At 41.5% G+C, this 439,640-nt stretch overlaps 2 protein-coding genes, 1 non-coding gene and 2 pseudogenes across 8 annotated transcripts; 2 read left to right on the top strand and 3 right to left on the bottom strand.

Annotated features, from left to right (window-relative positions):
- Window positions 1–26,268: 26,268 nt before the first annotated feature.
- SPECC1 (sperm antigen with calponin homology and coiled-coil domains 1) lies at window positions 26,269–305,614 on the bottom strand. 6 transcript variants are annotated; one of them, XM_055305614.1, is made up of 16 exons: window positions 305,564–305,614; window positions 222,113–222,283; window positions 213,588–213,723; window positions 132,841–134,420; window positions 120,341–120,548; window positions 117,124–117,197; window positions 116,544–116,722; window positions 102,907–103,052; window positions 101,125–101,225; window positions 95,876–95,957; window positions 93,031–93,187; window positions 87,858–87,960; window positions 46,114–46,230; window positions 39,929–39,988; window positions 35,626–35,813; window positions 29,459–29,532 (listed from the first exon to the last, which is right to left on the bottom strand). In XM_055305614.1, exons 2-15 carry the CDS (start codon window positions 222,257–222,259, stop codon window positions 35,661–35,663), a joined length of 3,243 nt encoding a protein of 1,080 aa, XP_055161589.1. In that variant the 5' UTR covers window positions 222,260–222,283; window positions 305,564–305,614; the 3' UTR covers window positions 29,459–29,532; window positions 35,626–35,660. The 6 variants fall into 6 exon arrangements, with proteins under 6 accessions (XP_055161587.1, XP_055161589.1, XP_055161586.1 ...); XM_055305611.1 differs by having other exon boundaries at window positions 305,499–305,569; XM_055305610.1 differs by lacking the exon at window positions 305,564–305,614 and adding an exon at window positions 249,152–249,299.
- Window positions 59,333–59,435, top strand: LOC129497960 (U6 spliceosomal RNA). Its single transcript, XR_008662013.1, has one exon. It is a non-coding gene; the product is annotated as a U6 spliceosomal RNA (small nuclear RNA).
- A 9,821-nt stretch (window positions 305,615–315,435) lies between the features above and the next one.
- LOC129496896 (peptidyl-prolyl cis-trans isomerase FKBP1A-like) lies at window positions 315,436–336,971 on the bottom strand (annotated as a pseudogene).
- Window positions 336,972–337,256: 285 nt separating this feature from the next.
- Window positions 337,257–416,124, top strand: AKAP10 (A-kinase anchoring protein 10). Its single transcript, XM_055305757.1, has 15 exons — window positions 337,257–337,491; window positions 347,173–347,220; window positions 352,382–352,564; window positions 356,352–356,909; window positions 375,946–376,044; window positions 380,151–380,235; window positions 381,062–381,185; window positions 382,247–382,383; window positions 384,909–385,053; window positions 387,272–387,445; window positions 392,639–392,748; window positions 395,480–395,562; window positions 403,733–403,785; window positions 404,425–404,520; window positions 413,702–416,124. The coding sequence occupies exons 1-15, from the start codon at window positions 337,404–337,406 to the stop codon at window positions 413,705–413,707; spliced, it is 1,989 nt and encodes a 662-aa protein (XP_055161732.1). The 5' UTR covers window positions 337,257–337,403; the 3' UTR covers window positions 413,708–416,124.
- LOC129497150 (60S ribosomal protein L37-like) lies at window positions 373,825–374,117 on the bottom strand (annotated as a pseudogene).
- Window positions 416,125–439,640: the final 23,516 nt, after the last annotated feature.

Raw genomic sequence — 439,640 nt, 5'->3', positions numbered from 1 at the left:
GCAAGTCACGTCCATCACCTGTGACTGCCAAAGGGAGGAGGATTTCTTTGGGAAGTGATGTAAGTATTCTAAAAGTGGTGATGGTTGCACAGCTCTGTGAATATACTTTTAAAAAAAAACCATTGAACTGTACACTTCAAGTGGGTGGATTGTATGGTATACGAATTATATCTCAGTGTAGCTGTAGTAACAAAATCCCTCAGCCTCCAACAGTCATGACCAGTAATATCTGCCTCTGCATAACAAAGGCAACACATTTTCCAAAAGTATTCACAGCAGATGTCCTGGATGGGCCAGGTTTTTGTAGGGGATTTTTTCCCCTCTATTTTCCAGGTGGTTTTGTTATTTGTAGAATGAAAATAACTTGAAAATATTACATAATGCACAAATGCCGTGCCCTGGCTCTCTGAGATCCAATACCACCTTCTCTACCACCCACATTTCCATAGCACATGACACAAACTACTGTTACCACATAGATGGTAAACTGGAACCTTGGAGAGATCAAGGGATTTATCCAAGAATATTACCTTGGGATGGGGGAGGGTGAAGGAGTCAAGGGAGGCTTTTTGCCCTGGTGGCTTTTGCAGAGTGGGCAAGACTTGGCAGTGGGGAGGCATCCTGGTAGAGAGCTGTGTTGGGCAGAGGTGGGGGTGGGGGGCTTGCTCTGGGATAGCCATGCTCAGGAGAGTAGAGAAGGAAGACAGCCTGAGCAGGGAAGGTTTCAACTGCGAGGAAGGAGTGTTGGGTTGTTCTCTGGGAGGTGTGGGGCACCAGCCCAGGGAGGTCCCTGAGCTGAGTGATGATGGATCAGAGCATTATCTGGCAGCAGTAGCTAGAGAGTTGGCAAAGGAAGCGGAGGCAGCAGGACAGAAGCTGTGAGTGATTCCCGCACACTGTGCACCCTTCAGGCCCAGGGCTCAGATCCAGCATTTTCTGTGCCTGGAATCCCCATTTCCCTGTTTCAGAGCCCAACTTCCTTCAGGAAACATTCTCCAAATCGCTGTGCAGGAAGGGTGCCCCCAGTGCAAGGCTGTGTCCTGGCCCTGCCTGTGTTGCAGCCTGCTGAGTTCCACGTGACTGGTGTCCACATCCAGACACCCACCGGCAGAGCCTCCCTCCTCTCTATCCTCTCCCCACCTGGCCCCCACCCGGCACAGTACTCTTCACTCCACAGTCACCCTCTCTTCACCAAGTTTACATGAAATGTACCAAGTTTACGTGAAATGTATTGAGTTATCCTGACTCCATTAACCCCCAGTCTGGAACTCACACTGCGATTTGAACTGGGCTCATGGCATCCTTGAGAGTGGCAGTAATGGAAAAGTCAATTGTTGGTGAGAAAACAAAAGTGGAGGGATCACTGGGTGGCTCAGTGGTTTAGCACCTGCCTTTGGCCCAGGGCGCGATCCTGGAGTCCCGGGATGGAGTCCCACATCGGGCTCCCGGCATGGAGCCTGCTTCTCCCTCTGGTTGTGTCTCTGCCTCTCTCTCTCTCTCTCTATGTCTATCATGAATAAATAAATAAAATCTTAAAAAAAAAAAACAAAACAAAAGTGGAGTTTGAGGGAGTCACGAGGTTTAGTCTTCAAAAGTAACTGGGGTGCAGTGAACAGAGCCCAGGTCACAGCAGCAGAGAATCCAGGTTTCATTCCTAACTCTGAGGTTGAACTTGGGTAAGTTAATCTTTCTAAGCCACAGTTTCTCATGCATAAGATGAGGGGTTGGGCTAAAAAGGGGGCAGGAGGAGCCACCTGCCATGTGACCACCTGTAGCATCTACACTCCTTGAAAACTATTGCAGTGATGGGAGCATTTGGATAAAGTAGTAGTGTCCAGGTACCCAAGTGGGTCTTTAATTGGTGAAAGTGGAAGGGTACGTTTTGTGAAACAAATGACCTTCTGTTGACTTCCAGATGGCTGACGGCTGACACTATCTCCCACTGCTGCTCCATCTTGCCTGAGCTGTCAGAAGAGAATCCAGGTGGCTTCCAGATGGCTCCAGAGTAGGCACAGTACTTAGAGATGTTGTCAAAGACCCAGACTCTGTCTTTTGGCTTTGACATATTTCATTTTAGGTTTATTGGCTCATGGTCACAAAAAGGCTGCCACTAGTGCAAGTATCACTTGTTCACACTACCACACTGAAAAGCCATGAGGAAGTTAACTTCCTTGTCATTTATCATGGGGCAAAGTCTTGGCTCACACACTTTTCTAGAACTCTCATGAGCACAGGAAAATAGAATTAACATGCCTGGATTAGACCAAACATGATTTAATCTGTGAGACAGAGGAAGAGGCCCACCTGCCCAAAACATGTTGCTATCTATATAATCTTGGAGTTCTATAAACTAAACAGAAAGAGAGGACAATTGGATATTCACAAAATAGTGAATACTTAATACTTTTGTTATTATGATCTATTACTTCAGAAGTAAAGTGGGTCCCAGGTAGCACACCTCAATTTCCTCAAATGTGAAATGTGAGTGAAGGTTAAAATAAAAATCAAATTGTATGATAAATATAGAAGCACCTTAAAATGCACTCATTCTATTTATGTATGAGGCAACATCACATGTATGTTTGCTCTGCCCTCAGACAATCAGAGAAAATGCAACTTCTTTATTCTTTAAATTGTGCTGACCTTCTTCCTGATTCCCCACTTCTTCGGGCATTGGAGAGAATTTAGATTTGCCAATTTGCAAGATTTATGATAAGTGAAACTACCAGGATGAAGGGAAGCCCCGGAATGACTCCCTGCAGCATTCCTAGATAACCAGTTTGGGTTGGAGCAAGAAGATAGAAGGAATGATTCCTGAAAAGAGTAGGAAGAAGCTTTATTGCCTGCTTTCTTTGAGAGAAACTTCATATACACTTGTGTAAGTTAGCAAATGGTTAGTAATAGGTACTCGGGAGCTAAGCAAATGAAGGAAGCAATTAGTAACTCTAGGAAAAAAGAAAAAAGAAAAGGCAATAATTGTACATGTGTCTCAGTGTAAACATAATCATACAGTTATAATACTGTGAAGTGATACTTAACCAAAGTCACAGCACTGTGAAATGATACTTAATCAAAGTGATTAAGTGACCCCTAAGCTTAAGAGGGTGCTTAGAAATATGTGCATATGTTTTTGGTGCCCAATTTTGTGTGGCCACTACTGGAATTTTGTGGGCAGAGACCAGGGATGTTAAATATCCTTTATTTTTTAAAAAAGATTTTATTTATTCATGAGAGACACACAGAGAGAGGCAGAGACACAGGCAGAGGGAGAGGCAGGCTCCCTGTGAGGACCCCAATGGGGGACTCCATCCCAGGAGCCCAGGACCACGCCCTGAGCCAAAGGCAGACGCTCAACTGCTGAGTGACCCAGGCATCCCTTAAATGTCCTTTACAGTGTCCCACCAAATTGCCAATATTGCCCTTACTGAGATATTCTGATGTGAAAATGAATATAGATTTAATGAAAAATTGTCATAAAACCTTGAGGAAATGATAGTGGGGAGGTGAAGTGCGTGCGTGCGTGTGTGTGTGTGTGTGTGTGTGTGTGTGTGTGTAGATTGGAGATATGGAGGGAATTTAACAGCACAGTTCCCTGAGGTGGCAACACCAGTTAAGGGTAACAAGAGACTGGCCAAACACCTAAAAAGAAAAACCAGAAAATGACATGTTCATTCACTAGACTATAGAAGGCCATGTACATCTGTATATGCCCAGGAAAGACCTGGAAATACCATAGTCTTTCGCTTTTGGCTGACTTTAAGGCTCTTTATGGGCAGGAAATAAAGACCAAGACAGACTTTCAACCTTTCTGCCAGTGCTTTCAAAACATCCCCCAACACACACACTGAGCCCTTCTGCAAAAGCTAGGAGACTAATGGATTCGAGGCATTTAAAGAAATCTCTGTCCAATCATTAGCTGATATGACTAAACTAATTGAGGTAGAGACTTCAGTTGCCACACATGACAAAGAATATGGACATTTCAGAATTAGTCCAGAAAATTCATTAAACAAATAGCAGCAGCAACAAAGAGCACAACTACATACCCTGGGGAAGGGAGAGAATTTGACTTTCAGACTTGTCATGTTATAGAAACTAAAGTGTCTACTTTTGAACAAAAAATTATGAGACATACATTTAAACAGGGAAACACGGTCTATACACAGGAACCCCCATCAAGAGAAACTGTCTCTGAGGAAGCCCGGATGTTGGATTTACTAGACAATGATTTTAAATTAGCTATCATGAACGTGTTCAAAGAAGTAAAGAGAATCATGTCTAAAGAGTTCACCAGAAAAAATCTAAATAAAGAGATAGAAATTATGAAAAAGATGGGGTGCTGGGGTGGCTCAGTGGTTAAGCATCTGCCTTCAGCTTAGGTCATGATCCCAGGGTCCTGGGATCAAGCTCCACATTAGCAGAGAGGCTGCTTCTCTTTTTCATTCTGCCTATTGCTCCCCCAGCTTATACTTTCTCTCTGTCAAATAAATAAATAAATAATAAAATCTTAAAAAAAAAAGAAAGAAATTATGAAAAAGAACTAAAGACAACTTCTGGAGTTGAAAAGTACAATAGCTGAAATGAAAAATAGAGGGGCTCTACAGCAGATCTGAATGGATAGAAGAATCAGTGAACTGAAGAAAAGTCAATTGCAACCATCCAGTTGGAAGAACAGGAAAATAAAGGGCTGAAGAAAAATGAACCTGTGGACATGGTGACCTGTGGACACCATGAAGTGTACTGACAGATGCAAAATAAGAGTTCCAGAAAGAGAGGAGAGAAAGGAATAGAAAGGAAATTAAAAGTAATAATGGTAGAAAACTCCTCAAATTTGATGAAAAAAATAAAACCAGAAATGTACATTTAAATACATTATAGTCAAACTGTCAAATCCAAAGTCAAAGATAGAACTGTAGTGACTATACTAATATAGAGCAAATAGACTTTAAGATAAGTAAGAATGTTTTATAATATTCAATCTATTATAAATATATACGCATCTCATAGTGGAAATGTAGAATACATAAAGCAAAAATGGTTATAATTAATGGAGAAATAGACAAATTCAATAATCATAGTTGGAGACCTTAATATTCCATTTTCAATAACAGATAGAACAACCAGACAACCAGAAAGAAAATCATCATGGAAATAGGTTTGAACACAGGGCACCTGGGTGGCTCAGTGGTTGAGCACCTGCCTTTGGCTCAGGGCATGATCCCGGGGTCCTGGGATCGAGTCCCACATCAGGCTCCCTGCACGGAGCCTGCTTCTCCCTCTGTCTGTGTCTCTGCCTCTCTCTGTGTCTCTCATGAATAAATAAATAAAATCTTAAAAAAAAAAAAAAAAGGACACAGTTCCACTGGGGCACCTGGGTGGCTCATTCAGTTAGGGTCCAACCCTTGGTTTTGGCTCAGGTCATGATCTCATGGGTTGTGGGAATTGAGCCCCCATCAGGCTCTTTGTTCAACTGGGAGTCTGTTTGGAAGATTCTCTCTGGGATCCCTGGGTGGCGCAGTGGTTTAGCGCCTGCCTTTGGCCCAGGGCGTGATCCTGGAGACCCAGGATCGAATCCCACATCAGGCTCCCGGTGCATGGAGCCAGCTTCTCCCTCTGCCTATGTCTCTGCCTCTCTCCCTCTCTCTCTCTCTCTCTGTGACTATCATAAATAAATAAAAATTAAAAAAAAAATTTTGAAGTTTCTCTCCTTTTATCACCCCCTCCCTACACATGCTCTCTCTTCTCTCGCTCTCTCAAAATAAATAAATCTTAACAACAACTACAATTCCATTTATAATAGTAACAAAAAGAATAAAATAATTAGGAATACATTTAACTAATGAAGTGTAAGACTTGTACAAGGAAAACCATAAAACATCACTGAAAGAAATTAAAGAACACCTAAATAAATGGAAAGACATTCCATGTTCATCGATTGGAAAATTAAAATTAGTTGAGATGGCAATACTACTCAAATTGATCTGTATGTTCAATACAATTTCTTTCAAAATACTTGCTGATTTCCTAGCAAAAATTGACAGGATAATCCTAAAATTTATATGGAAATGAAAGGGACCTGAAACAATCTTGAAAAAAAAAAAAGCAAAGTTATAGAACTGACAGTTTCTGATTTTAAAACTTACTGCAAATCCACAGTAATTAAGACCATGCAGTACTGTCATGAAGGCAGACATATAGATTGCTGGAATACAATTGAGAGTCCAGAAATAAACCCTTACATTTATGGTCAGTTGATATTTGGCAAGGGTCCCATGGCAATTCAATGAGGGAAAAAAAGTCCTTTTCAACAAATGGTGCTGGGATAACCGGATAGCCACATGCAAAAGAATGAAGTTGGACCCTTCCTTCATACCATACACAAAAATTAACACCAAATGGGTCAAAAGGCTAAATAACGTAAGAGTAAAAACTACAAAATTCTTAGAAGAAAACATAGATGTACATCTTGTGCCCTTGGATTAGGCAACAATCTCTTAGATATGACACCAAAAGCCCAAGCAACCAAGTAAAAAATAAATAGGACTTTATCAAAATTTAAAACGTTTGGGGCACCTGGGTGGCTCAGTGGTTGAGTATCTGCCTTTGGTTTAGGTCATGATGCCAGGATCCTGGGATGGAGTCCCACATGTAGGCTCCCCGCAGGAAGCCTGCTTCTCCCTCTGCCTGTGTCTCTGCCTCTCTCTCTCATGAATAAATAAAATCTTAAAAAAATTTTTTTTAACTTTTGTTCATCAAAGGACATTACGAAGACAGTGAAAAGGTAGTCCACAAACTGGATGAACATATTTGCAAACCGTATATCTGATGAGTCTAGTATCTAGAATATATAAGGGATTTTTAGGACTCAATGATAGGACTCAAGAAAATAATCCAATTTTTTAAATGGGAAAAGAATTTGAGTGGACATATCTCCAAAGAAGATACATAAAAACAAGTCATATAGCTCATAACTTGATGCTACGCGGAAGTGGCCAAGGTTGAGTGACTGGGTGGCTTTCGCAGAGCCGGCACACACGGCTGGTAAATGGCAGAGCTGTCTCTTAGACCAGGTCTGTTTGCATTCCAGCTGCCCTCCTGACAATGCCCACATCTGCCCCACACAGAGACAGATCTCCCTGTAGATCCTTAGTAAGGAAAAGGGCACTGACATTTTTCTTAGACCTGTGGTTTCTTTCCAGTATCAGTAGTCTTGAAGGTGATCAGATCTCAGGTTACACAGCAAGGGTGCTGGGGAGGACTTCTGGGATACGATAAAGAGGTGCCTCAGGGTGACTTCCGGCTCAGGCTCAGGTGGGCGGTTGAACCGCTAGGCACCAGGGAGAAAATGCCTGGTGAGATAACATGGAAATTGAATCTACACACCCGACTTCCCTCCTCTTTTCTTTCCTGCCCGTGTGCCTCCAAGATTGTGCAGACTTTTTTCTTCCTTCAAGATTTTATTTATTTATTTACACAGAGAGAGGCAGAGACACAGGCAGAGGGAGGAGCAGGCTTCTCACAGGGAGCCCGATGCAGGACTCGACCCCAGGACCCTCCGATCACATCCTGAGCCAAAGGCACGTTGCTCAAGCACTGAGACACCCAGGTGCCCCGATTGCGCAGACTTCTGTTCATTCTGCTCTGGGTCCAGCCCAGTGCACACCTCCAAACTTGCCTTCAATCATCTTTCCTTTGATGGGTGAAGGACCAGGAATGAGGCAGACAGTCACCATCCTGGCTCCAGGCTGGCTGACCTCGGCTCTCTCCTGTCACCTGTGAGCCTCCTGCCTCCTCAATCTCTTTTCTGGGAAGCTTGCTCTATTTTCCACCAAATGCTCCAAATGTCCTGTCTCTGGAGACTTCTGCAAGTCCTTCATCTGAAATGAGGTATTTGTTTCTGCAGCTGACTTCAGAGACCTCAGGTGGGAAATGTTATTTTTCACCAGTGTGGTTTGCAAAACACGTCATGTGAGGAGGCTGAAGGAGTCCTCAGGAATCCATTAATGGGCTCTTCACGGCATATTTGAGCTATTCATTCTCCATTTATAAGCCTCAGTGGGGATGCCTGGGTGGCTCAGAGGTTGAGTGTCTGCCTTCCGCTCAGGGTGTGATCCCGGGATCTGGAATTGAATCCCACATTGGGTTCCTTGCAGAAAGCCTGCTTCTCCCTCTGCCTGTGTCTCTGCCTCTCTCTCTCTCTCTCTCTGTGTCTCTCATGAATAAATAAATAAAATCCTTAAAATATATATATTAGCCTTAGTGACTTCACTGCTCTCAGGACAAGGGTGGGACATTACATCAAACTAAGTGCTCAGGACAGTCACTACCAAGTATCAGGAGCTTGTCGCATTGTTGCTCTTTAGCTCCCCAGCAATATACCCCCCGTTCTGGGTTGCCAGCAGAACCCCATTGTGAAAGCATCAGCCACACCTCTGAGGATGAACCATGGCTGGTCTAAGCCAATCAGATGATCACTTTCCCCTCTGCCAGAGATTGGGCTAAGGAGTGGCCAGGACTAATTCTGGCCAATAGGATGCAAAGGGAATTACACGTTGGGGTTTGGACTCCCTCCTTCCTTTCCTGATTTGGACACTACTGTGTGTTCCAGGAGCTGTGGCAGCCATCTTGCAACCATGAGGTAACAAACCTGATGAGAAAACCAACGCATTGAAGGTGATGGGAGAAAGATGCAGGAAAGAGCTTGTGTCCCGGATCACATCCTTGAACATCCCAAAGGACCCCAAGAACAGCTCTCTCTGGACTTCTTGTTCTTATAACACTATAAATGTCCTGAAGGAATAAGCCACTGCTGGCCCATGTTTTTTTCGGGGACTTGCAGTAAAGCATTGGCTGGAATTCAGACCTATACAGATGTTTTGGGTCAAGGAAATCTTGGTTTTTGGCTTAGCCATTTATACAGGGCCTCTTGGAAAACAACAAAGGCTGGGACCCCAGAACCTAGTCTCCAGGGCACAGGCAGCTCTGCGGGTGGGACAGGGTCATTCCTGCATCTCTTTGCACCTCCGTTTCCTCCGTCATGAAATGACAGAGTTAAATCTAATGACCTTTAAGGTTTCTTGGCTCTCTGACCTCTTGTTAATCAGGGTCCAGCACAGAAAGCCGCAGGAAGCAGGACAGAACCCAGTGTGGGCTGGCTTCTGCTTCAGCCTCTGCTGGGCTCCCACTCTGTTCTTCCTGGCATCTGGGGTGACAGCTTGCATTTGGAGGGAGCTGAGAAAAGAATGAAAGGAGAAATGCTCCCCCCCCCTTAAGAATAAAGACTATACAGGGTGGGAAGGTAAAACTGGGTTTCTAGAGGCTCGGGATAAAATCTAGTGGTGCTAGATCCTGGCCACGTCGGCTGTGTCCATTGTTAATGTTTTGTTTTTACATATTGCAAAAATGATATGAGCTCACAGTACAGAGGTAAACTTACAGGAATGTTTAAGAAGGTAAAAGTGCCCCTCCCAACCTCCCTAATTCTACCCTCCCGCGGTTGGGTCTCTTGAGTATTGTTCCAGATATTTTTTGTGTGCTTATTATACAAACATAGTGTCATGTATTGTAGAACCAGAGACACCAGTGATGACATATCCGGTTACAATGTGAAAAGGCCATGCAATCTGGGATTAGTGAAATGGAGCATATGCACTTACACACACAGAGAGATTTTTGAGAAGCCTGTTTTCAACAACTATATTTTGTGGTGATCCTTCCGAGAATACAGGTGCCCCCGCCCCTCTGGTAGATGCCTATTATTCCATACTATCAGACACGCACAATTTATTTCTTTAACCACTCTTCTGTTTGTGGAAATTCCTACTTTATTCACATAATTTTTGTTGTTGCTCTTGTCTGTAGCTCCTCCTGAGCAGAGGTAGGGTTAATTTGCAGAATTGGGGACTCTGTATAGAAAGGGTCACATAGGGGCCCCTGGATGACTCCCTTGGTTAAGCATCAACTCTTGGTTTCTGTTCAGATCATGATCTGGTGGCTGGTGGTTGTGGGATCGAGCCCCACATTGAGCTCTGTGCTAGTAAGTGCAGAGTCTGCTTCAGATTCTTTCTCCCCTTCTCTCTGTCTCTCAATAAACTCTTCAAAAAAAAAAAAGGTCCATATAAATAACATCTTTATGTTAACACTTAACATATTAACACTGCCACAACACTCTCCAGAAAGATACTACTCATTTATCCTTTGCCAACAGTGTATGAGAGTATCCATTTCTGCACAATTTTGCCCAAGTCAAACATGATCAATATTTTTTATTTCTTCTAGTCTGATAAGTAAATGGATATATCATCACTGCTTTATTTTACATTTCTTTGCTTTCTAGTGAGGTCAAGTTTCCCTTCGTTTTTACGAATACTTTGCACTTTTTTCTAAGAACTGCCTGCAGATCCGTTTTTGCCACTGGATAGTACATCTTATCCATTCTTAGGGGTTCTTCGTATGTCAGTTATTATGTAGTGTATCTTAGGTATTGCCTGCTACGGATTGTGAATTTTTTTTGCCGTCTCTTTTTATTTTTAATTTTGGTAACGGTGTCTTTTGTCATGCAGAAGTTTTTCATTTTATGTCATTAAACAGGCCAGTCTGTTTCTCCACTTATGGCTTCTGGGTTTTGTGTCTTACTCACAGAGTAAGAATCTAATTTGCTTTTTTTTTCTCTCTCAACCAGCTACAAGGTGCTCACCCCCACTGTGGTGACGGATTATCTTTTGTCTTCTCCTCATGGGTGCAAATACCTTCTTGCTCAGATGCTATGCACCCCCATCCTAAATACTTAGGCATTTCTGGACTCTTCTGATTTCCAAATCTCTTTTCCCTCCCCTCTTCCCTTGCTGGTACTACACTCTTTAAAAGTACTGCATCAGGGGATCAGTGGTTTAGTGCCTGCCTTTGGCGTGGGGCATGATCCTGGAGCCCCGGGATCAAGTCCCACATCAAGCTCCTGGCATGGAGGCTGCTTCTCTCTCTGCCTCTTTCTCTCTCTGCCTCCTTCTCTCTCTCTCTCTCTCTCTCTCTCACACACACACACACACACACACTCTCTGTGTCTATCATGAATAAATAAATAAAATCTTTATAAAAAGTAAATAAATAAAAGTACTGCATCTTGGGCAGCTGGGTAGCTCAGTGGTTAAGCATCTGCTTTCAGCTCAGCTCATGATCCTGGGGTCTGAGGATTGACCCGAGTCAGGCTCTCTGCTCAGCAAAGGATCTGTTTCTCCCTCTCCCTCTGCCTGCCTCTCCCCCTGTTTGTTCTTCTCTCTCTCTCTCTTTCTGTCAAATACATTTTTTTAAAAAATCTAAAAATACTGCATCTTTTGATATCTGGCAGGGTGTGTCCTCTGTTATTCTTTTTTTTAAGGATTTTATTTATTTATTCATGAGAATGCACAGGGAGGAGAGAGAGGTAGAGACAGGCAGAGGGAGAAGCAGGCTTCATGCAGGGAGCCTGACATGGGACTCAATGCAGGGTCTCCAGGATAACACCCTGGGCCGCAGGCGGTGCTAAACCGCTGAGCCACCGGGGCTGCCCTCCATTATTCTTAATCAGAATGTTCTCGACCTTATTCTCTGTGAGCTCAGACTCCTTTGTCAGGTTCCCAACAGGTGCTGTCAGGCCGGCCCATGCTGAACACTCCAGGTGAATATTATGGAGTTCAGCAGACATTATTTTCTCTAAATGAAAAAATCCGGACATTTTAATGATAGTTTTGAGATTTGGCACTTGAGTTTGAGGTCAGGAACATAACCATAGTGCTGGGGCCTGCTGTTTGTGAGCATTTGGGCTTGTTGCTGAGCCCCAAGTGAAGCTGACTACCCCTGGTGCCCTGCTCCACCCGATGCAAATCACCACCCTGGGGAATTCAGATGTCTCTGTGTGAGATCTGAGCGTGGCAACCCAGTGAGCACAAGGCCCTCCTGAGAGGCACCCACGAGCAGCCCCCCACCTACGGTCACCCTAGGGGGACTCATAGCACCTGCCTGGTGCACCTGCCCTCATTCTTCCTCCAGGCCAGAGCCTCCCACAGAGCCCCGGGTGCAGGAGGCAGATTCTGATCTAGTGTATGGTCACAAGGCCACAGAGCAGCCTTGATTTCCCCACCTTTTTTTTTTTTTAAATAAACCATTTTAACCATTTCTTTCTTTTTTAAAAAGATGTTTTATTTATTCATGTGGGAAACAGAGAGAGAGAGAGCGAGCATAAGCAGGGGGAGCAGCAGGCAGAGGGAGAAGGAGAAGCAGACTCCTGCTGAGCAGGGAGCCTGACATGGGGCTCGATCCCAGCACCCACGGATCATGACCTGAGCAGAAGGCAGATGCTTCACTGACTGAGCCACCCAGGTGCCCCCCATTTTAACCATTTCTAAGCGTACAGGTCAGTGGCATTAAGTACCTTTGCGATGTTGTGCAACCATCACCATCATGCATGTCCAGAACTTCTTCATCTTCCCCAGCTGATAGATACTGTCTCCATCAAACACTAATTCTCCATCTGCCTCCCTACAAGCCCTTTGCAACCACCCTTCAACTTTCTGCCTCTTGGAATCTGATGACTCCAGGTGTCTCACATGATTGGAATCAAACCGTATTTTTCCTCTTGGGACTGGTTTATTTCACTTTGCAGAATGTTCTCAAGGCTCATCCCTGTTGGAACATGTGTCAGGATTTCCTTCCTTTTCAAGGCTGAGTAATATTCCACGGTGTGGCTGGACAGCCCTTGTACCCTCTGGCTGGGGTGAGTGATGCTGCTGGAAAGGGGCAGGCACCACAGGGGCTTTGTGACAGGGTGGAAGGAGGGGAGCCCATTGTTGCTTGGCCACCCCCACATTTCCCGTAGCAGCCTCTCCACCAGACCAGGCCCCCAGGAGTTGGGCAGCACGTTTAGTATTTTCTTTGATGATGTGTGTTACAGCCCGGGCTCATCTTGAGATCCACCCCAGAGCTCCTGGGCTTGCCTGGGGGTTCCACCCGACCGACTCTTCTAAAAGGGCTCCTGAGTCTCCGGATTTGGGGTAGATGTCCATCTCATGTCTCACACGTGGCTCAAAACATCCCAAATGTCTACCACATCCTGACTCTCAATTCTCACCAGGCCTCTGGGAACTCATGGTGTCTCCAGAAAATGCCTCAAATCCTCAGCCTCTTCTCTGAAAGTTCCTGCATCCTCTTGCTCGGGGGCACCTGCTCCTGCACCCGCATCCCTGCAGCACTCTCCCTTCTCCTGCATCCCCGGCCACCCGAGCTGACCCAGTTCACCCCGTCGCTCCCCAGGAATATTTCTCCCCCTTCCTCCCCCTAATGAAGTATTTCTGTCTAGAAAGGGGGCTTCGGACCACAGCACCCTCTACCCTTTCTTACTGCGGTCATCGGCTTACCTTCGGGCCACTTCGGCCACTTCCCAGAGAGGTGGGGGCCCCTCCTCATACCCCCCTTTCTCTGACCAGATGCTCCTGTCATGGTTCTTGGCAGATTCAACAGTGCCTTTCCAGCATCCTCTTGCTTCTGCTTCCCAGCTTGCTGGTCGGTCTGCTTTGTCTCCCACCCGCCTGAGCCACGCAGCCCCCCCACCCCGGCCACGCCCAGAGCCACTGCCAGGAGCTTGACCCTGACAGGGCTCCGGAATTTCTGCCTGCGTGCTTCCAGGCCTTTCCTCTGCCCTCCCTCCACCCCGCCCCTGCAGGGGAGGGAGGGGTCCCCACTGCCCCCGGCCTCCCCGGGCGTGGAGCAGGACCTCCCCACCTGCCCTCACCCAGGTAAGGTCTTGCCCACCCCGGGCCCCCCTGCCTGAGAAGCCGCCGCTCCCCTTCCTCCCCGTGCCCCCCGCAGCCCCACATTCTCCCTGGCCCCGGGCTTGTCCCCCACGAGCATCCAGATGTGCTGTCTCCTCTGCCTTTCTAGATAAAAAGGGAAGAAGGAAAACCCGTCCCTGACCCCACAGCCCCTGCAGCCACCTGTCCTCTGCTCCGTCCGCCTCGAAAGCGGGGTGTCGGCAGGCCTCCCCCTGCTGCCCCACAGCCTCGCGCGGCACTGCCGGCCGCCCGGGCCCAAGTGCGCCCGCCCGGCCCTCCCGGCACCGTCTGTCACGTGGTCACCTCCTTCCAGAAGCTCTGGCTTGGGAGAGGCCAGGCCCCCCCAACCCGCGCCGGCCGCCGCCCCCTGGGCCTCTGCCCGCTGCACCCCAGCAGCTCCCCGGGCGACCCCTGGTTGTTCCTATTCCAAACCCCCCGCCTGTGCTACTGCCCTGCCTTACGGACAAACGGACAAACGGGGCTCAGGCTCACGGCAACCCCCAAACCCGAGGGGTAGGGAAGCCGAGCTGAGCGGGAGCCGAGCTGAGCGGGAGCCGGACCGCGCGGCGCTGGGAGTGGGCGGGGCGGGCTCTTTCTCCCCAGTCCCCTTGACCTGCAGGCGACAGACACCTGTGACCTGCAGGCAGCCCCGGGCAGGGCGCCCGTAACCCCCCAGTCCCCGCTCAAAGCGCCCGCGGCCCAGCCAGGTTTGGCAGGAGAGCAGCCGCGAGGCCCTCGGGCGGGGCGGGGGGCGCCCTCCCCACTGGGAGCCTCTCCCCGCCCCGCCCGGGCCTCTGCCGCCGCCCTCCCGCCTCCGTCCCGCCGAAGCTCCCTCCCCTCCCACCCGAGCAGCCGCAGGGACCTCCTCGCCAGGTTTCTTTCTATATTTTATTTTATTTATTTTATTTTATTTTATTTTATTTTATTTTATTTTATTTTATTTTATTTTATTTATTTTATTTTATTTATTTTATTTTATTTTATTTATTTTATTTTATTTTATTTTATTATTTTATTTTATTTTTACACTTTTGTTTCTCTACCATCACTTCTCTGTATGACTTCCGAAGAGCATGTTTAAGAATGTAGTGTGGAAAAAAAAAAAAAAAGAATGTAGTGTGGGGGCAGTTCGGGTGGCTCAGCGGTTTAGTGCCTGCCTTCGGCCCAAGGAGTGATCCTGGGGTCCAGGGATCCAGCCCCACGTTGGGCTCCCTGCATGGAGCCTGCTTTTCCCTCTGCCTGTGTCTCTGTGTCTCTCATGAATAAGTAAGTAAAATCTAAAAAAAAAGATAGTGAGATAGTGAGACCACGTTCAGAGCCCTTCGGTGACTTCTGATAAGGCCCGAGAGGTTCGGGCCTACTTCTTCCAGCCAGCATGTTGCACATTTTGCTGCTCACACTGGCCTTCCTGCTGGGTTCCTAACACACACACGCACACACACAGCTTGGCCCTGCCCCCACATCAACACAGCACGTTGGTGTCACAGGACCTTTGCACATGCTGTTGCCCCAGCCCATTGAGCTCTTCCCACCATTTTCATATGGTTCCCTCTCCTATCTTACAGGTATCTGCTCAGATTTTGTCACCTACTCAAGGAGGCTTTCTCCAACCATCCTTCCTAGAAAAGCACCTACTTCAGCAGCCCGGCTGGGTTTTCTTCCTCTACTCTGCTTTCCTTCCCTGTGCTTATCAATACCTGTCATCTTGTGTATTCCTCTGTTTCTCATCTGCCTCCCCTACCAAAATGACCCGGGCTGTCTGCCTTATTCATTATTGTATCCCCAGCACCTGGCAGCCCGCCCGGCACAGAAGAGCCCTGGGGAACATTTGCAGATGAATCCAGGGTTGCTCAGAAATGTGAGGCCCAAAAGCACTGAAGTAAAGAAAACAAACACCGGGCTATTGCTTTTTCAGAAACAAATGCAACCAGCTATCTCAAGCGATAAGATAGTGAGTTGTCCCCTCCCATGCTTTACGTGCAAATCTATCCTGTTTTCATACTTTTGAAAAGGAAGTTACAAATTGATGTAGCTTGAGCTGTTGGTGGGGTCCGGAGCTGACGGCCAATCAAGAATTCTTGAGACATCTTTGGTGAAAAAAAAAAAAAAGTGTTGTTTTTTTTAAAAAGATTTTATTTTTTCAGGAGAGACAGAGAAAGAGGCAGAAACATAGGCGGAGGGAGAAGCAGGCTCACTGTGGGGAGCCCGATGTGGGACTCGATCCCAGGACCCCGGGATCACACCCTGAGCCGAAATCAGACACTCAACCACTGAGCCACCCAGGTGCCCCTAAAAAGATGGTTTTATTAAAGCATGGGGACAGGGGATCCCTGGGTGGCGCAGCGGTTTAGCGCCTGCCTTTGGCCCAGGGCGCGATCCTGGCGACCCGGGATCGAATCCCACATCGGGCTCCCGATGCATGGAGCCTGCTTCTCCCTCTGCCTATGTCTCTGCCTCTCCCTCTCTCTCTGTGTGACTATCATAAATTAATAAATAATAATAAAAAATTAAAAAAAAAAGCATGGGGACAGGTCCTGTGGGCACAGAGAGCTGCCCTGGGGGTGTGAGGGGTGGCTGATTATATACTTTGGAGCTGGGGGATGATGTAAGGGCAAAGGGAGGTTTCCAAAAGGACTTTCACATGCTAGAGAAGGATCCTGGAGGCCTGGCTGTTATCAAGCTAAGGTTGTTTTTCCCTCTAGCAAGGCATTAATATTAAGACATTTAGGAGGGGCGGGGAGAGCGCCTGGGTGGCTAAGTCAGTTAAGTGTCCAACACTTGATTTCTGCTCAGGTCATGATTTTAGGGCGGTGAGATCAAGCCCAGCAACCGGCTCAAGACTCAGCCAGAAGTCTGCTTGAGATTCTCTCCTTCTCCCTCTGCTCGTGCATGTATGTGTGCACACACGCTCTCTCTCAATAAGAAATAAAATCTTTTTTAAAAAATACATTGTGGCACCGGGGTGGCTCAGTTGGCCAAGCAGCTGCCTTTGCTTGGGTCATGATCTTAGGGTCTTGGGATTGAGTCCTAGGTTGGTCTCCATGCTCAGGGGGGAGCCTGCTTCTCCCTGCCCCTCCCCCTGCTCATTCTCTCTCTCTCTCTCTCACCCAGTCACATGCTCTCTCCCTCTCTCTCAAAAACAAAACAAAAACAAAAACAGAAAAAACCAGCAGCGAAAATCCTGGAGGAAAACCTGGGAGCACTCCTTGATAACCTTGGACCAGCGAAGAACTTCCAAGCTTTGACTTAAAACCCAAAAGCACAAAAGAAAAGATAAAAAAATTTTAAAACTCTGCCTGGCAAAAACAAACCACTGAGAGCAAGGACAAATAAGCAGCCTGGGAAACTATTTGCATCTCAAATCACAAACATCATCTCTGTTAACGTAAAAAAGCTGCAAGTTGCGATTTCTAAACACTCTTGGAAGAAATAGGGGCAAAGGAGAAGAGGGGATGATTTACAGAAAAAAGAAACACAGGATTTTAAAGCACAGCCAACCTCCTTCATAATAAAATGCAAATTAAAACTAAATTCTGATATCACTTCTCATCTATCAGATGGGCAAAACTCCCAAGATCTCCTAACACGCTCTGTGGGCCAAGCTGTGGTAAAGAGACACCACCTCCGTTGCTGATGGGGGGAAGCCAATCCAGGTCCCACAAAGGCAATTTGGCAGTTTCCATCCAAAAGCCAAATGCATGTACCCTTTGACCCAGCAATTACAAGTTTGAAATTTAGGCAGGTGAACCTATCTGTACACGTGTATGTTAATAATTACAGCAGTGTTGTGATTCATTGCAAAAGTCTGGAGACAACCCCTATATTCATCACCCGTAGCTGGGGGGGGGAGGGGGGCCGGGACTACGTCCAGTTTGCTTGGGAGAGTTTACACCTTTGCTTCTATATATTTAATAATAGAGACCCCCCACTTTCACTCTCAAAGCTGTCTCAGTTTGGAGGATGGATCAGATGGCCACTCCTTTGGGGACTACGTGGATAATTTATGCTGCCCCATAATATTGGACAGCAGAAACAGAGTGAGAATGCTCTGGAGAATGGACCCGGAAAGGTCTCCAGACTCACTGCTAAGGGAAAAGAAAAAGCAAGATAAGGAACCATGTACGCAGCATGCGCTTTTGGGGTTAAAAGCAGGGGTGGGGTATGGGGCAGGGAGATCTAATAATATTCGCATTTGCTTGTACATGCATGACACACATGCTGGAAAGGAACACAAAATAACTGATAGCATGGTTATCGGAGCGCACTCGTACGGAGAGGGGAGGAGAGACTGAGGGGTGGGGGGATCTGTCACTGCTCGTCTTTTCATCACGTTTTATTTTTCAAGCCAAGTAACACTAAGTTTTTGAACCCATTCACAGAATTAAGCTTTAAGATGCAAAAGAATAGACGTGGTCACAGGCTTCCAGGTGCCTACACAATGTTGATCCTTCCCTTCCTTTCAGTAACAGAGCCCCAATTTTTGCCAGCCTTACTGCTGTTCACCTAGCCTCCTTTGCAACGAGGTGGCCGGGGTGGGGTGGGGGGACACCACATTCTGTGCAGTGGAAATAACGTGTTTTATAGGTCTTCTAGAAAGACTTAAAAGGGATGGGGCAGTCTTCCTCAATCCTGTCACCTGGAACACAGTCGTGATGACTGGAACTCTGACCGCCACATTAGATCATGAGGACAAATATGCCATCCACTCAGAGATGCCAGAGTGGAAAGGAGCCTAGCTCCCTATAATCTTATGATTCTAACATATCATCTGTGGACTTTCTACCTCTGGACTTCTTTTTTTTTGGGAAGAACTAAGTAAGCTTTTTAACTGTCTAACGTAGTATTTTTCAGGCCTCTCTATCCCTGCAGTTTAACTTAATCCTAACTGATACCTTGGTGTACCAGGGCACAGAAAAAAAAAAACACTGAAAGGATGTCAATTTTGGTGAAACATTTTTACTATGATGCCAAGAGATTTTTATTTCCTTTGTGCTTTTTGGTATTTTCGGTACTGAACACCTATTTTAATAACAATTGTCACTGTAAGATAGTAACATCTGCACAATTCTAGGAAATGGATCTTCCAGCTTCTGGTTTTGGGGCAGGAGAATTTCCCTTTCAAAGGAGAGGGTGATGATGAGGGGTCCCATGTGTCAAAGCCACTCACAAGTGGCCCTGTTCTAGCAGCCGAGATTCCACTGCTTCCCTGCTGTTGCAGGCCGTGCTTAGGGCCTGCAAGGTGGGGAAGAGCCGCCTGTTGCTTAATTGTGAACAAGACCTAGCAGATACTTGATGCCAGATCTGATCAGATTTGCCAAATACCCCTGGATGTACCCGCCTGCTCTCTGCTAGGAAACAAGTTTCCATTGTCTGCAGACTGTACGCAGTGGAGAATCCTCCATGGCCTGTGGACATGGACATGATGAAACTCCCGTGGATTCCTGACTGACTTAATCTGGGAGGAGAAAGCCAGCACATGTTCTTGGAGTCCAGCGCTGGCTTCCCCCATGGCGGTGCACAAACAGTTCCAGAGAGGGAACCTTTCCAGAAACATGTCGAGAGGGGGTCTGAGGCCAGTTACGACCGACCGCCTACCTGGTTTTCTGTTCCCAGCTGCCTGCTGTTACGCAATGTGTGACTCACCCTTTGGGCCTGGTGCTTCTCCAGCGGGGCTCCCATCCTCGGAGGGGTCGGGCAGGTCTGTGGGTTCTCAGCACCACAGGACATATGTCTCTGATGAGATGATGGACCTTCCTGGCGTGTTAAATTCACTCAGAGATCTTTATGAGGGCAAGTCACCATTTTTATATTAAGCTATCATGGATGGGTGACGAAGAGAATGTAGAATCCTAAATACTTTTAAGAAGTCAAATAAAACACTTAAGCCTTCAGAATAAAAGACCTCCAACAAGTCTGGCAGTGCCCAGCTTTCAAGGAGGCTCTGAGACCCCTTCGGTGCTGTTTGGGTGCTCTTAGGTCTATGGGAAGAGGCCTAGGTCCCGGTGTAAAGGATTTCAAGCTCAGACTAATTGGAAATGCGCCAACACTGTAAAACATCCAATTTTGCCTAAACAAATCATCCAATCCCTTCACGGAGAAAGGGGTTTACACAAGGTGGCTGGAGAGAGTAGGTCTTTCCTTTCCAGCTAGCTGCCAGCAGCTTCCTCCTGGCTCCCACCCCCACCCCAGGAAGACCTGCTTTCCCTTCTACCCCCACCTTCCATGCCATACCCGGTGGCTGCCTGCCCACCTCCTGACCCTGAGTCCTTCCAGCGCCCCCACCATTGGGCTCCTAGGACCCATTTCACGCACAAGAGGTGATGCCCGGACACAGCAGCAGACAGAAGAGACAGGTCCCTTCCTTAGGGCAGCTTACAGTCTATGAGGGGATGGGGACAGACATGAACCCCAGGATGACACCCATGGCTGGGTTAGCTGCATGTCTGACAATGAGCAGTCTTGGAGGAAATGCAAAGGCTGCATCGAAAGGTTATCTCAGGGGGGCATGATTTAATCAGGGTTGGGGGGGGAACCAAGGGAATGCTTCTCCTTCTCCTGTATTTTTTTTTTAAGATTTTATTTATTTATTCATAGAGACACACACACACACAGAGGCAGAGACACAGGCAGAGGGAGAAGCAGGCTCCATGCAGGGAGCCTGATGTGGGACTCGATCCCTGGTCTCTGGGACCACAACCTGGGCCAAAGGTGGTAATAAACCGCTGAGCCACCTGGGCTGCCCAATTTTTTTTTTTTTTAAGATTTTTATTTATTTATTCATGAGAGACAAAGAGAGAGGCAGAGACACAGGCAGAGGGAGAAGCAGGCTCCCTGCGGGGAGCCCAATGCGGGACTCCAGGATCACGCCCTGGGCCAAAGGCAGACCAACCGCTGAGGCACCCAGGTGTCCGGAATGTCACACTTTCCTTCCCGATGGAGAGGAGGTGGGAAAGCCATGGTGCACTGGAGTGCATTGGGTTCAGAGCTGCCCATGAGCTCCAGGCCTGCATTAGCAGCTCAGAGAACAGAGCAGAAAAGAATCTTCCCGTAGAAGACCAGGAAGGGACACACAGACCAGGTGCCAGTGGCCGACCAGGGCCCGTTGGTTTAGTTCACTCGGGGCTGGGGGATTGGGGGGAGTGTTTAAAATCCATTTGGTGGAGCTCCTCCAGGCAGCTCAGGGCACCCCTTCCCCTAGGCCTCAGCACTGCCTGGCCTCAGGCTGCCCACAGTGCAAATACAAATGCAAGACCCCAGGGGCACCTGGCTGGCTCTCTCGGGAGAGCATGCGACTCTTGGTCTCAGGGTTGTGAGCTCAAGCCCCATGTTTGGAGGAGAGATCACTTAAGAAAAAAAAAAAAAGAAAGAAAGACACCAAGTGGAGTTCTTTTTTTTTTTTTTTTTTTTTTTTTTTTTAAATTTTTTTGTTTTATTTATTTATGATAGGCACACAGTGAGAGATAGAGAGAGGCAGAGACACAGGCAGAGGGAGAAGCAGGCTCCATACACCGGGAGCCCGACGTGGGATTCGATCCGGGGTCTCCAGGATCGCGCCCTGGGCCAAAGGCAGGCGCCAAACCGCTGCGCCACCCAGGGATCCCACCAAGTGGAGTTCTAATTTCAGATGAACAACAAATATTTTAGGGCACTTGGGTGGTTCGGTGGTTGAGCGTCTGCCTTTAGCTCAGGGGTGACCCTGGAGTCCTGGAATGGAGTCCCACATCGGGCTCCCCGCCGGGAGCCTGCTTCTTCCCTCTGCCTGTATCTCCCTCATTCCTTCCTGGACTCCGGGATAAGCAGTCACCCAGACTCGGACAGAAAGAGTTCAGTGCAGGGGCTCCGGGAGACACGGAGGCTGGACAGCCGCCAGAGCCCACCCCCACCCCCAAGTGCTGCCTTCTTTCCAATTTCTGTGGAAAAGAGCAAAGCAATCCCCAAATATGGGCATGCCCCTGTCAGCACTGGCCTCTGGGGAAAGTCCTTCTAGAAATGGAGATCCTGAGCTATGCAGCGGGCTGCCCCAGGCAGGCCCTCAGCTGTCACCCAGTGCGGGGTGCTTTGTCAAGAGGTGCGATTTCACGTCTGGCACCCGAGGGCCACTTGTAAGGCATCTCAGCACCACTGTCTGCGGTGGTTGGTTTGGCCCGGCCAGTCGGCCCCGCTGGAGGGGTGCAGAGGCTGAGAGCACTGAACAGGGGTGGACTCAGGCTGACCTGGTGTCAACATTTCTGCCCTGCCAGGCACGGTTGTGGGAAGCAGGTGGCCTGGCCACTCTGAGCACCTCCGAAAGTGACCCCCACCTCCTGGGTGGTTGTGAGGCCAGAGCGGACTTTCCTGTGCAGGTTCAAACCTTGCCTGGTGGACTTGGCTGTTACTCACACTTACCTGCTTCCAGGTAGGCTGCTCTGAGGGAACCCTGAGGACATGTCCCTTGAGGATCCAAAGATGCCAAAGGGAGCACTGTCCCCACCAGGAATGCCTCCTTGAGGACGATTCATGCACTGGTCACCCACCCAGTGACCCTCGATATTCCAGGCTAACAGAACTCCAATTTTGTTCGCGTGGGGTGCCCTGCGTCAGAGAGAGTGACCTCCTCCACTCCTAGGACCAGTCACAGGAGATCACTCTGTTTCCTTTTCCAGTTTCAGATTGGGCAGAGGCAGGAGATGCCATTTTGGTCAATGGGATAGAACCCGAGGGGGTTGGAGGTGGGTTCTGGGAAAGCTTTTTACCTGTCTTTGAATGCGGATGTCCTGAACATAAATGTGATCCTTGCTTCGTCCACCATCAAAAAAATATATGCATCAACTCCCTTAGGCTAAGATGCATGTATGGTCTCGATGCAGGAGCTGATCTCTAAACTTCACGGGACAGGAAATATTTAGTTGCTTGTCAAATAATGCATCATGGGGACCCCTGGGTGGCTCAGCGGTTGAGCCCTGCCTTCGGCCCAGGGCGTGATCCTGGAGTCCCGGGAGTCACAATGCCTCAGCGTCCTGCATAATCGTTGCAGGATAAATCATTTTTGATTCATTGGTAGAAACATTCAGCTACTATGAACTCTTGTTTCTTCTTTTTTTAGACTTTTTTCATTCACAAGTCACAGAGAGGCAGAGACACGGGCAGAGGGAGAAAGGCTCCTCACTGGGAACCCGATGTGGGACTCAATCCCAGAACCCTGGGAGCATGATCTGAGCTGAAGGGAGGTACTCAACCACTGAGCCACCCGGGTGCCCCATGAGCTCTTGTTTCAATTTGGAATCCCTCCTTGAACTCTGGGAATTAGACACACCTCAGCACCCAGCTGGATTTCAGTGTTGTGGCGGGTCTCACGAAAAGTCCTTTCCAGCATTTTCCAACTTGATGGTAATAATCCCAGAACTACAACGGAAAGCCCCTGGGGAGACACTTAAAATCCGATCAAAGACCTTCATCCTTTTTCCTTTGCTAGCACTGTGTCCATTTGCGTGAATATGACACATTTCCAAGTAGAATCTAACCTCCCTGAGTCTTTAAATGAATGCAATCTAACTTAACCCATCTGCCTGAGCAAAACCTCAGTGTGAGTGGCTCAGTGGTTGAGCATCTGCCTTCAGCTCAGGGTGTGATCCTGGAGTCCCTTACATGGAGCCTGCTTCTCCCTCTGCCTGTGTCTCTGCCTCTCTCTGTCTCTCATGAATAAATAAATAAAATCTTAAAAAAAAAAGCCATAAAAAGATCTGGAGCCTGGAGATCTTGTGGGTTGGCCAAAGAACCCTGCTGCCCCCCCACTTGTCCATCTGGATTACTATTTATACCACTCTTTAAACGTGTCATTACCCTTGTATCAGAAAAACGAAGCAAAACAAAATGGAACATGGGAAAAGGGAGCCACAGCTTTCCTGTATTACTGCTCGAGACCTCACAAGGCATGGCCACCCTTTGGAAAGTCTTGTTTTAGAGGACACATCCAGCCAGAGAAGGAACTTCGCCTGACAGGACAAGTCAAGGGCAGGACCAGGGCAGAGTCTCAGACCTCCTTGGGCTGGGGAGTCCTAGGCCGGCCATCCCAGACTCGAGGATGCTCATGGCTGAAGAAGATGAGCCATATTCAGTCCTGGAGAGGCATTTCAAACTCACATTTAACTCCCACAAAGTTGGGCAGCCCCGGTGGTGCAGCGGTTTGGTGCTGCCTGGAGCCTGGGGTGTGACCCTGGAGATCCGGGATCGAATCCCATGTCGGGTTCCCTGCATGGAGCCTGCTTCTCCCTCTGTGTCCCAGCCATTTTCTCTTTCAATAAATAAATAAATAAAATCTAAAAAAAAAATTAACTCCCACAAAGTCTACCACATATGTTTACGTTTGGGGGAAACATAAGGTTTAAAAAAAAAAAAGTGTGACAATTGCCACCTGCTTCCAATCAGTGATCATGTGCCCCGGAGCAAGCATGAAGAGGCATGGGACAAGTGTCATTCTCTTCCACTGTCTTGGGTCCTGTGAGCCACTCATTAGTGAGAGTCTTAGGACAGAATACAACTTCAGTGTTTTACGCTGTATTTGTTTGTTTGGGATACAATATGGCCCTAACTGCAAGCCATCGTCTTGAGCTGGTGCTCATTCCATCCCTGGAGGAAAACTTGGCAGCGTCAAGAGAGGGGAATTTGTAGATGTTCAGCACGAGATCTTCCTAAGGAGCTTTCAGGGGTAACTTTGACAAAAAGAGATCTCCAACTTCTTTATTATTAAAAGTTGTTTTTTTAGTAATCCCTACATCCAACGTGGGGCTCAAACTCATGACCCTGAGATCAAGAGAGTTGCATGCTCTTCCAGCTGAGCCAGCCAGGTTCCCTGAGATTTCCACCTTTATTCTGACTTCAGATCCTAACTCCTTAAAGAGAGGCCCCCTGTCAGATTCAGGTCTGTGGGGCCCCAAGGAGCCACTTTTTTTTGTCCTCCTCTTAGGGCTGGGGTCAAAGCCCTTTCTCTGAAGCTGCAATCCTAACGGGCCTCTGCTACACATTTGTATTAGTCTCCTGTTGCTGCTGTAATAAAGCACCACAGACTTCATGGCCATTATTCTACCCACCACACTCTTGTGTGTTCTCCCATAAACAACCAACGAGATCTTTCTGTATTTCCTAGTTAACAATTACCAAGCTGAAAAATCAGAGTGGCCTACCATTGGGCCTCCTTGTCCTGTGTTTGAGGCCTGGTTTTCACACCAGATCCTTTCACGGGTCACTAACCAGCCAGTGGTTAGCTGCCGTGGTGTCAGGTGCCTGTCTCTGACTAATCAGTGGGGGTCAGGTGTCAAGTAGGACCTGCTTAAGAATAAGCCAGTCCTCTTGCTGATGAGAGTGGTATCCCTCCAAGTGTAGTGATGAGTGGGACGGCTGGGTGCTGGCCGGCTCCACAGGATGTGGATCTGGCTGCTCTGAAATCCCAGATTCCTAGGTGATAGTCGAGGCCCCACAGCCTGCGGCTCCCCATCCGCCACAGCCCCGGAGAACCACTGACCACCGACTGGGTGACAACAGTGCCATTCAGCGTCAGGCACTGTGGAGCCTCTTGCCTGATGCCCGACTCCACATACGTGGGCTGTGTCAGCACACAGGACACAAGTGTTGGGGGGATGTGCTTCATTTACAGAGGGGTCTAGGCTCGCAGAATGGGAACCCTCCTGCTGGGCCCCAAACTCTGGGAGGGACCAGTCTGCAGGTGCAGAGATGCTGGCCATCCCTCTAATGCCTGTGCGTGCGTGTGCACACGCGTGTGGTGTGTGCAGATCGAGGAGCTGCAGGTTGACTGTGGGTAATCAGGTGTTGGGTCTGGTACCTTCTCCCATGGCCTGAGAGCCTACAGAGGAAAACGAGCCGCAGCTGCTGTCCTGGCTCTGTGCACATTAAGCCCCAGAGACTGCTATTCTCCAAGATGGGACAGTCCCTCTGGAGGGCGAGCTCAGTGATGGTGAGACGATCCCAGGCGGAGGGAGAAGTGAAGATCCTGGGGCCCAGGGCGGGCAGCCCCCCTTCTCTCCTGTGGGCAGGGCTGGTCACCCAAGACGCCAGTGAGGGTGGCCCCCCACGGGGCCTGAAGAGCACACACGGCGGCGGACCAGGGTCTGGACACACCGGCGTCCCGCTCCTGCTGGAGGTCACATGTGCCTCCTCAATCCCCACCTGCGGATTCCGGGCCCGATCCCCGCTCATCGTCCCAGCTCTGCAGCACCTGTGCACACCCTCCCCCCCCCCAACGGTCACTGGCACAAGGAACAGCAGTTCCGGCAGGAGGGTTGCGAATGCGAGGAGGCGGAAAAGCCATTGGGACCCCGGGCCTTTCCCATAACTTCCCGTGACATGGGTGAGAGCTCAGCGGGGACCATGGGCCCGATGAGCAATAAAGATCAGGAGGCACCTGTCGGCATGAGGCTTGCCATTCTGACGGAAGGCTGACAATGACAAGGAGTGTCACTGGGAAAAATTCACAATCAGACCGAAACAAAATAGATTTATTAGAAATATTCCACAGCCACACATCCCAGCTTCCGCATTAGTAGCTGGATACACCACGTGGGCGTGTCCCGTCCTCTCTGCGCTGGGGGTGCCCTTTGTAGAAACGAGGCCACAGATGTATCAAGTGCATTCAACTAATGTAGTTAAAATCAGGGAGCTACTGAGGATGTTAGAGACTTAGCCAAGGTCTAACCTGGGTCAGAAAAGTGAAATACCCAGGGAGCCGGGGCAGATGCAATATTAAAAATACTTTTTGCAAACGTGGCTAGGCTATGTTCTTGACCGCACGTCGCCGGTGGCTCGTGCCGAATGGCGCTCCAGCTTGGGGATGGAGGAGCTGCCGCTGATTTGGCAAATGGGTTTGCAGACACGAGTCCTCTCCTTCCACAGGCTCTGAAATGCCTGCCCTCCCCCGACAAGGAAGTGGGACTGGGGGGCTTCAGAGGAACGGCCAGTGTTGTTTTTTTGGGGGGGGTTGGAAACACCGCAGATACTGGTCACCGCCAGATGGCTCTTTGCTTTGGGACACTTCGGTCTCAACCGAAGCTAGGAAACAACAGCTGAATGAAGAACGAAAACCAAAGACTAACCTCATTTCTGAAGTGAGAAGGGAATAGGACACCAGAAGTGGGCATTTGCCTGGTTCCTCAGAATGGCTAATGTGGGGTGGGGGGGACGGGGGGCTGGCACAGAGCTCACGCCCAGGATCTCACAGCGAGGAAAGCCACGGACAGCTCTTCACGGCTTTAAAAACCACCTCTGCTCTTCAGGGTCTTGCCTTTTGCATCTGTCTTTTACATAAGAACAGTACATTTTACAGAAAGAGGATCCACAGAATCACCAAATGACTTTAAATGAAGGCAGGAGAGAACCAAAGTGGCTACTGCAGCATCGGAAAGCCTCAGGACAGGAAACCGGAGACTGTAGTTTGCTGACCCTACCTTGTTTTCTCAATTAAATTCCCATGTTCACCTTGTGCTCTGAGCTCTTCAGCTAAAAATGGATCTAAAAACCCCATCCTGCAGCCCAGCCCCAGGTGGCCCGGGACAGCCCCCCTACCCAGGTCCTGAAGGTGCTGTAAGGCCTGGTTCCTCTCCCAGGGCCTGCAGGGCTAGACCTGCCCCTGATGCCACCCACGAGCAGGACACACGCTTCCCCTTCTAGAAGCATGCCCACTGGTAAAGAAAATGGTAGCCAAGGAGCTTCTTTGAGTTATAAAAATAAATCGCCCACGGCCTTTCTTTCCTTCTCTATCGCCTGAAGGGAGCAAGCTCCAGTGTAGGGCAAGGGGAAGGAGAAGCATCACCACTGCATAGATGCTGCTGTTTCACCCAGAGCTGGATCTTCAGACTCATTTACAATAATCACTAAAAACAGGGCCCTGGTAATGCTGAACACCTGCTCCAGGTATCCCAAGAACCTCAACTGCTTCTCCCACAGAAACCCTGCGGTAATCCCAGATTAAACACACAGGCAACAGCTCACCCCAACTGCCTGGGATGTTACCTTTCCCCACTGCAACGGAGACCAAGGCAGTCGCTCAGAGTTAATGAAAATGCATCAGTTATGTCAACAAAAGGCAGGTGCCTGGAGCAACATGGGATATCTTCCATTTGGATACGTTCATCAGGAAGGGGTAAATTTAATTTGTTCAGACTTTGCCTCTCCACCTCCACGCAAAAACGAAGGAGCCACTTAGGGGGTCGTCTTTAGCAACTGTGCTCAGGGCCCGGCCCTGGGGAGTGAGAGGAAGGGGTTCTCTCCTCTCAGGGGTTGTCAGGGAACTGTGAAAACACACATAGTAGTTCCCTGGTCCCCTTCCAGATACTCTAAGTCAACGGATGGGGCAGACTGGGGGTAGGGGTGTTTTTAACTAGCTCCCTGGGAGATTCTGATCTCAGGCCCCAAAGGAGAACCGTAAGCAGGCCGCTGTGGCCACTCGAGGAGGAGGGATGGCCCCTTTGCAAGGCAAAGCTGACAGCAGGTGGGAGTCACATGCACTGGGTAATTAATGTGCATCAATGTGCCCAACAGGAGCACATTGCAGGCAGTTAGCAGGTGCCCACCTGCACTTCCCAGGTGACCCTGGGCTGCTCTGGGAAGGGCTCTGCTGCCACTAGGGGTGACAGCAGGATAGTAGACTCAGGGCTTGCTTTTGCCAAGCAAATGTGAGGGGCCTGATGAGGTTCTAAACACCAAGTCCAGAGTTGAAATAGCATTCACATTTGCTGTCTGCCCAGTATCCCAAGAAATACCCCTCTGCAGCCTATGTGTGCAAACTCATGAAGACCTGGGTGGGCACAGGCCACTTCGCATGTGAGGAACATTCTGTACCCAGGGGAGACGCGTGTGGGCAAGAATGGTACCAGGAATGAACGGGAGGACAAGGCGGGGGTAAGGGTGGGGACAGTGGCTGACGTCTCTCTCTCGGCCCGTGAGCGACTGGAGCTCTGAGTGTGAGTGCGTCCAAGCACACAGACACACACTTCTATCTGCAGGCCACCCCACGGGGACACAGCAGCAAACCACCCAGGGGCTACTCTATATTCTCATGCCTCTTCCTTTCCATCCAAAGATTCCAATAAGTGACAGCAAGTTCGAAAAAGTGCAATCAGGTTCCAGGGTCAAACTGGAATCTGGAAAATAAGGATATTTCCCAAAAAAGGCAGGGCTCATGTGTTTCCAGGCTGCTCGAGAGCAAAATGTCTTTTTGTGTTTGGTTGGCTGTTTCTGTTTTGGACAGGGTGGGCGGTGGGAAGGGGAAAGTTTCTATCAAGGCAAAAGGCTGGATTTTTCATGAAAAGATGACTGATTTGGAAGTGTTTGTTGTGAATCTCAGCAGCTCACGGGTGAAATGGCACCGTGTCACCGGAGATGTCCTACTGGGTTCTTGTGGGGTGGGCCTGGGCAAGGACCCTTAGGTCTGGAAGGAACGAGGCCTGTGGGAGAGCACGCTTCCTCATGACACTCCAAATGCATCTGGATTTAAAGCGGGTGTGAGGTGGAACCCAGCTCCGTTTCTCATTTGTGTGTTGGTCCCCCTGGATTGAGCATCGTGGGTGGTGGATGGAGCAGGGCCTGTGGAAAGTGACCAGGTGCTTCCAGGACAAGCTGCAGGCAGCGGGGCGTGCTCTCGGGACCTCCAGACTTATGTCTCAAAGTACTTGTAGATCTGGGCCACATACTGCATCACGCTCTGCCAGTCAGGCCGGTCTGTGTACAGCATCTCACTGAGTTCCTGCAGGAGAAAAGACGAGGTCACAGTGGGAACACCACAGACCCCCACCCCTGACAAAAGGGCTGGGATTCAGGTTGGGGCTGGTACTGCCTAGAAACCCTCCACTTGCTTGGATGGAAGGTGTAGGCAACACTGAAGTGATGTTAAATGTTAAAAGAAAAGCAGTTTATTCCTATTTAATGGGGAGATACCGTCCCTTTTATTTTTATTTATTTTTTCATTTCATTTCATTTCATTTCATTATTTCATTTCATTTATTTATTTATTTTGATACTGTCCCTTTTAAAAAGACTAAATCTGACTTCCTGGCCCATTTCATCTTAATAACAGGACAGCATTAAAAAAATGTTTTGGAAAGAGGAAGTCACCCATAATTCCACTATCATAGCATGATTTCCACTTTTCTAAGTTATACTGGAATGTACATTTATGTTCTCTCATACTTCCATCAAGTGGACACACTTTTGTGCACTCCGTGTGTGTGTGTGTGTGTGTGTGTGTGTTTTAGAGGTAGAGAGCTAAGGGGTGGTGGGAGGGGCAGAGGGAGAGAGGGAAAGAGAGAATCTTAAGCAGGCTTCATACCCAGCGCAGAGCCCATGTGGGGCTCACTCGCACAACCCTGAGATCATGACCTGAGCCAAAGTCAGGTCAGATGCTTAACTGACTGAGCCACTCAGGAGCCCTCTGTGCTTTTCTACTTAACGTTTTCCACATGCAGTTTTACAAGCTGCCATGCTGGCTGTCATGGCAGTTGATGCACACAGTCCAAGGAACTACTGCCTCACAATCGACATGACATCTAATGTGACATCTCCACACAACCGACTTTGTGATAAGCGCCTTTGTGGGATACCGCTGAATTCGTGCCTTGAGGTGAATTCCCATGAACGGGGTTAGCACGAAAGCCTTGAACCAACTGAACCTGCAACCACTGTCTTATCAGAATTGAGTATTAGACCGCTTAGTGTTTGTTGTGGTTGCTTCTCCCTTGCTTTAGTGGGGAATCAGCAAGCAAGCAGTGGAGGCCAGAGAGTGACAGTCAGGAGGGCTGGCTGCTCCGTCAAGCAGCCGCCACATGTTCCTGAAATTTGTGCTGCTGTATGTATTAAATAATTCACTGCAGGACTGAGTTTGGATTCTTTTGTGGTCACGAGAGAACAGTAGGAAAGGACTCTGATGTAAAGCCAAGAGCAGGGATGTGGTGGAAAAATCAAGGCTGAACCTATTTGGCACATATGTTCTTGGATGGTGACAGAGACCTGTAACCAGCCATTTATTTTGTTTCCACGACATCTAAATATATTTTTTGAGTTTTGCTTCCTGGTTGCGCTAAAAAATTATCAGCATATCACTGGCAAGGAAGGATGTGTCTTCCGTCTCAGAGAGGACATGGGAGTCTGATCAATATTCACAGCTTTGGGACACCTGGGTGGTGCAGGATCACACTTTGAGCATCTGCCTTCAGCCCAGGGCATGATCCCAGGGTCCTGGGATTCAGTCCTGCATCCGGCTCCCCACAGGGAGCCTACTTCTCCCTCTGCCTCTGTCTCTGCCTCTCTCTGTCTCTCATGAATAAATAAATACAATCTTAAAAAAGAATTCATGGCTTTACTCAGACTATCTTATCACATGCTTGAACCTAACAGTAATAACAATTAAAAATTGTTTTTTATAAATATAAAATTATAATAATAACAATAAAAATACTCTGTACATTGTCAAAACTTCTTCAAACATTTTGAAGGAACAATGGAGCACATTTCAGAAGAAGGGAGAGTATGCTGCCTAAACAAAAATATGGGACATTTATTTGAATTAGTAGCTGAAAACCTTTCAAAATAGAAAACACTGGGCCCAGATGGTTTCACTGGCAAATTCTGCTAAATACTTAAGGAAGAAGTAATACCAATTCTACACATTCTCTTCCAGGAAATAGAAGAGGAGGGCACACTTCCTCACTCCTTCTGCAGAGCCAGTGTGGCCCTAACGCCAAACCAGGCAGAAACATTATAAGCTACCAATGTCCCACATGAACACAGACACAAAAGTCCTTAACAAATATTAGCAAACCGAATCATGATCAAGTGGGGTTCACATTAGGAATTCAAGATAGGTTCAACATCCATCAAAGTTTAACAGGCTTAATGAGAAAAATTATATGATATCAACAGATGCAGAAAAAAACATTTATACGTTCTTGAAGATATTTGTGAGTTTGGTCCCAGACCACCACAATAAAGCAGCATAAACAAGTCAAATGAATTTTTTCAGTTTCCAGTGCACATAAGTTACATTACATGTGGTCTATTATGTGTGCAACAGCATGTGTCTAAAAAAACCCAAAAATGTATATTTGACTTTTGCATAACACAAGTTTGAATTGTGTGGATCCACTTATTTGTGAACTTTTTGGGATAAATACAGTATGGTACTATAAATATATTTTCTCTTCTTTTTTTTTTTTTTAAAGATTTTATTTATTTTTTCATGAGAGACACAGAGAGAGAAAGAGAGGGGGAAAGAGAGACAGGCAGAGACACAGGCAGAGGGAGAAGCAGGCTCCATGCAGGGAACCCAACACAGGACTTGATCCTGGGACTCCAGGATCACACCCTGGGCCGAAGGTGGTGCTAAGCCGCTGAGCCACTCAGGCTGCCCATATTTTCTCTTCTTTATGATTTTCTTAACAACATACTTCACTTTAAGAATATAGTATATAATATCTAAAACATACAAAATATTTGTAATGGATATTATTGGTAAAGTTTCTGGTCAACAGTAGGATATTAGCAAAGTTTCTGGGGAGTTAAAAATTATACAGAGATATTTGACTGCATGGGGGGGACTGGTGCCCCCCAACTTCTATGCTATTCAAGGGTCAACTGTACATACCTTAATTAAAAAATATTTTATTGCTAAAAAAATCCTAACCATCATCTAAGCTTTCAGTAAGGTGTAATCACTGATGACAGATCACCATCACAAATATAATAATAATAAAAATATAATTATAAATAATAATTTCAAGAATTACTAAAATGTGACATAGAGACACAAAGTTAGCACCTGCTGTTGGCACAACAGAGGTGAGACTGGCTTGATGCAGGACTGCCACAAATCTTCCAGTTTGTAAAAGAAAATGTGGGGATCCCTGGGTGGCTCAGCAGTTTAGTGCCTGCCTTGGGACCAGGGTGTGATCCTGGGGTCCCGGGATCGAGTCCCACATCAGGCTCCCTGCATGGAGCCTGCTTCTCCCCTCTGCCTGTGTCTCTGCCTCTCTCTCTCTCTCTCTCTCATGAATAAATAAATAAAATCTTTTAAAAAATGCAGTATCCGTGAAGCTCAATACAGTGAAACACAAATGAGATATGCCTGCTTACAGAATTCAACAACTATTCGTGACAAAAACTCCTGAAAAGCTAGAAAAATAGAAGGGTATTTCTTTTACCTAATAGAAGATACACACAAAAACCGAAAGTTGACTTAATGGAGAGAGACTGGATACTTTCTCACTAAGATGAGGAGAAAAGAACAAGGCAAGGATGTCTTCTCTCACCTTTCCCATTCAACACTATGCCAGAAGTTCTAGCTAATGTAATAAGGCAAGAAAAAGAAACAAAAGGCATAGACTGGAAAGGCAGGACCAAACCTGTTTTTATTTTTTATTTTTTTCAAACCTGTTTTTATTTGCAGATGACATGATCATCTATGTAGAAAACTCCAGAGTCTACAAAAAAAAAAAACCATTGGAACTAATACGCAAATTTAGCAAGATCTCAGTCGATAGCTTTCCTATTTTATATACCACCAATGAACAACTGAAATGTGAAACCAAACCAAACCAAATCATTTAAATGGCACTAAATTTTAAAAAAGGATGTATATGCAGAAAACTTGCTTATAAAACATTATATGCAAAAAACTACAAAACAGTGACGAAAAAATCAAGAAGCAGGCACCTGGGTGGTTCAGTGGTTGAGCACCTGCCTTTAGCTTAGGTTGTGACCCCAGGGTCCTGGGATTGAGTGCCTGTGGGGAGCCTGCTTCCCCCTCTGCCTATGTCTCTGCCTCTCTGTGTCTCTCATGAATAAATAATTAAAATATTGAAAAAAAAATCAAGGGATGCCTGGGTGGCTCAGCGGTTGAGCATCTGCCTTCGGCTCAGGGCGTGATCCTGGGGTTCTGGTTTCAAGTCCCCATCGGGCTCCCTGCATAGAGCCTGCTTTTCCCTCTGCCTGTGTGTCTCTGGCATTCTCTCTGTCTCTCATGAATAAATAAAATCTGTAAAAAAAATCAAGAATCTCTAAATAAATGGAGAGTATTCGATGTTTATGGATGAGATAACTAAGTATTGATAAAATGTCAATTCTTCCCAATCTGATCTATAGATAGAACACAATCCCAATCAAAACCCTGGCAAGCTTTTTTGGGGGATTGACATTGACAATCTGATTCTTTTTTTTTTTATTTTTTATTTATGATAGTCACAGAGAGAGAGAGAGAGGCAGAGACACAGGCAGAGGGAGAAGCAGGCTCCATGCACCGGGAGCCCGATGTGGGATTCGATCCCGGGTCTCCAGGATCGCGCCCTGGGCCAAAGGCAGGCACCAAACCGCTACGCCACCCAGGGATCCCGACAATCTGATTCTAAAATGTATACAGCAAAGGCACTAGGACAACCAAAGAAATTCTAAAAAAAATAAAATTGGAAGACTTGACTTCATGATCTATCAAGTTGTATGAATCAGGACAGTGTGGTGCTAAGTGACAGATGCGTAGATCATGTTACATGTATTTTACCATAATAAAAAAAATTGAAAAAAAAAAAGAGATAAAGCTTCCTGTCCTTGGGATCTCATGGTCTCGGGGGGACGGAGATAAGCCCTATAATCAGATATATTACAATGTAACACTGCATGAGCTATATAGTACTGAGTACATCGTGCATTAAGAGCCCAGAAGGTGGACATGGCTGTCCTGGATGAAGGGTCATACAGTAGGTGAGACGTGGGCTCTGGAGAAGACCTGCCTGGTTGACTCTTGCCTTTGCCAGCCACTAGTGTATGACCTTTTATGGATCTGCGCCTGCCTCAGTGGTACACCTGTAAGGAGCATCTGTCTTCACAGGACTTCGGAGAGGACTCAATGAGTCAACACACAGAAAATGGCTGGGGGCGCCTGTATAACTCAGTTGGTTGAGCATCCAATTCTTAATTTCAGCTCAGGTCATGATCTCAGGGTTGTGAGATCGAGCCCTGGGTTGGGCTCTGCATTCAGCAGGGAGTCTGTTTCTCTTTCCCCTCTTCTCCCTCTGTCCCTCCCCCTGCTTGCACACACACACACTCTCTCTAAATAAATAAACAAAATCTTAAAAAGAAAATGGCACAGAATCAACACAAAAAATATTTTTCATACATTTTCATACTTCATAATGCTAAACTCACATTAATTCTTTAAGTATACCTCATAAAGTTTATACTACAGAGCAGGCTCAGTTAAGGAATCATTTTGATAGCCTTATAAAATCCTGAATTGTAAAGACTTCCCTGTCCTGATCTCTGTGTGTAGTGACTGTTTGGGTGGCTTACTCAGTAGGCAACACCCCAACAGACTGTATGACTCAGCATGAGGGTCTTCTGTTCACCAGGATACAAACACATCAACCCTCGGAGGACATACATTCTGACTGTCTTTTCAGTAACAGCAATGATACCACATGTCCTCTCTCACCTATTCTTTCTCTGAAGAGTTGCTCACACTTGGTGGGCTAAACCTCTGTGTTACACTGTGGCTGAGAAGGAACGCATTCTAAAATTGGGAAAACATGATCGAGCTTTCATTTAAGAAATAATCTCATCCTTGCTAATATGCTACACCAGAAACCTATATTTACTTGGATATACACATATAAGTGAACTTTTTTCCTCACTAATCTTACAATAGATCTTGATCAAAGGCTTGGGGTTATTACTGCTGCCAATTCTGCATATACATACATATATATATATATATATATATATATATTTAGAAGTTATCATGTGTAATTAAAGATTATTTTTCAATCCACATCAAGATACTGCAAAGCAAACTTACCTCTTTTTTTAAAATTTTTTATTTATTTATGATAGTCACACAGAATGAGAGAGGGAGGCAGAGACATAGGCAGAGGGAGAAGCAGGCTTCATGCACTGGGAGCCCGACGTGGGATTCGATCCCGCGTCTCCAGGATCGTGCCCTAGGCCAAAGGCAGGCGCCAAACCGCTGCGCCATCCAGGGATCCCCTGCAAAGCAAACTTAATAATGTGGGAAGTTTCTGTTTTGTGGACGGCACCAACTAGTTACATTGCTCACAAACATGCTCCCTAAATGTTTTTGAGATTAATTATTATGCTTGCCAGTATCTTGTCTCAGACATCCGTAAAAATGAAACTGCTGCCTCTGACAATTAGTTCAACAAGATGATCTCATTCCTAGCTTTCACTAACTCCTGCAGTGTGTCAGATAAAAAAAAAAAAGGGAGAAAATGTTAAAAAAGCAATTGTTAGCTGTAATGCTACAGAGGAAAACATATCTGCATAGACAATCATCTAACAAGTTCTCATTTCTTCTTTGATTCCTTACGTTGATTATATGTTGTTACTTGGTAGCTGTTCAGTGTTTTAGAAGGGAAGATAAATCAGGTTTCTGTTACTCCATCTTGGCCAGACATGTATGTCATCTCTTTTCCAAATTCTCTAGCCTTTTATTTATGTGATAGGGACATCTGTTTCTTAAAAGTTTCATAGAATTTGGACTTACTGGGATTTTTGGTGCGCATGATTACATTTTTAAACAATGAATTCAATTTCTTTAATAGTTAAGGTTCTTTCTCTTCTCTTTTTTTTTTAATTTTTATTTATTTATGATAGTTACACACACACAGAGAGAGAGAGAGAGGCAGAGACATAGGCAGAGGGAGAAGCAGGCTCCATGCACCAGGAGCCCGATGTGGGATTCGATCCTGGGTCTCCAGGATCGCGCCCTGGGCCAAAGGCAGGCGCCAAACCGCTGCGCCACCCAGGGATCCCCTCTCTTCTCTTTTTAAAAAAATATTTTGTTTATTTATTCATGAGAGAGAGAGAGAGAGAGAGAGAGGCAGAGACATAGGCAGAGGGAGAAGCAGGCTCCATACAGGAAGCCAGATGCAGGAGTCATTGTATCATTTGATTCATCTTATTTGAGGTTAAGAATCTATGGTCTTTCAACATTCTGGAAAAACTACAGGTACCATTTCTTTAAATATTCTTTCTTCCACTCTTTCTTTCCTCTTCTGGAATTTCCACTGATCATGGGACTTAGAAATTGTCTGATTTTATCTTCCACTCTCTTAAACTCTGCAATGGACACTACCAGTTGGTTAATCTAATAGTCATTCTGAATCTCTCTATCCCTTGTAGGCTTCCTGCTAAAGAGAATGGAGAATATAAATTGCTTACTTTCTCAAGTTCCCTTGCAGCTGGGCTGGTCAAGTAACAGGGTACTGCCAATGGGCTGGAGGGACTCTGGGAAACTTTTTGATTTCTTTATCAAAGGGGTAAGATATGAGGCACTTGTTCTATCTGTTCTCTGTCCTTCCTGTCCTGCAGATGGGAGTAATGTCTGGTGCTTGGCAACCATGTTCAACTGCAGAGGACGTGGGGACAAAGAGCCAATAGGTTAAAGATGGTGGGCTGCAGATAAGACACACTCTGGGATCCTTGTTTATAATATTGAGCAGTTGGGGCACCTGGGTGGCTTAATGGTTGAGCATCTGCCTTTGGCTTGAGTCATGGTCCCGGGGTCCTGGGATCGAGTCTTATGTCAGCCTCCCTGCAGGGAGCCTGCTTTTCCCTCTACCTAGGTCTCTATGTCTCTCATGAATAAACAGAATCTTAAAAAAAAAAATACTAAGCAGTGAACCAATCCTGCTTCTGGACTTCTCATTAAAAAATAAAATTAACAGCTTTATGGTTTAAGCAACTGTTAGTTGGATTTTCCATTTCTTGAATTTATCTTTTTTTTTAAAAAGATTTTATTTATTTATGTTAGAGAAAGCGAGAGCGAGCATGCTCACATGTGCATGAGTGTGTGTGTGTGTGGGTAAGGGCGGGGGGGGGGGGTCTCATGACCCTGAGATCATGACCTGAGCCAAAATCAAGAGCTGGACACTCAACAAACTGAGCTAACCAGGCACATACTCCATCCCCATTTCTTGAATTTGAATACATACTAATAAAATCCCGCTATTTTCCACTTTTTAAATGTCTGTGTTATTTTCTGCATAATTTCCTCAGTTCTATTTTGCAGCTCAGGAGTTCTCTCTCCTGCTATTTCTTTCTTTTTTTTTTTTTCTCCTGCTATTTCTAATCAGGTTTTCAACTCAGCTGGGTTTCTTAATTCCCAATTTTATTTCTACAAGTGTCATTTGATCCTTTCTCCATATTTTTTTTATAGTACCATGCTCCTTCTTTATGATTTTTATTCCCTCTTTTATCTCTTTAATATGTTTTTTTCCAAGATTTTATTTATTTATTCATGAGAGACACACAGAGAGAGAGGCAGAGACATAGGCAGAGGGAGAAGCAGGCTCCATGCAGGGAGTCTGATGTGGGACTCAATCCTGGGACTCCAGGATCATGCCCTGAGCCGAAGGCAGGCACTAAACCGCTGAGTCACCCAGGGATCCCCTCTTTAATATGTTTAAACATAGTCTTTTGTACTCTCTTTCTTACTATTATCCCACACTCTGGTAGATGATCCTCTTGTTTGCTCTGATGACTAGCTCAACTGGATCATTTTCTTGAGTGTTTTGTAATTTTGGATTGTGAGTGTAACTGTGGCCATTGTACTACTAGCTCAGAAGATTCTGCCTCAGTATAAACGAGGGGCTTCTTGTGGCACAGATGATATTGATATTATTATTATTATTTAAAGATTTTACTTATTTATTCATGAGAGACAGAGAGAGAGAGAGAGGCAGAGACACAGGCAGAGGAAGAAGCAGGCTCCAAGTGGGGAGCCCAATGTGGGACTCAATTCCGGGTCTCCAGGATCACACCCTTAGCCAAAGGATGCTCAACCACTGAGCCCCCCAAGTGTCCCTAGCACAGATATTATAAATTTGGACTCTAAATTTTGTCTGGGTCGGTTTTCTTTTCTTACAGATTTTCTTTTTTTTCCAGCCACGAAAAAATCTAAGGTGGAGATCAAGCTTCCTTATAACCTCCCTAGACTGGCAGGTAGAGGTTTTTTTTTTATTTTCCCTTTCACTAAGAACATCATTTTGTGAGCCTGGGTTTTGTGCAAGAGTCTCAGGACTAATGTTCTGTTGATGGAAGCTCAGAGCCTTGTCTCTTGTTCCTGTGTGGACATTAAATAAAACATACCCATTAGGTACCCTTTTACTACGTGCCCTCTACCAGCACTCCAGTTTATGCCTCATGGCTCTGTTTTTCACTTTTCTTTGAATTTCTGACATCTGGCCATTTCCCAGTCTTTCTTCAGACCCCAACTATGTGTTGATATTTTTATAATTACATTTTATCAGATTTCTAGGTGACTTAAACAGTAGAGTTTTATTTTATTTTATTTTTTTTAAAAAAGATTTATTTATTTATTCATTCAGAGAGAGCGAAGAGAGAGGCAGAGACACAGGCAGAGGGAGAAGCAGGCTCCATGCAGGAAACCCGATGTGGGACTCGATCCTAGGTCTCCGGGATCACACCCCGGGCTGCAGGCGGCGCTAAACTGCTGTGCCACCGGGGCTGCCCAACAGTAGAGTTTAAAAAAATTTTTTTAAAAAAGATTTTATTTATTCATTCATGAGAGACATAGAGAGAGAGAGAGAGGCAGAGGCACAGGCAGAGAGAGAAGCAGGCTCCATGCAGGGAGCCTGATGGTGGGACTTGATCCCAGGACTCCAGGATCATGCCCTGAGCCAAAGACAGACGTTCAGACCTGAGCCACCCAGGTGTCCCGAACAGTAGAGCTTTAATGATAATTCAGTCCACTGTGCTTCCAGAAATGAAATTTATCCACAGTGAAATCTTTGGAAAAAACTCTAGATCATATGTGGTTAGATCAGCTGGATTAATTTTTTTTTTTTTTTAAGTAGGCTCCATACCCAGTACTCAGCCAAGTTGCGGGGCTTGAATTCATAACCCTGAGATTGAGACGCAAGCTGAGATCAAGAGTCAGATGTCTAACCAACTGAGCCACCCAGGAACCCCACAAATATTTTTACATTAGGGATCATGAGTAACAGATCTTTAGCAAATAGATTTTAATGTTCTGTAAGAAATTGTTTAGTAGATGGCATAAAGTTCTTTCTCCTCTAAGTAGAATAAAGTATCACAAAGATATAAAACAGGATACTTACCAGGCTGGGTTTGATGCCTACACTTTCGGCTGCTTCAAATGCCAACAAGAGATTCCTTTTCTAGGTTAAAAGGACAGAGATTGGAATTATCAAATAAGAATACACAGCTTTTAAAAAATATATGGCTTTTGTTAGGAAAGAAAACTAAATGACACTTCTACATAGATTATCTACTATTAAAAAACACTTAACATTTTTAAGTCAAATATGCAAACAAGGGTTTCAGTCTAAGGAAAAAAACAACTGACAGGTTGTAATTAAAATGACATTACTGATTGATTCCTGACACCCAAAGGTAAATATTTGTTAGTTCAGTTATTTTTCACTTTGTCAGATTTTGGACATACACATGCTGTCGTGTACCAAGAGCTGTTTAATCACAGCACTATCTTGCATTTCCCCCTAGAATTCTAAAGGCACTGTTCCACATTTAGCACTAATTTGTAGCTTCTTTTTGAGACTCTTTCTGGCTATTTTCTGATGTTTCCTCACCTGGATGAACTTAAGAATCACTTAATCATGCCTCCTCCCCTCCATAATTCATTTGAGAGTCATTAGGGTTACATTAAGATTTAATTTGATTGGTAAATTAAGTATAATCCAGAGAGTCATGTTTCTGGAAGTAAGCATTCATGTTTTATGTTTCCCAGTAGAATTTTGTGATTTTATGCATTTGGATTTTGTACACAATTTTATCTTTTTCCATTTCCCCACGGTCCCACCCTCTGTCCCTGGGCACACATCTTTTTCCTGAAAGTTGAGGTCTGCCCTGACACTGAGGCAAACTTTCTGTTCTAGGTACCAGGTCACAGAAAAATACTAAGACAAGGCTATGCACGTTTTTCTCTCAGGCTGTGGTCGAGGCCTGGGAAAGTTGTTGATCTGTGGTCATCTTGCCCAAGCCGCCAGCCCTCTTCCTCCAAATTAAGGGAAATTTATGGGCATGGACTGGAAACCTTAGACTTGTTTCCATAACACTGCTCTCTGTTCTGCTGAGAAGGGAACTGTAAAGTTGGCTCCTGGCTTCCTTTAATTGAGCCCAACTTGTGGCAGCCATCTCCTATTCTGTGCTAATTTTCAAGTTCTTTTGGTTAGTTTTGAGGAAGAAGGGCCTAAGCCAGTTTTTCAGCTGCTGTTATTCCAGAAGTCATGGCTTTTGATATGTAATGCCAACTCGTTTTCTAAAATGCTACACTGGGGGTGACTGGCTGGCTTAGTTGGTGGAGCACTCAGACTCTTAATCTCAGGGTTGTGAGTTCAAACCCCACATTGGGCATGTAGTTCGCTTTAAAAAATAATTAGAATACTGCACCAATTTTCTTTTTAAAAAGATTTTATTTATTTATTCATGAGAGACACACAGAGAGAGGCAGAGACACAGGCAGAGGGAGAAGCAGGCTCCGTGTGGGGAGCCCGATGGGGGACTCAATCCCAGGACCCCAGGATCATGCCCTGGGCCGAAGGCAGGCGCTAAACTGCTGAGCCACCCAGGGATCCCCTTCTTACACTATTACAAAACTGCCCAAATCTTCCACTGGCTCTAACATACCTCTTTAATGTCTTAGAAGACATCCTTATTCGTTTATCAGAAATTTCCTATTTAACACTGATGTCAAACTTAGCTTGGTTTCATCACTTCCAACTAGGAAGGAGGAACAGCTTATGATTTCTGAACTTCCTGGGGTACCATTAATCTCACAGACCCAAGTCTTCCACCTGGGTATTCCCTGAGAACAGCATCCTAGATTAGGGGGAAAAAATTCAACCCTACCTGTGGAGAATAGGAGCCCATGTACCACAAAGACAATAGGAAGTGAGTACACTGTGGTGTCTGGCTTGTTCTACTGCATATTTCCAGATCCGCAACAGGTCACTAGGTAGCTGGCTGTGTGGTGTGTGGGCATCACAGGCACTTTCACAGGGAAGCAATGCTTGTGATTCAAAGTGTGAAACCAAATACTTTATGTTCATTATTTTCCAACAGATCCGGAGTGATCTGAGGACAAAAAGCCTTGGTATGCCTTGTAGGACAGAAGACAAATATTTCACATTTTCAGGAAGATTCCTGCTTTAGATAGTGTGTGCCTAAGTCCTTAGACGTCTCTTTCCTATAGTTTTACTAGGTCCTCCGGTTATTCTGAATTGTTTTATGCCCACTCTTTACTCAATTATTTTCATAATATCACAGGGAAAAGGCAGAGGCTGAAAAGCAAAGAGAATGACACAGGTCACTGCTGGAGGTGGGCTCTGCCTGCAAGGGGCATGATGCACAGGACCCCACACTGCCCCAGCTTGTCTCCTCCTTGCTGGCTGCTCTGCCCTGGTTCCCACTGCTGGGTCACTCTCTACCTAGATAACAAGCACTGGAATCCTCAAGATGCCTTAGCCTTCTCTCTGTGCCTCTTTGACAGTGTGATTTATAGTAAGAAATATATATTTGGTTTTTATGCATGGCTCCTGGGGCAGAGCTCCTAAAATCCTTATAATTTCCCAATGTAAGAGCCACAGGAGCATCTGTTGTTATAATTTTCAGTTTCTGTCCTCGGTTCCAAAAATGGCTTTAGAACAATAAGGTTGAAATTGATGTCTTCTGTTATTCATAACAAACTCCTTTCAACCACACCTGAGTTTACGTTAAAGAGGTGATTTTTTGGGGATCCCTGGATGGCTCAGCAGTTTAGCGCCTGCCTTGAGCTCAGGGCAGGATCCTGGAGTCCCGGGATCGGGTCCTGCATTGGGCTTCCTGCATGGAGCCTGCTTCTCCCTCTGCCTGTGTCTTTGCCCCCCCCCCGCCCCCGTCTCTCATGAATAAATAAAATCTTAAAAAAAAAAAAAGAGGTGATTTTTTGGGATGCCTGGGTAGCTCAGTGGTTGAGCATCTGCCTTTGGCTCAGGTTGTGATCCCAGGGTTCTGGGATCGAGTCCCGCATGGGGCTCCCTGCAGGGCACCTCCTTCTCCCTCTGCCTGTGTCTCTGCCTCTTTCTAAATAAAATCTTAAAAAAAAAAGAGGTGATTTTTCAACCCCCCCCAGATACCCTAAGAATGGGGGCTGCTTGCTAGGGGAACCAGTCATGTGATTAGAGAGTTGGAATGTTCACTCCCACGTTCCCTGACCCCACTCTTGGGACAGGAGACAGACCGGAGATTGAGTTCAATCACTAATAGTCAATGATTTAATAAACCATGCCTGTGTAATGAAACCACCATTAAGCTCCAAGGGATGGGATTCAGAAAGCACCTGGGTAGTGAATGCATCTGTGTGTTGGGAGGGTGGCACACCCCAAGGTCCAAGATGACAAAAGCTCCTGCTCTCCTTTTGGATCTTACCATAAGGGTCTCCTCAACTGGCTGGTCATTAGTGTCATTCAAATATCCTTTGTAATAAACTGGTAACCTAGTAAGTGAACTGTTTCCCTGAGTTCTGTGAACCACTCTAGCAAATTTATTGAAGGAAGGAAGGGGTCATGGGAACCTCTGGTTTATAGTTGGTCAGTCAGAAGCACAGGTGACAGCTACAGGTCACTGGGGCTGAGGTGGAGGGGGAAGTCTTGTGGGACCCAGCCCTTAACCTGTGGGACCCGATGCTCTCTCCAGGTGGAGAGTGTCAGAACTGAGTCACACATTAGGACACCCAGCTAGTGTTGCAGAATTGCTTGGTGTGTGTGTGTGTGGGAAAACCCCAAATGTATTTACATAAGTGTCAGAAGTAAAACATTGGCAGTAGAGTGGATACAGAGGAGTTTTTCTTGAGAACTTCCCTGAGGACCTAGGACCTACATGATCTCCACTCTCATGGCTTTAAAATATCAACTACACCCGCCCTGTTTGATACAGTAGCTACACTTGACACATAGCTATTTAAATGAAAAGCCATTAAAATTAAAAATTCAATTTTCCAGTCACTTAAAGCCACATTCAATAGCCCATAGGACTAGGGGCTACCATATTGGATAGTACAAATATAGAACTTTTCCATCATTTCAACTCAATTAGGCAGCACTTAACCTACTCACTGATGACTCCTGAATCTGTATTCCAGCTCTCATCTCCTCTCCAAACTCCACATTTGCTATCCAACTGCCTGCATGACATTGCAAACTACATACTTCATGAACATCTTCCACTTAACATGATTGAAAACAGAACAGGTTTTCTTGTTTTGTTTCCAAATGTTTAATACTCCTGTCCAGCCCTGCTTCACAGACTACAAACAAAGCACCATGCGTAAATTTTATGTCTTGAAATTTTTGTTCACTCTATAATGGTTAATTCTATGTATCAACGTGGCTAGGTCATCGTACCAGAATGTTATTCTAGATGTTTCCATAAAGGTATTTTTAAGATGAGATAAACATTTAAATTGGTAGACTTTGGGTAAAGCACATTACCTACCATAGAGTGGGTGGGCCTCACACATCCACACACATCCCATCACACCCCATCACACATCCTAATAGTTCTGTTTCTCTGGAGTACTTTAACACTAAAAAATTAAATCACTCTGTTCAGTTATTATCACCATCAATGTCATGACCATGCTTTGGGGTTTATTTAAGAATAAAGTGTGTGGGATAATCAAAACAGAACTTTTCAGCATTTCTACTCCTTCCCCATCTCAGAAAATGACCTGTGAGGCTAGATATGTCTCTCCACCATTTAGAATCCTTTAGCGACTTCCCATCAAGGATACAGCAAGATGCAGATCCTTCCCAGAGCCATCCATTGGAGCCCTGCAGGGTCTGGCCCCTAGAACCATCACAGGTCACTCTTCCCCACTCACTGCACTCTGGCCAGCAGGCCTCCTCTTCCACATCTCTGACCGTACCCAGGTATTTTCTTCATCTGGCTGCTCTCCCTTACCCTGGAAAGCTCCCCCCAGCTCTTTGTATTATTGGCTCCTTGTTCGTTCTGAAGAGTATTGCCTCTCAGAGAGGCCTTCTCAGCCTTCCTGATCTAACTTAGGAAACCTGTTCCCTCCCACAGCATGAGGTTTCTCTCATAGCTCTTGTGCAATTTATTTATTTATTTATAACATCACCTCTAATAGGTTTACTCACTTGTGGACTGTCTACTTTATTTTTTATTTTTTTAAAAGATTTATTTATTTATGATAGACATAGAGAGAGAGAGAGAGGCAGAGACATAGGAGGAGGGAGAAGCAGGCTCCATGCTGGGAGCCCAATGTGGGACTCAATCCCGGGACTCCAGGGTCGTGCCCTGGGCCAAAGGCAGGTGCTAAACCGCCGAGCCACCCAGGGATCCCATGGACTATCTACTTTAGAGGGCAAAGAACAGGTCAGGTCTGCATTGTTCACTATTGTCTTTATTACTGTGTATGATGCCTGGCAAGAAATATTTGTTGAGAGAATGAGTGCAGGGCCCAGCATTTTCCTAAGTACACTCTATGAAATATGATTTTATATGATGTTCTAGGTCAGGGTTTGGCAAACTACAGCCTGTGGACCAAATCTGGCCAGCAGCCTGGTTTTGTAAATAAAGTTTTATTGGAACACAGCATGCCCATTTGTTTCATCTGTGGCCACTTGGGTGCTACCATGGTAGATGAGTAGTTGTGACAGAGACACACATAGTCTACCAGTTGGCCTCCAACAGGAAAATTTGCCAACTCTTGTGGGTAATTTAAAAAAATTCTTTGAATCTGACCTATGTAGGGTTAAACGGAGCCACATAGGTTTCTTTAATGTAGGACTTCTTGAAGTCTTTACTGTGCTAATGAGCACAGTGAACCTCTAAGAATGTGACATAATATGCAGTTTCTCAAGATTATCTAAGCAGGGAAATTTTTTTGATGGTGCTTCCAGTTCTTTGGAAATACTCTGAAAATGCTGGCCCAGGTTTTAAAACCATGAAGGCGAAATTTCACCAGGGTTTTCTCTCTCTCAAAAAAAAAAAAAAAAAAAAAAGGGTGATAGGAACTTCTCAGCAGCCACAGGAAATTGGTCTTCACTCCATTTTTCTAGGCAATGAGGGAAACTGCGAAGTATTTACTGAGGGTGGGATCCTACAACCTCGTCATACACTCAATAATTATCTCTGCCTGGTATCAATAACCTAATTTCCACTTGGAGTCTGTAAACACCACCCCATTGGGATGTACAGTATTACAGGAATTCCCCTTGCATGTTCTAGAGGATGACCAGGGGTGACTGGGCAGGTGACTTACTTTCTCTTGACTGTTCAGCTCCTGATATGGGATATGGGCAGGCAGGTACGTATGGAGGAGAGCACAGAAGGCCAAGCCATCACTCCAGCTGCTGCTGAAATTGGTGATATCAATGTTCTGTAGGGGGAAAAAAGCAGTATTACTCTCCAAACTGTGCAAAGTCATAGAATACAAAGGAGACTATGGTAAGACGGGCATCCACCTCTGGGTCTGCAGGAAGTCTGGATAAGAAACCACCCAAGACTTCCAGGAATCCATTTAATTTTGGTACCAGCAATGGCCCAGTGTCACCATATCCATTCACAGGATAGCATGAACATTTAGTCATCAGAGCTCAAAAACCTGGGGATTTTCTGCTTACCCTGTGGTACATCATAAGCTTTGAGACATCTTATTCTCAAATTAACCCACTCGATCAGCTTTCTAAGTCCCAGAATTTCCCAGGTTTATCTGGTCAAGGAGGAGTCATCATCATGATCATCATGATGTATGACTCCAATTAACAATAGGCAGACCAAAACAAAACAAAATCTTAAAAACCTACATGGCTGGTCTCGTGGCTTATTCCCTGCTAATACTCTCTTCTCCTCACACATTGAAGGGCTTCTCAGGGAGAGAAAACTCTTCATACTCAACAGTATCCTTGCCACCACATCAAATACCCAAGGATTAGGAGGCTTCCCAAGGGAAAAGGAACTCCTCCTCTGGAATAGGTGGGAACCCTAGTAGCTGCTTATGAACCTCAGGGATAAGGAAAGCAGAATCTTTAAAGGCAGGCAGCCTGTGGAGACAATGGCTTCTGATGGCTCCCCCAGGCAGGTCCCCCAGGCCCCAGATAGCCCTGGAGCCCATCCACCTCTTACATCCTCACACCTGTCACCTGTCCCCCAACTGCCTTTTTCTCCCAGACCATGCTCCATATTAACGGGGTTTTCTTCCCTGGATTCACAAAGCTCATCCCAAATGGAATGAAATGTCAGGTTCCAAAATCTGTGAATTCCTTAACACATAGGTTATTGTGTGTGTGTGTGTGTGTGTTTAAATATTTTATTTATTTACTTGACAGAGAGAGAGAGAGCACATGTGTGCACACAAGCACAGGGAGTGGTAGTCAGAGGGAGAGGGAGAAGCAGACTCTGCACTGAGCAGGGAGCCTCGATGCAGGTCTCAACCCCAGGACCCTGGGATCATGACCTAGGCCGAAGGCAGATGCTTAACCAACGAGGCCACCCAGGTGCCCCTAACTTTTAGATTATCTTATGTAGTGGCTGCTTAAATGTACTGAAACAGGCTGGTCCAGGGGTCCTGCCAGGCACTGCAGAAATGTCCGCTTCCAGGGCTTTGCTAAACTTGAGGCCTGGGTCTTGGGTACTTCTGGTGCAACAAGAGGACTTGGGCAAGGGTGGGTTCCTTCCTGTAATCCACCCACAGCCTCTTGGGCTTGGGGGAGGCACTGAAATCCTTTTCCTCCTCAAGACACCCCAACCTGGGAAGCAGGGCCGGCAAAGTGGGCAAAGGAGAACAGATGATGAAGAGGTGGCTCTTTCTGAAGGTGTGGATGTGGACTCTTTCTCCCTCCCTCTGCCCAAATTAAATGCCAATCAGCAGCAGCAGCTCCACTCTGCTCTGGGAAGTGATTAAGGGTGTCTCCACAGAGGCAAATGCACTTTAGTAGGAGAGGAGGGATGAAGAGGAACATAGCACAAAGGTAAATCAGAATAGGGGAGGGAGACTTTATGGAATTCTTCCTAACACATGTGTAAAGACGTTTTGAAGGACATAAGTAGGTGGAAATGTGTGGTAAAAATATAGTATCCCAGTTTCCCATGTGGAGTCCTGAGGGGTTTGCAAGCAAATGGCCCATGACCTCACTTGAGCATTTTATCTAGATTTTCCCTGTGTTAGTCTGAGCTAACTGGGCCTCTAGCGATGAGGTAGGTCAAATGGCTTATTTCACAGTAAAGACACCGAGACTAGAGGAGGTGGTGTCACATGTCATACACATGGTACGTGGATGCTGAATGACAGACACTCCAGCAGGCTGAGTCCCCAACCCTCTGGCCCTTTCTATCAAACCCCTTCTGCCTTCCAGCCAGAGTCCAGGATGACCCAGGTGGACCCCAGAACGTCCCCCCAAAGCGCCGGCTTTCAGGAATGTCAGATTCTCCAGTCTACTTTTCAATTACATTTACCTGGGGAAGGATATCTGGCTGAGAGCAACATACAACCATAATAATGCCTCTCTGGTCTGGTTTTCATGACTCAAGCACAACCAATTTTTAAGAGCTGCTAAGCATCAATGTTACATAAAAGTCTGAGAATGTCCTGTCTCTGTGTTCAGGCTGAATGTGCAAGAGCCAGGCTTCCTGGTAAGCTGATCATTTGCATTTCTGGCTTCAAAAAGTCTCTTTGGAGACTCTGGAGCTACCTGATGGAGCCTGGATGCTGCTTCAGAAATGGGAAACACTGTAATTTTGTATTTTCTCAAGAGGTTTGCATGTTAAAAAAGAAGAGGAAAGACCTACGCGGGGGCCATGCCGTGTCCGGTTCACTCAAAATCTCAGGCGCTAAAATGAGATGCAGTGCCTATTACATATAAAGCTCTAAGAATGGGCGTAGGGAGGGCAGTGACATTAGTAGAGTGTCCTCGATGTGCCTGCTGCTGGGCATTTCCTCATTTAATTCTCAGAATGACTGTATATCATAAGTAGCATTGTACCCATCTCATAGATGAGGAAGCCACAGCAGAGAGAAATCTCGCTGGGGCCAGAGTCAGGGGCAAACTGCATTTCTGTGCAACAGCAAAGCACGTGTCTTGTTTGCTGTGCTTCCTTCCTTCTTTTTTCTGTCTTTTCTTTCTCCCTCCTTCTCTGCCTTCCTTCTTTCACAAATTTACGTTTATACCTAAAGTTTTTAAGATTTGGTAAATGTTTCATTTCCAAAAATGTTGAAACATTTTATACACTTATTTCTTGTAACTTTTTTTTAATGATACCAAATGTCATTTTTCTTCATCTGCACAATCTTCAGGAACATTCTGAGAGGCAGAACAGACCAGACCCAAAGGGGTGACAATGCCATCTGTCTCACATAACAAAGTGCCCTGCCTTTCAGTTAACAGAGTGCCACAGAGGAGCAGTTTTTGATCTACAAGTATAAATGAGTGACAGATTGAGACTAAAATCTGGTGAGATCAAAGTTAGGGTTGAAAAAAATCAATCTAAACACTCACAACGTCAGGAGAGCTCAGAGAGCCCAGATGCTTCTGGATAGACAGCAGCTCGCGGGCCTCTCCGGAAATGGGAGGCACATTGTAAAGCAGGCCCTGGCACTTCAGCATCCACACCAACACTATACTAGAAATAGGAGTAGTAGCCTATCTTTAAAAACATATACATATAGAATTATGGAGATTCCAATTCTAGGCAGGTGATCAAATCCAACATCCAGGTCAGGAAATGCTTCTCTTTCATGTAATGCACATCCGTCATGTTTAAGACTCTTGAGTTGTTCTCACACTGGCAGAGATGAAGGACGATTAGCTACAATCTGTAGCCATATACTCCTTCCAAGAACATGATGCCATCAAGTAAAAACTTTACCCGTCTTAGGGTGAAGTGGAACCACCTCAATTCTTGTTCCCTGAATGTCACTTGAAATTGTAATTTCATTTGAACAACAAAAGTACCAACAGTTCCCAACTCAACACAGCTCATAGCTGGCTGAACATCTAGAAACATGCATATGTTTACAATACCTCATGTAAAATGATGCAAAGAACTATACAAATCTCAATGGTTGCTTTGTTGCTATCATTATTACAAAAGTGGTTCATTGCTCACTGAGATATATTTTTGTGAGCTGTATGATATATCTTGGTGAATGAGGAGTTAGCTGATGTGGGGTGCCACACTTTGACAATGCTCTTTTTTCACATGGTGGGCAGTAAGGCAGATGTGTGGGTCTCAGGGAGATGGGCTAAGACACAGTATTGCTGTAGCAACCAGTGGAGGATGAGGTAGCCATGGTAGGAAGTAATTATGTGGACTGTACCAACACACTGGGTAATGGGCAGAAAGAAAACAATTTCTTAGGCATGGCTAGTTGGCCATTCTCAGGAATATCAGGAACCAGGTAAAGACTAATTCTAGGTCCAACCCCTAAACAGGGGTGAAAAGCTTTATTTTTGATTAGGGATTATCTGGATTGGCTGGGCCTTGGATGGGGGGTAGGTGACCCTTGCTGAGCTTGTGGGTAACTGACTAGGATAATTGCTACCCTTATCTGGAAGCTAGTAACAGGCAGGGAACAGACAGAGGATTTGGGAGTGCTGGCAATGCTGTGTTTCTAAACCTGGATGCTAACTGCATGGGTACCTTTGCATTGTGAAATTTCACAGAACTGTGCGTGTGTATGTTCTATCTCAGGAAGAAAGGGAGGGGTGAGGGGAGGGAAGATGAGAGGAAGGGAAGGAGGAAAGCAGAAAAGACAGACTGGTCATCTTAAGGGACTGAATTGTGGCTGCTAAAAATAGAGTGAACTTTTTCAATTTTATGTACTATAAGATTTACTGAGGGGGAAAAGCAGAGCAACAACAAAAAGGAACTTCTTGCTGATTATTTCCCTAAGGGAAATGGTAATTACACATTGCAAATTATCTTTAACTTTCTCTGGGATATAAATACCTTGGAGATATTTCTGAGTGAAAAATAATTCTGGGGAAAGGAAGTCTCAGAGATACGTGTGTGTGTGTGTGTGTGTGTGTGTGTGTGTGTGTGTGTGTATGGTATATGGTATCAGATATACATATGTATATATATGGTAACATTCCAAGCACCTCCAAAACAGGTTAAGTTACTATGAATGCTTAGAAGAAAACTGTGTAAGATATAAAATTTTGTCCTCAGTGCAGCAAAAGTCATTTGAGAAAAGTGAATACACTGAAGGGTTTTTACATGAGAAGCTCAACTAACTAGTGAATATCCAGGAATATTCCCTTAAGTGGCTGAGACTGTAGACAAAGTTCTACGGGGTGAATGTGGAGGTAGCACTCGTAAATAACACGGTGGCGGGGGGGGGAACAAAAGCAAAGCAAAAGCCAGCAATCCACAGCACTTGCTTCTAGAAGGCTCATTTCATTTGCCTTTTGTTGCCTGGAAACAGCAGGGTTTGGTGAAAACATCAGCGCTGGAGAGAAGCTGCAGAGCACATGCTGGAATGGGTCCCACGCTCAATACTACGGAGACCACAACTGGATTCTATAGCTGTCTGGCCCCATTCCCACCACTGCATCTTTTCCAAGGATCTCTAGGTTCTGACATTAGCTTTCTGTGAATGGGTTGATTGACTCTGTGGGCACTAAACTCAAAAGTCTAGAAAAAGTTAAAAAGAATAAATCCCAAATCTTCTGGGAGGAAGATAGGAGACTGATGAGAAAATGCAGTTTGTTGGGGTCTAGGGAAGATGGGAGAGAAGAAGAACCCTGAGTCCACCTCCTCCCACCAAGGCTACAACTACACCCAGAGCAGCTCACTATAAAAACCACCTGAAAACCAACAGAGCAGCTCTTCCACAGCTAAAGATGAAAGGAAAAGCCACATGGAGTAGGGTAGCAGGGGCAGAGACATGGTAGGGAACCAAACCCCCTAGTGTGGTGACCTACAGGTAGGAGCAATGTCACAGGTATAGAAGTCCTCTTTGAGGATTAAGGCCCGCTTCAGGTACCCCTCCTCCAAACACCCTGGTAAGATGAACCCCATATAACGTCCGGTTTTGAAAATCAGTTGGGACTTAAATCTGGGAGAGTCCAAGGGCAATAGGAAATGGAGATTCTGCTCCTAAAGGGTCAGTGTGCAGTATCATTGGATTTCAGACCCAGAACAGAGGAAGCAGTTTGGAAAGCACCTGGGTTATACTGGAATGAGATTTACTGACTAATTTTAGAATGTGTGCTGGAGGAGCAGGGACCTGTAGAAGATTTCTCAGATAATGGAAGTGCTGGTAGGTGCTATTTTTCTTGCCCTCCTTCAGCCTAGCTGGCCCTAGACGGGGAGCAGCCATCTGCTGTATCAGCAGCAGTTCTGACACTGTCCATCTACTTTGCCAGCGCTGCTTGCCCAGCCCAGCGTTCCCCCTGCAGACCTACACAGCCAATCCACTCACTCTGGCAGGTATCCCTCTCCAAAGTGGCTCATACCCTGCCAACACCTGGTGGGCAGTCCCAGCTGTGACTCGTGCACCTTCCAAGTGACTCCTGCTCCAGGGCAGGGGGCAGCTCTCCCACTAGCATGTCTGCAGCTTTTGTGGGGGGGTGGAGGGGGGCTGGGTCGGGGGGGTGGGAGCTCTTGGCCAGCTGTGTTTGGGCAGTGCGTCCAGAACAGTTGAGGCCTAGTCACAACAGGAGGGTGCTCATGATCTGGATACAGAATAGTAAAAATCATCCAAATTGAGCAGAAAAAAAGAAAAGAAAAGGAATGAAACAAACAAACAAAAAAGAAAAGAAAAGAAATGAAACAGATGAGGAAAAGTTAAGAAACCACCAACAGGGCAATGAAGAAATCAAAGAGAAAATTTAAAAATACCTGAAAACAAATGCAAATGGAACAAATTTGCATTTGTTCAAAATCTTTGGGATACAGCAAAAGCAGTTCCAACAGGCAAGTTTATAGCAATATGAGACTATTTCAAGAAATAAGAAAAATTTCAAACAATATAATCTTATGTCTATTAGAAACTAGATAAAGAAGAACAAAGAAAGCCCAAAGTTAGTGGAAGGAAAGAAATAAAGATCAGAGAGGAAATAAAGACTTGGAAAAATAGAAAAGATCAATGAACTAAGAGCTAGTTCTTTGAAAAGATAAACAAAATCGATAAACCTTTAGCCAGATGCATCAAGAAGAGAGGAATAAAATCAGAAATGAAAGAGAAATTACAACCAATCCCACAGAAACACAAAGAATCATAAGAAACTACTATGAAAAATTATGTACCCACAAGATGGGCAATCTAAAAGAAAAATTCCTTGAAACATAAAATTTTCCAAAACGGAGTCAGGAAGAAATAGATCTGAACAGATCTGAACAGACTGACTACTAGTAATGAAACTGGATTGGTTAAAAAACAAACAAACAAACAAACAAACAAAACTACCATCAAACAAAAGGTCAGGACAGGATGGCTTCACAAGTAAATTCTATGAAACATTTAAGTAAGAGTTAATACCTATACCTATCCTTCCCAAACTATGACAAAAATTTGAAGAGGAAGGAATGCTTCCAAATTCATTTCATGAGATCTGTATTACCTTGATACCCAAACCACAGGAAGATACTATAAAAAAAGAAAATTATAAGCCAATATCCCTGCTAAACATAGATGTGAAAATCCTTAATAAAATATTAGTAAACCCAGAAAAAGACAAATATCATATGATTTCACACGTATGTGGAATCTAAAAAGCACAACAAATGACAATGAAATAGAAAGAGACTCCTAAACACAGAGAATGAACTGGTGGTTGCCAGAGGAGAGAGTGTGAGGGGATGGGCAGAATTGGTAAAGGGCATTAGGAGGTTTAAACTTCCAATTATAAAATAAGGAAGTGCCAGAAATGTAAAGTACAGTATAAGGAATATAGTCAGTAATACTGCAATAACATTGTATGGTGACAGATGGTAACTACAGTTATTGTGGTGAGCACTGTATAATGTGCAGAATTGATGAATCACTATGTGGTACACCTGAAACTAATATAACATTACATGTCAACTATACTTCAAAAATAAATGCTAAAAAAATATATTACCAAACCAAATTTAGCACTCTTTAAAAGATCATTCACCACAATCAAGTGGGATTTATTCCAGGGATGCAAAGAAGTGTCAATATTTGCAAAACAATCAATATGATGCATCACCTTAACAAAATTGCAGGGTAAAAATGATATCATCTCAATAAATGCAGAAAAATATTTGACAAAATTCAATATTCATTCACAATAAAAAACTCTCAGCAAAGTGGGCTCAGAGGAAATATACCTCAACATAACAAAAGCCGTATATGACAAATCCACAGCTAAAATTATACTAAATGGTAAAAAGCTGAACTCTTTTCCTCTAAGATCAGGAACAGGATGTCCACTCTCACCACTTTTATTCAAAAGAGTACTAGAAGTCCTAGCCACAGCAATCAGACAAGAGAAAGAAATAAAAGGCATCCAAATTGGTAAGGAAGAAGTAAAACTCACTATTTGCAGATGACATGATGCTATTTATAGAAAACCTGAAAAACTCCACCAAAAAACTATTAGAACTGATAAATGAATTCTTTAAAGTCACAGAATACAGAATCAATATACAGAAATCTGTTGCATTTCTATATACTAATAATGAACTAGCAGAAAGAGAAATTAAGAAAACAATCCTATTTATAATTGCATCAAATGAATAAAATATCTAGGAATAAATTTAACCAAAGAACTGAGAAACCTATATCCTAAAAACTGTAAGACATTGATAAAAGTGACTGAAGATGAAAATAAAAGGAAATGAAAATCATGCTCATAGATTGGAAGAATTGATATTGTTAAAATGCTCATACCTGCCAAAACAATCTACAGATACAATGCAGTCCCTATGAACATACCAATAGTATTTTTCACGGAGCTAGGACACATAATCCTAAAATTTGTATGGAACCACACGAGACCCTGAAGAACCAAAGTAATCTTAAGAAGGAAGAACAATTCTGGAGATATGACAATCCCAAGTTTCAAGATATACTACAAAGCTGTAGCAATCAAAACAGTATGGTACTGCCACAAAAATAGACATAGATCAATGGAACTGAATAAAGAGCCCAGAAATAAACCCACATATTATGCTTAATTATTTTACAACAAAGGAGGTGAGACTATACAATGATGAAAAAAATTCAATAAATCGTGTTGAGAAAACTGGACAGCCTTATGCAAAAGAATGAAACTGGGGGCACCTGGGTGGCTCAGTGGTTGAGTGTCTGCCTTTGGCTCAGGTCGTGATCCCAGGGTCCTGGGATCGAGTCCCACATTGGGCTCCCCACAGCCTGCTTCTCCCTCTGCCTATGTCTCTCCCTCCCTCTCTGTGTCTCTCATGAATAAATAAATAAAATCTTAAGAAAAAAAAAGAATGAAACTGGATCGCTTGCTTACACCACACATAACAATAAACTCAAAGTGGATTAAAGATCTAAATAAAAGACTCAAAACCATAAAACTCCTAAAAGAAAATAGGCAGTAAATTCTTCAACATCAGACTCAGCAATATTTTTTTTGGATCTGTCTCCTTTGGCAAGGGCAACAAAAGCAAAAATAAACTACTGGGACTACATCAAACTAAAAAGTTTTTGCACAGTGAAGGAAACCATCAACAAAATGAAAAGGTAACCTGCTGAATGGGAGAAGGTATTTGCAAATAATGTATATGATAAGGGGATAACATCCAAAGTATATAAAGAACTCATACAACTCGACAACAAAAAAAACAAAGTAAAAACAAGCAATCCAATTAAAAAATGGGCAGGGGGGTACCTGGGTAGCTTAGTGGGTTAAGGGTTTGCCTCTGGTTTGAGTCATGATCTCAGGGTCCTGAGATGGAGACTGCTTTTCCCTTTCTCTCTGCCCCTCTCCCTGATTTGTATTTTCTTACTCACTTTCTCTCTCTCAAATAATAAAATAAAATAAAATAAAAAATGGACAGAGGATGTGAATAGGCATTTTTCTCAAAAAGATATGAAAACATACAGACAGCTGACAGATACATGAAAAGATGCTCAACATCACTCATCATCAGGGAAATGCATATCAAAACCCAATGAGATGATCCCCTCATACCAGTCAGAATGGCTAGTATCAAAGGAACAAGAAGTAAGCATTGGTAAGGATGCGGAGAAAAGGGAATGCTCATGCACTGTTGGTGGGAATGTAAATTGGTGCTGCCACTATAAAAAACAGTGGGGGATGCCTGGGTGGCTTGGTGGTTGAGCGTCTGCCTTTGGCTTAGGGTGTGATCCTGGTCTGGGGATCGAGTCTCACATTGGATTCCCTGTGAGGAGCCTGCTTCTCCCTCTGCCTGTGTCTCTGCCTCTCTCTCTGTGTCTCATGAATAAATAAAATCTTTAAAAAAAAATCAAAACAGCGGGGAGGTCCCTCAAAGAATTAAGAATAGAAATACCATATGATCCAATAATTCCACTTCTGGGTATTTACCCAAAGAAAATAAAAACACCAATCTGCAAATACGTATGCACTCCTATGCTTATTGCAGTATTATTTACAATAACCATGATATGGAAGCAACCTACATGTCCAATGGGTAAAGAAGATGTCACACACACACACACACACACACACACAAATATTACTCAGCCATAAAAAGAATGAAATCTTGCTGTTTGTGACATATAAGAACCTAGTATGCTAAGTGAAATAAGTCAGACAGACAAAGACATGTACCATATAATTTCACTTACACGTGGAATAAAAAAACAAATGTATGAACAAACAAACAAGAAACCAGAAACAGACTCATAAATATAGAGAATAAGCTGGTGGTTGCCACTGGGGAAGGGGTGGGGTGATGGGCAAAATAGGTAAAGAGGGTCAAGAGGTGCAACTTTCTGGGGCACCGGGGTGGCTCAGTCAGTTAAGCATCCGTCTTCAGTTCAGGTCATGATCTCAGGGTCCTCAGGGATTGAGCCCTGAGTCGGGCTCCATGCTCAGTGGGGAGTTTGCTTCTTCCTCTCCCTCTGCCCCTCCCCTCACTTGTGCTTGCGCTCTCTCTCAAATAAATAAAATCTTAAAAAAAAAAAAGAGGTTAAAATCTTTAAAAAGAAAGGGGGGGGGGATCCCTGGGTGGCACAGTGGTTTAGCGCCTGTCTTTGGCCCAGGGCACAATCCTGGAGACCAGGGATCAAGTCCCACATCGGGCTCCCTGCATGGAGCCTGCTTCTCCCTCTGCCTGTGTCTCTGCTTCTCTCTCTCTCTATCATGAATAAATAAATAAAATCTTTTAAAAAAAAAAGAGGTAAAAACTTCCAGTTATAAAATAAATACATCACAGGGATGAAAAGTACAGCATAGGGAATATAGTCAGTAATATTATAATGACTTTGTATGGTGACAGATGGTAATACACTTAAATGGTGAGCATTTAGTAATACATATAAAATAAATGTTGAATCATGCATCTGAAACTAACATAATATTATATGACAACTATAATATTTAAAAGATATTTAAATTAAATATTAAAATTAAATATTTAACTTAAATATTTAAAAGAAAATGCAGTCTGTTCACAGCTACAGGAACTAGATGTCTTGGGCACACCATGACCTAAATATCCTCATTCCTGGGACTTCTCTGAGACTCTTTTTTGATATGTCTTTATAGTCACAGCTGTAAAATTAGACTCAGTTTTGGGAGGGGGAGGGGTGTAACAGTGTACAGATCATAGAGGATGAAAGAAAAATTAATTTCTCTCTGGAGTTCAGCATGTACAGGAAAAGTGCCCTAGGAGAACTAAGGTTATTTTGAAGATTTGGTGAAACACAGTATAGAGCATATGTACACGCAAGTGGGTTCTTGTGAAATCTCAACAAATGCAGCCTACACTTCCTTGCTCGCACATGGGTTTAGGGTTCATTCCTTGGATTGGGTAGATGTCTACACTCATTCAATTCTAATATCTCTGTTCCCCTTCCCCCCCAAAATAATAATATCTCTGTTCCCATCTCAGACTATCTGGTAAACCTCCAGTAGTCCAGCCCTACACACGGACAGCATAGCCTGAGGTTGCATACACAGGGTGATTTGCACAAAAACTATCTGGGCCCCTTCTCTGCATAGCTTTTTCCTTTCTGATGCCCCATATTCTAGAATGCTGCTGTCTCAGCTGCCACTGATGGCTGCCTCCCTCATGAGGCTCCATGGGATTCCATGCTCAGTTGCCACTCCAGCTCTCTACACTCTGACATAGGAACTGTGCCCAATGCTGACCATGGGGGTCTCCTCATGAGTTTCCCTCCTCTTGGATATTAGTTGTCTAGAGATAAGCTCCAGACAGCTAAATTTAAAAGCCAAAATTAGACATTATTAGAATCTAAATAAATAGGTTTATACTCTTGAGGGAAAGAAAGCCATGTAAGGCACAAAACAGAAAAAGCATTTAAAAAAAGATTGAGAAAACTGATTACATAAAATTGTTTCTGTATAACAAAATTAAAGGATATATATATATATATATATATATATATATATATATATATATATATATAAAACTACTAATATCTGGAATATATTCTTATAATACATATGAGATAACAAGTCAAGGAAAAATTGGCCGAGGAATGAATCAGTAATGCAGTGAAGTGGAAACAGGGTCAGAAACATTTGAAACATTTGAGTCTCATCAAAAAATAAAATAGTAGACTATTTTCACTCATCAAATTGGTAAAAGTTAAAAAGATTTTTAATTCACAGTTAATGAAGATTTGGGAAATGGGCATTTCTGGGTTTTTTAGAGGAGGGAGAGAATGAGAGAGGGGTGGGGGAGAGGGAGAGACAGAATATTAAGCAGCTTCCACATCTAGCAGGGAGCCCAATGCTGGGCTCGATCTCACAACTCTGAGGTCATGACCTGAGCTGAAATCAAGAATCAGATGCTTAACCGGCTGAGCCACCCAGGCACCCCAAAATGGGTATTCTTACTTTGGCTAATGGGAATATAAATTGGCTTTGGCTTTTAGGAAGGCAACAAGAAACATATTTTTAAAAAATAAAAATATGATTTGACTAAGTAATTTCACATGTGGGTATCTATTCTAAACATTTTTTTTTAAAATTTATTTATGATAGTCACACAGAGAGAGAGAGAGAGGCAGAGACACAGGCAGAGGGAGAAGCAGGCTCCATGCACTGGGAGCCTGACGTGGGACTCGATCCTGGGCCTCCAGGATCACGCCCTGGGCCAAAGGCAGGCGCCAAACCGCTGCGCCACCCAGGGATCCCCTGTAGGTATCTATTCTAGAGAAAATAGTCATGCGTTTCCCCAAAGACACCCACAGGAATGTTTGCCACACCATTATTGTTCAGAATGGGGAACTGGAAATATCCTAGTTTCTATCAATTAAGCTAAGCAAACTTGTTCTGGTTTTGAAAAATGTTTATGAAAAATAATCTATAGTGCTTGCTTTGGCTGCACATATACCAAAATTGGAACGAGAGAGGATTAGCATGGTACCTGTGCAAGGATAACACGCAAATTCATGAAGCAGTCCATAATTAAAATCAAACAAAAAACCCTAATCTAAACTCAGTTTTCTAATCTGTAGGCATTCCTGTGAAGCTCATGGGAAGACGCTGATGTTTTAGGTTTCTATGGGTTTGCTTTACGCAATTTGTTCTAAATACTTGATGTTTCTTAGTAATTACATAAATGTCAATCTAGGGGACTGGTCCTATACTTGTCTCCATTTTCACTGACTTTGAGATAGTCTAGAAGGGACAGAGAACAACAAATGGATACAGTCAAAATCCAAAAAAGACCTCAACAGGCCACAAACAGGAAACCAAATTTAAGTGAGATGACATTTTAACTTAATTCTTCATTTTGTTTTTCTTTTTTCTTTTACTTATTCATGAGAGAGAGAGAGAGAGAGAGAGAGAGAGAGAGAGAGAGAGGCAGAGACATAGGCAGAGGGAGAAGCAGGCTCCATGCACCGGGAGCCCAATGTGAGACTCGATCCCGGGTCTCCAGGATCGTGCCCTGGGCCAAAGGCAGGCGCTAAACCGCTGCGCCACCCAGGGATCCCTCTCTCTCTCTCTTTTTAAAGATCTTATTTATTCATGAGAGACACACAGAGAGGCAGAGACACAGGCAGAGGGAGAAGCAGGCTCCTTGCAGGGAGCCCGATGTGGGACTCGATTCCAGGTGTCTAGGATCAGGCCCTGAGCCGAAGGCGGATGTTCAACCACTGAGCCGCCCGGGCACCCTGATACCACAGTCTCTTTAAGTCACCTCCAGTCTTTTGTTGTCATACTGTACACATAAGGAATAAATTATGACAGATTCTGCCAAGCTGCCCTCAGAGAGATTCTTCTCCCTTTTACTCCTCCCATGTCGTGACATGTGATAACCTCCCTCCACATTCATAAAAGTGTCCACAAAGTTTCAGAAAGTAACGTGATCTTGTCCACCCCGATGCTCTCTCTACCACTCCAAATAAGAGTATTTTTAGTAAGGAAAACTTTTTTTTTTTTAAGGGGAAACAGCATTTCTGTATTTTTGGATGTGCCTACTAAGAAAATAATACGTAAGAACTAAGCAATTTGTTCTAAGGAATTTTGTTCCATGACCAAGTTTAACTTATACGAGACAATCTTCAACCCTAGCTAAACCTCTCACTCCCAGAAAGACTGAATTCAGTCTCTAAAATCATAAGCTTCTGGAGCTAGACTATTTCTTTTTCCCAGATGAACATTTCATGAATAAGAGAATGGAAAAAAATACTCAGTGCAGATTCACTTGGGACTGTTATTATCTAAATAGACTTATATGCTGTCCTGGGGGATCGAGAGGGAACAGCAGCAGACATTAAGCCTCGTCTCTCTTAATGATGGCAAGATAATGGCTTTTGGTATTGGATGGTGTTGGCTACAATACCAGTTGCTGGCATATTTGATCTATGGAGGTCCTCCGGCAGGACAAAGGATCCACAGGGAGGAAAGGACAAAGGCACTTTAAATCAACCTCAGTCCACAGCAGGAGGAAACGTTCTTACAACATTTTATTTGGAAAACCATGCTTTTACTTCCTGAAGCTGGCAGGACATCTAACATTCTATACATATAAAAAATGTGTGCACTGGCAATGTTTGAACGCAGATGTTTCCCTCAAATGATCCTGTAAAACCAGAAGACTCAGCTAACTCAAATCAAGAGCCCTTAACTGGAATCTGATGCTGTTTCTAAGAGCCCACCTCATCTTCTGCATTTTGTAGGCATTCAGCAGGTTGGGGTGCCTGGGTGGCTCAGTTGGTTAAGTGTCTGACTTTGGCTCAGGTCATGATCTCAAGGTCCTAGGATGGAGCTCCAAGGCAGGTTCCCTGCTCAGCAGGGAGTCTGCTTGTCCCTCTGCCCATCCCCCGACTTGTGTGTGCGCCACGCCCTCTCTCTCTCTCTCAAGTAAAATCTTTAAAAAACAGAAAGGAATTCAGCAGGTTGGAACAGGCAGGATGTGGGTCTCTCAGCCTGCAGAGTTGCTGAGCTGAGCCTTACACTTGGGTTTTGGGGCTGTGCTGTGCACTTGCAGCCAGGCCTCTGAGCAGCGGCCACTCCCTTAGGGGCCTGTGGATCTCTGCTCTCCTTCCAAGCCTCTACTCCATGCCCAGCCTCTAGCTGAACCCTCCCCCAGGCTGTTACCGTCCACCTCTAGTTCTTCAACAGACTTTTCTGACTTAACAGAGCTCTAGAGCCCAAATTCTTGGTGACCAAAATACTTTCCTTTTCCTTAGTGACAAGGAAGACTGACTTTCTCTGTTTCCAGTAGGTGCTGGTGATATGGGGGATTGGGGTGTGGACTACATTCCATACTTCTGAGAAAAGGGAGAAGAAACAAAACAGGTATACAGAAAAGGTTGACCTCCCACACAGGCTACAGATACGAGTCTAATTCTGTCAGCTATGGAGACCTGAAAGGCTTTCAAGACATGGTGGCAAGGGTCCCCCCAGAAGAAGCGTAGCAGAAGCTTGTCGGAAGCATGGCAGCAGCGTCCCTCCTGTGAATTCATCCAGGAGGAAGATGGATGGATGTCACATGCTACAACATGGATGAAGCTTGAGGACATTATGTAAGGAGAAATAAACCTGACCTGAAAGAACGAATGCTGGATAATTCCAGCTCTGTGAGGCACCTCTAGGAGCCAAATGCATGGAGGTAGGAAGTAGAACGGAGCTTACGAGGGGCTGGGGGATTGGTTCTTAGACAGGGATTCCACTGGGAAGATGAAAAAGTTCTGTGGGTGTATGATGTTAATAGCACAACGACACGAGTGTGCTAACGCCATGGAGCTATATGCTTAAAAATGGTTAAAATGGTGAATTTCACATTCTGTCTATTTTACCACAATAAAAAGAAAAAAAGAGATCAAGGATGACAGGAATGACAACAGAGCAGAAGGGATAGATCCCTGCTCATCTGCCCACAAACACCGATAAAAGCAGCTAAGTGGATTTCATTCAACAACGATGAATCCTCCCATGTAATTAAGAGTACTTTCAAGAATATCCTGTTCCACTTAGCAAGCTGTTAGGTAACTTCCCCAATTTGAGTGAAAAGTTTCCTGTGGTTCCTTTAAAATCACTGTTTGGTAGTTCTGCTGGGCTGTGATGCTGCCACTGTTTTGTGCCTGGTGGAACTTTGGTGCCTTGGGGGCTCTGCACCCTGTCTTGCAGAAGGACTCAGCCCCAGCTGGTGCTTGTGTGACCAGAAGTCTGACACTGTCAGGCAGGGACATGTCTGACCCTTCTGTCTTCACCTCCGCTTTATCACCAGAACCCTTCCAGGTTGCTGTCTGGCCTATCCTCCCCGCTAGTCTACCTGGGTCTTTAAATCTGGGCACAACACTGGCTCTGGATGGTTCACAGGGCTAGTGACCTGTCTGCCTGGCCCCTCCTTGGGGTTACTCAGAAAGTGTGCGGGGCAAAGGCAGCAGGGCCCTTTTTCTGATGTCCAACCCCACTGGGGCTCACTGGCCCATTCCTCATTAATTCAACTGGCTTTTCTAGCCCTGCATTGGAAAGCTTTGATTTTGAGGGGAGAAAGTCTGTTTATTCTACTCAAATTTGAATAGAACTGATTTTAGCTTTAGTTTTCACATAATTATCAGAATATGCTACTAAGATTCTTAGGCCTTTCTCATCTTTTCAATCCACAGGCCTTACAGTGTTCATGGTTAGGTGACTGGAAATCAGGAAAAAGAAATCTAGTAAGAAAAGCATCCTGAAAAGAAGATAACAAGAATAAGAGTAAATACACACTAATAAGCCACAAGAAAATGTGAATGGGCTAAATTTCTCTATTAGAGGAATTTTTGGATTATAGATAAAGCTAAATTGTAAGAAATATACTTAAAGTGTGTGAATAAGAAATATGAAGAACAAAGGAATTATAAAAATATACCATGCAAATAGAAGTTAAGCAGAAAGGGGAAGAGGATATTAGCATAAAAAAGGAAAACTTCCAGGTCAGAAGGTTTAACTGAAGTAAAAGGTAAACATATTAAGAAGATATAAGAGTTATGAACCCTTAAGTCTGGTATCAAAATATCTTATGTAAAAACTTAGAAACCAAAGATTTTGACAAAACTACAATCAGAGTAAGAGATTTTAATACACCTCACTCAGAATTCCACAAATCAACTGGCCACATAGTGAAGGACACCCTCCACAGCCCACAGATGGCAGCTCTGGGCCATTCACAAGGTTCCCTTGAGAACAAGTGGAGGGGCCTGCTTTACATGCAACTAAAAGGTCTGTGCAGAGGAGTTTGATCAAAGGAAAAGAACATTCAGTTCTAAGAAAAATTTAAGCCTCCACTTCTGGGGAACATGAGAATTGCAACTTCTAAATGAGGGGTTTCCTAACTTCAACCCAACAAAATTTCAGAACACTTTGGGTTCTCATTTGTTAGAAGGAGCGTCAGTCTTGTGGATCTGTCCTATATCCCAGAGTATAATATGTTCCTTCTGGCTAAAAATTGTCACCAACCCTACTGGAGAAGGCAGAAAAATACCTAATTGCATTTGGATTGTGTACAAATGATACAGGGTTTCAGTGCTTGCTGACATCTTAACAAAAAACCAGGTCATATTAATACAAGAATTCATTTATACCTAAGTCATGTAACAATAATAAGCCAAATGTCCCTTTATAACTAACAGAGTATAAAAATATGCTTCATATTAAAGAATGACCATAATTAAGTAGCAATTTTCCCCCAAGAGTAATATACCGGATTATATATACATCATGTCCTGTGACTAAATTGGGATTTCTAACCCAGGAATATAAGAATGTATCCCTATGAAAAAATCTGTTACACAATATATTTATGTTAATTACATAAGTGGGTTGAAAGAGAAAACCCCTTATGCATTGTTCAACAAATGTCAAAAAGGAATTTGATACAATTCTTACCTATTTCCAGATCAAAAAAAAAAAATCTCAGTAAATAAGCTTCCTTTAGCTGAGAGAGTATTTACTAGGAAACAACACAAAAATATATTTAAAAGTGTGGGGGATCCCTGGGTGGCGCAGCGGTTTGGCGTTTGCCTTTGGCCCAGGGCGCGATCCTGGAGACCCGGGATCGAATCCCACGTCGGGCTCCCGGTGCGTGGAACCTGCTTCTCCCTCTGCCTATGTCTCTGCCTCTCTCTCTCTCTCACTGTGTGACTATCATAAATAAATAAAAATTAAAAAAAAATTTAAAAAAAAGTGTGATGCTACTGTGAATGGAAAACAAGACAAGAATATCCAACATCAACAGTAGTGTTCAACATTTTCTGGACTTTCATGAATGCAAGTAAAAAAAGTACAAGAGGTATAAACATCGGAAAGAAGGGGAAAAAATAATTATTTGCAACAGTTTGCCTCAACAACTCTAGAAAATCAGCAAATAAAAGCAATTAATGAAAAACATTGAGATGGAAAACTTGTAATTTGTCACGATGACAGCTAACAGAAGCTCCTCCTGTGGTACAGCATATTGGACGGAACTTTCTCATTTTTCTGCACAGGAGTAGTGTGTGGCAGAGAACCAGACCATGAGTCAGTGGAAGACCAGAACATCAGACACCTACTAAATTCCTGTTTATGCCTGTGCCTACCAGGGTACTCAAACAGAGACTTCTAAATAAATGATGGTAAAACAAATGGCCATTCACCTAAAGAAAAAAGTTATAGTTCTACATAGTAAAATAAACATAAATGCAAAAGAAGATTTAAATATTTTAAAAAGATGATCTAGAGCCCCTGTGATAGATAAAGGCTAATAATTTAATGTATAAAGAGCTCTGAGACTTGTAGGTAAGTAAAGCAGATTGAACACATGGACTTACTTTCATTCCCTCTTGAAGCCTCACTAAGACCATAGAGAAAAAGAGATTGCTCCCCACCCCCCCACCCCGCCCCCAGGTGTTAACTGATAAGCAAAAAAGGAAAGAGGAAAGGAAACAAAATTCTGGCATCTGGAATGCAGATAGACCAGAAGTAACTAACATAACAGACCTAACAAAACTAAATCCCAAGCCAGCAGTGGGGATGAGCAAAGATCCAACCTGATTTTAGTGCAAATTTCCCAGAGGCTTAGGAAATAGGTGGTGTGAGGCACTTTGGGAAGTAAGAATGAAGGTGGTTAAAAACAGGAGTAGTTTGGAAATCTGTCTGCAAGGTCATTTGAGTCAACTGTAGCCTGGGGAGGAATATGGGGTCTCTAGACAGGGTGGGTATTGAGCACAATTCTTATTTATTTCTGGATTTAAAAACAAATTTTCAAATTCTCAGTAAAGTCAAAACAGAAGCAAGCTTCCTTTAGTTAAGAGAGCATTTATCAGCAAACAGTTGTGAAAATTAATAAATAATAAAATTTATATATTAAAATTAATATACCACTCAGTATCAGTTGTAGGAAAAGTTGTCGATTACAGACAACAGAAGAATCCTCAACCGCCAAGAATCACCCATTACAGGCCCCAGCAGGGAAAGATGGAAACAGCATCTCCTACAAAACACTGACTATCCCTGCAACGCAGCCAATGAGAAGGAAACTATGGTCACCCTGAACTCTTGCTTTTTCTCCAATAGACTTTTATTCAAAATAACTCCTCCCAACTTCTCTCTTTTTCTCCATAAAATAATGTTCTTCTCTTGTTTTTTTCTTTCTTTCTTTCTTTTTTTTTACTTGTCTGTGGTTTTGCCATAGCTTGCTTGTCCAAATTGCAATTCTATATTATTTCTGAATAAACCCATTTTTGCTGGTAAAATGACAATTTTATTTTTAAGGTTAATAGAAAAATACAAAAATGACATTTCATAGGCAACAGTGATGCCCTGAAAAGAGGGGAATCAAGAGGACTTTGCAGGGTACCCAGATAGTTAATAGACCCTCCTACCCCCTGTGTTCTTCTCTGGTCTGCTCCCTTAAAACCTGACTGCCAGGCTGGTGTCCTCAGCCAGGAGACTGGAAGGTCCTTCTCTGGGGAATTTGACCAGCTCAAGAGGGCAGACCTGAAGACACAAGGCACCAAGAATCCATCAAGGACATGGCACAGGTATAGTACTCTACAGTGAGGACCACACTTATAAGACTCACACAGAAGCCAGGAGCAGCCAATCAGCTTTGTAGAGTCCCAGGCTTATATGAGAGCAATAGTCAAGGGCCACTATTTTTCTGATAAAGTCTCTAGCACACAGAGATTAAGCAATAGAACAAAACAAAGGAAATCTGGAAGAAAGAATTTAGGCAGAGAGAAGCTCTGGGGATAAAAGCAAGCTAATGTTCTAGGCAAGATTAGTAGAAGATATCCCATCTGCAAAACAAAACCAGAAATGCTATAAATAAATTCAGGGTCTGAAAAAGAATTCCTCGGATGTACATATATGATAGTGGATAGATACAATGGAATATTATTCAGCCTTAGAAACGAAGGAGATTGGGACACCTGTGTGGCTTAGCAGCTGAGTGCCTGCCTTCAGCCCAGGGCATGATCCCAGATTCCTAGGATCGAATCCTGCATCGGGCTCCTTGTGTGGAGCCTGCTTCTCCTCCCTCTGCCTGTGTCTCTGCCTCTCTTTCTGTGTCTCTCATGAATAGATAAAAAAAAAATCTTAAAAAAAAAAAAACAAAAAGAAACGAAGGAGATTCCTGACACATGCTACCTACCACATGGATGAACCTTGAGGACATTCTTCCGAATGAAAAGTCATTTTTCCACTTATATGAGGCACAAGAGCCATCAAAACCATAGAGATAGAAAGAAGGGTGGCTGCCAGTGCTGGGGGCAAGGGGATGGGGAGTTACTGTTTAACGTATACAGTTTCAGTTTAGGAAGATTTGAGATTGTGTAACACTGTGAATATACGTAATACTGAACTGGACACTTAAAAATGGTTAAGATGGTAAATTTTTAAAAAAGATTTATTTATTCATGAGAAAGACAGAGAGGCAGAGACATAGGCAGAGGGAGAAACAGGATCCCCACAGGGAGCCCTATAGACTCAATCCCAGATCCTGGGACCACACCCCGAGTTGGAGGCAGACACTCAACTGCTGAGCCACCCAAGCATCCCAAGATGGTAAATTTTATTTTATTTTATTTAAAAAATTTTTTGATTATTTATTTATGATAGTCACACAGAGAGAGAGAGAGGCAGAGACAAGGCATAGACATAGGCAGAGGGAGAAGCAGGCTCCATGCACCGGGAGCCCGACGTGGGATTCGATCCCGGGTCTCCAGGATCGCGCCCTGGGCCAAAGGCAGGCACCAAACCACTGCGCCACCCAGGGATCCCTAAATTTTATTTTATATATATTTTACCACAGTTAGAGATTTTCTGTATTATTTATTTATTTATTTATTTATTTATTTATTTTTACAGAGATTTTATTTTATTTATTTTTTATTTTTTATTATTATTTATTTTTTTTACAGTTAGAGTTTTTTTTTTTTTTTTTTTTATGATAGTCACAGAGAGAGAGAGAGAGAGAGAGGCAGAGACACAGGCAGAGGGAGAAGCAGGCTCCATGCACCGGGAGCCCGACGTGGGATTTGATCCCGGGTCGCCAGGATGGCGCCCTGGGCCAAAGGCAGGCGCTAAACCGCTGCGCCACCCAGGGATCCCCAGTTAGAGATTTTAAAGGCTGAATGATGTGAAAAAATATGATAGCAGAAACGAAACATTTAAGAGATTTTAGAGTATCAAGGAAGTCTCTCAGTAAACTGTGAAACAACGAAATGGAAGAAAAGTGAAAAGAGATAATTAGGAGACCAGACCAGGAGGAATACCAGAAAAAGAAAACAGAAAGGAAGAAATTAGCAAAAAAATAATTCAAGAAAATAAGTACATGAATTATGTTACTGAAAGAGTATAAGGAGTACCCAACGTGATAGGAAAAAAAAAAAAAGAAGGATCCACATTAAGGTATATCACCCTAAAATGTTAGAAAGTTGAGGACAACCAGAAGCTCCTACAAGTTTCTGGAGAGGAGAAAAAAAAATCACACACGAAGAATTAGAATTATTTGTTCTCACTGCAACACTGGAAACTAGAAGATAATGGAACAATGCCCACAAAATTATGAACAAAATTTTATGACCTAAAATTTTTAAAAAAGATTTTATTTATTTATTCATGAGAGACAAAGAGAGAGAGGCAGAGACACAGGCAGAGGGAGAAGCAGGCTCTATGCAAGGAGCCCAATGTGGGACTTGATCCTGGGACTCCGGGATCACACCCTGAGCTGAAGGCAGATGCTCAACTGCAGAGCCACCCAGGTGTCCCTATGACCTAAATTTTTATGCCCAATTAAACTACCATGTGTCAGAGTAAAATAAAGATACAAGGTCATACATTTTCTTTTGCAAGGTCATAAAATTTTATCATCCATAAACCCTTGCTCAGAAAGATACTGGAGGAACCAAAACAAGAAAGGGGAAAAAAAAGGAAAAAAGGAATAGGGCCCAGGACACAGAAGATCAAAAAAGGTGAGGGGCACCTGGGTGGCTCAGTCAGTTAAACGTCTGACTCTTGATTTCAGCTCAGGTTGTGATGTCAGGGTCACGAGATCAAGCCCTCCACTGGGGCTTCACACTGGGCGTGGATCCTGCTTAAGAGGAGATTAGTGTCCTTTTAGTAAGAGCTCAGGGAGCACCCTCTCCCTCACCACTTCTAGAGCCATGCAAAATCAATGTTTGTTGTTTAGGTCCTTCAAGTTTGTGGTATTACAGCAGCCCAAGCAGGCTGAGACTTAGATCTTCCATTATGGGCACATATAAACTCTGATTGAAATAAAACAAAAAGAGCTCTTATATATTTTGAGGAAAAACAATAAACACGTGAATAGAAAAGCAAGCAAAGCAAGTGTACTAGTATTTCACAGAAGAAATACATAAATGGCTAACAAACTAATGAAAGGTGATCAACTTGCACCTGTAATGAACGATTTATAAGGGATGCCATTTCTCCTCTTGGATAGGGAAAGATCAGTATCCATATCCAATAGAGGAGAAGGCAAGAGGAAACAGGCACTCGTGGACATTGTTAAAGGATTATAAGCTTGAATTACCATGCAGGAGAGCAATTTGATAACGTATATCAAAATCCAAAGTGTAATGTACCCTTTCATTAAAGAATTTTACTTCCCAGGAATTTATTTTACAAAAATCTAATGCAAGTCTAGAAAAGGTGTGCTAAATGATATTCATCACCATGACACTACTTTTATTTTATTGAGGTAAAATTCATGTAACACAACGGTCACCCCTGAAACTACTATGAAGTGTACAACTTAGTGGCTTCTAGTACATTCACCATGTTTTACAACTGTTGCTACTCCAGTTCCAGACATTTTCATCACACTAACAGGAAACCCTGTACCTGCTAAGGAGCCACTCCCTATACCCCCTGACCCTCAGCCCCTGACGAACACAAATCTTTTCAGTTTCTGTGTTTTGTATAAATGGAATCACATAAGATGTGACTTTTTTTTAAATTTTTATTTATTTATGATAGTCACACACACACACACAGAGAGAGAGAGAGGCAGAGACACAGGCAGAGGGAGAAGCAGGCTCCATGCACCGGGAGCCCGACGTGGGACTCGATCCTGGGTCTCCAGGACCGCGCCCTGGGCCAAAGGCAGGCGCCAAACCGCTGCGCCACCCAGGGATCCCAAGATGTGACATTTTCCATTTGCCTTCTTTCACTTTAATATAATGTTTTTAAGATACATGTGTGTTGTACTTCATTCAACTTTTCAGCTGGATAATAGTCCACTGTATGGATAGACACATTTTCTTTATCCATTCATCCATCCATCCAGTAGTTACACATTCCAGCTCTTCCCACCTTTTGGCTATTGGATGGTGCTGCTGTAAACATTCATGTTTCAACACTTATTTTTAATTCTTGTGTGTATATATGCAGGAGTGGAATTGCTACTTCATATGGTGAATCTATGTTTGACTTACTAGGGATGCCAAACTATTCCACAGAGGCTACAACCACCCGACATTCCCACCAGCAGTGTAGGAGGGCTGCGATTTCTTCACATCTGTGACATGACTTGTCATATTCTTCATTTCTATTATAATACTTCTGGGCTCCAGAATTTCTCATTGGTTCCTTTTTCACACTTTGCATCTCTGTGTTGATATTCTCACTTTGAACATTCTGGGCGCATTTATGGCAGTAGGCTTCAAGTAGGTCCAGTGTCTGGGCTGCCTCAGGGACAGTTCCTATTTTTTTTTCTTATGAATGGGCCAAACTTTCTTGTTTCTCTGCCTACCTGCAATTTTCTGTTTAAAGTTGGCATTTTGAGTATTATTATTTTTAAAAAGACTTTATCTATTTGAGAGAGAGAGAGAGAGAGAGAGAGAGAGCAAGCATGGGGGGCGGGCAGAGGAAGAGACGACAAGCAGATTCTCCACTTAGCAGGGAGCTCAATGTGAGACTCGATCCCAGGACCCTGGGATCATGACCTAAGCCTAAGGCAGACACCCAGTCAATACCTATGCTTTTAAGTGTTCTTGAAAAACGCTGCCTGAGAAGCCCAGGGGAAACTCCTATGCCAGCAAAACAAAGGCAAGCCCTTGAGCCATATAAATATATGTATACTATATATATATATATCCTTTAGGGAACCATCAGACAGGTCAAAATACATCACCACAGGTCCCTGAGAACAAGGTCTGTGGTACTAGCAAGCTGCACAAGGAATGCTGGTCACCATCTGTAAGGCTATCGCTGAGCTGGGAAACAGAGGATGGTATGGGGTGGGGGGTCAGCATGGCAGAGCTCTTGTATGGAAACTATAGCTTCTTCCTCCCTTCGTTGTGTGTTTCCCTGCTTGTTCCAAGTTTTTGACTAGATTCCAGTGTTATGAAAAGGCTGGTTCTGACAGTTTTTGCCACCTTATCTGTTGCTTTTGTGGAGGGAAGGAGTCTTAGATTTACTTATTCCCCCACTTTGCTGATGCCCTTCAAGGTACTATTTATAAGAGTGGGTGATATGATAGGTGTTATGGATTGCTTTAATCAACAATTTTCTAACCCACTCTAAGAGCTAGAAAGTGGAAAGGTGCATTTGCAAGACACCCCTGCAGCTAGCATTCAGAACCAGGATGTGATTTAGGTTCTGTCAATCACAGGCACTTGCACAAAATGGACTCAGAACTGAGTCACCTGGAGAAAGAGGCAAAGTTGGGACATCCACTTGGCTAGTCCAGACTACTACAGGAGAGGTGTTTTTTTTTTTTTTTTAAACAAGAGTGGAGCCAACAACTCTGGTAGCAGGTTCCCGATTTTGCATCCTCCTGACCACCAAGGCCACCTCCTTAGTGGGCCAGTTCTGATATGAAGACTCTGGCCATTATCCCTAGAATTCCAGCCTAGCATAGGTTTCTCTCTCTCTCTTTAAAGATTTTTTTATTTATTTTAAATTTTATTAATTTACTCATGAGAGACACACACAGAGAGAGAGGGAGGCAGAGACACAGGCAGAGGGAGAAGCAGGCCCTATGCAGGGAGCCCAACGTCGGACCCAGTCCCGGGTCTCCAGGATCACGCCCTAGGCCGAAGGCAGCACCAAACCGCTGAGCCACCCAGGCTGCCCAAGATTTATTTACTTATTATTTTAGAGAGAGAGTGAGCAGAGGAGGGGATAGAGGGGAAGACAGAAAGAGAGAGAGAGAGAGAATCTCTAGCAGACTCCCCACTGAGCATGGAGCCTGCTGCAGGGCCAATCTCACAACCCATGAGATCAGAGTTGGACACTTAACTGATGGAGCCATCCAGGCACCCCATCTAGCGTATATTTCTTCATTTTTTTAAAAGAGATTTATTTATTCATGAGAGACATAGAGAGAGAGAGGCAGAGACACAGGCAGAGGGAGAAGCAGGCTCCTCGCAGGGAGCCTGATGCAGGACTTGATCCCAAATCCTGGGATCAGGCCCTGAGCCGAAGGCAGATGCTCAACCGCTGAGCCACCTAGGCATCCCAAGTATATTTTTTTAATACTCCTAACAATTCAGGGGCATCTGGGTGGCTCAGCGGTTGAGCGTCTGCCTTCGGCTCAGGTCGTGATCCCAGGGTCCTGGAATCAAGTCCCACATCAGGTTCCCTGTGGGGAGCCTGCTTCTCCCTCTGCCTGTGTCTCTGCCTCTCTGTGTCTCTCTTGAATAAATAAATAAAATCTTGAAAAAAAAAAAAAACAAACCTCCTAACAATTCTTTGAGAGGTCTACCCTTACCGAATAAATCCTTTCTGTCTAAAACAACTGGAATAGATTCAGTGGTCTATAACAAAGAGCCCTGAGAAACTCAGAAAGTTGCAAGTACCTGTAAGGTCCATCAATAGACCACTAGTGGGGCATCTGTATGGCTGAATCGGTTGGGAGTCTGCCTTAGACTCAGGGTCATGATTCCAGGGTTCTGGAATAGAGCCCTGCGTTAGGCTTTCTACTCAGCGAGGAGTCTGCTTCTCCCTGCCTCTGCCGCTCCCTTGCTTGTGCTCTCTCTCAAATAAAATCTTAAAAAAAATTAGGCCACTAGATAAAGTATTGCTTATGCCTACAGTGAAAATCCATGCAGGAGCTACAAACAATAAAATAGCTGTACATGTATTCACAGATGGATGAACACAATATTATCAACTGGAAACACTCATTGCATATCAATGCATGATTCTATTCTTGTAAAGTTTCGAGACATGTATTTGTATATTCAAGGAAGTGGTTCTCAACCAGGAGCAATCCTTCCCCTCTCTTCCCTGGTGGAGGACATCTGTCAATGTCTGGAGACATTTTTGATTGTCTCAACCAGGAGAGTGCAATGGCATTTAGTGGGTGAAGGCCAACGATACAGCTAAAATCCTACAATGTACAGGACAGCCCCCATGCCAAAGGATTGTCTGGCCTAAAATATCAACAGTGCCAAGACTGAGAAACCTTGATTTAAAGAAAAATATCAAACTGTTATTAAAAATGATACTTTTAGGGGATCCCTGGGTGGCTCAGCGGTTTGGCGCCTGCCTTTGGCCCAGGGCAAGATCCTGAAGTCCCGGGATCAAGTCCTGCATCAGGCTCCTGGCATGGAAACTGCTTTTGCCTCTGCCTGTGTCTCTGCCTCTCTCTCTCTGTGTCTCTCGTGAATAAATAAATAAATAAATAAATAAATAAATAAATATTTAAAAAAATGATACTTTTAGAGAGGAGAACTGAGCAGTAGGGTAGGAATTAGGTCATTTTTTAAAAAAGATTTCATTTGATTTATTTGACAGAAAGAGTGAGAAAGAGAGAGAGAGCACAAGCAGGGGGAGAAGAAGAGGGAGCAGGGAGAGGGAGTTGCTGAGCAGGGAGCCTGATGTGGGGGCTCGATCCCAGGGCTCTGGGATCATGATCTGAGCTGAAGGTAGATGCTTAACCCACTGAGCCACCCAGGCACCCCTACATCACTGTTTATACACAATATAACAATATATTATTTCATTCCCCCCCAAAGAACTAGGATTAATTTTTTTAATTGAAAAACTATAAATAAGGAATAAACCAAACAACACAATTTATTTCTAATAATAAATGGAACTAATGCTTAGTGTAAAGATTCAGAAAACACCCAAAGACAAGATTAGTTATGACCCTTTTGTCTTGATCCTTTGTATGATCAATTATGATCCCTTTGATCCTTAAGCAACAAAACCCAACAGGAACTAACTGAAGCAAGGTGGAAATCTGTTCTAAGGATTTTGTTTCAAAGAAACTAAGGATATCTGAAAGGATGCTGCTACAGAGTCTTGACAAGTACCCGGAATCAGGGGATTGGAAGGTGTCCCAGCTATTTTATGGCCTGGACTTCTCCCCATGCATTTGTTGAGTTTTCTGTCCCTATAGAGGCTTCTTCTACTGCTTTCCTGGTCAGCGTGGCTCTGCAAGGCATCTCCTCGGCTACCTCCACCTCAAGTTCAGACTGGCAGGAGGACTCAGAGACTCAGTATGTGGCTACCTGCACAGACATACACAGATTTACTGCTATTCACGGGTTTATGGCCATGAAAGGCTACAAAACTGCAAAGGGAAAAGCCACATGAGGTCAAGTCTGAAGGAAACAAGATGCAAGCTTCCAAGAGTCCTCTTCTGGTGGACTTAATTCCCTCACCAATGACTTGTGACCACATGCATGTGGTGTTGTCAATCAAGGAAGCTCACTAGGGACTTGGCCCTGGGTTTATAAGAGGGGCTGGTCACGTAGGCGTCCTCTGTCTAGCACATTCCAAAACTCCAGACTCTCAGCGGGAAGGCAGGTGTTCAGCAGAAACCACAGTGGTTTCTGGGCCTCTTTTATCAGTTCTGGGAATGCTGAGAAGGCTCCTCAAATCCAATTACCAGACACCAGTTAAGGGCCACCTTGCGAGTAGCCCTTGTAGGCACAGCCATGGTAGGCCTGTTGCATTCGTGATTCTCTGCACAGTGGCAAAAACAGAGAGGCTGATTGGCCCAGCTTAAGCTGGGTGCCCACACTGGTGCCAGTCGGTAGTGCTTCTTTGTTAGATTTGTTGACAAAGGTGGGATGAGTCCCTCCCCATCTGCTATGCAAACAATCTCACAGGGATCTCTACAACACCCTTTGATGCTTTTGTTCCGGAAATAATTTTTATTACTCAAGATCTCCTCTATCTGGGCATGCACACACAAATGAGACAAGGAAGCAGATCCGGATTGCTGGAAGTTGAATGTATGTTCGCCACAACCTGGGAAATAATGCCTTTTGTCTTTATTTTCCAAACAGATTCTACTGTTGCCTCAGGTTGTAGACAATGCCTAGTGCCATTGAAAAACATCTTCACAAACCATCATGTCTCTCAAACAGCTGCAGAAGCAGAGATAGTGGGTGAGAAAAGCCTCAAAAGAATAGAGGCCAAAAAAAAAAAAAAAAAAGAAAAGAAAAGAATAGAGGCCAATGGTGACACTCATCTTCCATTGAGAATCTGTCTTTATAATGAAATCAGGAAAAGAACCACTCTGATGACAATAAATAGATCAAAGCACTATACGTTCTTTGGACTGTGCATATGGTCCTCAGGAGACCTGTCTCCAAAAAGAAAACAACAAATCGAGCTCCACATGGCCTGAGATTCCACAGGCTGCTTGCTATTGGACGAGCATATGCTAGTACTTGTCTGTGGGAACTGAGAGACAGAAAAACAGAAGTCGCCCGCCCGCAACTTGGGTGTTCTTTCCAGATGCAAAATAAGATTTGTTTTGGACAACACAAAGATTGCTTTTTCTCTAACAGAGAAGAATATACAGCTCCTGGCTCATGGGCTAAAAACAGGTTCAATGATGTCTGTTTGTGCCTTCCTGGTGCCATAACTATCCCTTACTAGCCCAACTCTTGCAACACAAATTTGGAAACCGCATAGACTCAGGTTTTTAAGTAAGTCTCTTGCTAACACTTGCCTCTTGCTATCTGAAATGCAAGAACCACGTATGATTTGAGTAACAGAAGATACTCGTGTAAATCTGTATTTCAGGAAAGGGTCAGCCAACTTTTTCTGGAAAGGGCCAGATGGTAAATAATTTTGGCTTGTAGGTCATATAGCCAAAACGGCTCTACTATAACTCAACTCTGCAGTTGTAGCACAAAAGAGCTATAGGCAGTGTGTACCGGGATGACTGTAACTGTGTTCTAATAAAAACAAGTAGTGGGAGATCCCTGGGTGGCTCAGAGGTTTGGCACCTGCCTTCAGCCCAGGGCATGATCCTGGAGTCCCAGGGTCGAGTTTGGTTCTCCTTCTGCTTATGTCTCTGCCTCTCTCTGTGTCTCTCATGAATGAATAAATAAAATCTTTAAAAACAAAATACAAGTAGTGGGCTAGATTTGGCCCCTGGGGAGAATACTGATCTTAAATCTACTGTTACAGGATCAGACCTACATTATTACTATAGGATCAGACCTACATTATCACTATTTCAAAAGCTTTGAGAAGATCAAGACTTTGCGTTACTGTCTTTAAAAAATAAGATGGGGGGATCCCTGGGTGGCGCAGCAGTTTAGCGTCTGCCTTTGGCCCAGGACGCGATCCTGGAGACCCAGGATCGAATCCCACGTCGGGCTCCCGGTGCATGGAGCCTGCTTCTCCCTCTCCCTGTGCCTCTGCCTCTCTCTCTCTCTCTCTCTCTCTGTGTGACTATCATAAAATAAATAAAAATTAAAAAAAATATTTAAAAAAATAAAAATAAAAAAATAAAAAATAAGATGGGGCCAGGCCAAAAGAAACTTCTGAGTTATAGCCTGTAAATTCAGGGTAAGGGGATTTGAAGTACATCACCTGGAAAAGTGCCATTTTTCTGAAAAAAATGTTTTTATCAATCTTTTATGTTTATATTTTAATGTAAAAAGATGCAGTGTTTTGCTTCCATTGACTTGCTGACTGTCACATGGTTTTGAAATAGCACAGAAGAGATGTGAATGGAACCAATCCTACAGGCTCCTCAAGGCCAGTCTTTCAGCTGAGCAGGAAGCCCAACAGGGGACTCAATCCCAGGACCCCAAGATCATGACCTGAGCTGCAGGCAGGCACTTAATTGACTATACCACACAGGTGCCCCCTGTCATAATATATGCATAATATACGTTTGATGCAAAGAATATATTTGGTTTATGATTCATAATAAAGTGAATACCTATGAATCTCAGATCCCAAATAAAAATCAGAGAGTACCAATACCCTGTGCATTTCTATGTTTTATTGTTTTATTTCAATTAGTTTTTTTAACATTTTATTTATTTATTTGACACAGAGAGAGAGCACAAGCAGCGGGTGGGGGAGAGGGAGGAGAAGATGCCTGCTGAGCAGGGAGCCCAACTCAGGACTCGATCTCAGGACTTCAGGATCATGACCTGAGTCAAAGGCAGATGCTCAACCACTGCAGATGCCCCTCAATTAGTTTTTAATATACAAAGTAGTACATGGGTATGCTTTTTAAGATTATATTTGGTAAAATTTCAAATTTGAATTTTAGTTTCCTACCCATCCCTATCTACCCTTTATCTGTAACCTCCCTGATGCCCAACTTAAGTTCTTCTTAATGCTGTTTTTAAAAAACAATAGTTTCACTGAGATATAATTCACATACCAGGAGGTTAACTTGTTGAAATGTACAATCCAGTAGCTTTTAGTATATTTATAAGGTTGTGCAACTACTACCACTGTCTAATCTCAGAACATTTTCATCAGCCCCAAAAGGAAGCCTGTGCCCAGTTACTCTTGATTCCCATCCCCACAACCCCTGGCAACCACTGATCTGCTTTCCAACTCCCTGAATTCGCCTACTCTGGACATCTCATATATGCAGAATCACGGAATATGAATTTTTGCAGCTGGCTTCTTTCTTTAAAAACATGCAATTAAATTTTTTTTTGTTAAGAATCAACATGCTCAGTGTAGAAAATGAAATACTATAGGAAAGCATGAATAAATTTTAGTATTTAGCCAGAAATAATCACTGCTAACATTTGTTTAACATTTGTATAAATTCCTTTTTATAGAATTGGAATTATACTATACAGACTGCTTTAAAATCTGATTTTTGACTTAATGTAGTGTGTACATTTTTTCCAGTGCCTTTATATATATTTGCCCAAAGCATGATTTTTAAAGGCTTTATAATATTCCGTTATACACATACATCATAATTTATTTGATTTGTCTCTTTTTTAAAAATTTTTATTTATTTATGATAGTCAGAGAGAGAGAGAGAGAGAGAGAGAGAGAGAGAGAGAGGCAGAGACATAGGCAGAGGGAGAAGCAGGCTCCATGCACCGGGAGCCCAATGTGGGATTCGATCCCGGGTCTCCAGGATCGCACCCTGGGCCAAAGGCAGGTGCTAAACTGCTGCGCCACCCAGGGATCCCTGATTTGTCTCTTGTTGGAAATTTGTATCACTTCCAGGTTTCGCAAAATGATGTTAAATAATAAAACTATAATAAACTTGGCTGAAATTATATTTTCATTAGCATCCATAATTATCTCTTTGAAATAAATGCCTACTAACATAATTTGTATTAAAGGGCACACTGATTTTGAGATTCCTGATACAACTGCTACATTTCCCTCCCCAAAGAAGGGATTCATCTACATTCCTACCAATGGTAGAAGTAGGATTCTGATTTTGCCCAGCTCATCACTTAAAAAAAAAAAAAAAAAAAAAAAAAAAAACAAGAAATTCCATTATGGTAAGCAAAGAAATGACATCTCCTTCTTTTATTTGTATTTCTTTTATTATAAATGAGAGTGAACAATGCTTAAAGTTTGTAAATAATTTTTGGTTATTTGAAGTGCCTGGGTGGCTCAGTCAGTCTGACTTGGTTTTGGCTCAGGTCATGATCTCACGGACGTGAGATGGAGCCCTGTGTTGGGCTCTGTGCTGAGTATGGAATCTGCTCAAGATTCTCTCCCCCCCCCCAAAAAAAAAAAAGAAAAGGAAAGATTCTCTTTCCCCCTTTCCTTCTGCCCCTCCCCTTCGGCTCCCACCATTGCAAAAAAAAAAAAAAAAAGAATTTAAAAAATGTTTTTTGGCTATTTATAACTATGCCTGTTAGTGATTAAATTTTTTAAAAATTTATATGTAGTTCACAATATTGAGCTCAAGGACCCGCAGCCATGAAGACTGTCAGAGCCTGTCCTACAGAGAAGGTATTCAAATCTCTGGGAAGACAAGACTATTAGTCCAATTCCCTTGGAGACCAGGGAGGAATGCAAGGGAACACCCAGGGCAGAGGTGTGCATGCCTTCAGGTGTAACCATTCTCCATGGGGGCACGGCAAAAGCCAAGCTACCAGCCCTCTTTTTGTGCTTAAACTCCCACTCAGAACCCTGGAGCCCAATTTCCACCTGAAATGAACCCATGAACCACTCTCCAGCCTGGTTCTGATCTACCCTGTACCTTGCCCACCGTCAGCCCAGACACGCTGGCCTGCATTCTGTCCCTGTAACACATCAGGCTGTTTTCTGCCCAAAACCCCTTACACTAACTATTCCCTCCGCCTGGGACTCCTTCTATCTCATCTCTGCAGGGTTGGCTCTTCCTGTCATTCTGGTCTGAGGGTACACATCACCTACTGAGACAGGCCTACCCAATCTAGGGTGCCCCCAGTCACCCCACATTGTCCTGCTCCATGCAGTTCTTGGGGCTATTTCCCTGGCCCATCTCTTTTCTTTGTTTGTCTCATTTTGCTGTCTGTCTAGACCTGGTTTGCTGAGTACAGGATCCAGCAGGTGTTCAGTATATATTTGCTGAGTATGTGCATGTTTTTATAAAATCTGTTTGGTGACCCCTGCCAACACCCCAACCTTGGACTAAAACTAGTCTGATTATCCCATGCTCGATATTCACCTGTCTGAGGTGTTGGAAGTGTCCCCACAATGTTCTCCCAGAAACTACGCTGAATTAGAACTGTTGGGAGCCCCCTCCTGAGCTGCTGGCCTGAGCCCGATGCCACATGACTCCTAAGGCGATAGCAGCATCCAGTTCTTAACCACCGCTGCCCCTGCAGCCACAACCAGGTCCCATTAGTGCTTGGCATCTCACTCCTCTGGTCTCAGCACTCATGAAGGAGAATGAGAAGCCCCTCAAACTTTGATCCAGTCTTGGTTAAAATTAAAAGGTAAAATGTGACTCACAATGCTACGTGATGGGTTGATTTGGGGAAAAAAGTCTGGTTGACAACTAAATTATCTTACTCAAATTATCTTAGTATACATAAGGAAGAGATGGTTAGAGGATATTTATACACTAAGGATGACAGAAGCATTGTGAAGAAAAACACTGGAAAGGGCAAAGGTCTTCTTTGAGTTTAAACACACGGAGCTTTTATTACTGTCCAAAATGTTATTTTGTTCAGTTTCCTGAGAAGGAGTAAGGAACCCTGGGCTATTCAACTATTCACCAAAAATTTATTGTTTAATCTCTCAGGAATTAAGCCTTTAACTATGAAGCGTACTCTGGCAACAGAGCTTATGGAAGAGGTTACAAGAAATAGAATTCACTTATCAACATACAGAATATGTCACCAGAAAATGGAGGTTTACTTAAGCAGCAAATGAACTCTAGAGACTTGAAATATATAACCCACAGCTCTCTCTGTCTTTAAACGCATGTGGTGTAGATTTTTCTCGTTTGCCGGAGATCTTCAGAATCGTTAGGTCTAACCTTTGTAGTGGTGTTTGAAATAGCCATGCCTCTACTAAATCTAAATCCAACTATGAAAGCTTGTCCTCCGTGGTGTCTGTGGGCCAACAGGAACTTTTTAGCCCTAAGTTGTCCCAGTGCTGAGGTCCTATCAATACCCAGAAAACACCATGGGGGGCGCTCTGCAGGGTGAAGTCAGCCAGTTTGGTGCTGCCGTGTCCTCTGCATTTCTCTCCCCATCCTGATGTCCTCAGACCTCAGCTAGGCTAAGAATGGTGAGTGTGCTTGGCCTTCTGCCCTCCCTTAGCTGAGGGACCTGACCTGTGATGCACTGTGATGAGTGGGTGGAATTCAGCTGTAAATCTCTGCAAAGTCCTCGTCCCCCCCAAGAAGCATGACTAGATGCAGCTACCCCATGTGTCTGCAGGTGGCACCTTGGCTGTGTTCCTAGGGCCCTGCTGTGCTCCGCTAGGTGTGGCCAACACTGGTGACTCAGTCAAGGTCAAAGGGCAAATTTAAAAGGATGAGTTCTGCCAACATCCTGAATGACCTTAGTAAGCTTAGGGAAGCTGGTTCTGGCCCAGGGCCTCCAGGGAAGAGCCCAGCTGACCCCCTGACATCCGCCCTAACATCCAGAGGCGTGAGCCCCACTGAGATCACCAGGACTTCTAATCCACAAAGTGGTGAGCTAGTAATAAATGGGTGTCGCCTCAGCTACTAAATTTGTAGTAAATCACAGCAACAGAAAACTAAAAGAGCGGAGTGGCTGGGATCACGGAGTGACAGAGAGAATCACATAGTTTCTTCCTCATGGTCAGATTATTCACTTTTCCTAGATTGTAAACCGATGACGTCTTCTTCAGGACATTAGTGTGTTTGAAGTTCGTGTCTGCTGGTGCTTCTTATTTTTTACAACACACAGGCTTTTGGCAAGTTGAGATCCAGAACTGAAAGGGTTTTTGTAGGCAGATGAGAGGCTTTTAACCTGAAGTTTTCAAGGCTGCCTACACATCAGAGTGAACTGAGGCCCAGAATCCCTGCTGGTGAGACCCTAATTCCTGAGATCTGGGGTTAGGCCCAGGCATACTATTTCATAAAAACTCCTCGGTGATTTGAAGCGTAGTCAGCACTGAAAACAGAGCTGGGCAGCAGAATTCTTTTTTTTTTTTTTTTAATATTTTATTTAGGGCACCTGGGTGGCTCAGTGGTTGACCATCTGTCTTTGGCTCAGGTCATGATCCCGGGATCCTGGGATCGAGTCCTGCATCGAGTTCCCCACAGGGAGCCTGCTTCTCCCTCTGCCTGTGTCTCTGCCTCTCTCTGTGTGTCTCTCATGAATAAATAAATAATATCTTTAAAAATTTTTAAACATTAATTGAGAACATGAGTAGGGGGAGGGGCAGAGGGAGAAGGAGAGAGAATCTCAAGCAGACTCCTCGCTGAGGGTGGAACTGACATGGGGTTCAATCTCATAACCCTGAAATCATGACCTGAGCTGAAAACAAGTTCGATGCTTAACCCCTGAGCCACCCAGGTGCTCCTGGGTGTAAGAATTCTAAGACACCCCCATGATCTCTACCCTGCCCCCAGTGTTTCTCCTGTGATCATGTTATATGACGTGGTAAAAGGATCTGACAGATTGAATTAAGCCTGCTAATGAACTGGCCCTAAAACAGGAAGATTCTCTGGGTGGGCCTAACCTCATCACATGAGGCTTTATTAAAGCAGAGTTTTCTCGGGCTGGAGGCAGAAGTCAGAGATATGAAGTATCAAAGTGTGCAGGATGTGATGGCTGCTAGAGACCTACTGAGAATGGAGGGGATCACGTGGAAAGAACCTGAGCAGCCTCCAGTTGCTTGGTGTGACCTTGGCTGACACCTGGCAAGAAAAATGGGGGTCTTGGTCTTAAAACTGCAGGGAACCTGCCACCAACCTAAAAGACACGGGATGGATTCTTCCCCAGAGCCTCCAGGTAAGAATATCGTGCAACTGACACCTGATTTTAAGCTACATGGTGCTGGGCTTCTGACCTCTAAGAACCGTGAGCTCATAAACAGGTGTTTTAAGTCACTGAGTCTGGTACTTTGTTACACATCCAAAGAAAACGACACCAGTGACTTTGACAGCAATGAAAATAATTGGCCATTTCTAGCCAAACTCTTTTCAAATTATATTTCCCAATGGAGAGAACTTGAATATCACTTTACACATTTCTTGGTACTATAACACAACTCCAATGTTTTCATTTGACTCTTGAAATCTGAGGCCATTAAAACCTTAAAACTCAACCTGCACCAACATGCTAAAAGTTACAGATTCTAGCTTTTGAGAGGTAAGTGAGATGTAGGTAATCTGTACCTATGCCCTAAACCAAGTCAATCACCAGTGTTGGCCACACCGAGCAGAGCATGGCAGGGCCCTAGGAACATAGCCAAGGTGCCACCTGCAGACACATGGGGTAGCTGCATCTAGTCATCATGATTCTTGGGAGGGACGAGGACTTTGCAGAGATTTACAGCTGAATTCCACCCACTCATCACAGTGCATCACAGGTCAGGTCCCTCAGCTAAGGGAGGGCAGAAGGCCAAGCACATTCACCATTCTTAGCCTAGCTGAGGTCTGAGGACATCAGGATGGGGAGAGAAATGCAGAGGACACGGCAGCACCAAACTGGCTGACTTCACCCTGCAAAGCACCCCCCCATGGTGTTTTCTGGGTATTGATAGGATCTCAGCACTTGGACCCTTAGCGCTAGAAAATCCTGGGTTCCCTGCTGGCTATCAGTCAGGGGCCTCTCTGGGCTATTGATGTACCACCCCCTTTACTTTCAAGCCCACTATTAGTGCATTGAGTCTTTATGATGCTTCAGAGCAAACTCCTGGCTTTTAAAGGTTCATGTGTTAGGTCTCCCTTTAGCCATATGTAAGGAGGAGATTATTTAAGGGTGAGGGTCACCCTGCCTACACATCTACCACCTTGTCTTCTAGCCCCTTGAGAACCCTTTCTGGTAATTACATGAAAGACGTAAATTTCTGTCATAACCCCAAAGAAAAAATTAAAAGCAGATTTAAAAAGGGAGATGTAGGGTTCCATGGGTCAGATCTAAGCATAGCTTGGGATGTAGTTAACATGGACTGGGAATAATTTGCAAGGCCTTCCTGGAAACCTGACTTAAAAAAAAAAAAAAAGCCAGGGAAATCTGAGTTGAGGGGTGCCTGGTGGCTCAGTCGATTAAGCATCTGCCCTTGGCTCAGGTCACAATCCCAGGTCCTGGGATTGAGCCTCGGGTCTGGCTCTTTGCTCAGCACGGAGCCTGCTTCTCTCTATCCTCCTTGCTCACTATCTCTGTCTCTCTCTCTCAAATAAATAAAAATCTTAAAAAAGAAAAAGAAAAAGAAATCTGAGTTGAGTAGAATGTCTAGAAAGGTCTCCACTTTGCTGAGAGCCACGTCAAGCTTAGTGTGGGCCTCGCTCTGGGCTGAGTGTGTGTTCATGTTCCTCCACAGGATCTCAGTCCTTGGGCTACCTCAAGACACCGAAACTCAGCAGCGGGTCTGACCTACTGTTCTAACTTTTCAGTCCTGCTACCCTGTGTTACCTAAATCCCAACTCATGCAGTTGCTAAAGTGATGATGTCCTCATTCTGACCTTCCAAACTTAGTACCTGGAGTGGGATAAACCTTGATGAAAACACACAAGTCTTCACCTTCCTCAGGTGAGGAAAGCCTCTGCTCAAATGTCACCTCTCCGACCTCTGTATGACAATGGTGTCCAGCCAGCATTCCTAATCCTCCTCCTTGGACTTCTCTCCACAGGACACTCTAATATAGTACATATTTTACTTTTAAATTTGAATTTGTCACTCCCTGTGAAGATGAAAGCCTCACAAGAACAGAAATTCTGCATGATACATTCACTGTTGATTTTTCAGGATCTAAAAGATAATGTGGCACCAAACAGACCCCTCAATAAACACTCACTGAATTAATATATGGAGAGTTCTTATTTTTTTTTTTTTTTTGTAATATATGGAGAGTTTTAACAGAACCTATCATGCTATACTTTGGCTAAAAAGAAAGTTCTTTCAAATGAAAATGCACATGGCTACCAGTTGTTCTTTCTTTCTTTTTTTTTTTTTAAACTGAGCTGAGTTTTCTACAATTTATTTTTGGCTTCCTGAGTCGGAAAGAATAAAGCTTTAGAAGGCTTAAGAGGCGTCTCAGACAAACAGGTCTAGACAGAGGATATTTTGTGAGGAGTAAATAAATCAGACACATATGATTTATGTTTCCCTCTAAATTTACAGAGATTTAATGGTGAATGAAAAATACTCTTTGGGCAGAATTGAGTTTTGGGTTTCATCAAGTGTAAAATGCTTTGAAAACTAGTTCAAGATGTTCAAAAGCAAAACAAAAAAAAAATCACTATAGCAGGAAATAAAACTCTCACTCTCATGACAGGAAATATATGATTGTATAATCAATCCCTCCCTGCAATCTAATTACAACAATACTACGTGCTGAAGGGCCAATTCCTTCTGGAGATTTTAATTGTCTTTTTGTGTGTATCTAGCATTTCCCTTGCTCCGCTTCAATAAGGTGGGAATAGATGGCTCTGTCAAGCATCAGTGAGCATATGTGGCTCAGCCAAGGCCAACACCTTGTTTCTGGCCTTTCTTGGCTTCAGTTTTGTTACCAATCCTACTCCTCCTCCACTAAAGCCTCCCCAAATCAGCATTCTCTCCCCTCCACTCCTTAAGCTTTTCCATTTCCTCGGCAGCGTGGCTGACATGCCGAGGGATGCTGTCATTGGGGTGGCCTTCCTTTATGGGCTGGTTTTGACCCTAAGAATGGGCTGAAGCAGAGAGGGCACAGAGCAGGTAAAAGAGAAAACAATATGTTGGAAACAAGCTTATAATCTGGGAGTCTCTATTACTGGCCATTAAGTGAACTAATTTTTTTCTTTTTCTTTTTTATCAGAAAAAAGGGGGGGGGGAAGTAATGTCAAAGACACAAAATATGGGACGCCTGGGTGGCTCAGTGGTTGAGCATCTGCCTTCAGCTCAGGTTGTGATCCTGGGGTCCTGGGATTGAGTCCCTCACTGGGCTCCCTGCAGGGAGCCTGCTTCTCCCTCTGCCTGTGTCTCTGCCTCTCTCTCTCTGTGTCTCTCATGAATAAATCAATAAAATCTTAAGAAACAAAAGACACAAAACACTTATATTCTTGGGTAGAATATGATCTTAAGACACTTGACTCCTGCTATTACAAAGGCAATCCCACCCAGCCCTGCTGCTGCAGATGTATCTGGGCCAGCTCTTGGCCAAGGCCTTGTTTCCTTGCTAGTTTCTTTCTTTCTCTGTCCCTACCACTGTTGTGGTGCCAGAATCTTCAGGATTTTTAGGAAAGTGGGGTAAAGGTATGAGAAAGTGGGGCCTGAGTGGGGAAGAAGGAAGAGATGGCAATTTTATTTTATTACTTAAAATTTATGTATGTATGTATGTATGTATGTAAGTAATCTCTGTACCCAAAGTGGGAATTGAACTCATGACCCCATGATCAAGAATCACATGCTCTACTGACTGAGCCAGCCAGGCATCTTGGAGACAGCAATTTTAAAGAGGGTGACTATTTAATGGGAAAGGGAACACAATCCAACTTATAGAAGAAAACACTGGAGAATATCTTCGTGTCTTTGGAACAAAGATTTCTGAGACAGGATGCAAAAAGCAGTAACCACGGGAAAAAGACTAATAAATGAGACTTGATTAAAATTAAAGACTTGGTTCAACAAAAAAGTGAAAGTTCAAGCCACCCCAGGGAAATCTGCAACACATCTATTTGACAAAGGAGGGTTATCCAGAATATATAAAGAGATCCTGAAAGCAACAAGGAAAAGAAAGACAATCTGATTTTAAAATGGGCAAGAGACCTGGAGAGCACATCCCAACAGAGACTACCCAGATGTCCAGTTAGCATGTGGAAAAGTTCTCAGCCTCACCAGCCAGTAGGGAAGTGCAAATCCCAACCGCAAGGAGATACCCACTACACACTTATCCAAAGATGAGGAGTAACAAGACTGGTGTTGTCAGTGAGAATGAAAAGAAACGGATCTCTCATCACTTGCTGGTGGGAGGTAAACTACAACTGCTTAAGAAACCTGTTTGGCACTATCTACTGTGCTTGAATATATGCATACCTGATGGCCCAGTAATTCCATTTTTAGGTGTAGATCTAGAAAGAATGAGCACACGTTCCAAGAGACATGCACAAGAACGTACCAGCTCTTATGTATGATAGCCCTGAACTGGAAATAACTCATCTGTCCAGCAAGAACAGAATGGGCAAATAAATAATGGGTATGATCACACAATAGGTTTCAAAGAGTGAAGAAAATGAACAAACTGCGTAAGCGCTAATACTACTGTATGAGAAAAGCCAGATGCAGACATTACAGTTTCGGATTGCATTTATGTAAAGTTATGCAGGCAAAACAAATATACCACTTAGGGATGCCTGCTTTTTGTGGAAAACTATGAGGAAAAGAGTTGAGGACAATAGTTATCTTTGGGAGTGGAAAGGGGCTAGGATCAGAAAGTCACATAAAAGGTTTGGGGGGAACTGGCAATGCTCTATTCCTGGACGTAAGGATGGCATGGGTTTTCACTGCATAATAACCCATGAAACTACAGCTTATATTTGATGAATTTTTATCTTTGTATATGATATTTCATAATAACAAAGCTTACACTTATATGGAATATTACTTTCTCATATAACTTCTCCAGAAAACAAACACTGTCCTAATAAGCTGAAACTTTAAACTAAATGCAAACAGCTCTTAAAGTGTACACAGAAAAATTCTGAAGGCCCATCTAAATGAGACCTTTGTGTAAATTAGGGGAAGGCACCCTCTTTGGGACAGTGGTTCAGCAAAAGCCATCTCCCTGGACTGAAGCAGCCTGGTAGGCGCACTGTTTGTGGAGCTCGTATCTCCTCTGAGCGCAGAAAAAGGTGCCCCTTCCCACAGGAGCAGGAGACCTGCAGTGAGGTACACAGTTTGCTAGGCAGAGCACAGACTGGCATTCAGTCCCCTTTGCCTCTGTCTGGGCACCATAGCAAACCCTACTACTACTGGCAGCCTTCCCTAGGGAGAATAGAAGGACAGCAATTATACACCAAGCATATGCATGCACAGGACTGCTGCTGCCCAGAGCTAGCTGGAAGCTGGCTGACACTGTCACTTACCGCATAGCCTTCTGTCTTCTTCTGGCACCATTTCAGGAGAGCATTGCGCTTGGAGCCGCCATATTCCCGGGCCAAGGCAGCCAGAGGGTCTCTCCTTTCCACACTAGTTAGAAAGAAGAGCACACAGTAAAGATAAGATGCTAATTTTTAAGGCTCTCAAGTATACAAGAAAGAAATAGCTAGATTAGAAAAGCAAAAGTCTAGGTCTATCCAGTGAGACTTGAGAGAAACAACCAAATCAGCCATATTAATAATGAATCTTATTACATCTCACAAATCGAAAGAAAAATTAAATTGTACTTCTTGGCTACTGGAAGTCTGGAAAGAGATTGGTCTTGGTTTTTGTTTGTTTATTTATTTATTTATTTATTTATTTATTTATTTTTATTTTATTTATTTATTTTTTTTATTTTATTTTTTTTTTTGGTTTTTGTTTTTTTAAATCCACCTGTTGGCTCCATCATTTACTTACATACAGTATCATTTTAAATAATTTAATTAATTAAAGACACCATAGAAAAAATCCCCACATGTTTCAAGGCAACACCTATATCTATATAACCCATAAAAGGTAGACCAAAAGGGCATTTAGAGACACCAGACTGGCTGCTTATGAGAAGTGATGGGAAGGGAGATTACAGGATGAAAGTCAGTAAAAATGACTCAAAAGAGGGTCTTTGTACACTCCAACGGTGGTACTCCTCAGGCTGTACTACATTGACTCAATTCTAAGCACCAGCTTACCCGAAGGAAGTGATTTTACTAATCAATACAGGAGAGCATTCTAAGAGCAAGAGCTTAGGGGCCCCCTTCTCGATTCGCTATAGATATCTATGTTAATTTTTACGCTACCTAGGATTATCCACATATTAACAAGGGATTTAAGATCACACAATTTCTTCTGTGATGAATACCATGAAATGAGAATTCTAGTCCTCATGGTTAGAAAAGCATGTAGGTGCAGGAAGTAAACAAGAACAGAAGGGTGGTGTATCTCTGGAACATCAACTGTTAACAGGTACAATTTAAGAGAACAGTTCACCCCTGAGCAACATGGGAATGAGAGGAGATGACCTTGTACACAGTTGAAAATCCATGTACAACTTTTGACTCTCCCAAAACTTAACTACTAATAGCCCACTGTTGACAAGAAGCTTTATGGATAACATACAGTTGATTAACACATATTTTGTATATTATATACTGTATTCTTACAATAAAGCAAGCTAGAGAAAAGAAAATGTTATTAAGAATATCATAAGGGCAGCCCGGGTGGCTCAGTGGTTTAGCGCCGCCTTCAGCCCAGGGTGTGATCCTGGAGACCCGGGATCGAGTCCCACGTTAGGCTCCCTGCATGGAGCCTGTTTCTCCCTCTGCCTGTGTCTCTGTGTCTCTGCCTCTCTCTCTCTCTCTCTCTCTGTCTCTCATGAATAAATAAATAAAATATTAAAAAAAGAGAAAATCATAAAAAAGAGAAAATAAGTTTCTTTTTTTTTCTTATTTTATTTATTTGTGAGAGACACAAAAAGAGAGGCAGAGACATAGGTAGGGGGAAAAGCAGGCTCCCCACAGGGAGCCCAATGTGGGACTTGATCCCAGGACCCTGTGATCACGACCTGAGCCAAAGGCAGAAGCTCAACCACGGAGCCACCCAGGCGTCCCGAGGTACAGAGATTTTTTTTTAAAGATATTATTTATTTATTCATGAGAAACACAAAGAGAGAGAGGCAGAGACACAGGCAGAGGGAGAAGCAGGCTCCATGCAGGGAGCCTGACGTGGGGCTTGATCCCGGTACTCCAGGATCACGCCCTGGGCTGAAGGCAGCGCTAAACTGCTGCGCCACCCGGGCTGCCCAGTAGAGAGATTTTTAAGAAAACTTCCTACTTGCATTAAAATTTTTCTTGTGAAGATGTGGTATATGTATACAATGGAATATTACTCAGCCATTAGAAACGACAAATACCCACCATTTGCTTCAACGTAGATGGAACTGGAGGGTATTATGCTGAGTGAAACAAGTCAGTTGGAGAAGGACAAACATCATATGGTCTCATTCATTTGGGGAATATAAAAAATAGTGAAAGGGAATAAAGGGGAAAGGAGAAAAAATGAGTGAGAAATATCAGAAAGGGAGACAGAACATGAGAGATTCCTAACTGGGAAATGAACAAGGGGTGGTGGAAAGGGAGGTGGGCGGGGGGTGGGGGTGACTGGGTGACAGGCACTGAGGGGGGCACTTGATGGGATGAGCACTGGGTGTTATGCTATATGTTGGCAAACTGAACTCCAATTAAAAAAATACGTAAAAATAAATAAATAAATAAATAAATAAATAAATAAATAAATAAATAAAATCTTAAAAAAATTTTTTTTTCTTGTGTAATTTGATGGCTGCTGTTCCTTGTACCTGGCATATGTGTCAACTTAAGTCCATGAGTTTCTGTGGTCAGAGTGGCTGTTAACTACAAAGTTTGGGTGACTTTGCCTGTGTTTGTTACTTCATCGCTTAGAACTGAATTTCTAGGGGATCCCTGAGTGGCTCAGTGTTTAACGCCTGCCTTTGGCCCAGGGCGTGATCCTGGAGTCCCAGGATCAGGTCCCACGTTGGGCTCCCTGCATGGAGCCTGCTTCTCCCTCTGCCTGTGTGTCTGCCTCTCTCTCTCTCTCTCTCTCTCTCTCTCTCTCTCTCCCTCTGTGCCTCTCGTGAATAAATAAATGGAATCTTTAAAAAAATAAAAAATAAAATCTTAAAAAAAAACTGAATTTCTAGGTCTGACAAGCAAGGGCAGACTGAAATGAAGGTTCAGAAAAATTTCTGTACCAGTGGATGATTAAAACACTTACTGAACAGGTTTCTTTAAAAAAAATAAAATTAATTAGATATGATGCCCCCTCCAAATTAATAAGAATAGGATGAGAACTTCCAAAACAAGTGATTTCTATCTTGTCATTTGTCTCAATGATGTGAACACAAAAATAAAATAACACATTAATTTCCATTAATTTAATCTTTCTTGATGAAGGGTATAATATAAATCACCTATTAATATACGCATAGCCTTTTTGCACACATGTGTGGCATAAAGAAAAGAGCACTTTCAGAACAGCACTAATTCTGGTCCTTAAAACTAGTTTTGATCGTTTAAATCTCTTAGCATAAACAAGACTGATACGTAGCATCTGGGGCTTTAAGTTAAATCTCTGAAAGATATGACTTCATCTATTTGGGTCCAAATATAGGCTACACCCAAAGACATGACACGAGCTAAACTTATTCAGGCTTTCATAAAATCCTTTTATAATACAATGGTAGTTAAAATGTTTGTTAAACAGCTCTTACTACTAAAGCGGCCAGTTTTGTATATTCATCCATCTACCTATTTAAAAGCACCGACTGAATGCAGTTCTGTGTGTATAGCATGGCACAGGGGGCTGGGAAAGAGATCAAAGAGTGAGATGGAGTAGATACTGTCTAGTAAAGTACAGCCTAAATAAATGCGGACAAAGGCACACACACACACACACACACACACACACACACACACACACACAGCAATGGTTAATTAAATACCCAAATGAGGGCAGCCCAGATGGGTCAGCGGTTTAGAGCTGCCTTCAGCCCAGGGTCTGATCCTGGGGTCCCAGGATAGAGTCCCACATCAGGCTTCCTGCATGGAGCCTGCTTCTCCCTCTGCCTGTGTCTCTGCCTCTCTCTCTCTCTCTCTCTCTGCATCTCTCATGAATAAATAAATTAAAAAAAAAAATAATAAAAATAAATAAATACCCAAATGAGTGTAAGACATTAAAGGCAGGAAAAGGGAGTGTCGATATCACCAGGGTGGCTTGCTATAGCCATGTGGAAGGTTCGACTTTGGAGGGGATGCACTTAGAAGTGTGAAATAGCAGAAGGGAGACGATTCAGGCCAGAGCCCTGTGAGCCATCAGAAACGCTCAAGTTAGCTGCAAAGACTGAGAATAAAACTGGCAGGTGAGTTAGGTGGGGCTGAGCTGCGCAGAACTGGAACTGAAGGCACAGCACAAGGAATGCGGGTGGAAGTGTGCATGATGAGTCATGGGAGGTTTCTGAGAAGGTTTGCATGGGATGCACTCCATGTTTTCAAAGACTGACTCCCCGTGGCGAAGCAGCGAGTGATGGGAGGGTGGGGGAAGTAGCCGGAGGAGGCTTACTTGGGCCCGGGGGGGCAGGAGCACCCAACAAGGAGGAAGTGGCAGAGGTGTGAGCCAAGCCCGGCCTCTGGTGACCGCCGCGGTAGGCTCTGTCCCCTATCTCCCCCACTCTACCCCTCACATCACTGCTCACATGCTCTTTCTGTGCTGACTTCAAAATGTCCCTCCAATCCTTCCTATGTGCCACTGCTTACTGTACCACTACTCAAAATAAAAAACAAAATCCCATAAATGCAGTGGTTCCCCACTGCTTTCCCAAAGTGAATACAAATCTCTGTCCTTGAGAAGAAGACCATTCACAGGGTGACTCCAAACCTGTCTTTCCAGCAGTGATATCCTGACCACCTATCTGCCTCTCTAGCCAATGCTGACAGCTGATGATGTGTATGCCAGGACTCCTGCCCTCATGAAGCCCTCAACTAGTCTAACCAAACAGAAACACCCCTAGTTCCCTTGCAGAGCTCCTTATGGGAACATTTGCAGGGCCCCTGGCAGAAATGTGCTTCCTCCCTCCAGACTTCTTGATCCAACTAACAATTCCCCAAGAGTCTGCATAAACAACTGCTTTTACAGCCCTTATTTCACTTTGCACAGTCTTGCTGTCCCCCCCCCCCCATTGAAGGTATACTGTGTTATGGTCGTTTTCATTCAGGAAATAAGACGTGGAAGTAAACTGACCATAGGGGATAAAACAGAAGGAAGAATACAAGGTCACCAGCCCAGAGATGTCTCACTGTTTAAAATGTAAGGGGTGTCTGGGTGGCTCAGTCAGTTGAGCATCCAACTCTTGGTTTTGGCTCAGGTCATTATCTCAGGGTCATGACATCAAGCCCTGCATTGGGCTCCTCACTCAGCAGGGAGTCTGCTTAAGGATTCTCTCTCTCTCTCTCTCCCTCCCCCTCTGCCCCGTCCCTGCTTACGCATGTACTCTCTCTCTCTCACATAAATAAATAAATCTTTAAAACATAAAAGAAAATGTGATACCTGAGTTTGCTCTGTGGTTTCAAGCCCCCAGTGGAAGCGCTCAGCAGCCTAGTGTTCCCGAAGCCCAGAGAAGGGGGTCTGCTCAGAGATTCCAGGGAGGGACTCTTCCGAAGATAAGGGTCTGGTTTCAGGTCCTCACTCCTTCCCTTTAGAAGATCTGTGTGAACAACAACATAATTACTTATTCCTGAAGAAGAGAAATCTGACAGATTATCACAGTTTCTTTTTAAGTACAATATAATTCTCATTTTATTCCCAAGTACAAATATATAATAGATACAGATTTATAGATGGAGTTTAAGTAGCAAAAATACAAATAGGGACATGGTTTTTAGAAATGATTCTCCAAGGAGGACTGACTACATGATTCAGAGACTAATGCCAAATTGGCCCCTTATACAAAAATTATGATGAATTTCAAGATGGCGCCCACAGAGCATTGAACCAAAGCCCTTCTAAGTGCCCTGCACAGGTCATACCCCCTCAAGAGCCAGCCCTATTCCCAAGTAAAACACTCTGTTTTAATCAATGGGCATCTAATGGAGAGAGCTGGCAGGAAGATGCCCAATGGGATTTTCAAGTCACAGCTGGCTGCCAATGAAAAGCTGGTGACCAAAAATGTTAACTATTTTATAAGAAAAAAAAAAAAAGCCATTATCATCATAGGGTCTGGCTTGCTAAAAATCAGCGAACATAATTCTTTGAAGGCTCCTCTCTGCTGTTATTATTAGGAGTCTAAACAGGTTAATGAAACAGGCTGACTCCTCCAGATGACATTTCTTCAAGGGCCACGAGAGTACAGAATGGGAGAAGATTTCGTGACTGTCTGGTTTGTGCTGACAGAGGCAATGAGAGCTCAGGGACCCAAGCGACTTGCTCAATGCTACACGACAGGCTTCTGTAACCAGGCTGAGCCTGTGGTCGCCTCCTATGACACCATAAGTAGTCATGGAAGAAAACAATACTTGTATGGCTAAGAGCCACCAATTATGGGTAGTGAAGTGGGGAGTGAGGCTAATTAGCTTGGGAGAGCAGAAAGAAAACAGTGCTTACATCGCTGAAGAGAACAACAAAAACAGAGCATTAATCCCATTTTGGCAGCTTCTGATGACCTCAATGCTGGCAAGGCTAGCCTGAAAGCAAGCAGTTTTTACCATGTAATCCTTTTTTAGCATAGTAAATAGAATCACCTGGGGTAGACAGGTGCCTGGTGGGGCAAAGAGGGGGTGCTGACAATAAACTGTTTACTTCAGGGCAACAGATACTGTGTGGTTGGAGCGCCAGCATTTAGCTTGTGGATTAAAACAACGGCTTCTTCACACAAAAGGTAAGGTGGGAGGAAGAGAGAAGACACAAATATCATGACCAAAAACTCACCAAGTACACTTAAAGATGGTTAAGATGTACGTTTTATGTTATGGGTATTTTAACCATAATTACTGAAAAAAAACCCAAACCTTGCCTGGGTATACATCACCACACATATAACCAAGTCACCCCCAATTTTCCACTACACAGCACGTGTGCAGAACTCAAATCAGGAGGGTTTCCGACACCCTGTTTTGACCTCCCTTCCATTTCTAGGAAGGGGGTGTCCGTTTTACACAGAAATAACAATCTGTTCTACTTGAATTTCTCACCTGTAAAATGTAGGGGATGGACCGAGGTAGTCTTCAAATTCTCAAAATCAGTGTTTATCTAAGTCTAAAGTCCTCTTATTCCATGAAAAAGAAAATGAAATTCAGAAGTGAAAAAAAAGGCAGGGATGGGGTAAAAAACTTTTCCAGCCAAAGGGTGGAACTTCTCTCACAGAAACAACTATTTTAAGAATAAACCTGATTGTGTTTGACCATGACCTAAAACAAGTACAGTGGGAATGCTTTTTGATTCAGTTAACTGTGTTACAGAAGTTTTATCTGATGCTTAGAAACAAAGGATTTCTATCTCTGCAATCTAGATTTCTGGCTTTCTTGCCTTCTTATAGGCACCAGTAAATAATTCACTAAGTGTTCTTTTTATCTTTTTTGTTTCCTTATAGTGACCACAGGGTCATATACATAAATTTCTAAGATATGTATTTGGGACAAGCTTAACGTGCGGCTAATGTTGCTTTGTTCCGACAGGTGAATTCTTGGGAAAGGGAACAGAAGCTAAGGTAAAGGCCAGCCCATCCACAGAGCTCACCCCATACCCACCCAGCTGTGTTCCCTCAGCCCCTGGAATGACCCTATGAGGTAGACAGCACTCTTTCTATTTCAGAGATAAAGAAACCGCAGCCCAGGGTGGTGGAATAATGGGCTAAGCCGCACTGTGGGTGGAAGTGGCAAGATGCAAACCCATCCCTGCCGTCCCCCTTCCTCCACTGGCCCCCAGCACAGGAGCCACAGTGGGGTTGACAAAGTGACACAATGGACCGTGGATTTCAACCACAACTTCATCATCAGGACCTAGATTTTAAAAATACCTGGAGTAACTCAGGAAGAGGACTACACTCAAATACAAAGATATCACTACAGAGGCATATTTTAGGAATTGTAGAAGCCACAGACCTTCAGAATCAGAGATGATTTTTTTTCTAAAAATAGCTACTTTTAAGGATGGTAAGATAGTTTCTTGAGAGTCAGTAAAAAGCAAACAAAAAAGTTAGACATTCCTCCCAAATGCATACACACTGGGAAGGACAGCTGGTAGGAAATCAGATCTGTCCATAACGTGAACACTTAGGGTCTTAAAATTATTTGAAATCAATGCCTCCGACCATTTTTCTAAGCTCGGTTTCAGGCAAAGTAGAAAAGTTAATCTCACAAAACAGTAAGTTGGAAGTATATGCTGTCTGAAGTATTACCTGAAAGGGGAAGGTCTGGAAGATCCAAACGCTGAGTCACACCTTTGCTGGCTGGCCGAACACTGTTGTATGTTGAATGCCTCTGAAAAACCAAAGCGCATGCCGCCATAGGTGAGCTTGGGACACCAGGAACAGCATAAACAAGGTGTGTGCCTGCATCCACAAAACGGTTCTCAAGCTCATCAGAATCACCAGGGGGAGCTTTTTTTTAAAGATTTTATTTATTTATTCATGAGAGACACACAGAGAGAGAGGCAGAGACACAGGCAGAGGGAGAAGAGAAGCAGGCTCCTCGCAGGGAGCCTAATGCGAGACTGGATCCTGGAACTCCAGGATCACGCCCTGGGCTGAAGGCAGGCGCCAAACCGCTGAACCACCCAGGGATCCCTGCTTTTAAAACAACTTATTTATTTGAACAGGTAACAGATGCAATCGACAGAACCCTCAAAAGGCACAGAAAGGACAAAAATGAAAAGAGTCTCCCTTAGTCTCCCATCACCTAGTTCTACTCCTTGGGGGTAATCATTGTTAATCAGCTTTGTGAGTAACTTTCTGAATACACCTTCTACGTGTATTCAAGGAGGTGTGTAAAAATACTGATTTTTTTTTTAACGGCCAACAGGTATACAGAAAGATGTTCAATTTCACTCATCACTGGGGAAGTGCAAATCAAAACCACAATGAGCTATCACTTGACACCTGTTAGGAGGGTCATTATCTAAAAAAGAGAGAGAGAGAGAAGGACAAGTGTTGGCAAACATGTGGAAAAATTAGAATTTCTGTGCACCCTTGGTGGGAATGGAAAATGATGCATGGATGGAATGATGGTAAACAGTAGGGAATTTCCTCAAAAAAAAAATAAAAATAGAGCTCCTCTATAATCTAGCAGTCCCACTTCTGGGTATATATTCAAAATAATTGAAAACAGACTCTAGAAGAGATTTTCTGGATTCTCATGTTCATCACAACACTACTCATAAATAGCCAAGGGGTGGAAACAACCTAATTGTCCCTGGACAGATGAATGGATAAACAAAATGCGGTCTATATATACAATGGAAAATTATTCCGCTTTAAGAAGAAGGAAAACCTGTCACATGCACTATAATGTGAATGAGCCTGGGAGGATGGTTATCTGTTACTCTGGGAGGGACTGCATTTGTGGAGGTGGGGTCCTAAAGGAGATGCTACATTTTGACAGGAGTAGTAGTTCTAGGCAACCACTCAGAGGAAGATTCCCTGATTCTGACAGAAATACAAGTTCCTTTCATGGGCCAACTTTGAGATGTTCCAGGAACCTTTCCTGGAAGTATAGTGGAGACTAGAGCTCTCCCAGTATTGGATTCCTTTCTGCATGACAAGCCAGTGACTGCCGATATTTGCAAGTTAATGGTGATACAATCTCATGCAGAAACAGCTCCTTAAATGGGCAAAAATTGACAGAAGGAATTTCATCATATTGTTTTTGTAATAAGGTGAATTCAAAACCACCTAAATGCCCATCAAACGAGGAGTGATTAAATAAATTACCACACATTACACAGTCTTTAAGAATACATTTCTCCAAATACTGACATTTAAAGATGTCTCTGATACATTCCTTCATTCATTCGACAAATATTTATTGAGCTTCTAATATGATATAATGATGTGCCAGCCACTGTTCCAGACAAGAGATATAACAGCAAGCAAAGTATAAAAATCCCTGCCTCCTTTGGGTGTGGAGTCTGCTTAAGATTCTCTCTCTCTCTCCCTCTGCCCCTCTAACCCCTGCCCACATGGGCACACATGCACTCTCTCTTAAAAAAAATACCCCCCCCAAAAAACCTGCCCTCAGGGATTACATTCCAATGACAAAGTGAAATGAGTCAGTATCTGAACAATGTGTAGTGTAAGATTTACACAATACAGAAGATTTAGCAGATTTTCTCTCCCCCTATACACACACACACACACACACACACTTTATACTAAAAAAACATCTAGAAGAATACACAATTATTATTATTATTATTATTATTATTTCTGGGGCTAGGGAGCAAGGGAGACTTTTAACTCACCCTCTCTTACACTGATCAGGTAAATGTAACATTAACCTAATGCTAACAGAGGTCAGGATGATGGCTACCTTTATTTTTTTTTAAAGATTTTATTTATTTATTCGTGAGACACACAGAGAAAGAGGCAGAGACATAGGCAGAGGGAGGAGAAACAGGCTCCATGCTGGGAGCCCAATGTAGGTCTCGATCCCAGGACCGCAGGATCACAACCTGTGCTAAAGGCAGGCACTCAACAACCACTGAGCCACAGGCAGACGCTCAACCACTGAGCCACTCAGGCATCCCAAAAATGAGAACTACTTTAAGAAATTACCCACTGGGTGGTGGCATCTTCTAAGTTGATGAAAATGCTTTATCTCGCCGTTGGCTACATGAATGTGTATGTACAGAAACATTCAAACTGTGTATAGTTAAAAGGTACGTGTTCTACTTTATACAAGAATTATACCTGGTGGTGTGTACCTGTTCATAAGGGCCAATTGTTAAATCTTCAGGAATCTTGCCAGCTGGTTTTCAATATAGTCACTATTAAAATTGAACTTTATTAAAAGCAAAAGAAATAAATACTCAAAACTCACTGCTTCCTAATTATTATACTTCATGTTATGATTGGGGTTTTTTACACGTACTCTGTCTGTATCCTAGAAATATCCTATGATACCATCTCTTCTCAACTCCACGTTCACTGATGTCAGGGGGCTAGCTTGATGCTGGCAAGGATGGGGAATATTTACACTGCAGAAACTGGCAAACATCACAAATCCCGGTTTTTCCCCTGCAAAGGGGCAGCTGTTAAACATTTTATCAGCAAACTAATGTATATTACTCAATGAAAATAAGTCAAATGAAGCAGGATTTGTTTCAGTTTCATTAAATAAACTTGGTAATTATAAAAAAAATTACTGCTTTATGTATGTAGTAGTACAAGATATCTTCTATTGAGCTGGCGGGATCAAGGGGATCAGGAGGCACCAACAAAATGGTGGCGGACCCCCCACCTTGTTGCCCCCACCTCAGAACTTTCCCATCACCAGCAGACCGCTGGAGGACATGTCATCAGGGGGAGACTGGACCTATGCAGGAAACCTGAACTGTACTTTACCCAGACTCCATATAAGGGCATGGGCAGGGATCCCTGGGTGGCGCAGCGGTTTAGTGCCTGCCTTTGGCCCAGGGCGCGATCCTGGAGACTCGGGATCGAATCCTACGTCGGGCTCCCAGTGCATGGAGCCTGCTTCTCCCTCTGCCTATGTCTCTGCCTCTCTCTCTCTCTCTCTCTCTCTGTGGCTATCATAAATAAATAAAAATAAAAAAAAATAAGGGCATGGGCAGTTATTGCCCCAGTAATACCGATTTCACCAGTAATATGCCTAATACCTATCACACCCGTACAGACACACAACCCCCTCCCCTCCCCCCTTAAAAAGCCCGTTTGCATTCCCTGGCCCCTGACTTCCCCGCTTTCTTCCTCCCCTCCAGGCCCATAGCTCGCCTGAGAGTGTGTCCCATTAAAAGCCTGTTTTGCAAACTTTTGCCTGGCCTCTCTATTTTATTTCACTACCAATCAGATTATACCTGGCATTTGGTGCTGAAACCCCTGAGGAGATCGAGGCCCCACGCTGGTGGGGAGCCTTTCTCTTCTCACCACCAGGCTCAATGCCCGCTGGGGGTACTTTTGACTAAACGTGACATCTTCAAGGGCCAAAAAAAGTAAAAAGAAGAAAAATTTAAAAGCTCCCACAAAATACACGTTTTACTAAGGACTAAAAATGCTTACTTGTGAATGATATTACCCTTGGCTTGGCAGGAGCTGTGTGCTGAATGTTACTGATAACATTGACAGTTTTGGTCTTAGAGAATGAATGCCAAGAGGGGCCTCTAGCTAGTTCAGTTGGTGGAATGTGTGACTTTTGATCACGGGGTTGTGAGTTCAAGCTCCATGTTGGGTACAGACATTCATTCATTCATTCATTCTTTATTTTTTATTTATTTAATTTAGTTCTATTTTTTTACAGACATTTAAAAGGAAAATCTTTAAAAGAAAGAAAGAAAGAAAGAAAGAAAGAAAGAAAGAAAGAAAGAAAAGAAAAAAAAAGAGAAAATGCCAAGAAAGGTCTGATCTAAAACCTTCAGAAGAAGGGGATCCCTGAGTGGCTCAGCAGTTTAGCGCCTGCCTTTGGCCCAGGGTGCGATCCTGGGGTCCCAGGATCGCGTTGCACATTGGGACTCCTGCATGGGGCCTGCTTCTTCCTCTGTCTGTGTCTCTGCCTCTCTCTCTCTCTCTGTGTCTCTCATGAATAAATAAATAAAATCTTTATAAATAAATAAATAGATAAATAAATAAATAAATAAATAAATAACCTTCAGAAGATGGTCAAGGTAATACAGATTACATACAACTCATGAACTCTACAAATTTATAAATTGTAAACATTTTCTTTCCCAGAGGTACTTTAAAAAATAAAACAATTCTTTGAGAAAAAGATCTAGTTCAAGATCCACTTCTGGTAAAAATTATTATCTTCAATGAACTGAACACTTTAAATGTATCTTTTGGGGAACAAAGTGTCATTAATAAATTGAGGTTTATGGTGTTTCTCTCAGACCTTTATCAGGCCTCAGAATCATAATTTTAACACAAATTTTGTTATTATTATTCTACACTTATTAAAGATGATGTTCGGAGGGCAGCCTGGGTGGCTCAGCTGTTTAGTACTGCCTTCAGGGGGGGGGGGCGTGATCCTGGAGACCCGGGATCAAGTCCAATGTCAGGCTCCCTGCATGGAGCCTGCTTCTCCCTCTGCCTGTGCTTCTGCTCCCCTCTCTCTCTGTCTCTCATAAATAAATAAATAAAATCTTAAAAAAAAAAAAGTTCAGGCACTTGGGTGGCTCAGTCAGTTAAGTGTCTGCCTTGGGTTCAGGTCATGATCTCAGTGTCCTGGGATGGAGCCCCATGTTCTACTCCCTGCTCAGTGGGAATCTGCTTCTCCCTCTGCCCCTCCCCCTACTCGCGCTCTCTTTCTCTCTCAAATAATTAGTCTTTAAAAAAAAAAATAAAAATGATGTTCAATGTGCCTCAAAAAATAAACCAAGTGGTTTTCACTTCCCCTTTGTTGCCTGGGCATTAGTCACCATTGTGGTACTGCATGGCCCAGACCACCACCCACATATCCAAGGGCTTCAAAATACCTGCATCGGGGAGACAGCAGCAGCGGGAGCAGTCCTCACTGGAATCCCACTCAGGGGGCTTCTGGGGCCTTTATGGACAGAAATATTCTGTCCGGTTCCACCTGCCAAGAAAAGAGAAGGGAACATTTATATGTTGTTCTAGTTCCAAACAGCAGAGTAGTTCCTGATTTGTTACTGTTTTGGTGACTATAAAAGTATCCTGTGCTGCTTATAAGGTATTACATTTCCTCTCATCTCTTCTCTAGACTGTTGAACTGGGGGGAGGAGTTGCTTAAATGAGGGTTGGTCTGAAATGTGGGACAGACAGGGCACAAGAAAGAACGTGACGAGGCATCTATGGCAAGAAGGAACAGGAGTGGGGGGGTGCCTGGGTGACTCAGGCATGATCTCAGGGTCCTGGGATGGAGTCTTGCATCAGGCTCCCTGCTCAGTGGGGAGTCTTTCTTCCTCTCCCTGCAGCTCCCCCTGCTTATGCTCTCTCTCTCTCTAATGAATAAATTAAAAAAAAACAACTGTTTTTTTAAAAAAAAGAAGGAACAGGAAAGCTCTTACACAAACCATTACTGTTAATTTGTTTCCCATCTTCAGGACCAAATGTAGTCACTAGGCTTTCGTATCTTTTACTATTTGTAGTCTCTTCTTTTTTTTTTTTTTAAGATTTTATTTATTCATGAGAGATACAGAGAGAGGCAGAGACATAGGCAGAGAGAGAAGTAGGCTCCCTGCAGGGAGCCCAATGTGGGACTCAAGCCCAGGACCCTGGGATCACCCCCTGAGCCAAAGGTAGATCCCTCATGATCTCATCTTAATCTGAGTTGCAAACTGTTTTAGCCAAGACAACCAGGTACATCCTATCATTAGCTATTACTCCAGTCTCTCTAGACCACAGGAATAACTGTTGTGATTGACAAAAGAGATATATTGTTATTTTGGACAAGTGCATATTTGGTTTCTTCTATTTACTGTATTTATTGTGTATATAAGCTGCATTTTTCTCATATATGTAGTTTACAGTGAAGAGGAGGTGAACAGTGAGCCAGAGAAATGTTTATAGAAAAATCTGGGGGGCATGTGGGTGGCTCAGTCAGTTAAGTCTACCTTTTGGCTCAGGTCAAGATCTCTCGGTCCTGGGATTGAGCCCTGTGTTGGGCTCCCTGCTCAGCAGAGGCTGCTTCTCTCTCTCTCACTCTGCCCCTCCTCCCTGATTGTTCTATCTCTCTCAAATAAATAAATAAAATCTTAAAAAAAAAAACAGAAGAGAAAAGGTTGGGAATGTATCTAGATTGGGAATGACAGGTAAACACAGGTGGTCTACACCTAGACCAGGCAGAGAAAAGTCTAACAGCTTGTTGCAAAGGGAGGAAGTCCAAGGGTCCAGCAAGAGAGCCAAATGCACAGACCCAACACCTTGTTTCCTAGGAAATGAAGCCTCTGGTTAGTCCTGCTCTGTCTCATGAGACGCTAAGAAGGAAGTGGAAGTAACCTGAGTTTAATGGAAACAAAGGCAGAAAAGGAATGTGGCAAGTCTGGAATTAAAGCTATGTAAGAGGTGGAAAGAGAGGAGATGTGTTAATACGTGAGCCAGACTCCTGACTGTCATCCTCCTAGAGCTTCAGCCAGGTTGTGGTCAAGTCTCTTGGATACAGTGGCTCCATGTGGAATGATCTAGACAAAGCTCTTGTGGTTCCATCAACTCGGGCCAGTGTGGAGTAGAAACAGGCTTGATATGTGGGGCCACGGTCTGAATTTGAGTTTTGCTCATGAGACAAAATATTGAAATACCTGGACGTCCCAAGTCAAATGACTTGATAAGGGACTTAACGGTGGTTGCAGATTCTGAAGGTGTTGGAGATGTTCTGTTCATGTAGACGCCATGCCACCGGCTGGGAGCATCAACCTCGGGAGGTTCTGAATCTTCGTTCACAGGTCTGAGTGGTAAAGAACACATAAAATTTAAAAGGTGGGGGAAGAGACAAGGATGAGAATAGAACCAATGTGGAGGAAACAAACAACTCTGGAAGGAGAATCCCAGATATAAAAGCTTTGCCTCTTACAGGAAATAAGAGGTATTACTCTCAATTTTTATCAGAGACGTTTTGGCCAGAAATAGTATTTTTAGAAGCAGAGGGACTTGACATTAAGCTCTAAATAAAAAGGATGTTATTCTACTTTGCATATTGTAAACAAATATTGTTTATCATAAATATTTAGCTTATGGTGGATACAATGGATTGGCTTCTTGGAGTGTATATTCCAACCCTCGTTTGGCACACAGGGGTTGTAAAGTTGTCATCTCAGGACTCTCCTGCAGTAAGGAGCTCACACGTGACTTATGTTCTACCCATCAGGAAGGTGAGGGCAAGACCTGGACCGGGACCTGAGTCAGGTAAGGGAAGCAGGGCACAGGGCATTTCCTGTTGAGATAAGACTGTAGCAGAGGCCGAATGCTTCTGCTGCTGGTAACCGAGGAGGGAGCTTTTCAACAGGGCAGCTGACATCCTGATTTTAAGGCTCCCCTGATAGCCAGTTCTGTGTTGTGGCTCTGGGAGATATTCCTGGAAACTCAGCTTAGAGTCCATTTCTTCAGAACCTCCCAACAACCCTGCAAGCTGCTTAATGCCTTTCTGTTTAAGCCAACTAGATAGTGATCCACTATGTGCAAGAGGATCCCAACTCAGACATGATCTACCCTTTGAGAGGGAAGCAACCCTGCGATGCTGTAGGTGGCGAAGCTTCTGCTCTCAAACATTCCTGGTAAACTCTTCCTATGGATTCTAACTTCAAGCACAGACTCATGAAAGAGTCTTTTAAAGACTGATCATTTAAAAAAAAAAAAAAAGACTGATCATTTGATTCAATGCTCTTATGCAAGGTATCCTCATCAAGGACATGTTAACATGTCATTTAATCTACCTGTGAACAAGCCAAGGCAAGATCTCTCAGCCTCCTGATTTCTACAGCATTGCTCTTTTTATGATAGCCAACTGCCACCAGCTGTTTTGCAAGAAGATGACTAATTTATGAGAATGGCTCAGGGCAGCCCTGGTGGCTCAGCGGTTTAGCACCGCCTTCAGCCCGGGGCCTGATCTTGAAGACCCAGGATCGAGTACCACCCAGGATTGAGTACCATGTCGGGCTCCCTGCATGGAGCCTGCTTCTCCCTCTCGCCTGTGTCTCTGTCTCTTCTCTCTCTTTCTCTCTCATGAATAAATAAATAAAATCTTAAAAAAAAAAAGAACTTTAAAAAAAAATCTTAAAAAAAAAGAATGGCTCAGAGTATTTCTGGAAGTGTATTTTAATAAGGTCAATGGAAGTTTAAAATATCTATTTACTGATCTTTTTGGAATCAAACTAGCTACTTACAAGCTTCTGTGGTTGAATTTACTTGCTTTTAATTCTCAAAACCTCCTTCTACTGTTCTGCGATCAATGTGAACAGAAGAGTGAAGCAGAATTTCAAATACACTTTTGTCTCCATAGCCCCTTCTTTTGAGGAAAAAAAAAATTCAATAAGCTGATGACTTCTCTGAAAGAAAGTATCAGGAATTTCAGAAACTGGTAGGGAGCTGGGTTTGAAAAAAATTTTTTTTAATTGAGTAAGTTTGGGTTTTGTATTTTCCCCATTATGTTATGCAGTATAAAATCAGGTGTAGAATATGCAGAAAGACATGAAATCAGGTTGGGTATAAGCAGGGAAAAAAAAAATCTCCAATTTCTGAACCAGCCATTCCAAAGAAGGTTAGAAACAAAGTGGGCCACCTCCTCACCTGGCCATTTAAAGGACCAGCTACCAAGGGTTTTGCAGAAACTCAGGGTACCCTTCAAAGGAAGATCTTTTCTAAAAATTCACTTTCATCTCATTCCTTGATAATTTAATGAAAACAATTCTACATCTGCTAAAGTGTTTCCTTCAATCACCTAAGTTTCTCTGTGATTCAATATATCAAATGATAAATAGGAATCCTTTGGACTCTGTAAGAAAATAGCAAGGTGACAAGAGCCAATTCCCAGTCCTCCTGCCCTCAGATATCTAAAGACCATATTTCAAATGATCAGTCTGCTTGGCCAGAACAGTAGGAGTCAGTATGAGAAAACTGCAAGTTGTTTAAGCAGATTAGAGAACCTGCTAAACTACCCCCCTCCCCATGTTATATAATAGGGATGCATGTGTATGTGTGTAAGCGTGTATGGGGCAGGTGGTGAAGGGATTCACAAAACAAAGCCTGAATTGAAAAACCATAGAAAACAGTTGTTACGAATGCTATTTGTTTTATTATTACAGTACTTTAATCATAAATAGATTTGAAATTCCTTTACCCCAGCCTGTCAAGATTGTCTGGGGTCAACCAGTAACAACCCTGCCAATAAATGAAGTACTACATTTTCTCTGTTTCAAGGAAGAATAAGACTCTGTATTCTATAAAGGATTTTAAGAAATATTAAGCATATAGCCAGCTGTATCGTAGCAAGCTCAATAAATACAGGAAAAGCTTCAAGGTACCACTACTAGTTAAGGATGTGTTCTGTGCTAGCTGTTGCCTCCTAAACACAGATGTCAGATTCAAAGGTCAATCTGTAAGACAAAAATCACACACACACACACACACACACACACACACACACACACACAGTCCAAGTAAGTCTTGAAGATCCCCTGAATCACCCAGAAGTACAGCTTACATGGTTTTGAAGGTACAACTGTATACCAACATACCATCTTTCAGTAAGTCCAGTGCTTGTGGTTTCCCTGTAACATTGAACAAGGCCCTCTTTCTCTGTGGCATCTTAGATGACACAGCTGCCATGTGCTTAGGTGCCATGTTGAAAACAACAAAAGTAAGGCATGTTTCCATCTGCTCCCAGAATGTCGAACTATGATAATAATGAATAATTTTCACACAAAAAAATGTACGTGTAACTCCACAGTAAGTACCATGTGTCTTTAAAACTTTAACTAATTTGATTTTCAAAAAAAATTATTTATTATCCCTTATTTTATTTTATTTTTTTTTAAATTTTTTTTTAAATTTTTATTTATTTATGATAGTCACATAGAATGAGAGAGAGAAAGGCAGAGACACAGGCAGAGGGAGAAGCAGGCTCCATGCACTGGGAGCCCGACATGGGATTCGATCCCGGGTCTCCAGGATCGCGCCCTGGGCCAAAGGCAGGCGCCAAACCGCTGCGCCACCCAGGGATCCCTATTATCCCTTATTTTAGATAAAAAATTTAACAAGGTCACATGGATTGTAAATGGTGAATCTGGGATGCAACTCCAGTTCTGACCACGCTTTTCTCAAATTTTCTGTAAGGCATAGGTGTCCTGTGAGGCATACCAGGGTTTTAGGAAAATAATATTGATGGTATTTCTTCTTAAAAAATTATTTAACATGTATTTTTAAAAAACACTATCAGCATTTATTTCATTGCTCTTATTTTTATGCAATAAACTGCCTTAGGAAGTAGCAACCCATAGTGAGAATGATAGTTGAAGGCAAGGATCATTTCACATGCTCACTGTTGGTCTACTTTACATATCTTTTGTTATAACTTAAACATATATATATGCACATGTATCTGTAATTGTCTTTTATTTTTAAAATGTTACCTAATCTCTATAATTCACAGATCTCCTTGTTTGGTTACAGAATAGTCTTCAAATAGTGTTGGTTTTCCACAGCAACTACTGCACCATACAGGACACTTTGCAGTGGTGTCTATTTTGATCCAAGAATAGGTGAACTCTTGTATGTACTCAAAGTATTCAAAAGTTAACTACCTTTGGGAAATATGTCACATTACACTAGCTACTGTTGCAACTGGCAGATTAGTCCCCATAAAGACCAGTCAAGCTGATCACATACTTGCAAGGGCTCTTTCTGGAAAACTGAAGCCCAGCTCCCAGGCCTTCTTGGTGCCAGACAGAGCTCTAACCTATGTGTCCCCTTCACCCACCTTACTTTTGGACTAAAAGCCTAGCTACCTGAAGTTTTGTTCCTTTTAGGTTCCATCTCTGTACCCTTGCTCATTATATGTCCTTATCTGTAATGCAATTTTCTCAAAATATTTCTTATTGTTATGCATGAAACAAATCTAAAAGAAGTCTGTAGCTCTGGAGTGAGATAGAAATTAAGTATTCTGTCTCTCAGGTATCAGTGTTTTTCTGAACTTCATTTTTGAATTTCAACATAAGCATGTAAGTGACATAAAAACAAACAGGGTAAGACAGCAGTTTGAAGACAGTCATCTTCATCTCCAAATCCCAGCTGTAAGAATCCTGCATCAACCCTGGAAGCTACAGAAAGAGATCGCCTACGTGGCTCAGACTTTGAAGAATTTCTGCTACACAGAGAATAAATTTTGGGTGGGTGGAGGCACGGGATGGAAAGTAAATACTAAGGCTTTATCCCCAATTCCCTTTCAAAGAAAATAAAGATGTGGGGAAAGCCCAGTGAGGTCCCCTCTTTAGAGGGCCAGAGTTGGGAGAAGGGATGGAAGCCCTGGGTAATGCACAACATTCTCCCCACAACGGTTCAGTGACATTAAGATAGTATTGTCTGAGGAGGCCAGAGATGGTTTGTCCCAGGTAAAAGGACAGGGGCAAAAAGGGGTAGATTAGGAAGAGCCACAGTACATCCCTGAAATGGACAATGACGAAGTAAAACTAGACCCAGAATGCTGGCTCCCATGATCCAGTTTCACCAGAGAAGGAACTGGACACAGATGAATTTCACCCACTAGGAACCTATTCCTCTGTTTTCTATTTAAGCCTCTGTGTCTCTGATACGTAACATCAATTTACCTTAGAGAACCTCCCTTCTGGTTTAAGTTTTCAATAGTAGTCAGCCAAAGTGGGTACGGATCTAAGCAGAACCTACTGATACTGACTGGTAAATGTCAGGGCAAATGTCAGGTCCTGACACACTCACCCTTTTAAGCAAGAATAAATGATGAACATTTATCTGCTCTGCCCCAAGACGTGCCCTGACCTAGAAATATATTTCATAATATAAAATGAAGAGAAAAACTGCACTCAAGGGAGCGCATTTATAAATTTATGACAGGAAACAGAATTTTATGCTTATTAGGATCTACCTTGAGAATACAATAAAATTCAAGAAAAGAGAAAAATAAATGAAAGATGACACCTTATGACGAAAGGCTGAGTCTAAAAAATTATATCAGCAATCTAATAATACCATTAAAATATTTTAAAGCAGAACCAACTCAAGAGAAAAAGAGATGAGGGTATACTGGGAAAGTCTCTCTGAATATAAACGAAATAAATAAGATAAAGATGAGATTTTGATTCAGTGGGCAGAGGATGGTTTTGATCATAAATGGTGCTGGCATTACTGGCTGTCCATCTGGAAGAAGACCCATACCTCACATCACACTAAACAAAGAAAGGCAAATTAAATATCTGAGAGAGAGAGAGAGAGAGAGAGAAAATGTGATTGCCTATTTCTGTAAGATGAGGGTAGGGGAAATCTCAAAACAAAAAACCCAGAAGCAGCAAAGGAAAACACTAACATTATACTGTGTAACAATATACCATTTTCTATAATGATGGTAAAGTCAAAAGACCCATAATATACTGGGATAAATACACATCCTTAATAAGATACTGATTTATAAATGGAAAAGAGAAAAACAATCAGCTCATTGAAAAAGTAAGCAAAAATGCTAAAAGAACAATTCTCAAAAGAGAAAAAACAAATAATTAATATATAAAAATTTCCCCAGGAAAATGCAAATTTAAAGTACTAATGAGATAGCATTTTTTACTTAACCTAACAGCAAAAATTAAGATTAATATTATCTGTATCTGCTAAGGTGTGTACAAACAGGCACTCTAATCAAGAATAAAATGTTGGGGGAGCCCTGGGTGGCTCAGCGGTTTAGCCCCTGCCTTTGGCCCAGGGCGTGACCCAGGGGTCCTGGGATCGAGTCCTGCATCAGGCTCCCTGAATGGAGCCTGCTTCTTCCTCTGCCTATGTCTCTGCCTCTCTCTCTGTCTCTCCATGTCTCTCATGAAGAAATAAATAGAATCTTTTTTTTTTTTTTTTTAAAGAATAAAATGTCATGGGATGCCTGGGTGGCTCAGCGGTGGAGCATCTACCTTCAACTCAGGTCGTGATCCCAGGATCTTGGGATCGAGTCCCTCATCAGGCTCACGGCGGGACGCCTGCTTCTCCCTCTGCCTGTCTTTGCCTCTCTGTTTCTCTCATGAATAAATAAAATATTTAAAAAAATAAAAATTAAATGTCATAAGTCTTAGGTAAGTAATCTTGCAAATCTATATCCCCCAATGTAGCAATCATGCTTTTAGGAACCCATCCTATGAAAATAAAAACAGATCTGCATGGCTATGTAAATAAGGATTACTATTATGCCATTATTAGGAAAGAAAAAAAAAACTAGAACATATAGCCTTCATATTCACCAATATGACAATATTGAAGTATTCTAGGGCACATCCATCCTCTTGGACACCAGGCAGCCATTAAAATGAGTTAAATTCGGAGTGCCTGAGTGGCTTAGTCAATTAAGCGGCCAACTCTTGATCTCAGGATGGTGAGTTCAGGCCTTGCATTTGCCCAGTGTGGAGCCTACTTAAAATAATAAAGAAATAAAAAATAAAATGAGTTAAACTCATATCCTTCAACCTGGAAGGATGCCCATGATACACTGTTAAATGAAATATGAAAGTGCTGAATATTGTATAGAATATAATCTCATTTTATAAAAAATATTAAAATGAACCCTGGGCAGCCCTGGTGGCGCAGTGGTTTAGCACTGCCTGCAGCCCAGGGCGTGATCCTGGAGACCCTGGATCGAGTGCCACGTCAGGCTGTCTGTATGATGCCTGCTTCTCCCTCCACCTGTGTCTCTGCCTCTCTCTCTCTGTCTGTCTCTATGAATAAAAAAAAAAAAATGAACCCTATATATTTATATGAGTAGAAGGAAAGGTAAAGAAAAATAGATACGCTATTTATGGAACACTGATTACCTTACAGGGTGGTACTGGAGAGGGAAAAGAGGACTATTTTTAATTCTATATCTCTATTTTGTTACCAGGATACCTAAATATTCATAATTAAGAAGAAATCCAATATAGCAGATCGCCAAGTGATCTATTTATTTTTACAGTTCAACAAGACAAATCTAGACTTCAAATTCCATGTACTAGACTATTTTTTCTAAAGATTCTATTTATTTATTCATGAGTGACACAGAGAGAGGGGCAGAGACATAGGCAGAGGGAAAAGCAGGCTCCATGCAGGGAGCCTGATGTGGGACTCGATCCCAGGACTCCAGGATCACACTCTGGGCCAAAGGCAGGTGCTCAACTTCTGAGCCACCCACGTGTCCAATGTACTAGATTTTTTTTGTGTGTGTGGACATGCTAGGATTCTGCTTTCACAATTTATGCAATTTTGCTCCTTGCCTTTTTGTTCCAGTAATGAAATCATTTTAAAAATTAAATTTTAAACATTCATATTTAAAATCAGCCTCCTACCTACAACTTATATTGAAAATCGGACTTGCTTCTAGATCAAATTCTAGTCATTGGACATGGCTTTAGAGTCTGACACCACATGTGCTAGAAACCTGAGGATAAACTGACACGAAGGCTCTGCAAACACGTGGCCAACGAATACAAATCAGGCAACAGACTCTCCAGAATAATAACATATTTATTTAGCACTTCATGAATGCTTTATGTATAAAAATATTCAACAGTACCCAGAATAAAGACAGATCAAAATATGGGGGCACAAATACAGCTGGGCATCTGAAGTTGAGGTGATTTTCCTTTTGTTTAGATTTGAAAACACCTGGCAAGTGAATTTGCTATCATTTCAAGAAATTCTCAATCTGAGGTAAAGATCTCCCAGTATACAAATTGGACATTTCCAGTGAATAGCTAAACTATTTTCATGGATGAGGCATTGATCTCTCTTCTATCACCAAGCGACATTTCTCTGGGGATTCTGGGCTCTCCGGTTGGACACGCCAAACTGTCCTTCTCAGTAAAAGCGTGTTCCTGGTCCTCATGTCCTTGTACCAGACAGGAATTCCTGTCTTTTCCTGTGGACACGGAACGAAGACCCGCCACTGCCTGGACTGCAATCTGGCTCCTGGAGTGTGGGCCACACAAGGCCATGCCTGATGGTGGCTGCTGAATTAGGTGCAGATCTTCACAAACTGTACTTCCAACATTTAGCATCCCACTCTGAATTCTGGATCACTCTGAATCATACACTTTGGGATTGAAAGTCTTTCAGTTTCCGAGTTAAGTTTTATTCATGAGGCATTTGTTGTGGCTGTTTGTTAATTTTTAGTCAGATTCCAATGGGCACTGCCACCACGTAAACTTACTGGTTCAAGTACATCCTTTTTGATCAGCCAAACATCAATTTGTGTTAGCCCAAGAGAGATTCTGGAAATCAAACCCCAACTCAGTGGTGGCTTGTTTCAGATGAGGTAATGAGGTCGGACCCCAGCTTGAAAGGGCTCATTCGAGACTTGATATAAGGGAAGCAGAACTTGCTAGCTTCTTCAGAAGGAGACATGACACAGACGGCTTCCTACTTTGCCTTAAGTAGTGTTAATTCCAAGATTATTAGATACCATGTTCAAGAGGAAGCACAGAAATAAACTCCAAAAAGTAAAACACAAGCACGGGTAGTGTTCACCAGTGCTCTGCATTTGCTCTGCCCTCTGCTCCCTCTGAACACCCCAGTTGCATATAAAAAAATTAGTTTCACAACATGCTTGTGCTTTGTTTTTTTCAGAACTTCATCTTTATGCTCCAAATAAAAGATGGTTGAATCTTCTGAGAATAAGAAAGAAGAAGGAAAAAAAAAAAGAGGGAAGGATCATCTTTGATCATGCCATGAGTTGATTCCAAAATGTAGAAAAAGGTAAAGAGACTTGATCACAATGACTGTGTGTGAAACAGTGGATGTTATAAGGAGACAATTTGGCTCTTGGTAAAGAGGCAATTTGTACCCTACATTATTCCCCCTTTCATTTAGAAATGGCTGTCGTTTCCCATCATGGTAAGGGCTGGGCTGTGTTTCTTCCAGCAAATGCTCTGCTAGCTGACAGAGACCATGGAGCTGTGAAAACAGAAATGGAGGGGGAAATGCTGGTAAAGGAGTTACTTGAGGCAACATGATCTCAGGCTACAAACAGAAGAATTAACTGCTGACACTGACCCACAGGGAAGAGCTAATATCTAGAACAGGATCAATATGTTTTAGTTCCTCTTCCTCTAATTTTTTTGGAAGTCAAAGATCTTTGGACAGAGAACGTGACAAAGACTTCAAAACACTACTATTGAGTTCCTCACTCTAGATCTTCAGTAACAGACAACTGTACTGGGGGCATAGAGGTGGCCAGAATGCACAAAATCAGGCTCCTCTGTAATTTACAGAGTGGCTCGTGCTTCCCTCTGCTGTCCTGCAGTCAAGGCCAAAAAGAAAAAAGAAAAAAAAAAAAGGATTTCTTTCAGTATGAAGGCATAAAAGTCCTAAAGGCCTAGGGGAAGCTCATGTCCACACTTTTGAAAATGACTCTGTGAAAATGGGGGCTGGGGAGCAGGATGGCAGACAAGCAAGCTCTTCGGGCTATGTGTCCAATGCCACTGAGATGCAAATTTCACTACGAAAAGAGGAGTGGAAGGAGCTGAGAGCTCAGAGGGCCAGATGAAGTGCCAGAGGCCCCTGACAATCTCGGCTGCTCAGATTAGGATCCCCCACTAGAACTGGTCCCCTTCTGGCAGGGCCAGGGAGGCTGTATCTGCAACAAGAGAGCTGGAAAAGATATGTTGGTGACCCAGGAATCTGTACTGCCAGCTTCTGCACTCGCCTTTCAATGACAGTTCCGAACCCTGGGCCAGTGGCTGGGACACATGACAGCTGTTAAGGACACAAAGAATGACACAGGCACGCAACTGACATCAGGGTAAAGATACATTGTGCACACAGAGTTAGAGCCAATTCCAAAGCATCTGGCGGTGGTGTGCCACCATGCTGTTCACTGCAGAGGTGACAACGCAAGAACCAGTGGACAAGCGAGACACGTTCTGAATCTTAGATGTTCTAGTTAGAAGTTACTACAGTTAATTAGGCACAGATGTTTAGTGTTTTTAATGATCTCTGTTTTAAGATGTTTTCCGTGGATGTTTATTGGTGTCATATGATAAACAGTAAAAATCGAGTAAGTCACCCTAAAGATAACAGTCTTTACTGGTTCAGAGTAAGAGAAAAATCGTATTCTCCTGTTACTGTTCGAGAAGCATGTGTCATGCACTGGTGGTCAACAACGTCCTTTGTTAGGCCTGCTGCATGTGTGTGGTCTCTGTAGCTGGAGATCAGGTCCCCGGTCTCAACTTTTCAGGAAAAAAGGCTTGATGTTTTAGTTTCGATGAAAAGTTTGAATTTTAATGTCTTGCTCTTAATGGCTCAAAACTGGAAGAAGCCAGAGTGGAAAAAGTTATTCATGATCCTTTCATCCATTAATTTATAAGTGTCCAGCAAAACAATCACTTCCAGGTCCATAAAAACTACACTGGCTTGATAAAATTTCTGGAAGAGGAAGAGGAGGTCCATAGCCCAGATATAATGTGGAGATTCCACTGTGTCCAGGAGGTTCCAAAGACTGCATTGGACTGATGGTACGGTTGGCATGTGAGTTCCTGACTCCTGTGTCAGACAAAGGCCAACTGACCAACTAGTCTCAGAGAACAGCAGAGCTTACAGGGGCCTTAAATCATGACCCATTCTTATCTCGTTTGAGGGAGGGAGCAGCTAGGTCTGGGTAGGACCTTGCCAGTTGGTGGCAAAGACAACACTAGAGCCTCATTTCCCCATCTATTCTTCACGTTGGTTATTCTGACTCCAAAACAAAAATACTTCTGAAAACGTGAAGATTGCTAACTATCTAGTTTTTAGAATGATCTAAAATCCCAGGTTAAATTATGTTCCACTTTGTTTTAGCTACTGAGTCCTTGGGAATAAAGGCTAACTTGTATTCATACTCAGGAACTTCATTTGCCTACCTACTGGCCTCACTATATCTCTTCAAATGCCCATATGTGCAAAATGAGAATGCTGATAAATCAGTTAATCCCATGTTAGGACTGAGGTGCTTTCCAAATGCTGTCACTTTCTCTTGGTTGTACCTGAAGGACCTCATCAGAGAATTTTCTGCAAGTTCTTTGACTGTGGCTGAACCAAGAATACCTTTGAGTTCTCTTGAGATGACTGTCAAAGTCAAATTGAGTTTTGGTCAAGAATGCATTCAGCCAGGATGGAAACACTATGTCGCTGTAGGACCTTTGAGGGTATGAATTGGTTTCAAGTCTTGTTCATGGGGTAGGTTCAGAAAGTGGCTGAGCTAGCAGAGAGTAATTTGCAAAGAATTGACTCTTTAGGGAGCCATCTGCAGAATCAGGTAAGAAACTGGCACCAGCTGCTGTCTGAAACCCTTCCCAGTGCAGTGACAGGCAAAAAACACATTGACGCCCTCAGGGTTTCAATAATAGGCCCTGTTGTGGGCTGGTATCAGCTCTACAACTGTGAAATGTTTTGTGATAAGGGATTAGACTGCTGGATTTGGGTGGTAGGTTTGCAAATCACTAGAATATCAGAAGAGAAACATACTGTGTTTATATATGTAAAAAAAGTAACCCTAGTTATATGGATCCTAAGTTGTCAAGATTCATGCAGGGATTTCCTACAGTATCATAGTTCAAGTTGTAGAATCTGGCCTGTCTCTTAGAGTCTATGTAAGAAATGCAGCAGCTCCTACAAGAACTTCTTTGGGGCTACTACACGAACTCAGGACTCATCTTTTACCATTTATTTTCACAGTAACATATGTATGAAGCAATGCAAGTTATGATCTGGTGCCTCTTCCAAAGAAACACATTATAAAAGCAAGACAAGTAGACAAATTAAACAGAAACACAAAAGCAAACGAGGGGACCTCGTGATCATTTCAATAAGGCACACTGTCATGTCTAGTTTTCCTATTCTCCTTCCTCCATACCCTAAAATTCACATGCTTTGGTGGCCAGAGAGTAGAGGTGTGACTATAAAATAATAATCTTGATTTTCAAGATTATTAGAATCATGGAACTAGCTACACACATCTTATCTGAATCCTTCTCTATAGCTTATTTTTAAGTAAGTTCCATGCCCAATGTGGAGCCTGATGTGGGGCCTGAACTCATGACCCTGAGATCAAGACTTGAGCTGAGATGGAGGGTCAGATGCCTAACCAACTGAGCCACCCAGGTGCCCCACAGCCTCTTTTATATAAAACTCATAAGCAAAGGAAAGAGGGACTGGCTGAAGCAAGTTTTGTAAGAGAATCAAGACAGAATTCCAAGAAGAAATCTACATTTTCTGATGTCATGACATTCACCATAATACATCAGACCCAAAGGCTCAGAATCTAGCCAATGAACAACCCTCTTGATCCTGGAGAAGATATAATATGGGCCAACTGCACAAATCAGCATTCAAAACCCACTAGATCTGATTTTAAAATACTGTATTTTATATTTGAAAGACATGTGAAAATTCAAAATAATTTCCTAATATCCAAGAATCGCAAAGCTGGGGACAGTCATTCCTGATTGGGGAAAGGGAACACTGCCTTCAGTAAAGCCAAAAGTAATGTTTGTAATCTCACTGGTAAACCATTTAGATTTCAAATAACAATGAACTCTGAGCTCACCTGAGGCATACCTTCCTCTGAAACTTTGCTGTTAAGAAGAGCTTTCTAGGACAACACACTGTGTGATTTCCCTCACTTGGGAAAAGGAAAGTCACATATTAGCCAGATGTATGTTTTCTATGTTCATCCTTTTTAATAAAATGGATTATTTCAAGGGCTTTTGGAGGCAGCCCACAGGCATTGTCAAGGGAGAAGCATGTCCCTGGGCCATGAGGAAGGAGTCCTTTTGCTGGTGGCCAATCCCCCAGGAGTGAGTCCAGCCTTTCCCAGGGCTTAAGAGGGATCCACGCAAGGTGGCCTGCTGAAGTGTGTGCTTCCTGGCACTAATAAACACTAACACTGAAGGAGCATCCTAGACATGCTTCTATTGTTCAACTGTGGGAGGACACTTGGTTAGAACTTTTGTACATATGTGAGTGAAGAGTTTTCTCACTGCCTGAGGCCAGAGAATGGCAGTGACCAGCCCTGGATAGACCATTCCTAGTTGTATAGCGGTGGCAGCAGTGGTCGAGTGAGCTTAGAGAAAGAAAGATTTTGCACAGAGAGACAAAGAAGCGCCACGTCTCTGGACGGCAAAGGCTCATGCGTGGTGATTAAGTGAGAAGCCAAGCACTGTGCGGGTGCCCACCAGACTCACAGATGTGCAGCTCTGTCGTGACCAACCTGCTGTGACCCTGCATGTCCCCTAGCTCCTTCTGCAGCCGGGCATTCTTCTCCTCTTCCTCTAGCAGCCTCCTCTTCACAGTGCGCAGCTCCTGCTGAGCCTCACACTTGATGTCATTGGCCACCACCACCGCAGTCTGCAGGTCTGCCTGGAACCGTCTCCATTCCTCGGTCTCCTCCTGAAAAACGCCAGAAGCCATGCCTATGTCAGATGCTGGCCAGGGACTGGCATGTAGGAAGGGACTCCAGGGTCCCCCACTGCCCCATGTCAGTCAGTGGGGAAGACTGGCCAAGCAGTACTTAGGGAGCACTGATTCAATGCTGTCCCAACCAGGGAAAGACCCAGCACAGATGGAAGGACACTTTTACGCTATCAGAGTTCACCCTGACACTAAAGCTCCTTTGTTTCTTGCAAACACTCCTCTGTGATTCCAGGGCCCATACGAGGGGAACATACTTAGAAACCAGCCTAGAAGAATCATCAGGATATTTTGCAAAGGTTTCCCAACCTAAGGTGGAGGGGCACTCTTAGCAAAATGATGGAGAAGGTTCCCTGTCCCCTGCCGGAGACACACCTCACCTTTATCTGCTTAGTCAGAGTCTTTAGCTGCCTTTCCAGGTCTGACTTCTGTTCCTCCAGCTTCATCACATTGCCTGGAAATAAACAAGTCAGACAGGAGTCGGAAAAGTTGCAAGACTCTTGGGAGAAAGTAAGCTAGGCAGCAAGAGAGCAGCTCCAGATTTAAAATCTGTCTTCTACTATAAATTCCATCCTTAGCACCCTGAAAACTCGCAACTAGAAACCAGAGGTTCTTCCACACAGAAAATGGGATGGTCTGGAAGAAAAGTGGTGTTAAGTTAGGCCATACCCTCAGATGGCAGGTGCCACAGCCATGCAGCACCAAGGGAAGAGATCTAAATAGCCACTCATGTTTATTACACTAACTCCTGGCCTCCCTGCTGGTTGCACATTATCATCCTGAATGTCATTTATCACTGCGAGGTAGAGAGCTTTTGTGTAACAGAGAACTGACTGGTTATTACTACGGTGACTTTTAGACCAGTAGCTGGAGTCACAGTTCTTAACCATAGTTAAGTCTCAAATCACCTGGGAAGCCTCTTGAAAGCACATGTGTTCAAAGCCACTGCCCACAGAGACGGAACACCCATGGGGAGCCAGTATCTAGGGTGGGTGTATGTTACAGCTCCCAAGGTGACCTGACCCCTTTCCCTGATGAAGAACATCCTCAGTCCCCTTCTCTCTGCTTTTGATTCTTCCATGTTGCTACCAGAGTCATTTCAATTTAAATCTGATTGTGTCCTTTAACTAGTTAAAATTCTTCACTGGTTCTTCATGGACAGTAGTTGTCTATTAAGGATACGAATCAGAATTATCAGAGAAGCTTCAAGAAGAATTAACAACACACGGTCAGGCAGGTCCCTGCCTGGCTATTCTAATTTAGCACCTGGGCCTGAGAATCTGTGTTTGGGACCAATGCTGCAGAATAAGAAAATACTCCTCAACTTCTTTTTATTTTCTGTCCATTTCTCTCAAAGGTCTCATAGGGAGGAGCAACTAGTCTCAGGCTGGATTTGTCCCTGGGTCTCCTAGTGAAAAGATATCTTAGTAATACCTTAATATCCCGAGCCAAAGTTAAAAAGCTTCTCAAAAGACACACGGTCTATGTTATTTTCAATCTTGGATATGTTATGATACAACTGATATGTTATGATACAACCGTAAGGAAAGGTCTGACGTCTGCTCTGGACATGAATTATAAGCTGGCTTTCTGGGCGGGTTTGTTTTAAGGATTTGGGGACAACACAACCAAATTGTGAAGAGCAATGTATCACAGAAACAAAGCGAAGCCAGACTTCTCTGACTTTATACACTCTTGAGTCTGGTGCTGGGTTTGGAAATACACACTGACAACGGATGGCAGTCATTGTTGGTTATCTCCTCGAGTGTAATTACTGAGAACAGTCTGAATGATGTTGACACTGAATGCTAAAGTTCTGTAATTTTGCTGTGTATCATGTCCAGTGAAGGATGGAACTCTGGTGCTAAGCAATTAATCAAGGTGTAGAATATACAGTCACTTCTCATTATTTATGACAGTTACATAAAGTAGCCATGCACACCAAATTTACAAATATTGAACTTTGCTCCTACAGGAAATACAGGGTTAGGTTCCTGCAAGCCTCTGATCACTTTTTCATTAAAGGAGACACTACTTGTGTTACATAGGTTCATTTGCCAGTGTCCTTGTAGCTGCAAGCCTGCTTACCCACATAACCCTTTTCCTGTGTAACACTCACTAGGTAATTTAAAAATTCTTCTGTAGCTTTCTGATTGACAAAACCTGCCTTGCCTGCAAGTTTTTGCCTTTTCTCGTGTTGTGTGGCCTTTTGAGCCCGAGAGCCAGCCAGCACCAGCTGAGAAGGGTTTAACACTTTCTGGACCCGATAAGCATGACTGTAAATTTCTTTGGCTTTCAGTTTCACAATGTGGTCCGCTACATTTTTTTTTTTTTAACCAGACATCATCTTCTGAATCTGCAAATATAGCTGCTTTTCTATCTTTTCCAGTTTCATTACGCACCACAGGTTTTCCTTCAGCATTTTCCAGAGCAGTCTCACATACAGGTTGGTGGATTTCATCTTTCTTTCTCTAGTTTTCATTACTATTGAGCTCACGGACAACAACACTAAAACTTATGCTTGAACAAAGCTTATCTAACACACATTATTTTCCCCAAAAGGTACATCACAGCATTCCAGCCATAGGGACCCCAGACAGCATTTCAGGACTACATTTGGGGGCCACTCTAAACAGTGAAATCACCAACAAAAAAGTACAAAAATGCAAAAAAACATGGCACTAAAGAACCGCGAAAAAGATATTTGTTTGCAGCATAAGAGCTAAAACAAGAAGGCAGAGGGTCACCTTGTTCACACTGAGCTGGAAATCCATTTCAGGAGACTAAAATTTTTCACTGCTCACTCTGTGTACGTCTGCAATCAACATGAAAAGTGCCATGCATATTAATTTTGGGGCTACAAATAAATTCTGGTAAGCAGGTGTTCCCAGATATGGATCCCACAAATAACAAGGATGGACTGTACTTTTAGCAATGGTTAGTGTCACTAAAAGCTCTGTGCACTAATTCTTTTGTGACAAAAGCAAAACACATTAGATGTGATAATTTGATAAAGCTTATTTGAACAAAGCAGGCAATGTTTAGCTAATCCCTTTTAATGTCTTTCCCTATTCACAGCAAACAATGAGTTCATAAAGAAGCCATATATTGGAGCCTCTTCAGTAATAAAGTGGCTGACATCTATAAGTTACTTGATATCCTGGCTTCAATAGGGCACATGCTAGAACTGTTTTCTCCCTGCACCCAAGGGCACACGTTGTTCAAATCCATCCGACCATCTGTCACCCACCTTCCTATCCATCAGATGCAAGAGACAATGCTCTGCCAACACCCTCTGAGCAGGAGCAGCGGTGTGGCTCACACACAGTATACCGAACACTCCAAGACGTGTTCACTCTTTTTTACAATCAGCCGGTACTGCTGACTCACATTCAGCATCCTTTCCTTCACTACTGCCCTGTTTTCCAGTTACAGAGCTTAATTATCCTGCCTTTCTTGACTGCCCCTTTGTCCTATGAGACTGCAGACCACATGGAAGGAAGATTTTCCACAACATTCCCACAGACCCTCCCAGGCATTCAGTCCACATCCTGCTCACTCCTGATCCACGTCTGACCAGGGCTCTAGTTCACTTACTTTCCAGCTCACTGATGAGCTGGTTATTATGTAACTTGACAGCTCGGTGCTGTTCCACTTGATCTTCTAATTCGAATATGGTTTCCTTCATGTCTTTAATCTCCGCGTCACTCTCGGATGCTTTCTCTTGCAGTTTCAGGCTGGTTCTGCTCAGCTGTTCTGCTTGATGATCACATAGGTCCTTCAGGTAAGAATAATCCTTTTCTACCTGGAATGAAAGGAAGATTCCTGGTCAGCTTCACAGGGAAAAGTTCCTCACACATCAGTGTCAGGCTCATCCATGCAACACCAGAGGAAGCTCTCGGCATGTGCTGTACCTGGTATCATTTCTGTATTCTTAGCAAGGCTATACATATATAGAGAAACGTGATGTCTGCAAATGGCCAAATGGGCGGCTTCGGTGTCCCTTCCCACATCCGTGGGTAGCTAAGTGCCCTTCTGTCCTGCAGCTGAGTAGGACAGTGCTTCCCTAGGGGGCTCTGGTACTACACCAAAAGAGCTGGCCCTGTGGCTGGCGGGAGGCTGCCCTCCTCACATGTGCTATGGAGCAGCGTCCTCTGCTGGTGATCCAGGAACAATGCCTCCAAGACCCAAGCGATCCCCTGCAAACTCCCAATCTCTTCAGCCCATAAAATACTCGCAGTTACAGTGTTTCTTTAAAGAAATACGACATTAACTTAACTTGATGGAGAACACCAGCTGAAGGCACAGGCAGACACACTGGCACCAGGGCAGGGCAGGCAGGCACTCGTTTCACCTTTTCAATTCTTAATCAGTGAATATTTTAAATACTACAGAAAAGCACCCAGAGGGACAAAGTAACCAGGTGCCTAAACAGACTTAACAATTAATTATATTTTGCCACATTTGCTAAATATTTTTCCTTTAACAAGATTTAGTAAAATCCTAACCTTCTCTCCCACCCTAGAGAGTAATCTGCATTATCCTAAAAGTGGTGCATGGTTGTTGCTTGGTTTTTCACTTTTACTACATATAAATGTGCCTATGTTAATATTGTTCTGTTTTTAAAAGAATTTTTTTAAGATTTTATTTTTATGTAATCTCTGTACCCAACATGGGGACAGAACTCACCAACCCAAGATCAAGTGCCACATGTTCCGTGGACAGAGCCAGCCAGGCACCCCGTTTTAAGATTTTTATACAAACCACATTACACTATAACATGCTTTTGCAGTGTACTGTGTTACAGCTCATTGTATTATATGGTAATATGCTTTTGTCCTGTCCTGTACTAATTATGCTTTTGTAAAACTTATTTTTAACCACATTTTTGAGATGTATCCACATTGATAGCCACAATGCTCTGCCATTACTTTACGTTTTTCATGGTATTCTGCTGTCAGAACATACTATTTTAGAATGAACTATGCCCCTTTTTTATAGTCCTTTAATTAATGTTGCCAAGTAGCTACATATTTACCAATTAATGTAAGCCTGGTATATAGGAGGTTACTTTCTAGACTTGGGGGGCATCTTCGTAAACAATATTTTTTTTTTTTTTTACCATTGCATCTCACGTGTAAAGTCTGTGGCTGTAAGCTCTAGGCGGGCGGAGACCCTGTTGGCTCTCTTCACCAGTGTATACCCTGGTGTGTACACAGCATCAGACACATGTGGAACACCTAGTGAACATCTGGTGAATGCATGAACAGACACTGGACAGCAGGACTGCACTGTTTTTCAATTGGGACCCTGTAACAAGGAATAAATAAACAAGGAAGGAAAGGAGAAAGGAGGTGAATGAGAGAACCAGCATGGGAAAGAACCAGAGCACGCTAACTACCTTAACGTGAGCACTGTTCTGTGAAACCTGCATTTCAATTATAAAGCTGTGTGGCTCCGAACTGCATTGGAAAATGTGTCATTGTAGCTGCTGTGGCACCTCTGGGTGGCTAACCTGGAGCCAGACTGCCAGAGTTTAAATCCCAATTCTGCCCACCTAAGCCCTGTGGTGCTTTAATCTGTCTCGGTTTCCTCATCTGAACAATTACATGAAATGATGCACATACAGCATGTATCACAGTGCCTGGCATGTGGTAAGCGCCCAACAGAAGTTGCCATTTCTCTCATAACTGCCTTTATGTCTTGGGGTAACTGCCTTATATCTTGGGGTATGCAACATTAGAGGATACTGTAACACAGGTCCAAGAAGACTACAACACATGAACCAGACCAAAAGTCTTTTACCTGACAATAGCGATATAATAAACACTAGGTGACTTTTAGGGGAGAAAAGAGGCCCTGTGTTTTAAGTATAAGAGGGCTGACGTCCAACCACCGCTTCAGCAGAGCAGTAGAGGAGTAGGACCATGGCTTTCTGCAGAGCTGGCCCCAGGCTCCATGTCAGGGAACCCTCAAGCTCAGGGCCACTCACCTGGCATCGAGAAACACGCATGTTACTTGGGTGGGACTCCTGTGGGTCAGGAGTGAAACTGGGATGGTGTAGCCAGGGAAGCAAAGGGTTGAGCATCCTCAGCCTAAGTGGGAGGGTGAGGTGGGGGTCCTCCACGTGCAGCTGAGGCTTCTGGCCTCTCACGGGCCTGGACCCACCTTTATGTCCTACAAGTGGGCTGGTCATCATCACAAGCACCCAGCAGTAAGCAAAGTGGTGGGAGGAGCTGCTGTAAGATGTGCTGTGGTCTGTTGGGGCCCGCGAAGCTGTAAGTCAGTCTACAGTTTCAAATCACACATCTCATTCTTCTTGCCTGATTTGGGAATAATTCTCTCAAGTTGAGCAATATATTCCAGAAGGCTCTTTGGTTAAAATCGCCACCACCACCACCACCACCAAAAACCCTTAAGTAACTTCACAACTTCTTTCTACAGGAGCTGGCTGGGTTGTAACAGGCAGGTCTCTTTATATTCATTTTATAGCTTAACCAGTGGAGAGAGGGAGAAGGTAAGCCACTGGAAAAGAACAATCCCATTTATCAGGTAGCAAGGGCCAGCAGCATGTATTTCCATGACCCTATAGGATGCCGTCCCCGTGTCTGGCCTTCCCGCTGGCCAGTTCTTCTGAGTCTGGCTCCTCTGGTTCAAGGACTGAGCTATCATACAACCAGCACTGTGCTTTCCAATGTCTCCTGTTCGAAAAAGAAATCACTTTCATACATTCCAAGGACGATCTCTCGTCTTCTATAATCAACGTTCTTTAGAACCAGGGCGTGCAGAATTTTATTACCAACAGAGTTGGATGAATTTCCCTAGGGAGCCATGGGGAGCCCTAGTCCTTCCCGGAGAGGGATGGATAGTTGGTGGTTGGAGACAGTCCTTGAGCTGTGACAATGGCCAGAGGCAGATGGCAGCAGAGACCACTCGCAACTCCCCAGAGGGTTCGGTCTGCTCTCCTGCCCTCCAAGACACGGGATGCACAGACAGGCAGGGCTGCCCTGAGAGAGACATGGCTTGTCAGATGCTGAAATTGAGCAAAACCTATCGTCGAGGGTCTGCACCCCCAGCGACTAGAAACTACTCCTGTCTCTTCCAGGGTCAGGCCAACCTTTCTGGCCTGAGAATTTGCCCTTCTCTTCCTGCCACATTCCTGCCATTTCCACCCCACTGCAACACCCCCCCCCCTTACCTCCTGCTCCCTTCAAGACTAAGGTTGTAAATCAAACAAAAGGACGTGTCTTGATGACTCAGGTTTTCACTGTGAATTTCTCTACTGTGTTCAAATTAAGCAAAATTCTCCTAATTCCCTGAGACTTGAAAGGTTGTTTTCTTCCAACCAAAAGCCTTTGGCCTGAAGACCCTATATATCCATGTTAGAGTCCTTAGGTCTGCTCCAAATGTTTCTCTATCTCTTCTTCATTGCCATGGAACCAGAAAGCAGCACAATTCAGTGATGAGGAGTTAAGAGTTCTGGGGTCAAGGACCCCTGGGTGGCTCAGCGGTTTAGCGCCTGCCTTTAGCCCAGGGCGTGATCCTGGAGATCCAGGATCGAGTCCTACATCAGGCTCCCTGCGTGGAGCCTGCTTCTCCCTCTGCCTGTGTCTCTGCCTCTCTCTCTCTATGTCTCTCATGAATAAATAAAATCTTTAAAAAAAAAAAAAGAAAGAAAATAAAATCATAAGGAAGAGGGGCATCTGGGTGGCTCAGTGGTTGGGCATCTGCCTTTGGCTCAGGGCATGATCCCAGGGTCTGGGGATCCAGTCCCGCATCAGGCTCCCCGCAGGAAGCCTGCTTCTCCCTCTGTGTCTCTACCTTCTCTCCCTGTGTCTCTCATGAATAAATAAACAAAATCTTTTAAAAAATCGTAAGTAAGAGAAAATATGTTTACAGTACTATACTTTCTGGAAAAAAACCCACATATATGAGGGTTCAAGAGTCGGCTGCATGTAATACTAAAGTAAATAAACTTGGAATGATTGCTTGAGTAACTTTACCATGAGTAAGAATGTGTTATTTTTGTTGTGTTTGTTTTTACACCTGAGTTGGTTCCTCCAAAACTCCTTTTGCTTAATTCCTGGCCCTGTTCTGAATACGTACTGCTGGTGGAGAGCCATGTTTCATTCATGCTGGCCAAAGCTTTTTTTTTTTTTTTTTTTTGGGCAATGTTGCTCTGCCAAGGGAGAGGAGAACATGCTAATTTAGTTTACACTTTTGTTATGGAAAAAGAAGAATAGCTATAAAACACTGAAAGCAGAGGGTACAAGTCTGTATTTCACTTTGGGAATTTTCTAGATTTTTCAGATGAGTGTTCATGGAGGGGCTTCCCGGTGTTCACCCAGGACAGGCAAACGCTGGGGCTTCCGAGACAAGTCCTAAGTCCAAGTTAAGGGAAGAGCTGTGGTCAGGCCTAACCTTGGGGAAAGAAAGATATTAACAAGTCTAAAAGGAGAAATGGGCCGCTCACAAGGGAAGGGGGTGGGGGGACCAGCCCAGGAAATACAGCAAGGGAGAGACCATGCTGGGTCCATGGAAGAAGGAGCACCCCCTCCTCCAAGTTACATGGAGGCACAGGGAGCAGGGCAACAGATACTGGGGGTCTGGTTCCACTGCAAGAGCAACCTTACCCAAACATAGGCTGTTTCTGCCAGACTCTCAGGTTCAGCTCCCATCCTGACCCCCCATCTCCCACTCCATGCATAAGGTTGCAAGAGCAGAGCCCTAAGGGGGTAAGGGCTGGGAAGTGGAGGGAGCTGCCAGTCACAGCCACATGTGACTGCTGTGTGTCCTGGGCCACATGACTGCTATGTCTGACCTAATAAAGGACAAAAGGGCATTCTGGCTTTACAGAGGACACTTCCTGAGCTTCAGCTCCTGGTGCAGACAGCAGGCTTCATGCTCTGCACTACAAGGCTGAGGCCCAAGGCACAGTTCCTGGGCAATGCCCCCTCCCCCACCTCGAAGGCTTCTAGCTGCAGAGCCTGCAGCCTTTCCCCAAGCTGCCTGGGCAAGTGTCTCCTTTAGACTTCCTCAGGAAAGCTGGAAAACAGGCTCTGTCACACAACTTCTTTTCTTTTTTTTTTTTTTTTTAGAGAGAGAGAGCATGTGCAAGGGTAGGGCGGGGTGGGGGAGGGGCAGAGGGCGAGGGAAGGAATCTTAAGCAGGTTCCACCCCCAGCTCAGAGCTTTAGATCAGGACCTGATCCGAAACCAAGAGTTGGACGCTTAACTGATGGAGCCACCCAGGCGTCCCCACGCAAGTTTCTTACTCCTTCTTTCCAGCTGCTCCACCCAGAGAACTGATCAACTGCTGTCAGCCAAAGGCACTGGAGAAAATGAGGAAACTGTGTGAGCTGAAGACACTGAAATGTCCATGTCTGCAGCCTAGACAATTCAACCTTAACTAACTCTCCTGAGTACTCCGTGCATGAGGCACAAAGGGGAAGTGATCTCTAAGTTCTCCTGGACTCTACACCAAACAGATTCACCAATACTTCTGACCTCCTCTGAGATGCCAGGGGTGGATGGGGAGGGGGCTTTCATACAAGTGATCCTAGCTGATCTGACGTGGGGACAATGACCCCATGGGCTGAGGGCCCCTCTGAAGAAGCAACACTGTGGTTGAGACCTAAAGCTTAAAAGGCAGGGCCAGGAGAGTCAAGGAAGGGGAGTGGACAGGGGGTGGGAGGGGCGCAAGAGCACGTTCGGTGGAGGGAGCCCCCCACAACAAACGCCTGACACAGGCAAGGATCAACCAGGCAGGGCCTGCGCAGAGAAGGGAAGGGCTGAGACAGGTGGCGGTGAAAGCAGAAGGCCACCGCTGGGTATGCATCAGGTGAGGTGTTTGGGGCAAACTGCTGAAGGCTTTACAATACATTTAGGAGATCACCATGAACATTTGGTAGAGAACAGCCAGGACTAGGAAAAGTGGACCATACTCAGCCCCCTTTCAGGGGCTGTGGCAAACAGCGCTCTTACCTACCCAGCAGCATTCTTCCTTTCTTTCTAAGAATCCCCGTTTTATTAAAAAAATTAGGCTGTGATCTTGTCATTTCAAGGAAAGTGGGCGGAGCGGGGGGAGGGTGTGTATGACCCAGGTCTGATCAAATACAAAGGGAAAGCTGCTAAGGGGGCTCCTGGGGAAAAATGTTCTCCAGATAGGACTGAGATATCTATCTGGCAAGATGCTGAGCCTCCTGCCTATCAGGACTGTGGGGATCAAATGCTGAAGATGCTGTGTACCCTCGGCAGGAAGGCCGACAGAATCATCGAGCTGCCAGCACATGGCCCTGATACGTCACATAGCCCCTGGACTATAGCTACCAAGTGCCTCCTGACTTCTGATTACAGGAGCACTAGGTAGTTGGCTTTGGTCACTGACACAAAGGGTTTCTGTTTCTTAAAGTCCAAAGCATCACCTGGGCATCCTCACGGACCACCTGCTATGTAAGCCAGGGTTCAAGGTCTCTTCAGTTCTTCAGGGTCCTATTCTGCTGTCATGGTTACAGAATCATCTAGTTGCCACATCTTTCTCTCAAGTTCTGCTTTTTTTTTAAGATTTTATTTATTCATTCATGAAAGAGACAGACAGAGAGAGAGAGAGTGAGAGAGAGAGAGAGAGGCAGAGACACAGGCAGAGGGAGAAGCAGGCTCCATGCAGGAAGCCCGACACGGGACTTGATCCTGGGTCTCCAGGATCACACCCTGAGCCAGAGGCAGACACTCAACCACTGAGCCACCCACGTATCTCTCTCAAGTTCTGGTTTTGCCACTTGTGGCTAGTGCTTCCCCTAATTAGTTTGGCCTGCTGACCAATACTGGTCACACAGGGATTACTGTACCTCTAGTTTTCCCCAATTACCCAGAGCAAGTGTTTCTTCATAATCTCCCTTCTCCTCTGGAAGAGACACCTGAGTTTCTGTAGAAAGAACTAAATCCCAGGGCGCCTGGGTGGCTCAGTTGGTTAAGCATCTGCCTTTGGCTCAGGTCATGATCCCAGGGTCCTGGGATTGAGCCCCACATTAGGCAGGCTACCTGTCTGCTTCTTTTCCCTCTGCCATTCCCTCTGCTTGTGCTCTCTGCCTCTCCCCAACTCTCTGTCAAATAAATAAATAAAATTTAAAAAACAACAACAACTAAATCTCTAAGGATACCACCTGTAAGCTCTGACTTTGGGGGAAAAATCAGTATTTTCTTTTAAAACTTCTAGGTTTCAAGCCTTATAGTATTCTAACTTGAAACTAAGATCTCAAACAACGGAAAATCTGAACATCAGGAAAACATAAACCTGGACTGCATTATAGTCCAGAAAAACAATAATCCTATGCAATGACATTCTGCTTGCCAGTTAGGGCAGGCATGTATGTGGCTTACAGGAGGCTGAGCCTTCAAGACTCATAGTAATGAGACCCCTCTTCAAAGTTGTATGGAGGCATGCTTCATAATCATACAGTAAGTTGCCAGGAAAATGTTTATGTTGGATATCAGAGAAGCTGACAAAAATAGAGATACTAGCTGAAGACAAAGAAATTAGAGAAATAAAAAGCAGCCTCCAAAATAATCACAATGACTGCAAATGTCCTACCAATTTTCCATTTACTGTATGAGGAACAGATCCATTCCGGGCCCCTCCCCCCAAAGTACATTTCAAGTCTTTTCAGAGGCTCTTGTAAAGATATCTGAGTCACTTATGTAACTTAGCCAAACTGGGAACTTATATAGACTTACTAAATCTATCAGATCATAGGATGGTTTGGTATTGCTTTTCCTCTCTGTAAATAGGTGATTTTGTTCTTTTCTCATACTATTCACCTTCCACAAAGAATTAAGAGTGGATGAATACAGAACGGTATACTCAACGGTAAATGTTGTTCAACACCAAGAAAACTGCTTGGTGATTAACAGGACACTCACCTTGACATCTGCTTAAGGCAGTTAAATGTGAAAATTCTATGCAAAAATGTCTAGTGAGGCAACTGAGAACTGAAGAATTAGAATTTACTCCAAGAATGTAGGGACAATTTAACACTAGACCACTTTAGAAAAATTTGCTGTTTAACTTACCTCATTAACAAGTTAAAGCAGAGAAACCATCCCAATCACATAAAAACTACTCTAAGATCATAGCAGATAAATAAGATCTCCAGGAGATGTAGAAAAATTCTATCTCTAAACTTAAAAAAAAATAACAAGCAAAATATGTGTATAACTCAATAAAACGTATGCAACAAGTGCCTACAAGGCACCCTTGATAAAATGTCATACGCACTCCTTTTAAATCAGGAACAAGGCCAAGCTCCCTCCACCACCATGCTTCTATTCAGTGCTATACAGGAGATGGCCTGCCCAAGGTCACAGATTTAAGCATTAGCTAAGTCAGGAGGCCCCAAACTTTCCACCCACCAATCTGCACTTCACACCCTTTTCATTATAGTTTTGGGCTGAAAGTACTCCTATTCCTTTTGCGCATGACTCCCTTACATCTCATCACTTGAATTCATTGTTTCTGGTGGATTAGTTGATACTCTGCCCTGGGACTACTACAATTAGCTTCCAGTCAGCCTAGAAAGTCTGGGTTTTACCTTTTTGAAGATAACACAGAAGATAGGAAGGTTAGTACAGGTTATGACTCCACTGTAATTACAAATCAGTACCCCTATACACCTAAGACAGCACAAAATTAGGGGTACCTGGGTGGCTCTGTTGGTTAGGCATCTGCCTTTGGCTTGGGTCATGATCCTGGGGTCACAGAATCAAGCCTACGTCGGGGTCCCCACTCAGCGGGGAATCTGCTTCTCCTTCTCCCTGTGTGCCTCCCCCACAGCTCATGTTCTGTCTCTCAGATAAATAAATAATATCTTTAGAAAAAAAACACAAAATCATACACCTAGGACTTTGATACATATAAAAGAAACTTTATGTGACATGGTGCTTCACATAGTCTTACCTCAGAATACCAGCTAGAGCCTCTTTCATCCTACTGACAAATTTCTGATCATTCTAATCAGAAAGACATATAAAAATATGGAATATATGAATAATATAAGTAACAGCTTGATTTAAAACATATATGCTGTATCTTCCACTCCACAGAGAATGCAAACTTTCTTTTCCTTTTTCTCCAAATTAGATTTAGTTTGTTCCAGAAAACTCTAAAATTTATTGTCTTCGTATAGCTAAAGCTATAACAAAAGGCAAATTCATACCTTTAAATGCTTTCATTATCAACCAAGAAATGACAAATACAGAATTTTACTCAAAAAACTAAGAAACCAAGGAAATGTGTAAAAGCAGAATGAGAGGATTAATAAAGACAAAAGTAGAAAGAAACTAATCAAATAGATTAACTATCTATAGATTAATAGAATTGATTATTCCAGCTGGGTCTCTGTATTCAAGGAATGTGGAGTGACATGCTCTATCATTCTGAATAAGAAGACTGAATATTTTAATTATGTTGATACAAGTTTGTACACATGTGCAAACATGCATAAACTGGGAAAACATCTGAAAAGACACACAGCAAAATGCTAGCAGTGTTTTTTCTCCAAGTGGTGGGATTAAAGGTAATATTATTTTCTTCTTTATATATTTCTGTATTCATTCTTTCGTAATGAATATATTTTTTCCTGATCAGAAAAAGTTAAGCTACTATCTTGAGATAACTAAATTATTTCTTGGTGATACATACACTTAATGGGATGTCAACCAAAATACAAAGAGATGAAGGACTGAGGGAGGATTTCAAGGTGGTCACCTGAGAGATCAAGCTTTTTGCAACAGAGTGATGGAGGGCAACCAATTCCATAGACATTAAACTTAATGTAGGGCAAACTGGGTGGCTCAGTGGTTTAGCGCTGCCTTCAGCCCAGGGCTTCATCCTGGAGACCCGGGATCAAGTCCCACGTTGGGTTCCCTGCATGGAGCCTGCTTCTCCCTCTGCCTGTGTCTCTGCCTCTCTCTATCTCTCATGAATAAATAAGTAAAATCTATAAAAAAAAAATGTATGGCATGTTTAAAAAAAACTTAATGTAAAGCTACAATTATCAACTTAAATTTCAAATGGGCACCTGGCTAGTACCTTCTATGGGACTGCTTCCACACTTTCAATAAAATGCTGTAAATTTAGAACTCCAACAATGATAAAAAACAAAAACAAACAAAAAACCCTCCTAACACTGCCTACCACTCAGATCGTCAGACAGCCCGATGCCAGAATCAAGTTGCAACAGACTAATCTTAAGGCAGATGAAGTGGAGAGAAAAATCCCCCTATGAGCTCATGGCACAACTTGTTTCTTAAAACAGTGACAAGCCCGGGGCGCCTGGGTAGCTCAGTTGGTTGAGTATCTGACTCTTAATTTTGGCTCAGGTCATGATCTCAGGGTTGTAGGACTGAGCCCTGCATCAGGCTCTGTACTCAGCAAGGAATCTGTTTGAGATTATCTCCCTCTCCCTCTGCCCCTCCTCTTGCACTTGCACTTGCTCTCACTCTCTCTCCCAAAAAATATAGAAATAAATAAATCTTTAAAAAAAACAAACCAACAGTGACAACCCTGCACTAAGGTGGGAAGGGGCTTCAACCTCTCTCACCAGGAGAGCCCAACATCACAGATCCAGAACTTGGAGGAAACAGGAAGTAGGAAGCCACCTGTCTATACCTCTCCAGCACTGCTCTGTGAGCTAGCAGAATATAATTACCAGCAATCTTCAACATGTAACAAAATTCCAGACTGATTAAAGGATTATTTTTAAAAAATGAAATAGTGATCATCTATGTGATTGTGGGTTGGAGATCTTTCCCAGTGAAGAGGGGAGGAAAAAAAAGCAATGAAGACCAGATTTGAATGACCTAGCAACTCAATACCATGCACTGGCAAGGGTTCAGGGAAACAGAGAAGCTCCTGAATCTGTTGGTGGGAACAAACCAGTAAATTTCTGGGGGGCAAATTGGATGAATGTATTGAGTGTCTTTAAAATGGTCATACTCTGACACGGTAAGCCAATGTTTAGGAATTTTTCCTAAGGAAATAATCAGAGAGATATAAAAAAAAAAGTATTTACAATATCGAATGACTGGAAAAGAACATAAATGTTCAACAAACAAGTGACCAGTAGAGTACATATGAAATATTTATATAATAGAATAACGGCTGGCCTTAAAATCATGTTTCAAAGAATAACGATGAGAATATGCTCGAAAATATTAAATTCAAAAACAAAAAATACAAAACAAAACAAAACAAAAAAAGAAAAAGAAAATATTAAATTAAAAGAGTATGTACAAGATGAATCTAAAAAGTTTTTTTAAAGATTCATTTATTTATTTGAAGGAGAGAGAGAGAGAGGGAGGGAGGGAGAGCACACAAGGCACAAGGTGGGGAGGAGGGGCAGAAGAAAAGGTAGAGAGAATCCCCAACAGACTCCCCACTGAGTGGGGAGCTGGATACAGGGCTCTGTCCCACGACCCTGAGACCATGACCTGAGCTGAAATCAAGAGTCAGACTCCCAACCAGGCATCCCTAAAAAAATTTCTTTAACTTGTGGAACACACACACACACACACACACACACATACACACACACACAAATCTGAAAGAAAACACCAAAATAGTGACTATATTATTAGTTGGTAGGGAAATTAGGGATGATTTTAATTCTCTGTTACTAGCAGCCCAAAGCATGCTAACTGATAGACCTGGATAACTCATTATGAGCCAGTAAGACTCAGCTTATTTGTCACCTCTTTCAAGAAGCCCTCCTATATTATCTTCCTTTCTCCTGTATTTTTCTAGGTGTTCCTCCCTGGCACTGGACCCTGAGCTGTCCTCTGTGATATTCTTTATCGCTGCATCGTACTTACGCATTTGATTCACCACATCCCCACTACACTGTGTACTGCCTGTAGTCAGAGATTGGGGTGTTTTGTTTTTGTGTCCCCAGTCTGCCTGGAATGGAGCAGATCTTCAAGCTGGAATGCTGGATTCATGCATGAAATTGAGCAAAGAGAATCTCTGTGCTCTGTGAATCTCAAGGTCAAGGAGGGCAATACTACGAAGGATGAGCAAACACTGGTACAGAGGTATCTCCTTACCTTGGCCAGGAGGCTCGAAACATGTTTAATTTCAGCATGTGCCTTTACTAATTCTTGCTTGAGCTCAGCACAAGAGAGTTCCAGCTGATCTTTCTCAGCTCGAGCGACTCTTAACATTTCTTGAACTTCACGACCTTCTGCCGTTTGCGCCATGGGACTGGTCTCCATAGCTTTCTGCTTCTCATTCTCCAAATGAGCCTTTAACGACCCGTTTTCAATCCGCAGCCCCTCCAACGTAGCTTTACACTCTTCCAGAGTTTTGACCATTGCGCCGTTATTTCGCCGTTCCAGTTCCAGAAACCCATTCAGTTTTTCGTTTTCTTCCTTCAGGTGTTTGATCATTTCTAAAGCTCCTTGGTTTTCTTCCTCCACTTTCCGTAAGCTACAGGTCAGCTGCTGCTGGATGTTGAGCAGCTTCTCTCTTTCGAAGCGGCCCTGGTCGAGAATTTCTGCACATTTCTGCTCCAGTTCAAGGATTTTCCCTTCTTGGACATCGGGTTCTTCATTCTTGACTCGCTCTTGCAAAAGATTCAGGAGCTTCTCATTCTCCTGACTGAGCTGCTCGGCCCTCTCTCGATGCTGATGAAAGGAAGTTTCTAAAAGAGTCTTCTCATCTACCAGTTTCTCATTTTCGGCTGTCAGTTCCTGCACCATTTGTTGCTGGTCTGATAGTTCTTGCAAAGTGGCCTGCAGCTCCTCTGCTGTGCTGTGGTGGTTCTCCTCCATCTTTTGTATCTTCTCTGTGAGGGAAGCCAGGGACAGTTCGCTCACGTTGTTGGGGGAGCTGCCAGTGGTGGAACACTTGGAGCTCTTAAAGGGGTTGCTGGTGGAAGACAGGGGTCGGGAGGGGGTGTCAGCTGTGATGTGCTCAAAATCAGAGGCATCTGGGGACAAAGAAGCTTTGGTAACATCGCTGCTTGAAGAACCCGACGGTCTTAACGCGTGTTCATGTATGTTGCTCCTGTACTCATCGATTTCGCCTGACAACTGATTTCCAGGTGGACTTCCAAAGCTGGATTCCTGAGTCATGGACGTTGGGCAGCTGCTCTCACCAGTGGGGCTTGTGCCTCCATCTGAATTTGGGGAATGCTCCAGATAAGTCAGTTTCTCCCTCAAGGCCCGGTTTTCCTCCTCTAGATCTGCAAGCTCTTTCTGAAAATTCTTGTTTTTCTCCTCAAGAGCTCTTACCAAAGGTTCTGAATCACTTGGCAAGATAGACGTTCCATCTAGATTTGAGTCTGACATGTCAGCTCCTTCGGTGCTTGGAGTCCTCCTCTCCTTGCATTTCTTCAGTTCACTTCGAAGCTTGTTAATTTCACTATCTTTCGCTTTGGCTTCTGCCAAAAGTTCCCGAACTTGGGACTCCAGCACGGCCTTTTCCCCAACTTCATTCTCTTGCTTGGGTCTTGTGGAAACGGTCCTCAGGTGCTTAGTAGGGGTGGGTGTGCTAGAAGAAGTTGGACTGGACACCGACTTCCTGGGGTTGGAGGGACCACGTGGCACAGTTCTCTCCCTTGAGACAGTTACTGACAGTTCTCGAGGAGCAGGAATGCCTGTCCGTTTGGTGGTTGTCACAGCCCCTAAGGACGGAAGGAGTGAAACCGATGAAACAATACAAGTACTTTTATAAATGAAACCCAGGTGACTTCCCTGGGTTCCCCTCACCTGGGATAGTGAAGAAGGTGGTTCTTGCCCTTTATTCATGCCCCCCCACCAACCAGGCCCTGCTCTAGACAACTACTTGGGTCTGATCAGTTTCTGTGCCTCCTCCCACAGCCCTTTACTTTGGGGGAAGCTGACACCAAGCCCGAGCTCCTCCACATAATCGCATCCCAGCCATAGTTGCTGATTCAAGGCATGGGCACACCCCTCAAGTGAATTCAACAGAACAGCAGAAGAGGTTTTCTGAGTAAGACTCTAGAAGATTATCACATATTGTTAGTTTCTTTTCCAAAATGAACGACGGAGAAATTAAAAAAAAACAAAAACAAAAACAAAAACAGCAGAGCCAGGCAGTAGGTTCAAAAATGCTTTAATGGGGAGCGCTCCTGGGCGAGGTTCCATGACTCGGAGAGGTGGCCTGAGTCAGGGAAGTCGGACCGGGGTTGGGGAGTGTGGGGGTTTTTAAGCCTTATTGGTTCCGGGTCTGGATCTGGGTGGGTCCCTTGCCAAATTAGGCAAGGGAACACTGTGTCCCTAGGTGATTGGCTGGGGGTGGGGATAGTACAGATGATGGGGAGGTGGTCTCTGGCTGGAAAGTCCTGGATGGAAAGTTTCAGTTTCCTGCCTAAGCTTCGATTTACTAGAGATGACGTGGTGGTCATGACTGCTTTGGCGGGAAGATCAGCCATTCTGACCCAATTTGAGATGTCCACCATTTTGGGTGCCCCTGTCTCTCAGCCAGCCCAACACACATAAGTAAGGGATCATAGAAATCTGGAAATGGCTGCAACCTCTTGTCCTCACAACCTCTTGTCCTCACAACCTCTTGTTCTCCCTCTGCCTGTGTCTCTGCCTCTCTCTGTGTGTCTCTCATGAATAAATAAATAAAATTTAAAAAAATAAAAATAAAAAAGGGTTAAGCTAGCATACTAATATACAGAAAAACTATGGTTTTTGAAGTGACTTTTCAAACTAAGTTATTGAAAAGCTTAAAGTACTATGATACACACTTAGTACTTTTAGGTACCTGGCTTGCATCCTGCTTAATGAAGAAAACCCTCAGTGAAGAAAAGATTTTTTAAATTATTCTTGTAAAATGAAGATTGCAGTCGCTAAGCAATAAAATGTTTTAGTAACACTGGTTCTCTAGAGTGAAGTAATCCTGGCGAGGGCCCTCATGAAAACGGAAGAGCAACTCAAGTTTTGCTGTAACCACTGTCAGAGCAGGCGGGCGGGAGAGTCCAACACTGATTATCACTGAGCTGCTGGCCATTTTACAGCCACTGAAACTCAGGTACCTTTTCAACTATTTGCTGGTTCCGAGGATGGGCAAAGCTCAAACAGACGAGCAGATCAACTCTGTCATCATTTCCAGCCGAAGGTGAACTCCTCCCTTCTGCTGCCAAATCTTACTTCTATTCTCCACGTAGACGTTAGGACTTGCACCTTACCTAAACTACTAGGAATTTTTTTTCATGTCAAAATACATTTGTGAAATTCATCCAGCTGCGTATTATGAAATACACAATCCAGCTGTATTTGTTACTACATCCGTTCTAAAGTCACTACTATTATTGTTTTCATAAGTTCTTTTTATTTAAAAGGTTCTTTCCATCTCTTGTATGCATCATTTCCAAAACCGTAATTACCAGAGGCTTTGTTTACAGGGTAGCTAACATTCGCTGTCAGACCAAACTAAGGTTGGTGTGTGGCTGCTCACCCCTCAACCGTGTGGGTCTGTAGCCCAAGTACCCCTTGTCACGGGCAGGGTGGGCAGGAGTGCAGTGCTGGCAGTCCTATAGCTTATAGTGTGACAGTTAGAAGGTTCCACTCCTCAGAATCCACCTCAAGTACTGTAAATTAAGAATCCTCACTGCTGAACCACACATCCTGGAACTCTAAAACAGGGCACACCCCCTGACACATACACCATGGCAAGGGTGACGCAGAGATAGCAAGAAGCCTGGGCCGATGATACGGGAACAGCTCGGCTGGCACTCTTACTTCTTCGGTCTTTTCCCCATCTTCACAACAGACCATCACTTATTCCTACCAAGGCTGGCTGTCTAACTGCATGAAGTTAAAATAAAAGCACCTGGGTGGCTCAGTGGTTAAGTGTCTACTTTTGGCTCAGGTTGTCATCCCAGGGTCATGGGATCGAGTCCTGAATCAGGCTCCCCACAGGAAGCCTGCTTCTCCTCTATGTCTCTGTCTCTCTCTCTGTCTCTCATGAATGGATAGATGAAATCTTAAAAAAAAAAGGGGGGTGCAGATCCCTGGGTGGCTCAGCAGTTTAGCGCCTGCCTTTGGCCCAGGGCATGATCCTGGAGTCCCGGGATCTAGTCCTGCATCAGGCTCCCTGCATGGAGCCTGCTTCTTCCTCTCCCTGTGTCTCTGCCTCTCTCTCTCTCTCTCTCTGTGTGTCTCTCATGAATAAATAAATAAAATATTTTTTTAAAAAAGCAAGCTCCAAATCACAATTGGTAAGACTAATATGATTTCAAAAAAAAAAAAAACATGTTTGATATGTTACATTTTAAAATGCCAAATGAGATATTCTATTGTGCTCGATCCCAGGCCCATCAAACTCTGTATTCATAGAGACACATGCTAGAAAGGTATAAGGAATACTGACAACAGCTGAGTATTAAGCTGGTTGAACTGTAATTTTCCTGTTTCTTTCACAGTGTTACCTTTATGTAATAAATTAAAAAAAAAAAACAGAAGGCAAAAGGAGAAATCCATCATAACAATATACAAAGAAGTAAGGGGGTAGGAAAAATAAATCTTTTTGGAAAATAAAAAGCATGTTTAAAATGATAGCACGACCATTTAAACCATAGATCAGATGACTGTCTTAAGCAGCAATTCTCATGAGCTGAAAATAAAGTATTCTCAGTCCCTTTTTATTTTATTTTAAGATTTATTTATTTATTCATGAGAGACACAGAGAAAGAAGCAGAGACATAGGCAGGAGGAGAAATAGGCTCCCTGTGGGGAGTCTAATGTGGGACTCCATCCCAGGACCCCGGGATCACAGCCTGGGCCAAAGGCAGACACACTCAACCACCGAGGCACCCAGGCACCCCTCTCAATCCCTTTTGAATTTCCTTGTCTCACTCTGAGAACATGATACACATAGGATGTTCTTTGCTAGGTCTTCTCCCTACCATGCGCTGACGAAGGAAATGATGACATTCTGAAATGAATGATCTTTCATTTTCTCCTATAGTTCACTGAGGACCCGTTTGGTGGAAGAGATGGAAATGAAAGTCCACCATGTCTGCTGTCTCACCTCCGAAACATATGAGAACTTACTCCTTCGGTCTCTATGAATCTAAACCACTAGGATATTTTTTTACTATCATTTTTCACAAATTTTTTCTTGAAAAGTTCCAATACCATATTTATTGCCAAATTTAATTTTTCCCCTCAATCTCCATCCCTCTCAACCTCACATGGTCCTTCTTCCCTTTATTCTCCTTATCCATGTTTGGAGGAAGCATTAATCATGTTTCAGATTCCCCCAGGTGAGGAACCTCAAAAACATATTTAAAACATCCTCCCCCCTTTTCTCTTTTGGTAACCAACCAGTCAGTCACTAAAACCTGCTGTTTTGGGGAATGTTTCTATATTTTTCCTTTGTTTTCCTTTGGTATGGATCCAGTCCAAGGTCTTAAGACTGTGCTGTCTAAATTTCTGAACTGTGCTCACAGGTCTTCCTGATTCTAGTCTCTCCCAGCTTGGAGACATAATGGACCAATATCCCTTAAATATCTTGCTCACTGTTCTGTTAGAGAACCTGTAAGCATTCCCGTCTGCTGCATCAATGTCAAACTTCTTCCCTGGGCTTTCAGGGTCAGGCATAATAGCATCTGAATCAACATATCCAGTCTTCTCATTTTTGGGGTTTTCTCCTTCCAACATGCCAATTTAATCCACTCAATGTCCCCAGTAATACCGATGACTTGTTGGACAGTATTTCCTTTCCACTGGATCCTTCTGATGGGCATTTAAACATGCTTAACTCTCTTCAACTAAAAAAAAATAAAAAATAAAAATAAAAAAAAATGGCACCTAACTGTCCCAGTCCATAGAGCATGTGATGCTTGATCTTGGGGTTGTGAGTTTGAGCCCCACATCGGGTGTAGATTTATTTATTTATTTTTAATTATTTACTTTTTTATTTATTTATGATAGTCACACACAGAGAGAGAGAAAGAGAGAGGCAGAGACACAGGCAGAGGGAGAAGCAGGCTCCATGCACCGGGAGCCCGATGTGGGACTCGATCCCGGGTCTCCAGGATTGCGCCCTGGGCCAAAGGCAGGTGCCAAACCGCTGCGCCACCCAGGGATCCCTCGGGTGTAGATTTAAAAAGAAATCTGGAGCCTACATCATCCTCCAGCTAATACCTAATTTACCTCTTGTTTATTGGTTGTCTTCTCTTCTCCCTCTGTCATTCACTTCTCTACCCACTGCCATTACTCAACCAAAACCATGCCTGCTGAGGTCATTGATGACCTCTATGTGGGCAACACAATGGACATCTTTGATCCTCTTAGCAGAGCTGACATAATTCCTTCCTTTCTGAAGCATGCTTTCTCTTCCCTCAGCAACTGTCCTCTCTCACCTTTGCTGGCTCCTCCTTCTCTCTCTGATTCTCCTTGTCAGAAGCCTCACACCTAGATCTTGGGCCTTTTTTCTTCTAACAAATTATTTTCCTGGTGATTCTACTCCATCTCATGATCTTAAAATACCACCTACATACTGATCATTTTCTAATTAACTCTTCCATTTGGACCTTTCATCTGAGCAACAGATCTGAATATCAGACTACTTACTCGATAAGCATAACTGAATTATAATAAAAGTATCCCAAACTAGATTAAAGGCATAAAGGCAAGGCTAAGAAAGAATGACCAGAATATGCAAAGGCCTGGAGTGCAGAGAGTCCTGGCAAGGAGGTGGCTAATGAGGAAGAAGGTGAAAATGAAATGAAATAGAAAATGAATAATAAATGAAATAGAGGGCTCAAGGAAGGACTCACTGATAACTTGAGAGTTAAGGTGATATACACCCATTAAACAAGGCCAGGATGCTTGGAAGAAAGAAAAAAGCACAAGAAAAAGCTCTCAAAATTTTAAATATATATATATATATATATATATATATATATATATATATATATATATATATTAAAAGATTCAGTAGGAGGGATGGAATGCAAAATCAAGGAACTCTTCCAATATGTAGGAAAAAAAAAAAAGAAAACAAGATGGAAAGAGAAAAGATAAATACTTAGGACCAATCCAGAAGATCAAACAATCAATTTACAGAAGATTCAGAAATCGGGGCGCCTGGGTGGCTCAGTTGGTTAACTATCTGACTCTTGATTTTGGCTTGGGTCATGATCTCAGGGTTGTGAGATCAAGCCCTGAGTCCTGTTCCGTGCTCAGCGCAGAGTCTGCTTTAGATTCTCCCTCTGCTCCTCCCCATCACCAGCTTGCATACACACATACACTCCCTCTAAAAAAAAAAAAAAAAAAAAAAAAGATAATTTTTTTTAATTTAAAGATTTTATTCATTTATTTGGCAGATAGCACAAACAGGGGGAAGTGGGAAAGGGAGCAGCAGGCTCCCCACTGAGTAGGGAGTCCAATGACTCAATCCCGAGACCCTGAGATCATGCTTAAGCTGAAGGCAGACACTCAAATGACTAAGCCACCCAGGCACCCTTAAATAAAATACTAAAACAACAACAACAACAAAAAAGAAGATCCAGAAATATAGACCAGTGGAAACAGAGTGAAGGAAATTCCCAAAGAACTGATGTGAGAGAATACCCCAAAGCTGAAAAACATGAGTCTCCAGAACCCATGTCAGGCAAAATGAATGAAAAAAGACCCACATAAAGATACAATACACCTTTTATAAATTTTCAGAACACTAAAAATGCCTTCAAGTTTGGGGAAGGGGTGTGAGCATGAGACTGGCCATCAACATTCATAATAGCAATACTGAATTCTTGGAGGCAATGAAGCAAATGTCTCCAAATTCTGAGGGAAAGTGAATTTCAACCTAAAATTCCATACCCAACCTAACTATAAACCAATCAGAGAGGTAGAAAATACATTTTAAAACATATGAAGACTCAGGAAAAAAAATTAAACTGTAACACCCTTTCTAAGTAAGTTATTTGAGAATGTGCTCCAGGAAAACAAAGGAGTAAACCAAAGAGAAAGAGGATGAATGATCCTGGGAGAGCAGTGGTTCTAACAAAGGAAACCAGTCAAGGGAAATCTCAAGAGGATACCCATGGAGCAAGTCTGAAGAACAAATCCAAACTGGGCCAAGAGAATAAAGTGCCTCTGAGGGGACATTTCTTTGAAAGAACATCTGATTGGATGCAGAGTATGAAAAAAATGAGGATATAACAAAAACTGAAAAAACCAAAAGCTTCATAAAAAAGAAGAAGTTGCATAAGAAAGGACACAAAATCACAACACGACTTTGCAGGGAAAAACGATATATACATATATAGTCAAAATTACAATGCAACTCTTTCAATTGACTTGTAGGCAAAGTGTGCAAGACTATTTTATAGAACATTGGAATATTATCCTAGCTAGCAAAAAAAGGTTAAAGAAGAGGGGTGTCTGGTGGGCTCAGTTGATAGAGCATGTGACTCTTGCCCCCAGGATCGTGAGTATGAGACCCATGTTGGGTATACAGATTACTTAAAAAAAAATTAAAAAGCTTAAAAAAAGGTAAATGTACAAATGAAAGGAACTGGGAGGTTAGAAGATGTGGAAAGATCTGGCAGAAACAGTAGTGACAATAATATTCAACCCATCTTAAAATGGAGAGTCAAAGATACTATATAAAATTGGCAAAAGAAGAAATAAAGAAGGAAAATGTTACTGAAATAAAAGATATAACCAAGAAATGAACTTTAAAAAGTGATATCTTAAGACTCTAGAAGGAGGGATCCCTGAGTGGCACAGCAGTTTAGTGCCTGCCTTTGGCCCAGAGCATGATCCTGGAGTCCCGGGATCGAGTACCGCATCAGCTCCCTGCATGGAGCTTGCTTTTCCCTCTGCCTGTATCTCTGCCTCTCTCTCTGTCTCTCATGAATAAATAAATAAAAATCTTAAAAAAAAAAAAAGACTCTAGAAGGAGGTGAAATTATGACTTAAATCCTCATCTATCAGAACAGGAGTCAACAAAATGTCTAAATTTGAAAAACTAAAAAAAAAGCTATGTCAGGAAAAAGCGAAGACAAGTCACAGACTGGGAGAAAATACTTGCAAAATACATATCAGAAAAAGGGGTGTTATCCAAAATATACAAAGAACTTAAGAATAAGAAAATGAATGACTTGATTAAAAATGGGCAAAATACCTGAACGGACACCTCACAAAAGAAAATACACAGATGAAAAAGCAGCATATGAAAAGATGTTCCACACCACAGGTCATTAGAGAACTGTAAATTAAAACAACAATGTAAAAACCAGTACACACCGATGAGAATGGCTAAAATCCAAAATGCTGACAACACCTCATGCTGACAAGGCTGTGAAGCAATATGAACTCTCATTCATTGCTGGTGGGAATACAAAATGGTACAGCCACTTGGGAAGACAGTTTGGCAGATCCTTACAAAACTAAACATACTCTTGCCATGATTCAGCAATCACACGCCTTGGTGTTTACCCAAATGAATTGAAAAATTATGTCTACATACAAACCAGCACAAAGCTGTTTAGAGCAGCTTTATTCATAATTGCCAGAACATGGAAGCCACCAAGATGTCCTTTAGGAGGTGAAAGGATAAACTGAGATACATCCAGGCAATGGAATATTCTTCAGTGCTAAAAAGAATTGTGCTACAAAGCTATGCAGAGACAAGGAGGAAACTTAAAAGCAAATTGCTAAGTGAAAGAAGCCAATATGAAAAGTCTATATACTGTATGATTTCAACTATATGACATTCTGGAAAAGGCAAAATTATGTAGATAATAGAAAGATCAGTAGTTGCCAGGGGTTGGGGGGAAGGAAGAATTAGTAGGGGCAGCACAGATGATTCTTAGGGCAGTGAAGGTATTCTGTAAGATACTATAATGGTGGATACATTTGTCCAAACCCATAGAACATGAACCCTTATGTAGATCATGGACTCTGGGTGACTGTGATGTGTCACTGTAAGTGCATCAATTGTAACAAATGTACCACTGTGGTGAAGGATGTTGATGGTGAGGGAGGCTGTGCACATTTGTGTCAGGGACAGGGGTTATATGACGGTCTGCTTTCCCAATTTGCTGTGCCCAAAACTGCTCTAGAAGTCCATAAAAAAAAAAAAATAGGCACTTTGCGCAAGTATAAGTGGTTAACTTTGATATGTGGGACAACAAACGGGAAGGTGTAGGGCAGTAACAGTTTTGCTTTTTCATGACAAGCGCCCCATCCTATTTCATTTCTAACCTGTGCATATACTACTTTGATAATGAGAATTAGGAAAAAGAAGTGTGAATGTTTGTGAATACAGTGCGGAAGTAGGTAATCAGTAGTCAGTTGGTTTTACAGGCAGCACTGTTCCTTTGGACTTAGAACAAGTGAGATAAAAGAAAAAAGTTTCAGGCAATGCAGCAAGCAGAGGCACTGCCATAAGGAACTAAGTCTGTTATCAAATTTCCAGCCCCACCTCACCTGTGGCAGAGAGTAATTTTTTCCTAGCTAGACTGTCCTTTGGGGAGTTTCAACAGAGTGTTTTCTAGAGATTCATATATATCATATTAAAGTTAATGGAAACTCCTTTACAAAGCAAACAGAGGAAGAAGAAGCACAAAAAAATTCTACACAGACTAATGAACCAATTACTTGCTAATTTTGTTTCCTTCCCTAAAAGCACCATAGGGTCCACATTTAGAGATGGTTTGGGTAACAGCTTAAAAGTTTTCTGTCTTGTCTTCATTTTGCCCCCACCCCCACCCCATGCCAAATTAATTTTGCTCACACTCCACTTACTCAGCATCTTGGGTTAGTTTAAAACACTTGTAAATCTGCAATCTTTTTTCCCCAAAGAGTCACACTGTTCCACGGCCACCATGAACGGAGCTCCATACGGAGAGGGCCTGTGAACAAAAGACCTCTAACACTCAGAAGGGGCTCTGGCCTAGGGAGGGTACAGTGACCACTCTGTGCTGGGGTAAAGGCTAGATAAGGCAGGAGACAAAGCGGCAGTGTTACGAGAAGAGGTAATAATAGCACGGTCTGGATGGCTTCTTGCAGGTGGCCCACACAGCCGGGAGCTGGCATTGCCAGGAGAAGCCAAAATGCAAAATGGCTCAGGAAGGGCATCTCCCAACATGCCATTTGAAAAGTGCAAAACAGGTGGGGTCATCTCATTTCCACTGATACTCAGGTGGCTGGAGGAATGGTTGGTCCCAGAATTCACTCTGTATGCTGATTTGGTCTCCTCACCCACTGTGTGGGCCAAATGAAATCCTCATTACCTAACTCAAGGGACCTGTACCTCTGGCGCAGGAAGTGTACCCCCAGGGTCTCTAGGCAGCAGACACTAGGAGGAGGAGTTAAGGACGGTGGGGCTTTAGTGAATTAGAAGATCTGACTCTCCATATGCAGCCCTTCTTTCAGTAGAGATGAGAAAAGATCGACTTCCCAATTTGTGAGTCTTTTTTTGGGGGGGTGGAGGTGGAGCCCAGCCCGGGGCTGGAACTCACAACCCTGAAATCAAGACCTGAGCTGAGATCGAGAGTTGGATACTTAACTGATAGAGCCACCCAGCGTGCCCCCACCAATTTGAGTCTTGATGCAACTCAGAATGACCCATTCTAGATCACAATTTAGCTCTGACTCCATAAAATACACACTTGGCTCAGTGATAGCTCCACTCCATGGCAATGGAGTGAGAAACTTCCAAGTTCGACCGTTAAAAGACACAAAATTCACCTGAATTTGCAGTTACAGGAATCAGGGAATTAGGTGGACTGGGCATGCTGAAATGGATTTAACTGGATTACCATCACTTTTTTTTTTTTTTTTTTTTTCTTAAACCACACATAGGTCAAAACGCTAAACTTAAGGATTGACCACAGTCTTTGCACTGGGAGTTCACAATGCAGGAAATGGTAATACCAGTTTATTTGTGTAGTGCTTTGGCTTTCTAAGCATTTTCATACGCATTAATTTGAGGCTTACAAAAATCCTTTGGCAAAGTATTGTGGGGTTTTTGTTTTTGTTTTTTAAGATTTTATTTATTTACTCATTAGAGAAACAGAGAGAGAGAGAGGCAGAGACACAGGCAGAGGGAGAAGCAGGCTCCCTGCCGGGAGCCCGATGTGGGACTCGATCCCAGAACCCCGGGATCACAACCTGAACCCAAGGCAGATGCTCAACTGCTAAGCCACCCAGGCATCCCCCGGCAAAGTATTATTATCTTCATTTCATGGGTAAGGAAACTGAGAGTCTGAGAGGCTTCACAATTTGCCCAAGGGCCTCACAGTAAGCATGTCTTCTGATACCTAAGGAAGCTCAAAATCATATTCTTTCAGAACTGGAAAAAAACAGAGAAATCATGTAGCCCAATCTTTCATACAAAGTAGTAGTGACAGCATCCCATCTCTTGCTAGTCACCAAACTGTCACGTGCCAGTTACCAAAGGAGATTCCAGTCTCAGCCCCTTTCACTGTTGGAAGCTCAAACAGCTGGACAAGCCTTCTCTATATGTGGCTGCATTTGAGCTTCGTGAACATGGCACATGTTGGTTCCAGTTCTGAAACTATCTGGAACTACAAAGAATAGAACTACTGCTTCTTCCACGTGACGTCTGAATACGTGAAGGCAGCTTTGTTTCTCCTTGGTTTTCTCTTCTGTAAGCAAAGCATTCCTAATCCTTCCCACCAGGCCTCACGGGACCCGGGGTCATTCATCGGGTGGACTGCCCAGAGACGCTCTGATTTAGAAACATCCCTCTGAAATGTTACCCAGAATCTCAAGAATGCTGCAGATGTGGTGACTACGAGCAAGGAATCTTCTAGTCACAAGAGAGCACCCAACTGAAGCTTACAACAATCAAATGAGAAGTTCTTGGCTCACGTTAACTGGAACTCTGGGGGCAAGTCTGACTGCAGGTCCTTGCACAAGTGAAATATGTTCTCAGGCTCCATGGGCTCCCTCCCCTGCTCCTGTGTTGCTCAATAGGTTGCTTTCATCAGTGAGCTGCCTTGCCTCATGGCAGCAGGATGCCTGGTCGGTTCCAGGCCTCACATCTGCACACCATCACATCCAGGGAAGAGGGGGCTAAGGCTCCCCCAGAGGCTCCAACAAATGTCTCCTCGCATCTCTTTCTGCCTGGGTCCCTACCCGTCTTGCCTCATGAAGCTCAAGGTGATACACTGAATCACTGAAAGCAGGGAAAGTGGTAAATTCTCTGAGGAGAATTTCTGACAGGAATTCCGGTAGCAGAGGCTGGGAACAAACCTCAAATGAATCGTGCCCCTGCCGTGGTCTGACTAATGTGGAGGGAGTTCCCTGGCAGTCACAGCACACTGGGGTCATAATGCAACATATAGAAAGTGGTAGAGAACACCAGTTTAAGACCAATAAAAATGGCTTCAGACCCCAGCAGGGGATAGGAGGTGACAACTGAAAATTGTGTATACTGTTTAGCAAGCTACCATCGTTTCAAGGACAAAGTTTCCTCACAACTTCATAACTAGAAAGAACCATTTTATCTTGCAGGTCAGGAATCTGGGAAAGGCTTGGCCAGGCGGATCTCACTTAGATGGTAGCTGGCTGGGCCAGACGTGCCAGCCAGCTCGCAGAGGGCGCACAGGACAACCACTGTTGTTACCTGGGAGCTGAGCGAGACGGTTGGTTGGAGCACTGTGGGGTGGCCTCTCCAGCAGGGTGGTCTCAGGGTGGCTGGACTTGTTATAGAATGGCTTGGGGCTCTGGGTGTGAGCATTTCTGCAGGGTGGGTCACTACATGGCCTCTTATAAGCCAGCCTCTGCAGTCACATAGGGTCACTTCTGTCATATACTGCACCGGCTGAAAGCAGTCCTAGGCCTGCCCAGATTCAAGGTTCACTTTCCTGACAGAGTAAGTGGCAAAGCCACACTGTGGAAGAGCATATGGGGTGGGAGGGAGAGGCAGAGCCATCTGGGGAAAATACACTTTGTCACGCCTCACTGGGCTGATGACACAGTTCTATCACATAAAGCCTCTGTTTCCTCTGTGTGCCTGTTTCTTAAACTGGTGTTCTCATCACTGAAATGTCTAGATGTCGGGGTGGGGGTGGGGATGCTTGGGCAGCTCAGTTGGTTAAGCGTCTGCCTTCCACTCAGATCATGATCCCGGGGTCCTGGGATCAAGATTCTCTCTCCCTCTCCTGTGCTCTCTCCCTCTCTCCCTGTCTCGCAAATAAAAAATGAAATCTAAAAAAAACAAATGTCTAGACATGGAGGCCAATGCTTTGTTGTTGTTGTTTTAAAGATTTTATTTATTTATTCATGAGAGACACACAGAGAGAGGCAGAGACAGAGACAGAGGGAGAAGCAGGCTCCCTGCGGGGAGCCCGATGTGGGATGCAAGGACCACGCCCTGAGCTGAAGGCAGATGCTCAACCACTGAGCCGCCCAGTCATCCCGGACACAATGTTAATACCACTGACAATTTGCCACTTCCAAATATACACTGAAGACAGTGGTTAAGTCCACTCTCTGGTAAATACAAGACTTTCCATATTTGGCACTTTTCTGGGCAAGCTAGTCCCATTTCTTCAGTACAGTGAAAAAAGAAGGCACGATTAGCTGGGGTCCCGAGGTGGCTCAGTCAGTTAAGTGTCCAACTCTTGACTGATTTCAGCTTAGGTCATGATCTCAGGATGGTGAGATCAAGCCCCGCACTGAGTGTGGAGCCTGCTTAAAATTCTCCTTCTTCCTCTGCCCCTCTCTCTACCTGTCTCTAAAAAAGAATAATACACACACATATATGTTGTTTCTTCAGCATGTTCAAAATTAAGCTCTGAGAGCAATGAGATTATGTTTGGTGTTTTACCACAAAAAGAACAAAGTGAATCTTCCCCTACCTTTGGCTTAATCATTAATGTTTTTAATTTAAAGAAAGAAAAACAGGGGTGCCTGGGTGGCTCAGCAGTTGAGCTTCTGCCTTTGGCACAGCTTGTGATCCCGGGGTCCTGGGATCGAGTCCCACATTAGGTTCTCCTCAGAGAGCCTGCTTCTCCCTCTGCCTATGTCTCTGCCTCGCTCTCTGTATCTTTCGTGAATAAATCAATAAAAAAATTTAAAAATTAATAAATAAAGAAAAACAGCCCTCTCCTATGTACAACTTATTCTGCCCTGGATACTTCACATATATTTGATCATTTAAACCCTTTGTAGCAGGTACCACTTTATATGTATTTTACGTCACAGGAAACGGAGGCATAGGTGAACTTACCCGAGGTTACAAAACTTGATCTGAGATTTGAACCCAAGAAACATGGTCTTTAAAGTTTATACTCTTAGTCACCAAACTCTCCTCTCTGCAAGTAGAAATAATAATGCTCTTTCTAAAACTGAAATAATAAAAATCCCCTACTTTCCTGAGATAGCAATATGAAATACGAGATACAGAAAGAATGTGTTCTTCTGTGTTGACATAGAGGGGCTTATTTTATTAGCCTTTTGTTTGGGATCTTAACATATGCATATATGACATAAAGTTATAAACATTCCTTTGTGAATTCTACTTTATCACCAGAATACACGGCATTTACAGCCTTCCAAGACAGTGGAAACAGAGCTAACTTCTTCTCTTTAATAATATAGTACTTCATAGGAATGATGAACTACAATATAATCAATCAGTTCCCGCTGAGGAGCATTCAGATTGTTCCCAGATTTGGGCCACTGCAAAAAAATATTGCAATTAACAAACTTTGTCTATATTCACTACATACTTAAGTACTGGTGCTTTTATGTCTAGAGGAAAGAATCCCCCAGAATGGGATTGCTTTGTCAAAAGGAACATGTACTTTCAATCTCAACAGCTACTACTGGATTGCTTTCCAAAAAGATTACAACCATTCATGCTGCCACCAACAACACACAAAAATAATTGTGTCTTTATACCCTGATCAGCAGTGGAAGTTATTACTCTTTTTGATGGGTGAAAAATGATTTCGTTTGACTTCCATTTCTCTGATTATACCTGACGTTCAATATCTTTGTTTCTTCTTCCTCTTTTTTTTTTTTTGCATTGAATTGCTGATGATAATATTGTCAACTGACCTGTAATACCACCTATTTTAATAGTTTATCCTTATCTGTTTACTGGTGTATCTCATAAAGTCAGAATATTTTGCAATATTTTCCCCGGTATTTCTTCTCTTTTGCTTTCTCAGTAACATGACATTTTTGGGGGACAGATGGTTTCAGAATAAGGACACTCTCCAGCCATTTTGCAGCTGGGTGTGGCTGGGTAACTAAGTTCTGGCTCACTGGATACAGTTATCTTCTGGAAGCTCTCCTTATCAGGCAGTGCTTGCCCTTTTCCTCCATTCTGCTGCCTGAAATGCATATGCCACACACCTGGGACCCTGAAGTCAGGATCTCACCAAGTGGAGCCAGATGTCGGCAAGACCCAAGGACCAACACCATTGAGCTCCAGACCAGCCTGAACCATCCACCCAGACTTTTACCTGAGTAATGAACTCAGGTCTTGTTTAACAAAATACAAACTTCTTGACCAACTTGTAAGCTTTAATTGCTACAAATAGTCAAATCCCTACTTTAATTTATATGTTACTTACATATATTTAATATATAATATGTACTCCATATTACACATAAAATATGCACTTTAATAAATTGCATATTATATATCAATATAATTACATATAATGCCCTATTGCATTACGTGATGTATATTAATATAGTAAACTTATATGTACATATTTAAAATCACATTATATGGGCACCTGGGTGGCTCAGTCAGTTAAGGATCCAACTCTTGATTTCAGCTCAGGTCATGATCTCAGGGTCTTGAGATCGAGCCCTGAGTCTGTCCGTGCTCAGTGCACAGAGTCTGCTTGAGATTCTCTCTCTGCTCCTCCTTCCCTCCCCGTGGGCTCACATGTGTGCACTCTATCCAAAAAAATAAATAAAATCTCTTTTTTCTTTTTTTTTTAATCTCTTTTTTCAATTAAATATTTTATTTATGGGGTGCCTGGATAGCTCAGTTGGTTAAGCATCTGCCTTTGCCTCAGGTCATGATCTCAGGGTCCTGGGATCAAGTCCCTGCTGAGTAGGGAGTCTGATTTTTTTCTCTCCCTCTTCTTCTCCCCCTGCTTGTACTCTCTCTCTTTCTCTCTCTCAAATAAATAAAATCTTTTAAAAAATAAAATCACATTATATAAAATATATTCATTTAGAAACATTGATCCCATACTCAATATCTCAAGAAACTTTTTATCCAAATTCATCACATGCATCTTCTACATCACTGTCTTCATCATTACAAAGGCTACTTTTAAGCCATCTATTCCAGGTCACCAGAGAGCTATCTAAGTAAGCTGTTTGAGATTTGGCACTTTTTGAATCCACTGACTACATTATGCTGCCACCAAAAATTTTCCTATCAAGTCTCAAATATGTATTTACATATTATGTCAATTTTTTTTAAGATTTTATTTATTTATTCATGAGAGACACAGAGAGAGAGAGAGGCAGAGACACAGGCAGAGGGAGAAGCAGGATCCATGCAGGGAGCCTTACATGGGACTCAATCCTGGGTCTCCAGGGATCATGCCCCGGACTGAAGGCAGTGCTAAACCGCTGTGCCACCCGGGCTGCCCTATGTCAATTTCTTTTAAAAAATTCTTCCGGTGAGTATGTATTTATAACATAACTGTTATTGTACTGTCATATAATCTTTCAAAACCTTGATTTAACAACATGCAACACTTATAACTATGAAATTATACTCCACAGAATAAATGCCAAATTTGTTTTAAATTTGCCTCTCTTTTTCTAAACCAACTCTGTCAGGTGGCCTCTATAAAACTCTAAAATTAAAACTGAGGTTATTTTAGTCTGATTCCCCTGAATCTTAGTTATTCAGAATCAAGTAATTAAGAACATGTCGCCTGGTTAAAAATGACACTGAGTCCGGAAATGTGAGGAGCTTCCTTTTTTCCCCCTAAGAAATAATTCTGGGGAGAAATTAGTCTCATACCCAGGCATATTAATTTGAGATGGATTAATAATTTTATATATTAAGTCTTCCCACTCTGGAATGCAGTATTTCTCCATTATGTCAAGTCTTAAGACTACAATGAGATTTAATACCTTTCACCTTATGTCCTTTAATATTCTAGGTAAAATTACTTCTAGATAGTTTATGCCACCTGTGAATTGGATTTTTTTCAGTTTCTATTGTTAACTAGTTATTGCTAGTATAGAAAAAAGCTTTTATTTTTTCTATATTTATCTTATACACAGTCACTTACAAATTCCCTTATTCTTGGGTCCAATATTTCTTTGCAATATTTAAGCCAAAGATTTTTTGCCTTATTGCATTAATACCAAAACAATGTAAAATAATAATGATAATACTTCAAGTTTTATACTTTTTCCTGGAATAATTTTGTGAATTTATATTTTGATGGAAATTCACCCATTTCCTCCAGTTTTTTAATGTACACAGAAGTCTTCATTTCTTTCATACCTAGAATAGATCCTTACTCTTTTTTAATATTTTTTCTTTTCTTTAAGCAGAGATCATTTACATTATTTGTCTTTTTAAAGAATAGTGTTCATCTTCCTTATGGTTTTACGTCTTCCACTTCACTCCTTTCAGCTTTTATCATTATTAATTTATTTCTCTTTCTTTTCTTTTGTTTTTCTCCTAGTTTCATAGGTTGGCTATTTCACTCATAAATTTTCAGTCTTTTTTCTCTTATGGTAATAAAAGCATCTGTGATCATACACTTTCCTCTGAGTACAGCTTCAGTTCCATTCCATACGTTTTGTTGCATAAAACCCTCCTCCCTTTGTGTATTCCTAGATGATGTATAATTTCTGTTTTGACTTTCTCTTGGTACAGAGATTATTTAAACATGGCATCTCTGAATTCCAAAGTAGTTTTTAAAAAAATAATCATCTTTCTTATCATTAATTTCAATGGATTAAGATGACAGATTACTGCATTTAAAATCAGAATTTTTATACTTCGCTTTGTTTTCTGTGACAGAATAAGTGATCAAATTCTGTAAATAATTCCTAGATCTAAAGAATGTATATTCCCTGTTCCATAAATGTGTTGAATCTTTTATTTATAACCTCTATATTTTTACTTCTTTTATTTGTTTGTTTCGGAGGTTGAAAACTGGCAGCCTGCAAGCTACAGATATGTTTTATTTGGCTGGCAAAGTGCTTTAAAATGTATGATTCTCAATGCCTTTAGGCAAGGCATGCATCCTCTAGTTCACTGTGCAATTCCCATCATCTCTGCTGTCTTACACCCAATAATTCACATATTCATGCTGCCCACATGGTCCCTGTGGGCATCCAACTTAGCAATCTAGTTTCCCTGGCCTGTCCAATCAGAAAAGCCACATAATTAACATCTTTTAGTACAGAAGGGTTTTTAAAAAATTAAATGCTTCTTTTATTTCCAGTTTTTGTTCTATGCATTTTGCTGCTTAAATATTAAAGATGGTTACATAGTTTGGGTTTTTATCAGTATATCGTATCCCTCTTTGTCCTGTTCAAAGCTTCTGTTCTTATGTTATGCATTGTGGGACACTAATATTACTCATGTTTGTTCTTTAATAGGTGAATTTAGCTTAAGAATATTTATTGTGGGGCTTTTCTTTGGCTTTATTGTTTCTGCTTCATTTTGTTTCCTGTTTATTAACTCTTGTTTCACCTCTTTTCCTCTCTTCACTTTTGAGGCTTTGATATTATTTCTTTTGATTCCTTTCTGACCTGCTTACCTGGCATTATCATCCTCTATCCCTCTTATTTTGGGAATACTATGCATTTCTATTCTGTTTGTGGCTACTGGCCATTCTTAACAGTCTTAACCAAATCTTCATCAAAAGTAAATCACCATGCCCCCCAATTCCTTACCAATAAAAACGAGATTAATTTTAGAGTAATTTTGACAAAAGAATGCCTTGAATGCCCCCGCCTGCAAACATGGGTTTTGTTGAGCTACTCTAGAATTTTTAGTTCTGTGCTGTTGTCTAGATTTTCCCTGAAAGTATGATCTTTCTTTTCAAGAATCCCACTTTAAAAAAAGAAAATAAAAAATAAAAAAAATAAAAAAAGAATCCCACTTTACAGTTAGATTATGAATTTTCAACTACATTGGCATCCTCCATTTATTTACACAATACACAATGTTTCAGGCTGCAAGATTTACTGCTTGCCACCGTTTCCTTTATTCTTGGTCTTCCTCTAGCTTGATGTTTCTGCTGATCCAATTACCAATATCTAATTGGTCATTTGAATATTTACTCGAGCAGGGGATGTAAATCCTTCATGTCTAAAAATATCCTTTTTTACTCTGATTCATTAAGTGATATCTTGGCAGGAGAATTTGTATCTGGCATTCTTTCTGATGACCTAGCTTTTCAACCTTTCTTTCCTATGCTTGGGGATTCCCTATTTTATTAGTTTTGATTTAAGGCAGGGTCCAACTCCCATTAAATAAGCTGAAAATACCAGCTGTTTGCTTTCTCATACCCCCTTTACAGCTGAGGTGGCCCCGTGACCCTGCCAATATTTACACTTGCCCCAGACTTTGACTTAGAAACCAATGCTGCAAAGCAAGGACTATGGTATGAAATGCATGCTGGCAGCTATGGTGGCTGCGGCAAGATCAAGATCCTGGCAAGCGGTGGCCCAGGTGCTCAGGACAGCCTCCAGAGCCGGCAGGTGTGGTATAAGCTGCACTGTCTATGCCAATGCACAGAGCAGCAGCCTCCAGCCTGAGCCAATTCTCTGTGAGATTTTAGGCACTGTTCCTGGATGCACTATCTCCACGTCTCTCTCTCCACCCCTCTGACAATTCCACAGCAACTCAAGAGCCATTAAAAATGGATTTCCCTTCCTACATCAACCCAAATCAGCTTCTGTGGCCTGTAGGTAAGAACCGAGGCTGATACGGCTAGGTATAGAAGACTTACAGTTCCTTAGGGTTAACAGTCACAATTGACACTATTCTAGCTTCTGGTGCATGAGCACTGCAACGCCAACCTAATTTTCCTCAAAACTGACCTATCTTCCTGTCTGGAACTTGGTAGGATTTTTAACTTTACTGCTGCCGTTTAGCAATTAAATTATACCTTTTGCCAGACTTCTGTGAGTCCTTTTATCAGAAGCCTAAAATATTCTTCAACTTAGTTTTTCTCCTTTTGTTATGTCTTCTCCATGCGCTCCTTTTGCCCCTTCCTACACTGGCCTCCCAAACATCTTACCTACTTCATGGTATCAGTATCTTTGTGTCTGATGAGATACTCCTTCCAAAAAACGAATCCAGTTCTCAATAGGAGCTGTTATCCTTTGTGTTTCATCTAGTAAAAGCCTCGAATCAGGAACAGTAACTCTTTGAGTTACATTTTTTTTTTCTGAATGCTTTCTTCTTTCTCTTTGATTTAGCTTTGCTTGTTCTGAATGCTCAGCTTGAGCTCTCTATCTCTAGTTATTAAAACCCCCTTAGAGGGGATCCCTGGGTGGCTCAGCGATTTAGTGCCTGCCTTTGGCCCAGGGCGTGATCCTGGAGTCCCGGGATCGAGTCCCACGTCGGGCTCCCGGCATGGAGCCTGCTTCTCCCTCCTCCTGTGTCTCTGCCTCTCTCCCCCCCCCCCATAAATAAATAAATAAATAAATAAATAAATAAATAAATAAATAAATAAATAAATCTTAAAAATAAAATAAAACCCCCTTAGAGTGGATCACACCTTTTCTTTGCTAAATCTGCATTGGCCTTCGGTACCTAGACATATCAGTGCTTCTCGGGCAGGCAAATCATCATGTGGAGGACATGGATATTTTCATTCTAGAACCCAACAGTGCATGGACTGGCACACTGGGACATCCTCCACCTGGCCATGGGGAACATTTCTGTCTGATCTCACTTTTCTGAGAATGAACACAAGAGAAGCATTTCTTGCCAGCTGCAGGCTCAGATGTGCAGGACCCGCGACTCCTTGAAGGATAGAGTACAGGGAGGGGAAAGCAAACTGTTAACATCTGCACATCATGGCTTTCACTGTACTAAAAATCAATCAGGGATCCCTGGGTGGCTCAGTGGTTTGGCACCTGCCTTCGGCCCAGGGCATGATCCTAAAGACCCGGGATCAAGTCTCACATCGGGCTCCCTGCATGGAGCCTGCTTCTCTCTCTGCCTGTGTCTCTGCCTCTCTCTGTGTGTGTCTCTCATGAATAAACAAATAAGTAAATAAATAAATAAATAAAAATCTTTAAAAATCAATCCTGTTGTAAGCAGTGGACAAAAGATGGGACCAGGCCTGTACTATACTATCCATGTACCCAGACTCCTGACCTAAGGTATGCCAGAGATGGGCAGGATGGGGGATATGGACTCTGCTCTTCTCTTTGAGCACCCTTTCCGTAATCCGCTTCTCAAGCTTCAAATAGCCATTCCATGTGAGCAATTCCTAAATATTAATCTCTAGCTATAAGATTTCCAACCATCTGTTTAATTTCTCCATCACGATGCCTGGTATGAATGTAGTTCAGATTTCTTGCATTTGACAAAGCTTTCCTAAATATCTTTAAGTGCCAAGCATAGTGGTAGAGGTATTGATGCAAGAATGTATGTAACAGCTATGTAAGGAGATGGTTACAACACAGTACAGCAAACAGAGTAAAAACAGAAAACATGGAACCTGGGGAGCACAGATGGACACTGGGCCCAGCCTAGAGGGTCAGGGAAGACAGTCAAGGAAGGTATCACAACTAAGTTGCATCTTGAGGGTGGATCAGTAAGAGCAGTGAGGACAGGCAATTTCAACAGAGCTAATAGACTTGTGGACAAAGACAGTGGAGCAGAGAGATGAAGCCACAAACCAATAAACAACATATAATCAAACAACAGAGTACAGCAGCATTGCTAAAATTAGAGAGGAGCCAATCTCACCCCATAATCTTTATTTTTTTAAAAAAAGATTTATTTATTTATTTGATAGAGAGAGAGAGAGAGAGAGAGAGCAAGTGAACACAAGTAGGGGGAGAAGAAGGGGGGGAGGAATTAGAAGACTCCCTGTTGAACAGGGAGCCAGAGGTGGAGCTCGATCCCAGGATCCTGAGATCATGACCTGAGCCAAAGGCACTTAACCAACTGAGCCACCCAGGCGATCCCAACCCATAATCTTTAAAAGTGTCACCCTGAGAGAGAACAGTTAACAGTTAAGAGGATAAAACTCAGAAAAGAATCCAGAAAGATCGAGGGCAGGGCCATCAAAGTAAAAGGAAATGAGAATTGTAAAAAACATATCTTATTGCTCTTTACTCCTCCTATAGGATGGAAGCATCCTCGGGGTAGGAGGATGGATATTTAATCAAAGCGGAAAATACAGCCCATCTCCCTTGACCAGCAACCACTTTCCCCCACTACAAATCAAGAGCAGCTTGAATAAGGACGTTGATCACATTCCTAGAAGGAAAGGCTCAGTACTGAAAAATGTGCTGATTCTCAACTAAAGTAATGCAATTTCACCAAATTTCACACTAGATGCTTTCTGAAACCAGATAAAATGACTCACTTGAAAAGATAAACAAGAAAAAATAGTTAAAAAAAATTACAATGAAGAGAATTTGATTTACTACACACTAAAATATTACATGGCCACAAACATTAAAATGTAACCAATGAAACAACACAGAGAACAGCAAAAATATCCAAGGATATATAAGTTTCTAACATAAGCTAAAAAATAGCAAATTCAAATCAATGAGGAAAAAAAACGCTACTGGAATAATTGCCAAATGTAAATATACTTTAAGTCATAGACCAAAGAACATTCCAAATAGATTAAGTATGTAAATATATATATCTTTTTTAAAAGATTTTATTTATTTATTCATGAGAGACATGGAGAGAGATGGAGAGAGAGAGAGAGAGAGAGAGACAGAGAGAGAGAGAGAGGCAGAGACACAGGCAGAGGGAGAAGCAGGCTCCATGCAGGAAGCTCGATGTGGGATTCAATTCCAGGACCCCAGGATCACACCCTGGGCCAAAGGCAGGCACTAAACCGCTGAGCCACCCAGGGATCTCCTAAATATGTAAATATTTTAAAAAGAAATATGAAACCCAAAAAGTCTGACCTTTGGGTGGGAAAAATCTAAGCCTAGAAATAATGTAAGAAATCACAATGGAAAAAATAAATCTGCATCATTAGTTTTAGGGTTCTATATTTCAAAAAAATAATCAATATACTATCAAAAAACCCTGCTGAAATGATCTGCAACAATATAACAAATGGATTGATAGTGTTAACATATCACAGGATAAATAAGAGTAACCTTAAAACTCCACTAGAACACTGAGAAAAGTTAGAAATAGACAAATTCCAGGAAAAAAATGACCAATATATACATGAAACTCAGTAGACATGTAAATTAAAACAGTAAAGTTCTTTTTTTGCCTAATAAGTTAAGGATAATTATTAAGGGTCATAATAGTGCTGGTAAGGCTGCTATGAGACCAAACACTTTGCCAAACAGTTATATATATTTTATAACACTTGTGGAAAGAACAAAGATACATATCACAAGGTTTATAAATGATTTTTTTATTTTTTTATTTTTATTTTTTTTAATTTATTTATGATAGGCACACAGTGAGAGAGAGAGAGAGGCAGAGACACAGGTAGAGGGAGAAGCAGGCTCCATGCACCGGGAGCCCGACGTGGGATTTGATCCCGGGTCTCCAGGATCGCGCCCTGGGCCAAAGGCAGGCGCCAAACTGCTGCGCCACCCAGGGATCCCTATAAATGATTTTATATTCTGGCCAAGTAAATACTTAAGAATTTAAGGATAGCGTGAGAAACTTAAGCGCATACTTATTCATTAGAATTATTTAAAATAGAGAAAAATACTGGATCCAACAATAGGAGGAATAAATTATTGTAGTAGATCCATTTTAAAATAAAAAAACAAAAAACAAAAACCAAGTTTGATAAAAATGGCTTTCCCTTTTAAAATAAAATAAAATAAAAAGTATGGTACCAGAATACAATACTATCATAGTATAACAAAATATTAAGGAGATGTTAAAAAACATTTGGGAATATTTAATGACATGAAGAAATCTTATGTTACACTGTTAAATAAAGAAGTCAAGATATGAATTGGAATATTTGATGTGGTTTAACTCTGTGAATGTGTGTGTGTGTATAAAAAAGGCATGATAACCATACCACTCAGAAACATCAAGAGTCATTATCTCTAAGGGGCAGGATTATGAATGATTTTTATTTTCTGGATACATTTTTTTAGTTTCTTCATTTTCTATAAAATTAGATGTATTACTTACATAATCAGGTAAAATATTCATATTTTAAAAAATAACAAATACCAAAACAGTTCCTGGTTGCCTTCTTCAGGGGATACATTCCAGATCCATAATCATAGCACATTCTAGTTTTACCCTACATATTTCTTTGCCTATCATCTCTCCTTAATGTTCTGACAACATCAAAGATCTAACTAGTCCTCAGAACCCTGGATTCTTTAACAACTCCATTTCTTGGTGATAGCTATTTCCTCTGCCTAAAAACCCCCACCCCCACCCCAGGCATAAGGCTTCTTCAATCTTTTAAGACTCAGCTCAAATGCCTCTCTTCTGTGAAATCTTTCCCAATGTTCCCAGGAAGAAATACTGCTTCCTACTCTGAGTTCCACACCTCTTTGCTTAGGGCACCACTATGACCTAAGTGTGCTTGAATAAGATTTATTACATAGCTTCCTCCCTGTGGTAGACTGACTAGTATCACCAAAGATGTCCACATCCTAATCCCTGGAATTTGTGAATACCTTACATGGCAAGGGGACTTTGCATGTATGATTATGTTAAGGCTCTTGACTTGAGGAGATTATCTTGGATTATCTGGTGGGCTCACTGTAATCACAAGGGTTTTATGAAAGGGAGGGAGGCTGGTCAAAGGTAGGACAAGGTGATGTGGGGATGGAACTAGAGGTTGAAGCAATGAACTGTGAAGATGGTGGAAGGTAGCAGGTGGCAGGTTGAAGTTGGAAAAGGCAAGGAAATAAATTTGCTCTGAAGTCTCCAGAAGGAACACGGCCTTGCCAACACCTTCTTTCTAGACTTCTAACCTCAAAAACTCTAAGAAGATAAATTTGTGTTGGTGTGAGCCAGTAAATTTGTGGTAATTTGTTACAGCAGCAAGAGGAAACTAATACAATCCCAAAAGCACCTTGGGGCAGGTGCAGGGGAGGAGGGTAGTGGGATAGGGAGGTGGGGAAGGAAGCACTCTTGTCAACATCTGGTGATAAATGAAACACTGTCTACCTCAAGGAAAAGGACTGAAAAGGAGTAAAATGAGAGGCAAGAGGAGGAAGAAAAAGAGGAGGGGTTTGCATTTATTAAGACATTAATGTTTACTGTTAATTTATTTGTTCATATTTATTAACATTTTTGGGAAAACTTGTTACCTTAGGCATTGTTCTAAGAACATCAGACCTCAGACTGTTCTGAGAACTCCTTTAAGGAAGTGCTGTTATTCCCATTTTACAGAGGAGGGAAACAAAGCAAGGGATTAAGAGACTAGCGCTCTATCCCCAACCAACACCCCCCCACATGTACACACACATACACACAGTAAATCGCAAATGGGGATCCGGTAGGGAAGCCCGGATAAGAATGCAGGAATTCTGGCTCCAGGGCCCATGCTGTTAAATATTAAGAAGAAAAAACTTACACATTGAGGGATTTGCAGGAATCTGCACATTTACATAAGCCAAGGGGACTAAATTTAGTTTAAATCAGGCTGAATTTATATAAAGGGATATTCTCTATTTGAGGTGCCACGTTCTGTGTGGTTCTGTTTTCTGCACTAATTTACATCTGGATTTCAATCCAGACAGGAAGCAGAAGGGATAGTTTAATGCCTCTGGAGCATATCCTTCATACCACCCACCCTCCCACCCCTGTTAAGCAGAGGCCCAGAGAAGGCCCCCTGCATGAGGCCCTGGGCTGGCCATGGTGAGAGAAGCTCTGGGACCTGTGGAAAGCACCAGTGGTGTTCTTCTGGGCCAGGAATGCTGGCAGGAGAGAGGTGGGTGACCAAGGGCTGGCAGCAGCACTGAACACCTGGAGCAGCTCAGTCTTGGTTTCCAGATGACAGAGCAAGGCCGGGGTGGTGAATACACCTTTAGAAAGTCTTCTATCCATACTCAGTAAGATTTGAAAGGAAAATAACTTAGAAGGGAAAACTTGGCATCAGGACAGTTGGCTTTCACGTGCAACATACTGACAATCAGTGATACCAAACCACAGAAAAATCCAGCCAATGAATTAGACGACCAACTAAGGACATCCTCTCAGAACTTTGAGAAAAAGGATAAAGAAATGGATATGATTCGTTTGAAAATTAAGAGACATGACTGAAGGAAAGCTGGATGGCACAAAGAAAGCAGTGGGAGAAAACTGGGCTGATGTAAAGCAAAGGGTTGAGAAATCTGAAGGGGCTCGCCAAGCACCAGGTGAGATGAGCAAAGAGAGGCTGGCCAGTCATCTGAATCCAAAGCACCCAGGCCAGCTCAGAGCCAGTGTTCTCAGCAAGCAGTTCTGCCAGCCTGCTGATGGGGTCAGAGGCAGGAGCCCAGCCACCACGGATCCCATTTGAGGGTTTGATCCTGCTCTCCCGAGGCTCCAGGCTGGAGGGGCTGCACCCCCAGTGAAGAGGTCCCATCATAAACATCAGCCTGAAAGGAGCACTTTGCTGACAGTTGGCCAGGGCTCCCCTGGCAAAGGGAGCAGAAGTGCGCAGGGAGGCTCAAGGACTTCAAGAGGCCCAGAACAAACCGCTTCCCTGCTGTACTCACCCCGACTCTGACACCAAATGTGCGGGGTTCCCCGCACCCATGGCTTCTCCAAGCTCTCTGGACATCGAGTGGTATCCTATAACTTAATTCTGACAGGAACCATCTACAGTCGGTACCGACCTGAGACTTGAAGGACTTGGTCCCACAAGCCTGTCCCAACTTCGGGTGCCAGTCTCAAGTCCCAGACTGTCTGTCACCTGTACTTCTGTACCACCAGCTACAGTTTGGTTTATGCAAGCCCCACCTCAGGTCTGATAACTTGGTATAGCAGCTCATAGAACTCAGGAAACAGTTTACTGACTAGATTACCAGTTTATTACAAAGGATACAACTCAGTATCAGCTACCCTCCCAGAGCCTTGATGTATTTGGTAGCCTGGAAGCTCTCCAAATCCCACTGTTCAGAATTTTTATTGTGGTGCCATTATGTAGGCACGATAGATTAGATCACTGGCCATTGGTTAGATTCAATCTCCAACATCCCCCCATCTCACCCCCTCCAGTGGTCAGGGGTAGGGGTGAAGTTTCCAGCCCTCTAACCACGTGGTTGGTTCCTCTGGCAACCAGCCCCATCTTCCAAGAGTCACCTCTATTAGCATAAACTCAAGTAAGGTTGAAAGGGGCTTATTATGAATAACAAAAGATGCTCCTCTCACCCCTATCACTCCAAAATTCCAAGGGTTTTTTAGGCGCTAGGTGCCTGATGTATATTTTTTTCATTCTATCATCGTAAGGCTTCTCTCTCGCCCTCCAACCTACAGGGCGAGCAGTGACCTGGCCTCTCACCCAGCCACTAGCACAAAGCAAGTGCTTGCAAGGTGATGGCTAGATGTCACAAGGGAAACAGGCCCTGGCAAGGGTGGCAGCAGGGAGTGGACAAGAGTGAGTCAGGCCTGACTGCGTACAGTCAGAACCTGTGGTCAGCCATGGAGCCAATTCCGTGAGAGTGAACTTTATAAGGAATAAAATAGTGGGTGAATTTTTTTTTTCTCTTTCAGGATATCAGAATGTCCCTGTCAGGTCAGAATTCATAAAGGAAATGAAAGAGTGTGCTAGAAAAACAGATTTTCCCCTCAAAACCTTCCCACAGCTGATGGGAAGGTACAAAGGTTGGACCACCTGGTCTCAATCTGAGATGACTGTGGAGGACCATCAAGCTTCTTAGGGGACTGATACAGCAATTATGACTATCACTATTTCAACTTCTCTCTCTGCTTGGTCCCCTCCTACAGACTGTTTTGGTGGGCACCCCCTACAAACTTTCTACACACAAATCTCCATCTCAAGGGAGATTCCTGAGAAGCAACCAGGACTATCCTTTACAACCCCACAATATATGAATAGTATATGAATTTAATTATTTTAACTTATTGTAAAATAATCTTCATTTTAATTTAGTCTTATTTAGTATTAAATAGACTTTAAAAAAAAAATCAAAGGTCAAAAATTCTACTGCCTGTAGAGCTGGACACGTAAGTACATGTCCATGAAAGGCAAAACAAAGATCCAAAGAAATGTGACACAGAGGGAGCTTAAACCCCATGAAAATATTCTTACTCAAATAACGTTGAGACATTCCATAAGACAAATGACGTTGACCAATGTGTGTCCTCTGGGCTATACTTTTTCCAAAGGCATACTCGACATACACTTGGCACTCAGCTTTGCTCATTCATCTTTCAGACATTTCTCATCCGTCGGTACTATCCTGACAATTACAGTTTGAATGGCAGTTTGCTTACTATCTAATGAATCAAATCACTATAATTACTCAAACATTTATCTTTGTTAGATGGCTAAACCATTCGAGGGTAACTTAGCAATGTTTGTGATAGTATTAGGAGGGGTGTTTATTGAATGCCTACCATCATCATTTGGGAGCCTAGATTAATTTTGTTAAATTTAGCTCTCAAGTACTGTTCTTGGTACATATACAATTAAGCATGCCATTTTTATAGGTAAAAGCAACCACAGTGCTCTCAAGGATAATACAGTCATCTCAGTATTACGCAAATATCTTAAAATTCTAAACAGAAACTTTTTTGGGAATAATGGTCAGAGCTGACCATTTCACCTAACATGAAATAAAACAGAAACCTTTAGGTCAGTTAGCAGCCTGCATTCTTTTCATGCCAGGCAAAGGCTAGACTTGTATTTTAGCTATTGTTTCCTTTTGTTTAGCTGAGTATCACGCATCCTTATTTGGAAGTTTTCCTTTCTGGCCTGTGACTGGAAAAAAAAAATAGTATTCCGTAGAATTTCGGAATGCCTTCTAGTCTGGCCGAAGTGTATAATGAAATCGCACATTTCTAAAAGGTGGAAGGACATAGTAGATGTAGCTCACGCCCTTCTACAGACATGAAAACCCATCAAGGTCAAAAAAAGGAGAAATGAGCTTGAACCTGTCTGTCAATGAATCCACGGTTCTAATACTCCAAACCCATCACCTAAAGAAAATGGAGTTTGTTTATTTCACGTAATCCATTTATAATCAAGCCTCACCAGAAGTCTCTTGCAGTATTGGTCCCTTCAAGGCTATTCGCATGCTGTTTCATTTCTGAAACCCTCAAATCTGACTCTTATAGCCTTGAGGGGTAGAGGAGATTAAAATTTCTCGAGGGCACACAATCACATTAGTAAATCTTCCCATAAATCCCCATCCAGAGCACGTTCCTACTTCCTACGTTCCTACTTCCTACGTTCCGTCCTTCTTTTCTCCTCTTTATCACACCTTCCCCAGCACATCCCTCCCCTGCACCTCACCTTCCCCAGCAAGCAAGTCCTTCTCAATACATGGTGCCTCCCTGTCTCACTTCTTCCCAGTCTGGCCCTGCATGGGTCCTAAAGCTGAAAGAAGCCTGAATTTATCAATCACTTATCACAAACCCTGGCTCAGCCCAACCAAGTCTCCAGCCCAACAAACCCCTGGGGACCATTTAGCAGCCACAGCAAACAAAGGATCTTCTCCAGGGATTGGGAGCCAGGTCTATCCAAGGAGGGGACATCTGGGCTGAGGAGGTCTGAGAAGTTGAGAAGTAGGATGAAAGTATAATTTCTCTTGCAAATGACATTTTGAGAATAAAAATAACAGGCGTACACTGACCCGCAACAGGTATGAACTGGGACCCTCCTGGACAAATGGGACTTACTGCCCACCTACAGAGGAGTCAGCTGACAAACTCTGTGAGTGGAGCATCCCTGGCAAAGGGCAAGGAGAAGGAGCACAGCGTGGTTCACGGGAGCCCTGTGTATCCAAGGGGAAGGGAGGGCTAAGGCTAGGGAATGGTGCGTGACCTTGTAAGTGCCCAATAATGCTTGATCTAATGAAGACTCCACTGTACAGCTGGAGATGCTCAGCTACCTGAGCTGCAGTCATTACCCAGGAACAGGAAGAGGTCTCCAGAGAAGCTAAACAATGTGCCCCAAACTTCACACCTTTTTATTATTAGGAGAAGCACTTCTCTGGTCTAGACACAGTTCTGGCTACTTTAGTTACTGGTTTCCAGGTGCACAGGAACAGACGAGAGGCAGTAGGTGATGAGTGAGGGAAGCGCAGAATGCTGACAGGAATATGACCTTGGTGCAGACAGGCCACAGCCATCATGAAGCCCCCAGGGCACTCCCAGAGTCAAGGCTGGTAACAAAATTGACATTGATCGTGATGACCTGAGTAACAGGAATATAGTAGACGAAAAGAAGAGGTCTGTATTACTTTAGGGCCATCTTGTATCTAAAATGGTTAGCACAGGCTCTGGATTCCAGAATTTATTATATAGAAGAGGACATTTTAATGTACAGTTTCCACTAAAATGTCATCATTGCTCCAATTACTGTTGTCTCTTGATTTTCATTCTCCTTTCTTAATCAGCTATAATTACTGATTGAAATTCCTTACCAAGGCATAGAGCACAAAAGCAGAACACCACCACAGGTTAGTATGCCAGGGAAGCTGTGAGGGGCACATGGACACACACACACACACACACACACAGACACACACACACAAAACCTGATCCCTACATGCGCACTTTGTTAACCAGCAAAAAGAAATTGGTTTACCACATCTTTAGTCCAGCATGTAACTACAGGTAATGCTGGCAGGCTACAATGTCCTCAGGTTGAAGAAAGGGCAGAGAGACCAAAATGTACCTATAAACAGATCATTTTCATTATAGTTCTGTGACCACTATGAATAGACTCTTTGTTTATCTGTTAATAAATCAGAAGGTTAGACTGCTGATAATTTAACCTTCCAAGATTTTTTTTTTTTTAATTGGGCTGCTGGTAGAGAGAAAAGCAGGATCAATTAGAGGAAGAAAATGAATTCCTTGGCAGATAAAACCGAGGGGATTTTCAAGGGATCGGGAGGTCGTTGGCACTGGTTCTTCATAGTATATAGTTCCAGGTCAAAATGTATGACCTTACCTTGCCAGGTTTTATCATAATCTTAACACTTCCCCATAATTAGTTCTATTTGGGACACGTAGCTGGAAATAAGAGAAGGATAAAGAAGCGAAGGGGGGGGGGGGCGGGGAGACTAATTTTTCCAGAGCAGGGGTTAAAAACAAGGAATGAGGCAGAAGGATTATGGTGAGAGAGTATTTGTGAATAGGTGGGAATTGTAAAAACGCAGAGGTAAATGGAGCTGGTGGCCTGTTGGGCATTGGGGATTGGGGCTGGCCCAAGGATATCTGGGTTATCTTTGTAGTGGTGTGGAATGTGGAAAATCTCTTTCTGTGAAACAAGCTTTTCTGAAGTTCATAGCATTAAGTGATATTTTTTTAATCTCAGTTTTAAATATTTGGCCAACCACATCAATTTTAAAACATAAACACTACTTTCTCCTGAGAATGAAAAAATTTCCAGGAAATACAAGGGATGGCTGCCATCAGTTCATTAAAACCATGCTTTTTGCTAGGGCTCTGGGTAGTGCTGGCGGCCTTGGAGAGAGTTAGACAAGGAAGTGTCTCAGGTAGTTCTCACTCAGTTGAAGAAGAACTGTCACGAGATGTCCACATGAAGGGGGACACCAGAGGGCCTAGAGGCAGCATGGGAAGTGGGCGGGCAAACCAGGGAGATGGATTCTCATGAAGCACAGCAGCAAGGGTGACACTGTGCCAACAGGACAGGTCTGCCTGGAGGATGGTCCCCAAGCACAGGGGCGTGCTTTGTCATGGGATGGCAAGACCTTCCTAAGGATACCCTGAAACCTTCAAAATGTTCAGTGTTTTCATGCTGCTTCTATGATCCTATTGCATAGGCTGATCTCATCTGATTGGAGCCATGTAAAAATTTCAAGAAACTAAAGGTGCCTGGGTGGCTCAGTAGATTACGTGCAAGGGTCTTGATTTTGGCTCAGGTCATGATCTGATGGGTCAACAGCCTGAGCCCCCTGCCAGGATCCACAATCAATGGGGAGTCCTCTTGAGGATTCTCTCTCTCTGCCCCTCCCCTGGCTTGCATGCACATACATGCTCTTTCTCTCTCTCTCAAAAATTTTAAGAAAGTAAAACAATTTAACAGGCTAGAAATCTCCTACCTAAGGCACATTTGGGCGACTTAGTCAACAAAGAAAAAAACCCAGTCTCCTCCACTCACAAATACCCCTCTGCCTTAGAAAGTTTAAAAGTCTAAAATCATAGGGATGCCTGGCTGGCTCAGTCAGTGGAACATGGGACTCTTTATCTCAGGGTCCTGAGTTCACAAGCTCCATGTTGGGTGTTGAGCTTACTTTAAAAAAAAAAAAAGTCTAAAATCATAAAATCGGGGGATCCCTGGGTGGCTTGGTGGTTTAGTGCCTGCCTTCGGCTCAGGGCATGATCCTTGAGTCCTGGGATCGAGTCCCATATCAGGCTCCTTGCATGGAGCCTGCTTCTCCCTCTGCCTGTATTTCTGCCTCTCTCTCTGTGTGTGTGTCTCTCATGAATAAATAAATAAAATCTTAAAAAAAAATCTTAAAAAAATAAAAATCAATAAAATCATAAAATCATAGCATTTTTAAAAAGATTTCTTTATTAATTTGAGAGAGCAAGTGAGCAAAGCACACAAGCTGGGGGAGAGGCAGTGGGAGAGGGAGAAGCAGCGTCCCTGCTCAGCAGGGAGCCCAATGTCCAGAATTCTGGGATCATGACCTGAGCCAAAGGCAGACACTTAACCAACTGAGCTGCCCAGAAGCCCCAAATCATAGCATTTTGAAGTTATTAGAAACTTTAGAGCTAACCTTGCACACATACCCTTTTTTCACATATAAGACAATAGGAACCAATAAAAACGTAGGCCAATTCATCCTCCATGTTTAAAAAACAATCCAAAAGGGGTATTAAGAAAAACCATATTTAGGGATCCCTGGGTGGCGCAGCGGTTTGGCGCCTGCCTTTGGCTCAGGGCGGGATCCTGGAGACCCGGGATCGAATCCCGTATCAGGCTCCCGGTGCATGGAGCCTGCTTCTCCCTCTGCCTATGTCTCTGCCTCTCTCTCTCTCTCTCTCTGTGACTATCATAAATAAATAAATTTTAAAAAAATTAAAAAAAAAGAAAAACCAGATTTAAAATGTCATATAAGGTGAAAATTTTCAAATCTAAGACACCATTATGTCTAACAAGAAAAATCATAACATCAAGATGAATACCAAAAAGGTGGTTTGCAAAATTCAGCAATGATTTCTGATTTTATAACCCATAATATATGAAGGATAATACCCTATTTAACAGAGGACTTCTGTGTCATGATCACTGGGATCTAAGAGTTTACAGTTTACCATGGAAGCCTTGTACATTCCTTACTTCTCCTCCAGATTTTATACACTTTGTACATACTGTGAAAGTGACCTTCTAATAAACCACTGTTTCCGGTTATTACCGCATAAAGAAAGCTACTGTTATACATACACACACACACACACACACACACACATATACACACACAGCATGTACATGCATATTCACATATATTTGATATAACACACATGCGCATTTCCAAGCTGCTTACTGAATTCTCATTAAGTCTAGTAGTTTTTCAGTTGACCTCCCTGCCTGTTCTTGCAAGAAAATTATTGTTCCAGAAATAATGCTAATTTTGCCTCATTTTCAATAAATACTATTTTTTTAAAATTGTACTGCTTTGGCTAGTCTATCTAGAAACAATGCCCCGTACGGGCACCATGGTTATTTTCCTGACCTTTACAGGAATGTTTTCAGTTTCCTGTTAAGCACGATATGTGCAGCTTTCAGACCATTTTATTTATTATCTTAAGAAAGGATCCATTCATTCCTATTAAATGTTTCTGAGGTGGATGTTAAATTGTATTAAATGCATTACTGACATAAAGTAAGATGAAAATTATCTTCTCTCTCAATTTACTGTTGGTGTAAATTTTTTTTAAAGATTTTTTATTTATTTATTCATGAGAGACACAGAGATAGAGAGGCAGAGACACAGGCAGAGGGAGAAGCCAGCTCCAAGCAGGGGAGCCAGACATGGGACTCCACCCGGGGTCCCCAGGATCACACCCTGGACTGAAGGTGGCGCTAAACCGCTGAGCCACCCGGGCTGCCCTGTTGGTGTAAATTTATTGCATTCTTGGAATGAATCAGTTTTTTATAGTAGTATAATATTTTTAAAATATATGGTTGGATTAAATTTGGTTTATAGTTCAGTTACGCCTTGTACATCAACATTTGAAAGAATGTACTCTGGCTTTCTTTGTTAGCTCTATCTCTGAAAGGCTTTGGTATCAGGAATAGCATTAATAGTATTAGCACTGCTTTTGTGAAAATAAATTGGAATGCTTTCCATCTTCTATGTACTTCAGAACATTTTCCATGTTTCTATTATTTGAGTATCACATTCACAATTCTGCTATATTTGCATTTACTTGTCCTATTATAACAGATTTAATATTTTCTGCAAAAGCTTAATATTGGCTCATTTTTTAGCCTAATCTCATCCTAAGCAACATAGATTTAATATACTAGATACAGTTTTCTAACACATTTTAAGTTATTAAAATAAGAAATAATCATGTGTATATACCTTAAACCATGACCTGTACCCTCCATAATAATCTTTGGGGAAACAAAGCACTAGATAACTTAAAAATAGCATGGAAATTATATTTCTTGTATTTGAAAAAGTTTACCTATTAAACCATCTAGGCTCAGGATTATTTTTGGAGCTTGGAAGTTACTTTGTGATGTCTTCCAGGATTGCTTTTCTGTCTATTTCATTTCTTCATGAACTGATTTCAGTAGTTTCATTTTCAATTTCATCAAAATGTTAACTTTATTCTATTTTTTTTAATCTCCATATCTTTGGGGACACCTGGGTGGCTCAGTGGTTGAGCATCTGCCTTGGGCTCAGGGTGTGATCCTGGGGTCCTGGGATGGAGTCCAGCATCGGGCTCCCCATAGGGAGCCTGCTTCTCCCTCTGCCTATGTTTCTGCCTCTCTGTGTCTCTCATGAATAAGTAAATTAAATTTAATTTAAAAATCTCCACTTCCTTGATTATATACATTCTTACACTGCAAATTTTTTTTTAAAGATTTTATTTATTCATTCATGAGAGACAGAGAGAGAGGCAGAGACAGACACAGGCAGAGGGAGAAGCAGGCTCCATGCAGGGAGCCCGACATGAGACCCAATGCCCGGACCCAAGGATCACACCCTGGCCCGAAGGCAGGCGCTAAACTGCTGAGCCACCCGGGGATCCCCTACACTGCAAATTTTGGGTATTTCTGCTCTGTTTCTTTATTAGTCTAACAACAGTTCTATTTAATTCATTGTTTCAACAAAGAATACACTCTCAGATTTTTCAATTCTAGTGCATTTTTTGTTCATTCATTCAACAAATACTACATGCCAAGCCTGTATCAGGCAACATACAAGGTGCTGAGGGTAAGAGAAAGGTGAAACACATGTAGTTATAATCTGCTTCATTAATTTCTGTCCTTTCAAAAAACACCCTCCTGTTTTCCCAGATTTTTATTTACTTTCTAATTTCTGAGTATAGTAATTGATTTATTTTCATTGTTTCTTTTCAGACATTAAAAAAATTTTTAGAGGAATGAATTTGTTTATTTGTAATTTTATGGAGCACTTCATAATCATTTTTCAATAAATTATAGTTCTCAGTTCTTATTTAGGTGGAACTTTTCCAAATGGATTAAGTTTTTAAAATTTCAACATTTATTATCTACAGTTTTATTACATTATGATCACAGAGTGGCCAGTAAAATTTTCCTTAAGGGCCTGTAATGAGGTTTTCTTTCGGGTATAGAACAGATCAATGTTTTAATCAAACCATGAACACCAGAAAAACCGTGTAAGGTGTATTATTGAATTCTCTCATTTTTAACTTGTGAGTTTTTTAATGCATTTCTAATAGGTTTTGCTATATAGTAACTTTCAAGGTTTGCTAGTTGTGTGATGAATTTTGGAACTGCTACTTTTTCTTCTTGAATTGCACTTTTATAAACGTAGATGGTCCCATCTGATTTAAGGTACTTTGTGGGGTGTGTATGGAGGGAGGGAAGGAGGGCCTTTAACTGATAGTATTGTTTCAGTAGAATGACTCTGTAAGTCAGACAGAGCCATGAGGGAGATCCACAATTAAATCACATTTTGTATTGCTATGAAAAAAGATACCACCTTAAGACACAGAAAGTGGGGCAGCCCCGAAGGCGCAGTGGTGTGGTGCAGCGGTTTGGCGCCGCCTGCAGCCCAGGGCGTGATCCTGGGGACCCTGGATCGAGTCCCGTGTGGAGCTCCCTGCGTGGAGCCCGCTTCTCCCTCTGCCTGTGTCTCTGCCTTCTCTCTCTCTCTGTCTCTCTCTCTGAATGACTAAATAAATAAATCTTAAAAAAAAAAAAAGGCACAGAAAGTGTTAGAAAAGTGGGTAGTGTTCTATCAAGTAAAAAATCTTTGTAGTTGGGAAATATTTATATCTGTTAAGTGCCACAGAAGTATAAATTCTAATCGAGTGATGTGGTCATTGGAATGGAGATCTCAGGCTCCCAACTAGGAGCTGAAAGAATTAAGGAAAACAGCTTAAATCTAAGTTACATGGGCATTATGACCACCTCCCTCAAGTTTTGAAGTCATTGTTGCAGAGATATTACAAAGACCTTGAATCTAGAATACTATACCAAGACAACCTATCAATAAGGATGAAGGCAAAATAATAGATACCCCACATAAAGGTTGAGAAAATTTAACATGCATAGACTCAAAAGCAAATATGTGCTCAAAGCAAATGTGCTCCAACCACAGCAAAACAGGCTCTAGCGGATATCTGGTGTCCAGGGTAAGAATTCTATCCTTGTCCCTGCCTGAGGTCTCTGCTGCTTAACGACCTCAGCAATCTGAGAAGGCAACCCCCAGAATCACATGGGATTAAATTCTTGTATTATTTATGACAAAATGCTTATGTAAACTATCTTTTAATCCTAGAATGATTTAGAATCGAGAAGTATTTAAAAGAATTAAACAAGTAGTAATTATGTATGTGTGTAAGTAATATTATGTACAAATACCTACATTTTGGGATTTTATGTCTAACATTCAGGAGAATTGGACCTATTAAGAGTTGAGATCACCCTCATGATTCCAATCTAAAAGGTGAAATTAATTTGTGACTTTAATTTGAAAGTGTGCATCTACATATACACAAATATACAGAGAGAAAGTATGCTCTGAAATATACAAGAGGATTTAAGAATCACTGTTTATAAATGTAATTACTAAATTTATAAGAGTTTAAAAAACTGGACTGGTTTGTCAGTCAGACCTAATAGGAACCTAAATATATTAAACTAATAAATACAAGATATTTTAAATTTATTATCAAGTTTGTAAATAGAACCGAATATTAATCAAAGATCCTCTTAAATAGTGACTATTAAATTTTTCTGGACTTATACATAGAATAACAAGATAATGACCTCGAAAGCTTAATTATTCACAAGTCTAACTGGCTTAATTTTAAAAATCACAGTATTGCTGGAATATGCTTTTCTGCACCATGTATATTTTGTTTTCTGTTTTAATCTACAGGAGGGAGCTCTTTTTTTTATGCAGATTTTAACCCATTCACATTTATTGCAGTAACAGATATATTTAATATGTTTTTTTCTGTGTGTTATCACTGATCTTTGACGTATTTATACATCGATTTTAATCCTAAAGAACACATTTTCCAAAGTATGTCTCTCAGAACATTAGTTCCACTCTGAAATGCTTCTATGGTACAAAATACATCTGAGAAAACTACATACTATATTCTCTTCTTAGTGAATATTATAAAAATTCTGATGAATCCTTGAAATCTAAAACTAATGCCAACAGAAGCCATTAAATCACTTGCTCAAGCCTTCCAACCAACTCCACTCCTCTCCCCCAAACCTCAAACTGCTATGAATAAGATCAAACAGATGACAAAAAATATTTTGAAAATAGAAAATATAGTTGATGGAATTTTAAAAGTCAATAGGAAAACTGGAAGAAAAAGGTGAATACAGAGATTGATAGAATAATATAACAGTTTAGCAACACAGGGGATCACAGGAACCAAAGCAAAAGGAATGCAAAAACAGAGAAGGGGGATCTGAGAAGTAATGGGCTAACACAAAAGAGACACAGGACCAGAAGGTAACAAAGTCCAAACTAAAACATGCTTATTGGACACTTTCTGTATGTGAGGCTGTTCTTTTTTTTTTTTTTTTAAATTTCCTTTGAATTTTTATTTATTTATGATAGCCACACAGAGAGAGAGAGGCAGAGGCACAGGCAGAGGGAGAAGCAGGCTCCGTGCACCAGGAGCCCGACGTGGGATTCGATCCCGGGTCTCCAGGATCGCGCCCTGGGCCAAAGGCAGGCTCCAAACCGCTGCGCCACCCAGGGATCCCTATGTGAGGCTGTTCTAACCCTTCGCCTATTTTAACAATAACCTCATGAGGGAGGTTACATTCTAATCCCTTTTCTAGATAAAATAAATGAGGTTCAAAAAGCTGAAATCACTCACCCAAAGTCTCAGAGCTGGAAGTGACAAAACTTTGCACAGTCCAGAATCCAAATTTTTAACCCCATGCTTTTTATCTTCAAGAAGAAAATAAACTCTCTATCATAATGGAATTAAAATCAAGAAACGCCGTAACAGAATAAAAGCATGTTAAGAACATTTTAAAAGTAAATAATTATAATACTTATACTAACTCCTCTCCAATCTACTTACTCCTTCTATTTTTCTTTCCTTTCTTTCTTTTTTAAAAAGATGTTATTTATTTATTCATGAGAGACAACAGAGGGGCAGAGATATAGGCAGAGGGAGAGAGAGAGGCAGGCTTCCTGCAGGGAACGCAATGTGGGACTGGATCCCCAAACTCTGGGATCACACCCTGAGCCGAAGGCAGATGCTCAACCACTGAGCCACCCAGGTGTCCCCTATTTTTCTTTTAAAGTAATATCGTCTGCCACAGATCATAAGTTAAGCAATGTAAGATGACATTTCCTACTCTATAAACCTAAATGTACTACCTGGCTCTCCAGTAAAAAATGCATATAGGATCCTAATATGTTATATACTGATTAGTTTTCAACTTTTAGAATCAATCTGTGGACAATGGAACAAGACTTAATATATTTTTTAAAGATTTTATTTATTTACTCATGAGAGACACACAAAGAGAGGCAGAGACATAGGCAGAAGGAGGAGAAGCATCCCTCAATGTGGGACTCGATCCCAGGACTCCAGAATCATGCCCTGAGCCCAAGGCAGACACTCAACCACTGAGCCACCCAGGTGTCCCAAGACTTAATAATATTAATTATGGAACAGAACATTCTAGCCACGTGAAAGGTTGAGAGGCAGACCAGGATAAGGTACAGAGGATAATGTGGAAAAGAAAGAAGAAATTTAAGGATGTCATATCCAAATTCAATGAGCTAGGAACACTGTTTAAAGTTGGTTAGTCAAGAAATGTGGACTCACAGGATCACGCCCTGGACTGAAGGTGGCACTAAACCGCTGAGCCACCCGGGCTGTCCTGTTTCTTAATATTGACACAAATGTGGTGGAGAGTGGACATCTTATCTGGAAAGAGACTGCCAGTATGCACCACTATCTGTGCTGTCCTCTGCCTGGCACTCCATATAGACATTTTCTGGTCCCTGAGCATCCAGGTGAGGCTATGTGACAGGCCAGTGGAATCTGGGTGGAAATGGTGCGCACCACTTCCAGGCCTGGCCCATAAAAATCTCCTGTGGTATCCTTCTCCATGTGCTCTTTCTTCTCCTGACTGCTGGCAGATCCACCACAATTTGGCAGCCAGGCGCAGGAGATGAACATTGACCAGCTTCATCTCTAACAACTGTATAATGCCCAGACTGCTCCCCACTCACCCTAGACTGTGATGTGGGAGAGAAATCAACTTTTATTGTCTTAAGTGGCTATTTTGGGATTGTCTTTAACCACTTAGCGTTAATTATAACTAATATAAAATGGACCTGAGTGAGTATGAGTAGAGGCTTTTACTTTTGGTTCATATCATTTATTTCCATTGTTCAAACACATACATGCAGGGGCACCTGGCTGGCTCAGTTAGAAGAGCATGTGGTTCTTGAGCTCAGGGTAGCGAGTTCAAGTTCCACAGTGGGTATAGAAATTATAAATAAATAAATAAATAAATAAATAAATAAATAAATAAATAACAATAGAAAATAAACATACATGCAAATTTAAAGTAAACAGTAAGCAAATAACAGCTAGTAGTGAAAGTGGGTAAAGCCTACTAAGCTCACCTTTGACTAAGGCTTCCTTTAGCATATTGGGCATCTTTGTGTGAATATAAAAGGGCAAAACTAAGAGATCTTTGGGTGGCTCAGCAGTTTAGCACCTGCCTTCAGCCCAGGGTGTGATCCTGGAGTCCGGGATCGAGTCCTACATCGGGCTCCCTGCATGGAGCCTGCTTCTCCCTCTGCCTGTGTCTCTGCCTCTCTCTCTCTCTCTCTGTGTCTCTAATGAATAAAAAAAATCTTTAAAAAAAAAGGTAAAACTGTAAAAATGGCACTGATACCACCATACCTAGGTCCCCTCAACCCTTTATACCCAGATGCCTCTGAACAGTGCACAACCTGTACAACTATACCTAGCAACACTCTCTACAATGCAGGTACTGACAACCTGGTTAGAAACTGAAAGACTGTTAGGGAATTTCTGGGAAGTTCTCATTCTAGCTGCCCTCAATCATGCAAATTTTCATGTCTTTTATTTGATCCATTTCTCTAGCCCATCATGCAATACCACAATAAGTCACAATGACCCAACTCAGAGGATCACAGCCACCACAAAGGAGGAAACTTGCTGCCACCACAGCCAAATCCAGGGCTAGAAAAGAAGCAGCAGATGAGAGCCTATCTTCTGCTTCGGCTGTGCTCCAGAGAGGACAAGGTGCTTCCACCTGGAAGAGATGAGGGTAATTCTAGCCCCTTTAAGCCTGGAGAGGGGAGGTCTAAACTGGAGACTGCACCTCATTTGCCCTTGAAATAGACCCTCCCTGCCCAAACAACTGAGGTCCTGTGGAAGACAGCCATGAGATGTGCCACCTGGATCTCTATTCCAGAAAGAACTTGGTATTCAGCTGTAAGGACTCCAGGTGACTGACACCTCCAGCTCTTAGTGCCACCAGGATGCCAGGACTCAATGTGGCTTTTGAGCTGAAGGTCTATTCTTCCCTGGCCGCCTCCAGCAGTGAGTAACCACAGCAAGAGCACCAGGGACTGGCCATTCCTGCCCAATAGGGGGGACTCTAATGGGCAGTCTGTTCTGGAGCTCCCCCAATTAGTTGGCCAAGACTTCTCCAGATCTGCACAGCTATCTGAGGCTCCCCCTGACCAAACCTGCTGCCTCCCTCCTTCCTCTCATACACGCTGGATCTGCGTCATGGTCTAAAACTCTCCTCAGTCCCATTCTGGCTTCCCACGCCTTTTGTGTTTGTGAAGCCTCTAATAAATTTCGTTCATCCCTAATTCTGTTTAATAATAATCTTTTTAAAGTAATCCTAAACCCAACGTGGGGCTCAAACTCACAACCTCAAGATCAACAGCTACATATTCCACGACTGAGCCAGCCAGGTGCTCCCCCAATTCTGTTTAAAGATCTGCATCTTAAAGGACAAAAGTGACACAATACAAGAACTGCGTAGAAATCACTCCTGGGTGCAGCTCTTCCCTTGTCCAATCCTCCTGCTTCCGCCTTACCTCTACCACTCATCTCTGAGCCCCTTGCCCTGACAACCCACTGAAGCACTTGTTCCGATTCTAGTCCAATGCACCACAACTGCCAGTGGGAGGGCCCCCTATCCTAGACCTCATGGTAAAGCAGATTGAACATACATTAATCTTTAATAAAACTCTAATTTCCAGAGTTTTTTTTTTTTTAAATGTATTCTACAGCACTTCATCACAGCAGTAAGAGACCAGTTAAAATTATACTCACCCTTTCAGGCCACACCAGTACCTAAGATTTTCTAATTGGATATCTTTACTTATAGCAAATCAGATCCAGTTCCCATTCCAAAATTGTATTCATTCTTGAAAAATACAATAAAGTCACTGGCATAAAAGGGTCCTTTTCATCTCCTGTCCGTTAGAATGCTTTAAAAAGTAACGTTAGGGGGCGCCAGGGTTAGTCAGTTAGGCGTCTGCCTTCAGCTCAGGTCACGATCCCAGGGTCCTGGGATGGAGGCTGCTGTCGCGGCAACCCTCTCCGTGGGGGGTCTGTTTCTCCCTTTCCCTCTGCCCCTCCGCCTCCCTGTGAGCACGCTCTCTCGCGCTCTCTCTCAGATAAATAAAATCTTTCAACAAAATAGTGTTACATGTGCTTTGCCTAATAGTTTCTCATAGGGCTGTTTACAACAAAGGCACTATTTGGTAAATATTGGTTGTTCTGCCCAAAGAAGTTTGGATACCTGCTGCGTAATTTAGAGTTACCCCTACATAATCTACACAGTAACACCGCCTCTATGCTTTTTCTGCAGAGTGTTCGCCTGTGGCAGTTTTCCATCCTGGTTGTTATATCAGACCAAGGCACCCCACCTCAGCCCAGCCCCAAGGATACAGCCTAAGTCGGCTTGGCCTCCCTGCCAAGATCTGAAGCAGAGGTACTGGGAGAGGAGTGAAGACCAGGGGTTTACTTACAGCGCTGCTCCCAATTCCGGGGATGTCACTTGTATAAGTCACTTCACCTCTCCAAGCCTCAACGTCCTCATTCAAACCCCAATTAAAAAAATTACGCCCTTGAGAAATTTCTTAAAGAGTTCTGACTGTCACAGGAACACATACTCGCCACCTGCCACTCCAGGATCCCAGCATTAAGTCGACCATCTCTACCCAATCAGCCAAGATGCAATTTTTGAGGCTAAATTAAATTCCACTTCCTTCATGTGACAGAACTGAAATGTTCTGGGTTTGTTTTTAAACACAACCCCGTGGTTACCAGCATCTAAATCTGTGCCGGAGGCCAGGATGATGAACCAAAAGATGAAAACTAGAGCCCAGCTGACTGACTCTCCACTAGGCTCGCTTAATTTCTGAGGAAATAAAAATTTGATAAGCCGGCATAAGTTTTCGGTATCCCAGAATAAGCACGGGCTATTTTGGGTAAGAAACAGTCACAATCAAGCCCTTGGTCTGAGTATGAGTAACAGATCTGCTGACGGGTTGCCACCTTCCACGGGACGCCAGAAAGTGTGTGATATGCAAATGATGCGCCGCAAAATGGACAATGAACCAGAAATCGACTGCCAAGTCACACTTTTCGTTGCAAATGCCCGGAAAGTCTGCAAGAACTGCCCCCACACGCGGCGCTGGAGACCCCGTCTGGGCGGCGGACAGCAGGGGCAGGTCAGATCCCGCCGCGAAACCCGCACGGAGCCCCGGCCCCGCGGCCCCGCTGTGCACCGGCCTGGCCTGCGTGCTCCGGGCCGCGGGGACCCGCTCCCGCCCGCCCCACTCGCTGCGTCCGGGCGGACCCGGGGCTTCCAGGTACGTGTTTAGAGTGAGTGGCATTTCCTTGTCGCGGAACAGACGCAGGTAATTTCACAACCCCATTAGCGCATTCCAAAGGCAAGAATCACATCCCGGGAACTTCACCTTTCCACTCGCCCCCCGGGCGCCCGCGGGCAGCGCGGCGGCCGCCGGCCCAGGAGACGGGGTGGGGGAAGGGCGCCGGGCCGGGGAGGGGGCGCGGCGCGACCCCCGCCGACAGCACAGACCTGGTTCGGGATCCTCGGGCCGCCCCGAGTGGTTGCCCATGCTCGGCCGAGTCGGGCAGCGGCCGGCGGGCCGGCCTCGGACAGGGTGTCCGCCGGGCTGCGGCTCGCGCCGGCTCCGGCTGGCGAGGCAGCTGCGTCCGGCGGGTCCGCTCCAGTCAAAGAAAGGGCCGGGCGCCTTCCAGTTCCCGGCGGCCGCCGGCGGAGCCGCTCCTCGCCCGCGCGGGCGGGCTCCGCCCACCTCATCTGCATTCCGCCCGCCGCAGCCCCGCCCACCTGGGTTCCAGGCGGCCGGCCCCGCGAGGCCCCACCCACCTCATCTGCATTCCGCCCGCCGCAGGCCCGCCCACCTGGGGCTCGAGGCGGCCGGTCTGGTGGGGCCCCGCCCATCTCATCTGCATAGTACCCGCCCATCTCTTATCGCTCGAGAGCACCCGAAGGGTCCCTCCCACGCGTGGGAGGGCCGCACCGGCTGACCGACTTCGGGCCTCTAGGGGCCGGCACTGAGAACTGCGGCCGGATGAGCGAGGCTGGAAAAACCCCACTGCGGGGAGGCTGAAGCCAAGTGCCACGACAAAGGCAAGATGCTGCGCGTGAGAAATTAGAGCTCGCACGAGCAACTCTTGAGTAGGACGTGAAGAAGAGTAACACTTTAACAAAGACGTGCCCAGTTACCCAAGATGAATACTACCGCAAATAAGACAAATGCATACCAGTCCTTAGAGGTAACGGTTTTTGCTGCTATCAGAAATGACTAACTCCCGGAAATTACCCTGAACGACCCTCATAGTTAATCTGACACTGAAAACACTTAGAAATAAGTAAATCTCGCAGTGAAAAATATACTAATAAAATCATGAGTGGAGTGGCTAGTTCTCTCTCTGCATTACTTAACGCTATGGCCCATTCTCAGTTCTCATCTATCAACATCTTAGGTCACCACCAATCGCTCAACTCCTCAAAACACGGAGGAGGAGTTCAGACACCAGGACCTCACCTCTCTGGTCTCCTCTTCTCAATCCCCTTTGTTGGTTTCTCCTCATCCCCTTGATCTCTAGCACCTGGTGTGGCTTGATACCCAGTCACCTCTATCCACTTTGGTCATCTCTCACTTGGCCATCCCCACCAACTTAAAAAACCACCTATATATCTTCAGCCTGGTACCCTCTTCTGTATTCCAGACTCATTTAACTAATTACCTTCTGGACACCCCCACTTAGGTGTCTTAATAAGCATCTCCAATTTTTTTTAAAGATCTTATTTATTTATTCATGAGAGACACAGAGAGAGAGAGGCAGAGAGACAGGCAGAGGGAGAAGCAGGCTCCCTGGTAGGGGAGGGCAGGGAGCCCGACATGGGACTTGATCCCGGGACTCCAGGATCACGCCCTGGGCCAAAGGCAGATGCTTAACCGCTGAGCCACCCAGGGATCCCCAGCATCTCCAATTTAACCATAAAAAAATTCTTGATTTTCTTCCATAGATGAATAATATAATCTTCTTTATCTCCATAAATGGAACATGTCAAAATATTTGTCATAAATGCCACCATGTCTAAGCACTTCTCACCACTTCCACTGCTACCACCTGGTCCAAGCCATGGACCATCCTACCAGGATGACTGCAACTGCCTCCTTTTTTTTTTTTTAAGATTTTATTTATTCATGAGAGACAGAGAGAGAAAGAGAGAGAGAGAGAGGCAGAGACAAAGACAGAGGGAGAAGCAGGCTCCATGCAGGAAGCCTGATGTGGGACTCAATCCCGGGTCTCTAGGATCACGCCTGGGCTGAAGGCGGTGCTAAACCGCTGAGCCACCCAGGCTGCCCCTGTAACTGCCTCCTAACCAGTATCCCATCTTCTGCCCCTGCCTCTTTATACTGTAATTTTCACCTAACAGAGTGATGTTTCTAAAACCTAGGTCAAATCATATCACACCTCCATTTACAATGCTCCAATAGCTTTCTGTCTCAGGAGAAGAAAAGCTAACGCCCTTACACAAGCCTCTACAGCCCTATATAATCTCCTTCCATCAGTGGACTTACCTTCCTACTCTCATACTGCTTTTGCTACACTGACGTCCTCACTGTTCCTCAAATAAGCCAATCATGCTCCCACCCAAGGGCCTTTGCCCCTGCTTCTCTGTTTGCCTGGAATGCTCTTCCCCCACATTCCAGCATTACACAGACCATATGTTTCATTCTCTTTCACTTCTCAGGTCTCCAGTCAAATGTCATTCCATTAACAGGGGCTTCTCTTGTCACACCACATTAAATAGTAAGCCAGACATTCAACGTACACTTCCCTGCCTTGTTGGCCTCCACGATACATATCACCATTTAATATACTACATATTTATTTGTTTACTGGCTTATTATCTCCCCACTATATTGCAAACTTCCTAAGAACAGGAAATGAATGAATGGGTTTATAGCCTGTGCCATAAGCCAATCAGCTTGTCACATTATTTCCTTAAACAGTGCCATGAGCTGGTTTCTCCAACAAAACTCATTTGTCAAAGAGAGGAGCCATAGTTCTATTTCTGTAACCTATGCAACTGAGCACAACACTGAGTACACAGAAACAAATATACTAAGGAAAATGAATTGCATAGGATGATTTTAGAGCAGAAATGTATATGAATTCAAGTTCAGCCTCCCCACCGTCTTTTTTAAAGGTGAAGGACAAAGCCAGAAAAGATGGTTGACTTCAAATATTTATGAGATGATAGACAAAGGCTGCAATTGTGAACCCGGTAACAGTAACATAACTTCAGTTTACAGAACAGTTTACATCCTTATCCAGAGTTCTGAAAACTGATGAGTCATTTTATTAATCCCATAAAATGTTAAGCAATTAACCTGTGTCTCTTTATGACCACTAAATTAGACATCAACCCAAGATACCTCCTGGACTCTTATGGCTCTCTGTCTCTCTTTCTTTGTTTTTGTTTTTGTTTTTAAGATTTATTTACTTATTTGAGAGAGCGAGAGCGAGAGAGCAAGCATGCGAGTAGGGGGAGGGGCAGAGGAAGAGGGAGAGAGAGAACCTTCAAGCAGACTCCGCACTGAGCATGGAGCCTGAAGAGGGGCTCAGTCTCACCACCCATGAGATTGTGACCTGAGCCTAAACTAAGAGTCAGACACTTAATGGACTGAGCCACTCAGGCACCCCAGGCCTCTATGCTTTTATATCTGCTATATTCCTTCTGATTTGATACTCTTCTGAATTCCTGGCAAGTACCTATTCATTTTTTAAGTCCTTGCTCAGAGTGGTGCCTGGGTGGCTCAGTAGGTTAAGCATCTGCCTTTAGCTCAGATCATGATCCTGGGGTCCTGGGAATCAAGCCCCACATTGGTCTCCCTGCTCAGCCGGAAGCCTGCTTCTCTCTCTCCCTCTGCCCCTCCCCACTGCTCATACACACTCTCTCTCTTTTTCCAATAAATAAAATCATATAAAAAAAAGATTTAAATTCTTGCTCAGGCAGGGGTGTCCAGGTGGCTCAGTCAGTTGAGCGTTGATCTCTTGATTTCAGCTCACATCATGATCTTGGGGTGGTGAGATTGAGCCCCATGTGGGGCCCAGAGCTGATCTTGGAGCCAACTTAAGATTCTCTTTCCCTGTGAGCCACCCAGGTGTCCCCAAAACCCTCAGATTTAAAATAATTTAGTATAAAGTAGCACTTCAAATGAAGTGAGACCCATATCTCACACCTTATGCCAAAAAATAAAGTCCAATTCAATATAAATTTAATTCTAAAATATGAAAATATAGAAGTCCTAGAAGTAAATGTGGATGAATATTTTTATAATATTGAGGGGGAAGGAAGCCTTTCCTTGTGTCTCACTTTTCATTGTGAACAATTTCAAATTCATAGAAAAGTGTGGGGAGAACACTAGAATGAACATCTTTATATATTTATCACCTACGATTACCAATTGTAGACATTCTACCATTTGCTTTTTATCTCTCTGTGCTTCCATTTCCTCCATTAAATCATTTGAAAGAACACTGCATTTGAAAGACATGACACTTCACCCTTAAACACTTCCATCATGAATGTAGGCATTCTCTTATAATGGCATTATCTCATCCAAGAAAAATAGTATTTTCAAAATATCATATAGTATGTAGTCCATATTAAAATTTCCCCAATGTCTCCAAAATCTATGAATTTTTTAAAATTTTTATTTATTTATTCACGAAAGACACAGAGAGAGGCAGAGACATGGGCAGAAGGAGAAGCAGGTTCCCTGTGGGGAACCTGATGCGAGACTCAATCCCAGACCCCAGGATCATGACTTGAGCCAAAAGCACTCAACTCAACTAAGCCACACAGGCTGCCCTAAAATCTATGTATTTTTAAATGCCAGGATCCAATCAATGTTAAATGTTGGGTAAACAAGGTACATTCTCAAACAACCTTGAAAAATGAGTTTGAGATGTTTTTTGTTTTGTTTTTTTTTTTTGTTTGTTTTGTTTTTTGAGTTTGAGATGTTAATAGAGGTTGCCTGATAAAAAATCATTTTAAAATCATTTTAAAAGGTGGGGGGCAACCCAGGTGGCTCAGGGGTTAGTGCCACCTTCAGCCCAGGGCCTGATCCCGGGCCGGGATCAAGTCCCAAGTCGGGCTCCCCGCATGCAGCCTGCTTTTCCCTCTACCTGTGTCTCTGCCTCTCTCTGTGTTTCTCATGAATAAATAAATAAAACCTTTTTAAAATTTTTAAAAAATAAAAGCAGTTCAGTGAGAAGGCAGGTTGTGACAATCACACACACAGGGCAAATAAAATGCCTGAATGTGATGTGACTAGGATAAAAATTTCCAGTGGACTCAAAGATTGCTTATCTCAAGCAACAGGTGGAAGTGGAGCTGATGTGCTCCAGAACCGGTGTTAAATAACTTCAAAAATGACTCCAGTGATGATGGTTGACACTGATGTCAAAGATGCTGTGATGCTTGCTTAAAAAAAAAAAAAAAGCAACATTTGGGGAACCTGGGTGGCTCAGTCAGCTAAGCTTCTGCCTTTGGCTCAGTTCATGATCCCAGGGTCCTGGGATCAAGCCCTGTGTCTGCAACTGCCCCTTCCCCATAGTTGTGTTCTCTCATTGCTCTCTCTCTCAAGTAAATAAATAAAATCTTTTTAAAATTAATTAATTACAAAGCAACAGTGCAACTCTAAATTTCTATATTTTATACAATATGTGATTTCAAATGTAAAGGTGTAACTAAGTTAATAAATTCTATATTTTCTTTTGTTTTTTTCTTCTTTTTTTTTTTTGTGGGCTCTGTGCCCAATGTAGGGCTTTAACTCATGACCCTGAGATTGAGAGTTGCATGTTCTCCCAACTGAGCCAGCCAGGTGCCCCAAATTCTGTATTCTCTATTTCATCTATATTTGAAATGTTTATTTAAGGAAGGAAAAAAAAAAGGTTTTTAGACATAGTCATTGAATATAAAGATCCCCTGATGTTCAGGCATATACAATAAAATAATAAGTACATGGGCCCATTTTTACTTAAAAATACTATGATAGGGATCCCTGGGTGGCGCAGTGGTTTGGTGCCTGCCTTTGGCCCAGGGCGCGATCCTGGAGACCGGGGATCGAATCCCACGTCGGGCTCCCAGTGCATGGAGCCTGCTTCTCCCTCTGCCTGTGTCTCTGCCTCTCTCTCTCTCACTGTGTGCCTATCATAAATAAATAAAAATTAAAAAAATATTTAAAAATACTATGATATTGTCCATATTCATGCATATAGAAATTATATTTGGATATGTATATAACAAGTTACTGTAAATATCTATATCTGATAGATAACTATATCTGAATAGAGTTACAGAAGACTTTCATTGTCTATAGCAAGTACCTCTACTGACTTAACAATAAACGTATTTTACTTCTATGATCAGAGCACACAAAAAGAAAAAAATCTGTATATCCTTAAACCAAGCAACTTGTCTTCTAGGAATTTATTCAAGACAAATAATTGCAAATCTACATAAACATCTAGCTTCCAAGATAATGATTCTTATTATCTACTGAGAAATAATCACATGCCAGGGACTACTAACGACTTTATGTATTTTAACCTATTCAATTTCTTACCCAAATACAACAATATAAAACTATTTTTTTTACCCAAATTAAAGATCAGAAAATGACCAAGAAGGTAAATAACGTGGCCAGAGTTATTTAGCTATGAAGTGGCAGGGCCAGGATTTGAACCTGTGTCAGGGGTCTCCTAGACCATCCCCAGGTTTGGAGATTCATGAGGAAGACTGGCAGCATGTAGTTGGGCTCATAGCTAGGACTTACTCCAGGGAAAGGAAACAAAGGAGAGAAAGGACCCACAGGAAACCAGCCAGATCCAAGCTTCCAAACAGTGGAGTCATAGAGAGTAGCCTTAATTCCTCCAGGAAGGGGCTATGGCAACACAAGTATGATGCTGTAGAAGAGGGGAACTTACTAGAGACTCAGCAGCCAGGTTTTTACTGGGATCTGGTCCCATAGGCACCTTCTGCCTAGCACCTAACAAAACTCAAGACTTTCAGAAGGAAAGCAGGTGTTCACCATAATAAGCCACAGTGTTTGCACAGACCATTTCAGCCCAGTGAGCCAGGCCTATTTCCAGGGTGCTGGAAAACATCCTGAAATTCAAGTTCCCAGAAGGCAGCCAAGTATCAACCTTGCAAGCAGCCTTTCTAAGGACAGCCATCCCAGACCTGTTACATTCACTTTTTTCTGCACAGTACCCCTTCCATTTAACTCCAGAGTCTGTGCTCTTAACAACTGTTCATCGTTTCTCTTCAGTTTGCAATAGCAAAAACCAGGGAAAAAACCTTCAATGTTGAGCACAAGTGGCTTAGTTAAATAAATTATCATACAGCCACACAATGGCATCCTATGTGGTCTCTAAAACAATATGCCAGACATAGTTATAAATAATATATATGTTAAGAATATAATTCTTAATTTTTTTGTACATAAACAACAAAAATATCTGGATACAAACACTCAGGTAAGCAGGAAAGGGTTTGGAAATTTGTCCCTCAAATCTCTGATTAAGGGTGGCTCTATTTGAGTGGGTATAATTTTTATGTCCTTTATGTCCTTTTTTTGGCTGTCCATATATTTTTAATTTTGTTCTAATGCACATGTACTGTTTTATGCTTTGGTAGTTTGAAAAATCCACTTTGAAAAGATACCACATGGATTCTTAAAATCATTTTAGGTAAAATTGCTTATATTACCAAAAGGTTTTTCAGTTTTTAGGAGGACTCTTTAAATAATTATTCACCCAGTACATATACTTATTGTACTCATTTCTCCCCAATAATACTGTTAATGGGGCTTAATCTGAAGGTGATATCAGAAAACAGTTCATATTTTAACTAAACCAAAATAAGCCAAAGTGTCCATCCACCACTTCTTAATAACTTAACATCAAACTTTAATTTTAAACACTTATTATTTAAAAAATCAAATAATCAAAATTAGAAAAAAAATAATGATCCTCTATATACCCAACAACCCAGTTTCAGCAATTAGCAATTCATGATCAATCTAGTTTCATTTATCATCATCTACTTCTTGTCTATTCTCAGTTATTTTGAAACAAATCCCAGATATCCTATTTCATTGATAAATATTTCGGTAGGTATTCCTAAAAATAAAGACTCAGGGATCCCTGGGTGGCGCAGCAGTTTAGCGCCTGCCTTTGGCCCGGGGCGCGATCCTGAAGACCCGGGATCGAATCCCACGTCGGGCTCCCGGTGCATGGAGCCTGCTTCTCCCTCTGCCTATGTCTCTGCCTCTCTCTCTCTGTGTGTGACTATCATAAATCAATAAAAATTAAAAAAAAATAAAAATAAAGACTCAAAAAACCACAAAAACACCACACCACAATTCCATTATCCCAACTGAAAAAATTATCAGCAATTTCTTATCAAATAGCTAATCAGAGTTCAAATTTCCTCTCCCGCCTGGATTTTTTAAAAATCATGATTCATACCACTGCATGCCTGTCAGAATGGTGAAAGTCCAAAACACTGACTATCAAATGCTGGTGAGGATGGAGAGCAACAGGAATGCTCTAGGGCATTGCTCTTGGGAATACAAAATGGTACAGGCCCCTGGGAAAACAGTTGAACAGTTTCTTACAAAACTAATCCTATCCTTACCACACAACCTATCAATCATGCTCCTTGGTATTCACCCACTTGAGTTGGAAAGTTACATCTGTGTACTGGAAAAAAAAATCTGTACACAAATGTTGCCAGCAGCTTTATTCATAATTGCCAAAACATGAAAGCAATCGAGATGTTGAATGGGTAAGTGGATGAACAAAGTACGGTGCATCCAGACAGTGGAATATTATTCAGTGGTAAGAAGGAAATGAGCTATTAAACCACAAAAAGACATGGAGGAAATTTAAATGTACACTGTGAGTAAAGGAAGCCGGCCTGGAAAGGCTATATACTATATGATTCCAACTCTATCATATTCTAGAGAAGGCAAGACTATGGAGAGAGTAAAAAGATCAATGGTTGCCAGATGTTTTGAAGGAAAGAGGGAAGGATGACTTGGGTGGAGCAGAGGGTGTTTTTGAGGCAGTGAAACTACTCTGGATGACAACTCCAGTAGTTGATACACATCATTATGCATTTGTCAAAACCAATGGAATCTACAACACAAAGAGTGAACCCCGATATAAACTTTGGACTCTAGCAAATAATAGGGAATCTACATTGGTTCATCAATTTTAACAAATGTACCACCCTAATGCAAGTTCTTAATGATGGGAGAAATGGAGGGTGGTGCTGAGGGATATATAGGAGCTTTCTGTACTTTCTACTTATTTTTCTGTAAACCTAAAACTGCCTTAAAAAATAAAGTCTATTCCTTTGGAAAAAAATCATGATCCAAATAATTACCTCAAACTCAAAGCAACATGACAATGCAGCTATAACAGTTACTGGGCTGTGGGGACTATCAGCCTTTTCCTACTTCTTTCTTGTTAAAGAACTCCCTGGACATGACAGTGATGGAGGGTCACACTATTCTTAGCCCAGGAGAGAATCTTAAATGACACAATCCAAGCCAATCATGGTACTTCCTATTTTCCTTGCTAGTGACTGAGTTAGAGACACTATGTGACCCGATTCTGGCCAACAACACAAAGGGAGGTCTGTTGGTGGGAGAGTTAGGGAAAATTCCCTTGCCCTTAAGGGGATATACTGGTTGAGATGCTCTTCTTCCCCTGGATACTACTCTCTCAGCTCAAGATCACGAGAACTTATCGGTGCCTGGGTGGCTCAGTTGGTTAAGCGTCTGCCTTTGGCCCAGGTCATGATCCCAGGGTCCTGAGATGGAGCCCTGCATGGGGATGCCTGCTCAGCTGGGAGCCTGCTTCTCCTTCTCCCTCTGCCTGCCACTCCTCCTGCTTGTGTGCTCATGCTCTCTCTCTCTGTGTCAAGTTAAAAAGAAAAAAAAAAAAAAAGATCACCAGAACTTCAACAGCCATCTTGAAGTGGTGAGGGGAGCTAGCCAGAGGGCTATGCCAACACACTCAGGGTGGCAGACCAGAAAGATGGAAATAATCTAGATCCCTGATGGCTTTACTGTGTCCTCACATTAAATGACCTCTGAGTCATCTACCTTTTCTTTTGTTATACAACACAGTCTAGACTTCCTTAGTGTGGAAATCTGGCTGAATCAGATATGATCTGACCTGGTTGCCATTCCTTTCTCTTCTTATGAGTAAAGGACTCAGGTTTAGGGAAATTAAGCTATCTTGCCCAAGGACGTATAGATTAAAAGTAAGGAGCTGGAATGTAATTCATGCCTGTTGTCTCCACGGTGCTTTTTTTTTTTTTTTTCCTGTTTATACATCTTTGCCTAAGAAGCTGGGCACTTAATCTTCAGAGAGAGGTCAACTATAAACTGTGAAAGAAAATCTTGGAAATCCTTTTGAATTATAGAAAATACATGTTTGTCCTCAACAGGGCTTAACTTAAATATAAGTAACAATGCTACAATCTAAATGAAGATTGAGATATGATAATTAGCACTATAAAACAGTATAGTGTAGGCGAAAATTCCCGTTGTCTGTACTTGTCTCAGCCACTGACTCATTAGTGACCATGTTCAGGCCACCCTCTGAGCCATATGAAAGCTCTACTATCTACCCACCACCTTCCCTTGGAACTTGGCTTAAATAATAAAAAAAAAAAAAATCATCGTTGGCCTCGCAAGATTTTGAAGTTCATGTTGTGTGTGAAAGACAGGCTTAGACTAAAGACCTACCTATATATTTGCACAACCTAATGTTTCCCTTGGCTGCACAAGTCTAGGAGTAGAAATGGGGTCATGTTAACAGCATCAAATGGAATTTTTCTGGCTCTAGTCATTCTCCACTATAACTTGACCTTCATCCCCACTGCAATGTTCCCTCCACTTATTCCTGGGAGTCCCAAGAATATGGCACTTTCAAGTTCTCAAGCAAGAACTTAGTGCACTTCAAGCATGTGCTCTGTATCCTGTCTTCTACAGAACTCCCTCAGGAAGTTCAACTGCCGCAGCCTACACCTCCACCCTCCACTCAACTGCACAAGGAGGCTCCCCATCGCCTCTGCTCCCCACTCCTGCTGTCATAGTTGTTAGAACTGCTCCACAGGCCAGGCTTCCCACCACCCAGTACTACAGGACCCATGGTTTCTGTGCCTCATGTAGTCACAGGATGTCCCTGCCGCAAGCCTCCTCTCAAGGACACCCATGTCTGACTTAGATTTCCACTGCACCCAAAGCTGCCTCCTTGGCTTTGTGACTATCTCAATAAGTGTCTTTATAGCTGTATTGATGCTGAGAGATGTTGGGAACATTAATCACCATAGCGTAACCCTGGTTGCTTCTGAGAGTTGCTTTAACTTTCTTTTTCTATGTTACATTTCCAAGCTATGAAGCCCACATAATTTCAATAAAAACAATGTCATTTTTCTTACCAAAAACTAGTTGTTACCCAAAATGATAATGGAAATGGCTTTGTGTGCATTACACTGACTATAAACAGGAGACAAGATTTTCCTTGCCTTAGAGGAACTTAGATTGCTTAAATAGTTTAGTAAATAACACCCAGTATCTGTTTCATACGTGACATCACTCAAGTTTTGCATATTCTAATGGAGGGGCGAAAAATCTCAACTTTTTTTTTAAGATTATTTATTTTTTTAAGTCATCTCTCCACCCAATGTGGGGCTCGAACTCATGATCTTGAGAAGATCAAGAGTCGTGTGCTCTTCCAACTGAGCCAGCCAGGTGCCCCCAAACCTTGACTTTCTTATTAAGCCAAGAGCCAAGTTACTAAACAGAGGCTAGATTCCCACAAAGAAACCCAGAGAAACTTGAATACAGAGAGAGAGTCAAAGGGGGAGTAAAAAATTTCTTAACAGTCAGAAGCAAGTTCCTTAGGCAGATAGCAGATGTGATGGTCTAAGTCATCATTCCAGTAATGAAAGGTGGCAAGAAAAATCCAAGGATGTATCTGTGAGGACAGACAATAGATTAGTGGTTGCCTGGAGCTAGAGATGAAACAGGGATTGACTGGGAACTGCGCAAGAGATCTTTCTGGGGTAACAGAAATGTTCCCAAACTTGGTTGTGGCACATAGTTGGAACACAGTAAATGTACTAAAAATCACTGGACCACATATTTTAAATGAGTGAATTTTATGATATGTAAATTATACTTCAGTAAGGCTTTTTTTTTCTTTTTTTTTAAGTCAAGGGAGATAAATGGATGACTCTTCAAGATTCTATGTATTATTTCTGAACTAAAAAGAGCCCGGTCCTCTCTCTGAATCAATTAGCATGACTGAAGCCTGAGGGGTGCTTGGCTGCCAGGAATAGAGACTAGAAAGACACAGGCTTTGAAGAAGAGATAAAGGGGAAAAAAGAGAGGCATCACCCACCCATACTCAGAATGGGCTTGCTTACTGAATGTGCTGCCAGCAGGCCCCACGAACAAGTTCCACTCAAAGCATCAGAGAATTATTAGACAGGAAAGACAAATAGTACAAGGCGGGATATGATGAGCATCTTGCAGAAATACAAATGCAGTGCTACAGATGATGCTTAAAAGAGAAAAGGCACATTCTGTTGTGAAATCAAAAAAGGCTTTATGAAGGAGGTGCTCTTCTGAGCTAGCTGCTCCTTTCATGATGAACAGCATTTCTGTCAATGTCCAGAGTGGCAGGAGGGGGCAGGGGGTAGGGGAGGGAGGCTCCTGGCATGGACATGCGCATCCTGGACAAGCAGGCCCCAGCAGCAGGGCAGGGCTGTGTCTTTGTTCATCAGAGTGAACAAAGGCTTGATTGTGAAAAAGTCCTGGGTGTGTTTGGAGAATAAGCCACCCCCTGTGGCCTAGGATTGGAGCTCAAGGCACAAGCACAGGACCAAGATAAGGCTGCAGTGGGATCATGCAGAGTCAGGGCGAGAGGTGTGCCCTGATTCGTTACCCAGTGGAGAATGCCCAAGCATGTCTGAGCAGAGGAGTGGTGTGACGAAAGCTGTGGTTTAGTTAGATTACTCTGGTAATACAAAACTTGCTCCCTAGAGCACCATCTACCCATCCTTTTACGGATAACCAAGTCATCAAAATAACCAATGTACCTTCTTTTGATAAGACATAACAAGGCCCTGGGCAAGATGAATTCTCTTAGTTTGTAGGCTTGTCTCTGGAACAGCAGGGAGCTTCTGCTCCCACTATTTGGGTTATCTGCATACTAAGAATCAGATGTATTTGTTCCAAATCTGTTTATGCCAGGTACACTTGTGCTGTTACTTACATAACTTAATTAGTACGCAAACCAATAAAGTATGAGCACACAGAGAGAGGCATTGTCTCTTCAAAAGCCATACTGAAGGCTTTGAAAGGACTCAATGAAGGTGAGTCATGAAAAAATTGCCTGAAGCGGCTGCAAAAAGATTAGGGGAATATTTGTAAACATGCGAAAGGGTTCTACACACCGTTTTCTTCTGAGGTATCTAAGCTCTTGCTCCTGTTTAAAGAAACTAAAACTGAATATCATGGAAGATGTATTACGAGCATGAAAGGAAGCTAACCAAGATAATGAAGAATTTATCTGTGTGACAGCAAAATGGCACTGCAGTCGGGGTAAGTCCAGATGCTCGGGGAGGCAGTTATGCAACTCTGCAATGAGGGTGATGAGTTTCATTGAGACAGATTCGATAGGAACACAACATTAAATCAAGGAGAGCAAAGACTCCTGTTGCTTTGTTAATTGTTGCATCCCCGGAACCTACAGAGATGCCTGGCACACAGTAGACATTCTAAATATTTGTCGAAAGAATGAATGGATGGACACACATGCAGAACATCCATGAAATGTTGTCAAAAAACATTTGGAGGAATATTTCTGGAATGCAGGATGCAAGTCGGGGCAGAGATGCTGGTTTGAATGTCATCAAGGACTTTTGTCTATCTCGTAATCCTAGGGCTTGGAATGGTGTCTCCCACGTGGTAGGAGACAAGAGGAAATATCTAAGTAAAGGTCTTTGACCCTAATAGCAACCCCATTCAGGGTTGGAAAGGCCTTTAGTAAAGATGCTAATCCTATCATATCCTACAATATCTCCACTGTAGAGTTGCTCATCTGTAGAATGAATACCTCTGTAGCAATAACAGGGAATTCTTGATTTCCTGAGGCAACACACTTCTTTGCTATTAGAACATTCTTCCATATATGAAGTCAAAACCTGGCTCTAATTTTACTGCTTGGAACCAAAAAGGAAAAGTTTAATTCTAACCAAAAAAGGAATTGGATGACAGCGTGCAAGGGACAGTAACTTTGGAAGAAAAAAAAACAAAAAACACCATCATCTCAGGAAAGCAAAGCTGAAGGAATCTGGGCAAGAAGTCCCAGAGTCTAAGGCAGGTGAAATTTTTTTTAATTGCCATAATTCCTAAGTAGGAAATTCTGTTAGGGAGATGGTTTGAGAGGAAAATCCATTTCATAAAAACATCTACATTTCAGGTTCTGCTTTCTGTTCCTCAGAGATACTTTTATTTCCCCATATGGGTGTTGTGATACAGACAAAAAGACAAACTCGGGGAGGCTGAGCAGCTTGTCCACAGTCACATGGGATGCTTCTCCAAGGTGGGGTTCTGAGTCCTAGTGACCCACAGATACAAACTGAATGAAGAGGGGTAGGGTCTGAAGCCACCAGTGTGAAAGTACCGTTATTAGGTGGCTCAGTGGGTTAAGTGTCTGCCTTTGGCTCAGGTCATGATCCCAGGGTCCTAGGATCGAGTCCCACATCAGGCTCCCTGCTCAGCGAGGAGTCTGCTTCTCCTTCCTCTGCTGCTCCCCTTGCTTGTGCTCTCTTCCTCCCCCCCTCAAATAAATAAAATAAAAAGTTATTCATGAAATGCCCCGGCGAACATGAGGGCATGTCCAACCTGAAAAATAGGACACATAGCCTTGGATGAATATGAAGTTGTCAGAAACCTGTATCTATTAAAAAAAAAAAAAAAAGGCCTGAAAAGCTGCTCCTGAAAAGGAGCTGAGGTTTGCTGCAAATGGTGAGCACAGAAGCCACCAGGCTGCTCTTGCCGCTTTGCCTGTATTTCTGTCTTCTCTCATGCATGTACATTCTCAGGCATGTGCACCCCCAAAATGGTCTTTGCCCTCAAAAGGGAGGTCAAACCTTAGAGGAAACTGAAGTCTAAGAAAACCCCCTAATGAGCTTAAATGTCCTGGCCCTGGGGAAATTACAATCCCAAACGTGAAGATAACTCGTAAATGAGGTCAGGCACTGCCATCAATAGCCACCGAGAAATGACAAGACAGTGGCCAAGAAATGTCAACCAGAGCAAGGCTGCTCCCTGGGATGGAATGATCTTCAAAATACACTGCTCCAAGTTCCACACAGGTGCGGAGTGCCGTGTCCGTGTGTGCCACCATTTGTGGACAGACAGGGGAGAGGACATGCATTTGCTTCCACACATAGCAGGCATCCCTAGAAGGTGTCAGATTCCTGGAGGCTGCCAGACCCTGGCGCGTGGGGTGGCCAGGCAAAGGGGTAAGAGGCAAAACCCTTCACTGTGCCCTTTCCATTTTGAACTGTGCGAACTGTATTAACTATTCGATAAATAAATAAATAAATAAATAAATAAATAAATAAATAAGTAAACATTTCATCTGATGAAAACCTAGAGTTTGGTACAACAGATTTTTAGAGGGATGGCTTCTAAGGGCCTAAGAAGGAGACCCAGAGACCACAAGGGGCCTGTGTGGGCAAACTAGGAAAACTCTCTGAGAATCAGTTTTCCCTCTGCCTATGTCTCTGCCTCTCTCTCTGTGTGTGTCTCTCATGATAAATAATAAATAAATAAAATCTTTTAAAAAAATCTCTTGGCTTAATGTTCCAAAACTAATTCCTTTTTTTTTAAAGATTTTATTTATTTATTCATGAGACACACACACAGAGAGAGAGAGGCGCAGAGACACAGACAGAGGGAGAAGCAGGCTCCATGCAGGGAGCCTGATGTGGACTCGATTCCGGGTCTCCAGGGTCACACCCTGGGCTGAATGCGGCGCTAAACTGCTGAGCCACCTGGGCTGCCCTCCAAAACTAATTCCTAAGCATAAAACCACCACAATTGGGCTGTCTTTTGGGATGATCAAAGAAGGATAAATATCCCATCCAAACAGTATTAAGAAAATCAGAGCAAAAATTCAGGTCAGGGGAGGTAGCAACAGTGCAGACTCTACTTTGACTATTTGTACTATAACTGTCTTAGAAAAAATACTTTCTACGGTATTAAACTAATTTTTGATACAGAAATCAATATGCAAACAAAGACAATTCACCAGCAAGTTCAGTCATCCAAACTTTTCAGGGAGAAAGAATACAACACTGAAAATCTGCTGTGCGTCGGCAGCCAGGAAAAGCAGCTTAAGAGAACAGAGTTGATCATGTTTTCCATGGAGCGACTTGAACATCTCAGAAGGTCACGGCCAAGTTCAAGGACTGGAACTTTAATATTCCATGAATTCAGTGGAAAGACCTCCAGTTTCCCTCCCATCCAACGTGATGATTACACAGACCCAGAAAAGCAGAACTTTCTTCTGGAACATAAAACCTGTCCTACAGTGGGACCCTCTATTCCCTTCCCTTTTCTGTTCTTCCATAATGAAGCCTGGAGAATTGGTACCAGGCCATGTCTTTGGGACCACGAACTAGCTCCATCTAAAGGAACAATGCCCGTGATCACTCCCTTAGAAGAATAAATGAGCACAGACACTTAGAACCAACAGCTGACCCTATAAAAGGACTTTAGTCTCAGTGTTCTAACAGAAAGGACAGGGATCCCTGGGTGGCGCAGCGGTTTAGCGCCTGCCTTTGGCCCAGGACGCGATCCTGGAGACCCGGGATTGAATCCCACGTAGGGTTCCCGGTGCATGGAGCCTGCTTCTCCCGCTGCCTATGTCTCTGCCTCTCTCTCTCTCTCTGTGACTATCATAAAAAAATAAAAAAATTAAAAATAAAAAGTAAAAAACTCATTTGAAAAAAAAAAAACAGAAAGGACAGCCATGGGGCACCTGGGTGGCTCAGTGGTTGAGTGTCTGCCTTTGGCTCAGGTCATGATCCTGGGGTCCTGGGGTCGAGTCCCCACCGGGCTTCCTGCAGGGAGCCTGCTTCTCCCTCTGCTTATGTCTCCGCCTTTCTTTCTGTGTCTCTCATAAATAAATAAATAAAATCTTTTTAAAAAGAGAAAGGAAGGACAGTCACAGGGGAGAACGTCCTCATCCTTTACCTTCACTGCTACAGCCACAATGCCCCCTGCCATATTCACTCAATGTGAGTACATCATCTTTTTAGTTAACAGACACTGATTGGTTATTAACGTAGGCATCCATCATTGATAACATGTCATTCCTGTTCCTGGAGCTTATGGACATATTATTACTCTTAACACGTAATCCAATCTTCTCTCCTAGCATGGGCATCACTTGACTGAAGTGCACTGAAACTTAACAGGAATGTGGTGTTTTTGATTAAATGTTGCAGAGAGAGTGTAAATATATAAATTGTTTTAAGAGTAATAAAGGATAAAATATTAACCTACTGAGTGGAAGTGGGGTATCCAGCCACATTTTATTTGCTTTACATAATGACTGTTGCTTTTATAATATTGAATCCCTTGTTCCCTTCAAATTCCTGAAGATTTCTTCTTCTTCTTCTTCTTCTTCTTCTTCTTCTTCTTCTTCTTCTTCTTCTTCTTCTTCTTCTTCTCTTCTTCTCCTTCTCCTCCTCCTCCTCCTTCTTCTTTTTAATGTTTCAGCCCCAGAAAGAGTTGTGTTTCATTAATAACTGGCTTCTTTTCATTTTGTCACCATGAATCAGGTTTCCCTCAGCCAGAAGAGGCTACAAGCTAGCAGCCTGCCCCAAGGCACTTGAGACAATCCTGTCATTTGCACACAGGAGTTGTGGGGTTTTTAACCAGTCAGTCCGTCTCTTCTAAGTTGTCAAATTCATGTGTGCAGTTACTCGTAATATTCCTTTTGATCCTTCTCAGTCTGCAGGGTTTGGAGTGATAACTTGTTTTGTTCCCTATATAATCTGCATTTTCTCTTTTCTTCTTTATCAGTCTTGCTAGAGGTTTGTCTATTTTATTTTATTTTTAAGATTTTGTTTATTTATTCATGAGAGATGCACAAAGAGAGGCAGAGACATAGGCAGAGAGAGAAGCAGGCTCCCTGTGGGGAGCCTGATGTAGGATTCGATTCCAAGGCCCCAGGATCACGACCTGAGCCTAAGGCAGATGCTCAACCACTGAACCACCTGGGTGCCCCAAGCAATGAGGTTTAAGCGAAATGACATGTATAAGAACCTAGAGCAGAACCTGAAATATGGATATTTTTATAAAATGTGATTTCCCCCCAATACACATATCTTTCTTAATAGAATCCCTTACTTAGGAATTATGGCAGTTAAAAAAAAAAAAAAAGAATCGACCTGTGCCAGTATCTGAAGCACCTTCCTCAGGGTTTCAGCCTTTGCTTTCTTGAGACATGTTTTTTTTCCCCCTCAGAATTATACTTGGCTCAATGTTATGTCTAGATTTACATATACAGCTGACCCTCAAATAACACAGTTACACATTCGATAAAGTGTTAGAAGCATCAACTCCCAGCACAGTTGAAAAATCTGTGTATAAGTTTTGACTCCCTGGGGATCCCTGGGTGGCTCAGCAGTTTGGCGCCTGCTTCGGGCCAGAGCATAATCCTGGATCCCGGGAGAGTCCCACATCGGGCTCCCTGCATGGAGCCTGCTTCTTCCTCTGCCTGTGTCTCTGCCTCTCTCTCTCTCTCTCTATCTGTGTCTCTCATGAATAAATAAATAAAATCTTTTAAAAAAATAACTTTTGATTCCCTGACAATTTACCTACTACTGTTGGCCAGAAGCCATACTGATAACATAAACAGTCAATTAACACATATTTTGTATGTGATTATGTACTACATACTGCATCTTACAATGAAGTAGGCTAGAGAAAAGAAAATTGTATTAAGAATATCATAAGAGGGGCACCTATATGGTGCAGTTGGTTAAACGTCCAACACTTGGTTTTGGATCAGGTCATGATCTCAGGGTTGTGAGATAGAGCCCTGTGTTGGGCCCTACACTCAGCACAGAGTCTGCTTGAGATTCTCCCTCCCTCTGTATGCCCCCTCCCACTGTTCATATGTGTTTAAATGTGCTTTCTAAAATAAATACATTAAAAAATGAAATCACAAGAGAAAATGCATTTATAATACTGTGCTATATTTATTTTAAAATCTGCACATAAGCAGATGGGCACAGTTCAAACCCATGTTGTTCGAGGGTCAACTGCATACAAATTTAGGATTCTCAAGAACTCTAAATAGAAAATCCAGAACTAGTGAGTTCAGCAAGTTCACAATATATAAGCTAAACACATAAAAATCAATTGCACTTCATTATTCCACCAATGAACACCAAAATTAAAAATACAGTCACATAACATTTATAATTGCAAAACAAAGAAAGAAAGACGTGTAAATATAACAAAATAGGTACAGGATTTGTTTGCTGAAAACACAAGACACTGCTGAAACAAAGATTTAAGTGGAGAGACATATCATGTTTGTGTTTGAAAGACAACATAGTAAAGATGTCAGTTTGAGAAGATTTCTTTATATATAAATGAGATTAGTTGAAAATTTAAATGAAATGTAAAAGGAACTAGACTAGATAAAAACAACTGTGGAAAAGAAGAATAATATCAAAGAATCAGTGTACTCGATTTCAAGACTTTTTTATAGCTACAATAATCAAGACTACGAAATATTGGCAGAGAGACAGACACGTAGATCAGTGGTACAAAACAGAAAACCCAGAAATAATCCACACAAATATGCCCAACTGTCTTTTGACAAAGCTGCAAAAGCAGTTCAATGGAGGAAAGATACCCTTACCCTTTTCAACAAATGGTGCTAGAGTGATTGGACATCCATAGCAAAAAAGTGAACCTTGACTTAAGTCTCATAATCATGGAAAAAATAACTAAAATGAATCCCCTGTTTAAATGCAAAATATAGGGGTTCCTGGGTGGCTCAGTCAGTTACACATCTGCTTTCAGGTCAGGACACAATACTAGGGTCCCTGCTCAGCAAGAAATCTGCTTCTCCCTCTCCCTCTCCCCCTGTTTGTGCTCTCTCTCTGCAAATAAATAAATAAAAGCTTTAAAAAAATAACATAAAATAAAAGGAAAATGTAAAACAATAACACTTTTAGGAAAAAACAGAAAATATCAAGATCTGGAGCTGAGCAAAGGGTTCTTAACCTTAACATCATAAGTCCAACTCATAAAAGAAAATAAATGGTCAATTGAACTTCAAAATTAAAGACTTCTGCTCTGTGAAAGACCCTATTATGAAGATAGAAAGAGGATTGGGAAATTGGGAGTAGATTGGGAGAAAATATTTACAAACCAAATATACAACAAAGAAATAGTATCTAGAATATATAAAGAGCTCACAGAACAACAGAAAAAAAAATCAAGCACTCCAGCTGGGAAATGAGTGAATGACATGAAAAAATATTTCACTATTTTTGTAATATGATAAACACATGAAAAAATGCTCAACATAAAAAAATGCTCAACATTATTAGCCATCAGAGAAATGCAAATTAAAACTACAATGAAATATCACTACACACCTATCCCAATGGATAAATGAAAAAGCGACCACACCTCATGCTGGTGGGGGTGTAGAATGCTGCAGCCACTCTGGGGACACATTTTGGCAGTTTCTTTAAAAGCTAAACATGCAACTACCACACAATCCAGAAACTGCACTCCTGGACATTTTATTTATTTATTTATTTATTTATTTATTTATTTATTTATTTATTTATTTATTTTTGTGGGCATTTTTTTCTAAGAGAAAGGCTCCCACAAAATGTCCACACAAAACCTGAACATGCGTGTTTATGACAGCTTTTTTTTAAAAATAAAGATTTTATTTATTCATTCATGAGAAACACACACAGAGAGAGGGAGGCAGAGACACAGGCAGAGGGAAAAGCAGGCCCCATGCAGGGAACCCGACGTAGGACTCGATCCGGGGTCTCCAGGATCACACCCTGGGCCGAAGGTGCTAAACCACTGAGCCACCTGGGCTGCCCATTTATGACAGCTTTATTCGTAATAGCAAAAAACTGGAAACAACTCGGATTCATGGGTATATCCATACCATGAAATACTATGAAATAATTAAAGAGGAACAAACTTTTGACTCCCACAACAACCTGGATTAAGGTCCAGAGAATTATTCTGAATAGAAAAAGCCAGTCTCCCAAGCTTACATGCTGTATGATTCCATTTATATAATATTCTTGAAATAACAAAGTCGTAGAAATGGAACAGATTAGTGATTGCCCCGGTTAAAAAGGGGGTCAGGGTGGGGGACAGGGAACTGAACATGGCTATGAGAGGACCACAGGAGGGATCCTTGTGGTGATGGAAATGTCTATAACTAGGCTCTCCTGATGTCAGTACCCTGGTTGTGATATTTTACTATTGTTTTGCAAGATGGTACCATTGGGGGAAGCTGGATAAAGGTACAGGGAATCTTTCTCTATTATTTCCTGCAATACAAATCTATAATTGTTGCAAAATTAAAAGTTTATTTTAAAAACATGAAATATATCTTCAAGTTTTATATTGACTTTAATTTACATTTTGGTGAAAATTTATATAAAAACTATACATTTTGAGATGCCTGGGTGGTTCAGTGGTTGAGCATCTACCTTCGGCTCAGGGCATGATCCTGGGGTCCTGGGATCGAGTCCCACATTTGGCTTCCCCACAGGGAGCCTGCTTCTCCCTTTGCCTGTGTCTCTCATGAATAAATTAAAAAATCTTTAAAAAAAAGATACACTTTGAATATCATTAGTTTTTTTTTTGAGGATGATTCTAAATCATGAAGTGATAAAAATTAGAACATACTAGGAAGGAACGCAGGAGGAAAAAAAGCTGAGAATTTTTTTTTAAAAAAAGAACAAACTTTGCCACATAAAATTCAATCATTCCTGATAAAAACAATGAAAATGAGCAAGAAAATTATTTTAATCAAATCCACAACCTAAAGTATCATCTGAAATCCCTGAAACTTCATATTCCTTCCTGGAATACTTAATTACTGAGCAGAACATGAGGAAGAAACAGTGGGAATGAATTTTTATTCTTGCCCCAGCCCTCACCAATGTCAGGGTGTGCCTGCCCAGCCCACTCTCCTTTCTTAGGAGAAAAAACTGTTTATAATTATCTGACCCCAGGAGCTAACTATTTTACTTAGGAACACAAAAACAGTCTTTACACAATGTTACTGGACACTGAATTTTCTAGAAATGCAACTCATCAGCAAATCAGGGAAGACAGCACTTTGTGTTGTTCAGAAGTTTACTCTGAGTTGCCAGCATTATTGTCATGGGTGTCAACCATGTGTGGATGCCTGAACCCTGGACACTGTACCCTGCCCTGACTCACACCTGTTTACATGCACTTAGCCTCCAGCATTTACAGATTGAGAAAACATTATATTTTGTTAGAACTTCTTTTCCTTTTATTTCTCCTCTACCTTATAGGTTATGGCGTGATACTGATTTTTTTTCCCCAGTAATGTATATAGATAGGTTATACTATCAGCGAATTTCATTTCAGGATATTAAAGGCTGCATTACATAATATCCGTTGATTTTTAAAAAAAAAGGTGGGGGGAAAAGCAGGACCACTAGGTGGAACCTCTGCAACGAGGACCTTCAGAATGCACTCTGGTGCTCCTTTCTCCTTGACTGAATTTTACTTGCAAAGCTGTGCAGGGCAAAATAACTGCAGCCAGCTGACCATCTCCGCAAAGCAAGAACAGTGGTGCAAGAAGGGGAATACTGCGCCACCTTCTGGCAGACACCAAAACAACAACACAACACCAAAACAACAGAAGGAAAAAAGTGGCAAAACTTACTCCAGGCTTACTGCCCTCCGCATGGCTCACCTGGCCAATGCAAAATGTGTTTCCTTGTTTCATTCTTCCTTCAACTGAGCACAAAAGATAGGACCTCACACCTCAATGGTATCCTCTACAATGGAATCGCTTTTCGATTCTAATTCTGGACACAGACTTCCCTCTGTAAAGGATGATCCTAGAAGAATCACTAGATGTATGTGGTAAGTTTTGCAAGTTCATAAAAGGGGAACCACCTGAGAAACCCAGGTAAACATGCATCTGTGAAATAAAGTTATTGGAAGAAATAGGAAATTTTTAGAAATCTTTAATGTGCATTCTCAGTGAAAGTCAAGGAGCTTTTTATAGCTTCGAAGCTAGAGCAAGAAGTCATGAAGAGGAAATAATTTGAGCAGAGAAATTAGTCTAAAGATTAAAAACACAATAGCTGAAGTAAAGAAATGCAAAGCAAAGCGTAGGAGGTGGTAAACTTTAAGAAATCAAAAGATGGGGGCTGCTGAGTGGTACAGTCAATTAAGCCTCTGACTCTTGGTTTCCCCTCAGGTCATGATATCAGGGTCCTAGAATCCAGCCCTACTTCAGGCTCCACTCTCAGCACAGACTCTACTTGAGATTCTCTCTCCCTCTGCTCTTTCTGCTTGTGCTCACTCTCTCTCTTGCAAATAAGTTTTGTTTTTTTTTTTTTTGCAAATAAATCTTAAGGAAGAAAAAGAAATCAGAAGATGAATGAAAGTCATCAAAAGAATCAAAGAAAATATATGATGTGGAAGATATACCCAGAAGACCAAACATACACATATATGAATCTCCTGAGGGAGAGTCCAGGTTAAAAAAAAAAAAATCAAAGTAATAACAGAGCATCTGGAGGACATTTACTCAATCCATCACCAACCCTATTACCAACCCCGAGCAAAACAGAAAGGAGAGAGCTAAACATGCAAACATTATCTCAAGCAAACGTTCTGCATCCTATTTAATAGCAAAGACATCGTAAAATGAAAACATGGACATCACTAACATTTAATACAACTTGGGTTGGGTTTCCCACACAATATAGCAGAAATCAGAAATAAAAGACATAACTACTGGATGTCACTCACCATCATAGAAATGCAAACAAAAACTATAATGAGATATCAACCTCACACTAGTCAGAATGGGTGAAATCAATAACACAAGAAACAACACGTGTTGGCGAGGATGTGGTGAAAAAGGAATCCTCTTGCACTGTTGTCAGGAATGCAAACTGGTGCAGCCACTATGGAAAACAGTACAGAGGCTCCTCAAAAAGTGAAACATAGAACTACCCTACAATCCAGGAATTGTACTAGGTATTTACTAAAAAAAAAAAACAAACACTAATTCAAAGGGATACATGCACCTCTATGTTCATAGCAGCATTATTTACAAGAGCCAAACTATGGAAGCAGTCCAAGTGTCCATCAACTAATGAATGGATAAAGATGTGGTGTATATATGTGAGGGAATATTACTCAGCCATAAGAAAGAAGGAAATCTTGCCATTTGCAATGACATGGATGGAGCTGGAGAGTATAATGCTAAGTGAAATAAGTCAGAGAAAGACAAATGCCATATGATTTCACTCATATGCAGAATTTAAGAAATGAAATAAACAAAGGGAGGAGAGAGAGAGAGAGAGAGAGAGAGAGAGAGAGAGAGAGAAAGAGAGAGAAGCAAACCAAGAAACAAACTCTTAATTTTAGAGAACAAACCACTGGTGGTCACCAGAGAGGAGGTGAGTCAGGAGGATGGGTGACATAGGTGATGGGGGTTAAGAATACACTTATCATGATAAGCGCTGGGTAATGTACAGAATTGCTGAATTACTATATTGTGCCCATGAAACTAATATAACACCTTATGTTAACTACACTGGGATTAAAATGAAAAACTTAACAACGATGACAACAAAGTTACAATTACTGGAATGGAGGAGACAAAAAGCATTGATATCTGCAGCTGATATAATTGTCCACTTAGTATTCTAACTCATGAGAACCAATGGGAAACCATTCATAAAAGGAAACCACTGGTACCAGTGAGGGAGGGAGTTACAAATTAAATATTAGGAAATTTCTACTTAAAAAAAATACAATGAGGGGCGCCTGAGTGGCTCAGTCAGTTAAGCATCTGACTCTTGATTTCAGCTCAGGTCATGATCTCAGGGTCTGGGATTGAGCTCCACATCGGGCTTCATGCTCAGTGGGGAGTCTGCTTGAGGATTCTCTCTCTCCCTCTCCCTCTGCCTCTCCTCTCCCTCCCATGTGCATTCTTTCTCTCTAATAAATAAATAAATCTTTAAAAAAAATACCATGAGTGCTTACATCAGCACAGCACATTCTAAAATTAGAATGACACAGAAGTTAGTATGGAAGGTGACACACAAATTTATGAAGCATTCTATATTAATAAAATGACTAAAGAGGGGCACCTGGCTGGCTCAGTCAGTTAGAGCATGTGACTTTTGATCTTGGGGTGGTGGGTTCAATTCCCATGTTGGGCCTAGAGCTTACTTAACAAAATGACTAAGGAGTCCCATGCACATAGTATTAAAAGTATAAAACTTAGACATAAATTCAACAGTGAGAGGAGGAAGTGGAGGGGGAGAAAAAGAAAACCAAGCTTTATTGAAAGACAAAAAGGAAATCTCAGAGAAATGGAGAGACACCCACATTTCTGAATAGAAAGATTATAAAAATGTCAATATTTTGGGGGGAAATTCAGGGAGAGCTCCCACCTCTGTGAACCACAAGCTCCCAAAAAAGAACCCAGGGGCACCAACAAGCCCAAACCAGCTCTCCACCTTTTATCTCGGTGCTAGGGAAGAAGGAAACCCTTGGCCCCACTCCAAAGCCCTGACTGACCACACACTCCTGGGACATGCAGGGAACCACTGTAGGTACCATCAGGCAAAGAATCCAGGGCTTTATTGACATTAGTACCAAGTTCAAAGCCTCCTCACACCAGGGTTACTCCAGGCACTGCCGGAAGTTAAAATTCATTCCTGGTCCCTCGTTGATGAAGGGATAAAGAGAATGTGGTACTTACACACAAGAGAATATTATTCAGCCTTTAAAAGGAAGGTAGTTTTAGATGAACCATGAAGACATGCTAAGTGAAATGAGCTGGTCACAGAAGGACAAATACTGTATGATTCTCTTTACATGAGTTATAGAAAGGAGCCAGACTCTTCTCTGCATAGAGGCAAAGTAGAACAGTGGCTGCCCGCGGCTGGGAAGAAGGGGAAATGAGAGTTGCTGTTTAGTGGGTGGGGTTTCAATCATGCAAGATACAACAGCTCCAGGGGAGACTGGGTGGCTCAGGGATTGAGCTTCTGCCTTTGGCTCAGGGAGTGATCCCGGGGTCCTAGGATCGAGTTCCGCATTGGGCTCCCCATAGGGAGCCTGGTTCTCCCTCTGCCCATGTCTCTGCCTCTCTGTGTGTCTCTCATGAATAAATAAATAAAATCTTAAAACAAACAAACACACCCCAGGTCCAGAGATCTGCCATACAACATGGTGCCCGTAGTTAACAATACCGGATTTGTTAAAGTGGTAGGGGTCATGTTAAGTGTTCTTACCAGAAGAAAAAAGTGAACTTAAATGTAGAAAAAGATAGAAGAAAAATGAAAATTCTGAATGTACAGTATTAATTTTTTTAACCACAAAACATACTCATCAATCAATGATCCATATAGTATTATGGAAAAAAAACAACAACGAACCAAAACAAAACGCAAAACCTTGTTCCTGGCATTCTGTGATTGTGCAGGCTGTCATCCCCAAACAGACGCGGTGCCCCCTCCTCCGCCCTCAACAACCGCAGGACCCCTGAGAACTCCCGGTGGAAATCGGCGCACCCCTAATTCTGAGCCTCATTTCTGAATGTCCTATCACTTCCGAGGCTCAATGATGCCCCCAGCTTCCTTTTCCAGCCGGTCTGTTCTTTTCTCACATTTCCAGATTCTACGGGCCAGGAGCTGGTGTGGGTATCCTCCCCACCCCGAACTGTCACTTTCCAACTGTCTCTCCTCCATCCTGCCAAAGGCCCCCATCCATCTCTGAAGTCCATGCTGTGGAACCCAACATCCTCTTCCCCTTCGTAGGCATCCACTGGCCACCCTTCACCCCAATTTCTCAAGACCCTCACATCCCGGCTCATGAAGCAATCTCCCTGTGTGCGGGCCTAACCCACCCACTCTCTGGCCTCTTGTTCCTGAGACCGCCATCATTCTTCTACCTCCACTCTCATGCCAGCAAGCCAACCCATACCATAGTTTCTCGGGCTGTTTTCTCATTGGCAAGTTCCAGTCCCAATATGTACTAAGCTTGACCTTGCATAGTCTGCTTAATTTCCCTGATCTAGAAAATGGCAAGGAGAGTGATGATCCTGTGTCCTAGGGTTATTGTGGAGACTCAAGGAGATAATACTTATCAAGTCCTTAGAACAGTGGTGAGCACACTGCGTGCAAGAATGTGAGCTATGGATGGTAATTCCGTTAATAGACAAAGATGATGGGGGAAGAAAACAGGTTCCCCAACCCTGGCAAAGAATGTGACAGAGGGAAGAATTCAGACTGGGTGTGATTTTAGGAACACTGCCAGACCCACTTGAGCCTGTTCCTTCGTATGTAACATGGCAATAAGAACATCCACCTTCTGCGTTAGAGGAATTAGTGCCTTCCCATGTCAAAGAGGACAAGCATCTTAGATCATGGAGCCTAAGCTACTCTGGGTCTGACGCATGTAACTGAGGACACGAACACCTTTCTGGAAGCGAGCCTACTTTGATGCTGGAATCACGGCTGCTTCGTACTCTGGGATGTCTGAGATTCCATGAGCATTAACACAGAGTTTGGCCAAGGTGCAACTGGCACTGAATATTCCATTTACTTAACTCTGAGAAAACACTGACACCAATTTAAAATAATGCATTCTTTTAATTTTCACACGTGCTATGTATAGAACCATCTAAATGAACACTTTTGTGTAGGGCCAGTTTTTATCATGTTCATCTGTAGGGCCAGTTTTTATTATGTTCATCCATGGGTACCTCCTCCTGGACAAGCGCTGTGTCCAGAAGGGACAGGTGTACCTGTCAGATCTCAGCTCACTTGCCCCACAGACATTTTGAGCAGAAATCTGACCCTACATCTACCTCAAACCTACTGGGAGAATCAGCAATCCCACTCTGAGCTATAAAACCCAAAGGATCAGGAGCAGGGACTCAGACAGCTATTTACATACCAATGGTTGTAGTAACATTATTCACAGCATCCAAGAGGTGAAAATGACACAGATATCCATTGATGGATGAATGGATAAACAAAGTGTGGTGCATGCATACAACGTAATAGTATTCAGCATTAATAATATTAATGGTATCCAACATGGAAGGACCTTGAGGAGGTTATGCTGAGTGAAATAAGTCAGACACTAAAGACTGCCTGATTCCACATATGTGAAGTTCCCAGGACAGGCAAATTCATCAAGGTTGAAAGTAGAATGGTGGTTGCCAGGGGCTAGGGAAGGAAGGAGCAAGGGTTAGTGCTGAACAGGGTAGAGTTTCAGCTGTGCAAAAAAGAAGTGCTCTGTGGGTGGATGGTAGAGATGGCCATGCAACAGTGTGAATGTGTTTGATGATACTGAGCTGTGCACTTAGAAAGAAATGCTTAAGATGAGGGGCACCTAGGTGGTTCAGTCCTTCAAGTGTCCAACTCTTGATTTCAGCTCAGGTCATGATCTCAGGGTTGTGAGATCGAGTCCTGTGTTGGGCTATAGGCTGAAAGTGGTGCCCGCTTAAGACTCTCTCTGCCTCTCCCTCTCCCTCTCCCCATTCTTGTGATCTCTCTCTCTCTCAAAAAAAAAAAAAAGTTTAAAATGATAATTTTTATGTCATTTGTGTTTTATCACAATTAAAAATAACCCATCAGAAGAGCTGAGGGATGTTGACTCCACCTTCAAAATACACCCAGAGCCTGACACCTGCTCCCAGCTCCACAGCTACCACCCAGCCCAGGCCACCTCCTTCCCAGCCTGGGCTCCCACTTCATTCATCCTCAGCAAGCTCATTCAAGCTCAGCAAGCAGCCAAGGACTCCCTTCAGAATTAAGTCAGATCATCACTCTTCTGTTCCTTGGCCTTTCTGTCCTGGTCTTCCCACTGCTGTCCTCCTCGGGTCACCCCTTTTTACCCCGCTGACTTCATCACCTCTTCCAAGCAGGTCTATGTGGTTCTGTGAACACAGGCATCTCTGTCCTGCTCACTGACGATTCCTTTTTCCTAGAACAGTGCTGGGCACATAGTAGGCACTCAAAAATATTTGTTGAATTTAACAAATGATTAAAAGGAGGATTGCTTCTCATGTCTGGTAGTTACACCTTTGGGCAGAATGCGGGCTCCTAGCGGCAGAGTTTTGATAAGGCTGCCATCTAGTGGCTGGATTCCTCGGTAGCTTTGTGGGCGCTCTCCCAACATTCCCAGGGACCCTGAGATGAGCACTGGATGTGGTAAGGAGTGAGGCCATGTAATGTTTGTCCTTCTCCAATTGACTTATTTCACTCAGCATAATACCCTCCAGTTCCATCCACATCGAAGCAAATGGTGGGTATTTGTCGTTTCTAATGGCTGAGTAATATTAGTGAAAATATCAGTGAGGGTGACAAAACATGAGAGACACCTAACTCTGGGAAATGAACAAGTGGTAGTGGAAAGAGAGGTGGGCGGGGGGTTGAGGTGACTGGGTGATGGGCACTGAGGAGGGCACTTGGCGGGATGAGCACTGGGTGTTATGCTATATGTTGGCAAATTGAACTCCCCCCAAAAAAAAAATTTTTAAAAAAAAAGAAAGGAGGCCAACTGCCTACACGCAAGGGACCACTCGGTTCTCTAAATCAACTCCTAAGGGTGAGATGAGATATGCACAATGGGAGGAAAGGAAGAAGGACACATCTGGGCTGTAATGCAGACAGGTTTAATAACACTGATCTTGAAGATCAGTAGGAGCACATATTGAGTGTGGAAGCGCTGGGTGGGCATAGGAGTTACAAAGCCAAACTCGTTTGGCCCTTTTTTTTTTTAAGATTTTAAAAAATTTATTTATTCATGAGAGACACACAGAGAGAGAGGCAGAGACACAGGCAGAGGGAGAAGCAGGCTCCTCGCAGGGAGACCAATGCAGGACTCGATTCTGGGACTCCAGGATCACGCCCCAGGGCCAAAGGCAGGGGCTAAACTGCTGAGCCACCCAGGGATCCCCTCAACTGGCCTTTCTGAAGCCAAATTTCCTGACCTGGATAAAGGACCACATTGTCACTTTTTCCCCCCAAGATTTAACTTATTTACTTGAGACAGAGAGAAGGGAATGCGCACCCGTGTACACAAGGGGGAGGAGGGTGGTGGAGACACAGAGGGAAAGGGAGAAGCAGACTTCTCGCTGAGCAGGGATGTGGGGCTTGATCCCAGGACCCTGGGATCATGACCTGAGCCAAAGGCAGATGCTTAAATGACTGAGCCACCCAGGCACTCCTAACCAAAGTATTTAAAACATAACACTATATTATAATTTATTTTTTAAAAAGATTTTTATTTATTTATTCATGAGAGACATAGAGAGAGAGGCAGAGACATAGGCAGAGGGAGGCTCCTCACAGGGGCCTGATGCACGACTCAGTCCCAGGACCCCAGGATCACGACCTGAGCCAAAGGCAGATGCTCAACCACTGAGCCACCTAGGCGTCCCTATATTATAATTTCATGACAAGATCCTTTTTAAGATTGGTATAGTTGAAAGAAAACACAGATAATACATACCATACATTATAGAAAACCTATCCCAAAGCCAAAATTTCGAAATCTAAGACTTGAGGGCCATAGAAATAACTCTGTCCCTTAAGAGTCTACATATGATTTATAATTATATCTTTCCTTAAAGAAGAAATCAACTATATCTCTTAACATATAGAGAACTGATGTAAGTCTGGTAAATCCAGCATCCAATGGAGATGCCATTTCTAACACAAATATTCACATCTTTGTCTTCATGGTATGGAGATTTAAAAACCTGCACTGATTACTTGTACCAGTACTTTCCTTCCCTGGTTTCACATGTGTGAAAAAAAAAAAAAAAGACAAAATGTGATGCAGTGTTCAAATGACTACCTGACACTCCTGGACATCTGCAGAGGTGGGACACCTCCAGCCCAGAGGCAACTGGCTGATGGGCAGCATCCCCCACCATGCAGCCCAACAGCTGGCTCATGATGCGTGGGTCTGGATTCACCATGAGTGAGGCAGTTTGGGGATACATGACAAATGCACAAAAGCGCCAGCTGTCCCAAAGCTGATTAAAACACTGTGGAGGACTGGCTACATTTAAAAATAGATTTCCAGAGACAAAATGTAATTTTCAGATTCAACTCTATTAATCTAAAGGATGTAATTTCATTGTAACAAAGTATGTGGCAAACTGAATTCGAATGGGAATGATAGGAATAATAATTGTATCTTGCATTCCAGTAGCCCATTATAGTTTAGAGAGTACTGTCTTGAGGACATCTCCACATAGCAGGGTAGGGATTTCCTTAATTTGATAAATAAGCACCTGAATGCCCTGGAGGGGGGAGGGGAGAGTGAACCCACCTTAGGAGCCAGTATTAAACCCAAGTCTTTCTCTGGAATTCTGAACATAGGAAGAACATGCTGTGATCAAACAACCAAACAGTTCATTAACAAAAATGGTTAATAAACACTACAAAAGGCAAGTAGACGGGGAAGATTGGTCAAGGCAAAAGAAAAAAGTTTAGGTCATAACCTGTATATTATTCTGTTTTTAATTTTTAAAGCACACATATGTATCTATATGTTTAAAAAATTTCAAACAGGGGGCATCTGGGCGGCTCAGTTAAGTGTCTGACTTTGGCTCAGGTCATGATCTCAGTATTCTGGGATTGAGCCCCACTCCCTGCTCAGCGGGGAGTCTGCTTCTCCCTCTCCATCTGCCCCTCCCCTCCACTCCTGTTCTCTCTCTCAAATAAATAAATAAAATCTTAATAAAATTAAAAAATAAAAAAATTTCAAACAATATAGAAATATCTAATATGCAGGCTCTTTCCCTCACAACTTCCAATTCTGGTAACTCCTCAAAGATAATCATTTTTAATCCCTCCAGAAAAATGTTATGATTTCAAATATTAAATTACTGTATATTTTTAAAAATCACAGCAAGCGAGATCATAAGCACCATGTTATTTTCCCCACTTACTAATATACTTTGATCTTTCTCTATGGGTACAATTATGCCACCAACTGTGTACTGATACACACTCAGGTGTTGCCAGTATTTTACTGTTAAAATAATGTTACAACTATCCACATAGATCATCATCCTCTTTCAAGTAAATCAGTAATATTAAATGCTAAGGAGCAGAAATCCTTGGTGAAAGATTATATGCATTTCAAATCTAGACAGATATTATCAAACTGTCCTTGTACATCAACTATATGTGGAGCGCCAGTTCCCTACACCCTTAATAACACCAGAAATAATCAACTGTTTTAGTATGTTCATCTATGAGAGGAAATAGTATATTAATTCTTGTTTTGATTTACAACTCTTTACCTCTATGTGAGACTTAGCATCTTTCCTAGTACCTGTCTTTATGGTTTAATGTGAACTGCCCTTTTTCTATTCTTTTTCTCTTTTTCTTGTTGATTGATATAAACTCTTTGTAAATAAGCCTTTCGTTACATGTATTGCAAATAACTTCCCTGTTTTTACAAAGTAGTTTTTTATATTCAAAATGAATTTTCATCTTTTTTTTAAAAAAAAGATTTTATTTATTCATGAGAGACAGAGAGAGACAGAGAGAGAGGCAGAGGGAGAAGGCTCCATGCAGGGAGTCCGATATGGGACTCGATCCCGGGTCTTCAGGATCAGGCCCTGGGCTAAAGTCGGCACTAAACCACTGAGCCACCAAGGCTGCCCAATTTTCATCTTTTCTTATATGGCTTCTGTGTTTGTTTCTACTTAGAAAGGCCCTTCCAAGACCAAGACTACAAATTGACTCTGAGGCTTTCTCTTCCCACATTCAGGGTTTCACTTCATAATACCAAAATCTTGAAATTTATTTTGATGAGAGGAATGAGATAAGGATTTAGCTTTATTTTTTTCCTGAAGACCCAATCAGTCATCATTTTCTAATGAATTATCTATCTTGATAAAAAAAAATGCTACTTTTATCCTATACTATCATATTACCCTTGGTGTAATCTGGATTTTCTCCCTTGTTCTGCTCAATTGCATACCTATTCTCCAGTTCCAAGATGCTTAAATTTAGCCCCTTGATTACTGTGTTTCAGAAATATTCTGGTTATTCTAGAATACTTAGTCTTTGAGATCAGAGCTTATCAACAGAGGCATTATTAAGACTTTGGGCTGGACAATTCTTTATTGTGGGGGGGCTGTCCTATGTGTTGTAGGATGTTCAGCAGCATCCCTGACCTCTACCCACTAGATGTCAGTAGCACCCCCCTAATTATGACAAAAATGTCCCTAGACAATGCCAGTTGTTCTTTGGATTAGGGTGGAAGGCAAAAAGGCCCCCAGTTGAGAACCACTGTTTTTGATAAATCCAGTATCACTTTACCAGGGTTTGCACTCCCAATCAATTCCCACTGATAATCTTAACTGAGATGAAGATAAAGTCATAGAATAATTTAGACAATGTTACTATATTTAAGATATTATACTTCTTATTATATTAATATATTTATATATAATTATACTTATATATTATTATTATATTTGATCTTCCTACTCAAGAACGATGTATGTCCTTCTACTTATTTACATCTTCTTCAATGTCCTTCAAGAGAGTTTTAAGATTTAAAAAAAAATACAGGCTTTTGTAATATTAAGTTTATTCCTTGGTATTTTACCTTTTATATTCCTTTATAAATGGGATCATTTCTTGTATTATTTATCTCTTCTAACCAGTTACTGATAAGAAAGCTATTTATATTTGATATTCTATAACCAACCACACACTTAAATCCTGTTGTATCTAACAGATCTGCAGGACATTCTAAGTTTCTTTCTAATGCCACAATTTTCAGGAAATTTTAAGCATTTTTCTAAGCATACAATGTTATCCTCTGCAGAAAATCTTTTGTTTCTTCATTTCCAATATTTCTGTAGCTAGAGCTCTCCTGTCTCACTACTTTGGCTAATGCTTGCAGAAAAATTTAGATGACAGTGGTAATGATGGGCAATCTTGAATCATTCTTGACTTTAGTGGCATACTTCCAAGATTTCAACCTTGAGAACAGCCCTGGCTTTGGCTTGAGATACATATATTGTATCCCACTAGAGAAGTATCTCTACATTTATAGTATATCCAAAGTTTGTTTTTAAATCAGAAAGTGCTAATTTTGCCAAGCGTGTCTTCCATCTCTATTGAGATGACCAATGGTTCTCCTTTGGTCTATTAATGTTGTGAAACAGATTATATTCCTAAATTTCCAAATACTAACACATTCTTGGAAAGCATAAATCCACTCGGCTGCTATCTACACTATTACTCTTTTAATTTTTTGTTGAATTCTATTTGCTTGTATTTCAATTCCACATTTTTACATCAATATTTGAGAGTGAGATGATTCTGTCATTTTTTTTTTTTTAGCGGTGCTGTTAACTTTTGGAATTAATGTTTAGGTTGGCATGATAAAAAAAAGTTATACTTTCATTTGTTGTATTTTTAAAACCAAAAGTCTGTATTTAGTATGAAATCAGTCTTTAAAATAGTACAACCATTGTACAGAAATATGAGGCCCTGGGCAGCCCGGTGGCTCAGAGGTTTAGCGCCTGCCTTTGGTCCAGGGCGTGATCCTGGAGACCCGGGATCGAGTCCCACATCAGGCTACCTGCATGGAGCCTGCTTCTCCCTCCGCCTGTGTCTCTGCCTCTCTCTCTCTCTCTCTCTCTCTCTCTCTCTCTCTCTCTCTCATGAATAAATAAATAAAATCTTTAAAGAAAAAAAAAGAAATATGAGGCCCTTACATCCAAAAAAAAAAGTCACATATATTCTTTGTAGATTCAACTGTTTGAAAATTGAATAAATTAAAATATACCTTTAAAAGCTAATCCGGATTGTGGTGTTTTGTGCAGAATGCAGAAATCATAAGAATACCACAGTGCAACATCCATTACAAATTAATAATGACATATTTCAGCTATTTTCCTGTCTTAGTTTATCAATACACAGATATCTGCATTGAAACAGTTGGACCATGGAAATCTTAGCTCTTATGTATGTCTACCTAAAGAAAATTAAATACATTCCTGATGTTTTATGCTTCCCAGGCTCTGAACTCAAATAGGATGATTAAAAAACCTTTTTCTGATTCTCAGAAAACAGCAAAACTGAGGAAGTTTGTGGGTTCCAGAGGCCACTGCCACCTAAGTGACTCAGAGGGTCTTCCCCGTCCCAGAGGATCCAGGAAGGATGTTGCACACCCACGTCTGCGAGAGACCTATGGGATCATTCACTCCTCTAATGTACCCCACACCAACACAACCCCAGAACATACACCACCTTGCCCGGACCGCCAAAGGATTTCACACACACGGTGACAGATGGACACCTGGATGGACAGAGGGAGCCTCAGTACTCTCATTACCTTTTGTCTCTCCTCCGGCTCCTCACTAGATGTAAACTCCCTGTGGGCAGGGACATTGTTGCCTAAACCCCATCCTGGCCCGGAATGAGAGCCAATAACACACATCTAATGAGGGGAGGGATGCAGGAGTCATTGAAGGTTTTTCATATCGCCAAGATGAATGGTCTGCTTAGGTCCTTCCTTCCTGAATCCCCCCTTTATGGGTCCCTCCTGCCTGGGTCCCTCTTTCCTGAGTTCCTCGTTCCTGGGTCTGTCCTGCCTGAGTCCCCCCTGCCTGGGTCCCTCCTTCCTGAGTTCCCCCTACCTGAGTCCCCCCTGCCTGGATCCCTCATTCCTGGGTCCCCCTGCCTGGGCCCCTTGTTCCTGGGTCCTCCCTGCCTGGGTCCCTCTTTCGTGAGTCCCTCCTGCCTGGGGCCCTCTGACCTCCTTCCTACCTGGGTTGCTCCTCAGGCGGTTCTCAGCAGGCTCGGATATGGCTCCAGCTGTGGAAGTCTTTTTCAGTCGAACTACCCCCGAAGTGGCGGTACTTCCTGGTTTGTTGAGCATGTCCTCGCTACTGGCCCTCTTGAGCTAAGAGACAGATAGAGGGAGGATGAAAGCATACACTGTCAGTAAGCCATGCTATACACCAAGAAAGCTCTGAGCGGTACCACCTGCCCGGTGGTTAAGATGCACTAAAGGCACCCTTAGGAGCACGATCATGTGCAGTGGAAAAATGCAAAGCTACGTAAACCTGTGCCTATCATTTACAGGTCAGAGTATGATCTTCCATTACCATTGCAAAATATATTATAAGATTATGGATGTCTATTACCCATCATGTCACACTTCAAATAATGTGTTGTTGTTGTTTTTTAAAAAACACTGTTTTTCTGTTTATTTGTTTGAAAGATGGGTGCCGATGAAGAAAGAACTGTGAGGCACATAAAAGGCAAGATAGGGTAATGCACGAAAAATTCAAGGACAACAAAAAATAGCTTAAAAATACATATCTCAGTCACAGAGATGTATGTATGTGTATATATGTACAAATATGTATATATACATGCACATATATATAGAGGAAGTAGAAGGATGAGATAGCAACGATCCAAATCTTCACCACCTGCTCCACACCAGGCACTCTGCATATGACCTCACACAGACAACATGTTCAAAGGGAAGAGAGGAAGTTTCTGGAGCACTGCTAACGGAAGACAGAAAGAAAGCAGAACCTCTCTGCTCCTTTTCTGCTTTCTTCCCTGTCATGGAACCAGCATAAAACATTTATTGAGAGGAATTGAAGTCTAAGGGGGAGGAGCCCCTAAAGGAGCTCACAGGTCGGCCCAGGTAAATTATAGTCAAGGTTAATGAGAAACACTGCAAATAAGTTTTCTCCACCATTCTAAGTCTTCTTGAAAGAATATCTTTGAAGAAGAATAGAATTAGAAGGCTGGAGCCAGGCAGATGCCCGGAGCCATCCCGAATCTACATGACATCTGGAAAAAGTAGTGTGAAAAAGCCCTCAAGTCAATGGAGATGTGGAGCAAGCAGCCCCCCCCCGCCACACACACACACTGGCTGAGACCCCAACGGCTCTACTCCCTCCTGCTCCACTGGCTTTGGGATCATTTACTGAAGGTTAGGTGTTTAAATATTTGTGCGTGCACACACAAACATTTCCACTTTTGCATTGTTTAGATTTCAGGGTATTACTACACACACTGCAAAATGGCTTGAAAGAGAAAAAAAAAACAAGCAAACCAAGTGTTGGTGAGGTTCTGAAGTAACTGGAACTCTCATGCTCTGCTGGTGGGAGAGTGTGGACTGCTAAACCGCTTTGTAAAACTGGCAGGATCTACTAAAGCAGAATATTTGCACCCTATGATTCAGTCATCCCACTCCTAAGTCTATATCCAAATGAGTACATAGGTTCATCAAAGGAACATTCACAGTGGCTTTATTTACAGTAGCCCAAAAGTAGAACCATACAAATGGTTGTCAACAGAAGGGGCAAATTATTTTTTTAAAAAGATTGTATTTATTCATGAGAGACACACAGAGAGGCAGAGACATAGGCAGAGGGAGAAGCAGGATCCCCACAGGGAGCCTGATGCAGGACTCAATCCCAGGACTCTGGGATCACACCCTGAGCCAAAGGCAGACACTCAACCATTGAGCCCCCCAGGCGTCCCATGAAGGGGCAAGTATACAACGGTAAGTACACAGTAGAAAAAAAAAAAGAAGAATTACTGCTACACTAATAAATGGATGGATCCCACACACATGTTACATGAAAGAAACCAGACACAAAAGAGTATATACTTCCTGACTTCATTTATACGAAGTTAAGAATTGGTAAAACCAAATAATGGTGACAGAAGTTAAAATAGTGGTTACTTCTGGGGGAGTTACTAACTGGGAAAGAAGTCTCTGAGGGTGTGGAACAAGATCCTGAGATCTTGACCAGATCTGAGATCCTGACCTGAGCTGAAAACAAGAGTCAGCCGCTCAACTGAATGAGCTATCCAGGTGCCCCCAGAATGTTCTATATCTTGACTTGGTGGTGGTTATACAAACATATGTAAAAATTCAATGAGCTGTATAGCTAAGACCAGATTAATAACATACTTTGTTATAAGTGTGTTTGGCTTCCACAAAAAAAAAAAAAAAAAGGAAAATGAGGGGCAGGTTATAATTTGGGCGAGGCCCTGGTTCCACCCGTGCAAATGCTAGTCTACTTTGTTCCTTTTCTCTCCACTGTTCTTTTAGAAAATTTTTTATTGTGGTAAAATATAACATAAAATTTGCCATTGGAAGTGTACAGTTCGATGGCATTAAATATGTTCAAACTGTTGTGCAGCCATCATCACCATCCACGCCCATCATCCTGAAGTGAGACTCTACTCATGAAACAGTAATTCTCCATAGCCTACTTTCTAAAAGAGGGAGGGTGGCAAAAGTCTTACTATTAGTCCAGAAATTCTGATCAATGTTTTTAAACAAATTGTTCATTTAAAAAACAAATAGCTAATACTGAAAGGATGATTTGCCTGCACTTCTAGTTACTAGAAGTAAGCAGAATCGTATTTTCTGACCAGTAGCACAGACCCCTAGTTTAACAACAGGACTAAACATGCCACTTGGGTTGTGGAAGAAGTCACTTGATTCCTCTTCCTATGGGGACTCCATCACTGTTTCTCTACTTTCTGTCTCAGAATAACAAGGGTCCCTGCACCCAATTTCTCCAGCCTCTCAAATTATCTGCCAGGTCACCAGTGAAATATGTGTTTAGTATTAAATGGCAATAGTTCATGATGTCAGCAACTTTTTCTCAATAGAAAAAAAAATTATTATTTGCTCTGCCTGGAAGCATGCCCAGATGCCTTCCTGGGTCCTCAAAGAAAATCAATTCTGATTTTAGATTTTGAAAATTCCCTGGACAACACCTCGAATGAAAAAGGGAAATTGTTGCAGTTAACGGAAATTTCTAGCATTTGCAGTGGGTTCTGCTGTCCTCTGTCTGATTTTTGGACAGTACTAAAATCAGTAAGTCTGATGCAAAGTGTAGAACAATCAAATTCCACAGCAGAAGGCTCTTCCCATCCTTTCAATCCCCCTACCCTCCCCTAACTGAAACTGCCTCCTTCGATCCCATCACAGCCTCCACCCATCTTCAGGCTCAGCCCCCCGGCTGTGGCACCCTGGGGTAGAATTTACCACCCATTCATTCCAGCTTTCCGTAAGAGCTCTGTCCTTGGGGCCCCTGGGTGGCTCAGTCAGTTAAGCATCTGCCTTCAACTCAGGTCAAGATCCCATGTCCCCAAATGGAACCCCACATTGGGCTCCCTGCACTGAGTGGTCTGCTTCTCTCTGCCCCTCACCCAGTTTGTGTGCTCGCTCTCTCGCTCTCTCTCTCAAATAAACAAGTAAAATCTTAAAAAAAAAAAAAAAAGAGCTCCGATCTTGGTGAGATGACAGGCGGAGTTCAGAAAGGACAGGAGTAAGCAAGCAGTGGGAGACTTACCCCTTGGTGGTCCCACTCTGTGTTATAAATAGATCCGATCCTGCCCTTTCCAGGCAAGAGGACAGCATCAGGCTATCTCCTTCCCACACAGCGTGGGGAATTTGGGTGGCAGCAAGGCTTTTACAGGGGAGCACCTTCCACAAGGCATCCTATCTTAGAAAGATTTATTGCTGGGAAAGCTCCCCCAGGAGGCAGCATACAAGAAGAAAAACTGGTCCTTCCTGTCCTCTGAAGCAGATCTCTTCCTCTGTCACTCTTTTTTGGCTGTAGCATCATCTATGGGAAGCCACTAGTCTTAGTAATTCTTGTTCTGTCTCTATTCATGGCTGCACTCTGGGCTTTGTTTCCTGGTCCCTGAATGCAGTTTGGCAACCGCTTGAGATCTTTGGTTTGTTACAGAGAGGATCACTAGGCAGGTATGCACTTCAGGTGCTACACTGATATGTGTAATAGGTATTTACAATAATGCTTTCACTGATATTTAAGCTGCTGAGCACCTGCACATGGAAGCATACAGAAGCAAAAAGTTTGAATGGCTTACAGATTAATGTAACTAAGAAATTCCTCTCGATTCCACAAAGATGGGGGCAGGGAGTAGAATCTAAAGCTCTAAAATCATTACATGTAATCTAATCCCATCTTCAAAGGTAGAAGTGTGTTATGGCTGGAGCAGTGACTCTCAAACTTGAGGTGTGCATGAGAATCCTTGGAGGGCTTGTTAAAATGCAGACTTCTGCCTATACCCCAGCTTCCAATCTGCCCAACACCAACCTCAAGTTGCCAATTCCCAAGGTCTGGAGTGAGGCCCCGAGAATCTGCATTTCTGACAAGTAGCCTGTTGGTGTTGATGCTGCTTATCTGGGAACCACACTCTATGAACCAATGGTTTAGCACAGCACCATTGATGGAAATATAACACCAGCCACGTAAGCATAGTGGCCACATTAAAAAAGCAAAATGAAAGGTAAAATAAATTAACCTTAAGAATATATTTTCTTAACCCAACACAAAATATTATCAGTTAATGTAAAATATATTAATAAGGCATTTTACATTTTTTTGTACTGACTCTTCACAATCTGGTATGTATTTCACCCTTACAGCACATTTAATTTTGACATTTCAAGGGACACCTGGGTGGCTCAGCGGTTGAGCATCTGCCTTTGGCTCAGGTCGTAATCCTGGAGTCCTGGGATCGAGTCCTGCATTGGGCTCCCTGCATGGAGCCTACTTCTCCTCTGCCTATGTCTCTGCCTCTCTCTCTGTGTCTCTCATGAATAAATAAATAAAATCTTTAAAAAAAATTTTTTTTGACATTTCGAGGGCTCAACTGCTGCACGTGGCTAGTGGCCATCGTAGCGGGCAGCACAGGGGCAGCACTCCTAGAGAATGATTATGTAAGGTTGCTGAAGGAGAACAAGCATCAGCAGGTGAGGAGCAGAGGGTCAGAGGCAAGCAGAGATGAGCAACAGAGGAACAGAGACTGGTATGTTCCAGTCTAGACTCAGAGAGGTTGTGGCCTTTCTGAGCTCCAAGCCTGCACCTTTTTCTCCAAATGACATAGAAACCTCAGATCTGCTCAATCCATTACTTTTCTGCTGAAGCTAGCTCCAGCCAATGCTTTGCCATATGCAGCGAAGGGGGTCCTGACTAATAGACTTGGGCATTATTATTAATACGGCTGGAATGAAGTGGCCTGTCTGCCTCGGAGCACCCCAGGGTTTGAGCAGCATAGGGAAGACCTACAGTAACACTCTTTGGGCCATCTGGGCTCCTGGTCCCTCATCCTGTTCTTACTCTGCTCCTGCGGCTGGGGCCAGTATTTGAAGTAGGGCATTTCATTCAACTTTGCGAGACTTGTTTCAGTTTTCCTATTTGTGACTAATTCAAATATATCTATCCATCCCATATGTATCCATTCACTATAACACAAATATAGTAAGATGGCAACTGTAGCATCCAGGTGGTTGGTATATGGGTGTCACTGTCATTTAACTTCTCTGGGTGCTTGCCATTTCCATAGTAAACTACTGAGGGAAATGAATCCTTTACCCAATACTGGATGTGGAAAGGGAAAAATGGAAAAAGCATAGAAATGTGACAAGAGCTAGGGAAGCACAGGCTTGGTATGGCTCATTCTGCTACCCTGACCCTCAAATGCTTCCCCTTTATAGAGTAAGACCTGGGGACCCTAAGAATCAGAAATGACAACATGGATTTTTGCTTTTCCCCTGACATTTTCCCCGTGGAAGAAGTTTCCAAAAAAATTGACCTATCCCTCCCTGGCATAACCAGCCAACACTTCATTGTCCTTAGGAAACCTTGCTGGACTTCAGACATTTTTTATTAAACATTGCTTTAAAAAACATTTTGAGAGCCCCCTGGTGGCTCAGTGGTTGAGCGTCTGCCTTCAGCTGAGGGCATGATCCCAGGGTCCTGGAATCGAGTCCTGCATCAGGCTCTCAGTAGGGAGCCTGCTTCTCCCTCTGCCTGTGTCTCTGCCTCTCTCTCTGTGACTCTCATGAATAAATAAATAAAGTCTTGAAGAAGAAGAAGAAGAAGAAGAAGAAGAAGAAGAAGAAGAAGAAAGAAGAAGAAGAAGAAGGAGGAGGAGGAGGAGGAGGAGGAGGAGGAGGAGGAGGAGGAGGAGAGGCCAAGGCATAGGGGTGGGAAGGAGGAACGCTCCAGGCAGAAGAGCAGCAAACAGGCTGCTTCAGGAGTGTACCTAGCTCACAGAGGGACAGTGCCCCTGGGCACCAGAAGACCGTGTGGCCAGAGCCCAGGGAGCAGGGCAGAGGAGGGGGCAATGACATCTGAGAGGGAATAGGATCTCCAGGGCATCACTGGCTATATCAAGGACTTTGCTTTTCACTCTGAGTCAAATGGGGAACCTTGAGGGACGTTTAAATGGAGAAATGATGACATATGTGTTGAAAGGACCACTCCGGCTTCTGCTGAGACCAGAATGTAGGGTGCAAAGACAAAAGGACAGAGATCATTGAGGAAGGCCATGTAAGGAAGGTGGTGGCATGAGCCAGGTGGTCCCAAGGGAGGCGGTGGGAGCCAGCTGAAGTTGGCATCGATTCTGAAGGTAGAAGTGATAGCATTTTGCTGATGGCCTGTGGCATATGAGAAAATCAGGGCCCAGGATGGTGGCTCTGGCCTGAGTCACTGAGAGCATGAAGTTGCTCAAAGGGGAAGACTCATGAGGAGCAGGAAGATTGATGGGGGCAGGTGAGGCGGTGGGGAAGGAATCTGATTTGGACAGGTTGCATTCTAGGCGCCTTTTATTTTTAGTTTTAAAAAAGATTTATTTATTTTAGAGAGAGAAAGAAAGAGTGCACGTGCAAGCAGGGAAAGAGGGAGAGGGAGAGGGAGAGAGAATCTCAAGCAGACTTTGTGCTGAGTGCGGAGCCTGATGCAGGGTTCAATCCCACCACCCTGAGATTACAACCTGACCTGAAACCAAGACGCTTAATCGACTGAGCCACCAGGCGCCCCTCTAGGCACCTGTTAGACAGCTAAGAGGCGATGTCACAATATCAGCTGGAGTGCTCCTGCATGGAGATGTCAATTTGTATGCCATCCACATATAGAGTTAACCCTAGAAAAGCACAAGGGTCAGGGGTGCCAACACCCATGCAGTCAAAAATCCATGTCTATCTTCTGACTCCCCCAAAACTTGATTCATAGCCTACTATTGATCAGAAGCCTTACCAATAAAATAGTTCAGCAACACATATTTTGTATGTGATATGTATTATATACTGTATTCTTACAGTGAAGTAAGCTAGAGAGAAGAAAATGTTAAAATCAAAAGCATCAACTGTAGTATCTAAATGCACGAGAACAGATGCTAACACCTAGAACAGCTGTTCTTGACAGGGACAGTGCAGACACTCACTCAGGAAGCATGCTGGAATTTATGGGGGCATTTTTACTCATCATACTGATTGGAGGCACTACTTATTTTTAATGGGTGGGAGGACAGGGAACCCAGTTGTCCTGCAACGCATGTGGCAATCCTGCACACAACAGTGTCCCATACCCCACAGAATTTTCACACATTCTGCAGACATTCTCAAGGGTGGAGTGCCTTTTTATCATTATCTGAGCCTCAAGCATCCTTTCATTTTATATATGAAAACAACATACTTCTTGCACAGCTGCCCCATCCAGGGTGCTCTAAGGAGTGCCTTTGGTCTCTCAGCAGTCACGCCCAAGCAGATACAGATGGAAATACATATATTTAATTATACACAAATTAAATATTTTTAATTTCCTTTTCTTTTCCTTTTATAGGATGTTATATTGGTTTCTCAAGAGTATGTGTGTAGGGAGGTTATACTATCTCTGAATCTCATCTCAGGATAGTAAGGGAAGCATTGGGGGTGACAGCAGCTAGAAAAGAGGAGACCCCCAAACTGCATGCTGGGCCCACTTGATATTAGAAGCCCAGAGGGTGAGGAGCAGCCATCAGTGGGGACTGGGAGGTGCCTCCTGGGAGGGAGGAAACAACTGAGAGGAGGTATTCCCAGACAGAGGGCATAATCAACCATGTTTACACTGCTGATGGGGAGTTAAGACAAGAAAGAACTGACAACTCCATGAGCAGGACTGAGAAGATCATTGGTGATCTCAACCCCCCCCCCCCCAATCTCCTAGGGTTCTGTGGGCAAAGTTCTAACTGGAGAGTCCACAGAATCCAGGGCAGGGGAATCTGAGTTTCTGTTAAACATTTTGCACATGTCCTTCCTCAATCCCAGAGCACCCCTGCTATACCCTCTTTGCTCTGTTCCTTTGGGTCAGGATGGGCTGGTTCTCCTGGGACCCTCCTTGGATCCTTCCTGGCCTTGAGAGGCCATGAGGCTTGCTTACTGCCCTCTTCAATCCTCGCACCCAGGGCTCCCCGGGGGCACTCAGCAGCCCTGGACTGGGCGTTTTCATCCGTACCTTGCTGAGCCGGGACTCAAACGCCAGTGAGGTGGAAGATTTAGAACTCTTCATGCCCGAAGAAGCTGCAGGGAGGGGCCGCGCCCGGTCTGGCCCATGGCTGCCTGCTTTGATGACTGGACTCCAGGGCTTGGCTGCACTCCTCATGTTTGTCGTAGTGCGTCTGTCTCTCTGCACAAGATTGAAAACAGAAGCATGAATGTCCACAGCTCGAACATGCTGAGCACCATCACAGAGCTTTCCTCCATCTCCTCATTCCCACCATTATTACAGAGAAGGAGGGCTTCTCTTTGGGTTGCACGGTGAGCATTCTCTCTAACTAACCCCTTTGCTTGAAGTCTACTTTGTACAGCTTCACATTGGCTTTTTTTTTCTAAGATTTTAAAAATTCATTTATTCATGAGAGATACAGGGACATAAGCAGAGGGAGAAGCAGACTCCCCATGGGGAGCCTGATGCAGGACTCAATCCTGCATCAGGATCATGTCCTGAGCCAAAGGCAAACGCTCAACCACTGAGCCACCCAGGTGCCCCCTTTACATTGGCTTTTTCCAAATCAGTGAAACCATATGTGAGGGATCCCTGGGTGGCGCAGCGGTTTGGCGCCTGCCTTTGGCCCAGGGTGCAATCCTGGAGACCCGGGATCGAATCCCACGTTGGGCTCCCGGTGCATGGAGCCTGCTTCTCCCTCTGCCTGTGTCTCTGCCTCTCTCTCTCTCTGTGACTATCATAAATAAATAAAAATTTTAAAAAAAGAAACCATGTGTGAGATAGTACGGATGTTCTACATTACTTTTCAGCAAAATGTCAGCTCCTTGGCGGTGAGGGTATCACTATACTAGCATATGGTATGGTACTACCATCATTAGGCTATACTATTATTCCATGTGCCCATATGCCATATGCATATCCCTTTAAAACAGGGCAGCCTGAGTCAAGACATTCTGTGTCCGTAAGTCTTGCAGCTTCCAGGTTGACAAAAGCACGACCTATCTAATTTTCAAATGGATCTAAATGAATTATTTGAAACTTGGATTTCCCAGAAGCACAGCATTTTCCTTCTTTCGGGCAAAAATGGGTATCACTTAAAAATTAATGGAGCATGTTTTAATTGGTCAGACCTGACATTGTGAGGCAGAGCTACCCCCTCACTGAACTGGTTTATGAAAGAAATCGGTGCTAAGTAGCAGGCTGCAGTTCAAGGGCCTGCAGGCAGAGGTGTGGAAGGCAGCCTGAGTCTTGCCATCAGTAGTCAGGGTTCTCGTGCCTGAGTGAGGTGGGGCCTGCCGCCTCCGGACCCTTCAACCCCCTCGGAGCCAGTTAATTCTCTCAATAACGCAACAGCAAAGGAGTAAGTGCTCTCTGGGGGCTCATTCAGCTCTAGCTCTGCCCCTGCCTTTGTGTATTCTCATGGCCAAGGGTGTGACGCAGAATACCAAAACCACAGGTAGTACCTCATCCTTTCTTTTTTTAATTTTTATTTATTTATTTTTGTGCCGCATCCTTTCAAAGGCACAAACCAGAAAAATGCATTTTAAAAAACATCTGTAGGTGACAGACAGCTATTTCCAGTGGTCACTGCTGGTAGAACCTGGAGGTCTAATTAACTGTCCCCAAGGGAGGGGTCATAGCTGGTGCCAAGCTCTAGGCAACGCCCACTTCTGAGCGCCCCGTATCCCAGTAAACCCCATTAGCCACCATTCAGAAAAACAATAGGCTCCCTCCCCAGCCTGCCTCAGGCAGTGATCTCTTCCAGTTCTTGTCTCCTTCTCCTGGCTGCAAGACACCATTTTGACTGACATGCCTCTTGGCCAGGGCCAGCCAGTTCCTATTCCTAAAGTGATTAGCTGGCGGTGGCACGTGTCCCAGAATCTACCTGGAACTGCTTCTGCACCACTATACCCGAGGCTGTGCGAACGTGGCTACAGGTGAAGAGATATGTATTTAAAGACTTTGTCATCTGTTTTCTATAGTGCTACTGAGAAAACTTATCCACGACTTCATTTATGTGATTAGTTCTGAACCTTATTAGCCTCAGCTTCGTTCCAAATATGATTCTTTTTTAAAATTCCATATTACTTCTTGTGTATTTTACTGATGTTTAGCACCAATTATTTTTCTTTCTTGACCCATGATTTTTAATGCTGGTTTCCATGGCAACAGTGAGAGCAATCCTAGGTTGACAACTACACAGCGACTAATTTTATTGGGAATCCCAACATAAATGAATTGACAGAGCCTGAGTAATTCTTTTTTTTTATTATTTTTATTTATTTGAGACACAGAGATAAAGAGAGAGAGAGCAAGAGTGGGGAGGAGAGGGAGAAGCAGGCTCTCACCTGAGCAGGGAGCTCGACATGGGGCTTCATCCCGGGACCCCAGGATCATGACCTGAGCCGAAGGCAGACACTTAACCAACTGAACCACCCAGGCGCCCCAAACTGAATAATTCTTGAAGAAAATGACTGATTACTTTTATCAGTTACTACAGAACCAACCTGCAACGTGTCAGGTTGTCTTATGAAGATGACTTAAATAAAATATCTATTTAATCAAGGCATCCTTTTACATATGATTACCACTACTTCAAAATGACTATTACAGGGCTTACTTTATGAAAACGTAAGATGATTCTGCCAAAGACCAAGGTGATTCTTGGTCAAAACTCAAGATCTAAACTCCTCTCTGAATCTCTGGTGACAAATCTGGCCATCTTCTGGGTGGTACACATGGAAAATGTTCAGCTATTTTTCTTTTCTTTCTTTCTTTTTAAAGATTTATTTAGTTATTCATGAGAGACACACAGAGAGGGGCAGAGACATAAGTAGAGGGAGAAACATGCTTTCTGCGGGGAGCCGGATGGGGGACTCCATCCCAGGACCCCAGGATCAAGCCCTGAGAGAAAGGAAGACACTCAACTGCTGAGCCATCCAGGCATCTCCAGCCATTTTTCAAAAACTGATGAGTTACTTGTTCTGAGGCAAAATTCTCAGGGTTACCTTACTTATATCATTCCTCCTTTCTCTATTTCTCCTAGAACCTTCTGAATCCAATCAAATTATTTCCAAATGGATGTAGCCATGCGCTTGTGTCATCTGGACCTCTCCTGTTCACCATGCTATCCTCCTTTCTTGGTTCCTTTCACTCTCTTTTCTCATTCTTTTTCCCAGACTAAGGCTTCTATTTTGGAACCACATACCAGCCAGATTCTTCCCTTCAAATTCTACCTTCTTTCCAGATTTAAAATATACAGAAATGAGATAATTAATGTCCCACTCCTATGAACCACGGAAAGAACCCTATATAGCATACAGGATGGGATACCTGGAGCTATATCAGGCTCTGCAGGGTCACTGCTACGTCCCAGGGATGGATAAGAGGATGAGAGCTAGTGTGTGAGGAAAACACTCTGGTCAGACCCAACACTAGCCTGGCGCCCTGCTCCCCCTTCTCATGGCTTAGGACATTACTAAACTTTGCCCTGCCCTCACCTCCAGCCTGCACCAGTGTCTTCCCAGAGCTCTCCACATCTTCCAGAGACTGCCTCTTTTTCCTTGCTCTGTGTATACCCAGCTCTAGGCTCTCCTGGGACAGGAGAGGTTTATGGTCAGAGCTGTCCACTGGCAGTGCCTGGCCGGCCTTGGCTCTGCTCTCTGCCCACTTCTAGGAAGGCCTCCTGTGGGAAGGGGAGCAGGTGCCCATAGGTCCCATTCCTGGATTTCTGCAGATTTTTTTGTGCACTCCACTTTTGACGCAGGGAACCAGTTAGTTATAGAAACAGTGCAGTGTGGGAGAGCAACTACTCTATGCCACTCTGAGCCTGGCAAGACACTGCAAAGTACTCTTCATGGATGTCTCTGTAAATCCTCACCCTAACCCTAGGAGGTAAGTATCACCCCCACTTTACAGATGGGGAAACTTCTTTGGCACAGGAGGATTAAGAGACTTGCCCAAATCACGCAGTTTATTATGGAGCCAGGATTCAAGCCCAGCTGTCATTGGCCGTTAAACACCGGGTATGGATATGGCCTCTGTGGCTGATCTTTGCTCCATGGGAAAGCAGGAATGCTTTTGGATCCAATGTTCCTGCTCTAAACCCAGCATCACCATTTGCTGTGTGAACTCGGGATGCTTTTCCAACACCACACGATTCTCAACATCTTCACCAAATAAAGTGGAGTTATTAGTGCAGATGGAAAGAAAACATGGATACCGAGGGCCAGGCACACAAAAGACACTCAGCAAATATTAGGTGCCTTCCCCACAAACACTATTAATCGTGTTCAGCGGAGGGCTGCTCTGCTCTATTATCTCAACGGTACACAGCAATGGATCCATTAAATCAATTTCAGCGGCAGAAGCCAAACATACTGGATTTAAGGAAAGTGCTCATCCTGTATACAGAACAGCCTATTTTCTTGTGGAAACATGAAAGAGGGAAAGTAGAGAAGAAAATAAATACTGAGAGCAGACACATTCCCATCCTGAGAATTGGCGCCAACCTTAATATAGCCTAGCTACTGAGAAAACAGGTGTGACTACTGGGTGAATAATAATTTCCTTATGGATGTAAGTTAGTAACAGAAAATAAATAGGTGGCTTCTGACCAAGTACAAGAATCTTTTTTTTTTAAGGTTTCTATTGTTAATTCCCTGATTTCTGCAAATCCTCCTAAACCATCTCAAAGGATCAAGCTGATGAAAAAATTACAGTTAAATCTAGGAACCCACTCCCACAAGGGTGGGAAGAGGGTCTTCCCAGGGCTGTTTCCTTTACATTTTTCAATTATTTTATTTTCTTATAGAGCTTCTTTCCTTTCCAGAAGAGACTAGACTTATATTTAAACTGCAACTCATGGGATCCCTGGGTGGCGCAGCGGTTTGGCGCCTGCCTTTGGCCCGGGGCGCGATCCTGGAGACCCAGGATCGAGTCCCACATCGGGCTCCCGGTGCATGGAGCCTGCTTCTCCCTCTGCCTGTGTCTCTGCGCCTCTCTCTCTCTCTCTCTGTGACTATCATAAATAAATAAAAATTAAAAAAAAAAAGTAGTTTAAAAAAAATAAAAATAAACTGCAACTCATAAATCATATGGCATAAAGTAGAAAAAAAAAAAAGAGAGGGAGAGGAGGAAGATATAACAGGTATTTTAGGAATACGATTAGGTGTCTGGTCCCAGGGGAAAGTCAGAGCGCATGCAAATATCTCCCACTCCCTCAACATGCGTTACTCTGCTACTTAATCGCTGCCCTCAGAACCTGTGTTGGAAGGGTTGTTTCGGGGCCTCAAGATTTATGACCTTTTTAAGGCAAGAGAACAGAAGGGCGACGGGGAAACCATTCTGGACGATCACGAAATAATGAGTGTCTGGGAGTGGGAGAGGCATTGAGGTCTTGACTACAAGTACAATAAGCACCAGGAAGCGGAAAGCTGAAACATTCAAGTCTGAGAACTAACAAAATATGAATGTTCACATAGCTCAATCACCAGGGGACTCAGCAGGAAATAGAACATAAGTGAACAACATGCTGAAAATATCTAACTCGAGCTTTTTAGAACATGTGCTGAGTTTGCTCTTGACCTCAAACAGTAGGTCGTAAACTGGAGTGGATGCTCTTGCCACCGGGGGTATCTGGCAGTGTACGGAGATATTTTTGGTTGTCACAACTTGGGACGTGCTATCAGCTAGACCTGGAGATGCTGCTGGACATCCTGCAATCCAAAGGGCGGCCCCGACAACGAAGAGGTGTCCGACCTAAAATGTCAGTAATTGAGGTTGAGAAACTCAGTTCTAGGGGAAGAACAAGACTCCTTGAACACTAGTTCTTTGATGGGCACCCAGTTCGTTTCCCATCTAATATCAAAATGTTAATGCTGAGAATGTTTTAGGAGCAGCAGTGGGAATCCCAGATTTCTGCTGGAGGCCACAGGAAATCCTTCAAAGTTTATTATTTCCTGTGGTCCTGAGAAGTTATCCCATTAGCCTGAGATTCCTTCCTAGTAAATAAGGAAAAGAATAGATCCCCATGTGGTATCAGAAGAAAAATGGCAAACTGAAATTTATGTCAGTAGCAGAAGACATTTAAAGAAAACGAGAGCCAAGAAGTGATAAAACAAAATCTAAATGGAAAAGAACATTTGTACATCATTAACCATACTGTCTCAAATGTGAAAAAAAGAAAAAAACAATCCACTTCAGAAATGGAGTAAGAACTTGCAGAAACTATGAAATGCTGCCACAAGGCAGAGATCCATAGCAAATAGGATATAATCTGGGATAAATCGGGTCACTGAATATGAAATGCAGACCCTAGAAAGAGGTTATAATCTGGAAGCTATTTTGAGACCAATGAAGGCTCAGAATCACTGCCCGGGGCCATCCTGCTGTCTCCAAAGCTGAACCAAGAAGCCAACATCCCAAGGAGTGGATAGCCACTAATCAGTAGTTATTTCCTTACCTATAATGTGGTTTCACATCAAAGAATTAAATGCGAGGGCATCCCGGGTGGCTCAGCGGTTTAGTGCCGCTTTCGGCCCAGGGCATGATCCTGGAGACCCAGGATCAAGTCCCAAGTTGGGTTCCCAGCATGGAGCCTGCTTCTCCCCTATGTCTGTGCTTCTCTGTCTCTGTGTCTCTCATGAATAAATAAAATCTTAAAAAAAAAAAAAGAATTAAAAGTGAATGAGCCAAGGCAGGAGAGAAGGAAATGGATATAAAATACTTCAAGAGCTCTTTCTATAGAAATAGTTTAAAAAGAGCTATCGAAGGGTGACTAAGAATAAAAACTATAATGCAGTGCCAGGACCATTCAGTAGGGAAGGGCAGCCTTTTCAACAAATGGTGGTGGAAAAACTGGATAGCCACATTCAAAAGAACGAATGTGGATCCTTATCTTGTACTATAAACAAAAGTTAACTCGGGATCCCTGGGTGGCGCAGCGGTTTGGCGCCTGCCTTTGGCCCAGGGCTCGATCCTGGAGACCCGGGATCGAATCCCACATCGGGCTCCTGGTTCATGGAGCCTGCTTCTCCCTCTGCCTGTGTCTCTGCCTCTCTCTCTCTCTCTCTCTCTCTCTCTCTCTCTCTCTCTCTGTGTGACTATCATAAAAAAAAAAAAGAAATGAAAAAAAAAAGTTAACTCAAAGTGGATCAAAGACCTAAATGCAAGCATTAAAATTGTAAAATGCTTAGAAGAAAACATAGAGGAAAAGCTTTGTGGCATTGGATTTGACATTGGATTCTTTGATATGACATCTGAAGCACAGTCAACAAGAGAAAAATAGATAAACTGGACTACATCAAAATTAAAAACTTTCATGCACCAAAGGGCACAATCAACAGAGCAAAAAGGCAATTCATGGAATGGGAGAAGGTACTTGCAAACCATTTTTCTGGTAAGAGGTCTGCTGTGGCCTGAACAGTGTCCCCTATGTCCCCCATATCCATATGTTGAACCCCTGGCCCCCAATGTTATCATATTTGGAGATGGGGTCTTTAAGAGATAAATTAAAATTAAATGAGGTCATAAGTATGGGAGCCGAATTTGATAGGATTGGGGGCCTTCTTTTAATAGGAACTGAACAGGGCAGCCTGGGTGGCTCAGCGGTTTAGCGCCGCCTTTGGCCCAGGGTGTGGTCCTGAGACCAGGGATCGAGTCCTGTGTTGGGCTCCCTGCATGGAGCCTGCTTCTCCCTCTGCCTATCTCTGCCTCTCTCTCTCTCTCTCTCTCTCTCTCTCTCTCTCTCTCAGTGTCTCTTATGAATAAATAAATAAAATCTAAAAAAAAAAAAAAAAAGGAACTGAAGGGAGGTCTTATGAGGACATAGTGAGGTGGTAGTCCATGAGCCAGGAAAAGAGTCCTCAGAAAGAACTAAATCAGCCAGCACCCTGATCTTCAACTTCCCAGACTCCAGAACTGTGAGAAATTAATGTCTGTTGTTTAAGCTACTTAGTCTGTAGTACTTTGGTAGGACAGCCTGAGCAGATGAAGAAAGGGTTAATATTCAGACTATATAAAGAACTCGTGCAACTCAACAAAAGCAAACATGATTTAAAATGGACGAAGAACTTGAATAGATGTTTCTTCAAAGATATACTATACACACGGCCAATAGGTACATGAAAAGCTGCTCAACATCACTAATCATTAGGGAAATGCAATTTGAAACCACCAGGAGATACCACATCCAACCCATCAGGATGGCTACTATAAACAACAACGACAAACACAAAACACCAAGTGTAGCTGAGGATGTGGAGAAACTGGAACCGTTGTGTATTACTGCTAGGAATGTAAAATGGTGCACCTACTATGGAAAATAGAATGGCAGTTCCTCGAAAAATGAAAAATAGAATTAGCATATGATCTGATAACCCCACTTCTGGGTATATTCCCGAATAGCTGAAAGCAGAGTCTCAAAAATATACCTGACATCCATGTTCATAGCAGCATTATTCACAATAGCCAAAAGATGGAAGTAACCCAAGTATCTATTGATGGATGAATGGATAAACAAAATGTGGTATACGCATCCCGTGGAATATGAGTCAGCCTTAAAAAGGAAGTTTGATACATGTCACAACACGGATGAACTTTGAGGACATTATGCCAAGTGAAATAAACCAATCAGAAGAAAACAAATACCATACACATGATTCCACTTATATAGTCAAGTTCATAGAGGCAGGAAGTGAAATGGTGGCTGCCAAAGGCTGAGGGGAGGGTGGCATGGGGGTTCCTGTTTAATAGGTATAGAATCCAGTTTTGTAAGGTGAATACAGTTCCGTGTTTGAATGGTGCACAACAACACGTATGAATGTACTTAATGCCACAGAACTGCACACTCAAAAATGATTATGATGTTAAATTTTATATTATGGGTATTTTAACACAATTCTTTAAAACGTGGTAAGTAAACCAAAACCAGCAGTATAGGAGGGAACTGGAGACTTTCAAATCTATTTAGGTGGAAGCGTCTTGAGCCACGTTATTTATTTGGTCCCAGTTCCGGGCCCTGCCTGCTAGGCAGAGCTCAGAAAGGAACCATATACAAGAGTGTGGGCAGGATACGGAGACCAAAAAGGGAACGTGGAGAACCCTCCAGCTAGGGCTGTTATCACCCCAAGGTTGCAGGGCTCAGGGTCGGAAGCAGTTGGAACCCAGAGAGACTAAAAGACAGAAGCTGTGGCCTTCGGTAAAGAAATGCAACCCACTCACGGAGACTCCTTTAGGAGGGAGGTCGGGGGAAAAATGCCTCAAATTCATCCTCCCACTTTCTTCAATCTGCTGCTCACTGCTCTCACTGGAAGAAAGAGAGGAGACGTGGGGGGCAAAGAGAGGAAGCGCAGGACACTGGCCCTGCTCCCTTGGCCGGGCCAACTTCAAAGCCACCTTCTTAAGCAAACTCATGTATTTCCCCTCTAGAAACTTCTCTCAGTGCAGGGGGCCTCACAAGGGCTCTCAGACTTGCCTGCCGACTTATCTGCTGGGGAGCTGCGAAGCCTTCCCAGGGGCCAGCCTCCGGGCATTTGCCTGAGTGTGGCCGACCCTAGCCTGGTGTACAACACAGACCCTGAATAGCCAGCTGTCCCCATTTCTATTATTTGTTCTCCCAGACTCGAACCCTCAGTGGCATCCTGGGCTCCTCCCTAGGGCTCCCATTTGTCTAGCCTGCAGCTGCCCAGGCTGGGGGATGGGACTCATGCAAGGTGTCCTAAGACAGCCCTGCCTTTCTCTGCAGCAGGGACCTGAGTAGCAGCTCTCACGCTTGCCCCGGTGGGTAGGAGGTGGGGAGTTCCTCCTGAAACTCGTCCTTCCCCCAGATTCCTGACAGATTTCTCAAAGTTCAGCTGGGATCATCACTTCCTGCTCAAAATCCTTCGTCTTAACTTATTTTTAAGCTAACATTTATCAACACGGACTATTGTGCCTGGCACGACGCTCAGCGATTGCCAGAGATTAGTCTCTCTAATGCTCCTGACTGCCCCATGAGTCAGCCATTGTCACCCACACTGTATAGTCGGTGACAAGAGAGGCTGAGAAGTATCCACAAACTTCCCCAATGCAGGCCTGGGCAATACCACTGCAGGCCAGGCACCCAGGCCTGGGCTCACTGCTCCTCCTTGCCCCAGATTCAGGGACCACCCAGCTGGGCTTGGCCACATCCCACTCACCACTTTCCCTTCTCCACTTGGCCAGCAGGCTCCCCCAGTTCTCATCTTGGGGCATTCATCTGGAGATCTCTCTCTATGAATGTTCTATTCCCTTTCTAACTCCTGCCTCTAAAACTCCAGAAAACTCTGCTGTTTTTTTTCTAGCACTTTCATACCCTGTCTGTGGCCTGCTCCCATCTGAGCTGTCCTGGTCTCTCACCTGGAGGCTGCAACAGCACCCTCTACCCAGTCCCCTGGTCACTGGGCCCGGTCCATCTCAATCATGAAGCTCTGCTCTGCTCTGTCCCACGGGTAGCTTCCAGCTCCTTGAACATGACCAGCTAGTTCCCACCAAAGAGCTTTGCATTCTATTTCCTCCATCTGGACTGTTTCCCCAGCCCTTCACATAGTGGGGTACCTTCCCCCCAGTTCATCTCAGCTCAAAAGCACTCCCTCTTAGTAGGTGTTTTTTTTCTATTCTCTTGAGCAGCTCTTCCACTCCATGCCACAATCCGGTTCATATCTTCAGAGCCTTCATCACCAAGTTAAGACTATCATAGTCATTGATTATCTGCCTCCCTCTACCACCATGGAAGCACCGTGACAGCAGGGCCTTAACCATCCTTGTTTCTCATTGTGTTCATGGCATTTACACTAGGGCGGGGGTGGGGGGCATATAGTAGGTGCTCAACAAATAGTTGCTAATGGATATTTAGCTTCTGCCTTTCATTGAAGAAACGAGTGCTAGTATCTCCCTGCCCCTCCCTCATTAGGCAGCATGTGGCCCTGCAAATGGGGTGTCATTCATTGAGTACATACTGAATTAATGGGCAAATACAATACAGAATTATAAAGCAATGACAATCTTTTTCCTTATACATGAGTCTTTTATTTGTCTTTAAACAAGTGGGAAACAAATCTAGTCCCAAAATTGCTTTCAGGCTGAGAACCCCATTGACACAGATACAGTGCCTCCTAGCATTATTACCTTGAAAATAATATTCACACTGATGCATAAGCATTAGCATTATAAAAATTCATCTCAATCACTTATAACATGCTTGAGAAATAGTTCCTAAAGTTATTCAATACTAAATCTTAAAATCACATACTGCTTCATCTTGTTTCCTGGACTTATTCCTGAAGGGTGGCGTTTTAAATTTTTGGTATGTGTCCTAGTTTCACAGTAGTAGTAAATAATACTTTCCATTTTTACGGTTTAGGATTTCAGAGATCTTAAATGAAACATAAAAATAAATTAAATTATGTTAGATGCTTAATGGTAGCTGACGGTAACCACAGATTTAGGGACCCAGTAATTTAAAGGATCAAGTCTAAGTATCTTGTCTTTTATCCAACTTTTTTTGTGTCTTTGTTCCCAAGTGGGGCCCCTAGATCAGGTGGGACAAGGGGCAGAATCCAGTGATGTCAGTGGCACAGCCTCCAAGGCAACAGGCAGGCCAGTTCTGACTCATTCTGTTCTACTTCCTCTAGGAACAATGCAAGGACGGCAGGGCACAGCACTCCACCCGCCCGCAGAACCCCTGTGCCCTCACCAACATGCCTCAGTCCTCCTAAACTACCAAGACCCAGGAGGGAGGGCACAAAGCCTCCCCCCAGCACTGCTGAGCATAAGTGCAAAATAGGGAACTTCTGTGACAACAGCCTCCGTCCACAGGTAGAAAGGTAGGTCCTCTCGCCACATCTGCTGCCCCCTCTTTGCTCACTATACTTTAGCCACACTGGCCTTCTGCCAAAGAGAAACATAAGCCAGGAAGAAGCCGGCACCAGCTCTACAAAGTCTGGAGAGGCTGCCTTCATGTGCCACTATGTATATTACAAATGAGAGTCAACAAGAGAAACGACAGAGGGTCATCTTACTGGTCCTCCTGCTAAGAAAGCGGTTTACCAACTCAGGAGTTGTGGTAGAAGAATCCCACCCACACTCCACTTCTGATTCAGAGGGGAGAGCACTGGCGGGAGCTCTTCCACAGTGTCACAGTCCACCATGGCGGTGGCAAGCTCTCCAGCCAGCGGGGTCCATGGGTTACAATGCAATGAGACTTCCTCAAAGGGCTCGTTTCCCCTTCAGTGCTTTTTTTTTTTTTTTAAGATTTTATTTATTTATTCATGACAGACAGAGAGAGAGAGAGAGAGGCAGAGACACAGGCAGAGGGAGAAGCAGGCTACATGCTGGGAGCTTGACGTGGGACTCAATCCCGGATCTCTAGGATCACACCCCGGGCCGAAGACGGTGCTAAACTGCTGGGCCACCCGGGCTGCCCCCCTTCAGTGCTTTAATCATGACTACTGAATTTCTCTTCCCCCCTGGAAGGTGTGTGTTCACCTCTGATCATTTCTCGTCACTCATTTTGCATCTCCCGTCAGAGACAGGGTGTCCTCAGGAGACCAAGGGAGGGATTCACCTGACAAGGGCCCAAGCTCTCAGCATGTATTTGTGCTTGGTGGGGAGGGGACAGACAACCAATTTAAAAACCAAAGTAAGTTCTGAGCTTGGCAAAATAAAGACTATCTATATAGGGGAAAAATTAAGACTGGATCTGATTTCTGTCTTGCTCCTTGCTCAACGATGGTGGTCTTCTCTGATATCGTACCTTCAGTCTCATGATTGCTGATAGTCTCACAAAGGGCACCCATCAGGGAGAAGTGGATCTTCTATGATGATGACATTGTCCTGGAAAGGTAGCCCTAAGTCATGAGAGCTTGCAGAGTTCAGAAGAGCAGGGCCTCAACTGGATCCCAACCACGCAGGGTGCTGTGGCCCAGCAGGTGTGGCATGTCAGGAGGCTGGTGAGGGAGGGCCCCTGGCAGTCTGTCTGAGGAGCCGAAGGGCCTCTGGGGATGAGGGAGACAGGCAGGAACTGGGCCATCAAAACAACACTGAAATTCTGAGGTCTCCCACTATAGAGTCTTTGGGGACATACTGAATACTTGGCTGTCTGGCACCTCTCAGTGACAAAAAAAACAAACAAACCAAAACTATGGTGGTGGCAGGGACCAATGGTAGCGGAGAGGTAGCAGTGTGGCCCTAGGAGCCGTGGAGAGGTGTCTGCAGGATGGCAGGCAGCAAGGCCTTGGGTGCAGCAGCCATCCCAGAAAGCACCCGGCCTGTGGCAGGGGTGCGGTGGGGTGGGGAGAAGGCAGAGGGTTGGCAGGAGCTGTGCCTGTTAGCAGTCTGTGTTCACTTAGGGGATCATCAAAAAGAAATGAGGGAAAGATAGAACTTTCTGGAGCTTATACAGGTTCCGTGGGGCCACGGAGCTAACTCTCACCTGCACCATCACCCTGGTTGCCCCCCGACTCATGTCCACCCTGGTGGACACCCCCTCTGAGTGATGGGCAAAGTCTGTCCCTTCACACAGACTGTGAGAGTCTGTCATTCCGCTGGATTTCCCTATTGTTACTGGATTAAGTTAAATCACCCAATGCAGCTGATTTCTTGTTTTCGCATTCCTGAAATATTCTTTTCTAACCCACAGGCTTCAGCTATGTTCCTGTAATGCCAGCTGGCTAATGAAAGCCACTGCTGTGCTTTGCAGGGTTAATTTATTCAGTGCCTGGAATATGCTCTCTCTTTCCTCGGCATGACACGCTTCTGGTATTGTGTTTTAAATATATACAATAGCTGCAAATATGAGGGATAATGTTGCAGGCTGCTCCTGGGACTACTTTGTCATTACTTGTCCCTTGCAGAGTTCTCAGGAGAAAATCTACAAGGAACAGCAGTGACAGCAACGGCTCTGTGCCCTGTCCCTAGGGTGAGAGCTGGAGACAATTGTGGAACGGCACTGAAGCTGCCCCCTAAGGATGGGCTTTGTGATACAGTTGAGTCTTCACTTTCAGTGAAGAAAGACAGTCCCCTGTCCCTCAAAAACCATAGCAGGAGCCATGCTGTAAAGCCGCCCCCAACCTTCTCTTTGTTTCAGGGTACGGCACATTTCATGCTCTGCCCACTCCTTCCAGGTGTCTTCCAGACCCAGAGCTACCAATAACTGGCAGCTTTGGGTCAACTAGTCTCCAGGTATCCCTAAGGCCATGCCACGCCCAGAACAGTGGGCTTCCCACCCCTGATTCCTACTCTCAGCCTAACTCCTACAGTCCTTATAAAACTCTGCTTCTGGTCCCTTGTTTCATTTCTGAGCATCCACAGCATCCCTTATGCGAGCCTAAAATACCTTCTCCCACCCTCCAGCTCCTCAGCCTGGATGATGCTTGAGCAAAGGACTCCTTCACATTCCTCTGTGATCCCACAGCACTGGGCCCAGTGTCTGGTCCATAATAAATGTTAGCTAAAGATGAATCATCAACCTAAATGTGAAGCCTAAATAGAACTAGAAAAGTACTAAACAGGAGAAAATCTTTGGGATCTTGAGTTCAGCAAAGATTTCTTAGATAACACTAAAAAGCATGACCCATAAGATAAAATTTTTAAAAAATCTGATAAGTTAGACTTCACTGCAATTTAAAACTTCTGGTCTTTCAAAAGACATTATCAAGAAAATGAAAAGACAAGCCACAGATTGGAAGAAAAGCAGCTGCAAAACACAAAACTGATAAACGGCTTAAGTCTTGAGTTTATAAAGAACTCACCCAACTCAACAGTAATAAAACATACAACTCAAAAAAAAAAAAACCAAAAACAAAAAAAAAAAAAAAAGGTTAAACATTTCAACAAACACTTTGCCAAAGAAGATATTCTCGGGACAGCAAAAGAACACATGAAAGATGCTCAACATCATTAGTTATTAAGTAAATGCAAACTGAAACCACAAGGAGATATCATTACACACCTATGAGGATGGCTAGAAACTAAAACTAAAACAAAACAATATCAAGTGCTAGGAAGGATTTAGAGCAACTACAACTCCCATTCATTGCTGGTAGAAATGCAAAATGGTACAGGTGCTTTGAAAAACAGTGCAGCCATTTATTTTCTCCTTCTTCTTCTTCTTCTTCTTCTTCTTCTTCTTCTTCTTCTTCTTCTTCTTCTTCTTCTTCTTCTTCTTCTTCTTCTAGATTTCACTTACTCATGAGAGACACACAGAGGGAGGCAGAGACATAGGCAGAAGGAGAAGCAGGCTCTCCACAAGGAGTTTGACACGGGACTTGATTCCGGGACCCCGGAATCACGACCTGAGCCAAAGGCAGACGCTCAACAACCAAGTCACCCAGGTGCCCCCAGTGTAGCCATTTCTTATAAAATTAAACCGGCATTTAGACAATTCTACTCTAGCATTTATCCAAGAGAAATGAAAACTTGTTACACAAACGTTTGTAATAGGAATGTTCATAACAGCTTGGTTCATAGAATTGGTTCATAATAGCAAAAACTTGAAACAACCTGCCTGTCCTTCAGTGGTAAGTGGATAAACTGTGCTATGTCCATGTACTGAATGACATGCAAAAAAATTGATGAATTTTGTGGTACCTGGTTAAGTGTCTGACTCTTGGTTTTGGCTCAGGTTGTGATCTGAGGGTCGTGGGATCAAGCTCTCCTCAGCATAGAGTCGGCTTGAGATTCTCTCTCCCTCTGCCCCTCTAGCTTGTGCTCTCTCTCTCAAAAAAAAAAAATGTTTAAAAAAATGGATGGATTTTAAATTCATTATGCTAAGTGAAAGAATCCAAACTCAAAACTACTACTCTATGATTCCATTTATATGACATTCTGAAAAAGGCAACACTATAGGAATAAAAAACAGAGCAGTGGTTACCAGGGCCTTAGATCTCACCCTATGTTCCTCTTCAACTGGTGGTTCATCTGTATTCCTTATAACCCCTTTTATAAGAAACTGGTAAAAGTACATAAATGTTTTTTTTCCAAGCTCTGTGAGCCACTCTAAGCAATTAATCAAACCTAAGGAGGGGGTTGTGGGAACCTCCGATTTATAGCAGGTTGGATTGTGATTGGCCTGAATTGGGAGTGAGGGAGGGGTGGGAACAGTCTTGTGAGCCTGAGGCCTTAGCCTGTGGGATGTGATGCTGTCTCCAGGTGCAGAGTGTCAGAATTAATTGCTCAATGTTCTAGAAAACACACATCAGAGGGGCTGACTATAAAGAGGTACGAGGAAGTAGTAGAGGTGAGAGAACAGGTATAAATCCTGATCGTGGTGGTGGTTATGCACGCATTTGTCAAAGCTCAAGTGGGTTGAATGACCGTAATCTAAGGCTCTCCCTGCATTGGCCCACGGCCACCTTGCCAACCTCATTCCCTCCTCCCCCCCCCCTTATGCTTTCCATGCTCCAGTCAGATTGGCCTTCCACGGCCCCCAGTTGCATGGGCCTTGCCCACCTCCCAGCCTTTTTTCTTGTTTTCTTGTGTTGTGTTCCCTCTCCCCAGTCTGCCTCTCCCACCCTCAACTCCCTTATGCACAAATCTTATCCATCCTTCAAACCCCAGAGCAAACCTTACCTTTTTTTGTAACCATATTTGACTACCACCTCCCCATGTGCACAAAAAGCTGGGAATTATTTGATGTGCCTCTAAATTCCAAGCATTTTATCTGTGTGTCATTTACATTTATCACCATTTCTTGTATGATTGTGTATGTCAATATCACATATCTCCTAATTGTAAGTGCCAAGCTGCAATTGCTTTTGCATTTATGCACAGTGTCTAGATCGATGCCTTCCATGTGGTGAGTGCTCAGAGATTTTCTGTTTGATAAATTAGTGAAAAAAATCAATGGCCAGGATGACCTGTAGCAGGTAAAGTTGGTGTGGTCAGCACCCAGAAAAAATAATAACACCCAAGAGTACAGACTAGATGGCCTCTTAGTGACAAACAAACAGGACTAGCAATGTTATAACTCCACAGATACTGTTCACATGGTACACAAGTCCCCCAACCTGGCTGATCAAAATTAACTTAAATCCGGTTAAAAATACACATGCCTGGGGTTCTGAGTCAGCCCATCAAGGTTGAGTCCTATTTCTGAATTTTGAATAAGCTGCCAGTGTGACTCTGATCAGTCAAGCTTGGGACTTACCTTCCTAAATGGTCAGAAGGCAAAAACTCACCTATAGGTGGCTGATAAAAAATGCAGCTCTTGAAAATCTGTATAGAGGTACCACCTACACATGTGTGTTCATGCACATGTGGACACACACACAAGTGTGAATGGATCATCAAACTGTAATATATCCATACCAATCAATAAAGAGGAATGAACAAATGATACACAGAATAACATGGATGAATCTCAAAAGCATTGTCTTGAATCAAAGAAACCAGATGCCAAATAACTACATAGTATATGGTTCTACTGACTTGAAATGCTAGAAGCAAAAATAATGTAGAGTGATAGAAAGCTGATCAGTGTTTGCTGGGGGCCATGGACGGGAGGGGGGCTGGGAACCGGACTTCCTATAAAGGGACACAAAAGGAATTTTTGGAGTGATGGGAATGCTCAGTATCTTGATTGCAGTGGCGTTTTCACGGGTGTACACATTCAGCAAAAGTCATCAAATTGCACATTCACAATGGGAGCATCTGCCAAGATTCAGAGTCTAGGAACCTAATGATGATCCTGTCACTGTCCTTCACCCCCTATATATTTGGTCAGTCACTAAGTCCTGCCACTCAAATTGCCAAAGCTTTCCCAGATCATCCTCTGCCCCTTAGTTCCACACTTCGAGTCACCATTGGGATCAGAAGAATTACTGCTGGTTTCCCTACCTACCCAGAGTCAGGGCCACAGGCACTGTCTACCGCCACACTGCTAGCACACTTTCCAAACCACAAGTCCCTCCCCTACTTAAACCCTTCCACCACCACATTTTTCAGGATAAAGCCCAAACTGGATATGCTAGGCTTCTTGCACCCTCATACCCTGCCCCCCACCTTTTACCATTCTCTCGCACGCCCACTGCAGACACCTGCTCCCACAATGGATTCCTTGCAGCTCCTTGAAAGCACCATAGCCCCTTGCAACTCCAAGCCTTTGCACACGCCATCCCCTCTTGGTGCAACACTCTCCCCACTCCCTTGGCACATTAACTTCCATTCACCATGCAGAACTCAGCTGAAGCATCCCCTGACCTAGTAAATGTTACACTGGCTTGGATCCAGCACTGGGTCGAAGGCCTCTTCTAAACATCAGCATTCATCACAGTGCTATAATTGGTCTGTCTGTCTCTCAACTAAGGATTCAGGTTATGCACCATGTTATTCAGCTCTGGATACCCAGTGTCAAACAGATTTCTGGTACACAGAAGGAGCTCAGTAAGTATTTCTGGGTATTTCTAATGAATGACTGCCTGCCTGCCTGAATGAATGAATACCAAAGGGCACAGTGTTAGAAGTCCGCTGAAGGGCTATGATGTGTGAGAACAGGAAGACACGTGAGGACAAAGTGATATTTCAGCTAGACTCTTGTTATGGACTGAACTGTGCCTCCTTGAATTCATATGTTGAAGTCCTAACTCCCAGGACCTCATACTGTGACTATATTTGGACAAAGAGTCTGTAAAGAGGGGATTAAGGTAAAAGGAGGTCACTGGGGTGAGCCCTCAGTCCAATGACTGGTGTCCTCATAAGAAGAGGAATAAAAAAAAAAAAAAAGAAAAGAAAGAAGAGGAATCTGGGACACAGAGATCTGCAGAGGGAAGGCCGTGTGAGGACACATGGCAAACATGGCCATCCACAAACCAAGGAGGGAGGTCTCAGAAGGAACCAAACCCAAGCAACACCTTGATCTCAGACTTCTACCTTCCAGGACTGTGAGGAAATTAACTTCTGTGTTTAAGCCCCAGAGTCTGTGAGACTTTACAGTGGAAAGGGCATTCCAGGTGAGAAGCACACCCAAAGGCAGAGGAGGGAAAGCACAATGACAGGGTATACACACTGGAGTGGTTTGGTTTGGCAGCAGTGGGTAAGCGCTGTGGCAAGTAGAGCAAAATAGCCCTGGAAATAGGGTTGGAGGCAGACTGTGGAGGTTCCAAAAGCCAGGTTCAGGAGTCTAGCCTCTCATCAGCATGCCACTGTGCCTCTTCACTGTGCGATGATGTGTCTGTGACTGAAAGAAGCAGCAGGCTGGCAGGCCCAGGCATTCCTCAGGCAGGCCCCGTAGGGCAGAGCTGGAAGCTGAGACTACTGCATGTCCTAAACCGGTGCGCATGAGCCAGGGGGCCTCTGTGGTGGCTTTTGGGGACAGCAAACATTTGTCAATTTATAAGTTTTATATGTATTCTGATGTGTGAAACTCAGGACTGAACTGTGGCTCTTTTGTGAAAAGGGCATTGATCTGGGCAACAAATAATGGGATCCTGCTAACCAGCATGGCCATAGGCCTTTGGCTGTAGTCAGGATATACCCCAAATCCACCTGGATCCTCTTCCGACTTTTGCTCGTCCCTATCCACAATGCTCCTTTTAAAACATAGGTCAGATTCTGTCACTCGTTTGCTCAAAATCCTCCAGTAGGGCCCATATCCCTTGGAGTCCAACCAAGCCTCTTATATACATGTCCCACTACCCAACCTCCTCTCCTGCCAGTCCCCATCATTCCCTGTCCTTCACTGCACTAGGAACAGTAAAGTCAGGCCTAAAAGGAATAGTGTGAATTTGCTTGTTTACACAATCAAATAGCTGGGTACTGTTTCATTCATTTGTTCCCTCCACAAACCCTTTTGAGCACCTGCTATGTCTCAGGGAGGCACCACACAAGAGATGAGCAAACAATCCCTGCTCACCAGAAGTTCCTGGTCTAGAGCAGGGGACTACAATACAGACCCCAAAATAAAAGATTTCCACTATGAAAACTACTGAAGAGAGTCACGCGGGCTATTAGAGCTTATGGGGGGGGGGGATGGCCAAGTCAGGGAAGACAGCCTGAGAAGGCTCCCTGCAGAGAAGACTATTCCAGGATAACAGGTAATAGCTAGGTGCAAAGGGGAAGAGAGCACCCACAGGCTGAGGGAACAGTCAGGCAAGTGAAAGAGATGCTCTGGCAGGAGGTGGGAAGCAAGTGTGAGGGACTCAAGAGCCTGCAGCTGCAGGGATGAGCAAGCAGGAGCCTCAAGACACCCAGCTAGAGAGCAAGGGCTGGAGGAGGGCAGTCTCCAGTGCCTTGACCTGACCGGTGCGCCCCGCCCCGGTGGTAACCAAGGAGACCGACCACCTTACTCTGGTGCTCAGCAGCCTAAGCATATTCACGAAAGCTGCTGAGCACTTCCCTGTGTGGGCTCCTTCTGTGCAGTGAGGGCTCCAGGTAGCTCTGGGGAAGCCAGCTTTCCAGAAACCCTTTACTTAAGCTCATCAGTGAGATCAAGGACAGGTTCCCACAGGCAGTGGGTGCTGGAGGGCTTCTCCAGTCTTCAGGCTCAATGCAGACTTTTATTTACATCTCAGACCATCCCCCTAGGATCTTGGCCTTCATTTCCTGCAAAAACTCTCCCAGCGTCTCTGCAGACTCTCCCCAGCGGGAGAATATTAAGATCTTCTCATTATGAGATGGCCCCTGGCTGCAGCAGCAGGGTGGTTCCGAGGGCTGTCTCAGAGGGACCCTCTGGCTCCCTGGCTGTCACCTGTCCCTGGCTTACCTCACTCTTGTAGCTATAAAATAAATAATTACTTTTCAATCTCCTCCTTCTCTCATCTCTTTCTTGCAGCGTCCTCATCCTGAATTATACTGGCTAACAAAGTCCTCATAGACAAGAGTCATTTTCTACTGGCTCAATATCTAAACCTAATACAGTCTCTTCCATAAATAGCACCCCTTTGTGATCAAAGCCATCTCACAGGTCTTCTGGACCAGGTGACAGTTCTGCATTCATTACTGGTAAATTTTAATTTTAACTTTCAGGTTTGGCATTATTTCATTTTCATCGGTTCTCATTTACCGCAGTCAACAAGTTTCCTTTTAAAATATATTAGTGATGGTGGTTTTAGGAAATTTAATAAGTAAGCCATGGTAGTTGGCTATGGCAAAAACTAGGAAAAGAGGAAATTTGAATGACTAAAATCTGGGAAACGGTGGTCCCAGTGAAAGGAATGAAAAGATGGCAGGAGGAATGGAGAGAAGGAGACAGAATGGGAGAGTTGAAGTGATGGAACCAGAATGAGGTTCCAAATGGTTGGATGCATAGGGAGACGTGGGGGGTGGTCCCCACCTGTGCTTTTCTTAGAATAGCCTAGCCTCCCTCTGCTTGCCCCTTCCAGAGCACCCATCTAAATGGGCTCTCATCTATTATTCTCCTTATTTGGTGGCTTCATACTAACACTCATGATTGGTGATGAGTAACGGGTTAGCGGGTTTGCTGCTCCCACAGGGCTGGCACGTTCCCTCTCCTGCTCACCCTTGTCTCTGCGCGGCCTAGGGTACTGCCTGGCTGGGACAAGGCGCTAGGTGTCTGCCGGATGAATGGCTGGATGTACGGCGATCGTGAAGGTTGGATGAACCTTTTTAAAATACAGATAAAGGAGGTGCCTAGGTGGCTCAGTGGGTTAAGTGTCTAATTCTTGATTTCCGCTCAGATCACGATCTTAGCGTCATGGGATGGAGCCCTGCATTGGGCTCCACACTCAGCAGGGAGTCTGCTGGAGATTTTCTCCCTCCCTTTGCCTGTGCACCTCCCCTACCACATGCTCACTCATGCATGTGCATGCTTTCTTTCAAATACATAAATAAATATTTAAAAATAAAATAAAGAAAAGGAATACAGATGAAAAGGAAGGGGACAGTGTGTCTGGGGTGGGGTCTATGAACTGCCCATGTAGGGACCACCTGCACACAGCAGGGAAATAGGGAGGGGAGCTACTTAGAGATCAGAGCTCAGCAACAAACCAACTTTTCCTCTTTGCCTCTCAGATTAAGTTTTCTCAACAAGTTCTTAAGTCATAACCTATAAAGAATGTGAAAACACTGCCACTCAAATGCTCACTCTTCCAATAATTTGTTGTGTACTTTCCCAATTGTAGGACTCTATACCTCCTGCTCCCTAAAATTTTCTTGCCTGTGGATGTGGGAAAATGCCAATCTGTCTATCTATCTTACATAAATAATAGACAAATACAGGCATAGAAAAATTCAAACATAAAAATATATGTAGCAAAAGGTGAACAAGACCTTGCCCTTAATTCTACATCCCATAGTAAACAACTTAATGTTATACATCCACTACTTTTTTTAAGATGAATTTTTATATACCTACAAATAAAAATAAGAAGTTTAAGTTTCTCTTTTTTTGAGAGAAAGAGAGAACAGGAATGCACACGACTGAGGGTGGGGAGGGAATCTTTTTTTTTTTTTTAAGATTTTATTTATTTATTCATGAGAGACACACAGAGAGAGAGAGAGAGGCACAGACACAGGGAGAAGCAGGCTCCATGCAGGGAGCACAATGTGGGATTTGATCCTGGGCCTCCAGGATCACACACTGGGCTGAAGGCAGCGCTAAACCACTGAGCCACCCGGGCTGCCCTGAGGGAGGGAATCTTAAGCAGACTCCATGCCCAGCAGAGCCCAATGAGGGACTCAATCTCACAACCCTGAGATCATGACTTGAGCCAAAATCAAGAGTTCGACTCAACCAACTGAGCCACCAGGATGCTCTGGGAGTTTATGTTTCTTAACATAAATAATGAAATTTTAAAATTTTTTTTAAATTTTTTTTTGAAAAAAAATTTTTTTTTTATGATAGTCACACAGAATGAGAGAGAGAGGCAGAGACATAGGCAGAGGGAGAAGCAGGCTCCATGTACCGGGAGCCTGACGTGGGATTCGATCCTGGGTCTCCAGGATCGCGCCCTGGGCCAAAGGCAGGCGCTAAACCACTGCGCCACCCAGGGATCCCAAATAATGAAATTTTAAATGTAAATATGATTACACTGCATATGTATACTTGAAAATGTACAGAATTTTTCTCAGATACATTTTACATTTGGTAGATTTTGTAAAACTGCCATACAAAAAGCTTTACTAATTTTTGTTCTTTGTATATGCGATTGTCAGTGCCCATCTCCATATGTTCTCTTTGACACTGGATGCTCTGTTTTCAGCTATATTTCTTCTCCTGTGATTGCTTATTTATAAAAATAAATATAATTTATAAAAATAAATATAAACTTACAAATTATCCTTGCCCAGTTTTTCTTTATGTATTTGCTTTTACTAATTGATTTGTGGCAATTCTTTATTTATAATAGATAGTGATCTTCTGTGGTATGTGTTTTGCATATATCTGTCACTTGCCCATCTTCCAACATACCAAGTTCCTTAACATATGTAGAGTCAAATGTTCTTTCTCTGTCTCCCACGATTATGTGAAAGTTTTTCTTAAGCCATATAGGGAAAGAATGATACATTTGACTCAAACATTCATCAAATATTCTCTATACATAAATATATACATCAAATACTGTTTCCAGGGTTTTGTTTTTTAATTTAGCTTTTGTTTCCTCACCCCAACAACCCATGGAGTGGACACTATCTATTACTATCCCCATTTTAAAATAATAAGACTGAGGGACACATAAGTTAGGACTTAGCAGCCTAACTCCTGAGCCCACACTCTTAGTCAATACTTTATTTTGACTCTATACTCTATATAGCACAAAAGCAACACGTTAACACAATGTGACAATGGCACAGAAACAGTTAACTGCTATAGATAAAATAGATAATACAGAAAAATCATTTAACATAGAAAAGCTGAAGAACTAGAGAACACAAAGATTTCTCATAAATGATATTGGGAAAACAGTTTGGCATTATTTGAAGTCTGTTTAAATCCAGTTTTCACATCATCCACCCAAATAAAAACTGGAAGGGAGAAAAATCCTTAAGAGGATACCAGGTTCTAAGGTAAGAAGAATAAGGGGGAAAAAATGAACAGTTTGGACTAGGTAAAAATGTTAAATGGCTGTGTGTGTATGTGTGTGTGTGTGTGTGTGTGTATGTGTGTGTTTAATTCAGTTTAAAATGGTAACCAATAGGGCGGCCTGGGTGGCTCAGCGGTTTAGTGCTGCCTTCAGCCCAGGACCTGATCCTGGAGAACTGGGATCAAGTCCTGCGTCAGGCTCCCTGCATGGAGCCTGCTTCTCCCTCTGCCTGTGTCTCTGCCTCTCTCTGTCTCTCTCTCTCTCTCTGTGTCTCTCATTAATAAAAAAATAAAATCTTTAAAAAAAAAAAGGTAACCAATAGTCTGGGTAAAATACCTGACAAAATATGGCAAATAAATTTTATCAAAAACCTATGTAAATTAGCAAAACAAAACAAAAAAAGCATTAAGAGACTGACAGATGGGGATACCTGGGTGGCGCAGCGGTTTGGCGCCTGCCTTTGGCCCAGGGCGCGATCTTGGAGACCCGGGATCGCCCCGGGATCGAATCCCACGTCGGGCTCCCGGTGCATGGAGCCTGTGTCTCTGCCTCTCTGCCTCTCTCTCTCTCTCTCTCTCTCTCTCACTGTGTGCCTATCATAAAAAAAAAAAAGAGCCTGACAGATGAGCAAAAGAGAAAGTACAACTTGTAAACAAACATGTGAAAAAACAATTCAGCCTAAATATATTAAAAGAAATGCAAAATTACAAAGAGGTTCTGTTTTGACTGTTTTTTAAAAAAATGATATTGTCCTTGGTGGAGTAGATGAAATGAAAGAGGGACTCCACAAGAGTGTTGGTAGAGAGTAATTTAGCACCATTAAAATAAATGTCCATGCCCCTTTTACCTAGTAATCCCATGCCTGAGAATCTATTCTACATATATGATCCAGAAACCTGGGGGAAATCATATATACAATGTAGTTACTGAAATATTCTTTTAAAAAAAAAAAGATTTTATTTGTTTGTAATCTCTACACTCAACTTGGGGCTTGAACTCACAACCCCAGGATCAAGAGTCACATGCTCTACTGACTGAGCCAGCCAGGTGCCTCTAAAAGATTATTCATAGTAGCAAGAAAACAAACAATAATAAAAAGAGGAAAGCAACCTGATTTATAAGAACAAGGAATATTAAGCAATTGATGGAACACTTACTAGAACATTATATACCATTAAAAATAATTGTTAAACTCATAACATTAAAAAACCCCTATGCTATGTAATACCTAGTTTGTACAAGTAGAAAGAAATAGAGAAATTTTAAGCTGCTTGAGGGTGTGGGATTGAGTTAATATTTTCTCTAATTTCTAAATTTACTGTGGATTTAGAAAGAGCTTAAGTCCCAACCCCAGCTGTACCATTCTACCCAGTTAAGAAATCTTTCTGTGCCTCAGTTTCCTTGCCTATCAAGTGAAGACCATAAATGCAGCCACTACATGGGGGTGTTTTGAGAATCAAATGAGATAACCTGACTGCCTTATCTATCAAACAGCAAGTACTCAAAAATGTTATTTTTGTCATATGACAAAGTGTTAACATGTTTTCCCTGACGATGGATGGGGGATTGAAATGAGGAAGCTACTTCATACATAGTGTCTATTCTCATTTGAAAGTTTAGTCTCATTAATTTTGGGCTCCCTCTACTTTTGTGGGTTTCTCCTGCTGAGACACTTACTTTACCACTTGGCAAAGGGAAGATTAAAGGAAGTGAAACATCTACTCTCAACTAGATACACAGTCTGTGGAGCTCAGTTGTAAAAGAACAAAAAACAGAGCCATGTTAGTGAGTCCTGCGGTAGAAGTGGTGAACATGTGTCTTTTTTTTTTTTAATTTTTGCATCCTAAGGAGAGGGAGGAAAATCACATTGTTCGAGTAAACTTAAAATATCAACTTCCTGCATTACTGAGCAAAATATTTTATTCTACCAAGAAATTAAAAGAAAAAAGGGGGAGAAGCCCCTTCATTTCTAGAAAAGAGAATGGTGAAGAGACATTCCAAAGTAGCCTGTGCCTTTTGCTGGGGTGAGGGTGGGTGTGAGGGCTGGGGGAGGGGTGGTTAGTGCAAAATACTGTCTAAACAGAAACCATATAGTAAGTAACTTCCTAGAAAAGCCTCTATCTTTGTCATATCTTTGAAGCTTTGCCATCTGGGTCTCATAAGCACAATGTTTGGCCCAGATATTAAGCTCTGGGACATTATCAGGCCCTCTGCAAGATGAGAGGGCACACTTCACAGTACTCATCTTCAAGGGGAGAGGGCTCTAGAATCTTCCAGGGGGGCAAAGAACCAGTCAAGTGGACCACTCTTTCCATGGGACTTCCAAGTCCCACACTTGGTGAAAAGAATGCACAGAAGCAGCCCTATTCACCATGGTTGTGAAAATAGACCTCCACACTACTAGTAATTAGTACCTACTGAGAGGATTTCTTTTCCAAAAAAGAACCCCAAAAGACCTCTATACATTAACTTAAAGTCAGCATCAATTATCCTTACTTTGGGGATCCCTGGGTGGCGCAGCGGTTTGGCGCCTGCCTTTGGCCCAGGGCGCGATCCTGGAGACCCGGGATCGAATCCCACATCGGGCTCCCGGTGCATGGAGCCTGCTTCTCCCTCTGCCTGTGTCTCTGCCTCTCTCTCTCTCTCTCTCTCTCTCTCTCTCTCTGTGACTATCATAAATAAATAAAAAAAAAAAAGTTTTAAAAAAAAATTATCCTTACTTTGCAAGATGAAAAAAGTAACAGGCAGGGGAAAAAAAGACTATTTTTTTTCAAGATGTCAGAAGATGAGTTTCAAATCCATTTTTAGCACCCCCCCCAAAAGCATGTCTATAGCATTAACTTATCTAGTCCATGAATCACACACACAAAAAATGTATTAATCATGCTTTAGTCATATCAAGATTCATTGGGTATGTTAGACATTATACCTAAAGCAGAAGAACCTCTTCCCCCCAGATAGAGAAAGCAGAAGAACCTCTTCCCCCCCAGATAGAGCTATTCTTCTAAGATTTTCTATCCCCATCTTAAATAAGAACCAACTATGTACTTACTGCAAAGGCTTTCGCTTCTCGTGCCTCCCGGGAGCTGCTGACCTCAATCAGCAAGTCAGCCGCACTATTCTGGGGTTTGGTGCTGGCCAGGGAGGAAAACCACACTCAAGGGGCCCGGGCAGTGAGCATTTGAGCAATGCTTCACTCAGGAAGCAGGCGGGCTCTGGGCTCCAGGGCTTCTGACAGCCTGCCCCCCAGCCCCTCCCTACTCCCTCTCCCTCCCTCCCTACGTCTCTCACAATCTCTCTCTCTCTCTCTCTCTCTCTCTCTCTCTCTCTCTCACACACACACACACACACACACACACACACACACACACAGTGCAAAATCACTTCTATCCTACTGGTTCCTGCATACTTAATTTGTACCTCTCTAAAACATAAGGATTTAAAGATATAGGGCTGACGAGTTTCTTGCTGTTTCCTGAGGTATCAAACAGAAAAAGAAAAAAAAAAAAAAAAAAGCCAGTCTGTCTTCAAAGGTGAGTTTGCCCTGAAGCCTCAAGGCCCCTCACTTGCCTTAACCTGCGGTTGTCTGTCGAATGTTCTAAGTGGGATGGGGAAGTCAGGTTATGATCAGGAAGCATTTTAAAGCAGGCAGCTCTAGTGAGCTGAGTAAAGCATGCTCAGAGATAAAGCATCTAAACCTCCAAGCCTCTGGTAATTTGTTGTAACTTCTTTTTTCATTCTAAATATTTTCATAACTAATTTTGAATTCATCAGAATTATAGGAGCGCCCTCACAAAACCTGAGGTCCATGTTCCCTGCTACTACGGATGGTCTACATGCCCCAGTGATGATGAGATTGCCTGTAAAAACATGGAAGAAATTTATGAAGGTAAACAAGCAGCATGTGTTATATCTATACTCACCAAGAACCGGAGTCATTAGGGCTAGGCTGAGCTTAGTCACTGCTATAAGTTGGAGTTTAACTGCAATTTTACTGGATAATAGGTGTGAAAAGCAGCCAAGTATCTCGTCCATGGCAGAGAGCTCTTAGGAGTCAGTATGAGTTTGCAGAGCCTCAGTGACACTGAATCCCCCCCCACCCCCCCCACCCCCACCCCCACCCCCCCCCCCCGGGGTTCGCTGTAATTCCACTCCTCATATGCAGACTTTGCCTTTCTAATGACAGATCACAGTAAGGAGCTATGGTCATGCAGCTTAAAGCTGGCCTTCTCCTGTGAGAGCTGTTATTACAACTGTGGCCTCTTGCCACCCTGGCAAACACTGCTGCCTTTGGTGGCTTTCCTTCTTTGCCTTAAAGAAAGCAAGTGACAATGCATGGGACCTGCTCTCACTGAAGATTATCCATTCTCCCAGGGGTCAGAGGAATAAAGGGACCTAACTCACCCGGGCATTCCCTGTTCCCCCACTCTGTGCATGGCATCATGGCACAGACACAGGAGATGATGTGGTTGGGACTCTGCAAGTGACAAAACTCCAACTCAGCCTTGCTTAAGCAAAATAGCAAATTTACTGGCTTGACTAACTGGAAAGTCTAGTGATGGAGACCTGAAGGTTCAAAAGTCATCAGGAATTTGTTTTCATCACCTTTTGGCTCTGCTTCCCCAAGGTCAGTTCATTTAAACATGGTGCTTTTGGGATGGGAGAGCCTTTCCCAGCAGCAGTCTATGTTACAAGTCTGTAGTATTCAAGACCTCAGAAGAGAGGCACTCCTCAGAAAAGAACTTCACACGATACATTGTCCAGCCCCATGGCAAGGGAGAAAGACCTGGGTAACTGACAGCCACACTACTTACAAGAGCAGTCCCCCCAAACAAGAAAATGCTGGACAGGGAAAAAGATAACAAGCTAGTGCCTTGCACCTTGAATTAAGCCTTTCACGTGATTGGGTCTTACTTTCTCAATTAGTAGAAGGATGTACACAAAGTGTTAAGAGTGGCTATATTTTATTCTGACATTATTATTCTGGGTATTGTGGATCATTTATTTTTTAAATTCACACTGTATCTTCTAAATTTTCTAAAAATAATAACATTTATTAAATTGTATAATACCAATACATTTAAATAAGTTATTGCAGGCTAAACAAATCCTGCTTACACGCAAAAATAACTATAAAATATCTCTGAATAAATCTGGTAATAAAATTACAATCACCCTCTAAAAATCTACAACATTTTACTGAACAACAAAAGAGAGGACTGGGGATGCCTGGGTGGCTCAGCAGTTGAGCGTCTGCCTTCGACTAGGGCGTGATCCCAGGGTCGGGGATCAAGTCCCACATTGGGCTCCCCACAGGCAGCCTGCTTCTCCCTCTGCCTATGTCTCTGACTCTCTCTCTGTGTGTCTCTCATGAATAAATAAATAAAATCTTTAAAAAAAAATAAAGAGAAGACTGGGTGGATGAATGAATATCTAATTGGATGATACTCCAATTCTCCACAAAATAATTATATAAATGTACTATAATTTCAACAAAAATTCTAACAGGATTAAGAGGTGTGAAAAAATGCTTTATAAAACTATCCTAAAATGCACTTGGTAGAATAATTGATTCTTCTCTATAGAAGATATAGAATAATTCATTCTCCTCTGTAGAAGAACATTGTTGAAAAAAATATGAAAAGGAACTTGTACTGTCAGATATTAAAACAGACCAGAGAAGCAAAATAATTGCAATGGTGTGGTTCAGGAATAGAAACGTTGTCAATGGATCACAAAAAAGCCCAAATATAAGAATTAAGATAAAGATAGCATTACAAATCTGAGGATAAAGAATGGATTGTTTTTTAAAATGGCATTGGGAAAATTGGCTAATCATTTGAAAAAAAAAAAAAAGAGTACCCCACACTGTATATCCAAACGAATTCTGGCAGAATAAAAATTTAAGTGGAGAAAAAAAAAAAAGCGTTATCAAAACTAAAAGGAAAGAGGAGATTGTGTAGCCGAACAAGGTGAGAAAGCCCTCTCTGAGCCCACACATACAAAGGCAGAATACATAAAAAAGAAACAGATTTGACTTTGAAAATAAAAAACCTCTGCAAATAAGGAAAATCCTATAAATAAAACATAAATGCCAATGACAAAACAAGACAAACATCTCTGCACAACCTTTGGGTCAGTTATCCCATTTATAGAAATGTATCCTATGAAAATAATCATGAATGAATGCAAAACCATATGTGCAAGAATTATAAATTCATCCTTGATTGTAACAATGAAAGCAAAGGAAATAAGTCTAATTAATTATATTATGGTATATCCAAATAATTAAATATCACACAGCCATTAAAAGTGATACTATATCAATATTCCCTATGACATACATGTAAAAGTCCTTAACAGGGTACCTGTTAAATACCAACAAATCAAATCTAGCAACATATATAAGGGATTATACACCATGACCAAGTGGGATTTATGTCAGGAATTCAAGGTTGGTCCAACATATGACAACTGATCAATGTAATACACCATATTGATAGAATGAAGGACAAAACAAAAGGATTGTCCCAATAGATGAAGAAAAAGCATTTGACAAAATCCAATGCACTTTCATAATAAAAATACTCAACAAACCAGGAATAAAAGGGAAACTCCTCAATTTGATAAAGGGCAACTACAAACATCACACTTCATGAAAATCTGAAAGCTTTCCTCTAACATCAGAAACAAGATAAAGATGTGTCTGCTCTCAGCACTTTTTGTCAGCATTATCTTGGAATCTTTAACCAAGGAAATTGGACAATGAGAAGAAAGGCATCCAGACTGGTAAGAAAAGCATAACTATCTCTATTACCTTATGATCTTATATGTAGAAAATCTCAAAAAATCTACAACAAAGCAGAGCTGATAAACTTGTTCAGCAAAGTTGCAGGATACAAGATCATTATATAAAAACCATTTTCACTTCTACACACTTACAGTGAAAAATCCAAAATATTAAGAAAGCAACTATATTTATGGTAGCATCAAAAGGAAAAGAATATTTAGTAATATATTTAACAAAATAGGTGCAAGAGTTGTACACTAAAAACTATAAAATGTTGAAAAACATTGAAGAAGTCTTAAATGGACAGACATCTCATATTATGTATGGTTAAAACGTAAGATGGCAACACTCCTCAAATTGATCCACAGATTCAACACAATCCCTATCAAAATTCCAGTTCCTCTTTTTGCAGAAATTGACAAGCTAATTCTATAACATATGGAAATACAAGGGACTCAGAATAATCAAAACAATCTTGAAAAGAAGAACAAAGTTGAAAGACTCGCAGTTGCCAACTTTAAAACTTGAAACAAAGCTATAGCAATTAACACTGTGTGGTACTGACACAAGGACAGACATATGCAGATCTGTAAAATAGAACTGGGAATCCATACATTTGTGGAAGTTGACTTTTGACAAGAGTACCAAGACCATTCTATGGGGTAAGAACAGTCTTTTTAACAAATGGTGCTGGGGCAACTGGATCTCCATCTTATACAAAATAATGAAAGTAGCTTCTTATTTCATATCATAAAAAATTACCTCAAAAATGTAACAACTAAAAATATAAAAATCTTAGAAGGAAACATAAGTGTAAAACCTCATGTCCTTGGGTTTGGCAATGTTTTCTTAGAGATATTAAACACAAGCAACAAACAAAAAAATTATATAAATTGGACTTCACAAAAATTAAAAACTTTCGTGTTTCAAAGGGCAGTGAAAAGATAACCTACATAATGGAAGAAAATATTTGCAAATCATATATTTGATATATGGGTCTGTTCTCTAGAACACATAAAGGGACAAATAACTCAACTAAAAAATGGGCAAAAGAGTCAAACAGGCATCTCTCCAAAGAGAACATAAAATATACAAATGGCCAATAAGCACATAAAAAGTGTTCACCATCATTAGGCATTAGAGATGTGCAAATCAAAGCTACGACATAACCACTTCACACCTACTAGTGATGGGTACAGACAAACAGCAAAAACAAGTGCTTACAAGGATGTGGAGAAATCAGAATTCTCACACATTATTTGTGGGAATGGAAAATGATGTGTCCACTATGAAAAAACAGTGCGACAGTCTTTCAAAAAGTTAAGCACAGAGTTACCATTATGATCCACAATTTTACTCACTGACCCTGAAAAACTGAAAATTAGTAAAAAGAAATAAAGTAAAAAAAGTAAAGGAATGAAATGCTCATACATGCTACAACTCCTCAAAAACTTCCTACTGAGTGAAAAGAGCAGACACAAAAAGCCACATACTGTATGAGGACATTCATATGAAATTTCCAGAATATGCAAATCCATAAACATAGAAAGTAGATTAGTGGTTTCCATGAGATGAAGGGAGGGGCACGAGGGGGTACTGACTGCTAACAGCTCCAGAATTTTTGAGGGGATGATGAAAATGTTCTGGAATTTGATAGCTGTGACTATTGTGTAAGTTTGTGGATATACAAGAAAATCACTGTATTGCACACTTTTATAAAAGGTGAATTTTATGGTAGGTAAATTATATCTCAATTTCTAAAGTAATACTGTAAAATATACGATGATATGGAATAATTACAGTATATTTAGTGGAAAATAGACTACAAATGGTGTATACAGTAGGAGGCCATATTTACTTAGGTAAAAGAAAAATAGACGTAGGGATACCTGGGTGGCTCAGTGGTTGAGCATCTGCCTTTGGCTCAGGTCATGATCCCTGGGTCCTGGGATCAAGTCCCACATCGGACTCCCCACAGGGAGCCTGCTTCTCCTTCTGCCTATGTCTCTGCCTCTCTGTGTTTCTCATGAATAAATAAAGAACATCTTTAAAAAAAGACAAATAGATTTAGAGAAGCTTTATATACTAAAAATGGCTACTGTTGGCATCCTTGTTGAAGACTAACTGGCTATATATGCATGGATTTACATCTCTGGTCTCTATTCTAGTCCATTGGTTCCTATGTGTGTCTTTATCCCAGTACCATACTTTTTGATTACTATAGCTTTGTAGTATATTTTACATTATTTTTTTAAAGCTTTTATTGATCTATCTATCTATCTATCTATCTATTTATTTATAGAGAACTTGAGCGGGAAGTATGATACCCCAACTATGTTCTTCTTTCTCAGGATTGATTGGACTATTTGTATTTTCTTCATGGTTCCATATGAGTTTTAGAATTGCTTTTTCTGGATACCTGGGTGGCTAAGTGGTTTAGCCCCTGCCTTCGGCCCAGGGTGTGATCCTGGTGTCCCGATTGAGTCCCACATCAGGCTCCCTGCATGGAGCCTGCTTCTCCCTCTGCCTGTGTCTCTGCCTCTCTGCCTCTCTCTCTCTCTCTCTCTGTGTGTGTCTCTCATGAATGAATAAATAAAATCTTAAAAAAAAGAATTGCTTTTTCTGTTTCTACAAAAAATACTATTGGATTTTGATAAGGTTTGCAATGCATCTGTAATGGGGAAGGATAGTTTCTTCAACAAATGGTGGTGGGAAAACTAGATATCTATACGCAAAAGAATAAGACTGGACCCTTATGCCACACATCAGATGAACTAAAAATGGATTAGAGACTTAAACAGAAGATCCAAAACTGTAACATCCCTAGAAAAAAACAGGGCAAAAGTTTCATGACATTAGTCTTCATAATGATTTCATCCATATGACACTAAAACCACAGGCAACAAAACAAAATAAACCAGCAGACTATATCCAACTAAAAAGGCTTCTGCACAGCAAAGGGAAACAATCGACAAAGTGAAAAGGCAATCTATGGAATGGGAAAAAATATTTGCAAACCATAAACCTGATAAGGGGTTAATCTCCAAAATATACAAAGAACTCCGACAACTCAAGAGCAATAAAACGAATGAAAAAGATAATACTTGATTAAAAAATGGGCTAAGGACTCAAATGGACATTTCTTCAAAGACATACAAATAGCCAACAGGTATGTGAAAAAATGGTCAACATCAATAATTGTCAGGGAAGTGCAGATCAAAATTACAATGAGATATCGCCTCACACCTGCTGGGATGCCTATTATTAGGAAACCGAAAGACAGTGTTCCTAGGAACGTGGAGCAGTTGGAATACAGAATGAGAATACAGAATGGTGCAGCCACTATGGAATAGTGTATAGTGTAGAGGTTCCTCTAAAAATTAAAAATAGAACTATTATATGATCCAGCAATCCCACTTTTGGGTATTTATCCAAAAGAACTGAAATCAGGATCTCTAGGAGATATTAACACTCCTATGTTTATTGTGGCACTATTCACAACAGTGAGGATGTGGAAACAATCTGAATGTCCACTGACAGATGAATGGATAAAGAAGATATGATATATATATATATATATATATATACATACAATGGAATATTTACTGAACCTTAAAAAAGAAAGAAATTCTATAATATTTAACAACCTGGATGAACCTTGAGGTTATTCTGCTAAGTGAAATAAAGGAGGCACAGAAAGATGAAAACTGCATGATTCCACTTATATGTGGTATCTAAAGTAGTCAAATTCATAGAATCAAAGAGTGGAATGGTGGTTGCCAGGGGCTGGGGGGAAGGGGAAATGGGGAGTTACTAATCAGTGAGCATAAAGTTTTAGCCAAGCAAAATGAGTAAACTCTAGAGATCTGTTATACAATATTGCACCTATAGTCCAATAATATATTGTACACTTAAAATTTGCTGAGAGAGTAGAGCTCTCTGTTAAGTGTTCTTATCACAACAAAATAAAATTTAAAAAATAAAATAAATTACTAAGAAGAGATAGCTATCTCTGGTTAACTTCCTTTATGCTTTAAAGATTTTTCTAAAAAAAAAAAGATTTTTCTACACTAACTGCAGTGAATATGTAACAGTTTTACATTAAAAAATACTGTTTAAGCATAAGAGTAATTATCTATCATGAGAGCATCAGACTCTGTGACCCATGGCTTATACTACGGAAAGTAAGTTCATTTGACCCAAGGAAGACTTTCATAATTGCAGAAATAATTAAACCCTGGATAAATGTCCTCTGCAGGAACCATGAAATCTCTACTCTTGGATTATCTAAGAACAGGGTAAGATGATGGGCTACAAAGACATGTTTAGGTGTTCATTTGCATGCAGGTTGGGCAAGTTGTCAAGAGCTGGATGGATAACTCCAGACCAATGCTGAAGGAAACCTCTGTGCAGGCTGAGCTCCTAAGTGCCTCAGTGGGAAACCCGCCAGCTCCCCACAGAACAGAATTTCCTAAACCTTAGCCAAAAATCAAAGCCTAAAAATGCTCTGTTTTGCTCTTGCAAAATAAATTTATCAACTCTAAAAATAACCAGGACAAAGCCAAGAGATGAAAGTGACTCTGAATGGGTTTCAAACACATGTGTGTCAAATTTTTGCAAAGACTGTCACAGTCAGATCCTTAGGGCTCTTGCATTAGCAGAGAGGTACCCTAGAGAATCTCTTACGATGCAGGGTGAAAAGACACACGCCCAGAGGCAAAATGGTGAACTTCATGGGTCCCCAAGCTTCATTCATCTAGCAACAGACCCAGTGTTTATTACCAGAAAATGAGTACAAATATCAATTGTTTATCTGATGAATTCAGTAGGTCATAATGAATATGTTAATCTATTAAATATAATCTGAAACTTGACGTTGCATGTAGAATGGAGATATATGGCCCTTCTTTGTAAATATCTATAAAGCCTGACCATAAACAGTCATTGTGACTAAGAGGAACTTGACTTCTATGTTAACCTAACCATCTCTTTAGAGGGCTTTTTAATTTAGTTCTAAAGCATAGTATTTCACTGTAGGAAATTACATAGAGAGAAGTAATTACAGAGGGATACACTGTACCACGAACGTGGTGGTTAGTGAAGTTGGCCTTCTTATGAGCCATGAGGCCAGGTTCATCGCATCCTCCCCAAGAAAACATAAAGGGAAGGCTCTTTTTGTAAATGCATGGCTAGGAACAAGAAGTCTGTTGACTTACAAGTTACCATACACTGATATGTTTTCTTTTTAAAATGCAATACTGTAGTGCCAGATTAACTCAAGGACGCCTGAAGCCTGAGAGGTCATGTAGCCAAGGGGTGTGTCTGGCTCTGGGGATGGATCCTCCCTGCTGTCCGCCCCCCCCCCACAATGACCACCTTCTGCATCTAGTGATACACCTGCCACCCACACTTCACTTCCCTCCTGAGCTGAGTGAGAATGCTGAGTGAGGATATGCATATGTTTGAATTTGTTTAATTAGCCAGGAATAGGAAAGCAGTGACTCTTTTGGTTTCCAAGCAGATGTTAAACTAATTTTGGGAAAGAACAAGAGCCCCAGAGAGTCTGAAGAATGACTCAGCTTCAGTCCCTCACAAGTTCCATCACACTTGGGGACGTGCCCATCTGAGACTCTCCTGCCATCAGGATTCTGAATCTTAAAGAGGCCTCTCAGACCTCTGCTCTTCCCGTTGTCCCACCAGCACACTCCCTCCCAGCCTGGTCTGCTCCCGGGTCTCAGGCTCCTTCCCTACCCTGTCAGATTCACGTGACCCGCACTGCCCATTCAAACCCCAAGATCCTTCCACCATGCTCCCACCAGTCCCTGGATGCCTCTACTTGGGCCCTGAACAGTCAGCCACCAGTGAGGGACTGCCAAATCACAAACTCTGTGTTCCTGACCTCGGTCTCCAAATGGAACTATTAAGATGGAACTTGCCTGAGGCTGTGGATACCTCTAAGCAACTGATTTATTTAACTCTCACTGGTTTCTTGTTGAACCTTCCAAAAATAAAGCATTTATGTTAAGAATATCTTGGTCAGGAGCACCTGGGTGGCTCAGTGGTTGAGCATCTGCCTTTGGCTCAGGTTGTGATCCCAGGGTCCCAATCAGGTTCCCCACAGGGAGCCTGCTATCCCTCTGCCTATGTCTCTGCCTCTCTCTGTGTGTCTCTCATGAATAAATAAATAAAATCTTAAAAAAATAAAGAGAGAGAATATCTTGGGTAAGTTTAATTCAGAAAGGGAGGGCCATTGGTTTGAATGGTCAAGCATTCTTCTCCAAGTTAGCTTTATCATTAACAAAGCTGATCTCTCATTTTCATTAGTCTGATTCCTCACTCAGGTTTCTTCGCTGATTTTGAACTGTATCTGTGATGGTGGGGGTGGGAAAGAATGACATTGATAGTTATTTTCCAAATGCTCAACCACTGGTGACCTTTGATCTCTGGTCCCACCTTCGTCTGTGTACAGAGAGGGCCTTCCCCTAATCCACAGAAACTGGAAAGAAGAAATGAATACAGATAAAAGGAGCAGTTAATGAAACAAAACATTTTTTAGAATGGTCTTGAAGATTAAAAAAAAAAACCAAAACCTGAAATTAAAAACAAGAAAGAGGACGTAATTGCATATACGGATTTGTAAACTCAGCAAAACAGATAATTTTCTAGGAAAACACAGTTACCAAAATTAACTCAAGTAGAAACAGTCACACAGAAAAAAAAAAAAAAGGCAAAGGATAAGAAAAAGTAATTCATAAAGAAAAAATACTAATAAAAATGTGAAAAGATGCTTAGCTTACCTAGTATCCAGCAAACATGAACTAAAGCATTATGATATCTAAGTCCTTCACAGGGACTAATATATTTGAAAGGGATAAAAGTGTTAGAAAAAATGTGGGAAATACACACTTTTACACACTTGTGCATATGGCTCCTGGGAGGCAGCTTGAGTGGAGATTTTTAAAGTGGACTTTTCATATTTTACTCTTTTTTTTTTAAGGATTTTATTCATAAGAGACAGAGAGAGGCAGAGACATAGGCAGAGGGAGAAGTAGGCTCCCTGCAGGGAGCCCAATGCAGGACTCCAGGACTCCCGGGATCACACCCTGAGCCCAAGGCACACGCTTAACCACTGAGCCACCCAGATGCCCCCTATTTTATTCTATTTCTGTATTTGAATTTTTGTAAGAATGTTTTTTGTATTATACTTGAAAAATTTAAGTACACACAAGGATTTCTAAGTCCGTATACACAAGGATTGATACTAAAATTATCATAGTATGCTTAAGATTGGAGCACAAAGTAATTTGAAATGAGGACCAAGATTGCAAAATAGTTTATGTATCTGAAACACAGGTCAAAAAAGGAGAAATAGAAAAATAAGCCGCAATGTACAGACTGGATATGATATAGAAAACCACGCATGCAAAAACATCAGCTCCCTGAGGACAAAAACCCTGTTCTATTTACTGCATCTCCTCACTGCACTGAGTGCCCAGTGCAGAACACTTTGTAAATGTTTGTTCAATAAATGAAAGAAAAAATGGGACTAAAGAATATCTAAAGGCACTCTGGGAATTTTGAGTTCAAAACAAACAAATGAAACAATTTGGTTCACATACATTTCGTAAATGAAATGTAAAATTATTTTCACTGGAATCTTGTTATATTCTTAATATAATCATTAGGATTGGAATTTATACTTGCACTGGTCATTTTTCTGCAGCTGACCTTCAATTAAAAGAATGTGGTTAATCTTAGTCGTATTACTATATTTTCACAATACTGACGCACTGGTTTTTATATTTGTTAAAATTCACAATTTTCACCTTTTTCTATTTTGCAGCATTAAATCCATTCAGGAAAATTAATATAGCAAAGTGGTTCAATGAAATGTAAAAGTCAGGTTGCGAGTGACATAAATATGACTCTTAACGATGATAAGATCATGCTATTGAACAGGACTAAAATGCAAGATGGAGAGATGCACACCCTGCCTGTCAGGTGATATGTCATATGGGCAGTTGAAAAAAGGGAAGTGAAGATAGGAGGTACACTGGCGAAGCCTGAGAAATTGAAATTTATGGGACCATTCATCCATTTGCTCCTAAGGCTGGAGCACCCCTTTGTTTTTACAGAGCTTCTGAAGTAGTGGTGGTAATAAAGCACAGTGGCCTCTTTGGTAAACCAACCAAGTTCTGTCTGGAGGGCAAAATAATGTTTCTCGGTGCAACACCAATGCATTCATCACTGGAGGAAATGAGCAAAACTATTGAGGCATCGTTTTAAAGTTGCACTCCTCAGAGATAAAACACATGCAGTCATGTGCTCATAAATGAATCATTTTTAAGAATGGCCACAACATTAATGACACGTGTTTTGGTCAGAAAGAAAACAGAACAAGATGTTAGCAAAATTCCTTTATCAAATACTGCACGGAGAATACCAGTAGCATGCCATGTGGAAGAGGAATTGTGAGCTTCTGTGTGGGCTGCCAAATCATTTCAATTTACCACTGATTGGAACCTCTGTGCAGGGTATGAATCAGTCCCTTTCATGTTTGGGATTCTGATTCGAGGGCCTAGGTGTGCAGTGGAGAAAGAGCCCCCGGGACCAACACTGATGGAAGAGCTGGTATGTGGGCAGCCAAGCAGAAAAGGAGCTGCTTCCTGCACAGAATAATTGCACTAAATGCCAAACTGCACGACTGTTGTTTTTCTCAGAGAATGGTTGGTGATCTAAATAATCTGATCCTCCTTTAGGACTGAAAAACGGATAAACATTTTGAATCAAACTACAGTCACAGACAATCTGTCTTTTCAATGTGCAATAGGACAGTGAGTACCAGAATTTGCTTTCCACTCTGGAATACACTGCCCGTTAAGGGGAAAGGCATGGATATTAGAAATGAGGAACAATATAAAAGTATTTCTTCAGGACACTGAGAATGACGATAAAGACCATTTCTATGATCTCAAATGACTGGCTAACATAGTGTATGTCAGAAATCAGTATTTGGAACAGCCTGAATCTTAGCCAAGATATTGTGATTTTTTTTTAATGCTAAAATGTTAGGATAACTTGGTATGACCAAACTGCAACATAACTAGCTAAGTCTCCCCCAGTCTGACTTCCCTGGTAGTTTATGGTTTTCATTGCAAATTAAATAAATTTGTTGTATATTATTGCATCTTTTAAAACTACATTGAAATGCTGCAAAGCACTATAAACAAGCATTTTTGTGAAGGCTGAACTGTCTCCTGCATGAGAGATAGGAGATAAAGCTGGAAAGCAAGACTGGGAGCAAACCTCAAACTGCTTTACCTGCATTGCTGAGGTGTTTGTGGACTTGGTAAGCCCTACTTGGGGAGGACAATTTAGGCAAATTGGCAAAAGGATCAGGTTCACATTTTAGAATGACTGCTCTGATGTCAGCATGGAGGATGACTATCAGGGAGTGTAGTGTCAACAGTTTAAAACACCTTTGATGAAAAATAACAATATAAGAGAATGACAGCAAAGTTCAAAGAAGGCAGAATTAGAAGATACCTAAATGGAAATAACAGGCCTTGATCACCAGTTGGATCTGGGGGTGGAAGGAGGAGTTTCCTGGTTTGGGCACAATTTGCTGATACTGGGAAAACAGAAGGTTTGCCATGTGTGCTGGTTATCACTATGCAACAAGTTACCCACAAAATTTAGCAGCATAAAACAACCAGAATTTATTACCTCCCAGTATCTGTGGGTCAGGGATCGAGGAGAGGTTCAGCTGGGTTGTTCTAGTTCAGGGTCTCTCATGGGGCCATAGTCAGGATGTCAGCTGGGACTGTGTCATCTGAAGGCTTGACCAGGGCTGGAGTTGCAAGGAGTTCACTCACATGCCTGGCAGTTAAGTGCTGGTTGTTGACAGGAGATGTCAGTTCCTTTCAAGTGAACCCCTCTATAGGGTTGCTTAAATATCCTTGTTATAACACTTGGCTTTCCCCAGATTAAGTGATCCAAGAAAGAGAGAGCGAGGAGGTGGCCACAATGTCCTAATGACCCTGAAGTCTCACACCATCACTTCTGCCTTATATCACTCATTAGAAGAAGGTCACTAGGCCTAACTCACATTCAAGGTTAGGGGGATTAAGCTCTGCCTCTTGAAAGGAAAAGCACAAAGGAGGGGTGGATATATTTTAAAATCATCACATCACATAAGTGGATAACGAGTTCAATTCATGCTGAATTTGAAATGCCTAAGACATTCAGCTGGAAGTGTCCAGCAGGTGGATAAACATACCCCTAGATAGTCATTGCTGAGTTTAGCAAGAATAAAGTTTATAGAATGACAGAGTTAGAAGCAAGGTCACAGAGTTAAGGAGAAAATGAAAGATAAAGGAAGTGGGATCAGGCTATTCCTGAAAACTTCACCCTGAAAGGAAGTCAACAGTTAAGAGTTGAGAGTAGGAGATTTGGGTGGACAAAGGTGACAAGATCTTGGTAGAATCCCTTGCCCATTGACTTGGGTCAGAGGAGGGACCTCTTTACTTGAGAGAGAATGAAAAGAAGAGAGAATGGGTGCTATCTAGTGTGGTCTCTAGGGCAAATAGGCAACAACAAACTGTCTATTAAAAATATAGATGCGACCTCTAAAGGAATATATCTCAAATTGGTTTGTTATCTAAGCCTCTCTACCTTCTCTGGTTGTAGGCAAACCCCTGCTACATCTCCCCCACCTGTTGTAGGTTTGTCATTCTGACTTACCTACTATTCTGTTCCCAATCCTCTCCTAACCCCTACTCCTCCCTGGAATGGCATTTGATTGGGCTGTCTACATACAAAGAGTCACTTCAGCTTGTCCTCAGAATCTCCCCTATGGAAAGCACCCATCAGTAACCCTGATAGACTTGGCCTCTCAGGGCCCTGTCCTGCTCCTACTCTGTGGCCTAATAGGAAATCTGCTTGGATCCCTAGTAGTATGGATGAGATATTAAAACATCTTTAAATCATAGTCTGCCATTTTCCTCAGTGTGGAACAGGTGAAACTGTGCCAGTACTATGTTCCTGTACTAGAACTCCATTTTAATGTCTAGATTCTTTCATGTATTACCTTTCAGCTCCACTAAAATTTGTTTTAAAATTTTTTTTAATTTTTATTTATTTATGATAGTCAGAGAGAGAGAGAGAGAGAGAGAGAGAGGCAGAGACACAGGCAGAGGGAGAAGCAGGCTCCATGCACGGGGAGCCCAACATGGGATTCGATCCCGGGTTTCCAGGATCGCGCCCTGGGCCAAAGGCAGGCGCTAAACCGCTGCGCCACCCAGGGATCCCTAAAATTTGTTTTCATACAATGTTAAATACACATGTAGTTCCTTTTTTGCTTTTTATGGCCTCAATAAAATTTGACCACCAGTAGATGAACATTAAACTATGACAATTCATGGAAATGAATACGCTGATACCAGCAAGTCCCCATTTTAGCAGTTACCATGGTGACAATGGGCACAAATGGCTATTTAAAGGTGCTATTCTTTGAAATATCTTATTAGGTACAAGATATTAAAACTAATGAAATCATGGAGAAATTTCTTATTTTTGAAGTTTTAATGAAGGTGATTAAACTACTAATACTTTGCTATTGTTTTTAAAGCAACTATTGGAGGTTGAACACTTTTCTAGGATTTTTTGTTTAAGTCATCACATTTAATTCTCAAAAGCCACTATGGGCCAGGTATTATTTTTTCTCCTCAGGGCAGTTGAGAAAACGAGGATCAGAGAGGTTATGGAATTTGCTCAAGTCACACAGCTTGTAGGTAGAAAACCTGCAATCTGCACACGATCTTACTTAAATCCAGGTTTTTTCCATTATCCTACATCACCCTTCTAATAAATGGCAATAAATTCTAAGTAGACTACATTGACTTCTTACTGGATATTGCCCTCAGGGTCATTCACTATCATACCATACTACTTTATTTTCTCCATAATATCTGATCACAATCTGGAATGTTCTTATTAATTGCCTGTCTCTCACGAGATTATAAACTCAATGAAAGCAGGGTTCTAGTCTATTTGCCACTGATCATCAATACATAGCAAATTATCTAGCACAGAGCAGGTGATCAATAAGTATTTGTTGAATTAACACATGAATGAAAAAGTTCAAAGGAAGAAAAAGCACTAAAAAATGCTTACATATACATACATCTTTTTGAAAAAGCATTTGACAAGTTTAAGACAGAATTTAAATTATGATTGTTGTAAAGAAATACCCAAGTGCTTATTTGGGAAATACCGTGCTATCTTTTTCCATGCACTATTTCAGTAAAGCAATTAGCAAATTTGCAAGATCATAACAAAGATATGTTTCTATAATTCTGAAATTGTTGCTCTTTAGAAAGAAAATACCATATGACTTCGATCATATGTAGAATTTAAGAAACAATACAGATGAACATAGGGGAAGGGAAGGAAAAATAAGATAAAAACAGAGAGGGAGGCAAACCATAAGAGACTCTTCACTGTAGAGAACAAACTGAGGGTTGCTGGAGGGGTGGTAGGTGGGGAGATGAGTTAAATGGGTGATGGGCATGAAGGAGGGCACTTGTGATGAGCAGTGAGTGTTATATGTAAGTGATGAATCACTAAATTCTAATCCTGAAACCAATACTACACTGTTAAGTAACTTGAATTTAAATAAAAACTTGGAAAAAAAAAAAACTTGGAAGAAAATAAATTAAAACTCTTCTTACAAAAAAAAAAAGTTCCTCTTTACCAGCTCATGCATACATTAATCTAAAAATTAGTAGTAATTTTTTTCCCTGAATAATATTCATGGCCAGTTCAACTAAAAGGGGATAAAGCTATCACGTAGGAGCCTAAATCAGTGTCATTATATTCCAGAACAAAAAAATCCTAATTTCCTCTGCCAATCCTGAAAATTTATTTCCTATATCATTGGGGGGCCAGGGTAAGAGAATATAGAATGGCCAACCAAAAGTCTTTATTTTAGATAAAAATAGAGAGAGAGGCATGCCATAAGAGACTCTTAACTGTAGGAAACAAACTGAGGGTTGCTGGAGGGGAGGAGGCAAGAGGGGTGGGGGTGACTGGGCAATTGTTGTTGAGCACTGAGTGTTATATGCAACTGATGAATCACTAAATTCTACCCCTGAGGGCAGCTCTGGTGGCTCAGCGGTTTAGCACAGCCTTCAACCCAGGGCATGATCCTGGAGACCTGGGATCAAGTCCCACGTCAGGCTCCCTGCATGGAGCCTGCTTCTCCCTCTGCCTGTGTCTCCGCCTCTCTCTCTCTCTCTCTCTCTCTCTCTCTCTCTCTGTGTGTGTGTGTGTCTCTCATGAATAAATAAAATCTTAAAAAAAAATTCTACCCCTGAAACTAATAATACACTACATGTTGACTAACTTGAATTTTAAAAAAAAATTTAAAGTCCTTATTTTTAGCAGTGAAATCAATTCAAAGCACATAAGTAAATGTGGCTGGGTGTGGAGCCCACTTAAGATTCTCTCTCTCTCAAAAAAAAAAAAAAGATTCTCTCTCTCTTCCTCTGCCCCTCCCCCACCTGTCTGCTCACTTGCTCTCTCTAAAAAAAGAAAAAAGAATGAATTTTACATTCTTTTTTACATACATAGAGGGGATCTGCAAACCCAAGAAGAAAACCACCAAGAACCCAAAATAGAAATGTGTATAGTAATGAACGGTCAGTTCACAAAAATCACAAATGGCTCTTCAACACAAAAATGTTCAATTTCACTTTTAACACAGGAAATGTGAATTAAAACTATAAGTGTATTTTGCCTATCAAAATGACAAAAATTTAAAAACTTTGGTACATATTACCATATCAGTGAGTGTGTGAATGAATTGGTATTCTCACTTTTTTGCTCATAGGATGTCTATTAATAACTTCTATGGAGCACAATATGGCGATGTCTATTAAATTTACAAATGCATATGTCCTTTGACAAGGTAGTTCCACTCTGGGAATATATTCTACAGATTTATTCTTTCCAGGGCTGAGAACTGGGGAGCAGGGAACAGAGGCAGGAGGGAAATGTCTTTTTACCTATATCCGCTTCTGAACATGTTGAATTTTGTATATTGTTCTTTGTTACTTTGTCACAAAATTCAATTTTAAAACTGTGTTCTTATTAAAGAAGTCATATTTATTTACTCTTCCCTTCAGTTAAAGCCAAAATAGAGAAGGAAATTCCAATATGAAGGAAGTAGAGAATGTCCTCACCCCTGGGCAACAGATACAAAGACTATCTTCCAGAGAGAGGAATTCACCAACAAAATTGAGGGGAAAAAAAATTGAGGGAGGATTGCAGGAATTGATACTTCTGGGGTGCCTGGGTAGTTCAGTGGGTTAAGCACCGGCCTTTGGCTCAAGTCATGATCCCAGGATCCTGGGATCAAGCCCCATATTGGGCTCCTTGCCTACTTCTCCTTCCCCCTCTACCTGCTCCTCACTGCTCATGCTCATGCTCTGTCTCTCTCTCTCCCAAATAAATAAATAAATAAAATCTTTTAAAAAATTAAAAAAGTTATTACTTCTCTAGATCTTGAGCAAATTACAGATTTCTCTAAATTGAGTGAGAAGTGGAAGTAAGGACTGTCCTTCTGAGGCCCCTGCTCCCCGCTGAGGAAAGATATGGGGCATCACAGAAGAGCTCATTAGACAATGGGAGGAGACAAAAAGGACATAAATGATGAAACATAGACACAACATCACATGATGAACAAACATTACATGAGGAAGAACAAGAAGTGAAGCCAAAATGCTGGAAAAGTCAGTGAAATAGAAGACTCATTTGAGAAGATGGAATAGAGGAAAACAAGGATGAAAGTGACTAGAAAGATGTTAAATGTAGAAGATAAGGATGTGACCTACACGCAATTGCTAATTCTGAAGAACACAGCAAAACTGATGGTATGGGGGGGGGGAATTAAAGATATAGTGAAGGAAACCTTCCCTGAAATTAAATAACTCAATCCGCGGGGGGAGGGGCAAGATGGCGGAAGAGCAGGGTCCCCAAATCGCCTGTCCCCACCAAATTACCTAGATAACCTTCAAATCATCCTGAAAATCTACGAATTCGGCCTGAGATGTAAAGAGAGACCAGCTGGAATGCTACAGTGAGAAGAGTTCGCGCTTCCATCAAGGTAGGAAGACCGGGAAAAAGAAATAAAGAAACAAAAGGCCTCCGAGGGGGAGGGGTCCCGCGAGGAGCTGGGCTGAGGCCGGGGCGAGTGTCCCCAGGACAGGAGAGCCCCGTCCCGGAGGAGCAGGAGCTGCACCAACCTTCCCGGGCGGAAAGGGCCTCGCAGGGAGTTGGAGCAGGACCCAGGAGGGCGGGGATGCCCTCGGGCTCCCTGGGACACTAACAGACACCTGCGCCCCAGGAGAGTGCGCCGAGCTCCCTAAGGGCTGCAGCGCGCACGGCGGGACCGACCGGAGCAGCTCGGAGGGGCTCGGGCGGCGGCTCCGCGGAGGGGGCTGCGGGGCGGGAGCGCGAATCCAACAGCGCAGGCCCCGGAGCACAGGGCGCCGGGACACAGCCCAGGATCCGGCCTCCCCCGGGACAGGCAGAGGCCGGGAGGGCCCAGGACAGCGAGGACGCTCCTGCCCCGAGCTGAGCAGATCAGCGGCCCCGCCCCGGAGCCTCCAGGCCCTGCGGACGGAGAACCGAGAGCCCCGAGCCCTGTAGTTCCTGCGGAGGCTGAATCCAGGCTTCCAGAGTTGCCATAGCAACTGCGGCTGTTCCTCCTGGGGCCCCACGGGGTAAACAACCCCCGCTGAGCCCTGCAGCAGGCAGGGGCAGAGCAGCTCCCCCAAGTGCTAACACCTGAAAATCAGCACAGCAGGCCCCTCCCCCAGAAGACCAGCTGGACGGACCAGTGATACTCCCCCGTGTTCCAATACAACTTGTTTTTGGCCACTCTGCACTGAGCAAAATGACTAGAAGGAAAACCTCACCTCAAAAGAAAGAATCAGAAACAGCCCTCGCTCCCACAGAGTTACAAAATCTGGATTACACTTCAATGTCAGAAAGCCAATTCAGAAGCACTATTCTACAGCTACTGGTGGCTCTAGAAAAAAGCATTAAGGACTCACGAGACTTCATGACTGCAGAATTTTGATCCAATCAGGCAGAAATTAAAAATCAATTGAATGAGATGCAATCCAAACTAGAAGTCCTAACGACGAGGGTCAACGAGGTGGAAGAACGAGTGAGTGACATAGAAGACAAGTTAATGGCAAAGAGGGAAACTGAGGAAAAAAGAGACAACAATTAAGGGACCATGAAGACAGATTAAGGGAAATAAATGACAGTCTAAGGAAGAAAAACCTACGTTTAATTGGGGTTCCCGAGGGCGCCGAAAGGGACAGAGGGCCAGAATATGTATTTGAACAAATCCTAGCTGAAAACTTTCCCAATCTGGGAAGGGAAACAGGCATTCAGATCCAGGAAATAGAGAGATCCCCCCCTAAAATCAATAAAAACCGTTCAACACCTCGACATTTAGTAGTGAAGCTTGCAAATTCCAAAGATAAAGAGAAGATCCTTAAAGCAGCAAGAGACAAGAAGTCCCTGACTTTCATGGGGAGGAATATTAGGGTAACAGCAGACCTCTCCACAGAGACCTGGCAGACCAGAAAGGGCTGGCAGGACATATTCAGGGTCCTAAATGAGAAGAACATGCAACCAAGAATACTTTATCCAGCAAGGCTCTCATTCAAAATGCAAGGAGAGATAAAGAGCTTCCAAGACAGGCAGGAACTGAAAGAATATGTGACCTCCAAACCAGCTCTGCAAGAAATTTTAAGGGGGACTCTTAAAATTCCCCTTTAAGAAGAAGTTCAGTGGAACAATCCACAAAAACAAGGACTAAATAGATATCATGATGACACTAAACTCATATCTGTCAATAGTAACTCTGAACGTGAATGGGCTGAATGACCCCATCAAAAGGCGCAGGGTTTCAGACTGGATAAAAAAGCAGGACCCATCTATTTGCTGTCTACAAGAGACTCATTTTAGACAGAAGGACACCTACAACCTGAAAATAAAAGGGTGGAGAACCATTTACCATTCAAATGGTTCTCAAAATATACCCTAAAAACTATAGAACACTTCTGAAAGAAATTGAGGAAGACACAAAGAGATGGAAAAATATTCCATGCTCATGGATTGGCAGAATTAATATTGTGAAAATGTCAATGTTACCCAGGGCAATTTACACGTATAATGCAATCCCTATCAAAATACCATGGACTTTCTTCAGAGACTTAGAACAAATTATTTTAAGATTTGTGTGGAATCAGAAAAGACCCCGAACAGCCAGGGGAATTTTAAAAAAGAAAACCATATCTGGGGGCATCACAATGCCAGATTTCAGGTTGTACTACAAAGCTGTGGTCATCAAGACAGTGTGGTACTGGCACAAAAACAGACATATAGATCAATGGAACAGAACAGAGAACCCAGAAGTGGACCCTGAACTTTATGGTCAACTAATATACGATAAAGGAGGAAAGACGATCCACTGGAAGAAAGACAGTCTCTTCAATAAATGGTGCTGGGAAAATTGGACATCCATATGCAGAAGAATGAAACTGGACCACTCTCTTGCACCATACACAAAGATAAATTCAAAATAGATGAAAGATCTAAATGTGAGACAAGATTCCATCAAAATCCCAGAGGAGAACTCAGGCAACACCTTTTTTGAACTTGGCCACAGTAACCGGAGAAGGACAAACAGTGTATGTTCTCATTCATTTGGGGAATATGAATAATAGTGAAAGGGAATATAAGGGAAGGGAGAAGAAATGTGTGAGAAATATCAGAAAGGGAGACAGAACATAAAGACTTCTAACTCTGGGAAATGAACTAGGGGTGGTGGAGGGGGAAGAGGGCGGGGGGTGGGGGTGAATGGGTGACGGGCACTGAGGGGGACACTTGACGGGATGAGCACTGGGTGTTATTCTGTATGTTGGTAAATTGAACACCAATAAAAATGAATTTATAAAATAAATAAATAAATAAATAACTCAATCCATGGACTGAAAAGTTTCATTATATAGAAAAAGCAAAGTACGAGCAAGATAGGACATATCCTGACAAAGTTAACTGGTGCTCAAGGGCAAAGAAATAACCTGTCCACAATGAAGCAGAAGCAGCAAATTACCCATAATAGGGAAGCAAGTTGGACTCTCTGCAATCTCCTCTCTGGTCTTCTCCACAATATTATATTTAATAATTCAAAGGGATACATGCACCCCAATGTTTATAGCAGCAGCATCTACAATAGTCAAATTATGGAAACAGCCCTAGTGTCCATCAACTGATCAATGTATTAAAAAAGTTGTTACATACAAATATTACTTAGCCATAAAATAATGAAATCTTGTCATTTGCAACAATATGGACGGAACTAGAAGGTATTATGTTAAGCAAAATAAGTCAGTCAGAGAAAGACAAATACCTTATGACCTCACTCTTATGTAGAATTTAAGAAACAAAACAAATGAACAAAGGGTAAAAAAAGAGAGGCAAACCAAGAAACACTCTTAACTATAGAGAACAATGTGATGGTTACCAGAGAGGAGGTGAGTGGAGGGACAGGTTAAATAAGTGATGGGAATTAAGGAGTACACTTGTGATGAGCACTGGGTGTTATGTGGAAGTGTTGAATCACTATATTTTATGGCTGAAACTAATATTACACTCTATGTTTACTGACTGGAATTTAAATACAAACTTTACACACATTTTTGTGTGTAATTACTTACATTAACTATGGCTACAAAACTGAATACAATTTTAAGTAGTCTAGAAGGAAAAGCTAACAATGTAAAATAATATTAAGTCAACAATAATAAAAATTCCCAAAGGGTCACAAAAATTGAAGATTAAGGAGAATACCAATTATTTAGTTTTTTCAAAATGGTATATTGAAACACTTATTCCTCAAGTTGATAAACTGAGAAAGGTGTTTGAAGCATATTGTTTAAAGGTATAAAGGTAACAAACAAGAATTAAAAACATATAAGAATATCTTCCAATTAAGAGAGGAAGGAAGAGAAAAGCTTGATCATGTAGCATGAGATATAAATCAGCTTCTGACTGAAAATGAGTGAGTAGGAGTTATTTTGCTTCACCCTCCTTTCCTGTGACCTCCAAGCCAAACAACAAGACTAATTATAGAGAGGGAAGAAAGGTGTTAGCTCAGATAAAGCAGGAAAATCACCATGGTCTTAAATCACAAACTATGAGCACATCTGCCCAATTCTGCCAAGCTTGGATGGAGCTAGGGGAACATGCTCAAAGTTGAGATGTGTCAACTTAGACATCCTGCAGGATACTGATGACTCTGGGAGGTGGGGTCACCATCTCAAAGGGCACCTCCATTGCCCACAGCTACAGTCATCATACCTGAGCAATGTACCACAGTGGGAGGGGGTAAGAAGCAAGCACAACTATGTGCCCCCTGGGAGGGGAGCTAAGGGAGAAACATGGCAACCAGCAGTTATCACTCTGTAACCCTATGAACTCAAATCTAACCCAGGAAAGCTCTCTTCCAGGACACAGGCCCACAGTGAGAACAATTGCTGGGCGTACACTCCAAGTCGAACAGGACAAGGATATTAGGGACAAAGGAAAGAGAAGATCAAGATAAAAGTAGGGGAGGAAAACAGAGCCTGTACATCTCACTAAGCCCAAGGCCATGAATCTGAACACTTTGTGAGAACAACAGGAGAACTCAGGAGGCTCAAAGCTGGGCAAGTTATCCTGCTCCACCACTGCTGTCTTAACTGAGAGCTACAGAAAGGAAGTATGGTCAAATCCCACATTACAGTATGATAAGAAAAAAGAAAATATGGAGCAGACCGATGCCCCTACAGACAGTGAAGGAATTCTAGAGAGATGGGTTCATGAAACAGATGAAAACTAGAACTGTATTTCTGGACAAACTGAAAGACATGAACCTACATATTTACAAAGGTCCACTTCATACCTGAAAAAGTCAACTCAGAATGGCCAACACTGAAACGCGCTTAGTGAAACTATTAGACTTTAAAGATTTTTTTAAGTTCTTTCCTTTGAGTGAAGTGCCTGGGTGGCTCAGTCAGTTAAGCATTTGCCTTCAGCTCAGCTTATGAGCCTTTAGCTCAGCTTCAGCTTCAGCTTATGATCCCAGAGTCCTGGGATTGAGCCCCATACTGGGCTCCCTGCTCAGCAGGGAGTCTGCTTCTCCTCTCCTTCTGCCCACCCCCACCCCCCGCTCATGCTCTGTCTCTCTCGCTCTCTCTCTTAAATAAATAAGTAAAATCTTTTTTTTAAAGCCCTTTCAGCATCCAAGCAAAATAACGCCATTTAAAAGGGGAAAATTGTCATCAGACTTTGACAGCAGGCAGCAGAGTAACATATTGACATATTGAAGATACTTAAAGAGGAAAATGTAAGCCAAGGATTTTATAACCAACCAAACAGACTCTCAAGAATAAAGATCATAGATGAATAGTTTTGAACATAGAAGGAACTCAAGGAAAACCATTCCTGTGGACACTGAGGAATCTTCTAGACAACAAATATGAATCAAACCAACTGGAGAGCCTTCATCATGAGAATTGGTAGTAAGCATTAAATATATATATATATATATATATATATACCCATAAAACTAAGGCAAAATGATTAGTCAAAAAAAGAAATGGTTATATATTTTGACAATGTAGATTCAGAATATCTATCAAAAAATGCTAGAAGAAAATCTCTAACAATACAGTGGAAAACACCTTTTTGACACATGGCATGAAATTCAAAGTCACAAAAACAGTTTTTAATTTTGCTACATAAAAGTTTTAAACTTTATATTGTTAAAAACACCACAGACAAATTCAAAAGACAAGCAACAAACCACATAAAAATATGTGCAACAATGCTAGTATCACATTGAAATATAAAGGGCTCTCTGAATCAACAGTGAGTTTACAAAGGAGAAAAAAATATAAATGATTATAAATATATGTGAAAGGTTGTTCAGGGATCCCTGGGTGGCGCAGCGGTTTGGCGCCTGCCTTTGACCCGGGGCGCGATCCTGGAGACCCGGGATCGAATCCCACGTCGGGATCGAATCCCATGTCGGGCTCCCGGTGCATGGAGCCTGCTTCTCCCTCTGCCTGTGTCTCTGCCTCTCTCTCTCTCTCTGTGTGTGTGACTATCATAAATAAATAAAAAATTAAAAAAAGAAAGGTTGTTCATACTGATTAATCATTTAAAAATACATAGTAAAATAACCTATATTTGTCAGGCTGGCAAACATTGATAATACCAAGTGTTAACAAAGGTGTGGGGGAAAATATTTTTTATTTACTGAGTATACATTATGTGTAAGGAATTATGTTGGATCCTAGAGATACAAATATAAGTAATAGAAAAACAACGTTTTTCTTAATAGAAAGACAATAGAAAACAATGTTTTTCTATTACCAGTCCACAAAGAACTTATGTTTTTAGGGAGTGTACAAGGGGAGGGACGGAAATTTCTTAAATGAGTACATAATTATTAAAACACAATTCTGATATGCTACTAAGGAGAATTACAAAGTGCTTGAGAGGGAAGATGGATGTAATTTGGGCAGAGGTATTCTCAGCCACTATACATTGATCAACTCTTTAGGAAAATTGGCAAAATCTTAGCTATACACAATATTTGTCTCAATAATTCTAATCCTAAATAACTAATCTACCAAAATACGTAACTGGGCAGATATACATATAAGATGGTGCTTACTGCAGCATTGTTTATAACAGAAAAAAGAAATAATTCAAATCTTTATCAGTAAGATATTGGCTAAATGAGGGTATATTCAACAGAATTCAACCATCAAGAAGAATGATATACTACCAAAAATGGTAAGATACCTAGGAACAAACCTAACCAAAGAGGTAAAAGACCTGTACTCTGAAAACTACAAAACACGGGTGAAAGAAATTGAAGATGACACAAAGAAATGAAGACATTCCATGCTCATGGATTAGAAGAACAAATATTACTAAAGTGTCTATGCTATCCAAAGCAGTCTACACATTTAATGCAATTCCTATCAAAATACCAACAGCATTTTCATAGAACTAGAACAAACAATCCTAAAATTTGTATGGAACCACAAAAGACCCTGAACAGCCAAAGCAATCTTGAAAAAAAAAGCAAAGGTGGAGGCATCACACTTTTGGGCATCAAGTTATACTACAAAGCTGCAGTAATCAAAGAGTATGGTACTGGCACGAAAACAGACACATAGATCAATAGAACAGAATAGAAAATCCAGAAACGGACCCACAATTATATGGTCAATTGCTTTTTGACAAAGCAGGAAAGAATATCCAATGGGATAAAGGCAGTCTCTTCAATAAATGGTTTTGGGAAAACTGGACAGCAACATGCAAAAGAATAAAACTAAATTCCTTTCTTACACTATACAGAAAAATAAATTAAAAATGAGTTAAAAGCCTAAATGTGAAATCTGAAACCAGAAAAATCCTAAAAGAGAAAACAGGCAGTAATTTGTGACATTGGCCATAGCAACTTTTTTCTAGATAAGTTCCCGGAAACAAAGGAAACAAAAGCAATAACAAACCATTGGGACTACATCAAAATAAAAGTTTCTGCATAGTGAAGGAAGCAATCAACAAAATTAAAAGGCAACCTATGGAATTGGAGAAGGTATTTGCAAATGACATATCAGAATAAGGGTTAGTATCCAAAATATATGAAGTTATAAAACTCAACACCCAAACCCCCCAATTAACCCAATTTAAAAGTGGGCAGAACTAATATAACACTGTATATTAACTAGAATTAAAATAAAAACTTTTAGAAATGGGTAGGACACATGAACAGACACTTCTACAAAGAAGGCATAGAGATAGATGGCCAACAGACACATGGAAAGATGTTTATTATCATTTACTATCAAGGAAATGCAAATCAAAAACTACAAAGAGATATCACCTCATACCCATCAGAATGGCTAAAATCAACAGCACAAGAAACAACAGGTGTTGGCGAGGATGTGGAGAAAAAGGAACCTTCTTGCACTGTTGATGGGAATGCAAACTGGTGCAGCCACTGTGGGAAACAGTAAGGGGGTTCCTCAAAAAGTTAAAAATAAAAAAAATAAAATCACTCTATGATCCAGCAAATACACTACTAAGTATTTACCCAAAGAAAACAAAAATATTTTTTAATACTTCAAAGGGATACATGCACTCTAATATTTATAGCAGTATTATCTACACTAGCTAAATTATGGAAACAGCCAAAGTATCCATCAAATAATGAATGGATAAAGAAGTTGTGGTAAATATATATAGTGGAATACTACCCAGCTACAAAAAAGGATGACATTTTGTCATTTACAACAACATGGATGGAGCTAAACAGTATTATACTAGGTAACATAAGTCAATCAAAGAAAAGCAAATATGATATTATTTCATTCATGTAGAATTTAAGAAACAAAACAAAGGAGAAAAAAAGAGGAGTAAACCAAGAAACAGACTCTTAACTATAGAAAACAAAATGATAGTCACCAGAGAGGAGGTGGGTGGGGGGATGGGTTAAATAGGATGGGGATTAAGGAAGGAGCACATTTGTGATGAGCACCCAGATGATGTATGGAAGTGTTGAATCACTATATTGTTGTACATCTGAAACTAATATTACACTGTATGTTAACTAACTGGAATTTAAATAAAAACTTTAAAAATAAAGAATACAGGATTTAGGTTAAGCAAATCCAGGCTGTATTCTTTGTGTGATTTCAAATATGCTGTAGAAATTTTCTGAATTTCTGTTTCCTAAACTACAAAACAAGGATAATTGTTGTAAGAATTGATTTGATTGTTGTGGATAAAGTGCTTAGTTCCCTGTTCAGAATCTAAAAGAACTCATTAAATTGTAGATATTAAAAAATAAAAATAAAAAAAATTTAAAGAATGATATAGATGCCTACATATTAACACACAAAGATGTGTGTTATGTGAAAACAAAACCAAGCAGACATACAGTGTGATTGTGTTAGTATGAACAGATTTCTGAAAACAAATATATATTGTATATTCCAGTCTATACACAGAAAGTACCTGGAAGAATAGAAACAAAACAGTTGGGAGAATACTGAGAACTTTTACTAAGTTATATATCTACATTGTTTGCAGTTTTCATACCAAGCAAGAATTACTTTTTGAATAAAGAAATTGAATCTAGGAAACAAAACATTTATTTAAACGTCTCAGTGCAAAGGATCCTCAACTTTTCTTGTATTTTGATACTTAAGATGCACACAGACACACATGGAATACCTCTAACTTTGCCAATGGTGAAGGAATAAAGTTTTCTTCCTAATCATAAACACACACACACACACACACACACACACACACACACACATACCCTTTACTTAATGAACATGGTGTTTAATTTTAGTCTTTCCTTTTAGGTTTTGTTACTTACACCCAAAATGCAGGTTATAAATAAATCCACCTTACAAGTGCCTTCTGCTAGAACCCCCTTAAAGTAAACTGAAAAAACTAAAACCTTACAGTCCCATTGTCATAGTCTAAAAGCTAGACTCGGGCAGCAACCACCCTTTCATCTGGAATTCTTGTTAAAAGGCCACACTACAACTCCTCTGACTAAAAACAAACCCTATAATATGGCATTATGCTTCCTTTGTTGCTACTTATAATGACTAAGTTCTGTGCTTATAATACAGATTTCATTTAATTACTACGTATCAAAGGATTTCATATGGTTTTTCTCATCACATCTTAATTTGTTTAGAATACTGTCACACTCTTTTCCAGGTTAAAATAAGGAAAAGAGATTGAGCAACTGACTTAAAAGTAATAAGCAATCTAGCAGGAATGTCAGAAAAAAAAAAGTCTTAGGTCTCCTATGTAGAGGCTGAATACCAGTTGTACACTCTTCATCTCTAGGGTGAGCTATAAAGCTTTGAAAGTCACCTTCAACAATCATTCAACATGACTCATGTCCCATTGTCTTACTATTACCTAGTAGAACAGCCTCAGATCTTGTTATAGCCTTTTTAGTATGCTGAAGCCAATAAAACACTTACTCTTCAGCAAGAGAAACAAGTTCTGGGACATTTAATAATTTGACCACTGCCAATGAACATTCCCACTGCAACTTCTTTCCAGATCCTTTACTATTTCTCTACAGAGTCAGAAAATTGGAAAAGTATTTTAATTATAAGATGTTTATGAGTTTATTTAGCATAATTTAAGTCCAAATATTTATTAAGTGTTTTTTCTGTTCCAGAAACTGTGCTAACCACTGTGAACATAAAAACTGAAAAGACACTGGTCTGGCCCCCAAGTAATCTAGTCTTGTATGGGAGACACAACTCACAAATTACTGTCATACTAAAACTCTACCACCTTAACTTTGAATGAAGACCTAAATAGCCAAGAAAATATGAGCAGGTATGACTGTGAATTTCTACTTTAATTCAGTACATTATCTTCCCACTCTTCTCCCTTGAATTTATGTATATTTCTAAATATTATTCCTACTAAAAGGAAGCAGAGCTACTTGGAGAAACAGCTGGTTCTAGGTATGGAGCATGGAATTAATAAGATGAGCCTGGGATATCTTGTGGTAGAGATTTCTTCCTAGAAATCAAGGAAATGCCCAAAGACTAATGGGATTATGTCAAATGGACAATAAGAATGAGCCTGAAGGAGCTCAATTTGACTTATGTGGGACAATTTCAACAAAAATAAAGATAGTAATGAATCATAAAACACTAATTAAAATATTTATTAATACTAAAAGAATAAAAGGGCAGAAAGATAAAGCTCTTATTTACAGAATAACAGAGCTAATAAATGTAAAGGAAATGACAGTATTGGGGGGAAATCACCATTTTGTACATCTTACATATTCACCAAAATATGTTAAAATCATTGAGTAAAAGGTTGTTGGGGAAGATGTTCATATGACCTCAAAGTTTCACTCCACAACTTACAGTTACAAAAAGGAAAACAAAAGTGATCAAGCTTACCATGACTACTATTTTGTGGGCAACCTGACATTGCATGCTTCCTAAAGTGATGTAATGAGACACAAAGCATCACCCAAGTAGCCTTCTTGTTGAAACTGTTTGATGAATCATGAGGAAGAATTAGACAAATTCAGAATGTGGGGCACTCTATTGGACAACTTGCCTCTTAATAGAAAATTCACTTTCATAAAAAGTAATACTGAGTTGGAAAAAATAAGGTGTGGACTTAGGCTTCTGGGAAGATGGAGTAAATATACTTTTCCCCATTCTTTCCACCACGTACAACTAAAATCTCCAGACATGAGATAGAAAATAAATACAAGAAGGTTCTGAAAAGTGGAAAGAAAAAGACAAACTGTTTAAGGAACTCAGGGTTCAAGGAACAACACAGTGGCAAGTGGCCTGGGTTTTCTTTTTGCCTCACATATACCAGACTGGGAGGCGAAGAACTGGGCAACCTGGAAATCCTACAGGGCACAAACATAAAAGTCTGCTGTCAGAGGACCAGGAAAGGGGTAGTCTAACAAGACAAAACATTCAGACAATAAACGCTCTATTCCAGCCAGAAGAAATAATGTGAATATAAAACAGTAGAAATCAAAAGAACAGAGCTTCAAAGGCCTATGAGACTATAATAAAAGATCTAACTCTTAAGTCATCAAGGCCCAGGAAAGAGGCAAAGAGGGAGGAAGCTAGAAATGTATTTAAAAAAAATTGCTAAAAACTTTCTGAATTCAGCAAAAGATAAACCTACAGATTCCAAAAGCTGGACTCCAAACTGAGAAGCTCAAAGAAATCCACATCAAGACCTATCATAGTCAAAATTTTAAAAGACTAAAAGACAAAAAAACCTTGAGAGAAACGGCATTTACCTATAGGAAAAAACAACTCAAATGGCAGCAGATTCCTCACCAGAAACCATGGTGGCTTGAAGGAAGTAATACATTTTTCAGGTGCTGAAAGAAAAGAACTGTCAATCCAGAATCCTATATTCACAGAACGTATCCCTAATGTATCAAAGAAATCAAGATATTCTCAGATAAAAGAAAATAAGAGAATTTATTGCTAGCAGACTTATGCCAAAAGGATGGCTAAAGGAAATTCTCTCAACAGAAAGGAAATTATAAAGGAAGTAATCTAAGAACATCAAGAATAAATAATAAAAATGAATGTAATTATAATTTGTCTCCTCTTAAGACTTCTACATTATGTTTGATGGTTGAAAGAAAAATTATAATCCTGTCTGATGTGGTTCTGAATATAGGTAGAAAATTATAAATGAGGTAAGTAAAGAGAGGCAAGGCTTCTGCACTACACTCCAAGTGGTAAGATAACCAAACCAGTAGACTATAAGTCATATATACATATATACAATGTAATACTTAGAGGACCATTAACAACAATATGTAAAAATCTACAATCAAAACAATTTAGATAAATCAAAATAGAATTCTAAAAAATTTCAAAGATAATACACAGGAAAAGAGAAAGGAGAAGAAAAAAATATCTGAAGAAATGACTGAAAACTTCCCAAATTTATTTCCAAACAATAATCTTTACATTCAGAAAGCACAATACACTCCAAGTAGTATAAACTCAAAATGATCCACAAACAGGCACATTATAGTAGAAATGTTAAAATCAAAAAACAAAGAGAAAAATCTTGAAAGCAGCAAGAGAAAAACAACTCAGCATTTACAACAGAAACATAATAAGATTAATAGCTGACTTCTCATCAGAAACAATGAAAACCAGACAGCAATGGAATGACATATTCAAAGTACTCAATGGAGGGGCACCTAGGTGGCTCAGCTGGCTAAGTATCTGCCTTTGGCTCAGGTCATGATCCCAGGGTCCTGGGATGGAGGACTTCCTGCTCAGCAGCTATCCCACTCCCTCTGTCCCTCCCCCAGCTCATGCATGTGCGCTCTCTCTCTCTCTCTCTCTCAAATAAATAAAATCTTTGGGCAGCCCGGGTGGCTCAGCGGTTTAGCACCGCCATCAGCCCAGGGCGTGATCCTGGGGACCCAGGATCGAGTCCCATGTCGGGCTTCCTGCATGGAGCCTGCTTCTCCCTCTGCCTGTGTCTCTGCCTCTCTCTCTCTCTCTTTGTGTCTCTCATGAATAAATAAATAAAATCTTTAAAATAAATCTTTAAAAAGAACCCTAAAAATCAAAGAACTCAACAGAAAAAAACCTATTAACCAGGAATCCTATATCCAGCAAAGTATTTTTCAAATGCGAAGATGAAATAGGGTATATTCATGTTCATAGCAGCATTATTCACAGTAACCTAAAATTGCAAGCGACTCAAATGTCAGATGAACAGATAAACAAAATGTGGTATATACATATTTGAGATGTTATTCAGACTTAAAAAAAAGAAGGAAATTCTGACACAGGCTATAACATGAATGAAACTTGAAAATGGTGTGCTACGTGAAAAAGCTAAACACCAAAGGACAAATACTGTATAATATACTTTATATGAGGTACCTAGGGTCGTCAAAGTCAGAGAGACAGAAAAAGAGTGGTGAGGCTGTGGCTGTGGCTGTGGCAGAGGCTGTGGAGAGGTGAGGATAGAGAATTATAGTTTAATGGGTATAGAATTTCAGTTTTTTCAAGATGGAGAATTCTGGAGACAGATGCAGGTGATGTTTGTACAACACTGTGACTATACTTAATATCACTAAACTGTACACCTAAAAACAGATAAGATGGTAAATTTTGTTATGTGTTTTTTACCACAATAAAAAAAATTGGGGGGGGAGGAAATGATGAAACAAAGACTTTCCCAAATAAACAAAAAGTGAGTGAATTTGTTGCTATTATACCTGCCTTACAAGAACACTAGAGGAAGTTCTTCTAGGTGAAAGCACGTAAGGCCGAAAGGTAATTCAAATCCACACAAAAAAATCAAAGAGCATATAAAGGTAATCAGGTAATTATAAATAATAGCAAAAATGCATATTTCTCCCTTCTTCCCTGGATTTATTTTTTTTCTTTTTTTCTTCCCTGGATTTAAAAAACAACTATATGAAATATCCATATAGTGTATTACTGGACATATAATGTACAGAAATATATGTGTAACACTTCTGCCAACAACTGCACAAAGCAGATGGATTGGAGTAAGTTGTATTGAACTAGAGGAATCACTACAGTTGGTTAAAGTAATAATTATAACAATGTATGGTTGGTTTTATAATAGTAACAGATGTAATGTGTATAACAATAATACAACAAAAAGGGAGAAAAGAGGATAGAGCTATATAGGAGTTACATTTCTATATCTCATTGAAATTAAGTTGGTATAAATCTGAAGTAGATTCTGATATGTTATCAGAATTAAACTCAAAGAGATAAGTGAAAAAAAATCATTAAAGAAGTAAAATGTTTATATTTATTTCTTAGGGCTGCAGTAATAAATTACCACTAATTGACTGGTTTAAAACAACAGAAATTTATTATCTCCCAGTTCTGGAGGATAAAATTCTGAACTCAAGGTGTCAGCAGGACATGTTCCATCTGAAGGCTCTAGGAAAGAATCCTTCCATGCCTCTTCCAGCACCTTGTGGTTCCCAGTTCTCATACATATTCTTTGGCTTGTACTTGTATCTCTGCCTCTGTCTTCACATGGTCTTCTTCTTGCTATATGTCTCTGCATATACTCTTCTCTTCTTACAATGACACTAGTCATTGCATTTAGGGACCACTCTAAATCCAGAATGAATTCATCTCAAGATCTTCAACTATCAACCCACTCAAATGTTACACTAGAAAGCACTCATGTAATGCAAAAGAAAGCAGTGAAAGGAGTAGTGGAGGAACAAAAAAGATGAGACATATAGAAAACAAAAAGTAAAATGGCAAATGTAAATCCAACTCTTACAGTAATAACATTAAGTGTGAATGGATTAAACATTCTAATAAAAGGGCAGCAATTGTCAGACTGGATAAATAAATACACGATCCAACTATATGCTATCCAGGAAGTATAATTTAGATACAAAAGACACAAATGGATTAAAATAAATGGATGAAAAAAGATTTATCATGCAAACAGCAACCACAAGATACTTCGAATGTCGATAGTAGTATCAGATGAAATAGACTTTAAAATAAAAATGTTACCAGAGATAAAGACATGATAAAAAGGTCACTTCATCAGAAAATATAACAATTATATATGTACTTAATAATAGAGCTCCAAAATACATAAAATAAAAAGTGACAGAAATGAAAGAAGAAACGATTCCACAAGAGTGGCTAAGGACTTCAATGTCCATTCTCAATAATAGACAGAACTAAGCAGAATCCCAACAAGGAAATAGATTTGAAAAACACTCTAAACCAATCAGAACACTACATCTGTAGAACACCCAACCCAAGAAAGCAGGATATACATTCTTCTCAAGTGCACATAGAATATTCTCAAGGGCACACCACGTGCTAGGCCATAAAACAAGCCTCAAAAAATTCAAAAGGACAAAAATATGCAAAGAATATTGTCTAACCAAAATGGAGTGGTTAGAAATCAACAGCAGAAAATTATTTGGGAAACTCAAAAATATGTAAAAATTAAATAACCAATGGGTCAGAGAAGAAATCACAAGAGAAATTAAAAAATACTTTGAAATGAATGAAAATGAACATATCAAAACTTATGGGATGCTGCTATAGTAGTGCTTAGAGGGAAATTCACAGCTGTAAATACCTATGTTAATGTTAGAAGATAGGGAAGGGACAGTAAGTATCCCTCAAACTGAGATGGCACTTTGAGACTGGAAAACAAAAAAGGCAACTCCATACAACTTACATAGAGTTTTATTCAGACTAACTAACTGACAGGAAGGATTGGGTGGATGACGATCAGGTCAGCTGTGCAGCTATTCTCTGAAAAGTCCGGACCTTCATCTATAGATTTCATAGAATGAGGGGGTTACAGAAGGGTGCTGTGCTGTAGTGAGATCAAAGGGTTCCTGTACATTTCAAAAGGTTTGCATTCACCCAATTGACATCTAACATTTAATTAGAACTCATGGCCCCATATATGCATCAAGAAGGGGAGAGACTATTTATCTTCAACACACTTGAGGAGGGACAAAGCAAGCCTCCTCCATCCCAGCCTTGGCAGGCATTTCTAAGGTATGTATATTATATATTTTTAAAAGATTTTATTTATTTATTTATTTATTTATTTATTTATTTATTTATTTATGAGAGACACAGGGAGAGAGAGAGAGAGATGCAGAGACACAGGCAAAGAAAGGGAGAAGCAGGCTTCATGGAGGTAGCGTGATGCAGGACTCAATCCTGGGACTCCAGGATCATGCCCTGAGTCAAAGGCAGATGCTTAACCGCTGAGCCACTCAGGCATCCCATAAGGTATGTATATTAATCTTCAAAGGAATACATAACCCCAAGAGAGGTTGTTGAATGAATATGAACAAGAGAGGGGAGGCAAAGATGGAATCAGTATTGCCAGCATGCCTACAGTTAAAAAGAAAGATCTCAAACCAATAACTTAACCTTTCATCCTAAAAAAGGAAGAGTAAACTAAACCCAATGCATGTAGAAGCAAATAATAGGTTAGAGCAAAAAATAATGAAATAGAGCATAGAAGAACAATAGAGAAGATAAATAAAACTAAAATCTGCTCCTTTGAAAAGACCAACAAAATTGACAGACTTTTGGGATGCCTGGGTAGCTCAGCAGTTGAGCATCTGCCTTTGGCTCAAGGTGTTATTCTGGGGTCCTGGGATCAAGTCCTACATCGGGCTCCCATTGAGGAGTCTGCTTCTCCCTCTGCCTATGTCTCTGCCTCTCACTCTCTCTCTCATGAATAAATAAATAAAATCTTTTTTAAAAATTGACAAACTTTTAGTTTGATTGACCAAGAAAAAATGAGAGACAACTCAAATGATAGAATCAGAAATGAAAGAGGGGATATTACCACCAGCCTTACAGAAATAAAAAGGATTATAAATGAATACTATGAACAAATGTATGCCAACAAATTAGATAACTTAAGTGAAATGGAAAAATTCCTGGAAACACACCAATTACCAAAACTGCCTCAAGAATAAAAACCTGAAGGACGCCTGAATGGCTCAGTGGTTGACTGTCTGCCTTTGGCTCAGAGTGTGCTCCTGGGATCCTGGATCAAGTCCTGCATCGGGCTCCCTATGGGGAGCCTGCTTCTCCCTCTGCCCAGGTCTCTGCCTCTCTCGCTCTCTCTCTCTCTCTCTCTAATAAATAAATAAATAAATCTTTTTTAAAAAAAGAATAAACAACCTGAAAGAGCTATTACAAGTGAAAAGACTGAATTAGTAATTTAAAAAATTATTCACAAAGTAGATCCAGCCCATATTTCACTGCTGAATTCTACTATATATTCAAGGAAGAATTTTAAGTGTCAGTTCTTCACAAACTGTTCCCAAAAATAGAAGAGAAAGGAATACTTCCCAATTCATCTTATCAGACCACTATTATCCTAATATCAAGAACAGATAAAGACATCACAAAAACCACTATAGATCAGTAGGTTTTCTGAATATGAACATATAAAAATCCTTTAAAAAATACTAGTAAACCAAATCCAACAACACACACACACACACAGAAAGCTGCATACCATTGACCAAATGGATTTACCCCAGGAATGCAAGGTTGGTTTAACATCCAAAAATCAATTAATCATTTCAAGAGAATAAATTTTTGATATCACATGATCATCTTAAGATATTGAAAAAGCATTTGACAAAGTCCAAACTCCTCCCTGATAAAAACACTCAACAAACTAGAAGGGAACTACCTCAGCCTGAAAAAGTCATCTACTAAAACCCCACAGCTAACATCTTTCTTAATGGTGAAAGACTGAATGCTTCCCTGCTAAGATCAGAAAAAAGACAAAGATGTCTTCTCTGCCACTGCTATTCAACATTGTACTAGGAGCTTCTGGTCAGAGCAATTAGGCAAGAAAGAGCACCCAGACTGGAAGAGAAGAAATAAAACAACTTATATTCACAGATTACATGATCCTGTAGTTAGGAAATCTCAGGTACCTAATTAAAAAACTATTAAGGAGTGATCCCGGGGTCCCGGGATTGAGTCCCTCATCGGGCTCCCAGCATGAAGCCTGCTTCTCCCTCTGCCTGTGTCTTTGCCTCTCTCTCTCTCTGTGTCTCTTGTGAATAAATAAATACAATCTTTTAAAAAAACTATTAGAACTCATAAACTTTAGCAAGGTTGCAGGTATTTTGTGTATATATATATATATATATATACACATATATATACACAAAAGTATATATATAAATCTATTGTATTTCTATACACTTGCAATGAACAACCCAAAAATGAAATTAAATAAACAATTTCATTTACAGTCATGTCAAAAAGAATAAAACACTTAATTTAACCAGAAAAGTACCAAACTTATGCCATGAAATTTATAAAACATTGTTGAAAGAAATTAAAGAATAAATAAATAGGAAAATATTCTGTGTTAATAGATTAGAAGACTTGATATCAAAATGGCAGTACTCTCCAAATTGATCTACAGATTCAACATAATCCTATCAAAATCCCAGCTGAATTCTTTGTAGAAATTGACATTCTAATTCAAAAATTCACATGGAATTGCAAGGCCCAGAATTGCCAAAAAGACTCACAATTCCCAATTTCAAAATTTGCTACACAGCAACATTATCAAGATGGTGCAAAGGTAGACATATAAATCATCTGAAAAGAATTGAGAGTAAAAAATATAAACCCAAACATCTGTGGTGAACTAAATTTCAAAAAAGACTTGAAGACCATTCAACAGGGAAAGAATAGTCTTTTCAACAAATGATGCTGGGAAAACCAGATAGACACATGCAAAAAATAAAATTGGACCCTTATCTCATACCATATGCAAAAATTAACTCAAAATGGATCAAAAATTTAAACGTAAGAGCTAAAACCATATTTTGCAATATATACAAATACCTAGTAATTATGTTGCACACCTGAAACTAATACAATGTTCTATGTCAATTTTACCTCAAAATTTTTAAAGTGCTAAAACTATAAATCTCTTAGAAGAAAATATAGAGGTGAATTCTAGAGACCTTAGCTTTGGTAAAGAATTATTCCCAAAAGCACAACAAAAATAAAGATAAACTGGACTACACCAGAATTAAAAATTCTCCTTAAAAGAACATCACCAGGAAAGTGAAAAGACAACCTACAGAATGGGAGAAACTACTTGCAAATCATATACTGATACAGGTTTAATAATCAGAATATATAAACAACTTCTACAACAACAACCACATAACAACTCAATTTTAAAATGAGCAAAGGATGGGATGCCTGGGTGGCTCAGTGGTTGAACATCTGCCTTTGGCTCAGGGAGTGATCCCAGTTCAGGGATCAAGTCCACATCGTGCTCCCTGTGAGGAGCCTGTTTCTCCTTCTGCCTATGTCTCTGCCTCTCTCTGTCTCTCATGAATAAATAAATAAAATCTTTTAAAAATAATAAAATAAAATGAGCAAAGGACTTGAATATATCTTTCTCTGAAAAGATACATAAATGGCCAATAAAAACATGAAACTATGGTCACCATCACTAGTCTTCAAAAAAATATAAATCAAAACATAATTAGATTCATACCCATGAGGCTAGAATTTAAAAGTTAGATAATAACAAATGTTTGACAAGGATGTGGAAAAATCAGAACCCTCAGTCACTGTTGGGGAGAATGTAAAATGGTGTAGCCATTTCGTGAAACAGTCTAGCAGCTTCTCAAATGATTAAACATGGAGTTACCGCATGACCCAGCAACTGCACTCCTAGGTATGTATATATCCTCCAAAATGAAAACATGAAACCATAAGGACTTGGGACACCTGGGTGGCTCAGTTGGTTAAGCATCTGCCCTTAGCTCAGGTCATGATCCCAGAGTCCCAGGATTGAGCCCCTCCCTCGTTGGGCTCCCTGATCAGCAGGGAGTCTGCTTCTCCCTCTGCCTCTCCCCCCACCCCCCGCCCACCCCATGCACATGTATATATTCTCTTTCCCAAATAAATAAATAAAATCTTAAAAAAAAAGAAAACAGAAATCATAAGAACATGTGAGTGGGTATTTATAGCAGCATTATTTATAATAGCAAAGGTAGTAACAGCTCAAATGTACATCAAATGAGGAATGGATGAACGAGTGGTACCATATACTAGAATGCTATTTGCCCACAAGAAGGAATGGCATAATGCCACATGCTACAACATGAACTTGAAGACATTATGGCAAGTGAAAGAAGTTGAGTCACAAAAGACCACATATTGTAGAATTCCATTCAAATCAAGTACCATGAAGAAGACTTTGTTTACCACAGGGTGGAAACTGGAGAGAATGGATAACAGTCCACCGAGGCTCTGATGAAAGCCTAGGTCTGGCATCCCCTGGGACACCCAGAACACTGTGGTTGCTGGTCTCCAGGGAAGGAATGTTGCTTCTCTTGAGAAAGCATAAAGAAGCCAGAGAACTGAATTTGGGAAGCTTACCAACAAGTAACTACCCATGTCACATATCATGCCTGTAATCAGTCCTGACAGAGGCTAACTATGCATCCTTCACCAAGAGGCAGAACAAATAATTTTTGATTACCATCTTTGCTCCTTGGCCTCTACTAAGAGAGGAGAAATAGTAGACAGCTTCTGCTCCAAGGTCAATCCTGCTCTTACCTTCCCACCCTCCCCTCCACTTGAGCTCCTTTTCCTTTCTACTGGTTCCTCTCCATTCTGGCTGATCCAGTCCAGTCCTTCAGAATCCTCTTCTTGTTCCTACTTTTAAAGGCTGGCATTTGCCAAGAGTCTAGCCTTGGTTCTCTTCTCCATCCTCCTACCTCTTCCCAGTCAATCTTGCCCACTCTCATGGGTTTAACTTCCAAGAACAGACTTGTCTTCCCAAATCCATATCTACCTTAAACCAGAGACAAAGATTCCCAAATGCATAACAGACACATCCCTGTGGATGCCACACTTAAAATGGATCATTTTCTCCACACCCTATCTTAGTTTGGGTTCCCTCGAATCTACACCCTTAAGATAAAGATCTGAGAATAAACTATTTGGGAGATGACCTCAGAAGACTTGGAGTCTTGAGAGGAGTAAGAAGGTGAAGCCTGGAATGAATGTGCTTCACCGAGCAAGTTACCACTGTGGGTACCTAGAGCTTAATCCCACTGGGAAACTCTGGGAACCAGCATATAAATACACACAAGCACCATCCCACTGGAGGAGCAAGGAGATGGAGTTGTCATACACCATTACCCTTGGTTGAGGGTTTCTGGGGAGTTGGAAGGGTGTGGATTCCCTGGCACTTTCACTCTGCTGTTCTGGGCTGCAACATGGACACTAGGAAACCCGCAGGCAAAGAAATTCGGATGCTCATAATGGGAAGGCAGGCCTGCGTTCACAGAAGTGGTGAGAGGCAGGGACTATGGGCAGGGTACTCACACTTCTGTTACCCATGCAAACCTGAAATTCCTCTCAGATTCCCCATCGTGGTTGGTATCACCCAAGCCAGAGAAAAACAGTGTCAAAACCAGCTCTTCTCTTTGACACTCATACCCAGGACCCTGAGGATTCTATACTCTTAGTGGTACATCCTTTCCTTTCTTGTCATCCTACTGCTAAAGCCTTGGTTTCTAGCTGGATTTCCTACACTCAGCCTCTTCCTCCTCTCATCTGTCCGCTAAAAAAACTGCCAGCATGAACATTCTAAAATGCAAATCCATTTACACACTATGTTAAAAATACTTCAGTGGTTTACATGAGGTTATCTGGAATAATCAAATTCATAGAGACAGTAAGTAGAAAGGTGGCTGCAGTGGCTGGGGAGAGGGAATGGGAATTGGTATTTAATGGGGACAGAGCTTCAGTCTGGGAAGATGAAAAAGTTCTGGAGATTGATGGTGGCGATGGTTGCAGAACACTGAATATATTTAATGCCACTGTACTATATACACCGAAAATAGTTAAGATGGTAAATGTTATGCTATGTATATTTTACCGCAATAAAAAAGTTTTAATACTTCAATGGTTCCAACTGCCTACGGAATAAAGTCCAAGCATCTTCACATGATGCATTAGCCCATCCTCTCGCCTGTCCCTCCAGGCTCATTTCCTAAATCCCAGCTCTGAGTTCCCTCTCCCCACATTTCCAACTACACATAGTTTCCAGAACGCATCTTGCTTTTCCACGTCTGTTTCCCACCAAGCTTTCTGGTTTCTCTTCCTAGAGCACTATTCCCACCCCTGTCTATGAGCAATTTCTCTTCATTCCTCAAAACTCATCCAGTCATTTGTTCAACAATTATCTGCTGGGTCTGTGACTCCCATCTCAGGAAACAGAGAGTGGTGGGAAAGGCAGAGGGGAAACAAGTGGGCGTGTGTATGAGGTCCTTGAGAGGCATCTAAGAAGGGGCTCTCACCTCACCTGGGAAAGTCAGGGGAGCTGAACCTTAAACACCTCCGCGTATAAGGGACCCTCTGATAGAGTCGTCCTCTCTCCTTGGTGCGCATGCACTTCTAATCTCTGCCCATACCGCATTGTGTACAATCATTTTATAAGCTTCTATATTAGTCATGATTCTCTAAGTTGCCAGTGACATTAAATCAATCTGAACTAGCTTTACAAATCAAGAGGGGAGGAATTATCAGTTTCCATAAATAAACGTGGAAAGCACAGAGGTGGCTATGGTCTGTGGAACAAATGAATCTGGGAACACCCACCCACTCTCCATGCCTTTCTGTAGGTTACCTTCATTCTCTCAATGGAGGTTACAGGTTCGGGCAGCATGAGATTCATTTAGTTAATTAATTTCACAAATACCACAGTCCATCAATTCTAAGACACAGACTTTAACATCCCTGAGGTCAGCGTACCTCTAACAGCTGCCATTGGCTGCCACTGCCCATGTGTGGATATGTGCAAAATCAGGCAGTTAGAGAATAGCTCATCAAGGGGCACCTGGGTGGCTCAGCAGTTGAGTGTCTGCCTTTGGCTCGGTTAAGCCACCCAGATGCCTCAGGTCCTGATCTTAGGGTCCTGGAATCAAGCCCCACATTGGGCTCCATGCCCGAGAGGAGCCTGCTTCTCTCTGCCTCTGCCCCGCCCACCACTCATGTTCTCTCTCTCTCTCTCTCTCTCTCAAATAAAGTCCTTTAAAAAAAAAGAATAATTACAGACATAAATGACTTAGATGAAAAAATGATTCAAAAGAGACATGCTGGAAATGCCTGGGTGGTACAGTTGGTTAAGCATCCAACTCTTGGTTTTGGCTCGGGTCATGATCTCAGGGAGGTAAGCCCAAGTCCCACATGGGCTCCACACTGAGTGCGAGTCTGTTAAAGCTTCTCTCTCTCTCCCTCTCCCCCTCCCTGCATGCTCTCCTTCTCTCTCTACCTCTCTCTCTCTCAAACAAATAAATAAATCTTAAAAAAAAAAGACACTCTAAATGTGAGGAAGTTTCTGAACTACCTTAACCAATTTATCTCACTTATATTTTCCTTGGTGCACATGCACAAGAATGGAATATAACCTACACTGATGTCTAAATAACTCTCAAAGATCTTTCAGTAAGTCTAAAATAAAAGATGTACCTAATAAAGAACACTGTATCATAGTTTGACAGTATTTTTTCTTTTTTAGTGGAACATAAAATAATTGTTTTAAAATTGCTAGCATCTTAGATTATGAAATTGTATTTATTGTGCAGTTACCATGCACTGGAGACTTATACTAAGCAAAACTAGGCCTAAGCTCCCATGGAGCTCAATCCTTATGACTCTTGAGAACAAAGGGGGCCTATTGCTCTACTGGCTCCATTTTGAACTATCCAAAGAAAAGTGATTAGCCTGGTATGGATGATGTGGTCACCCCTCAAAAAATATTTGTGAACAGAGAGTATGAAGTTCTATGATTGTTTCAATATGGCTCATGGCCAATCTCTGCACCCAAAATGAAGTCTACTTCCAGAAAAAGGAAGGAAGGAGCATTGAACAGAAAAAAAAAATTAGTTGTTTTAATGTTCATTTGTCCTACAAGACTATGTGCACAGAGAAGTAGTGTTCTTGTCTACACCAGGCAGGGTCCAATTATGAAAACAGAATTCAAAAGAGGTATTTCAATAGAGGGAATTTAAATAGGAAGTAATTATAAGGTTTGGGGAAGGGCCAGGAAGCCAAATGGGATGGTGAGATGGTGGGCCACCCCAGAGAATAGCAAGAGTTGGACAACTCCAGCCTACTTAAGGCTAGAGGGGAAAATGAGAAGGTGGTATCACCAGAGGCCAGTGTCACTCAGCTGGAGATGGATCCACCCCCGAGATACTGTTTAAAGCAGAAAACAGTGGGGGTTGGGGCAGAAATCCCCAGGCTTCCCCTTCCTCTCACTTTCCAATCTTCCACTAGAGGCTTTCCCTAGTCACCTTTACTCAGGGGCATTTGACAAAGGAGCCTGCAAAATGAAGTGGACAGAATCAGCTCCCTTCAACATAGAGAACAGGAGAAGGGTGGTGGGGACTGACGGTGAAGGAGACAGATAAGCAGGCGACGTCTGATCTGTCTCTGTATCTCCAGCACCTAACACGGTACCTGCTCCCTCAGAAGGAAATAACTAAGTACGAAGAGAAACTGAGAATGACCATCGATGGTCATGATAAACGCCAAGGACAGAGATATGGATGGAGCGTTACTGCACTAGAGAGAAGAAAGTAACTTACTCCAAACTGAGTACACAAGGGAGGAGTCACAAAAAGCATGATGAATGAAAAACTATACAACTAATGAGCAAGGATTTGCCAGCAAAATAAAAAAGGTGAGAGAGTTAGGCAGGCAGGAAAGCTTGCACATTGAAGGCAGAGCACACAAAAGCTTTTCAAGGAATGACAAGTCTCAAATTCTATTCAGCGCTTTTTCAGGACCTCTCAATGCGATTATATAGTTTTCACCTTTTATAATTTACACAATGTATTAAACTGACATATATCCTTATATCAAACCATTCTTAAATTCCTGTCATAAAAACAATGTGGCCAAGAGGCACCTGGGTGGCTCAGTCAGTTGAGTGTCCAACTCTTGGCTCCGGTCTTGATCTCACAGTCATGAGTTTGAGCCCTGTGTTGGGTGACATGCTGGATGTGCAATTTAGTAAAAAACAAAACAAAACAAAACCAAAAAACTATTTGGCCAAAATCTATTACTCTTTTAATTCTACTGAATTTGTTTTGCCTTTTTTTTAAAATTAAGATTTTATTTATTGATTCATAAGAGACACAGTGAGAGAAGCAGAGACACAGGCAGAGGGAGAAGCAGACTCCCTACCGGGAGTCCGATGAGGGACTCCATCCTGGTACTCTAGGATCACGCCCTGAGCTGAAGGCAGATATTCAACCACTGAGCCACCCAGGTGTCTCAACTGCCATTTTACTCAGGATCTGTGCATATTTATCACACATGATCTTTGGTCTATAGTCTACTTGTGTGGGTTTCCATTGTTCTCTATGAGGGATACTTTAACTTTGTGAAAATATTTGGAGAACTTTCTATGTTTTCATATTTTCTGGCATATTTTAATAGCAGTAGAATTGTCACCTTCAACCTTAAGCATTTGTGATTCTGCCTGTGGGTTTTGAACTCAATCCTTTTCTTGTTACTCCTGCTACCCACTTTCTGGTTGTGTGGCACCCCTGCTACATCTATCCCAACTCCCTCCTTCCTTGTACCACAAAATCCTGGTCTTTCCCTCCAGCTATAGTGAATTAAACACTCAAGGCCCTTGCCCCTGTCCCACCTAATTCCTTTTCCCCCTTTATTTTAGATCTCTTCTCCTTAAGTCTTGCCTGATATGCTCTGTCTCACACCTCATGCCCAATTTGGTGCCCACCTGGTCCTGGCCTATTATCTTCTTGGGTAATTGTCTGCTCACTCACCTGTCTCCCCACCCCAACATTATGCTTAATAACTGATTTGTACCTTATCCATCACTATAATCTTAGCACTGGCACACAGTAGTACTTACTATATAGCAATTAAGTAAATGCTATAGACAAGCACCTCAGAGACAAGAGAAGGAGGAAAAAAATAAGTTGGCAAACTATAGTCTGTGGGCCAAATGAATAGAACATATCACTTATTGTCTCTAGCTGGTTTTGACTATAAGGGCAGAGTTGAGTCATTATGAGAGAGACTGACCCTAGAAGTCATAAAATATTCACTGTCTGGCTCTTTATAGAAAAAGTTTTCAAACCCCTGGTTTAGAGCTTCCACTCATGCAGACTCCACTGAGCTATGTGGCCTTTTGTGCATCAAAATAAGAGACAATCCAGAAAGGGATGAAAAGGATGAGTTATTATTGCTCCAAGAGGGTGGGCACACTCAGTCTGTTTTCTCTTACTATACTGATATCCATTCAATGTCGAGATACAACGACTGTTGTCCTTGCAACACTAAGTCCACTTGACCCCATAATCATACTCATCTAACATCTTCATGAATGTCAGCAACAGCTTGTTTATTTCCAGGTTATCACTCTATATTCAATAGGGGCTCGCCATAAACCCCAACAACTACAGGAACCAGGAGGTCAATAGAATGAGTGGGATCAGCTGGTCAGAGACAGCTTATGTTGTAGCTAAAGGAGGAACCTACCAGTCTATTACTTTAGACAACGATGAAATACTATTTACTCAGCAGGGGCTAGAGATAATGGATTTTTATGTGAAATGTCTTGATTATTAAAGTGCTATCAGGGGATCCCTGGGTGGCGCAGCGGTTTGGCGCCTGCCTTTGGCTCAGGGCGCGATCCTGGAGACCCGGGATCGAATCCCATATCGGGTTCCAGGTGCATGGAGCCTGCTTCTCCCTCTGCCTATGTCTCTGCCTCTCTCTCTCTCTGTCACTATCATAAATAAATAAAAATTTAAAAAAAAAATAAAGTGCTATCAACTAACACATCAAAAGGTAAAACTGGGGATCCCTGGGTGGCTCAGCGGTTTAGAGCCTACCTTCGGCCCACGGCGTGATCCTGGGGTCTCGGGCTCCCTGCATGAAGCCTGCTTCTCCCTCTCCCTCTGCCTATGTCTCTGTGTCTCTCATGAATAAGTAAATAAAATCTTAAAAAAAAAAAGGTAAAACTAAAATCCTATGCACTGCTGAGGAAAGGTAGGTGGTGTAGACACACTGAAGATTGACTTGGCAGGACTTGGTTCTAATAACCACAGGCACATATTATGACCAAAAAATCCTGCTCCTGTGTCTAAATCCCAATAGATTCTCAAATAGACCATATGGGAGACATGTACAAGAGTTCCATTCAGCATCATCTGAAGTGTCTGGGGGTAGGGCTTGATGTCTGTGTGTCCATCACCAGATGAGAGAAAGGGAAAAAGTAGTGGATATGCAGATCAGATAATCACACAGTAATAGGGACAGGACATAAAAATATAGGGTGAATGATAACACTATGACAGAGAACAAGAACTATAACATGACACCATTTATGTAAATGAAAAACACATGCACACAAAGCAGTACACATTTTTAAGGAAACATACAACAAAAGCACGTATATTAAACACGTTAACATAGTTTGCTATGGGCAGTGGCGGGTGGGAGAGAATAAATATGGAGTACACAGCATAGAAAGGAATGAATGAATGAATGAATGAATGAATACACAAGACTAGAGAGTGGCTTGCATGGATCAATGATGATAACGTGCTAAGAATGAGATTATGATTAATCATTTCCCACACCTGAGGTCTAAAAACATGGGGAGAGGAAGGAAACAAGTTTACAACCAGACACATCCCGTAGGGCTGGGTAGAAAAAAATGGTTTGGGAATCTGAGCCCTCACGCAGTTTAGTGACTTCAAAAAACCTCTCCAACAAAAACCTTTAATTATACCATCTGCTGCTCAGGGAGACAAAACTCAGACAGAGGATCCGAGCAATTAATGCCAGCTTGGTGTTTTACGTCACTATCATCGTCACAGAACAAAAATCAGCCACTAGTAAAGCAGGGAACAGACAGAATGAGGAGGACATGGTTTCCTACTTTCCTGTAGCTGTTCCCTCAACAAGCCTTAGGAGGCACCAACTGTAAGCATTTCACCCTACTAGAGAGGCAGGGCTAACATAACTGAATAAGAGCTGCTGTTTGGTCCTCAGGGAATTCTCAGTGGGGGAATTAAATTCAGATTCAAAGGGTGAAGCCACAAAACCATCTAAGACAACCACTGAAGAGAAGTGATGAAATGCTCCACAAGCGGAGACATGGCCAGAGTTTGGTGAACAGAGGCTGACACAGACTGGGGTGATCAGAATGGTTCTGTGAAGTAGGTGTATATTAAGCAGCAGATGGCTGTGTTCAATGATAAGCCACCTGTCATCTTGAAGTGACCAAAGACCAGTAAGGGAAAAAATTAATTTAAAATAGCTGAGTGGTTCCCCCATGCTCTGCCTTAAAAAGCCTTTAAAAGCTGCTTGGCATGCTGTACTTTGGCTTCTTCCAAAGTCAGCAAACAGGGATTTACTCATTGTTTTCGTCTTAATATTAAAAAATGTTGCTCCCTCCTCAGAAAGGGCAAAAAACACTTGATAATCTGGCAGAGGGAAGCCATTTCCAGGTATGGTATCCATCTTTTTCCGTGGAAGCTAGGAGGGAAATTTTGCAGAAAGGAATTAACATAACAGGCTTGATACTGCAATCTCAGAAAGTTCCTGCTTACAAGATTAGTCCTTGGCTGACATCAGGGAACTTAGGTTTGGGGCAGGGGCTGGAAGGGGGGGTAGTTCCCAACATTTGCAGAACTGGTAAGAGTCTGTCCCACTGGCTTCAACTGTTTGTACAAACACCGTGGTTCACGCTGAACACCTGCCTTCCTGGGAGTCTGAAGTTTTGAAATGTGCTAGGCAGAGGGTCCCTAAATGATGAGCCCCCAGTAAAAGCCATGGGCTCTGAGTCCCCAGTGAGCTTCCCTGGCAGATAGCATGACACACGTGCTGTCACAACTCACCCTGGGGGAATTAAACGTGTCCTGTGACTCCACTGGGAGAGGACTCCTGGAAGCTAGTGTTGTCTGGATTTGGTGTGGTGCACCTCTTCCCTTTGCTGATTTTGCTTTGCATCCTTTCAATGTAATACATCACAGACATGGGTAGGACAATATGCTGAGTCTGTGACACCTGTAAATCACCAAATCTGGGGATGGTCTTGCAGACCTCTGACATACAGATAAATTCTAAATAAAACATAATATTGGAGATTGGGATAAGATAATGGACTAAACACATACTTCTGTTTTCTGGGGGCCTAAAATTCTATGGAATGGCAAAAACATTATTTTAACAATATTAAATCAGTAAGAGGGTGCCTGGGTGGCTCAGTCAGTTAAGTGTTTCTACCTTTGGCTGAGGTTGTGATATCAGGCTCCTGGGATGGAGCCCCACGTCTCCCTGCTCAGCAGGGAGTCTGCTCCTCCCTCTCCCTCTGCCACTCCCCATGCTTGTGCAAGCTCTCTCTCAAATAAATAAATGAAATCTTAAAAATAAAAAAACAAAAGAATATTAAATCAATAAGAGACCTTGACAAAAAGAAACTGTGCCACTGGGTAACTAGAACATCTAAGAAATTTCTGAAAGGCAGAGAGTACTCAGAATTAGCTTGCCTGAGCAAAGCACAGCCCCATGCATGCCTGAGAGGAGGCTGTCATGCAGTGGAAAATGATAAGGGGCTTCAAGGCTCTGAGTCTTCAGAGAGAAAGAGAGGCAGGGATGGAATATGACAACATGATGGACTGGGGAACTGCAGTCAGAATGGCCTGGAGTACTGGAGTACTCCCCACATACACTGAGCCACCCACAACAAATGCCCACTCACTTGGAATATACATGCTACTGGGTAGCTCAGTGCAACTCTTCAGCAATCACCAGCAATCACAATAGCACAGGCAGGAAAACGGGAGTCCTCAAACTCAAAGATGATCATCAGAGGAAGAGTCTCCAAGTTTTTATTCAACATCACAAAATGGGAACATCAAGTCAATAAAAGATATACCCAAGGAAAGAGAGTTAGTAGAGCACATGGGAGAAATTATTAGACACCCCTGGGAAGATTTGAGGGGACACTCTAACTAGGAAAGCAAGCAGCTGAGAGGTGAAGATCTCTACATCGTGAAATAAAAAAGCAGGGTGAAGGGCAGTACGTGGACTAATGCTATTATCTGTGCAAGAAAAAAAAGAGGAGGGATTAAGAATTGAATTCATATTTAATTGTATTTGCATAAAGAGACTTCGGAGGGACATATATGAAACTAATAACGTGGCTACCTGCTTGTGGCATAAGGGAGAATTGGGCAGATGAGGGAAGGGAAGGAGGGAGACCTTTCACTCATAGCTTTTTTTTTTAAATTTTATTTATTTATGATAGTCACACACACAGAGAGAGAGAGGCAGAGACATAGGCAGAGGGAGAAGCAGGCTCCATGCACCGGGAGCCCGACATGGGATTCGATCCCAACGTGGGATTCGATCCCGGGTCTCCAGGATCGCGCCCTGGGCCAAAGACAGGCGCCAAACCGCTGCGCCACCCAGGGATCCCAACTCATAGCTTTTTAATACAGTATGAGTTTTGAACACTGAATATGTTCTCTGCTCTAAAAACTAAATTTTATAAAGTAGAGACCTTGAAAGTTAAATGTATGATAATCAACATTGATGGACCGGAGAGTTGATTGGACAAAGCCAAACACTAGATTAGTGAACAGGAAAGTCCAAGTAAGGAAGCTCCCAAAATGCGGCCCATAAAGATTAGAAGGCAGATCATTTGAGAAGAAAGGCCAGAAACATAAAAGATAAATTGCAAAATTCTGATAACTATTTAATAGTAATTCCAGAAAAAGAAAATAAAGAAATGGAGGCAAGGAAATATTCAAAGAGAAACTTCTCCCATGTAATAGAAATGTATTAATCTTTGGAAAGAAAGGGACCACCAGGCAGTGAGCAGGGAGAAAAAGAGAATGATCCCTGGACCAATAGTGAAATATTTGAACACCAAGGAAAAAGAAAAAAAATGGTAGAGCTTCAAAGAAAATAAATAGGTTGGGCAGCCCAGGTGGCTCAGCGGTTTAGCGCCGCCTTCAGCCCAGGGTGTGATCCTGGAGACCCGGGATCAGTCCCACGTCAGGCTCCCTGCATGGAGCCTGCTTCTCCCTCTGCCTGTGTCTCTGCCTCCCTCTCTCTCTCTCTGTGTGTGTCTCTCATGAATAAATAAATAAAATCTTAAAAAAAAAAGAAAAAGAAAAAGAAAAAGAAAATAAATAGGTTAACCATAAAGAAACAGAAATCAGACTGCAGAAACTTCTCATCAACATTAGATAGCAGCAGATAATGAAGAATTATCTTCAAAATGCAGAAATTTTTTTAAAAATATTTTATTAATTTGAGAGAGAGCAAGAGCACGAATGTGGGAAAGGGGGAAAAGGCAGAGGAAGAGGGAGAAGCAGACTCCCCGCTGAGCAGGGAGCCAGCACCAGACTTTGTCCCAGGACCCCAAGATCATGACCGGAGCTGAAGGTAGATGCTTAACTGACTGAGCTACCCAAGTGCCCCAAAATGCAGAGGTTTTTAAGCTAGAATCCAATCCTCAGTCAACTGTACTTATGCAGAAAAGCAAAGTAAAAAATATTCTAAACATGCAAGGGCTCAGAAAGTTTACCATCCACAAAATCTCAAGGGGAAAAAAAATTCCTTGAGGACTCATTTAACCGATAATAAATCCAAGAAGTAGAAAAACAAGAGATAAAAGAACCAATGATAAGCAAATAACCGGCAAAACTTACAAGTGATGAACAAATAATCAGTAAAACATAGCTGTTTATGTGTAATGTACAAAAGCTCCAAATTCCATATGATTGTAATGTGAGACAGAATTAAAGTCATGTTAGGGACACCTGGGTGGCTCAGTGGTGGAGCGTCTGCCTTGGGCTCAGGTAGTGATCCCAGGGTCCTGGGAATCCTCCCTGTGGGAAGCCTGCTTCTCCCTATGTCTCTGCCTCTCTCTCTGTGTGTCTCTCATGAATAAATAAAAAAAATCTTTAAAAAAATCTAAAAAAAAAAATTAAATAACAATAAAAAAATAAAATAAATAAAAGTAAAAATAAAAATAAATTAAACGTCATGTTAAGGTTCATTCTTGCTCTACTCACGAAGAATTCATATATGCAGATTATCTTTAAACATCAAGAGAAAAAATGTTTAGACATTGTGAAAATGTAAGGGTAACAAAAGAGCTCAATTTCATTTATCATTAGGGAAATAAATCAAAACCACAATGTGATACCCACCAGGATGACTAAAATGGAAAAGATAGAAGTTACCAAGAGGTGGCAAGGATGTGCAGCAACCACATACCCTTCTCAGGCACCTACTATTGGAAACTATCAGTATTTACTTAAACCCTATGTACACACCATGACCAAGCAATTCCCCTCCTAGATATATACTCGACAGAAATGCATACATTCATTAAACAAAAGACATGTACTAAAATGTTCATACAGCACTATTCATGATATCTCCAAACTGCAAACAACCCAAATGTCAAGCATGTGAAATGGATATCTATGTTGTGGTTATACACACAATGGAATATATACAGCAATGAGAGTGGACGAACCATAACTACACTCAGGAATATAGACGAACCACACAACTGTAATGTTGATGGAAAGAAACTGAACATAAAAGAGTACATACTGTATAATTCTATTGACATAAAGTACAAAAACAGGTAAAACTAATCTGTGGTGTTAGGATAATGACTAGTCAAGATAGTGGTTATCTTTGGTGGTGGGCCACATGAGGGCAGATTCTAATTTTTTTTTTTTTTTATTTATGATAGTCACAGAGAGAGAGAGAGAGGCAGAGAGAGAAGCAGGCTCCATGCATCGGGAGCCCGATGTGGGATTCGATCACGGGTCGCCAGGATCGCGCCCTGGGCCAAAGGCAGGCGCCAAACCGCTGCGCCACCCAGGGATCCCCCGAGGGCAGATTCTAGAGTGTTGACAAGGTTGTTTCCTATTTGGAGTGCTGAGTACATGTGTGTTCACCCTGTCAAAATTCATACAGCTATACACTTATTATTGTGTAACTTTATACATTTATGTTGTACCTCCATAAAAAATTGCCTCCAAATTTAAAGGTACCTACCACAAAGTAGAAATAATCTCTGTAATTTCCATGTCTTGAGAAAAATAATACAGAATATGAAAAATTCAGTCAATCCAACAAAAAGAAAGGGATGGTGGCTGCCAGGAAATAAGCAGAAGAAATAGAAAACATAAAATAAGATGGCAGGAAGCAGCCCCCAAATATCAATAATTGAAATAAATATAAATGGGTTAAAGCTGCCTACTGAAAGGCAAAGATTTCACACCCATTATGATAGATGCTGTCAACAAAACAAAACAAAACAAAACACCAGAAAATAACAAGTGTTGGAGACAAGGGGGAGACATTGGAACCCTTGTGCACTGTCGGTTAGGAATGTAAAATGGTGCAGCTGCTGTGAAGAATAGTTTGGCACTTTCCTGAAAAGTGAAATATAGGGGATCCCTGGGTGGCTCAGCGGTTTGGCACCTGCCTTTGGCCCAGGGTGCGATCCTGAAGTCCCGGGATCGAGTCCCATGCCGGGCTCCGGCATGGAGCCTGCTTGTCCCTCCTCCTGTGTCTCTCTCTATCATGAATAAATAAATTGAAAAAAATTATTTAAAAAAAAGTGAAATATAAGTTACCATATGACTCACAATTCCACATCTGGGTATATGCACAAAAGCATTGAAAGCAGGGTTGCAAAGAGATATTTGTACACCCATATTCATAGCAGCATCATTCACAATAGCTAAAATATGGAAGCAACCGAGAAATGTAATGGTAAGCAAAATGTGGTATACAGGGGCACCTATCTGGGGAGCTAAGTCAGTTAAGCATCTGTCTTCAGCTCAGGTCACGATCCCAGGGTCCTGGGATCAAGCTCCAAGTTAGGCTCTCTGCTCAGCAAAGAATCTGTTTCTCCTTCTCCCTCTGTTTCCTCTTCCTTCTCATGTTCTTTCTCTCTCAAATGAATAAAACCTCTTTTTAAAATGTGGTGTATGTAGGCAATGGAATATTAGCCTGAAAAAGGAAGAAAATTGTGACACATACTAGGACACCAAATGACCTTAGGACATTATGCTAAGTGGAATAAGCCAGTCACAAAAGGACAAATACTATATGAGGTACTTTATGGGGTATTTATATGAAGTTCCTAGGACAGGAAAACTCATAAAGATAGAAAGGAGGGTGCTGGTTACCAGGAGCTGGGGGGAGGAGAGAATGGATAGTTGCTGTTTAATGGGTATAGAGTTTCAATTTTGCAAGATGAAAGAAAACGTTCTGGAGATTGGTTGCACAATAATGTGAATATACTTAATAGTTTTTTTAATAGTTCACTAGTATGTGAACTGTACGCTTAAAATATTAGAGTAAATTTTATATGTATTTCACCATAATTTTTAAAAAACACAAACAGTAAGTAATAAAGCAAAATCTAGTAGAAGCTAATCACAAGAGTAACAACTGAAACATAGAAAATTGAAAATAAATGAATATAAAAAGATAAGCCAGATAAGTACTCACAAAAATAAAGCAGATGTAGCAATATTAATATCAGGCAGAACAGAATCAAAAGCAAAGACAATTAAATAAAATAGATGACTATTTATTCCCAAAAGGTACAAGAAAACATAAGAATTGTAAAGCTTTAAAGTGTCTAAAAGCTTAGCTTCAAAATTGCATGTAAATATATAAACAATGTTTATGGGTGGCCAGTAAACATAACATATTGCAAAAACAAATAGAAATAAAACAAAAGAAACACACTGTGAATCATTGTGAAAATCTTTCATGCAAGTCTCAGAATCAACAGGTCAAACAGGAAAAATAAGGAGAGAACATAATTTTTAATTAATAAATTTGAGGTAAATCTATATATAATTTTGCACCGGGAAATGTCACAAAAACCGACAGTTCATTAGATAACTCATTTGCTTTTTTCTCTTTTTTTCAATGACGTGATGGAACAGAGATCCCAAAGACTTCCAGCCACAAAACTTCTTTAAAAACTGCTAGAGGGACGCCTGGTGGCTCAGCGGTTCAGCGCCTGCCTTTGGCCCAGGGTGTGATCCTGGAGTCCTGGGATTGAGTCCCACATCGGGCTCCCTGCGTCGAGCCTACTTCTCCCCCGCCTGTGTCTCTGCCTCCCTCCTTCTGTGTCTCTCATGAATAAATAAATAAAACCTTAAAAAAAAAAAAAAAGGAAAAGGCACACACACAAAAGTTGAACAAGACAGGGACCGTACCATAGACTGCGTACAACAGAAGACTATATACAACATTAAGCCAACACATATTAAATTTCAATAATGTTAATGATTTTCCAAGAAGATGTAAAGTATTAGATTGACTTTGGAGAAACAGAAAACCTGAGAAGAATCAATGATCATGGAAAAAAAACAGAAAAGATCATTAAGTATTGATATCAAACTTCTTTAAAAACATTATCGCCAGCAGCCCAGGCAGCCTGCAGTCAGATTCTGCCAAACTTCAAGGAACAGATAATTCTTCTGTTCCAGAGCATAGAACACAATGAAAAGTTTCCCATCTGAATCGATGAGGACAGCCTAAAGCTAATTATGAACCAGGACCCCCAAAAAAGGGGGCAGGAGGGACAATATACCAATCTCACTTATAAATATAAATACCAAAACTCTAATTAAATGTTAGCTCATTAAATCTACCGAACCTAAAAGTGCATTTTATTTTATCCCAGGATTTTAAACACAGAAAATCTAGCAGTATCATCCCTTCTGTTACCTATCTTAAGAAGAAATTTATGCAATCATATCAATACATGCCATACAAAAGCACTTGGGGGAAAAAAAAATAAAGCGCCCCCCCCCCAGCTTTTTAAACTCTTAGTACTTAGGCATAAACGAAATTTTTACTTCATATGATAAAAGTATACTTAGTGAAGATCCCATGGGAGCATTCCTCTAAAACCAAGTCCAAAATAGTCAACACTGTAGAGAGGATGGTTAATGGGAGATAAATAAAAAGTACAAACATTCCTAAGAGACATCTGCTGCGCCTTAACAGATGATGATATTATTTACCTAGAACAGCCAAACAAATCAACTGAAATAGTATTAAAACTGATAAAGTACAAAGGTTCAGCTTCAGATCTAGCCTTAGCTGCCAAATGTGCTTGCTTTGAGAGTTACTCATGCAAAGCCTTTTTCTGTAGCATAAGAAATGAGGGTTGACAAACTTTTGCTCCTTCTCTCCTCTCCCATCTTAAACATTGAAATACCGTCGTGTTTGAAACTGGATAACAAAAATCTTCTCAAACCTAAATGAGTCCTGAAGGGTTGAGCTGTGACGCTAACTCAAAAACACTTTATCTCCTGCCTCCAGCTACCGCAGCTGCGAATGGATAAGCACGTCAACCAGTCCAACATAATTCTTCCGATAGAGGGCAAGGAAGAGCACCTTCACAGTAATATTTTTTTCAGACCTTACACTGCTTATTATGTAAACTTGCTTGCTGGAGATTGCAGCTCTCACAAAATAAAAATAAGATATTTGGGGTCACACTTCCTTTAAAAAAAAATAATAAGGATGCACAACTGGTTTTATTTCAAAGACACTGGGGAAGGAGGATGTGTCTGTTGCACTCCTGGCAGGCTCCGCATCACCGGCCACCCCTAAGCGTCCGAACGGTCCCCCGGGGCTCGGCGGGTGCACTGCGCTGTGGCACCGCCAGCCGACCCGGGAGACGCGCGGCCAGCGCCTTCCCGGGTCACCCCAGGACAACAGGGGGCCGGAGCTCTGTGGACGCGGAGGGCGGCCAAGGGTTACTCGGTCCCCGACACACACAGCTGAGAAGAGCGCGAGGGAGGCTGCGGGAGGCTGCGGGAGGCTCCGGGGCCCCGGGGAGCCCCGTCGGGCGTGCCCACGCACCTGTCCCACCCCGGCGAGGGCTGGGGGCGCCCCTCAGGGCCGCAGTCCTCGGGAGTCAGCTGGCCCTCGGTCCCGGGCTCCTGCGCCAGCCCCCGGGGCCCGGCGGGGAGGGGGGCGGCCCCCTGCCGCGGCCACCTGCGGCACCGCTCCCGCAGCTCCCGGGCTGGGTGGGCAGCACAGGGTAGACGTCCGTCCCGGGCTGGGGGCGGGACCCGCCGGGCGGAGGGGAACCGGGGCCACCGCGGCGACCACGGCAGCACTGCGCCTTCCCTCTCAGACGGACGGTCCTGCGCCCCCGCTCCCGGACCCTCGGACCTCAGGGCTCGCCCGCTCGACCGGGAAGACGACGCGGCGGAGGCGCAAAGGAGCCGACGACCAGCATCGCTCCTACTCACCCGCCCCGCTCGCTCCCGCCGCGCCGCCGCCGCAGCCCGCAGCAGCCGCGGCTCCCCGCGCTCACCGATGCTCCGCGAAAGGTTCCCGGGATCCTGCCCGCTCCTCCCGGAGCCGCCTGCAGGGGGCGGGCGCGAGTCGGCGCGGGGCATCCTGGGAGATGTAGTCCTGGGGCCTCTGCATCTTCGCCCTCTGCCGCTCTCCATCCAAACCTACCGGTGGCGGTCCTTTCTTGCCTGGTCCTTCCGCTGCCTCCCTTGGGCTCACCTCTGCTTCTGAGTCATAAATGCTGGAGGGTCCGGTCGAGCCCTGGGCCTCCTCTCCGCACTGTAGGTCAGTGGTTTGCCAAGGTACCTGTTGTAGCAGCTTTTCAGCATCATCTGGGAACTTGTAGAAATGCAAATTATTCATCACGGGGAGGCTATTCAGTTTTAACTGTATTAAAAACTGGGGGTGGGGCCCAAGGAATATGCATTTTTCAAGCCTTTCAAGTGATTCTAATTGCTTTTCCCACCATCGCCCCTTGCCAAGATACTTGACATTACACCTACGGCATTAGTTACCCACACACATACACACACACCCACAACCTACACACCTAGGTTCACTGCAGGAGACCCAGGCAGTTTAGGTCTCAGCCCCGACCTCTCCTCTGACTCCAGCCTCAGTGTCTCAATGTCCACCCCATATCTCCTCTAAGATGCCTCTGAGATACCTGAAATTCAACAGGGTCAGGACCAAATTCATGATCTTTACTTCCCTCAATCTAATTCTTCTCCATTGTGCCTGTGGCCATAGGCTGAAAACTGCCCACTGCATTTATAGACATGGAAGTCACTTAAAACTGTCAGGAAAGCTACAGGGGTGGAATGCCAAGAACCCTGAGTCATATTTGAAGGAGAGACGATCAAATAGAGAATAATGGAAGCAGGGCAAATAAACAGTGCTTGTAAGATGTGGTTGGGAGGGAAAGAAGAGATACTGGTGGTGGGGGATGGAAGTGTGGCTGAGGAAGGGTTTTTTTTGTTTTGTTTTGTTTAAGATGTCTAAGTATTTATGAAAAGAATCCAGTTGAGAGCTTCTGACTATAGAGGAGAGGAAAAGATATTTCCTATTGTATGATTCCTGAAAAGATTGTATATATGTGAGAGGGGAGGTAGACTCCCAGACACAAGGAGAGGGCTGAGTCTAGACTAGTGGTTCTCAATCAGGGGTCATTCACCCCTCACCCAGACCCAGGAAAATGTGGTCAGGTCTGGAGACATTTCTGGTTGTCATGACTAGGAGTGCTATTGGCATCCAATGGGTAGAGGCCAGAGATGCTGCTTAACAGTCTATAATGCACTGGACAGCCCCACCTCCACCCCTACCCCCCCCCCACCAGCCAACAAAGAATGTTCCAGCCTAAAATGTCAATAGTTCTGAAGTTGAGAAACTCTGGCTTGGATAGTAGCCTCTTCTGCTGTAAGAGGTGGGAAGAAAGAAGACAAAAGCCAGAGTTTTCTCTGGAAAGGAAAAGAGGAAGTTGTCTATGAGGACAGACAGGCATGGCATGTGTGCGTGTGTGTATCAAATACTGAGTCTTGGGATCTAAGCTGAATAAGAAGAGAAGTAGAGGAGGAAGAAGGGTGGGGAAGAAGTACTGGGTTCAACAGACTGGGCGTTTTGATGGGGGGGGTTAGAGATTTGTCTTATTGCAGTAGCTGAAGAAGCAAATAAAAAGCAGCTCCTGGTAAGAGAATAGGGATGGTTGCTGATGACCAGCTCAGGGTGTAAGGATGGGTGGCTAATGTGGAGCGGAGGCAGGACCACCGAGTACCCTTATGTAGTTTGGGCAGTGAGCAGGGCAGCCCCGGTGGGAGCAGTGGAGTGAACAGAGGAGCTAAGGTCACGAACGTGAATGTGAAAATATCCATACACATGACAGATGACTTTTTGCATCACTGAGAGCGATGTCTTCAGTGAGTACGAAAGTAGAGAGATACCATCAAGGGGAGTGGATGGTGATATCACATGATTGAAATCTTAAAGAAGCAAGACTTTGGACAAGAGTTCAGGGAAGCAGGGTGTTAGAGAACAACAGGCCCGGGTGTTCTCAGGCATCCTCAGGGAGGTCTGTGTTTCAGTGAAGACAGAACTGGAGGCATAGAACCATTCGGAGTGCTTGAGGATAGAGTAGAATGTGTTGATTGTAGGGCAGAAGTTCCAGAAGATTCTAGGTCAGTATGGGGAGCACTTTGCAGGTAGGTTCACAGAAGGATGGGGAACAGGGCTAGGATAGCATCTTATACTTTGGAAGTTGACTGATAAAAATGGGTGAAACATGAAGATTGCACCTTAAAGACCAGAGAATTTGCCTCACCACACAGGTTGGGGCTGAGGAGACATCCATCCTTGCCCATTATGCTCTCTGCAAGATCTGTGACTGTAGTTTCCTAATATGAATATAATAAGTCTTGGTTATAATAGATTCCTCATACAAATATTTTTAAAGATTTATTTACTTATATATTTAGAGAGTGTGTGCAAATGGGGGGAGGGGCAGAGAGTGAAAGAGAGAGAGAATCTCAAGCAGACTCTGTGCTGAGCGTGGAGCCCAACACAGGGCTTGATCCCATGATACTGAGATCATGACCTGAGCTGACACCAAGAGTCAGATGTTTAACTGACTGAGCCACCAAGGTACTCTCCACCCAATAAAATTTTTAATTTATTTCTGGAAGAAGTTTATGTGTCTTGCGTTTTTTTTTTTTTTAAGTATGTGGCTTGATTCTGTTTGCTAATACTTAGGATTTTTACACTGATATTCAAAAGTGAGCATGAGCTATCATTTTCTTCCTGAATGTGACGATGTTGGTTCTCCGAATCAATGTTATGCTCACATCATAAAAAATTTTTGAAGCTTTTGCTCTTTGTTTTTACTCTGGAACAATTTAAGTAGCTTTAAAATGTTCTGTTCTTTGAGATTTGATCACTGCCTGGTTGAACATTTCTGGGCCTGGTGCTTTCTTTGGGGAGAGTAAGCCTTTGACAACCTTCTTTATTTCTCCTGCAGTAATCTCACAATTTAGATTTTTAAAACTTTTAGAGTCAGTTTTTGAAAATCATATTTTCCTTACAACAAATTATCCAATTCATCCAGGTTTTTAAGTGTATTTGCATCAAGTGGAGCAAAGCAGTCTTTTGTGAACCTGTTAATTTCCCCCTAATTTCTTGTTTTGCATATTTTTACTTTCTTAATTATGTTACCATTTAAAATTGTATTTTTTGAGGTGCCTGGGTGGCTCAGTCGGTTAAGTGTCTGTCTTCTGCTCAAGTCATCATCCTGGGGTTCTGGGATCAAGTTCTACATCCAGCTCTCTGCTCAAGGAAGAGTATGCTTCTTCCTCTCCCTCTATCCCTCACCCTGCTCGTTCTCTCTCTTGCTTGCTCTCTCTCAAATAAATAAATAAAATCTTTTAAAAAATAACATTGTATTTTTTATTTCACTTCATAGATGTATTTTTTGGTGCTACCATTTTTGTTGTTGTTTCCTAATTTATTACTTTTTGTCTTTAACTTTATTAATTCCTTTTTCTCCATTTTTTAAGGGGTATTTTTGTCACTCTCTGACTTTTAAAAAGATTTTATTATTTATTTGAGACAGAGAGAGTGCATGCGAGAAGGAACACAGGTTGGGGGAAGGGGCAGAGGGAGAGGGAGAAGCAGGCTCCCTGCTGAGCAGGGAGCCCAATTAGGGACTTAATCCCCAGACCCTGGGATCATGACCTAAGCCAAAGGCAGATGCTTAACCAACTGAGCCACCCAGGCATCTGTTCACTCTCTGACCTCTTGAATTGGATGCTTAATGATTCAGTTTTTACTTGTAAATATAAGTACTTAAGATTAAGAGGCAGTTTTTAGATATAGGTAGGTATTACTTTAGATATATTCCAAAATTTCTGATGTATCCTTCTCTGTTATTGCGGTTTTATGGAGGACCTAAAATTTTGGTGTTTGACTTGCCTTTGATAAGGAGTTTTTAAATTTCAAGAGAAAGTGGCAGAGTTTTAAAACTTCCAGGGATTAGAGTCTTTTGTTTCTGATTGGATCATTAATGTTCAGTTTTATCTCATGTGATCAGAGATCTGAGATCAATGTTATCTGTATTACTTTCTATCTTTGGAATACTTGAGTTATCTTTGTGGTCTAAACGAGGATCAATTTTTGTGAATGTCTTAAGAGCCCTGGAGAGGGATGTATATTCCCTGTTTTGGGCATACAGATTTTGATACGTATCAATGAGATAGAACTTATTAATTATGTCATGTAAGCCTTCCATATCTTTACAAGTAGTTTGACCTGATAGAATCTGAGAGAAGTAAATTAAAACCTTTACCACTATTGTGTTTTTATTTCTCCTTATTTCTCTGGAGTCCTGCTTTCTAAATGATGATGCTATGTTATCTGTGCACAAATATCTTTATATTCTTGTGAATTATCCTTTTTAATTATAAAATGGCCTTGGTCTCGTTTGATGTTTTTTTACCTTTGCCCTGAATGTAACCTTGTGTGATATTAAGACAAGCCTGCTAAATTTTGTTTGCATTAGCCCAATAAAGCTTTGCCCTTCCATTTTCATCTTTTCTGAAGCCTTTGCTGTAGGCAAATCCCTTGAATAAAACGCCGATGTTTGTTTTATGATTTAATCTGAAAGTCTTTTTTTCTTGGAATAGATGGGTTTGGGCAGCCCCAGTGGCTCAGCGGTTTAGCGCCTGCCTTCAGTCCAGGGTGTGATCCTGGAGACCTGGAATCGAGTCCCACATCAGGCTCCTGCATGGAGCCTGCTTCTCCCTCTGCCTGTGTCTCTGCCTCTCTCTCTCTCTCTCTCTCTCTCTCTCTCCCTGTGTCTTTCATAAATAAATAAATAAAAATCTTAAAAAAAAAAAAAGAAGGAATAGATGGGTTTAGCCCTATTCACCTGGTGGTTATGCTATTTTATGCTGTGTTTTCCTAGCCTTTCAGGTTCTTCTTTTTGTTCTTCTTCCTTTTTTTAAGATTTTATTTATTTATTTGAGAGAGAAAGTGAGCATGAACAGGGGGAATGGTGGAAGAAACAGACTCCCCTGCTGAGCAGGGACCCCCCAACTCAGGGCTCCATCTCAGGACTCTGGGATCATGACCTGAGCTGAAGGCAAACACTTAACCTACTGAGCCACCCAGGAACCCCAAGAAAATCTTTAAAAATAATAATAAATTAAATTAAATATGTTTACACATACCTCTATTACTTGATTTTTTAAAATCAACTTTAAATGGGATATTTTGATCCCTGGCTATAAAAAAAAATGAGGAAATCAGTGTGCTTTAAATATTCCTTCCTTTGCTTTTCCTTCTCGTCCCAATTTTTTCTAGTCAGATCACCTCTTCATTCCTGGGTCTGTAAAATCATCTGTTCTGCTCTGTAACCATCAGCCCCACATTTGTTTTCATCTTGGTCCTCCAGGTAAACAGATTCAGAATTTCCACTAGTTATTTCACCAAAATGTCCCCTCTACCCCACATACGCACACTCATTTTATAGTAATCCCATCTCATGATGCCATCTTGTGAAGAATCTTCCTTTAGCAGTTTCTTCAAGAACAGTTTATGGAAATTTGTGAGTTTTTCATGCTCAAAAATGTAAATGCCTTTGTCCTGCAAAAGTCTGGCGCTGAGGGCAAAATTCCTGGGCAGTACTTTATTTCTTGAGAAATATGTAGGTATTGCTTCATTGTCTTCTCTGTTATGATGATGTTTGAAAGCAACCCAATTTCCTTTTTTCTTAGAAATGATGTAATTGCCTTGCTGCTCCAAGAATTATTTCTTTGTTTATGAAATCTGTAAACTTCATTGTTACACATTTTGGAATTATCATTCTCGGCTGATCATTCCTGGGACACAATGGTCTGATTGTATGGACTCAACTTGTCTTTTAATTTTGTCATTTTTCTTAAATCTTTTTTTTAAAGCAATCTCTTCACCCAATGTGGGGCTCAAACTCACTACCCCAAGATCAAGAGTCATATTCTCCGCCAACTGAGCCAGTCAGGTGCCCCTAAAACGAATGTTGAGGATGAGTCATGTTTTTCTCATAGGACCACCTAACAACTTGTTCATTCCATAAATTGTTTAGTACACAACTCTTGTTAAGCAACTCTGGGCCAGGCACTGTTCTGAACCCAGGGATTAAAGGTTTTTGTTTTTGTTTTATTTTTACTTATTTATTTTTAAAGATTTTATTTATTTATTCATGAGAGACACAGAGACAGAGGCAGAGGGTGAAGCAGGCTCCCCACAGGGAGCCCAATGCGGACTCCATCCCAGGACCCCAGGATCATGCCCTGAGCTGAAGGCAAATGCCCAACTGCTGAGCCACCCAGGTGTACCTATTTCGTTTTGTTTGAAGTAAGCTTCACGCACAATGTGAGGCTTGAACTCATGACTCCAAGATCAAGAGTTACATGATCTACCAACTGAGCCAGCCAGGTACCTCATTTTTCTTAAATCCTTAAACATTGGTTCTAATACCCTAGAAGTAGGGTAAATAAGCACCTTATTTTCATTGTTCCTAGGACAGGCTTCACATATTCAGGTCCACCCTCACCTTAATATTAAACTTGGCTGGCTCTTCCTGAGAGATACAGCTTCTCCTCTTTAACTTTAGATGCTTCTGTCAGCCCTCCCCTATTTCACAGGTTGCAATTTCATGGTCTCCAAACTTTTATGGAAGATGGTGCTTATGTGTGAGTGTGTTTGTGTATGTGTGTGTGTGTGTGTGTGTATGTGTGTGTATCATACTCCTCATTACTCTCGGGTAATTCCTGAAAAAAGAGTGGGAAATTTCAACTTTATTTCACCATGTCTAAGCCAGATCCATTTTCAATCCTGTTCTATCATTTTAATCTCCCCTCTGGTAGAATGATCACTGATTACCCAAACCAGTACACTCTGAGAGCAAAAGACGGTGACATTAATATGATGCTGTGATTCACATTGTAAATGGGGATTATCTCTGGGGAAGCAGGAGGTATGGTCACCCTACTTGTGTTGGTTGAGTTTGGTGTTTCTATTTGCAGGCTTATTTCAGCTGGATAGCCTGTTCTCTCCCTGTCCAGCAGTGTTTGGGGCTGAGTACAAAATTCTTGGGCAGTACTTTATTTCTTGAGAAATGTGTAGGTATTGCATCATTGTCTTCTCTGCCATGATGATATCTGAAGCTAGCCTCTGGAAACCCCCCCATACTCATCCTCAATCCAGAAAAGCATTAGATGGAGTAGCTCAGGGTGGGAGTAGCTCAGGGGCCCTGTCCTGAGGCATACTGAAGATACTGCAGATCTGGTCAGTAAAGCAGAGGCTCACTTAGATGAGTTCCTGTGTCCTATCACCTCCCTGCATGGACTGCTGCACATAAATTGTAATCCTAAACAGAGACTAGCAGCTGGTTTTCCTATTCTTTCAAGAGCCAGAAATCCCACCTCAGGCGCTGCAGCCCCATGTCTTGTGAGGCAGTTTTAGTTCTTATTACCCACAGAATTGAGCTGCCAGCCTTCACTGCCTTGTTCCAGACCCAGGTCCAGCAGTCCAATGGCTTTAGACCAGCATCCCACTTGGGATTTTTGCCCCTCCACCAGTCCATGGAGATACATAGGTTCAGTGTCTTTGAGTCTGATTTTATATTTAATTTTTGTTCTTTTTTTCTATTTATTTGCTATATTTAGGGGATGAGTTTACAGCACTATATAGAATAGAGGTATTTGTATGATTTCTACCTTGGGGAATATTCCATTCATAAATATTAGTTAGATCACAAAGAAAAACCTCAAAAAATTTCAAAAATCAGTCATCACACTGACCCATTGCAATAAAATTATAAAGTAACCACAATGTGATGTTATGGGAAGAAAGAGGAAATAAACACCAAAATTACAAACTCTCTAGAAATGAATTTCAATGTGAGAGTTATCTATCAAACAACATTGATTGACAGTATTTATCACTCTCTGACATACTATACATTTTACATTTTTACAAAATTGTCTGTCTCCCTCCAGCTAGAATGTATGGTCCCTGCAGGAAGGCACTTATTTTCTGTTTTGTTCATTCTGTTCATTCCCAACTCTGGGAACACTGCTTTTACATAGCAAGCACTCAATAAATATTTGTCAAATAAATGAAGTGTTGAATAAATTAGTCTTTAAGTGCAACACTGATTCAATATTAGAAAATTTATTAGTGCTCTTCTTTATAGTGACACATTAAAGGAAGAAAACCTTATGTCCATGAATCACTTGAAAAAAATCAACACTGATTTCTGTTTTCAAAAACTCTTAGTAACCTGGGAATACAAGGAAACTTCCTAACCCAGATAGAAGATCTAACTACCAAAAGCTTTCAGTAAACATAACATTCCATTGTGAAACATTAGAAGTATTCCCATCAAAAATCAAGACAATTGATGGACACTTGGGCTGTGTCCATATCTTGGCTATTGTAGATAATGCTGCTATAAATATAGAGGTACATGTATTCCTTTGAATTACTGTTCTTGTATTCTTTGGGTAAATACCCAGTAGTGCAATTGCTGGATGGCAGGGTAATTCTATTTTTAACTTTTCGAGGAACCTCCATACTGTTTTTCACAGTGGCTGCACCAGCTTACATTCCCACCAATATTACAAGAAGGTTCCTTTTTCTCCATATTCTAGCCAACCTGTATTTCTTGTGTTGTTGATTTTAGCCAATCTGACAGGTGTGAGGATATATCTCACTGTAGTTTTTTGTTTGTTTGTTATGTTTTTTTTTAAAAGCCAGCATAAAGTACTTTTATTGCAATAATAAAACTTGAAACTCATACGTAGTGCAGGCAGGTGGGGGCAGGGGGTAGGCAGCAATAATTTCTCTCACCAAATCACTACACAGGAAAGGAAGGGGTGAGAGGAGGGAGAAGAAAAAGCCAGAAAACTCTGAGATCAGCAGGGGGAGCCAAACATCAAAAACCAGGAGATACTGAAGCTGTGATGACCAGCATCATTTTCTCAAGACAACACTCAAGGGTTTGTCATGGTGGCTGGGCTTTCATCGGGTGTTATGTGTCTACAAACAGCACCTTCAATTTAAACTTTCAATTAGAGTCCTTAAAATTTGGAAAGTGAAGCTCAGATAGCTATGAGATTACAAAAGTCCTGAATATCTATTAGAAAAACCACAGGATGGAAAACAAAACAAAACAAGAGTCAGGCCATGAAGAGGGCTTTGGAGGTCCCTGCTGGCCTGGGGACAGATACCTGTAGTGTCAAATACCTCAGAACAATCTGCTTCCAAAAGGCAGCGGGGGAGGGGTAGTGGGGGCAGAGGCTCTCCCCCTCCCCACTTCAGTTTCAGGTAGGGCTTTAATTCAACCTAAGGACAGCTCTCAACTGGGAGGGTTACTTCAGCCCTGAACAGTGCCTCAAACCTGCTATGGCTTTGCAGAGCAGCAGTAAGAATGTTTAATATATAATAGATAAAAATTGCATCCGAAAATAAAATAAAATAAAATAAAATAAAAAGATTCTTGTAATCCCCCCCCCAACACCAATTCCTATTCTAAAGTAAACCTATGACTTGTGCGGTTAATATTTGACTAATAAGTGGAAATCTAGATCCAAAAGACTGAAACTGAACCTTCACCCCAAAATGAAAACGAAATAAAATGAGTTACTTGAGGTTTATGGCATGTAGTTTAGGTCAACACACATACGAGGAGAAAGGGAAAGAGCAAGGCTGGGTGACGGAACACATTCAGTCGGGCTTGATGTTTATACAAAGAGTGTAGTGGAACATCAGGAAAAGCTCCACAGGGACTCGCGTGTTCGCCTCTGCAGGAGCCACATCCCTCCACATCCAAGAATGGGGAGGTCGGGGAGGAAGCCGTTCCTGTCATTCCAATTTCAGAAGCTCCACGTCAAAGATGAGAGTGGCATTCGGTGGGATGACGCCTGGGTGCCCAGTAGCACCGTAGGCCTAGTCTGGGGAGACAGTTGGGCTCTCTGACCCCCACTCACCTGGGCAACCCCTTCTTCCCAGCCTCGGATCACCTCGTGCTTGCCTAGCATAAATTTAAAGGGCTTGTTTCTGTCCCGGGAGGAATCAAATTTCTTTCCATCTGCAAGCAGCCGGGTGAGGTGCACCACGCAGGTCTGAGCGCGCTTCGGAAAGGTGCGTCCGCCCCAGGGAGGTGGCCTCCACCTGCACTGCCTTGGGGGCGGCGGCGGCGGCGGCGGCGGGGGCCCAAGACGGGCCTGGCGGCGATTCCCGGCTCTGCCTCAGCCCCCGGCTCCCTCGCTGCGGTTTTCATTTGCATTTCCCTAATTGTAAATGATGATGAACATCTTTTCATGTGTCTGTTGGCCATCTCTATGTCTCTTTTAGAGAAACATCTGTTCATATCTTCTGCCCATTTTTTAACTGGATTACCTGTTTTTTAGGATATTAAGCTTTATAAATTCTTTATATGTTTTGGATACAAACCCTTTATCAGATACGGTATTTGCAAATATCTTCTATTCTTTTTTTATATATTTTATTTATTTATTCATGAGAGACACAGACAGAGAGAAAGAGAGGCAGAGACACAGGCAAAGGGAGAAGCAGGCTCCATGCAGGGAGCCTGATGTGGAACCTGATCCCCGGGACTCCAGGATCACACCCTGGACTGAAGGCAGGCGCTAAACCTCTGAGTCACCCAGGGATCCCCAATATCTTCTATTCTTATTGATTGTTTGCTTCACTGTGAAGAAGCCCAAGATCTGGCAGCAAGCCAAGTGTCCATCAACAGATAATAGATAAAGAAGATAAATACAGATAAAAACAGGTAAATAGATAGAGAAAATGTGAGATGTGATAAAGATGTGATACACACACACACACAATAGAATATTATTCAACCATAAAAAAGCCCTGAAATCTTGTTGTTTGCAATGACATGGATGGGGCTAGAGAGTATTATGCTAAGCAAAATAAATCAGCCAGAGAAAGACAAATACCATATGATTTCACCCATGTGGAGAACTAAGAAACAAAACAAAAGAGCAAAGGAGAAAAAAGAGAGAGAGAGAAAGACAAATCAAGAAACAGACTCTTAATTATGAGGAACAAATTGATGGTCACCAGGGGAGGGTGTGGGGATGGTGGAAATAGGTGATGGGGATTAAGGAGTGCACTTGTCGTGATGAGCACAGGGTGATGTATGGAATTATTGAATCACACACCTGAACACACCTGAACCTAATATAACACTATGTAAACTGGAACTAAAATTAAAACTTAAATATATATTTTTATATATATTTATATAAGTTTTAAATAGGTATTTTATATTATATTTATATGTAGTATAATATGTACTTATATTATAATATATATTATATAAGTACATTTATAGAAAAATGTATTTATATAAAAATATATAAATATATAAAACATATACACTTGTCTGCATAAAAGTCAAGACAAGAATGTCTGTAGTCTTCACAACTGTCCCAAGCTGTGATCTATCTGCTTGTTCCAGAGCAGTGGGTAGATTCTGTTAAAGCACAACTATCCCAAGAAGTCATGAAAAAGTGGTAATAAAAACAGTGATGGGGCAGAGGCAGGAGAAGACTCCTGATGTGCTCCAGTAAAGCCTGCCCAGCAGGCCAGGGAACATTGGTGTTGTGCAGTGTGGTGGACGTAGACACTTCCTTGACCTCAGAGAAGCCACATCAAGGCCATCCTCCCTCTCTTCACTCTTGGGCAGCTGAGGCCCTGGAATATGAATGACGAGGGTTCTGTCAAAGGCTCCACCTGCAAGCCTGAAATACAAGATGCACAGTAAGGGAGAAATCCAAAGTTTGAATCCTTTCTTGATTTCAGTTGCTTGCAATCAAGAACATTGGCAGGGGTATGGTGGGGGGCTGGGGGGCTCAGTCTGTTAAGTGACTGCCTTCAGCCCATGTCATGATCTCAGAGTCCTGGGGTCAAGTCCTGGGTTGGACTCCTTGCTCAGGAGGGAGCCTGCTTATCCCTCTCCCCCTCTCCCTGCTCATGCTCACATGTTCGCTCTCTCTGTCTCTCTCTCAAATAAATAAATAAAATCTTGATGAGATAAGCACTGAATGTTATGCTATACGTTGGCAAATTGAATTAAATAATTTTTAATCAAAATTAATTAATGAATTAGTTAATTAATTAAAAAAAACATTGGCTGGTACACTGGGGTTTACACATATATGGCCATTTGAATAGAAGCCTTTTTCCAACCTGGGTGATGTCTAATGTTGTGCATTCCTTGTGGTAATCCACTCATTCATTTGTTCAACCGACTCTGCCTCACCGACAGAGACTACCACAATGTTAAAAGTATCACCAGTGTTCTTCTAGTGTATTTAAGGGGAAAATCTGTACCTTAGATTTTCCAATCTGTACTACCTGAGCCTTTGCTGAAATCAGTCCCATAGTCAAAACCTGGAACCGACAATCACAGCAGTAAGCACCTTAGTATATTAGTTCATGCTGAGGTAAGCCACTTAAAGAGCTTGGAAGAAGCTCTGGGTCTGTGTTCCATCCTCGGTATAAAAATGTGGCAAGAAAATTCAGACAGGAGGAAATGTATTTATATCGAGGGGTTTGCTGCCATCTAGAGGACTAGTCTAGTAACTGTACTGCGTGCACCGAAATTCAGAACCCCAAACGGGAGGCTGCTTTTTTTTTCCTTTTTAAAAAAGATCTTATTTATTTATTTGACAGAGGGAAAGAAAGAGAGAGAGAGAAAGCACACAAGCAGGGGGAGCAAGAGAGGGAGATGCAGGCTCCCCGCTGAGCAAGGAAGCCAAAGTGGAGCTCAATCTCAGGAACTCCACCTGAGCTGAAGGCAGATGCTTAACAGACTTAGCTACCCAGGCACTTCTGCTTGGAATTTTGAACAATAACCGTTTTTTTTTTTTAAGATATCTTTATTTATTAATTTATTTGTTTGTTTGTTTTAGAGGGAACACGCGTGTGCATGGGGAAGGGGGAACTACTTGTTTCACTTCCCAGTAAGATGTTGGCCCACAGAGAGACACTCATGGTGTGAGAAAGTAGAGTGGAATTCAGAGCAGAGCATTAGAGAGGCCAAGTCAAATATTCCTTGATTTTTTTGGTACAATCTGAAGGACCCCTCTGCTTGTTCCAAGTAGATTCTGTTAGAGCACAGTCTGCAGCATTTACTAGAGTGTAACTTTGAATCTCAGCCTCAGTTTTCCCAGATACAAAATGAATGTAATAATGGTATTGAGGGACTCCTGAGAGGCTCAGCGGTTGAGCATCTGCCTTTGGCTCAGGTCATGATCCCGGGGTCCCCAGATTGAGATCTGCATCGGGCTCCCTACAGGGTGCCTGCTTCTCCCTCTGTCTGTGTCTGACTCTTTCATGAATAAAAATAAAAATAAAAATATAATAATAATAATAATGGTGTTGACCTCAAGGGGCTGGGGTGGTTTTTTTTTTTAATTTTATTTATTTATTCATGAAAGACACAGAGATAGAGGCAAAGACACAGGAAGGGGAGGAGAAGCAGGTTCAATGCAGAGAGCCTGATGTGGAACTCGATCTTGAGACTCTGGGATCACGCCCTGGGCCAAAGGCAGATGCTCAGCCACTGAGCCACCCAGGCATTCCACAGGTGAGTTTTAAAGTGGTCATGAATATAAAGGCTACTTCCAGTGTGTGATATAAAATAAACATTTAATGAATGCTAACAGTTCATATCTATGGATAGGTTTCCTGGTCGGGCCTTGGGAGAACATTCTACAAAGGTCTTGCCTTTACAGTGTATCTTTAATATTTGTGTAAGAGAAAAGTTCCAGCCAAAGACAGCCAACTGAAGCAGGGATCCAGAATATTTATCTTAAATGTAATAAAAGTAACAAAAATTAGGGAGAAAACATCAAGAATTCACAGTGGCAACCAAGTAAACGGGATATAATATAATGCAAATAATTTCAAAGAGTGGGGACGCGTAGGTGGCTCAGCGGTTGAGCATCTGCCTTTAGCTCAGGATGTGATCCCAGAATCCAGGATTGAGTCCCACATCAGGCTCTCTGCGTGGAGTCTGCTTCTCCCTCTGCCTATGTTTCTGCCTTTCTCTCTGTCTCATGAACAAATAAATAAAATCTTTAAAAAAAATTTCAAAGGGTGGCAGTCAGGGAAGAAACCAGAGATTCTGATTCTACATCAGGCAAGATTCCCAACTACAACCTGACCCTCAGTGAGGCTGGAAGATGAGCTGCCTAAGAAAGTATATGAGCGGAGGTGGTGGTCATTACAGCTGTTCACAAATATATTGTTTCTTCTTTTTCCAGGATCATGGTAGGATAACAGTTCCCTGCTTTATTTAAAATGTACCTTTGAAACTAGAGGGAATTACACTAAGTGAAATAAGTCAATCAGAGAAAGACAATTATCATCTGATTTCACTCATATGTGGAATTTAAAAAAAAAAACAGAAGAGCATGGAGGAAAGGAAGGGATAAATTAAACAAGACAAAATCAGAGAGGGAGACAAACCACAAGGGACTCTTAATTATAGGAAACAACCTGAGGGTTGCTGGAGGGGCTAGGGGTGGGGGTACCTAGGGGATGGACATTAAGGAGGGCACGTGATATAACGAGCACTGGGTATTATATACAACTGATAAATCACTGAACTCTACCTCTGAAACTAATAATACACTATGTTAATTAATTGAATGTAAGTAAAATTAAATTAAATTTAAAAATTTTTAATGTACCTTTGAATTTTCCTTTGAAGTTAGTCATAGCCATATGACTTGCTTTGGTAAATGTAATATGAGCAGAGACTCTGAGACCTAGCACGTGCTTTAACATGCCGCCTTTGCATTAATGCCATAATAGTGGAATAATGCATGGTGATGAAGTCACTGTCAACTTGTGTCTCTGAGCACCACAATAAGCAAAGCCCCATAATGAACTGTGTCAGACATGTACAATGAGTGAAGAATAAACTTTATTGGGGTGCTTGGGTGGTTTAGTTGGTTAAACATCTGCCTTTGGCTCAAGTCATGATCCCAGCGTCCTGGGATGGAGTCCCACGTTAGTCTCCCTGCTCAGTGAGGAGTCTGCTTCTCTCTCCCTCTGTGTTTGCTCTCTCTCTCTCTCAAATAAATAAAATCTTTAAGAAAAAAAATAACTTAGAATAATAATTTTTAAAAAGAATAGACTTTGTTGTTTCAGCCCCTGTATATTAGAGGTGTTTGTTACTGCAGCATAACCTAGCCTATACTTACTGATATAGCAGGCTGGGATAAAGTACAGAATCAGGTCTTTTGAGTTAAGAAAGGACTTAAACAGACATTTCTCCAAAGATACACAAATGGCCAATAGGCACATGAAAAGGTGTCCAACATCACTGGCCATGAAAAAAGGCAAATCGATACCACTTCTCATAGCCATTAGGATGGCTACTGTTTAAAAAACAACAACAGCAACCGAAAACAGAAAACAACAAATGTTGAAAAGAAATTGGAACACTTCTGCACTGCTGGCAGGAATGCAAATTGGCAGAGCTACTGTGGAAAATAGTTTGGCATTTCCTTAAAAATTTTAACATAGAATTACCATATGATTCAGCAATGCCACTCATGGGTATATACTCCAAAAAATTGAAAGTAAAGGCTCAACAAATGTTATATACCAATGTTCATAGCAGTATTATTCCCAACATCCAAGAGGAGGAAACAATTCAAATGTCTATCAACAGATGAATGGATGAACAAAATGTGGGTTTTATTATTATTATTCAGACTTAAAAAGGAATAAAATTCTGACGTGTTACAACATGAATGAATCGCTAAGTGAAATAAGCTAGTCACAAAAGGACAAATACTGTGTAATTCCATTTATATGAAATACCTAGAATACTCAAATTCAGAGAGAAAGTGAAACAGTGGTTGCCAGGTGCAAGGGGGAGGGGGTATGGGCAGTTAGCATTTAATGGGTATACAGTTTCAGTTTGGGAAGATAAGAAAGTTCAAGAGATGGATGGTGGTAATGGTTGCACAACGCGAATGTACTAAATGTCACTGAATCGTACACTGAAAAATGGTTAAAATGATAAATTTTATCTTATGTATATTTTATCTTTTTTAAAGATTTTATTTATTTTTTCATGAGAAACACAGAGAGAGGCAGAGACATAGGCAGAGGGAGAAGCAGGCTCCCTGCGGGGAGCCCGATGTGAGACTCCATCCCAGGACCCCAAGATCATGCCCTGAGCCAAAGGCAGATGCTCAATCACTGAGCCACCCAGGGACCCCTATCTTATGTATATTTTACCACACAGAAAAAAAAGAGTAACAGCCTCAGCCTCCATATACTGTACTATTTGCACAGATTGAGAAGAGCCATGAGAGTTCTTCAACATTGGGTCTCTCTGTTGAGTTGGAAGAAGTAACCCACTCCCACAAAGTGGGATCCTCTACACCATGATGAACTGAACAGGGGTCCTTAACCACCGGAGATAGAAACTTTTGAGGGGTGATGAAGGTTCTAGGAGCCCATTTTCAGACTTGAGATTTCAAAGGAAATCTAAGGGATGGAAGGACCCTCAGAAGCCTGAAGGTAACTCAGGCTGTTTGTGTCGCAGAAGCAAACGTCAGATGCAATAAGAGGAAAGGACTTTGCTCAGTAGCTTCTAGGCCACCAGAAATACAAATATATCTGTACTTCTTGACTTCTAAACATTGCTATGAACCATAAAAGATGTGTGAAGCTTTCCTATTTAAAACTTTTGTTCCAGGGATGCCTGGGTGGCTCAGTGATTGAGCATCTGCCTTTGGCTCAGGTTGTGATCCCGGGGTCAAGTCCCACATCCGGTTCCCTGCAGGGAGCCCGCTTCTCCCTCTGCCTATGTCTCTGCATCACTCTGTGTGTCTCTCATGAATAAATAAATAAAATCTTCAAAAAAATTAAAAAATAAAACTTATCTTCCCTTAAAATTAATTGTTAGCTGGTAACAAAACTGAGGAACAGATAGGAAGGATGTGCAAATAGAAAACCTGACAGGAGACCTGGGTGGCTCAGGCAGTTAAGCATCTGCCTTCTACTGAGGTCATGATCTCAGTCCTAAGATGGAACCGGCTTCCTGCTCAGTGGTGAACCTGTTTCTCCTTCTCTCTCTGCCTGCACCTCCCCCTATTCATGTTCTTTCTCTCTCCCAAATAAATAAACAAAATCTTTTTTTTTTTTAATAAACAAAATCTTAAAAAAGAAAAGACAACCTGACCCGCAGCCCTCAGGTCTAAGTGGACAACATTGAGCATGGGTTTTTTCATGTGGAAGAACATTTAAGCTTGTGACTTTAGTTGCATATATACCATAGAGCCATTGCAGGAATAAGAACATTTCTAAATCTCCAGATGGAGTTAAATGAATGATGTCATGTGCACGCTATGAAGGTGCACACATGGCGTTGTATCTTTCCACAGCATCAGTTTTGCTCAGTGTTCAAGCAAGGTTAACACAATTAGCAAGTGGGTTCCAGGGTCCCAATTCAATGATACTTCACCTCGTGATTAACTTGGCGTCTTACTCGGCACACAGAGCAGAACATAATGTCACACAATGGACAAGATACCAGGGAGGGTTAACAGACCAAACACAATATCAGTCTATGGGTGCGCAGTTAAGATAAGGCCTGGGTCTGGTCTGGGTCAGCTCTCAGCATTTACTGCTTTTTATGTACAAGCAGTGAAGGATCTCAGTTCTGTTCAGAGATCAATTGGGCAGAGCCTTCAGCAAAGCTGCTTTTTTTTTTTTTAAGATTTTATTTATTTATTTGAGAAAAAGAACGAATAGGGAGGGGAGCAGAAGGAAAGGGAGAAGCAGGCTCTCTCTGCTAAGCAGGGAGCCCAACCTGGGGCTCGATCCCAGGACCCCGGAATCGTGACCTGAGCTGAAGGCAGGTGCTTAACTGACTGAGCCACTCAGGTGCCCCAGCGGCTGTCTTTCTAACTGGTCAGACATAGAGGGGGTAATGTCTGAGGAATCAGACAGTTTGCTGCAAAATTCCTCCTTTTTTTTTTTTTAAGATTTTATTTATTCATGAAAGACAGAGAGAGAGAGAGACAGAGACAGAGGGACACAGGCAGAGGGAGAAGCAGGCTCCTCTCAGAGAGCCCAATGTGGACTTGATCCCAGGACTCCAGGATCATGCCCTGGGCCAAAGACAGATGCTCAACCACTGAGCCACCCAGGCATCCCAAAATTACTCCCTTTTAAAAGGGATTTAATTAGTTGTTTTCCCCCCCGCAGACCTCCTCTGCGGTGTCAGCTGATGCCGGTCTCTGTGATTTCTCGTAGCTGCGGTACCCTTAAGTGCCCACATCATTGCTTAACGCAGGCCCCTGCTTGACATGAGTGACTCTGTCTTGCTCTCTACAAATGGCCACAGTTGAGAGCACTGGTTTGGGGATCAGACAGAGGGATTTTAAATCTTGGCTCTACCAACTGAGGCAGAAAATGTTAGTTGCCCCAAAGATCCATCCTTACTATTGATATGGAACTAGAACCCCCAATTCTATATAAAAGTTCAGGCCCAGATCTCAGTTTGTTTTTTTTTTTTTTTCCAGATCTGAGTTTGAATTCTGGCTCTGCTGCTGATTTTCTGTAGAGTCTTGGCAAGGCTTTCCTGAGCCCTAACAGCTCCATCTGTAAAATTAGAATGATGATGCCTGTCCCCCAAAGGTGTTAAAAGGTTGTGAGATAATGCCTAAAGGATGTGTTGCCTGTAATAGGTAGATGTATTACTAAAAGTATGACAGTTTAGAAGCAATTAAGTTTGGAAGGGCTGAACAGTCAGGGAGGACTTCCTGTAGGAGGTGAGGTGACTTTGGAGCTAAATCCTAAAGAAAAGGTAGGAGATGGATTACAATAAGGATTATGCCCTACAGAAAGGCACTGTAAGATTATTATTAGTGCAAGTGGTGGCAAGTGGTCATGAGATCGAACCCCACCTCAGGCTCCGCACTCAGCTTGGAATCTGCTTGAGACTCTCTCTCCCCTTCCTCCCCCAAAATAAATAAATACATCTAAAAAAGAGAGAGAGAGAGAGAGAGAGAGAGAGAGAGAGAGAGAGAGAGATGGACTTACCTTGCTCTACAGTTGCCAATGAGGAACAACCAGAGAAGAAGTCCCTTTTGATCCTTTTATACACAAAACCCACCCCTTGCCTTAAACAAGACCTTCCTTTTTCTAACATGGTCTTCACCATCCCTCTTTTCACCTTGCCTTGGGAGTGGTACAGCTCTGGTCTTTCCAGCCCCCTGGTGGCACAATTAGCCAGTGGATCTGTTTCCAGTAGTCTGTGCAAAGTGGGGTTACACAAGTCTGGGGGTGCTAGTTATTTTTATATCTGTCTGTCTCCATAGTTAACTGTTGCCTGATGCAGTGAGGGCAAGGCTCCATTTCTCTGGACATTCAGCTCTTGTCAAAAAAAAAAAAATCTTGCAAACATTTGTACCAAAAAGCAATTATTGGCTTAGATAGACTCCTGGATAGAAAGTTCATCCTTGAGGCATCTCAGTTTTATGAACCCCACTTCAGGCCTTGTGGCTCTTTTGTGGCTTCTCTGAACTTGAAAATGAAAGCTCTGTGGAGGTGTCCTGCACTTTCCTATGTATATCACACTTGGTTTCTGACTCTCCTAAGTCAGAAAACCAAGAGTTGAAAACCTCTCAGTCACTTCCCTGTGAAATCTGGTTATCATTTTTTAAAAGGATTTCATTTATTTATTCATGAGAGACACAGAGAGAGGCAGAGACACAGGCAGAGGGAGAATCAGGCTCCTTGCAGGGAGCCTGATGCGGGACTCGATCCCAGGATCCCGGGATCATGCCCTGAGCCAAAGGCAGATTCTCAACCACTGAGCCACCCAGGCATCTCTAGTTATCATTTTCAAATGAAATGAACTATTAAATTTACCAAAACAAACCTTTATGTATAAAAGGTTTATACATATATAAAGGGTGATGATAAAAGATATAAAGAAAGGGGGCTTTGGACACACACAGAACCATGTTCCAATCCTTGGCTCTGCCTTTTATTAGCTGAAAGATCTTAGGCAATTCATTTAATCTCTCTGATGGCTCATTTCCTCATTTGCAAAATGAGGCAAATAATAATACCCAACATCCCAGGCTGTTGTGAGACTTAAATGCTACATTACTTAAAGCAAATGAAAAGTCCCCTGGACAATATCTGGCATACAGCACACACTCAACAGATGTACGTCTTTTATTTCTATCCTTTTATCTAGATACTGAGCATGTAGAAATAGACGCTCATAATAACAGAATATGGTGAAAACATCATCCAAATTTATTGGATGATTGTGGACAGATCACCATCAAAGGAGGGGCGCAAGAGGATTGAGTTTAAAGGTTCAGGCCCACTAGTCTCCCTTGGAGGGGGATGGCGGAGACAAAACAATTTTAAGTTAAATGTCGGTCTCTACATTCTCTTCATCAGAATCATACAGGCTGGTGTACATCAGAACCTATGTGAGACTCTTTTTCATCTGCAAAATGAGAGCACTTATGGGGATTAAGTTTTTTAGAAAGTATGTGTAGTAGGTGCTCAAAAATGCTAGCTGAGGGGTGCCTGGGTGGCTCAGTTGGTTAAGTAACTGCCTTTAGCTCAGGTTATGATCCCAGGGTCCTGGGATCGAGTCCCGTATTGGACTCCCTGCTCAGTGGGGAGCCTGCTTCTCCCTCTCCCTCTGCCACTCCCCCTGCTTATTCTCTCACTCTCTCTCTCAAATAAACAAATAAAATCTTTTAAAAATGCTAGCTGAAATTATCACCATGGTGGTCATGATCGTTGCTCTTTTTACAGTGTGAGAGATTTCAGTTTTCTGATCCACAGAGTGTGGGGACTTCTGGGAGCCACACAAGATCCCTTCTAGTTTTGACCAGAGTGTTCTGTGAAATCCATTTGGGACATCCTGGATAAAGGACGGACTGCCCAAGGACAAGTGATGTCAAAACTGACTCTGGAGGTCCAGCCACTCATGATGCGTTAGACATGACTCAACTGTCCTTGTGTGCACCAAACAACAACAACCAAAACCAAACCAGGTTATCCTAGCATTCCATTTATCTAGTTTCTTTACAGCCTTAACTCTCAGCAGCAGGATATGGGCAGTTGAACCTTGAGCCCTACAGATGCCTAGAATCCATGCAGCTTTGTAACTGGTACAAACACATTCCCTTGGCATCATTCCTGGCCACTCTGGACTTTCAGGTCTGGAGTGGAGCATGTATGTTTGCCCACTATTTCCCATCTTTCTCTTGTCCTCCTCAAGACACTCTTGGTTTCCTGTGGCTCTGGTTCCAGCTCGCATGGTCTCTGGACAAATTCATACCAAGGTAATCTGATACTACCTCATTTCCTACCCCAATACTGTGCCTCCTCTCTCCCCTGTTCTGGGGCTTCCACATTCACAATGTCCTGGGGTTTGTACACACAGCCCTGAGGTGCAGGATTTAGTACCCTGTGGGGTGAATCATTGATCAATGGGAGATAAGAGCTGGCGGGTGCGTTTATACAGGCCACTGAACCTTGAGCAACCCTACAGACTGGCAGTCATTCCCACTTGGCGGCAGCCCACTCAATAACATCATCTCACATTGGCTCCTCTCCATCCCCACATCACTCCCATTTTTCTCCACTTCTGTGCTCTTTGACATAGCCCTGCCATGAGCCCTCTGCCAAGGCTCTGCTTTCTGGGGAACCCAGGCTAAGCCTAACTGGGTGATTGAGATCTGGGAGTTAGATTATTTACCAGTATGACAGCAATAAAATGCAAATAGCCCCCATGCAAAAAGCAGGGAACCCCATGGATCAAAATTACTCAGGTTTTCGCCTATGACTAATTGAAATGAAGTTTGATGATAGGTCTGGTTTCTGGTAGAAAATGAAACAGTAGTCTTAGGGTGGCCAATCACCAATTCCAGCCACACTGTGAGAAACCACACAGCCCCCTTGGCAGCTTTCAAGAAGCAGTTGCAGGGGCACCTGGGTGGCTCAGTGGCTCAGCATCTGCCTTTGGCTCAGGGCATGATCCTGTGGTCCCGAGATGGAGTCCCGCATCGGGCTCCCTGCAGGGAGCCTGCTTCTCCCTCTGCCTTTGTCTCTGCCTCTCTCTCTGTTTCTCAAAAATAAATAAATAAAATATTTAAAAAAAAGAAGAAGAAGAAGCTGGAGAATAGACTTTGGTGTTCACAGGCCCAGAGCTCATTGTTTGAAGAACAAGGTCCTTAAGGAAGTACCTTGTAACACCACCTTAATTCTCTATATAGTACATTTTCCCCCAGTCATTCCCCTAGGTAAACTTCAGGTCATATTCCAAGGTAACTATGCACCAGGTTAAAAGAAAGACCCAGAATTTATCACACAGGACTGTGTGATATTGGATCTCAGATAAGACTGATTGAAATCAGAAGACATCATATGCTCAGAAGTCACGCCCTCTGTACAACAATGGATTAGTGACAAGACCACTGGATTATTGAGAACCTGAATAGCAGCCCAGGAAATGCTGTTATGGAATTGGGCTCTCTAGTGTTAATGGTGATAATAGGATTCCAGAATAGCGGAGCCCATGCTACAGACCTCAATTGTCAGAGACATGATACATATAATGACCACATAGGTGGGAAAGGTACCAAGCATGCCTTGACCCACAGGGATATGTGAGAATGGCTGATGATGATTAGGTCTTTGAAGTGAGATAGATGGCGGTGTTATGGACTGAATGCTTGTGTCTGCCCAAAATTCATATGCTGGAATCCTAACCCCCCAGTGTGATGATATTAGGAAGTAGGGCCTCTGGGAGGTGATTAGGTCATCAGAGAGCCCTCTGAGTGGGACTAATGCCTTTATAAAAGAGACCCCACAGAGCTGTCTTGTCCCTTCTGCCTTAGGAGGACACAGAGAGAATGTGGCCATCTACGAACCAGGAATTAGGCCCTCAGCAGACACGGATTGTGCTAGCACCCCTGATCTTGTTCTCTAAAGTCTCCAGAACTGGGAGAAATAAAACTTTTTGTTCAAGTCATCAAGTCTACGGTATTTTTGTTAAAGCAGCCTGAAGGGGTTAAGACAGGCAGTAAACAGCATTGTTTGACTCATATAATCAAAAGATCAAGATCAGATATCAAAAGACTGATGTCACTACCATGATAGAAAAGTCATGATCCTTTGTCAGTTTCCAAATCTGAGAGAGTTCTAAGATCTGAGCCTAGCAATTGAAAAGGAGGCCAAATCTTGAGAAACCCTGAAATGCCACAACAAATGTCTGTTCTCCCAATCCTTTCTTCAAATAGGCCGTTAGTCATTTATGAGGCACAATCAATATGGATTTCCCTAGAATTTGGCAGAAACTTTACATTGGCTCCCTGATCTGTTGAGTCCTTAAATTTTTAAAAAAGGAGAAAGAAAGGCCAACTGGAAGTTCCTGAAACTACTCCCAACCTGTGGCCAAGATAATGACTCAAGCCAAACTATATCCCAGGTGGAATGATAGATTATTGCCTCCCTTGAAGACTTAAAGAATGGGTAGTGGTTCCCATTCTACTTTCTATTTCATTCACGGGCATATGGCCCTGCAAAATCCAAATGGATCATGTTGGATAATGGTGGACCACTATAAATTTAGCCAAGATGTAGTCCTAATTGTAGTTCCCCCTCCAAATTAACACAGCCCCTGACAATTGGTATGTGGCTATAGATTTAGCAAATGCATTGTTTTCAAATTCCGTTAAGAATGAGGCTCAAAAGCAATTTGCATTCATCTGGGATGGAGAACGGTACAAACTCAGTCTTGTCCAGTCCTTGTTAATTCTACTGCTCTCAGTGCATTGGCCATAGTTCCCCAGTAAAACAGAACTGAGGGAGAGAGAGAGAGAAGGAGAGAGACAGGTTTTTTGTAAAGGATTAGCTCATATGATTTGGGAGGCTGAGAAGTTCCATAATCTGCCATCTGCAAGCTGGAAACCCAGGAAAGCCAAAGGTGTGATTCAGTCCAAGTCCTGAGAACCCGGAGAGCTGACAGTACAAATCACAGTCTGTGAGGAAGGAGACCATGAGATCAGATGTCCAAGCTCAAGCTGTGAGGCAGATAAAAGGAATTCATCCTTCCCCTACCTTTTGTTCTATTCAGGCCCTCAACAATTTTATGATGCCCACCTGTACTGGAGCAGGCAATCTACTTTGCTGAGTCCAATTCAAATACTAATCTCATCCAGAAACACTAGCAGACACACCCAGAAAGAACACTTAATATGGGCACCTCGTGGCCAGTCAAGTTGACACATAAAACTCACCATCATGCTCAGTATCAAAATAGTCCAAGCAATGCTGTCCAACAGGAATATAATGTGAGTCACATTTGTAATTTTAGTAACCACACTGAAAAAAAGTCAAAAAGCAACAAGTGAAATTAATAATATGTGTATTGACTTACCAAACATATCTAAAATACTATCAATTACAATAAGTAATCACTATAATAATATTGAGATATTTTAATTATTTTTTCATACCAAATCTTCAAAATCTGGTGTGTATTTTATGGTTATAGCACATCTTTTTAAAAATTTTTGTTTATTTGAGATAGAGAGTGAGCAAGAGAGAGAGGGCAGAAGGAGAGGGAGAAGCAGACTTTCTACTAAGCAGCGAGCCTGACACAGGGCTCAATCTCAGGACCCCAGGATCATAACCTGAGCCAAAGGCAAACACCCAACCAACTGAGCCACCCAGGTGCCTCAATAGCACATCTTAATTAGTTACATTTCAAGTGCTGAGTAGCTACACGGAACTAGTGGCTACTATACTAGTCACCGCAGGTCTAAAGAATCCTTCATTGTCTGGACATTCTGCAGAACATCACACTAGGACACTATATTGATGACGTCATGCTAACTAGACCCAGTGGACAAGAAATGGCAGGTATTCTAGATGCCCTGGTAAAACACATACATCCCAGAAGGTGGGTTATAAGCCCTACCAAGATTCAGGGACTTGCAACTTTGGTGAAAATTTTAAACCTGTTAGGTATTTATGTAGAAAACAATTTAATTTGCCCAAAGGGAGGTCTGGCTTTAGCTCTTGGCTAGTAGGCAGTCATCTCTAGGCTGTGAGAATGTCATGCCTGATAGAAGAGTTTTGTTATAACCTCAGCCAGCCATATTGTACCAAAGTGATTTGAGGTGGGGCCTTTGGGTAATGTGGTGTCAGTGTTACCTCTTGAGGGGCTGGAGACCGAGTTTTGCAAAGGCAGTTGATCATGTTTGTGTGATGGAGTCCCAATAGAGACTTTGAACACTAGCCCTGGGTAAGTTTCCCTGACTGGCAATACTCCATGCATATTGTCATATATCAATGCCAGGAAAGTAAATGCTCTTCTGACTCCATGGGGAGAGGACAACTGGACACTCTGTGTTTTGTACTTGCCTGGATTCTGCCCTATGCATTCCTTCGCTTGGCTGATTCTAACTGTATCTTTTAGCAATAAGAAATGATATCTGTGAAGATAACAGTGATCAGTGTGTTTTGCAAGTCCTTCTAGCAAATTATCGAACCTAAGGATGGTCTTGGGGACTCCCAAACTTGCAACTCATGTCATAAGTAAGGGTGACCTTGTGTAGACTGTGCCCTTAACTTCACAGTTGATTACTTTCACTTTATCATTCAATGTTGATTTATATTTGTCTACATATTTGCCACTTTCTTTGCTCTTTGTGTCTTCTACCTCAGACTTTCTGATACCATTTTTCATAAATTCTTTGGAAAATTCAGGTCACTGGTTATATTTTTTTTCTGTTTTCATCTGGAAAATGTCTTGTTTTGTATCATCTTTGAAATATCTGGGCATAGGATTCCAGGTTGTAGTTATTTTTTCCAGCACGGTGAAGATTTAATTCCATAATCATCTGTCTTCCACTGTTGCTGTTGAAAATATCAGATCCCTTAGTGTCACTCCTTTGAAGGTAATCTGTTTCCCCAACTCCCAGCTATCTTTAGCTGAGATAGAGAAAGGAATGAGAGCATGAGCAGGGAGGAGGGTCAGGGGAAGAGGGAGAAGCAGACTCCCTGCTGAGGGGGGGCACCCAATGCAGGGCTGGATCCCAGAACTCTGGGATCATGACCTGAGTCGAAGGCAGACACCTAACCAACTGAGCCACCCAGGCACCCCAAACCTCCAGGTATTTTTAATACTTTTTTTTAATTTCCGGAAGTTTCATTATAATAGTCTAGGTGTGTATTTTTTTTTTGGGGGGGGGATTCATGATGATTTTTAATTTTTTTTTAGAGAGAGTGTGAGCAAGGGTGGTAAGGAGGAGCAGAGGGAGAGGGAGAGAGAGAATCTTAAGCAGGCTCCAAGTCCAGTTTGGAGTCCAATGTAGGCCTCCATCTTATGACTCTGGGTCATGACCTGAGCTGAAATCAAGAGTAGGACATTCAACCAACTGAGCTACCCAGGAGCCCCTCATAGTGATCTTGAATATTAAGTTGGTTTCTATCATCACTTCAGGAAAATGATTAACCGTTAATGTTTCAAATATTTCCTCCACTACATTCTCTCTCTTCTCCCCTTCTGGGACTCTGATCAAGCATATGGTAGAACTTTTCACTGTATTCTTCTCTATGTCTCTTACCTTCACTACATGCTTCATTCTGGATATTTTCTTCTTGACTTGTCTTCCATTTTACGAATTCTTTCTATTATAACGCTGCTTACAGATCCATCAATTTAGTTCTTAGTTTCAGTTATTTTACTTTACAGTTCTAGAATTTCTAGTTGCTTCTTTTTCATATATAATCCATCAGTTTTTATAATTTCTAGTTCTCTGCCCAAATTTTCAATGTTCTTTTTCATATCCCTGATCATAATAAGCATAATATGTTCAAATTTATGACCAATAATTCCATTATCTGGAGCTCTCATGTCACTATTTCTTTTATTTTTTTTAAGATTTTATTTATTTATTCATGAGAGACACACAGAGAGAGAGGCAGAGAAACAGGCAGAGGAAGAAGCAGGCTCCATGCAGGGAGCCCGATGTGGGACTCAATCCCGGGACTCCAAGATTACACCGTGGGCCGAAGGCAGGCGCTAAACCGCTGAGCCACCCAGGGATCCCCGTCATGTCACTATTTCTATTGTTTATCATTTTTCTTGGCTCCTGATATCTATGATTGTGTGCCAGGCATTATGGTTGAACAATCGTTTGTGGAAATAATTCAAGACCTTGGATGAAACTATTTTATTCCAAGTGGATCTTCATTTGCTTCCATCAGGCACCTGGAACAGCAAGAATTGGGATTTTTCTCAATGTATTGCTGGGGGTTCAGATTTCCTAAATCACACAGATGTCTTGAAGCTGGAGTATAATCCCTGCTGGGGGCTGGTTTATACCTGGTATAGCTTCTTCAGAATCCTGATCCAAAGCAATTCTTGGGCTCCAACTTTTGTCCTCTAGTCTGTGACATTATCAAAAGCATCACTCAACTAGCTTCTCAGTCTCTTTTCCCTGAACAGGGAAGCTCCCAGAAAAGAGACCCCAACGGTGGAACTTAATTCACTAGATTTTGTTTTTCTTCTCTCATCTGATAATTCTTCATGACCTTCTTATTGTCTTAATGTTTTATAGCTTTGGTTTTAGCTTTCCTTTTTGGTTTTCCACAGCAAGTGGATAGTCCAAATGACCTGCTTTACTATCATTAGAAGTTGTCCCATGAAAGGGAGGTATATGCAAGAGTACCTCCAAAGGCCAAAAGAGACATAAGATGGAAGAAATGGCCAACAAATCCAACTTGACAAGAAATGGTTTATTAAGGGGACTTATGGGCAGAAGTGTGTCTTGGCAGCTGTAAGACAAGTGGGTTTCCACAACCGCACCTTCAGTGAGAACTGCATTTATAGTTCTAGAGGCTGAGAAGTACATGCTAGTAGACCATCTGAGAGGAAATGTTTGAGAACAGTTGTGTGTCATACTCTTACCTCCAGAGCAGATCAAGGATGTTATGCCCCAGGGGTGTACACAAGGAAGTCTCTGTCTGTTATACTTATTTAAGAGATTATTGTCATATCTCCTACTTGTTTCAGGTTCCTTTGATGGGAAAAATGTGCTCTAAACTCCCATTTATCTGGAATGATTAGAGACTACAGAAGAAATAAATTACAGTAAGCCCAAACTGCTTTGATTTAGCTTTGACTAAAACTAAACTCAGAGGCCACGACTTTCTTAGAGATAGATTTTACAAAGCTATGGATACAAATGCTTTTGAGAATGTAAAATACTCGTTTAAGAATTAGCCTTTGTCAGTTGATGAGAATTTAAGTTATATTTGATACACATTCTGAGTCTTGTCATAAACCTGTTTGTTTTTATCTGGTTACTAATAAGGTACAGGGAAGGTTTTTTTTTTTTCCTATAGTGTCAAAAGATTTGTTTGAATAATTTCCTCGATGTTAAGAATGTTTGATATAGACAACCACGTTTGTTAGAATGTTTGTTATAGAATTCTTCATTAAATTTGTAAGAAGTGTTTGTCATTGGAAATTAATTTTATTCACTGGCTTTGGGATAATCACCTTGCTGATTTTACCCCACTAATTTGTTGTAATTGATACAACTGGTATAAAAAGGATTGTGAGGGGGTGCCTGGGAGGTACAGTCGGTTAAGCATCCTACTCTTGGTTTTGGCTCAGGTGATCTCATGGGTGGTGAGATAGAGAGCTCCATGTCTGGCTCAGTGTGGGGTCTGCTTGAGACTCCCTCTCCCTTTGCCCCTTCCCCTCTAAAATAAGTAAATAAATCTTAAAAAAAAAAAAAAGACTGTGAGGATTCCCTTAAAATTGGAAATATAATTAAAGGAATTCCTTCTGGTGAAAATTTATTTTATGTGTAAATTAAAGTGGCTTTAACAAATTCATTTAGAAATGCAATGCAGTTTGCCGCAACTGGGTATTCAGGTGAATGAAATACTGTCGCCTGTTTTTATATTCTTGTTTTATTTTAACTTTATTCATTTGTGCATCATCAAATTCCTACAGATTAAATGATAGTATTGTGCTCTTAAAGCTTCCCTAAGCATATAAACACTTTAGTAGATGATGATTCAGAAGGCATTTGCACTGCCAGATATCACTCATCACCTTATATTTGCCCAATAAATAGACACGCATGCTGGAACATCAACTGAATAGGATTAGCTGGAGGTGGAGAAAAACATGGGAGCAAGTGGTGTAAGCAAATAGCTTTGGAGTCAGCCTACACTGATAAAAATCCTGTCTCTACCCCTTATTGGCCTTGTGTTCCCTTGGTAAGTTACTCTGAGCCTCAAGGTCATCATCTGTAAATTGGGGATAATGATATTAGCCATCTCTTGGGGTCTTTTCTAGGTGGAGGGAGGGAGAAGGTGAAGATGAAGGGAGACTGTGTTGGCAAAGCACTTAGGATACTGAGAGCACAGAAGTACTTAAGAAATAATGACAGGTATTACTACCTGACTGGGGATATATATTCTGCTGCCTGGAGGAGTAAAGGCAGCTCCAGAATTTCTGCTAGGAGGTGCTCAAGAGCAGTAATTACGATGGAAGGCGGGGATAGGACACCACTTTTACATGGATTCTCTGCTTAGAGAAAATGAGAAAGGGTTTGAGATTTACAGGAGTGAAAGAGGTCCCCCCTGGCCCTGCTCCTATTTGGTGATATTCAGGATTTCTTGCACTCTCCCTTCGTCCCAGGCAACTAACCAGTCTACAAATACAAAAAGGCACTGCCAAGGGATTGGACTCCTGGGGAGAAGAGAGAAAGGCACTGTGTTTTCTTGCCAAGTGTGTCAATGTCCTGTGCTTACACCTCTGGTAGATACCACTCACAACCTTATATTGACTGCTCCTCTGCCACACTCCTGGACTTCAGCCAATCTCCAATCTCCACTTCCAAGGAGCTAAGGGCAAGATCTTTAGTTTTTATTTGCCGCAGACAGCAGAGTGGTCCTCCTGAGTGCAGGCTGGTTTCCAACAGCCCCTCTGATCTCCAGAAGAACTGCTGGAAATTCCCTTGCAGCCTCTGCTGAGGCCCACAGGAGTGGGACAGCACCAACTCACGGGGTCAAGGATACACTCAGGCATCCAGGTCTCAGCCGGTCTTTCTTCTGCCTGCTACACTCTACCCAGGCAGCAAGAGTTGGCTGTTCAGCTTTGGAGGTGACTCTCTAGGTTTGAAATTCAGGGTTCATCCCTAGTTAGCTAATGACCTTGGGCAGGATATTTTTCTGTGTCTAGTATTCCCCACTTCAAGATTGACCTAAGGACTATTATTAATCCTGAGGGCTTGGTATAGTAACTGCATAGAAAACTTTCAATAACTATCAGCTGTGACTACGCTATGGGCCCAGGACCAAACAGAGAACCCTATTAAGTTGCTCTAATTATACAGTGAAAAGACCCTGGGTTGTAGTTATAGTCTCAACACCGACACATCTTAATCTTGGACAAGTTGGACTTCTTTTTGGTCCTGTTTCCCCAACTGTCACATGATAGACTCAGGAATTAAAAAACAAACAAACAACTCAGGAGGCACCTGGATAGCTCAGTGGTTGAATGTCTGCTTTTGGCTCTGGTGGTGATCGGGGGGCCTGAGATGGAGTCCCATATGGGGCTCCCTGCAGGGAGCCTACTTCTCCCTCTGCCCATGTCTCTGCTTTGTGTCTCTCATGAATGAATGAATGAATGAATGAAGTCTTAAAAAAAAAAACCTCAGTGAACATTTATCTTTCAGACTCCTTCCCCACAGGAGCACCCACAAGGCTACAATTATTACCCAATCAGCACACTTAACTGGTGGTAAGGGACACTGAGTTGGGGGAAAGACTTGTTCCACTCTGCATGAGGCATGAATGGAGGGCCTGAAGATTCACTGGAAAAAGGCATTTGAACAAAGCTTGAAGGATATTCAGGAGTTTGCCTTGTAAATTACTGGGGATGCTTGTGTTACTGTGCCTTTCAAACCTGAGCATTCGCAGGGGTTTGGTTCTGAAAACAAGCCCACTTCTTTTTTATCGCCGAGGTCACTGTGATTGAGAGCGCGTGGGAAGCCGCAGAAAGCAGGTTATGCCTCCTCTTCCCTCTTGGAGGAGCGGTGACCTCCCGGTACCCCCGCGACCCGGGGGCGCGGTGGAGGTGGTCTGCTCGCCTGGGCCTGGCGGTGCAGGGTGAAGCCCCTCTGCGGGTCAGCGCCTTTCAGCCCAACTGGACAGAGAAGCAGGAGGGGCTGAGCTGGAGCGTGGCAGCGCGGCCCTCGCCTTGTCCAAGGGCATGCCCTGAGTGCCACGGCCGCGCGCCCCGGACCTGAACACCGCGCCATCCCGCTCCGGGGACGGAGGGGCGGGGCGGGGCGGGGGGGGGGGCTGCGGCTCGGGGAGGACCCGTTTTGCGGGGGCCGTGCCCGCACCGCTCCACCCCGGGGGGACCACCGCAGGCTGGAGGTCCCCGGCGCCAGGGAAAGGGCACAGGCCGCCGGCTCGCAGGGTCACGTGGGCGGGCCGGGCGCGTGCCCCCGCACCCACGAGAGGAGGCGGGGCTGGGGGGCGGGGCCGGCGGGGCTGGCGGCGCGGCCTCCCGTGAAGCCTCGCGCGGGGAAGGACCGGAACTCCGGGCGGGCGGCTTGTTGATAATATGGCGGCAGGCGCTGCCTGGGCTTCCCGAGGAGGCGGTGGGGCCCACACCCGGAAGAAGGGTCTCCTTTCAGGCTAGTGCGGCGGCCGCTGCGGACCCGGAAGTCCGGGCCGGTTGCTGAATGAGGGGAGCCGGGCCCTCCCCGCGACAGTCCCCCCGCGCCCTCCGCCCCGACCCGGGCCCCGCCATGTCCTTCTTCCGGCGGAAAGGTAGCAGAGGGGGCTCCGGCGGGGAGCCAGGCCGGGCCTCAGGGGCGGCGGTGGGGCCGGTGGGCCTGCACGGGCTTTCTCCCCGGGGGGCGGCGAGGCCCTCGGCCTCCGCGCAGACGCCCCGTGCGTGCCTTGCTTTGCTCCCGGACTCTGCAGGGAGGGAGAAGGCGGCCTCCTCGCGCGAGGTCAGAGGGGAATTGTCTCGCTGGTCTGGTCCGAAACTGTTTGCCGGAGCCCGTACAAGTTAATGCCTGTTTGCGTAAAAACAGCTCTCGCGTTTGTGTGCTTGTGTGTCTCAACTGTAGATCAAAAAGAAGGAAATTCCTTTAGTACCGTGTTACGGAAGTCTCTGACTTTTTCAGAATATTGAGGGTTTTTATGTCTAAAAGCAACATGTGAAAAAGCTGTTTTCTTCGACTAGTGCCATTTTCTGGTTTCCCCTTCTTTGGGGGTGGGGTGGTGGAGAGGAGGATCCTGCAGTTCCTAAAATAACATTACTTATTGCTAAAAGTTCCCTAGTGAAGAAGACTCTTTTGATGACTTAGCAAGTCTACTAACTATTGGAACAGCTCACTTTGTAAACTACTTACATTTCTGATTTTCAATTGTGATAGCTGCCCAGTTTTTGAGTAGAGGCAGCTTAATTTTGATCCTGGATAAGGAGGTGGTTGTGTTTCATTAAAAATATGTATCCAAAATGAACGAGCGTAGGTCTTTTTGGATGATAGTGGTTCTTTCAATTCTTGTTATTGGAGAAAAAAATGTACCAAACAAACACACACAAAAAAAATGCAGCCCACTAAATAAATCAGGGACTTAGGTTCACATGACTCCTCTGCTACTGACGGTCGCTTGGAACAGAAAAGTGTTAACCCACTTTTTCCTTCTTTCTCAGCTGAGAATTAGATGATTCCTAAAGGCCCCATTCAGATATGAATTCAAGAATTCATTTAAGTACATAGTGAGTTTTAGTAATTGATGTCATGGGGTGAGTGAATAAAACTGTGATGAATGAATGAAAGCACTGCTGAGTGAAGGAAACCTGTAGAATGGTACATGGAAGCTTTGTTGATAAGGTACCTGGGTATAGTTAATTTAATAGCTCTTAATTTGTTTGACAGTGTTGTAATAGGTTGTTTTGGTCTTTTTTTTTTTTTAAGGAGGAAAGAAGCATTCTGTGTATAATGAGGCAAATTGCATGTTGCATAATAGACTGTTGTCTCTGTTCAACAAATACTTTTGAATGCCTGGTGTTTGGCAGGCACTGTGTTAGGCCCTCGTTGTTAAGCACTGAACAAGGCAATGTCCCTTTACCTATGGAGCTTATTGTCTGCTGGGACAGGCGGACAGAAAATCTTTCTTTCTGTACCTGTGTGTATTTACAGATTGATAACCTGTTACGACAGAGATAACCTGAGAGAAGCATATTTTGATTTGATGTTAGAGAAAGACCTCAGCAAGTGACCTTGAAACTTAAAGCTGAGGGATCAGTAGAAGGTAATAGAGGTTAGGGAAGAGTATTCTAGGAATAGGGAGTAGCATGTTCAAAGGTTGTAAGTCAAGAAAGAATTTGATGCCCTTCAAGAAAGAAAGGAAGGCCAATGTGCTTTGGGCTTGGAGAGGTAGACAATATTTGAAGCTTTGTAGGCCATAGTTAGGTTTTATTCCAAATACAGAGACACTATAATTTTTTTGTTTGTTTGTTTAAGAGAGCATGAGTGAGGAGGGAGATGGAGAGAATCTTAAGCATGCTGCACACTCAGTGTGGAGATGCTGCGGGGCTCTATCTCTTGACCCCGAGATCATGACCTGAACTGAAATCAAGAGTCAGACGCTTAACCTACTGAGCCACCCAGGCACCCCTTAAAATTTTTTAAAGAGGAATGATTTGGTCTTGTGTTATAAAAAGATCATTGTAGAAGCTTTTTGCAGACTGAATGTGGCAAGAGTAGAAGCTGGAGATGCTTCTGTTTAGGGATTCCATCCAGTCTTTAAATACCATTTTTAAATACCACCTATACGCTGATGACTTCTGAATTTACATCTCCAGCTTGAATTCTCTCCCCTGAATTAGGAATGGTATATCTAACTGTTGGTCCATTTCATACCTCTACCTAATAGATATAGTCATATCTATTAATAGAAATAATAGATATAGTAAGCGAAAGATCCATCTGTTAGCCTAAAATTTAACTCCAGGTTTTTTTAGTATGTTCTTGAACCTCTCGTTTTCTCCTACCCTATATCTACATCAGCAAATCTGCTAAGTCTACACCAGAATGTAATCAAATTCGTTTTTTTCTCACTATCCCTGACCGTTAACTCCCTAGTCTAGATGATCATCTCTGTTTAGATTGGGCGGTTAAGGAAGTCCTCTAAGAGGATGTCATTCAAATCTCAGCTTAAATGTTAAGAGGAAACTTGTTTTATGAAAGTAGAGTAAGTAGGGCTCAGTTGGTTGAGAATCGGACTCTTGATTTCAGTCAGGTCATGATTTCAGGGTCGTGAGATTGAGCCCTGTGTTGGGCTCTGTGCTGAGCGTGGAGCTTGCTTGGGATTTTCTCTCCCTCTTTGTACCCCTTCCCTCTTACACTTGCTTGCTCACTCACTCCAATAAATAAAATCTTATTAAAAAAAAGAAAGAAAATGGAGAAAGCAGAATTAATTTGCTCTAGGCTTCAGTTGGTTTCCCTTCTTCCATCCTTGACCCCTATGGTATATTTTCAAAATGCATTATGCCACATTTCTGTTCAAATTTCTCCAGTAGCTTCCATGTATAGGAAGCTTCTATTCCTATACATGGCCCTCCTTAATCTAGGTCCCATTTCCTCTCTGTGTTCATTTCCTGCTCTCTTTTTCCATCACTGTTCCATTTATATATTGGTCTCTTTGTTGTCAAGTACATTCCCACCTCAGGGCCTTTGCACTCACTTTTTCTCTCTCCTTGGAAAACTCTTCCCATAGGCCTCCACTATTTCATTCTCTCATCTCCTTCAGGTTTTTGATCATTTGACATCTTTGGTAAGGCTTTCTCTGTCCATCCTACTTTTAACATTCCAGTCCCCAGCCCCTGCACTACTATCTTGCCCTACTTTCTCTACAAGATTTATCGCCATCTACTTTACTATGTATTTTATTAAGATGCAAGTTGATTTTGTTTGCAGCTGTATCCCCAAGTCTGGGTCAGTGCCTTGGTATAGTTAGGAATTTAATGAATATTTACTGAATAAGTGAATAAAAAAAAATATCCACTAGTAAAAAGTGCTGTGCAGAGAATTTAAACCTATGTGAGAGTAGATCCAGGGTGACAGTTTGTGTTCAGATAATAAAGGAAGGCTCATCTGAGAAGATGCCATTTGAATGAGGGGAGAGAGCCAGTCTCACAAAAGATCAAAGGAACTGCTTTTAGCCAGAGAGAACCGGAAGTACAAATACCTTGAGGCAGGAATAGCTGGGTGTGTTTAAGGGACCCGAAGAAGGCTGGAACTTACTGGGAATGGATATGTTTTGGATATAGAGATGGCATAACTTGAGTAAGTGATTGGAGTGAAGAAAAACTGGGAAAACTTTGGGCTTAGAACTTGAGGTAGGAAGAATCAGGAATTGTCTTTTGACAGTTGTGAGTTTATGATAACAGACATCTATGTGGATATGTCAAAGAGGCAGTTGGATTCTGTAGTTCTGAAAAGAGGTCAGAACGTGAGATCTGGTTCTGGGTTTAGAAATATTTTGCATAAATGATTAACGACATGGGACTAGATGAGATCACCTAGAGAATACATATAATGTGTGAATTAATTGAAAGGCTAAGTTACTATAACAAAGATACACTGAAGTGTAATGGCTCAAACAAGATAGACTTTTAAATTATTCTCTTGAGTGTAACCATCCAAGTTCATTAGAGGTCTTTGCTTCACAGTCATTCAGTGATCATTTTCCTCCCATCTTGTTACACTTCTTTCCCTTAGGGTCTTATCTGTTTTATCAAAGCTGGATCATAGCCCTTTCTGTCTATCCTCAGTCTTCTGACCCATGGTAAGGAGGAAAGAGAATCTTTGGCCAGGATGTGGCACATAATAATTTCTATTCACATTCTGTTGGTGGGAAGTTAATCACATGGTCATAGATAACTGCGAAAGCTCCTGGGAAATGTAAATAGCCAGCTAGTAACTAGCTACTAGGCTACAGCTGTCTTGCTAGGAAGAGGAGAATGAGTTTGGTGGCCAGGTAGCATTTCCTGCCATACTATAGACCAGAAGGGAGCTTACGTGAGAGCTCTGGCATTAAACCAGCTTTTAGAAGTTAAATTGAGGGCACCTGAGTGGTTCCGATAGTTGAGCATCTGCCTTCTGCTCAGGTCATGATCTCCAGGTACTGGGATTGAGCGTCTTGGGCTCCTGGCTCAGTGGGGTGGGTGAGGTTTGCTTCTGCCTCTCCCCCTGCTGTGCTCTCTTGGTTTCTCTCAGATGAATAATAACATCTTTTAATGTTTTTAAAAGTTTAAATCGAGGAGCATGAGCCATTGGCAAAGAAGAATAAAAAATAAGATGCCAATTATATAGGAGTGCAATTACGTGGGAGCTAAGAGAAGATAACATTTCAAAAAGAAGGGAGTATTGTAGTGAATGTGTCACTTGCAAGATCAAGATAGAAATGACTACTCAGTTTGATAATGTGGAAGTAATTGAGTAGTATCAGTGGAATGGGTTGAAGGGAGAATGTAAAGTGTGGAAAGTAGCAAGAGTAAAACTAAAAACACCTTTTTCAAGAAACTGAAGTGCAAAGGAACTAAAAGGGGCTATTTGTATTTGGTTAAGGGTTTTTTTTTTTTTTTAAAGATAAAAGATACTAGAATGTGTTTGTATGCTGATAGTAATGATGGTAGAGAAGGATAAAATGATACAGGAGAGAGGGGTGTTACTCCTGGGAGTAAAGTTCTTGAGAAGTCCTGAGGATGGGATTAAAGGCTGACTGTACCAAGATTTGGTTAGGGTCCACTGCTGTTGGGAATGGCAATTGGTAGGACCAGTTGTATAAAGTTTAAAAACCTTCAATCAGTGCTATATGTTGTTTATAGATACACAAATATATTAAAGAGTAAAAATGTGGGTGGATATAATAAATATTCAATTTATGAAATTATTTCCCTAGGAAGGAGGGAACAAGATCAGAGACCGCAATTACACATGCATGTTTTATTTCTTTTGAAAATTTTTCAGAAGCAAATATAGCATAATGTTAAAATTTGATAAACCTGAGTGTTACTTAAATTAAAATTTAGTATTCTATTTTAGAAGTTTCATAATAAAAAGAAATATAGAAACAAGAAAAAGCATAGTCAGCAGTACAAAATAAGGTGGCTGAAATAAACCTAAATAGATCAATAGTCATGATAAATGTAAATAGACTAAATTCTAGCAAAAGACTAAAGAGCTAAAAGATAAAAAGTCGGGCTGAATAATAAGACAAAATCCAGCCATAAACTACTGAGAACACAAACGTTAAGACACAGAGAAATTGAACATAACTGGATGGAAAGATATAGCAGACAAATGTCAACCAGAAGAAAGCTGTGTGGCAGATGACGTACTTTAAAGCATGAGACATCAGAGCTAAAAATGTACACTACATTTTGATAAAATGAACAGGGTAGTAGGAATATAAAACTCTGAACTGCTTTGCACCTAATATCAGTCTCAAAATACATAAAGCAAAATACACAGAATAACCAAGGGAAATCAACAAACTCTTAATTAAAGTGAAAGTTTTCAGAATGATCTTTAGACATCAAGAACAGTAATCACAATAAACAGAAATGGGCTGCCCCAGACAGTAAAAAGACTAGATTCCTCCTGTATACTGTTCAGATATAAAAAGGATCATGAGAAGGTTAAAAGCAAAAGGATGGGAAAATATAGCAGGGATGTAGGACAAAAAGAAAGCTAAGATAGTCTTCACAATAGCACATACACCAAACAAAAAGGAGACATTTAAGTTTTGAGAGGGAATGGGAACAAAGGAATCATTCATTAGCCCCAGATAACATGATTGCATATATAAAAAACTGAAGAAAGTCTATATACATACTATTAGAAATCATAAAAGAACTCGGGGGGGGTTTAAAAATGTGTGTTTATATCTAAGTATTTAAAATTCAGTTGTACCGCTGTATGCCAGTAAAAATAAAAGATTAAAAACTTTATGGAGTTTACAAAACCTGATTTGACATGAAAGGAGACCCAAATAAATGGAGAGGTAAACTATGTTCATGGATAGAAAGACTCAGTATTGGAAAGATGTGAACTGTCTCCCAAATTAATCATTAAGTCAATGCTACTTTAAAAATTCCCATGCAGGTTTTAGGATCAGGACAAAATTGACCTTATAATTAATAGGGTGGATAGTTTCAAAAGAGAATGAAGTAGAGGGCTCGACCCTGCCAAAGGCTGATTATATGATTAGGTAATTAAGACAGTAGAACTAAATACTCAAAAACAGACCCATGTATGTATGGAAAGTTGGTATATAAAGTGTTCCTGTTCAGTTGGGAAGGGTTGGACTAATCAGTAAATGATGCTTGTTGTCCCTCTGGCAAAAAAAGAATTAGGATTTTCTACCTTCGATCATATGCATCAGGGGTCAGCAAACTTTATATAAAAGACTAGATAGTGTCCTTGTAGCCCTGGATAGTATGTTAACAAATGGACATGGCTGTGCTAAACTAAACCTTATTTGTGAAAAAAACAAAAAACAAGACAAAACAAAACAAAAAAAAAATAAAAAACAACAAACTAGAAATGGGCTTGATTTGACTCATAGGCTGTAGTTTCCTGGAATCTGATAAAGAGAAATAAATTTCAGGTAGGTAAGAGCCCAGAATTTTAAAAAGCAAAACTTGAAATCATATGGAAGAAAGTACAGAGGAAAAAAAATCTTATCTAGGGCTAAACAATAAAACATAGGAAAATACAATCCACATAGGTAAATTTGGCTACATTAAAGCACATTAAAATTTAAAGCTTCCAAACAATAAAATACACATAAGATATTTAGAACACAAAGAATTAGTATCCAGAATATGTGTGGAATTTCTATAAATAAGGGACAAAGGAATAGGCGCCCATAAAAGAGGAAACCTAAATATCTGGTAAATATGAAAGGATATCTCCCTCAAAGGAAATCAAGGAAATGAATTAAAAACACCATCAATACCATTTGAAAAGTATTCATTAAATAGCCACTTTCATTAAAAATGCCCATCGTTGGTTCCCTAACAGTTCCATTTATAAAGTGTTTTATCCTAGAGAAAGTCTCACATATGTACATAGGAAGATATGTACTAGAATGTTGATCACATCATTGTTTGTGATAGTGAAAACTAGGAAATAAAACCTAACAGGTTCATTAACAGGAAAATGAATAAATAAAGGTGTATTTTAGGAATTAAGCAGCTAAAATGAATGCACTAGACTACAGGAATGTATTAGAACTGTATCAATATAGATAAATTATGGGATGAATACAAATTTCAGAATTGTAGAATACCATTCATGTAATTTTTAAAGGTGTGCGGAATAATCTCATGTTTTACACTCATGTAGTAATGGTTTGAAAACCTACGTGGCACTAAACACATCCAATTTAGGGCAGTATTTATGCGAAGGGAAGAGGAGCAATGGGACAGGACCATTTACTATATAATATTAAGAGAGAAAAGAGAAGTAAGGCAAAACACTAGTATTTAGTGAAGTTGGATTGTGTACTTTTCTGTTTGAAATATTAACTAGATCTGATTGATGAGAATGTATTGAGGGTGACAAAAGTAGAACTGTAGAGGTATGTTTTAGTGATTGAACCAGTTGGTTTTAGAAGCGGTTGGGTGTGGGAGGTAAGGGAGAGACATGTTAAGAATGAGATTTTTCGCCTGAGAAACTGGGGTGGGGGCGTCATTCATGAGAGAAAATGAAAAGTGAGGTATACCAGGTTTGGGAAGAGATGGTACGTTCTATTTTGGACCAGTGTAATTATAGACAAATGGGTAGATGGTTAAATGAATTTAAGGTCAAAAAGTATTTAGACTAGGAATAGAAATTTAGGATTCACAGCTTATCCTCAGTGTTCAGAATGGGTAAGTTCAGCCAGGAAATCCATATGTGTACATAGTGAAAAGAAAAGGTGCTCAAACCCTTTCTCTGAGAAACTCTCAGTGGGTAAAGGAGAAGTTGGTCAGGGGATAAACTGAGGAGGAACAGCCAGAAAACCAGGGAGGGTGGAGTGCCTTGGAAGTCAAGACAAGTTCGTGTTTCACGTGGGAGATGTAGTCAGTTAGCAGATGCTGTAGTGAGGGCTACAGCCCAATCACTTCTACCACATTTCCTTATTTTCTTCCCAACAGCAGTGATCAATACTTGAAATGATCTTGTTTTGTTTTTGTCCATTTATGTCTCCACAGTCTTGTATGTAGACTTCTTGAAGGCAGGACTGCTCTTTTCTGAGCCAGGAGAGTGTCTAGCACATACGAGACACTCAAATATTTATTGATGGATTAATTTATCAGATACTCTTGGAGCTAGTTATTTCCTGCTACTGCTTTTCAGTGTTGAAAGTTAAAGAACATGAAGTAGGGAGATGGTCACATTTTGGGATTTCTTATTTTGATAGCTTCTCATGGTAGGGTTAAAAAAAAATTAATGTTGAAAAAAATACAAGAAAAGTGAGAAAGGTTAAAAATAATCTTTTGTCAGATCCTGTAAGTTCACGCTTTGCTTAAGCTGCCGTGTACCTTCCTTTCTTGGATATTATATTATTAGCATGTTTACAGTAGAATTTCTACTGTTTTGTATAATGGAGAAGAGACTATAACTTTTTTTTAAGATTTATTTATTTATTTATTTATTTATTTATTTATTTATTTATTTATGAGTGATAGACATAGAGAGAGGCACAGACACAGGAGGAGGGAGAAGCAGGCTCCACGCCGGGAGCCTGACGCGGGACTCGATCCCGGGACTCCAGGATTGCGCCCTGGCCAAAGGCAGGCGCTAAACTGCTGAGCCACCCAGGGATCCCTGAGACTATAACTTTTTAAAAGAAATTGTTAAGCCTTGAGTATTAAATATTTAGAGTATAAGTTTAGAATGTTTGTATTTGATGCTATGAGAGGAATACACAAGAAGTAAGATAGGATACATAACCAAAGAACTCTTTCTTCAGGATGCATCTAGTAGTGGGCATATATTAATAATATTAGTTAACATCCTAAATTAACCGTGTGTCTGTTACTCTTCTAAGCCCTTTACAACTATTTATTTTTTTACTCAGAACCCTGTAAGGTAGGTGTTATCACTCTCCTCTAACTTTATAAATCAAAGAAATTGAGACCTAGAGAAGTAAAGTACTTGTCCATGATCACATGGCTGTATAATAAGTGGCAAGCGAGAATTTGAACCAGTGTCAGAATACATTGTTCAGTGCTCTTGACTGAACCACGTTCAAAGGTCACTTCCTTATAGAAACTTCACCCGACAACTGTCTTGCCCTGTCCCCCTTCAAGGCAATTATCCCATTGTTGTACAACTTTGAATACTCCTCTGTTAGAATAAAGCTTGTCTAATTTTTACATCATATAGAGGGGCTCTTTTTGACTGTAGAAGGTGGTCATGATGCTCTTTTATCTTCCAGTGAAAGGCAAAGAACAAGAGAAGACCTCAGATGTCAAGTCAATTAAAGGTGAGTTCAGTAGCATTACATTGTATTAAAAAACGATGTGCTTTGCATTTATAGACTATTTAATCCTGTTATCTTCCCTCATCTCTTGCCATTAGTCATCTCTGCCTTCTTTTATAATTATTTATGATCGTGACTGACTTCCTCGTTCAACCTATATATTCTTCAGCATCTTGCATATGATAGGCTTTTACTAAGTACTTGTTGGCTGTCCTAGTGATACAGTAAACCAGTATCCTCCTATATTAATCACGTTTGATTGTTCCCTAAAATTGATGAGTTGACTTTATTTCATTTTATTATTTTTTTAAATTTAAAATCAATTAATTAACATAGAGTATATTATTAGTTTCAGAGGTAGAGTTTAGTGATTCATGAGTTGTTTATAACACCAGTGCTCATTACTCATTAGATCAGGTGCCTGCCTCCAGGCCCATCACTCGGTTACCCCATCCCGCCACCTAACTCCCCTCCAGCAACCTTCAGTTTGTTTCCTATAGTTGAGAGTCTCTTATGGTTTATACTTGACTTTATTTTAAAAAACAAAAAATGAGGGACTCTGAGGTGGGTTGAACCTCCAACTCTTGGTTTTGGCACAGGTCGTGATCTCAGGATTGTGAGATAGAGCTCTGAGTCAGGCTCTGTGCGGAGTCTGCCTCACACATTCTCCCTCCCCCCAGCATGCGTGCTCTCTCACGCTCTCTCTCTCTCTCTCTCAAATAAATAAATAAATATTTAAAAACAAAAAGTGAAAAGAACTCTGAACTGAGCTGACAGTTCTGGAGTGAAAGAACTGCCACATTACAAGGCTTGATTTTCTTTTGTTTATCCAGAAGTATAGATGATTACAGTTTTTACTTCTCTGTTACTTTGGGTGAGTGATCTTAATTTAAAATTTACTTAGAATACTTTATTATAATCAATATATTGTCTTTATTTATAACTTCAAGCATGCTTTTTAGGTAGTAATCTCTATTGTAGTTTTGACTGATTTCATTATGTCAGTTACAAAGATTGGAATGGAAAATTATAATGGGAATTACTTATATAGCCATTACATGTAAATTTCATGTAAATAAATTTTATTTACATGACATCTGTAGATTGCTACTTAGATTTTTCTTTCAAATGTTTGTAGGTTGTGTGGCTAGCATTGAGTATTAGCCATATATGCTCAGTTTGCTAGAGAGAGACTAATTATAACTTAAGAGTTTTGTAACATTAGGGAAGAGCTAGGGTGCCTTACAGTCTTATTTTCTGCTTACTTCTGATAATATGAAACCATTTGGATTCCGTGTTGGTTCATACTGCCCTCCTTAGGCAAAATTTGATTGGCTTTGATAAAGACTTTAAGCCCTTAGCAAGCAGCATGTATAAAGACTAGATCTGAATGTAGAAGGAAAGAATTTGATGTCTCAGGCACTTTAGATTGCTCAGGTCTTCTACTCTAAACTCTGCTAGTAACCGTGTGACCTTGAAAAGTCATGTAACCTTCAGATTCTTCATTTGTGGAGTGAGAGGATTGGCCTGCCTAACTCCTAAGTCTGTACCATGTTCCTACTCTGTGACAGTACATAATCTGTGCTTTACCTTAGGGCTATACAGAAGCAGTATAGGAAACAAGCCCTCAAGAAGTTTTCAGTCTGATTAGGATTTAGATGTAGAATAGCAGCAAATACACTAACATACTAATAACCATTTCTTGAACATCTGTTCTGCCACATTACAAGGCATTTTTAGGCATTAAGCAAAAACTGCAGCTAGACAAAAAAAAAAAAAAAAAAGAATTGGATCCTGTATGCATTGAACTTACACATTGGTAAAGGGAAGAACATTAGTCAAGGGATTCCATAGATGGCATGGGCTAGACCTGTAGTGATTGAAAATAAAGAGATCTGGATTGATCAGTTTAGAGCTAAAACAGATAGAACTTTGTTATTAATTAAAGATGAGGTGTAAGAGATAGGGAGGTTAACACCTACTTTTCTGGCTACCATAACAGTGTGAATGGTGGAGAACCAAGTTGGGAAATTATATGTTCAATTTCGGCATGTTGGGTAGGAGGTACTTAGAGACATTTACATATTTTATCCACACAGTAATTCTAGAGTCCGAGTTTCCAACCAAAGGTAAAGGAATGATTTTCTAGAGTCTGGCAGACCAGAGTTGAAATCCTGCCTGTGAAACAACTCTTTACTATCTCATTGACTTTTAGCAAAGTAATTAACTTTTGTCTGTATCTACATCTCCAAAATGAGGAAAACACTGGTCTTGTGAAACTGTTATGAGAGATAACGAAACAGTGTACCCCCAAAAATGTACATCAAGCAACCAGTATAATAATGCCTGGTGTGGGAGATACTGCATTGGTATCTCTTGTTTTCTAGTTATAGCAGAAGCAGCCCTCAATATGCTGACTTAGTTAAATGAAGTATTGGGAGGAGTTCAGAGGAAGTTGAGATCAGCAGATATTTTCTGAAGTATAGGGAAGATTTTGTAGAAATGAGACTTAATCTTTATAAAAGTTGAACAGTAAGAAGGATTTGAATAAAATAAACAGTTCTTTCTCTTTTTCTCCTAACAGCTCAACTTCTTATTTCTTTGAGTATACACTGGGCAAAGAGACCTGTAGATGGAGTAAAGGGATATTTTTACAGAAGATTGATATCCAGTTATGAGGGCCTTAAAGACCAGAACAGAGTCGAGACAGAGAAAATAGGGACCCTGTAGGCTTTTGAACAGGATGTTGATGCTTTACATAGGGTATTTATGAAAGGTGAGTCTGGAAGAGTTCTATAGGATGGAGACCCTAGAAATTTTTTTGTTATAATACAGAAAGGCCTGTAGTAAGGGTGTGGTGTTGATAATAACCAGGTAAGTTGATTTTTAAATACCTTTAAGGAAAAATCAACAGATCATGGCAGGTTAACATGTAAAGTGGAAAAGAATGTGTCCAAGATTTTGAGCTTTGGAGACCAGCAGATTGAACAGAGACAGGGAAGGAGCATTAGTTTGGAAGAAGATGGTGTAAGTTTGGTATTGGAATAAATTGGTCTTGATATGCTAAAATCAAAGTGAGAATAGCTAGCAGTAAGTAATTAAAGATACAGGACCAAAGCCCAGATCAAAGGAACAGGTCTCAGATACAAGTTGGAGGTTCTCCACTGGGGTGCCTTGAGGTTTATTTACCCTAGGAGCTGTTTCCAGAGAGGTCCAGGTCCAGGGTGTGAAAGAGACTTTCCCTTTGAATCAGCTAGAGTTACTAATAACTTTTTAAAAAATCTCCTTTATCTGTTTAGATTTTAGGTACCCATTTTATCTAGACTCTTACCTACCTTACAGATGTATCAGCGTCTCACTTAAGTTTATTTGGGGAAAAAAAGGAGCATTCACAGGTTTAAAAAATACGTTGAAAAAAGATGGCTCTAAATAACTAAGGGTTTTAGAATAAATGTTTGTAGCAGAAAGAATAAAAGAACAGAGAACCTCAGGAAGAGGAGTCATGGAAGGAGACCATCTCTGACATAGTGGGCATTGAAAAACTGTTCTAGGGCAGCCCGGGTGGCTTAGCGGTCTAGCGCTGCCTTCAGCCCAGGGCCTGATCCTGGAGACCCAGGGATCGAGTCCCACGTCAGGCCTCCTGCATGGAGCTTGCTTCTCCCTCTGCCTATGTCTCTGCCTCTCTCTCTCTTTCTGTGTGTGTCTCTCATGAATAAATAAATAAAGTCTTAAAAAAAAAAAAAGAAAGAAAAACTGTTCTAAGGGCTTAAGAGGGAGGCACAGATAGAAAACGAAATTAAGGAGCAAGTAGTACCATGGAGACCAAAGGAAGATAGACTATCTGGAAGCAACATCTAAAATAAGTTAATCCTTCTAACAGAGAAGTTAAAAAAAGAGGAGAAATAAAGCCTTGCACAAATAAATTAATAGCATTTTGTATCATACTTACCTAATTAGGAAATAATTAGAAAGTTTTATCTTTCTTATAGAATGTTATTTGTAGCTTGTTGTCTATACAAAACTAGCTATTATTATTTACAGACTTGCTAAAATGATTTTCCTTTCTTCAGTTTATCATGAAAATAAGTAAACAAAACTTTCTAAAATAAAAAAAGAAATCTCTAGAAGACAACTCTGTTAGATAATTCTCCCACCTCTCGTTGAATGGTAAATAGAGATACCTGGCAAACAGACGTGGATATTCATATTCTTACCTGCTTAAATTTATAAAAACATCTTGAGTAATAATTTGAACTATGTATTCTTCATAAGAAATATGACTTGTTATTACTCAGATTCTGTGTCTGGGAACCATTTGCTGAGATTGAGAGCCCTGATCTGTTGGCAGTGTAATAATAAATGGTGCTAGTAGCTACAATTTAAATTATCTGAGTTATTTATCTTGAGGGTGACCTATATCATTTTTATCCTTCTTGCTACAGCAATGTACTAGACCAAAACTTCTTAAAAACCTTTAGGAAGAATCATTAATATTTGTGTGGAATAAATAAGATAGGTAGAGTGTTGATCCAGCTGTAGCAACAAGGTCCAGGACTATTTTGACAGTATTGTAATATTGAGTTGCTTATATCCTAAAAAATGGGTAACCTCTTTATTCTGATGTCCATAGAATATTTCTTCAGACTACTAAAAAAAATTTGATTTGTGAGTTTTTTAAGTGGGCTTTATCTTTAAGCAGCTTGAACTTTGATCATAAATGATTTTCATTAGAGAAATTTTTACCCAGTTAAAAAGTAAAATTAGTATTCTGAAGAGTGTTTTTCTCATCTTTGCCCCATTCTTCAGTTCTTTGTTTTGTTCCTTGGACAAAAAAGGGTTAAGGAATTGAAAGGGGTCCATATATCAGAATGTTTTGGGGCTTGAGTACTTTCTGTCATCAGTAGAACCTCTCAAAGAAGCATCTCTGTTTTAAGTTCCATTTTTGGCACAGTATTTTTGAGAATTATAAACAATAGGGCATTTCTTTCCAATTTTCTGCTCCTTGATTAATTTACCTTTCCCCTATTTTTTGTTGAGTGTGCATACTTAAGAGAGGTTACAAACTTTATTTTTTAAAGTTCTCTTAAAGCCCTTTTATGTATGAGACAGTTTCAGCCTATCAAATTGTGTTTAATTTTTAACTTTTTTTTTTTTTTAATTTCAGCTTCAATATCTGTACATTCCCCACAAAAAAGCACTAAAAATCATGCCTTGCTGGAGGCAGCAGGACCAAGTCATGTTGCAATCAATGCCATTTCTGCCAACATGGACTCCTTTTCAAGTAGCAGGACAGCGACACTTAAGAAGCAGCCAAGCCACATGGAGGCTGCTCATTTTGGTGACCTGGGTAAGTAACTCACTTTTTGCTAACTTCCAGTGGGGAGAAGGATTTGAGTGTACTATGTGAAACTCTTGCTGGAGGATACTAGAACTATATAATTGGAATGAGCTTGGAAAAAAATATGTTTAAAATAACAGCTGTGGGGGGCCTGGCTGGCTCAGTCAGTAGAACATGTGACTCTTGACCTGAGGGTTGTGAGTTGATCCCCACTTTGGGCATGGAGCCTACTTTAAAAAATAAATAAAATTTAAAAAATAATAGCTATAAGTATGATGAATGATACTCTATTGTGTTCCCATAAGCATAAAATAGAAAACTTTCTCAGTGGAAAAATGGCCTATTTCCAGAAGAAGAAATACATTTGACCACTAATTATATGAAAAAGATGCCTCATTTCACTCATACTCAGGGAAATGCAGATCTCAATAATGAGTTAATGTTCTCCCTAGCGCTTCAGCAGATATTTAAAGTTTGATAATAATGAATATTAACAGAGATGAAGAGAAATGGCCACTTCTATTTAGTGGAACTATAAATTCATGAAGATTTTTTGGAAGGCAGTTTGGAACTATTTACAAAATATAAAATAGAAGATCGAGCTTTTGATATATTCACATGTATGTGAAAAGCTATATATACAAGTATGTGTAAAGCTGTTTATTGCAGTGTTTGTGAAAGCAAAAAAATGAGGAATGACATGTAAATATCTACTAATGGAGAAATGGTCAAACTATGGTATACCTGCATCTGGAATACTGGGTAGCTGTTGGTTTGTTTGTTTGTTTATTTATTTTTTTGGGGGGTAGCTGTTTGAAAGTCTGAAGATGACATAGAGAGTATCTAAGGTTAAAGTGAAAAAAGGTCACAAAGCAGTGTTTGTAGTATTATCCCTATTATGTTAAAATAACTTTCCCCCCCTCAACCCACCCCAGAAAAGATAGGCAGAAGATCGATATTTTCTGATTTTTTGTTACCTAGAGTTCTGCACTTATAAAAATTGCGTATCTTGATACCATAAATTGAAAAAAAAATGAACAAATTGATGTCTAATAAAATTAGTCCCTGACATCTTTGCTTAACATTTGTATATATTTGAAGGTGTCAAAGTGTTTATGGGTCACACTGAGCCACACGATGCCAACAGCATTTATATTGGTCACAACGTAAAATTGTAAGTTTTACTGGATTACTTATATGTTGCTGGTGGGAATGTGAAATGGTACAGCCACTCTGGAAAACAGTTTGGCAGTTTATTATAAAGGTAAACGTGCAGTTACCATATGACCCTGCATTTGTGCTCGTAGGCGTTTATCCCAGAGAAATGGGAACTTACATTCACACAAAAACCTACACACCAATGTCCATAGCAGCTTAAAAGCCAAAAACTGTCTTTCAGCAGGTGAACGAATGGTTAAACTGTTACATCCATGCCACAGAATACTCCACAATGAAAAAGAGCAGACTATTATTATACCTAACAATGTGCATGGTCTTAAGGGAATTATGCTGAGCATCAAAAGCCAATCACAAAGGATTATATGCAGTATGATTCCATTTGTATAATATTCTTGAAGTGACAGAAATAGAAGAATGAAGAGCAGAGTGTGTTTGCTGAGGTTAGAAATGGAAGAGGTGGTTATAAAAGGCCACATGAGGGATCCATGTGGCATTGGAACTGTTGAGTATCTTGGCGCTTATATATAATAAAATTGCATAGAATGAAGTGCATAGGTGAGTACAGGTGAAATGGGGAAGAGTGGTGGGTCCTGTCAATGTCAGTCAGCACCTTGATGTGATCCTGTACTACAGGATTGTAAGATGTTACCATGGGGAGCCTGGGCAAAGGGTACATGGGATCTCTCTGTATTGTGTCTTACAATTGTGTTTGAAATTACCATTATCTCAAAATTAAAAATTTCATTTAAAAAATTGTAAATCTTGCAAAGGACCAGGATTTCCTGAAGTTTAAGGGAGTGATGTTAACAGAGATACACTGGTTAACATTGAAAATGAGACAGCCAGGGGGAGCCTGGATGGCACAGTTGATTAAGCGTCTGACTTGATTTCGGCTCAGGTCGTGACCTCAGGGTTATTAGATCGAGCCCTGTGTTGGGCTGTGCTCACTCTTGCGCTCTCTTTCAAAAAACGAAAAAGAAAGAAAATGAGGTAGCTAGCAAGGATGATAAATGAAGTGCTTCAAAAGAAAATGATTTGAATACCAAAGGATTAAGAAAAGCCCTTTTGAAAAATTGGTGAAAGCCTGTTAATTTTATGAAGATGAACCTCAATATGTCACTGCTGGAAATGTAAAACAAATTTTTTTTGTTTATTCTAATAACTAGTTTGTGGTTAGTTATAACCTTAATTTAATTAAATATAAAATTAACTTATTTTTATTAAGTTTTGGTAAGTTTAGTTTTAGTTTTCAAAGTAGAATCCCAGAGCTATTCTTTATTCTGTTGTAATGAATGTTGAGAGTTGGTAACATTTTTCCGGCTGTATCCACACATGCACAATTTTTCTTCAGGAAAGGTTACTAGAGGTGGGATTATTGGATTGCAAATCATGTGGATTATTAAAGCTTTGCTGTCTGTTACTGAATGCTCCTCCAAAGAGGTTTTGCCATTTTTTATTTCCATCATCAGTGGGTGACAGGTGTTGCCTATTCTCTTGTGCATTGTTAATTTTTGTTATTTTTTGAAAAAAACATCTTCCGGTTTGACAGACAAAAATGTTATTTTGTATTAATTTGCTTTTCTGGTTTTTTTTTATTATTAAATCTAATATATTTTCATGTTATTGGCCTTCATTCTTTCTTTGGGACTAGTATTGTAAGATTTTTTTTTCCTCAAGAATTTACATGATCTGAACTGCCATTAAAAGATAAAAGTGGGGGGCAGTCCAGGTGGCTCAGTGGTTTAGTGCCGCCTTCAGCCCAGGCCCTGATCCTGGAGCCCTGAGATTGAGTCCCATGTTGGGCTCCCTGCATGGAGCCTGCTTCTCCCTTTGCCTGTGTCTCTACCTCTCTCTCTCTCTCTCTCTCTCTCTCTCTCTCTCTCTCTGTCTCTCATGAGTAAATAATAAAATAAAATCTTTTTTTAAAAAAGGAGCCAAGGGATCCCTGGGTGGCGCAGCGGTTTGGCGCCTGCCTTTGGCCCAGGGCGTGATCCTGGAGACCCGGGATCGAATCTCACATCGGGCTCCCGGTGCATGGAGCCTGCTTCTCCCTCTGCCTGTGTCTCTGCCTCTCTCTCTCTCTCTCTCTCTCTCTCTCTCTCTCTGTGACTATCATAAATAAATAAAAATAAATAAATAAAAAAGGAGCCAAATATTTAAAAAATAAACATAAAAAATAAATAAAAGATAAGAGTGGGACGCCTGGGTAGCTCAGTGGCTGGGCTGAACCTTTGGCTCAGGTTGTGATCCTGGAGTCCTGAGATCGAGTCACACATCGGGCTCCCTGCATGGAGCCTGCTTCTCCCTCTGCCTATGTCTCTGCCTCTCTCTCTCTCAGTCTCTCATGAATAAATAAGTAAAATCTTAAAACAAAGCAAAACAAAACATAAGAGTAATTGAGTTACAGAGAGCTTTTTAATAGATTAAGTTTTGGACACTTGTTACTTTGCTTGTGTAGAAGCCAAAATGATAGTATTTCTAATTCTTTATTCATTTAAATTACTAGGGAACTAAATTTTATTCAAAAATTCTGGTACCATTGATGCTGAAGGTGGCTGATTAATCCATCAATCTTAAATTATTTGTTACTCAACTGCTAATCTTTTGCTTCTTTCAGGCAGATCTTGTCTGGACTACCAGACTCAAGAGACCAAATCAAGTCTTTCAAAGACCCTTGAGCAAGTCTTGCGCGACACTCTTGTCCTCCCTTATTTTATTCAATTCATGGAACTTCGGAGAATGGAGCATTTGGTTAAATTTTGGTTAGAAGCTGAAAGTTTTCACTCTACAACTTGGTCCCGAATAAGAGCACACAGTCTGAACACTGTGAAGCAGAGCTCATTGGCTGAGCCTGTGTCTCCATCTAAAAAGCATGAAACTGCAACATCTTTTGTAACTGAGTCTCTTGACAAGAGATTGGAGGATTCTAGCTCAGCCCAATTACTAATGACTCAACCAGAAGGAATTGACCTGAACAATAGAACTAGCAACATTCAGAATCACTTGCTGCTTTCCCGGGAATGTGACAGTGCCCAGTCTCTCCATCTTGAAATGGCCAGAACAGGAATGCATCAAGTTTCCATGGAAACCCAAGAATCCTCCTCCAGACTTCTAGTAGCCAGTAGAAATAACCCCTCTTCACCACTAAAGGAATTATCAGGAAAATTAATGAAAAGTAAGTATGTGGTTTTCTTGTCTCTATCCTGTTTTTTGTTTAATCGGTTTACAAAGTAGAACTTGAGATGGGGAATAAAAGGATTGGAATAATTTTCTTTTCTCTCACACCCACTTGCAAATTTGGAAGGATTTGGAGAATGTCCTGGAGGAGGATTGGTGTATAAAATAGGAACAGCAAGGAATACCTACCAGCAGTGAGGATCCTCTCAAAAGGATATTAGCAGGATTAACAAATGAAGAAGAGTTAAGTGTCATCTGACCTTTCCCTTCCACACATTTTGAAATCAAATCATTTCCAGTTATGCTTATTCCATTCTCATCTCATTCTTTTTTCTTTTCTTTTTTTTTTTTTTTTTTAAGATTTTATTTATTTATTCAGAGAGAGAGAGGAAGAGACATAGAGGGAGAAGCAGGCTCCTCACAGGGAGTCGAATATGGGACTCGATCCCTGGACCAGAATCACGCCCTGAACTGAAGGCAGATGCTCAGCCCCTGAGCCACCCAGGCATCCCCTCCTCATTCTTTTTTTTTTTTTAAGATTTTGTTTATTCATGAGAGACAAGAGAGGCAGAGACACAGGCAGAGGGAGAAGCAGGCTCCACGCAGGGAGCCCAATGCAGGACTCGATCTGGGGACCCTAGGACCACGCCCTGGGCCAAAGTCAGGCGCTAAACTGCTGAGCCACCCAGGGATCCCCTTTATCTCATTCTTAATTTACTACTTAATGTATTTTGCAGATAAAATTATTTTTTAATTGTCGACAGGTGACATTTATTGGGTTCTGGGCTAAGTGCTATACTTCAGTTTCACTTAATTGTCATGTCACCTCCACAAGGTTGGCATTATTGCCCTGTGTTACACATGAGAAATTCATGGCTTAGAAAAGTTAAGTAACTTGCCTAAGGTTGTAGAGTGAGCAGGGAGCTAGAGTTAAACCCAGGCATTTCAACGACCACCTCTTTATTTCTCCTCGATTCTTTTTGAAGTTATACTCTTTAATTTTTTGGTCATCACCACCTGGAATTCTTTTTTTTTCTTTTTAAAAGTTTATTTATTCATGAGAGACACATTTTTTTCTTTTTAAAGGTTTATTTATTCATGAGAGACACACGGGGAGGGGGGCAGAGACACAGGCAGAGGGAGAAGCAGGCTCCCCGCAGGGAACCCGATGTGGGACTCCATCCTGGATCCTGGGATCACGCCCTGAGCCGAAGGCAGACGCTCAGCTGCTAAGCTGGTTGGCGTCCTACCACCTGGAATTCTGAGTAGACAGCCTCCATGTTTTTCCTCTCTTTCATCTTATCTGTTGTTTTTTATAGGGCCAGGTGATTCTTTTTTGTTTGCTTTTTCTTTTTTTTTCCTCTAGTAAGACTATTTTTTTTCAGAGCAGGTTTTTTGTTTTGTTTTGTTTTGAGAATTTACTTATTTCTTTGAGAGAAAGAGAGAGATAGTGACAACACACGAGGGGAGGAGAGGGAGAAGGAGACTCCCCATTGAGCAGGGAGCCCTATGTGGGGCTCAATCCCAGAACCCTGAGGTCATGACCAGAGTGGAAGGCAGATACTTAACGACTGAGCCACCCAGGTGCCCCTTTCCAGAGCAGCATCATTTAAGATTCACAGCACAATTGACTGGAAGGTACAGCAATTTCCCATATACCCTTGGCCTCTGCACATGTATAGGTCTGCTGCTCCATCATCCATGACTCCCACCAGAGCAGGACATTTGTTGCAGTTGATGAACCTACCTGGACACATTATAGTCACCCATAGTTCATAGTTTATATTAGAGTTCACTTTTGGTGTTGTGCATTCTATGGCTTTGGACAAATGTACAATGAGGTGTCTATCATTATGGTATTAGAGTTTTTCACTGCCCTAAAAATTGTCTGTACTCTGCCTTTTCATCTCTATCTTTTCCTATCTGGTCCCTGACAGCCACAAATCTTTTTTACTGTCTCTGTAGTTGTGCTTTTTTCCATAATGTTATATAGTTGAAATCATATAGTATGTAGCTCTTTTACATTGATGGTAGTTGCTTCAGATTTGTGTTTTAGTTCACTGATTGTCTCTTATGATGGGTCTAATCTTCTGTTGAATCAGTTATTTAAAATGTTATTTTTATCTAAAAGTTACTGAATTTTGTATTTCTAGATTTTTTTTTTAATTCAGATTTACCTGGTCACTTTTTAGTTTCTTTTTCCTTTATTCCTCCATCTTACTTTTGAGCCCATTTCTTATTTGAGTGTATTAAGGATATATTCATTATCTGATAATTCTAGTATCTATATTTTTATGGATCTGATTCAGCATTTGTTTCTTTAGATTTACACTCTTGGTACCTTGTGATTTTAGTGATTTTTGGCTGTCTGAATATAGGTTTTTGGATTTTTATATGCGGGGATTTGTGTGAGAATGCTGTTTAAATTGAGTTATTCCAGAAAAATATAAAAATAAGTAAGTTGGGTTATCCCAGAATATATTTGCATTTGCTTTCGCGATGCATCTGGTGCCAGCTTCACTACCTTCCTTGTACCATTTAAAATATGTTTTTGTCTTGGGTTTTTCAGGCAAAGTCTTGGGGCCTTTGGCATGATATGGTCTAATCTCCTACCCTGTTCAGGCCCTGGGCAATTGCCCTTGAAAGTGCACACTTTCAGTCTCTAGACATTGGTGGTTTTCCCAGGTGAATGCCCTGCCTATCTCGCACTCTGCCCATCTTGATTTGCACTGGCTCCTGCAGGTCCACAGTTTCTTTATCTGCAATTTAGAAATCCAGAAAGCTTTAACTATCACAAGTTATTTTTTAAATGAACAAAACTTGGCCTGAACTGGGATGAACTTACTGCAGAAACGTGAATGTGTTTGATTATGTGGTGTTGTCCCACATGCTGCTAGAGTATTAATATGGTATATATGAACATAGTTGTGTTCCCTCTGTAAAAAAACAAAGCTAAACAAACAAACCCAGATTCTGAATTCTGAAATGTTAGAGGCCCCAAAGGTCTCCAATAAGGGAACTGCTTGTCCTTCTTTCTGCTATATTTCTCTTACTTTACAAACTCTGATAAACTTTTAAAAAGCATTTTGGGAGAATCCGTATTGGGAAGAATTTCTTTGAACATCTATCTAGTCTGGCCAGTTTCTGGAAATGGAAGTCTGTTTCTTTAATTGTAATACACTTTATTGTTTTTGGAAGCTTTTTGTTTTGTTGGTACTTAATTTTTTTTTTAAATTTTTATTTATTTATGATAGAGAGAGAGAGAGAGAGAGAGAGAGGCAGAGACACAGGCAGAGGGAGAAGCAGGCTCCATGCACCGGGAGCCCGATGTAGGATTCGATCCCGGGTCTCCAGGATCGCGCCCTGGGCCAAAGGCAGGCGCCAAACCGCTGCGCCACCCAGGGATCCCTGTTGGTACTTAATTTTAATAAAAAATAGAAATAGCAGTGGAGTCATTTAAAGAGCACTAGTTTTTTCCAGTTTTCATTAGTTTTAAAATTTTTATGCAGTAGATTTGAACCTTCTTTGATAGATACTTGCATGAATTGTAACACATGCATAGATTCCTGTAATTGTCATCATAGAATAAGAATAGTTCTGTCTCCTTTGTAGTTAAACCCTCCTCTATCCCAGCATTTGGCAACCTCTGATCCATTCTCTGGAGTGCCTTACAAGTAAATTTACAAAATATGTTGCTTTTGAGACTAGCTTCTTTCACTCAGCATAATGGCTTGAAATTTATCCATATTCTGTCAATAGTTCATTGCCTTTTCTTGTATTCTATGGTATAGATGTGTTATCTATTCACCTGTGGAGGGTATTTGGATTGTTTCCAGCTGTTGATGATTATGAATAAGGCTGCTATAAACATCTGTGTACAGGTTTTTGTGTGGACAAAAGTTTTTATTTCTCTAAGGTTAATACCTAGTAGTAGGTTTGTTGATTATATGGTGTGTGTTTAAATGGTAAGAAACTACCAGACTGTTTTGTAGAGTGGCTGTACCATTTTGCATTTTCCCCAGCAACATAGTCTCATACTTTATTGGATTGTTTGTTTTATTATTGTTGAATTTTGAGAGTTCTTTTTGTGTTCTGGATATAAAACCTTTATGGCTATGTGATTTGCAAATGTTTTCTCCTAGTTTATAGCTTGGCTTTTCATTCTCTGAATAGTGTCTTTCACAGAACAAAAGGACTTTTTCAATTAAGTCTAATCGACCTTTTTTTTTTTTTTTTTTTTTTTTTAAATGGATTGTGCTTTTGGAGTTATACCCTAAAAACTTTTTGCCTCGTTTAGTTCATGGAGATTTTCTCCTGTGTGTTCTAAAAGTATTGTGATTTTTTACTTCATGTTTAGATACATAGTCTATTTTGAATTAATATTGTATAAGATGTAAGGGTTAGGTCAAGTTTTTTCGTGTTGGTTTTTAGTTTGCATGTGGATACCCAGTTGTTGCAACACCATTAATTGAAAAGACTACTCTTACTCTATTGAATTGCCTTTGTACCTTAGCCGTATTTGTGTAGGTCTATTTATGGACTCTCTGTTCTGTTCCGTTGAGATATGTGTTTGTTCCTTCACCACTACCCACTATCTTGATTACTGTAGCTTTACAGTAATTCTGAAAATCGGGTAGTAGGAGCCCTTCAAGTTTGTTCGTTCTTTTTCCAAATTGTTTTGTCTCTAGTTTTGTTTTTTTCTTCATATAATCTTTAGCATAATCTTGTCTGTACCTACAAGAAATCCTGCTGCAATTTTTATTGAAATTGTATTCAATCCATAGGTCAGTTTGGGAGGAATTTACACCTTAACTGTATTAGGTCTTAAAATCCATGGACGTGGAATGTCTTTTTATCGTCTTTTATTTTTTTCATCAGCATTGTGTAGTTTTCAGCTCACAGGTCCTTCATGTGTTTTATGAATGATATTCAAGAATGATACTATGTTATGAATGATGTTTTAAAAATTTGTTTTCTAATTTTTTTATTGCCAGTATTTAGCAGTATGATTGAGTTTTATATGTATTCTGTAACCTTCTATTCTGTAACCTTATGAAAATCACAAGATTGCTTGGGATTTTCTATGTAGGCATTGATGTTGTTCATGAATAGGGACAGTGTTATTTCTTACTTTCCAGTCTTTTTTTTCCCCCCTTGCCTTATTGTGCTAGCTAGGACTTCTGTATCATGTTCGTTAGGATCAGTGAGAATGAATATTCTTATCTAGTTTCTGATCTTGGAGGGAAAGCATTCAGTCTTTCACCTTTAAGTATGAGGTTAGCTGTGGGTTTTTCTGTAAATGCCCTTTATCAGGTTGATGAAGTTTGTTTCTCTTAATGGTTTCCTGAGAGTTGTTTGAATCATGAATGATGCTGAATTTTGTCATGTTTTTTTTTTCTGTGTTGTTTGATAGGACTGTGTGGTTTTCCTTTTTTTGTCTATTAGTATGATAGATCATATTTATTGACTTTTAAAAGTTTGAATAAGCACTCATTCCCAGGGTAAAACCATTTAGTTGCGGTGTATTTTTCTTTTTACATGTTGCTAGATTGGATTTTTTCTCAATTCTGTTGAGCATTTTTGCATTTGTGTTTATGATGGATTTGGTCTGTAGTTTTCTTGTACTGCTTTTGTCTGGTGGTAGTATCAATGTAACGTTGACCTCCAAAAATGAGTTGTGAAGTTTTCCTACCTCTCCTATTATCTGGGAGAGATCATGTAGAATCGTTTTTATTTTTTCTTTAAATGTTTCGTAGAATTTGCAAGAGCCTAGATTTGTTTGTTTTGTTTTCAGAATGTTTCAAACTGAATTCAAATTCTTTAATTTTGGGGGCTATTCAGGTTATCTATTTCTTCTTGAGTGAATGTTAGTAGTTTATGCTTTTCAGTGAATTACTAATTTCATTGAATCACTGAATTTATGGGCAGGTAATTATCTAGCATGCCCTTACTGTCTTTTTAATCTTGAGTTTGTAGTGATATCCCTTTTTCATTCCTCTTGTAGGTAATTGTGTATCTTTTTTCTTTGGCAGCATATATAGGGGTTTAATCTGTCTTTTTCAGAGAACCAGCTTTTGATTTAATGGATTTTTATCTATTTTTTTGTTTTCAAATTTATGGATTTTCTGCTCTGTGTTACTTCTTTCCTCCTGCTTACTTTGGATTTATTTTACTCTTTTTCCTATTTCTTAAGCTAGGAACTTAGATTGTTTGAGACCATTCTTTTTTAAGATAAGCATGTAATGCTATAAATTTCCTTCTAATCACTGTTTTAGCAACACACTAGAAATTCTAATGCTTTGAGCAAAAATTTGATGTCTAATTTCCCTTGAGTCTTACTCTTTTGTCCATGATTATTTAGAAATGTTTAATTTCAGGTGTTTAGAGAATTTTTACCCTGTTATCTTTTTATTATTGATTTCTCATTTAATTATATTATGCTCAGAAAACATACTTTGAAAAAATACCATACTTTGAGTGATTTCAGTTCTTTTAAATTTGTTAAAATTTTTAAATGGCCTAGAATATGGTTTGTTTTGGTGAATATCTCACATGCAATGAGAAGAATGTATATTCTGCTGTTCGATAGATTTTTATAAATGTCAATTAGATTGAGTTGGGTTAAGGTGTTTGGTTCTTCTTTATCCTTGCTGGTATTTTGTATGCTTTTAATATCCATTATTTTGAGAGAGAAATGTTGAAGTCTCCAACCAGAATTGTGGATATTTCCAACTGTACTTTCAGTTCTACCCATTTTTGCATGTATTTTGAGGGTCTTTTGTTTGTTGTATACATATTTAGAGTCATTATATCTTCCTGGTGAATCAAATCTTTTATCATTGTGTAACGTTCTTCTTTATCTGCGGTAGCTTCACTTGTTCTAAGCTCAGAAATATCTGCTGTCTGACTTATGTAGCCACTCCAGTTTAATCTGATTGGTGTTTACATGGTGCATATATATCTTTTTCTATCCCATTGCTTTTGACTTACCTTTATCATTTTCAAAGTGAGTTTCATTTTGACAGCATGGAGTTAGGTTATTTTTTTTAATATATTCTAACTTTTTTTTTTAAGATTTATTTATTTATTTATTCATGAGAAACACAGAGAGAGGCAGAGACATAGGCAGAGGGAGAAGCAGGCTCCTCACAGGGAGCCTGATGTGGGACTCAGTCCCTGAACTGGGATCACGCCCTGAGCCAAAGGTAAACAGATGCTCAACTGCTGAGCCACCCAGGCATCCCACGATCTGGTGTTTTTGTTGATAAATTTTTTTAAATGTAGTTATTTGTATTGTGTAATTAATTACAACATGATTATTTACAATGTAATTTGTAAATGTAATTACTGATACTTGTTAACATAACTCCTATGTAGTGATATTAAGTGTAATTATTGATGTATTCGGATTTAGGTGTCCTGTTTTATTTTTTTGTTTGCTGCTTCTATTTTACGTCCTTTGATTTCCTATTCTCTTCTTTCTTTTGGATTTTTTTTTAAAGAATTTATGAGTTCTTGATTATATCTCTTTGTATATAGATTTTTAGTGGTTTCTCTAGGGATTACAACATACATATACATACATACCTACATATACAGTCTACTTAAAATTAGTATTTTATCATGTTAAGTGGGATGTAGAGCGTACCACCTAGGTCCCTTCTCCTCACTCACATGATGTAGTTGTCATCTACTTTTGTTGAAAACCCTATCATACAATGTTAGGACTTTGGCCTTCAACTGTTGTACACAGTTTAAAGAACTTAAAAATTGTCAATTACATTTAAACCAGATATTTGCTGTATCTGTTGCTGTTCTTCATCCCTGAAAATTCAGTTATTATTTCTGTTACCATTTTACCGCTGTTTCAAGAATTCTTTTAGCATTTCTTTTAGAGCAGGTCTGCTGTTGGAGAATTTTCTCAGCTGTTTTCCATCTGAGAATCTCCTTAGATTGAAGTAATTTTTGCTTGATAGAGAATTCTGGGTTGATAGTTATTTTCTTTTACCAGTTTGAAAGTGGTGTTTCACTGCCTCTGGCCTATCTGGTTTTTGGTAGAAGTCTGCAGTCTTGGAATCATCATTACTCTCTATTTAGCATCTTTTTATAGCTGCTTTAGAGATACTTCCCTGTCTTTAATGTTCAGCAATTTGGTTATAGTGTTTGGGTATGGATTTCTTTGAGTTTCTTCTTATTTGAGGTTCACTGAGCTTCTTGATTTTAAAAGTTTGGGTTTTTTTGCTGGTTGGGAGGAAGTTTTTAGCCATTGTTTTTCACATTTTTTTTTGGCACTGTACTTTTTTCCTTTTTTTTTTGTGGGGATTTAATGACCCAGATGTTTTACCCTTGTTACTGTTCTGCAGGTCCTTGAGGTGCTGTACTTTTTTCTATTTTTTTTTTCCTGTTGTTGAGCTTGGAAAATTTCTATTCGTATTACCTCTGGATTCACCGATTCTTTCCTCTGTCATTTCGTTGTTCTTTGAGTCTTTACAGTGATTTTAAGTTTGTATTATTTTTTGGTTCTAAGGTTTCCATTTGTTTCAAGAGTATTTGACTTTTCTTGGAACATGGTTATAATACCATTTTTTTTTCTTTTTTAAGCGAGAGAGAACACAAGTGGGGAGAAGGGAGGGGCAGAAGGAGAGGGAGTGAAAGAACCTCAAGCAGGCTCCACACTCAGCACAGAGCCCAATGCGGGGCTCAGTCCCATTTCCCTGAGATCATGACCTGAGCTGAAATCAAGAGCCAGATGCCTAACTGACTGAACCACTAGGCGCCCCTATAATTGCTTCTTTAAAAAGCAAAACAAAATTTAAAAAACCTTTGTTCTATAATTCCAGCATCCATATCATCATCTTGCTTGTCTTTTCCTTTGTGAGATAATGCAGTTTTCTAGGGTTTTGTATGGCAGTTAATTTTGGATTGTATTATGGACAATTTGACTTACATAATTCTGAGTCATGTTTAAATCCTGTTAGGTTAGGTTCAGGCTACAAGTTTCAACTAGCACTCTGTAGGCTGTGGTTCCAGAGTCTGTTCATTTTTTTGGATTTTACTTGTATATGTACCTGTTGGTATCCAGTCTGGGACCTGACAAGGTCTGACAAGTGAAAAGGTCATAGTTTAGGTCTCAGACCCTTTGGTATGCTCTTACAGTCAAATCCATGTATGCTCAGCTCACGTGTGAGCCCAGAAACACACACACAACTTGATAAGCTTTTCACGAACCTCCCTCCTTTCTACAGTCTCCCTAACAGCTTCTGGTGCCAAGGGGAGCCCACCTTCCTTGTTGTTGGGCTAAAAAGTTGGAGCTTTACTTTCCAAGCAGCAAGAAGACAGAGGATAAGAGAAAAAGGGATTCTCCTCTTCCTTTTGGGACTACAGTTTCTCCGTCAAAGTACAGGGATTTTGGAGCCTGCCAGAGTGCTGCTGCCATTTCCACCGTAGGTAGGCTGGTATTACTTGGGGACCAAGACTAGAGTGAAAGGGATAAAACAAAAAAGCCCAGGATGGTTCCCTCACTCTCTGTTATCCATAGGCATCGCCTTCTGCTCCTTAGACCAGAAATAGAGGGCTTGTCTGGAGCTTTTCCTTTGAGCATCTGGCTGTGCAGTGTTGGCTTTTGAGTCCAGGCTAGGAGATACTGGAGGAACAGAAAGTGGGGAAACTTGCCTGTAGTATGATGGTACTTCAAGTTCTGGTTTCCTTTCTCTATCTGCCTGCTACCATTTACTTTTCCAGGTCCTCAGATAAGTTCGTCTGGTGTTTGTAGTTGCATTCTGTGGGAGAGATAGGGTAGAGTGTGCTTATTTCATCTTGACCTACTCCTTAGAATTTCAAATCAAGTCATAGAATATGGATTTTCTATTTTCCCCTTGAAAGCAAATACATTAGGGAAGATAGTGGTTTAACACTTGCTTCTCTGGTTCCTATTATAATTATTTTCATTGCATTAAAATCTCTTGAGCTACAGTTTGTAGCCCTATGTCAGCACCTCATATTTGTATTTAGAAGTTTTCTGGAGCATAGAAATGCCTACTCTCCTGTTTCTGATTCCAGCTCTCATTTTTCATAGAGTGGAAACTTTCTTTCTTTTTTTTTTTTTTGAGTGGAAACTTTCTTGTAAAAACCTTCTTTTTGTATTTGCCTAATATCACTCTTAGGTGGCCTAGGGCTTTCTTAACATGCCATTAAAACTTCTTTTACCAAAAGAGGGAATTTTTAATGGCCTGTTGATTTTGTAAATGAAGATTAAGATTAAGAACTCAGAATTAATGTGTAATTTCTTCCTGCATAACCTCTTTAGGATATACTGGTATTTTGTACTTCCATGTAAATAGATACTAAGTTGGTTTTAGGATCTTTATGCAAAGAGGTGGAGGTTAACAAAATAAATTCTTCTTAGCTGACATTAATAAGTGTGTTAATTTCTCATTTTGTTGATACATGTTCTCCTTTAATAGCCACTTTGAGTGACTAATGCAGTCTTTTAGGAATAGGCTTGCATGTTCCTTGTGTTGAAGTCCCACTTGTCTTGATTTTCTTCTCTGCTTTAAGCCATTTTATCACAAGACCTCTTCCCTCTGACTAAAAAAGGATTCCTGACTTCAGATTTCTTCATAAATATGCTGCTAATTTAAAATGCTAGGAAAAAAATGTGTGACCTTATCAAGTAAATTCTTTCAGCCAATGTTTGTGATGTTTATTCTTTCAACGGATATTTATTATGCGCCTATTATGTAATGCCAGGTACCATACTGGACACCAAGGACTCAGAAATAAATAGTCACAGACTGGACATTCAGGAAAATTTTTGTCCATTGAGTGAAGTTTATAGTCTGAAGAATTTTTCTTTTTTTTTTTTTTCTTTTTAAGATTTATTTATTTTGAGACTGAGAGGGAGTTGTGAGTACACTGGGGTGGGAGTGGGGGCAGAGGGAGAGAATATTAATCAGACTTCCCACTGAGCATAGAGCCCGAAGCGAGGCTTGATCTCACGACCCTGAGATCATCACCTGAGCTGAAAATCCAAGTCAGAGGCTTAACCAGCTGAGCCATCCAGGAGCCCCAAGATTTTATTTACATGTTTATCTTTTGTACTTCATTGTTCGTGTTTAAGTCTGCTAATCACAGCTTTGTCTTTAAAATCGGTGATTAAAGGGGGGCACCTGGGTGACTTAGTGGTTGAGCTGCCTTTGGCTCAGGTCATGATCCTGGGGTCCTGGGATCAAGTCTCGCATTGGGCTCCCTGCAGGGAGCCTGCTTCTCCCTCTGCCTATGTCTCTGCCTCTCCATGTCTCTCATGAATGAATAAATAAAATCTTTAAAAAATAAATAAAATTGGTGACTAAAATATATCCATTTTAATGAAATACTCTTGTATCTTGGTTACGCAAAAGTCTTGGTAAAGTTCCTGATATATGTGTATCATCTCATGGAGTTGGTTGGTATTTTGTATTTTGGGGTTTGTTGTGGTTAAGGATTAGTTGCAGTTAAAAGACACTCCTAGCCATTTGAAAATTTTAAAACTTCTTAGTGAAATACTAAAGTGAGTAAATGGAGTTTTGAGCATCATTCAAGTAATTGAAGGAAAGTTCTTTATTTCCAGTAATCTGGCCTCACAGGTTTCCAAAAGGTATGCTTTAAAAAGCAAAGCAGATATTTTAAGCATTTCTATGTTCTTTTGTTAACAAAATATTTTAGAAATTGGACCAAAGCATTTATTTTAGTTTAGCCCAGTATTTATTGAATTAAAACTGTTTCATTTATTAATTTATTAAGATGTTTAATTTTCTGAGGAGTTTCCATATTGTTTTCCATAGTAGTCACACCGTTTTACATTCCTACCCAACAGTGTATGAGGGGTCCAATTTCTCCACATCTCACCAACACTTGTTAACTTTTGTTTTGGTAATGGTCATCCTTAGAGGTATGAGATGATATTTCCTTGTGGTTCTGTCCTTTTGGTTTGTATATCTGTCCTTAAGCCAGTACCATACTGTTTCCGTTTTTGTAGCTTTACAATATATTTTGAAATCAGGAAAGATGTTACCTCTGGCTTTGTTCTTTCTCAAGGTTGTTTTGGCTATTCAGGTCCTTTGTGGTTCCTTGTGAATTTAAGGGTTTTTTTTCTATTCCTGTGAAAAATACCACTAATATTTTGATAGGGATATATTAAGTCTATAGATCACTTTAGATAGTGACATCTTGCAACACCTGGGTGGCTCAGCGGTTGAACATCTGCCTTTGGCTCAGGGTGTGATCCCTGGTCTGCTTAGAGTCCTGCTTTGGGCTCGCTGCAGGGAGGTGGGGGAGGGTGAGTGGGGGGCCTGCTTCCCACTCTGCCTATGTCTCTACCTCTTTCTGTGTGTCTCTCATAAATAAAAAAATAGATAGTGACATCTTACTAGTATTAAGTCTTCCATTTCACGAACACAGGATGTTTTTTTTATTTGTGCTCTCTTTAATTTCTTTCAGCAGTGTGTTACAGTTTTAAGTGTATAAATCTTTCACTTCCTTGGTTAAGTTTATTTCTAAGTATTTTATTCTTTGTTATGTTATTACAAATGGGATTGCTTGCTTAATTTCCTTTTTTGGCAAGTATATTTCATTGTTAGTATATAGAAATCCAACTAATTTTTGTATGTTGATTTTATATCCTGTAACTGAATTCATCTATCAGTTTTTTGTGGAGTTGTCAGGGTTTCCTACATGTAAAATAGAGTTATCTGCAAATAGAGATAATTTAACTGCTTTCTTTCCCATGTGGATACCTTTTATCCTTTCTATCCTAATAGCCTTGGTTAGATTTCTAGTACTGTGTTGAATAGAGGTGTTAAAAGTGGGCATCCTTCCCTTGTTCCTAATATTAGAAGAAGAAAAGCTTTCAGTTTTTCATGATTGAATGTGATGTTAGCTGTTAGTTTTTTGTTTATGGCTTTTATTATGTCGAGGTAATTTCCTTTTGTTCCTAGCATGTTGAGAGTTTTAAATCATGAAGGAGTATTGAATTTGTCAAATACTTTTCCTACATCTGTTGAATTGATCGTATGATAGTTACACTTCAGTTGATGTGGTGTATCACTGTAGTTGATTTTTATATGTTAAACCATATCCTCGCACTTCAGGGATGAATTCCACTTGGTCATGGTGTGTGATGCTTTTCAGGTACTGTTGAATTCTGTTTGCTAGTGTTTTGTTGAGAATTTTTGCATCTGTGTTCATCAGGGATATTGTACTGTAGTTTGCTTTATAGTATCTTTGTTTGGCTTTGGTATTAGAATAATGGCTGGCCTCATAAAATGAGTTTGGAAGTGTTCCTTTTTCATTTTGGGGGGACAAATTTGAGAAGGATTATTGTTAATTCTTCTTTAAATGTTTGGTAGAATTTTCCAGTGAAGCCATTTGCTTTTCTGCTTTCTGCTATGGGCTTTTCTTTGTTAGAAGGATTTTTAATTACTGATTCAGTCTCCTTACAAATTATAGATGTGTTCAATTTCTCTGTTTCTTGGTGATTCAGTCTTAGTAGGTGTTCTAATAGTGTCTTATGAAACTTTTAGCTCTGTGGCATCAGTTGTAATATCCTCTTATTTTTTATTTTGTTTGAGTTGTCTCTTTATTTTAGTCTAGCTAAAGTTGGGTCAATTTTGTTGATCTTTTTGAAGAACCAAATTTTGCATTAATTTTTCTGTTTTTTTCTATTCTGTATTCGTTTATTTCTGCTCTAATTGTTATTCCTTCTAACTTGGGTTTAATTTGTTATTTCTAGTTTCTTGTGTAAAGTTAGGTTCTATGAGATTTTTCTGCTTTCTTGATGTAATAAGCATTTATAGCTATATGTGTCCCTCTTGATACTGGTTTTAGTGTATCCCGTAAGATTGTGATATGTTGTGTTTTCATTTGTCTCGAGACATATTTTAAACTTCCTTTTCAATTTCTTTTTCAACTCATTGGTTGTTCAAGAATGTATTGTTTAATTTCCACATATTTCTTAGTTTTCCAGTTTTCTTTTTGCTTTTGATATCTGGGTTTATTCCATTGTGGTTGGGAAAGATACTTAATATGATTTCTGTCTTCTTAAATTTAAGACCTGTTTTGTGACCTAACATGTGATTTGTCCTAGAGAATGATTTGAATGTGTATTCTATTCTGCTGCTGTAGGATGGAATGTTCTATAAAAGTGTGTTAGGTCCATTTGGTCTGTGGTGTTGAGTCCTGTTTCCTTCCAGATTTTCTGTCCGGATGTTCTATATCCATTACTGAAAATGGGGCATTGAAGTCTCCTGTTACTGTCTTGCTGTTTATTTCTTCCTTCATTTCTGTCAGTGTTTGTATATTTAGAGGCTCTAATATTGCGGCATATATAATTGTTATATCTTCTTGGTAGATTGACCCTTTTATCATTGTTTCTTGTGACAGTTTTTGACTTAAAGTTTGTTTTGTCTAAGACAAGGTTACTCCCCTTCTCTCTGCTCTTTTTGTTACTGTTTGCATGGAATATCTTTTTCCATCCTTTCACTTTCAGCCTTTGTGTGTCCTTAAATCTAAATTGAGTCTCTTATAGGCATCATGTAGTAGGATCTTGATTTCTTTTTATTTTAAAAATACATTCAGTCTCTCTGTGTCTTTTGGGCAATTTAATTCATTTACATTTAAAGTTATTGATAGAGCAGGATTTACGTTGCTTGATAGAGCAGGATTTACGTTGCCATCTTGCTCATTGTTTTTCTGAGTGGCTTCTATAGGCCTTTTTACTTCTTTTCCTCTCTTGCTGTCTTCCTTTGTATTTCCTTGTTTTCATGTAGTGACATGTTTTGATTCCTTTCTTATTCTTTTGCATATCTTCCATAGGCATTTTTGTTGTGGTCACCATGGGACTTACATAAAAGACTTTTACAGCAATCTGTTTTAAGCTGATAACATCTTCAGTCACATCAAAAACTATGTTTTGCTTCTCGTTGGCCCCATCCTCTCTCCAGCACTTTATTAACTCAAATAGTTCATTTTATTTTTTTGCACATAAGTATTTTTCTATAAAAATAGGGATAATAATCTGTTCTTTTAAAAAAAAATTGGGGGACGCCTGGGTGACTCAGCAGTTGAGCACCTGTCTTTGGCCCAGGGCGGGATCCTGGAGTCCAGGGATCATGTCCCACATTGGGCTCCCTGCATGAAGCCTGCTTCTCTCTCTGCCTGTGTCTCTGCCTCTCTGTGTGTGTGTCTCTCATAAATAAATAAAATCTTAAAAAAAAAAAATTGTTCCATTAACCCAGAGGTTCTCAAAGTATGTTTTGCACCCTCTTAGAGGGTCCCTGAGATTTTTTTTTCAACACGGTCCAGTTAGTCAAAACTGTTTGCATGATAATTCTGAGATGGTATTTGTCTTTTTCACCCTGTTGACATTTGTAATGATGGGGCAAAGATAATTGTGGGAAAACCTGCTGGCGCTGGGCCAAATTGTACTAATAGTCATTTTGTGCTGCTACATATTCCCAGTAAAATTAAGTGCCAGTATTACTTAAAGACGTCTTTGAGGAAGTAGATAATTAATTTTATTAAATCTAAACTCTTGGGTATATGGGTTTTTTTAGAAGATATAAATGGAGGGACGCCTGGATGGCTCAGCGGTTTAGCGCTGCCTTTGGCTGAGGACGTGATCCTGGAGTCCCGGGATCGAGTCCTACGTTGAGCTCCTGCATGGAGCCTGCTTCTCCCTTTGCCTGTGTCTCTGCCTCTCTCTCTGTCTGTGTGTCTCTCATGAATAAATAAATAAAATCTTTTAAAAATATATAAATTTTTTTAATGTTTTTATTTTATTGAGTTTTTTATTTAAAGTTCAGTTAGTTAACATACAATGTAATATTATTTTCAGATGTCAGTTTAGTGATCACTACTTCTGTAAGACACCCAATGCTCATCACAGCATAGGTATATAATTTTTTTAATATGTATGGTGAATTGGGAAGTACGCATAAACAAGCATACTACTTGTTTTAAGGAAAAGTACATGCATATTTGATTGTTTTTGTGAACCCAATTAACTACTTTTTTTTTTTAAAAGATTTTATTATATGAGAGTGAAAATGCATGGGAGGGAGAACAAGAGAGAATCTGAAGCAGATTCCACACTGAGCACAGGGCCCGATGCAGGGCTCAGTCTCATGACCCTGAGATCACGACCTGAGCTGAAATCAAGAGTCAGACACTCAACCAACTAAGCCACCCAGGTGCCCCTCAATTAGCTCTTTTTTTAATGGAATACCATTTTTACTCCAAAGAATGACTGTGGCTTGGGAATTGCCAGATGTTTTCTTGGAAATGAATGAAGTGAGCTTGTCATTTCAAGGAAAACAGCTGACAGTATTTGTTGCCCTTGGTAAAATGTAAGCTTTTAAAGTGAAAATTAGAATTTTGAAAAACTTATATTTACCACCCTGTGCTTTGACAACTTTAAAGAGTATTCTGGAGCACCTAGGTAGCTCAGTCAGTTAAGCGTCTACCTTGGGCTCAGGTCACGTCTGCTGTGCCTCTCTGTCCCTCCTCCCCTCTCATGCTTGCTCTCTCTCAAGTAAATAAATAAACCTTTTTCTTTTAAAGTGTGTTCTGATAAGATGATTGGTGATATTAATGATGCGATTTCTTTTTTTTACATTCTCTGATGTAGTGTATCAACATTTGGAAGGTCTGCATAAGTCAGTGAACCAGTATTTTCCAAAACATTAAAAAATACATGATGTCATAAAATCATGAATGTAAAGATCTACTTACTAAAGGGGGAGATATACCACTGGATTTTAATGTAACCGATAAGTTCACTGATCTGGCTTGCACTTCCCACATTCTTCTTCTTCTTCCTTTTTTTTTTTTTTTTTTTTTTAAACCAGAACGTTTATTTTGACTAATCATTGAAATCCTTAAGATGAACTGGATGCTGCAGCAGCTGCCCTCTTGGGCTTAGGTGTTGTTCCTTCACGGAATCCATGCCTGAATCTGCTGTATACAATTTTAGGTGCCTCATTCGACCGGTCCCAGTGGTATTTTGTCTTTTAGCCTTGGCACTCCAGTTATACTTTCTCTTCCACTTGGCAGGGTAGCCACACTTGCCACAGGTAGACTTTTGAAGGTGGTAGGCCTTAGAGCCACAGTGGCAGCACAATGTGTGCCTCTTATTGCGACGCTTTCTGAATGATGACATCCCCTTCGTCATCTTGTTTCTGTGCCAGACCCCAAAGAGACTGGAAGAGGAGGTCCACTTCCCACATTCTAACTAAACTTTAAGAAACTGCCATTTGTCAAATTTTGGTGTAATATCAAAGAAGAGTATATTCACAGTGATTTTAAAAAGCTGTTAAAATACTCCTTTTCCTTTCTCTGCATATCTGAGGCCAGATTTTCTTAATATAGATAAAACCATTTCTCTATTCACAACACTTCTGACACCAAATGTGTGGGTTTTCCACACGAAGTAGTTCTCCAATTCTCTGTAACTTGGGGTTCTACAGTTTAATTCATTCTGGCACTAATTCCCCAAGTTAGCACAGACCTCACAGGTTAAGGGCTCAGTCCACAAGATTGCCCCCTACTTGCCAGCTGCAAGTCTCAAGTTATCACATGTACTTCTGGCCAACCAGCTATAAATCCAGGGTTTCCATAACTTCTCCTCGTATTCAGTAATCTTATATTAGTTCACAGAGTTTAGGGAAACACTTTACTTATATTTACTGTTTTATTATAAAGCACATTATAAAACATTCAAATGAACCACCAAGTAAAGAGATGCAGAGGGCAAGGTCAAGAAGGATCCCAAGTGCAGAAGCCTCAGTCTTTGTGGGTTGAGGTATGCCATCCTTCCAGCACATGGATGCATTCACCAACCGGGAAGCTCTCTGAACTACTTCATTCAGGGGTTTTATGGTTCTATAACATGGGCATGATTGGTTAAATTATTGGCCATTGGTGATTAACTGGATCCCCAGCTCTTCTTCCCTCCTTAGAGTTGGGGAGTAGAGCTGAAAGTTCCAATGCTGTAATCACCTGGTTTGTTCCTCCAGCAACCAGCTCCATTCTGCAAGTCATTACCATAAACTTTCCTGTGGTTGAAAGGGACTTATGAATAACAAAATATGCTCTTCTCACCCTTACTATTCAGGTATCTGCAGGGCTTTAGAAGCTCTGTACCAGGAACCAGGATGAAGACTGTGTGTGTGTGTGTGTGTGTGTGTGTGTATTTATTATTACATCACAGTATCAAAATAAACTTCAGCCAACACAAAATAGCATAGCAGATTGAATGCCGAAGCAGATATGAAAATATAGCAGTTTCCTATCAAGACAAACAGCGTTGCAAAAATGTAAAATAATGCCCACTTCTTGCTAATTTTTTTTCAGTTTGGAAAATAGTTTTTTTTTTTCCTAAAACATGTTGTTTATGTTAAGGAAGATTTGATATTGTTAATTTTAACAATCAGTCATTTTTCTTGTTTTTTTTTAAATTTCTAATATTTTAATATCTGTAGATAAAATTCAGATTTAACAAAAGCTCTTTTATTAGGGTTGCAAAGAAGTCCTGAGACTAAAAAGTTTGAGATTTGTTGTTTTAACCTTCTAAGGTTGTTGAAAGTTAACAGATGTATTTATGAACGTGAAATCATTTTGTAAAATATTTTAATTGTAGATTTATAAATAATTTTTGAGCCCTTGCTCTTATATTGCTGTGCAAGTCCATTAGATTGAGACTTTGGAGAGGAGACATGGAAAGAGAACATGCAGAAATAATTACTGTTTAAGGAGCTCCTTAGTTTAGATGAGGTGTAGTGGAGGGAATTCACATATAACTGTGTTCCACAAAGAGTAAAAATGTAACATGCTAGAGGCTTGTTTTGTCCTAAATATATTGTTATATATGTTTATAATACATGTGTATGTATTTGTGTGTGTGCTTGGTCCTACAGCAAACAGCCCTGCTGTTCATGATTATAGTCCATTACTTTCCCAAATTTCTCTTTGAATTTTGAAGTTGTCTCCTTCCCTTGCAGGTATAGAACAAGATGCAGTGAATACTTTTACCAAATATATATCTCCAGATGCTGCTAAACCAATACCAATTACAGAAGCAATGAGAAATGACATCATAGGTAAGCAGTGCTTGAAGCTATGGCAAAAAAATAAAAAATAAAAAATAATAATAGTGCGGGTTGTTTTGCTTAACTACGAGGATTTTTTTATGAACATGGAATTCAGCGTATCCCTTCCTAGTCTGTTTTCAGAGCACTTTATTATATCAACTGTAGCTCACTTAAAATTTTCCTCTGTTCTATGTTGGAACCAAATTCTTAGACTTTGACTCATTTAACAACAGCAGCATGAAAAGAATAGTAGCACACATTTATTGAGTACTTACTGTGTCCAAGACAGCATCGTAGGCACTTTCCATGGATAAACTCTAACTTTCTAAAGACCCTTATAGCATATACAGTTATTATTTTATAAATGAGGAATTGGAAGCACAGGAGGGTAAATCATTTGCCCAAAGTAACACAACTCAGACATGGCAGAGTTGGGATTTGGAAATAGATCCCTACACATTAACTAGGGTGTTGTTTGTGGTGTTTTTCAAACTGTAAATTCAGACCAGTCTCCTCTTGCGACCTCATCTTCCTGCCAAAAAAAAAAAAAAAAAAAAAAGACTAGAATAGAAATATCAAAGATTCAGTAATAAAGGCAAGCAGACATCATTTCAGGACATTGTTTTCATCATAAATTCATATACATTTGTGTGTACTGTATAACATAAATCTATTTCTCTCTAGGTCATAGTAAAAAAAAAAAACTTATAAGTTTTTACTATGTTGTATCAGAAGGACCTGAGGTGTACCTGTAATCACAGATGAAAGTGGTTTGTTTTTATTAAATAAATACTTATATTCCCGTCAAGTTCTAGTACTGAGTTTTTTGTATCTTTTTGACAGAGACTTTGTAGTTTTGGTTTATAAAATACAGCTTGTTATTCTGCTTCTAGCAGATTCTCCCCAGCATGGGGCTCTTTAAATCTTTACCACTGATATTTTGCACTGGCTCAGTATTGGACACTGTAAAACCCTTTAATGTCTGAGCTGTGCTTCTTTAATTGGCCCATCAGACTTCACAGTGAACAACTGTTGGCTGTTTTGGGGCTCATCAGATGCTGGTCCCATTGTTTTCCTTTTCTTTTTCCTACACAGACGCCTATAATACATAGGTCTTGTGGCTGCTGGTTATTTGTCACCATTTGCTTATATTTGGGGTTTTCCCCAGTTTTGTTCCAAATGTCGTTTCATATTGGTTTTTCTATGTAGTTCCTCTATTCTTATGTGGGAATTTGTTGTTGCCATCTTCCAGACTTACCTAGACGAACATTTCCTGTACAATAATACAACTAGGGTGTCCTAACTGATTAGAATTTGGCTATTTGAGGAATTGGCTGACTAGTGATTCCTTTTAGGATTTGTTTGTACCAGTGACTAACCAGACTGTCTGGCGTAGGAGACAAGGGGGGGATTTTTGAGCCAAATAAGCATTAAAAATGAAATATCACTTCAATTCTTTTTTTTTCTTTTCTTAAACTTTATCAAATTAATGATATAATCCTATTAAGGGAAAAAAAATCTTTGAAAGTATAAGTTAGTAACCTTTGGTGATTAAGGGATCTGAGAAAATTAAAATGTTGATTACATATGTGTTTTTAGGCCATTTTTCTCTTTGAGCTTCATTCTGAATCCTACCCCATATTCTCTTACAGCTGAATATTCTAATACAGCTGTACTTCAAATACATTACAGTTGGAAGAAGTCTGCCCGTGAGCTGTTACTATAAATTCCACCTGCCTGGTTTTGTTGTAAATGTTATCCATGGGTTTCTGGTGTTGCTGTCTGATTACTTCCTTTTTACATGGGGATTCAGAATAACCCAGAAACTATCCTTCCACTGCATCCTTCGTCTTCTGCAAATCCTTGAAGTGGTGGAGTTTAAAAAATATTTTGAAGGTACAGCTGATAGAATTTGCTGATGGTTTGAAAGTAAACGTTGTAAGGGGGAAAAAGGAATCAAGCATGACTTCAGTTTTTTGAAAACCTGAGTAAGAGAATGGAGTTGCCATTTATAAGTTGAAGAAGATTGTGGAGGTAATGGCTTATGGGAAAAATCAGGAGTGTGGGTTTTTAGACACCCAAATGGTGAATGTCAAGCAGTTGGATATCGGTGCTAGGAGTTCATGAGAGAGGTCTAGGTTGAAGATATGTTTGGAAGTCATCAGCATATAGATGGGTTTAAAGCCGTCGATAACATTATCCTTGGAATGAGGATGATGAGTAGAGACGAGGCCTAAGGACTGTGTTCTGGGGCAGGCCCAACATTCACAAGTCTAGTGACTGAGGGAGAACTAGCAAAGGAAACACAGAAGTAGCAGCTCATAAAGTTGGCTCTGCTATATCATCTATGTTTCAGGAGAGTAGTTCTTTCTGGAAGCAATGTTTCTAGGAGTCAGGGAGTAATCAGAGGTGTGTTAAATCCTGCTGAGAGGTTAAGTAAGATGAATATTAGAAATGGAATGGACATGCCAACCTTGTGGACAACTGGTGCATTTGTTATCTTAATTTCAGTAGGTCACTGGAGACAGAAATTTAATCAGAGGAGTCTTACTAGACTAGGAGGTGGAATGGAGACAAGTATGAGCAACTGTGAAGAGGCATTTTGCTCTAAAGATGAGCTGGAAGGGGATGTTAAATCTCAAGGGACAATGCTTTTTGTTTTGTTTTTGTGATGATGTGTTACAAGCATATAAAGTATAGCATACAAACAAGTATATACGTAGAGCATACAAATAGACTATATATAACTGGTGAGTATGAGGCAGTAGCAAAGGAAAGCTTGGTGCAGGAGATAGAGGGACAGTTGCTGTGAGAAAGAAGTTTTGAGGCAAAAGAGGATGAGATCCAGGGCTCAAACGCGGAGTGCGTGGGTAGAGGTGGTGCAGATGAGTTGGTAGATGTGGTGGTAAGTGGTGGAAATAATTTTCTGATTCCTTCTATTTTCTTAACGAAGTAAGAAGCAAAGAGATTAGATGAGGTGTTAAGGTGTCCAAAGAGAGAGGAGAAGTTCTGTTTTGTGTCATCTGGCAGAGTATGAGAGGAAATGGACCAGAAAACTGTAGTATGATCCTTGGGTTTCATTAAGGTCCCACTAAGGTCATGAACTTAAAGTGAAACCAGCCGTTGCGGGTGAATGGTTTTTTCCAGCCATATTTGATAGCTGGCTAAACAGCTTACTGATTTCCTGAATTTTACTTAGGTAATTCCTATTTTTAGCACATTTCATGTTTCTACCAGATAACATTTTGATGAACTTTTTTACAGATGCATCTTTTTACAAATCCATAACTCTTTAGGTTGCAGTCTTAGAAATAGAATTGCTGATTGAAAGGGCATGCATATTTTTAAAGCTTATGCCATAAACTACCAAAATGCTCTCCAGAAAAGGATATACCAGTATATTCTCACTAACACTAGTGTCAATTTTCCCATGTCTTTGCTCAAGCAAGACAGTGTAGTGTTAAACGATTAAACGTGCGTTGTCACAACTATTTTGTGCCAATTTACTAAATGAAAAGTGGGGTGCCTCCTTATTCTAACTTGTTATATTTATTTGATTATTAGTGAGCGTGTATATCTTTTCATATTGGCCATTTTATATTTATTCTTTTTTTTTTTTAAGTTTATTTCTTTTAGTAATCTCTACACCAAGTGTGGGGCTTGAACTCACAATCCTGAGTGAGCATCCTCTTCTGACGGAGCCAGCCAGGCACCCCTATATTTGTTCTTTTATAAACTCTTTTCATGTCCTTTGCTCATTTTTCTTTGTGGATATTTCTTACTTATTTGTAGGGGCTCTTGATACATGAATGATAATTTACCATATTCAGAGTAAACTGTCAATCATGCTGCAAATTTTTCCCTGCGTGTGCCTTTTGTATTTTGTTTTGGGGGTGTGTTAATGTATAGAAATTAATTTTATGTTGTTAAATCTTTTGATTTCCACTTTAATATATATATGCTTGGAAAGATCTTCCCTACCTCAAGATTATATGTTCACCTGTATTTTTCTTAAACTTTCTGATATATATACCTCTACAGTTATTTTCCTACTTTGATTCACAAAAGTGTATGGTTTGGATTTAGTAGAAAATTATTTACCATTTCTTTTACAGCAAAGATTTGTGGAGAAGATGGACAGGTGGATCCCAACTGTTTTGTTTTGGCACAGTCTATAGTCTTTAGTGCAATGGAGCAAGAGTAAGTTAATTTCATACTTTCACATTTTGGGTTTGGGGATGTGAGTTCATTCAACTAAAAACAAACTATCTTGTTGACTTAAATGTTTTGAATGTTTACAGGATCTTATAGGCATACTCTGAGACTACCTTGATTCATGGTGTCTTAAATGTAAATTATATGAACTCTTAAAAATAAAACACTTATTTGTTTTTACTGTTCATATTTCCTAAGTTAAAAGAATTTTTTAAAATTCTGAAGTCATTTGAGGGTGATTGTAACTATAGTGTGACTATTATAATTTATTTATTTCAACAATGCATGTGTTCAGGTGGATATCCTAATTTGTTAGTGCATGCTTTAAGCTTAATGGATGCTGTATTACTAAATCCACATAGATTTTTTGAAACTGCCTCCATGGTTTGTTTTTTTGGTTTTTGTTTTTTGTTTTTTTTTTAGATTAAATACTGCTGCATGCCCTTAAAAAAAAGTCCACATATTGAGTCATTTGGTATTTATGGAAAGGGTGCTCTGCGCAAGGCACAGTTAGATATAGTCCCTGCTTTGAAGGAAGTTACAGCCTATTAAGAGAAATAGAGCATGTTTTTTGGTTACATGTAATATGATGTAGCATGTGTCACATAACAGAGGCAACTACAAAGTCACTAAATGGTGGGAGAGATCCTTCCAGGTGTAGGAACCAGGAACAACATCATGGGAAGGGAGGTAGTGTGACCGAGGCTACTAAGATACAGTAGGCACAGGATGGAAAGAGAGAGTATATTTTTCCCAGTTAAGCTCTTTCCTTGGTCGTTCCCTCAAATTTTCCCTTTTTGTCCATGTGCAGGCACTTTAGTGAGTTTCTGCGAAGTCACCATTTCTGTAAATACCAGATTGAAGTGCTGACCAGTGGAACTGTTTACCTGGCTGACATTCTCTTCTGTGAGTCAGCCCTCTTTTATTTCTCTGAGGTAAAGTCTGCATTTCCTTTCACACTCTGTTAGAACATTCCAGCCTCTAAACTAGACGTGTTGGGCCCCCTATAGAAAATAACATGGAGGAGCCAAATCATTTCCAAAAAGATCGACTGGAATGAAAGAATTTTATTATGTTAAGTTGTGCACCTAATGGCAAGAGTACTTTAACAGTATATTAGGTTAAAGAGAACATGAGAATTCAGTGTAAAATAACCAATTTTGAAAAATTTAACTAAACTTCTGCTTATAGGAGAATGCGTATTTTTAATTATCTGGAGCTGTTTTAAAACCACAGGTTTGATACTTGATTCCAATGCGCACATATTTGCAGACCAGACTTCAGAAGAGGAAAGGAAAGTAGTAAATTTTTTCCTTCTATCATTGCTTTTACTTTAGCCACTTAATAGGATTTCTCAAGCAATGAGTAGATTAATCTCTTTGAGGCCTATACACTGTTTAGCTTGATGATATTTGTTAGGTTTCGGTAAATGAAATTCTTTAGTTGCAAAGCAGATGAGTATTAAGTAGAGAGAAGAGGATTTCCAGGTTCACAGAGCATAACTTCTATACACACTTGCCTTGCCCTCTGCCTCTCCCAGGAATAGAACTTTTGGTTGATTTGCTGTCTCACTCCCTCTCTTTGCCGTAAGTTTAAGTCCACATTCGTTCAGGTTACTGTGGCTGCGTGGAGTGATGGAAATGATCAGATATAAAAGATTTGGTCTGGTTGCTTTACTTTTTGTATGTTAGCCAGCAAGGGCCCACTGATCATCTTTACTGTGATTCTTATTCCAGTTCACTTAAGTTTGTATTCAGCAGTGTGGTGTTTTTTTTTTTGTTAGTTCTTTGAGTTTTTCCTCTACAACAATGGTTTTTAAACTTTTCAGTCTCAAAAGCAACTGCAAGGTGCTGACTGGCATTAACTGAACAAGTGGATCTGTTTTTGTTTTTTGTGTATGTCCTGTATTTTTAATGGTTGGGCTTATGGATTAGAGATGGTTAGAGAAATCTGTTTATCATCATTTTTTCTTTTCTTTTGTATTTTTCCTTCCTAGTACATGGAAAAAGAGGATGCAGTGAATATCTTACAGTTCTGGTTGGCAGCAGATAACTTCCAGTCTCAACTTGCTGCCAAAAAGGGCCAGTATGATGGACAGGAGGCACAAAACGATGCCATGATTTTATATGACAAGTGAGTTTTATTGATTTTTCAGCATTTGGCAAATACTGAGTATTTGATGTGTATTTTGGAAGTAAAGATGAACAAATCCAGTCTTTGCTGTCAAGGAGCTCATAGGGAGTATCATAAATCTGCTTTTCATACAGTGTATAAAGTTTTAAGATTCTCAGAATAAATGTCTTTGATGGGGGAACAGGAGGTTTGTGTGTGGCAAGAAAGATGGTGGTGGTGGAGTTCAGGGAGCGTTTCTCAGAAGAAACATTTGAATTGGATCCAGAGTAATGAATTAAATTTTGCTAGCCATAGAAGGTGGGAAAGAACATTTTAGACAGAGACATTGGCACAAGCAAAGTCAGAGAAACGGGAATGTGGCACTTTCAGAAAATCTGAGTTTGGGTAAATAAAACTTGGGTAGGGAATATAGGAGGAAGATGAAACTAATCAGAATATATTGTAAAGGGTCTTAAATATCTATGAATGAGTGCATCATATTTTCTGATGCAGATCTACGCAGCCAGGTTAATACTCAGTGAATAAGTGTTTTTCATTGGTCTTCACTGAAAATGAGAAGATGGCAAAATCTTACAGTGAACAGAACTGAAAACATCTGGTCAGTTGAGTGATATGGCCCCCTGTGTTACTCTATTCATTTAATTTTTCTTATTCTGTTAAGAAAAGTCTTGTGCTATTTGTATCTATAAGCAATTGCTGGGAGGATAACTTGACAGTAGAGTAAAGTCTGTGGGATGTTAGGGTTTGCAAGAGAGCTGAGAGCATCTAGGTCAGTGGTTCCTAAGCATTGCTCTGCAGGTTCATGCTGGGCTGTCTGCGTAAGAACCACCTGGGAGCTTGTTAAAAATAGGTTTCCAGCCCTCCTCTTTAAGAGATTCTGATTCAGCACATTTGAGGTATGACCCAGGAATCTTTATTTTTAGAAGATACCCAAGATGATGCTGATGGAGCCAGATTAGAGATCTAGTCTGATTTTCCCATTATGCAGGTGAGAAAACAAAGGCCCAATGAGGTATTGCTTTTCTCAAGGTCACAGGGCAAGTTAGTGGCAGAACTTGGGCTGGAATGCAATTCTTAATGTTTGTCCAGTGTTTATTTGTATAATGTATTTGTGGAAAATATTATATAAGGAACATTGTTACATGGATGTTAAAATAGCAAGTGTTTACATTTAGAAATTTGGTCTGGGTTGCCCCAAAATTCGAATCATGGAAGAGTATTTACCAACTTATTTGTTATAAGATGGGAGACTATTTGTTAAGAAAAGAGTAATAACAAAAAAATACATACATATTTTTTTTTTTATGCTGGAACAGAAGAGTGGCAATAGTAGTAAGCTCTTGGCTGGAGTTCAGTAGCCACCCAGAGCAGAGACCCTGTTTTCCCACTGGATCCCATTTTCACGTTGGGAGCCATTTTTAAATGAAGATCACCATATGGCATCCCACTGGCTGTCATTTTGTCAAGTTCATTATGTCAAATTTGACTGCACTGATCCTAGTTTTTTGTTTGTTTTGTTTTGTTTTTTATTCCATTTGAGAGAGTGAGTGTGAGGCAGGGGAGAGGCAGAGGAGACAGAAAGAGTTGAGAATCAAGCAGATTCCCCACTGATTGTGGAGCCATCCTGAGGCTCCATCCCACAACCCTGAGATCATGATCTGAGCCAAAATCAAGAGTCAGATGTTCAACTGACTGAGCCACCCAGGTGCCCCAACCCAGTTTGTTTTTGTATCTTATGTATGTTATGTACATATAGTCACAATCGTTCCTCATCAGTCTTTCTGCATTTATATCTTAGACAAGATTTAGAAGTCCCTAGTATGCTTGGAAGAGAACATACATATATATTTTGCTTTTAATCCTCCTTTTTTTTTGGTATCTACTTTATAAATCAGCTTACCAAAACACTAGGTTTGCAAAACAAAAACAAAAAAACACTAGTTTTGCATTATATCTTAAGAAGTTAGATATCTTTGAGGTATCTTTGGTTACTCCTTTTCCTTTCTACACCCAAGCTTCATCAAGTCGTGTTATTCTGTCCAAATACATCAAATCCATCTACTTCGCTTTCCGTGTTACTGTATTTTGAATTCCTGCATGTATATTACCTGTGCCTCCTGGTTATAGGGTGTGTTCTCATTGTGTTCTATGCAGAGATCTTTTCTGCTCCCTTTCCAGCATAACTGTGTCTTACCCTCTTTTAACTCTATTTCTATCTCCCAAGTGCTAAACAGAGGATAGGTGCCCATCAAATGTGTGTGATTGATTGATTTCTTTGTCTCAGCTGTAGCCTGACTCTCAGAAATCTTAAACAAGAACTAAGGAAGATGGAAGGAGATAAGAAGGTAGCAAGTTGACTTAGATACCTTTGGGGTTGTGGGAATAAAGGTTGCAGCATGGCCAGCATGAGCCAGGTCTCGAGGCCTAGGTCTGCAGGCTGAATCAAGTGGCCTCATAAAAGAGTACCAAAAGTTGCTTGTACTGGCTAGGACATTGGTTTTATTTTTGCTGCCTTTGTATCATAGGTACTTCTCCCTCCAAGCCACACATCCCCTTGGATTTGATGATGTTGTACGATTAGAAATTGAATCCAATATCTGCAGGGAAGGTGGGCCACTCCCTAACTGTTTCACAACTCCGTTACGTCAGGCCTGGACAACCATGGAGAAGGTAACTAAGAACTTCAAGAATATTAAACTGCAAGAAGTTTTTACTTCTTTCTGGGTAAAACCCAGAAAACCTAACACAGGAAAAAAAACAAATGTAACAAAACAGGGAAAATTGAAGCAGTGAAGCATAGTGATTAAGAGCAGAGGCTTTGAGTCTGACTTGGTATGTATTAATTAACTTCATAGGCTGAGTGACCTCAGGCAGATACTGAAATTCTTTAATGCCCATTTTCCGCATCTATAAAATGGAGATAATGTGGATACTTACCTAAGAGTTACTTTAAGGATAATGAAGTTAGACATATAAAGTTCTTATATTAGCATTATGTCTAACATAATAAACATTGAGAAATGTTAATGGCCATTATTACTGCTGTTATTATTACATTTTAAAAAATAATTAGATTAGCAGTATTGGGCATTTAGCTTAGGAATGATCCAAATAATTCATCAGTATCTATCAACGGAGTTAGAATACTAGTTTTGGGTATCAAAACTTGTGGGGTATCACTAATAGCTTATTAATAGTAAGGTGTTGGAATTTATGAATGATCTATTCTTCAAATAAACTAGAGTAGGTCTTACTAGGAATCCACAGAGCCCAGGATAAGCCCATGAGGTTATGTTGCTTATGTATGTCATGTGTATCTTGGTGAAAAAGGGTCCAGTAAGTGCTATTAAATAATGCCACACATAAAAACTGAATTTCAGGAACATGGAAAAATTACATATAAAAATCAAATCACTAAAAAGCTAATGGCAAACTAAATAAGAGTATCAGCTAGTGCCCAGGGATAAAAAATTTTTTCCTGATTTAAATTAAAATCTTTCTGATCTCCAAGGAAAAGTTCCAAATCTTTATTGTATAAAGAATGTAAACTTCTGGGGGATCCCTGGGTGGCTCAGTGATTTAGCGCCTGCCTTTGGCCCAGAGCGTGATCCTGGAGTCCCGGGATCGACTCCGACATTGGGCTCCCTGCATGGACTTCTCCCTCTGCCTGTGTCTCTGCCTCTCTCTCTCTCTCTCTGTCTCTCATGAATAAATAAATAAAATCTTTAAAAAATAAACTTCTTAAAATACAGAGAAAAACCGAATGTGGAAATATTTCTTATAAAATAATGTATAATATAAAGAACTTAGACTAATTTTAAGAATATTATCAATTAGATAAATGAAAAAAAGACCTGAATGATTTGTTCATCAATACTTTGAAAATTTCTGTGCTAGGTATTAGTATTTCAGTGGTAAACATAAGAAACATGGTTTCTGCCCTCCTGTAGCTCTTGTCTGTAAAGAAGGCACATGTTAAACGTAGACTATTTATAATCATGTGCTAACTGCTATGAAGGAAAAGTTGCTAATAGGAAATGCCAGTAATAAACATGGGAACTTAGCATCATTAATAATTTTTAAATGTAAATAAAAATACCCATATATCATAGATACTAATTTAACAATAATTTGAAAAAACACAATCCATTGTTGGAAAGCCTATGTCAAAACAGATACCTTGATATATTGCCAATGATACAAATTGACAGCATCCTTCTGAAGGGTAAAGTGGCCATATCTGTCAAAGCTTTTAAAACATTGATTCTGTTTAACTGCATGATCACACCTCATAATTTACCCTAAGGAAATCATTTCAAAGGTAAAAAAAAAATAAATTTATATACAAAGACTTTAATATTTATAATCAGAAATCTAGTTTGAGATTAGATTCACTCCCTGCATGTTTTCTGGTCTCTAAGAACTCTGATCTCTCCAAGTCTATGTAATAGCTTTATGGCAAGCATTTTTTGGGGGGGGAATAAAGCTATAAATTGTACTCATAATTTTATTTTTCTTTAAAGATTTTATTTATTCATGAGAGACAGAAAGAGAGAGGCAGAGACACAGGCAGAGGGAGAAGCAGGCTCCATGCAGCGAGCTCGATGCGGGGCTCGATTCCAGGACTCCAGGATCACGCCCTGGGCCGAAGGCTGGCACTAAACCGCTGAGCCACCCAGGGATCCCCTGTACTCCTAATTTTAGTGACAATATAAACTACACAAAAAGGTAATACTTGGAGTGTAACAAGGAAAAGTAAAATCATTTGTGCTAGCTGGTAGAATTGTGGGTAAAATTCTGTTTTCAAATGAAGTTTTAGTTGTATTTGATTTCAACTTTAAAATAATGCTTGTCAAAAAAATAAAATAACGTTTGTCCTCTCTTTCAGGTCTTTTTGCCTGGCTTCTTGTCCAGCAATCTTTATTATAAGTATTTGAATGACCTCATCCATTCGGTTCGAGGAGATGAATTTCTGGGGGGAAATGTTTCACTGATTGCTCATGGCTCTGCTGGCCCTCCTGATGACTCTCACCCGGGTGGTTCCGACATCTCGGCCTCTCAGGTATTGACCAGTTAGCCTCTGCCATGCGGGAGAAAGGTCTACAGATCCTTTCCTTCAAATATCAGTAACAGATTCTGTTTGGAAGTTTTCATTGTAGGAGAAACAAAGAAAGTAAATTGGGCCTACTTACTATATGCTTTAATCAAAATATCTGTGATGATATAATAGTATATTGTAAGGTATTGTGCTGTTTCATTCAGGCCATTATTCTGCTTGACACTCCAGCTGTGCTTTCAATAATCAAGTTATATGACATGCATTTATAGCCTCTGAAGAGCTCTTTGTGTAATTATTTGAGAAATTTTAGTAACTACATTTGGGAGATTTATAGAATAATTCCCCCTCTGCTTTTTTAAGGATTTATTTATTTATTTCTTAGAGCATAAGCACAAGTGGGAAGGATAGGCTGAGGGAGAGAGAACCCCAAGCAGACTCCACACAGAGTGGAGCATACTGGATCTTACTTTCCTGAGATCACAACCTGAGCCGAAACCAAGAGGCAGGTGCTTAACCAGCTGTACCACCCAGGCACCCCTAGAATAATTCTTAATAATTCTTTCTTAATATTGTACTAAATCAAAGAGCTTTTGGTTTCATTTTGAACTGTAGTGCCATTGTACATTTCCTTAATCTTTTGTGTCTTTTTGGAGTGCTTTCATGTATCAAACCTTATCTGATGCTCCCCAAAACTGAGTGAAATGTCCCCAAGAGAAGAGATCTGAGGAGAAGTATTAAGAAGTTAACTAATTTTATTAAAGTCACACAGTAAATGTAGAGCCAGAACATATTCCCTGTCTAGTGTTCTTCCCCATAATGTAGCATAATTATTTTCCCATTATGCTGTTGACATGTAAATAAATAATACTTGAGTTTTTTGACATGGAGCCTTATAAATTTTCTTAATTTATAAGACAGTACTATTTATTAGCATCAACAAGACTCCGTACATTTTCCTCCTATTTAGATTAGATAGGAGGTGACCTGCTGAATGTGGTTGCCTTTTGTTTTTTGATATAGGCTAGAACGTTTTATTGTTATTTAAGCACTTAAAAGGTCTAGATGCTAACCATAAATACAGTTTTACATTTTTGGTTGAAGTATAATATACAGAAAACTCTATATAACTAACTATATATAGCTTGAAGAATTTTCATAAACAGACTTGACCTGTATATCCAGCATCCAGATCAAGAAATATTATATTACCAGTATATCCTGAACTCTCTTGTGCCCTCTAATAGTCACTGTCCTCCTGCCAGGATAGCTACCATCCTGACTTTTGATGGTTTAGTGTTACCTGTTCAGTTATATAATTGAAATCATTCTGAATATGCTTTTCCCTTTCTTTTTTGGTATGCCTTTATTGAGATCTAATTCACATACCATACAGTTCACCCATTTATGTTATATAATTCAGTGGTTTTAGTACATTCATAGAGTTGCTTAACTGTTACCACAGCCAATTTAAAAAGTTTTTCACCTAAGGAAGAAACTGTGTCCTTTAACTAATACCCTCCAAATCCACCATTCCTCCAGCCCTAGGCGGCTGCTAATCTACTTACTGTCTCTATAGACTTGCCTATTCTGAACATTTCATATAATTGAAACCATATGGTGTGTGGTCTTTTGCGACAGGCTTCTTTCACTTAGCATACTGTTTTCAAGGTTCATCCATGTTTAGCATATATCAGAACTTTATTCATTTTTTTTGTTGTTTTTTGTTGTTGGTTTTTTAAAAGATCTTTCATTTGAGAGAGAGAGAGAGAGAGAGAGCGAGCATGAGCCAGGGGGAGGGACAGAGGGAGAGAGAGGGAGAAGCAGACTCCCCCTGAGCAGGGAGCCCAAAGCAGGGCCTAATCTAGGACCCTGAGATCATGACTTGAGCCAAAATCAAGAGTCAGTTGCCCAACCGACTGAGCCACCCAGGCTCCCCAGAACTTTATTCCTTTTTATGGCCAAGTATTCCATTGTACAAACGTATCACATCTGGTTTATGCATCAGTTGAGGGACATTTGGGTTGATTCTCTCTTTTGGCTATTATGAATAATGCTCCTGTACAAGTTTTTGTGTGGATATAGATTTTCATTTCTCTTATGTATATATCTAGAAGTAGAATTGTTAGGTCAAATGATAACTGTTTAACTCTGTCTTAATTACTCCTGCTTGGGTAACAAGTTTTGAAGTCAAGAAGGAAGCAGGAGTCTTCCAACTTAGTTCTTTTTTAAGATTGTTTTGACTTTTTGAGGTCTCTTGAGTTTTCAGATGCATTTAAGGATCAGTTTGTCAGCTTCTCTGAAGACACCAGCCAGGATTCTGATACAGAGTGCATTGACTCCATAAATCAGTTTGGGATATATTGCCATCTTAACGGTATTAAATATTCTGACCCATGAACATAGGATGCCTTTAATTTTATTCAGATCTTTAATTTCTTCCAGTAGCATTTTGTGGTTTTCAAGTGTCAGTTTTGTATTTCTTCAATTTATTCTAAGTATTTTATTCTTAAAAAAAGATAAATAGATAAATATTTTATTCTTTTTGGTGCTATTATAAATGGAATTTTTTTTCTTGTGCTCATATTTTCATTGTAAGTGGATATACTTTTTTTTAATTAAGGAAAAATTCATCTAACATAAAGTTAACTGTTATAAAGTCTCTAATTCAGTGACATTTAGTATAGTCACAGTGTAGTGCAACCATTACCACTGTCTGGTTCCAGACTTTTTCATCATCCCAAATGGAAACCTCGCAAATGGAACATTAACAATCACTCCCCATGCCCACCGTGTGTTCTTCTGAGTTTTAGGCCTTTGATCCATTTTGAATTAGTTTGCATGTTGTTTGAACTAAGGTCCAACTTTGTTTTTTTTTTTTTTTTGCATGTGAATATCTAGTTGTCCCAAACCATTTATTGAGAAAGTTACTGCAACTTTGTAAATTTAAATATCAGGAACTGTGTGTCCTCCAGCTTTTTTTCAGTTGTAAGATTATTTTGGCTATTCTGGGTCCCTTGAAATTCCATACAAATTTTAGGATTGAATTTATGTTGTATCTGTAGATTCCTTGGGATATATTGCCATTTTGACAATATTAAGTCGTCTTTCAGTCCATGAACAATGGGATGTTATCCCATTTATTTAAGCTATCTTTAATTTCTTTCATTGTTGTTTTGTAGGTTTCAGTGTACAAGTCTTATACCTACTTGGGTCATTTTTTCCTGAGTCATTCTTCTTGATGCTATTATAAATAGAATTATTTTCTTAATTTCATATTCTTATTCTTCATTGGTAATGCATAGAAGTACAACTTTGTGTTGATCTTGTACTTCAGCTTTTACTAAATTCATTTGTTAACTCTAATAGTTTTCTTGTGGATTCTTTAGGATTTTCTATATATAAGATCATGTCATCTGCTAATAGAAATAGTTTTCTTCTTCCTGTCCACTTTGAATGCCTTTTATTTCTTTGTGTTGCCTGATAGGTTGGGCTAAAACTTTCAGTATGGTGTTGATTGGAAGTGGTGAAAGTGAGCATCTTTGTTTTATTCCTGACCTCATGAAGAAAGCTTTCAGTTTTGTTGTATTTTGTTTTACGATTATTTATTTATTCATGAGAGACGCAGAGAGAGAGGGCAGAGACACAGGCAGAGGGAAAAGCAGGCTCCTCATAGGGAGCTCAGTGCGCGGGTCTCGATCCCCAGACCCGGGGTCACACCCTGAGGCAGATGCTCAAGCACTGAGCCACCCAGGCGTCCCCTGAGTTTTTCATCTTTTAATATGTTAGGTATGGATGGATTTTTCATAAATGCTTTTTATCAAGCTATTTCCCACTATTTCTAATTTTTTTTTATCATGAAATGGTGTTGGATTTTGTCAAATATTCTTTCTGTATCGATTGAGATGATCATGTGGGTTTTGGTTTTTACTCAGTTGATATGGTGTAGTACTTTAATCGATTATCAGATGTTAAACCAACCTTGCATTTCTGGGATAAATCTCACTTGATCATGGAATATAATTATTTTTATATGTTGCTGGGTTTGTTTGCTAATATTTTGTTAGGATTTTGCATCTATACTTAGAAGAAATATATTTTTTATATATTTTTTAAATTTTTTTTTATTTATTTATGATAGTCACACACACACACACACAGAGAGAGAGAGAGAGAGAGAGAGAGAGAGAGAGGCAGAGACACAGGCAGAGGGAGAAGCAGGCTCCATGCACCAGGAGCCTGACGTGGGATTCGATCCCGGGTCTCCAGGATCGCGCCCTGGGCCAAAGGCAGGCGCCAAACCGGTGCGCCACCCAGGGATCCCTACTTAGAAGAAATATTGATCTTTAGTTTTCTTTTCTTGTGATGTCTGGTTTGGTATCTCAGTTAACAGTAGCCTCAAAGAACTATTCCACCTTCTTTATGCTGGTGCCTCTTTTTTTTTAATTATTTACCCTTGGCACGTAAAGAGACCCCCACACACACACTGTAGATGAGAGTGTGTTCTATAAGCGTCCAATTTTTATTTTATTAATTTAACCTATACCTTATCATGGACATTAAGCATATTCTCATCTTTTGTTATTTTAAACAATGCTACAGTGAATAATAATCTTATATATTAGTAATTTTGTGGAACTGCATCTGTCTGTAATTGAATTTTTAGAAGTAGAGTATCTGGGAAAACCCATGGCTCTGGTATTTCATAGAAATACCAGTTCTGACTTGCTTTTTTTGTGGGATGAGGAGTGGGAGATGACATGCTAGAGGGGAACTTACTACGCTCATCTAGCTTGTCATTTTAGAAAGTTTACTTTTTTCTCTTTTGTCACATGGCCTCATGTGACTCTGTAAAAGTTAGCTAAGCTGTATATGCCTGGGTGGATGGCAGTCTTGCACATTTGGGAATGTAATGCCTGTGAGGATACCACATTTGTTGGAACTTAGATCATTAAGAAAACAAACATATGGCATTAAATGCATATATTGTATATTGTAATACTGTGCTTTCCTCCCATGGTTATATTTTGAGGTTACATTTTAGAATCATTGCTGTTCAGCATCTCTGTAATGATAAGGTTGAATGAGAATTACATATATTTCAAATACTGAAGATTTTGTACAAATCTGTCATTTTCCAAACCCAGGACTTTTTGATTCCCAAATAACAGACTATTAATTTTACATTTTCTGTTGTAGTCCAGTATGAAAAAAGCCAGTGTTAAAATTCTGAAAAATTTTGATGAAGCGATAATTGTGGATGCTGCAAGTCTGGATCCAGAATCTTTGTATCAGCGGACGTATGCAGGGTAAGCTTAACTAACGTCTAGGATTTTTACAGGTCTGCTGAATTTTGCATCTTTTATTTATTTACTTATTTTTAAGATTCTTATTCATTTGAGCGAGAGCGCGCACACAAGCAGGGAGAGGAACAGACGGAGAGGGAGCAACAGACTCCTCGCTGAGCAGGGAGCCCAATGTGGGGCTCAGTCCCAGGACCCTGGGATCATGATCTGAGCCAAAGGCAGATGCCCAACCATCTGAGCCACCCAGGCACCCTGCATCTTATATTTTTTAATTTAAAATTTAAAACATGTTTTTAATCTACTGTTATATACCCAACACTACTATATATCATATCCAGTAGACCACAGTTAAGAGTGGAAGCTCAGGAGTGACTTTTTGGGTTTTAATCTTGTCTCAACCACTTATTAGCAAACTACTCAACCTCTGTGTCTGTTTTTTAATCTCCAAAATGAAGATGGTATTACTACTTCATTGGGTTACTTAGGGGATTAAATGAGGTACATAAAAAGCATTCCAAACCTTTCCAGGTATCTAGTAAACACTCCATAAATACCATTACCATCATCAGTCCACCACACTGTACAAGGTTGAGGAGTGTCATGTTTATATATGTTGTAGGTTGTATCTCTTGCATATGTCATTTGGTTCATATGTTAGCTATTTCAAAGTCTCTATCTTAAAAGCAAAACTAAAAGTACAAAGATGCCAGCACCATTTTTTATGGACTATGTAACTGATACTTGAAAATGGAATAAAATTATTTCTCTATATTTAAGAATTGGGTTTATCCTATTACAAAAAGACATCAGTCAGTTCATAGCATATGCCACTTGCCAACCTTTACCACAGATCAAATCATAAAATCACTTCCTCTTCCCTAAAGATGGCTGATGAACCTATAAACCTGTGTAACTTCTTGATTACCGTACCCAACCCCAACCCCAGTCCTGATAACACCATAAAAAAGTGATTTCAACATATTTAGCTAATTGATTTTATCAGAAAGTAGCAGTGATACTTTGGGAAACCAAGGATCCTGAAAAGTACTCAGGTATAAATAAAGGGCTGTTTGACCACATTGTCTTTAGGAAGCCACTTCAGCTGAGTCAGTGTTGTAATTTGTAATCTTCATCTTTTCTTTTAGGAAATGGTGGACAATAAGCATAAATTATTTAATTACAAAGATTATATTTATTAGGGAATGGTTGGTTCATTTACTTAAAACCTAACTTAAGACAATCTGTCAGTTCCAAGATCTTTTACTTCTATAAGTTCTTTGTGTTTGTAAATTAAATATATTTTAACAGATAATGTGTAAAAGCGGTCAGAAGTAGAGAAATAATGACTTTTCTTCATCTTTAAAGATAGTTCTCAATGTTTGTTTTGGCATCTTCCTGAAATTTTTCTCAAGGCAGACAAAATTGTATCTATCAGTGTATTGCAACCACATGTGAAATGATGGCCTACTAGGAGCAATAGCCCTAAAATAAGACCCACTCTGCCTGAGGTGAAATAATATATGAGCATACAGAGTTGTGTTTTTTTTTTTAACCTACTTTTAATTACAAATACATTAATCTCTTATAAAAATTGATAGATAAGGCTAATGTCCCCTTTGGTCACACACCAATGCTCATTCTTTCCCTTTCCTACTCAGGATAATCACTGATACAGTATGTATTTTTGTTTGCTTATTTTTATGTAATTGATATCACACTGTATTCAGTATCTTGTGCTTTTATTTGCAGTGAGTTTTGGAGATTTTTCTTTGCTAGTCTATACTGATTTACCTCATTTTAACCATGTTGTAGCATTCCCTGTATAATACTAATTATAGCTCATAACCATGGCCACTATTTAGCTCTTTTGGTATTGGTGAGTATTTAAGTTGTTTGCAATTCTTCACTATTATACACAGTATAGCAAAAGACTTCCTTTTATATACTTCTTGTACCAAGAAGCAGATTTTAAATTTTAATAGATCTTACCAACTTACCTTTAAAAGTATCTATATATTATGCATTCTTATCCCCCATTAATAAAGATACTAATTTTCTCCACATCTTTATATTGATAGTAAGTAACATTACATGTTTGATTTTTTTTTTTTAACCAATCTGGACTACTACTCATGAGATTAAGCTTCTTTTGGCATTTTATTCAGTTTTTTCTTCTATGAATTGACTGTTGGTCTCCTTTTTACGTTTTTCTGTTGGATGATTTCTTAGTGACTTGGTAGGATTCTGTATTTTTTTTAATATTATTAATTAGTAATGTCTGTTAAGATCTTTTACTGTGTTCTTTGCCTTTTAACTTTGTTTTATATTATTATAGCTTTATAGCAAATGTAATTATCACATATAATTACTCCAGCTTTATAATACATATTTTGATCCAGGGCAAGTTCCTTCCTTTTTATCTCTTTTACAAACCTATCTTGGCTGTTCCTATACTTTTTCTCTTTTGTGTATAAATTTTAGAATTGTGAGATATGTCTTTATCCATCATGTTTCATAAACCTTTTTTGGGATTTTGAATGAAATTACATTGAATTAAAGATTTTGTTTTCATTGGGGGACTTTCTATTTGAAATAAGCTTTGCTCTGAATAAATGAGCTAGCTATAAATTGTATTTTTAGCTTTCTGGGTTTAGATAAGATGCTTAAGAATGGAATTTTTCTTAATTTAAAATTGATTGTTAGAAATCATGTTCTACTTTTTGTACTTATTTAGGAAGATGACATTTGGAAGAGTAAGTGACTTGGGGCAGTTCATCCGAGAATCTGAGCCTGAACCTGATGTAAAGAAATCAAAAGGTTTGTGGTGTAAAATTTTATACTCCGCATAAGGCCTTCACTCATGTTAGTCATTGACTGTAAATGAAGGGTCACTTAAGATTTAAACAGTTTATTTTATGAAATAATTGTTTTACCTCTCACCTTATGTTTCTATCACGACTGATTCCAAAGGCTGTGTGTAGTTGCATCTCTGTGCAGTCTTTCTGAATGAAAGTTTGTGAAGTTGCATTACCATTATAGAAAGCACATCTTTATGTAAGGATGACCTTTTTTTTTTTTTTTAATTTTTATTTATTTATGATAGTCACACAGAGAGAGAGAGAGAGAGAGAGAGGCAGAGACATAGGCAGAGGGAGAATCAGGCTCCATGCACTGGGAGCCTGACGTGGGATTCGATCCCGGGTCTCCAGGATCGCGCCCTGGGCCAAAGGCAGGCGCCAAACTGCTGCGCCACCCAGGGATCCCAAGGATGACCTTTTTATTTAAAATGGTGAATACCCAGTCCAGCTTGGATTTAATGTTTATTTTGAACCCCTTTAGTTCGTTAAATTTCCTCTAATTTATTGAAAGTTATTATGAAATATTTGTGAAAAATATTAGTAGATTGAAATTCAAATCCTTTAACCAGCAGGAGAGTGCTCAGTCAACTGTAAGAGTTAAACACAGAAATCTTTTTTAACAAGAACATTATTTGTGACTGATTTCAGCTTCCAAACAATTGGTCGACACAGGAAGATTTTTGGAAACCAATGTGGAGTGCTTGCTTCGGCAGCTCATATACTAAAATTGGAAACCAATGTGGATCCATTCACTTAGGATCTAGAAATTTTTCAGTGTGATTGGATTGACACTATTGTCTTGAGTAAAAGATACTAACTTTTTTAAGAAGAAAATGTTTGAGGGGTGCCTGGGTGGCTCAGTTAAGTGTCTGCCTTCCACTCAGGTCATGATCCCAGAGTCCTGGGATCAGAGCGCCCCATGTTGGGTTCCCTGCTCAGTGGGGATTGTGCTTCTCCCTCTCCCTCTACTTGTGTGATCGCTTACTCGCTCTCTCTCTCTCTCTCTCTCAAATAAATAAAACCTTTAAAAAACACTTTTTAAAAAAGAAAATGCTCCATCTTGGTAAGTGTGTTTAAATTAAGAGGTATTGTTAATCTTTATTGGATTTAATAGGATTCCATTCCTGTTATGTGTATTTTAAAAAAAATTTTAAGTAAACTCTACCTGGGCTTAAAATCATGACCCTAAGAATAAGAGTCGCATGCTCCTCTACTGACTGAGCTAGCCAGGTGCCCCATATTATGTTTATTTTTTAATGCAACTGTTGTTTGAGTAGTGAATCACACCACTTTATGTTGATGAGTAGCCTACTTTTGGGTCAGATATACATTGACAGAGTAAGCTAAAGATGCAGCAATTGTTGAAATAATTTAGACCAAAAAGGGACCTGTTACCTATTTCACCTTACATTGCCAAAGAAGTCTGAAGAACATGATCGGGAAAAGTTTACAGACTGAAAGAACATTCAGTAATAGGTTTTTAGTGCCTCTGTGTACTCATACCCACTGGGCTGGTTAGAAGATAGAGATCCTGTCATTAAGCTTAGAGTCTAGTAGTGTCTTTTATTGGGTAAAGCATGAATACAAGGAAGAGGTTACTAGTAGCCTTCGAGCAAAAGTACTAAACAGCCTTTGTAGGGTACTGGCCAAGAAGGGCTCCACGTTGTCCTCAGGTAGCTTCTGTCAGTGAGGATAACGGCATCTCCAGTATTAAGAGAATCTCTGCACTCATTAATTTTTTAAAAAGCTGGTCTGTCTTCTCTGATATTTCATGAAGAAGTGCTACTACTAAAGTATAGATATTGAGTGCTTGCAGGATTTTTTTTTTTTAATACAGGAGTCAAGATATGTAGTTAGTAGCTACACAAAAAACTTTTTTTTCCAAACACTATCTTTGCTCATTTTGTTTATTTAATCTCTTCATATTACTCATTTATTCATTCTAAAATATGAGTGCCTGCTCTTTGCATCTGCAGTTCTAGATTCTGAGAAGAAAATGAAATTTCCAGCCCTTGTGGAGCTCACAGTATTGTGGAAGAGACAGTAAACAGATAAATATTGTGTGTGTGTGTGTGTGTGTTTATATATATATAAACATAAAAATAGTGGAGAGTTCTATCTTAAAGTGGTTGTGAGGGGTGCCTGGGTGGCTCATTTGGTTAGCATCTGACTCTTGATTTTGGCTCAGGTCATGATCTCAAGATCAAGCCCCACATTGGGCTCTGTACTCAACATGGAATCTGCTTAGGATTCTCTCCCTTTCCCTCTCCCCCACCCGCTGCTCACACTCTCGCACTCGCACTCTCTCCCTCTTTCTCTCTCCCCCTAAAATAAATAAATGCACAAAAATCTTTAAAAGACAAAAATAAAAGTGGTTTTCAGGAGGAACACCTCGTTGACTCAGTCATTTAAGCATCTGACTCTTGATCTCAGCCAGGTCTCGATCTCAAGGTTGTGAGTTCAAGCCTCGTGTTGGGCTCCTTGCTGGGTATCAAGCCTACTTATATATGAAAAAATTTTTAAAAAGTGGTTGTCAGGAAAGGTCTCACTGAGAAAGTAGCATTTTGAGTAGAGACCTGAGAGCAAAATGGGGGAGTGAGCCCTGGCGTATCTGCAGGAAGAGCATTCTTGGCAGAAGGAACAGGAACGATCCCTGAAGCTTAAGAGCCCAGTATGATCTAGCCACAGCAAGACCAGTGTGACTGAAGAGGAGTGAGCAAAGGGATGCATGGTAGAAGGCAAGTAAGGTGGGAAGGGTTATCACAGACCATGATAGGAAGTTGAAAGTGTTGGAAGTGGGAACAGGGGAGTAACATAATGTGATTAATGTTTTAAAGGTGTGTCTTTGGTGACCCTTTGGAAAATAAGATGTAGGAATTTAAGAGGAGAAGCAAGGAAACAGCATTCTTGCCATGGTCTCAGTAAAGAATGATAATAATGGTTGTGAATTAGATAATGGAGGAATGGTCAGACTTGGGTTGTCTTTGAAGGTAGAGGCAACAGGATTATATATCTACCAGCAAACTCATCCATCAAGTTACTTGGATTATTAATGTAATCGAGACATGCTTATATAAAGTAATAGTAGTTTCTGCAGTTTGAGTAAATGCATCCGTATATCCCAGTGCTTCCTTTAGCGTCCTTTAGCGTCCACACGTCTTTTTTTTTTTTTTTTAAGATTTTATTTATTTATTCATAGACACAGAGAGACAGAGGGAGAAGCAGGCTTCATGCAGGGAGCCTGACGTGGGAGTCGATCCCAGGACTCCAGGATCACACCCCGGGCTGCAGGCGGCACCAAACCACTGTGCCACCGGGGCTGCCCCACACGTCTTTAAATCACATATTTTTGTGGGAAGTAAATGACCTAATGTAGGAGCTAGCAAATTTTATTCATTACTCAGAGATGATGCTATCTATTAAGGATACTAAGAAGGTGTACTCAGAGTTTATTTTAATCTAACTTCATCCCTCTTTTATGACCCTGCCTTGGTAAGCCTGTCAGGGTCATTATTCTATAACATGCCCAACCTTCTGGATTTTCCTGGTTGTACTGTTCGGCTTGTTCCTTTCTCACTGTGTTTCTTGTAAACTGGGAGTTGTTACCTAAAGTCTTGATGTGAGTTACACCTTTTGGTTAGAATATATCATAGGTGATCTATGTATGTTGTTTTTAGAAGAATATACGTATACATTTCCTGGAAAGATACACAAAGTAGATCATATAGTTTAAGGATGAGAAGAGGGAGATGCCTTTTACTTTTCCTCTACCTTTTGAATTTTCTTACCCTACGTGCTTTATTGCTTAATTACCTGCCTATCTCTTTTCCCATAGCTTTGGATCACTCTCTGCTGTGACCTAGGAATGTTCCTTGCCTCTACAACTTTGCCTTGAACCACTCTCTGCTTCATGGACTAGACTCTAATTAGAATCTCCTTTATTCTTTTTTTTTGAGGTCCCTTCTCTGTTAGGGCCTTTCCACTAGCTGTTCTCTCTGCCATGGCTTTCATGTGCTCCTTCTCATGGCAAGTAGTCTCTCATCAAAAGAGAAAATATTTTTTTAAGATCTTATTTATTTATTTATTAGAGAGAGAGACAGCATGCAGGAGCAGTGGGGAAGGGCAAAGGAAGAGGGAGACAGGAAGACCCTGCGCTGAGCAAGGAGCCTGACATGGGGCTCAGTCCTAGGACCCTGAGATCATGACCTGAGCTGAAGGAGGACGCTTAACCAACTGAGCCACCCAGGTGCTCCACAACTATTCTCTCTTCAGAGAGGACTTCCTAGCCAACATGATCTCAGCTCGTCTGTACCACTAACATACCATTTTTTTATTACTGTCTGATATTATCTTACTGATTTATTCACATACTTGTTTATAGTCTGTTTCTCTTCCATGAGTATAATATCACATCTCTGAGAGCAGGGATTTTATCTATCTTACTTGGCACTATATTCCTTGATTCTAAAATTATGCCTGCCACATGATAAGCATTCATTAAATATTTGTTGATTTAGTTAATTTATCTAGAGGAATTTCTGCAGAGATTATATATAGATGGTAAGATTATGGATATTTATTTAAGAAAAGTATTGTTTTTTAGACTGACACAGACACTAAGATTTTTTATCCAGATTACTTTATTCTTCTGAGGATACTCACAGAACCCCCAAGCCTTCTCAGATCCCAAATAATGGAGATTTCTAGTAACCTCTGTGGATATTACCTCCTTATTCTACAAATGAAGTAGTTGAGGATCCAAGAAATTTTAACTTGTTAGGGGATCACACAGCAGATGAATAACACTCTCAGGACTTTGACTCAGACACCATTGTGACAATTCAGCTCTACTTTCTCACTTTCCCTGCTGAGGGTAGCTGCAAGAATGTTCATCATTTACTAATCTATAGTTTCAATTTGGGTTTTGAAATACTGATACAGCATAGAGGAAAGAGTTGAGTTTTGAGAAGGGTATATCAGAGGCTTCTGAGAGTATGAGAACTTTGCTTTCAGGGCAAGCAAAGTAACTTTAAAAGTGACATTCATAGGTGCTTGGGTGGCTCAGTTGTTTAAGCATCTGATTCTTGATTTTGGCTCAGGTCGTGATCTCAGGATTGTGAGATCAAGCCCTGAGTTGGGCTCCATGCTCAATAGGGAGTCTGCTAGAGATTCTCTCTCACTCACCCCCCACACCTCACCCCCGGCCTTATGAATGTGCACATGTTCTCTCTCTAAAATAAATAAATCTTTAAAAAAAAAAAGTTGCATTCAAATCATCTAGGAGAAAGTATAACAAGGAATTGTAAAAGATGTGAGCATATAGTCCCTGTAGTGACAGTCCCTAGTGCCTAGATGCAGTGGTTGATGAAACTGTACTTACATGGGAAAGCCCTTGCATTTCATATTAAGAAGCCTGGGTTCCTGTCATGTAAGCATCAGGGATTTTTTTTTTTAAGATTATTTATTTATTTGAGACAGAACGTGCAAGTGAGATCATGAGCGAGAGAGAACACAAGAAGGGGAGAGGGGCAGAGAGAGGGATAAGCAGGCTACTGCTGAGCAAAGAGAGCCCACAAGGGGCTTGTTCCCAGGATCCTGGGATGGTGACCTAGCTGAAGGCAGATGCTTAACTGACTGAGCCACCCAGGTGCCCTTAGATTTTATTTTTAAGTAATCTCTATACCTAACATGGGGCTCGAGCTTACAACCCCGAGATCAAGAGTCACACATTCCACTGACTGAGCCAGCCAGGTGCCCCATCATTAGTGATCTAAGCAGAGTACCAACTAAATGCATTTTTCTGGCAGTGATACAGGAATGAATTGGTATCAGAGAAACCAGTCAAATAGTAGGAATAGCTAATAATGTAGATAGAAGAAGAGGATTTGAAGGTAGGTAGTAGTAGCAGAAATTAAAAAGAAGGTCACGGCAGCCCGGGTGGCCCAGCGGTTTAGTGCTGCTTTCAGCCCAGGGCGTGATCCTGGAGACCCGGGATCGAGTCCATGTCAGGCTCCCTGTGTGGAGCCTGCTTCTCCCTCTACCTGTGTCTCTGCCTCTCTCTGTGTGTGTGTCTGTCATGAGTGAATAAATAAAATCTTTTTTTAAAAAAAAAAAAAAAAGATTTTTAAGACTTCCAGAGAGGAATTCAAGAGACTGCATTCAAGGAGGAATTTGGTGACAGATTTCATATAAAGAATAAATGAGGGCAGCCCAGTGGCTCAGCGGTTTAGCGCCGCTGTCAGCCCAGGGCCTGATCCTGGAGACCTGGGATCGAGTCCCACATCGGGCTCCCTGCATAGAGCCTGCTTCTTCCTCTGCCTGTGTCTCCACCCCCCCCCCCCCGTATCTCTCATGAATAAATAAATAAAATCTTTTAAAAAATAAAAATAATAAAAATATCTTTACAAAAAAAAAAGAATAAATGAGGAAGGTGGATTGAGTTTTGTAACCTGAGTTCTCTGGGTGAAAGTTTATGATACAAAATTTTAATAAAGGATTAAATTAATTTCTGGGATAGAGGATATAAGAAAAAGAGTAGGTGGGAACAGATGAGGTCAGTTTGGAACACATTAAGTTTGAGACAACTTAGGACAATTTGTAAGTATGAATTTAACACCCAAGACAAGTTTTTGATTATTTGCATTTTGAAGGAAGTTAAAACCACAGGATGGGATGAGATAACCCAAAGAAAATATTGTTGAAGGAAAAAGAAGTTTGATATTAAAGGGGGAGAGGACATACAGAAAGGAGTCAAACACGTGGCTATTAAGAAAGAGAGAATGTTAAGCAATTAGGAAACTGTCAACAGTGTGACTCTTTGGGTAAGCCTGAAGAAAGAGCAGCACACTGGGCAGTTCAACGGCCATTTGCAACTTTAAGCAGAACTTGTAATGTTGTGGCCCCTATTGACTACTTACAAAATTTAACTAGATCAGTATTCGGACTGAGCTAATATTGAAAATTCTTAAGGGAAAGGATCTGGGTTTTGTCTCTTTCATAAATGCTATTTTTAGTTCTAGTCCAGTCATTGAATTAATCAGGGCCTTGCCTAAGAAGTAATCTACCAACCATTTGATTTAAAGCAGAGTTAGGACAGGAGCCTATTTATGTTAATGGAAGGATAAGCTGTGTATTTCATTCATGGAAAAAGTGGTTAGCCTATGTCTTGATGATTCCTCAGAACCTGAGTACAGAAGTAGATAGGCTTTTGTGTATCTCCTAGGAGGTTGAGGTGTACTATGGCTTGGATGGAACTTGGCTATTTTTTTTTTCTTTTTAAGATTTTATTTATTATTCATGAGAGACACAGAGAAAGAGGCAGAGGGAGAAGCAGGCTCCCTCTGGGGAGCCTGATGTGGGATTCGATCCCAGGACCCCAGAATAACACCCTGAGCCAAAGGCAGACGCTCAACCATTGAGCTACCCAGGCACCCCTGAACATGGCTATTTAAAACTCTGCTCTTACCTAGCTAATTTATACAAAGCAGAGATTGAGTGTGAAACAGCATAACTCTACTGGAAGCCCTTTTGTATAGGAACTGGTGTGAAAAGTTTGGATATATAGTAAGTGGATTGATATCTCCTGATGTATTACTAGATTCTTATCTAAGACTAAATTCTGGTCCTAGTTTTCTTTTGCTCGCTTAATGTTTGCTAAAAATCTAACACTAGGCAATAGAGGAGAATAGAAGAAAAGTCTAGAACTCTCAAACAGCCTTTCAAGGGATCCCTGGGTGGCGCAGCGGTTTGGCGCTTGCCTTTGGCCCAGGGCGCGATCCTGGAGACCCGGGATCGAGTCCCGCGTCGGGCTCCCGGTGCATGGAGCCTGCTTCTCCCTCTGCCTATGTCTCTGCCTCTCTCTCTCTCTCTCTCTCACTGTGTGACTATCATAAATAAAAAAATAAAAAAACAGCCTTTCAAGAGTCTTTTGAACCATGGTGTTTGCAAGTTAAATACTTATTAATGGAGATAATCAGTTTTGATTAATGGTAATATTCCTTAATATTTTAGATTTTTAGATGAGATTGTAAAAAAAGAATATCCATTTCTGGAGGTAGCTTTTGAATAAGAGCACTTTTTAAATGTAAAACTGCATGAAATCTACATTCTATTCTGGTTTTGTTTACTAGGATCTATGTTCTCACAAGCTATGAAGAAATGGGTGCAAGGAAATACTGATGAGGTAAATTCTACTTTTAGTGTAAAGAAATTCCTATTTCTTTGGAATAAAGAAATAGGCACCATGTCTGAATAAGGTTTCAAGTTTTCTGTTTCTTTAGTTCCTATGTTTAAAGGGCATGGCACATTGCTCCCTTATCCAGGATGTAACAAGAAAGGGTGGTCCCTCTTTAACATCTGACAATTGCCTCGTGGGGGCAGTGCGGGATCTTTAGTACAGAGACTCTGGCCACTGAAAAATATGCATGCCTTAAAGTTTCCATCAATCAGCAGCATCATTAGAAACAAAAAGCTCAAATGTTTGCTGCTTCACTGTAAGTTTATAGAAGAGGATTGCTTTTTTTACCAGTTAAGTACATTGAGAGAGGTGAGTGGAAAAAGAAAAATTTTTGTTTTGCTCATCTAACATGAAAATAGTCATGTAGCTGACCCTAGAAGACAGTGAGTGAACAGCATGTTAGTGTAGCCACAGTGTGGTCCAGGTCCCTTCATATATGGAATGTGCTTCTTATCCAAATAAGTAGAAATGATATGCATATACACTTGTGTTTAGAGCGCTGATAGTGTAAGTCTTGATTTTTTTCTAATGAATTACCATTAGCAACAGTTTGAATTTTTTTTGTTTTGTTTTGTTTTTTTTAAGGCCCAAGAAGAGCTAGCTTGGAAGATTGCTAAAATGATAGTCAGTGATGTTATGCAGCAGGCACAATATGATCAACCCTTAGAGAAGTCTACAAAGGTAAGGATGACTTGTGTTCTGATCTAGTTTATATAAAACTGAAAAAATTCAATTCCAGATATATAAAAATGAAAAAGACATAAGGGAGACTCTTCTTCTGCCTTTGAAAGTTTAGCTGCTATAAAAACTACCCTCTTATTATGGACAACTAGAAAACTAGAAACTAAGTGAAACAACTATTTGCAGATCCTGGACGATAGTCAGCAAAGGTCTGTAATCCTTAAAAGAATGGTAACATTGATGTGATCCCTAACTCACTGCCCAGAAGCAGTTTCCAAAGTCCAGGGAGGTGAGACCCAAACATAGTTCATAGTGTTGCTGAATTAAGGAGTCATAAATCAAAGTTTGGATAATCCAAGGTGGCTAGAAGTCCTAGAGCAGGGTACCAGAAAAGGAGCTTCACAGAAAGAAAGCTCCACAGTTTGTTTCTTTATAAGAGGTCCCCTGAAGTCCTTGGCCAAATAATGATCAATACATGTATTGGGTGAAACTGCATGGGGAGGGAAGAAAACTATCAGAAATTAGTAGGTTGAGCAATTCCTGAAACATGGGTTTAGAACTAGGTGACACCCTGCTGGCCAGTGTGGACTGATCTTGTAACATACAAGACATTGGGTAGTGTCCTCAGAAACCTTATGCTTTACTGCTGAAGCTAAATTAGCCCTAGAGTAAAGCACCTTAACCAAGCTTAAAAGCAACTTTTGAAGGATCAGACTGCTCATTAAATAACAACTGCATGCCAGAACAAAGGCCAACTTCTTAAAAGCAACACAATGAGGTTTAGCACTCAACAGTATAAAAATGACAGTGTCTGCCATCCACTGCATTACTGGGTATACAAGGAAGCAGAAGAACTTGACCCATTATCAGGAGAAAACACACCATCTATAGAAACCACACTCTAAAAAATACTATAATACAAAAGAACTAAAAAAATTGGGGAAAGGTAAGAAAGAATCCTGTGGGACAAATAGAAGACAAATAGCAAGATAGTAGGGTTAAATGAAATCATTCTAATTGCTACATTAAATGTAAATGGTCTAAATAGTCTAGTTAAAACAGAGATTGTCTGATTAGATAGATAATGGCAGAACCCACTGGATGCTCTCTGTAAGAAGCCCACTTTAAATATAAAGACATAAGCTAAAAATGAAAGGATGGAAAAGATATACCATACAGATGTTACCAAAAGTAAAACTTCAAAATGAGGAATATTACCAGGCAAAAAGGGAGGACATTTTATATGATAAAAAGTCAGTTCATCAAGAAGACATCAAGAATTTTAAGTGTGGGATCCCTGGGTGGCGCAGAGGTTTGGCGCCTGCCTTTGGCCCAGGGCGCGATCCTGGAGACCCGGGATCGAATCCCACGTCGGGCTCCCGGTGCATGGAGCCTGCTTCTCCCTCTGCCTGTGTCTCTGCCTCTCTCTCTCTCTCTCTCTGTGACTATCATAAATAAATAAAAATTAAAAAAAAAAAGAATATAAAAAAAAAAGAATTTTAAGTGTATGTGCATCCGATAGCAGAGCTTGAAAATGCACAAAGCAAAAACTGATAGTACTACAAGGAAAATACATAAATCCATAATGACTGTTGGAGATTTCAACAGCCCTATCTCAGTAATGGATAGAACAACACTATCAACCAACTTGACCTAAAGGACATTGACCTAAGGGAACAGTGCATTCAGCAGCAGCAGAGCGCACGTTCTTTTGGCCTACACATAGAACATTTACCAGATATACCATATTCTGGGCCATAAAACAGGTTTTATAAGGATTGAAATCATACAGCCTGTTTACTCACCACAAAGGAATTAAACAAGAAGTCAGCTAGAGAAGGAAATGTGGAAAATTCCCCAAGTATTTGGAAATTGAACAACAGACTTCTTAGTCTTCCATTGATTAAAGAAGAAATAAAAATGGAAGTTAGAAAATATTTTGGACTGGGATGCCTGGGTGGCTCAGTGGTTGAGTATGTGCCTTCGGCTCAGGGCATGATCCTGGGATCTAGTCATGCCTCAGGTTCCCCACAGGGAGCCTGCTTCTCCCTCTGCCTATATATCTGCCTCTCTCTGTGTGTCCTCATAAGTAAATAAATAAAATCATTAAAAAAATTTTTTTTGAACTGAACTAAAATGAAAATACAATAGAGTATTTGTGGAATACTGCTAAAGCAGTCCTTAGAAAGAAATTTATAGCATTAAATTGTTTATATTAGTCAAGAAAGAAGTTTTCAGTCATCTTAAACTTTTTCTTAAACCCAAAGAAAGCAAAAGAAGGAAATAATGAAGATAAAAGAATACTGGGGGCACTTGGAGTGGCTTAGTCAGTTAAGCATCCAACTCTTGATCTCAGCTCAGGTCTTGATCTCGGGGTCATGAGTTCGAGCTCTATGTTGAGCTTTAAAAAAAAAGTGAATATCAATTACATAGATAATAGAGAAAAATCAAAAGCTGGCTCTTTAAAAAGACCAATTAAATTGATAAGCCTCTAGTGAGACTTCCAGAACAGATTAGATATGAATTACCAATCCCAGAATTAAAAAGAGGGGACATCACTACAGATCCTAAAGTTATTAGAATGATAATAGTGGAATATTATGAACAACTTTATGCTAATAAATTCAACAACATGAATGAGATGGAGAAATTCCTTGAAATGCATAAATTACCAAAGCTTACTCTAGAAGAAATAAGTAACCTAAATAATACTGTAGCTATTAAATTGAATTTGAAGAATTAATATCCAAAATATATATGGATAAATAATTTGAATTAAAAAAATGAGCAAAGGACCTGAAAAGACATTTTTCCAAAGACATTCCAAATGGCCAAAAGGTACATGAAAAAGTATTTATTATCATTAATCCTTAGGAAAGTGCAAATTATAACCACAGTTAGATATTACCTCATACCTGTTAAGATAACTGTTATCAAAAAAGATAAGCAATAACAAGTGTTAACAAGGATGTAAGAAAAAAAGAACCCTTGTTCACTGTTAGAATGTAAATTGATATAGCCATTATGGAACACAGTATGTAGATTCCTCAAAGAATTAAAAATAGAATTACTGTATAGATCCAGCAATCCCACTTCTGGGTATATATTTGGAGGAAATGAAATTATTACCTCAAAAAGATACCTGCACCCCATGTTCATTGCATAATTTATAATAGCCAGGTGCTACATGGAAATAATCCAAGTGTCACTGACAGTTAACTGGATCAAGAAAATTTAGCCATAAAAAACATGAAATCTTGCCATTTGTGACAATATGGGTGTACCTTGAGGACATTATGCTAAGTGAAATAAGTCACATTGACAAATACAGTGTGATTTCACTTATATGTGGAATTTTAAAAAGTCGAATTCATAGAAACAGTGGGTAAAATAATAGTTGCCAAAGACTGGGGGTTAGGAGAAATGAAGAGGTATTGGTCAGAAGGTATAAATCTCCAGTTACAAGATGGATTAATTCCGGAGATCTCCTACGCAGTGTGGTGACTGTAGTTAACAGTATTGTATTATATACTTGAAAGTTGCTAATGGAATAGATTTTAAGTATTCCTACTATTTTGTTAAAATGGTATTTATCTGAGGTGATAGATGTATTAACTAATCTGTAATAATCATTTCACAATATGTATGTATAGCTAATGATCACATTATATACCTTAAACTTATACAGTGTTATGTCAATCATAATAATAAAATTGGGGGATGGGAAAGAGAAAGTCAGTTTCCTTCCCCCAAAGAAAACTCCAGGCCCAGATGGAATTTAAAGAAGAAATAATGCCAATTCTAGACAAAGTTCTAGAAAATTGAAGAGGAGGTGATATTTCCCAGCATATTCTATGAGGCTACAATTACCTTAACACCAGACAAAGACATTACAAGAAAAGAAAAGATGCTAGTGTCTCTCTTGAACATACATGCAAAATCCTTAACAAAAATACAGGAAGGGGTAGATGCTTGGGTGGCTCAGTTGGTTAAGCATCCAACTCTTGGTTTCAGCTCAGGTCCTGAAATCAGGCCCTGCGCTCAGCAGGGAATCTGCTTGAGGTTCTCTCCCCCCACCCCAACTGATAAAACTCACAGCTAAAATCATACATAATGGGGAAAGACTGCCTGATTCTAGGAAGAAAGGAAGGATGTTTGCACTGGAAGTCCTAGCTAGTGCAAAAAGGCAAAGAAAAAAAAAGACCTATAAATTGTAAAGGAAGGAGTAAAACTGGTTTCCTTGCAGAAGACCTTATTATTTATGTAGACCTTCCCAAAGCTGATTTATCCACTATGATAGTGACTAACCATGTATGCATAATACAGAACATTTCTGTTGTCACAGAAGGGTCTGTTGGATGATAGTATCTTAAGGAATTTACAGAAAAGCAATTAGAACTAAGGTTAGCAGTGCTAAAGGATAAAAGGCTAATATACAAAAATGAAGTACATTTCTATACACTAGCAATTAACAGTTGGAAATTGAGATTTATTTATTCATTCATTCATTCATTCATTCATTCATTCATGAGGACACACAAGATAGAAGCAGAGATATAGGCAGAGGGAGGAGCTGGCTCCCTACAGGGAGCCTGATGTGGAACTGGATGCCAGGACCCCAGGATGACACCCTTAGCTGAAGGTAGGTACTCAACCACTGAGCCACCAGGTGCCCGGAAATTAAAATTTAAAAAAGGATCCCATCCATAGTAATATCCCAAAACCTAAAATTCTAAGAATATATTTAATAATATGTGTAAGATTTGTACAATATAAACTATAAATAACCAGAATAAAGATTTAAATAAAAACAAATCATATTTGTGAATCTAGAGACTCAATGTTGTTAAGGTGCTGTATTAAGGTGCTGTATTTCCTCAGGATGATGATGATGATGATGACTGAGGTATAACTGACATAGAACATTATGTTAGTTTCAGGTATACAGCATAGGGATTTGATATTTGTATACATTGCAAAATTATCACCACAAATTTTCTTTCTTGTGATAAGAACTTTTAAGATCTGCTCTCTTAGCAACTTGCAAAAATGTTATACAGTATTGACTGTACTCTCCATGCTGTACAAGATTATCCAAGATTACTGATAGATTCAGTACAATCACAATAAAAATTCCAGCAGCGTTTTTTGTAGAAAGTGACAAGATGATTATAAAAGTTATTGGAAGATTTGGGGATCCCTGGGTGGCGCGGCAGTTTGGCGCCTGCCTTTGGCCCGGGGCGCGATCCTGGAGACCCGGGATCGAATCCCACATCGGGCTCCCGGTGCATGGAGCCTGCTTCTCCCTCTGCCTGTGTCTCTGCCTCTCTCTTTCTCTCTCTCTCTCTCTCTCTGTGACTATCATAAATAAAATAAAAATTAAAAAAAAAAAGTTATTGGAAGATTTGAAGTAACTTGAATAATAAAAAATATGTGGGGAGAAATTGGAAGACTAACCATACGTGGATACATTTACTATAAAGTTGCATGATCAAGGCAGAGTGATATTAGCATAAGGGTAGACACACAGAGTATAGAACTAAGCCCAAATATATGAAGTCAATTGATTTTTGACGTATATGCCCAGGTAATTCAGATAAAAGATAGTTTTTTTAGTTTATGGTACTAGGACAACTAGATATATATACAGGAGAAAAATAAATCTTCTTCCTTGATAGTACATACAGAATCAGTTCAAAGTGGATCATTGATCTGAATGTCAGAGCTAAAACTAAAACTCAGAAAATCTTTGTGATTTTGGGTTAGGTGAACCTAACTCATACAAAGTATGAACCATAAAGGAGAAAAATGAATAAATTAATCTATATCAAAAGTAGAAACTTGTACTTGTTAAAAGACGCTGTAGAGAAAATGAAAAGGCAAGTTACAGACTGGGAGATGGTATTTGCAAACAACTTTCTGAGAAGAGTTGTATCCAGAATAAAGAACTCTTAAGCTCAATAAGAAGACCGACAATCTGATGTTTTTTAAATGGGCAAAAGATACAGACATTCCACCAAAGAAGATAAACAGATGGCAGATATTCACATGCAGACGTGCTCAACATCTTTTGTCATGAGGGAAGTGCTGACTGCAGTCACAATGACACACAGCTACTTAAGGGGATGGCTAAACTTACACTGACCTGGCAATTCAAGAATGTAGAGCATTGTGGACATATTACTGGTGGAAATGCAAAATGCTGCAGCCACTTTGAAAAGCAATTTGGCAGTTTCTTAAAAAGTGAGACACATACTAGCCAAGTATTTCATTAGGGAACTCCGATGTCAGATTGTTTTTTGAGTTTCCTTCTTGGACTCATCATATTTCCCGGAGAAAACACTAGCAGTCTCTGGCCTGGAGGATGAAGGCCAGGTTACCAATGTTTGAGGAGCCAAGTGGGGAAAAGCTAGGGAAGACTCAGTATTCCTTATATATACCTCTCCTCAGTCTCTCTCCTGTCAGTACAGCGTCCTTGTCTTTGGCCGGGCCTGGTGTATCTCAGCCCTGAGATCCTTTGCTTTATTCTGCTCACAGAAGAAGGCTCAGATTTTCCTACTAAGATTGGTTTTGGAGCAGGGGCTGGCTGATCAGAATTGCAGAACAGTAACTGTAGACTATTAACTTATAAAACAGACTTTTAAAGAAATCCTTGTGTGGGCACCCATCCCCTATCCCATTTACCAGTTCCCGGGCTTTGAGGGAACCTGCACTATAAAATCAAGTTGCTTCTCCCTTTTCTCCACTTGCATTTCAGTCATTTACCTCTCATCCACTTGCTTCCAGCTTCTGAAATTTTGTTGCTATTTCTTTTTTCTTTCTTTTCTTTTCTTTTCGTTTTGTTTCTTTTCTTTTATTTTCTTTTTTCTTTTTTCTGTCTTCCTCTCTTTCTCTCTCTCCCTCCCTCCTATATTAGGAAGGTGTGAATTGAGTAAGTGTGATCAATTCCCCATCTTCGGAGGTCAGCAGCTGCGATAGGAAATCCTGACTTCCACAAGCTAATACTGTTTCTCTATAGCTTCACCAGCTGATTCTAGCTGTGTGTGTGAGAGACATACAAGTAACCTTCAGAAAGTTGAAGGCCGCCAAGTAGTTTGCACCCTACCCCAGTCCTCTGTTCAAGCCAGAGATTTCGCAGTTTTTTTTAGCAGTTTGACTTTTCTGACTTGAACTGATTCCCATAGACTTAATGCAATAGGATGTTCCTTATAAAATAGGCATTAAACTACTCCTCTATTATTTACATTAACAAAAACTAGGAATTAGAATTAAATATGTTCAAATGACATCCCATATGACCTACAGTAGTTTGGAGGGCTTGCATTTAGAGTTAGGCTCAGTATCACCTGTTTCTTGCCAACTATTTACTCCAAGAACTGTCATTACCAGAGCTTGGTTTAATTTTCAACTTTGCACAGAGCTAATTCACACCAAAGCTCTGTTCACTTTTTTTTTTTTTAGCTCTGTTCACTTTTGCAGATTCTGTCTTCTTTTCTTTGTAAGGGTGATAATTTTTATCTATATTTATCTTCAGTGGCTCAGGCAAACCTAAAATAGCAAAGAGCAAGGTAAAGGTGTGTGAAGTTGTGATTCCCCATTATCGCTGATGGTCAAGTGTTTAACAATTTGAAAATGTTCTTCTAGGCACCATTTTAGAAAGCAGGTATTTAAAATTAAGGCTTTTCATTTGAGTTATATGTTCAGATTTTATTACCATGTGCTTTTTATTTTTAGGATATATAGATTTTGCTATATTTTATTTTTTAAGCTTGCTAGTCCTTTTCTTTGGCTGGCTAAGATATCTGTCCTTTAGGGATCAGCAGTATATTAGTATAAAAAAAGTGCTATGCTAAACAGAACTTGTTCATTCCACTTTCAGTGAACATATGTGACCTTTTGCAAGTTACTTTTCTAAGCTTGCTTTCTATCTATCTATATCTATCTATCTATCTATCTATCTATTTGAAATAGAGAAAGAGAGATCACAAGAAGTGGGTAGAGGTACAGGAAGAACAGGACTCCCCGCTGAGCAAGGGGCCTGACAGGGACTCCATTCCAGAACCTTGAGATCATGACCTGAGCTGAAGGCAGCTACCCCACCAACTGAGCCACCCAGGCACCCTCCAAGCCCTATTTACTCATCAGTAGATCAGAGAAATTGGACAAGACAGTCTCATAAGATCCCCTCCTGATTCTCATTCCATGATTATATGAATGTGAGACATCCTACTTACATGAAAGCATACCCAGCCTCTCTAGCCCATGTTGAAGCCCCTCTGCTTTGAATATCGTACTTTATGCTTATCTATAGAATGTACTTGGGCATTTAACATAAACTACCTCACAGCATTTCTAAATTGTTTCATGTGTATATGTCCCACGGACCCTGTCTCCTGGGATGTTTGTTTCTTCCTCAGTGCTGTGGGTAAAGGGGTCTCAGCCTCTGGAACCTTGTGTCAGGTGATGAGAAGAGTTTTGGTGGGGGCGGGGGGGGGGGGTTGTTTCTAAAGGTGTTGGGTTATTTTGTATTACAGCCCTCCTGATTTAATGAATCCCCTATGGATTGTCATTTAAGTTGCTTTAGGGTTTTCCCTGTTATAAACAATACTTTAAATAATGTCTGTGTATATAAATCTTTGCCCTCTCTTATGAGTATGCTCTGTGGTTAATTCCTGTCAAAGAGTAGATATTTCATTCTAATATCTGTTGCCAAAAGGGAAAGATAAAAGCAGATCTGAGTGCTGGTACTTGTTATTTTTTTTTTAATTTTTCATTTATTTATGATAGTCACAGAGAGAGAGAGAGAGGCAGAGACATAGGCAGAGGGAGAAGCAGGCTCCATGCACTGAGAGCCCAATGTGGGATTTGATCCGGGGTCTCCAGGATCGCGCCCTGGGCCAAAGGCAGGCGCCAAACCTCTGCGCCACCCAGGGATCCCTGGTACTTGTTATATAACCTTAGGGTAAGTTGCTTGACCTTTTTAAGCTTCCTTTCATTCATATGTAAATGAAGATAAATTACAGTATTTTACCTCAAGTTTGTAGTCAGATAGATCCTGGCTGTCATAAGTGCTGGTATGTAGTAAACACTCAGTAAATGTTGGTTCTGTTCTTAATCTGTAATGATAATATGTCACTGGTTATAAAAATGTGCCTTACGTTTTTCTTTTTCTTTTTTTTAGCTATGACTCAAGACCTGAGATAAAGGAAATCTGCTTTTGAAAAATAAGAGAACTTTTTTCCTTTGGTTGGATTCTTCAACACAGCCAATGAAAACAAAGCACTGTATTTCTTTTCACTGAGATATCACTGTTGTTCCCAAGAAAGAATGGCAGACAATCCTAGACTTCCATCATAAGCAGAGTGACATGTAGACATATTTGCTGCACATGATGTTCACACAGTGAAAGTCATAAAGAGACAAAGTGGTATTGTTTACATTACTAGAAAATTAATAGCTTTCCAATGGCAATAACCCATTTATGAAAGAGTTTTAGTCCACTGGAATAGACAGGGACCACATACTGTGGGAGGCAGATAAGCATAGAGCTGATATTTGATGCACATCTTGTAATGATAAACCCATCCCTAAAAGTATCCTAAAGCAGGTACCAGACGTGCTTTTCTTTGGCCTCCTAAACAAACAGGTGAGTCAGCCCCTCCAAGAGCCAGGCAGCTCAGAGTGGCAGTGTGGTGCTAGCAGATTGTTTTCCTTCAGTGGACCAGGGCAAGGGCTCCCTGGCCGTCTTCCTTCACAGAGGCATTAATTTGGAAGGAAGCTAGCTGACAGGTCGAGTCTCGGTGACATTGTCCTTCCCTTTGGTGACAGTATGCAATTTTCACATTTTAATGGCTCCTGAGATGCAGTATACTGAAAACCAGTCTCTCCCTCACTAGCAAAGATGAGTCCCCTTGACTCTGAGCATTAAAACTTGCTCTTCTGGAATACTGTGCTCCAAGTTACTTAACTTTCTCCCCAGACTACATGTGGAAAAGAAGGAATAGTAACAATCACTCCAGGTTCCCCCCCAGTGATAGCTTGGACAAAATGTTCATTCTCCGATTGTATGGTTTTTGTTTTGTTTTTTCCTTTTTTTTTTTCTTTGAAGATTGGCAAGCAAGGTTTGGGGATAGGGAAAGCACTCAACCTTGACTGCCTCCCCCTTCTTTGATGTGAGCTGGGAAGTAAGTGTGCAGCTGGCGGCCTTTTTTCCTTCAGTCTCTAAGGAGCGCAGGAGACCCCCTCACTGCACTTGCGCTCAGTCAGCTCCTGGGGCGGGGCCTTGCTGCCATCAGCACCGCTGCCCCACTGACGAGCACACTCCACTGGCCGGGCAGTGCCAATGTTTCTTCACTGCACATGACTGAAGGGGAAGAACATTCTCTTAGGTGTTACTGCTTTTGCTCAGACTTTGCAAAAAAAAAAAAACAAAAACAAATTATATATATATACATATATATATAAAATATATAATTATTAATCACCTCTGTCCTTGAGAAAGCCTTGAATGAATAGAGAATTTATTCCATTGCAATATTTGATTGTATAGAGGCACACTGTTTCATCAACAGAAGAAGCAAAAGGCTGTGTATAAGTTTTTGGTACTATGTACCACCTCTGTTATTCTTCTAAAGCGAAGTATTCATGTACTTAAACCATATTCTATTTAATTGTGTTTGATTTAAAAAATATATATATATGAATTATATTTAAAATTGTGTCAACTTCCTGCTTTCAGGGCATTTATGGCTCTTCTACTGAAATGTGTTGATTCTTCCAAATATTTCCATTTGCTTTACAAAACCCAGACATGAACCACTCCTGGACTTAGCCTTGTGTTTGAAGTGTACGCCATAGACTTGAGGTTTTATTAGGTGTAATTGCTGTGATTAACTCATTTTGTTCTTTAAAAAAAAAAAAAGTATTTCCATCCTTTCACTTTGCTTCAACCTTTAAGTAACAGAAAAGCAATATAAAGGTCATAGAATAAAATGTGGTTTTGGGTGACTTGCTGCCTCTGCATGTTTTGGAATAACCATTTCTGTAAGATTCTAGGCTATTTAAGCTAGTACTTTCAGTTATGATAATATATAGTAATTTCTTGGTATACATTTTGTGCTTCTGAGCTAAAGATGTCAGTACTTGTAATGTTATTACAAAGAAAAGAATAGCAAATTGGAGACTTGGTTACTTTTCTCTGCCCTACCTGCTGTGGGACACAGTGGCCAACTGTGGCCTGAAATTATTAGATTAATATTTGATCGGAAGTAGATCCTTGTACTGATGTTAAAATTGGAATTGGATTCAGTCTGGCACCACTGTGTTTCAGCCTCTATGCAGTGTGCCCACAAAATACAGTGCCTCAGCAGGATTTTCATAGGCTCAAGGAATCAGTTGAACATCCATCTTTATCATGTTTATCAATGCAAATTGTTAGAAAAGATGTTAGTGAAAAAGCACTACCTTTTGTAGTGAAAAAGCAGTACCTTTTGTAACTTGCCATGTCTTTATCACTCCTGTAAGATTTGATGAAAGTAAAAAGTAAATGTCAACCGAATCCAGTGAAGAGCAATAAAACAGGGAGCAACTTATTGTAACTTTTTCGACTTGGGTTTCAGTATTTGGTAGAGCTTTATGAAATGTAAGTAATGCACATTTCTGGAGCTGTATTGAATTCAGTAGGAGTTTGGAGGAGAAGGTCACTCTGAATTGTAGAAAATTACAGACAACTCTTGTTTTAAGTTCCAGTAGCTAAGCACCTGCTGAAGGAGCTCTTCTGCCTCTCTTTCTATTGACACTGTTTGGGGGTACCTGCCTGACTCCTACTGACCCTGCCCTCATTCCTGCAGGAACCATGTCTGTACACTAATGACATCATTCCCCTTACATCTCCCCACATACCAGTTGATTAGACCAGGGTTGAACTTCTGATCCAAACAGGCTCAAGACAATTCTTAAGAATTTAAGAATTCTCCTTAAGAAGGAGAGATACCTTCTGGGATTGCAGTTTGTGTGGGGCCCTTAGAAAGTCAGGACCTGTGAGCCACCCTACACATGCTGAGAGGTTCAGAAGTAGGAAAACATGAGTGAGTGCAAGTGAGTCAGATCAGCCACTTGAGTTAGCCTCGAGAACTTAACTGGTTTTTGGATCTGGTTCTCCATCCTTGCTGTGGACTCTGTTCACCCCTCAAGTAGCCTTAAAATGCATTTGGGGTTTTCAAAAATCAGTCTGAAGAGAGTTTTAATTAAAACATGGGACCAAAAGGACCTTGACTAAAGTACTACCAGACTGTTCTAATTACAAATCATCATGCATCCTCAGCATGTTTGCAAAATGCCCCTAAATTCTAGGGAATTTTTCTTTAGTAAACCTTCTTTCGTTATTTTGTGAATTCTCTCAAAACAGAATCCTCAACTAATGGAGCTAAAAGACATTGCCTCATTCTTATAGGGAGGAGTTACTCGGGCCCAGGAAAAGGGTGTGGGATGGGATAGTCACCATTAGAACTCAGGCCTTCAAAAAAAAAAAAAAAAAGAACTCAGGCCTTCTGGACCAGAGCCTTGTCATGCTTCCCAGCATCCTTCCAAAGAATAAACACCATCCCCGCTTTTAGCAACTGTAATAAACCCCAAAATAGAGGGCATTTCTATTAATGAGTAACTGAAAATAAGCTTCAAATGATGGAGTGATCAATCCCTGCAGTGATTATCACAAAATAGGTACATGCTGACCACTTCTGTGGACTAGTCAAGACACCCGGCCTTTGGCTGGAACCGTAAGTGGGAGTAAATCCTAGCGAAACTTTCAAGGTTACAACTTAGGAGACCCACATGTTATAATAGTAACCTGATGAGACCCCTTACAGATAAGCACTCTGGTTACTTAGGAGGCCTCCCTGGCTGGGCAGGGTGGGGATGGCTCCGAGTAAGAAGTGTGGTACTGTGTTTATACGGGACAGGTGGGAATGGCCATGGCGTGGCCAGTGTTGGAGGGATCAGTATAAGCAAAATTCTGGAGGGCATTCGCACTCAGGGAGAAAGAAGTTCATCTGCTTGCCTGTCACATCAGGGTAGTTATTTCTGCCTTAGTAATTTTATGCAACCAAATATTTCCTTAGTCTGTTCCCCTCAAACCGCCTACTCTGGCACAGTGAGGGTGTCTGAACTCACCTGGAATAGTTAAGCCCATTGCCTAAGGGTGGTAGTACATCCCCCTTCCCCCAGGTACCATTGAGGCACCTCTACAACTGCTTCTTTAGTGTCCCCTGTGTTTGTGAGCACAGGCTGGGGCAACTGAGCCGTCAAGGCCTGTGGTGCGCAGGCAAGGTGCTAGAAAGGGTGGGCTTAAGTTCAGCTCAGAGAGAGCTGGGAATTGCCAAGGAGCAAATAAGAGGATTGTGGTGACTGTTGTTTCCCCGGACTGGACTTTGGGTATCTGAGTCCCTCATCTTGAATGTGCCTTGAGGCTCCTCCCAAATGATTCCCCGCTGGCCTCTGCCTGCATTGCAGTAAGAGTCCTGCGCACCACGCACCTTGTGGAAAAGCCCCAGCTAAACAGTGCCATGGGCCTCCACACTGCTTAGCTCTGAGCCACGGGCCCAGCCTAGCGGGCTCGCCACAACCCAGGGGGCTCCACTGAGACCCTTGGTTTCCTCTTCTTGACAGAAATCAACCTTTGTTCCTTCTAATGACAAAGCCACTGATTAAGCAAATGTTTGCCAATTCCGAAGTATTTTAATGCCTACTAAGTGCCAGGCTCTGTTTATAGTGCAATGTTACAGGAATAAAAGAAAGTTCTGAGCCCCCTGGAGCTTCTGTTCTGCTGAGGAGGAGATAGACATTGGAAGCTCCATCTATAGTGTGTGCTGGTATTTTTTGACTCAAGATAGCCTTTTGAGCCTATGATTTAACATCTTTTCCTTACAAAGCTTTGCAAGAGGTCACTAGGCTTTCCTGACCCATGGGGTAGAAGTGGCCTAAGGAGGGGTCGCTCTTCTGAGAGCACCTGCCCCTCGTGGACCAGTTGCTGTGCCATTCCATTTATTCCCTGAAGGACTAGATATGCTCAGGTGTTGAACACCTATCTGACAGCAGGGGGTGGGCCCCTTGATGTCTGAGGCCATCAAGTCTGAGTAGGGTAGGCTTAGAAGAGGCCAGAGGATCAGTCTCAGCCCCCTGGGGTTCTGCAGAGCTTTGGGAAATGTGAATTCTTAGAAACCAGAAACAAGAAGGCTAGTGTAGTTATCACACACACGTGATACCAAATCCCGGCCTTGGAAGAACCTAGCTAGCTATTGAGCTGATTCCATGAGGTTATCAGCTCTTTCTGAGTTCTGCTTTAATGATAATGACAATAAACAGCATAACTGAATACGTAACACCATGCCAAGCACTGGTAAGGTAAGTACCTGCTTTCCCCTCGTGTGAGGGAGGCTGAGGCTTCAGAGGCCAAGGAAACCAATCCAGGCACTGACCCTGCCCTCTTCCCCACTACTCCGTTCTGTTGTAGATCTTCCTCAGCTCTTCTCTCATTGTGCTGCTTATTTGTTCTCACTAAAAACTGGTATAGGGCAGCCCCCGTGGCGCAGCAGTTTAGCGCCGCCTGCAGCCTGGGGTGTGATCCTGGAGACAAGGGATCGAGTCCCATGTCAGGCTCCCTGCATGGAGCCTGCTTTTCCCTCTGCCTGTGTCTCTGCCTCTCTCTGTGTGTGTCTCTATGAATAAATAAATAAAATCTTAAAAAAAAAAAAAAGACTGGTATAGCAGATGCTGAAGGTTTCTGGAAGAGGGGATTGTGGCTTTAAAACAATCCATCCGTGACCTGTGGTAGTTCTTAAACTTTCACATGCTTCAGGATCTACTGGAGAACTTGTTAAAACGTGGATTTCTGGGCCTAACCCTGTTTCTGTTTTAGTTGGTCTGGGGTAAGGGCTGAGAATTCCCATTTGTAACACATTTCCAGGTGATGCTACTGCTGCTCCCGAGATCAGACTTTTGAGAATCACTGCCTTTAAATTTTCCTGTAAACTGGGAACTGAATATTATTCATTCCCTTTTATTGGAAATGCCCATGCTACACAGAAGTGGAGTTTGAGGCGTATTACTCGTGAGTCACCAGAACAATCACATAGATCCTTTATTCGTATTCAGATGTTAAAGCCAAAAACACCCAAACAGCACCCCACTGTCTCAGACACTGAGCAAGTCTGAGATCGTGGAGGCAAATTTCTAGGGTAAGGCTTAAGAGAAGCCACAGTCTAGTCTCAGCCCCATGATCTCCTCTGCCACTTGTCCCCATGTTCCATGCCTTTGCCAGGAAGTGCACCTGCCAAGTTCCTCCTGGGCTGCGACTTTAGGCTGTTGTGGTCACACTGAAGGTCCCAGTGGAATCTCTTGTGCAATCTCTGTCTGGTCCATTTCTTTCCAGTCCCCCAGGTCCTTGATGCCAACTGCCCTCTGAAGTCTTGATCATGCCTTTCCTGACCTGTCTCTCCTTTGCTGTCCTTTTCAAGTCCCTCCCATAGGACCTGGTTCTTCCTTTCTTCCCCTCCCAATCTCCACTCTCCCTGTTTGTTCCTTCAGCATATGCTTCCTGAGGATTTATATGCCTCTTCTAGTTGCTGTGAATATAGCAGTACCCAGAATGCACATACTGCCCACCCTCCTTACAATCTAGAAAACAATGACAGTTCATGCGACAAGTGTGGTGGGAGAGCCCGAGGAACCTGTTAGGGGCCGTCTAGGTGGACCCCTCTTTGTGAGCCACAGACTTCCCAATCATCTCAATCTTCCTCCAGAGCATGTCCATTCTGCATGTCACTTTCCTCAAGATAACATTTCTTCCCAGTCCTGACACATGCAGGCCACTCTTCTCCCTCCCCCCACCCCCACAACTGGACCAGGACTTCATATTGGCATTGTCCATGACTGGCCACTGCTGGCCCAATGCTATTTCTGTACCCTTGCTCCATATTCTCCCTTGCTACATGGGGAGGCTGTCCTCTCATCTCTGCCGCCTGCCTGGCTCCAAGACACTCCCAGCTATCTCCAAGTCTTTGATGCTTCATCAAAGACTACTTCATTCCCACTCCAAGAAACTTCACTGGTCCATGGTGGTGATCCACCCAGCAACCCAGCTTAGAGCTCTTTGGCTGCCTTTGTTCTCTTCAATCACATCCATAATTGAAGATCTTGTCATCTCCAACTGCTCTACTTCTGGTCGCTCCTCACATTTTAGCCCACCATAACCTCAAATGATGCAAGTACAGTTATAGACTCCTGCTGGGATGGGTGAAAAGATGAGTGGGAAGAAACTTAGTAATTATTCCAGGGGGTATACTCTCATTATTACAAGATTTAGGTTTTGTAAACCAGCCTTTCAAAGAGCAACTTCAAGAGCAATAAATGAATACTTTTGTTGTAAGGATTATAAACCTGCACCCACATGATAAGTTGGGAGTAGGGGGCAAACTGTCCTAATGTGACGACTTGGATCAAACTTATCAATGACAGTGTCAGACAAGTATTTTAAAATGCTGTATCTCAAACAACTTAGATGCAATTGAAGGATATACACTTGAAGAAACCATGGCTATGGATACAATGAAGACAATGTCCAAGATGCATGTAGACTTTGAATAAAATTGTTACTTGACATGTAAGAATGGGGGGGAAGCAGTATTTTGTATTAATGTATTATTGTATATAATGTTATTTTAAATATGCATGTGTAGCTCAATAAATTAGATATTATAACGAGACATCTGATTATTTCATCAACATTCCTAAAAGTTTAAATTGATTTGGATTGATCCCTTAATTTTAAAAATCTGTTCATTAGATAGAGATTTGCCTTAAATATAAGATTACCTATATCATTAATGAACTCCCTGTTGCTGCTGAATAAGTCCAAATTCCTTACGTAGCATTTAACACCCTGACTGATCTAGCTGCCTAGATCTTGGAACGCTAGACTTTAAACCATTCCTCTTTCCACCCTTTCTTCAGTGGGCTTTTACATCTCTGAGCTCATGCCTTTGCTCAAACATGCCTACAGTTTAAATGTCCTCCCCCACACTCTGCCTAAAGAAGTCCTTCTCACCTCTAAAGGCTGGCTTGCTCCTTCCTCTGCCTCTTACTCCAAAAACCTCCCCTGGTGCCCAGTCTGTCTGAGGTGCCCGAGCACGTCCTCACACAACATCCAATGGTGTTGGATTGGATGATATCCAGTGGTGTCATGGACAGTTGGTTTTGGGCCTGTCTACTTCATCAGATGTGTGTAAACTCTTCCCAGGGAAGATATGGTGTTGATCCATGGGGCATGGCCCAGAAGACGCTGAAGGGGGAAAAAAAAAAAGCTGGCTTTAAATGAGGCCCAGGTAATGGCCTTCCAGGCACTTCTATCCAGAATCAGAGCTAAGTCTTCCTATGTCTTGGGGGCTGAAAGAGTCCTTGCTACCTCCTCCTAGAAAGAGGCTGATATTGAGATGCCACTTTCTTGCACTAGTACAGCAGTTCATAAGGTTTGGTTCACAAGTACCTATCTGTTTTGAGATCCTTTCAGGAGGTCTGCACGGTCAAAATTATAACACTAAGACATTAACTGCCTTTTTTCACTGTGAATATTTGCACAGACAGTGCAAAAACAATGGTGGGTGAAACTTCTGTCACCTTAGGAGGAATCTGGACAGTGACACCAAACTGTACCAGCAGTCATTGTATTCTTCACCAACATGCACTTGTCCTAAAAAAATTTTTTTGATAGAATAAAAGCCAATCTCCCATAAGAATGTCTTTAGTGAAGCAGAAACTGATTAATTTTATTAAATCTCAACCATCAAATATATATATATATTTTTAAATTTTATTTATTGATTCATGAGATACAGAGAGAGAGAGGCAGAGACACAGGCAGAGGGAGAAGCAGGCTCCACGCAGGGAGCCTGATGTGGGAATCAATCCCGGGACTCCAGGATCATGCCCTGGGCCAAAGGCAGGTGCTAAACCGCTGAGCCACCCAGGGATCCCTATGTTTTTTTTAATATCAAGGGGGCCAAAATGAGAAAACTGTATAAAGCCCTTCTGCATAATCAATATAATGGGGGCCTCCAGGAAAAGCACTTATCCAATTGTTTGGGTTGTTAGCAGAACTGGTCACTGTTGTCATGGAATACTGTGAAAGAACAACTGGTTATTCAGACTTGAGTCTTCAAAAGACATTTTCTTGAAAACAAATGAAGCAAGCCTATGACTTTGAGAAGAAAACATTGACAGTATTTTTTGCCAAGGATAAAATGTGAGTTTTCATGCAAAATTTAGAATTTTGAAAAACCGGGATTTGCCACTGTGAGCTTGAGAGCTTCCTATTTTCAAAAGACATTTCTGTTGAGATTGATTAACAGATGTGATTTTTTTTTTCAGATACTGTATGATGAAATGTGTCAACATTTGGAAGAACTGCATAACCCACTGAACCAATATTCTCCAAATGACCAATGTGTGATGCACAAAACCAAGCTTGGATGAAAGCTTCATTCAAAGTGCAAGATCCACCAATAAAGTGTGAAGAGTTTCTGAGATGAAGAAGTTTGAGAACAGCTCCACTTGTCCAAACCTCAGGCTGGTAGTAGAAGCCACACCAAGGAGGCCAGACCTTATCTATACTGTGCTGTTGGTATGAAAACAGGTTCTATTACATATTGTGCTACATCCTTGCTGTGGGATCCTCAGCTTTTCCCTCACCTCTCAGGGCCTCTGCTTCATCTGCAGAAATAAGATAATGATTCTTTAGCGACTAGTAGTAGCAGAGAGAGACGTTCCCAGATTCAAGAAACATTTGATAATGCAATCAGAAGGTCTTCATGATATATTATGAAGAAGAGAGTGAAGAATTGGTTTTCTTTAATTACTACAAAGAAAGACCCTCTCCAGTATCTTACTTCCAAGGCTGCTCTCGTATTGCAGATCCAGCATTTCGCTCAGGCCCCTGGTTCCTCATTAGAGGCATGCATCTCTAATCATGAGGATTTATTTGGGTTGTTTGATTGCCAGCACTGGATAAAGGATCTTTCCTTCTTTTCTCCTCACTGTGCGAGAACTGCTGATCCAATGTCTTCACCCAACTCAGGAGGAAGTGAACATTCTGTCCTGACCACAGGGCCCAAAGCAGTTTCCTCTGCCTGCCTGAGGTCAGCCACAGAGCTGACACGCCAGGTCTCTGGAGAAGGAAGCTCACAAAGGCTGGAAGCCTGAAGTTAGCCCTCAGCACTGCTTTGACAGGGAGCAGGGGGGTATCAGGAAGCTGGCAGATGTGCTATCCTCCCCAAGGCTTTACAAGAGGAGCCTCCTCCAGAGAATTCACACAAACTTGATTCCATGAGTATCCAGAGATCAGGCTGAGAGACTCTCTCCAGAACAGCTCACATTAATCAAGCTCCTTGACACAGAAGCTGTGATGCAGAAATATACACTAGAGGACCAATTTATTGACTTATGAGAAAAAGTTCACTGTCAAAAAGTAAACCAGAAAGAGCATTTGGTAAGATCCAACACCCATTTGTGCAAACCAGGAATAGAAGGGAACTTTTCTCATCTTTGACGTTTGTCCAAACCCATAGAATGTGCAACACCAAAAGTGAACCCTAATGTAAACTATGGGCTCTGAGTAATAATGGTGTGGCGATACAGGTTTGTCAGTTGTAACAAATGCCCTACTCTGGTGCTGGATGAGGACAGTTGGGGACAATATGCGCGTGTGAGAATGGGGTGCATGTGCAAAATCTCTGTACTTTCTGCACCATTTTTAAAATTGAGATATATACTTGGCATATAACGTTGTATAAATTTAAGGGGCACAGCATATCGATTTGATACATTTATATTATGTAGTATTAGTTTTTTTTTTAAGATTTTATTTATTTATTCATAGACACACACAGAGAGGCAGAGACACAGGCAGAGGGAGAAGCAGGCTCCATGCAGGGAACCCGATGTGGGACTCGATCCTGGGTCTCCAGGATCACACCCCAGGCTGCAGGCAGTGCCAAACCGCTGCGCCACTGGGGCTGCCCCACTGTAGTATTAGTTAACACCTTTGTTATCAGGTCATTAATTACCCATTCTTCTAGTGGTAGGGACAACTTTCTGCTCAATTTTACTGTGATGATGATGTTGTTTTGTTAAGAACTGTACAAAGGCTTCTGATCTGACCCAGGGAAAAGTCAGAGTCCTTATAATGATCCATTAGACCCTGCAGCATCTGGTCTGTTTTTCTCTGTGACGTCATCTCCAATCACCTTCCCCTTGGTTCACCAGCTCCAGACACTCTGAGCTACAGGCACGCTCCTTCCTCGGGGCTTTTGCACTTGGGATTCCTTCTGCTTGGAATGCTCTCCATCTAAATATCTGAATGAATCACACCCTCTTTCCTTCATGTCTTTACTCAAATGTCACATTCTCAGTGGAACCATTCCTGATAGTCTTTTTAAAAACTGTATCCCTCTCTCTGTATTCCCTATCTCCCTTCCTAGATTTTGTTTTCTCCTTAGTACCTATCACTAGCTAACATCCTATTTTATTTATTCTATTTATGGTCTATTTCCCCCACCAGAGAATAAGCTTCCTAAGGGTAGACACTTTGTCAGTTTTGTTCACTCATAAGTACTTGTTGAATGAATGAATATGTGAACTGTCCAGTGGGCTAGAATGGTTGTGTCCAGAGATCATGACATGCCTCACCACCACAAAGCCAAATGGGAAGCCAGAGCTTCAGGGGTACTGAGTGAGCTGGAATTGGAGCCAAGGTCATCTGCTGATACAGGGTGATGGCATTGGAGACAATCACATCAAGACAACTAAAATTTCAACCAATATCCCCTTGATTCCACCTTTTTAATCTTCAAAGGTTATGAGACCCTTTCTGATTGGCACGGACTTTGTTCAACTTCATGATCTTGGGAATCATATTTGTTCTCTAAGGTATTTTCTTTAAGATTTGTTTTTTTAAGTAATCTCCACAGCCAACATGGGGCTCGAACTCACAACCTCCAGATCAAAAGATGTATGCTCTACCCACTGAGCCAGCCAGGCGCCCTAAGACATCTTGCATGAACTCTGCTGTGAGCCATTGTGCTGATTTTGAACTTTGACTCTTAGAGCCAACCATCTGTGTAGCCATCCTACAAAACGTCGGCTATGTAACGTTTCCATCATGGTCATCCTACGGCCCAACACAGTAGATGGAAGCAGAAGGGATGAGAGACATCACAAAACAGATGTCCCATTAATTTTTTTAAAAGATTTTATTTATTTATTCATGAGAGACACACAGAGAGAGGCAGAGACACAGGAAGAGGGAGAAGCAGGCTCCCTGTGGGGAGCCCAGTGTGGGACTTGATCCCAGCCAGGTGCCCTAAGATGTCCCATTTAATAAAAGCAAGTTGTTAAATTTTTGTTTTACACCTTAGGAAAAGGTAAGTTTCAGAGAGATTAAAAAATCAAACATAAAAAAACAAAGAAAAAAAAAAAACGCTTCCCAACTCACATAAGAAACCCAGAAGATGAGGGGGCAGGGAATACATGTTTAAAAATTAAAAATCTGTTTTGAGGAACACCATAAGCTAAGCCAATACATAAATTATAGGTTTGGAAAAACAATATTTTCAAGGCAAATGACAAAGTCTGTGCGTGTGTGTATGTGTGTGTATCATACAGTTCTTTGAAGAGCTCCAACATGTTGCCAGATATTAAATCACCAAAAAAAAACCCAAATCCAAATGGCCTACAAGTATATGAAAACACGTGCAGACTCCTTAGTTTCTTTTTTTTTTTTTTAAGATTTATTTATTCATGAGAGACACACACAGAGGGAGAGAGAGACACAGGCAGAGGGAGAAGCAGGCTCCACGCAGGGAGCCCGATGTGGGACTCGATCCTGGGTCTCCAGGATCAGGCCCTGGGCCGAAGGCAGGTGCTAAACTGCTGAGCCACCCAGGGATCACAACTCCTTAGTTTCTAGGAAAAAATCACATTAGAGAAAAATGGAACATTTTTTTTTTGCCACAAGAGTGGAAAACATCAAAGAAGTAGAAATGAGAACTGTGGTAGCATTTTAGGAAAACAATCTGGAAAAATCCATTACAGTTAAAAGTTCATATGTCCTTAGTCCTAGCAATCCCATTCCTGGCAATCTATTCCAAGTAGTAAGAGCCCTAATACATAATATATAGATAAATGTAGCATAGTTTATAGTGGCAAATATATGTACACACACATACAATAGGAAACAGTGAATGTCCAACAACAGAGGGTGATCGAATGTCTTCTGGTGCATCCACGATGATGTGGGTCGTTGAGCCTGATGGTCAAGAGAGAATTCTTGAGGAAGTTTCACAGTGAGCAAAAACGTGCTTTTATTAAAGCCCGGGGATGGGACCAGTGGGCAGAAAGAAGTGCACTTGTGCTTGTGAGGAGTGACTGATTAGTTAGTTAGGAGGTTGGGATAAGAAAGTCTTTGTGGAGGGCGCAAGGGTGGCTCAGTGGTTGAGCATCTGCCTTTGGCTCAGGTCATGACCCCAGGGTCCTAGGATCGAGTCCCTCATCAGGCTCCCCACAGAGAGCCTGATTCTCCCTCTGCCTGTGTCTCTGCCTCTCTCTGTGTCTCTCATGAATAAATAAAATCTTAAAAAAAAAAAAAAAAGGTCTTCGGAATTTGAGTACGTTGAAAGTGAAGTTTACAGGACCTTGGAGGCCCCGGCTATTGTCAAGACAAGGTTACCCTTTACTAGCTAGTAAAACATTAGTCATGAGACCCTGTGGGAATGCTATTTTCTATACCTCTCAGATGTGCATCAGTGGGCCACATGTTGTAAGATGATTCTTTTTTTTTTTTTTTAGATTGTATTTATTTATTTGAGAGAGAGAGAGCAGGCACAAGTGGGAGGCAGAGGGAGAGAGAGAAGCAGACTTACCGCTGAGCAGGGAGCCCGAAACAAGGCTTGATCCTGGGACCCTAGGATCAGGATCTGAGCCTAAGGCAGATGCTTAACCGGCTGAGCTACCCAGGTGCCTCAGATTAGCTGCTTCTTATTCTAGGTCTGCTTTCGACAGCTCTCCCTAGCTTGTGGGAGGCTTCAGTTACCTGCATGACAGGTAAATCAAAAGACAAAATTTATTTTTTAAAGATTTTATTTATTTATTCATGAAAGACACAGAGAGAGAGAGAGGCACAGAGACAGGCAGAGGGAGAAGCAGGCTCCATTCCATGCAGGGAGCCTGACTTGGGACTCTATCCTGGGTCCCCAGGACCACACCCTGGACTGAAGGTGGCACTAAGCCGCTGAGCCATCCCGGCTGCCCGACAAAATTTATTTATTCAGCAAACTGAGCCTTTATTATGGGTCAGGCACTTTTCTAGGCATGGGGACTGGAGCAATAAATGAAACAGAGCCAAATCCTTGCCCCCACAGAGCCTCTTTTCTAATGGGAACAGACAGACATCAGGGAAAGAAATGGGTAAAACAGATGAGAAGGAGGTGAGGGGCTGGCCATGTGGAAGAGTTCCAGGCTAAGGGAACAGCAGATGCAAAGACCCTGATGTAAGACACAGATAACTTGCAGTGAGGAGATTGAGGAAGGACTGGGGAATGTGGGAGAACTTTGCAAAAAGGTGATATTGGAGTTGGGCCTTTAAAAAAAATATTTTATTTATTTATTCATGAGAGACAGAGACAGAGAGAGGCAGAGACACAGGCAAAGGGAGAAGCAGGCTCCCTACGGGGAGCCTGATGCAGGACTCGATCCCGAGACTCCAGGATCATGACCTGAGCCAAAGGCAGACGCTCAACCACTGAGCCACCCAGGTGTCCCAGATTTGGGCTTTTAAGAAGGAGAAAGGTTGGGGCACCCGGGTGGCTCAGTGGTTGAGTGTCTGCCTTTGGCTCAGTTCGTGATCCCAGGGTCCCGGGATTGAGTCCTGCATCGGGCTCCCCGCAGGGAGCCTGCTTCTCCCTTTGCCTGTGTCTCTGCCTCTCTCTGTATGTCTCGTGAATAAATAAATAAAAGGACAAAGGTTTGGTTGAGAATAAAGTCACACCAGGCAGAAGGATTACAACAGCAGCCATGTCTCAGAGGTGTGGAGGGGCTGATGTGTGGGACATGACTAGTATGTGAAGTGTCTAGAGCTGAATTTGGAGTGTGTGATGACAAGGGCGAGGGGAAACAGAACAGGAAGGAATCACACTGTGGATTCTGGTCTCCTGATTCAGGGTCTGGGGATACCACAAGACTCTGAGGGAACCAAGAGAACAAACCATCACTCACATCCCCAAATTAACTTCCACTGATTTTCAGATCATCATCTGTCCAACCAAATGTCAAGAAATTTCAATCCGGGGATCCCTGGGTGGCTCAGTGGGTTGGTGCCTGTCCAGGCATGATCCTGGAGCCCTAGGATCGAGTCCCATATCAGGCTCCTTGCATGCAGCCTACTTCTCCCTCTGCTTCTTTCTCTCCCTGTGTCTCTCATGAATAAATAAATAAAATCTTTTAAAAAAAAGAAAAGAAAAGAAATTTCAATCCCTGTGGGTGAGGCAAGGGGACTGCTCCTCTGCCCCTGACACCAGCCCCGTGGGATTTCCTTTGGCCATCTAATGCAGCTCACAACTTTTCAGGAAGAGGAGGTTAAGTCACACCCACCAAGTGACAAGTCATACCCACCAAATGACAAAAAAAACTGACACTACTAGGTATTGGTGAGAATAAGGCAACCAGAACTCTCATACTTCACTGGTGGAGGTATATCTTGGAATATACTTTGGAATATACTTTGTTAGCATCTATCAGCATGGAGTGTGTGTGCTATGACCCAGCAACTCCACTGCTGGGGATATGCCAGACAGACATGTATACATATAGTCACCAAAATGCATGTCCTAGAGTGCTCATAGCAGCACTATTTGTAATAGACATAACCTGGACATTACTTAAGTGGTTATCAACAGCAGAATGGATACACAAGTTGGGGTTTCTTTATACCATGCAGTATTGAAAACCAATGGGCATGAACTAATGACAGCCTGGATGATTCTCATATACATAATGCAGAACACAAGTGCCACACACAAAGCAGATAAAGCTAAATCCACAAGTTGGGATAGTGTTACCCTTTTGGGGGTAGTGACTGGGTAGCAGGCTTGAGAGGGTGTCTGAATGAATCCAGTCCACCCGACAAGAAGACTCGGTGCTCCCAGCAGACCCCAGCTGGTCAAGCCACGACCCAGGAGAGGCATCAGACATTTCAGAAGAGGCTGCCTTGGGTTCTCCAGCCCCAGTGGAGCCACCACAGCCAATTCCATGTGGGGAAGTGATGAGCCATTCCTGATGTGCGCCATCCAAATTCCTGACCCCACAGATCAAATGCTGAGGAATTAAAAAAAAAAAAAAAGATTCTTGTTTTAAAGCAACTAAGTGTTACAACATGATGATAGATTACTGAAACAGTTTTTATTCATCCTTTGGAGGCTACTGAGGACAGGGACCCATTTTTTTTTTGTATTCAGGGTGATGTTAAAAATATCTAACAATATCTAATATAATCAATATTACATATTAATGTACAAGTATATTAATAATTTTGAACATTCCATTTTATTATCTGAGTAAACTAAACAATACACCATAAAGCTTCTTACCATATACATATAAGATGTAGCATCATTTATTACATTACTTTGATAATTTGTGAGTGATTTGTTAATGTTTTGAAATTTTAGGGTGATCATTTTTCTGATGTGGTTCACTGTCATTAGTTAAATGAGGGCTCTGTCTGGACCATGATTTAAACCATAGGGAATATAGCAAACCCTCCTTATGAATTCTCCATTAAATTGAAAGTCATAAACTATTTCAACATTCTTAATTTGGGAATAATTTCAATATTCTTAATAAGTAGCAAACATCTCTTAATATTAACCATGTTGTTCATGACTCAGAATCCTTTCTTGATCCTTGTAAGAACTCCAGAGATTTAAAAAATATATATTGACATGTTTATTATCAAGTATATATAAGATTATCAGGGCAGCTTGGGTGGCTCAGTGGTTTAGCACCATCTTCAGGCCAGGGTGTGATCCTGGAAACTTGGGATCAAGTCCCACGTTGGGCTCCCTGCATGGAGCCTGCTTCCCCTCTGCCTGGGTCTCTGCCTCTCTCTCTCTCTCTCTGTGTCTCTCATGAATAAATAAAATCTAAAAAAAAAAAGATTATCAGTATGTCTTATTGAATCAGTTGATGTAATTTTATGACTTTTTGTTTATCCTTAATCCATGAGGCCAAAGCATCATTTGAATAAGTTTCAGGATTTAATGAAAAGATTTAGAAATTTACTGTAATTGTCACTTGTGTCATTATTTCCTTATTATGTAATTAAACAATCAAGATTTTCCCTTGGGATTGATACTTTGTTTTCTTTCTTTCCTTTTTTTAGAGGGAGAGAGAGAGCTGGGGAGGGGCAGAGGGAGAGAGAGAATCTTAAACAGGCTCCATGCCCAGCACAGAACTTGATGTGAGGCTCAATCTCATGACCCTGAGATCATGACCTGAGCCAAAATCAAGAGTCATCCACTTAACCGAGCCACCCAGGCGCCCCTTTTTATGTCTAATAATATAGCATATCTCCTTATTTCTCTTTCACCCACTTCTTTGTCATAGTTTTCCATCCTTAGTTTTAATTATTTAATCATGTACTTAATTAACCCAACAATTCTCAAATTGTTTAGCTTCAAGACCCAACATATTTACTGTATTAAAAATTAAAACTAAGGAGGTGCCTAGGTGGCTCAGTTGGTTAAGCATGTGTCTTTGGCTTGGCTCTTGATCCCAGAGTCCTAGGATTGAGCCCCACATCAGGCTCCCTGCTCAGCAGAGAGCCTGCTTCTCCCTCTCCCTCTGCTGCTCCCCCTGCTTGTGCTCTCTCTCTCTCTCACTCTCTCTCTGTCAAATAAGTAAATAAAATCTTAAAAAATTAAAACCAAGAAATGCAAAATAGATTTATTCTTAATTTATTTAAAAACAACAATAATAAGCCCATTATAAGTGGACACAAATAACATATTGTAATGAAAAATAATTATACTTTCCAAAACAGATTTAGTGAGAGAAGTGGTGTTTGTACCATTAGTGCCAGAATTAATACAATGAAAAGGGCAATTCACATTTTTATGAAAGTACACAGATGTCATGATCTGACCTAATGGAACCCCTAAAAGTGCCTGAAATCTTCAGGAATCCACACTCTGAGGATCATTGGATTGATCCATCAGCTTCAACAATATCTTGTAAAGTACAAACTGTTCTACTGTAACAGTAGTTGACAGTGTGTAATACTGCTTATTAAACTCAAACTCATTAGCTTTTCTGTGTATTTATTATTTATTTAGCCACTCCCATTTTGCATTTTTTATTAAACTCTATAGAGCAGGATTGATAGAATTTTTTTAAGTAATCTCTACCCCCAGTGTGAGGCTCAAACTCATGACCCTGAGATCAAGAATCCAGCATGCTCTGCAGACTTAGCCAGCCAGATTAATACAATTCTTTAATTGCTTTGTCATTCTAGGATAACAGGCTGCCTGTCAAGATCCAAGTCTTTATCCAACTGTCATTATTTCAATCCTGCTCTCAAATATTTTATTTCATTCTCCCTGCTGTCTATGTGACACAGGGTAGTAAATATAACATTTATCAAGGGAAGATTTAAAGTGAATTACTTGATCTGCAAATTCTTTTTTAAAGATTTTTATTTATTCATGAGAGACACAAAGATAGAGGCGGAGACATAAGCAGAGGGAGAAGCAGGCTTCTCAAGGGGAGCCCGATGTGGGACTTGATCCTGGGACTCTGGGATCCCACGCTGAGCCGAAGGCAGACACTCAACTGCTGAGAACCCAGGCATCCTGATCTGTGAATATCTTACCACATCCAGAGATGACTAAACACAGTGACTAAGCATCAAATGGGAACATCTGAATGTTTTCTAAAACTTTGAAATGCTAGACTTTCTCCCTAGCATTACACTAGCACCACATGTACAAAATCTAATGAGGTAATGAGGTTTCCCACGAGTATTTCTCATTGAAACCATTTTTTTCTGGAGCACTGACCATCAAATTTAATATATGATTTGGTTTTCAATGCTGTTCCTGTCAGCACTACTTCATCCATTAAGAAGGAGTTAACAATCTTCCAAGTCTTCAATTTTGTGTTGTAAGTATAATATTAAAATACTCATAGGTCAGATCCACAGCCAGATGATGGCAGGCCAAGGGGAGATGTGTGAGTGCACCAAGGGTCACCGGCTAGCCTTGTAGATGCCTACAGAGAATGACCTCAGAAGGAGTGTGGCTAGGAGAAGGCCAAATGACTTCAGGTACAATGGAGCCGCGTGCACTTCCTGAATAAAGGGCTCACTGTCTCGACCTTTGCCTACCAGCCAGATGTGGATCAGGAGCTGGATAAGGTGGAATCTTTTGGGCCAGCTGGTGACCAATGCGTCTGATGTGCTCAGGAGGATGGGAGTCTGCTCCAGGTGAGCCAGCAGCTACAGACCATGATCCACCACTTCCAAAACAGGTAGGGCAGCTTTGAGGGAGATGGCCTCCCCCATCACCCAAAGCAAGTGCAGGGCCAGAGCCCCCACACTTAGGACAGCCAGAGAGCTGGATGAGGATGAGGCAAACAGCAAGGAGGATATGGCTGGTGCAGGATGGCTGGCCCACTGTGGGGAGAAGGAAATGGTATGGGCCTTTGTTTGCTAGTTGTTTTGAGATTAGTTTGTAGGAGTTTTTCGGAGGGTTATGGACCTCTGGATCAGTTACTCTACCTTTTCCCTCAGCCCCACTACCCGTCCCGCTCCCGCCAGGGGATGAAGAGCCATACCGTCCTTGGTCTTGGGGTAATGAGACCTGGTTCAGCACATCCACTTGAGCCTCAGTTACTGACTGAGTGATGAGGCCAGTTTCCCAACACAGCACCTCTTGGGTGAAGAGGGAGGATGAGTGGGTGTGACTGGAGAGGCTACACAATGGTTGACAGTGGGCAGGTGGATTTGTGAAGAAAGAGGACCAAGCAGGAGAACCAACTTAGCCTTAGAGAGGCGACATTCCTGCTGAGTCAGGAACGTGAGGTGAACATGCAGAGGGAAGTGAGATTAATTGCAGATGTGAATGGAAGTAGCTATAGTACCTCCTTCTTCTCCCTGCCCCCTCCCCCCTTCCCCCACCCTGGCCAGCTCTAGACTCCTGCCCAGAATTTGGAACCTCCCAGGAGCACTTCCTTCCTGAATTTCAGCCTCTAGCCCTGGGTTCCCTGTGGAAGTCTAAGACCTTGCTAGGTTGTGAGCTTGAGTTCTTCTCCCTCCAACTTCCTTCCAAAGTCTTCATCCCACCCAAGCTCAGGGATAAGGCTTAAGACCTCAGAAAATAATAGCTGACTGTTCCATCTGCACTTTGACCTATGAGTTGCTTTGGAATCAGCCTTCTGAGCTTTGGAGTTCGGCTTCAGAGCTCAGCAAGGGAGTACTTTCTGGGCCCACTCTAGCAACCTGGTGATTTTTTTTTTTTAGTTTATTTATTTGTTTTAGTAATCTCTGCACCCAAGGTGGGGCTCGAACTCACAATCTCGAGATCAAAAGTCACATATTCCTCTGACTGAGCCAGCCAGGCACCCCGCAGCCTGATACTTTTGGACAAAAGAACAGATGGATGAATGGAGCCCAGCAGCAGTCTGAAAGTTTTCGAAATAAACTGTTTTTCTTTAAAACAAACAAACAAAAAAAAACAAAGCAAAGCAAAAATACTTGTATGGGAAACAATAGACCCGTCATTGACAATGACAGAAATTTTTACAGCCTGACCCGTAATTTTTCCAAAACACTGTAGTTGACTTGGAGATATGCTGGCCAGACCTCTGTGGGTTGGGGAAATATGGTCAGCCTCCAGATCTTTGTTCCTGTTCCAGCCTCAGCCTGACAGCAGCCTAGCACCTACAGGGTCAGACCTCCAGTGGAGCCCCATCAGGTGAGGAGTGAGCTGGGACATTCTGGCTCAATGTGAGTCAACTCTGAGCCTTTGGTCTAGAGATTCCCACTGGGGTGGCACAGGCTTGGTCAAGCCTGCAACCCAGTTCTCTCTGCCAATTTTGCTTCCTCCCTCTCCTGCCACCTGTGTTGATTTCTAATCATCATCTTGCACCCCAACTCCAGGTCAGTGCCTGTTTCTGGAGAACCCACCTTGGACAGTGTTTTCTCATTTCAGCACGTATGTGTTTCACCAGAGGGAGCAAATATCTAGATCAGAAGGATACATTTCTATTGCCATTCTTTTCTGAAGTTCTAGTAAATCCATCATGGCTGAAGATCTATTTTTTTAGAACTTATGGTAGATTCTGTTTAAGTATTTTTTTTTTTTGAGAGAGAGAGAGAAAGAGAGAGCACACGTGGAGTGGGGGGATGCAGAGAGAAAGAAAGAGAGAGAGAGAGAGAATCCCAAGCAGGCTCCATGCTCAGCATGGAGGGCCCGATCTCACCACCGACCTGAGCTGAAATCAAGAGTTGGATGCCCAACTGAGTCACCCAGGCACCCCCAGTTCAAGATTTGTTTAAAATTTTTTATTTTATCATCACATCAATAAAATATTTTTTTAGGAGTTTTAATATTTCAGATGCTTTATTTGGAAAATTGACTCAAATGTTCCTTGCAGTTTATGTCAGTGATGTTTGCAAATATTCTTTATTTCACCTGTTAGCATTAACAGAACATTATGGCCATTCCTACGAAATATGTGTTTAGCAGTTTTAACTGAATGATTCAATTTGTGAGCACTGTTTGGGTCTAACAGTTACGGCAATAACAAAAATAAGCTACTTGTGATCTTGGTTGAAATAATCAAACTCTTTTCCATTTTAGAAATGCAAATTTTATGCCAGTTCTTGTATAATATGGAAAGATGCTCCTTTCTGTTGTCATATTATCAGAGTACCAGAAAATTCCTGGACTGGAGTCTATTTTTGGTTAAGTTTCAGAAGATGTATGTTTATGATTCAGAATAATTGTGGCTGATATTTCCTAAAAGCTTTAAGAAATATATCCAAATCTTGTTATCTCTTCATTTTAGGTGCTTATTTTCCATAGTTAATTATAAATTCAGGCATGTATAAATATCAAAGCTCTGCATACTAACCATTCACTGGAATTTCAAAGCATCAGCAGCAGGATCAAAGTAGAAACAATAGAACCAAAATAGAAGCAACGATGTGATTTGAAGAGAATGATAAATGAGCGATTCTCCAAAATGCTGAGTGCCTCCCTGCGGAGGAGACTGGGCTATGAATGTTCCTCATGTTCACTTTTCCAAGAGGCCCTTTTCTCACCATGACATCCTATAGCATTTGGATGATAATGTTTATATTAGAATTTATGTTAGTAATTAATTTTATCTCTCATTGTAGTCACTGTTATCCACTTTACTAACTAGTACTGACACATTTCAATAGTTTATCAATAGGCATGTTTACATGCATGCACACATACAGAGTTAATTGGACAATTTAAGACCAATGAAAGTGGATCAGACTGGCCACACTGAGTCATTTCAGAAGCAAACTAAAACTCCCCCTTGCCTCCATTCCTGAAGAAAGCCTGAATTTGACCAATGGTAAATTCTTCCTGGGTTGTCCATCCAGCCTCTGCTTCTGGGAGAATCTCCTCCCCTGTCCCCACTCTTGCACCTGTAGTCTTGAATTAGGAGCTGTCCTGGTTACACAACTTGACTTGCCTCCCTCAACTCCACTCCCTGGCTTAAGAGGATTGTTCAGTGCACCTCACCTAGGTTCGGCCAATCAGAATCCTTCCTTAAGAATTTGGGTTTGAGACCACCGCTGGCTGTTAGTGCTTAAGCCCTACTGCCATGTCGAAGGAGCATGGAGGTAAAGAAGCAAGAAGCAAAGCAGTCCTCCTTGACTCTCTCATCTTCCTGGTAGTTTGGATTTGAGGACCTGTCTGCAGACACTGAGAGGCACACCTGTATCCTTACCTACATTCCTTCTATTTTTTTTTTTTTTTGCTTTCACATAGTCAGCGTTTGTTATATGCTACCGACATAGTCCTAACTAAACATTCCCCCTCCCCCTTTTAAGGTTTTGTTTATTCATGAGAGACACACAGAGAGAGGCAGAGACACAGGCAGAGGGAGAAGCAGGTTCTCTGTGGGGAGCCCAGTGCAGGACTTGATCCCAGGACCCCAGGATCAGGACCTGAGCCAAAAATGCTCAACCACTGAGCCACCCAGGCATTCCATAACTAAACATTCCCTTAACAAAGCTCCCCTGCTCCCATCATAAGCCTTGAGGTCAGAGATCCTTACAGTGTAAGCTGCATGCTTTACGTTTTGAAGCGATGATGTGTTATGGGGCCCATGCATCTGATGGCTTCTTCTTCTTCTTCTTCTTCTTCTTCTTCTTCTTCTTCTTCTTCTTCTTCTTCTTCTTCTTCTTTCTTCTTCTTCTTCTCTTCCCCCCCTCCTTTTTTTTTTTTTTAAGATTTTATTTACTCAGGAAAGACATGGGAAGAGAGACAGAGCCATAGGCAGAGGGAGAAGCAGGCTTCCCGCAGGGAGCCAGATGTGGGACTCCATCCCAGGACCCTGGGATCCTGACCTGAGCCAAAGGCAGACACTCAATCATTGAGCCACCAAGGTACGTCTCTGATGGCTTCTTAAAAATACCTTCACAGTATCCTAGTGTGGGGATGTAATGTTAATGACATTAAATATAAACAGCTCAAAGTATATATTAATTATGATGAGCTTCCATTCCTAGCAGATGTGATATTGTGAAAAGGGTTGGGTTTATGAATTATGTCTCATGATGAAAGGTCTGAGACACAGAGATATGTAAAATACTCATTGGCTTAGATGACAAAGCATATACCGGTCCTCATTAGGACAGTGAGATGACCAGCAGGAAGGTCAGAGTGCTGCTTGCAGATGGTACTAATGCCCAGAGAGGCATATCAGCAGACAGACCCTGAAGGCAGCATCTTCAGCTGCTTCCAGGCAACCTGGGAGGGTGCCCCTTGTGCTCTGGGCAGCCTGGGAGGGTGCCCTGAAATGTTGGCTGCCAAGTACCATGTGGGAAGGGGTGCCAGATCTAGCCTGGGTATGTTAGCCTCTTCCCCACTGCTCCCTGCTATCCAAAAAATGTATACTAATTGTTTCTGCAGGGAAACTTGATGGGAAGAATTCTCCAGACATGTGTCAGATAAACCACCTTTACATGGGTATAGATGGTCCATTCCTGAAGCTGAAAAGCTTTGATTTTGTTCACAGAAGAACCAACTGGGGGAGTAGACAGAGGAGGGAAGGGGGAACCATCCATGAGGGCACACATGTGAGATTGGGGAAGTATTTTTTTTGGGGGGGGATTGGGGAAGTATTGCCTAAAACCAACTTTGATTTAATTTTACTTACGTGATAATTCCTTAAATAGTTCTTTGTACAAGCCAGCCATTGGTTAAGCACTTCACATGTTTATCTCACTAATCGACCTGATAAGGCAGTTGCTGTTGCTGTCTTTGTTTTACAGATGAGGAAACTGAGGCATGGGAGGTTAAGTAACTTGTTCAGAGTCTGACAGCCCATAAGACACATATTCCTGAAGAGCTACTTTATGGGCGGAGGAGGGGAGAATTTGGCACATTAAATCCTATATTCTGGGGCATCTGAGTAGCCCAGTAGATTACCTTTGACTTGGGCTTAGGTCACGATCTCAGGGTCCTGGAATCCAGCGCTATGAGGGGCTCCCTGCTCCTCCAGTGGGGAGCCTGCTTCTTCCTCTTCCTGCCACTCCCCCTGCTTGTGCTCTCTCTGTGTCAAATAAATAAATAAATAAATAAATAAATAAAATCTTTAAAATTAAAAAAATCCTATATTCTTTTAAAGTATCCATAATTATTTATTTTTAAAGATTTTATTTATTTATTCATGTGAGAGAGAGAGAGGCAGAGACACAGGCAGAGGGAGAAGCAGGCTCCATGCAGGGAGCCCGATGCGGGACTCAATCCCGGGACTCCGGGATCACGCTGTGGGCGGAAGGTAGGCGCTAAACCACCCAGGGATCCCCTGAAACATTCATATTTAAAGATTTCCAATAAAAAAGCTTTCAAAAAGGGAATCATCTCCAGATGAATTTGTGTGTCTTTGTGCATACTTGGCTTCATTTGCTTTTTGTTTTTGAAGGCTCCAGATTTCCAGTGTCTAATACTCACTTGGGCTAGATTTTGAGGTAGGGATAGAATGATGCAGGTGTGCACAGAAGTGGGAGCAGAGATCCAAGACCCTACATTGTGAAGGTTTGAGGAAGGGAGGGACTTCCTCTGCAAATTCCAACCAGAGGTTCTTAGGGTCTCTCTGCCGCCTTCAGGTCAGGGATGGATGTGGAGTGGGAAATGTAATTCTGGTGCTAAGGGATAACCTGAGAGCAAATACGCTAGACAACAGAACATAGCCGTATACCTGAGTTTTCTATGATATTTTCAAGTTTGTTGTTTATAAAATGGGTTTGTAAGACACTTTCTTGAGGGAAAGTTGTCAGAAAAGTTCCTTGCCACTTGAACTTCAGTAATCCGGTGGAAAAGCAAGCTGCTCTAAAGCCATTCTAAGGTAAGCTTGAGGTCAAAGTGGCAGGATACCTGCTGGTTGGGAAGCAGGGGTTCTCATTAGAGCCGTGGAAAATATATGCAATACTGTCTGCACGGGGCGGGGAGATCCCTGGGTGGCTCAGCGGTTTAGCGCCTGCCTTTGGCCCAGGGCGCGATCCTGGAGTCCTGGGATCGAGTCCCACATCAGGCACCTTGGGAAGTAAACCCAGAAGGGTCCGGGGAAGACCGGCAGGTGGTGGGCAGCATGACCTCTGGTTCTGGAGGTCATGGGGAAGGTTGGGCTCCTTTGCCCTGAGCGGTCCCCTGGGGTCTACACTGCACAGGGGATGCCCCGTCCGTCCCTCCTGCAGCTAGGAGGTCAAGACCCGCTTCCCCGCCTCCCAGTGGGCTCCAGCCCGGGGCGTGGCGGGC

This window comes from Nyctereutes procyonoides, unplaced genomic scaffold (genome assembly GCF_905146905.1).
Source record: "Nyctereutes procyonoides isolate TBG_1078 unplaced genomic scaffold, NYPRO_anot_genome, whole genome shotgun sequence".
NCBI lineage: Eukaryota > Metazoa > Chordata > Mammalia > Carnivora > Canidae > Nyctereutes > Nyctereutes procyonoides.
The sequence above is the reverse complement of the archived record's forward strand: the minus strand, read 5'-3'. Positions and strand labels throughout refer to the sequence as shown.

What these genes read in the sequence shown, in the direction of transcription:
- AKAP10 (XM_055305757.1), top strand. Translation starts at nt 337,404, where the DNA reads ATGAGGGGAGCCGGGCCCTCCCCGCGACAGTCCCCCCGCGCCCTCCGC. An exon ending in GTCCTTCTTCCGGCGGAAAG is followed by an intron (nt 337,492 to 347,172) that starts GTAGCAGAGGGG and finishes TTTATCTTCCAG; the next exon opens with TGAAAGGCAAAGAACAAGAG. An exon ending in CCTGGACAACCATGGAGAAG is followed by an intron (nt 385,054 to 387,271) that starts GTAACTAAGAAC and finishes CCTCTCTTTCAG; the next exon opens with GTCTTTTTGCCTGGCTTCTT.
- SPECC1 (XM_055305614.1), bottom strand. Translation starts at nt 222,259, where the DNA reads ATGAGGAGTGCAGCCAAGCCCTGGAGTCCAGTCATCAAAGCAGGCAGC. An exon ending in AGCTGAACAGTCAAGAGAAA is followed by an intron (nt 39,989 to 46,113) that starts GTAAGTCACCTG and finishes CTTTTAACCTAG; the next exon opens with AAAAGGAATCTCTTGTTGGC. An exon ending in TAGGCATCAAACCCAGCCTG is followed by an intron (nt 35,814 to 39,928) that starts GTAAGTATCCTG and finishes TTTGCTTTGCAG; the next exon opens with GGGATCCCTGGATGGCGCAG.